The sequence below is a fragment of the Halictus rubicundus genome, chromosome 12 (genome assembly GCF_050948215.1).
Source record: "Halictus rubicundus isolate RS-2024b chromosome 12, iyHalRubi1_principal, whole genome shotgun sequence".
In the NCBI taxonomy this organism is placed as follows: domain Eukaryota; kingdom Metazoa; phylum Arthropoda; class Insecta; order Hymenoptera; family Halictidae; genus Halictus; species Halictus rubicundus.
This window is the reverse complement of record NC_135160.1, coordinates 13,326,986-13,893,934: the sequence shown is the minus strand read 5'-3', so window position 1 is coordinate 13,893,934 and position 566,949 is coordinate 13,326,986. Positions and strand designations below refer to the sequence as shown.

Genomic DNA, 566,949 nt, shown 5'->3' with positions numbered 1-566,949 from the left:
AATGGCGGCTATAAGGGGCCACTAAAAATTGCTGTATCATTATTCAAAATATTTTTTACATTATTAAATTTGTTTGTATTTAATAAATTACTAAACACTTTATTATTGTACGCGTAAATTGCACCATTTTCGTATGTATAACATGAAAAAAAAAATATATTGAAGAGAAACATTCTAGGTCTGAAGAAATGTTTCGTTTTGAAGTTAAAATAGCTTCGAGTGCAAAGGGTTAATGCGTAATAGAACAATCGATCGAGTTAGCGCCGATCGGAGCCCACGTGATTATCGATCGATTCCGAAGCGCCGAGGTTTCCATAGTAATGGACCGTGGAACCACTGTTATTATATTTACCGTAAGAGGTGGGTGCCGGTCGCACCGAATAACAGAAAGTTATTAATACATGCAATTTGACGATACGAAGAAAAGAAGAAAAAAATAAAAATAAACCGCACGAGAGAGAAAAACGTCGTGCCGGTCGATCAGGCTGAAAACGTCCGCGTTAGCGCTGTCTCTCGCCGCCGGCAAAAACACGAGAGCGTAAAACAACATTACAAACGGGTCCCGTAAAAAGCCTCAAAACAAGTCCGCGTGGTGCCCTGTAATTATCCATTTAATATCGGCGAGCAACGGATGCGGAGCAACCTCTGCCGAGAGGTTGAAAAAGGCTCGGGCAAAAAAATCCCGGATAGTTATCCACGCGGATACCGTTGCTCGAACGAAACCGTATCGGCTCGAACAGTTTCATTCATCGTTCGATTGTGCGTGTAGGTTTGCACCGACAATAATCGGCCGTCCTCTCGGAAGCGATTAGCGGACCGCGAGTTTTATGCGTTTACGGCGCAAATCGGTGCAATTTCAAACAGTAGCAAGATCAACACGTTGACTGCCATGTCATGTGTGGGTGACGGAATTACTTGTCCAGCTTTTAAAATGAATTTTTACGTTGATGTATTCATTGTACCAAATTCGATCAGGATCTGTAACATGCAAGAAAGTTGGAGGACTGCTCATTATCATACATTTATTTTTTTTCAATTTTTATTTCGTTAACACGTTCGCGGACGTGAATGCTATAGCATTCATTTTCATAGTGATGCAAAATGACATGAATGCTATAGCATTCGTGAAGCCAATTTTTATTCATTTAATTTTATGCAACCTTAAGTTTTTGTAACTAGTATACATTTCAAAGTAATGTCCAACTGTCTTACTAATGACTAATTATTAATGACATTACCAATGACAGTCACCTTATTATTATCGTTTATGTCTAATCAGATTTCGGATAGTACAACTAGTTTCAAGAAAAATGGCCTGTCTATTTTTGCAGCTCACAAATAACTTACTTTGATTTTATGGAATTCTTGGGGTTTCTAGTTCGGCGATCAAAGTGTTAAAGGAACTTATGCGCATCGATCTATTCTTTCAACTGATTGCAATGACTGAAGAAAAAAGGAACTTTCTGTGCGGCCCCAGTTCTTTATAATTAATGTAGACAATATTTATTTCGCATACAAACACGCAGTTTTTGGCTATAGTTTCCCATTTGGAGGGCCGACGTTCCCTGGCGTGACGGCGCGGCGGCCATATTGGATTTCCACAACTCGACGATTGTCGGACGATGGTACCGTTCGATCTTTATTAATAGCCGCCTTCCCCTTCTCCTACTTCCAGTTTCTATTCTCCATTTCTTTTTTTTTTCGTTCGTTCGTTCCTGATCGGTTCTTTTTTCTTTTCTATTTACAAGGTACGATCTTGGAAATGTTGCTGGCTCATAAAATAAATCAAGCGAAACGAGCGGTGATGAGAGTTTAACGCGAGGTCCCGTTTGTCATCCCGTCGTTCGGGGACAATGGGTCTCCAGTTCGTTGGTGAATATCGATCGGCGGCTACGGTGCCTTGAACTTGAAGCCGACAGCCGGTGGGTGCTTAGGCTCGAAGCTTTTAACGCTGTCTTCGAGCTCTGCTTGTGTTACATTGTCTTACAAATTTGTTGTTACAAATGACAGTTATTACTGTCGAAAAAATTGGATCCGATAATTGCTATCGACAAAGAAAAACTGTTTCGATCCCTCATGATAGTTATCAACGAGAGAAGTTCATTTCGATCCTTCGTAACAGTTATCAACGAGAGAAGTTCACAGTTATCGATGATCGAATTTCTTTTCACTTGTTCACAATAATTATCGATGAGAAAATTCAGTTCAGTTGTTTATTTAATTACCGAGTTGTCTACTCTTTTCCGGATGGAACAAGCCTATGAAATTCATTGAGAAGGTTTCGCACAACAAGACGAATCAACACACCATAAGAACAACACAAAATCTGAAAAAGAAATTTTTCAAAATTTTTTCAACTGGGGAAATCAGAAACATAGACTCCCGTGTTTATCAAAACTAGCGTGCATAATTCACGCTGTGCCCGCTACTCATTTTAGCGTTGAACGAACCTTTTCTGCTCTAAAATTAACGTTCGATGATTTGCGGTGCAATTTGCCAGGAGAAAATTTGGAAAAAATCATGTTTGTCACATTAAATTTTGATTGCTCATCGATTTTTCTCAAATTTCTCTCAAATTTCTCTCATTGATAACTGTTATGAACAATAGAAATAAATTTCTCTTATCGATAACTGTTATCAGCGGCCGAAATAAACTTCTCCCATCGATAACTGTTATTAGCGATCGAAATAAATTTCTCTCATTGATAACTGTTGTGAGTGATCGAAGTGAATTTCTCTCAACGATAACATTCACCAACAAGAGAAAAAATTTTCGGTTACTTCTAATCCTCATTTGTAACCAATACAATTTCAGTCGACGAAATACTTGTCATTCCATGACTTTTTTCTTTTTGGTTATAACAGTTATGGTCCTCGATTAAGTGTCGTGGAGAAATTTCTCATGCTTGAGTCGCGGAGTCCTTCTAGGGTCGGGTACACCGGAAGTAATTTGCAGCTCCGCCGAATATTATTATTTCTTTCATACGCGTCGCGGCAGCAGTGACTCGAAGGGGGGAACAATTTTCACTGAATGAAATTCATTGTCTCAGATTATGGAAGCAATTCAATTGTCAACGATAAGGTCGTCCGCGGAGGCACGCCGCGCGCCACAGCGCGGCGGAATACCCCCGAGGAGTTTACAGGTGCAAATTGCAACTCGACGATAAATACAATTTGCAAGGTTAACGACCGTTAAACTGCCGGGCCTCACCTGACAATTATACCGAACAACATAATTCAGCGTCATTATGCACGCCTGGCTGAATAAGAATCCGTGCAAAGAAACAAAGCCGTAATTGCCCTCGCGGCCGGCGCGGCGTCCGACAGATTTTTGTCTCGGAAGAATTGAAAAGGATCGATAAGGCGGATTTCTCGTGCATCGGCCGATTGCGAATTCTATTGAAAATAGTAGGAAATTAGATTTCCCAGCAAGCACCGAGCAACTGGTACCATTAAAACGGGGATTGAAATTAATTCTCCACGAATACCGTAATGAGTTCTGCGCTTTTATGAAGCCTATCACGCAGAAAAATGATCGATATTTAAACAGTTAGAATTTCGTAGTAGAGAAATGCACAATAATAAACCTGGGCTCGTCTGTTATATTTTATTCTACAATTAGTCCAACTATAAAGATCCTCCCATAGGAAATGAATGAATAAACCTTATCATCGGATCACGTATAATAACACGCATCGAATAAATACAATTTTGTAATTTTTATATGTCAACAGGGACCAATCAGTTTTATAGCTCGGTAGGTTTAGAATTAACGCCTCTATTATTCGTCTTCGTCTAAAATATTTTTAAGATTGGAAGCTTAACGTTTAAATACTTTTTCGAGCCTCCAAAATAATGTATGACATTAACGTCAACATTTTGAATAGTTTATCCGAGAATGTGGATCGTCGTTGACAATCATTTGTTTGCACCCTACAAATTATTGACAGAGAGCAGGTATCTGATGTTACGTATTTATTTAATTGGAAAATATCCTATTAACAGACAGAACGATGTAATGAACGGAGAGTTTACAGTGCATATAGAGAAACGAGGAGAAAAAGACAAGAGTTTATTACATTTCCTTCTCTGAAAATCAGACTATTAATATAGAGAAACGTAATCGATTGATCACTTTGGCTAATAGCTGTTCTAACAGGTTCAGTTCTGTTTCTATCTGTTACGTCTGTTGGCTTCCCGTGATACACATTTTGTATCTTCATTTGCAATTTAAATGCTATCTATTATACCGATAACGGAACACTTTAAGATTTCAATGCAATACGACTTCCGCGATCGCTCGCGGAGGCATTTGATCTTGTTGCATTCATAAACGCGAAGCAGTGTGAACTATAGCATGTACACAGGCCTCGAGAGTAAAATGAATGGCGGACTCGCGTTTTGTCGCTTGTTTTCACGCGAGCTTGCCAAAATTCTCATCGAAACAATTAATAGCGCCGTGGCAGCGATGTGCAAAACTCCGAGCGAACTTCAAGATGCACATTTGTTTCCCGCGTTGATTTGACACGGATGATAACATCCTGCTTGATGTAATCGAAAAAACGCAAGCATTCGCCACGCTGATATTCCCAGCAGCTTCTATTGTTCTCCTCTGTGAAATGCATGAGTAACGTTTAATGATTCTCGAAACACGACGATAATTCTATTGTGACTCTTTTATCCTATTTATGAATGAATCGGCTGGCAATTCGATCGATCGCGGAACGATCGATTGTACTCTAATCTTCCAGTCACGCGCCATTAACCGAGTAATTGTCGTTGCTGATCTTTGATTAAAAGAATCGTTTAATTACTACAAAATATATTTACCTGTAAAGAAGCTCTTGCTCGTAAACGAACCACAGACACGGATTCCAATTAATGCCTCCTGTTACGGATTATGTTAAATAATTAGTTGGGAACTGATTATTATAATCGATCCGAGGGTATTTATGCTAATTCCTGTCTTTATAGTCTATTTTTTTTTATGGATTCATGTGCGCGAAAGATGTCGATTCTCATGTTCGAGTTTTATTAATTAATACACCTGTTTGGATATCTTTGAAATGCTCGTGAATATAAATGTACAGAGGATGTTCATAATCGAAGGAAGTTCTCCATGTTTCAATTCACAAAACTCGTTATTAGATTAATCAGGGAAATTTAGAATTTATAGGCTTATTCGGCTGATTAAACATTATTCCATTTCGAGTAGAAAAAATATGTATTACTCATTATATTTATTGTGTCCATTTATTAAATGTATCACGGATCATCCAACAAATGAATAAGAGTAATTTAAAATACATAAAATGATTGAGGACTTTGTTAGTTATTAACCAGTCAACTGTGGAATTTAATTTGAAAAATCCCTCACGGCGCCGAATTAAAATCAAGCAATGACGAGTATATACGTCGAATGCAGGCCAAATGCCGGTATTATAAATTTTACGAAAAAAGGAAAGCAAAGTGAGAAAGAATTACATTTTTATTCGATAAGAAATTAACAATTCATTAACGTTAATCGCACCGCAATAGAATTTTGGATGACGTGTATACACGTCAAACGCGATTATGCAACTGGTTAACGAGAAAGAAATCGGTTCCAGTTAAAATTTTTCACTTTTACACAAGTTCTATTCAAACTGAAAGCTTTCTTCACCTGTTCTCATTCGAATCCTATTGCACTGCGAAAACAATTTTCGAAAAAGCTTTGCGCTCCACGTCTCTAACGGAACCCATTAAAAACCACCATGACTTTTTCAATCTCTGTTAACACGTTCACAGACAGTAAAAATTTCAATGAGCTGCAAAAATAGACAGGTAATTTTTTTGAAACTAGTTGTACTATCCGAAATCTGATTAGACATAAACAATAATAATAACTTAACCCTTAGCGCTCGAACGGCGACTGTAAGACGTCACTAAAAATTACTGTATCATTATACAAAATACTTTTTATATTATTAAATTTGTCTGTATTTAACAGTAGGTTTACGGAGCACTAATATTTTACATTACTTTATAAAAATAACAAGAACATGTGCTGCCCAAATTTTTCGCCATTTTTTCAAATAACATACCCGAAGAAATAAATTTGTTGAATAATTCCTCATGGATGTATCTTTAGGATATTAATAATTGTAAATTAAAAATATTAGAACCCGTCATTTTCACGGGTCCCGTAAACCGAGTGTTAATAAATTACTAAACACTTCAGTACTGTACGAGTAAATTGCACCATTTTCGTATGTACAACATGAAAAAGAATATATAGAAGGGAAATATTCTAGATCGGAAGAAATGTTTCGTTTTCGAGTTAAAATAGCTTCGAGTGCAAAGGGTTAACTGTCATTAGTAATGATAGTTGGTCATTACTTTTTTTTATTACAAAACCTTAAGGTTGTACAAAATCAAATGAATAAAAATTGGCTTTAAAATTTGAATGCTTCATGTCATTTTGCATCACTATGAAAGTGAACGCTACAGCATTCACGTCCGCGAAAGTGTTAAACCGCTTCGCCAAGCGAAGTTATAAAAATTCGAACGCGAGCAAGGCGCGTTCTCTTTGTTTCCGAAACCCGAAGGATCTTCTCGCTTCGGATCCCGGGGAATATCCTACGATCGTCGATGATTCAGGCCCGCAAGGAGGATCCGAACGACCTTGGCAGACGTGTCCTTCCAGAGAACCATCACTCCAGCATGCACGCATTCCAAGAAACAGGCCGACCGTCTTAAAGCCCGCTGATAATTAGCGAAGACTCGAATTTACGATCATTAATAAGTGCCGGCGCGGCGCGGCTCGGCTCGGCTCGGCTCGGCGCGGCGCGGCGTCTCGCGGAAACCGCTCGAGGTAAGAATGAAGCCGCGAGGAGAAGAAGAGGATACCGCGTGAGACAGGAAAAGATAATAGAAGCGAAGGATGTTGTTGCGAATCGAGAGGGCCGAACGTTCCGATCGCTTCCTGTTGTGGTTTGAATCGACGCCGCGCAGAGACGATGCTCTGATAAATGAGAAATTCCCGGGGGCCGATTTTCCTGGCTGGTATCGATCCCGGGGGAACGAGTTCACGGACCCGTACGCGTTCTCGCTACGTCCGTAACGTCATTACGAGAAACACGATCCCCCGGCCGAACGCGAAATTGCCAGCAGTTTTTCCAGCCATCGAGCGAACGCTCCAGGCGAAACTACCCTGGAAACGGACGATCCTTCCGGGCGATCCGCGGGATGCCAGCCTGCAGGATATCTCCATGCACGCGCGAGCATAAGCGCGGGCATCACCGCGATCCTCGCGCACCGTATTTATGGACGTCTGCGGTTACGTTTCAGATGCCTCGCCTCGCGCAGAACAGATCGCCGATCTCGCCGACCTCCAGGGACACCGCAGGAAGGTCGAGGAGAACCCAGCTGGAACAGAAAATTGAAAAGTTGCGTTTATCCGGACCACTTTAAGGTGACCGAAATTCGTTTAACACGTTGAAGGGGCCGGCACGCATTTGACCTTGACTGTCACGCTGTGTTACGCTGTGCCTTTTTTTTTTCTAGACATTTTACGTCTTAAATAAGTAAGTAATCAATTAAAAATGCACACCACCGTGTTTGTACATGTCTTTGCTACTGAATCTCTCGAAATTAAGAGAATCTCTCTGCGGCAGCCATCTTGTGACGTCATACTTGCTTCAGAAAGCGTGTTTTCTGCCGAATATTACAAATTACTCCACGATCAGGTAGAAATTCGCACTTTGGGCTCTATACAGACGTAGATTGGACTTTTAGGAAACACAAGTGACCACTTTTAACACTTTGAACTCCAAACTAGAAACCCCAAAAATCCCATAAAATCAAAGTAAGTTATTTAATGAAATAAAAATTGCAAAAAATTAAATGTACCCACATGTTCACACCACAACTAGAAATTTAAAATGTATTTATACGGGATGCTGTCTTAACCCTTTCGAATTCGAAAGACTCGAATAAAATTCGGTTTGTCTGGATATTTTATAATAAAAATGAATTTCTGAACCGAGTCAAAAATCTCTGTCAGTCATAAATGACTGACGTGGCGGTTAAACGCGCCTAACAAAACAAGGATTTTCGGGCAGAAAAATGAAGTTGCTCTTTTTCTGAACTCTTCAGGGTTTAAGCTTCCCTTTTCTGCCACCGTTGATTTCAGCGTGATCTTTTAGAAGAGCGTTACAATGTTCTCTCAAAAGTTGATCAGCAAGTTTTCATCGTGCTCCACGTGAATAGTGTCAAATCGGTTTAATTGGGCATTCACTCGGAACGACATTAATTATGGAAATCATATTTTTCGCCGCAGCTTGCTTTATCAAGTGTGGACATATTCTAAAATTATCACGCCGTAAATACCATCCACGACTGCTATCCCACAAACTGATACGCAATGGAGTTGAAAATTGAATTAAATTAGACCGGAATAAAAAATCAAGCAGATTTATAGCGGCATGTTACGTAGCGCTTTAAACTGTTCTACTGTCAGCTCATAAAGAGTTAACGAAGTGTTCTCTACCAGCACTGGAATCGTCGAGAGTGAATTAGGCGAAACGTTAATAATTTTCTGGACAAACGACGAACCTCCTTGACACTAGAACTACCGAGCAATAAATGCGACTGACGTATTTCCCTTTGTAACAGTGACAAGACTTCATACAACTTTTATTGTAATATGTGAAGAGGTTCGTTAAAAAATTTCCGATGAAAACATTTTTACAATTTCAGTAATTGTAAAGGAAAAAATTAGGAACTAGTGTTCTAGTGTTAAGACTTACTCTGACTTTCAACAGAGCGCGAGAGCACGAATGAATGATACACGATTTCAGCAATAATAGAACGAACAATGTTAAAAAAAAAATGATCCATTTTATCCCGGGTAGATCTAGCCGTCAACGATCGTCGCGTAATTGAACAACGCGCTGTCACGCGAACCAGCTGGCCCGTGGAAGATAAAGATCGCGGGCGTGGAAGATTCTGAATCATTTAAACGACGGGGCAATTAAAAAGTTAGGGTAAACTAAGTCCGCGGGGTTAATAGAGAAAAGAAAACGACAGTTCGCAACGAGCTGGCACAATGGCTCCCCGCGCAATGGTACGAAGACCGCGCGCGTAGCCGTGAGACATAAATTTCTTCAGCGGCTTAGAAGCTACGATTCAGGATCTTGATATCCTGCGACTTAGGATCTTGATGTTCCTCGTTTCTCAGTTTTATCGCGTTGGTACGATCCCGCGGCGTATATGCGGGAAAATGAGTCATCGACGCCCGAGCGAAGGAAATGAGATTCGAACGTGTGGTAGCGCGAGTGGAAACGCCGCGTAAAACAGCACGTGGAATTTCTACGAGGATCGGGAATTGATGTAGCGACGTTCACTGTCTGTATATTATTCAAATGGCTGCGTTTAGAACACGGATTAGAAGAAACGGCCGATTATTTGTGCGTCGTTCCCGGTATTCTAAATTTAAACCTGTCGCCGATCGTGCGCGGCTCCCACGCGGCTACGAACTCGCCTCGACGGTGAAATTATACTCGAATTTCTCTCGAACGGACCGAGATCTAACCTAATTCGATCACGGATCTTTGCTTTGCCTATAGAAAAAACCGACTCACCAGTTTCTCGCAAAATATATATGCTCGAAACGGTTCCGTAACGTGCTGCACCAAGATGGCGGTGTAGGCTGTCGAAATACACCAAAGCAGTTAAACAGCACGATCTTTCATTTACAGATATAATATACATGCTGAATTTTAGACTAAAAAATTATTCGTTGTATTACCATTTTCTTACGAAGTTGGACCAGAATGGCGGCGTACGCTCTAGTGGAACATCAGCTAATTGCAAGCTAAGTAGCATGATTTTCTTTAGTTTATTTTAGTTTCATTCTTTAGTTGAGAGAGAGAGAGAGAGATTCAATACATTTTTGTCTCTCCTTTTATTTTCTCAGAAAGTGTCAGCTCGAAGCAGTGTCCTAACTTCTGCTGAATCAAGATGGCCGCTCGGATTGTTAAGAAGAGGTTAAGAAGAAGTTGGTAGCGTGATTTTTCACATTTATTAACAGATTATTTCTGAATTTATTTAACGTATATTTCCATCTTATTAGAATCGAATTAATGCAAAATAAAACTTGGAGATTACACCGTATCGAAGATGTGTAAGCGCTAGTGGAAAAGAGGCACGGTTAATAATCAGTTGTTTACAAGACTAAGTTCAGAGGATACAAATCTGTCGGGAAAAATGTAAATTCTTGAAAGATTACCATATTGGACAAATGTCAAAGCACTATCCTTGTAATGGCCACGTTCGAATCCCATGCAAGGTGTATAAATTCTAATGGGTGCTGCGGGATTCTAAGAAACCCATAAAAGAAATATAATTGAAAAGCATCATTAGCAGAATCACGTCGTATCGACATTGATACTTGAAAACAATTTTAACCTGAACGCTCTAAGTGGTTATCTTAATAAAAATAATTTTATGCGAGTGCTATGGATTGAATTTCTAGGATCCGTGGATTTTTACAGAGGAAAGGTCATGTTTCTGTTTCTTCATTACTATTCCAACTGTTTCTATTTTTCCGAGCGTTATTGCAAACCTTAAATCACACTTGGATCAACACTTTAATACCGTACTTGGATCGTTACGAATTCTATTAAAACTCTCGCGTTTCATTAATTTGTAGAGTCATTATCGTCATAAATACTCAAGTTTTATACAACAAACTGTTCCTGCAACCGGCACACAACGTTTTCTAGAATAATTATTAAATATCAGTGAAAACTGAAGTTTTATAACAATTATAGCTTCGTACAACAAAAAGTCCTATAACTGACATACAATCATTTATAGAACAGTTATTGTAATAAAAGTTAGTGACTATTCCAGTTTTATACGTCATAAGGTTCCCACAACAGACATAAATAAAAAAAGGATTCCCACCGATCATCGGGAGTGTAAGAAACGGATCAAGATGTTTCGAAGACTATCTGATAACGATTAACAAAATGGTTCCCATCCCGAGTAGACAATCTACTGCCTACGAAGATCCAAAGATAAACTGTTCGATTCAGAACGAACACTAACGGTACCATTTTGGCAAGATTCGCTTATGTTATCGATAGTTCCTTCGTATACGGCCGCATCGGACCGTCCGTTGCATGAATTAAGCCATTATATTTTGTGCCCCATGTGGTCTCCCTAGATTATCAATCCAATCACACGGTTCGTTCGGTTTAAGAAGTCGGTGGAACGGTTTCTCAATGTCCTTGGAGGTATATTGCTCGTAAAGCTGCTCGAGGCTCGATTATCGAGGTACGTTACCTTCGGGGGTTGTATTTTCACGATCTGCCATTTTCCACGCCACTGCGTTCGATAACGCGACCGCGGGCGCCACGATTGATAAATACTTCAATTTTTCGCGGAGATTGTGTCCCGAGCCCAGATTATAAGTTCACAATCGAGTATTTGCCAAAACATCATTATGCGATAATTATTATTATCACAATTTCAAATTCTCAGGCTGATAAAAGTCGACATCTTTCCATATGACGTATTACTAGAATAGAGTAATAAATTCAATAAACTTCCGTTAAATTTTTCCTATAATTATTTAATCCTAGGCAATTATAGTGAATTCTCGATATATGTCAACAAGCCGTGTTATGTTTACACGGGGTATACCCCGCGGTAGTGGGGATAATTCCGCGACGTTTATCATCCAGGGCTTGACGACATATATAGAGGAATCACGACAATCGGTCTTAAAATTTCGTGAAGTTTTATAATTGGAAAACTAATTGTTTTTATTTGTCCTAAGGATCCGCAGTCCAGTGATAACAATTGTCAATATAATTGCTGTTTATAGTGTAGTCAATATTTATAAAGAGCGATTACATGCTACGTCACGGTTCGATGGAAGAAGCATTTGTGTACCGAGAATTATGCAGAGTCTTGAACTGCATATTAAAGACCTTTAATGACGCCGATGGTAATAATAACTCCGGACTGTAGGCATTTTTTTGGACCGGTTGGGAAAATTGGATTTTTCTTATTAGCAACGGAGAAGATTGAAAATCTTTCTGCGAGCGGAAAGTAACCCCTCAATCCCATGACCCTAAACCAGCTTCGGTGTAAATTACGGGGTTCCTTTTGCATCTCGCCGTATAATTTCCATGGCGAGGTGAAGCAACTAGCTCTTAATCGTTGCGTTCATTCATGCTAGAAAGGATGTTTACCGGGAAAAATGTTAACGCGAAGCGGAGACGGATGTTTTTCCACGATGAATAGCGCCGATCGGTTATTATGCTTTGATGCACGAATTTACGAAGGCGTACCGCGGCCGTGCATTGCTGAATTATGGTTATGGCGAGCCATAACCGGGCAAAACGCGACTTAACAAGGCTGTTATTGTTGCGATTACGTTAATTTACCGCTATCGAGGGCAACCGGTCGTGACGGCTAATGAATAATCGAAGACGTGATTGCACTCCGATGTCCCTCGGCGATATCGAATACCGCTGTTTATTCCTTACAATGCATTTCGTCTTAATTACGCCAATAAACACATTGTTGCTTTCAAACAAAGCTAATTTCGCCTCTCGACAAGCACAGAAAATCGAAATCCATACTCTTATGATAATCGATGGAAGTGACTCACTAATTGCCTCAAGACTAATTGTAAGCTATTTTTCTAGTGGTCCATAGGCAGAGAAAATCTATATGCACACAGATAGTAGAATAATACCATTTTTTAATAACTTATGTATCGCTGTGAATCACTACTGATTCAATTACGAAACTTGTTTATTTTTCTTTTTTTGTTTGTTTGTGGGACTTTCATCAATTTGTTAGCGGCATTTTCCTGGTTCAAATCACACTAAACACGATATAATTTGTACTGTATTTTGTGGTTTAATTGACGGTCGACGCGTCGGTCACAAGAATAGTGTAGCCCTACACGATCTATGTCACAGCACGGACCCGAGGATTGGGCTTAGATCAAAACTTTACTGTACTGACGAAATACTGTAGAAACTATACTCTATCCAGTGATTTAATTAGATTAAAACCAGAATAAGCCTGTTTAGATCAGACTTGAATCAAAGTATCGTTAAAATTAAATTTTCTTTCACTGTATACATTATACCTGCACGAAATCCACAGTTTGTCAATGCTGTTTTAAACAAACTTAATTAAAACTCTTATCACGTCTGATATATTGAAGCGTGTCCCTCTTCGTGCAATTATCGATTGAATGAAATCAACACTTGAAAGAATACATTCGGGAGTACAAACGTCAAACTGAAGTGTGTTCCATTGTTCTCGCGTCTTCGAAGCACGTTTCATCCCCTATCGCGAAACAACTTGGAACAAGTTTCAAGGACAACCGTAGACGAAGCATCCAATTGGCAATCGAAGGAAGAAATTCTCGCAAAGAACGGGTTTCATGCAACGCCATAGTAAATCGAACGAGTCCCTATCGTTGATCAGCCTGGTTGAAGAAAAGCGGCACGTGGATAATTGATAAATACACCGAACGCCGTCAGCGGGCCGTGTCCACGGATTATTATTCATTGTGCACCTTGTAGTACATTCATGGGACATAGATATGCGATAACGCCGCAAATAATTAGTCTTGAATTATTCGTTCCGCGTGGAATATTCATCCGCACGACGGCGCAACACGCACCCGCGCCAGCTAATTTCAAAGTGCATTGAATCCTTTGCGAGTTCCGCGCGTTTTCTCCGATCACCTCGGCGCAGCGCGCACGGAAAAGAAGATTGCGCTCACGCACGATGCGACTCCGTCCCTCCGTTGTGTACACTCGACCGGAAACGGGAACATGCACGAGCTCTGTCTTGTCAACGAACCATCTTTTAGAACCTGCGAGAAAAGTAAAACGTCTTTGAACTATTTAAATGCATACAGAATTCGCTACTGAAAAGTTGTGGGAATTTTTATGACCTATTAACCCTTTGCACTCGGCGCTATTTTAATTCTAAAATAAAATTTTTCTTCCGTCTTAGAATATTTTCATTTTTAGATAGATTGTCATATTTAGATGTTTAGTAATCTATTAAATACAAATCTTGTAGTGTAACAAATATTTTGTAATATTTTCTTTTTAATTTCTTTGTGCCACAACAATTTTTAGTGGCGCTTCAGAGCCACCACTCGAGTGCAAAGGGTTAAAATATTCTGGACTCACAAAAGGGTCACGGGGCTAATGAACAATATTTAAATCAAACTAGAGGTTGCAGCGTTTAACACGACAATTTTACAATTTTAGAATCTACGAGAAAAGTTTAGGGTTCACGAGAAAAATGGTAGGGACAGTGAAAAAACTTCTCGAACAAATTTTTAGAACTTATGGACAATAAGGCTCATGAAAAAATCGTAGAATCAATGGATAAATAGGACCTGCAAACAAATTCTAGAAAATTCGAAGAATTTTTTGATCCTACGAATAATGGAAAAATAATAGGACCTAGAAACAAAATTGTAGGATTAATGAAAACCTTCTGGAACATTTGGAAAATTTTTAGAACTTATGGACAATAAGGCTCATGAAAAAATCGTAGGATCAATGGATAAATAGGACCTGCAAACAAATTCTAGAAAATTCGAAGAATTTTTTTATCTTACGAATAATGGAAAAATGATAGGACCTAGAAACAAAATTGTAGGATTAATGGAAAAACTTCTGGAACATATGGAAAATTTTTAGAACTGACGCGAAGACAATAAGGCCCACGAAAAAATTGTAGGATCAGTCCTGCGAACAAATTCTAGAATCTACGAAGAATTTAGCATAATAGGAAAATAATAGAACCTAGAAAAAAAAATTGTAGGGCTAATGAAAAAGTAAAAGGGGTCGCGAAGAGAATGTAGAAATAAATTTTAAAGCTCTCAAAAAAGTTTGGAGCCTCTCAGATCGTAGAAGCTATGAAAAATAGTGAAGCTAATCTTTGCTCGGATTCAATGGAACTCTCAAAATCATGGAATCTATAAACAAGTTTTACAACAAAATTCTGAAGCTCGCAAAAATGTTATTGCACTTACAGAAATGAAGTAAGGTGCAATCTGTTCGTCGAAAGAATGATTCGATTAAAGTTACGGGTACGAGAGAGGATGGTCTGCAAACATCACGATACGGCACTGCAAACATGGCCGGCAATCCGTGAAAATATGGACGGCGAGCGTGTTTCGTTCTTCCAAAGACGGCATAATTAAACATCGAGATGTGTAAATATTGCATTCGCCGTAATAAGTTCGCCGACACGAACCGATAAACGTCTGGAAAGGGAAACAAAGATAAGCGGGTCGCGTCCAATCGAATGTCTTTCCACAGTTTCACATATTTTTTCTTCGGACGGTGGATCGGAAAAATAATTTCAGATTCCTTTTGACGCAACAGTTATGCGTCACGGTTAATAAAGGAGCTGCCATACGTTTGAGCACGAGGAACGCGAGACTCATCCGCTGCATTATTCAGCTAAAGTGGCACATAAAAGTGTAGCCGCATGTGTCCAGCCTGATGAACTTTCAGCATTGTTCTTGATTCCATTACTTCTCTTGAATAATGGACGCGATGTGTGCCCTAAACAAGCTCATAGACTGTTTTCCGCAGTTCGAGCCTACGCGAGCACCATAAATCTTCAATGAACATTCCGAGGCGAACGTAATTTCCACGTCTGGAAAACTCTCCGATTAATATTTAATTAGGTGTCCCGGTAATTCGAAAATATGGAGTAAAACGTGCTCTACTATCTCGTCCAATTTAGCCGTTCTGAATGAAACCGGTCATAATTGACGGAGGAAACGAATTTCCATAAATGTTTATGCAAATCGTCCGGATAAAACGAGAAACCGAAGGAGAGAGATCGAATCGTTTAGGTGGTTTCGCGTTAATTGTACCAGGGATGTTCCTTTTAGGGATCGATACAAATACTAAACGAAAAACGCGAAGGCGGCCATTATCGGGGTAAAAGAGATTTAATTAATGTCCGCGGAACGAATGCATCCGCGAGGTAACTGTACCCGCGGAACTATAAGAAAACTATCGACAGAACGAAATTGCTTTCTGCGGAATTGAATGGAACCTGGAAAACATTTAACGACCGTTAATTTGTCGCCTAATAAATGTCCGGCTTTCGCTTAATCCCTCCGGCCAAGGGTCTTTCCGGTCCGTTATTTTCCCGGGGCCACGTTAAATACCAAAATAAACGATAATCCCGGTCTGGACCTATGACAACGGCGGTCGCGGCTGAACGAGTATTGATTTTGGGGGTGGGGGGCACCCGGGACCAAATCCTCCACCCCTGTCCCGACAGGGACGATATTACCCGAAAAGACATTGATCACCATGGCGTGTAACCGTGGCCGGTTTCAAGGCGAGAAAACAGTCGGCGCAAATGGAGTCGGCGAATCGAATGGTAATCGAATTCGAGCACCGCGGATGTTTGTATTTATGGCCGCGGAAGGCAACACCTTCCCGGCGAAGAAGCGGTTTTGTACGTCCCCGATGCAGGATTTATGCGACTCCATGTTTTTAGGGGACTGCAGGGACGCGCCATCGAATTTCCGGTAAATCTTCGCACCGTTCGCGTTTCTTGTCCTCTTGGAGAATTATTCCAGAAGAGATAAACCCAAAAGCGGAACAAAATTTTTAACCAAATTGTGACAAGGTTAAACTTTAAAAATTTACTCATTTTCTATCCTCAGACAACGGTTAATGCTTTCATTTCTCCGTATTTCTTGCCAAATGTTATGCTCTATTTCTGTTACGGTTTCCACGTTTTCAGGTCCATGGCGAAGCAGCAAATTTCTATTCAGCTCTCGTGTTTGCAAAAGTGGTTTAAAAGGAAACTTGGTATGTGCATAAACCGCTGCTCGAACTTTGGGAGCAGCCTCGCAAAATGGTCGGCCCGAGCGTCTTCTCTCCCCCATAGAGCCCGTCGGTGTCTGCCAAATGTCAGTGTCAACGGAATCCTGGACAATAATACGAAATTCCGATGAGCTTCCTAACGAAATACGGCGCGCGGTTTGCCAATTTTTCTACGTTTAATACGTGCCAAGTCGCGCGGAAGCGACACGGCTGAATTGTTTAATAGATAGTGGCACCGGGGCGAGACCGATAAAAATAGAAGCCAAGAAGAATGCGACGATTCTGCCATCTCTGGCACTGTTCCGCGTGAACGTCGATCACAAGATCGTTCCGCGCTCTTGATCGTCGTCGATCGAGTCTGGCAATGGTCTCGTGTTGTCCGACACGAGCTTTCGAGCTTAAACGGCTTCCCGAAATCCCGACACCATCCTCCTGCCGCCGTTACTTTCCCTGTTCTCTACTCACATTACTAGAATTCTTATTCAGTGTTCCAGTATTAAATTTTGGGGAATTTTGGTCGTGGGTCAAGATCGACCCAGGCATCGCTAACATAGAACCAGAACATACAAAATAGAAATTTGGAGTTTTTGTAACAAATAAGGAATTTGCACAGGCAATATAGCAGTCCGTCACACCTGTAGTGAGTTAAAGGTTGGAGGGAATTTTGTTTGGCGCGGGTCAAGATCAACCCAGGCATCGCTAACATAGGATCAAGCTATACAAAATAGAAACTTGCAATTTCTGTAACAAATAAAGAATTTGCACAGGCAATATCGCAGACAGTCATACCTATAGTGAAATAAAGATTGGTGGGAATTTTGTTTGGCGTGGGTCAGTATCGACCCAGGCATCGCTAACATAGGACGAAGACATATAAAATAGATACTCGCAGTTTCTCTAACAAATAAAGAATTTGCACAGTCAATATAGCGGACCGTCATACCTGCAGTGAGTTAGAGGTTGGAGGGAATTCTGTTTGGCGTGGGTCAATAACGACCCAGGCATCGCTAACATAGGATCAAGGTATACAAAATATAAATTTGGGGTTTCTCTCACAAATAAAGAATTTTCACAGACAATATCGCAGACAGTCATACCTGTAGTGAGATAAAGATTGGGGGAATTTTGTTTGGCGTGGGTCAAGATCGACCCAGGCACCGCCAGCAGAGGTTCCACGCGTGAATGACGAGGTAAGTTAGTATGGTGGAGCGACCTTGAACGGTCGGCGGATTTTAATCAGCCGACAATAGTCCGTGCGCGCAGTAGTGCAGTCGTAAAGTTGGCCCGAAACAGCGTACCGCTTTTGCATGGCCTCACACGTTCCACGGCAATCGCGATCGGATTAGACGCACCGTTGGCGAGCGCAATGTGTCTCGCATATTTCCGTCACGCTCAGCCGATCCTGTGCCTCCTTGGCGCCAGCCGGTGCACCATCCCCTTCTCCGTTCCGCGAACATAACCGTTCTCCCTTGCCCTGGTCTCTTTGTCCTGCAAAATCGTCGGAATCTAGTTCGATCGGGTCACGCTACGGAAAAATCGGTGTCCCCGTTGACACTGGACACGGTGAGCTCCGAAACAGATCAATTTCTGATTTCCTACAAAAATCGAACAATTACAAAATGGGCACACTTCTACCTTCTAGGTATAAACAATTCCGTTTCGAAAGAAAAATAAAACAAAAGAGGATGAGAAGGTTCTATGGATTGATTACTCCTTCAGTGGACTTTCAGAAAATGCAATATCTAACATATTTTTTGGTGATCGTGTGTTATACATTTTCCTTAGTTACAAATGCATAGCTTGCACATGGACTGTCGACAACAGCCGATGGGAATTTAAACGACCTCCGCCGCCAATTCCTGGATAACGAACTCCACCGAAATCGGCGAGTCGTAAAAATCGCGGCGCGTAATTGCGACATTCCGCCGACGAACGAACGATTTTGTTGCAATAAAAAATTGTCGCGTTCACGCCTCGCACTGTCTCGTTACGGAATCTCTGCATCCCAGGATAGCTCAACTTCTAAAATTCAATTCTTGTATTCAAATGTCGACATTTTTCAGATTAATTCCAGGTTATTCAAAATTGAAAATTCTACAAATATGGATTTTATCGATTTTAGGCAAGACAGTGGAAAAACTAGGAGAATTTGGAATTCTATAAAATTATCAAAGAAAGAATTGTCTGATTTCTGTGATTTAATTTTTACGAGATTTCTGTGATTTAAGCAGATTATTACAAAATTATCTGCGAAGCAGGTATTTCCATAAGCCGGTTTAATAAATCGTTCGTTTGAGTTTAAACGTAACTTCCTGCAGTTCTCTCGCATTTTTGCTTCGAGGCTGCGACTCGCAATAACACAGTTTGCAGAAACTTCCTTCATCCCTCAAAAATGCGAGAAAAGTTTCGAGCAAGCGAAGGTAACTACTTCGAATATTTTTGTTAGCTTGAAAAGATGCATCCCCAAGAAGTTGTCTGGCATCCGGGGAGAAGCACAACGTGGGAGTTTCTTTATGGTTAGACATTTCGCAGTATTAGCCTCGGTGTAACGTCGATAGTCGGGCCCATAATAAACATAAACAAAAACTTTCGTCGTTGAATATTCCCTTCACGAAAGTTGGACTTCGTCCTGGGTCTTCATAAATTATACATTCTTTACACCGGTAAAAGTGACTCTTATTACACAGCGCCCGGGTAATTGCAAGACGTTTTTCATTCTCATGGTTCGCCCGGCAAAAATATATGCTCGACGTTACACTACGGTTTTCCTGCACAATGACTATATTAGAAACTTTGTGCAATTTCTTGAATAAATACAGAGACGCTGGAATGAAAACAATTTTTCTTCGGTCCCCCTGATTGCGGGGCAATTATTTTTCGCGAGCTTCTGTGGACGTTCTTCTTAATCAAGACATATTGCACGTAAAATAATTTTTAGGTTATTGCATATCTCACGTTCAACGCAAAAATGTATCTTCCCACTAATCCTCATTATTATACAGAACTCTTATAACGAATCTACCCAACAAAGCTCAAATAAACTAATTATTTAGATTGTCGAAATGTTGTATTGTAATTTTTGATAAAATTATCTAGTGTTTTTTATATCTGACAAAGTCTGCTTTAAAAATGAGGAACGGACAATTTTCAGATTTGTAATAGCATATTTCAGTCCAAATGATTATCACTTTTCACAAAATTTGGTTTGCTACTGCGAAGTGTAATCTAGTTTTTTTCTGTTGCGTTTTGAGTTTCTGGAACATTTCAAGTTTTGAGGAATCGTTGAGCGTGACCAAAATAGCAATTGCTCCAGAAAAGGTAATCGTGTGTGTGTGTGTATGTGATCGTAGGAAAAAGTTCGTTTATTGTTGTTGGGCGTGCGCAAGCCCTTGAGCTTCAGCGGAAACAGAGATTGTCTTCGGAATCATGTTTCGCTCGAAGGTAGCCGAGTACATTGTATTGAAACATTCCATACCGCTAGCAGACGGCAAAAAAGCCGAAGATACTCGGCGTCATGGTACCATACGTCTACGTGAGGCAATTTGATCCTGCGTTTTTGTGGAAGCACGAGCGTTCCACGTAATGAGCGATGCTTCGCTTTTTCAGACAACCTTTTTTCATCTCCCCCACCCTTTCTCGTTTTAAGAAACACCGTTATAATTCTGCCAGGGGACCTGGAATACCGGTATTCAATCGACATAATTCATTTTCGACATTTCGACCTATCCTCGGCAACTGCTGTCTCAACGATTTCTAATAGGACATCTTTTTATTATTATCATAATAGGAAATTTTAAACAAGACATATATTAACACGTTCCGTGCCACGTGTACCACCGATGGTACACGCAGACATATTTATTTAATGCCCAAACATTAAATGGCCTGAACGACAAGTCAAGCAAAAACGGCTTGGCACGGAACGTGTTAACTGATTTTAATGAAAACAATTTAATATCTCTTTTTTCTAATATACATTACGCTTTAAAAATAAGTATAATTAATATAGGCACAGTAATCGGTACGGTAATTGGGTCCCTTGCCCCATACGTACGCGTAAAAGTTACGTTGAAAATTCGTACAGTATACTAAACAAACATTATCCGAATGGAAGTGGACGTCCACCAGAAGTTATTAATGAAGCAAGGTAACACGGACCGTTAAACCCATTAATTCCCCAGCGTGCCGAAATAATTAACGTCGCTAAAAGCCGCGCAGAGTTGTATGAACTTCACGCGACACGCTTGCGACGAAAGAAAAAACACGTTCCTCCGAATAATCAATCTCTTGTTGCCAAGTTAGGGATTAATGAAAGGTTCAATGGATTCCCGCGCGAGCAAGTATCCAACTTTGGCAAAAAAAAAAAAAAAGAACGTGTTACACAGTCCGAGGATTAGGGGAGCGCTCGTAGCCATTTCAATTGCCTCGAACATTTGCTACGGGCCCACCGGAATCGCATTAACTGCTGATTAATCGGCGCAGATTAGATTCTAATTGGAAGCCGTTACGGTGAAACGGAAAAAAAGGACTCCCGAGAGCCGAACGTACGTGGGATCACGCGTGATCGAGACGATCGATCCCGAATGTCCTAGTGAAGGCCGCTGATCTTCGATCGTCACGGTCGAAGGCTCTTTCCCCAATTCCGTTTTTGCCGACCGGTGCCGTTCGTTCACGGCCGAACAGGTGCTAGATGAATGATATCGGCGCGGCGCGTTACATGCACCGAATAACGTCACGGAAAATTCAGTTACAGTCACTGGCTCGACGGCCACAAAGCTACGCGCTCCTCTCGATCCTCCTACGGTCATTGTGTCAATTGCGCAGGAAAATACGTGCCTCGAAAAGTCATACTCCGATTGGTTGCTTGGAAACGGGATGAATCCCGGTGAATTTCCTATGAATTTGCCACCAAAATCTGTCTACAAATTCCGATTCGTCCGTTTCCGCATCAGGAAAGTCTTCAGGCAGAATTCCATGCCAAATCAAGGCCAAATCGAGGCCAAACCCTGACTATGTTGTAGAGGGCAGGTCGGTCGCACTAAGAGCGAACCTAACCTAAGAGTAAACCTAGCTGTAGGAGGGAAAACGGAATTAAATCATTGAAAATGTATGAGACTGAAAATTATGTAATTTAGAAGTTCAAATAGAAGTTAAAATAAAAGGAATTTCCTATGAATTTGTCACCAAAATCTGTCTACAAATTCCGATTCGTCCGTTTCCGAATTAGGAAAGTCTTCAGGCAGAATTCCATGCCAAATCAAGGCCAAATCGAGGCCAAACCCTGACTATGTTGTAGAGGGCAGGTCGGTCGCACTAAGAGCGAACCTAACCTAAGAGTAAACCTTGCTGCAGGAGGGAAAACGGAATTAAATCATTGAAAATGTCTCAACTTAAAATTACATAATTTAGAAGTTCAAATAAAATTCTATTGTTATAACAGACAATGTCCCCGCGGGCATTAAAAAATTTTTTCAAGAATTTATTATGAATTTGAAGATCGAAGCCAAATGATTTCTGGAAAGTTGCAGTATGATTTTTTTCTTGCCATTTTATTTAAGTTCGAAGTTCGCAGGTATTAAAACAACCCAAGGTACACCACTAATGCCAGGGGTACTTAAACGAATCGTTTAATGTCTGACATGTATGTACGAGGAAGGATGCCGGAAGGTTAACGTCGAAAATATTTTCCGTTTTAATATGAAAGTTTAGTGTTGAACGGCATGTAACGTGCGGAATACTTCTCGCATGCAAGAATATAAAATGAAACTTAAGGGAAGCCCGACTGCATTCTGCCAATATCATCCGAAGACGTCAACAGGAAAGATCGCCATCGGAAAGTTCCCCGCCATGTTGATTCATCTAGATGTTATTCACCGTTTCTGACAACAGAACTCGATGGGCGTTTGCATACGAATGCCCGGTTAAGATGCCGTATAAATTCCTCTTAAGGAAGAGAGGAGAAGTTGTTTAACTTCATGCGAGTTTTTACATATGTTTTTTCTATCGACGAGTTAATAATTTGAATCGAGTTAAATCACCCATTATATAACCCATTATACGTGGTCTTTCCGGAAATCATCCGACCTGTGGATGCATCTTTTTCCGTGGGTATGCCTTGCAGGGCGTCAGTCGTAAACAATACGTCTTTTACATTAATACTATCCAAATAAAAAGTGCTTTTTACATCGTCATAATTACAGGAGATATTTATGTGACTATCATCGAATGGACCCTGCGGCGACTAAAACTTTAAAAAATATATTATCTTGTACAGAGTCTTACAGTTACTCTGTATGAAGGAATTTAATTTGAAATTATGGTTGAAATCCTCACCGGGGAACAATGATAGTTCAGTCCGAAGTGGATATTGTTTCTCGTGGGACGGGAGGCTTGACAGCGCAGACACCCTTAAATTTGTCGGTAATGGATACCGGGTATCGTGGTATCGATCCCGTCCGAAGACGGCTCTAAATTAGATTCAATCGTCTGACGGTTCTGGTGCATCCGATTAGATCTATGGCGGGCAGAAGATTGCATCAGCGGGCATCTCGGCCGCGGAAATTCCATTTCCAGGCGAGTCACTCCAGCAGCGCGTCATCCGTGTAACTGTAGTCCACGGAGGAAACGTGTTAATGAACGATCGGCTAGGATTTTGACACGTACGGTACGGCCGTACGGTTGGTCGTCCGAGCAATCTGTCGTAATGAACAATTTATCGGCCGGCGATCGTCCCGGGCTGCTTAATTACTTATCGAGAGAAAACATCTCTCCTAGCCGGCCGGGATTAAAGTAACGTTACACAGAACTGTAAACTTTATCTCTCCCCCACTCTCCCTACCCTTCCAATTTCTCCCCCTCCCCCCTCCCCCCACCAGAGCCAGCGATACTTCGGATCAGAACGATACTGTATCGCGTATTCGCTCGGTTGGTATTATTCATACGACACGCTACCGTTAATTAATTTTTCACCCGCGTACCGTCGTTCCTTTCGACCGTGAAAACCAACGGTGGATTCTTTCAATGGCCGCCCGAGAGACACCTCTTCCACCTTCCGGACGGATTCGTTTAATTAGATAGAAAATACGGCGACGCATCCTGTCGGAACGATAATAAGCTCTATAAATTAAGATGTAACGATACCTGTACACTTAAACGGTGATAAATTTCATGGGCCGGTTCGAGAGAGTGATTAGCGCTCGCTACGATCCCCACTTAAATAATCCGTGAAAATTAGAAGTCAGACGAACACGTTGTATACATTGATGGGAACGATCGTTTTATGGGGATGTCGGTTATTAAATTTCTATACGGTTTTGTTACACTCTGTCGCATTGGGTTACCCACTCGATAATACAAAATGGCTATTTCAATGGCACGCGGAGAACACTGCTCTCGGGGCAGGAAGCCGAGGAACGTCCAACACCAATTCGATCACTATTAATAAGTGATGTATATTGGCTGTGTATATGGACAAGCTTCAGTATCATTTTTGAGAGTCTTTTAAGAATCATTTATAAACGTAACCTTTATGCAAAGAAAAATTGCGGCGAGCGGGGTTCGAGTAAAAATGTATTTCTTCTTTAAATAATTTTGATAAGTCGAAGATAACGTTTAGCTCAAGAAAGAAATGTTCACCTATTCCGAGCCTTTTAAGAATCATTTATAAAAGTAACCTTTATGCAAAGAAAATGTGCTGAAGAAAATGTTATGTAAAGGGTTCAAGTAAAAATGTATTTCTTCTTTAAATAATTTTAATAAGTCGAAGATAACCTAACAGTACTCGTTATTTATTTATTCTTTCATTGAAAATGGGAATTTTAACGAAGATCTGCAGTTTAACTCTGCGACGGTGGAGTCCGGGTCTATTTTGACCCAGACTGTCAAAATCGTCGTTCAATCAGCTTCCGGAGAATTAATTAAATGAACTGCTGAATTAGCCGAGGGTTAATTATTGACGCTAAATGCATTAGCCCAACTGGCTTATCTGTAACATTTCATAAAAATTACAAATCTATTAAAATTGTCGAAATTTTTGTAAAGTGTCTTCATGTTGATACTTCGATGAGAAAATATCGGTGTTTTACTTGAAAGCCGTGCAACGTCATCCGGGGGGGGGGGGGTTAGTAGTAGCTTGATCTGTAAAGGTGTTATTAATATTGTGAAAATGAACAACGTCATTGAAAATATTTTTATTCCATTAGGAGGGTTTTCTGGGTTTCGTCGAATCGATAGCCGGAGACAATCAATCGCCATTGCGGCTAAAAGAAAACACGGGAAGATGGAACGGTGAATCGAGGATGGTACGTGCCCGACGCATTCTAGGACCGTTAACGTTCTCCGGAGGATCTATTGTCAGTGAAAGCCGGCACGACCGGAATGTCATTATGTCCGTTTTGAAATTATTATCCTAACGGCCATGTCGAGCTGACCGGGGAATGCTTAAAAATGGACGAAAGCACGCTGACGCGTTTCCCATATTAATCGGCTCGGTCGACGGTGGCGCACGCTCGCGTTCCATTTATCTACAAAAACGAGGTCCCCGTAAATGTACTCTAATCTACCGTCTTTTCCAAGTATGTCTCCAGTATCTTCATTTACAGGGTGCACAAAAAGTAATGGTCATCCGTGTTAGAGGTGAATCTACACCTCCGGACCGGTGGACATTTGTCAAAGAACACCTTCTACACTAAAGAAAAAGTTTGAAAGGAACCATATATCGCAAACAAATAGTTATCGAGATACTAGTCGTCATAGTTTCTGCAAAATTTGATTCTGTGGAGTTATACGTACAGCCTACTACTACAGTCCACCTGGCCGTGTCGATGAGACGGAACGTAATCGTGTGCGTGTCTCGAGACAAACGAAATTTAAAGGGACATTCGTCGCTAGGCCTGTACCAAGTCATTGTCTCCCTGCCCATTAGGATCATACATTTGAAGTTGCAAAATATGAGAGAAAATCCTGTATCCAATGTTCCACGTACGAATACTAATCCTAGATTATAAAATACTAATGTAAAGCACACTTACAAATTTTTCGGAATTTTCTGTTCCTCCGTCGGATCCACAGCAGACTATTATTGACTCACGCGAGTACGTCCGAATAATTGGACCAAAATTAATAAACCCTACACAACCATTTAACGAAATCGTGACAGCGAACGAGAAGAAGTTACTCCGACCACGACTAAAATAATACTGTGATTTGAAACACGTCCGTGGCAGCGAAGCGGTTAAAATCGCAGTATTATTTTGTTCGTGATCAGAGCAACTTCTCACAATTTCGGAAAGTGTGTTGTGCAGTGTTTAGTGATCGTGTAGTGGTTCGAAAATAGGCTCCGAAAGACAGGCAGAATTACTCGGACGTATTCGCATTTTACGCGATATAATATTCGGATTTTTTTCTCGGTTTTTGTGCTCGCGTTTAACGGTCACTTCTTTGGGCGATAAATCTCGCTGGAATTCATTATAACTGTCGGGCGATAAAATTTGATGGAGAAACTAATAGAAGCGTTCTCATATCCGTTGCAGTATAACACTTCAGTTTTTTCGAGATCAGGAAGAATATTCTCCTACGATAAACTAGTCCCGCCCAGATCTGCTTCAGCGTTGCGCAAGATGGCAGAAAATCTAAATCGGCGCCGTCAATTAAGATATAAGAACATAAAATTTTTCTGGCAAACATGATTTCATAAGTGCAGGCTGTTAAACTCTGTTCTTTTTTTTTTTTAATCCGCAATTTCCGAGGTGGATTCTATATTATAATTTCTTCCATATTTTCAATCTGTTTTCCACACAGGAAAATTTTCACATTCTCTTCGGAACAATACACTTCGGAGAATTTGGCATTTATGCTTCTTGGAATTGTATTTGCAATAAATATACACCCAGTCAAATCATCGGTGAATCAGGAATTTCAATTAATGGTAAAAATATCTGCTGTTACATTTGTGAGTTACCGTCACCTCACCGACAATTATTTCATCGACAATCGTTTCACCGACACGATTTCATCGACACTTAACTTCGACAATAATTTCCCCGACAGTTATTTCACCAATAGTCATTTCACCCACTGAGGGTTTGTATGTAAACATTGTCGGCAAAACTCGGTATCAAGAAAGCCATTTGTAACTGAGGTGACGGTAACTCGTTAAATTTATATTTACTGGAATCAAAATGTAATTGATTTCTCAATATATGTCGCCAAGGTCTGGATGATAAACGTCGCGGAATTATCCCCACTATCGCGGGGTGTACCCCGTGAGGGGCCCCGAAGCTCGAGAGTACGAGTCTCCTGTACGATTCTTGACGCTGGCAAGACCCGCGTTGTTGACATATATCGAGAACTTACACGAATTTAACCCTTAGCACTCGAGCGACGACTCTGAGGCGCCATTAAATATATTGTTTACAGTATTAAATTTCTTTGTATATTACAAAATGAAAAAAAGATCATAATTTCAAAGTCCCACTGAAAAAGAAAAATTTTAGTTCCACTGGGTGTATGGTCCGACGGCTCTTGTTGTACATAGAATGGAAATATTCCAGGTCAGAAAAAATGTTTGGTTTTCGAGTTAAAATAGCTTCGAGTGCAAACGGTTGAGCGAACGAAAAATCATACGAAATATATATACTTTTATTTTGCCTCCCCTAAGGGTTACAATTTCTTTTTCCTTACGTCACCTTCTCCTTCTACCTATCTTAACCTAACTTGACCTAACTTATACTAGACTTATATACTATATAGCGAGAAAGAGAGAGTTTATATACAATAGACCTTATATTTATGACTTAACCTAGCTTATACATAACTTAACTATGCTTGTGAACTATATAGAGAGACAGAGAGAGAATTCTATGTACAAAAGACCTTATATTAATAGCCTTACATTTACCCCCCTGCCCTTTGGACTACGAATCATGCGAAATAACGATTACAATAATATTATCTTTTCAATCACTTCTCGTTACCAGTTTCAAAAGTAGCCACGAAACAATCAATCTCCGCCTAACATTGATACGTTTGCGAGACATTCTGTGGAAACAAGAGATCGAGGTCTCGCTGTTCTCGGTAGCGAGGTGTGCGCATTGCTGTTCTACTCCCTTCTGCCATTATTTTCTGGCGAAAATAAATTGTCAGGGGCGCATTCACCCGGGGCCACTCGTTTCGCGTATGCGACAACGAGAGGAAACGCGCGGCGTGTCGCTTATTGTTCGCGGTTACAGTTAACCCATTGTTGGCGCCCCTTGGCTACGTGTTAACACTTCACCACGCACCGGGTTGCTCGACTGCCAGTGCCAATGTCACGTTCACGCGATTAGAAAACGCTAATGATTAGCCGGCCGGAAGCAGCCTGTCACGGCATGCTCTCGCGGATTCGACATGCCGCGACGTTCCTTTCGTTAGCCATGGGAATGGTAACTCAACCGGTCTGTTGTCGTTCGTGGTTCTACACAGAAACACTATTTTTATCATCGATTTACAACATTCGTCGTCCACGGTGACCGTGCAACTTCGAAGTCGCTTCCGACAATGTGAAAACTTCGTGACTGAAATGTTTATCGTAGCGTGTGCAGACATTGTTATTAAAATTGACACTTGTGCCAACATATTTGCGACATTTTGCTGATTAAAACGACACCAAACACGGTACAATTTGGCTCACGTTTACTCGCTTAATCCACGATGTAGTGGAACCTCGATTATCCGAACTACTGGAACACGTGTTTGGATAATGAAATAATGTGCCCCCAATGTGAAAAATCGGTAAAAATTATACGGTTGACAACCGTAACGAAATGCTAAAACTGTAAAAATATAAACTTAGCGTCTCTATAATTGCAAGATGAAATTAGCATTTCAACATTTTTTATTTTTTAAAATTCGGCATCGGAGCTAAAAATTCTGAAAAAATTCATAGATGTGCATTCTAATGGCTCAAATGTGCTTGGTTTTTTCCGGAATTCTCAATTGAAGAGGACAAGAGAAATTACGGAAAAACCTGATTTTCGTTGTCACCCCATCACTAGCCCCCATGTCGACATACAGGGTTGAAAATTGGCAGAAAGTATTTTCTTTGGATAAGCTATCGAATGGCCCGTTGCAAATGGCACAAATACTATTATATCACATAATAAAACAAAGTCGATTAAAAATTCAAGGAATATGTCGTGTAACTATTTTTCATGGACGTCCGAGTATTAAATGACTAGGGTATCGTTCTAATGAGGAATGTTTGCAGTTGCAAAGGAGTTTTTATCATTTTTACCAATATTTTCCTCCATTATAGAGACGAGGATAGCAAAAGCAGGATTCAACGGGGGACGATAAATCCAGGAAAGTGAAGACTCAGAGGATCGATCAGTGATCGATCAGAGGAGGATTCCACGTTCCCCTCCGGATTCCTGTTAATAGAAGCACGAAATCGGAAGGAACTGTTAACGAGAGAGGCACGAGATTGGCTGCGCGAGCCAATGGAACTGGCGCGGCGCGGCACGATCCAAAGAAACAAGTGGTTTGTCGTTATTTGCACACAATGACCGCGTGCAACCGTGCCCTCTCCCCGTGAGTGAAAGACGAATGGCGGCGGTGCGGACCGTGCAGCTGCAGTGATTTTCCGAGACTTATTGCCGTGCAGTTTTGACGTGCGCGCGATGAACCTTACAGCAGGACGTCCGCGGATTGAGACACCGGACCGGGGATGAATGGATCGCGATCGATGCCTCTTGATCTCGGTTCGCCCTTTGGCAAACGGTCCGGCCAACTGCAGCTCCGGATCGGCTCTCGAGATCCCGAGGATTCGGAGATTCGTGGAATTTAAATATCCTATCCGGTTTCGGACCGGATGAAACACAATACACCGAAGAGATCAGATTAATCGAGATGCTATACGTTATACAGCTGCGTTTGAATTAACGTGTTCTCCGGTGTCCTCTTCGGGATCCTCTTCGCATCATCTCCCCTGACAAACGCCACGGCGCGGCAATTCGTACTACTTTGATATTTCGCGAGACGACCTTTGTTTATACAAAATTGCATGGCTTCCATATTGTGTTGTAAAAAACTGAAACGTCTCTGTTGTATACTTTTAACGTTCCGAGTTTTTCCAACGAGCCGTGACTCTGTTTATTTTCGAAGAAATGATCTTTGTCCTTTCAGCCTTTTGTATAAACAACAGTCAGGGTTATTGAAGTTCTCCGAATAGTGATCACTGTGTAATATTTCATGTGAATGTAGCCAACGAATGTTTTTTTCTAGAAAATTCATACGAAAGATCACCAAAGCTTGTTTCCGATAAGTACATCTCCAAAACCACAAATTTGCATAAACGTCTGCGCAGTTGTGACAGCCCGGCTCTTAAAATTCTGTCCGAAGCCTCGCAAATTAATTGAAACACAAAATATCTTCACATATTAGCCATTTGATGTATTCCTTTAAAATGTAAAACGAGGAACAAAATGAAAGACCGTCAATGTTAAAAGCTGAAAGAATATTTCATGGAGGACACCGAAGGTGACGTATGCTGATCAAAATTGTTCATAGTCCAAAAGCTGTTTCTGTTATTTCGTCCCTTTGAGGAGCATGTTTACATAGATCCTAATCCACGGAGGATCGCTAGAGCCTGTTTCCGATGAGTATATCTTCGAAAACGCGCATGATCACCTGCACAGTGGCAATAGTCCAGATCGTCATCGTCGAATCAGTGGCAGAGAGAGTCGTCGAACAGAGTCATTCCCGGTGCAAACGATTTTCGCGTACGGACGGTAGCCAGATTACATTCCCGGGGATCATCGGATAGCATGAAAAAAGGAAAACCAGTGGAAACATCTGAAGAAGAGGACGAAAAAGGGTAGGAGGCTTCCTGACGCAGGCCTAGCGTAGTTGCCAGGACCTTTGATGCACGGTGACGCGATATAAATAGAAACCCGGTCCCTCTACAAGCTGGACCACTCGCCCTCTCGCTCCTCCGCCCTTTGGCTCTGCTCGTCCTTCTCTCGTCTCGCTTCTTCTTCGTCGTCGTCTTCTTCTTCTTCCTCTTCTACCTTTTTCATCTTTCCCTCGCGTCGTCTTCCACATTCTTCGGCTTTCTCTTGGTCTTCTTCTGCGTCGCCGGCACTTCGGGGCCCCGCTTCTCTCCTACCCATTTTCCACTTGTGTCCCGGCCTCGTTCGTCCTCTTCATGGGGTTCTTGCGTATCCTACACGATACTGGCTCCGCAAGCCGGGGCCCGCTCCAGCTAACCTGTTATTTCAGGACCGCGCGGATCCGCCGCAGTTTTTGCTGGTTCCCCCGGACCCGGACCCGGACCCGGCAACTATAAATATATCGAAGCTCCTTTTGCCCGTGGCGCGACCATCCTCCTCCTCCTCGTGGTCGTCGGACGCATCGGACAAGGGAGGACCACGGAATCGAGATGGGCCTCCTCCTTCCCAGAAAACAGAGCCAGGCGCCTCTTCATGGCATCTGTCGCGCGCGACCACCGAGACCAGACCCCCTCACAATTAGACAGGATCGCCAGCGCCTCGTACGTCTTCTTTCTCGGCTGCGAGCACGCGGCACCGGCATCCTGCCCTCAGAAAAACCCCGGGACAAGCGCCCCCATTTCTACTGCCCCCATCCCCTCCCCCTTTTCATTCGTAGCGGACCCGTATTCTCGGAAGATTAGTTCAATTCGCGATGGGTCTCCGAAGAGAACGTAGGGGCTGTTCTTTCTGGGTGGCATTTCAACCCTTGTCAACCTTGCGCGTCCAGTTTCTTTTACATATTTCCGGACTTACCAGCTGCGCCCAGACCGTAATCAAACTACCCTGAATTCTCGATATATGTCAACAACGGGTCTTCTGTCGAGTATCGTGCAGGAGACATATCCGTGTTATAGTTACTCGTGGCCTCTCGAGTTTCGTGGCCCTTCACGGGGTATACCCCGCGATAGTGGGGATAATTCCGCGACGTTTATCGTCCAGGCCTTGGCGACATACAGGGTGGGGCATTTAAATGGGAACACCTAAATATCTCGGTTATTATTAGTCGTACAAAAAATCTCCACAGAATAAAGTTGTACTGTTTCAAGGGGCGCATTTGATTTGGATTGGTCTTGACCTCGGCTATAGCGATAATAAAAATATCGATGACCTTGAAATCTTGTAAAAAAAATGACCTTGAGAACAAATTTTTACCCTCATCAAATTCGCCCCTTGAAACAGTACACAACTTTACTCTGTGGAGATTTTTTGTACAACTGATAACCTTTAGCACTCGAGTGGTGACTCTGAAGCACCACTAGAAATTGTTGTGGGATTATTTCAAAGAAATTTCAAAAAATATTACAAAATATTTGTTGCATTACAAAATTTGTATTTAATAGATTACTAAACATTTAAACGTTATATGTGGAAATCCGATCAGCTTCGTACGAATAAAATGAAAATATTCTAATACGGAAGAAAAATTTAGTTTTAGAATAAAAATAGCGCCGAGTGCAAAGGGATAATAACCGAGATATTTAGGTGTTCCCATTTAAATGCCCCGCCCTGTATATAAAGAAGTCACTGCGTCTCGGTAACCAACTATTGTTCCAGTATTTCCCAGCCATTTAAAGCTACTTTAGAGCACGAGAAACAAATGTAGCTTTGCGAATATTTACAGGTCACACAGTCTATGAAGTGCGAGAAAAATTTCTCTGCATTGAATAGTAATAAATTTAAACACGGCTGTTTAGTTAATTTCTATTATCAACAACAAGCGATTTCTAATTCGGCCCAGTTACTGGACACACGTGATTTAATTCTAGTTTCGTTTCTCCCGACATCTTGAAAACTGGGAAAAATGATTCCGAAGGTGTATAGTATCTGAAGTAGACTATTTTGAAGGGGATCCTAAACATGTATAGATAATAGGGAGAAGAGAATACTTATCGGCAGATTTGCCAAATTTGTCAAATTTTCCGAGCCCATCCCGCAACTCCGAAAAAATAATTTTGCATATCTCGTCACAGGCAATCAGCGCGTTTCTACATTTCCCTGAACACATAATTTCCCCGGCAGATCGTTGATAGCAGCACCGTCCGCTATCTCTTTCACTATCCGTTTACACGGGTCACACGAAATCCTTGGAAAGGACGAAGGACCTGGTCGGCCCGTGGTCGGGCTCGGGCCATCGAAGTCACGAGGCATCGTTTTCCGGCATCACGCGAGGCCCGTCGTTCGTGACTTCCAGCCGCGTTGGTCCGCGGGGGAACACGATTGCCGATAATGAGCGGGGCAATTATTTTAATGTCGCGCGATGGCTCGCGTAAATATCGTGGAAAAACGACAATTATTCGCGGTGGGTTTCGCGGGTCCCGACGACCGTGGCGCGGCGCGCGGCGCGTACTATAGCGCGAGGATTGCCGGCTAACGGTCACGGCGGTGTATGTGCGTGGCTGATTAATAAATCCAGTTAACGGGAATTTATTTACTCGGATAAACATCGTGCGCGAGCGCTCTCTCATTCTCTCTCTCTCTCTCTCTTTCTTCGCGGGGTTTATCGTAATTAAGTTTATGCAGCCGGCTACTGTTTCGATCGCGCGAGTCCTTTGAATCTTAATTAACGGTAGACCGGGTCGTTAACAATGCCGGACGCGCCGGGTAGCAGCGCCGGTTATCCATCATGGACGTCGTCGGACGGATTAGCACCTCTTAAAAAAGTAAATCTCGACGAGGAAGGGTCTCGACGACGAAGGGAAAGCTCCCTTTTATCGGTGTACGACAAACGTGGCCCGCTCGCGGGCACGAGGAACCCGTGGCGGCCCGGTCATTGGTATTCCCCGGGCATCCTTCTGAGTAGCTCTGATTCTAGACGTAATTCACGGAATTCACGTTTCGGACAGACCAGGAATCCCTATATTCCCGCACGCCTGGCGCATGCGGGATGAGCCTCCGCCGTGTCCACGAAAATTTCCTGGAACGCGGCCGCGAATTTTCCGAATTCGAATACACCTGGCTCGTTCGGCCTGGACGGGACACCCGCGCTCAATCGAGCGGATGCACGAGGATTTTTTAAGCTTTCCAAAACCCCTCTGGCTCTTTCAACAATTTTCTACGTTCAGGAAATATCTCCCGAACTATCAAACTTGTCACTAGATTGCGAAGTTTACGCATCCGTAACAGAAATGGTTAAATCGAAACAGTGAAAACATTTGAAGAATTTTAAAGTACTATCGATTCCATCCCAATAATATTTATTTTATGATTGCAATTATTAGAACTTCTTTGATGCCTATAATCTATTAGGAAAAATAGGAAACTTAGATTTATTGTACAACCACGTGTCCTGTAATGGCTAAACATTGGCTACGATAAAGTAGAATTTAATTTAAATTTAAAGGGAATTAATAATATTTAGAAAATTCTGTTCGAAGTTTTCATCACGAGTCTGGCAGTAGAATTTAATTTCAATTTAAGGGGAATTAATAATATACGTATTTATGATAGAAAATTCTGTTCGAAGTCTTCATCACGAGTCTGGCAGTAGAATTTAATTTCAATTTAAGGGGAATTAATAATATTTAGAAAATTCTGCTCTAACTCTTCATCACGAGTCTAACTCGATATTATAGTGCAACAGGTTAAGAAAAGAAATGAATGTCTATGCAGGTCCTGTGTCTTGCAATTGTAAAAGACAATCCGCAGTCCAGCTACCACAAAACTCGGTAGTACCTCGTTAGTTGCACGGAACGGGACCGGCAATGCGTGCAGTAATCGAGGTTGAACACTCACGGGGTATAGCGGGCGGTGGTGGGGATAACTCCGCGACGTTTATCATCCAGGTCTTGGCGACATATACAGAGAAATCACTGTAGACGGAAAGGGGCCATGGGAAGGTTTGTCTACCATTTTCCAGCGTCAAAAATAAATTTTGCTCCCATTTGTTAGGACACGGGAAGACGATTGTTGGCATGAAGTTCCGCAGTTTAATCATGATGGCCGCTAGAGGTCACGTGACCGTACGACTTTAACCAGTTGTGTAGAAAATTACTTTTCGCGGTGTATTTCGGAGCATTCTCGATGGATCATTTCGCATCAGATATTTCGTGGTCGGAGGCCCGTGGGGGGGCACAGGTCGAAATTGGATCTGATCGTCGAGCAGCATGTACCTAAGAGCGTCGATATTTTAACGACCGTGTGACTTGATCCGTGAAAAACGGGAACGCAAGACTGTAACCCGGTGGAAACTTGCCGGGCACGCGATGTATACTTCATAGTTCATAGCTCGCGAGCTGCCCCAGCCTTGCCACGTCCTCGATCGCAGGATTTACAAGCTGGCTGACCGTCTTCATCGCGGCGAGCGCGAGCGCGAGCGTAGGCCCCGTGTCTCGTTAAGCCGCGTCTACACACGGCCGCTTGTTCCGCTGTGTATCGTGGTAAATGGATCGGCTACAAGACTTTCTTCTGGGCCCACTACCGTGTCACGAGGCCCCCGGGGATAAAATCGACCGATACCGAAGCGGACCGAGACCGGGACGACGCTTTTCCCATCGGGCCTATCGCCGATGTTATCTCCGCCTGGCTCTGGCTGTTCACCAAGACAAAGAGACCTGATTAATCTTCGGTTTGACCCACGTGCCGACCGGATGCAGCGTAACCGGGATGCAACGTAACGGTTATCGCCGATCCGCGATGCAGAAACCCGAAGAGAGCCTCGAAGAGAGCCTGGCGCCGCGACGCACAGTAATCCATTTTCCCCGAAAACTTGACGAAAATGCAATTCTGTAAGTATACAGCAACGAAAAGCTGCTCTGGTACATTTGTTATCAAATACCGCTGAAAATTGTTAAATATCGGTTACCAAGCTATGGACCGTCAAACAAATGTTTGACGTGTCAAGAAAAAGTTGATCCCAAATGATTTGTATTACATTACGATAAGTTTTATAATTTTTCATCTCTAGTCTAATTGCACTGTTTTCCAAGATATCGTCTTTGCTAATCCATTCTAAGGATATCAATCTTAATAGTAAAGTAATTATGTCGCTTGTAGTATTATAGAGTACACATTCCATGGATCAGTTAGTCAATATTATGGTAACAACTTAATTAATTCATGACGAAGCACACTGTAATGTGCAAGAACTACTGAATTCGCAATTCATCAGAGCGTCCATCGTAAGTAGATTAGGGAGGCAATGGTCAGACATCATCTGAACAGCATCAACGAAAACGTAGACGGCTTTTAAAGACAGTAACTACACCTTCCGCTTAACATACTACTTACCAAAAGCCTATCACTATGATTCTCAATGATTTTTCCATATCAAAGAACTTAAAAATCTTTTTTTAAAAAATAATTGGATTACATTCCCATGAGTGTATAGCTAGTTCACGTCTGAAATTGTCACGGTGTTGAAGAATTCTTTAAGGATTCTGTGGATCATAAACGTTCAAAATTTAGTAAATAGTTATCAGTAAGTAATGTATATAGCCTGCAGATCTCTATGCCAAATAAAAATTGTCATTATCAATTCTAAAAAATAAGAGGTGGATACAAATTTTCTGTGATAATCGTGAAAAGCAGGGGGCAAACAGAAATTGTCTTAATTGTAAAGAACGCGAGGCAAATAAAAGTTGTTTGCAATAATGGTAAAGAACAGGAGGCAAATAGAAATTGTCTGTATTAATTGTAAGGAACACGAGGTAAATAAAAATTGTCTGTAACATGGCAAAGAAAACGAGGCAAATAAAAATTGACTGTAATAATGGTAAAGACCAGGAGGCAAACAAAAAAATATAAAAGGCAAAGAGCGGGGGGCAAATAGAAATTTCTATAATCATTTAACAATTAGAGAGAATTAGTAGAAACTTGAAAATAATATATCGACGTTCTGAAATTCTCAAAATTTTTCAAATTTTTCAGCTTCGTAGCTGCGCACCTTTGCCATAAACGCACAAAATTCGCAGTCCAGGTGTTAACGCACACTCTGACACAAATTTTCAACTCAGTGCCGGCAGCAGTGTAACCAAACGAAAGGAAAAGTGAGCCGCTTACGGTTCTTCTTCGTCACAGTGCGCCACAAACCGATTCAAATAGCAGACATGGAAACAACCCGCGGAATTGATCGGACAACCATGATTTTCGCGGTCTCCTAAGCAAGGCCCGTGCGTGCGTAATTATCGCGAGTTTGCCGATAACTGTTTCTAATAACACGGTCGACCGTCAAGCGAAAAGAAAAATACTCGGCGCGCACGTCTTCGTAATCACCCTCTTAATTAGTATCTGTTGCCGGTATTAATTGTGCGTCATTATCGATCGGACGTGGAATCGCGAAAAAATGACGCGTCCTTAGGCCGCGGCTTTTAATTCGTATGATTTGCGTCAATTAAACGGAAGTGTTCACTCTTCAAAGATAATGGCCGACTACCTATTCCGTGGACATTAAGGAGCACATTAAACGAAACCTGACGGAAAATTGCAGTGTCCGCGGCGTTTCAACGCGAGGCTAAGGCCTGTCAGCTGTAGACGCGTCACGGCGAGCCTAACTCGCTATCTTCCATCCTCGTGGAAAGCAACAGTTACCATCTTCGCTGATATCTACATTAAATTGCACGGCAATTAACAATAAAGACACGCTAGATAATGGTAACGCTAATACGCGGTTGCATAATTTGTCGGAACTGTTCACGCGTTGTCGATCCTTCTCGCAATAAGACAATCTACAAAAAGGTTTCCTACTAAACTACCCGGGGCTGGTGATCAATTTTTAAATTAATATTTAGCTACGAGCTATTTTTTTATGAAGAATTGATGCTTGAAAATTCCTTCTCGATTATTCTCGCAATAAGAGAATTTTGACAGGAACGTTTCACGGTATATGTCACTTGCATAAATTATTGAGTTTGCATTAATTTAATCAATTTTCAAATTAAAATTTAGCTACACGCCATTTTTTATGAAAAAAATTGATGTTGAAAAATTAATTCTCGATTGTTCTCGGAATAAGAGAATTTTTACAGGAACGTTTCACGGTATATGTCACTTGCATAAATTGACGAGTTTGAATTAATTTTATCAATTTTTAAATTAAAATCTGGCTGCAAGGAAGTTTTATTTTTTTTTTTTTTAAGGAGAATTGATATTGGAAAATTGCAAAAATTCACTTGGCAGCATTTTAGACAACATTATTCATCATATGAATAAAAAATATGTTTCTCTGACAGTGACTTTAACGATTTGCACAGTGAGTCACACATAAAAATATATGGTGGGCGGAAACAAGTATATATTTAAAGTATATTTATCAGATAGGAATAGCAAAGTACCTAGACGAATCTTTACATTTGCAATGAATTTTTTACCGTGTATGCTATGGTGTACGATTTTAGCTATGCATTATAAAATTTGCATTTTGATAGTCGAGTCTCAGGAAACTGAGGTGACAAGAAATTTTGTTTTCTATGTTAATAGCTCCAACAGGTTAAAAATAGTGTAAAAAGATATTATAGAATAAATTATTGTAGGTGTGCACTACCGCGAAGTTAATCATTTAATTATAAATCTTACTATGAATCTGATCTGATCTGATTTCGCTTATACATTTTTGTTACGGGTACATAAAATTCACGGTCTAATTATGAAGGGAGATAAAAGATACCTATTTCAAAATAAAAGAAAATTACGGTAGCATGATGCCGTTTTAATAACTTATTATTCAATATGGAAACGATTTTTAAGCTTGATGCGCGTAATGAGATTTTGATAGCTTCGGATTTAATATGTTTTAAATATATTTTTCAGTAAAATCTTGAATTGCAAATTATCATCACGGTTATAATGCCTCCGGGAAAAACCCACCGTGAATTATTCGATGACGTTCTCATTACGTGGTCATTTGTTCTCGGCCCGGAGTGTGGAGTGACAGAAATTGTATGATTGATTAAAAAATATTTTTAAAAAGCACAGAGACTCGGTTTACAACCTAACATTACGATGAAATAAACAGATCATTATCAACGGTAATCATCCAGTCATTTCCAAGGAAACACGTCGAATCAATTAAATTGTTTTAATGGAAAATGCAGGATATGCTAAAGTAAATACAATGTACACAATTTCAATGTCCATGGGTACTTGCTATCGAACACAGTCTTGTTAACTCGTCTCTCCATTAATGACTGTTCCTGCTAATTACATGCATCGATCGAATTTACAATGAAATGTCATATAAAAATAAAGTGTCCTCTTATTTCTTACTTACATTTTTGTATCCATCAATCATTTCTATTTCGTCAAATAAACGCTACAATCACGTAATATATTATGCTAGATTCTCTAGTGAATCCAGACAACAGTAGTCAGACGCATCGTCGATAATATTGAAGTTTCCAATTTCAAATTTTTTGACAGTAGATTCTGTTCAAATTAATCAATTTATCAATCACAAAATATTCTCAGCATTCCCCAAAAGTTAATAATAAATATTGGAAGATATATTTCCCAACTTTCAACAAAACCATTATCGAAGTTCTTCAGTCGTATCTCGCGACGGTGAACGAACAGAAAATAAATGAAACCCACAAAACGATCGGCGACAACGTTCCAGCATATACATATCTAGGACGTATGTAGATCTTGCTGGTGGCACGAGGCGCTCCCCTAAGTTCGCTTGCTCCGATTATCCAGATCCATTTACCTAGTTTCCTGGAAACGTTCCGGACGATTTCATAAATCCAGGTGGACAGGCTACTAGATTTTTCTCAAAAGCCAACCGCTCCAAACTTATGATACAAACAAGGGACCGGAGAAAAATCGTAAAAGAGAAATCATTTTGTCACTGTTCAAGTCGATAGTTAAAACCATACCATAAAAAGGTAATAAATACTGTCCACTTACAAAAATATTTAACCAGAAGTTTGGAGCACTCAGAAGTTTATATATTAGGTCGTCCCATAAGTTTTTGCCGTGGATATGTTTATATTATTCACCAGTGAAAAGTATTTTAACACTAGGTTTAAAATAGAGGATAGGATAGGATAGAGGATAGGATAAAATAGAGGATAGGATAAAATAGAGGAAAGGATAAAATAGTGGATAGGATAGAATATTGGATAGAGGATAGGATAAAATAGAGGATAGGATAGGATAGAGGATAGGATAAAATAGAGGATAGGATAAAATAGAGGATAGGATAGGATAAAATAGAGGATAGGATAAAATAGTGGATAGGATAGGATATTGGATAGAGGATAGGATAAAATAGAGGATAGGATAGGATAAAGGATAGGATAAAATAGAGGATAGGATAGGATACAGGATAGGATAAAATAGAGGATAGGATAAACTAGTGGATAGGACAGGATATTGGATAGAGGATATGATAAAATAGAGGATATTATAAGATAGAGGATAGAATAGGATACGATAGAGGATAGAGGATAGGATAGGCTATTATAGGATAGAGGACAGATTTTATCTTGGATAGTATCTTCCAAGGTATTATCTTGGAAGTTGATGAGTAAAAAATCGAACTTTTCGAACGGGCCCCGTAGAGTTGCACGAGCGTGTCGCGAGGTAGGCCGGCACGCGCAAGGCCCCCATAGCGCTTCGGAAAAGAAACCGCTAGACCACCGGGCCCCCCTATCTAACTGGTACATCGTTTTCGAACGGACCGTTCGCCAGATTCCACGCAAGATTGCCGGGGCAAGGCTAGCATACGTTTCAGCCCACTCCATTCCAGTGCAGCGTGTCACCCGCACTTCCGGTAAACTCCCGAGCCCCTGCGCGAGAGTACACTACTGTAGCCTCGAGCGGGCCGGTCTCACGGTCAAGGTCAGCTCTCGAAAGGCCTCCGCGCACCGAGGGGACGATAATTGGACGACGACGGTGAACGACGCGTGGGTGTGGTCATCGGGGTTATCGCCGGACGGCGACGCTGAACCGTGGAAACGAGCGTATCGGGTCGGCCTGCACGCCGAACTATGCTGTCGCTCGTGACAGCGTAAGTGAACCTACTCGTGCTTTCACTGGTCGCACACGATTGGTCCTTGAAAATCCCTGCTCACGCTTCTTTAGCTCCACTACGAATTTGTTACTTAACACGCTCACTGCCATGTCACCCATATGTGCGTGACGGAATTATCTGTTCAGGTTTTAAAATGAATTTTTACGTTAATATATCCGTTCTACCAAATTTAATTGAGATCTGTGAAATGCAAGAAAGTTGGATATATTTCATTCTTTTCAATTTTTATTTCATTCAATAACTTACTTTGACTTTGTCGAATTTTTCAAGTTTCTAGTTTGGCAGTCAAAGTGTTAATTATCAATCTTTAATGTGCCCCTTATGAGAAAAAATATCACAATCGATTAAGTAGTCACCATCGTTTTCTGTGACTGTTTGCCGACATTCTATGAGGTCATAAGTGACCCATGTTCCCGCATATTTTTCTAAACAGCGCCGCAGATTAGTGCTAAAATCTAAAATTTATCAATCTTTAATGTGCTCCTTATGATAAAAATTTTCACAGTCGATTAAGTAGTCACCGTCGTTTTCTATGACTGTTTGCCAACATTCTATGAGGTCATAAGTGACCCGTATTCCCGCATATTGTTCTAAACAGCAGATTAGTGCTAAAATCCAGACGAACCAACCTCGGGGTCAATGTGAAACAGTAACCGTAATTTGTACGTTTCCAGCAAAAAATCCATTAGGCAGCCGATGTTCGCGGCAGTGGCAACAATAATGTATACTTCTTGGGTCGTTAAAATATGAATAATCACATTAAAGCGAGGTACAGCTATAAGAGCTGTTACGATGGTAACCTAGTTCGGTCGGAACATGTTCGAATCTACAGTACTCGACGGCAGCGTTACGTTCGAAATGGCTGAAGGGAAAAGTTTGTTAAGTAACGGCTTTCGATACAGATTCAAGGTGATCGTTCGGCAAGGCTGCCGGTTAGGCGTGGCCGGGAGTAATAGTTATCGGGGCACTGTTATCGAAATATAGCTGTTATGTAGGGCGGAGTGTTTAATTACGGGGCCACAGACTCGCGTTCAAATGGAACGTGAAACCCTTCGCAGTGTACACACACACACACACACACACACACGCGAAACGACAGTCCCGTAAAACTGGACGATAACAGAATATTCGCGTAGAACCGAGTTTCACCGTTATCATTATTTTTGTTCAACTATGTCCGGTTGAACGTTACAGCGAAACAGCCGCGTGAGAAAAGTTGGCGCGCCATCGGTGTCCCATTATGCCGGATAAGATTCGAATGGTGCCATTTTATGGGCAGATTAGCTGAGTTTATATTCTGTTACGCTTTTGCTTCAACCCTTTCAGTATCGAAAGAATTTATGAAATCAATGGTCGGACAATGTACTGATTTAACCTTCTAATAATATTTTATAATATTCGATTTGAAAGCCTCTTGTTTATTTCCTATAATCACAAATATTGAATCCTAACATTTTTGTGGGTAAGGAAAATGTGTCCCTAATCTTCAATCACAAATCACAAATTACCTGCTACCAAGCAGATGCATCTCAATCAATCATTTTATTATATTGTCAGAACATGAATGGAAATAAAAATTCTAAAGTCAAAATATACAGGGTGCCCAATTTTAACTTGTATGATATATTACATTTGTAATTTAAATCGTAGTAATGATCTATTAATTTTTCGATATGATTGCCTTAGTACAATGTTGTAGAAAATAAATAGCTGCGTCTGCTGGTGAATTAAAAAATGTATGATACTATTTGAGAAATGTGTCATACCTCCATACGACCACCATCTACGTGAAAATTAGTACATTTATTGACCATATCAAAACCATTAATTTCCAATATACAGTCGGGGACAACAAGTGGACACTCTTAAAAATAACTTTTGCAAAATTGGTCCAAATGACTTGATTATTTTTTTTTTAGACGTTGGACCGACTAGTTTGCTGGACAATGAGTAAACAAAAATTTCTTTAGATTGCAATTGGTTGGAATGATAAAAAAAAAGAAAAAATGATAATTTTTCAACTGTTTCATCCGAGCCTATAACATAATTAACTTGACTGTAAATCAGTTTTTATAGAAATATTGAATAGGTATAGTAATTAGACAGGTGCACGAAGGGTAGTTTCCCAGTGTAATTTGCATTAGCAGATAAAGATTGAATCCCCTGTACGTATTTGAAGGATACAGGATTCCTGTTAGTATTTTCGCAGACCTTCTGACGCGTATTGCAAAATTATCGAGACGATCCGAAGAATCCAGACATAATGCCCGTCGTATCGTATTTCCAGCAATCCCGCCGTCCCTTGGAGCATCCCTAAGCGAATTAATTTATCCATTTTCCCAGCGATAACTTTTCTCCCTTCGTGTATCGGAGGGTCCGCGGGGCCTTGATACTTTCATCTCGGTCGTGTCCCTCGGCCGACACGGTCTGGATTAATCTTGTTACGAGACATAATCGGATTCTTCTTCCCGCGCGTCCCGATAACAACCCGAACGAGGCCGCCCGGCGAAATCGTTATCATTATCGTGGAAATTTCATTGCCGGCTCAGATAATTGATTTTCCACCCTTCCTGGAGGGCCGAAGGGTACACCTATGGAGAACGATCGGCGAAACATGCGCGGGAACGCGTCAGATTGAAATCACCGACACTGGTTTCGCAGACGAGACAAGTTTCTCGCTCCCACAATTCATCGAATCTCGATTTCGAAATCGAAACCGACGTTCTCTAATTCAAATGAAACGGTTCAAAGTAAAACTGCTCAAAATTGGGGAAACGTGTTCGTCCGGTCACGGAAATTCAAAAGTTTTCACGAACGGAATAATATAAAAATGCTCCGAGGTTATTTGGAAAACTGACAGACATGAAAATACAATTTAACTCTTCGAAAACAAATGTGTCATCGCATCATGTACCTAGTCCTCGAAATTGGAGGCAAATAATGTAACTATTCAAGCAATAAAAGTACATATTTTTCTGTTCAGTATTTTTCAGTATTAAACTTTTACGGTGTCATAAAATATAAATCTTCAATATCTAAAAAGAATCGTTGTTCGTAAAGGATGAAGTTATAAAAATTTAAGATAGTAAACACTTTTCTCTCTATCTCGCAATGCATTAATAGGCAAATCGATTAAAAAAGGAATTGATCAAAAAATATGTTTGTGTTCCGACGCCGATGCAAATCAATATTTTGGTAGATTAATAATACTGACACCAGTCAAATTTGTTTCCGATAAATCGTCTATCACCATTTTCAATTCTCTTTGCAGAATTTGTTACCCTTTGAAAACCGTTCACTATTGCAAAAACTGATTTTTAGTTGTTCGCGGGCTACGAGAAAAAATTCGCTCGTCATGGGGAAGGACCACCCTAAACTAAATATCCCATCAGGCAGTCTCTGTATGCACCATTAAAAAGCACATGGTTTTAATAGCTGTCCTATAGTACTCCAGTTTCAAAGATTCGCCGAAATCTTTGACCAACATCTGCAGCCTCTTCAGATCCATCGACAGTGGACGATTGTTCCCGGTTTTCTATGAAAACGTCGGGATCCTGCTGTTCTAATCGTTCCCGAAATTCGGTTATGTCTCCCACTTCTTCGTAGAGTTTACAAAGGCCGACAGACCGATTCCTAAAAAGTCTCTGTAATAGTACCGTTAACGGGGCAACCATAAATCCTCTTTTGAAAAACTTCGGTGCACGTTATCAACCAGATGCTCCACTACGCTTCTAAACTAAATCCAGAAATTATACTTGCTTCATAATTTATGGTACAGTGCATATTACCTTCTCCTAAAAAACGCCACATGCCTCCGGATCAATAAACTTATTTCTTTGTTCCAATGAATTATTAACAGCATCAATCACTGGTATGGATTATTGGGCGACCCACTGTCCTGATTCACCGTTTTTAGTACATCTTTTTAATATTCTCTAGATAACATTTTTGGATCGTAGGTCAAATAAAAAAATGAAAAGACATTGGAAGAGTTGAAAGATATTGTTACATGATTTCCGACTTCCTAAGATAATTAAAAGAGAAAATACAGTTTCACTTGAGTTCAGTTTCAGGGGCAATTTTCATTTTGCATGAAGATTCACGTGAAATTTCCTCTTTTCCAGTAAGATTAAAATTTTTTTTTATTTATTATAAATATTCAAAGTTGACAGCACTATCAGAGTGCAAATATTTTGGTATGGTGTCACCGCAACATTCGGCACATCGGCATTGTTGAATCGTTCTCCTGGGGGGGAGGGGTCTCGAAACAATTAAACGCGAATTAATTTCACGGACCAAGTGACCGCGACTGGAACGATTTCATCAGATTTAATTCGTATTCCATCGCCGACGGTCCCTAATATTGCCTCGGATATTCGGCCCGCCCCGGCCCGCCCGGCCCGCGCCCTAGGCTCGCCGCCACATGTACAAAAGCGGCTCATTGTTTTTTTTCCCCGGCTCGTGAGAATCCGGGAGACAGAGGCGGCAACTTCGTTCCGGGAATGTACGGGCGTAATTAGGTAATTATCAGACTCTGAGAATTTGATACCCCTTTCGTGGCCCGTTCAACGGTGCTCTGACGTTTACCGTTTTTTCTCCTCTCTGAAATTTCTGTTCGCTCGGCTGTGTCGCTGCGATGAGTCGATCATTTCTTCTTCGTTGCTGATCGATAGACTACGGATCTCTAAAATCAAAATTGCATCGGTGACAAGAAATAGGAACCAAGCGGAACGTTATTTCTTCGATTGCTAATTTGGATGAGAAATAGTATGTTTGGAATTTTTTAAATTTTCCCAGAATTTCAAATCTCATTCAATTTTGAATAGGCCACCTTCGTCGAAAATCGATTCTTTGGCAAGTAAAAACAAATCATTCCTACACACAAATTGTACACGATTTTACAGAATATTATACATGTATAATTAATATACAGTTGTATACTTGCTGATATTTTGTGAATTTGTGGCACTCCTTTATGATTTCGAGTAGGTTTGGCTCTTGGAGATGCCCTAGGACCTTTCTCGAAATCGAACGAATTCTAAATGAAACAAGCACATACAATAACAATCATTACGTCGTCATTTAATTAAAAGAATCCAGGAGTTTTTAATAATTCTTTCACTTAAGAATTCACATGACCCATAAATCCTGTTGCTCGAGAAAAAAGAATTGTTCATAAATAGACTGTGGATTTTATGAATTCATGGCAGAAAAGAGTGGCTGCAACTTAAAACAGAGGAAAAGGATTGCACAGCTAAAATAATTGAAGGAAGACAACTATTTTTAAGTGCATCGTACATCTCACAACCAATCTAAAAATAATGTAATCTCCGGACCTAATAATTAAAAAATAGCTGGAAATCTGCGTATATTTTTTGTACTCTCCGTGCAGGTATTCAAGGACCTTTTCTCATTCACAAGAATGATCGGAGGCCGGGATGTTTCCTCGGAAGAGCACACGGCCACGAATAATTTAATAAAGAACCTCATTCTTGCCCGACCGATGAGTCGGGATCAAGACGGATTTCGTTCGACTGTCTCTCTCCTTCCTCCGAAGTAATCTGTTCCTTTCTGGATAGAGGGACTCTCTTTCTCCGGGTCATACCCGTCCCACCATTTTTTCAGTGCCCGGCCACCCTGCATATTGATGAGAGAGAGAGAGATTTTAGCCGGCGCGCGAGAGATCCTGGAGATGAAAGGCGGCATAAAAAATGCAATAAACTATAAGCTAATTTTCAGGATCAAAGGGGCCCCGAGGTGGCCCCCGTGTCTTCCCCAACCCTCTATTCCAGGATTTCTTTTTTGCTGAATTCGTGTGGAGCGCCTAGCGCAGACTAAGTGCTGCAAAAACGGCCGGCCGCGCGCTGTTCCTGTTAAATTCGCCATAGTGACTGACCTAATCTCTGCGCTGATCCTAATGCGCCGGCGACAAGACGATTTTCCGAGAATCGTCAAAAACACTGGATATCCCCCACTCGAAGAAAATCCTCGAACATTTTGTTCAGTTAAAAAATTCCTTTCCTCTTGGATTCGCTTCTGTTCGGTTATCGAATTTTTTCAATATCTCATAGCATTGGAGAATAACGCAATTTTCTATATCAATTTTTGTCGAATTGGCGACGGTAAAATATATTTTATAATTTAACCCTTAACGCTCCGACTTTTAATTGTGAATATCGACCGGCAACTCCAACTTATTCTCAGCATACTTGGACTCGCAAGTTTTTAAGTGTCGGATCTCAAATGCTACAATGACATGTTAACACTAGATTTACGGGACCCGTCAGAATGACGGATTCTAATATTTTTAAATTGCGAATATTGAGATTGCAAAAATGCATCCATGAAATGCATCCAACAAATTGATTTCTTTGGGTACATATTATTAAAAAAATGGTTACAAACTTTGACAGATACATTCATGTTATTTTTATAAAGCAATGTAGAATAGTCATTTTTAGCGCTCCGTAAACCTAGTGTTAAAGTCATTCAAAACAATTTTTATTCATCTCAGAAGTACTATAATTTCGATTACAATATTTATATTAATCGGTCGCACATCGGTGGAGGCACACTTGGAGCGTCAAGGGTTAAACGTTGCTCAAAAAATTACTGAATAATGAAAATATTCTAAACCAATCTTTCTATCAACGTTCTCAGAAGGTTATTGAAACTAACTCGACAGAAAATCCCGAACAATTCTGAGAACCGCTTTACAAGTCGCTGAATGAATCGAAACACATTAGAGCGGCCAACAAGGTCGTTCAATGTCACCCAGCGTCTTGCCAACCGCAATCACTGGATGCAATCAATATTGCATTCTCACCTGGGACTATTAAGCATCGGTTAGCCAGCCTCGACAGTTCCATTCACAACGAAGAAATCGACAACACGGATCGTTAATCCGATAACGTTCTCGCTTCCGCGGCGCCGATCGTAAATTACATTTTCCCTGGAAACGCCTATCCGAGGAACTGGCTAATCGGCCGTTAATAGCGAGTAATTACGCCGCTCGTATTTTGTTAATATTTTTCATACGTGTAACAGCGCCCGACGGTTCACGGAATCGGCGTGCGCGTGTGCGCACGATTGAAATGAAATCTGGTAAGGTTTTTCTCTTCTGGCAGGATGCGTCGCGTCGATCGATCGCTAATTGCTCGCCGGTGGTCACCTGTCGGCTGCGAAAATCGCGGATGTAATTCCGATCCGATTGGTCACGGCCGATCATCCATCATCCCCGCGAAACGGAAAACCCGGGAGAAGGAGAACCGTTCGACCCGGGGCACGAGACAACTCACTTATAGTTGTCAAGCAATTTGCTGGCGGGCGCGCTCCCATTGCTCGAATCGCTTGGAGTGTCGCCGATGAAACGGATACGTCGCTCGATTTGTCGTCGATCGGCTGACGAATGGATCTCGCGTGCATCTCTCGTCGACTGCTTTTTTTAATTCTACCTCTGTACCCGTTGATAGTCTTCGTATCAAGTGAAAAATACAGGTACGAAAAATACGAAACCTCCCCCCAAGCTTCTGGTACCTGTTACACGTCATTCTACTCGTTTCGACGCGCTGAATACGAATATGATTCTCGTTTTTGGCGGGAATTACAAGTATTTATTTTACGAATTCGCTTCGATAATTGGAACTTTTTACTTACTCAAATTTTACCCCCCTTCTATTTCAGATAGTATTTTTAATCTTCATCTGTATTTATTGAAAATAAATGTCTGCAAGGTTGCGGAAATTACATTTATTTGACGAAGTGATTCCGCTTCGATAATTGAAACTTTTTACCTACTCAAATTTTACCCCTTTTCTCTTTCAGATAGTATTTTTAATCTTTATCTGTATTTATTGAAAATAAATGTCTGCAAGGTTGTTGCGTATGAAATGTCCGATTTTGCCAATTTTACCGATTACTGAAACAATTACCCTAGTGATTTCCAGAATTTTTTCACTTGCAACCAGACCGTCTTAAAATAATATCACAATGCTCTCGTATTCATCGGTTAACCCATTTACATCTGTAAGCGGAACGCAAACAATGACTATCACTTGTCACCGAGCCCGGAGTAATCCTCAGATACGACTGTCAATTGGGTGTCTCAGATTCATAAAGTCGGTCGCCTATTTAAAACCATGATGCAAATGAATTCAGCTACAACTTAAAGGATCATTCTGATTTCTGAGCCTGTTATTCCACGAATTTTTAGAAATTTTTTCCAGGAAAACTATTGAACCACTTGCATTGGGATTTTGCATACATGTTTACTGATATTTGGGATACACGTGTGATTTTTTCAATGCAGAAATAACAAAAATTACATGAGCTATATATTTTTTTACAGAGTACGTTCTGTAAAACATGGTTCGACGGTTGCCATCATTCTGATCGGAATCAAAAAAGAGTAGTTTGTACTCAAATGGAGGCATTTTAGAGTCAAATTACCGATTTTTAAAAATATTTCACTCGGTGCGATCAAAAAAGAAAAATTGACGCATTTTACTCTACAAAATTTTTTCTTTATATTTTGTGTAGATTCACTTAAATCTAAAAAATAATCAACTTTTCGAATAGTTTGCCCGATCCCCTCAGGGTTACAAATTCAATTACCTTTCCCCATACAATCTCTTGCTCCGCTCTTAACCTATTTTAACCCTTTGCACTCGAAGCTATTTCAACTACAAAACGAAACATTTCTTCTGACCTAGAATATTGCCTTTCTATATATATTCGTTCATGTTATACATACGAAAATGGTGCAATTTACTCGTACAATACCAAAATGTTTAGTAATTCATTAGATACAAACAAATTTAATAATGTGAAAAACATTTCGAATAATAATACAGCAAGTACAGTCGAGTCCTAAGGGTTAACCTAACTTATCACTAACATAAGCACGTACACGCCAAATAATCAACTGTCCATTAATGATTTTTAGAAAATCCTGGAATAACTGTTATTTTTGGTCCCTGGCTAAGGGATCCATCGTCCGACGGCTAATTAACCGACTAATTCGACAACGTTCGAGCAGAAAACACTTCTGGCTACCAGCCCACCTAAAACAACATGCAGCATTGCTTTCGTATGTTCACTTTCGATATCGATTCACCGGTAGATGCAAGGCTCATGGTCCCTGACCGTTAGCATCGGACCAGAAAGATCCTCCTGGCTGTTTAATCATCGAGCCCCGGGGGCGAAGAGAAGCTTGAAGAAGAAAAGAAATGTCGGAGATCGCAATCGGCCCCGGTACGCCACAACATCTCGCGGAGAACATCCTCGGTGTCCGACCCGTGCAGCCTCTGACCGGTTGGTGATGTCACTGGACGTATCGCCGTTTTCGACGAACCCGATGACGTCAACGGAATCCAAATCCCCTCCGGCGACGTCATCCGCCGCGTGTTTTCCCCGTGGCGCGGACCGTTTCGGATGCTGAGGAGTTCAATTAACCGCGGACATTTCAGATCATGGAAGATAAGGGGGTGCCGTTTCTGGTGGCGATCTGCGAGCCGGAGGGGTAAACCGGTAATTGCCCGGTGCCTATTAAAATTGAATGCTCCGGGGAGGGTGACGTGGCGCAGGATGCCTTTAATATTGTGTTCCAGGTGATTATCCTTCGCGGTTTAATCCCTGTCGGGACTACCAGGCTTTTAAAGAACCGTCGAGAAATGACATGATCGCGAACCGGTCCCTACGCGATTCCACTCTGTTTCGAAATGTTATTTACACCGATTTTACTATGCTTATCCTGGGGGATCGTGGGATCTCCCGACAGTTGGGAAGTTTCTGAAAATATCGATTTTCTTGCTGAAATCTTGAAATCTCTGTTCCAATAATCGCGATTAGGATCTTCACGGCGCACAACGCTAAATGTACCGAGCGACTGGTATGTGCTGCCTTCTAAAAAATTGAAAGATTTTGCCTGGATTTTTTTCGGATTTTTGCGATAATATGCGATAGAGCGAAGAAATTTATTCGATAGTTCTCGATGGAAGAATCTTTGTAATTTCAATAGTTGTGGAATAAAAGAATACGGATCCGGTGATTCGGTGTTAAACGTTTTGGAAACCGGTAAACTATACAGTTTAACTAAATGTAATGGAATTTGATGTTGGTTGTTATTGCTGGGACCGATAAAACGTGAAACGCACGGGTGTAGTCGGATATTGAAAAAGGTCAGTTATGATAGTCCCGCGGGTCGCCTATTTGCAACTGTTACTTTATTATTTCTTTTTGAACCGCGTGGATTAACTCCGCGCGCAGATAAGGCTGCATTTTATTCACTGAGCGAGCCAACCGCGCCATTCGACTGGCGTAATCAAGTATTTTTCTGCGGTAGTCTACATTGTGCATATTCGTGGATTCTTTACGAGTATCTGAACCGCAGGGCAGCGCACTTATGAGAACTTGTAATTAGTGAAAGGGACCGGGAACGTTTCCCACTCTTGGAATTCAAGAGAGGCTTCGGATGTTCTGATATTATCGTTATTATTACCGGGCAGAATTAATTATTATATCTCTGGATATTAGGTTGAATCACGAGTAAACCGCGGAACCTCGTAGCGTTTACAGCGTATGAAAATGGGAAATGTTATACAATTAGCTACTGTTTTGTTTTAACTTTAAGTCTCTGGCTCGACTCGCTGGGAAAACGATACTTCATTCGGTTTGATTATATACATATATTCCAATCTCAACGTAAATGCAAACACTGGAAAAACAGCGTTGTGGAATAATGCATGAACAAAAAATGCATTTTAAATATATTGTAATCCATTTAATTTTAAACCTCGTCCATTGAATTTCCTATTAAAGATTGAATAGCTTGAGAGAAAAAATTAAAAAGTGATTTTTGATTTATGGCCTGAGCAAATGGATTTTTGGAGAATCTAGCTAAAAAACTGGACTTCTTTTTACACTATTATTACACAATAATGTGGACTATTTTATTGTACGATTTTATAAAGTTGTAACATTACGATTTTCACCTGCAAAAGTGGGTGGTTATGAATGAATAAACCCAGGCGCGAAATATTTCTGTTCAATCATGGCGTGTACATTTTTAGGGTTGTTTAGAACTCGCATACCTCCGGACATCTGACACTTGTGGCGTGCCGAGTGCCCAAAAGTCTCTCACGACATAAGAATGTGGGGATTCCCAAGATGCAACGGACTCGAGTCATATTTCGGGCAAGCTTTGGTGCACATGACTGTGGAATGCAGTTTTATAAGCAGTGCATCGTACCTCTTAAGGACTAGCAGTGTAATATTTCATTCACCCAATTTAGTCAACAGAAATTGTGTGATTAAACGACGATTTTAATACCCTAAGTCTATAACTCTTTCGCTGGCAGAGCTGAGAAAAATTTGGAAGGAAAAATATTTCGAATAAAGTGCCATTTTAAGTGAACGGTAAAATGTCTGTAAATAAAATATTTCTTCTTTGATAATACGAAACATATTTATTTTGGCGATCTAAAATATTTATTTTTGGTCCCTGTTTGGAACAGTATTTTGCCCAGCCCCGTTCGCTCGCAGGGCTGAGAAAAATTTGGAAGAAATAATATTTCACAAATAAAGTGCCATTTTAAGTGAACGGTAAAATGTCTGTAAATAAAATATTTCTTCTTTGATAATACAAAACATATTTATTTTAGCGATCTAAAATATTTATTTTTGGTCCCTGTTTAGAATAGTGTTTTGCCCAGCCCCGTTCGCTCGCAGAGCTGAGAAAAATTTGGAGGGAAAAATATTTCAAATAAAGTGCCATTTTAAGTGAACGGTAAAATGTCTGCGAATAAAATATTTCTTCTTTGATAATATAAAACATAATTATTTTGGCGATCTAAAATATGAGATAAAATATTTCTCGTTATTTTTGGTCCCTGTTTGGAATAGTATCTTGTTTGAATGTTGTCCGTGTTTTTGGGTAAATGGATCGCCGTGCGTAAATCGTCCGATCGAGCAGCTGGAACGGCGATCTGCGGATAGGCGGTGTGATGTCGGCGAGATCCCGAAGGTTTTCCCCGGTTCGTAAAACAAAGTTGTCAATTAGCCGCGAGAGCGTCGGTTACGAAGCAAAGCAACGGCTGGCCGGTTGCCTTCCTGTGAGATAACCCGCGAGAGTTGAACGACACAGGAGAGACCGGGCCCGGGACCGGGACCGGGACCGGATGTCGTCTCACTCGCGTTGTTTCCTCTTCTTGCCGTGGGATCGAGGGAAAAGACAGCGGAGGACATTGTCTGCCGCGCGGAGAGCAATGTCAAGGCCCGCCGCCGACATTATTGGAGCGTTTCCACGCGAGAGGAAACGCCGCAGCGCCGCGACGCGTCGCGAGAAACGACGCCGTGCGTCATTTTGGTTTAGCGTCGTACATTTGTCAAAACGATCCTGGAAAAAACCTGAAAATTTAACCTTTTCGATACAGAGATCGAACGATATTTCAATTTATGATTAATGACATCGTAAAGATGCAGCCATGAGGAACTTCTCAACACATTTATTCCTTTGCGTATTATTAAAAATGGCTAGAAACATTCTCATTGTTTTTAGAAAGTAATGTAAAATAGTTGATTTTAGTGTTAACCAGTTCAGCGCGTTCAACGTGTATACACGTCAATCCGAAACTCTATTGCGATGCGGTTAACGTTAACGAATTGTTAATTTCTTCTCGAATAAAAACGTAATTCTTTCTCATTTTGTTTTACTGTTTTCGTAAAATATATAATAGCGGCATTTCGCCTGCGTTCGACGTATATATTCGTCATTGCTTGATTTTAATTACGCGCCGTGAGGGATTTTTCAAATTAAACTGCACAGTTAACTGGTTAATTTGAATTTGTTATCCTTAGAAACGGCTTCCATCTGAAACACTTCCTCTATTGTCTCCGTAAAATCATGATGGTCTGCCGTATTAACGTGATTTTAATTTTGACGATCCACCTAATTTTGATGATCATCCTAATCCCCCTTTTCTATACTCCATTTTCATCAAGATGTGTGTCCACTCGTAGTACTTCATTTGGTTCCGTAGAGGAAATGAAAATAGCTTCGTCCAGCTGGCAGGCTCATTTTGATCACTGTGCATCGTCGCCGATCGATCGATCGATCCCCGCGGAAAAAGCGGGATCGTTGCCGATCGGTTTCGTTCCGCTGCAGGCATCGCGTGACGCGCTCGTTCTCCTTCTTTTTAATTTGCGTGTTTCGTTGTCGGATACGTTCGATTACATCCCCCTTGATTGATTCTATCGCGACGTTTATTACGTCGGCGACGACGGTATCGATCTGGCCGAGTTAAAACGACCAGATTGATATTTTTGTTACCTTCTCGTTGGCTAGCCCTGTCGTCCATCTTGCAGATCATTTTACTCGACCGTTTCAACAGTAAGCAAGTGAAATGAATAATGCGATCGAAACGATGATGTTCTCGTTCCGATTAACCAGTCAACTGTGGAGTTTAATTTGAAAAATCCCTCACGGCGCGGGATTAAAATCAAACAATGACGAATATACACGTCGAACGCAGGCCAAATGCCGCTATTATAAATTTTACGGAAAAAAAGGAAAGCAAAATGAGAAAGAATTACATTTTTATTCGATAAGAAATTAACAATTCATTAACCGCACCGCAACAGAATTTTGGATGACGTGTATACACGTCAAACGCTCGTAACTGGTTAAACTTCGATTCAACTTTCGTTCAGAAACGGATTGCGCGATGGAGGAAAAAAGAACGGGCAAAAAAGTTTCCCCGTTGGTATTCTCCGAGCTCGAGCATTTCTATCGTTTCTGAACGTCATGATTCCTCCGACGATATATTTCAGCAATGACATCATCGATTGCTACTGCTGAGAAGTAATTTATCGAATACCGATACACGAAGTTATGGATGTTTTGTAATCCGATTAGGATATAAAAGGTTTTTAATTTTATCGCGAGCTTCGAAATACATTCGTTCGAAGAATGGATCGCGATGCATGGGAAACGCGCGATCAAGGACTCCGAAGAATTCTATCTTGCACATTGATCTTGAAAATACTGATAATCTACTATGAATTGTTTAGCCTATTAATTTCACTTTTCCAATATCCAGGCGTAGCAAACTTGCCTGCTCCTTCTACTTTCGTTATTACATTACTGCTAGAAACTAATTTGCAACTAAGTAGGTCCTAGACATATATGTAACTAGGTTGTATAGATTGTGTAGGGACTTGCTAGAATCTTACTATATTAACAGTAATTTTGTTTCATTGTACGACGTTCCGGTGTGATAATATACAGATAATATACGGATTCGATTACAAAACTTTTTTTGCATTTATTATTTTTTTTTTGTCACACTAACGTATGTGTGACACTTTGCTGATTAAAATGAGCCCAAACACGATACCATTTCGATCATATTTTCCCGTTCACTACACGTTACAATAGAACCCCGATTATCCGAACCGATCAAATTGTGTCGCGTTCGGTCCAATCAGAATAATACCACAAATATATTGGTAAAAGATCCACAGCTACTATTATCCGAACACTCCAGTACCCCTGATTAGTTCGGATAATCGCGATTCTACCGGATTAAACCAGTAAATACCGTCTTTTCTCGATATATGTCGCAAACACCCGGCAGATAAAAGTCGCTGAACTATCCCCACTGCAGCGCTTCCGAAACCTCCGCTCTCGAGCTTCACGACCTCTCACGGGGTCTACCCCGCGGTGGGGCTAATTCCGCGACGTTTATCACGCAGGACTTGGCGACATATACAAAGAAATCACTGTACAGGGTGTCAAAAAATTATATGTCACGGCCACCATAGCGTGACTCTACACCTACGATTTGGTGGAAATTGACATAAAAAACTCCCCGCAAAATTGACCTTGACCTTGAAAATCAGGGTCAAGAAAACAAAAATTTTTGTTTAATCGTGTTCTACTGGTCATAAGGATCAACTTTGTGAAAGAAACCATGGGTCGCATCTCAACCGTTCTCTTAGCAAATGATGTTGCATTTCTTATAATTTTCGCAGCTTCTTCATTTGTAAATTTTTTACATCCAGCGCCAATATATACAAAATAACGCCATATATATATAATTTGATCATTACATAATTTGTTAATTTCATTTAATTTTATTTAAAAAGTGTAACATCTTTAACTTGATTCTGTATTATACGAACTAGGAAAACTATGTATGTATTGTAATGAAATATTGTGTTACATATCTTATTAACATGTGTTCAATTAAATAAAAATTGAAACAAAATCAAACATTTGATCAATTGTTTGAGTCACTGTAAGTAAATAGCGTACTATCATACAGCGGGCACCATCAGTAAGCTATCTCGTTGGGTATGAAATTGTCACAATCATGATACTCCTATTTCCCTAACTACAGAATGAAAGAAAGAAGCTGCAAAAATTATAAGAAATGCAACATCATTTTTTAAGAGAACGGTTGAGATGCGACCCATGGTTTCTTTCACAAAAATTGATCGTTATGACCACTAGAACACGATTAAACAAAAAAATGATTTTTGACCTTGATTTTTAAGGTTAATTTTGCGGGGAGTTTTTCATGTCAATTTCCACCAAATCGTAGGTGTATAATCACGCTATGGTGGCCGTGACATATAATTTTTTGACACGCTGTACAGAAAAATCTCGTGACAGTGTTTCGATCTGCCGTTTGAACCAGCGCGAGACATCCTGCGCCAGTAAATAATCCTCCTAATCGCAGCGTCCTTCAGACATCCGCGTTCGAGAGAGAGGGGAGAAAAAAGAAGAAGGCGGTGTGTTCGGGTGTTGGTAATCAATTAACGATCGAAGCGTCGTAATCTCGATCTTGCCCGGTCTGCGAGCGGCACCGGTGCGTGAATGAAACGAGAAGGAGCTGTCGCGTGACGCGTCTCGGCGCACGCAGGACGACGAACGTCGTCCGGCCGATGATTCACAGGACGATAGCAGGTGGAAAAAGAGAGGAGGGAAGAGGATGAAGACGAGGATGAGCACGAAGAAGGAAGGGGTCGGATAGAGCGTCGATGACGACGCCGATCAGCACGACGACCGAGGAGGAAAGAGCCGCGGATACGCGGCGTCGAGAAGAGTCTAGGATATCATCGCCTATAAATACACGCGCAGCCTCGGGCAAGGACGTCGTTGGTTACGGGGAATGATCCTAGACGATCCTCTTACGACGGTGCTGACCTCCTCGAGCGGATCGACGTGCGCCGATCGAACGATCCAGCTAATTGCCGTCTTCGCCGGAATAGAAAAACGATCCCGGGAATAATACCGCAGCCTACCACCCCAGCCAGTTTCAGGATCGGCCCCCGTGATCCTTGCTCGCAGGACATCTGGCTTCCTCCTGGGAAGATCGGCTGTAAACTCCAATAATTTCAAAATTGGAGGACCTTCTTCCAGGATCTACAATTTTAAATGCTTTAGGGAAGGTTCGGTACATTTTATGGACCTTGATTATGTGAAAAAGATCATATTAACTTTGTGCATGTGGCTTCGGAATTCCCATGTTGTAATCATTGGAATTACAAGGACGCTTGTATTGGAAATTATTGAACGAAATTCTTCGATCATGATGCATTATAAAGATCGCAAAACAGCTGAGTTGTAGTTTTTATAAGCCAGGGCATTTCTCTGTATATGTCGCCAAGGCCTGGGTGATAAACGTCGCGGAATTATCCCCACCGAAGAGTGTAAACATAACACGGGTATGTCTCCTGGACGCTGGCCGTGTCGTTGACATATATTGTAGTAATCATTTCTAGTGCCAGGTGCATTCCGTGTTAAAAGGATAATGCGCAGCGTGATATTCGATGAATAGATCATTTTCCCGTGACAGTATACTTCGTCTCGATTTACGAGAGGATAGGTTGCATTTCGTAAACGCTGGTAGTCAATATGTTAATTTGCCAGATGAAAATCGACAATTCCGAAGAAACTTTTCTTCACTTACCTGAAGACGCACATAAAACTGGAAACACTGAATCATATATGTTTCCTAGAAATTCTCGGTAATTACCCCTTGTCTCTTCGAGATCGGCATTCAAGATCGATTTTTTGTTTTCATTTTTCGCAAAGAGCAGAGTAGATTTTGTATTCGGACGGTTGAGTCGCGTCGCTTCTTTGATGATGCTATCCATTGATAATGGATCCAGGAATATCACGTGTACATGGAAGGGGCGGAAGGATCCATGGTTCGTCGTCGATTCGCCCGTAGACCGGCGGAGTAACGGATCAATTCCGCCGACACTATTCTTGCTCGTTTTTTCCGTCGATCGCGGAGACGATTAGAGACATTGTTGCGTGAGATCTTGCGCTGGACGCGCGAGCTGAATTAATGATATTGCGCTAGCAGGTTGTTCATGGTTTACGGTTTACGGTGAAATGATCCGTAGATGGCGGAGCTTCGCGCCTCGTGCTGCGATAGTGCCGTAATTAACGTTTGTTTGTGTAGGTTCCTGATTTCAGGAAGCGATAACAAGACCGCGGATTTTTACGTACTTCATCGCCGCAAATTAAGGTTAAACAAATTATGGTTGATACCGATGTTCTTTACAATTTTTGTGCTGTTTTGAGCGATAGATGTCCGGACATTTTTTACAGAAAAAATTAATTTCGTGGTTGTCTCTGGTTATTTATAAGCATTTTTTGGCTACACTTTATCGTCTTGGGTCATCCTTAATCTGTTTAGACAGTGATTTTTACTATTGGTTAGCCTTATTTGCTGTTTACCATTTTTCGTTAAGTTTTACCGAATTTCCGTCCGTTTTCCTTACCACAGCTAATTATTTTTAGGCTCCCTGACAATTTTCCGGATTTCTGAACACCTCCCGCCACCTTTGACCGCCTCCGATCACCTTTGACGACCACTAATCACTTTTGACTGGCTGCGACTGCCTCTGACCACCTTTGACCACCCGTGACCGCCTTTGATTACCTTTCACCACCACTGACTGCAGATGGCCACCTGTAATCACGGATTTCTCTACCCGTAATGCCTCGCCGAGTCATTGTAAAAATATCATTCCAAGTATTTTAGCAAATATATACTCGCCGTTGCAAAATATTTCATTAAATTGTAATATTAAATTGCGCCCCGAAGGACTTCATTTGCTTGGGACAAACGCACGCGCACACACACAGATGCGAAGCATGTAATGTCCGATGCTTTGTTCGTGTAACGACTGAAGAAACTATTGATTAGGTGGCTTCTGATCCTCTAATGATTATCCTGCTCGATCATCCCGTGATTGCGAAACAATCCGACTGGGAATTTTAATCACATAATTTACTGAACGACGATTCTACTATTTATGGAACGACACTTTTTACAATAAGAGAGCCGTCGGGGCGGTGAAATATAAAAACAAAGAAGAGGCGCCGTTACCGAGAATCATCCGCGTGGATCCGTGAATTACTTATAACGATTACTAACGTCGCTTATTATCGCTGACGCAACACACGGGGTATATTTCAACTCTTGACATCAACAACGCGGAGTTACGATCCACACTTTTTGCCCGGTGACGCATTCCCAGCGGGACGCCATTTTTATTGACCTTTTATTGCCTCCGAATGCACGCTCTCGCCACGGCGCTGCACTCTTTTACCTTATTGCATTTTTGTCACTGCACTGTCACGCCGTTCCTCCGATCAAACTTTATTCGCGATATTTTAATCTTTTTTTTTCTGACTCGGTCCATCAGCGTCGGATCAATCTCACATTGTTTAAAAACCCGACCTGTCGTCATCATTCACTTCCGTTCGGAATGACACTTCTGTCAATTTTACTCGATGCAGCTTTTTTGCACGAGGGTTCGTTATTACTAGATTGCGGAATTATGACGAACATGAGCAGGTGCGATTTAAAAGAATAGACGGACAATTTAGAACAAAAGAAGAATGAAACTTCTACTTGGCTTCTGCTTGATGCAATGAATGCAAATAATTTTTAGTTCGCGTAAAGACTTTTGCATAAATCGTCCTACGGTCATGCTTATATTATTACCATATCGTCAATCGTCAACTCCATCAATATTAACATTAATACAAACTTTTTTATCGTTTTTAGATTATGAAGATCACAAACGATAACCACGATATTCTAATTTTCAGCAATCCCTCATCATTTAAACTTTCATTTCCCGGCAAAATGGAGCCTCAGTCTCCCAGCCGCGCGAAACTAAAATGATTTTCCTGTTCCATCATTCATACAGTATTTTATTAATCCCCCCACCCACGCGATTCAATATTCGTTCAATTTATCTATCCATTTGAACGTTCAATCTCGCGCAGAAATAACACCGTGGGAGCGGAAAGCAGATTGAAATAACTTTTACGGTTCCGTCAATTTCGCTATTTATTAATTCTTTGATTAAATATATTGTGAAATCGTTTTGCCTTCGGCTCGAAGGTCGGTTAGTTCCTGTTTGATAATAACCGTTTCCTGGAACACTGGACGAGCGAGGAACGGATACGAATGGCGTCCGATCCGTTCGATCCATTCATCAAGCCACAATTCTGAAAAACGAACATGGTGGACGCGCGCGGTCAGAGAGATTATATCGATTAATCGGCATTTCTGTTGCAGGAAGACAGTCGTTTCTCGGCTTAATCGATACCTTAATGATAGCTGCACCGAGCCTGGAAATATTTTCTTCTCGCCTGCACCCTTTCGTTGGGAAATTCGCGCGACTCAATGTCATGTTCAAGTTTCAGCGCTGTACAGTGATGTCGCTGTATATGTCGCCGAGACTTCGATGATAAACGTCGCGGAACTATCCCCACTACCGCGCGGAACACCACGTGAGGGACCAAGAATTACTGTTAAATAAAACAAAAATTGTCGATATTCTCCCAAGATATATATTAAACGCTTGCTTCGTAAAATTCGATGATTATTTCATTTGCAATAAACATCGCTGAAATTCTGGATAAATTCGCTTTAGTTATTTTCACAAGCTAACGTAAAATTCGACACCGTTATTGCTCCGTATATTAACCAGTTACCTAAGTTGCGTCGCAAAAATTAACCGCTGTTTGAATTATAGCTGTTTTGACGAGTATACTCGTCATGACACAATATATTGCCGTTTCTTCATGACGAGTATACTCGTCAAGCACAGTTAACAGGTTAACACTAAACCTACCGAGCCTTAACTAGTACATGTTGTCTTATAAAAATGACGAGATTGAATTTATTTGGATCTTGTGCGGTTCGTATTATAATGCATGCTCTCCTAAATATATTGATTTAATCATTTCCCACGAAAGCATTTTTACAATTTCAGTAATTGTAAAATAAAAAATCTGGAACGATCATTTTGGATGGTTGTGGTAGGTATAGTGTTAATCTAATGGTTGTTCGAATACGATTATGCCTGATCGAGTAAAAAGCCGCGTTTCAGTGTCTCCTCATTCTGAATGAAATTAGCCGATGATTTATTGATGCAGCGCGTTAGGAGGGTTAACGTGGCAGTCACCTTCGTGCGCAGTTTTTCTGACATAATCGTTCGTCGAACTGGCCGCGGCGCGGCGCAGCGCGACGCGCATAAATATTAATACCGCGTAAACGAGTCTTTTTGCCGGTGCGCCATTATGAGATCGTTTTATTTACTGTCTCTCGGCGGAATCTGCACGCACCGTTTAAATATTCGGTCGTCGACCGGTATCGGTCTACGAAACTATCATCGCCGGGATACGGGAAACGGCGAAAATGATCGTTCTCGCAGGTTCAATGACACTTCGAATTTCTGCTTCTGCGGGCTCGCATCGATCCGGATTCGATTACCGGTTCGATGGAAATCCTTTTAGAGCTGAATCGCGAATTAACGATAAGAAAGTGTTTCCAGGAGATGAATACGTCCATGGGGCCGATAGCGGACGATTAATGGCTTCTAAGTGCCACTTCGAACAAGGTGTGTAACTATCTTCAGCTTGCTTTACATGTTAATATTTGATAGAGGCCTTTTTCTTTTCTCCCTCGGAGTTATCTAGCCCGCTGACGGTTCTCTAATGATTCGCCTCAATTAAGATCCGGAAAAAAACCGTAATCTGCGTTGAATGCGCGCACGAAATTAGTCGAAGCGTTTAAACCGGCTTATCGTCCAATATGGCACCGGATTCTCGGGATTCTTTTTTTTTAATAACGTGTGGCTTATGCAACTTGCTATCTAAATTATAGCGAGGCAAAGCGAACAACTGGAAATCCAAATCGCACCGTGATAATCTTGCGTTATGTCACTTTCTGTTCGCGAGAGTTACGCGTGGGAACAGAATGGATGAATTTAATTTTTTGTATATTTTACTGTGCTAAAACTCTGCTCAAAAGGCGTCAAATATTATTACATTTATAATATCCCTAAAGATGCTTCCTGAAAATGTCTTTCGAGCAGAGCGTTTTAGCATAATATTTAGCGTAATGAAATGTTAGGTTGGGAAGAAAGTAATTTCGGTTTTCACTAATAGATTGCTTTATGTTTTGTTTGATCGACTTCTGTTAACGTTGCATTTGTTTTCTTTCTGACATCTCATAACTGCATCTTTTAGGTTACTTTTGAAGCAAATTACACGTAATTTTGATTAAAATTGTTAGTTCCGTGTCAATTTGAACATGGAGTGCAAAAACGAACATTATAGGCACATATTGCTTTTTTATTTCCGTAGAGGTAAAAAAAGCTGCCGAGGCTCACAAAGATATATGTGAAGTTTATGGTGTGGATTGCTTAACAGACCGTACGTGCCAGAATTGGTTTAAGAAATTCCGTTCTAGAAATTTCTCACTTAAAGGCGACCAACGTTCTGGTCGACCATCTGAAGTTGATGATGACCAAATGAAAGCCATTATTCAATCGGATCGTCATATAACTGTCCGAGAGATTGCAGACAGGTTAAATGTCTCGCATACAACTATAGAATATCGTTTAAAAAGTCTCGGAATCGTTAAGAAGCTCGATATTTGGGTTCCACACGAATTGAAAGAACTTCACTTAACGCAACGCATCAACATATGCGATATGCATCTCAAACGAAATGAAATCGACCCTTTTCTGAAGCGAATCATCACTGGTGATGAGAAATGGGTTGTTTGCAATAACGCAACTCGAAAACGATCATGGTCCAAGCGTGATGAATCAGCCAAACCACGCCGAAAGCTGAATTGCACCAAAAGAAGATCATGTTGTCAATTTGGTGGGATTACAAAGGTATTGTGTATTTTGAGCTGCTCCCAAGGAACCAAACCATCAATTCAGATGTTTGCAAATCGCAAAGGAATCGTGTTCCACCATGATAACGCTAGGCCACACACATCTTTGGTAACACGTGAAAAGTTATTGGAGCTTGGTTGGGAAGTGATGTCGCATCCACCATATAGCCCTGACATTGCACCATCAGATTATCATTTATTCCGAAGTTTACAAAACTCTTTGAATGGTAAAACTTTCACTAATGATGATGGTCCGAAATCGCACTTGGATCAGTTTTTCACCGAAAAGGATCAGAAGTTTTATGAGCGCGGAATTACGAAGCTACCAGAAAGATGGCAAAAGATCATAGAACAAGATGGAAAATATTTTATTGATTAAAGTTCATTGCTTTGATAAAAAAATTGGATTTTATTTCACCTAAAAATACCGAAATTACTTTCTTGCCAACCTAATAAATAAAAAATGATTGTGTAGCGTTCAAGCGATAGCATCATGCTAGGCATCTCGAAGACAGAGTATCCATCATTCGGCGCGCACATTGTGGAAACGACCTGAAAGACGACAATTTCTGAAATATAGCCGGTTGTCGTACACACCGGCGTACCAGGTTGCACACGAGCCTTCACGACCGTGCGTGGTTAATGTTGCATAGGCGTGATAAATGCTGCACACCTCGCGAATCCTATTCATCCGACGTATATCGCGCCCACAATGTTGAGGTAGCAAACCAGATAAGATATGAGGTAGCAACGTGGTTACAGTGTACAGCATGTTATCTGGGACTTAGTCCGGCTTATTTGTTAATTTATCACTTCTACACTCAATTAATAACGAGTATCCGTAAAGTCCAGGATATCATCATTCTCTGTGCCCGTCTGATTATGTAAAGATTTGAGATACTGGCATCTTCATGACGATGATAAGCCATTCGCAATTTATACGTTCCTAGGCACCGGTGTCTATTTATTAATGATTCACGATCATTTTGTAATATCGTGGCATGCACGTGTGCGCATCCAGCCAGACAAGCCACTGAAATATTTTACAATTTTTCTCTAAACGCACAGATTTTCAACAGTTCTGCAGCGAAAATTATGGGTGTACTATTTCATAGAGTGAGTAACGATAAATCAAACTTTAGCAGTAAATAACTATAAATGTAATCCAAGCGGTAAATGCTGCAGTCATTTTTTAATTTCAATGTGGGATACACATTCGTGTCTGATATTAATGGAACATGATTTACAAGTACTTGTTATTAGGAGATTACAGATTTTGTGCATTTGTAACAGAGTTAAATAGGTGCAATTAAAAGAAGTATGAAGATTAAAATAATTGAAGAATATCGATGATTATTGAAGTTATTAAAGAGAGAATGAAATTTCTACTTGGTCCCTATTTGTTACAGTGAAAGTAGAACATTTTTATTAGAGGTCCACAGTCGTATCAGCGAAACGAATTTTTCTTTGAAACTGAAGTGATTAGTAACAATGAATACGAAGTGGTAATAATGGATGGTCCTCTGGGAGTGACTTTAGCCTGTCATGATCACGTGCTCTCCGGTTAGGTATCAAGTTATCTTCTGCTTCGACAGCGCCAACACTTTGTCGCTCTTCGAACACGCCTCGCTCGACATTACCGTAAAAATGAGGCCCGACCGGTACGGTTTCAAGCCAAATATTAGCTCGTTAACGTAAAGTTTAGTCACCTCTCAACACCCATGACAAAACCATCGATTATCGTATCCCACCAGGTAAGTGAAAAGGTACGGCGATGCTCGCTTTCGCATGCGAGCGCGCCGAGCATCCGCCAGAAGAAGTTTCGGTTGAGAAACTCGTAAATAAACGTTCGCGGCGGTATCCTCGTAATCAGCTCATAAATAAAGTATTAATACGCTCACGGCGGTTTAGTGATTTCAACGCGCGGTTAGCACTATTACCGTGCTTGGACCGTGAACCGTTCCACGGAAGAATAAAACCTCCGAGTATGCTTACAAAAATCGTGTATTTCTAAACTGCAAAAACACGTTTCTGCCCTCCCCCCCCCCTCCTTATTACCAATAATTACAATCTTCAGAAATACACAGATTTCACGTCAACTGAAAACATTATTTCCGGTATCCTTCGCTCGAACCCAAGACGTTATTTCTGAAGAATAAAACTTTATGAACCTAAAGTTTACAGCTAGTTTACAGTAAAAAGATTAACACCGCCGAGCCAGTCAAAATGTCTGGTGGATGATTTCTTCTTTCACGATTAGTGAAGCTATGAAATTGTTTACTATATCTCTTCTTTGGAGTACATGTTACTATAAAAATCGTATGAAACCTGAGCAAATTCAATCTTGCTGTTATCATAAAGGGAGAAGTCTAAGTCGCGTTTAGGGCTCGGTAGTTCTAGTGTTAATAAACGAAAGAAATTTTTTAATTGACACAGAAAACTGTGCACAAAGCTCCGCAGTTATTAATATTGATATTTGAGAATGAGCATGGGTTTTACAAGGAACTTTTTCTCGGTACTTGTTGCAGGTTACAGAGGATGAAACGGAGACCTCATCCTCCCGACAAACGGAGAAGATGGCGTCCGCGGGCGACACATCCTAAAAGCAGGTCAATGACGCCACAGGAGGAACCGTTGCACCAATACGCATCCTCGGATCGATTCCAGGAACGACAGTTCTTTTCCGTTCCCGGATTTCGTTGGGGAAATGTCGTCGACCCCGCAGGACCGATTGAGTAATCCACGGGAAACGGTCCCTTCGCTTTCTGGCCCGAGACCACGGCCGTGTCTTCTAGGTACGCACAGGTGGAAAGAAATCGAAAGGAGGTGTGTGTGCTCGGTGTGCGTCGTTCTCGCCACATCTAGAGGAGGGAAAAGGGTCATCCACCTTGCCGGTTGCAAGTTCTCGGCCAGGAAGAAAGGTAATTACCGGAATGATGGCTCATTTTTTCTTTTTTTTTTAAACGATTGCATGATCTTCCTTAATCCCTGGTGTCCCCGGGTCAATGACTGGGGAAGACTAGATGAAAGTCTCTTCTGAACTGGTTCCTTCGCAGAGTGAATCTCGTGAACCGATTTTGTTAATTTTTCATTAGTACAACAGTCCGAAGTGACTTACGCGGTTTATATATATATATAATTTAATTGTTTAATGTTGCTTCAACATCAAAGGTCATTAGCAACACGGTACATTTTCTAACAATATATTATACATATTTGTATCTTTGATATACTTGGCAAGACCTGCGATATACTCCTTAGAACTTAACAGAATGGGTAAGGATCTAGGCAACTTAGCATTTTTCCTTTCATTCTCATATTTTTTGCATTCTATTATCAGGTGATTTATGTTAATTGGTACTTTACATATATCGCAGATCGTATGGCTTATTATATTAAAAAGTTGCGAATATTTACGGTGTACACGATAACTTGAAATTCGTCGCCAGCGTGACAATATGTCTGCCAAATGTTAATGAGATTTGCGTTTATCTTTTAGGCTGGAGGGAACGTTGATACGTGTAATATATATATATATATATATATATATATATATATATATATATATATATATATACCATGAATTTCTGTTTTGATTATTGTTTATCGTTTAACTAATTGTTCGTTATTATTCAATCACTGGAATGGAGTGAAATGTATCATTTAAATGCTATGGAAGCCACGAGTATTCTGAGAAAATAATATAAATTGAGAAACATTATTTCCTCCTTTTTTAGAGAATTCTCTATACCCACGACAAAATTAATTTACACGAAAAGCAATAGCATCTATAGATACAGAAAATATTATGAAACATATGAGCTAATAATCTACAAGAACTGATTTACAAATCTGGACAAATTATTTCGTCCCTTTCTATTTGTTACACGTGGCACTAGTGAATCTAGTGATCAACCAAATTAGATTTTCTCGATCCCAACCAAATCTGCCACAATGACGTGAAAATTCATTTATAAATTCTGACCGAACTATTCTGCGTTTCTTTTCTAAATGGTACTCGAAGATGTGTTAGCGCGGCGAATCTCGCGATTTGGTCGCATGATCGTGTTCGATCGTCGGCCAGGAGGTTGAATTAGGAATTCAGGCGGGATCGATCGGATGTTCTCGTGTTCCCTCGGCCAGGTAAAAATCGATTTCGCCGACGGATCGTAATCGCTGTCTCGAGGCATGATGTCATCGCTGCTTCGAGCGTCCGTGATTCCTGTTACCGGTGTCCTTTAGATCGGACCGCGATTGTCTCCTAAGAGAAATTAACCGTTAGCTCGGGAATCGATGGCTCGTCGTGTTTGATTTACGTCCGGCTGGTAGACGGGCGACGGTGCTCGCGGTTAGGTTCCGTGAAATCACCGATGAAAAAGACGCTCGCCGGGCCCTCGTGAAATAAGTTAATCGTAATGTAATTGAAATATTTCTTGTCGCCCCGTTACCCCCGCACGCCGCCGAGCTGTTTATTTATTGCCCGATGAATTATGGAGAAGTCACGGGAAACCGTGGACACCACAGATCCCGAAGAGAGAGAGAGAGAGAGAGAGAGAGAGAGAGAGAGAGAGAGAGAGTCCCCTTTTATTTATTAACCCTCGAGGTGGTGGACATCATAGCTCAGAAACGTTGTTCGGCGACGCGACGCAGCGAGCCAACGCGCGTCGCGATTGCCATACTTTATCGCCCCGGTTGAGCCGCGGATAGCATGGCAACCGTCTCTGCACTATGAGCTGTTTACTAGGCGTTTTTACAACGCCGATTTATTTACGCGGCGGACCTGGCCGAACATTAGTTTCGTCAAGTTGTTGCGAAAATTATGCGACCGTGTTCACGTTCCCACCATATCCTGACCAGCGATGCCAGATCCAGGGAATTAGGGGTGTGCGAGATCCCGATGGTCGGGTCGGGGCGGGTTCCCGATAATTTCCAGATTCCAGAAAAACTCGGGCCTCCCGAAAATTTCGAGAACCCGGCCACCGTTTTTCGGACTACTCTGCAGTGCTGTAAAAGAGCGTGTACAAAATATGTGAATACACAGTCACACGTTGATTTATGCGACACTCGGAGACCATGAACGTAATCATTAGAACAAATAGAAATGGCTAGGGGTTTCTCGGAATTTTTGGAAATCCCGACTCCTTCCAGAATCTCGAAATTTTCCCATCCAGAAACAATTTCGTGTTCTCGACCCGACCCGACATTTCGGGTTCCCGAATGGTAGGAAAGAGTGGGGGAAATGCTATAGTCAGAAACTGAGTGACGTCACGAAGCTATAGTGTAGTATAGCACAGCTAGTGACGTCGCGATTGAGGCTGAGGATCCTATCATGATCTTACAGTACGGATCGTGACGTCACTAGTTACACCTTTACACTTACAATTGTCTTACAATTGTCTCCCAACGCAAGCTGCTTGATTTCTTTTTTTCTTAAAGTCTGTAATAATTCGAAATGGACTTTTGCAATCAACCAATACAATTATCCAAAGAAGTAGAAATCTACAGTAATTTTAATGTGTGTCACCAAGCAAAAGTTTGACGTAGTTTGACGTACGGGTTAAAACCACCGGAATGATTACAAAACGAGTAAAATAGTGTTGCAGTTGGCACCGGTGCACAGTGTGACGAATGGCCTTTTTAGCTGGACAAAATTAACTTTCAAATAAACAAAAGCTATCTGTGCTAATATAATCTAAAATAACCATGTATTAAAACCCTTGAATATTAAAACTTAAAATTCTTTTGTTGTATGTTTACAGAGCGTGTAAACTTCACCTAAAAGACGAACACCTAACCTATAAATGAATGGGCACATTTCCATACGCGCTAGAAATATGTTAAAATGTACTCAGGAGTGTTTAAATTTCCTATATATGATGGATATAACATCTCAAAACATGTATTTTCACTTTAGTAATTCCAAATTATCGATAACATTCCTCTATTTTTGTAAATTAAGTGTCACACTGTGGTGGGTTAACACGTTCAATACCATGTCACCCATAAGTGGGTGACGGAATTATTTGTCCAGGTTTTGAAATAAATTTTCACGTTAATATATCAATTCTACCAAATTTGATTAAGATCTGGTAAAATGCAAGAAAGTTGGAGGACTACTCGATATCATACGTTTAATTTTTTTCAATTTTTATTTCATCAAACTTACTTTGATTTTACGGAATTTTTTAGGTTTCTAGTTTGCCAGTCAAAGTGTTAAAGGCAACGATCGTAGACTGTTTGCCTTCGGCGGAACGTTGAATTGTTTATAGAGGGCTGTTTGTCTTAGAGGATGTTCCTGCCTAGAAATCTATTTGGATCGTAAAAATAGCACCGGCTTTAAAAAGAAACCGTTTTCGAGCCTAATCAACAGTAGGATAAACACAGAGGGGGAAGATTGGAGTCTCGGTTTCTCGTGGTGGGTGGCTCGAGGGAACTTCGTCAGACCAGACTACGGACCCTAACTTCGCGTGTCACACTGGCGAAAGAAAGTTTACGAGCCTTCGCCAATCCGTCAAAGGCGGTAACCCGACACTGATTACCATTTCATGAGGCCCGAACTACGTGACTCGGCCGAACCCACATGGCATGGGGCCAATTACCTTCTTTGAAGTCAAGAAATACCCCTCGCCGCTCCGCTCCGCTCCGGTTTGTCGCAAATGATCTACATCGCTGGCTCCTAGCAAACTAGTTCAAAGATGGTGGACTCGGGCAAAGTGTTACTCGGAGTTCTGCGTTTTCGGTTTGCCTTGCTACTTCGTAACTGTCGCTTCGAGTCAAATGCAGCGGAAATGCAGCGGAACCTCCACCATCCGGAGCTAAACAAGGAAATACAATATTTATCGATGCGTACGCTAAATAGTGCTGCGCATGGACCACCTCAGAGCAATCTATTTAGAACTATATTTAGAACTAGTATATTTATTTAGAACTAGATCTATTTTGCTGGAGACTTTAGACACCAAACGTTCGGATAATCGAGGTCCTACTGTGTCCAGAGACTGAAAGCAATTATCTCACACAATGACTACTTGCGATAGAAAATTAATTCTTTACATTCACAGTATAAAATTTTATTGGATATCGACCCCCACGGTGTCACTTACACTACCGTAAAATTGGCGGCACAATTCTCAATCAAAGCTCGACAGTCGTCAAGAAGAAGCTCCAATCTTCAAATCTATGGTGGTTTCAGTCACGAAGAAAGTTTTGAAAAATATTCACAGCCCGCTAAAAAAGATCTTACGATAAAATGAACGAGGGATTATGAAAGCAGAGGCTTCTAGAACGGGTCGAATTTGATTGCCGTGCGTACATTTCCTACGAAATTATTACAGTTTAAATATACTTGAATCGCGGATCCATTGTGTTTCAAGGATAATAGAATTTGGCACCGGGAGTGCAGATTTTGAAAGAGGAATAAAAATCGCAGGAACACGTATGCGAGTGGCATTCAGCAGGGAAAAGCGTCGTAAAGCACGTCGGCGAAGAATCGTTATCAGGCCGGGTACCAAATTTCAGTTCGGATCCATAAAAATCGTTGTTTCGTTCGCGGAACGACGTTTTTACGTTACAGTGGACTCGGTGGTAGTACGCCGGGTACCATTAAATACCGTTGATCGCGACGATATATCTTTCACGGTTACGCATTTCGTGGCCGCGTATTTGGTTACAGTCCGCGTAGCAATCTCGCTGATTCACGAGACAAGTCGCGCTAAACGACGTCGTTCAATTATATTTATATTTTTGCTAACGGCCCATTCCGCCGTGGTTCGTGCGCAGCCTGGTCAAGCCCGGGTTCCACCATTTCTCCCAGAGAAATATCGATGCGCGAAGCGAGCGCGGACGCATTCAAAAAGCCCGCGCGATCTCGTCGGGGGCCCGAAGACTGCCCCCCGAAATTCTGCATGGAAATTGCATCAAGATACGCATAATACAGCTCGCGAAACTTGTTTCGTTCCGTGTTTCACCCGCGGCTGCATGGAAACGACATGCTTCGGGAAGGGAATCGGCGATTTCCGGGCTCTCCTTTCTCGTTGCAAGCCGCGCCGCCACCAATTCCTTTTTACAAGCGGCGCAGCATCGCTTGAATTCAAACGGCTCTCTGTCTCTCAGAATGTTTCGGGAAAAAAATCGTAAAAACCCCGGCCGCGTATCGCGCCGCTACTGTAAAAACGCTAACGACCCGCGACAAAAATTCCGAAAGCACTCGCCGCCGACGACGACATGCGGTGGGAATAATCGCTGCGGACGAAATCCACGGCGCCCGCAGAATATCGGTTATGCGAACCGATTAATGCTGAATCTTGTAATACACAGGCTCGCGAAAGTATTCGAACGCCTTTTAGAACGGTAGAACTTCTTTAATAAATATCGTGCAGTATCGTCACATTTTGCTCTGTTATTTAAAAAAAGAGATCTTTTGGCAAGAGGTCATCGATAAAGGTGGCCAATATATAATTGATTAAAATTTATCTTGTGTATAAAAAAATTGTGTTTTATTCGACTCTAAAAAACCGAACGAATTTATTTGCCAACCCAATATTTTATACGTAGGGTGACTTGTCCGGTGAACGAACACTTGACCTACCGACGATTATTTTATAATTTTAAATAGTCTACGGTTTTAATTGGATGCACTTTTAATGGATCCTTCAACAGCAACAGCAATTTCGATTGTAGACCAACAAATTACCCTCAGAAAAGTGATCTAACAAATTCGTTTGAGATCACAATGTAGCAGAAGATTCCTAAGCTTCCTTTTGGTGCAATTATTGAAAATCCTATTAACACATTCAATGCCACGTCTACCATATGTGGGTGACGGAATTATTTGTCCATGTTTTAAAATAAATTTTTACGTCAATATATTCATTGTACCAAATTTGATTAGGATTTGTAAAATGTAAGAAAGTTGGAGGACTGCTCAATATCATACATTTAATTTTTTCAATTTTTATTTCATCAAATAACTTACTTTGACAGAATCAGAATTATTTTACAGAATTTTTGACGTTTCTAGTTTGGCAGTCAAAGTGTTGATTATTCCCCAAAAAAAAAAATCCAAGTCGCACGGTCCAACCTTAAAAAAAGTTGTCCTTTTAGAAGCGTTCGAAAATTGCTATGATGCGCTGTACAGCTTCAGAAAACTTGCAACCTACTTACTCTGACGACCAAATCAGCAGCACATCGTTTTTTTTTTATTAATATAATGTTAAACTGTTGTGTCCAAGAGGATTCCATTTCCACGCAAACAGAGAGCCCGGCGGAATACAGTTGGGCGCAAAACTGATTACACACTATTTGAAACAACATAACTTTTTTAAAATTATATCAAATGACTTAAAAGTGGGAAATATGCCATTTTCCACGATTTTCGACTTAAAATCGCACTTTTAATCATTTATAACTCGTAAACGAATTAACCAATATCGATGAAATTTTCAGCATGGATATAATTTCTTGAAGCGAATCAAACGCATTCTTGAAATTTTCAATACAGGCTCAGATAAAAAAGCTGAAAAAACTCAAAAACCAACTTTTACTATTTCTTTTGCGATTCCGACCAATTCTTTTTACAAAAATTTGTTACGCCTCATCTAATAAACTAATCCTTCTAACTTCTCAATAACATTCTCAATAACATTATGTTTCGATTATTGAGAATAATTAAAAAAGGTATGTTGTTTCATACAGTGTGTAATCAGTTTTGCTGCTTGCTGTATATCGGAGGTTAAAAGCTGAAGCCCCTCTGTGCCTGGGGGTTGGGGAGAGGGGAGGGGGAAGGGGGAAGGGGGAGGAGATGATTCTGAGAGCTTAATGACAACTGGACGTGTGACGGAGTGCACGCGGCGCTGTTATTGAAAACGCCGATGATCTTACTCGTCGATAACGGTTCCACAGTGATTGCTATGAGATAGTGGTGCCGGGGTGGGGGGGATAATCGCGACTGTCACGATGAAGTTGTACGACCGGCTGGAAAAATCGACAGGAATCGGGATATCCTGCCGGCGCGGAGCAGGATGAGGACGCTTCTTGCCGGCTCGGTACACGTGTATTAATCATACGTCCGCGGACGATCGAGAGTGTCCCCGGCGATTGGACATTAACGTGGCCGGTTAATTGCGCCCGCAAAAAGTGTTGTTGGCCGATGAATTATTGCGAGCGCGGTTATTGTGCGAACGGATGCCACGCGACAGTGGCTCTCAACGTAAATAAACGTTCCACCGACCTCGTTCGCACGCATAACGACTTCCTGCCAATCAGATTCTCGACGAATGTTTCTTCAAGTAAAAATTATTCGAGTTCCACAGATGATCTCCCGATTTCAGCAATTTTAACCCTTAACGCTCCAAATGTGTCTCTCAGGCACCACCGATGTGCGACCGATTAATATAAATATTGTAATGAAAATTATATTACTTCTGAGATGAATGAAGATTGTTTCGAATGACTCTAATATTATTATTTACACGTCACTGTAGCATTTAAAATTCGACACTTAAAAACTTGCACGTCGAAGTATGATGAGAATAAGTTGGAGTTGCCGGTCGATATTCGCAATTAAAAGTCGGAGCGTTAAGGGTTAATTTGCGCGAACGAATTTTATATGGTTCCTTTTTGCCTCATTACCGATATTTTTAGGACATATCGGGGTTTTGTTAATATTCTTTTTTATGCTTGCGGTCCCTTTTTATGTGGTTTGCGTCTGCTTAAATCGAGAATTAAGGAATTAAAGAACACCGAATTGTAATCGAAAGATTGTCGACCCTTGAACTCCTGTAACTTTGTGTGAACGTTTCTTTCTTTCAATATTTCGTCACAGTTTAAACATCGACGATTTTTCTCAAATAATTATGAAATACAGGGTGAGTCCGAAGAAACAGAACACCTAAATATCTCCGTCACTCTTCGTTGTACAAAAAATCTTCTTAGGACAAAGTTACACTGTTTGGAGGGCCACATGTAAAGGTGCAAGGGAAAAAATTGTCAAGGTCATTTTTCAATGAGATTTCAAGGTCATCGATGTTTTTTTAAATGGAATGATATATCTTCGTGAACGTAATGTTGTAGCTGACAAAATAACGAATTCATCCGTGTAACACAATATGACCTACAAATGACCTTGAACCCAGAAAAACGGAATAAATAAAATTCAACGTGCAACGTGTATTTTGGACTTTTTTGGCGTTAGGCTAAAATCGCGTGAGAAAGTGTTAGGCGTAACCTCGATGAAAATTGATAAGCAGAGATGCGCGATTGTTTGGCCGGCCGCGTGAGATGGCCGAACCCCCTCGGCGTAAGAGGAACTCCGTCGCTTGTCGTTCTATTTTACCGTCGAACTGGCCGTGGCCGATTCCTCGCATAACTAGCTCAACTGTTGCGTGTAGCCGCCCACGCGAAACCCGTTTCCACTTCCTGATCGAGATTGCCGGGCGTCGTCGTCGTCGCGTGCGGGCCAACGCAACAGGGAAAATCCGCGACGCCCGGCCCGACCCCGTCGAGTAATTTGTACGCTCGGCCGGCGTTACTTACGAACGCGTTCCCGTATAATGAAGGCAACGGAGAGCGTATCAATTATCGAATTACAACGAGTGGGCGCTCGCTCTCGCACGGCCACGAAACGGAGGCGCCCGCCACGGCCTCCAATTACCAACCGGAGATCCATCACCGTTGCACGACACGGGCGCTGCGTTTCCAGGAAAACGCCGAAACTGCCCAGAATCCGCCACCATAACTGTTATAACCAAACAGAAAAGTTGAATAAAAAGTATTTCATCGACTGAAATCGTATTGGTTGCAAAGAAGGATTACAAGTAACCGAAAATTGTTTCTCCTGTCGGTACGTGTTATCCGTGAGAAAAATTCACCTCGATCGTTTATAACAGTTATCAATGAGAGAAACTTAAATTACATAAACGTGAAGTGGCGCCACCCTTTCCCTTTAAAGGGGGCCGAGGTATAATTTTAAATAGAACCCCCCTATAAAACGTTACATATTTAGATTCTACAGGAAAAAAGAAGTACATTTTGTCTGAAACATTTATTTGTCAGATGTTTTCATATTGGGATATAACAGTTTGAAGTTTCGACTTGTGCAGTTGGGGACGATATTAAGTGGACGCTCTTAAAAATTGCATAACTTTTTAAAAATTTATCACTATAATGTGGTTCCAGAAACCACAAGTTGTCCATACGAAAGGAAAATATGCAAAGTCTCGGTAGTCGATCCCAGATTCAGCAGCGCCGTCGCGCCGCTAACGGGATACGTATTTAAGTCTCCATTCACAGGACGGTTGTCCTTTCAGCGGAACAAGCGTCAAGTCCTCGCGGCTTTAACCTCCGGAGCTATACTCATTAGATTCTATTAAATTTTACCGAACCTTCCTGGAATCCCCGTACGCTTCGGCCGCGCTCGTGCAATTAAAAACCCTGTCTGTTAATGGCTCGTTAAGCTATAGCGAAATAAGATAAATCCTCCTGGCAGGTGACATGTCGGCCTCGCTGAGAACGGCTTTGTGCAGGCGAACTACTAGAGCGAGCAGTCTATAAATTTTCGCGCACTCCCGGCGCACACGATTGTCTAAAATCAGGATCGAAACGAACAGTTAACCTTCGATTTCAAAAATATCCTGCTTGAACCTCTCGCGCAGGAAAATATACGATCCTGCGAGATTCTGTGGGAAGAAACCTTTCGAACTTCCTTGACAAGCGTTGAAGTCCAAGCGCAGAATCGACGCTGTGGAATTTGTATGATAACTACCGGATATTTATGCAAAATTTAAATTATTTACATTAATTGCAACAACCAGAAGCCAAATCGAAGTTTTATCCAACCTAATTTTAATAAGCTGAATCTAATTTCATTGACGTCCTCAAATTCTTTCAATCTGTCTACTGTTGAAATTCCATATTTTCATTTTTATTTTATCGATAATAACATCTTTGTAGGAAGAAATTATTTCAGAATTTTAAAAAACATAAGTAACCGTTGAACTGTGACTTAGATACGTAAGTGTCACGACGATAAATGATAGTTTAATTCAATAAGTAACGTATGAATTCTAATTTTTCAGCAGCCAATTCGTAAACGTATTCGAAAGTGCATGAAACAAATTTGGTGACTAAACGTTCGAATGGATCTCGTCACGGCTGCCATGAAATTGTCAACTGTCTTGCGAGGATCAAAGGAGTCGTTCGCCGATGCGCATCGAGAACTTAATTGGAACAGCTGATCCCCGTGGAATACGGTTTTCCCGCGCGATTTCATAAATCCCAGTGGTACACGAGCGGGAGAAGAGCTCGGAGAACACGAAGAGAAAGATCGACCGAACGACGAGTGCTCGATGTACGCCTGTGTTCGACGAGGAATGCCGAAGCCGGTCCTCAGTTAACCTTCCGATTACCGGTAGTCTTCGGTGTAGCAGAGGATCGGAGGAATTTAATGGAACCCGGTGGTTATAGCTCCGAGGTTAAACACTCGGAAGAGTCATGCGAGGTCTTTTTCCCCTTCTGAATTATGTAACTTATTAGCCGGCATTGAGCCATCGGACTTATTAGGAAGTCCTTGTACTTGGGATTGTCCCATATCGACGCTTGGCGAGACGTCGTCGTAAAACACCGATCTAAGGAATGTCCACAATAAGATAATGCGTATTAGACTCGATTATTCGGAATAAACAGCTTCGGGAATGTTTAACAATATTTTTATATTATTTCTATCGTGATGAGACCGTCTGTAGATTCAGCCATCTTGAATTTGTCTATGAAAATGTGAATCAGTGTAAGAAGAGTTTCAAAATTAAGAAGTATGAAATTTCAACCTTGATGGACTAAAATCTCACTGGAAAATTAATATATTTACAAAAATTCGAATTGCACTCGACGCACTGACATTTATTCTAAAATTTTCTACGATTAAAATCATTTGTGAAATATTGATATTATGGGAATATAAGATAATCTACACAAAATATAAAGAAAAAAAGATTCGAGGAACAAAATGATTAAAAAATATCGATTTTTCTACTTTTTCATTTTTTGGTCACAGATAACAGTTATTAGTGTCCAAAAAAATTGGATCCTCCTCGATAACTGTTGTTAGCGGTCGAAATATAATAGAAAGACCCTTCAGATCCATTCAATTTAAGACCTTTAAAATCGATGGCATAGTTTTCGAGATATTGAGCTGTTAAGAGTCATGTGGGCCGCCCAGTATAAGTGACGATGTTTGGGACCGTTCACTGTTTTATTTATTTCTTGTAAAACTGCTTCGCAGACCTTTCGTTTTATTTTCGAGCCATAAATGAGAAGCTCGGCGACATACATTTTCTCTGCTCGGATAGATCCAGTAAAGATCTGAGAGAGCCGAGGACCGGACGCTGGAATAAAGTGTCGAGTGTCACCTGTAACTCTTGCTCGGCTCTTTTGTCTCGGAACGACAGGACAAGTGGCGAGGTTAGGTTTAATACAGTTGGAGAAATTCCGGTGGATATTGCCGGCGATCTATAGCGGCAATAGAGTCCCGCCGCGTGAAATGGACTGTTCAGAATTGTGATTCGTAGAACGACTCGGAAAAATCACGGGCTGGAAGAAAGTAGGCGCCGTTTGATTCCTGGCGAATCGCCAGGAACACCGCGATCCCACACTCCGGACTTCCAGGAGCCAAGCCGGTGGAAAAGAACTCCGGTATCGATCTCTCGAAATAGTCTGCACCGTAGAAAAGTGTCCTGGGCGTGTTTAGAGTGGATTCACGCTGATGAATAGGACAGTCACGTCGCCGGAGAGCATGCCAGTTCTTGTTCGATCGGACGATCGGCCAATAGGCCGTACGGTCACGTCCGGATATCGATTATGGCATTCATACTGCACAAATGAACGAAACTTCACGTGGAACGTACGCGTCGCGGCTCATAAATATTTACTCCTTCGACGAAGAAATTTCTCATCTGCTCTCTCATACCGTATAAATAACATTCCAATTAAATCTGCTTTCTCATTGCACGAATTTTATTTGTTCACACAACACCCAAAATTGTGCTCCTAAATTTAAAAATCACAGTTCAGTGTTTACGAGAGGGACTGCAGAATATCATTATTATGAAAGGGGAATATTAATTCAAAGCTCTTAATATATAAATAAAATCTGCTTCCGGCTTGTACAAATTTTTATTTGTTCACATAGTACCCAATTTTGTGCTTCTAAATTAAAAAATCTCAGTTCAGTGTTTACGAGAGGGACTGTAGAATATTTTTATGAATGATGGATGTTAGTTCTCATATTCTATAAACAAAGTTCTTAACATGTAAATAAAATCAGCTTCCTTCTTGTAGAAATTTTATTTGTTCACATAATATCCATTTTCATGCTGCTAATTAAAAAATCTGCTACTGAATTCAATGTTTATTGTAGGGGCGATGTAATTTTTATGAATGAGGAATATTAGTTAATTTAACGTAATTTTTATAGGCTTTTTCATGCAAAGCCATAATCAATGAAGCACTTGTATTTAATGGTACCATAATGCATTCCTTTGCAGTCGTATTTTCCCCTCAGGAAGAGGTCGTAACAGGGTTTGCAATTAAAAATACATTATACGTTGTAGTTCGATTAGCCACAAAGTTTTTTTCGGACGTATTAATGTTTGCAGGTAAGGTTCTGTTTCATTAAATTTAAATTAATGAAATATAAGCGTTGTCAGTTCTGTTCGAAAACATTCTGCTTTTTTGCAGTGTCTTTATTTTGTTTTAGTACGCTATTCTTGCAAATAATACCACTAATTGACTGAAAAGAAACATGTAAAATCTTTATAACTTTTATAATATAATGCCAGACTGTGCGCACGATTTTATGCATTTTCGACCAGAGTGTTGTTATATTGCTTTTCAGTTCATGAAAGTTATTAAAAATGGGAATGAATTTTCCCAGAAATATGTGACAACTGAAAATATTTTTCAGATTTATAAATTTTGGTGTACTTTTTACAATTCATTTTACATTTCTAAATGGATTATATATAATAACAAGAAAATTGGCAATTTTAGGTAATTTTCAAATGGCTCTCCTGGAAAATTTCCAAAATTTCCGAATGTACGAAATATGCACAGTGTAGTAATTACAACGCAATCTAATAAAATTCATCAATTTATTCTAATCAGGCGAAAAGTCGAAACAAATATCGAAAAAAGTCACTTTTCCCGTGATTAAGCAGAGTATTAATTTCGCATATTATATTCTAGTGAAAATAAAGTATAATACTACGTTTCTTCTCGCTGCGCTCACACCGAGATTTATGCATCGTTGCAGTAAAATCAACTGTTCGCGTCAGGCAGTAAAACGTACTCGTAAGTACGTGCGACACGGTTTCTGAATGCTTCGCGTCCGGCGGCAAACGGATTAATTAATTTATAGAGACCGTGGCGAATGATTCTAATATCGTGATATATGCGTACATAAAATAATCGAGCGGACGCTGACTAGGCAAATCATACCTGTCCAGGTTCGCATGAGGCCTGCCGGCTCCGTCAAGGCTTGACCGTCAAGTCCGGGGGAATGTCGTTCAGAATTTATGAACAGCGTACTGCACGGATCGCTGTTGCATCGTTCACAATCACGACTATTCATAGTTGGCTGTAATTACACGTGCTACGCATGGATCTCCTGTCGGATCGTGTATCAGCAGCAGAATTCCCATCGTAAAACGATGCTGTTCGCAGCTGGCGAACGCAACGGAAAGATAATTTTATTACCGAGCTACTTCCACTTATGATAACTGCCACCGTTACTCGACATGCCGCGTCCCTATAAAGAAGTCATAATTAGTCGATTTTCCATCCTGCTCGCGCCGAGCTCCGGGAATGCCACGATGCTCGTGTGAATCATCCGATGCCAGTTCTCTTTTCAAATGTCATCACCAGGCTGCGGATCCACATGCAACAATTTTTATTATCGACGGAACAATAGCACAAATATTTCCCTTTTCAAAATTGTATACAGTTGAAGACAGCAATTGAATAGAAAATAAAATTTAAATTTAAATTTCTTCTCTGTTTTAAATGTCATCTACTCATTTCTTTCATACGTGAATAAAATCGATACTGTAATTATTATGTATTATTCTTGGGAATGGCAGATGAGATTAAAATAAAATAAAATAGGGGACCTAAACAGGTTTAGAGGAAAATGTGTCAAATTGACAGAAAGGGTGGATGAGGGTTAACATAATGACTAAACTGCACATTGTATGTACATTTACTAGTGAATATATATAATTTATAACACGATAGGGATTAAAAGTCTTTCGAAATGTAATTACTAAAATCATTTACAGAGAGTAAGAGCCATTTATTCGGCAATGCGTTGAAATTGATGGAGACGTATTTTTATTTTGCGTGAAAGATCTGTTAATATTATTGTGGGAGTGTATATTATTGCGCGAGAGATAGCAGGTAGCATAATGGAGGTTTCATCAGGCTAATATCGTCCGAGTAGATCCAAGGGGGATTTGCTGCAGCTCTTGACCGTGTCGATCACGAACAGGTTGGTTCGCTGGCGACTGTTTCCATGCCCGATGATGAATCCAGTCATTAGCTTGATCCCCGTCGTCCGGCGTCAGAATGATTAGCGTCGAAGCGTTGCCCCGTCGTTACCGTTCGCGGAACGTGGGGGTTAACGAGTCTACGTATCCCTGGTCACCGGGGTTATTTCGGTATCGCAGCGGGAACCGAAAGCTCTCCTCTCTGTCACTCGTTTTTCACTGTCTCGTTTTTCCATCCTCGGGCCCAATCAACTTTCCGCGGTCGCCATATTCTTCTCCCTCCCTTGTCTCGATTTTCTCCAGCCGCTGTCCAACCCCTAACTACGCGAGAAAAGGAAAACAGCATATTTTAAATCATTTTTCCTCCATTACTCTATGAATTGTAATTACTAGACTGCGGATCTTTATGCAAATTGAAAATTGTCTGCGTCGATTACAGGAAATAGAAACTAAGTAGAATGCTGTTTCCTCACTTGCTAATTTTAACAAGCGAGAAATAGTATGTTGACATTTAAAATTTTTAAAATTTTTCTACAATTTTAAATTTTATCTACTCAAGTTTGTTATAAATGCATAAAGATCCGCAGTCTAGTAATTACAGTTTCACTAGATTCGGACATTAGTGAATTGCATATTCTCAATTTTTTGTACTCAAGGTCACCTGAAGGTCAAAGTATTCTGAAAGACTATTAGATTACAACCTTAGCTATCATATCGCGATTACAGAAACATATAGCCCCATTTCAAAAGTCTGTAATGACTTTGAAATTGAGAAGAAGAATGACCTTGAGAAAATCCTTTTGCCCAGCAGTAGGTTAATATCCTCATCGTGTGCTCTCAGATAGGACACACCCTGTATGTGCAAGAACTATAGCGGGAAAATAGCATATTTTCAAGGAGTTCGGAAAATTCTTGCATTTTAATGTGCAGATTTCAATATTGTTGCAGATTTCTTCTCAAGATTTAATTTGTATTTGAATTAACGTATTCCTCCGAATAATTTGCAATGAAAGCACGCAACGCGGCCGCGAATATAATACTGCTATAAAATGATTGTGAACAAAACCGTCGCACTTATCTGATGGTGGTTGATGGGAAAATAGATAATTTGACGTGCTTCAACGGCTTCTTTTTCTTTTGTGTAAAACAAAAAGGGAATCCATACGGTAAATACCTGCGAAAGAAAGTAAAGAGTGGACGTCGCGATTAACGAATTCCTCTATTCGACGGGGGAAACTTAATTGGTCGCGGTGTATGAAAAGAATATCAACCACCGCTGTATTATTTCATACGAATTATGCACGGCATTACATTTTATGGGGAAATGTTAATCGCGCTGAAATCAACGACTTCTGCTTCCTACTCGTGCTTTTTCTCGGCCCCGTTGTAATTATACTAATATTCGATATATCGCATTCGGCCGTCGTTCTTTTCAGATAGAAGGGTTAATGAAATTGACGGATGTAGGATGCAGAGGAATGTCCGTTTCTTTGTAGTGTAGCAGTCCAATTTCCTCTAGCATCTCCAACTTCGTAAATATTAGCGTCTGCAATCAATTTTATTGCGTTCATTAATGTCAGTCCTACGTTTAACACATTTCCATTTCTCTAACGTACAAAAAACAATATTTGATTTTTCGGAACGTATTTTCCCCAGTAAAGAATGATTGTTTCTTCGCAAAAATTTTACAACAATTTATACTTATTGCATACATTCACTCCAATGACTAGACCGTGGATTTTATGCATGTGTGAAAACAATGAGTATGTGACATTTAACACATTATTTACCGACCACTGTTTAATAGATTTTAATCGTTTATTGATATTGTACACACAGCTGAGTATTTCTTAAAAATATATGCCACAGCAATTTTAATTTAAGTTCCTTGTAGTAACCGATTTCCGGTAAGAGCAAACTTTCAAGAATATTCATACATTATGCGCGACTTATTAAAATTCTGATTAGACCGCCATAATTGGCGTTTTGTTTTCTTTTTGCAGCAGCAGGCGGTTCCGTTTTGCAATCGCAAATTGACCAGCTCGAGAAAAGGGCAAACCGGATCCGGAATCCGCGGCGCGTGTTCTTCTCCGTGAGTCACGCAGCCATCGGTTATTGTTCATCGCTCGGTAGGTAGAGATACGTTAACGCGTTCATCGTTAACTGGCCATTATCTTATTGCAGAAGCTTTTACTTCGGATTATTCGTCGGGGCTACGCAACGGTTATAAATAATCGGCGCGACTCATTGCGCCGGCTAAACACCTGCAGCCACTTTTAATTTTCACGTCGGAGGCATACGTGCCGGCCCCAGGGCCGCATCATGGCAACCACAGGACTCGGCCATCATTATAGTCACCCTGCTACCCCTTGTCTCATCCCTTTCTACAATTCTACTGTCTTCGATTTAATTTTTTCGGATTAATTCTGTTTTCGGAGGAAGTTACTTGCAGTTTACATAGCCAATTAATACTACTAATAACACTGCTTTCCCTTATCGGAGGTATGTGTGTGTAGTCGAATCAGATCCATAGCATTATTCATAGATGACCATTTTCTATTCATTTTTCTATTAGCTTGTCGTTAATTTCTTTCAGGCCGAAATAAAATTTTGTTTTTCTGTCATCGGCGGATCTTTATGCAGATGTCTATTTTTGTGGACCATTTCATAAAAATCGGAACGTAGAGAAAATTTCTAACATGAAAAATTCAGTTTTCAATTTCCAGAAATAAATTATATAAAACTAGTTTCTCCATTAGTTTACACGTTTCTTTGTATTTCAGAAATCTGTGTGGTTTCTGTGATTGGTAAAATTGCGTCCAGTGCACGCCAGCGTCAAATATCGAGAATTTCAGCAGTGTACTTGAATGCAGCGTGTTGTTGCTCCGGGATTATTTCGTTTGTTGACTTTCGTCACCGACAGTAAATCCACGGCTAGCGTTTCGCGTTGAATCTCGGAGAAAAGAATTATTCAGCCGACCTAAAGGCACACACGCGTCGGAATGGTCTGTACACGGGGCATAATGCCATGATTCACCCGGTGGAACGCATTATCGAGTTTCATCCCCCCAAAGCACGCTCTCTCCGTCTTCGTATACTTTTCGCTCCCCCCATACGCTGATGTTCTTTCAGCCAAACGAAAAACCTCTGGGACATAATCGTAACGAAACGATGAAACGCCGCGGGCAAATGGCGGATATCAGAGAGTGGAAACGGGGAGAGTGGAAACGAGATTGAGGGGGGTGGGGTGGGGGTGGAGGGGTGGCTGTTGTCTCTGCGCTCCGGGTGAATTTTTGCGGTATGTTTTCCCTCGCGCGTGTCTCTGTTTGTACGCTGCAGAACCATTTCTGCCCCTGGAACATTGTTTTTCCAGCTCCTCGTCTATTGATTGTAGTCGGCCGGTATGTAAATACTGCGAAAATATCACGGGCCACTGTGATACACACACTATTCGCACGTTTTTAGGAATAATATACGAGGACGTATGTCATCGACTTTGCATTTTATGTAAGGTTATGTAATGTCTCTTTGAAAACAAATAATTCTATTAGAATTGGATCAAATTATTTTTTGGAGATGTTGGAAGGATTAATTTACCAATTCATAAATAGTTTCTTCAAAAATTGCTATTGGTCGTGATTGCGAAGAAAAATTTAGAGGTCACTTTAAATTAACCCTTCTAACATGCCCAAAAAATTCAAGCCGTACGAACACTTTGTACGCCGACTGTGGTTTGTTAAAAATGACAAACAGCTAATGTGTTGCAAGGTTTAACACTAAACCTACCACGGTCAAAATATTGAAATTATAAAAACGTTTTCGTAGGAAATGACTGAATTGATCTCTTTATTTAAGTACGTATTATAATGTAAATCGTACAAAGTTTAAGGAAATTCAATCTTTCCCCTCCTATAAGACGTTTCACTTTTATATGGTTTATGCTTTGTAGGTTTAGTGTTAATAAATACGATGAGGGGGTGAAGGGAATTTCCAGGGTTGAAAGATTCAGGACTTTATGGCGAGTATACAGTAAATTCATTTTAACCCTTATGATAATACCCGAAATTTTCTACAACGTCCAATAACATTGTACTTCAAAGTTTTAAATTTTCACGTCTCAAGTATAAATCAATTTACAATTGTTCGAATACGCACAAATCTACAGTAATTTTCGTATCTGTCATACGAAAGTCAAAGAATTTTAAAAACAGATTGGAAGCAGTTGCTCTAGTACTGGAATATCGACTTAACTTCACCTTGGCAATCCAGAAATTTTTAACTTTTCATTATACAGTCGTGTATATCTTCGCGAGAGAATGCTAAAAATCGAAGTATTATGGCGGGGAATACACTGGTTCAAAAGTTATGCGTGTTTGCTAAGTATTTTCGGACATCACGATAAAGTGGGACAGATCTATAGTATTAGAATACACTAAAGTATACCAGAGTATATTCTAATATGCGAGAATATAGTATAATATAATAGAATACTTATACCACATTATAGTACAACATCTTAGAACACTAACTACGACCATAGTATATTTACTATTTACTACAAGTCTCAACCGTGATAAACGGTATTCTGCTTTCATATTCTAAATCTTATACGTTTTCTCTGTCCTTGAATGACCTCGGAATAATATATGTAGTCACTGAATTCCTAATGAAAGGGACTATCATTGTAGGTGTTTAACACTAGGTTTACGAAGCACTAAAAGTGAGACTATTTTGTATTACTTCATAAAAATAACAAGAACGTGCTACCCACATTTTCAGCAATACTTTACAAATAATATATACTCAAAGAAATAAATTTGCTAGATAATTTCTCATGTATGCATCCTTAGAATCATAATAATTTTAAATTAAAAATACTAGAACCCGTCATTTTGACGGGTCCCGTAAACCTAGTATTAAAGAAGGGTGGTTCCATTAAAGAAAGTCAAGGTGACCTTCATATCTCTAAAAAAAAAGTGACATAAAACCAAACTTTTTTGTCATCGTGTCAGCCCCATTGTACCATTCAACTTTGTCCTTACAATATTTTACGTATCCTTAGAAACAACAAAGATATTTGAGGTGCAAACGTTAGGTGTCTCACCCTGTATACATACTGGAATATAATATACTATACTAAAATATGACGTGATACGCCGCAATACAGTACAACGTAACAGAATATAGTATTGCATACTGAAATATAGTGTAACATCCTAGAATATAATACAATACGGTAAACCGTAGCGCAATATACTAGAACGCGTCAACAAGGAAACAAACGGTTCCCAAAGCAGTCATCGTAGCGCCTCCCTCGCATAAACACAACGGCTAAACTACAATCCTCGGTAATAAAATACCGACTCGCTATCAAAGTAATCGAACGTTCCCCGAGATCGTGGTGCCCGGGCGCGTCATGGAAATCTAAACTCGCCGAGCGAGTCTCCGGCTTCATTTCTATCGCTTCGTTTTCGTCCCGCGGAGCGAGCGTAAATCTCCGCCGCGTGCGTGTGCACGTTACCCGCGAGATACTCTCGATGACGTGCTCCTCCGCCTGAACATCGTGATTCACGCACGTTGATGGCTGCGGCGGATAATTATTGCCGGTGCAATTAGGTGCACCAGGGAGTGCGTCGCCGATTGACTCGCAGCCGCCGCCGCGCCGCTCGCCGCGCGCCGCGTACGATCGTCGACGACGACGAAGGCGACGAGCAAAGACGACGACGATTAATTATCCGGTGGTTGACGCGTCAGAATAAGTAATTGTCGTCCGGCGACGTTCCACGGTGTCCGTGGAAGCAGCCGGCCGCTGAAAGAAAATCGCCGGCCGGTTAATAGAGGCGTCCGAGCCGGGTGATTTACCTATTCGAGCGTAATCGTTGATGAATGGCAACCGGCCGGTGTGCGCGCCGCGTTTCGTTATCGGTGAAAAACGCTGCCGGGAATATCGGCAGCGGCGGCTGCCATCGCTGCGAATACGGCGGTATCATAATTAAAGAGGCGAGGCAACCACGCCGTCGCGAAAATCTATTTATCGTTACCGTTACCGCGGCGCCGATAACGCGACAGCCGGATATCTGAGGACGTTGTGCGGCCCGTGAAATCATTGCTCCGGTCCCCGCGCAACGAGGAATCATCGCCACCTTCTCTTGAATCATTCTACTTTACTCTAATCTACTCTCTTGGCTACCGTATGTTAATTGCATCCGAACGTGTCCACGACGACAACGATTACCCGCCTGTTACTCCTGATGGGTCGCTTTCATAACAGCTGTTGTTGTTTCAGTGGTAATTGGATCTACCAATCGGATCCGTTGGATTTGCCCAGCCCGGTTGATTTATGAGTCAGGGGAGCGTGTTGATTTTGAATTAGCGTGGCACGCCGCGGCGGTGTCTTCGGCGGTGGAGGGTGCAGAAGAGAGTTTCAACTTTGTTTTCGTTTTCTGTTGGGACAGTTTAATTGGAAATTTTTTGGTGGATCTTGGTTGGGGAAGTGATCGTCGAATTAAATGGTTTGGCTGAGTCTTGTTTTAAAATTAATCCGTATGATAATAATTAACTGTTTTCACTTGGAGCTATTTTAAGTCCGAAACGAAACATTTCTTCCGACCTAAAATATGTCCTTCCTATGTATCATTTTTTCATGTTATATATACGAAAATGGTGCAATTTACTAGTGCAATACTGAAATGTTTAGTAATTTATTGAATACAAAGAAATTCAACACTAAACCTGCCGAGCCTTAAAAGCAACTAATACATGTTGTCTTATAAAAATGACGAGATTGAATTTATTTGGATTATATGCGGTTCGTATTATAATACATTCTCTCCTAAATATATTTATTTAATCATTTCCAACGAAAGCACTTCTACAATTTCAGTAATTGTAAAATAAAAAATCTGGAACGGTCATTTTGACCGGCGGTGGTTTAGTGTTAATAATGTAAAAAATATTTTGAATAATGATACAGCAATTTTTTGTGGCGCTTCACATTCGAGTGCTAAGGGTTAAAATTGTTTGAGACAATTATAATAAATGTTCGAAACAATGTATAATAACATCAATACGTAATTTGCTTACCAACGTTGGCACATGCGGTTCTAAAACGTTTCTTCTTGTTTTGCAACGTTGCGGAAATTATGTCGCCGTGAATTGCTGATTTAATCGTGCTCCAACGACAAATGAAGCAAATTGACAAATAAAAAATGTTTCGATGTAAATGGACACCACTTTGTACATTTACTACAATAAAATAATTTTTCCTTTATCAACCTGTCAATTATGGTTAACAGTTCCACTAGATTTCGGCATTACTGAATTGTGTATTCCCAATTTTGTGTACTCAAGGTCACCTCAAGGTCATAGTATTCGAAAAGGCTGTTAGATTCGCTTATTACAATCTCGGCTATCATATTGCAATGACAAAAACATGTAGTCCCACCTAAAAAGTCTGCAATGACTTTGAAATTGAGAAGAAGAATGACCTTGAGAAAATCCTTTTGCCTAGCAGTATCAATTAAATAGTGCTTAATTCAGATAGGACACACCCTGTATGTACAAGAGCAATTGTTTCACTATTTTCGTCCACTACTCAACTATCACATTTTGTTCTCAAGGTCATCTGAAGGTCACAGCGTATTATAGGTCATCGAGTTCACCTTGAGGTACATTCACCTTCGGGGTACACAAGAACCTGTAGTCCCATCATAAAATATAGTCTATTTAAGTATTTCAAATGACCTTGAAATTTCGAGACAAGAATGGCCAGAAGAAAATGTCTTTAGCCTGTCGATGAACGTGTTCCTTGGAATCAAATATTATTGGAAGTATGGGTATTAAAGAAAACCACACTATTATAAAATATGAAATAAGATTTATATCAGAATAGAGTAACTCTAGAAGCACGTTGTGAGACACGTCTTTATCCAGCGAAAGGAACGTTACCAATGAAACACAAGAGATCGAAACAGAGGAGCAACAACAGTCCAATATTAACAACTGAAGATCGAGGGTCCCATGCCGGTGACAACATACAATGTATATTAACTGTAGATACAATGTATGCATATACAGGTCGATAGCCGGTTCAATCGATCCTACCTTTTAAAGGTAAATAATAGATTGATTTTGTTCTAGATTTATGAAATAAATTCCAACAAATATTTTCGTGATCCGTTTCGCCTATGTGCCGAGGGACAAGCGAGAGATCGAGGATGTTGAAGCGAGTTGGCACACCCTGTATAAGAAGACAGCCCATTGCAGAAGGGATTCGACACGGCGGCGCGGCAAGTGCGTTCGAAAATGAGCGTCGCGGCGCGGCGTGGCGCTGCGCATTGCCCAGAACTTGAGGGGCCTTTCCCGTAACAGGAGGTGGCCTCTCAGCGTGCACGAACCCGAGGTATGACGGGACGACAGGTAACTAGGATAACGTAATAATTTTAGAAGCGAGCCGAGCTATATTTAGATCGGATCGCCTCGCGCAAAGTGTCTTCTGCGTGCGTGGATTCCCGCTTATCGGACCATGACCGCCTCGGCTCCTCCGCTTCTTGTTCTTCCTCTTCTTCCTCCTCTTCTTCTTCGTTTCTTCTCCTCCTATCCTACGCTTCTTACTATTCCCCCCCCCCCCTCTCATCGTGCCCCGTATCGTCGAGCAGCGTCCAGTTCTTCCTTCTTCGAGGGCGACGTCGAGGCGTTCGGAAACGAGTTCTCTCTCCGTACGATGTGCGTGTTATGGTTCGCGGAGGGTAATCAGCTACCGGATACTTGTCTTAGGAGGGATTTCGCAGATGGAATTAGACGCGGAATCGGTGGAAAAATCGGGCGGCGATCGCGTCGGTGCCGCTCGCCGGGACGGATCATTACCGCCGGGCAAAAATTCGATGACGGAATGACCGGGTGAGCTGGCCAAAGAGAACACCGGGAGGATCGGGAACAGCCACGACGTATAATTAAGAAACAGAAAAGCGAATAACAGGATGCGAGCGAAACAAAGTCCGCAGAAATTAGACCCGAGGGGATGCACGAGGGGGAGGCACGGGCGGAGAACGAAACTGCAACGGGCGATTGCACGGTTCACGGTGCAATCATTCCCGTTGCAGCGGACCAACTTGACAATGCACTGCAGGAAAATGCAATCCACTACTATTTACGTACTTTCGTAGGCGATTCCAAAACGATTTCAGCGAGCCACTACACTATCTTCAGATGACCTTGGGATCTGAATTGGCATTTAATAGCCTCTCTTCTTGTGCAACAAGGCTTTATCATTTTTCATTTCTTCGAAGACGTTTCAATCTTCCTTGGGAAAAGAAATTGATACAGAACGAATATTGTTAATCTGAACGTTTGAGTATAAGTTGTCAAAGCGAAGATGTCAGAGACGTTAATAAAACCGTAACGTTATGGGAGTATGTTTAACCCTTTGCACTCCTATGTCGAGGCTGAGGCGACATTTAACAGGTGTTTACAAAATTCCGGAGTGCAAAGGGTTAAAGATATTTAACTGTAGGAAAACAGAAAAGAACTAGTTTTAGAAACCGTCAAACTAGGAATACCTTCTAAGAATACCAGAATAAAATCCCAGACCAGTTCAAAGTTCATAGACTCCAGGGGAGGCTCCAGAATAGGGAGGAATTAGATCAATTTGTAGCCTATTTTCGTCCAGGCCGATGAACCTACAAATCAGATCAATTCCAGAGCCTTTAGTTCAATCAAATCTAGATTGAAGACCTCGGAGGATATCAATTCGGTGTTCGTGCAATTTGGAGCACATAAATAGGACGACGATGAACGAAAACTGTCGTGTTTTATCGAACTGAAACCGTCTAGACTTGGAAACTGTTCGAGGATCCTCAGACATAGAGGAAGGACGTCAGAAGGTTATTGACCAGTACAGGCTAAACGCTCTGCAAGGTGCCTTTGATTTTGATTTCACTGTAGCCTCAGAGATAATCTTCTGGGTTGCTGGACGTGGACGTCTTCAGCTTTGTACGTTCGCTCGGAGGCTTATGCTTGCATACGCTTCTGAATTAGATCATTTTCTCTCCGTCTGTCCGTCCCTCGCAGCATCTAATTCGACCAGTCTGGACTCGAATTGATTCGATTATAATTTAACGAGTTTTTAATTCGTCATATAAAATTAAACGAATTGGAGGCCGCGGCCGGTCGATCAATAAATTTTCATTTACTTTAATTAGTGTCCCTGAGTGCCACTAATAGAGCTAACTCTTTCGGTAGCAGCCCGGTCTCACCTAGCATTTCAATTTTATTCCCGCGCGAAACGTTCGAAAAATCGGCCGCGCAACGTCTTTTATGAGCGAAAATTGTACACCACTGTTGTTAATTGGTTACCGAGATGTATCATTAGTCTATCATCAAGTTCCCCGGCGAAAGTCAATGATTAATGACATGATAATGACGGTTTTTAAAGTGTCATTACCCGGCGAGGCAGTCTATGAAACGTCATAATGTTGACAGTTTATTGCCGCACGCTAACGCTAATGCCTAATGTTTGACGAGTCTGCGTACACAAACGCCGACGGACGGTAGGTGTTCGTGTTTAGGTTGTTGCGCATAGTGTCGCGCAACACGATTCGACTCGATTCGACTCGAGAATCCGCTTCTATGCTATTTGCGGAGCTGTTCAGCTAAATATAAACATCCTCGGATATTAACCTTCGAAACGCCGTGTCTTCAAACTCGAGAAACCGTTCGTAACTGTTTAGTTCCCACGCCTCATTCAGAAATAACATCTTCACTCAATGGAATTTGTACAGTATCCACACTGTACGTAATCTGTTCAAGTTTTCAATCTTGACAAGAGTAGGGTCATACTTGAAGTACTTCTTAAGGTCCCACTCCTTGGGACACCGTCTTTTCAGGGCCCACCCTTTCAGGAAGACATACGTATATCTAATTTCTAAGATCGTAAACAAATCAGTTGAATATATACACAAGGAAACATCGGTAGAAATTTTTTACAGTATTGAATATTAAAAATTCCAAGGATAATATTCCTGGTGCCAGAAAATCCTTGTTTCTACAGGATTTATTTTTCTATGCTTAAATGCTGGCCTGCCGAAAGATAACTTTAGTGCTGTATAATAAATCAATTTTTTTATGTAACCAATTGTATTATTTCCCCGATTTTTATGATTTTATTTTATTCGAATCGATTATAGCATACGACACAGCAGAAAATTCATTTCGACCATTCATTTATGCGTTTACAGCAAGCGCTGTTGAACGAAGAGGAGGAAGGTGAATATGTTAACAAAATTAAGCTTTAATATTTAATATTTTGCTTTTTCTGATTTTAACACTTTTACTTAGAACTCTTTATTCAGAATAAAATTTAGAACTCCTTTTGATTCAACTTGAAACAGCATGTACCGAGTCGAATGAAAATTGATGAAATGACAACTGACTAAATTGGCAACAATTCAACTATTTCGGAAAAATAGTTCCCAGCAACGTGCAGCACCGCGCTCTGTCAACAAGAAAAATGTGTCAAATCGACGCCAGGTAAAGCCAGGTAAAGTCAGTAAAATCAATTTTTTTATTGTAACCAATTGTATTATCTCCACGATTTTTATGATTTTATTTTATTCGAATCGATTATAGCATACGACACAGCAGAAAATTCATTTCAACCATTCCAGAAGAGGAGGAAGGTGAATATTTTAACAAAATTGAGCTTTAATATTTAATATATTGCTTTTTCTGATCTTAACACTCTTACTTAGAACTCTTTATTCAGAATAAAATTCAGAACTCCTTTCGATTCAACTTAAAACAGCATGTACCGAGTCGAATGAAAATTGATGGAATGACAACTGACTAAATTGGCAACAATTCAACTATTTCGGAAAAATAGTTTCCGCTCTGTCAACAAGAAAAATGTGTCAAATCGACGCCAGGCAGAGTCAAGGGTTAATTCGGTATTCCGCCGGTCGGCAATTGCCTGGCGATTTCCTGTTTCTCACAAGAGCGAGTCATAGTTGTGCATCGCGTACGCGTAGACGGAAAAAGCAGAAGACGAGAACGGCCTCGTCGAGGCATCGGAAGAAGGGGACGAAGAGGAACGGTAAGAAGAGACGTAGACGAGAAAAAGGGGGCACGTTCGCGTTGTCTTCGCGATTCTACCGAGGAATTTCGATGAGGCCTGAATGGGATACGGCGCCTGGCAAAAACTCCGATCGATCACGGATCCTATCGGCACCGTGATCCCCGTCGGACTTCCGACGATCGACGATCTAAACATCCGGGACCCCCGTTACGCGAGAAGGCGTTCGATCAACCGGGAAATTAATCTCGCCGACAAGATACTTAATATTCGACGAAATCTGTTCGACGGGAGTCTCCTCTCGAGGATGAAGAACGTTCCTCAGGGCCACCCCGGGCGTCTATGGCCGATTCCCGGTCGATTATCCGGTAAATTGATGCTGCACGGTGCGAGGGACGTAACGAGTGCAATTATCAGAAATAACGCGGTACTCTCTCTCCCTCTCTCTCCCTTTTCTGTCCTTCGTATCCTCTTTCCTGTCCCCGTCTTTTTCCCGGCACTCGGTTCTCGTTCCGTCCTCTCCCGCCATCTTCCTCGGACCGGGGCCTGGGCACCAACAACGAATTAAACGCACTTTAATGAGACGATTTTCCAGTCACCTCTCGGCGGCGTATGGGCCGAGAGAACGGACGCTTAACGAGCGTGCGTGCGTGAAGTCGAAAAATAAAGAGACCCGCGCGAGAGAGGCGTGGAGAGACTCTGACTGACATGCGGAGCTTGAAAAACGGAGAGAGAGTGAGAGAGAGGGAGAGAGCGAAGAAGAGGGTACGAGCCTCTCGCGAGGAACCGGAGACCTCGGAGAGCCCCTCGAGGGACGATTGCCAAGGCGAGATTGAAATTAAAATCAATTAGCCTCGGGTGTGTAATCACTAATCCGCCAGGTCGGCCGCGTCACGTGACGGGGAGCCTGACACGGCCACGGGGCTGAACCTTCTGTTAAGAAGAGGATCGTAACGAATTCAGGAGATCGATACTGACTGGCGAGACGCCGACCGGCAAAAATCGACACTGATAATGAATTCGGGAGCCTGAAAAAACTCGATCGATCGGCCGTGTCGAGAGAAACCGTGTCTTGCGGGAAAACGATGCTTGCGGAGCCGCTTTCATACTACTCTACGGAATTCAACACTTTGGTTGGAATTTCATCGAGAGCACACGACATTATGCGACATCATGAAAAATAGAGGACGATGTGGTAACGTGGCCCCCTTTTAATTTTTGATTTTACTACGAAGAACACTAACGGAGAACGGTATAGTCTGTTGTCTCCACTAGGGAGACAAATTCTGCTAATGGAAAGCACAAGTAGCAACCCGAAGAACAAAATTTTTCGTCATAAAACGATTACTTCTTGCGAATTACGATGGTTTCTCTATATATGTCGCCGAGGCCTGGGTGATAAACGTCGCGGAATTATCCCCACTTCGGGGGCCACGAAGCTCGAGAGGCCTCGGCCGCCGAAGAGTGTAAACATAACTCCGGTATGTCTCCTGGACGATATATGTCGCTGGCAAGACCCGTGTTGGTGACATACAGGGTGTTCTTTTACTTCTGCCCTTGTATGACCCCGAAGACCATAGTCTCAATGTACGTTTTCATTTGACGCAAACAAATATGTATGTATGTATGTAGCATTCCATTAAAAAAAAAAAAAATACAATGAAGGTCACCCTGGTTTCTAGAGAAATATTGAAAATACAAAAAATTGAGATAAGCTATCATATAGCTAGCAAAATATACTACAACTACCTCCTCCTCGGTTTCGTTTTCTAATGTTTACCTTTTACGAAAAAACAAACCGCTGGTACAAATGATCGCGAACACCCTGTACATTGAGAATTCACTGTGAATAAGTTACCACGCGAACTCGGACCACGTTACCATCCCTCCCATCGATTGAAGAACTGAAAATATTTTGGCAGTCATTGCCACACAACCTAGTCACGTGCGAAATTTGAAAAATCATGGCACACGCCCAAGAGGTGAAGCACCACCCTCCGGATTCTATTGTGAACTCGTGAAATCCGCAGTCCCGTTACGGCGAACCTGGTTCCCGGTTCTGTCGGGACAAATATCGCGACGCGGGAAATTCAAACAACGAAGGCAGCCGCGCGAGAATGATACTGAGAGGGTCGGAACGGTCGTCAGAAAAATCCGTTCAGTAATCCATGCAGCGAACCTTGGAGACCGGACGACACGGATTCCACGGGACGCGTAACGAGTCCAACAAGAACGGCAAAATTAATTACAGGCGTTGTTGCGGCTCGCAAGGGCCAGAAGCCCGGTTTTCGCGACCGGCCGTGCCGCACGATTTAACGCCTCGAATCAGCGATACGGATTTAGCCGGCGCTGCGGTATATTTAGCATGGGAAAGATTTTATCGGGACTGGTTAAACCGGCGCGTCTGATATAATGATTATGCGCCGTCGTTGCCGGAAAAATTCGATTCGGACGCCTCATAAACCGGCTTCGATAAGTTCGCCAGTGGAGCCGTTTTAACGGGGACGCGGAGGATCTCGGGGCGTCGTTAGTCCTCGTGGGATTCCGCCGAGAATACTTCCCTTTTCTCTATTTTTTCTCTCCAACCCACCACTCCTCCACACCCCCAGGTACCATGCCTTCACAATATTTAGCCGCCACAGATGATAATAATTAGCACAGTGCGCCGCCATTTTGACGAAAATGGCGCCAAAGTTCTCCCACTCTGCTTTTCCTTCCCTCCGAACATCTCTTGAGGCCACCGTTATCACCATAACTAGACTGCGGATCTTTATGCAAAATCAAAATTTTCTACCTGAATTGCAACAGACCAAAGTGAAATAGAAATTTCGTTAGAAATTTCATTGGAAATAATGTAACAGAATTTTAAAATTTTTCTAATGATTCTACTGTTTTAAAATACGCCTACCCATTTGTGTCATAAATGCATAAAATCCGCGGTCTAACCATAACAAATTACAACTTTCGTAAAAGATTCGAGTGCCCTGAAAAATCTTGTGCGTGTGTTCACTTAACAGGAGATGGAGAGGTTAGAAATGATTGATGATTACTGTACATTTATATAGATTTTCATGGAGTCATTTTCCGTTTTCCTGTCTCCGCAGGTTTGAGGTTCGTGCAATCTTCATCAATCATGAAAATTTAATGAAACGTGAAAATTGTAAAACGAATTAACCGAGGAAGCTGCCTCCAGGGCTGCCTGTCCAATTTAATTTAATCCGGCATTTGTATCTTTTAGTAATACCGGTTAGCATCCGTGTATAAAATATTCATTAACCACTACACTATTCATTTCACTAATATCCGTAACAGCTACAGTATTTATTAAACTGCAACGAACTTCTTTATGGAATATCGAAAGCCTCAACGCGGAAAACTAAAGAATGTGTACGGAATTAATTAGACATTCTTGCGAGTAGACTGCGGATGCGTTTATGATGAAAATGACTGGACAAAATATTAAACTGTGAAGATATCAGATTTATTAAATTATTAAACGAGGAAACGCGTTTCAATTCAACTTCCGTTTCTCGCAATTCAGAATATTCATATTTTGCATAAAGCTTCGCAGTCTATTTATAGCTAATAAGTTATTCTCTGCAAGCACTCGTGCCGAATACACAATCTTTATGAATAAACCGCGGGTGTTTGTACGAGCTTTCGTTTTAGAGTGACGTTAAGCAAAACTCGATTTCCTGTTGCAGCTTCGGCAAATAATAAATAACCTAAAACTGAATTAAAGTCTGGCGAAGCTTTCGCCAGCTTCCTGTGATCGTTTCTAATTTAAATGCACGCGAAAATCCGGTGGTATTAAATATTTGCGAGAGACGGCAAGCATCGGAAAAGATAATAATCGACCGGTTGCGGATCAACCGCAGGCATCGATAAAAATAATTATCAATCGTGGGCGGGTGCGGCGTGTTAGGGTAGGATAGGACGAGACCAGTTACAAATTTCTATAACACCGTAACAAGCGCTGATTTGTTATTCAATCGGCTAATTATCCATGATAAGAGGCTGGCTCCTCGGCGATACTGTCGCCGGATTGCGAGGCGATCGCTAATGTCAAGGGAGCAAGGGCCTGGATAGGAACGACAATTATTTTTTCGCCGATAACGCGGCCACAGATTGCTCTCGCGCCGATAAGGCGCATCCCGGACGGTTCCTGTTTCTCACGTTTCCACTTAAGGGACCCCTCGGGGACTTGAGCGAGTATCGTGCAGGGACGTCGTACTTTACGCGTTTCCGTGCAACTTGCACACGGCAATGCGCAATTACGTTTATTATGCACCGGGGTTTCTCTGCGAGGACGCTGTTTCTATGCGACGCGGACGACAGACCGTCGAATCTATTCGAACCTTCTTCCTCGGCCCCAACATTTCCCGGGATCGGGTACCAGGATCGGGTACTCGGGATCTATCGTACCCTTATTGGATCTACAATATTTTCGCGAGCTGTATTGTCTTCTCATTGGATCTACAAATTTTTCGAAAGCCCTATTTTCGACCCTACAATTTTTTTCTGGGCCCTATTATCTTCTTCTCGTTGGATCTACAATTTTTTTCACAAGCCCCATTTTCTTCTCATTGGATCCACAATTTAATTCGCAGGCTGTATCGTCCCCTTATTGGATCTACAATTTTTTCCTGAGCCGCACTGTCTTCTCATTGAATCAACAAATTTTTCAAAAGCCCTATTTTCGACCCTACAATTTTTTCAATAGCCCCGTGATAGTTTCTTTGGCCCTACAATTTTTTTCTGGGCTCTATTATCTTCTCATTGAATCGACAAATTTTTCAAATGCCCTATTTTCGACCCTACAATTTTGTCAATAGCCCCGTGATAATTTCTTTGGCCCTACAATTTTCTTTCTGAGCCCTATTGCCTTCTTGTTGGATCTACAATTTTTCTTGGCCCTATTGGTGTCTCGTTGGATCTACAATTTTTTCTTGACCCTATTGCTTTCTTGTTGGATCTACAATTTTTTCTTGGCCCTAATGTCTTCTCGTTGGATGTACTATTTTTGCACAGGCCCTATTGTCAAGCCAGCTATTGTTGGCCAGTTTGTCAAGCCTATTCTCGTGGCCGGTGTGTATGATTTCACCGTGCCGGTCTGACCGGTAACAGTAACGTCGACGCTTTTCGCGGAAAGCGAAAATTGCGAGGAAAGCCAGCGATAATTGAATCCCGAAAATCTCGCCGGTGAAATCTCCTATTCGATCGATGGAGACACGTTGACGCTAAACGATAGTCCCGCTGATTAATTCATCAGACGGTGCCTGGGGTGGCGGCGGAACAACAAGTTCGACCCTTCAGGAAGAGAAGCCGAGAGCGTGTCTCGGATACTTTATGGTGGTTCTGGTACGGTGACAAACCGGTGGGAAACTCGGGACACTGGTCGCTGCAGGAACAGTTTCGAACGACGTTAAATAATTGCGAGATACGTAATTAACAGTGCTACACGCGGTTCTCTGGGAATATTAAGTATGTACCCGCTATGGAAAAATCTTTGGCGAAGCGATCAGAACCTGAAATGAATTTTTACGCTTCCGAGGGCCATCGCTTAAATGTAACAACGTTATCTTAAACATTTAGCATACGGTTTGTTGGGAAATATTTTATGCGTACTTTTTAAATCTATAAATTATTCGAACGTGGAAATAATTTCTAGTCCACGTTCACGCATGGAAATATTTGCGGTCTGTCACGATACGTTAGTGTGTAGCTTTCTTATTAAATAATTTTCTGCTTTTATTCACAACGGACATTCAATGTACCGTGTATAAATTTAGTATATTTATTTACCCTCGTTTATCCTCTCAAGAATGCACAACAGGCTAAGACCCCATCATAAATCCTTCGAAGGCGGAATTGCTCTTCTCCATCCACCTACGACTTCATCTAAAAAGCATTAACGCTGACATGTTCATTTGCAGCTACACTACTCTGTATACGATGTAAGAAGTTAATGAACAGGCGTGCTAAATCGTGGTGGGCCTAATTTTCGTTAGAATTGTGACTAGTGTATTCTCAAACTATAAAATTCGACAGTCCGCAATTCGAATTTTCGCCATTTGACCATAATAAATCGAAGTTTCGAGTTTTCTTGTGAATTGTTTATGCGTACAAATATGTAAAATCAAAGAAAACTTGTATACACGTGAGAAAAAACTGTTCTTTTATTCTTCCCTGTACAAATTAAATAACAAGAATAAAAGTGTCCATAAAAATCAGCATGATCACAACCGATCGACACGGTCATTACCATCCTGAATCACCGCCGATAAAAATGCCATAATGAAGAAGCAGGGACACTCGAATCGCGCAGGACGCACAAGACGCAATCAAACGCAATTATTTTCAATCCAACTATGTATTTAGAAATCCCACGGGCATAACAAATGGCATTCCCATGTCGGCGGAGTCTTCAGTTTTATCGTGTTCAACGGAAAGCGATTACAAGGTGACAAATGTTCCTCGTAGTCTTCGTCGAGTCCCTGAAGTCTCACTTCATTTTCGCGGGAGAGTGGATTCCGTAGTCTTCGTGTAAACGCTGCAAAATTTAACAATTTTCACGAATGTTTGTCACGGCGATGGTACGTTTTAGAATTTTTGTTTTGTGCGTGTAATCGATAGACTGCGGATTTTTATGCATTTGCGGGAAAAATGCTTGGGCAAAATATAAAACAGTAAAAGATTAGAGAAATAATGGTTGGTTTTAATGTATAAAAATGATTAAAATATAAGATGAATTTTTACTTAAGATCTGCTCCCCACAATCGATGCAGAACAGTTTTACTTTGTACAAAGATCCGCAGTCTAGTGATTGAACATTCTTTGATACAGTTTTAATTATTTCTTAGACATCAATTTCTTTAATAATTTTAATGGACTCGAAATAGCGCGCAGTATCTTTCGAGCCTTTAACTATTTTCCCAGTTTTGTATTTCGTCTGTCTATTTCAATGATGTCTAAATATTTGAATAATCTAAATTAACAATAAATTTCAGCATCAAATTGTCGAACAGTATTTTTCCGGACGCATACTTGCGAAGAAATCTAATTAAAATCGACCCTTCGGTCCGTCTAGAGGAGACAGTCGCCTTAACGGTAGTTCGCCGACGATGTTAATCCCCGGGGGCTAATTAATGTTGCAGACGATCGCACGGTTATTGTAGTGATCTGGTTCTGGACGTTAATGGCCGGCAGCTCCTCCTACGTTTGCGGAATTGCCGTTCCGTTTGCTCGTAACGTTTGAAGATTAATGCGCGCGCTGGGAACGCGATGAATTAGCCGTGCGCGCGAGATTAATCGCGGCCGCGCTTAGACGATGAATTATCCGCGATCCGAAAAATCAATAAAGTAAACGGCCGGTAATTAATTTCGCGAAACACACGGCTAATCGCGATGGTAGGCCGCGCGCAGCTTATCGCGCGCGGAGAGAAAGAGAGAAAGAGTGAGTGAGAGAAAGAGAGAGAGAGAGTGAGAGAGCCGGCCGCCAGGGAACGCTGCCACGGTGACATTAAAATCAACGAGGACGATTACGAGTTAATTGATACTAACGTTTTCATCTTTCAACCGCCGGCTAGTTCCCATCCCCCCGCGGTGTCCGGTGCCGGACACCGCAAACGTGTCAATGTGTTTTCTAATCCGCGATTTATCGCTACTCCCGTCGCACCGTGTGTCTTGATCAACGGATTCTGATCCGAGCCGTATTTCGTGTACAGGATCATCAAGATTCGGTGATCCGTGCCAAAAAAGTCCCAACATTGTTGCTATTACCTTTTTGTGCAGTGGTAAAGATCACCTTCTCGGTCACGATGGAATAAACGATATAAATATCAATTCTGATTCGAGCCGTATTTCGTGTACACGGTGATCAAGATTAGGTGGTCCGCGCCGAAAAAGTAGTAACATTGTTGCTATTACTTTTTTGTGCAGTGGTAAAGATCACTTTCTCGGTCGCGATGGAATAAACGATGTAAATATCAATTTCTCGGTTCGTTCAGTGTACAGTGCGCTTCAATATAAATGGACAGGTATTGTCTCCAAACTTTGTTGTGCAGGGTGTCCCATGTGAAGTTTCGCACGCAATTATTTCTCGAATTACAGCTCGTTCTAAAAAATATTTCCGATAAAACTTACTCTGTTTCGCGGGATGCATCTTACGGTGATCCAGGACCGGTCCGAAATTTCAAGGTGGCCTCTGTTTCTTTTTTTTTATACGGAACTGTATGTTTTTGTTTAGGTGAGCGAAATTTCAAGGTGACCCCTGTTTTTTTTATACGGAACTGTATGATTTTGTTTAGGTGAGCGAAATTTGAAGGTGACCCCTGTTTTTTTTTTATACGGAACTGTATGATTTTGTTTAGGTGAGCGAAATTTCAAGGTGACCTCTGTTTCTTTTTTTATACGGAACTGTATGTTTTTGTTTAGGTGAGCGAAATTTCAGGGTGACCTCTGTTTCTTTTTTTATTCGGAACTGTATGTTTTTGTTTAGGTGAGCGTGTAGCCTATCCCGAGACGGATTCACTGACCTATAACGCTTTCGTCTTCCAAGGTCATTCAAGGTCATTCAGTGCCGTTCGAAATGTAGCTTAGCAAGACGGAAGCACGTCCGTCCAGAGAAGATTTATGACCACCATAAAATGTCTCTCCTGAAACAGAGTAAGTTTTATTCGAACTTTTTGCCAGAACGAACTATAGAAAATAATACTACACACGATATAATTAAGCTAGACTGTTGAAAATATTTAATGCAAACACTGGGTCAAGCTTTCCTTATTTCGTGCTACCTCAATTATTCTGTCGATGAGTCTTCTGTCTAGGTATTAGTCATTCAGTGATTCGTCTGAAATGTTCGTCCAACAAGTAGCTGCTAAAATCTAGGCCGCGATCCAATAAATAACAATAACATGTCGCACTCGTTACAGCAAAGGCAGATATGCAGGGTGTCTCAAGAAGAAAAAATTTCAGAGGAAGTTGGTTCAGAGGGGTAAATATTGTGATGGGCAAAGAAATTTGTTCAAGGTTATAAGTTTTGAGATGTCAAGGTCATCGAAGTTTTCTGAAACGGAATGATATATTTTTATTATCGCTGTATGATAGCCAAACGGCAAAGACGAATCCAGCGACCTGTAATATTATGACCTTCGTGTGACCTTGAGCTTGTTATCACCAACGATTCCACACCACACATTTACACTCCATGGACGCTGGTGCACAACTTGTCGAAGCCATTTCGGGTTTCCAGTGCACGAATAATGCATACTACGTGTACTCGGTTGTTTCTTGAGATCTCAAAAAATATAACCTTGAACAGATTCTTTTGCCTATCATAATATTTGCCCCACTGAACCAACTAATGTTTTCCTCTGAGATTGTTTTCTATCATAAAAGACTTCGATGCTCGAGTCAGGCGAGACACCCTGTATAAATTCTTCGTTCGAGGTGGTTGGTTCTCGAGGGTGTTCAAATATTCATAGTCGATAAAGTCGTGGAGGATAGTAGTGTCGACGCATCTCTCGGATAATCGAGCGTCCCGGCAGTCAGCGTGCGAAGATTGAAAGCCGTAGGTGTAGAAAATTCTATTCCGTTCGTGTGCAATCAACACGCTCAGCCCGTTAGATATTACGAGCTCGAGTAGTATGACGGAGAGTCGAAGAAAGGAAGAGAGAGAGAAACAGAAGACGGTTGGTCGCCCCGTTACATCAAATCTAGGCCGTTCCGCGCATTTCTAAAAGGCTTCGACATTAGGGACGCTGCCTGAGATGCACTCGACCTTCATACTAATATCGGCCTGGAACAGCGACATTTTTTCCACTAAAAGTCGCCAAGGTAAATGTCCTTGTCCGCTGCCGTGCTCCTCTTACCGACTACACACTGTTTCTGCTCGTGAACTCGAAACAAGCAAAAGACTGTGTTTCTTCACTTTCTCTTTCCACGTTATTATTGAACCGCAGATATTTCTGCAAAATTTATGATGTTAACTGCTACAAAAGTTAAATGACACAGTGCATTCTCGATATATGTCACTAACACGGGTCTTGCCAGCGACGTGAATCGTCCAGGAGACATACCCCGACCTGTGTTATGTTTACACTCCTTGGTTTGTACCCCGCGGTAGTGGGGATAATTCCGCGACGTTTATCATCTAGGCCTTCGCGACATATATAGAGAAATCACTGTATTGTGTATTACAATAAATTCTGTAAGTCGAACATAGTGTAATAATAGTTTCAAGTTCTTCTAATGTTTGTACAGTTTCGTGTTTTATCTATTCGCTTCTGTCATAAATTATTATAGTGATTTCTTATGCATTTTTACTGGTTGGTTAACTCAGTAACGTGTTGAACGAATAAACTGCGACTTTCATCCGTTTATGATCAAAATAGATACAAGGAATATAGTACAATGTGAAAGATTGTTGATAAAGCTACGTTCAGGTCTAATTGATAATCCAACGAAGTGTCATCAATAAGATGATGTTCTCTCAGCTTTGTAACTTCGTTTGAAAGTTTCGCGTCGTCGGAGGAAGTTAGCCGATTTCGTTAAGAGCCGGCAACCTGGGTCATTGGTAATTCTGCCCGAAATTTCAATCACGGGGGCAGGATTTGATTAGAAGACGTTGATTAAAGGTACCGTTTTCGGAAAGAGAGGAGAAGGAGGATGACGGGGGGCTTGTCACGGGCAACGAAGCTCAGTTCGTTAACCAGACGACGTCGGCGCGGAGACGAGCACAGAGATCGAGCGGTGATAAGCGCAGTCGACGTTTCAGGACAGGACGCCTCGCTTTCGTGTAAACAAAGGAGAGTTCTCACACAATGCGACAATGAACTTGAAAGCCCTTAGGTAACATTAACAGACTGTGCAGGAGACGCGACGAAGACGCCTCGCCTAGACGTGATCTTGTAATTATGCGCGGCCCGTACACAAACGAGTCCTCCCCTTCGCCCTTTTCCGTCTGTTTTTCTCTTGTTTACTTCCGTCGCAGTTGACAGCGATCATTAGAGAGATTATGTGTCCTCCGCGTTGTTCTCGGGAAACGTTTCCTGTCGCGATCACGCGGATAATCGAATCCTCAAGTTCTTGATTGACAAGTGTATCAAGATCAGTAGACAAGGATGAGTACAACTTACGTGATACAGCGACTGGAAAAAGTAATCGAAAAAGTAATTGAATGAAGAAAATTTTATTTTCTATAATTATTGTTTTACCTTTATAATTTTGGCACCAATGGACCGCTCAGATTCTCCCGCTTAAAACGAGCCCAAACACGAGGTAAATCGGACTAATTTTACTAATTCAGTATTCGGTACTCCCCTCTCGCGCTCGTGCGGTCGGAGCGCGGTAGTGGGGGTATCGACAAGCAGTAGTCGAGGCCTGAATCAAATCTACAAAAATAGTCCGATTTGTCCCGTGTTTGGACTCGTTTTAATCGGAAGAATCTCGGCTATCCGTTGGTACTGTGATCGTAAAGGTAAGCGGACATTTGCTGAAAATGAATTTTCCTTTATTGGATGTTTATACTTTTCACTCAGGGTCTCCCTTTGAAACGGCGAATCCAACTTTATCTGAACATGCTGGAGTCCTGGAGTCGATGTAAATTTAGCCGTGCACTATCGAGCAGAGTACAGTGTCGGGTAAAGGTGGGTGCGGGTAGAGGGGACGGGAAAAGAACGGGGGGTACGCAGTGAAGAAGACCCCGAAGTCTCCTCTCGGTATCGTTCGTAATTCTCGGTAGCCGGTGTCGGTAGGCAATCTGATCCCGGGACAACGGTTCGGAAGCATTGGTTGACAGTAAAATATCAGCAGGTACTAGTCAGTATAGTCGCGATAGGATCGAGAAGGAGGCAGGTATATAAGCGCAGGCCTGGCACAGGCACTCCTATCCTGGCAACAGTCCTCGGGGTACTGTTAGCCACCGATGAATGATAACCGTATCGCGATATGCGCCGCCGATACAATGGAGAGTAAACGGAGAATGTATTGGTCAGGAAAGAGCGGGCGCGAGCGCGAGCGCAAGAGAGAGAGAGAGAGAGAGAGAGAGAGAGAGAGAGAGAGAGAGAGAAAGAGCGCGCGTGTGCACGACGCCTAAGCCTTTCGAAAATAGAAGAGCCCATCGGGAATCGATAATTCATCGAGTCCGGGAATAGTGATCGCTTGACGCCACGATCGGCCAGGCCCTCTCGCGTGTCCATGAGAGAAGTGCGTGTCCAGGATATCGCGGCTGGCATTTGATAACGTATCCTCAACCGGGGGGATCTATCGATCGAAGTGTCTTCAAGGAATGGGAAACCGCTCGGCAGGCTTCAGCTGACTGTTCAGTCTAATCTATAAGGGTATGCATTACTTGTGACTCGGATAGTTTTCTGAAAGCTAGTGTACCGTTCCGATAACCACGGCTTTCCTAATTTTTATCGATCACCTATCGAATTAATTTTTCATCCTCTTTCCCGAAGGAACGGGACACGCTACGAAGCCTTATCCGGGTCTAGTGGAAAATTTATTTTCTCTTGTGTGGCACCTGGAATGCCGTCTAATCGGTGAGACATGGCTTCTGCTCGATCTTGGTTGAAATCGCAGCGATTTCTCTGTATATGTCGCGAAGGCCTCGATGATAAACGTCGCGGAGTTATCCCCACTACCGCGGGGTATAACCCGTGAGGGGCCGAGAGGCCTCGGACGCCGAGGAGTGTAAACAATACACGACGCTGGCAAGACCATTGTTGTTGACATATATCGAGAATTCACTGTACATTGTGTGCCAAATAAAAAGCATCAAATTCTTCTCTTTGGAGGGAAACATGCTGCCAACGCATAAACCACATAGAATAACAGAAATAGATTAATCGAATGTTTTTAATTTAAATGTATTTCATACAGTTTCGTTAAAATGAGTCTGTGAATGTTCATCTGTAGCGATCCAATTATTATAATCACTAGACTGCGGATCTTTAGGCAAAGTAAAAAATGTTTGCATTCATTGCAACACACAGGAGGCGAGTAAAAAATTTTTTCTCTCTTTAATTATCTTATTAAACTGGAACTGATACGCTGATGTCCTTAAATCTTTTCAGTATGGCCGCTGCATTAATAATTATTATCTAATAATCACATGTCTTTTAACCACGTGATAAATAGTGTTGTCTGCAGTGCTGCTGAAATGAAAAAAAAATGTAAAGGACCAGGATTTTTAAAAACTCGTTCTATCTGAAAGAAGACTTGATTTTTTGGTCATTTACGAGCAACAAATTCAAACAAAGAATTCAGTGTTTCGGAAATGGTCGGAAATGCCTAAGCGTGAACGTTCCCGTTTCTGTGGAGCGTGTTGCTGCGCGAGGAGTTTGAACAAGAGGAAGCTGATCAACGGAGTTCCATCGAACATTTCCGCGATTTACCGGAAACATTAGTTTCCCCCCGGGCCGGGCAGGGCCGGGCCGGGCCCGAGTTCGTTACTCTCCGAAACGACGCGAGATAGTAACGAAACTTAATTAACCGAGAGCCGGCGCTGATAATTGAACTGCGCGCGGCCCATGAGAACCGTTTCCAGTTCCAGGTTTCGTCCCAACCTTTCGCTCGGGACACTTTCTTCCCGTTGGCCCGCTCTCGCGACCCCGTCTTCACCAAATTTCGTCCGTGGACCTAACGGCCCGCCGCTTTTCAGCTTCGTCGAACGTCAAACGGCTCGCCGCTTCCATTTCCTCCGTCTTCCGAGGCGGGAGGAGAGGTCCCGGGGCTTCGTCGTCCAGTCCAATGTCAATGCCCCCCGGTTTCATCAGGTTTGGGAATCCGGCGAACCCTGCTCATCTTTTTGTTTGCTTTCGGTACACTCTCCGGCAAACGGAGACAACGATGCTCGCGTCACCGAAACCTTCGAAATAACTTATTAACACTTCCGGCTTGCTGGAAACCGGCTGCTCCGAAAGTTGAACGAACAAATTCGGCTATTTCGAAATTCTAGCTATCGCTGTATTTTTTCAGTCAATCGGCGTGATTGAAATCAATATCCTGTGCTGCCTGGATGATCTTAAAAATCGAGATTTTCGGAACTTCGAGGATGGAGAAAGAGGGCCAGTATAAATCATTAGTTCAATGTTAATATTTATACATTTACACATTTATTTTTAAGAGAAGGTTACAGATTTAAAAATTGTCTTCTTCTATATTGAGTGATGCTCTCTCTGAACGATGATTTGGCAGCAAATGGTGGTACACTTTAAAATGGTGGCCCTAGTAGAGAAATAAATCTAAATCTGAATGGAAATGTGCATTTTCAGTCAGAAAATATACGAACATAATCATCTCCACAAAACGTGAAGACATAATTCTATATTATAAAGAATATTTATTTGTATTTAAATTGTATTTTGTACGCAACAGACGATGAAGTACACAAGCATGAATATTGATTTACATTCAAATTGCATTTTGTACATGTGTAATAGACGATGAAACACACAAGCATGCATATTGATTTACATTCAAATTGCATTTTGAACATGTGTAACAGACGATGAAATACTGAATATAATAATGAATATTGATTTATACTGAAATTGCATTTAAATGTTTTCGGATGTAAAATACACAAGCATGTCCATTGGTATAAAATGCGCAAACATGAGCACCCACGCAGACATAAAATGCACAAACATGAAAATCTACACAGACATAAAATACAGTCATAAAATCCACGAACAAAAATACTAAATATATATGAATTGTCTTCTAAGACAAAATTATTTCTGTGAGAAAATTACTAATTCTACGAGAAAATTATTTCTGTCCTGGGCATGATGAATCAAATCAATCGCTTTCTAGAAACGCGAGTTTACCAGGAACGCTTGTAGCGGAGTCTCGAAGAGTCCCTGGTCCTTGAAGACTCCGAGAAGCCAATCATGGTCGGAAGAAAGGGATGGCGACTCGAATGGGAAGTTCGCACCCCACAAAGTGACTGTTTTGTGAAATCATGGTGGCAAGGCCTCGCAGTACCTTTTCAATCCATTCTTCTTTTTTTTCCAGGTTCGTTTTATTTATCGTTTTGGTTTCCCGAGGCCGAGACATTGTTGGCCCGAGTTGTAACGCCCCGGGCGCGAAGACGAAAAGAACGTGGCTTTACGGCTGGTCCGATTGCTTCTGGGGAAAACCTGAGGTCGGCCCGTGGTCCAACCTCCAGGCACTTAGCTCAATTGCTTAATCCTGTTGCGAGAATTCTGTGGGAGAGCGCGGGACACCGATCGAAAACCTTTCTGTTACTCGGAAAAATTATTTCGGGACGAATACTTGCCTAATGAAGTCGTCTTCGTGACCGACGGGAATATTGCAATTGCCCGTTGATTATCTCTTATATTTTTCAAATGAAATTTGCAAGCGATTGTTTGTGCAACGAGAGGAAATCATATGAGCGCTGCTGTTATTATGAGTGATCCTATTTGCAGCTGAATCTACTTTCTGTGCTAATTTTTTAAATATCCAGAGTTCACGGTTTATTAATATTTCCTCGGGAAATTGAGTTTATTAAATCAGATCCCACGGGAAATCCGATTTCCAGAGAATTTTCACGGCCGGAAATTGGGAATTCGAGTTTCCGGAAACACGACTTCCGAGTGTTTGGTTTTGACGTCTATTTAGAAAGTCGCGAGAGTCTATATGATCAGTAATTCAGGATTCTATGTATTTCGCAAATATATAGAAATTCAGACACGCGCCCGTACAGTTAACGGCAGAAGCAATTACACTTTCGGCCGGCATTGAATACCAATTATTCTTGGCTAATGGAGTATTTGTCGTCGCTTAGGATTCCGCACAATAATCCTGTATTCGGTAAAAGAGGAGCCAATATTATTATTCAAGAACGAATGATTTCGCAAACGAGTGCTTGTATCGTTCGCACGTGGCCCGGGGAAGTTAGGATATTTGCTATAGCATACGGGCCATGGCCCATCTGTCCTCGAAGTTTTCGGGAACGTTCGCAGCCGATCACGATCACAATGGAGTCCCATTTGTGGCCCTGGTGATCGAACATTAGAGCTTACGTCGTTGCGTAACACTTTGGTCATGTGAGTCATCGGAAACGTTAGACGTTTGTATTGAAAGCTATCCTCTAATTGCAAACGATGTGTTCATTGCAAATTGATCTCGTCGATGAAACGATAACCCTTTGAGCTCGAGGTTATTCTAACCTCAAAACGAAACATTTCTTCCGACCTAGAATATTTCCCTTCTGTGTATATATTTTTCGTGTTGTACATACGAAAATGGTGCAATTTACTCCTATTTCAGTATCGTATAAAATGTTAGTAATTGGAATGTTTAGTAATTTATTAAATACAAACAAATTTAATAACCTTAAGAATATTTTGAATAATGTTACAGCAATTTTTGCAGTCACCATTCGAGTGCTAAGGCTTAATACAAGAAACTTTGAATATAAGCAAAAGTAACAAAGTTTCGCTTGGACGAAATTGTAAAAGGCTATCGTCGAAAATATAGGATATAAGTTTAGTTTATTTTTGATTACCTGAATTATTCGATATCGTGGCTTTCTATGTAGATTTTTTATGTTTTCACTTGCTGTCTTTGTAAATTGTACTGACAAGTGGGCGGCGAGGGTGTCCTACATATTTTTTAAAAATGAACCGTAGTGGTATCCGAGAAGTCTGTGTACAGGTTGTATAAAAATTATACGTCACGACCACCATAGCGTGATTCTACACCTCTGGAAATCTGGAAATCTATCGGTGGAAATCTGTTAAAAAAATGCACCGCAAAATTCACCTTGACCTTGGAAAGTCGAGGTCAAAGTGTCGAAAAATTTTCTTTAATTGCATCGTATAGTACTCATGGCTAAATTTTCCTTACTTTGACCTTAATTTTCGAGGTCAAGGTGAATTTTGCGGTGCATTTTTTCACCGATCTCCACCGATCCGGAGGCGTAGAATAAAAGAGGAATAAAAGAATATAATTTTTATACACCCTGTACGTCAGTGGATCGAAGAGTGTGCGAATGTGAATGTGAGTCACCTATAGCTGAAGAGTTGAGGACAGCGGAGGCTCGTCAACGCAATAATCGAGCCGCGATACGGCAGATGTTACGGGCGGCGCATCGTCGATAGAGATTTCACCGCGATAATGACTTATTGTCGTCCATTGGCATAACGGTCCCTGTGTATCGTTGGCGAGTCGCAGCGCTGACTTTTCACCCCGAAAGGGGACGACGGCTCGGGAGCGCGATTACCAAAGGTCAGCCGGATCGTTAGCCGCGACTCCCGTAAATCGGCGTAGGTCAGTGAATCGCGAATCAGCAGCCTCTCGGCTCGTGCGAATGCCGTTGACCCGATTTAAGGGAGTTTAGACGCGGTACTTGAACAGAGAGAGACAGATAGAGATAGAGAGAGAGAGAGAGAGAGAGAGAGAGAGAGAGAGAGACTGGCTGCGAGAGTCCTCGGCCAGGACATCAGCTTTGTCCTCCGGGCGGTTCTCACGGCGCTGCGATTATCGATTAAACTCCCCTCCCCTCACCGTCCACTCCTCCTCTCTTGTCCTTCCGCCGATGCAATTTGCATTTAATATTTGTCTCGTGACCTTTATTCGAACCCAATCGATCGATCGGCAATCAATTTGACTATTAAACCCTGTCGCGCGGCATCCCTATTCTCCGTGAAAACACACGCGACAATTTGATTGCGGTTTAAACGGCGCGTTGCGTCCGCGGTTAATTGCAAAACCGCCGGATACGCGATTTTCCAGGCAATAAAGAATTGAAAAGGCGCGATATCGATTTCTGCGGTGAGGTTCGTTTCGGGAGAAGTCGAGTTCAAACGTTTGCTTTGGTCGAGCGCGCTTCGGGGTTAAACTTTGCCTTAAGAAACCGGAAATTTTTAACTGGTTTTTGTACAGTTCTGTAGCTTTTGGCGAGGAAATGCCGAAAATCGAAGTTTTAATCTTAGGAGATCAGTAGTTTAAAAGTTATGGGAGTTTAAAGTGGAGCGACTTTCGAGTCGATATTCATTTTTGTATCTACGTTTAGTTTGATGCTTAAATATTAGCTACAAAAGATCGGTTTATAATCGGGTTTCTGACTCGTCATACAGGAAAGAGTTAATGTTGTGGTTCTTGACTTACAGTTCATCTTCAGCGTTGGCCCCGAAGAGGACTTGTTTGATCACCATTCATGGCGGTAGAGCCCTCGAGCTAGCAAAGAAGTTCAACTTAAAACTCCAAGCAGAAATCTTAAATCGATCATTCAAGGGTTTGGAATTGCAGAGACGCGCAAAAAGAATTCCCGAAGAAGATTCAGTCCCTCATCAAGAGACCAGCCTAACGATCTAACGAAAACCGTAACGCCAACAACATTACATTTAACGATCCCTGGATCAGATCGACGTGCCTCGATAGGAGCATCGAACGAGAACAAATAGAGGAGTCATCACAGTCGTCCTCGTAACATCATCAACGATCAGTACATTTACGAGATCTCTCGAGTTAAAAGCTGTTTTTTGTTCATACTCTCTTTGAACTAGGAGTGCTATAGACTGCTCCGAGGGCCATGCTCCGGAGCAAATGACATCAGAACTATGAAAGCAGGTGGGTACTCTTGATCATGCGATCTCAGAATCCACGGTTGCAAAAAATCATTCTGATCTGTTATTGTAGATTAGCATGGTGGTTCTAAGTTGACGTGGCTCTAGTCAAACTAGATTGACGAAGCCACCAGAGATGGTGGTTGCAAGTGGTTGCTAGAAGATTATAGATCTTTCTGCAAAATATAAATTTTCTGCTTCAATTATTAATAAGTTTCCTTTTTTCTATACTAATTTGAATAAATCCTCTCACTTATGCTCGAACGTGACCATGGCTAGAACCAATCAAACTAAAAATCTTGATTATTTACAAAATGGCTGCATTCTGGATTCAGAGTACCGATCTCGTAAATATTTCTCTGCCATCGTTTAAAGCTCGTTAGTACACGGTAAGGGATGAATTAAATTATTTTGACTTTGTCGGAAGTTTTAGGGGATGCGATTCGTTGGTTGATGAGAGTCGATGAGAGTCGATGAGAGTCGCCGTGTGTGACGATGCGATCGCAGGGCAGAATGGGTCACTCTACGTAGAATGTCCGCGGCGCGAAAATCGAATGGTCGACCGGCATAATGAAACAGCGTGTCAGTTATTGGCTACGGGTCGCGTGAACACTCGCGACGCGACGCTTCGATAAAAATCCGCGGTGTAATTGGTTCCGCACGACCGGCGATCGTAATTACCGGTAACCGGATGATTGAGGCGAGGCGAGGTCTTGGCAGGTCGTAAAGAGGCGGTTTAACGTGGCGAGAGCAGAACGTTCTGCACGCACTTGGGCCCGTCGCGATCTATCCGCGTCGATAACGTCCGATCGCCGACAGAAATCGGCCGAGACCACGCGTCGATCCCATACCTCAGCCCAGACGCGGGCACAGGTTGCCCTGTGTGGCACCTGTGTCGTTTCACTTCGTTCGAATCGGGAGCAACCAAGCCACGCCCATCTGCGACAGAGATGGTCTACCGTGACCCTGGGACCCCGATGACTTCCGGTTCACTCCCAAACGTCGTGTCGTCCAATGACGCGAGAGTTACCGGTCACCGACGTTACGGAATTATAGGGGTACTATAGTTTTGAACTTTCAGAAAATCAATTTTTAAAATTTTACAATTCTTTGATTTCTTTCTCATCTTTTGAATGTGTCGAAGGCGGAATAATATTCAAATAATCTGAATTCGAAATGCCGCGTGAGTAATCAAGATTTTTAAGTGATTTTGGGTCTGGCCGTAGCCACAGTCATACCGATTAAAAGATACTTCTATGTTTGTTCTGTTCTCGATCGGTAGAATGACTGCAATCACGGCAACAGTCAACGCAATTCTTTTAGATAATAGGTTTATAAAAAAATGTAAAACTCAAGCGATTTTGATTGAAACAAACATTTGACTTCCAATACCCATAAATATGTATGCCAAAAGAAATAATAATACAGGAACTTTGATAATTCCTCAGAAAAAAATTCTTAAAAATTGACACTTGACTTTAAGCAAATAATGACTTTAAACAAATAATGTATAGACTTCCGTTACCCATAAATATGTATGCACAAGAAAATAATAATATAGAAACTTGAATAGTTCTTCAGAAAAAAAATTTTTAAAATTGACATTTGACTTTAAACAAAACAATAACTTTGAAACATTTTGACTTTGAACAAATAATGTATGTACTTCCAATACTGACTAATAATGTATGTACTTTCAATAAGTATGTATGCAAAAAAAAATAATAATATAGAAACTTTAATAGTTCTTCAGAAAAGAAAACTTAAAAATTGATATTTGACGTCAAACAAAATAATGACTGAAACATTTTGACTTCGAACAAATAATGTATGTACTTCCAATACCCATAAATATGTATGCAAAAAAGAAAATAATAATCTATCATAGAAACTTGAATAGTTCTTCAGAAAAAATTCTAAAAAATTGTTCAAGGAATGGCAATCAAAAGCAGAGTATCTGAGGCATGTTGGTCAGGGAAGGTTTTCCACCGATCGAGAAAAGTAGAAATCGCTTCGACCACGAGCTCCTCCCACTTCCGGTCTCGCGGCTGTTCAGCGCATGAGTTTGTCAAGGGGGAATGTGAATGTTGAACCTTGTCTTCCGGGATAGCCGGTGGTGGTGCGGAGAACACCGCCTCGATAAATAAAGTCGAGCTCGCCTTTGGATCCGGGGCCCCGTTATCTCTTATCGCCACGGCCACCCTCTACTTCTCGTGGTTTCTGCGCGAAAGATCGAGTCGTAAAGATAACGGGCGTCTCTCCGTTGTCCTCCCATAACGATTACGAGTCATTGGAATCGTTATCGTATATTCGCCGGCGGAATCCGCGGCCGTCTCGCGGATACTTCGTGAAATGTCACCCGCCGCGGCGATGCGGCGATCCCACGGCGGAAATCGTCCCGCTGCCGCTGCCCCGTCGCTTCCGGCTAAACGCCGCCAATAAGATCACCGGGAAAACTTTCGAGCGAACCGCCATCAGCCTGATAAAGGAAGGACGCGTCGCCCTGGGGCCGTTCTGCGAACCGGAACCTCGCAATCCTGCCGCATCCTCAAGAATACAAAGAGGGTCCCCGGATTTCTTTGTTTCCCACCGCTTCGCTCCCGGAGTTTTAATAAACCGGCGGCTAACAGCGTTACCTCCGCCCGTCAACAATGAAAACCTGAAGCGTTGTCTAACGCTTTGATCGTCCGCTCGGTGACCAAAAAGATTTGGCAAAATCAAAGCAGTTTATCCAGTAAAATGTAAACCGAGAAGCTACAATTTATCCTGATAACTATCCTTTCTCAATTCTTTTATATTTCACAGAAATCAATTTTTCACCATTCAACGTATACCAACCAAAAAGTTCACCACCACTCTCCAAAGATTAATGAAAATATAGGAATTTTTATGAAAAAGCTTGCAGAGAAGTCTTGGTAGTGAAACAAAGTTCGACAAAAAATGTCTAAATGTGCTAAACGCACAGAAACTTGAAACTAGAAGTTAATTGTCTTAAAATGTGAACGTGTAATTCCGATTGTGAATTACAATTACGGATTTTTCTGGAAATTTGCATGGCCCAATTAGTAGAGGCTGGAATCAGTGAAGTATTTTTGTAACATCGAAAGTTCGATCGAGATTGAAATAAAAATACATTATGAAATTGAACAAAATTTTTTAAACACTAGAATCGTTCGAATCAATCGCGCGTGTTATTGTCGCATAAAATGTACAATCTAATAATGATATTACTCTTGGCTGAGCAGAAAATTCGTTTCACTTCTTGCCACGAGATAGTTCTGGGTGTAATCAATTGCAATTAACCTCACCTTAATTGCCTTAACCTACATAGTATCCTTGCACAGCTCACATACCATTGTACAGAGGACAAAGATCTTGCGAGAATTACCTTCCCCTAACACAATTCACTTCTTACGTACATTTCAACTTGTTACACAATTAGTTAAATTGTTATATTGTTTATAATTCCTTCTTTAAGTCCACAATCTCTCAATGTTTTCAAAGGATTCACTTCTAACAAATTCATTTTTCTAAATACAATGTTGGAAGTTTAGCTAGTGTTGAATCAGCAATTTTCAAGGAAAATGGCGACCACGAGCAGGTTAAACGCATTGAATTAAGACTTTCCACCGCCTAATAAAATCGTCATGGCTTCGGATTTGATTAATCTCTAACTCGACGTTGCACAGACGAGAGAGAGATAATCGGAATAGCCTGAGCGCGGGAATATAGGCGACAACAAAATATCCGAACGGTAAACATATGACCGGCGCGCAATTTATTTGGGCTAACCGAGAGGGCCGTTAATTTTACAAATGGTTTTTGGGCGGGGGTAACGGTTCCTTCGATTTATATTACGAGCCGGCGCATCTCGTAATCCGTCCGCGTGACAATAAATCTTGTCGGCGTTATGCACGCGAATTCCTCCGCGCTCTTCTTGCTCCTCTTTCTTCCGTAGCACTTAAAGTCGCGGAGTAATTGCCAGCAAATATTTCTGAAAGCGTCAGCTGAGGGACAACAGAAGGGAGAAGGGATTGTCAGAGATGGACACGGTGTACCACAGAATGCAAGCGAAATCAACTTTTTTCTCTCAAGCAGGCCCTTTTCGTGCGATCGGATTCAATTCGACCGCTTCTTACACCGTACCGAATTCCTGCCTGGCGGGCAATGTCATCGAACCCAATATTTTGTTGTTCGGAAATTTTCCACTAAACGTTAACATAAACAGAAACATCGAACCCAATATTATGTTATTCGGAATTTTCCCGTAAACGTTAGCATACCGTATATCTTTGAAAAGCTGAATTTTTATTTCTCAGCCACGATTTTTCCATAATTTGGCTTGAAGGTTATTTTTCTTTTTCAGTATTTTCAAACGTAGGACAAAAAGATTAATAAAATATGTGTACAAATGCCGTCGTTGAGGCAGTAAAAACAATGGCGGCCATCAAGCAGTGTCGTACGAGTTCGATCGAAACATAACCTCACTTCCATCGCTTGAATCTCATATTTAACTCCGCCGTACAAAACCTTGTTTCGGCGAGTGCACTAATTCGTTCGACTCATGAAATCGTAGAAGTCTCCGGACGGAACATAACCTCACTTCCATCGTTTGATTCTCACGTGTAACTCCGCCGTACATAACCTTGTTTCGGAGAGTGCACTAATTCGTTCGACTCATGAAATCGTAGAAGTCTCCGGATGGAACATAACCTCACTTCCATCGTTTGATTCTCACGTGTAACTCCGCCGTACATAACCTTGTTTCGGAGAGTGCACTAATTTGACTTATAAAATCGTAGAAGTCTCCGAGGATGATCAGGGTGTTCTGCATTGCGAAAATCGGGAAAAATAAAGTCGTCAGCCGCTTGTTGTCGCGGCCGATCGCGCTCGATCTTTTCCCGGCTCGTTTCTCCGTTCTTCTTTCATCGGTATGCGGGCCCTTCGATACCGATCGAGAAGAAACCGGATAAATCGGCGCAAAGAAGAAGGCCCCGCGCAAGATGCCGAAGCCCAGGAACCGGGCCCGGGAGTGTTTACTGTTCCATTGGGTTGTATATCGCCTCTATCTTCAATCTGGCCGGTCTTCGGCCGCTCAAGTTGAATGGCGAAGAGGGGCCCCGGCCCAGCCACACGCTGAAATCTCTCGTGTCAGAGGAATAGACGCCATTGCTCCTCTAGGAGTTTACGGGCTGACGCCGGGTTCATCCATTATTGCTGCCGTGCGTCCTGCATACGCTACCATCCACCATCCCGTGGCAGAAAGTGTTCGATCAAAGTTGTTAGCATGGATCGCCGAAGGCGTTATTTGTACACGCTGGCCTGGAAGGGCGTGCGGAATGAATGCGCGCACCTACTTAGGTTAATATATGCGTTTATGGATGTTTTTAGCGATTCAATTGAGCGGCAGACCGTCTGCTAGTTATGGTACACGGACGCGTTTATTTAACGTTCGTTTGCTACCGTTAGACGGAGCAACTTTACGCAGATGCTTGTGTGTTAATTTAGAGAAGGTCTATTAGGATTATTGGAAATACAGTTAATTCTCGTTAGGAGTCAGTTGCGCCGTTCTGGTGACTGACTCTTAGACGAAATCCGAGTCATATCCGTCTACAGGTCACAAAAGCCTATGACTACTAAGCGACAGTGACAAGAAGACTGAGGCGCGGTGGTGTGGGTAGTTCCACTGACTCCAAATTGTGAGGTGGGCACTGACTCCTAATGAGAATTCACTGTAAAGGTAAAATAAAAGTGGAGTATATGTTTATTGCGACTGTAAAAAATATATACAGTGTAGATAGTTTATTCGAACCTCCATTGACAGTACTGCTTCCTCGGCTACCGAAGTTTCAGGTTGCTTATCCGAGTAATCTGCGTATGAAGTAACGAGCGCACACAAAATTATTCAACACTTCGAACACCCACGGTCGCGTGGGCGATCTGCGCACTGCAACGCACGGACCTTCGATCGCGTATGCATTTATTCGAACTTCGACATCGGTATGCGCCAGGAATAACCCAGTCCCTTCCTGTTTGAACTGTATCCTACCCGATAAATGCGCAGCGCCTTTTAATCCTTACACGACCTCGATATCAATGGTTTAACGGTACCGCGCGTTTTTATCCGCCGCCGCGTCTGGAAGTTTAACGCGTTTGAGATATTGGCTGCGCGCGTTGCCGGGTCTCTCGACAATTACTCCCGTGAAATAATTTATTCCGCGGAACGACTTTCAGCCAACTCGGCAAACGTGAGAAGAATTTATTGAGTGTACCGCGGACCAGTTCACCGTATCGTTCGATATTCAGTTTGCGCTAACTTCGATCGAATCCTATTTAATCCTATTAGCGTCAGCTGTCGGTCATAAACGATAGAAGTTACGTCCGTTTACGTCCGTTCGTAAACCAGTTCGTAAATAAGGATCAGCGTCCTTTTATAATTACTTTATAAACTTAACTCGCAGTCGAATTATTAGCTGATCTTAGAAAGAAATAATCTATACGTTTAGCAACTCCAAGGCTAACTACCAACAGTAAATAATGACGTATCTTTTGCTATACCTGTGAGCACTAAACTTCATTTCTGCGAGAATATAATTTACGAAAACAGCAAATTCAACTCACAGGAATATATTGTGCACCTTAAACTGTAGCTATAAGCTATCTGAAAAATATTTACACGGTTCAAAAATTCGAGGTGACGATATTCCCAGAACAATATGGCGAACGTTCCCGGCGGCCATATTGCCTCCCCAGCGCCTCCGTCTCGAGAATCGTGAGTGAAGACGGCAAATTCATCTCAGAGGAATATATTACGCGTTTTAAACAATAGATACAAGTTATTTAATGGATATTTGCACGTTTCGAAAACTCGAAGTGATGATATCTCCAGAGCAATATGGCGAACCTTGCCGGCGGCCATATTGCCTCCCCAGCGCCTCTATCTCGAGAACCGTGAGTTTACATGATTCTGAATGTTTTATGTTTGTACTTATTACATGGATTACGGTGAAATTGAGATAGTGAGAAATGTTGGTCTTGAACACCTGATTCTGTCAACAGACAGCGGATCCGCCACTCCCTTTGCCCTACGGCCCTCGAAACGGATGCAAATGCGGCGTAGCTCGCGGCAGCAACAAAAATGACCGCGTTTATCTCGCTGACGTTTATCGGATCGTTAAACATACATATGTTTGTCTTTCGTGGAAGCGAAAGAAGAGAAGGGCGCGCATCGTGAACGACACGTTATGGCGCATCGCTGCGAGGGATCGCGTGCAGGATCCGTCGCGCCTGGAGGTCCTGTCGGCAGGATCAGCGGATCAACGCCGCTACACGAGCCCTTGCATCAACTATTTACTCGTCGCTGCCATTCGACGCGCGACAAACCGTTTTTTATGGTCGTTCGAGCTTTTCGAGACTGTCTCCGCTTCCCCTTCAACCTCACGGTCGCTACCAGTTTTAAACATTCTACTCTCCACGCAACTAACGCTAGGTTCACTGAACACCGTATGCGATTATTTTACGTTACTTTGTAAAAATACCAAAAACGCACCTATCAAAATTTTCAGCCATTATTTTTGTATGTATACCCAACGAAATAAATTTTTTCCGTGGATCTTTACTATGTCAGTAATTGTAAATTAAAAAGATTAGAATCCGTCATTTTGAAGGGCCCCGTGAACCTAGCGTTAAAGAAACTCTGAATTGCAAATAAATAATCGTCGATTATCCAAACTCTTGTAGTTTTTGCTGTAACAAAAAAGAGACGTGACAGTAGGAAATTCGTCCTTAGGAGTTTGATTACGATTTGTTTATTAACAATGTCTGTATAAAATTTCCATTCCCACCAACGCGATTCCAAAGTTTCGATCTGTATAAAAATAGTCGAGTTACGGCTGATGTAAGATCGGCCAAAAAATCTGAAGCACCTCGGACATCTGACGAATTGCAATGATTTATAATGTCAAGGATATACATCATCTTCAGAGGCAATTAGGGATCGGAAGACCTTGAAGATGTTCGGCTAGAGAAGAAGCAAGAGCACAAGGGGGGATTTTAATTTCACCGTCAGAAAAATAGGATTTCGTCTGCCGGTGACGTAATGATTCCTCCAAGAATATTTCTACGATTACGGTGTGACATTCCGTCGTGTCGGCTCGACCTCAACCCTTTCTCTGATCGACGAACAATCGCGAATAAATCATTGCCGCGCGCGCGCGTCTGCTTTAGCGATGACGCGTGCTCGCGGCGCAAGCTCGCACAGGTGCACAAATTTGTTTCACTTTGTTCGCCGCCGTTAATCCCACCGGAGAAGATTACTATCTCCGGAACAGTAATAAAAATCAATTGTTTTGCATAATCGATCATTCAAGACGCACGTTATGAGATTAATCGAATAAAACGATGCAGAGGATTCCTTTCGCCGCTATTGTTTAGATGCGGCGTCACTGTCGACAGGTGTGCACAGCTATCCAATTACATCGAATTCAGTCGGAAATCGTCTTTCGAAATAATGTTGCCAATTTCCTTCGGTTCGAACCAGTTCATTTTCTTTGTTTTCGATCAGTAGAAAAACCGAAATCACGGCACCCACCGACCCATGTTTTACAGAACATACAAATGAATATACAGGCCGTGTAATTTTGATTATTTTCACTCTGAAAAAATCACACGCATACTTCAAATACCACTGAATATGTGTGCAAAATCCCAATGCAAAAGGTTCAATAATTTTCATTAAAAAAAAATCGAAATACCCGCTTAATAGGAATTCAATAATTGTGCTGTACCAAAAGGAAGCTTAGAAATCTTCTCTTCCATTGCGATCTCAAACGAATTTATTAGATCACTTTGCTGGGGGTAACTTGTTGGTCCAAAATTGAAATTGTTGTTGCTGCTGAAGGATCCGTTAAAAGGTTTTTAGCCATGGACTGTAGGGTTTTTAAAATTATAGAATAATCGCCGGTCGGTCAAGTGTTCGTTCACCGGACAAGTCACCCTACGTATAAAATATTGGGTTGGCAAATAAGTTCGTTCGGTTTTTTAGAGTGGAATAAAACGCAATTTTTTCATACACAAGATAAATTTCAATCAATTGTATATCGTCCATCTTTATCGATGACCTCTTGCCAAAAGACCTCTTTCTTAAAATAATAGAGCAAAATGTGACGATACTGCACGATATTTATTTCCATGTTCACAGCTAGGCAGCACACGCAATATTCAAGTTAACCTGACCGAACACAGCACAACATAAACAGCGATACATAACCTTTCAAATGTGTATTCGATTTGCACGATAGCGCTGACAAAAGGAAAGCAAATCCGAATAAAACTTACACTGGAACAAAAACCGAACGAACTTATTCTATTGAGAACTACCTTCTCGCAAGATTTTTGTGAAAATGGCCGTGCATCGGTTTTTCAGACGCGGTTAACGATCGCAGGCGATTTTTCGCGGCTTGTTTCCTTCGCCCCCGAGAAAACCGTCCGGTATTTCCTTGATAGGGAATCGGGCGAGCGTCGGCGGCGATGCCGGCGGCGGCAATAACGAGAACATTGTTAAATTATCGGAAATCTCGCGTCATTATGGCCGCGGCCAGAGGCTCCCGCCGCGGTACGCCGGGAATCTCGCCGGTTGAATCGGCTCGCCGCGAGGCAAGAAAAGGGGGATTAGCCGGACAAAACGAAAGAACAGGCCGCCACGCCGCGCCGGTGGATGCGGGTGTCGCGGCGCGATAATATAAACACGCCTCGAGCCCGGCTCCTGCCACGATCCTCCCTCTTCGCCGCCGTCCGCGAAAATAAACGAAAACGCTGCTGGGAGAGAGAGAGAGAGTTAATTCTGATACATCACGGCGCTCGATAAAAGAACGCCTCTGCCCGCCGCTACCGAACGCGCCCCCCGTGTCCTGGATTCCTGAATCCGTAATCGGCCGGCTCGCAGATCGAATTTCTCCAACATCCACTGCCGATCTTCGAAAATCCTCTGCCACCCTCTGCGGCCTGAAAGTACGCTTTGCAACTACTGCATCATCGTCACAGATCGAATTTCTCCAACATCCACTGCCGATCTTCGAAAATCCTCTGCCACCCTCTGCGGCCTGAAAGTACGCTTTGCAACTACTGCATCATCGTCGCAGATCGAATTTCTCCAACGTCCACTGCCGATCTTCGAAAATCTTCTGCTACCCTCTGCGTCCTCAAAGTACGCTTTGCAACTACTGCATCATCGTCGCAGATCGAATTTCTCCAACATCCACTGCCGATCTTCGAAAATCTTCTGCTACCCTCTGCGGCCTCAAAGTACGCTTTGCAACTGCTGCATCATCTAACTTTTCCTTTTTCTTTTTATTGTGTTAGAAAAATCGAAGTAAGCAAACGGTCGAGGCAGGCCATGAGGTTTTTGTCAGCGCGTTGTCCCTCCCTAAGGGAAAGTCCTTTAGCTTGGGGGTGTCATAAACAAAGAGGCATACTGTCGAAGGCGTTCTCACGGCTGAGGATTTTTGGGACAGCAGGACATTCTTATTCTGACTGTCGTCGTGTACGGTTGTCGCGATAAAGATTCATAGTATTTTGTAATACGCCCACATTTATTTAATTTAACGATATCGCGTTATCTATCTTCTTAGTCCTTTCTTACAATTGTTTTGACGGGGGTTGAAATGCTGTTGGCACTACTTCCCGGGATCATCGTGACTCCGGGAAAATGAAGGGCTCCCCGTTGCTCGCCCCTGTCGGGGGTAACTACCCTCTAAACATTCCCCCTCTCCTCTGACCTCCTCCTAATCAACAGCATCCGGACGGCATTACCCTGGGGGCTGTGCTTCGTCGAAGAAGATGCTGCATCATCTACAGCCTACAGTGCACCATCAAATTATCTGTGCCAGCTGTATGCAGAAATTAACGATTTTGCATTAAGCCCTCGCGTTCTTCGCAATTTCTGCCGTTTCGTTCCAGCTTGTTATTCGACGATTTTCGACAGCGTCGTAGTTTCACTGTATTTGAATGAAACTAGCGAATAAAATAATTATCTTGGGGAATACACGATGGGGAAGCTAAGCTAATACGCAAGAAATTGATAGTTATACATTTTATGTGAGTTTTATGATTCAATATGTAATTATAAATATTTCAGTCTTTGGTACATAGAGTGAGCAATAGTTACATAAAAATTTGAAGTTAGCACGTTTTTAGAAAAAGTAGCGAAAAATCATCTTGCCCCGGGGTACCGGAAATTGGGCAAGGTTCCTCTAAATCAAAGCGGGCCAGCGTCTGCCCGTACGGGCAGCGATGTTCTTCCCCTGGGCACGAAGCCACGCCCCTGCGGGCTTTGCCCGACGCTGTGCAGCTCTGCTCTAAATATTTCCACAATAATAATAATTATCTTCTAATTTTCCTTTTAAATACTTAACATGACTGGATTGAAACAAACTGGAGACAAGCATTATATAATCATAATTTAATATTAAGAAAGAGTATAATTGACCCACCATTTATCATGAAAAGACAGCGGATTTTATGTATTTATGCCAAAAATGAGCAGGTGAAGCAAACCAGAACGACTCGAAGACTATAAGACCATAAATTATTGTCAGTTATTAAAATTACTGAAGGAAAAAGCAAATATCAGCAGTGCCTTGCAATCAATGTAGAACATTTATATTTTGCAGAGAAATCAGCAGTGAAGTCACGAGAAAAGGAAAAATTCTTTTAACACTGTCAATAGTTTTAATTGGTTATAAATTTGTAAAATATTTAGCAGTTGTAAATTGTCCAAGTTCTAGTCGAAATTTCATGGCTGTTCCCTAATCGACTGAAGGGTACAGTTTATTTATTCGACAATCCCAGCAGGCTGTCATGCTTCAGTTTTCCCGGCGTTGGAATCCTGACGGAACATTTTCGATTAACACTTTTTTCCCCGGTGGAATCATTTCTCCGCGGGGATAGTCCCGCTATTTTCGATACACTCGCCATTAACCTAATGCATCTTCGAGCCGTTGGTTGGAGAGAAACGGCGGAATGTGTCCCGCACCGATGGCAAAGAAATTCCGCCACCTGGAAAAGGTCACCGTCAAAGCTCCATTCGAATAACTCGTTTCCGTTCCGCGTGTCGGAGCGTCTCTCGCGCATGCATGTGCATTCACGGCAACGTTTGAGGGTGAAAAAGTCACGCGAGTACCGTAACAATGAGTCGTCATGGGAAAAGGCGGCCTTAAGACGGCGGCGTCGAATGGACGCTAATCGTAAGTACCCTACGGCGTAATCCTGATGAGGCTGTTGTTTGATTCATCGCCGAGCCGGGACGTAACTCACTTTGCCGAACGATCGCACCTCTTCCCCTCTGTCCTGGTCAAACTCGCGTAATTTATAATAGAAATTATCGCCCGCCACGCTGATACACAGCGCACGTAAATATTTGCCGAGTCTAGGAGACATTTTTGCGACCGACCAGGGAGAAGGCTCGCGGAACATCAGTGAATTCCGTTTCGCGAACAGGGCACCACGACTTTTTGCAATATTTTATTACTCGTGCGACAAACAAAATTATATTAACCCTTATTTCAATATTTAATTACAATTGCTGCTACAGATTTCTGATATTTTCTTTCCCGTTTTAACGTTGCTTCCACATCCAAGGTCATCAACAACAGTCCCCAGATTTTCAGTTCAATCTAGAATTTGGTATTTTACGATTTTTCTTGCATAATCATAAATTCAATAAAGAAAATTTTGGATACCGAGATAACAGTGGAAAGAAAGCAGTCACATTTCTGATGGATTTATAAATTTTATAATTGTTATTTGATGGCTTATAAAAAGGTTATGATGCATTAATCGGTGGCATTGTTTAATATTTTTATATCGACATTGTGTCTCACAATGTACATTATACTGTTTGGTTAATCATTGGGGGCATGATATTAGGTATTGCAATCTAAGTATTCATTAATGCTGGTGGTGTGATTAGTTGCGGAGAAATTAAATAAATTGTGCTACGCTGTAACAGTAATGGGGATTTTTAATAAAACGTTTTAATCGACGCCAAATTGCTTGCATTAATCATGCCGAAGTGAGGAACTTGAAAATAACGAACGAAGTTGCAACGGCCATGGTTCATATTTGCGAGGAAGTTGAAGTAAGCCGATGATATATGAATATTTGCTGGACGATCAAACGGACAGGTCTGAAATTTATAGGTTTTCATGCCAAACACAACAACTAATTCACCGCTGCACGCTGCTACACCGTTGCACGATTCATTTACTATACTGGGTGAGCTACGTAAACTGTTGCAAGCCGTTCCCTCTGAAACAATAGATTGAATTTATTTTACAAAGCATTTGTTGAGCAGAACACTTTTATAAAGTGTCTGAAACGGATTAGTATATTATTATTTTTTCATCTGGACAGCTTTTATTGCACTGGATAATGAACACTTGAAGCTTTGTTTAATATACTGCATTGTTAAAAATGTGTAACGGAAGTTCTCTCATTTAATTTAAAAAATAATTAAACCGATAACCGGTACAGTTTCGGCACAAACAGTCCGTAACTCGTTACGCGACTCACCCTGTATAGTGAGTAGCGGTGCGCAATATGGGACATGCTGCATCCCGGAAACTGCATCATCATTGTCTCCGTGCAGTGTAAAAAACAGCCTTGTAATTACTTGTGCTGTCAGATAATTGCAAATAGACAGCCCATCAATCCTTTCGGTCTCAGAATATTTGAATTCTTCGACGAATTTTCAGAATACAGATTTATATTAACTGCAAAATGTACTTTATATGGAAAAGTGCAACTGTACAGCTATTCCAAGTACCGTCGATAAAGAAAATCGTGTGTTTCATGTGGAGGTAAATCTGTACAGTAAATATACAAAAATTTGTTTTTACACTAAAAAACGCAAAAACAGTTTTGTACATTCGCCTTTTGTGTCCCAGCAAAAGTTAGCCAGCAATGCGAGGCAAGACTTGAAATAAGTGTTAACCCGAATTACAATAAAATACACGTGAGCACAGATTTTACGTCCATAGTAAATCACTGTCCGGTAAGTTAGGGAGGCGGGGGTGTACAGGAGGCGCAATAAGAAACGACACGAGCTATGAAACGATTTAATATTTCCAGGAGGAGTTACAGCAGGCGATCTCCGATCTCGGGAGGATCTTCCACAGAGGAAGGTTCCAATCCCGATTCCAATATCTCCGGCAATATTTCGCAATGATCCCTGGGTACCGGCAGCTCGGGATGGTTCTCGCTTTTGCAGGAATTCGTAGCCGCCACGCCGCCAGCAGTCGCGACGAACGGGCACGACACTTGGGAAGACAAGACCGGGACGATGGTCTTCGTCGATATTCCCCGGATTGACCACGAAGCGGGGCCCTTTTCCGTTGGAAGGTCGAGAGGGACGGTTAGACTGGGTTCCGGGTGGATGGCGAGACGAGCCTGACATTTCGGCGGCGAGCGGTCGGCTGCTAATGAGACTCCTTTATGCTAATCGCTCGCGTGTTCGCTACTTCGGGGCCCCCGCTCTCGGCTCATGAATTTTATCGCGGGCCTTCATCATTTTCTTCGGCCGCTTCGAACCGCGATTGAGCCGTCAGCGCGCGAGCCAACGGCTCCACTTCCGTTACCACGAGAGGCGAAACGCCGTCGAAGTGTCCGACACGGGAAAAATCGAGCCCATTCGATACGGCGAGCACGAGCGATACCCGCTCCGCTCGACACAATGCTCCTGGATCGTGAGAATTGCTGTCGCGGGGGTGTCGAACCAGACAAACCCTCCCTATCTTCATCCTGAAGCTGTGGTTCCCGCCCTCCGGCTGCTGCACGTGCAATTTGTCCTGATCGTTCGTCCTTGCTCTGTGACCACTTTTTCGGGGATGCACTGGGGTTTGGGAGTGTTCAGTCGGTGGAGATTTTCTGATTGATCCTCAACGCGGTCATCCATTGCGGTACCAATCACCAATGACTGAATTCTTTCCACAAAGAAGTAATTGAATAGAAAATAATCTACATGTATAGTTGATTCAGGTACATTGAGTAAAAATTACGGTCAGTTGCATAGAGTTAAAATTGCATTCAGTTCCATTTAGTAAATAGGACATTGAGGTACATTAAGTGACAGTTACATTGGATTACATTAAGTAAATAGTAAGTTGAGTTACATTGAGTAAAAATTACATTCAGTTGCATCGAGTTCCATTAAGCAAGAAGAACATTCAGGTACATTAAGTGAAACTTACGTTGAATTGCATTTGGTAATTGGTGCATTGAGTTACATTGAGTAAAAATTATATTCAGTTGCGTTGAGTTCCATTCAGTAAAAAGTACATTGGGGTACATTGAGTAAAAATTACATCGAGTTTCGTCGGGTCAAAAGGACATTGAGATGCGCTGAGTAAAAATTACATTGAATTGTATTGAGTAAAACCTGCTTTCAGGTACATTGAGTGGAAATTACATTCAATTATATTGAGTAAAAACTACTTTCAGGTACATTGAGTGAAAACTACATTGAATTATATCGAGTAAAAACTACTTTCAGGTACATTCAGTAGAAATTATATTGAATTATATTGAATAAAACCTGCTTTCAGGTACATTGAGTAAAACCTGCTTTCAGGTACATTGAGTAAAAATGACACTGAATTATATTGAGTAAAAACTGCTTTCAGGTACATTGAGTAAAACCTGCTTTCAGGTACATTGAGTAAAAATGACACTGAATTATATCGAGTGAAAACTGATTTCAGGTACATTGAGTAAAAATTACGTTGAGGTACACTGAGTAAAAATTACATTGAATTGTATAGAGTAAAAACTGTTTTCAGGTACATTGAGTAAAACCAGCTTTCAGGTACATTGAGTAAAAATTACGTTGAGGTACACTGAGTAAAAATTACATTGAATTGTATAGAGTAAAAACTGTTTTCAGGTACATTGAGTAAAACCTGCTTTCAGGTACATTGAGTAAAATGACATTGAGGTGCATTGAGTAAAAATGACATTGAATTGTATTGAGTAAAAACAGCTTTCAGGTACATTGACTAAAACCTGCTTCCAGGTACATTGAGTAAAAATGACATTGAGGTACATTGACTAAAAATCACATTGATGAAGGAAAGAGGAAACATGAAGTTTCAGTCGTGAACGTTAGCAACCCACGAAAGCAGCAGACTAGCAACAACTATACAGCTCCGACTGGAGGACACATTTGAGTTTGAACATTCTATAGCTCGCTTCAAAGGAGTCTTAAGATAATGCTATTTCCATGTTTCCACTCACCATAGGGAGCGACTCAACGTCCCAACCTTCCACTGAAGCATCGAAACGAATTCTCTGAGAGTGTAGGGTTGGCATTCAACCCGAGACGTAGTCGGTGGCATAAAAAATCACGGTTCCACGACACCCCATAGCGACAGGCGAGACGCCAGGTAACCCACAGGTGGCGCGTTCAGACGTCCCGCGAAGAATGAGTCCTCGTGAGCTAAGCCGCCCGCAAGGATGGACGTTCCTGATGGGCTACGGGTAGCACACAAGTTTTTCTAAGAGGACCCCCGCGCGAGCATTTCTAAGTGTTCGTGTACAGGGTGTAAAGAAATCCTGTGCCCTGACTTTCACAACCCTACACCCCACGCTCTTCGATCATCGAAAATGCGAGAAAACTGCAATTCGCAAAATTGACTTCCACCTTCAAGTTTCGAAATGACATTCTCATTAATGGCATTGCATTCTATACACAAATATGTTTAAACACTGTCAACAGTGTTGATGTATATTACTCTATGGACACTACTCATATTTAATTGCTTAGCTACATTTGATTCAGTTATATTTGTACAGTGAATGAAATGCTCGTCTTGTACACTTTTCTCAAATAGATTCTTGCATTTTAACGACAGAACTGAAGAGCTAAATGAATAAACAAAATTCAGTAGGACCTCGAGAGTATCCGAATCTCCGATGTCTCAAAAGTCTTTGTGTGTTCCAGTTTAGATCGAATGATCGAGTTTCAATTGTAAACGGGTCGCAAGAGACCCAGTGTTCGCTAGCAAAGAATTTAAACGTACGAAGAAGAAGACGGAGAGCTGCCTGGTTCCAGCAGCAGGCCCTTTAGTTTCTTCCCACCCTGTAGGTGAAGGATCGGAGGGTTGGACGAGGAGAAAAGAAGGATTGCTGGCTAAGGTGTACAATGTCGTGGCGGGGAATTAAGCCAGACGATGGGCCCGAAGGCCCCGTCCTTGGTGTAACGAGTCACGCGGCCCGAGAAGAAGTCGAGAGTCACGCCCCGCCGTGAGAAAATTAATTGATATACATTTTTGCGGTGTTTCGCCCGTCTCGGTTGCACCCGAGCGTCAAACCCGCGGCTGTCCGGTTCCACGCACGACGACGACGACAAGATATCGGGCCCCGGCTTCGGTCCCCGGGCCCGAGACACAATCAGCCCCGTAACAAATGGACGGGAACCTTATCCCCGCTCTGTCGTAATAATAAAGCGTCGGATGCCGCAATCGCGTTCGCGGTCGATTAGTAACGATTATGCGCGATTAAACGCCGGCAATTACGACCGGCCAACCTGGATCGTTGCAAGAGCGGCTGATAGAGAGAGAGAGAGAGAGAGAGAGAGAGAGAGAGAGAGAGAGAGAGAGAGAGAGGAGGAGGAGAAGCACGCTGAACGTCCTTGCAAGGATGAGGCTGAAACACCGCGTGTTCGCCCGTGTACGTACACAAAGACCGGAGGGAATGCCACACGGAGTCGTTCGTTTCCACCTAGACGTTTGTCATCGACGCTGAATGCGATCTGATAAGGATTTTCTTTTCTCGCGCTGCGGCCGCTTCGCGGAACCGTGGACCTCCGGCAGAATCTCCGGAGAAGATTCTTTGTCCTCCTCCAGGCGGTTTTTAAGGGATACGGGCAGCTGAATTTATGCCCCAACGGAGATACTTGATGGGTCGCTGTGGCGCCCACCGGCGATCCGCGATTAGGCGATCGGGATAAGCCTCTGCAAATGAACCGTTCGATCGCCCTCGCTCTCTCGTGCTAACTCGCGACGGAAACGGAGATGCTGCTGGACCATCCGTCTTCGAGCGAATCTCTTTCGGAAATGATTTGTCAAATGGTCAACCCTCTTATAACACGCGCAAGAATCATTATTACGAAGTTTGTGTCACTAACAAGTTTGTTGCATTTTTACAGTTTCCAGCGTTTACTCGATACATGTCCAAAACACGGGTCTAGCCACGGACATGTATCGGATAGGAGACACTGTCCATCCTCCTTGGCCAGCAAGGTCTCTCGAGCTTCTTGGCCCCTCACCGGGATTTCTCTGTATATGACGCCAAGGCCTGGATGATAAACGTCGCGGAATTATCCCCTCTACCGCGGGGTGAAGGGTTACAAAGCTCGAGAGGCCTCGGTAAACATAGGCTCGAGTATGTCTCCTGGACGATACAAGACGCTGGCAAGACCCGTGGTGGTGACATATATCGAGAAGTACCCCGCGGCAGTGACAATAGTTCTGGGACATTTATCGCCTGGCATTTGGGACATATATAAAGTAAACGCTATTGTAGGTTTATTTAATATTGTAGGAGGATTGAGTGCTTAAATGAAGTTAGTGCACAAAATCCTTGGCAATTAGTACATTTTTAATTCTCTTGGCAATCTTTAACAGATTCGCTGTCGTACTGCTCAGACGAAATGTCAAATAGACGGGAGTAAAAGTTCTGTTTCTGTTGTCATAGGAACCATTTAAAAATAATGTTTTGCCACGAAGACATTTTCACTCTTCGTCTTAATGTCAGCTGATTTATTCCGTAGAGTGAAGCACTATTACAACTTTACAACTTTATTTTACCCTGCAATTCGACCCTCACACAGCGTGGCATTTCTTCGGGATCCAACTGTTTAATTATGTGAAGATTATCTAGCTAACATTCTTATTCCCACAGTTCTTCGACTTTTAAATGAAATAGGTTTGAAGATACAAGGCAAGGCGCTCAGGATAGAGCCGAAGGATGGGTTAAAGTTACATTCTTATCGCGTGGGCGGAACAGGAAGATCGCGCATTGAAATGTAAACCGAGAAGTACATTTGAAGTACATGCGAAGCACATTTTCTTATGTATACGACAAACATTATCTGTAATACTTCCATCAGTCTTGAATAAATTTCAATATAAATCTCCTGAACAAACAGAAGATCGAAACCGAAACAATATCCGCGAATAGCCCGCGGATTTTATGCACTTATCACAGAAATGGGTAGGCACAATATAAGATAGTGAAAAGATTAAAAGAAGTTGGGGATTTTATGTATTATTTTCAACTTGCCAAAATTAACACTAGATTTACGGGACCCGTCAAAATGACGGATTCATTTCATCAGACACCCATGAGCAATTATTTAACAAATTGATTTCTTTGGGTACATATTATTTAAAAAATGGTTACAAACTTTGATCGATAAATTCATGTTATTTTTATTAAGTAATGCAAAATAGTAATTTTTAGTGCTCCGTAAACCTAGTGTTAAGGAAGAAACAATTTTACACAGTTATTTTTCTATTTTATTCTCAATCTGTTCCTGAATAAATTGCAGATATTCGAGCAAAAGCCCCATTTTCGTAAATAATTTTCTAAAGATCAGAACCCAGGAAAAACATTCAATTTCATTAGCTAAGTAATTACTAAACTGTGGACTTCCATCGAAAAAATTGAACAGAACAAGTAGAAGATAGTATAGATATCGAAAACACTTAAAAATGTATGTACCATTTTCCAAGCTTACTAAGAAAGAAAATATGTTTCATTCCAGTTTGCTGCAATTAAGATCCACTGTCTAGTGATTTATACAAAATTGGATTTCATGCGCTTATAAAAAATACAAGCGTGACACAGTTAATTTATTTTTAACTCACCAGACTACTTTCAAAAAAAAAAAAAAAAAAAAAGAAAGAAACAAAGTGCCATCAAACGTTTCTTACGTTTTCTCATGTGCTACCAAACAGACGCCATAAACGATCCGCTCGCGAAGAATGCAGCGCGATCGAGCGTAGCCTAATGAAGTCATTGGATCGTCCAAATAAGCTCAGCCTGAATTGAGCCATCGCGGACAGGCTTACCGGACGGTTGGTCGGATCAAATTAAGCCATTCTTCTCGATCGACGAGCTTCTAGTATTCCGGAAACCTCGATCCAATCGTGCAGAACTTTACCATTCCGGGGGCGACAGCTCGTTACAGATCGGAGATTAACGATCGCAAGTGCACCGGGTGCGTTGGCGTCATTGGATCCGAGGTGGTAGGCGGGCGGAGGACAGGCCTGGTGTTCCCACGTGCCTGTTACAGGTGTCCCAGGTGCGAATTTCGTGGCCGGGACGACGGGAGGCTGCGTAGGCGCCTTCGGCTCTTCCCGGAAAGATCAAGGATCCGATCTACGAATAAATCACCGCGTAGAACGATTAGAATCCCGTCGAAATTAACGTTGCGCGCGATTGCGAAATCAAACAGAGCTGAACGTCGATCGGAGGCCTGTTTGCTTTCCGTCGGGATGCTTGGACTCCGTTTTCGAGCGACCTCCGTAATGTTTGCGGAACTTTCGGTCGGCTCTTCCGGCTTTGTCCGAACGTCGCTGCCGACTGCCCGAAGAAGTAAAATTTCTTTCACGGCCGATATCGTCATCCACGCATGCGTCGATCGTTATCGATGACGCGAAGATCAAACATCAATTTGTCTTCCGAACGCGTGTTCGATGATTGTCTTCGAAATTGAGGCTGCGCGGTTGTCCTTCGAACGCTTATCCTTCGGCCGCGTGAATCTTTCATTAATTTTTCTTACTTTTTAGTTCTCGATGGAGAATATTCTCGCGTAGTATACAATCTTGTAGTACTACGTATTGTTCGTTCAATTTTATTCCGTAGTCAATTTTCTTCGAAGATTTTCTACAGAGGAAATCTATGTTTTCACAATTTGTAGCTCCTGGTCCTTTCAAGGTAGTTTGAAATATTTGCTTTTATGCAGTTCAACATTCCCCGTTTCGTTCACTTGTTAAACTCGTAAAACGAACTCGATTTTGTAACTTTGTAAACTTCCGTATTAATCCTTAGCACTCGAATGGCGATTGTCAGGCATCACTGAAAATATCGTTATCCAAAATATTTTTTACATTATTAAATTTGTATTTAATGAATTACTAAACATTCCAGTATTGCACCAGTAAATTCCACCATTTTTGTATGTATAACATGAAAAATAAATATATAGAAGGGAAATATTCTAGGTCGGAAGAAACGTTTCGTTCAGGAGTTAAAATGGCTTCGAGTGCAAGGAGTTAATAGAGTCAAAATATTTTTCACATTATTAAATTTGTTTGTATTTAACAAATCACTAAACATTTCAATATTGTACGATTAAATCGCGCCATCTTCGTGTGTATAAAACATGAAGAGAAATATATAGGAGGGAAATGTTCTAGGTCGACAGAAATGTATCGTTTTGGAGTTAAAATAGCTTCGAGTGCATAGGGTTAAAGTGCATAAATTGCAATCTATTGTTAATTGAATTTTTGCGATGCTTGCCACTTAATCTGCCCACTACATTAATTTCTAACTAACTACAGACATTTTTCTAAACGGGGCATAGAAAATCGACCACCAGAATTCGCTCGCAAACAAAGTGCAACGGTTCCGATCTTTGATAAAAATTGTCGTTCAATATTCTCGGCAAACACCTCAATCGGCTTATCTCCGATCGAATTCGAGTCGTCCGAAACCAGTATCCGCGTTTACGATATCTGTAACGACGTGTTTTACCTTGCCGGTCGAGCACGATCTCCCCCCCACCCACGTCGACGAAACACGACAACCGATAAAACGCTAATGCTCGTGTCGCGGTGTTCTATTGGAATCGGAATTACGAGGCTTCGGAATCCTCGTCGAGGTCGTCAAAACTGACGTCACCCACGCGAACGATGATTATCCACCGGCGAGATCCACACACAGATCCTTGAGGTGTCCGCTCGTCCTCGTGCCTCTGCCGAACACGACGCGATCTAACGATCCGTCGACTCCATTTCTTCCTGTGCCTCGAAACTTCGAAATGCCCAGCACGACTCGCAGTCGAACTGTCCGTCGAAGGCTAAGTCGAATTTCGACCTTCCATTTTGGATGATTCGTCCACAATCAGATCGTTATAGAAATTCTTTTCGTCCTCATTTCGTCCAGAATGATCGTCCAAAGTGATTGGCGAACAGAGTAGAATCAGTCTCTATTCTTGATAAGTGAGAAATCCAAGAAATAATAATCCAGAAATTTTTAATTTTTTTTTAATGTAATCCTGTAGATTTTTGCGAGAAAATTCCGAAAATCCAAGTTTCAATCCTGGGAGATTGAAACTGTCTACCAACATGGCGACGCCCTTGCCGGTCAAAATCGCTGAGAATTGCGCATCTTTACGCACGCATAAGTTTTGAGCTAGCGATCTCCTAGGATTGAAACTTGGATTTTCGGCAGTTTCTCGTAAAAATCTGTAGGATTACATTTAAAGAAATTAATAATTTCTGGTTTCCCGAGGCAAAGTTTAACCACAGTGGCAAATCTAAACCCGTTCCAGCAAATGAACGGTGTTCATCCTGAATTGCGCATCTTCACACACGCCTAGCTTTTGATCTAGCGATCTCCTAATATTGAAACTGGGATTTTCAGCATTTTCTCGCCAAAATCTATGGGATTACATTTAAAGAAGTTGAAAATTTCTGGTTTCCTGAGGCAAAGTTGAACCACAGCGGCAATACTAAACCCGTTCAAGCAAACGAACGGTGTTCATCGTGTATATTTGTGCCAGAGAAATTCGAAAATTTCCCGTTCGTTTTGAGAACCAGCGAATCGAGAATATTGACGCGAATTACAAATACTTCTTCCGGGATGTGCATTCAGAGCGTGTAAATTCGCCTTCAGCCTTCGACGGATTGCAGGACACGAAGTTTCTCTCGGATGAAGAATGAAGACAATCTGCTCGAGCGGACTTGACATTTTCAATATCCCATTATCGAAATGTTTGACCTGCGCTTCGTTCCTCGTGACTGGCAAGCTGACTTCGGTAGAATGCCCGTATCTCGCAGTGGATCGATAGGTATAATAATGGACCCGTGATTACCGTCGAAATCGCAAGAAAAACGTTTACTACTCCACTCAGGGATCGTTAACTGGAAGCGTTCGGCGATGCTAATTTTATTAAATTGTTCGTCTTTCGAACAATGGATCTCCGGTTCTCCGGTTTATCATAGTTGGAAATATATGGTCACGTTGTTAAGACCGACCCCGGCAATTTCAGTTTTATTGTTCCGCGCATCTGCGTGCATTAACTTTTTTCTGATTAATTGGTTGTTTCTGTTCGAAACACTGTTACTTTGTTTTTCTTTCTCTTGTGGCGGACAGAGACAGGAAAGGGGATAAATATTTTAGGAAAAAAACTGAAAGAAATTAACTTCGAGGAAGATTCCCATAGAAATCCGGTTTTTGTAGAAATTTATAGGCAATAGGTATATTTATAGGTTTTATGCTTATTTATTTTCACCAAAACATTACTTTTGAAATTTGACTTTTCTAAAAATTTGAAACGATTCTTTCCTTCTTTCGATTTAACCCTTTGCACTCGAATGGTGACTGTAAGGCACCACTACAAATTGCTGTATCATTATTCAAAATATTTTTTACATTATTAAATTTGTTTGTATTTAATAAATTACTAAATTCCGGTATTTTACGAGTAAGTTGCACCATCTTCGTATGTATAACATACGAATCATCATAAATGATTCGTCTTGGAATTAAAATAGCTTGGACTGCAAAGGGTTAAAATTGCAGTTCTCTGTATTAAATGAAAAAATCGCATTTTCTTCTAAATTAATTTCTCGAAAATTACGTCCAATTAAAACGATTCCATACTTCACCGAAATTGCTATGCAAATAGCTCCGTCATTCCCAGAGTCCCGGCGCGGTTGTTGTTTGCTTAGATGTTTGTTTGGCAAACGAGCGCCGGCAGGCTGTGTTTTAAACACGTTTGTCTTTCGCCATCGGATCATGCTGCAAATAAGTTTCCTTTCTCTCTCTCTCTTTCTCTCTCTCTCTGGCGAGCAAGTATAGTTGTCGCCACGCTCGCCCATTTATATATAATGCGTTAATTTCTATGCCGATTAATATGACTTAACGGACGAAAAATGCGAAACGCGACGCGCGACCGCGCACAAAAATTAATATTTAATTACAACTCGCGCCAGCCCGTTTAATTATCTGGCGTCCCGATCGTAGTCGACTCCCCTTATTATCGCGGCGCAACGACGTCGATGACAGATGCCCGCGGATTAATTTCAGCCGGTTTCTATCGCCGATCGAACGGTCAGATGGGATTATCGATCGTTTGCCAGGTGAACGAAAAAAAAGAGAGAGAGAGCCAAAAAAAAAGGGAAAATCGAACGAACCCGGTTGACAAACGAAGAAATCGACTGAATCGAAGATGCCGCTGATTGCACATCGCGCCAACTCGCTATTTATAGACGGTTCTGTTCGCGGACATTTATCCGTGGTGATTCGCGAAAACTGTGACTTACAGGGTTCCTCGATCTCTTGTTATTAACATTAGAATGCTAAAAACTGGTGTATACATTTTGTTACTATTGGAGCTATTGACTTAATTGATTCATTGGCTGAGAGTTTTGATATATCATTTCTAGAAAAAATTGAATTTACAATTTTTGGCTTCTGATTCATCCATACACACATATGTCTTTGTAATAATTACTAGATCGTAAGTTTCTGTGCAAAATAAAAATTTGTATGCACCAATTGCAGGACATATGTAATCGAGGTGAAGTTAAGAGAATAATTTGTGGCAGAAAAAGTGTTTCTAAATTTAATTTCATGTACTATTGAACTAAAAATGAGCTATAAGAATAATCTATTTATTAATCAATTGTATATGTGTACATATAGGTAATATGGAAAGTGAATTTTGCAAGTGATCAAATTGAGCGAAGTTTTGAAGTTTGGACTTGCAGAAATGTAGGAAATGCGAAAAATCGGAAAAGTAATCGGCACTGACATTTAGATGGTATTTTAAACGGATCTGTATTTATACCCATGATCAATTTCTGAGCATAGCTTCGAATTTATTGACGCATACCTAACTTGCTGAAGTATTACAGCTTGTCGCCATAATTTCGTGTCAGACTAATAATCGTACAGTTTGTAAAATTCTTCAGGTTAATCTTCTTGTTAACCTATTCGGAATATATGGTTATAAGAGACGGTATTTTCTGTCTTCGTCGAGTGTGTCGATGTTATCTGAAATCTTGATTACGCTCGCCGCATGTCGGAAGTTGCAACTCGTCCGAGAAAGAGGGAACCGAGCGGCTCGAGACGCGGGAATTTTGAATAATCTTTACGATCAGGGAAGCCGGCTATATTTAATCGATAATGGCGATACAAAGTTGCATGCTGAAGAACGCGTTGTTGTGTTAGTCGCTGGCGTTTAGTGTTGTTTTGTGCTTAACTCTGCGATGGACGGTGCTGATCGATCTCTTAATGCGTTCAACGTTCGAAGCAAGACAAAATCTTCTTCGCTGATCCCTTAAAATCTTAATCACTACATATCTAAAATACATCGTTATTACGTTATTTCAATCCATGCTATTAAAAGCTAAATTAATTATTAAAACAGTCTCCCCGCGCCTTCTTGTTCGAAAATAGCGCTGAGAAATTACTACTAACTTCATCTAACATAAATATTAACATAATAAAACAGTATAGATTATTTACAAGCACATCTAACATCTTTTCACCAATATATTCTCTTCTACGTATAATGCATTCCAGATTTATAAACAGGACTTGTTACAATACATTCAAAAAACGAAAAAGATAGACATGTTTACACAATTTTCAATTGTAAAATTTAGAGTACATAATTTCGTCAAATTGGTCGTTAATCGAGTAAATCATTTTCATGGTCGTCCCCCGAGTTCCCGCGAGTCAAACGGTCAATGAGTTGTCGCTTATCGCAGATTCTTCGTTGTTATTAAACATCAGAATGTTTATTACAGCGAATCCTTCACGTATTCAACGAACTCGCGTCCTCTGTTATGACTAGACCGCCAATGCTTACGCAAATCCTCTTCGAAGAACCTTGTCACACTCCGAGTACAATCAAAGCTTTCTCAGACATTGTTGAACTTTCTAATCCTTGGCAATAAACGCATAAAATTCGCAGTTTAGTTATGACACCAATTATGTCATCTTGCTGGGTTATTACCGAAGGAAATCTGTCACTGACCTCGCACAAGCTTCACCATGAATTACCGACCGTAAACTACTGAAAATATGACCTTCAAATGACCTTCACCCCCAATAACTTCTGCCCCCTTCCAGATACAACTTCCTCCAGAAAAATTTTTAGTAACCATACAAGTAAAATAATTAGGGGTGGTGGAGCTATATCAGACACCCTTATCAAAAATATAAACCTGTATAAAATAAGTCTAGGATGAGGGACCCAATTACTATGGAGGTTCCAATTGGAGGTACTGTGCCTATGTTCAGTATACTTATTTTTAAGGCATAATCTTTTTCATTAAAATCTGTTAGTATATATATGTTATATGTTTCTTTTTAAATATTCAATATGCTTTAAAACTGAGTACAATTGATACAGCCACAGTAATTGGTACCCGCACAGTGAATGGGTCCCTCGCCCTACTTCTAAGCAAACTCTTCGCAAGTCATGCCACCTCTTCAGTATAGTTTAGTCTTTCCTCGAAGGACACCAGATTCGAGGCCCATCGCGGCATCAGCGAGCTAATCATCAATCAAAACGATCATTGTCGGCCGTCACACCGGTCTCTCCAATTCCTCCGTCGCGAAAGTAGGATTATCGCGGGCCGAAGCCGGTGACGCGGACTTTAATTATGCTCGCGAGGCATAAAATTAACACGGCGCGCTAACTACGCTCGCCTCGACGGTAGTACTCCACGTCCCGTTATTACCACGCTGGCAAACGAGTAAACATTCGCATTGGGGGCAACACGGCGCGTCCTCCCCGAAGATTTATCGATCGTCGTCGACGTAATCCTATTTACTCCGGGGCTCCGTCGAGATTCCTCTCGTTTTCTCGTCGCATAGTCATCGTCCGCGCGCTTGACCGATTTGCGCCATCTCGTCGCGAATTTTCCGGCAATTTCGCCGGCCATTCCACGCTAAATCGCGCTCGCCGGTTTGCTATGTTGTCACAGGTTCACAACCCGCAGGATTCGCTGGCTGTCCTTGAGAAATGAGGCGTGGAAAGCCTAAATCAACCCTCTGACGCTTCTGTTGCTCAAAATATTCTTCACTCGTTTTTGCTTCGCACTTTAGGCTGGCCAATGGGGAACGATTATTAGAACTTTCTCAGAAATTCATTCGACTGAAATGTTACAAAATTTATTGTCAGTTCGTCGTGACAAACCTAACTCTCCGTGGGCAACCCGAATCGTTTATGTCCGGAGGGAAATTTTATTCTTGAATTTCTTTCTTCTCAATATTTATTTTTTCCCATTAATGCTTTAAACAGTTGACGTTCTGACTATTATATATTAAAATAGGAACTTAAATGCGTATCCTAGAATTATTTTAGATTGTTTGAAAGGCTAGAACTGTAAAAAAAAATTAGACACTTGCTGGCACATCTGCTTCGATTAAAACTTCAGCATTTTACTGGTTTCTTCCCAATTTTTATTTTTTCCCATTAACGCTTTAAACATTTGACGTTCCGGCTATTGTATATTAAAATAGGAACTTAAATGCGTATCCCAGAATTATTTTAGATTTTTTGAAAGCGCAGAATTGTAAAAAAATAGACACTTGCTGGTACATCTGCTTCGATTAAAATTTCAGCATTTTCCTGTTTTCGAATTGACAGTAGAACTAAACTGACAACTGTACACGAGAAAGGGAATTGCAAGGTAAGTCTAAGAATCGTTATCGATTTAATTACACCAAAAGGGACCAAGTTATAAATAATCGTAGCACAAGATTACAATTCAACCGGTCACTTACATTCACCCTGTCGAACATCTGAAGCATCGAGCAGAAAGGATGAACAACGGAAAAATCGTTAGCAGTTGGACAAGGACTCGAAGTGGCGCCTCGCAGTCGCGAATCGAGCGCAGGGGGTTAGATCATGCCGTTACGTGATGAGCACTTTCGCCGGCACGGGTAACATGCAAATACTATCGGATCGGATAACGATGAAAAATGAAAGTCGACCGGGTCCGCGGCTCGTGTTCGCCGAAATAAAAGTGTCCGGGTAAAAGGGGTCGAAACCGGGCAGAGCCGAGAGTTATTCGTGCGTGCAGAACACAATCCCGAACCGGATGGATTCTTTCTGGGCCGGGGTGGCAGAGGTCGAGCTAAATCGTGTGTCCGTCGGATGAGTTATCCATCGGACCCGTCATCGGCGACAGGTTATTGTTCCGCGGCGTGGGCAGAGCCGCGTAAGTCACTCCTCTCTCTCTCTCCCTCTCTCTTTCTCTCTCTTTCGCTCTCTCGCGGGCTAGACGGACTGTCCAGCGTCTGCAGGATCGTGTCCTGCGATTCGTCATCGTCCTGGATCCTTACTGCACTCTCCTCGCGTTCCGGAACCGAGACAGGGAACGAGGATGGCGCGCGATCGATCACCGATCGATCCTCCATCTTGGAAAAAGGAAAGTGAGGATGCCCGAGTCGAAAATGCTCCTCGAACAATGACGCGCCTCTGCTGAAATGTGTGTTCGGCTAAAGTTTGCCAAACTAAATGTTTACCGAGTCAACCCTTAAATGCAAATGACCCCAGTGTTGGATTTTCTGTTAACATTTTTAGCCGCGCCATTTTTAGTTTACAGAAATTTTACAGTTTTACAGAAAGTTTACAGAAATAAATTGTTGCTGTAATCCTAAAGTTAGCAAGGAATTAGGTAAGTGGGGTCCTCGATGGACCCCATGTATGCATTCATGTTCCTGATATTTTGTTTGCCTATGCACTTGAGGGTTAAAGCGACCTTTAAAATTTACTAATAGTGTCTAGAATTTTCATTGTAAAATCGGACATTTCATGTACAGCAACCGAATATACAGGGGGTATACAGGGGTTATATACAGGGTGGTCCTTTTAGGTAATTCCACCTAAATATCTCTTCAGGTCATTGCGATGCAGAAGATAATTGTTACGTAACGTGCATGGTGTCAAATATCTGGCAAGAACCCACACTGGCCGAGATCGGTTAGTTAAACAAAGACCGTGGAGTGTAAACGTCAGGTGTGGCATTTTGAATGATTAATGTATTCTTCTTGAGAAATACATTAATTTTCGTTAACGGTAATTGTTCTCCGTTGTATTTGATAGAAGTATAGCGTGCAGTAGTCGAGGCTGTGCAGCGGAAGAGTCAACTGTTTTCCCATTTTCGCAGTCCGTATTTCCCCAGTGCCTAAGCTGCTCGGCATACTATGTAGCCAGCACAATCCTCGCCACGAGTTCCAGAACAACTCTCCTAACAACTCGTGATGGGAATTAGTATGCGACGAACGAGGAGTGCAGTAAACAAGGTTGTAACGAACGAGGTTCCACTGTATTTCCGAAGTTGTATCATGTCTTCAGGTATCGCGGACGATTCACATTAACTTCGTGTCTCCAACGGAAGTTAGGATCATTCGCGTTTTGCGTATGTACCACTGTGTCCAGAACGTAAGGTGAGTTTTTAATTAAAACTTTCGAGGCTTTATCCAAATTGATAAATACTTCTCCTGTAGGTTGGTAGCTCTGCGACTGTCATCCGTGTCAAATTTCATTTCATTGTCCTCAGTCTTAGTCATTGTCTTAGTTTTTGATAAATAAATGCGACTGACGTATATTGCTTTGTAACAATGACAAGACTGTGCCCATTCAGACTTCATACAACTTTTATTGTAATATGTGCTTCAATGAAGAGGTTCATTAAAAAATTCCCGATGAAAACATTTTTACAATTTCAGTAATTGTAAAAGAAAAAATTAGGAACCAGTCATTTTCACTGGTCCGGTAGTTCTAGTGTTAATAAAAGTACATTCGGCGATTTTTATAATGAGTATTTTTGTCGAGCAAAGAGTTTGTAATTTTGTTCGAAGGCCGTTCCGGAAAAGGACTTTTCCGGCTGCTCCGAGGAACGGAAAAAACGTTGGCATAAGCGCGTTATGTCGAATGGGGATTCCTTCGAAGGTGGTGAAATTGATTTGACAGAACAACTAAAGATTTTTCATTTTATAACAAAATTCACCTTATTTTCTGGACACATCCTGTAACCAACGACTTGCTAGAACGATTTAGGTCGTTACAGACACCTCGATGTAACAAAGAGCTTCGTTAACGCTAAACCTACCGCGGCCGGTCAAAATGACCGTTCCAGATTTTTTATTTTACAATGACTGAAATTGTAAAGATGCTTCCGTGGGAAATGATTAAATAATTATATTCAGGAGAGCATGCAAAATCCAAATAAATTCAATCTCGTCGTTTTCATAAGACAACGTGTATTAGTCGCTTTTAAGGCTCGGTAGGTTCAGTGTTAACCTTCAGAGGGCCAATCTTGGGAATCTTGCGTAACAGGTTGATTGTATAAAATGTCTCGCAAAGAAACTTCAACTGTGGAAACATGTCTCTAAAAAGACTATCCTCTAAAGGTCAAATTGTGGATTCTTTAGAATGTATAGAGAAGTACTGATACATAAGATTTGTTGTGAAAGAGCTCAAATGACGAAACCCGGTTCACGGACGATTATGCGTCCGATTGTTCGCGGTCAGCGCCGTCGTAGGCAACAATGTCGGCGCGTCGGCTTCAATGCCACCGGTTTCTTCCTCGACAACAACAACGACGAAGACGACGACGACGACGACGACGCGCGACGGTGGCGGATTCCGCGGGCGAACGGGAGCCGTCGTCCTTAGCGACAAAGAATGCAGAAATCCAGTTTCTAGAAACACAATGTTTTTTCCTGGTACCCCGTCCGGCTGCCTTTGCCGCGCGGTCGCCTAGGGACGGCAGCAGTTCGTTCCAGATCGATTCGACGAGGTTCGATCGGCTTTTATCTCCTCCTCGCACGAGCTACATCGATCACGGGACAGGGGAGAGAGAGCTCGGCCACCAGCGTCGAGGCAGAACGCCTATTCTTACCCGGAATAGTTGCCTCCTTCTTTCTTTTTCCTTCCGTCTTCTTGTCCTCCGGCCACGGTCGTTCCCCTACCCCTTTTCCCCTCCCCTTTTTTCTATCGTATTCCACGCAAAGGGGTTTTTCGTTGTTGCTGTTCTTTTCCCGGCACCCGAGACACAACGGAGCACCTCTGTCGCCCAGTCAGAATCCGGCCGACAGCCGTGAAATCCATTAATTGTGAATTCCCTCGGCGAACCCACACGGAGATTGTTGAACCCTAGACGCGAGACTACGTCGTTGCGGGAACCCGCAACAGTCCAAACCCTGCTCCCTATCCGTCTATGATTTCACGAATCCCGTCGGAATCTCCGAAAGCTGACTAACTCGACCCACGCCGGCTCTAAACCGCACCATAATCGCTTTGCTGATAAACAGTGGCTGACAACGGATTTCTGCTCTAATCTCACCCTTTTGCTAACTGAATCCCTCCGCTTTTAAACAAACTTTCGAAAAATGCTATACAGAATCCCACGGAATTTAATACGATTTTTATCCACTGCAGTTCTCCAAAGGTTGCTACTACTGAAAATTAATTTGCTTCCAGTTTCCGAAAATTTGACGAGGAAAATTGAAAATTGAATAAACATCCGCTAGTAGACTGGTAACGATACAATTCGATTGGGAATGTTTCGCTTCTCGAAATTTCTCTTCAAATATTTAATACGATTTTTACTGCAAATCTATAAGGGTCGCTACTACTCAAAATTAGGTTACATTTATTTACAGTTTCCTGAAATTTGCCGATACAAATTGAAAATTGCATAAACATCCGCTAATAGTCTAGTTATAACGATATAATTCGATTAGGAATGTTTCGCTTCTCGAAATTTCTCTTCGAATATTTAATACGATTTTTATCTACTGCAGATCTATAAGGGTCGCTACTACTGAAAATTAATTTGTTTCCAGTTTCCTAAAATTTGCCGAGAAAAATTGAAAATTGCATAAACATCCGCTAATAATCTAGTCCTAACGATACAATTCGATCGAGGAATGTTTCGCTTCTCGAAATTCCTCTTCAAATATTTAATACGATTTTCACTGCAGATATATAGGGGTCGCTACTACTCAAAATTAGGTTACATTTATTTCCAGTTTCCTGCAATTTGCCGATAAAAATTGAAAATTGCATGAGCATCCGCGGTCCAGTCGTAACGATGCAATTCGATTGAGGAATGTTTCGCTTTTCGAGATGTGTGTCTTGAAGCTGGAATAGAAAATGTCGTCGACGATAATAACACAGCTTGAATAGAAAATGTCGTCAACGATAATAATATAATTTGATCAGGGATGTTTCACGGCTAGACGATAGACAAATTACTGTTCATGGAAGAGAAATCACAGTCATTGAACGGAAGTCGCGAGCGAGACAACCGTGGAACAGCCGTAAACGAGTTTCCGCGTGTTTACGAAACCGTCTTAACGCGGAACGATGTTACTGACGCGTACGATGTTTGTCGCGCGGATGGGAATAGCGTCAAATTAGACATCAAAAGTTCAATTTTACGTAGCTGTTTATGCCGACGGTAATTAACAGCCGAAGCACTGGGAAGTTTTGCGACCGTGAGCCCGCGCGCACTATGAGCTTGTTAATCTCAACGTCGCGGCGAGTATCGATTTTGTATGACACTGTCGAGGAAAGTTAACGAAACTGTCGAGAAGTTGATAATCGAGTTCGCCGAGGTTTCCGTGAATGAATCGGATCTCGGTGGTAAATAAACCAGAATAATTGTAAACCTTGAAAAATCATATCAAAACGTATCGTTTCCTATACCGTTCATCATTTTATCACGGATAATTAAGTTTTTGAAAAGTGTTCGAATTAATGGAAATGTGTCTGGAAAAATTCATGGTGGTTTACAATATCTTTCTGTGGAATTCATTTTGTGAACAGAAAAATGTCCGACCTATTAATTACTCAAGAAAAATTAAATGTCACAATGTCTAATAATTACATTATTTACGTCTCAGTAATAAAATCTCGGCTTAAAATTTGTTTACGATCGTATTAGTTAGGACTAATTGAGAGGGATGTTTTTTATACTAATTTCATGAATGTTATACACATATACGCAAAATATATCGTATAAAAACGAAATGATATGATCCAACTTTTCCATTATATAATTTTTTATTCATGGTTTTAATATTAAATTAGATGTTTTATACGTCGTTCAGGCAGATAAATGTGCTTGCTTTTACTATACAAAGTTAGGAATCACTATATAACATTTTAGTAGACAGAAAAGAGATTCATGTTGCAAGAGGTTATACTCTAAGTAGAATAGTACCGTATGTAGTCAGCCGCGCCAGAGACCAAAGAATCACCGAATCTATTCCGTGCAATTTTCCAAGATAAATTTCATATTATTCTTTTACCGTAACAATAACATACCTAATAACTATTTAAAAAATTCTTTGAATCATAATATTTGCCTAACAACATAAAAAGAGCAGTACTACTGCGATTACATATTGAACTAAAGCGAAAGTATCATACCCAGTCAATGAAACAAATTTTCAACAATCGAGAGCATAAAATAACAATAACAAACGTGTTCTAGGAACCAATCAAACGATTGAAGCTGAAAAATAAAATATTTATGGTAACTGGTTCCTACTTTCTCAGACAAATTACAGCCCTGCGTTTATTGAAATATCGCTTACTTTTTATTGTAATGAGCCTGCAAATAAATCACTTTATACAATAATCTTCCTGTAGACTAAAGCCTTTCGACCAAAAGTCTTGCATACACACGGGGTTCATTTTAACTATAGCCGCAATTGAGGGTAAACAAACTTTCTAATTACAGTTTTTAACATTTCAGAAACAGAAACACTCTGCAATATGTTCACCGATAAGTGCACCGATAACCCGAAGCTTGCGTCACTGTTGTGTCAACGGACCGAATACGTAACACAGAAAGTGTTCGAGAGCGAGGACAAAGGTCTCTGAAAGTTCCCGTTACGACTTCCGTGTCTGTGTTCTTTCTGTCCACCCACAGAACGTCTCGGGACTTCGATCATCAGTCCTCTTTATCGCTGTAGCCGTTCGATTATTATTAGGCATTAAAGCGTCCGACAGAGCAGGGTCCCTGGTATCTCTGCTCCAGATCCTCTACAGTGTAGAGGACACACAACAGTGTTGTGTAGAGTCTACACAATATCTCCCGAAGTCGGTATCCCGCGGCAGAACGGGTTCGAAAACCCCGTGATCGTCCCTCCTACGAACGGTATCACGATGTCCGCTCCTCTTCCGCGTCGATCGGCGTCAGTCGCGTCGCGTGGTTCTCCGCTCGATTTGCTCGGCTCCGCGGGCACTAGGGATGGGAGCAACTTCTACGTGCGCAAGTCAATCACTATGCGCAACTTTTGCTCCGGATGAACAAAGCTCCGTTTTGCTCCGGAAGAACAAAGCTCCGTTTTGCTCCTGAAGAGCAAAGCTCGTTTTATTCCTGAAGAGCAAATCTCCGTTTTGCTCCGGAAGAACAAAGCTCCGTTTCGCTCCGCAACGAGAAAGCACCGTTTTGCTCTGAAAGAAGAAAGCTCCGTTTTGCTCCACAAGGAGAAAGCTCCGTTTTGCACCGAAAGAAGAATGCTCCGTTTTACTCCTGAAGAGCAAAGCTCCGTTTTGCTCCGGAAGAACAAAGCTCCCTTTCGCTCCGCAAGGAGAAAGCTCCGTTTTACTCCTGAAGAGCAAAGCTCCGTTTTGCTCCGGAAGAACAAAGCTCCGTTTTGCTCCGGAAGAACAAAGCTCCCTTTCGCTCCGCAAGGAGAAAGCTCCGTTTTACTCCTGAAGAGCAAAGCTCCGTTTTACTCCTGAAGAGCAAAGCTCCGTTTTGCTCCGGAAGAACAAAGCTCCGTTTTGCTCCTAAAGAGCAAAGCTCCGTTTGGCTCCGGAAAGACAAAGCTCCGTTTTGTTCCGGAAGAACAAAGCTCCGTTTTACTCCTGAAGAGCAAAGCTCCGTTTTACTCCTGAAGAGCAAAGCTCCGTTTTGCTCCGGAAGAACAAAGCTCCGTTTTGCTCCTAAAGAGCAAAGCTCCGTTTGGCTCCGGAAAGACAAAGCTCCGTTTTGTTCCGGAAGAACAAAGCTCCGTTTTGCCCCTGAAGAGCAAAGCTCCATTTTGCTCCTGAAGAACAAAGCTCCGTTTTGCTCCGGAACAACAATGCTCCGGAAGAATAAAGCTCCGTTTTGTTCCGGAAGAACAATGCTCCTGAAGAGCAAAGCTCCGTTTTGCTCCTGAAGAGCAAAGTTCCGTTTTGCTCCGGAACAACAATGCTCCGGAAGAATAAAGCTCCGTTTTGTTCCGGAAGAACAATGCTCCGGAAGAATAAAGCTCCGTTTTGTTCCGGAAGAGCAAAGCTCCGTTTTGCTCCGGTGTTCCCAAATAATAGTACCTCGTCAATGAAAGTTCGTTGTACACTACCGCCTCAGGAACTGTCTAAAGAAAGTACAGTGAATTCGCAATATATGTCGCCGAGGTCTCGATGATATATGTCGCGGAATGATCCCCACTACAGGGAGCTTAGACCAAGCAGCTCTAGGACCTCGGTCGCCGAGGAGAGAGTAACATAACACAAATAATAGTTACGATCTCGTCGACAGCATTCGCTGCTGTGACTTTGACTAATAAAATATAGGACGAATGCATTTACACTCCTCGGTGGCTGGTATCGTTGTCCTTTTCCACGTTCGACGCGGGTCAAGTGACTCCTGGAGAATAAACGATACTTCAGAAAATCAAAAAATGGTGGAACTAATATTCAATTTCACTATTCAGAAATATTTGAACGCAACACTTTCGAGATGAGTGCTTCAACTTCTCACGACAGAACGAAGCGCATTTAAAATCACGGTCGCGTGACAGCGGCCTGTTTAGCAGCGCAGCTCGATGTATCGGCGATAGGCTCCGAAATGATTCAGCATGATTCTCGTTGCAATATACTTGCTCCCATCTCTAGCATGCACCACCTACTTAAACGAACGCAAACACGGACCGACCGAGGGGGTGGCGCGTCGATCTCACGCGATCCGGGCGGCTCGCGGTCGCGTCTCGCTGATAAACAATTTCCACTGTATCTTAATCGGGCCGGGAGGGATGCAACATTGTGCGCTCCTCGAGTTAAACGAGCCACGGAAGCCCGGCTCGCGGGAACACTGTAATTTCCGATCCCGCGACCCGATCATTTCGATCGTCGCGTTTTGCAGGGGATGTGGTTATCGGCAGAAGTTCGCCGAGCCGCACACACACACACACACACACATAGAGACGCACACACGCACACGGGGAAAATAAAAGGGTTCACCACAACCGGTATCGATAGGATGCTTGTCAAGGGAAGAGAGATTCGCGGGACACGACGCAGAGAATCGCGCGAAAGACGAGCCACCGAGTCTCCTCAGGTTCTCGAGATAGCTGCTCGTTCGATGAAGATCGACTTCTTCAACGTTTTCTCTACAGGATGCGGCAAAAACTTTGTCCGGCTTAAATGTCCTCGTCACCTTTGATCGGAGGAAAAAGATATTCTAAATGAAAGTTGCGCGCGGCGCGAGGGTACACGATGTAAATAGTTTTTGCGTAGGCGAAGGCATTGAGGAGATTTCAAGGTCGTTGTTATTATTCAAATGAGATGATGTACTGCTGTTTTTATCGCTGTTTTCATTGCTCGCTGGTATATCCGGTGCTCGGGTGATTTCAGTGAGTTATTGTTGAAGGTCGTTCAAGGTCAATGTTGGTAGTAAAATAAATATTGCAGCGTGGCCCTGAAAAAGTCCATTGCAATGGAATTTTATAGGCCGTTTTCTCGGGACCAATTTAAAATCGAATAATCCTTTTACTTTTCAAACATTCACGTTTAATCGTTTATAAACAAACACGAATCTTAAACGGTCCAGCGGCTTTTCGGCTACCCTGTACATTGGGCAGAGAACCGCCAAAACATTTTTAATGTTTTGTAATTTTAGTGAGGTTTAGTGACAAGCTTTTTATGAGAGCGTTCTTACAATGTTCAGTATTATTTTGAAATTGTTATGACTAATTGCCAACACGAAATGTACGAGAAAGTACAATTTGTATTGATATAAATATTAAAACAAGAGGATTATTTTGTGTTTTACACATTTTATTATGCCGATCTATCCTATATTATTACAAAATGTTGCTTGATTTGCAACTACCGTATTTATCATTCGGGATCACTGAAAAAAAAGAAGAATATTTCTTACTGATGGAATTTCCAGGCTACAGCTTCAGAATGTTAGGAATAATCATTATTAATTGATTTCATTACCGTCGTAAGTGTTTGAATTATAATTTCAACATCACCATTTGAAATACTAATTACATGTTCAAGATTTTATGTACTTGTGTGCCTATTAAATGTAGTAACACGGAAACTTTATCGACAGTTTAATTGCCTCGCTAGTGCCCATAAAAGTCGCAAAAAGTCAGAACAACTTATTTAATGGTACAAGAATCGAAAAGACAAGATTTATTGTAGCAATTAGTTTCGTAACGTTTCAAATACCTTTTCCCACCTGTTACAACATGCAAAATTATCTTTAAAGAAGATGAACACCGCTTTGCGGAAGTAGAAATCTCAAGCTTTAAAACGAGTCCAGGCTTATGGTTGCGCTATTTGTTTTTACGAAATGATCGTAATTGAAGTATCGCCAATTTTGTCGAGAATCGGAAATGTACCGTTTAAATGCTTTTTGGATGCACCGTGTGCATTAAAAAGTCTATAATTTACAAATAATTATATCGTAAATATTTTTATTACAAGGATATTGCTTCGCGTTTGAGAATCTTTTGCGAACAATTAGAGTGCCGGAGGGGGAAGACCATCGCCGCAATGTTGAAACGGATTAGGGCACAGCCCGAATGTAAAATGGCGCGGACGAGGTAACGAGGAGGCCCTGATAGGGGTAATAAACTGTTAAACGAAGCGAGATGATTAAACGCGGGGAATAATAAAGCGCACAAAGAAGGAGAGCGTCGAGTGGAGAAAATGAAAATGAGAAAGTACTTGACGGCGGGAATTACGAAAAAGATTGGCGTTGCGCGAGCGGAACGCCGTGAAATATTTGAATAATAAAGTGACAGAGGAGCCCTGGAAAATATTGGGCAAAGTAACGGACGAAATTTCTGCTCACGAGAACCGGTGTAAAGTAAATGAAGAGGGGGGGGGGGGGGGGTGAGGCGCCTTGATTAAATATTCGAATAGCGAAACGCCTCAAGTCGCAGGAAGTATTACAAGATAGTTAAAGCACATTGAGGAGTTGCCGGCTTTTATGAGTTATTAAAGGTTTTTAATGAATCGAGTGCAGCTAACAAGAAGAAAATGGTATTAGCTAACGGGAGTTCCAAAGTACTGTAAAGAATGCTCGAGGGTAAAATATCGCGTTGTTAGCATAACGGCTAAAGACTGAGCACCCGTACCTTCGCGATTTATATGAAATTATAAAACAATATTTATCGTAATTAGACTGATAATTCACTCACACTTTTATAGCACTGGTTAGACGTGCAAAGGGCAAGAAACAGTTTCATTTTCTAATTATCGTATTTAATGAACCGAAAATTACGTAAAGTTCCAGCATCTTTGAATTTTTTACGACTTTTCTATGCCGTTAACGGATACAGAAATTTTATCATTTCCAAATTGCATCGATTAAACGTTTTTCAGTTAACGTGTTTTCAAGGAAACACTCAGTTTTTGCTGAGATACAGACATTACGGTGTGCACGCGTAATTACCAAAGTAATGAAAATATTACCAATGTTTAGAACATTATTATATACGAGTGCTAAACGAAAAGGATATTTCAAAGAAGTAATATAGAATATAAAATGGTACAAACCAGATGTAATTAAGGCGGAGTGGATAACGTTTACAGACATTAATAAATATTATAGATGCCAGAAATGGCACCGGCGTCTGCCATTTTTAGTACGGTCGCCATTTTCCCGGAGAAGTCCGGTTTGTCGGAAGACGCGCGTCTCTTATGATGCAAATTCATTCTGAAACACGCCGAAGACACTTTACGAGAACCAAGACGGCAATCTAACAACGTTTGTCGTACTAAATATGTAATTTTGTCAAAATGCCGCGGCATATTCGCCGCCATTTTACCTCGTTTATCTTCTTTTCGAAGCGCATCCTGCGCCACGATCGTGAAAACTTCGTCCGATTATAAAACAGCATACCTTACTGGAATATAGATGATACTAAAATAAAGTGCCGGGGAAAATGTTATAATATTAAAGGAAATCAAAAAATATTTTATACATCGATCGACGGTTACTGGCTACCACCGTCGCCATCATGTTCGATTCGATCTTCTTTGTCGGTAACAAGACGTTCCCGGCCAGTTTGACATGTTCAATCAACGGCATCCGATCATGATCGATTCAATTAAAACGGTACTCCAAAAAAAGGTCGATCAAAAACCGTCGTGGCTGATCCGATATAAGCAGATAGCTCCCGTCTCCTTTGTGATCTATTTTCAACGACGTCTGTTCTCCATCTTTCCCCTTTTTGTTTACTCGATCATGCTTCTATTAACCTATTACACCGTATTTAAGAAATTCTTAAACGGGGCCTTTTTTCTACCTTGCAGACCATTTCGTGACATTGAAAAACGGTTTTCGTCAAGGTTCAACAGCTTCGGCAGCCGGTTGCGTCTGGCCAATAGGAATTTTCCTGAAAACTGTTTTTTTCCCGGACATATTAAATTCTTCTTACTGGTTGTAAAGAACAAATTATTCCCTACTATGAATCTAGTAAATCAATGCTTCTAATCGCTCAAAAAAGGTCGAATCGTTGGGTCCAATTTTAAGAAAGTTATTCCGATTTAACACTTTGACTGGCAAACTGGAAACCTCAAAAATGCCATAAAATCAAAGCAAGTTATTTAATGAAATAAAAATTGAAAACAATTGAATCTATGATATTGAGTAGTCCTCCAGCTTCCTTGCATTTTACAGATCCCAATTAAGTTTAAAACCAGGACAAATAATTCCGTCACCCACATATGGGTGACATGGCAGTCAACGTGTTAAAGGGCGTTCGAATAATTTCTTTAGCAATGTTTGCCCTACTTCTATGTTACCAAATACCTGCATAATCTCGTCAGCACATGACTATCACGCATTGAACCTTGTTCCTTGGAATCAGCCGTTTCCCAGCGAAAAATATTCGTGAAATCATTTTTCGTTTATTTTTGTCGGTAACCTTGTTACCCTACCTTACCTACGGAGCCTTGGCCCTTAATGCGGGAGTTTCCGAAAACATTTGTGATTCATCTCGACGGCCCTGCAGCATTGTGACAGAGTGCATGGTCCCCGAGGAGCAGCGGTGACGCTCGTTCCGATTGATCGGAGTAAATTGCCCGATTGTAACCGCGATTAATTACGCGCGGCGATGGAGAGGCCTCGCGAGCCACCTGCGAACGTGACGATCGATCGATCGATCGATCGGCCGCGTATGGCACCGGGCCCCGCCGTATACCCTACATACACATCGTTGCCCTGCCTTGTACCAATTTCCATTTACAGGATATCAGCCTGAACACAATTTCATCCGGCGCAATGCTCACGCAATGAGTTCATTATCAGCGTCGGAGGCGCTCCTTCGGGCTAGACCCGTTAACCCCCGCAGAAGGGTTAATTGCTTGCCCCGGAGACCGAGTTCGGTACACATTACCGGGGGCCAGAGTTGCCCGATCGTTTGAACGAAATTGAATTACGGGCCGTCGTTCGAATGACAAAGTATCGGTGTTTCCCCGTTGACCTATTGACCGGGACCGTTTCGCGGTCGTCATCGTATTCCGAATCATTCTGCACCGGTACCGCTGATTAGTCGCAACGACTGTTTCCAGTGGGACATTTCGTTTCAACTCTCAGGAAATGTCTCGACCTCTTCTTGATTACTAGTACTTTAACACTAGGTTTACGGAGCGCTAAAAATGACTATTCTGCATTACTTTATAAAAATAACACGAATGTACCGATCAAAGTTTGTGGCCATTTTTTTAATAATATATACCCAAAGAAATAATTGCTCATGGATGCATTTTTACAATCTCAATATTCTCAATTTAAAAATACTAGAATTCGTCGTTTTGACGGGTCCCGTAAATCTAGTGTTAAACATTCTTTGACAAAGGCAGTAGGTAACTACTGCAGTAAAGCCTCGATGTAAGCCGAGCGGAGCTACACGATCTTAGTCAGTTCCTCTATCCCCTCCACTAATGTGTATAATAACCTACAAGAAGCTCGAGTTGCCTCGGTCGCCGAGCAGTGTAAACATGGCGCTGTCCTTTTCTACTGTAGCCCTACACGATCTATGTCACAACACGGAACCGAGGATTGAGCTTAGATCAAGACTTTATTATAGTTATCTCAGATGATAGTTTTTACAATCTCGCGCTGTATTCTCGTCACATAAATTTTAATTCTTAGTCCTTCTACTGAGCTCTAAATGGAAGGTGTATCGCCAACTTTACAATAATGTAAGATACACCGTGATAAAACTGCCAAAAAAAAATCGTGTATCAAGTTCTAACATGAATTTTCAAGCATGGTGTAGCAGGAGCGTATTGGAAGCACATTTGATCGCTCGAAGTAATTGTTTCTGAGTACTCGGTGCCGAGCAAGTAGCCATAGCCATTTATCGGAGTCTAATTGAGTGTACCAGATCTGAGCTCCCGTTCAGGCCAATCGACAGCGGAGATTTTAATCCCGGGGGCGATCGATAATCGATCGCGATTCGATTCGAACCGGTAAACAGCTGACAAAGTGCCGCCTTCCGAGCAGAGCACGGTAATTACAGGCCCGAGTGGCGGACATTAATTAAACGCGACGAAATAATTAATCTTCGGCATTTAGAGCATCCTGAAGAATCTTCCGCGGCGAGGCTGCCGCGATCACTTTCTTCGGTCGAGCGTTGGCGAAAGGAATTTCTGAATCAATGCCGAGCGTACAATTTGTATGTTTAATTTCCCCCGGTGGTGTAATTAATGCCGGCGGGGAAAACAAAAAACAGTTCAATTTACGACAATCTGTCCTTGTGGCAGCGTTGCCCGGAGGCACGAGCGAACGAGCGGATTACATATATTTGTGTAAATATACATTAGCCGAGATTAATTCGCAAAAATAGACGTTAAGCACGAATTTATGTTCGTCGCTAATGGTGCTTCGGGGCAGTGATGAAATATACAGAATCTATACTTACCACATTTTATGTGCTTGCAGTATGTACGATTCTCCGAAAAATTTGTTAACAACCGAGTCAACTTTTCATTTTCCCAGGAACTTGACGGTGCAAAATTTTTGTTCATGAACGTGTGTTACTCGGATATTTGTTGACATTTTGCAACCAAAAAATTGCTACAAGTTGTTCAATATATGTACTTTTATATGAGGTATTCGTTAAAAAAAGGCATCCATTCATTTGTACAGAAAAGATTATAAAAGATCAAATTTTAACCAAAGATGGTTAACACGGTTTCCGCAACGATGCTGTCGGGAGTTTTTTTTTTTTTTTATTAAGCTATAAAACCCCACATGGGATTATTAGCAGCATGGACATGGCTGTGCATGCTAACATTACATTACATTACATAGGTGGCTTATAAACTATGATTGAGACAATATAATGAACATTTTCGAATACAGTATTAACACTAAAGATATAAACAGTGAGACTTAAGAAATGAATGTATGAAAAATATAGGACAAAGAGAGGGTCCGCACAAAAAGGAATCTATTGTATAGGGTGGAAAGAAACCCTTGTTGCAAAGTTTGCGAATCAGAGCATCTCTATTATTATCACAGATCGGACATCGCCATAACAGATGATTAGGATCCTGTACCAGACAACCACATGGAAACCTGCGCCAGCAGCAAGTTTAATCTTAAAAAGGGAAGCCCTTAGTTGAAAGTGTCCAGATCGAAGTCTGTTAACCCAGCAAGTGAATTCTCTAGGGAGCCTGAGGTGAGCAAACCAAGGTTTAGGCCCAGAATGATCAAATGAGCTGAAAAATGCTGTCGGGAGTTATTGTACTGTTTATTTGCGATCCTAGTAGATGAAATGAAAATAGAATATGAATTTTGAAAAACGATCGGCATCCTTGAATCTGTTCGTGCGAGTCCGACTGGTCGCGAGCCGCGGCCTCGTCGTCGCGGTCGCTCGAACAGATCGATTTATCGAATTTATTGCCGGCTCTATCTGGCCGGCGCGATCGCGCGCGGTGTAATCTCTATATATAGAAATCGCGAAGACACCTGCTGGCTTCTCCGTAATTTCTTCGCGATTCCCCGTGTTCGTTTTAATCGCGGCGCGCAGCGTGGCGGCTCCCGTAACGATCTCGGGGGCGGAGGGATACGGCTGTCAGCTCGATTATCGAAAATCACCCGGGACGACCCTTCACCTTGCCGGTAGTCGTCTCTCGGCACGGTGATAATGCCACCGCGGTATGCCATTTTTACCGTATTTATCTCAGCCGCGAAAATTTCGTCGACGATCGCGAAAAATTACGCCGCAAGGCCGTCGAGAGAAATCCGCAATCTTTTCCCGGACAGTCCCACAAACAAGCGAGACAACTGTGTTAGGTGCAGTGGGGTCAATCCTAGGCCCTTATTTATTCGAATATACGTTGCATTGTACCGACGGTAAGGTAGAAATCTTCCTTCGGTTAGTATTCAATGATCAAGATAGCTGCCATGTATTCTGCGATTCCCGCGTTTAACTCGTTCGACAAACTGCATGGTGTTTCCAGGCGCAGAGCGAAGATTGAGTTAAGCATTATAAAACGATAATTTAAGCAATAGTTTAGAAATCTATGTGTTCATCTTCGATAGGCACAACGTATAGTAAGGTAAACTTCCTTTGTAGTAATAAAATATATCAGTTCTTTTATATTTTTTGATAAAATAATAGTCTAACCTCACTCGGGAAATGTTTGAGCACGGGGCAAATTCGGACTATCCATCGGCGCAAAACCGCACTATAGTACGAATTTATCCAATGTTACATTTTAATTCTTACTTACTCAACTGTTTCATTAAATTCGCTTCTTGGTAAGCATTTAATTTTGAATTTTTTAGACTGATAATACTTTTGCAACCCCACGATGCTCCGAAATTATGTAAGGAGAACAACACCGCACTGTACAAAGGAAATGTTGGCTGAAGCATTGGCAGAAATTAAAGCTGGCCGAATGACTGTTTATAGAGCTAGTAAGCACTATAAAATACCAAAAAATACAATTAGTGACCGAATTCGAGGAAAAGGTGGACAAAAAAGTGAATCCCGAGGAAGAAACACCGTACTTTCACGTGAAAATGAAAAACGTCTTTCCGATGGACTGTTAACCTTGGATAATACAATAATAAAAATTTTTATTTTTATTTTCATGTTATTTTATTACTAATAATAATTCCGCTTTTGGGGTTGAAAAAATTGGCTCGAGGCTCAAGAGCCTTCGACTCTTATGCTAATTTATTGCTTCTGGTCGGGTGGTCGAAGTGCGTTGCGTGGCGTCTCAACAAACTGTAAACAAAGCAATTGTTGACAGTTGAACCCTGAGGGTACAGCATTGCACCCGCTCCTATAATCGTTGAAATAAATACGCCTAACATGATTTAGGGGTTTGACTGCCCTAAATTTCAGTGATTACATTGTATTAGCTTCCAAATTAAACAAAACTTAATCCAGGATCTACAAAACGGGCTCAAATAAAACAATTTTGGAAAGTGCCTTTATAATTCCTAGGAATTGCAATTTTTTAAAAATCTTTTTTGCACGTCGTTCGGTAAACCAATTCTTCTAGCTGCTCAAAAAAAGACAGGTCCTTTGGTCCGATTTTAAAAAAGTTTATACTGTTTTAAAGGGTGTTTAAATAATTTCGTGGGCCTGTGTATAGTCCCTTCAGATAATTTCAAGGTGACCTTTGTGTTTTTGTATGAAACTGTATGTTTTCATTCAGAATGCATGATATGTTGATCTCTGAAGGTTATTCAAGGTCATCGAAGGTTCGTCACTTTGTTCTGTTCATAATAATTTTGTTAACAGAACCATACGTTATAAGTAAACCGCGGATGTTTATGTAAATATAAATTTTCACAGACCGATTTATCAAAATTGGAATGGAAATAAAACTTGTTGACCGCAGTACGGGTTGTAACATATTCCAAAGAAGGCAAAAGCTTCACGAAACATTTTTAAACATATTACAGTGCCGAATGTTTAAATGCCAAGGATCTCGTAAATGCATGAAACCGGCAATTTATTACCGAGAGCCAGCTGTTGATCTGAAATCATTGATCATCGGTGTATCCTCGAAATACTATGTCACAGTGCAAGTATCTCCGGTTAGAAACGCGTATGTAACTGTCTCGGACAAATTAACGACAACCTGTTAGCGACGCCTTTGTCAGAGAATTTTTTTTTTTCATTATCTGCGAATCTCCAGACCCGAAAACGAGGTAATTTCTCTCCTTATCTTGTTGCATTATATTTCGAATATGTCGCTGTTAACAGGTTGACAACGTCCATAAAGATTCCAGAAAATTAATGAAATCTATTCAACGAAACGAAAACCCGGCCGTTCAGAGTTATCGCGGCGATTACTGGATGAGCATCTGCAAATCTTTATGCAAATGTAGATCTTTTTGTGTTTCTTTTAGACAAAAGGATAATCGATCGGACTGTCGTTTCTTGCGCAAAAAGGTTTCCACGGAATCGAAATGTAAAAGTTATGTTTTCATTGTGGTATCATTTCTTACTTTTTTTTGCTAATGCATTAATCAATGTACCCAGTGTGGCAGCATTAATCTTCCAATTTTTACGAATAATTATAATAGAAATGAGTAGATCAAACACTAAATTTGCTTTGGTATTACTTTTGTCTGATTAAAATGATTAGGAAGAGAAATAAATCTCTATATAACTTCTGCGTCTTGCAATTAGTGCAGACAGTTTTCACTTTGCATGAAAATCCGCAGATCTATATAAATCTAATCTAATCTAGTCTTTCAGTAAACAAAATTAATCTACAACTACTCAAATTGGAAAAATTGTTCATAAACACACTGTCGGTCCGAGGTTTTCTTCTATACTAATTCCAGCATTAAATAGTTAGAATCAAAGTTGAGTTTCTCGAGCAAAGTCCAGCATCGTCATGATCTTCGGTAAATTTCAAAGAAACGCGAGTTTTTCTAATAGTCATTGCACGCCTGTTGTCATGGTCCACCATGGAGCAATTTGGGTCGAAATTCTGGACGGTTAGGCACTCGACGGATTTGAAGTATTAGGCATTTACACGGACATTTGCCTGGCGGAAGTGAACGGAGCGAAATAAATTGCCGCTTCGCAGACTGTTTATTACTCGGACAAATTAGAATTCTGTTAAGGCAGCGGTCATACTTGACCTGGCATCGCAATTACTTAGGCTGGCATAAATCACGCCGCTCGACAGCATTCTGTTCGTATTTTTCCTCGATACGGTAAGAAATGCTCGCAAGCACGGTGAACATTCATTCTATTTTACAAATTCCTGTCGCAGCTGCATACTATGGGAATAGTTTACATTATTGAGCTGTGTTCGATGATAGGTATCAGTTAATTGGACACAGAATGACCGAGGAATTCCAATTTCGCCTCGAGCGAAGTCTCCCATCCACAAAAAAAGTTAAATCTTCATTTAACAAAGTTGCTTCACGAGGTGAGTCTTTGCAATATTTTCATATTCATATTATATTCATATTATACAGAAGATGGAAGCTTTTAGTCGGACGACAAGCAGCATCGAATTAAAACTATGTATTCATTAACCCTTTGCACTAGAGTGGTGACTCTGAAGCACCACTAGAAATTGTTGTGGCATTATTTCAAAGAAATTACACAAAATATTTGTTACATTACAAAATTTGTATTTAATAGATCACTAAACATTTCAATATTATATGTAGAAATCGGATCAGTTTCGTATGAATGAAATGAAAATATTCTAAGACGGAAGAAAAATTTAGTTTTAGATTGAAAACAGCGCCGAGTGCGAAGGGTTAAATATAAATCCCAAATTGCTGTATTTTTAGTACGAAAGAGCTACCTTTTAATATTAAATTTTATACAATCATCCATCTTGAAATATCTTCCGAGTATCGTAAAAAGAAGAAATGTGAAAAATGCACCAAAATGAAAGAAAAATTAGTACGAAGCTCAGTATAGAACTCGAATCATTTAACACGTTTAAAAACGACCAGAGAATTTTCCGATAGTCTCCCAGATGACATGCGACCAATTAAGGGTTAAAAATAAAATGGAATCGATATTCGCTCTGGCTTCGCAGAAATGAAAACTTGCGACGATTTATGTGACTCACCCTCTGCTCGCGTGGTTATTTCCATCAGCGTTTGAACGTCAAAACGGTAAGAGAGGTTCCGGACGAACACAGTTAATAACCCACCCCCTGATTTACCCGCTGGTTATCGAACGCATCGGGACCGTGGTCCGAATTGGCCATTTTTATTATTCCCGGAGGATGCCTCCCCGTTCTGAGAGAGCAGGGACAATCGGTTACGGTGAAACGTCCCGTGAGCAGCAAACAAAAATGGAGTCCGCACCCTTCTCCGCCCCGGAAGCTGGCTCCCCGACGGTCTTTGATCGCACGGCGCGTAATAACGCGTGAGAGGGCGCGCGAGCGTTCATTAAGCGCCGCTCGGAAGCTTACCGTGTTTGCAGAAACCGAGCGGAATTCGCACATAGGGGTGCGTGCGCCTCGTGGCCCTCCTTAGGCTGCGTGTCGACTCGAAAGTGTCGCTTTCAATCAACCTTCCAACGGGATCCATCGAGACTGACAAAAGAAACCGTTTGTTCGACTTGTTATACGAGTAGAATTTACATTCTTCCGGGAAAGTTAAAAGAAACATAATATCAATTCTTATTAACCCTTAACGCTCCGACTTTTAACACGTTGAACGCCACGTCAGCCATATGTGGCTGACGGAATTATTTGTCCTGGTTTTAAAATTAATTTTTACGTTAATATATTCACTGTACCAAATTTAACTGGGATCCGTAAAATGCAAGAAAGCTGGAGGACTACTCAATATCATACATTCAATTTTTATTTCATTAAATAACTTACTTTGATTTTATATCATATATTTTTGTCACAATTGTGATCAAATTATTAAGGGTAGAAAAAAATTATTTAATTTTTTAGCGGTGGGGTTTGCAAGCAACCCTTCGAGTGACCACTTCCAAAAAATTGAAGAACAATGTTCTGTTACCTATTTAATATATACAAAAGTTTCGAGATCCTTAGATTGGTGGAGCATAGTTAAATATTGAAAAACAAATGAAATTACGCCATTATAATAGTATAATGTATAGTGCAGTGTTTCTTACGACTCTAATTAATCATTCTTATCAGGAGATTATGTCCCTCCTTGATCAATTATTACTTTTTAAACGCGACGCATCGTATTATATTCTATTTTTATCTTCCTGAATTTATAAATAGACATTATGTAGGTGTAAAAGAGAATTTTAGGAATCAAAATATAGATTTATTCAATCTTCGTCATTATTTTCCTCAATTACTGGTACAGTATGTGTTACATCAAACATTTTGGTTAATATCTCCGCTGGTTTTACAATTTTCGATTTAAATCGCTTATGAGATAAATAGTAAATAATTGTAGCGACATAAGAACAGCAACCTAATAGCAGTATAACTAATCGAATGTGGTACATATTCAATGTAGCATTGATAACTTTTGCGATTAATATGCCTCGAATGAACTTTCACCCTTATAATATTGTTAGTTTCCTTTAAATATTCAATATTTAAAATATTGTCATCCCTCATTAATTCCGCTAGATAGCATACTGCCTGGCTTAATTGATAGGTACCTGTACATAATATTACATAAGTGGTATATAGTTTTATATGTGGTAATGTTATACATATACAAGACGGATAAAGATTAGTGTTAAAGCATGTCCTTACCTGTAAAAAAGATTTTCAAATCTTTCTCAGTCATTTCCGGAAAATCCATTACAGCGTTGTCAGTCATTGGTGTAAATGGTTTTCTACGACGACTTAATTTTTTTGCTTCCACTAATTCCTGAAGCGTGTTTGTGTTTATCCGTTGTTTCTTCATATAATCAATAATTAAATCTATTCCTGGATCGGTATCTAATCTTTTACCAAATTCATTGTGGAAAGGATGCTATTCGACACAATGATTGAAGATGAGGTAGGAGTTTATTAGTTTTTTTCTGTACGAGCCTTGTTCCGTGTCACGGGGTATACGCCGCGGTAGTGGGGATCATTCCGCGACATTTATCACGTAGTTCTCAGCGACACATATAGAGAAATCACTGTACTTCCCATATTTTGTAAATTCACAGATCCTGTGAATAAACAGAAATTCACTATGATAAGTAATTTGTTAATTCTGCAGCTGATAGTTCCTCGGTCGCGCAACTAAAATATTTTCATCTGGCACTCGGTTCGAACTTCTGACTCATTGTCAGCATTAGGGTTCCACGAGGGTGTCTACCCGGGGAAATTCAATTGTTCCAGATTTGAATTTCAAATTCACCCCCGCGGAGGAAAACACACGCTTAAGATCGCAAACGAATTCGCGAAAGAAAGGGAAACAGCCGCGGGGGAAAGAAAGCGTCTGGGAAAAACGGTGTGCGTTGCTTTGCCGGATAACCGGCGGCTACCAAAGCAGACGCTCGCCGAAGGATAAAATGATCATCGGACTGCGGTGTCATTGGTTTTAATTGCAATTCAAATATTGAATCACTATAGCCAGTGCTTACGAGCCGCGCGAAGCAGTCTCTCTTTCTCTCGTTTTAATACGCGCTTACAAATTGTTGACTGATCCGAGAGTGGGGTTATTAATTACACGTTGCTCCGTGACTGGTTCTTCGTCGCTAGTGTCACGGGCTACGGGTAGCTGTATTAATGAAGCGAATTCCGATTAATAATGTTATTTGTTTTTCGATGAGGTCAATTGGTTTCTGGAGATTGACCGCCGCTTTTTCGTGTCGAAACTCAAATTCCGTTTGTTTGCTAGGAAATCGGAGACAGGTGAAGCTTCAATGGCATTTACGCATGAGTCTCGATTTAAACATCATGAACATTAGCTATAGTATGTGACTTACTTCTTACTCGCATCGAACGTTTTAAAACAGTATCAAATATAAAATTATACAGTCAAACCTGTTTTTGTACGGTCTTTTTCTTTGCGATTTCTTTTTTGTGCGATTTTTTGTATTGATGTTGTAAAAAATTATTTGTTATAGCTTATGATGTTTCTGAATATTTTTTTTTGTGCGGTTTCTTTTATGCGGTCCCTGTTTACCGCACAAAATCAGGTTTGAATGTATTTTTGCTTATGATAAGACGATCGTGTGAACAGTGAAACTCGTTGTGTGTAAAATTAATTCTAAATATGTTTAATAATGTATCATAACGATGCTATCAATAGTGTAGTTTTATGTACGAAAGCTTCGAAGCATGTTTGATTTCTGATTGGAACAACATCGTGGGGCATTTTTGTGAATTTCAGATGTAATTCCTGTAGGATTGCTTTCGTTTTACAATTACACGATATTTATCGCGCCTATTACATTCATTCATTGCCAATATTCAAAACAGGTTCCCTCGTACAACTCAATATACACTCGCCGCTATGAATATTTCATAAACCAATGACAGAGAATCGGTGGAGGGTTTGTAATCCTATTCATGCTATCTTTAGAATTATTATTTATGAAGTTTGAGCATTGAGACACTATGAGTACTCGACTATGGAGTCTCTACAATCTTCCTCTTATGCGTTTTGGAAAGTTCTAAGTAGAATGAAATTTGGTTAGAAAGTTTCTTTAGATTTTCTTCGTCCAAATTCGAATTTATGAAATTATGATTAATAGGTCGAGTTACCGTATGCAAAGAGAACTTGAGGCTTAAAATTAATTTACTTAATAAATTAGAAAACATCGATAGAACAAAGTATTGCAATAAACAGAAATAATTTCAGCACACCGGTATAAGTAAGCAAAGTCTGTACATAGAATTTTTATAAGAATAAAAAATGAAGCATTAGTTGTCCCAGTAACTAAACGTGGGGACATTCATTTTGTGGGGGAACTAATTCCCCTTCGTAATTGAGAATATACATCGATTATGCAATCACACGAATTATTTAAGTTATTGCTCAGACCTCCAAGCAATCATTCAAACGTCGAGATGAAATTCCTAAGCACTATCTAGTTCCAATTCATATTATTCAAAGAAACGATACTCGGCAATCCTATCTGAAGATTAATCGGCACCATTCGTATCGATCTCATTCGTCGATTTCTTTGTACAAGTCCTCCAAAATTACGTCACAACACGGTTTCTCGAGTACAAACGAAAACTCGTTGTCTTCGAGCAACTTCAATTTCTGTTGATTCACCGTCCCACGATGACTCGACCGATTAATTATTCGATTAAGATAACGAGGTGAGAATCGAGGACCGGTCGGCTACACGTAATCGCTAAACGTTCCCTGGAAAAAGAATCTAAAACGAAGAAGAAGAAAAAAAAAGGAAATAAATAATCAGTCGTTACGTCAGCGTTTGCCAATGGTGAACAAAGAGGTCCACCCGAGGAAAAACGCTGTTAGATCAACGATATATTTACGATCGCGTATCGATAAGCTCGTCGATTCTGCGCACTTGCACCAGTCGGGGACGTGGTCCCGACGATCATCGAAGAACATAAATAATCGGACATAAATCATGCCCCTCTTTCTTCTAGGATTGCGGGTTCTCTTCGCCATTGTGCACACTCTTTTCTTCAACTGGCATTATTTAATATTACACATATTCGACTAATATGCACTGAATTTTCTTTAAATGTCCACGAACTGTCGCAAAAATTTGTGAAACACTTCATCGATCACACTGTGTGCATTTTTATAAAAAAAACAATCGACTTTCAATATTTTGTTTCTCGTCTGAAAATATTCCAAAATGTCTGAATTCCATGAAAGTATTTTATTTAATTACTACTATTTTGATTTATTATTTCATTCATATTTTACAAGAATCTTTCAGTTTTGTTCTTTCAGACACATTTTCCATTTCATCAACTTGTACAAGTAATCGTGTATATCTATAATATAGAATAAACTATTTTGCTTATAAAAAAGGTATAAACTTATGAAGGTAATTATGTGCATAGGTTACATAAGATACATCTATTTTGGAGAACATAATATATTAGTTCAAAATTACAAAATTGCAGAAAGAAACGGAATAAAATCATTTTCATCGTTCAAAATTGTACCATAAAAACAAAATAGCATTGATAATTGTAAATTTCAGAAATTCTTCTTTCGAATAGTATCATTTCGTAGAAAATGTGCTAAATAAATCCTGTGAGAGCTGTACAGTAAAGCCTCGATCCAAGCACAGTCCTCGGGTCCGTGCTGTGACATAGATCGTGTAGGGCTACTATTTTCTTGCGACAAATAGAATTCATTAGAAAATCAATAGAAGAGACTTCTTTTTTCCAAAAATCGTGCTGGTCCGCGCGTTAATTCTCTCGAACGCGAGACTAATTTTGCGAAATTATGACACTAACGTCTCACGTAACGACTTGACCGCAATCACAGTCGGCATTAGACTCCTTAATTACGCTCGGCGCGGGAAGGCTGTCTGAATCACGAAGGTTAACGATTCCGTCTTTCCTCCTTCCTTCTTCTGTTCTTTTCTTCCAACGCCGCGTCCTTTCTTTCTATTTTTTTTTCTCCTCTCCTCGACGCGTCCGTGAACGCGCGGGATTTGAGAGCCTTAAAAACACTCGTGTGATCGTCCGTTTTAATGATGCAATAAAATAAAACAAAGAGCGCGCAACGGTGAATGCGATCGTTTAATTGCGATTTTGTGCGCGTCGAACCTGGGCGCGTCCTGGTCGCGCTTAGCGTGCATTCTATTGCGCTATCCTTCGATGATCCTGCGCAGGCACGTCAAGTTTTTACCGATTCATACGGAGGACTTAAAAGGGGATTAATAATTTACCTGGAAGTATCATAAACGGGAAAGATCCACTTCCAAAGTCCCTGTACCAAAAAATCACATTGGCCTTTGTAACTCGCCGCGCACAAAAATTGGTGCGCAAAGTATAAAAACGTAGAATTCAATAACGATTTATTGAATCGTTTCTGCACTAGTACATTCGTAATCGTTAATTTTGCAATCAATTAAATAGCAAAATATAGAATCTCCAGTTTCAATCTATTTTTCCAAATAAAACTGCGAACTCCCGCGCATAACTTTTGAGTCAGTGAATTCCTCGCCTTGAAACTTCAATTTTTCGCATTTTCTCGTCAAGATGTTCAGGATTATATAATAAAAAATATAAAATTTCTGGTTTGCCAAGGTGAAGTTCAACCGACCACCGAATAAAATTATTGAGTCAGTGTTAATCGGTAAATTCTCTACTCAATTATGCAACCAAATAAAGCCTAGAATGCAGAAATGCGAACTCGCGCGAACATCCGTTGAATAAAATCGTTGAGTCATGTGTAAATTTCCTGCTGAATTTTTCAACGTAACAAAGCCTATGTTATAGTAAGGATTTTATGTTCTCCATCTAATTTTCCGGATAAATTTTCAACACGGCGAACTTACGTAAACGTCCGCTGGTTGAAAACATTGAGTCATAATTAAACCGGAAATGGCAACGAAGTGATAATCATTTCCTCGACGGATAGCTTGTAATTGCAAACGGCGCGGGGAGAACTAGATAAAATGCAAATCGCCGATCATTAAACACATTGTTCGTGAGTTTTGCTAATATCTCTCAGCTTAATCACTGTTTCTGATTAGATCCATTCCACAGAGACCGAGATCCTATTCATTCCGCCTACAATGTTCAGCAAGGTCTTAGACCGACATTGGGAACCTTCTTCGAGCTACAATGTGGGAATAACAATGGCCGCTCGGGAGCAACTTCGTGCGGAAAGCAGCCTAATTGTGTGGATGGGGTCAATGGTCCCATTCGCGAACAGGCTTCCATGTACTAGCGAATGCTACCGCTCTGTTCATGTTGAAAACTGCGCATACACGCTCGAGGATAGAGTATCTTAATTATTCATTTATTTATTAATGGCTGGGTTAATGTCCAGTATCCTGTTCGGATAATATATGCATGAGATTTAGAGTGCACTCCTTGATACAAAATCTAGACTAATAAGTAGACTGCAGATTTCAGATCGGTATCTTAAAATATTATTAAAATGTATAAAATGTGGGTATTAGGACACGGTGAAGCGAGAGAATGGTTTAATTAACAAGCTGATGAAAAATTGTTGAAAGGCAATTACGAATAACGACGTAACAGTTCACTTTTGATCACTTTCACGATTTTTTCGAATCCGTGTACATTTTTTGCCAACATTACCATTAAATATTGTCTTGTCGAGTCATGTTTGCTAATGCATTCTTTAGCTTGACAGTCAATTAACTATTTTTCGTGGGGGCTTTCGAAGTAGCAGTCAAGATTGACATATCTGTGAATTTAATATTCATCTTATGTATCCAACAATTTGACGCGTCGCCTTCTGGTCGCCATTCTGGTGCGAATAATTAACTCCTTGAAAGCGAACATCGCCATATTGGCACCATCAGCCTCGCGTGTCCAGTTCCTGAAGATGCAAACATTGAATCATTGAAATAAAAAAAGAAACATTGCATAGTTCTCTTCTTCTCCCAGTATTCACTCTAAGAAAAATAATTTATTTCTTTAAAACGAACCTGAGCAAAGTGTTGTAAGATTTTGTTACACGAAGTTACAGGAGACCAAAAATTTACAATTTCCGGTCACAATTGTGTTTCGAGTATTTTAAAAATTCCTCGCCCGCGAACAATTAGTGGATCTTTTCCTTCACACATTTCCCGTTTTCCTTTACACATTGCACTGAAAAATTTGTTACGGAATTTCTCGTTAAAATCGTCGGGCTCTAAGAAAAGCACGAAGCTATACTCTTCTTCGGACGTCACGCTCGCGATGATTGACGGTTAGAACCTAACGGCCAGACAATAATTAACATCTCGAATGAAAATCGGGACCGTTGCAAAACGGTTCCCGGAGAAGGAGCGCGCAAGCGTACGGAAAAATGGCGAACGGTGGAAATCGCTCGATCAGAAGTCGCGTAGACGCGAGATCGATCGCGACGCGGATCCATAACTTTCCGCTCGCGCATTCTTTTGTATTCAAATCCCGCCGAGAAAAACGGTCCCGGAAACAACAGTTCTCCCGCGGGTTTGTCCGCGTCGACAACAACGTTTTCAGTATTCGCCTAACGGAGTCGGAATGCGTCGTTAACCACACCGGCAGGATGTTTGACCTATCCTAACATTTCCGAAGCCTGTCGCCGCGAAATAGGATATGTTAATTAAGCGGTTGATGAGCATCGCTGCTCCCTCTAATTCGAGGCGAATCATGCTCTTTTTTCTGGCTCGCGACCGGCCGGAAGTGCGTGTACGAACGTCGTATCCAATAAGATTACACGATGCTGTAATTTATATTACGTGTTCGGCCTTTAAGTGCCGCTGTCTTATTCATGAAATGTCGAGGAATCTTCTGCTCTCTTAATTAAGGTGTTCCCTAGGATTTTTCCGAGATTGTCTTACTTCGAAATACAGCAATTCTTGTGAAAATGTATCAAAATTAGGGACCATAGCCTAAAATTTTCTATTGTCTTATTCATGAAATGTCGAGTTCTGCTCTCTTAATTAGGATGTTCCCTAGGAATTTTCCCAGATTGTCTTACTTCGAAATAGGGCGATTCTTGTGAAAATCTATAAAAATTAGGGACCATAACCTAAAATTTTCTACGATAAAGGCCATTAACACTAGATTTACGGGACCCGTCAAAACGACGGATTCTAATATTTTTAATTCACGAATATTGAGACTGTAAAGATGCATCCATGAGGAGTAATTTAAAATTTGAAATAAAATAAAATAAAATTTGAAATTAAAAATTGTAGTTATTTTAAATTTTTTATTTAACAAATTGATTTCTTTAGGTATATATTATTTAAAAAATGGCTACAAATTTTGATAGATACATTCATGTTATTTTTACAAGGAAATGTAAAATAGTCATTTTTAGTGCTCCGTAAACCTAGTGTTAATGAAACCTTTAATATAACCTATAAAATGATTAAAAAATATCGATTTTTGTACCTTTTGGTTGCAAATAGCAGTTACTAGTGTCCGAAAAATTGGATCCTCCTCGATAACTGTTGGAAAAACTGTTTCGGGAGGAGGAGTGAACTCCAGCAGAGAAAACGTTACAAAATGGCGGTCCGTCCGCTTTAAGGTGAACGAAAGTTTGTAGAAATCACGTCAACCGTCGGACTTTCGCAGAAATTCTGCGGAGTAAGCACCCCCCTCGATAAATATCTTCCGGCAATGAAACTCCCGGATTTTCTGACTCGTTTTCAACCTAATCTCAGTTTTTCTCGTGGCCGGCAGTCTTCCCTTTCTTCCAATTCGGTTGGTAACAGGAACAGTATATTATTCCTTTCTCAGCAGAACAACCCCGGCCATTATCGTTTAATGGTTCGACTGTTAACGAAATCTATTAACGAAGGGCTTGGGGGGGGGGGCCGTTCTGAAGTATTTCGGACCGGTCTGAACTTTCTTCTTCGTGGGCCCCGTCCGCTGATCCCTTTCAACGAGCGTAATTTAATAGCTCGGTACCCTTGTCGAGTATAATTGCGAACTGAAGTTTCATAGTCCATAGATATTTATGCAAATACGAATTTTTATGAAACGATTTGCCAAGACCGCGAAGCAAAGAAAATTCATTAGTTTCGTTATATCTTTCAACGTAGAAGATTGTTATGATTAACTCGTCTTTCAAATAAATGTAAACGTACTTGCCAAGTAAATGTAACATGCAAATCTAAACAGTTTTGCATCTTGTAAAACAGGATCTCTAGCATTAAGAAGCAATCTGTTTTTCCTGTTCATTCGCTCTCTCGTTAAATAAACTTTACACTCGCCACTTAACAGAGCGATATCTTACACATTGCAGCAATACCTGAAACCTAAAAAATCCATTAAACTGTATTAAAACGTTCGTTAATTGGTCCGACAGTGCCGGGCTGATCATGAACACGCAAACTCCGTCCAATCAGCATATCTCGGTGCAGATCAATTCGCAGTTCGCCGGACGTAACAAAATGACGCTGTGAAATTGAATATAAACATATCGACAGGTTCCATTTGTTTTCCCCGTTAATAAAATAAATTTTATCCGTTCAGCTGGTCCGTATAAGGGTCGGCGCGACGCGAATAAAGTAATTGAAACGAATTATTCGGCGAACGTTCAATTTGTAGCATTTGTGAATCTTGTTCTGCGAAAATATTGTCTCGAATAAACTTCACCCTGGATCTCCACTCGCGATATGGGATGTCCCCCCCCCCCCGGTTATGCGAATCCCCTCCTCCCATGTCCTGGTTCGCTGGTCGAACAACTATTTACCTGGTCACAGCGGGATGGCAGGGATCATTACATTTAACGATAGTCATTAAGTTTCTTTCGTGCACGGTGGCGCATACGTTTCGGGATGTTATCGTTGCTCTACTGAATCCTCCTCGCTGTTGGAATGTTGTCCTCGGTGCTGCGCCGATTTTGTTCTCGCGCAAATTACTAGAACTCACCAAATCAGGATTTGGCCAGAAACATTAATAATCTTTCAACTCTGTGCTCGTCGCAAGGAATTTCCTAGTTGCCAAATCGAATCATGTTCCGGTTTATATCAAATCATTTTAACGCTAGATTTACGAGACCCGTCAAAATGACGGACTTGAGATTTGTAAATTTACAATTATTAACCCTTAAGTGCATAGGTAAACTAAATATTAGGAACATGAATGCATACATCGGGTCCATTGAGGAGCCCACTTACCTAATTCCTTGCTAACTTTGATCACAGCAACAATTTATTTCTGTAAACAGATTAAACATAACCTAAATATTGACAGAAGCAAATAGCTGAACTCTCAGTTCACAAATGGCGCGGCTAAAAATGTTAACACAAAATCCACTCATGCATTTAAGGGTTAAGAGTGCAAGGACGCACTTGTGAAGAATTGTTCAATAGATTCACTTCTTTGAGCACATAGCACAATAAAAATGGCTGAAAATCTAAGTAACCACAATTTTGTTATTTTTACAACGCAATGTGCAATAGTCGGTTTTAGCGGCCCGTAAACCTAGTGTTAAGGGAAGAGGTTAATATAGTTCACTAGATAAACCCAACGATACGACCTAGCATTTTCAGGCCATGACACCCGTTTCACCTAGGCGTATAGTGTTCTATAAATGTCGAAATTAGTGCCTCACAGTTGCAAAAAAACGGTAGAATATTTCAATTTAGAGTATAAGTATAGCAAAACGTCCGGGGGAACGTGAGATAAATCTATGGGAAAACTATAGGAGCGCGTCCGTTTTAGGATCGGAGGTCTTCCATGGTGTATCGGTCAGCGAGCTATGGGGCTCTCGCCATAAATTCCGCGACGCATGCTCGGCTCTTTTCTCTACATCGTCGACCTCCCGTCGAACTTCGGGATGACCCACGGCCTGCGAAACCTGGGTGGTTGAAGCACGTGTATCGAGAACGATCTCCAGCTCTCTCTCTCTCTCTCTCCCTCTCTCTCTTTCTCTCTTAGCTTGTGTTCGACTCCCTCCCGCTGCTCCGTCAATCTGAAAGATCGCGGGGGTGCAGGGCGAAGGGCCGGGGTCCACCTAAACGCGTAGGCATCGCGTGGGCCGCCCTCTCCGAGGGTTCGATAACCGAAGATTCGCCCGCGAAATTACCGAAATTGCAGCTCCACCGAGCCCGGTGTATTTGACCTCCCGTGGCCCCGGGGCCCCCCCTCGTACCCTACACCCAGGGTGCCTTAACCTGGGGAGTTTACGGCCCCACCGTGGGAGAAGTTCCGCCCGCCGAAATCCTCGGGAACCCTACCCTGGGATCGAGCTATGAGAGGACAGGTCCCACCAATTGTTTGCCCGAACGATCGCGCGGTTCTCCAGCGAGACACTTATGCGATACACCTTCGATTTTGATAAGATTTACGTAGACTGTTTTGAGGATAAATGTCGACACGTTGAGATCAGAACTATACAGTAGGCTCCCGCATAACGCGACCAAAAAATTGTTTCAAGAAGACATCTTTTGTAAGTATACAGTCTTCTCTAAAAATTATTTATACGTTTGCTGCCAGATAAGACACACGAAGACAGTGTTTCTAAACAGTTTTTTAATCGTGTCACAAGGGAATCTACTGCACATGCACTTACTGACAGTTTTCACGAACTGCTTGTCCGAACGATCGCGCGGTTCTCCAGCGAGACACTTATACGATACACCTTCGATTTTGATAAGATTTACGTAGACTGTTTTGAGGATAAATGTCGACACGTTGAGATCAGAACTATACAGTAGGCTCCCGCATAACGCGACCAAAAAATTGTTTCAAGAAGACATCTTTTGTAAGTATACAGTCTTCTCAAAAAATTATTTATACGTTTGCTGCTAGATAAGATACATGAAGACAGTGTTTCTAAACAGTTTTTTAATCGTGTCACATGGGATTCTACTGCACTTGCACTTACTGACAGTTTTCACGAACTGTTTGTCCGGACAACTGGGCTGTCCTCCAGCGAGACACTTATACGATACACTTTCGATTTTGCTAAGATTTACATAGACTATTTTGAAGATAAATGTCGACACATTGGTATCAAAACTACACAGTAGGCTCCCGCATAATGCACCCAAAATATTGTTTAAAGGATACTGTACATTTATATATCTTTGTAAGTGTACATTGTTTTCAAACAATTATTTATACGTTTGCTGCTAGATAAGATACATGAAGACAGTGTTTCTAAACAGTTTTTTAATCGTGTCACACGGGACTCTACTGCACATCTACTTCCTGACAGTTTTCACAAACTGTTTGTCCGAACACAACTGGGTTGTTCTCGATCGTGACACTTATACGATACACCTTCGATTTTGCTAAGATTTACATAGACTATTTTCGAGATAAATGTCGACACGTTGGCATTAGGACAACATCGTAGGCCCCCGTATAACGCGACCAAAAAATTGTTTAAAAAAGACTGTGCATATATGTCTTTTGTGCTAGCATGTATACAGTTTTTTCAAACAATTCTTTATACATTTACTGTACGTTTACTGCCACATAAAATATATATTGACGTCTTTTTAAACAGTTTTTCGATCGCGTTGTACAATGAAAGATACATTAGAAAAATGTGAGAAATTTGAAGCATCCGAGTAACAATTACGCACCGAAAGCGAAAGAGAACGATTGAATTAATTAAACTTCAGTTGTGTACGCACCTTAAATGATTCATGCCGTTCCTGACAGGATGGTTTATGGCCGGAACGACACGAATCACTGCACCCTCTGTTCGGAGGGAGAATAATAGGGGTTCTATTTGATCGCAGCGCTTCGCATTCTCTATTGCGAGCACGTAAGACAGTCTGAATTCTTTGCTTTTATTTTTCACCAGTTCTCCTAAGTTCTTCGAAGTTTCTGCCATGCACGAAGATTGTTATAATTGTGTCGACGTGGATATTCTGCGTCAACCATAATTCACGTACGATGAGGTAGACGATTTAGATTTATCATCCTCAAAACAATTAATAATTGTCGAAGACGTAGCCGAATTTAATTCTATTCATTCTATTAACATTTTTAATTCTATTCACTCGTGACTCTTGGATCGTTTCAATTTTTTTGCAATTTCGATGCGGTCATCGAAACCTCAATTTTCGATCGATCTTAGTTTGTAAACGAATGTCATACAAACATTGGTTTTATCGACGAAGATAATAAAAACCTGCCTTTAATGTTATCGAATTATTTATTCATGGCCCCCGTAAGTAATAATGTTTACATGGAATGCTCTTATGCATAGCTTTACGATACTATGCGTTAATGAACACAAAACGATCGTGGAGAAGATTAAAAGGATCTTCTTCAGATATCATTTACGATAATTGCCGCTGCCATTACGTGGGAACTCTATTGTTTCATTTTTTTTTGCACAATGTCTTCGCCGTTTAACGATGTTTCTACTTGCTTGCAGCACGAGGTAAAATCCACGAATTTGTTTACAGTTGTGCCGTGCAATGGAGAGAAAAGAGTTTTATGTCATGAGTCCTTTTTTATTATTCTTACGTCTTTTGCTACTTTTCACATAATAAAAACACGCAATACATTCGTTCTCATAAATTCTGAACTATTTTTCGATTGTACCCTTTAATTTTTCATTTCCGAAAGCATCAGTTGAAATATGGTAATATTTCTAAATTATATATAAATATGGTATATTTATAAAATACAACATAATTCGATAACTGAAATTCAGACTGTAAAAAAATTTTTGTTCACTGACCTTGTCAGTCCCAGTTCAAAAACACTTATACGTCACGATAAGACTGTGAATCAATTGCCGTCTACACAGATTGTTTCCTGAAAATTGAAGTGTTGATCAAATACAGAATTAGAATTACACTAAAATAGAAGAAAGAAGGTGAAAGAAAGTAAAAAAGTGATACACAGTACATTGTAGACTGGTAATAGCATTTCCCGAGTGAAGCGCTTCCGGAACATTTTCATTCTAAGCTCGAGCATTTCGTATGCAGACAGCCTAATATGTCTGCAACATCTTGCAGAAAACTTCCGTCCTCGGTATAACAAGAAGCAAGATGATTTCTCGTACGAAGCAGGGGTCTCGAACGCCCGATCGGGATTCGCGTCGCGCCGCCATAGTCTAAATAAATGAAAAGTTTCTGAACCCGAGAGCTCCATGTTTGTGAACCGGAGGAATATTCCGGGCGAGTAAACGCGAGTACCGTTTCCGGTAGGAGATTCGGTTACTTTTCGCGCGTGTGTACCGCCGCCGCGCCGGAAGGTGCAATATCTCGGCGTGGCCGGCGGCAATTTCGAAGCGGAGCGATCCAATTTCAAGCACGTGCTCGAGACGACGATAATTCAAAGCACGTGTGTACGGGAACGACATAAAGGTCCCAGGGCCGGTTTAGCCCACGTACACCGAATACGAGAGACGTGTAATTTGAAATTTTACGCGGACATTACCGATCATTTACATTTAGATTAATCTGTCGCGAGAAAGACCGAGAGAGAGAGAGAGAGAGTGGAGCGGAGCAGAGCGGAGCTGAGCAAAGCTGAGAGGAGACGCGTCTCCGCGTATTATTGATTATTCAAATACGTGAATATTCAAACGCAGCCCCCGTTATCCAGCAGAAGAGAGCGAGAGCTACTTACTCGGTGGCTTTAAGTATCCCTCGCGCCTCCAGAACTTGATCCCGGCCTCCCCCTCCCGATCATTTGCATTTATATTAGTCATTAAACGAACGATATTGTAGCGGCGTTAAGGGATGCTCGAAATCACGGTATTACTCAACCCGGTCCTCGGCACCGTGTCCGACGGCCGGCTCATCAATATTGCATGAACGACAAAACGATGAAACCCGAGGAATCGTCGACCGGTTCCGATGATAAATCCACGCGAAAACACATTCGACCCATACCCCCGGTCCTGTTTAGCACGCCCTTAACGCCAAAACTCACCCCCGTCTTGGTCCCCGTCGAAACTCGCACAGGTTCGAGGAACCATTCGTACAGCTGTCTCTTCAACTTCTCAGCTGGGTAATTTAATTTTGGAAGTTGTGGTTCAGTTTTTGTGGAAAATTACTGGGTAGTTAATTTTTGGCGTACCAAAACATTTTAATTAACAGTCTATATTTTTGGGAATTTGGAAGTGTCGATTGCGAAAAAATGTTTGACTGTTTCAGTCAATTCTTGTGGACTTTTATCCAAACGGAAAATTGTCTGCAAAGATGCAGGAGGTACTCGTTATATTTCTTTCCTTAATAATTTTTCTTAACTTTTCTTACTTCTTTTTAACTTAATTCTTTGAATGCCTCTGCTGTTTTGTAGTCGATCTACTCGAGAAGTTGGAGAACTTTTATACTTCATTTTTGCACTCCGGCAGTTTCGTCCAGTATGTGGAAAATGCAGTATTCTTTGCTGGTATTTGTAGTAAAATGATCGGATAGAAATCGTCGACTGGATACCAGAATAGAATGAACGGTTGAACTTCACCTGGGGAAACCAGAAATTTTCAACTTTTTTTTATGTAGTCCTGTAGATTTTGGCCCGTTTCGCTGGAAATCGCAAATTTTTACACACGGATAATTATGAAACTAGTGAATATGGACAAATTAGCAGTAGGATTTAGCACCACAGAAATTAGGCTATGGGGTACGAATATTTGCAGTGAATAATGCCATCGAAAACGCGAGTAGCGGTATAATTCCACCAATTATGAAACTAGTGATCACCTGGGATTGGAACTTGGATTTTCGGCATTTTGCCAAGTTTGAAATTTCTGGTTTCCTGAGGTAGAGTTAATGAAGTAGTCCCTTAATTTACGTAAACCAAAAATTCTTGAAGACATGGTACGATGTACCATATTTTTATATAAGTAACTGCTTTTACGCACACTTTTTGAACTCGTACGTTTCGATGGTCTCAATGAACAGTTAAGTGAAAAGTGATTCTGTTACCTTCGATGACATTAAGTCCTCGAGAAGAGTCGGCTGGAAACGAAACGACGACGCGAGCATTTTACCAGCAGCATCCGGTGGCCGACGTTCTATCTTCGAACGAATCTGCCGTAATTGGGAGACTTAATTAATGGTACCACCAATCTAACGGTACCGGTAACTTCCGGAAGCCGCGTTTCGGCCTCTGCCGGAAGGTGACGCGTGCACCTTCGATCCCACGGGCATTTGCATCCTTTTTTACTGTGGAACCGCGTGTCAAGTTCACGGGGATTATGCTAATTGGATGTAGTTCTTTCTTCCTCCAAGCCCTGAAGATCGCACGACACAAACCGACCAAAAAAGACTGAACATTATAATTACAAATTTTTTCGTTACTTCATCCTTCCATACAGACCTTCATTAAACAACCACGCTGTAATACAATAGGTTCGAAATCATTTTAGACTCTATAATAGGTTCGAATAACTTTAGACTCTTCTGATGTTTTTACTGTTTGATATCTCACTTTTGTCATATTCTCGTGGTTGCCATGAATGCACTAAATCCGCAGTCTATTGATGACTGTGTCCTTGGAATGTAGGTAACAAAGCTTTCAGTTTGGAAAATAGAAATTTAATGTTTAAATAATTCAGAAAACATTCATTCAATATTTAGTTAAATATTAGTTTAGTTTTAGTTTAGTTTAGTTAATTTAATGTTTAATTTAATATTTATTTGCTTGTGACAGCAAAAACTCGACTTAATTTTTATGCAACGATATAATTTTTATGCTCCGGGATATTTAGAATAGAGAAGAACCTTGAATCTCTCCTTCGTTTCCATGGATTAATCCTTGATGCCAAATTGGCACAATGGTAAAAAGTCAAAAATGGTAAAGAACGATGTGCAAACGTATTTGTTGGGCAAAAATGCGATGTTGCCTGAAAATTCTGTGCAACCGAATGCGAGTAACGGGCGAGGACTCGGCACTTACTCGAAATTTTGTAACAAAGCGACCAGTCGACAATGGCAACATGCTTGCAAACAGAGTTCTTCGTGGTCATGTTCACTAAGTGAACGGACGCACCCGAACAAGACGATCCATTCACGATCGAACAATCGTTCCGGGGAATTCCTTTCCTCTCGGGAACGGTAACTCTCCGAAAATGTTTCTAACGGCACCGTAGCGACGCCTTCGCGTAAAACCCCTGCCGAGAATATAATTCCGCAGGAACTTCACCGTCGCGTAAATTTCGTCGTCCCGTTATCGTCGGCTCCCATGTCGCCGGGGAATCGAAACTCCGTGAATCCTGTTTGCTTGTGCGTATCAAAGATACCAGAAAGGACCGTTCGACTCCAATTAGTCCATTCTGCGAAGAGAAATGAGAAACGACTTCTCGCATTATCTATTTACTGTTTCCGATAATACTTGGCCAAAAAATACCGTAAAAAGAAATTATAAACCGGGAGCTATGGCACTGACAAATACAAATATTTAACAGAAAATAGTCCTGTCAATTGATATAAACTACAGTGATTTCTCTATATATGTCGCAAAGGGCTGGATGATAAACGTCGCGAAATTACCCCCACTACGGGCCACGAAGCTCGAGAGACCTTGGACGCCGAGGAGTGCAAACATAACACGGCTCGAGTATGTCACCTGGACGATACATGACGCAAGACCCGTGTTGTTGACATATATCGAGAACTCGCTTCACCCTGCAACTAGACGCAACAAATTTGAAAGATATAAAAATATTAAATTTCGTTATAGAAACTCCGTGCTGCAGAAATTGTTCAATTATGACAAAAACGAGGTGTAATTTGAAACAGTAAAAGCATTAGAAGAATTTAAAAACGCTATTACATTATCTTCGATTGAACACATTATGAAGGAAAATAATTTTCTATTTCACTCCAGTTTGTCGCAATTCGGGCAATTGTTGTTTCGTCCGATAATTGACAGAGGTGTCGATAATTCAGTTGACAGAAAACTGCTCGTCGATCCCCGCTCGGGACCAAGCTATCTTTACAAGCGCGTTTATATTTCCGCGGAGCGACTGTCCAAAAATAAGCATCTATTTATAATTTCAACTGTAACAATTTCATGAAAATATATGGCAGCCGCGGTCCGATTCCGTACCGAGCAAAACGTATGCCAGGAATACATAAAATCTGTGGCCCATTTGCAACGAGGAACGAGGTCGCGGCAAGCTTCTCATGATACAGCGATTCCGCCTAGGATTTTGTGTACTCCTTTTTCTAATAGAAATCGCTCTGATTATTTGCGATCGGTGTACGCAAAATTCAGCTCGGTAATTTTTCTTTTGCTCTGTTCGACCAGATTTCACCAGGATAGCAGGGACTGTTATAATGTTGTCGTTCCTATGGGGGAAAAAACCTAGAAGGAAAATTTGCATGTTGCCACCGATACAGTAATTACATTGTCACCGGCCGCGTCTTAGACGCGAAACGACTGATTACATTCATGCGCTCGCACCTTCCGTTCAGGCTTCCGATTGATCGACTGCAATTACACGTCCCTCAGCCGTCAATTCGCTAGACAAGGCGATCCATTCGAAAAATTTCGAGCAGATTTATCGGATCCACTGTCCGGCAGGCATCGACCTCGAAATAGGTTGACCGTAATCGAGCTCTCGAAGGAGCTCTCAAACTCGTCCAAGGATCCGCGAGGACGATAACCTCTCCCCGACAGGGTTTCGTGAACCTCCATTATTCGTTCGTCTTCGTTCCGTCGCGTTTCTTTTTTCATCGGCTCTTTTATCACGCAATCACTACCGGAATCCCAGAGTTTAATTGCTTCGCTCTGCCGTATGATTCCCTGTCCAAATTATATTGATGATGCCCCGTGAATGTCTGCCCGGTAAATGATCGATTTCGTGCAGGCGTGGTCGATCCTCGACATAGAAAACATTTCACGAAACTTTGATCTTTCATATATATTATTTAATAATCCCTATTACAATTTTTCTTAACTCCCGAAGGACCCTATAAAAATTTTTAGAAGACCGTGTACGTATTTAGATTCGTGGTATAGTAATTAGCATCCTTTACGGGGTCTCCTGAGCTTTGAAACTTTACCTCGGGAAACCAGAAATTTTTCACTTTTTTAAATGCAGTCCTGTAGATTTCGGCGAGAAAATTCCGAAAATCCAAATTTCAATCCTATGAGATCACTAGTTCCAAAGTAATATGTGTGTAAAGATGGAACCACGCCGCAATAGTTATTAACAAAACTGATTTTCCACTGTAAAATCCATAAACTACATCTAGCGGCACCGCTGCGACGGTGCATACCAACATGGCGGCGCCCTTGTCCGTCAAAAACGCTAAAAATCGCACATCTTCACACACGTATAACTCATGAACTATTGATCTCCTAGTATTGAAATTTGAATTTTCGGAATTTTCTCGCCAAGATCTAGAGGATTACACAAAAAAGAGTTGAAAATGTCTGGTTTCCTGAGCTAAAGTTAAGCGAAAGATTTTGTTTTCTGTTTCGTTCAAACTGGTAAAAGAAAATGTACATTTTTTGAAACGTGGCAGCCATTTGATCAGTACGATTTCGACTGGAATTCTAGTGTTTCCTCGGTTGATGAAGAGATTGATGAAGTCGAAATCGATATTGCTGTAGGCTAGCCGTCGACGTGTTACTTGTTTCTCAATCGAGCATTCAGTCGCCGTATCGTAATTATAAATCGTCGACACTGTGATTGACATTTTATTGTCTAACGGTACAGTCGGGTACACTGGGCTCTAATAGAAATGCGAAACGTTCATTTTAGCACTCGGGATTGTTCAAAATGAATTAACCATCGAGTTGGAATGACGCCTGCCAGGCATTTTGACATTCTCGAACCTTATAGAACAATAACTAACCCACCTTTTTATATGAACAATTAAGACTAAAAATGTCAAAAAACACATTTCAGAAATTCAATCTCTCCCTTCCAAAAAAAGTACTGAACTTCTGAACTGCGGATTAAATGAAATATTCAAAAAGATGAAAACTTCTAAAAAGGTCCGAGAAGGAAATTAAAATTATCGATAAAACGTATTAACAGTGAACAATAAAATTACTCGCAGGAATGTCATAATACGTATAGTCACTGAAAGCCAAGAATTTGATGAGAGTTCAAAAAACGTAATAAAAAAGGGAATAACTAATAGTAGGAATTTATCTGTGCTTAGGTAGTAAAAATGAATCGCTACGCTTTAATTAATATAGTTTATTTTACCTCGAAGAATTTCATACGGATTACAACAGAAAAACGTTCGCACGTTGAACTCGCAATTACTCCGACAATGAGAAATTACCAAGCAGGTTTGTGATTTTTTTTATTCTCGCTCGAGCAATTAAATTAGTAAAAAATTCATTCAACATCTTCGCGCGCATGATTAAGTATTCGCAAACGGTGAAATACTATGTAACCCCCGTGAAATTAAACGAATTCCTTTTGGTCGCACGTGCGGCCGTCCCGGCATTCCATGCGAGGTCGATATCGCGATCGTCGTCGGGTGAAACGCGCGTTGTTATACAACACGCCGGCCTTGAAACGCATAATCGTTGTCCGCCGCTTATGTAGCCTTCTCTCTCTCTCGTATCGGTCCACTTTCGTTCCTTTCTTTTTGCTGGGCAATGTTTACCGACGCCAATGACTTCGACTCTCATCCGCCGAGCTCCGAACCACCTTTTCAATTTTAAACAATCAATAAACAATCACAACATTGTATCACACGTCTGGCTACATTCAATAATCATCATATGTCATATTTATCGCTAGACTGCGTATTTACGCGGAAAATTCAAATTTTCCCGGTCAATTGCTAGAACAGGATGCAGAAAAATTTATTCCTTTCTTTCATAATATTAACGTGTTCAAAAGAACGTAGTCATGGTCTTCTGAAATTCCTCAAACAATTGTCTAGGTTTCATTATAGTGAATTTGAGTTAATATACGTGGTCAATACTCTTGGATACCTAGAATTTTCATTAGTTAATAATTGTTTAACAAATGTTCACTGGTGCATCTTCCATTTTGCTGAAGAATTTCGGTATGTTTGAGTAGCTGTTTAAATGTAGCTACAAGCTAATTTAACATTATGCTATTATAATGTCATTTAATATTTAATAATACACTTAATTGCATAATGTATAAAAGAATCGCTGCGTTTATTCAGAAAGCTTTTGATTTCGCACTAAAATTGATTATATTTTCGACAATAGTGAACATTAAATGGTAACATATAGAAATAGGTATTACAGTAGATTGTTATGAGTTATTATTCATTGTGAAAAAAGAATGCCGTAAAGTAGTACGAAGCAGTTATTAAATATGATTAGTCGGCATTGAATTTTTCCGGCAAGTTCAAGAATGCTCGACCGTTTACCGTTGCCACGGTTTTCCGTTCATTTTTCATCGGAGGACCCCCGTTATGCGTACCCACGATCGCATAAACGCGGCTGATTGAAATGCATCAGCACAAACAAACGATCGTTCGCTATTTATTTCATATTGCACGTTTCCTCGTCGAGCGCATCCTAGGCCCGAACCGCGCGCTCGCATCGCCACCGTTTGCATAATAATCCGCTTTAGTTTCACCTATATATCCGTTATGGTTTCGGTGACCTTGAAATTTATTCAACCGGCCGCGTGCATTTACTTAACGGACGTCCATTTAGTGCCAGCGGGATTTTAAACAGTCCCGCGTCGCGTCATCGTCTCTGCAATTCGCGAGGCGTTGAAATCACCGAGCGCGCTGACACTCGATGATCGCTCGCCGTTGGAGATCCGCGATAATCCTGCGAAAAATATTTAACATTTTGTTAATGTTGGTTAAGGTCAGTTGAAACTTCTTCTGGTATTTCCTGAAACGATATTTTCTCACCTGGCCCACGCAAAATCTCTGGAACCGTACGACCGATTTCCTTCAAATTTTGAACGAATAGTTTGCATACAGCACTCTAAAATGTAGCGCAGGAATTTTTGGATATCTCAAGTATTTGTTGAGTTGTAAACAATTAAAGTTGATCCAAACCAGATTTTTCATTTCGGACGTTTCAATTTTTGTCAGCAAACTGGTCGTTGAACGATACATCAATAAACGCGAATTACTTTGTCATTCTTTAATATTTTCCTCTGGAAAAAACTGGAGATTACAGTTAAGAGTTATGGTTGTGTCACTGTAAAAACTGGAATTTTTCACTTATTAATTGTCCTCGAAAAAAATCCCCGAAGACGCAGCACATTTATAGACAGTCAAGGTGGTGTACCATCTCAACCGACTGGTGACTTTATGGATCTATGAAAGTTTACCGTTTCACTTAAATAAACCATAAATGATTAAACATCTGCAATACGCGCGCAGATTATCTTCCGATATTGCTGATGGCTATTAGTTTTATGGTTCTACAGCGTGAACGAATCGATCCGATGTATTGCAATGAAACGTCAAATTTTTATGCAAATCCGTAATTTTGTGAAAGTCGTTATAGGAAAAAATTTTGTTCGACGTCTGAAAGAATTCTTACGGCGATGGTAAACTAAAAAACGCCGTTAACGTTTGATAATGTAAATATTTTCTCCTGTTTTATGGATTTGCGAGAGCTGTAAATACATAAAGCTCCGCAGTCGAACTATCAATCACTACAATGTACGGTATAGTTATCGCGATGATGGGGATTCAATAAGAATTTTTATACGATACGTTCAGTACAGTAAGAACATGCGAAAGTGTGCACAAGCTGAAGGTGTTAAATAGTTTATGATTCGAAGAAAAACTGATTGGGTCGGGTCGTAAATAACTTCCGCGCGAATACGCAAAACCTATTAAGCTACGGGCAATAACGATAAAACTTCTTAATGAAACAACAGTTACACATTTTGTCGGGACAAAGCAAAACCCAGATCATTATTGACTACTGAACTATCATTCTATGCTTCTAGTTTCTCGAGATCTTGAAAATTCAAAAGAACATATATCCGACTTTTGGATATTTTAAAAAACAGTTCAGTAATAAATTTCGACTCATTTTAAAGCACAATAGTTTTGCAGACTAATTTTTTCCAGGATACGTATGCACAATACAGCAGGCGAGAAACTGAGGACACAATTTTGAAAATTCTACAACTCGTCTGTGAAAGCATCCAAAAATTTTTTCTGAATGTAGAACAAGTTTGCTCCTATAAGGTTTCAGACAATTTTTGAAAGACGGGAAATTTGGAGTCAATGAATATACAAAAATTAAAGATACACCTTCGATCCACTGAAGTCATCAGCAAAGAATTCTAAACTTGATTCCATCCCTCTGTGTAAAAATGCAAGCTTGCACAAGCAGATGCGGTTCAATAATTACGTCCACCTAACGATTCGACCGGTGAAATGAAAAGGCTATGCATAAAATTCCCGCAGTGCATAACCATCGGGGACCGTACTTTATTTACAAACAGCTTTCCGTCTCGATGCTCAACCTCGATTCCGCGTCTGGTATTCTAATGTTCGCGTGTATACTGTAATATATTTTACAACGAGGCGAGATCCGCGAACTATCGTCGACGACGGTTCCAGTGGAACCCCGCAAGGTGAAAACTTCCGCGACAGCCGTTCCCGGTGCAACGTTCGAAGTAATGGAAATATTTCGTGTAAACAGAGTCTGTATTATGCAGAGGAGGGAAACACTAGTGTCATTCATGCCAGCGTGACGTCACCGCGTGACACACGACGCGCTAAAGCTTCTCTCGTTTGCTTTCGCATTAACCCGACGCATTCTTGCGCGAGAGTGAAGCACCCTTGGGTTCATTGAATTTCACGGGGAAGCTTGTCGTCGAGCCGTGAAAATGAGATCTTTCTGCCACGGACCTGCCTGGGATCCTTGGAATTCCACGACGGATTTTTTCCAGCCTCCGCTCACTTTTAGACACCGTTCTCCCGAGGGAATACCTCTGGACGTCACAAAAACTCCAGGAATTAACCCTTTGTAATTGGAAACTGGCACGTTACACCTTCCACGTCGTAATTAAATTATATTCCCACGTGTAACTCTACAAGCCCATTTAAAACAGCTCGGAAATGCTACAATCGTTCTTAGGTGCATACCACGCAATTGTAACATTGTTGATAAGCGCAGTGTAAATCAGTAAAATTTGTAACTATTAATATAGAAGTCTTGATTCACACAGGCTGTTGTGAATTGAGTAACAAATTCGCGAACGCATTAAACAATTTTAAGAATAGGACCACAGCATTCTATGTATAGATATATTTAAACGAAATGCTAGTTTTCGGCGGGACATGTTTCAAAATATTTACCCTTGCGGGAGAACATTAACCAGAGATTCTGGGCCGATTCGAAGAAGCCAAAAAGTGAAGTGGATTTTTCCCTTTAATGAGAGCTATTTTCTTGTTGACCTAATAGTTTTGTAGATAGAAATTTTTGCTCAAATTTTAAAAATTTGCAAACGGCGTGAATATACCCTTTAAAAGCAAATAAATGTAAGGGGTCTGACGAGTGGTTTTTCGAGAGATCATTGTCGCCCCTGTAAAAAGTAATTACTCGGGTCCCAGTGGCCCTCGGCGTTTGAAATTATGTTACAGCCTCGTTGATTCACACAGGCTGTTGTGAATTGAGTAATAAATTCGCGAACGCATTAAACAATTTTAAGAATAGGACCACTGCATTCTATACATGTACAGATATATTTAAACGAAATGCTAGTTTTCGGCGGGACATGTTTAAAAATATTTACCCTTGCGGGAGAACATTAACCAGAGATTCTGGGCCGATTCGAGGAAGCCAAAAAGTGGAGTGGATTTTTCCCTTTAATGAGAGCTATTTTCTTGTTGACCTAATAGTTTTGTGAATAGAAATTTTCGCTCAAATGTTAAAAATTTGGAAACGGCGTAAATATACTCTTTAAAAGCAAATAAATGTAAGGAGTCTGACGAGTTGTTTTTCGAGAGATCATTGTCGCCCCTGTAAAAAGTAATTACTCGGGTCCCAGTGGCCCTCGGCGTTTGAAATTATGTTACAGCCTCGTCGCAATATTCCGTTGCCCGGTTCTCGTGGAAGATTAAGATCGCCCCGGCCATAAAAGTGACCACGATAATACAGTTCCGGTGGAATTGCGAGCCGAACGGAAGGTAAAAGTCCCGAGTTGTACGCCCGCGATTCGCGGCCGAGACAACCCGCAAGTGAATTCCAGAGACGACACCAGGTGTCTAATGAAACTGAGGAAATACTGCGACCCCGAGGCACGCTCAAATTTCATTCGGGAACAACGCTACGTACGCTACTCGTTAAATTTACTCCCGGGAGCAGCGTTACTCGGCTCCGAAACGGATCCCTATGCGACCCTCTGCATAGTGAATCACTTATGACGTTGCTCGTTTCGAACCGCTCGTATTTTTCTCCACCGGAACGAATTTCTCGCCTCTGATCTCCTCGTTCTGCCACTATTTATCGTCCTCGGACCGCCATATACATTCTCCGCGCACATGTTTTGATGGGGGAAGGTCACTGAGGAACGAAGAGGAAAAGAATTTGAGACTTACACGATTTTTACCACGTTTCATTCACTTTAAAATGCAATTTTAGAGAAAAGATATATTTATTCTCCTCCTTAGCACAACGTTCGGTACATACACTCGCGGCGAAAAGCATGTTGACACCTTTTCATTTTTCAACTTTTTATCTGAGCCTATAACGATAATTTAAAACATGCGTTTTGTAGATTTCGATAACTTGTATGCATACTGAAAATTTCATAAAAATCGGTCAATGTTGCAATGAGCTACAGATGTTTCAAGATGACCACATAAGGGCGAAATTCCCTGTCAAGGTCGAAAATCACCCTTAAACTTTCATCTTGAAACGTTTGTAGCTCATTGCAACGTTGACCGATTTCGATGAAATTTTCAGTGTGCATGTAAGTGACCGAAATCAACAAAACCCATTTTTTGAACTATCGTTATAGGCTCAGATAAAAGAGTAAAAAAATCATCATTGTTTCATTTTTCTATCATTTCAACCAATCGCAATCAGAAGAAATTTTTGTTTACTCATTCTCCAGCAAACAAGACGGTCTAGCATCCAAAAAGAATTCAAGTCAGAAAGTAAGGAAGTTTTCTTTTCAAGTAAGAAAAGGTGTCAACATACTTTCCGCCGCCACTGTAGGACTTGCATCATGTGATGAACTGAACGAAAACGTCGCATAATTAATTATAAGTTAAATTAATTTCGGTACGATGCCAGGGCCTACAAGATTGCAGAACGCGAAGAAAGAGCCGGCGACACGCGCGTCGTCCCTGAAGGGTTAACGAACGATCACGTGCATCTCGTTTGCGCAACGTTTTCCATCGCGCTCGGCCGAAATGCATCTCGGGGGTAGTCGATTTCTTCTTGCCGTGATAATATAGAGGCACCTAAACGCCGACATCCGAGACACAATCGCCGGGTGTTTCGCGGCCCGTTCATTTTTCAGGACGATCCAATTTAACACGGTGCTGGAAGCGCGCGTGATGCAAAGGGCCACTCTGGTGCATCCGAGTGGCAACGGGGGGAGGGGAGAGGGGGGCCGAAAACCCCCATCATTACCCGTCGAATCCCGCGGAGGCACGAACATGCATCAATTATTTGGCGAATTCGGGGAGGGTCGTGGAGATTCGACCGGTCCACCATATTTACGTCTTGCTCCTTTTCTCCCGGGGCTCTGCTCGATGGCTACCTTCCCCCGACATCCCCCGAACATCCCCCCGCGTACATCCGAAACTCGCAATTGCGCCATACATCACGCCCGCCGCGCGATATTCTCGGCCATTATAGCGGCGGTTTGGCGTGCCCGTCAGGCCCGATTTTTATTCGTCGTTCTGCTCCTGTTGTCTCCCTGAAGATCCGCGGTTAGAGAGAGGACGCTTCTTTTGATCGCTCCCAGAAGGCCCCTGGCCAGGCCAGGCCAGGCCAGGCCACCGCCATCTTGTCTCGGACGGTTAAGCAGGAATGTTTTAATTGCCGGCAGGCAGTTTGTCGGGGCCGAAGCACCGAAGAGCATCGAAACAGGGCATCCAATGGGAATACCATGGGACGATGTACCGCGGCCATTTGCGGCGGCGGGGAAGTCGGTATTGTTGCCGGCGAAGTTTATCTGCCGGGAGGTCTGCGGGTCTCGTTCTTCTTTCAGCCGGGGTTTTGAACGCGAGGACTAACATGTCCCCACTAAACCCCCTAACCCCCCACCACCCCCTCGCGTCCTGCACCGGCTGCGATGGTGCTGCAATGTGAACGAGAAATAATAGTCGCTCGGTTGCACAATGGGGAAACGACGGGACGCTTCTTACAGGCCCCGCTGGAAAAATAGAAGCAGAAAATTAAGAATTTACTCCGGCTTACTCTCAAGGGTTCAGCACCCCGTCTCCGTTCGGCTCTTCTCGACGTTTTTGGGGCCGGATCATTTTTTAACGAACCGTGCAACAATTTGTTTCCCTGTGCTCGTTGCAACGGTAAGAAAATATTAAGGTGGAGTGGGGTAAAACCGACTCAGAAACTGTAAAGTTTACTTTAAACTGATGTATTTTATATCTATTCTATTATTCTATTTTATTATTCTTCTATTTGCTATTTTCTATTTTATTATTATTATTATTCTATTTCATTTCTATTCTATTACTTTATATCCATTGTAGCCATTTTTTTAGTAATACATACCCAAAGAAATCAATTTGTTAAATAATTGCTCATGGATGCATTTTTACAATCTCAATATTCGCAATTTAAAAATATTAGAAGCCGTCATTTTGACGGGTCCCGTAAATCTAGTGTTAATGAAATAAAAATTGCAAAAAATTAAATGTATCATACTGAGTAATCCTCCAACTTTCTTGCATGTTACGGACCCTAATCAAGTTTAGTACAATGAATATATCAACGTAAAAATTCATTTTAAAACATGCACAAATAATTCCGTCACCCACATATGGGTGACGCGGCGACGAATGTGTTAATCTGCAACGCCGCGAAGAAAGACCTAAAATCGACGGGTCCGATCGCGATCCGATCCTGCGAGGATCGAGATAATTTATCGAGGCAACACGTAACGATGACGTATGGGGTGGTAGAGCGCGCGTGGAAAAATGGCCGGCGGGCTATTAAACGCTCGCCGGCGATTTATTAATCGTAATAAAACGCATCGAGGAGGACAGTTTCGTGGAGATCGCGGTGGCCGATAGGGAAGATTGCGTGGACGAAACTCCGAGGATCCGGCTGAAATCTTACGTTTAATTATACGGGACCACTTGTCCGCGCGGGGACAGACCGCTTTTAATATCGCGCGTCTCGCCTGCAACGTGCGAGACGAAAATTTGCGTCCCCGCGGATGAAGCAATTTGCCGAGCACTACGAGCGCGATACTCTCTGCGAAATGGTCGACCGAACCCGTTAAAACGACGTATTCCATGAAATTACAAAAATTATTCTAAGGTTCGAGTCTCCGTAGACCGGCGGTAAGGTAGAGCGACAAGGTTACCGACAATATTGGACGAAAAATATACGAGAATATTTTTCGCTGGGTGAGGGCTCATTCGAAGCTAAAGAATTGTTGTGAAAAGTTGTACTGTGTCCAGATGTTAATTAATCAGAGTGCCATTTTCAAGCTTTGTACCGAGTGTATTTGAATGATTTGAAATAGAAGCGGACTGTGTACTATTTAAAATGATGTTGAAGGTAGCACAGTGGTTAGGGAATGTTCGAAACCGTTCGGCCAGATTGTAGGCTACTTACATTCATGCTTTCAAGTCGCCGGCGTTCCAAAGTCGGCGTCGCGTTGGAAAATCGTGGCACGTCGGTGCACGGATACTTTTTTGGTTAGAACATTCAAATTTCACAGAGCTGACCAGAAATAGCGGGATTACTCTGTCCGAACGATAGCACGGATTAACATTCACCCGGCAATCGCGCGAGGTATTTCGATAATTCGACGGAGACGTGTCGTCGATCGTGATCGGCGAGCGAATTCGCGAAACGAGGTGAGCAGTGTGTCGAACCGATGTCCCACGGAACCATCGATGTCACAGGAGAACGACTCCATCTTCTCTTCCTCTGTCTCTCTCTGTCTCTCTTTCTCTCTCGCCTCTGATCACATAACGTCGTCCCTCGCACATACTTAATGAAACGGAATTGCTGAGAATGAACGGCCGTACCCCGTTCACCCGACCGGCCGAATATTCCCAGTGAATACGAGGACCGAAGTTCTGTCACGATCCGCCGATTTCTTCCCATTTCGTCTGCTTTACGCTCCACCTGCCTCCATTATTGTCCCGATCGGACATCCACTTCTGACGTAATCCGTGGAAATTACGAGATCCTCCGATTCTGATCGAGTTCCCCGTAAGAGGACTTTCGAAACCCTAACACGCCGGGGATCTTTATGAGATATACAAATTTTCTAATTTCATTGTAAAGACTGAATTTTCTATTTAGATTTTTTCGCAATTTTTACAGTAAACCAACGGAGAAATTTACTCAGAGATTTCCAATGGAAGCATATGAACTCAATAAGTGTAAAATAAAAAATGTGATATTGGTCGTTCGAAGTGGTATGCGTAGTATTAATAATCATTTTTCTTTTTTTTTTTTTTTTACTTACTAATTGTTCTTCAGGATGGGAATAATACTACGTTCGCACAATTCTTTATGCAGACAAAGAGTGGGATAAGTGCAGACAAAGAATTCTTGAGTGGGGATAATTTCGCGACGTTTATCATCCAAGCCTTGGCGACGTATATAGAAAAATCGCTGTATGTAGTGAATGAAATTGCCTTCAAATCTGTCAAATTTAAACATCACAAAATATTTGTGAGAGGAAAATGAAAGGGGAACTGAACATTTCTGTTCCGTTGCATATTAAACCAACGTTTTGGCCGAACCTATGTAAATGTTTACTTGATAAACGTAAGATTCACCATACATTGCTGTACTGAGTAGAACGTTTCCTCTTGTTTACGGGAAAAGGAACTTTCTGTAGAACTCTTGATTAGCTCGCGTCGCCAGTGCACTTTCGATGTTCACTCTTTGAAAGCTAATGAACAACTAGTAGTGAAAATGACTGACACTTTCGTTGGAAGTCGAACACGCTTTGGTATGCAAATAAAAGAGAATTTGCTACTTAGTTTCCCTTTCCCAAAGCTCTAGCGAACAACGGATGTCGGTCAGAAACAAACGATCCACGTGTAACCCTCAAAACACTAATAATGGCAAAAATGTTACAAAATAGGGAACATGCAAGATAGAATGGTTATTTATGTATAATTAATTTTAAAATTCGTCAGGTATGTCAATTTCCGACCATTCAATGGCCATTCTGATTGAAACAGTTTCAGACCTAAATGAGTTTCACAGCGCCATTTACTTAGCCATGAAATGACAGAGCTTGGGTCGATTGTGACCCAGAGTTACAATTCGTGTCATTGCCTACTTCTACTAGGTGCCATTGCTTGTTTCATCAAAATTCTGATTGGAATAGTTTCAGACTTAAAGGAGTTTCACAGCGCCATTTACTTAGCCATGAAATGACAGAGCTTGGGTCGATTGTGACCCAGAGTTACAATTCGTGCCATTACCTATTTATACTAGGTGCCACTGCTTATTTCAACAACATTTTGACTGAAACAGTTTCAGACCTAAATGACTTTCACAACGCCATTTACTTAGCCATGAAATGACAGAGCTTGGGTCGATTGTGACCCAGAGTTACAATTCGTGCCATTACCTATTTCTACTAGGTGCCATTGCTTGTTTCAACAACATTCTGATTGAAATAGTTTCAGACCTAAATAAGTTTCACAACGCCATTTACTTAGCCATGAAATGACAGAGCTTGGGTCGATTGTGACCCAGAGTTACAATTCGTGTCATTACCTATTTCTACTAGGTGCCATTGCTTATTTCAACAAAATTCGGATTGAAATAGTTTCAGACCTAAATGACTTTCACAGCGCCATTTACTTAGCCATGAAATGACAGAGCTTGGGTCGATTGTGACCCAGAGTTAGAATTCGTACCATTACCTATTTCTACTAGGTTCCACTGCTTCTTTCAACAAAATTCGTTAGAAATCCCCAAGAAATTCATAACAATTTTCCAGTCGTGTCGCCACACACTCGACCATCGGCATAACCGTCCAGATACTCTGAGCCGATAGGGTATCCAGCAGATCAGCTGGCCGCAGGGTAGATCCCGTGAAAAAGGTAGCTAGCAGGCATCGAACAGCAACCGCGGAGAGTCTTCTCCCTTGTCTCCCATTGAATCTGTTCGCGGAAAGGTCGCAGGATCGAGCGTCCACGCACTTCAGCGTCGACGAGTCCTCTCCCCAGTGCCGTGGCCGGCAATTAATCGAATAATGGCACGAAAATGGCCGAACGTCCGGATTTTTCCCGCGTGGACGAGGTCGTTGACCCTTTAAGTCGAAGGTGCGCGGTTTGTATCACCGCGCGAGAATGTCGAATGGAATTACGTCAAGGGAAATATCCTACTCTTGGCGCGTTTACCGTTTCGCGTTCGACCGGGCCGCCTCTCTTCTCTCTATCTCCCTAAGAGAGGGACTTAAAGGTTACAAACGCACTGACCCATGCGTGTCACCGTTATTCCCATTGATTTTTTCCCCGTTGCTCCGGGTACCGGCTGGGCCCGATCTTCCTCCCTCCCTCTCTCTCTCTCTCTCTCTCTTCCTTTCTCGCTCTGTCTCTCTCTTCGCGACTATCATTGCTCCTCTCTCTCTCTCTTCGTCTCCGTCGCGCGCGTCTTCCCGCTCGAAAATCCTCGTTCGAGGAGGAATCGGCTTGCTCCTCCCGGCGCGGCGGCACGTATACGCTATACGCCGACGACCGTGGCCTCGGAACCGAACAAGGTGCACGGGACCAGGCGTACCTACCACGGTTATTGGTTTACAATGCCACGAATCATGCGTCATTATCTTATGTGGTACATGGGAAGCTGCGGTCAGAGGTTTTCCAGAGAGCCAGCCGGCCTGCCGTTCTCCGAGCTAACAGAGACTCCTCTCTTCTACTCCCCCTTGCTTCGCAGACTCCTACGATTCTGGTACGCTCACTCCCATTTGCATGATTGACGGGCACCGACCGGCCTGATAACCGTCTATCGGACGCATCGATGACCGAGCCAGACGATGTCTATATCCTTAGCTAGTTTACCGCGGGACCTAATTTGTTTGCCCAGCCGTTTTTCCTCGGCGGGACCAAGCGATGGTATGCTCGGTGTCCATGCGGCCTAGAAAGCTTGCTTGCCGAACGCCACGACGCTCGTGTGTCGGTGACATAGTTCTAGGTCAGCCTTTAGCTCCGGTGGGCTGCTCGAGTCTTCTAATCGCTCAATTCGAATCGGAATCGTGCGAGTCGGAGTGTTAACCCTTTGCACTCGGCCCTATTTTCAATCTAAAACTAAATTTTTCTTCCGACTTACAATATTTTCATTTTATTCGTACGAAACTGATCCGATTTCTACATATAATATTTAAATGTTTAGTAATCTATTAGATACAAATTCTGTAATGTAACAAATATTTTGTAATATTTTTTGTAATTTCTTTGAAATAATGCCACAACAATTTCTAGTGGTGCTTCAGAGTCACCACTCGAGTGGAAAGGGTTAATCAATTGCCAAGACCTGTATTAGTACAATTTAACCGTGCAGAACCGTGATTGCTCCCCTAAGGATCTCGAGTCACAGTGAACCACCCAGAGCCTATTCAGAGATAACCGATGAAAATAATCCAATGACGCAGTAATTCCCAAGAAAGAAAACCGTAGGCCCTCGATGATTGCCTCGACGGTCTCCTCAGTCGGTCGTATAACCCGTTAAAACCTCCGCAAATACGTCGGTCCGCCCCTACGATAAATCAGAGACTGTTTGCGCCCCCGTAACCGGGGTGTTTACGCGCCGTTAAATCGCTGGCTCAATATTTTCTGCCGAGAAAGATTCGAGACGCAGCAAGATTCGGTTCGCGACGGGGTAAATCGTCGAAAAGGAGGCTCGCAGGCTTTCCCGGGATAGGCCGAAGGCGATGCTCGCCCTCTTCGGGGTTGTCTCCACCCCGTTATCGCAGGAGAACCCCGGGGGCCAAGACGTTCGAGCAACCCTCTCGGAGGGATCGCTGCCCTCGGATCGATCCGTCGGCCGACCTGGCGGCAACGATCTCGTCGGGGGAATAAATATCCATTTCGTCTGGTGGCCATTTATGAATGATACAGATCGCGTCTATCCCCCCGGCTCCTGATACGAAACCTTGAGAAGGGTCTCGCGCGCCAGTCAAATTGAATCTTAATACGCTTTCCCCCCTCGTCTGCGAACCACCCCGAAAGGATCTTCCGCGAGATGGATATGGAGCATCACACCTCTAACCCCGAACCTGACTACGTTAGGTCACTTTTAACCCCTCGCATGAATAGTGAAGTTTCAGGTCAGGAACCGCTTCTACGGCTGCGGCCGCTCAATCGCGATTCTGAAAGTTTTATTAACGTTAGACTGCTGGTTCTACGTATTTACGACAAAAATAGCAACACAAATTCCAATTTTCTTCATCTTCGTCCCATAAGTATACGTACGCTCTTAAAAATCGCATAACTTTGTCAATATTGGACTATACTACTTGAATTTTTGTGAGAAGTTAGAACAATTGGATCACTACATAACGCGAGAGAAACGTTTGATTAAAATTGCAATTGGTCGAAATTACAGAGAAAGTACTAAAAGTTGTGTTTTGCAACTTTTTTATGCGAGCTTATATTAAAAATTTAATAAGTACGTTTTGTACATCTGTATCGATTATACATATTCTGAATATTTCATCTAGATCGGTCAACATTGCACTGAGCTACAAACATTTAACGATGAAAACTTAAGGGCGAAAGTCGCAGAATTTTGGCCTTCTCAGGGAATTTCGCCCTTATGTGATCATTTTGGAACATCTACAGCTCGTTGCAACGTATACCGATTTTCATGAAATTCTCAGACCATGTATAATTAATCTACAAATCGTACTTTCTAAATTTTCAATGGAAGTCCACATAAAATAGTTGCAAAATACAACTTTTAGTATTTTCCCTGCACTCTCGACCAATTGCAATTTTTGTAAAAAATTTTTTTCACTTTACATAGTGATCGAATTGTTCTAACTTCTCAAAAAAATTCAAGCAGTATAGTCCAATATTAATAAAGTTATGCGATTTTTAAGAGCGTACGAATACTTATGGAACTGACGGTAGGTATTAAGTCTGTGTCAAGTGTAATGGCGGACAAACAATATCGTTTTTTCTTTAATTCGATTCTCGAGGAATACATTAACTTTTTAACTTTTTCGTTGAGAAAATAGATTGAGAGACCGAGTCGATTTAACGATTAAATTAAATTCGACGACTGCATTGAAGAAAAATGGCACCTCACACCGAAATGTGACTTCTCAACAAAATTCAAGCAGTATGGTCCAATATTAATAAAGTTATGCGATTTTTAAGAGCGTACGAATACTTATGGAACTGACTGTAGGTATTAAGTCTGTGTCAAGTGTAATGGCGGACAAATAATGTCGTCTTCCTTTTAATTCGATTCTCGAAGAATGCATTGACATTTTCGTTGAGAAAATAGATTGAAAGACCGAGTCGATTTAACGATTAAATTAAATTCGACGACTGCATTGAAGAAAAATGGCACCTCACACCGAAATGTGACTTCTCAACAAAATTCAAGTAGTATGGTCCAATATTAATAAAGTTATGCGATTTTTAAGAGCGTACGAATACTTATGGAACTGACTGTAGGTATTAAGTCTGTGTCAAGTGTAATGGCGGACAAATAATGTCGTCTTCCTTTTAATTCGATTCTCGAAGAATGCATTGACATTTTCGTTGAGAAAATAGATTGAAAGACCGAGTCGATTTAACGATTAAATTAAATTCGACGACTGCATTGAAGAAAAATGGCACCTCACACCGAAATGTGACTTCTCAACAAAATTCAAGTAGTATGGTCCAATATTAATAAAGTTATGCGATTTTTAAGAGCGTACGAATACTTATGGAACTGACTGTAGGTATTAAGTCTGTGTCAAGTGTAATGGCGGACAAATAATGTCGTCTTCCTTTTAATTCGATTCTCGAAGAATGCATTGACATTTTCGTTGAGAAAATAGATTGAAAGACCGAGTCGATTTAACGATTAAATTAAATTCGACGACTGCTTTGAAGAAAAATGGCACCTCACACCGAAATGTGACTTCCGGCGGGAAGATTCGCGTCATTGCGCAGATGTGCAATTGAACAGCGACTCGGCTCTTCAGGTAAGGCCATCGTCAGGATCAAGGGTTCACCGACACGACCGCAACACGTTCCAGGGGATGATCGTTGTCGAAGAGGGCGTCGTTGTCAGGCGCAGACGGGATGCGCACCGGGCTCGGGTCGAACGACGCTCGAAGACGCCAGGAAGCTCTGCTCAGGATCAGACGGAACCTTGCGCAGCTTCCTCTCCTGGACCACCTACGGTCGCCTCTTCTTATTAATGTTAATAGATGTTTCGTCCTCGACCAACGAAACTCGCCGGGGTTAACGGTACCGCAATCGCTGTGGGAGAATGCCGGCCTTGTAGATGGCCCGGAAGATCTTCCTCCGCGAACAGAAACTGCATGTCCAGAGATACCTACGCCGCTGTAATTTATACGAATCCTGCGTCCCAGGACTCTCGACGCAAGTTGCATCAACGGGGAGCAACCCTGGCCTGTTGCTAATGAAAAGACACAATGGCACCAGAAAATTGACAGGGACGCGTGGGGCTGAGTATCGAGAAAAAGTGGTGTGTTATTCGTCAAATCGATGATCATTGTTAGTAAGATGTTGCATACAGTACGTTTAGCGCACGCATCTTATCATTTAACGAGAGATAAACCGCAGACATCGTGTCGGACGCTCACTTGCATCGATCATGCTCCAGCATAAACATTTATTTTACAGATTCATTTACGAGACGCTCGGCTGCTGAGCAATCTCTGTTGCGTCTCGCTTATCTCCAATGCGCAATTAATTATTGTTAGGCTTGTTTACAAAGCACTGGTTGAATGCTTCCTTCGAATGTCTTTATAAGATTGTGCTCGGTTGGAGTGGACTAAATTCCATCAAATCAAAGTAAAAATTGCAAAAAAATTAAATGTATGATACCGAGTAGTACTTTCTTGCGTATTACAGAACCTAATCAAGTTTGGTACAACGAATATATGAAGGTAAAAGTTCATTTTAAAACCTGCACAAATCACTCCGTCACCCACATTATGGGTGACGTGGCATTCAACGTGTTAAGGTTGAACGTAAATGGGAGAGAAATTCAAATAAACAATGATTAAAAGCAGACAAAATGATTCTACGAAGCAGAAAATGAGTCACGCGGTTATTTCGAATCCGGCGAAACCGATAGCGAAGAGAAATAAAAGTTGAATTTGACGTTTCTTGAAGTTCTTTTTGCAAAGAAGTGTAACTCATTGTCAGCATGAAATCTCGCATTCCGAGGATTTATTTGTATTGTTTTCCGTTCCCCGTTGAACCGTGGCAATGTGCTTCGCCGAGAAATATCGCGGACAAGCAACATTTCGTAACATCGACGGCGAAATCGTCGAGGGCCAAGGTTTTACCACGGTGTTGGACACCGGCGGGTGGAGTACCCCCGATGCATATCAATAACCGAAGAAGAAGCGACGCTGAAGTAAACCAACCAGCCTCGCTTCGTCGTGACTTCGCAATCGTATCGCGTCACGAACTTCGACTTCTTCGGCGAATGAATAATCCGACGGGATAAGGATCTCCGCGGAAGCGTAAATTATGTATCCCAGCATCGAGACACGCAGGCCTTCCATGATACTGTGCCTGTACAGGTCGATCGATCGATCGATACCCATCCCTTTGTTAATACTCGAGAACACAATGTTGCACGGAATACAAAACATTCGAGAAAAGCCACCAAGATGCGTGGACGTTCCATGACTTCCAGAAAAGGCACAGAGTTTCGCGAAAAATGATACTGCTGGAATTGAACAATTATACTCACTGTGTCAGAGGAAATTAAACAAATGCGAATGTTCGACCGGAAAGATACAGGTGTCTTCAGCTGGAATTGAAAAATTATACTCACTGTGTCACAGGAAATTAAATAAACACAAATTCTAATGTTCAATCGGAAAGATACAGGTTTCTTCAGCTGGGATTGAAAAATTATACTCACTGTGTCAGAAGAAATTAAATAAACACAAATCCTAATGTTCAACCGGAAAGATACAGGTTTCTTCAGCTGGAATTGAAAAATTATACTCACTGTGTCAGAAGAAATTAAATAAATCCAAATTTCAAGATAGAAAGTAAGCTTCATTACTGAAGACAATAATGGCCATTTTTAGTTTTAAGGACATTTTACTTTAAACGAAAGTCACAGTGTGAATTGTGGATTGCAAGTAAGTGTAATTATTAACCTGCATAATCTAATGCATTCGTGAAATGTTAAAATATAAAATTGTATTGTATTGTTGATTTTTACTTCACTGGAACCATCTACAGGAAAATAGTTATTTCTCATATATAAATAATTAGATAGCACAGATAGTAGAGTTTAACTTTCCTTCAGCGTTTCTGAGGACGCAAGAACGTAAATTTGCACAACCTTCTACAATTTAATATGTAAATACTCGTACAATAATTTAATAGCAACGATTTCAAACAATTTAAAGTTATATTTAGCTGAAAGTTAAGCACGTTCGCGGCAACATACTGAACTATTTTCGGCACCCACTGCGGGGAAATGGAAAAACTGTTGGCGCGCTTTTGCAATGCAAATTTGATGCCGGCGAAAAGCCATAGTGCGAATGCACTTCGCTGTGGCGCTATGTGGTGCTGATCGGCGAAAGACTTGGGCTCAGATGGATGCCGATAAACAGAGAAATCCTGCTCATAACTAAAACATAGTGCGTTCGCGCGCCGGCGAAATAATAAATTTTTGACTCGGGATTTTATGGTTACGAGCTCTGGTACCTCCTGCGAGGGTACCGGGGCACATACGTTACCAATCATTCTGCGTATGGGAACCGGAGCGATTTTAAAAATTCTGATGGTAACGAGTTTTCATATTTATGGATTTATGGTAACGAGCTCGCGTATATCAAAGCGGGTCCGCGAGGCCGCAGGTCGAATCAAGTGACCGTTCTGAAAAGAAAGTCGGAGAACACAAACGTTAGAACGCAGACGTTAGAACATTGTTCTAACAATAATGTTACAAAACGATAATGACAACAAGCAATAATATTTTCCGTTGGACAAATGTAGAGTAGAATGTCGAGAGATTTTTATGAATATTTCACATGACCAAGTCCTTTATGTCCGAGGAATCAAAAATGTGTTACAATTGTTAAATGTGTCGTATGTTTAAAAATGACGCAAACTTGCAAAGAAATAAATATTTTTACGGAACGTCAATATTGATTAAATTGAGTGCATTCGCATTTAGAGAAGTACAAAGTCAAATACATAAAACGAATACAATTTTTAAAAAAACGAAAGCGGAAAATATTAAATAAGGGCACTAAGTACAAAAAGGGAGGTAATAAAAATATGGATACAATGAACAAGATTAGACCAAGCGCATTAATTGTTACTAAACGTAGCTCTTGTCCTGTCTTAGAAAATTTCCGAGATAAAAGTATCTCGGTTTCAATTCATGTTCAGATAAATGATTGAGCAGTTTTTTTTTTTTTGGAAGCTGAGAATGAAGTACGTGTCCCGTTTTGTCCCGTTCGGCGGCCAATTAGTGTGGGAATGATCGCATTAGCTGTGAAGGCCATCAGCTGACCGGGTCGTTGCCCTCGCGTCATAAACAAGCGTCGCGCACCCGATCGTCGAATGCCGGACGTCTTTTGGAAAAACGCGACGATACGGTCGGAACCAGGGAAACGCGATAAACGACAGTACCACGAAAACGCGATCAACGGTAGTATCACGAGAACGCGATTAACGATTAGAACGATTACAACTCACGGCTTACGATAAAGGATTAACGATTACGATTACGATTTACGGCTTATGTTTAAAGGACCACGAATACGGATACGTTTTATTGTTCTTCTCTCGCGATATTATTGTAATTTTCGACACTTCTACAAATAAAGGGCAGATACTTTTTATCTATAAAAATCCTGTTCCTACATTAGATTAAAAGAGGAGTATTTCAGGAGAATGACGGGCTCCCAGCTTCTCAGAATCGATCCAAAGGATTCCGTTTACTATTCCTGGCGAGACAGTAGCGAGCACGCGATACCGTACACCGAAGTAGACAGGGTTGAACCCCGAAGACCAATCCCGTCGCACCTTCTAATCCGCAGCGGCAGTCTTCCTCGTCGTCATCTCCTTCCTAATTCCAGCCGGGTAAATTCCGAGCGAGGAACGCTGACGGAATCGGCATCGCCGGTCGATTAAAACCAGTGCAGTCTCCGTGCGCGTTGTCGCGCGGACCCCGGTGAGTCCCTGACAACACACGTGACCGCCCCGTAGGCAGCGATAGCTACGAAACGCTTCGAAAACTTCGCAATTCGCTCAATCTCAAATTATACACATCAGCAACGAGAAAATGTGGAAGAGAAGACTTGAAGAAGACCGGGGGACGAAAGATTGAGCGTCTCTGGTGTAAACGAAAAATGTAAATGGGCCCAATGTGAATCGGAACAAAATTCGAAGGGCCCGAAACGTTACAACGTTTATTTGTTCGAAAACTCATAGTGGAGCGGGACTAAGAATGAACACGAATCGATGTAAATGAGAAGCTTGATTAAAATGGGCCCACAGGGTTCCGAGCGAAGGCGGATCCCTTTGAACGACAATATTCGAGGGGATTCAAGACGCTGCACTGTTCAACTGTTCGACAACTCATAATAAAAGTGCAAATGTAAAATGGAAATGGGCCCAAAGTGAATCGGGGCACGAGTAAGCGACAAAACTCGAAGGGCCCCGAAACGTTACAACGTTTATTTGTTCGGAAACTCACAGTGAAGCGGGACAAATGAATGAACACGAATCGATGTAAATGAAAAGCTTGATTAAAATGGGCCTAAAGGGTTCCGAGCGAAGACGGATCCTATAAACGACAATATTCGAAGGGATTCAGAACGCTGCACTGTTCAACTGTTCGACAACTCATAATAAAAGTGTAAATGTAAAATGGAAATGGGCCCAAAGTGAACCGGGGCAGGGGTAAATAACAACATTCGTAGGGCCCCAAGACGTCGTAAGATTCAATTGTTCAAAGACTCCCAAAAAAAGGAGACTCAAAACTGAATACGAACAAGCGTAAGCGGGATTAAAATGGGCCCAAAAGTGAACCGGGGCATAGGTAGATAGTAAAGTTCGAGGGGTCCGAAAACGTAGGAAGGTTTAATTGTTCAAAGACTCGAAATAAAGGGGAACAAATACCCATCGCTGACAGAGGGCCCCTGGCCCCTACTTCCATTCACGAGCGGGCCTTACGCAGGCACGCACGCACGCCTCGTGAGAACAGCGCTCGTGCGTTCTCTCGATTCTATTGGCGCCACGCCGCAAACTTGCCCAGTGTGCGAGAAGAGACGCTGGGCCCGGTCGGGGACATCGGGGCCCAACGGCGAAAGGAGAAGGGGAGGGAGAAGGAACGCGACAAATTTCCGTACTGCTCGTCGCGTATGCCATTGTCCAAGGATACTGACTGAGCCGGGGAACTGAATGCATGGGAATAAGGGAAAATCGACGAGTCGATCGATCCGGCTGAAACTGTAAATCCCGTCCAACTATTAATTTGCTTCTCGGGTGCCCGATTCGGTCGCATGTTAAACGAAACGTGTGTTTATTAACATTCTTATACGTGCTGAACACATTTTGTAAATTATATTTTACATTCTATTGTTCCTCGCATATTTGTGAATTCTATTTCATATTGTCCACTGCTTCGTTGTCGACTTTTGACTTTGTTAACATTCTTGTACCCACTTGACGAGGAAGAAATTTTTTAAAAATGAACTTTGCATATTCTCAACATTGTGGGTTTCGTTTTATTAACACTAGGTTCACGGGACCCGTCAAAATGACGGGTTTTAATATTTTTATTTTAAAAATATTAAGATTGCAAGGATTTCTTTATTTCTTTGGGTATATATTACTTCAAAAATATTGCTAAAAATGTGGGGGGTAGCACGTTCTTGTTATTTTCCTAAAGTAATGCAGAATAGTCACTTTTAGTGCTCCGTAAACCTAGTGTTAAGAGAACACTTCCGGAACAAGTTCCTAAGGGTGACATTTCTTCCCACAAAAATTCGATTAAACCTCTCCCCATTTCCGTTTTATACTTCAATCAATTCTTGCCCTTGCATTAGGTTGTCCCAGAAGCCCTAAAACGTAAAATAGTGCAAAAATATCCTAGCGCAAAAACGGGAGAGGTTGATTTCGGCGTTTGGGCCACCGTAGGATGATCGCGTGGGCCGTTGCGCGGAGTATGGTGTAGAAATGGCGTCTGGAATCAGCATGGTCGTCCGAACGGTTGGATTACGCGTTCGGTAAAGGATGAGTGTCGGCGGATCGTCGATCGGCGGCCGATAAAGCCGATTCGATGCCGCGATAAGGGAGCGCGCGCAGGTATAGCGGGGCTTTTCTGCTCCGGCGATCGGTTTCCCGGATCGCGCGACCGCGGCTGACACGTCTAACGAATGCGGCATTAGCTCTGGGGGATTATTGATAAGTTCAACGGCAGCTGATATACTGTAATCCCGGCACAAATTTATGCCCCGGTAACTGGATAGCTGGTAGAGCAACGTGCGCGCGCACTCCCCAAGAAACGTTTGTAAAACACGCACCGAACGAGTTCTTCCGTCGCGTCGCGTCGCGCGTCCGCGTCTCGCGACGGTATCAGCCGGTGACGTTCTCTACGCGCGGCTGGGAATCGAGATACGCGTTTCGGCTCGCTGATCACCCGATCTATCGATTTATCGTGGCGCTTCGAGATGCCCGCCTATGAATATGGATGCGAACCTGCGAGCCGAGCTCACGGTTTTTCAACCTAACGACGATCATGGTGTCGCGACGTCTCAACGACGCGATTCGAAAAATTCTTTTCTACGCCCTCCTTAACACTAGAACTACCGAAACAGTCAAAATGACTGGTTCCTGATTTTTTCTTTCACAATTACTGAAATTGTAAAAATGTTTTCATCAGAATTTTTTGAATGAACTTTTTCATTAAAGCACATGGTAGAATGAAAATGGTATTAGGTTTAAATAGATGTAGTCTTGTCATTATTACGAAGCAATATTCGTCTGTTGTATTTGTTACTCGGTAGTTCTAGTGTTAATCCTTTCATCGCGATTGGAGGCAATTATACCCTTGCAATTGTAATTGTAACTCACTGCGAAACATCACTGGGTCATATGAGCTAGTTACTTGCTGAATAAATTAAGACTAGAACTACCCTAAACGTGACTTAGACTCATCCCTTTATAGTAACAGCAAGATTAAATTTGCTCAGATTTCATACGATTTTTATGGTAACATGTACTCTAAAGGATATATTAAAAAATTTCTCGTGAAATTCATAGTTTCTCTGATCGTGAAAGAAAAAATCATCCACCAGTCATTTTTACTGGTTCGGTAGTTCTAGTGTTAACTCCGAAATATTAAATTAGAGGAAATCGATGAAATAGTGTATACTCATTTTTCAAAGTTCTCCCGATGTTTATTATTCAATTATTACGTTCAACACTGTGTCTAACAAGTATGTATGCTATTAATTTCCTTTAAATCGAAATAAAATTCTATTTGGGAGTTGTTAATGTACAGCTATCGAAGAACATATAGGCATACAATAGATCGAAACTTTCTCCCTTTTTTAGGAAATTTAGGAAGTTTAGGAAGTTTTAGGAATTACAAAAAAGTTCTAGTCACTGAGACCGTAAAAGAAGTGGTAGTGCAGGGGGTCAAGAAAATTTATTCTCTCTAAGTCTCTGTTTAATTTTTTTTCTAAATCTCTATCGCGGTGCGATTGATGTTAATGAATTGTTAATTTCTTAACGGATAAAACTGTAATTCCTTCTCATCTTGCTTTACTTTTTTCGTTAAATTCATAATAGCGGCATTTGGTCTGCGTTCGACGTGTATACTCGTCATCATTTGATTCTAATTCCGCGCCTGTGAGGGATTTTTCAAATTAAATTCCACAGTTAACCGGTTAAATGGAAATATTTAATCACCAATCTAACGTGTCATGTCGTCTGTCCGTTTACGGCGGAACGTTAAAAATACCGAAGCTTTGAGATCCATGACGTCTCCCCGACGTCGCGTTTAACACTAGGTTTACGGAGCACAAAAAGTGACTATTTAGCATTACTTTATGAAAATAGCAAAAAAGTGCTACCCACATTTTTAGCAATATTTTGTAAATAATCTATACCCAAAGAAATCAATTTGCTAAATTATTTCTCGTGTATGCAACCTTAGAATCTTAATAATTTTAAATTAACCCCTTGCCCTACAATACCGCGTCAGACTCGTGACGATGATTCGGAACTGAGTTTAATAAATATGTGTGCTATTAATTTCCTTTAAACCGAATTAAAATACCATTTTGGTTTTATTAATGTTCAGCTATTGGAGAACATATGGGCATACAATAGATATAAATTTTCTCCTTTTTTAGGAAGTTACAAACTATAAAAAAAGTTCGAATCACTAAAATCGTCATATAAATCGTAGTGCAAAGGGATAAAAATATTAGAAACCTAGCGTTAAGGCAGAGGGTTGAAGCTGCGTTTAAAAGAAAATTGTTAACCTAACAGGATGGACTCGAGCATTGCTGTCTGCCCTTGGGATCTTCCTCCAGTCTCCCGGTAGCCCTTATCCGTTCCCGTGAACCGTGTCAGCGATTCGAAACAGTTGCTAGCACACGTGTCGATGGGTGTACCGGCTATTAAACACATCGTGGTCCGCCGACGTCGCGGCTAAACGGTGTTCGACAGAGCTCGTACACCGGAATCCATTTGGTGCGCGCGTTTCGATGGATGTAAAGTAAGCTGCATCCGTCTATACGCGGCTGAATGGTCGGGCCGAGACGGGCCGAGTCGGGCCGGGCCAGGTAGAGACAGGCGAGAGCGACGTTAAATAGTAAATAGTCAGACATGCGAGAAACGGACTGCGAAGGAAAGAAGAAGCCGGTGTTCTCGCTCGTGGTCAAGCATTCAATCCACGCGCGAGCAATTCCATCACGTGTGAACGAATTGACCAGCTGGTCAATATAAATAAATAATGCCGGTTGGTATGCGGGACGCGAGCCAGCCGCTTACGTGATCGATCGACGGACGCGGGCGTCGTCGTTCTACGTGTAGGCGGTAATCGGCTGTAATCGTCTGCCGGGGCCATGGGAATCGCGAGCACCTGCTTGAATTGTTCCTCGCCTCTTTCCTTCTCCTTTCCCCTCTTTTCTTTCTCCTTTCTTTCTCTCTTTGTCCCTCTCTCTCTCTCTCTCTCTCTCTCTCTCTCTCTCTCTCTCTCTCTCTCTCTCTCTCTCTTTCTATCTTTCTCTCTCTCCCACTTTTTCAACGATGTCTCGTCGCGGTCACTCGCTGTCGCACGAACCACACGGGGGACCGTGGTGACCTGTATCGAGGGCACCGATGCTCTTCAATTTTTCCTCGAAAACGTGCATAACATTTTTAATAAAAAAAGTCCTCGATTCATGTTATCAGTACGTGAGTTATCTGTGAATAAATATCTCGTTCATTTCGTTGCTCCGACGGTCATTTTCCGAACACGTTCGCGTTCAAACTCGATCGTTAGAATTGAACACTAGGTCTACGGAGCACTGAAACGGACTATTTTGCGTTACTTTATGAAAATACCAAAAATGTGCTACCCACATTTTTAGCAATATTCTTTAAATAATCTATACCCAAAGAAATCAATTTGCTAAATTATTTCTCGCGTATGCAACCTTAGAATCTTAATAATTTTAAATTAACCCCTTGCCCTACAATACCGCGTCAGACTCGTGACGATGATTCGGGACTGAGTTTAATAAATATGTGTGCTATTAATTTCCTTTAAACCGAATTAAAATACTATTTTGGTTTTATTAATGTTCAGCTATTGGAGAACATATGGGCATACAATAGATATAAATTTTCTCCTTTTTTGGGAAGTTACAAACTATAAAAAAAAGTTCGAATCACTAAAATCGTAATATAAATCGTAGTGCAAAGGGTTAAAAATATTAGAACCGTGGGTTAAGGGCGAAAGTTAAGAAGCAATTTTGAAATGGACATATTCGCGAATTAGATTTTTAAGTAACTCTACAATTATAAATTGTAATCCAGTATCGTGTGGAGCTGTGTTATACTTTCGCTAACACGTTCCTGTTTTTTCTTTTCAAATAATATCCAAGAAAATTTACCGAAAATTTACCTTTACAAGAGAAAACCAAAAAAAAAAAAAATGAAATCGAAATCTATACAAATTGAGTTGTGTTCTATAGGACACGAGAAGCACAATAATTTTGAAGAAAAAATTATTCCCACCATGATACGTGTCCACACGAACCAATTACAGTGATTTCTTTATATATGTCGCCAAGGCCTGGATGGTAAACGTCGCGGAATTATCCCCACTACCGCGGGGTATACAGGGGCCACCAAAGCTCGAGAGGCCTCGGCCGCCGAGGAGTGTAAACATAACATGGGGTATATCTCCTGGACTATATATGTCGCTGGCGAGACCCGTGTTGTTGACATATATCGAGAATTCACTGTAATTTATTCTTTCTACATTTCAAAATTATAATTTTTTAACACAGTTAGTGGGACATCCTGTACAGAGACTTTTTAAACAGATTTTGATCACGTTTCACGCAAAATATTCGATAGTGCTCAAACCGGTAATTGGTAGATGGACTGTCTTCCAGTTTATTTGACTATGCATTACTATCTTCGATTCGTACCTATGGCAAAATAAAATAGTAACGTTCAAGACAATTTAGACAGTAGGTTTATTCAGACAGTAGGTCGTGTTTGGAGTGATTTTCATCGGAAAAATGTCACTGAGATCCGTCGACTTGGGTCCATTCTGACCCAAACAAACGTACCAGAGTTACAAGCGTACTTTTTGGACAGTTGTCGATCGCGTTTTACGCAAGACAGTTTGACAGTGTCGAAATCGATCGGTGGACGAGCCGTCCCCCGGAGGACAGTCAGGTTGCCCGTGTGCGAGGAAGCTGGAACCGATGAAATCGAAGATGCGACGCGGTCGAATTAGCATAAGCACCATCGTTAACTCTATCGGGGAAGCTGAGAGGAATCGGTAATGAAGTTCCCGGTGGCGACCGCGGCGCGGCGCACGCACGACCGGAAGAACGATGTCCGGCGGACCTCGTGCTGGAATCCCTTCGGACGAAAGGAAGCGCACGGGGGCCCCTGATCGAAAGGGGAAGAAAAGGAAAAAGGCGCGCGCCGCGGCACATTGTTCATTCAGGAGGCGAGCGCCGCGGCCATAAGTCATAGATTAGATTCAGATCGCTTTGAGCCATTGTATGCGTATCGTCCGGAGACAATGCTCCAGTGAATCAACGCGACGATCGCGAAAGCCCGGGGAATCCCTGTCGCCGTGCTCCTCGTACCCGAGGGCCCAAGGGCCCAAGGGGCCCCGCAAGTAATTGTCCGTGGGACCGTTCGGTGGAGGGGGGCTGGTATTGGGGGTGCGGGTGTGCGAGGGGATGCTTTGAAAGAGACGGCAAGAATTCCAGCGCCACCGTCCATCCTCGAGATGCGAAACCTCGCGAAGGCGATTCTATTATATTACCATCTAGTGATAGCCTTGGTTCTAGTTAGGCAAGTATGGCTTAAAGTATGGCAGCCGAAAAGTCGTCACTTTTGTGACCTTTGTTCGTAAACGATCCATCGAACACAGATCAGAAAATCTGTCATAATATGAAGATGAAACTGAATGAAGATGAAGATGAAAAACTGACTTTGAAGGTTTACAGTCTTTACTCGATATATGTCGCAAATATCTAGCCGATAAGAGTCACAAAACTATCCCCCCTGCCGCAGGGTATACCCCGTGAACGATTGTACGTTCGGCACTGTGTCAAAGAATAGTATCTCCTGGCCGATATATGTCACAGGTAGACCCCTGTTGTGGACATATATCAAGTAAATACTGTATTCCGATTGACTCTCGAACGGCGGACCATTCTTGTCACTATACAATTGATTACAGGATTTTTTAAAATATATTTCTCAGAGGGTTAATTGTTGTCGAAAACGGAAAGTAATATTTGCTGCAAATTTTCAGAAACGAGTGCAGAATATAAAAATTGTGACAGTATTTTTATCCATTTTGAACCGTTTATTACTTTCGACAAGGTTACTGCATTTCAATAAAAATGTCAGTAGACATGAAATTGACATAAATTTACGAAAGGCGTATCCGTAAAGTTTTTTGCAGGCTCTGGTGCCGACCGGAGGAAACTTTTTGTTGCACCATTTTCGGTCGGTGCATTCGAATACAAATTTAAAGACCGATAAACAGTATGCTTGCGTATGCGTATTCACGATGAAAACGACAGAAGCCCGACGCAATATAAATTCGCACTGAGTTTTCGGTTTGATAATTTTGTAATATATAAGACGCGGGAACACTTCAGAAGTCGAAGATTCCAGTATTCACTCATATTAAGCGAAGCTTGTAACGGGACGTGCTTCGGATACTTGAAATTTCGGGAATCCCGATATTCCCATGTTGCAAGATACTTTCGAGATACGGCCCAACTCCACATTCTTTGGTATCTGCGTGTATTTATACCTTCAGTTTCGACGGTTATTTCCTTCAGGGTTCTGCGCTCAGGTCTGTGGCCATTTGACCATTCCTGAATGTGCTAGAACGTCTGTGCATTTGTTCCACCATGCATTCGATGATTTGATGGCTGGATCCAGTTAAATATGCATATACATGTATGAATTTTATTTCACAGATTTTTAAACCTTCTCCTTTGAGACCAACGTTGTTCTTATTGGACCAAATGATTAGACAAATGATTATATTGCTTTTATACATTTATGGCGAAAATGGACAAATACAAAACTGTGAAGACAGACAGTAGAAAAACTGATTTAGTTTCGGCTTATTCAAATTACGACTATTAACACTTTAACTGGCAAACAAAAATTCCATAAAATCGAAGTGTTATTTAATGAAATAAAAATTGAAAAAAATTAAATGTACGATCCTAATCAAATTTGGTACAGTGAATATATGAACGTAAAAATTCATTTTAAAACCCGGACAAATAATTCCGTCACCCACATATGACATGGCAGTCAACGTGTTAATTTAGACAATTTCTAGTTTGCACAAAGATCTAACAAACAGCTAACGATTTGAACTGCCCCTGGGAAAATTAGGATTCAGATCGATCGCTTCTAACTCTGGGTCAAAGTGGACCCAAGCTATCGATCCGTATCTTAGTGACATTTTTCTGATTAAAATGAGTCCAAACACGACATGATTCGGAGTATATTTGCTCGTTCCACTAACGATTTAATAAAACCTCGATTATCCGAACCGACAATACCTAGTCTCCATATAGAACACGATTCATCGTCCAAATCAGTAGAGATTTAATCTGTAGCAGCAGATAAATGTTCAATCAGTATATCATGATCTACGGAACCCGTGAAAATGACGGAAATCTAATATTTCTAATTTACGAATATTGAAATTATAAAGATGCATCCATGAGGAATTATTGAAAATTGCTTTCAAATTGATTTCAAATTGACAAATTCATTTCTTTAGGTACAAATTATTAAAAAAATGGCTACAAATTTTGACAGATACATTCACGTTAAAAAGTAATGTAAAATAATTTTCAGTGCTCCGTAAACCCAGTGTTAAGAGAGCAAATACGATCCGAATCGTATCGTGTTTGGAATCGTTTCAATCCCAGAAGTGTCGCGGATACGTCGCTAAAGGATGCACCCAAAAAAATCACTCGAATCAAAAAATATCGCTAAGAAATTATAAAGATGCATCCATGAGGAATGATTGAAAATTGCTTTCAAATTGATTTCAAATTGACAAACTGATTCCTTTAGGTACAAATTATTAAAAAAATGGCTACAAATTTTGACAGATACATTCACGTTAAAAAGTAATGTAAAATAATTTTCAGTGCTCCGTAAACCCAGTGTTAAACGAGCAAATACGATCCGAATTGTATCGTGTTTGGAATCGTTTCAATCCCAGAAGTGTCGCGGATACGTCGCTAAAGGATGCACCCAAAAAAATCACTCGAATCAAAAAATATCGCTAAGAAATTATAAAGATGCATCCATGAGGAATGATTGAAAATTGCTTTCAAATTGATTTCAAATTGACAAACTGATTCCTTTAGGTACAAATTATTTTTAAAAAATGCCTACTTTTGACAGATACATTCACGTTAGAAAGTAATGTAAAATAATTTTCAGTGCTCCGTAAACCCAGTGTTACACGAGCAAATACGATCGAAATCGTGTTGGAATCGTTTCAATCCCGCGAATACTAAAGGATTCATACGAAAGATCACTCGAATCAAAAAATATCGCTGAATTAGTATTCTCTCGCCGACAGGTTGACGTCGATGATTCGTTTACCCGCTATCCTGGCCTACACGTTCTGACAAGAAGAGATCGATGGAATCGTGTCCGCGCACGATATAACTGACATTTCGGTCGAGAAGTTTGAACATACGTCCGGAGAGACATCGTCTGCGGTCGAATTGCCAATCGAAGATCATTCTCCGCCGGAACCTCCGTTACCAACTAACCCATTCACGCTGCGCAGGTCGACGCAGTCGAACCGCTATCCTGGTCGGCTGTCCGCGGAGGATTGACGATCAGGATCACGGGCACGGTTACAAGACAGCAGGTACACCGTCCGCGCAAGCGAAAGACGAGCAGGACATCGATATACGTCCGGGTGGATTCACGGAATTGCATAATGGCGGTTATAGAGAACCGGCGACCTCGTCGCTTAAAGAAGATACTCGTCCGCGGCGATTCTTATCTATGTAGGAAGTCATCCAGAGCCGTTCTCTCTCTCTCTCTCTCTTTCTCTCTCTTTTCCCAGTCTCTCTTCCCGGGTGAGCGGCTGCGTGTGTTAGGTAATACTCCGCAGCAGGGCTGAGGTAAACGCATATTGTCGTGCCGTTGACTTCTTCCAGCGTTAGCGGTCGTCTACCACTAACTTCGTCCAGCTCGCGACGGAAGCCGAGCTGCAGCCACCATGAAGAACTGGTACGCTGCTCTTCCGCTCGTCGACAACACCGGATCAACCGTGCCAACGCGTCGGACGACCCTCGAGCTGATACCTGATGCGAGGAATGACGTCCGTTTATGCGGGGTGTTGCGCCGCGACACGGCTAATTAGTCGCGCTTCTCGAAACCGCCTCCTCCGGGAACAGGATCCTCTTCCTACGTCAACCGGTCCTCGGATATCCAGTCCATTAGGAATTCGTTTCCGTGAGCGTTCGACACCTTTTTCCGAATTCCTGCCAGCCCTTTTTAGCTCCTCGATTATCTCCGGTAGTGGCGTTTTCAACGGAGAGCCGGATCTGGTCGCCATTAGCCTCGGCTTGAAATGCTTTTTCCCGAACCTTGCACTCTGGTGGGGTGATAAGAAGGTTTTTAACGGGAATGCGGTGACGTAGATACGAACGCGGGCCCGATTCGAGCAGACGTGAATTATTTAGAAAATTCTGTTCGAGGTGTTCGCCACGAGTCTGACTCGATGTTGTGGTACAAGGGTTAATTCGAAGCGGGAGCTCATTTGTCAATTTGTTCAGGCGAGGGGCCATTACCGGACTGCGGACCTTTATGGAAAATGGAAACTTTTTATCCGAGTTGGGACAAAGTAGGGTGAAATAAAAATTTAATTTCTTTTTATTATGTTTAGTAGATTGAAGATAATATAACAGTATCTTTGAATTCTTCGAGTGTTGTTGCCGTCCTGAATTACACCTACTCATTTTTCGCATAAAATCCGCAGTTCAGCCATCACAAATATATACACTACGAAATATATATATAAAAGAATGTATACAATACTAAAAGTATCCGGACGGTGTAGTATTGCTAAGCTCCGCATACGAAACTTTTAATGTAAAACGTTGATTTCATACGAAACTAATGAGAATCGATTTCAGTCACTGTTTTAGGCACTGAAACAACTTTTATGCAATGTTAATACACATTTCGCAGGTGTCCGGATACTTTCGAGCGTATGCTCGGAAGGATTGATGAAGTTGCGAACAAAGTGCAAACACGTTGGTGGACCACGCATTTCGAACTATCGGGAAACACCATTACCAATCCGCCAGAGAGTCGCTATCTAATTAAACACGTCAACGAACTTTTCCTGTAGCAGCTTTTCCGGAAGCTGCAGCCGCGGCCGGAACTTACGACCGCGACGGCGCGGAAGTATGCGCGAGCATCGTTCATCGGCCAGGGAAACTCGTATCGGGCCTCCGCATACTTTTTCCTCGCATAAACGCATCGGTTATCGGGAAATAACGTTCCGCGGCATAAATTTCAGCAGGAGATTGGTCTAGGCAGAAACATAGGCGACCCATGCAGTTTGCCGGGGTTGCGGAGACTGGGGATGCGAGACAAAGGGGGTGGGGGAGACACAGAAGCGGGGAAAAATAATAGGTCTGAGTTATGATCGTGACTGTGTGGTCCTGGTTTGACCCCCGGTCGCGCAGACAAGTCAGCCCTGAAGGTCAACGCAACCCAGGATGACATACGCAACGGGAACGAAGGGAAATGGCAACTTGCTTCTGGAGGTCCACGAGTTATGGCACTTAGGTTTCGTTAACTCTTGCTACTTTGAGATTTCAGAGCGATTTTTACTGGTGAGGTTTTCAGGGTGCAACCTGTGTCCCTTAGAATACTCTTTTCTTAATGCTCCACACGTTAGCTAGCTTCTGTTATCTTCTATTAGCTTCTACTAGCTGGATACCTTTGTCAGAACTCAGGAGACATACTGATATCGAGTATCACTGACAAGGAGCGTCACTTGTGTGCAACACTCCGATTTTGGTGAAATTTATGTAGAGTACAGTTCTTTTCAATGATTTGTGTCTGGAGGGTGAAAACAGCCCTCAATGGTGGGGATAGAAAATATATTTTTGAGACATCTTGGAGATTAGGGGACGTAAAATAACAAAATTTTGTCAAATGAGCTCAATCTAATAATAGAACAGAGAGAATTATTAGAGAATAATCGTAGAGAATTTATTTAAACTTCGTGCAGTTGTAATAATCTTCTGTATGTTACAATTATTGAGATTGTAAAGACCCTGGAAAAAATTGTACAATGTTCCGAAGCAATATCTCGATAAATGTTACTCTTAAAAGGCAATATTAATTAGTCATGTTTAGGGCCCTAGTTCTAGTCCATTAATTGCAAACAATTCATAGCTATTTTTGAGGACAACAAGTAGATTGATATTTCGATTGATACGAAGCGTCAGCGATGACTGCTAGTGACAGCATCTACTGATCTAGGTTACTTGCACGCACACTTGCGTTTACTACATAGTAATAGCGGCTAATGGTATGTGTTTTATGCTTCTTTTGAAGCAGCTGGTTGATTTAGCTGTTTCTTCTTGTGCTGTACAGGTGTCTAGGCCCTTCCTCATTTCTTCATTCCTGATGTACCACGGTGCTTTTGCAATAGTGCGTAGGATAATAGATTGTGGGGGTCTTAAGATTGGTCGTATGTCTCTTTGCTGTTTCCTCATGGTAGTTTGAATTCTTCGCCATTTAACCATGACGTTAGTTTCGCTTTTAGCTGAATTTGTTCCATTCCTGCAGCGATGTTTTCGTTACTTAGTTTCGAGATGCGGCAGGCCTCTTCGGCCTGAACACTGAGAAACTTTGTACATTAAATTATTACACATTAAATCTTTATTAATTTGTACAATGCATCGTGTTGTACATACGAGATTCCACTAAATATTTAAATCAACGTGCAATCAGGCACCGAATTCTGTCATGTTTGGACTCATTTCAATCAGGAAAACGTCACAAATATTATGGTAACAGTTCCATAATTCTTCAAGAATTTAGAAAAATTAGTCTACTAAATGATGTGTACAGAAAATTTCAAGAAAAATGTCAAAAGTAGTAAATATTGATTTTACAACTTTTTGTCTGAGCCTGTAAAGAAAATTTAAAAAATTCGGTTAGCAGATCTGTGACAATTATACAAAATTTCATAAAAATTTCATAAAAATTGCTCGAGGTTGTAAAGAGGTACAAACGTTTGGAGGCGAAGCTCTCATTTTGAAATATTTGTCACCGATTTTAATCGGTTTCGACGAAATAGAGGATAAGAAATTTTAAAAATTGACTTTCAATTTCTTTTTTCTCAGTTCGGACCAACAGCAAGTTTTTCAAAGTTTTGGTTGGAAATTACTTGGTCAACTAAGGCTTCCAAGGTGAAAAGAAATCTCAACGAATTTGGTTCAATTCTATGAAAATTATTCCGTTCTAAAGTATGTAAGAAGACTTTTTTGACTGATTCTATGTACAGGGTGTCAAAAAATAATATGAAAGAAAGAAGCTGCAAAAATTATAAGAAATGCAACATCATTTTTTAAGAGAACTGTTCAGATGCGACCCATGGTTTCTTCCACAAAGTTGATCCTTATGACCAGTAGAACACGATTAAAAAAAAATTTTTCGACCTTGGTTTTCAAGGTCAAGGTCAATTTTGCGGGGTGTTTTCGTGTCAATTTCCACCAAATCGTAGGTGTAGAATCACGCTGTGGTGGCCGTGACATATAATTTTTTGACACCCTGTACTTTCCGCATTGGAAGAGTTCGCAACGAAGTGGTTGCGATTTCGCGTGGTAGGCGCAAAAGGCAAACAATTGGTGTTGATTTCGAGAGTCGAGCGCGCAACTTTCGGAGCACCCCGTAGATCGAACGTCGCTGGCCGACTCCGCGAAGAGACATGTTCCCCGAAAGAGCGGAGCTTTCAGCACGAATCGGCGAGGGGAATGCGATTACCGCATTCGCGCAGTACGTCTTCTGCATTTCGTAACCCAGACGAGGCTGGAGCGCTCCGACGAATACAGAAAACGCATCCGAGTGACCGGAGGGTTAGGAACCTCGTCCGGGAGTCGCGACGCGTCCCGATGTACCTGTCCGCGTCGCCGGCTCTTACGCAACACTTCGGAAATGGAACGCATGGGATCCGATCGCGGTAACGAACCAGAAGGAAACTGCCGACCTCGAATTATTCCCCTATCATTCGCTAACCCATATCCTTAAAACACCATTCTTTTGTTCGTACAACAAGCTGCAAAAATCGGGACACTGCTCCTCTAACCCAATTCTCACAAGTGGGACTATCAACCAAAAAATCGGACAAAATTCTCAAATCTGTAGCTCGATGACCGCAATACATCGGATTTTTTCCAAAATTTTAGCACGCTGTTCGACAGGAAAAACGGACCGAAAATCCTAGGTTACTCTATAAGAACCCCAGGTGAGATACAGGATAAACATTTTACCGGTAAATATAATAACTCCTTTTATGATTCTATTGAACTGCTCGTCGATTGTTTAAGCCGACTCCAGGGTTATTTTGACCCCCTCAATTTCTTAAAAGAATTTTTAGCTGAAGTTAGAGAGCAGAACTCTTGTTATAACTTCAGCTAAAAATTCTTTTAAAAAATTGAGGGGATCAAAATAGCCCATGAGTCGGTCTAAACAATTTCTCTAACATTATTAAATAAACCAAATAGACCATTCTTCTTGGAAACATTCGTAGTGGAAGTCATCAAGTGTCCCATCAGGTATTAAGGTGTAATTGAAACAGGGACAGTTGTGATTGAATAGGGTCCACCTAATGCATCGTTTAGTTCCGTTAAAGACTACCTGATTACTACTATTAGCCAATCACGGATTCCATGCATTTATAATGGCCACAGGTGTGGACGCTACGGCAGATACAAATTAATAAATTCCTACTTCATTTCTCCTTTGAATTTAATTCTGCAATCTGTGCATTTTTATGGGTGTCGTAGTCAATCGCAATCTACATTCATTTTCCACAGTTGAATTAGTTAAGGCATTTGTGATTTTGGAAATACTGTCCCCGGTGCACGACGATATTTTTAATAACGTTAACAGCAGTTAAAATCTATTAAACATTAATAACTCCACCCACTTAAGACCTGACAATTTTGGTTTCGCACAAGAGGTCACTATTGAACAATTCTGCAAGAGATTCTCAGCTGTGAATCACAACAATTGAAAATGTATAAATAGTCGCCAGTAAGTAATCTGTTAAGCACCCTGTCCTACGGTTCGCATAACACCTGCGCAATGACATTTTCAGCTACAATCCGCGAACAAATTACAATCGTAATCAATCAGCGAGAAAGACGTCTTCAGCTACTGGATGGCAATGCTAAATGACGCAACAATCGCGTTTCAAAAGGTCCAAGAATATGACTTTCCCAAGGACCAATTAAAAAGGCAATTGCTTTGAGACTTGCCGGGAAATTCCAACCCTTTAAGCGCAATGCTGTTACAGCAGCGAGAGACCACCAAGAGACCGGGCACAACGGCGCTGTGTTGAAAGAAGAAGAAAAAAAGAAAAAGAAAATAAGGGAGAATCTCGACCCTTTCAAAGCCGCCGAAAATAAAGCTACAGGAAACGACCCTCGGCCCCGACAATCCTCTCCTAATTTCTCTGCATCCCCTGCGCCGTAACGATTACTGTTCCCCGGCCGTCGACGAGGATCGAAAGTCGTTCAGCGTAGCGAACGCCGGGCACATCTGGCTCGTGGCCAGCTGACTCCGCGATAGAACTCACGACTACACCTCCGCAGACACGTGCAACGACCCCGTGATCTTGAACTTGTCGTAATTCTTCGGCCGGCGGGCTCCTTCCACCAAATACTGCCGTTTTCGTAACCAAACCCGACCGTTTCGTCACATTTTTTCAGCGCCCAGCGGGAAATTAAACTCCACCGAGAAACGCCCGAACGAATTTACGATCAGACCGTGGACCCCTCTGCGAAATAAAAATCGCTAGCATCGATTGCAGGACATAGAAACCCAATAGGAATTTTGGAACAAAATTAAGTGGACGTTTCACAATATGAAAACCTTTTAAAATTGAACCAAACGGCTTCAGGAATTTTAAAGTGTTGGAGGGACCAGTTTACTAGGTAATATATTTGAAATGCAAAATTACTATTGCCCCAGATTACAAAGAGAACGATTTTGAACTTTCTTACCTGTTCCTAAAATGGAAAATTAACACTAGGTTTAGGAAAATTAACTCCACCGAAAAACGCCCGGACCAATTTACGATCAGACCGTGGACCTCTCTGCGAAATAAAAATCGCTAGCATCGATTGCAGGACATAGAAACCCAATAGGAATTTTGTAATGAAATTAAGTGGACGTTTTTCAATATGAAAACCTTTTAAAATTGGACCAAACGGCTTCAGGAATTTTAAAGTGTTGGAGGGACCAGTTTACTAGGTAATATATTTAAAAAGCAAAATTACTATCGGTCGAGATTACAATGAGAACGATTTTGAACTTTCTTATCTGTTCCTAAAATGGAAAATTAAAATATGCCTTTTGCAAGTCTAAGTAATGTACAAAGCTTCGTCGAAATCGTGGCACAGAATAACCTTAATCGATTTTGATGAAGCTTTGTGCATAATGTCAAAAATAAGGAGAAAAAGATGTTTTAGTGAAATGGAGAAATTAAACTCCACCGAAAAACGCCCTGAGGAATTTATGATCAGACCGTGGACCCCTCTGGAAAATAAAAATTGCTAATATCGATTGCAATATATAGAAACTCAATAGGAATTTTGGAACAAAATTAAGTGAACGTTTCACAATATGAAAACCTTTTAAAATTGAACCAAACGCCTTCAGGTATTGTAAGGTGTTGGAAGGATCAGTTTACTATAGGTAATATATTTGAAATGCAAAATTACTATCGGTCGAGATTCCAAAAAGAATGATTTTGAACTTTCTTATCTGTTCCATGGAAGTTTAATTTAAAACATGCCTTTTGCAATTCGAAGTAACGTTACAAAGTTTCGTCGAAATCGTGGCGCATGATAACCTTAATCGATTTTGATGGAACTTTGTGCTATTTGGATAAAAATGGGAGAAATGTCAAAAATAAGGAGGATGATTTTAGTGTTCGCTGACACTTGAATCGAGCAGGGGAATATGATCGAAGTGAAAGAACAGAGATGTCGGGTCAGAAAGAAAGGAGGATTGACGAGAATAGAAAGGCGAGAAGATTTCCGTGTTCCCCGTCTATTATTAAAATCCCATGCATAATGAAACGTGCTCCGCAGCTCCGAGAAAACCAAAAAAGGAGGATATTTTCGATGAAGGCGGAAGACGACGGACGAAGGGCAAAAGTGGAAGGAAATTTTAGTGTTCGTCTATTATTCAAATCGCATGCATTATAAAACGTTCTGTGGTACCGACAAACTGAACAAACGGAAAACGTCGTTCTTTCGACGAAAGGGAAAAGACAGACTCGAGGAAACGGAGAAAAATAAAAGAAAAATGAAGATTTCGGTGTCCCCTGTCGGTCACGAAACTGCTACATTATGAAACGCTCTGTACATCCGGGAAGACCGGAAGAGGAAAACGCTGTACCGGCCGAATAAAATGAAAACAGTGAAGGAGAAGGATGAGCTAGAAAAATAGAAAGCAAAGAAAGGTCCTCGTTGTGTCCTAGATCCGAGGTCCTGTGAATTATGAAACATCCTCCGTGTCCGAGAAAGCCCAGGCAGAAAAATCTCACGAAAGGACATGGACAGCGGAGGAGAGAAAAACGATGGAAAACAGAAATACTAAATCGAAAAAAAAAAAAAAATTTCAGAATTTCCGGCGTTTCTTCGTCGGAACGTTTCGCGTGTTATGGAACAGCCTGTACGTAGGAAGCCATAAAATGGGAAAATGGACTCCTTCGGCGGGACAGGTGGCGAAGCGGAAAGAAATGGCAGCCGGCCAGACGTAAATGGGAAAACTAGATTTCAGAACTCTCTGCTCATCGCGTATCGAACAAAATAAGCAACGAATTAGGGAAAGAGTTGACCTCGGTAAAAGAAAGAACAAGTGAAGGGGCTACTACTTTAACAACAATTTTGCGGCAAGTTCAAACCGCTCCAGAGGTGTGGATTCACCCCTAGGTCGGGCGACCCTTACTTTTTAAGCGGCCTGTAGATCGGAGAAAACGACGCGGGAGGAAAAAAGGAGAGTGACCCCCGGGGGAAAGAAGAAAGGCGTCCGAGTGTGGAGAAATGGCGAACGAGCAGAGATAAAAGGGGCAAAAAAGCGGGGATGACGAAGAGCGGAGCGTCGGAAATGAAAAAGGGGGAGGGAAAATGGTGGACACGCGCGATTTTAATTGCTACCAGGAAACGGCGGCGCTCTGTTGGCCTCGTGAACACATACGGTCCTTCATGCGTGTCAGGATCTGCCCGGATCTGCGCACCAGTGCTTTGCCTTGGTGTTCCTGGGCTCCTCGAAACTAGCCGCGCAAGCTAGATTTTAGATTCACGGGAGGACGCGTGCGCGATTCCTTTATGCCGGCGCACGCCGGCTCCTCTCTCTCTCTCTCTCTCTCTCTCACTCTCTCTCTCTTTCCCTCGATGCTCACGCGGCTTTATACTCCCGTCGGACGAGTGCAGGACCGCTCCGCGAATGCGATTACGTGCTCCTATAAACGTAATGTCCGGGCAACCAGAGGCCGCGGCGCGGTGCACGCTCCGCGGGAAATCGCCGCTGCACTATGTAGTCCGTTTCGCTTAATTGAAATGAATTATACCTGGCTTATTAGCAGTTCCTGAATACGAATCTCCCACTTGCGCTGTTACTGCACGCTGCGACACACGGTTCATTCAGTCCCCACAGGATTTTTATACCAGGCTCCGTTGATTGGACTCGGGAATGTTCGGTAAATTACAATTTGACAGTTCGGAGAGGGAATTACCATGTATCTAACGCTATACCTACCACCGCCGCACAGTGGGCAATTTGGACAAAATCGGATTCAAAATCAAGGAACTTTCGATAGCTGCAAATTTGTTGAATATGGGAAAAATAGAGAGATTGTGGTACGAACGTGTTCTAACCTCGAGAAAATTCGTTAAACGCGCACGAATTCAAGAAAATTTTAGTTTTTCCAATACCACGCGCGGGAAAATTTTTTTTTTAACATGCTATAATATCATTTCCCATAGATTTTTTCACGCCGATTTCAAATCTGGTCTCGAAATTTGTCTGCGACCTCAGGATTTTGCAAAAAATAGATTTTTGTGACGGAAACTAATGAAATCGTTTTTCCGTTGAAATGATTGGATGGTAATAATCTCCCTATTTTTCCCATATCCTACAAAGTTGCAGCTTCCATTTAAAAAAAATTTCATCGCTCTACCTCATTCCTATCGAAAGTTCCTTCATTTTGAATCCGATTTTGTCCAAATTGCCCACTGTGCGCCGGTCGAAACGACCGGTTCCGGATTTTTTATTTTGCAATTACTGAAATTACAAAGAGGAAAAATGTCAAAGGATGATTTTCTTCAACAAGGATGTTACTAAATATATATTAGTAGTGATTGTGAGAATTTCGACCGACGAAGTGGGAATCCATCAATGAAAACGTATTATCGTATGCAGCCGATAATGTCGTGATGTAAACATAACTGAATACGGTGACATCTCTATATATGTCGCAAGGGCTCCGGCTGATAAACGTCGCGGAACTAACCCCACTACCGCGGGATATACCTCGTGAGGGGCCGCAAAGCTCGAGTAAACATAACACGGCTCGGGAATATCTCCTGGACGATGTATGTCACTGGCAAGACCCGTGCTGATGACATACATCGAGAATCCACTGTAGTCATTCCTTCGTGAAGAAATTAAACTTTCTGAGACTAGCCCTGTGTCTGCTAGCAACATGATAGGTCCAAGCTGATCGGTATAACACACTTTATGTTGAATTTTACTTTGAACGACTACTACAGAATCGGAAGAGATTGAAACAATGCATTACAAACGATTAAAACTTGAATCCCTTCGAACCCAATTACGAACACTTTCATTACTAGCAGCATAGTCCTTGCTCCCGCTCGTCGAAGATCTCGGGGGTTTGCTCGGTGGATGCAGTGCAGCAAAGAGAGAGGGAGAGGGGGGGGGGGAGGGAGAGCAGCAAATGGTACTATAGCAGGTTCGTGGTCAGGGAATGTACCGTTTCCGGCAGAGCGCACGCATATCAGGTTTTCCATGCCCGAGACCGGTCAGATCTAAGGCTTCCTAATCGCGGTTATCTGTCCGGCGATCAGCCACGTAGCTGCACGTGTCCCGTGCACGCCATTTTTCACGATGGAAGCGCAACGAAACTGCGTTCGCGCGTGTTTCGTTGCGCAGAGAGGCCCGGCGGAGCCCTCGGAGCGTCAGAAACGCCGGCAGCATGTCCGTCTATGGGGCTCCCCCCTCCGGTGGATACGCTCGTGATAACTCCCGCGAGAGTTATGCGGTAGCCGCCGCGAGATAACATAAACTCGCGCGTTATCTGATCAGACAATGCATCTGGTGATTTGTGGACTCACGAATGAGGTGACCTGCATACCGAGATACCTCGTCCTGCTGCGCTCTCGCCTAGCCCCTCTCTCTCTTTCTCTCTCTCTCTCTTTCTCTCCCTCTTCTCGCCCCGTTGCGTCCAAGGGGACCACGAACCAGTCCAGAACTCATTTCGCGTGTTAATGCCCCTCCCTGATCTGCATAGTCGCGCGACTCGTTTCCTCTTTCCGGGTGAAACCGGGACGGGTTCAACGGTTACCCGCTCCGAGTTACGAAATCCTTCGGCCTCCGCTCGAGGACAAAGCAGAAGTCCTGTGATCGTGACGGTGACACGTTCGCTATCAGTTTTTCGCTTTATTTCGCGGAGAGTCGAGAGAAAGTATTTCTCAATTTGTAGCTGGAGATATTTTCTAGCGCGCGCCGCTCTCGATTTCATCGAGAAAACTCATCCAGTATCATAAAAATGCTTGGATTCTACGGCATCGTGAAAATTTTTGGCCTACTTCTAACGCTTATGTTACCAAATATCTGCGTAATCCTCGGCAGCTCCTGACCAGCGCGCACCGGATTGAACCTTCCTCTTTCGAATGAGCCCTTTACCAGCCGCAAAATATTCTTATACAGGGTGTTCAAAAAAAGCATTCAATATTTATATGCTGTATGTAATATTTATATTTATTTACTGTACTGAGTGAAAAAGCTTTAGTAAACATAGGTCGATAGGTCAACCGTTTCCGAGATATAGACATTTTTGTTTGCTGACATCATGATTTATTTACTACTGGCTTTTTGATATTTATAGAAAACTTTCCACGTGTTATAATTTTCAATACAGTGCATCCTATAAAAGGAAGGCTAAAAGGCCAGTAGTAAATGAACCATAAACTTAGCAAGCAAAAGTGTTTATATCTCAGAAACGGGTGACCTTTCGACCTATGTTTACTAAAGCTTCTCTACTCAGTACAGTGTATCCTATATACCATATAAATATTGAATGCTTTTCTTTGAACACCCTGTATCAAAGTGGCTAGTAGTAAATGAACCATGAAGTTAGCAAGCAAAAGTGTTTATATCTCAGAAACGGTTGACCTTTCGACCTATGTTTACTAAAGCTTCTCTACTCAGTACAGTGTATCCTATATACCATATAAATATTGAATGCTTTTCTTTGAACACCCTGTATCAAAGTGGCCAGTAGTAAATGAATCATGAAGTTAGCAAACAAAAATGTTAATATCTCAGAAACGGTTGACCTTTCGACCTACAATGTTTACTAAAGCTTTTCTACTCAGTACAGTGTATCCTATATAGCATATAAATATTGAATGCTTTTCTTTGAACACCCTGTATCAAAGTGGCCAGTAGTAAATGAACCATGAAGTTAGCAAGCAAAAGTGTTTATATCTCAGAAACGGTTGACCTTTCGACCTATGTTTACTAAAGCTTCTCTACTCAGTACAGTGTATCCTATATACCATATAAATATTGAATGATTTGTTTTTTAACACCCCGTATAAGGACGAAAACTTGAGGCACGTAAAATCATTTTTCGACGGTAATGTAGTCACTCTACCTTATCGCGAGTCCACGAAGACCGGGCCCTTTTCCACGTCCGTGTGCACGCCCTACGTGCCCTTCGGGCCCGAGATGTGGTATAGCGTAGGTACGTAGATGCACGCCGTGGGTACTTACCTTTAGCCGAGGCAGCCGATCGCCTTTCTCAGAATTAGATAAGTCCCTTTATTGGTGATCGGATCACAAGCAGCAACCAGCAGCACCGGTAGCGGCAGCAAGTTCAAGGTTGCCCGGTTAAAAATAACCAGCATGCCGTACTCTCACTTGCAGCTCCCTGTTGCAGCTCCCTGATAAAGTCGACCGGAAATCTACTGTCCCTGACCAATACACCGTATCCCCCGTCTCCGGGACCATGTTCGATTATGATCCCCCCGGGGGAATAGGTCCTCTAGGATTCCCTCGATCCTTATCGAAGATCGCCCCCATAGCGCGATTTGTCCGTCCGTCACGCTGTACGAAGAGGATTCGAATGATCGATGGTGTCCATCCTCGACGGATAGGGGTTCAACAGTTTCCCAAGTTGTCCCTGGGAAAATGGCACCTCGGTTGCCACGTTCGACGTTCACATCGAATGGTAAATAATGCTTCGCGGCGGATCAGTATGGTCTTGAATCGATGGGTTAACGGAGCGCAGGCTAGGGAGCAGCTATAGCTGATTCAGACAAAGCTCAGCCGCGAGATAAATCATGTGTGAATGGGGTAAATTGAGTGATTGGAGAGCCACGGCCTCTGTGGGTTGCCATAACGGTACCGCCAGCGGAAGCGGGAGCGAGACCGGGATTCAAAATCGATTTGGATTAGTATCCCGCGAGAACTGTTACGTTTACATTCTTAACCGCTGTCTTGTTTAATTGTCCGACATTATTCGGTTTCTCGTTGTGACAAGCAAACCAACAAATCGGTGGTGAAACATGGAGACGGGAGAAAGTGTTACAATCACGCTCGCTGCCGACGTCACGCACATGTGACGTTCGTAATCCAGCAATTTATTTAAAGACGGTCGAATGGAGTTTAGACACTTTGATGTTTAATAGAATTGCCAAGCGATAAACGAAATTGATATATATTGCTATCTAGTAATGGTCCTCTTGGTGGTTAATGGCTCTCTTTAGACTTCGTTCGATTTTTGGTACGATATTTGTTCGAATAAACTTTAAATATGTCTTGTGGGAACATTTATATAATTTCAATTATTGTAAGAGACAAAAACAGGTCATTCCGACCCATTTCGTAGTTGCAGTGCTCAGCATAATATACGGAGACTTAATGACTTTCTTCTGTGAAATAATATTTCTCGAGAAAGAGGTGCTTTTAATAAACAGTTTTAACAGTCGAGTTGATAACAAAGTTCAGTAAAAAAAAAGCACAAGATATATATATATATATATATATATATATATCAATTTCTTTAAAAAATGTATGTTCTGGATCAAGACGGTCACTTTGGCCATTTTTCATATTTAACCTTGCTTCGCCTCCCCGATTCCACTGAAATAAAATTTGACGCTGAAGTAGAAGAACCGTTAATAAATGCAAGTTACGTTTACGGGTAGCGAGACTGTAAAACGGTAAAGAAAGTACACTTTGAAGATAAAACAGCGCTTAAAGCATGAGCTCGTGTAGCAACCGGACACTTCCCCCTCGCCGCACCCTCCCATGCGTTTGACACCGGTCTGTGCAACCTTGTGCGCCGATCGAGGAAATAGCGATCGGGTCTCCGAGTAGCCTGGAATGCAGTTTGATGCGTTATGACGCAACCGTTCGATCGTTTATCGACAATATTGCGCGATCCTCGTTAGAAAAGAACGCCGCGGACGCGGGAGCGCGTCGCGTGTGGCCATTTGCATCTAAAAACGCTCGAATAGGATGCGCCATTTTCGCCGCGTGGAATGCCGTTCGATCGATATGTTAAATATCCGCGTAACTTTTAATGTTCCGTCGGGCAATTACGGTAATGACTCGAACACTGTAATAAACCACCGTTTCTCTTTGCTTTGAAAACAAAAAAAAAATGGGAGAGCGCCGCGGATTCGTTCCGGGGATCGAGTAACGCTCGCGTTCCTAAGCGTTCTAATAATAGGCGTGCGGAGGTTTGATCAATGATCTCGTGCGATGGTGTGCCGGGGCACGCTGTTCATCGGTGAAAGAAATTCGCATTTATTTGCTTCCATTTTCTTTGAAATTCGGAGTGCTTAATTTTATAATCCGTCTCTCTCTACGTATACAATTATACAATGCTTCTCTAATGAAAATGCAACGAAACTCTAATGACATTCCACAATATTGTCTTATATACCTTTCATCCGATTAATGATGTCGAAAACTCTCTCTCTCTCTCTTTCTCTCTTTCTCTCTTTCTCTCTCTCCACGGTTCTCGTTCAAAAGATCTGTGAGTCGAGGCGCGATCGGTGACATGCAGGGGATGAACAACTCTTCAGGGTGAGCTATCGCATTTTTCAACGCGATCTAAATTATCCGTCGAGCGACGGGTAAATAAACTGCAAAAGATCACTGTTATTATTTTAAAAAAGTAACCAGAAAAATATTTTGACAATGTCCGAGCAGCTAATTCAATTTTTAACTCTTCTCTATCCATATTTAGTGTTTCGTTTTCAGGTTAGGGTATTCTCGAATTGGATAGCTCACCTCGAACGCAAGCAGACAAAATACACAACGGGTTCAACAGCGATGCCGTCAACGTCACGTTTTATTGAATAATCAAAATGGTAACACTATAGTTAGCGACATTCCTCGTAATAAATGATTAGCCTAGAAACTCTACCGCCTCGTTGTCGTCATCGTCGTCATCGTCGTAATCGTCGTCATCGTCGTGGTCGTCGCCGCCATATTGGATTCGGCGTAAACTCGGGATGTCATACAAACCGTTGTCTTCTGCTGGACACGATCAGCTGTTATCGCTCGTTATCAGCGTCGCAGAGAGAACCGTGAATAAAATTGTTGACGAGCGTGTACGTGTTTCATCGTATTTTTTTTTTTTTATATAATGTATGTATATTTATATGCACTTATAGGTACACTTACGGTGTAAAGTGGACCCGGGTACGGCAGCCGTTAGGGCGCGCTGTCGTCCCGGGCCGTATAAATCGCGACGTCGACGCTGATTGCCGACGTTAATTACATTCTACGTCATTTGTCTATCTATCGTCAGGCGGTTCGATCGATCGTTTGTCTTTTACGTGGCCAGCTTAGAATCAGTCGTGCGAACCTCCCGGAAATCGGCGCAGAAAGAATCTCCTCGGCGAAGAACGGGCCTATGCTAACGAACGGTTCGACACTTCGAGAAATCAAGGATATCATAGTCGTGTTCGTAGAATGTTTATACAATGTGTTCCGTTAAACGGGAGTTCCTCGGAGCGGAAAATCGTAAATCTAGTCGTTTCTCGGAGAGGTGACGATTAATAAGAGATTTTGTTGCGAGAACAGGAATATATTCGATAAAATGATCGCGAAGTATTGTTATTCGTGTGTATATTGTTTCGATCAAAAAGATTCCCGTGGAGCGTTAGGAATTAAGCGATTATTGCTTTCGGGAACGCGGCTAACGATATCGCGATCGATCTGCGACTAGGGATCGAACACGTCCCAGGGATCGACGTTTCGGAAAAGTGTTGAGCGTCGGAATTACAAATGGATTACAGAAATGTTGACGCGTCGTTCTCTAAAAATATTCTACTTAATCCTAGGGTAGCATTCTCGAAATCACTTGCTCCTCCGGTGTGATTCACGCGCCCTCGAGATTGCGAGCGGGGGTTGATTCTCCGTTTCGATGATCATCCGTTTGGAGAAATCATCGACGAACTTCTCCTCGAGTCGGTCGACGGGAACGAGACGATATCTCGCCGCGTTATTGCACTATTGCGACTATGTGTTGCGAACAGGGGGAAATGTGACACAGTGATTTCTGTAAGATAAAAAGGGGCAGCGGAATCATTGCATCGCGACTGTCATCGTGCTCGTTCCCACCGGACGCGCGACTGATTCTAGCTGACTGTCGCTTTCTTTTACTCTCCCTCGTTTTCACACGCAAAATCGATTTTCTTTTGTTCTGTTTCTTTTTTTTTTTTTTTTTTTGGAATTCACGCACCCGTTGCCCTCGTTCGCCGCCATTTCCAACCGATTCGCGCGCCGAAACAATTAGGTTCGCAGTGGATGCAATCGGCGGTGAGATCGACTGCGACATGAATTCAATGATCACACGAAATTCGACTTTCTCCTGAAAACAATATTTCTTCGAAAACTACCGCGAATTTTCGAATTGACAACTCACTCGCGAAAAAGACTGTATGACCGACGCTAGATATTGGTTTTCCACTTAACGGTTGTTAACTACATGCAGTACGGAACACTATACGGTGCAACTAGATAAAATATTTACCGCTAACATACTGACTATAGATATGATAAGTGTAGACAGAGAAGAAGATATGAATTTTCGAGAAGGAATAATTAAACATACTCTAGGTTTTGTACATCCCTGGAGGAGAAACATAAATCTTTCGTAAAAGACGTTTTTAAAATTAAAAATAGTACTTACTGGAAATATACACTGTGTTTAAACGCTAAATTACAACGGAGAGAAATGAATTTCTATATTGTTGAAATGAATATATATATATATATATATATATATATATATATATATATATATATTATCAGAAAATATGGAAAGTATTAGCAAAATTAGCACGTTAATTGTTTTTTGGTATTTTGGGGGAATTTTTCTGAGCAGAGCTTACGTATCATTGAATCCATTCGCAACACCGTTTTGCGAAGAAATGCCTAACCAAAGGAGAATAAGAGCGAACACGTATAGCGGCCGGCCAATCGTATGTGATAATGGATTAACGTATACGTCCTATATGATAAAAAATAATATTAATAATAGCAGTGGTGTACAACTAAATTACGAAATTAAAAGGGAAAAAAAAGAAGAAGAAAAGTAAAGAAGAAGCACGATCAAGAAGAGTTAAGTTAAGACACCTATACATACGTTTCTCCCGTGGTATACCTGTTTTTGTTTTTCACTCCAACGTGTTTCGCCGCTTTCTCACGCTCGCACCAAAAACGCGGATTAATCGCTAGTGATCGTTAAGTAACTACATCTTTGTCGAAAAAGAGAGAAAAAAAAAAATAGAACACGTCGCAGCTTTGTCTCTCGGTCCCTCGTTTCGCGGATTTTCACTCTCGCTCGCGTACAAAACTGTTCAAAATCCACGGTACAACCGAAAAGTCCTACTGCGTTTCCAAAAAGGTCTGATGAAAAATTGTAATTCCAGAGTCTTCGATTATTCTTCTAATATAAAAACAAAATGAATCGTTCGGAATTTTGTGTGTACCGTAAACCGAGGAAACAGTAGCGCAAAGTTAAGATAGCAAGTACTTAATCGAACAATTACTTCGCGTGTCCTCGACCACGATTGCGTTCGAATTTTACAAATTGAAGATCACGAGGAATAGGGACAGCTAACAATTAATAACCGTGAAAGAATTATTGTGATACAGTTCGGCCAATCGAGTTCGGGACCGATAGGACGCGTCATTAAGAGCGAGTCGGAAAAACAGAGGGTATATTGTTGAACTGCTCTCGCGTATTAATAGATTTTAATTTACTAGAAAACGTGTGTTGTTAAATTGTTAATATTATATCAAACATGCTTCCCATTGAACGCTGTGCCTCGCTCGTCTCTACGACCAATCAGACAGCGTCGCGCAGCAGGCAGAGAGCCTATTGGGGCCCTCGCTCGGTTGATCAAACCATAATCGACACAAGAATGATCGCGCATACAATTCGCCGGGGAAATTTCTCCGACAACCACGGCCAGGAATTCGAAATCGAATCCGCTTGGAAATCGCTGAAAAATCAAAAGCTCGCTTGCGAACAGAGCCATGTTCTCGTTACAGGCCCGATCTATCGATCGTTCTACTCGGAATGTTCTTGATCGTACCAAATCTACTGGCGTGTCAGATCTTTTGCTATACTCGAATGATCGGAGTTGTTGTTAACTAATAGCCGATCAGAGCAGCGAAACATTTCACCGCGCTGAAACTTTGTTCCGATTTACAAAATGGATCCTCCGAATTAGATCGAGCAACGTCACGACCACGCCGAACATTCTAGATCCTACGAAATCAACGGGCGCCAAGCATCGATAGATCTCTGTTACCTCCTAGTTTAACAGCTACAGGGAAATTCATGAGAATCGCGGGCAACAATGAGAAAGCGCAGGCCCGGTACGACGCGCGCATGATAGCGATTATGCGAGCTCTCTCGTTCCTCTGGTTCCGTCGGTGTTCGTTCGTCGATCGATCCGATCGCCGCCTCGATCCGTCGTGAAGCGAACGCTTCAGAATTGCCGGTCTTTATGCGAATCCATTTGATCTCTGGACGAGTTTAAACGATCGTTTCGTCCGTCGAGAGATCGATCGCTACGGAAGTTTCATTGAAATCTTGATCTTCGTCGCATAAACATCAGCAGTCGGTCGATGACTATAGGACTGTTGCACGGGAAACTTTCATCGATCGAAATATTCAAGGAGGTATCGACGAACGAAAGTGATCGTTATGATAAATTCGGTACAACAATTAACACGAAGATCGAATTCATTATTTTATTGATGCACTCGCTTAAAAATCGAGAACCTACATCGTGCGTCAAAGCACTTTAACTGCCGTAGCATAATAGAAGTATAATACAACTCTAAAAATTAAAATTGACAAAAATCTTAAATTTGTTTCTTTAAAAAGGACTCCTTATTATATTGTTATAATCACGTAATGTGCAACAGCCTATTAACACTCAATCATCTCGATGGCCACGATTCGAATTTGTTTTCCACGGGCAGAGCCAACAATGGTGCACCTCTGCAATCCACAATGACCTTGAAAACGGTATCTCTCTCTCTATATATAAGGTGCACGTACATTTCGGACAAATTTATGGTCATTAAGTTATGCAGTGCTGTATCGTCTACGCTGGGTTCTCTGAGTTCGAAGAATATAGCAATCGCTAAAAGTGGCATACTCTGCAAGGTTACGGGGAGCATGTGGATCGCAGAGGACGAAGAAACGAAGGGGAAAACGGCACCGCGGTGTTCGTCGCCGGAAATATCCGAAAAGGCATTTGGAAATTCGACCTTGAGGATCGATTATGATCTCTGTGATGAAACTCGAAGCCTGACAACTCTACCAAGAGTATGTATTTACGTTTCTATTCCACGAAAGGACAGCCGTGCAACGATTAGAATCATTTGATCTCGATTATTACACGTTAATTGGATTTTACTATACCTCGTACGTGCGCTGGAGATCTGGCCAACTATGCCCGCGAAGTGGCGTTTATGGCTCGGCAGTGGGCGGCTGTGTTCGTAGTGCGGACGCCATTTTGGTTCTACCGGCAGTAGCTGCATTCATTTAATCAAAACAATGATATCTCGTTAAGAAATTTGATTTAAATTCATTTAAAACACTGTAGACCTGTTATCGGTTTAATCGTTAAATCAAGTTATGCTGTCCACGGAGACACCAAAATGGCCGTCGGAAAAACGTCGTTCTTAACGGAGTAGCGCTAAAATAGCGACTTTAGAGGTAAAATTTAAATAAGTTGTTACTAATTTTATCAGGGAGATGATACTTGTGTGGAGATTTAAAGAAAGGGATCGGAGTTATGATACTCGGCCAATATGGCGGACCAAACAATGCTATTGGTTTAATCGTTAAATCAAGTTATGCGGTGCTGTCCACGGAGACACCAAAATGGCCGTCGGAAAAACGTCGTTCTTAACGGAGTGGCACAAAAATGGCGACTTTAGAGGTAAAATTTAAATAAGTTGTTACTAATTTTATCAAGGAGATGATACTCGTGTAGAGATTTAAAGAAAGGGATCGGAGTTATGATACTGCGACTACGCCAATATGGCGGACCAAACAACGTCGAATCTAACAAAGCTACTGAACAAGCTAATTTATAGTAAAGGATAGAACTTAGTAAATGAATATAACTGAGTTTAACTTGGAAAAATGACGATTTCTTTGGTTTGACTGTGAGAAAATGTTAAATTGAAAATGTCGATGTTGTTCCCTACGGCCCCAACACGGCGGACCAAGGAGCAACAAATCAGACAAAGTTGCGTTAATTTAATCAAATTTATGGCGAGGGTTAGAACTTGATGACCTTGATTTAGGGAAATTTTCTTAGTTTGACTGCGAAGAGGGGAGTTGTTAAATGTAAAACATTGTTTCCGACAACATGGCCGCCCAAGCATCGCCAAGTGCGACAAGTTGGCAACGTCACCAACGAAAAGGAACCGTCGTTCGCGGCAGGTACGAGGTAATTAGCGACACTTCGGTTTCGCAGTGGTCACGTTCCCGTGACTTTGACGCGTGTGGGGTGTCATGATTAAAAATTCACGCGGTCGCAGGCGCGCTCGACAAGGACGCGCGCGTAATCGCTGGAAAACGTCGAGGATTTGATTTCCGGACCTCGTACGGCATGGCTCTGCAACAATTTTGCAACAAGTAGCCCGGGGTCCCGTTTAGGGGATCTAAGATTTGCATGATTCGTGCTCGCGTAAAATGGCGCCACTCTTTTTTTTTTTGTGCAGTAAAAAGGTGTCCTCCTGAACGTTCACACTAAGAGAATGTAAATCACTATAAAAGGGGATTAAAACTTTTCTCGTGACCGCTTACGGATCGAAGGTGCGCGACAGCTTTCCGTGTTCAATGTTCGGCAATCAAACAAAAGTTTGCTTCGGTAAAACAAACGGAATAAAATGGCAGTATAACTTCTAGACTGCGGGTGATGCGAAGTCTCGATGAATTGGTTCTTTAAAAATATTAATTATAATATTCATTTATTTTAAAAAGTGGTATTAGACGCACTATTATAATTGTATTGCAATTTCGGAAAGTTCGATTCCTGTTAGTGTGTAAAAACAATCGGGGACACTTAATTATCTTAAAAATAGTAGCGTTAATACTACTGACAGGGGGAGGCCGAGACTCATGGCAGACAGATTTTAATGCGTCTCATATATGTTGAAGATGTGACGCAGCAACTATCAAGCGTTCCTAAAATATTGATTAAAAAATTTGCTCATGGGTTAAGGAAGTCCTCGCTCAACATTTCCTTAGAAACATTAGTCTTTCAACTCGTCAGCATCTTCTTTCATTAATATTCTAAAAACACCTGAGTATTGAACCCAGCTTTAGGTTCTTGTGTTACACGAACACTACAATCCGTATGAGACACATTAAAATCCGTGTCCCATAAGTCTTTGCTTCCCCTTGTCTAGCACAATGCATATTACTAGACTGCGGATCATTATGCGTTTACAATAAAATTGAGTAGATAAAATTTGAAATTGTAGGACAATTTTACAAATCTTAAATGTCAATATACCATTTCTCATCTATTACAATTAGCAAGTAACTAATTACTTTGCATAAAGATCCGCATCGGTGCTAATATTGCTAGTCCGACTAACAGCTTGCATACCGCTTCGGAAATCCGAGAGGTAAACGGTTCGACTTCTAAATAAATAGTGCTAAGTGCATCAACGAGTAATCTACTATTTCGAACAACAACGACAATCAAACTCAACACAGCTCTCTTGTGCAAAATTGGTAAAAACGGTACTGGAGAACAACCGCGTGTACTATTAAGAAAAAAGCAAACTGTGCAAGCAATTTCTATTTTTCCCCTAGCGAACACTAAGTTTACGAAAACAGTGGATTACTCGATCTAGCAGCGGTTAACTCGAAATACGCTAATCTCGTCTAGCTTTGAACACAGCGTCAAATGGCACGGCGAAGGTTGCTCGATCGTTCAAAGCATGATCGTTCGGTGAAACGCCTACGTATCAAAAGCGGCGGATTCGCGGGGCCGTCGATCCGTGAGCTGTCACGAGTGGTTAAAAAAATTCTGTAGGAACATCCACAAAACAGAAACTGATCACCAAACAAGGTGGACAATGGTTCGAGTAGAATCGCCGATAACAAGGAAAACGCTTCGGAGAGCTCGAAAACGGTGACCATCTCTTGTAAAAAAAGGAAAAAAGCAAAAAAGATGAAGGGAAGCGAAAAAAAACACGCTGATATCTCCGAGAACCATTCGGTACGAGGTTCGCTAAGGACGGCATTAAAAAAGAAGAAGAAGAAGAAAAATAAACAAACAAGAAAACAAGAAAGGAAAGGGGCAAACGACACGCGGACGTACACCGGATTCCGTGCGCATCCTCAAACGACCGCATACGGCCTATACAATATTCAAAAGTGCGTACAAATATATACATGTAGATATATATGTGTATACGTGTATAGATCGTTACAAACATGATAAAAGGAAGGTACACAAAAAAAGGACGGGACCCGCGAGTTTGCGGGGGACCCGTCGTCGATAAAAATCAACCAAAAAATATTCGTTACGTGTAAAAATACCGACGCCTCTGACTGTCTGTCTGTCTGTCTCTCTCTCTTTCTCTCTAATTACTTTTCCCCGATGGCCATTCGATCTCCCATCATCGGTTAGTCGCCGGTCTTTCCGAGGAAACATCATTCACCAACGTCGTTCCTCCGTTCGTCACCGAAATTTCGATCTCGATCGAAAAATCGAACTTCAGCGATTTCAAAAGGGCTCGAGGGATGAGAACCGGGTCTGAGTGTGGTTCCCTCGAGCCGATTCTCGGTATTTTTTTTTTTTTTTTTTTTTTTTGTTTCCGTCCTTGGAGAAGAGACTAACATTCGACCGGCCTGTCTCACGCGCAATTTCGAAGATCCGTGTCTCTGTGGCTCGTTCGAACGGTAAGTAACATTGTCGTGGATAAACGCGACGCCGCCGTCATCGTCCTCGGTGATCATCGTCCCCGGCCGGGAGGAGTACGCGCGCACGATCGTGAACTGACGATCATGACGAACTTACGTTTCGACGGCTGATCGGCCACGATTCAGGGTGTTGGGAGCACGATGAACATATTATCTACTCGCGAGACATCCTCCATCTTCTTTCTTCATTTCCTTCTCTATCTCTCGCTTACTTTCTCTGTCTCCCTCTCTCTCTCTCTCTCTTTCTCTGTCTCTCTCTTCCGCGCTTTCCTTTTGGTCTTGCTGGTTCTTGTTTGCTGCTGCTACTGCTGCTGCTGCTGTTGCTGCGGGCTGTTTGCTGGTCGAAATTTTCTCGGCGGGGGTAACGGGAGATTTTTCGTTAACGGGTGGGTCTGGTTGATGAAACGTCTCAGCCGAGGCCGGCCCATTGCATGAAATCTGGGACCTCTCTCACCGGAACGTCTCTCGCCAGAGCCTTCACCCTCAGGTTCCTGTCCTCGGTCAGCAGAACCACCTCCCTTCGCAGACGCCTCGGCTGGCCCTCTTCTGTTGGCAAAGCAATCGGGGATCACGCTACATCGAACGCTCTTTAGGCGAACGAGCTGTCTTTAACGCTTCGTCTACCGGAAGCCTATCAACCCTAGGAATACGAAGGGGGAGCCACAACTTGGAGAATGTTAAATTTCAGTTATTGAACCTGGTCGGATCTACTTCTGAACCGAGAATACTGTTAATTTAAGAATTCTTATATTAATTCAAGAACTCCTGTAAGAATTTGTGGGCAATTGCTAATCAAGAGTCCAGTAGTCGAACGCGAATGAGTCCCCACAACTTGGAGAATGTTAATTTTTACTTGTTGAACCGGGTCTGATCTACTTCTGAACCGAGAATACTTTTTCTTTAACAAAAACGCGCGTTCCTAGTAGATTTGGTGGGCAATTGTTAAATAACAGTCCAGTAGTCGAATACGAATAAATCCCCACAACTTAGAGAATATTAACTTTGAGTTATTGAACCGGGTCTGATCTACTTCTGAACCGAGAATACTTTTTCTTTAACAAAAACGCGCGTTCCTAGTAGATTTGGTGGGCAATTGTTCAATTACAGTCCAGTAGTCGAATACGAATAAATCCCCACAACTTAGAGAATATTAACTTTGAGTTATTGAACCGGGTCTGATCTACTTTTCAACCGAGACTACTATTTCCCTTGACTCATTTGTATCATTAGCGTGTATAGAGTTAGTCCCATAAGTATTCGTACGCTCTTAAAAATCGCATAACTTTGTCAATATTGGACTATACTACTTGAATTGTTTTGAAAAGTTAGAACAATTGGATCACTACATAACGTGAGAAAAATGTTTGACTGAAATTACAGAGAAAGTACTAAAAGTTGTATTTTGCAACTTTATTGTGCGGGCTTACATTAAAAATTGAAAAAGTACGTTTTGTACATCTGTATCAATTATACATATTCTAAATATTTCATCTAAATCGGTCAACATTGCACTGAGCTACAAACGTTTAACGATGAAGACTTAAGGGCGAAAGTCGCAGAATTTTGGCCTTAGGGAATTTCGCCCTTATGTGATCATTTTGGAACATTTGCAGCTCATTGCAACGTTCACCGATTTTCATGAAATTCTCATACTCATGAAATATAATTCATACAGATCTACAAATTGTACTTTCTAAATGTTCAATGTAAGTCCACATAAAAAAGTTGCAAAATACAACTTTTAGTACTTTCTCTGCACTTTCGACCAATTGCAATTTTAATCAGACATTTCTCTCGCGTTATGTAGTGATCCAATTGTTTTTAACTTCTCACAAAAATTCAAGTAGTATAGTCCAACTTATGCGATTTTGAAGAGCGTACGAATACTTATGGGACTGACTGTATACGCTCAATTTTCCTGTGCACTATCACAGGAGCGTATATATACGCTTAATTTATGTTTTCTTGTAATGCTGAAATATGCTTTTACTTGTAGTCATTTTTCTACTTAAATATTCGGTTGTTCGGAAAGTAATTTCGTTTCTTCCCAACAGACAACGTAATTGTATTTTTTCGCAGGCAATTTCACACTTAAGCCGCATTGTCATTATATATTTTGACAGCCGATATGGCAAGGCTTGTTTGTGAAAAAGTTTGTTCGATTCTGCGCAATAGTTTTTGTTTGGTGCCCCATCAAATATGGAAACTCGAAAGTCGGAAAGTTGAAGGCCAGTTGAAGTTGATAAAGACACAATTGGGTAATTGGGTACTTTGGTATTGCACCAAGATGGAGAACACATCATCAAATTAAATATGTATACACTACAAGAAAATCGTCCTTCATTTTCACCAAAAAAGTAAAAACGAAATTACTTTCCGAACAACCTAATAAAACAAGAAGAAAGTTTGGTGACAAAGGCCTTCTTTTCCCACTTCCTTATGATGCAAATGGGTCAACAAAATCGCGCGTTCCCATAAGAATTGTTGGGCAACGTTAATCAACAGTAGTCGAACGCGAATAAATGGTCGGTTTATCAATTAGCGCGGCGGGTCCGAGGAACGGTGATTCCGTGAGGTGTCGTTCCCGCGGTCAGGAAGAAGCGGATAATTAGTAGCGTGTTAGCTGATAAACGCTACCGCGATTGGCGGTTGATAAAAGGTGAACGCGTCGACTCTGGAACACGGTAACACAGCGGCTACCCCCGCGACGGATAACGGTTAATCTCCGTGTAAACGAGAATCACAATCGGCCCGGTATTAATCACTATCAAAGCTGCTAGGAAACGTTGAACGTTTGAACGTGTTGCTCGCGGTTCTCCCCTTCCGTACCTACCTGCGTTTGCTTGATCTTTGTTACCCGTTTTGCAGAGGCTCAAGCACGTAGCCAGTATTCTGTCATCGTTCCTTGTCAACCCGTCCTGCAACAGAATCGCAGAATCGCAAGCTTTATTATTTGCGAAACGGCACGCGTCGGCTTCGCGCGAATCCTAATGGCTGACTTCTCATCGTCCGCGACCATTTTTAGTTCGGGGACAATGCGAGAAAACGTTGCCGCTTTTCGGGGGTGGCAAGAACCTTGAAATTCTGACCGAGCGACGCCATTTGCGCGCTGCAATTGCCGGCAAATTGCGGATTCTCTCAGTATTTATAGCACGATGCATTTTTCGCGGCATCAGCGACCTGTCTTTTCGTAGACGTTCTGCCTCGGAAGGTGTCAGGTGTGCGACATTTATTACACTGCCCTTTTTTTATTTATTTTCTGGATGCACGACTTTTTAATTCAAGTACATGCTACGACGTAGTCGTGTCGTATTCTGCTATAGTATTGTATTATCAACACTGGAGCTAACTTATTTTACAATTATTGCAATTGTGAAGATTTTTTTGTGGACACTTACTGAACACATTTATTCAAACCTTCTTTGGCAAAAATAGTCTTGAAATGGGTATCTTTATGGAAAATGGAAAAGCTGCCCTAGGGAATTCTGAAGAACAGAATATCAGTGAAAATGTATTTCTTCTTTCGATGATGTTAATAAACCAGAGATAATGTAATAATTGTTCCCCATAAAAATAATGCAATCTCTGTGGAAAATGGAAAAGCTGCCCAATGGAATTCTAAAGAACAGAACATCAGTGAAAACGTATTTCTTCTTTCGATGATGTTAATAAACCAGAGATAATGTAATAATTATTCCCGATAAAAATAATGCAATGAGTATCTTTATGGAAAATAAAAACTGTCCAAGGCAATCGTAAAGAACAGAGTGTCAGTGAAAATGTACTTCTTCTTTCGATAATGTTAATAAACCAGGAATAATATAATAATTATTCCCGATAAAAATAATGCCATGAGTATCTCTGTGGAAAATGGGAAAGCTGTCCAAAGAAATTCTAAAGAACAGAATATCAGTGAAAATGTACTTCTTCTTTCGCTGATGTTAATAAACCAGAGATAATGTAATAATTATTCCCGATAAAAAAATGCAATGAGTATCTCTGTGGAAAATAAAAGCTGTCCAAGGCAATCGTAAAGAACAGAGTGTCAGTGAAAATGTATTTCCTCTTCTGATAATGTTAACCGATCGGTAATAATGTAACAGCTTAAATGTTAGTTAGCCGAGTGAAAACACAAAAGTTGGTTCCTTTGTACTCTCCCGAATCCCTTACACTGGCTGAGAGGCGCCAGTTCAAAAGTCAACCGTCGAAAAACTTGCAATCCACTCTGCATAACAATCCGCGAATTAGTATTCCCCCTGGGAAACTGACAATTACCAAACTCAGAGGTCGCCGGCTATCTTGGCAGACTGCTCAAGGTCAGTCGTCTCGCCGCGCCGCTCGCAAGGAAACCTGGGCAAATGACTATTTATGGCAATCAAGGGTCTGAAGAATGGAGGGTCTGATTGTCCCTGGAGTCGGCTCGCGAACGTTAATGCGTCGTCTGCGTCCAACTGGGGAAACTTTTAACTTCCCGAAGGAGGAAGAGGAGCGCGGATGGATGACGGGCACGGGAACGAAGATGGAAGAGGAACAGAGACAAGGAAGAGGAAAAGATGAGACACCGTGAGGCGAAGCGAGGCGAGGCGAGGCGAGGCGAGGCGCGGAGAATCAAATCTAACGAGCTCCGGTCCGAGGCCGTTATCTATCGTTTGACAGATCAAGGTTCCTGTTCCGATCCTATCCGACCCGTGTATCCTGCATGTTGCCGACCAGATAAGAGATGCGTGCTGCGCCAGAAGTTACTATGCCGGCGCGAACGCTTTATCTAAGGGCCACGTGGGGGTTCTCGGATACTCGAACTCTTATCATAACATTCATGCTTCGATGATCAATAGTCGATCCTTGCTCGTGTCTCTCACTGCGCGAGAGAGCTTCGGGCCTACCCACAGCATTCCCGCGGCACAAGGATCCGAAAAAATCCGAAAAACCATTTTACAAACACTTTTACTGTCAGGTTTCAGTAATAAAATAATAAAAAGTATAACATAACTGTTATTTCAATCGTGACAAATTTTTTGCCAAACGAAGACGAAATATACAGTGATTTCTCTATATATGTCGCCGAGACCTGGATGATAAATGTCGCGGAATTGTCCCCACTACCACGGGGTATACAGCGAATTCTCGATATATGTCAACAACACGGGTCTCGCCTCTCGAGCTTCGGGGAATACTCCGCGGTAGTGGGGATAATTCCGCGACGTTTATCGTCCAGGCCCTGGCGACATATATCGAGAAATCATTGTGAGGGGCCGCGAAGCTCGGGAGGCCTAGGGCGACGAGGACTGTAAACATAATACGAACTCGGATATGTCTTCTGGACATATATCGAGAATTCACTGTACTTGTGAAATTATGTCAGTGTTTCTCAGAGCATAGTCCCATGGAATTCTAAATTGACTTGGATTAGAATAATGAAATATCAAACAAACGGTCAGTGCGTGAAATCTTTTGATTTTCTTCAAGCAGAATTTTGCGTACATTGAGTTTATACAAGTCAGAGCCATGCGACGACGAGCCTCGTTTATACGAGTCATTGAGTTTGTAAGTCAGTGAAAGTGTTGTAAAGAGATTTAGATGGTACAGTGTACTTTTCGATTGAAGAAACAGTAAGTTGCTTGGTCCAGAGCTTTGGAAAGCGAACATACCCTTGTGCGAAGTTACGGTAAGTCTACTTTGAGAACTGTCGACGACTTACCTTGTCAACATCCTCCTCGACGGTGAAGGTGCTAGAAGTGAGGACAGTTCCTCTTGTGGTTAAGCACCGGATAGCCGGATTTCTGCTTCTGGCGAAGGACAGAGCCGCTTTCGCACTCTCAGCCACCCTGGCCACGTGCTCAGGGTCCAAAGCTGCCCTCGAAGCTGGAGGACAGTCTCTAGCATCTGCGCCCCTGGCTAAACCCTCGAGCTCGTTCAGAACTGAAACAAGAATAATATCGAACATTTAAGACCAAAGTTTGCCACTCGCAAAACTCTCGCTACGGTCGCCGAAATGTTAGGACATTCGACAATTATAAAATTTTTACCTACAAGGACACTGTTCACTCTATATACGTCCCAAATACCTAGGCGATAAAAGTCCCAGAACTATCCCCACTGCCTCGGGGTACATGTACATGTATGGGGTACGTGAGGGGTCGTAAGTGTGTGTGAGACCAGGAGACCACTACCAATCCAATAATAAATCTTCCTTATTTGTTATTATTTCCTATTTTCAGTATTGTCCCTTGTACTACACGTTTCCCTTTCTACGTTCCTGGCCGATATATGTCCCTGGTTGGACCAGTGTTGTGGACATATATCGAGTAAATACTGTATCTTTATAGTAATTAGAGCGAGCTTTATGAAATACAGAAAGACGTTAATACTAAAATCGCCACATTTCAGATTTCCAACATTTTCAGATTATTTCCGTTCAGAAAGTGATTTTTCCCTTACCGCGATTTTTGGAAAATTGGAAACTTGCGCAAAGTTTCGCACCGATAATTTTGCACCGGGCGATACAGTCATCGACTTTTTCTTTGAAAAAATCAGCAACTTTAAACGAACCCGTTCACGGTCTAACAGAGAGGGATTTCTCTCCCAGCCGGGTGGAAAAGTTTTTTCATCGGCACCGTGGTCTCCAGAGGAAAAGCGCCAACACAGAATTTCAACGAAGCAGGCTTAACCGTGTTTATTCAAACTTCGTCGGTCAACCCTCGTGAAGTAAAAACACCCTTAATGAACTTTCCCATTCGAACACCTGGGCGAGGCGAGCGATTTTCTTGCTCGCGTCCTGATGAAAATTTGATCATTCCCTCTCGATGAAAAATCCGAAACGATCCTGAAGAGCACGCTGTACCTTTCTGCTGATCAACAAACTTTCGTCTCGAATAAAACATGCATTGTATCGTAAAAATCAAAATTTACGGAACATTTTAGTCTAATTTTACCCTGCGTGTTTGAAACCCGAAAATCTCGACTAAATAACACTTTATTTAAAGTCATAATCGTGTAGCTAGATTTTTAAATTATGCACTCACACGGTGTGCAGACTTTCTCATATGAATTTTTTACTTTACTCTACTTTACTTCACTAAATATATTTCAATATGTCTGAAACTTACGTTCAAATGAAAACTAAATAGATTTCATGCATTCACAAAAAAAACGACTGAATTATTCCATTATTTCCGATCAACTAAATTTTCTTTGGATAAAGAGAAAACCTTTAACCTTTCAACTTCTGTTCCTCACGATTGACTGAAAAAGTTTTGATCCATTCGGAAATTATCACAAGTCCGCAATAGAGGAACGGGGTGTAACGCAATTAAACAATTCGACGTCTGGTATTATTATCGAATTAAGCGAACGAACGCAGTGCTCGTCGGGATCTATTTCCGTCGGGATTTCTCGGGAAAGAAATGTTCATCTTTTACGAGAGCGCATCTTCCGAGTTTATCGGAGCTCCACTTTAGCGTGGCTCGACTGGATCTACAAATCCTCCGAGAATTTGCGAGGCTCCGGCTTCGGTTCGCGAATTATATATGAACCCGTAACCGGTGCGATTTCGGTCATTCTAAATGGAGAAAAGAACGAGTACACGAAGGAATCCAGTAGGAAGCGAGGGAGTCAATAAGTAATGAACGAGGAATTTCTGGCTCGGTAGTATCGCGATGCCATTGGTGGATATTCCTGCGATAGTAATGCAACTTGCACGTAAAGGTTGGGTCAGGACCACGAGTACAACCGACTCGGAGAATACTTCATTTACGTAAAAAGCTGCCAAAAATAACCAGAAACTGCACTGTACATCTCTTCAAGCTTCCAGTCTCACACGCACAAATTTCTAAAGAACTCAGAAACCATATTTTACAACGAATTTCCATTATGCATTCTCGTAAAATCAATCGATCGCTCCACGCACTGCAAGCTCACTTATAACTCATTCGTATTAACAACTGGACTGCAGGATTTTGTACGGAATCAAAATTCTCTGCACCGATTCCAAGTGGCAGAAATTGAACAAGAATTTTTGTCCACTTTTCAGTGGAACAGTTGACACAGTGAATTCCCGATATAAGTACCTACAGGCCTCGCGTTTATGGGTCCCTGGACCTATCCGTCTGTATGTCCCTGGTTTAGGACATATAGACGAGAGGGTCGTTTACATTTCCAGCGTGCACTGTGCATTTCAACTGCAACGTTCGGCGAGAATCACAGAATTCGCCTAAATGTCCCTCGCCAGAACCGCGCGAGGGACTTATATCGTGAATTCGCTGTACACAGTTGTAAAATAAAAATTGTCCAATTGAATCGTGAGATACCGAAGGTTAACAAAAGTCGAAAATAATATAACCGTTTCCTCAAATTCTAAAAATGTTTTTTCAGTGTGATATCTGACCTATTTTCGTTGTGAATCCATTAAATTCCCAGTGTAGTTGTAACACACACCAACAAGGGAGTTGAAATTCGTCGGACAATGGAGTTTGAAGTAAATTACATTACCGGGAATGCTTGCCGTTCAACTCCATTATCCGATTTGCTTGCTGCCCGCGGTTTTTCCCAACGCGGTACCGATTTTCCGTCACGACGTCGCGCGACGTTTAGTAATAATCAGGAAGCGGAGTCGCGATGCACGGAGAAACAATTTCAGAGTGTCTCTGACAAGCGGTAATTGGACTGTCGACAGAAGTACGTGACAGAATTCCGAGCGTTCCGCCGTGCAGCTCGCAGCACGATTTTAAATAATCCAAACATTCTTATTCGACGCCGGAAATTTTATCACAGGGGCCCCCATTTTCTGTTTCGACATACTTCCATGTTAACAAACACGACGAGAAACATATCTAAGATTCAAATCGGAAGAACTCGCGATCAATTTATAGAATTTACGGTAAACCTACCGACCGCTGGAAGTGACATGCAGAGATGCAAAGATTGAATTTATTTATATTTTGTACAGTTAGCATGCGAGCTGGAAGTTAGTAAACTTTGTTCAACCGTTACAATTTCAATAAATGTACAATTATTGTGGAAATTTTCGGCATCTAATTGTAACAAATCTAAGAATTATTACGTCCTCCAATGCCTGTCGCTTTCTACCAACCAATTTTGTGAAATTTTCAGATCATGTATACAAAAAGCATTTTTAAAATTTTTAATACACGTCTATATAAAGAAGTTGTAAAATACGAGTTTTAGTATATTCCCTGCAACTCCTACCAATTGCAATTTTTCCAAATTTTGTCACGTCATGTAGTAATATAATTGTTTGTAGACGTATTTCTCTCGTTTTTTTTTGCAATTTTTTCAAAATTTTTCCACGTCAAGTAGTAATAATTGTCTGTAGATGTATTCGTCTCGTTTTCCTGATTAGAACGACACCAAACACGACATAGTTACGATCACAATGACTCGTGTCATAAAGAAAGTTAAGAATTCGTGTACCTCTACCGTAAATGTCAAGTCCGGAACTATCGCGCGTTGCTTAGGCAATTACGATCGCAATTGTATCGTGTTTGGTGTCATTTTACTCAGAAAACCAAGACGAACAGGACGATGAATGTTTCATTACCGTAAAACCGAAAGTAAGAAATCTTGATTTCTGGAAATTAAAGCTCACGAGTCCTTTCTTTTTCATTCGCTATCGCTCGGCGGATACGGACAGATACGGAGAGAATGTGCATCGGGATTTTCAATTAAACCATAAAGAACCGGAGGTAGGGGGTGTCCGGAGGGGCATGATCAATTTGGTCGGATCAGTTTCGGCTACCGGGGGGGCTCAATTATGGTCGGAGTCAGCATCGTGATGGAACAGCGATGTCGAGCAAGCGGTTTCGAATGTTGACCAGAGAGCGGCCGGGTATATCGAGGGAAATAGGGTGTCGAGGTTGTTGGCAGACGGGCTCAAAGGAGCCCAGAACGGTCTCGGCCGGCCGTTTCCCCCTTTGGCTGTCGACCACCATGGGCATCGCCCACGTACCGATCGTGCCCGGACAACGGCGGCGTACCGGCCCCGGCCAATCGCCGTCCGTTTCAGACCGTATGCATGCATTCATGTATGAGCCGTGAGAACCTAACTGTGAACGTAGCCCGTTGTCGGAGCCAGACGGTCCGTGGCTCTCGCCGGCGCAGGGGTCAAAGGGCAGCGCCAGTCGATTTTGCATGAACGCGCACTTTCGTTTTTCGGTGTCCCGCGGACGACAAAACGAACAACCGACGCGACGCCCGAGACAAAAGAATATCGACGGTATTCTCTCGCCGAGGAATCCGTGGACCACGCCGGCCGATCACTTTAAATATGTCTTGGCCGTTCGTACTTTCACGCTTTTTGCTTATGTCGCGATGGTGGGTCACTGTTGCGACACGGTCTCTCGGTGCGAGGTGTCAGACGCGCGCTGGGAAAGAGTGTACCGCGAAACAAGGAGCCAGTAGCCTAACAAAAGACCTCTCCTGCTATGAAAACCCTGCTGATCTCCGATACAGAACTCTTTAAATTATTGCACCGATGCATTTTTATTTTAAGAGATTTTTCAAGTTCGAAACAACTAACAAAATAATGATACAGTGAATTCTCGATATATGTCAACAACGCGGGTCTTGCCGGCGACGTGTATCGTACAGGAGACATACCCTAGCCGTGTTATGTTTACAGTCCTCGATGTCCGTATACCCCGCGGTAGTGGGGATAATTTTGCGACATGTATCATCCAGACCTTGACGACATATATAGAGAAATCAATTATTTTCCCAATATGGTAAGAGTGCTAACAAGTTCACGCACTGATGGAGTTATATGGAATTTTTTCTGTTCATTATTTTCGGTAACATCTGCCAGCATACGTAAAACTTTCTTCATAGCCAATACATTTCGTTTAGCGAACAACGCTATAATGGAGCTAGGCCACCCCGTCTACCGGAACACCCCCGAAAAACTTGAGAACTCCCGGCTTTACGATCCCACTAAAACCTTCTATTCAAACTTCGAGTTGCACCATATCTTCGTGCCTCGAAACTTACCCCCGGACCAAAGAAAGCTCGACTGGAACAACCGACCACCTCCACCCCCTAGTTGCGGAACGTGTTTCGCAAGCCCGCAGCATTTCGCGACACTGTAAACGAGAATCGACGAAAGAAACTTTTTCCCTCGCTCAGATAAATTAACCCACTGTCAGACTCGGCCGACAGAGAGTAAGAAAGCGAAGTTCGAAGATACATACTCGTGTGTGATGGGGTGGGGGGTGAGGGGTGGAACCAACCCCTCGGTACTTGCTCGAATAAATTGTATCGAGTGACGGTCGACCGCCAAAAGTTCCTAGAGGAATCCACCGGCAGACGTGTTTTTCTGGCTCGGTCCTCCACATGTACGTGCCCTTTTCATCCCCCTGGTCTATCCACCCCCCGATTCCGCAACCCCCACTACCTGAAAATCCGATAATCGACTCGCGTATATACGAAAAAGCTTCGCCTCCAGGAATACCCCGAGACACGGCTCGAACGGCAAACACGCCGGACCCATCCGAAGCACTTTCAATTGGAGATTCAACGACATTTGGTATGCATTAGTCTAGCCGAGAGAACCCAACCCCCTCGTAAACACAGCACCGGAATCCGATACGGATTTGCGACGTTTTACTCGATCTCCGACGGAATTCGGATTACGACCGGGACGAAGAACGGAATTACTTTCCTGCAAATACTGGGCTGATTGGGTCCCGCGCAAACATTCACCAACCGGATGCCACCTCCGATTTCGATGGCTTTTTAGCGGGCACCATAACTGTTATAACCGGAAAGAGAAAAGCCAGTAACAAATGTTATCGTTGAGAGAAATTCATTTCGATCGCTTGCTGCAGTTATCAGTGAGAGAAATTTATTTCGATCGCTAATAACAGTTATCGATGGGAGAAGTTCATTTCCATCGCTCATAACTGTTATTGATGGGAGAAATTTGTTTCGATCGTTCATAACAGTTATCGATGAGAGAAATTTGAGAAAAATCGACGAGAGAAATTTATTTCGATCACTCATAACAGTTATCAATGAGAAAAGTTCATTTCGATCACTTATAACAGTTATCAATGAGAGAAATTCGATCGTTCATAACAGTTATCAATGAGAAAAGTTCATTTCGATCACTTATAACAGTTATCAATGACAGAAATTCGATCGTTCATAACAGTTATCAATGAGAAAAGTTCATTTCGATCACTTATAACAGTTATCAATCAGAGAAACTCGATCGTTCCTAACAGTTATCAATGAGAGAAGTTCATTTCGATCACTTATAACAGTTATCGATGAGAGAAATTTTATAAGTGTACTGCGTATAATAGTATGCGTATAATAAGTGTGCTTTCATAATTGTACTTCCACTGTTGTAAGTGAACTGCGGATTGTATGCATTTATGACAAAAATGGGTAAGCACAATTTAAAGCAGTGGACATGTTAGAAAGATTTAAGGGCACCGGCGTATTGGTTTTAGCTTAATAAAATAATAAAAGGAAGAAAGAAATGTTCATTTCGCTCCTGTGTCTTGCAATCAATGCAAATATTTTTGTATTTCGCATAACGATCCGCAGTCTAGTTATAAACGATCGAAATGAACTTCTGGATAACTGCTTTGAGTAATCGAAACAGTTTTTCTTCCTCGATAACAGTTACCGAGGAGGATCCAATTTTTTGGACACTAATTACTGTTAGCAATATAACGAGAGCTTTCCATGCGTAATCCTCAGAAATCTTCTGAACGACCTAATATTTTTGACGAGCGGGCAAGAGTTAACACTAGAACTACCGAACCAGTCAAAATGACTGGTGGATGATTTCTCCTTTCACGATTACCGAAACTACGAAAACGTTTTCCCGAGAAATGTTTTAATATATCTTTGGAGTACACGTTACCATAAAAATCGTACGAAACCAGAGCAAATTCAATCTTGCTGTTGTCATAAAGCGATAAGTCTAAGTCACGTTTAGGGCTCGGTAGTTCTAGTGTTAAAGGATCGACTGCGCTTCGGATTCAAAGTGGAACAGTTCAGGAACTAAACCGTCCATTCAGAATATTTCCCTCTCGTCATCGTAACTTCCATCTAGCGTCCCCTCACGTTCTCCTATTTACATTTTTCCCCTATTCCGGGCTTCGTGGTTCTGCCGATCGACGGAAGATAAATGGCGGCCGTAAGCTCGAGTACCTGGCGTAAAGTGGAAGTTTCCACGGCTCCATGGCCGGAATCGCCAATCGCGGGCCAATTCTTCCGGATTAAAGTAAAAGCCGACCGCGAGAACGCGAGAGAGAGAGAGAGAGAGAGAGAGAGAGAGAGAGAAAGAGAGAGAAAGAGAGAGCGAATGCAGTCTAAACGAATCGAAGATGCATTTCCCAGCGGGGACCAGCACCGCGGGTAATTCGCTTGCAAATCGATTCGTCGGTTATTCGTTACGCACACCGTCGCTGAATACCATTTAACGCGGAATAGGAAATTTCATCGAATTCAGGCACGCGTTCCGAAATTCGCGCACACCGTGTCTATGGTAAACGGGGAGAGGATTTATAGAGCGCGTGAAGGAATGCCGGTTCGCCGAAGCAGGTTTCCTCGATAGGGAAGACCGATTGTGCCATTTTCGAGTGGATCTTTTCGGTCGTTGAACCCGCTGCGAGAAGGACGTTCCTGAAAATTCGCGAATTTCTGCTCGGATGCGGAATGCCAAATCCTTTCGTAGCGCCATTCTTCGCGTCCCATAAAGAATTCCGTGTCGTTAATACGAACGTGGTTGTAACAGTTGAATACTTTTTAATCTTATCTAACGAAATCTTACAACGATTATTTGCAAAGCTCTATATCTAAAATCGTAGTATTTTGATTTTTGTTTAGGACAATAATGAATATATAAAGAATTCCGTGTCGTTAATACGAACGTGGTTGTAACAGTTGAATACTTTTTAACCTTATCTTCCTCTAACGAAATCTTGCAAAAATTATTTGGTATAGGACAATAGTGAATTGAACGAACGGAATATTAAGAAAGATTACTGTAAGGGAAACAGTCTCCTTTCTTAATCAAATTTTAAACAGTAAAATATTCACGAGTCTCAATTTTATTAGATATATTAACCAATCTAATGATCTTTTATTAAAAAAAAATTGACCTGATTTATTGAAAGCTTCTTTTAAGCAGAACCTAAGAAACCGTGGAATCGTAAAGTTAATTGTCCCTGTCCATCGAGTCCAAGCAATCAACACCTGATTTCGTTATTGCAGTAAATGAAGACTCAATAAGCCCGTGTGATTACCGCGCGATTGATCGTTTCGATCGCAAAAACAATAGCAGGCCATTAATCCGGTTGTCACATTAAAATGATTAACGCGGTGATTGTAACGACACAATAATCGCCGTGGCGTTTTCAAATCGTCCTCGAATTAAGACTCTAAAGACGTGTAAAGATTAAATCAGTCACGGCTATTAGTTAAAGGCTAATTGAGCGGAACATCTGTGTCCACGTTCGATGGTGAAATGATGCAAAGGGTGAATATTCGTCCTTGTTTATCGTGATGCCAGTGACCCAGGTCACGGTTAACGAACAGCTCTCGGGGAGATCTCTGTTAGCTTCCGAGTCTGTTGAAACACCGCTGCTCTCTGCAATGGTCGGATGCCTCGAAACTGATTTGCCTGAATTATCGAGCCAATCGCTGCTAATTCGCAATCACGTAACAGTGATTGATGGACCTTTCCATTTCAAACGGCCTTGAACCCCTGGTCCCCTCAACGGGGTCGCCCCTTCTCGCCAGAACGGTTTCCTTCATTATTATTCGATTATTCTCGAACACGATCCCTTTGACATTTCAAATAGTCTTCTTTTTTTTTGTGACATTGAAGTCTAGACAATACAATGACAAAACCACGAAAGAACTGTGCTAAAATAGCAAAATAGTAAAATGATTCAATGGAAAACTAGCAGTGCGGTGGGTTGAAAGAATTTATTCTTCATTTTTCAAATCTCCGCATGCATTTTTGAATGTTGTACAAGCATTTTCAAGTTTTATTTCACTTCAAACTTCTTTTTTTACCTGATATACTAGACTGATATGCTATATTGTTTTCTAATAATGATAAGGTTGAATTCATTCAAATTTTGATGGTTGAAGCTCATTGAAGAGTTTCTCACGAAAACATGTTTATACTTTTAATCGTTTTAAGGGAAAAAGTCAATTTGAGAACAATTTAAAATATTTTATAAAAGTTCAGTGTACTGAACAAACAGTGTACACAGTGTCTCAGTGTACTGTGCATATAAACATCGATTATTTAAATGTAAACAATTTGCCCAAGTGGCTCTAATAATTTGGCCAGCCACTGTGCTCGCGAGAAGTAGAAGTGGTCGACCATGCACAGACGCATCGTCCAATTGAATAGCGTGCATTTTTGGCGGACATGCAAACACGATACTCCCACAACAGTGGCAAAGCAATTCTGAAACGAAACAATATTTCTTGTCCAATTTATTTTTAAGTGTAAAATCACCAACCAACAACCTTCGGAGATACTTTTTAGCAGATTTTGAGAATTTCGAGAGTGAACATCTGACAATTTTCGCCTGAAGAGCCTTTCAGCGACTCATCGACTTCGATTGACGACACCTGGTCGATCCTGTCCTCCGAAACCGCATTTACGATCGCCTCTGGCCACACCAATTCGACGGGAACATGCAGCTCGGTAATTGGGTAATTGCTATGCTAAGGTATACTCGCGTGTACGGGTAATTACCGTGGCCAGTCGATGCTCGAGCTAACGGACTGTCGCTTTTGCCGGTAAAAAGCGAAACTCTTGGCTCGAACCTACAAGTGAATTGTTTCTCGCTCGATGTTTTAATTTGTTGCTCGTGCTTTAACGAGCTTCTCCCGCAACGATGACGAAACCGTCCATAACGACACACTTTATCTCAAAAATTGCTTGCAATCTGATAAACCGACTATTTTAATCCATTTACTATATTTCTCACCAATTTCGTTGACAATCTCAGCATTCCCCTTATATTTATAAACATTTTCTGTCGACTGAAACCAGCTAAAACAGGTCCAGAGGTTTTAACACAAAATAAATAAAAGGGAGAAGATTGAATTTACGTAAACTTTGTACGATTTTTATTACAATATGTGCTGAAATAAATAAATCAATTCAGTAATTTCCAATGAAAAAGTTTGTATAATTTCAATAATTGTCAAATAGAAAACCGGTCCCCTCTAATTTTGACCGTTTCGTGTTAAAACGATTCTTTGTGTATAGAACGAAAGTTATGCAAATATCTACCGAAAACAACTAACAATAAAAGGCTGAAGACGATTCTTTGTGTACAGAACGAAAGCTCGGAGTGCTAATGCGAACGAAAACGAAAAATACACGAGTGAAATAACCAAAACAAATTTTCGCAATCGTCATTACGTACCGCGCGGACACCGATTGCAAACTATTGTGATTTTGACAGATCGAAAGAAGCGAAAGGAAGATCGAGGATCGTGTAACGAACGACGACGAACGCGTCGATGACGACGACGATGATCGTCATCGCAAGGTGAGTCGGATATTTGCGCATCGTTCTGACCCGCGCCGTGACCCGCTAATGATATTCTCCTGATGACACGATCACCCTGCGGCGATACTTTTAATGTCGATGCAAGGATCAAGACTCCGTGAAACCTGGCGAGGATTTTTCGTTAGGATCGACAGCAGCAGTCAAGATCGACAATGCTTGACGAACGAAATTCCTCAAACGGGAGAACTCGATTTGCTTGCCAGATATTTTATAACCTGCGATTAATCTAGAAACTTCTAAATGAACTTATTAAAAATTGAAGAGTCGACAGAAACATTTAAAGACCAACGGAAAAATTATGGACCCTAGGGAAAAAATAGGATTCAGAGAAAAGTTACGAAGCATATGCAAAAGTTGGACCTACGAAAAGACTGTAGGATCTACGAAAAAATGTTTACAATTTAAAGAAAAAATGCAGGGGCTATTAAAAATATTAGGGTCGGCATGAAAACATTTTTGGGACCTACAAGAGAATTATGGAGTCTACAAAAAGGTAGAATTTACGGAAAAATAGTAGGGTCAACGTGGAAAAATTATGAGACCTATCACAGGATTGTAGGATCCATAAAACTGAGAAAAACTGTAGGGCCTATAAAAAGAAATAATAGGACGTGAAAAAAAAAACGTGAAACCTGTGGAAAAAATTGTGGTACCCATAAAAAAGATTACAGAATCTATAAAAAAAAAAGGTTTTCAGTATTAGCGGCAAAAATCTAGAGCCTATGAAAAACCAATAGGGTCGGCGAAAAAAGTTTTCGGTCGTGAGAAACCATTGTCGGGCCCATAAAAAGATTGTAGGGCCTATAAAAAACTGTTTAGGGTCTACAAAACAATTGTAGGGCCAATAAAGATATTACGAGACCTGCGAAAGGAGTTGCGGAGCCTGTGAAAAAAAAAAATTGTGGGATCTAAGAAAAGTTTTTAGGGCCCATAAACAGGTGAAGGAAAGGGTCTGCGAACATGATTATGCTGCCCTGATCGATACAGTGTAAGAACGGCGTTCCTCGCCGTTTCCATGAAACGACAAGCAGTTTTCAACAGATAATTACCACGAGATAGCCCCGTAGCGCGGGAGTTTTTTTTTTTTTCTCTTCTTGCCACTTTCCTAGAGGATAAAAGATCGAACGCGGTGTAAAAACTTGCTTGAGCCCGGCTTGCAATAAACTGATGGAAAATATGGCGGAGGATGACAGTGGTTTTATTACCACTTTACGGTGGAAGTTCGAAACGAGGCTGGAGGTGAATGGATAATTCTACTCGTTCGCTAATTACGGACTAATACGCGAATGGTGTTAACGAGATATGAGCAACGGATCAACGAGAAGGAATTCAATTAGGTCTGGCGACAGTGCGGTATGCTAATTAATGCCGAGGACATGGGATAAGTGTACATGAAACTGTTTCGCTAATTCTTGCGCCATGGTGAACAATCCTACCGCTTGCACGCGCTCCAACATTAATTAAACAAATACGATTTTATAGATATTCTGCAATATTCTGCGATATTCTTGGGAAGTGATCTGAACAATCTTCTGCTTAAGAAATAACTACAGACCTTTCGGTTTTGGCATACATTGTTTGTGTGTAATGATTACATAAATACGAGACTGTATTATACAGGATGTCCCAAAAATCTTGCATTTTCTTGAAATAGTAACTTTTCCTATGCGAAAATATTATCCGCGGTATAAATGTAATCCGAATTTTTCCCACAGCTTTTGCTTGCGACCAAAAACAGTTTTCGCACATCCTGTAATTTTTTCAAAAATCCTAAAATTTTTCCATGAATCCCAAACACGTTTTTATAGATCCTACAATCCTCGTATAAGTCCCACGATCTTTTCACGGGTCCGTTCTACTTGACTCAGTGACTTCCTCGGCAATGTTCACATCGGCACTATTTCCCCAATACAGTGTTCTCTCGATATATGTCGCAAATACCTGGCTGATAAAAGTCGCAGAACTGTCCCCACTACCGCGGGGTATACCTCGTGAGGGGCCTAGAAGCTCGGGAGGGTACGACGTTCAGCGTGGATCAAGGAATAGTATCTCCTCGACGATATATGTCACTGAGAAGACCCATGTTGTTGACAAATATCGAGAAAACACTGAGTATGCTCTCATTGACACTCGTAATTATTTTATGGCTCGAAATTCCTCGCAGTCTCGACAAGTACGATAATTACTCCTTTCACCAATTTAATTTTCCTCCGAGACAAAAGAACTGTTTAACCGGTGTTTTGAGCCGGGAATTTTTGTCAAAGACTGTAGTTCTCGTGAATGATGCACAAATCGTTTGATAAATCGGAAATGTCTCTTCTCCGATCGGTTCCGAGAATTCGGTGGGTATTTCCGATGGGAAGGAACGGAGAAGAAGAGGAACACGAAGAAGAAGAAGAAGAGGAGGAGGAGGAGGAAGAGTAGAAGCACGCGGAGGCGGGTTTACGATATTCAGCTCGATCGATTCGCATCGCCCCTCCTTCATTTTTGTTCGGCCTTTGGTACAGAGGTCTTGGGATACTACGCGAGAAGAGCCACGGCCTCCTCCGTCGTTATTTATCGCCGATTATTTCATACGTTTTACTTTTTTTTCCACCGGAACGAGGCATTATTTCGGACGGCCGTTGCCCACCTCTCTCGCTCGGGATAATCGACGACCTTCGCTCGAAAGAAATGCCCGCCGGGACCGGGGGTCAACCGGTTGTTCGAACATCTTTTCTGGCGACCGTACACAATTATTTCATCTCTTCCTCGTATTCCTCTGCCGAGCGCGCGCGTTATGATATAACCTAATCATTCCACGCTTATCGGCGACAATAATAGTCCTCGATGACACCATAACAAGATCTTACAAAGACAATTGTGATAGCGAGAGCGTTAACAATTATTGAACGGAGATTTGAAGAGTACAGTGAATTCTCGATACGTGTCAACAACATGTATTGCCAGCGACATATATCGTCCAGGAGACATACCCGTGTTATGTTTACACTCTTCAGCGTTCGAGGCCTCTCGAGCCTCGCTATATGTCCCTGGGTAGACCCGCGTTGTGGACATATATCGAGTGAATACTGCATCTGTATAGTATAGTGAATTCTCGATTATCGTCAACAACACGGGTCTTGCCAGCGACATATATCGTCCAGGAGACATACCCCGTGTTATGTTTACACTCTTCAGCGTCTGAAGCCTCTCGAGCCTCGCTATATGTCCCTCGGTAGACCCGTGTTGTGGACATATATCGAGTGAATACTGCATCTTTATAGTACAGTGAATTCTCGATACATGTCAACAACATGGGTCTTGCCAGCGACATATATCGTCCAGGAGACATTATGTTATGGAGACATTGTGTTATGTTTACACTCCTCGGCGTCTGAGGCCTCTCGAGCGTCGTGGCCCCCGAAGTGGGGATAATTCCGCGACGTTTATCACCCAGGCCACGGCGACATATAGAGAGAAATCACTGCAGTTTGAAAAATGTCTACTCACCCACAAGCGGCACCATAAGCGTGTACACCGGTTGCGCGCCGGAAATCGCCTTTGCGATATTCTGCAACTGTGGTAGGTAGTCGATGAAGCAATTAGTGTCCGGTACCAGCTGCCTCGGTCTTACTTCGATCTCCACGGACACTGATGAATTTTGCAGAATTTGCTGAAACACGGGAGCATCGAACGAAAATTAATCATTTGATAATAGTTCAAATATAAAATTAAATGTAAATAAGATAGTAGTAAATAAGGTAATAAGACAAAAGTTTGTGTTTAACACTAGGTTTACGGAGCACTAAAAGTGAGTATTTTACAAAATAGTAAAAATAAGAATTGGAAGAATTGGAAGAAGATTGTAGCCATTTTTTAAATAATATAATAAAGGAATAAATGTGTTGAATAATTCCACGTAGACGGATCTTCACAATCTCAATGATTGTAAATTAAAGATATTAGAACCCGTCATTTTGACGGGTCCCGTAAACCTGGTGTTAAAATAAATGAGATTGGAAGTGAACTTGTTTCGCGTTACAAGGACCACAAAATAAAGTCAAGGTTTTCGGATTTTCTCGTCAGAAAAATGTGTAGTCCACTTGTTCGTGGATCGAGGAGGACGCATGATCGTGCGGAAGACGCGTTACCCACCAATTGAATCCCACGTGTATGCAGACGGTCCGTTCCGTGAAACGATTGCGCACACCGCGGAGAACAATGTCGACTCGACGGTAGAACGCGAATGCCAAGTAGCTATTGTTACCGCTAAAGGATACGAACGTAATGAACCCCCTAATGTTACCCTTCGCTCGTGGGACGATGATCGATACGCGAAGACGAACACCCTACCAGTTCCAGGCTGCTCTAGACTAAACTAAACTAAATCATGCTACAACTTTAAACTGAAATGAACTAGCAGAGATCAACATCTTTGTATCCAATATTTCTTTGAAAATATTACTTGAATTAAAACTTAAAACTTCTACTGGATTTAATCAATTTTTAGTTCTTTTCATTTTATGTTTCTTTATATTTCTTGTTCATTTATTTCGGTTTTGAAAGTTCATGAAACATGACTAGATTGTGAAATTTTATGAAAGTACAGTGATTTCTCGATATATGTCGCCAAGGCCTGGATGATAAACGTCGCGGAATTATCCCCCACCGCGGGGACACGAAGGTCGGTAAACATAGCACGGCTCGGGTACGTCTCCTGGACGATATATGTCGCTGGCATGACCCGCGTTCTTGACATATATCGAGAATTCACTGTATGACATATATCTCGTATATATCGTACTTGTTATATAAGCCACGTGTTTCACAGCATGAAACAAAGAAGTAAGAGTAAAAGTAACTACTCTGCCAAAAGGAAAGTCTAATTAACATTCAGGTACCGAAGATATCTCGATTACAGTCCGCCGATGGTTTTTCCGTAGGCAAACGAAGCGTCCCGTTCGCAATTAGCCTGATTAAGCGTGCGCGGTATAAATCACGATCCGGCGAACAATTACCTGGTGGATCGCGTTCGTTTCTGCGTAAACGAGGCCCGCCGGTCCGATAATTAAAATCGCGACTTCGCACCTGTGCGGGACAACGCGTGCAAGGTGTGCACAGGTGTAGGAGACGCCGGGAAAACGGGCGAGGAAGAAGAAGAAATGGGATGACTCAATTTACGTATCCGTGCGCAACGGTATCTTGGCAACGATTATTCGAGAGCCACGGGAATATCGTTCATTGTTCCCGCTGCTCGCACATCGGCCAGTGGCAGACGGGAAGCGCGCGAGGAATCCGACGACAAGCCTAATTGTTCGTGGGAGTACTTCGACGGAATGCGAAAATAAGTCCGGCGAACCCGTCCGCCGTTCCGTCACGTCACCGGGCTCAAATGTCGTACACATGTCGACACCTACTGGCCACATAATCGACGCCAATGGGAAATCATTGGCACTGACATTATTAAGGGGGAACACCTTGTGCAAAATGAAAATTTTTAGGATTTTTTATTTTTTTTTTTTTAAATCGATAGGAAATTTCCTTAGGAAAACTCGTGAAAAACAGGCCGTTTACAAGGTTCCCCTCTTAATTAGGGTTCTGACTAATTTCTTATTACGGTTCTGACTAATTTCGCGACTAATCAAGCCAGCTAATTTGACAGTTCACAAATTTGTTCTAAGAAAGGTGACTTTCTTCAATTTGGGTAATTTGTGCTGAGGTGTAGGAAGAAATAAAAAGATACTTGTACTTTTTTCATGACTTATGTGAACGAAAGAAACAAAAGCAAGGTTTTAATTTTAAAAATTTGTTTTAAGAAAGCATAAACTTTTTAAAAATAATTAAATTGGGGAGTTTATACTCGGGAGGAAGAAATCACAATAAAAATTATTGTTAGAAGCTTCTAGGGTTACGACCCCTTTCATAAGCAATAAAATTAAGAAAAAGTTTCTAAAAAGTTTCTACACACTTTTCATAATTTATCTTGGTTAGAGATACAATAACAACCATTATTATTACAAGCTACTGAGATTCCAATTGCTGTTGTGATTAACGAAAATGACAAAACTGTTCTACAAATGCCTATATTGTTTATCATAACTTATTTGGACTGAAAGAACCACTAACAAAAATTATTACTAATAGCCACTATTTGATTTAAATGTAGATCTACGGAGCCACGTTTATTTAGATAATATAATTGTTTGAAACATTCTAGGTGGAAGAGTATTCGAATTAAAACAATTTGCGAGACATTTGAAAATGTTAATAAATCGAATGTTTCAACAAAAAAAGATTACGAATGCCCTCGCAAGGTTTTAAAAAATGTGTTATTTATCACTCGCGTCTCTACATTCTCGAATTAATCCAACCAACTTAATTTATCACAATTATACGGTATTATCTATATGAATATAACTGCAATTAAACTATCAATGATCTGTTAACCATCAATTACTGATATACTATCAATTCAGCTTTCCCCGTGCAATTATCGGCCATCAACTGACAGCATTCAATTATCGATCACCAACTGTCAATGTTTAATTATCAGCTATCAGTTATCAATCTTCATCCGTCGACCCTCAACCACGGATTTTCAACTAAATAAATCTTCGACTATGGGTCTTCGGGTATCGATCATTAACTATTGCCGCCTATCGATCTTCAATTATACGTATTCTATCGATCGTTTTATCAATTTTCAGCTGGGCAGCGAAGATGTCACTGTTAGATGACAGTCGATCACATCTTGAAAGGCACTGAAATTCCTCACGATGCGAGGCTACGTCAGGCTGGACAGCGACTTCGCTGAATGAATGAGGACACCTGAATTAATATTCAGGTGCGCGCGCCAGGTATATTCGTAATCACGTGCGCGGGAACTTCTCGTTAGGAAAGATATCATACTTGAAACAATGGCCACTTAAGAAACCATCAAAGAGGAGCAGGCTAACAATATTAACATCGTTTCATCGATATGTTTTCGATACCCCAAAAATTGACGATCATTCTCCATCATTCACAGCGTCTTACATATTTGTTTTAAATTATCAAAATAATCAGTTTTATATTTCTTTTATATTGTCAGATTTAATCTTTATATTTCACTGTGCGATAATCGAACGTGTAAAGACTATTCATTAGAATACTAAAACCTTCATATGTATTATAAATTTCAGGCACAGGAAAATGTTCAATATTTTTAGCAGGTGATATGTTAATTTTAGAGTTGGAGAAGAATGAACAGGTGAAACACAGAACGGTGAAAACGTCGAAAAAAGTTAACGAACTGTGCTGTGTTGTTTTCCATTGTCTCGAATTAGTAAAAGGAGAAGTTTGCTTAACTCGTGCTGCTTCTAATTAATACGGGCAACTTTCATCGTGCATAATAAATCCACAGCCTACAGCCAATTATTAAATTAAAATTTTATATGTTCTTTTACAACTGTCATCGCAGAATGGTTTTGTACATGTTTGTGCTGCAATTGTGGGCCTGTTAACACTAAACGGTCAAAATGACCGGTTTCATATTTTACGATTTCTGAAACTATAAAAATTCATTCATAGTGGAATAAATTTCCTTGTCCGAGCATTTATTATATTGAAAATTACGGCAATCTTAATCACTTCAGGGGTGCCATTTCTATAAGGGAGTATTTACCAGATACCGTTAATGCTTGGTAGGTTTAGCGTTAATGAATGGGAATGAATGGGACCGCCAGTTGCAGACCGTGGAAAGTAAAATTATTCATCGTGACGGAGAGCGGTGTCTGCGCGACGGTGCATAATGAACGTGATTAAAAATCGTCGCGCGCCAGTCTATTACGGATTCGTAGGTATTTCGAGCGGCAGTGAATTGTGGAATGTTACCTTTCTTTGAGCCTGGCAACGCACCCGCGATACATGATAATTAGCCGCGGACGAGCCTTTATCGAAACTGAACGCGTAGGGACCAATAAAATAGAAACGGTCACTTGGGACGTTGGCGATCTCATCTTAACAGAATCGCTAATAGTTTCCGAGGAATACGCTAGCTCGGTGGGAAATGGACGACCGTGTTTCATTCATACTCACACCTACAAACAGGGACTGTGCGAATAATAGAACAATCACTTAGTTGCTGGATCCAATTTCTATTCATTTGCACAATACGCGTTGCATTTTTGTTACTTTCGCAGCTTCAGATTGAGCCACGGTACTCTCTCCGTAACTGTCGAAAAGGTCTCCACCGTAACTGTCGACCTTTTATCCCCACCGCTGGAGGGGATCCAGTCAAGGTTCATTTTTATAAAACTGTTACCATCGTATTCGTCTCTTCTTTCTGATTAAAATAATATCCAACACGATATATAATGATTTATCCATATATGTCGCCAAGGCGTGGATGATTAACGTCGCGGAATTATCCCCACTACCACGAAGCTGAAGCGAGGAGTGTAAACATGCTCTGGCATATCTCCTGGACGATACATGGCGCTGACAAGACCCGTGTCGCTGACATATATCGAGATCTCACTGTAATTACGATTATAATTGCTCGTGTAATAAGCGAGTAAAATTGTTGGGCGTGCGAACGGGAAAGAAAGAGAAGCGAGGAGTGAAAACGTCAAATCTCAGTCCGTCAAACCTTCTCTAGGTTCAACACACTGCAATGTGGTACCTCTTCTGTAATTGTCGCTCGGCAGATCCGAAGATACGACAGTTACGGAGAGAACACTGTATTTGCATCTGAAGAATGTTAAGATACTAAAGACTTCGGGCCTCGAAAGTTGAAATAATCGAGGATCTACTGCAACAGTAAATGCTCCAGGACTCGTTAAACTTGAAGTCGCAAGCTTCGCTCGCAAATTCCTCGATCAGGACCAAGTAGCAGCGTGAAGTTTTACGCGCGTCTAGGGCTTCGTGCAGAGTCGCGTGCTATCACGAAGCCGAAGAGAGGAGGCTGAGAAGAAGAGGTGGATGCAAGGGTATGCAAGCAGGCAGGCAGGCAGTTAGGCGACCGCTCCGGTGTGCTTTACTCCCGTTTAAAGTATTCGCGAATTCCTAAACGACCGAAGGCGTACCGTTGCGCGCGTTCTGGCTGCCTCGCCCCTTTGCCTCGGCTCCCTTCGTCTCTCGCACCTCACAAAACCACCTGGTCCCCCCCTATTCTCTCTCTCTCTCTCTCTCTCTCTCTCTTTCTCTCTCCCTCCCCCTCTTGTCACCCCCGTAGACCAGAGAGCCACACGAGTGGCTCGTGAGAACCCGCCTTGAATCACGCACCGCGGCTCCAACGCCCACGCATATTAAGCGGCCACGCAGACACGTGCAAACAGCGCGCGCCTCCAGCAACATTGTAAATGTTCGACGGTGACGCGGAAACCTACTCGCGTCACGTTAAGGACAGGTTCACAGCTCACGGCTCATGGCGGATACCGCGCGTGTGGACGGAACACCTTCGCACCGGACGATAACGCGATAACTTTACAGCGCAGGTCCTAAAGAACAGTTTTAAACGGGGACCGAAAATAATGTAAATATTAACCGCAACCTTCTCTACTATGTTCAATTGTAAACCATGTGATCACTGATGACCTAGCTGCTAATGCGACCACCTTGAAATAAACGATGTATATAAAAAAAAAATAACGGTTATTCTTCAATCTCCTACCATGAAAGTCGTCGATAAGAAGTTCACAAAATATCTGTAGAATCTACACGAAATACCGAGAAAAAAAATCGGGGAACAAAATGATTGACATATGTCGATTTTTAGACTTCCTGGTTACAAATAACATTCCTGTAAAATTCAACAGAACAACGTCCGAAGTCCTAATTAACCAAAACTCGAATCACGTGGAGCAGTCTTGAAAATGTTTCATCGAACTGCGCTCTCGAAACAACCAAATTTTTACAACGATTCCTACAGTATAAACCACATCCTGAATGAATATTGATTTCCCGTATCGAGTTTCGTCACCGAGTCATATCAGACGCGAGTTAATTAACAGAATCTGGTGATCACAGCGTGGCGGCACCATTGGTAATCATCGTAACCGCCGGCTTACAGGCTGCCACTTTGAATTTTTTTTTTTTTCATTTTTGTTTTCAAGGAAAACGTTATACGTACGACGCCCGGGCAGCACTCTCGGATCTCGCCTCGAATTAGCATCGCGCGATGGGAACGCGTGCGCGGCGTATTCCCGCGACCGTAAGAAATTTCATTCAACTGCCACGGGATGAGAATCAATTAACGGTATCGCATTCCGTCAGTACGACACCCTGCGCCCCGCGATGATAAGATATCACGCGATTGGAATTCCCTGCGCGCCGCTCGACGAGCCACCGGGTCGCGAAAACACCACGGATAAATCAATAAACGGAATTTGGAGCAGAAAATGCGCCGGCGATGGGACGTAAATAATATTTTTTAAGATCACATGCCATCAATATTATGTCTTCTTCGGGATTTCGATACGCTCCCGTAAAGATACGCCGGTCTACTTACCGCTAACGATTTGCCAATGGTGTGTAACCACCTCGATAAATTGTACAGAAAAATGCGAAGCCTATAAAGCGATGCGATTTCTTAAAAATACTCGAAATAATTGATACGATACGAGTAAAAAGGGTTTTACAGTTAGAAGAATAACAATTCGCCGAAACAAGTCTGATGGAAGTTATAGTTGGAAATATAATATATAGTTGGAATATAACTTTTATTAAAGATATATTAGGTTGGCAAGAAAGTAATTTCGGTTTTCACTAATAGATGGCTTTATGTTTTGTTTGATCGACTTCTGTTAACGTTACATTTGTTTTCTTTCTGACATCTCATAACTGCATCTTTTAGGTTACTTTTGAAGCAAATTACACGTAATTTTGATTAAAATTGTTAGTTCTGTGTCAATTTGAACATGGAGTGCAAAAACGAACATTATAGGCACATATTGCTTTTTTATTTCCGTAGAGGTAAAAAAGCTGCCGAGGCTCACAAAGATATATGTGATGTTTATGGTGTGGATTGCTTAACAGAACGCACGTGCCAGAATTGGTTTAAAAAATTCCGTTCTGGAAATTTCTCACTTGAAGACGACCAACGTTCTGGTCGACCATCTGAAGTTGACGATGACCAAACGAAAGCCATTATCGAATCGGATCGTCATATAACTGTCCGAGAGATTGCAGACAGGTTAAATGTCTCGCATACAACTATAGAATATCGTTTAAAAAGTCTCGGAATCGTTAAGAAGCTCGATATTTGGGTTCCACACGAATTGAAAGAAATTCACTTAACGCAACGCATCGACATATGCGATATGCATCTCAAACGAAATGAAATCGACCCTTTTCTGAAGCGTATCATCACTGGTGATGAGAAATGGGTTGTTTGCAATAACACAACTCGAAAACGATCATGGTCCAAGCGTGATGAATCAGCCCAAACCACGCCGAAAGCTGAATTGCACCAAAAGAAGATCATGTTGTCAATTTGGTGGGATTACGAAGGTATTGTGTATTTTGAGCATCTCCCAAGGAACCAAACCATTAATTCAGATGTTTATTGTCGACAACTAACAAAACTGGACATAGCAATCAAAGAAAAACGGCCAGAATTGGCAAATCGCAAAGGAATCGTGTTCCACCATGATAACGCTAGGCCACACACATCTTTGGTAACACGTGAAAAGTTATTGGAGCTTGGTTGGGAAGCGATGTCACATCCACCATATAGCCCTGACATTGCACCATCAGATTATCATTTATTCCGAAGTTTACAAAACTCTTTGAATGGTAAAACTTTCACTAATGATGATGGCCTGAAATCGCACTTGGATCAGTTTTTCACCGAAAAGGATCAGAAGTTTTATGACCGCGGAATTATGAAGCCACCAGAAAGGTGGCAAAAGATCATAGAACAAGATGGAAAATATTTTATTGATTAAAGTTCATTGCTTTGATAAAAAAAATTGGATTTTATTTCACCTAAAAATACCGAAATTACTTTCTTGCCAACCTAATAGAATTGCGCAGGTTAAGCACGTGTGTGAAAAATGAAAAATCGGTGGTACGTCGCCGCGCGATCTCGAGCGTGTAAATTCGAGAACGTTCTTCTTTCTATTCGGCCTTAGGTGTATTTCCGGTCGGTGATTTATCATCTCGAGACAGCTGGAAATGTGCCGTGACTCCGGGCATATTTATCCTATCCACATGTCCTATTCGATAATCTCGGCACCGTAAGCTTCGCATTCCCGATTCGACCGGAAATATCGACTATGCTCGCGTGTACACATACGTGTATACACCAGTCGGCTCGTGTCTCGACCTAGTTACTGAATTGGAATGATTTCTTTGAACGAGGATTGTCGGGAAATATGCTTTTACCGGTGACGCTGATCTCTGTGCTGGACTGCGGATTTTAAGAATTTATAAACTAAAGTGAAACAGTCGAATATAAGCCTGCAAAAACGTTAAAAGGATCCAAATTATTCGAAGGCAGAATGCATTTTCATTTTACTTCTGTTTCTTACAATTGACACGGACAATTTTTATTTTGGATAAACATCCGCGGTGTACTCTTTACTTTTAATCAACGTTGCAAACTGTATAGACATTTTTCGAACAATTTTTTGGTGTGGTGGCTTGAAACGTAATTTCTAGTAACAATTTTTATTATTATTCTTTCCGCTACAGTTGAATTGAAATAATTTTGGTATTTAAATGGAAATTAATCTATTTACTTTTGGCTTCACATTTTAGAAGGTATAGGCATTCTTAGAATAATTTCTTGTACTAATCATGCAGTGGGTTGAACCTCTAACAATTTCAAGTAACAATTCTTGTTATAATTCTATTCCACTACAGTTGAATTGAAATAATTTTGATATTCAAATGAGAATTAATCTGCTTGCTTCTGGTCTCCCATTCTAAAATGTCTAGGCATTTTTACAATAATTTTTTGTACTAATCATGTAGTGGGTTGAACTCCTAACAATTTCAAGTAACAATTTTTACTATTACTTCTTCCACTACAGTTGCTGAATTGGAATGATTTCTTAATTTCACAGGAAATCTGCATTGACTGGTGACATTGTCGAAAAATGAGTAGGAAAAATATGCAACAGTAGTAGTAGAAACGTAGAGGATCCATAATTCTCAATTTGTAAAATTTTACAAAAATTTGTAAAATTGTTAAAGAAATTCCCAAGTGGCTCCAGCGTCTTGCAGACAATTTTTCTTCTCCGTGTAAAGAGCCGCAGTCCGCCGATAACTAATTGCAATACCACAAACTGTGCCTGGGCAACAACGTTTATTTTTCCGAAAGAACCACGAAGAGTCCGGCGATTAGCGTACGTTCGCGTGCACCGAGAGGACCGCAGCAACTTGACGCGTTCGCATAAAAGTCTCGCTCTTAAATATTCCTTTAACCGGCTGCGTACATCGAGTCGGTTAAATCAGCCCGACACGAGCAATATTAATCGATTACAAGGCTCGAAGACGCTCACGCGCCACGAAAGCTGCGAAGAAGAAAAACAAAGATCGGTCCCGGGGCCTCGATGCACGAGCACAGAAACGATGAAGACAGAGAGAGAGAGAGAGAGAGAGAGAGAGAGAGAGAGAGAGAGAGAGAGAAAAGAAAGCAGAGAGAGAGAAAAAGTCAAAGAAGAGAGGATGGAGGGGGTAGAAATTACCACTCGTAAGTCCGTCTTGATTTTATTGCCTCCTCCACCCCGGCGGAATTAGCGAGCAAAGTTACACGGACGATATATTAAGGGTAATCGCATTCATAAATGCAACAGTTGCGGCTACAACGATCCGACCGCTTGTAATGGCGCTCGCAAATCAGATCGTGCCCCCCCCCCCCCCCTCTCGTGCCCCCACGACCCCCTTTCCGACCATAAACTACACCCACATGAAGATCGGCCCGACGACAAATACCGGAACACCTGGAGGGGCTCGGCTGATGGCCGACGCCACCTCCGCCGAGGAACCTGTTACACCACGAACAAGTATCCCGTCGTGTCAAAGTGTAATCCTCCGGGTCGTACATTCGCCGGCGGTATCGCGGAAAGCTCGAACCCTCCACGGAACAAGATCCTAATTTATGTAGTCGAATAGACAACGCGCGTCTGCCCGCCGCGCGAGGAAAAACTCCAACCTCCGAAAAGTCTCGCTTTCCTCTCGGTGTTTTAGAACGCGAAACCGAATCTGCGAAACGATTTCACTAGAAACTTTCTTCCAAACGTTCCTTTTTACTTCGTTTTCAGTTTCACTTCATTTTCAATTTAAAATCGATAACACTCAGATTTTCAGAGTCCTGGAAAGTTTTCAACTACTTCAACACTGTTCCTGAAATTTGTTAAATGTCACATTCGTCATACTCGGCCGACACGATTGCTACCAAACCTGAAAATCAATTTTTACTACGATTTATTCGGTATAAGCCTAATTTTATTGCGATTTACGGGGAGTGAAAATGTTACGAGAATCATTGTTAACCCTTTCCACTCGAAGCCATTTTAGCTCTGAAACGAAACATTTCTTCCGACCTAGAATATTTCCCTTCTATATTTTTTCATACTGTACATACGAAAATGGTGCAATTTACTCGTAGAGTACTGAAATGTTTAGTCACTTATTAAATACAAACCAATTTAATAATGTACAGGGTGTCGAAAAATGATATGTCACGGCCACCATAGCGTGATTCTACACCTACGATTTGGTGGAAATTGACATAAAAAATTCCCCGCAAACTTGACCTTGACAATCAAGGTCAAAAAACAACAATTTTTTGTTTAATCGTGTTCTACTGGTCATAACGATCAACTTTGTGAAAGAAACCATGGGTCGCATCTCAATCGTTCTCTTAAAAATGTTGCATTTCTTATAATTTTTTCCTTATGACCAGTAGAACACGATTAAAATAAAAAGAAATTTTTGTTTTTCGACCTTGATTTTCAAGGTCAAGGTCAATTTTGCGGGGAGTTTTTTATGTCAATTTCCACCAAATCGTAGGTGTAGAATCACGCTATGGTGGCCGTGACATATAATTTGTTGACACCCTGTACAAAATATTTTGAATAATCGTATAGAAATTTTTAGTGGCGCCTTACAGTCGCCATCCGAGTGCTAAGGGTTAAGCTTTGTCTTTCCTACTTTTGTTATTGAATAAAGTTGTGACGTGGTATGGTACGTGCTATGGTAGCTTTGTCTTTTCTACTTTCGTTATTGAATAAACTTGTGACTTGTTATGGTACGTGCTATGGTAGCTTTGTCTTTTCTACTTTCGTTATTGAATAAAGTTGTGACGTGGTATGGTACTGAACGTGTTAACCAAGAAACTGAAGCAGCGGTTACAGTATAGAGTCTTGATCTAAGCGCAAGCCTCGGGTCCGTGCTGCGACATAGATCGTGCAGGGCATGTTCTTGCGACCGCGCCGAACGTAGAAAAGGACAGCGCGTGAAAACCACTAAACACAGTTCAAATTATACCATAATTATGAGTTGGTAAAAGTCCCATAAAAAAATAATTACGCGCAATGTTTAAACTTTACACAGCTCTGCGACCGAATCAGCTCGAGCATGAATCTCGACCATGAAGGTCCGTCGCGTGGTATGCCCTTCCAGAGGAGGGGACTAAGATCGTGTAGCTCCGTTCGGCTTAGATCGAGACATTACTGTACTTCTTTGGCCCCCTTCACAATCCTTCGTTCGTGATAAAAATCGAATTTTCTCCGATGCGTTGCAGTAAAAATTAATTCCTAAACCTGGTCAAGGCAAGAGAGGTACGGAGGATGCCGGAACACGAAGAATCCGAACAGTTATTCAGGTTCCACGGCGGCAGGAAGCGAGGGCAAACGGGATTCGATCGATGAAACGAAAAGCCCGACGCAAGGAGGGACAGAGCGCGCGCGCGCGCGAGAGAGAGAGAGAGAGAGAGAGAGAGAAGAGAGAGAAGGATCAGAGGCTGGAGCGCAGCAGACGTCGGGTTGACGTGTCCGCGGCAGGAAGAAGAGGGCCGGAGAGTTCCCGGGGAAAGCTTGGAAATTAATGGAGGTTCATTGAGGTAGTCCCCGGCAAAGAGCGACTAGTTCTACGAACCCTCGACACGAATTCATTCTTCCTGTACAACCTGAAGACACTCAGTCTCCGGCTGTTCTGAGAGTGCTTCGGCGCAACGACGCAAACATTGACATTGTCACGAGTCGTACCACTCTTCCAGCATCCTCTGTCTCGCTTTATTCCGCCTAACAGCCGCTCCCCCCACCCCTGCCCTCTCTCTAACCGACACGTCGAAATATCGCGGGGAAAAGAGGACGGCGCATCGCGCAGTCTCGAGTGCATCCCGAGAAGAAGGCCACAAAAGAGTGTTTGCACTGTCAATGACTGAACTAATAGAAACGACGCGGAACGATCCCTCACCGTCGGCCAAGAGGAATTCCAGGTGTCGGCGAGCCGCTGCCTCCGCCATTTTCACAGTCGAGACCCGCATACCGGCCGCCGACGTTTTTTCGTTTTTGACCACGCACCACACCGGGGCACGCACCGACCGGAAATCGACCGGCAGTCGTCGAAGAAACTGAGAAAATCGGGGCCACGGGGGAGGGGGACACTGGAAAGCCGATGCAGAGGCGATGCAACGCGGATTGCAACGTTATGCAACCCTTCGGTGTAACCGATTGTTCACCTTTGCTTTAATTAGAGGCGCGAATCGACGGGACACACTCGAGTTGGCCAAAAACGGGGATGGAATTAATGAAAGAAAAATTGTCCGAGTCGATTGCAAGAATCTAAAATTTCAATGAAAATGTATCTCCCCTTTCAGCTCTCCCTTTTCATTGGAAAAAGTCGAAAATAGTGGAACAATGTCCTGAAAGTCTTTTTAAGCCAAGTTGGCCAAAAACGGGGATAGAATTAGTAAAAGAATAATTGTCCAAATCGATTGCAAGAATCCAAAATTTAAATGAAAATGTATCACCCCTTTCAGCCATTTTCGAAAAAGTCGAAAATAGTGGAACAATGTCCTGAAAGTCTTTTTAATTTTGTAATCGACTTCCTCAATTTTGTCATGCATACATAAAGCCCGCGGTCCGATTTGCATGTGACAACCTCAGGACCGAAACTGTCACTTGTGTCATGTCACTGACACTAATTCAGTGCCGAAACTGTGTGGTTTTTATTTTTTTATTTTTTTTTTTTTTTTGACGTTTATGGATACCTCCGTGACATTTTTCTGATTGAAATGACACCAAACACGGTACCATTTCGATCGTGTTTACTCGAGTAATTCACGGTACAGTGGAACCTCGATTATCCGAACTAATCAGTGGAATGTTCGGATGAAAGTAGAGTCATCTAGCTGCTTAATTTTTTTACTGATTTATGGAATGAATTGTGTTGTACCTGGATCGTTCTGGATTAAACTATTCAGATATGTAACAAGGTTCGGATAATGGAGGTTGTACTGAATCGCCAATTGAAGAAAAGAATGTGGTGGGAATTATGCTGTGTTTGCTATTATTTTAATCAGAAAATGTCACGAATATATTCGTATATGATACTGATCAGATTTTGTGAACTGAATACTTGGTATTTTCAATTTTGTCCACGGGAAAATTTTTGGTTTTCGGGAAAATTGACCGTCTACGCGGTTTTTCCGCTTCGAGGGCGCGACACAATGGGAAAAAGTAAATCGTCACCTATGTACACAAGCGAGATGCCAGCTGGCGAGACGGGTGAAGGGTTCTTCAATGGGTCGGAGGAAAAACCTGAAGAGAAAAAGAGCCTTCGAACGCGTCCTAGACGGGCCCTGCCTTTTTCCATTGAAAGCCGCCGAGCGGCAACGGGAAACGAACGTTTTTGTTCACGGTGACGAGGAAATTTGATTGAATTTCCGTCAGTCGGTGGATCACGGTTCGAGCGCACAGTTTGCATTGCAGTTGCGTTGATTGTGCAAACATGTGTGGACTGCCGGGGGGGACTGCTGTTTTAGAAAAAATCAGAACTGCTTCGAGTTCCGATGGAAAATCGAATTTTTGACTTGAGATATTTAAATTGTCAAATTGTTTGAAATGCTCAAAAATTAAACAAAATTTTGTCCAGTTGTTTTGATGAATTTCTTTTAACAGCAACTATAATCGTACACTTGGGGAAAACTGAATATTTACGATCGTTGCAATATTGTATAGTACGCGTGGATCGATAGAATTGTAAGCTATTTCCAGTTTACTAATCCATTAAGTGCTAAGTCGGACATTAAGTGCTATTGGTTTTTCAATAAACCACTAATTCGAAATAGAATTGAGTGAATCTTATTAGTATAAGGTGATACATTATTCAGTTAAAATTTCGAAATAGACCGTTCATCGCACATACAACAGTCACACAAAAATTATATTACCCTCTTTTCCATCTTTTTATAACTTTCAGGTTACTAGAGACATTTAGTGGTGGTTGAACAGCAACATTAATGCAATGTTACTGTTCATGTAAAATAAGTTTCACGTCATTTGCCACACTCGTGCCATTCATCGCAAAATATTGACGGATTTTTGTCACAAAAAAATCACTTTTGGGGGTAATAAATTCAATGAAAATTTATTGTACTCACGCAAACTCAAATCAAGTATAAAAGAACAGTAAAAGAAGAACCTCCCTGTCTGTGGTAATTAATTACAGTGGTATTCACCAATTACTGTCAAAATTGTTTGGAAAAAAAGTCGAAAAGTCACTTCGTACGACCGTGTGCAAAAACAAAGGGAGACGAGGTTCGAATAACACCGCTGATTGACTTTGTGTTATTCGACGCTGTTGTTCCGTGTCATTCTAGACACGGGATTCGCACAATGTTCGAGATCGCGTTTCACGATTCGTCCATTTTGTTTTTCAACGTGAATTTACCGTGACATTCGATGATAAACAATTCTTAACACATTGTTGACCGGCAATTTTACGCAGAAGCTGTCTCATCTTCTCACCAGCTATTATTTCGTAATTGAATGTGGAAGTAAAACAATCGAAATAAACTTCAATAAACTTTACTTATACATAATGCATTGGAATGAAACTTTCGACATATCTTTTTTATCACGAGTTAACTGGTGACCGGTCAGCAATGTGTTAATTACTTAAGGGTTGGCTGGAACACGGAACAAAAATTAGAAAGGGTACATTAACACTAGATTTACGGGACCCGTCAAAATGACGGGTTTTATGTTCTTTAATTTACAATTATTGTGATTGTAAAAACGCATTTATAGGAAATTTATTTAACACATTTATTCCTTGGTACGTATATTATAGTAAAAGCCTGCTAAAAATCTGGCTGAATATATTCTTGGTATTTTTATAAAATAATCCAAACTGGCCACTTTTAGTGCTCCGTAAATCTAGTGTTAAATAGGAACCTTTTTCCATTATTTTTCGTTCTCTCGTGCAGTGTAAAGTGAGCTATACATAAAGCGAATTATAGAGCGTAGTGTTATTTAAAATCGGTATTGCATGATTATTTTATGTAATGATACAGTTTTGCTGTGGCACTGGACAAGTATCGAAGATTCAGACTGTACAAACTGCACAATAATAAATATCATGAGAAGCTTTGTCTTACAAATTATAGTGACTTCTCTATATATGTCGCCAAGGCCTGGATGATAAACGTCGTGGAACTACCCCCACTACCGTGGTGCTACCAAGGTCGAGAGATCTCAGACACGTGTGAACAGAAGATGGCTCCGGGTATGTCTCCTGGACGATATATGTCACTGACAAGACCGGTGTTACTGACATATATCGAGAATTCGCCAAGTATCCGGACACTAAACGATAAGGTATTCACGCGCCCCAAACGATCAAGAGAAACACCATAGCCAGTTGCAATCGGGGAGACGCTGAAAATGTTGGGCAGTCAGGGGAAGATAAGGTCGGAACGCGACCTTTCGCTCGTGTTAGGTGACGCGTCGCCGTGAATCAACCCCCACGGCAGAAATTACCCCTAGGAGGGGCGCGGCGGTGTCCCGAACGGAAGAAGGAGCATGCGCGGCCGTCTCCCTGCGTGTACGAGGCCCGTGGGACAACGAGTGTCTCTTAATGTCGTGGAAATTAAAGATTTCTGGTGGCTGGGCAACATCCCGGCCATTACCCGTGCCACCTTTAGGGTTCCGAGCAGGACAATGTCGTGCTCGTCGTCGACAGACCCCCGTTACTTCGGGGCCGACACGCCGGAAACGTTATCTCGGCCCTGCAGATGATGCGAGGGTGAAGCCCGGCTGGTTCGCCTCTCCCACGGGACCTGGGGCCTGCTAATATTTCAACTATAAATGTTTGAATACGACACGGCCTACGCTCTATGGGGTTTTCTGCGGCGGCACGGCTGCCACCAGCCGACAAGGGCGCGTTTCAAACGAGCCCGTGGTGAATACGTCGGATTCAGAGCAAGCATGGGGCTCTATGGGGTGTGTGCTCCGTGATGAGATTTTTCGAGAGAGAGAGAGAGAAGACCACCGTGGAATCGATGCATTCAGAAATTAATGGGGGGGAGTCGACCGAATTAATTGACGGATTAGCTGCCAGCTTTGCCGAAATGTTGCAACACAGGCTTTAGGTGGTTTCGGTTGCAGTGATGCGCGGGAGATTAGGAATAACGATAGCTCGCGCGACTAGTTGATCTGGTTTCACGTGTAATTTATATGTCAGATTGTTCTTAAACAAATATTTGATACGCACTTCTTTTTTTTTAACCCTTAACCGTCCGGAAGTATTTCAAGTTTACTTCCCACCAGGTCTAAACTAAAAGAAACTGCGGACTCTACATTTTTATATAGAAAGTATAGAAAGTAAAATATTTATATTTTTTATTTTTATTTTTGCCGCCATATACGCGGCATTGGACCCAGTAAGTAAAAGTGCCCTGCCGCTTATATGGCGGCATTGGTCAGTTAAGGGTCAATGTAGACCAGTTAATAAGAATGGCATCAATAATTGACTAATTGTTACAACTTGATCAAATGGATGCTGCAAATACATGCAACAGTTTATTTGGTCGCAAGCATAGTCAATTAACCCTTGGCACTCGAATGGCGACAGTAAGGCGCCACTAAAAATTGCTGTATCATTATTCAAAATATCTTTCACACTATTAAACTTGTCTAAAGTTGTATAAACTAAATAAATATTAAATTTGTAGAAACTGCCAAACACTTCGGTATTGTATGATTAAACTGTATGTATATACAGCATGAAAAAATATACATAGAAGGGAAATATTCTAGGAAAAAATGTTTTGGATTTAAAATGGCTTCGAGTGCAAAGGGTTAAAGTAAAAATTCAGAGATTATACGATAAATAATGTAATAACAGCTTCATTGAGATTCTCATTGTACTGTTCTCGCCTGGTCGGATAGCGTGCTTGTAGAGTTTCCGGTTGAATGGCGAAATTTCTTCGGGAAAAGGGAAGGGGCCGCGTAAGAAGCCAATTAATCCGACTAATCAAAGCCACGGTGGATTTTTCATTGGGACGTGGGCGACGTGAGAAATTTTTTGAATAAATTGCAGAGGGTCGAGAGCACGCGGAGGAGCTGAAAGACGGACACCTGTCGCGAGGCTCCGGAGGATACCTCTTTTTAGAGCGGAGAATGTGCCACCCTCTCCTTTCGCCCGGCTTTTCGAGCTGATCTTTGAACGTTGCCGACAGGCGTGACGCGTGACGGGTTCCTTGGTGTGCTCATTTATTTTTTCTTTCTTTCTTTCCTGCCTTCGCCGTGTTCGGCCTCGGGCTTCTTGAATGAGAAGTTTAAGCGGGGAACACGCCGCGGGGAGTCCCGCGGCCCCAGTACTGAATGACGCGGTGAAAAATTGACATAATACGGATAATGGAGTTTGCACTCGTGAAAAGACACCGGTGGTTTCGGCCGAATCCAAAATACTCCCGGCGATAACTCAACACCGAGGTTCGCGATTTTTGAGATGTTAAAGATGCGCTCCCCGGAGAATTTATTCCATCGATTAATTTCTTTGGGCGTTACACTCTTCGAAAAATTGATCAAAATCTGAATAAATACTGGTAATGGCACTAGTGAAAAAATACCTGTGGTTGGAGCAAATCCAAAATACTCGGGGCGATAAGATGCACTCCCAGGGAATTTAGTTCTCCGTGCGTTGCGCTCTTATAAAAATTCATAACAATTTGAATAAATACAGATAATGGCACCAGTGAAAAGACAGCGGTGGTTGAGGCAAATTAAAAATTACCGGGGGCGATAACTCATCCCTGAGGTTTACGATTCTCGTCAGATATTAAAGATGCACTGCCGGAGAATTTATTCCATCGATTAATTTCTTTGGGCGTTATACTCTTCGAAAAATTGATCAAAATCTGAATAAATGCGGGTCATGGCACCAGTAAAAAAATACCTGTGGTCGGGGCAAATCAAAAATTACCGAGGGCGATAACTCAATTCCGAGGTTCACGACTTTTGAGACACTAACACTAGATTTACGGGACCGTCAAAATGACGGATTCTAATAGTTTTAAATTGGGAATATTGAGATTGCAAAAATGCATCCATGAGCAATTATTTAACGAATTGATTTCAAGAAAATGGTTACAAACTTTGATAGATACATTCATGTTATTTTCATAAAGTAATGTAAAATAGTCATTTTTAGTGCTCCGTAAACCTAGTGTTAAAGGTGCACTCCTGGAGAATTTATTCCATCGATTAATTTCTTTGGGCGTTACACTCTTCGAAAAATTGATCAAAATCTGAATAAATACTGGTAATGGCACTAGTGAAAAAATACCTGTGGTTGGAGCAAATCCAAAATACTCGGGGCGATAAGATGCACTCCCAGGGAATTTATTTCTCCGTGCGTTGCGCTCTTATAAAAATTCATAACAATTTGAATAAATACAGATAATGGCACCAGTGAAAAGACAGCGGTGGTTGGGGCAATTAAAAATTATCGGGGGGCGATAACTCAACCCTGAGGTTTACGATTCTCGTCAGATATTAAAGATGCACTGCCAGAGAATTTATTCCATCGATTAATTTCTTTGGGCGTTATACTGTTGCAAAAATTGATCAAAATCTGAATAAATACTGGTAATGGCACTAGTTAAAAAATACCTGTGGCTGGGGCAAATCAAAAATTACCGGGGGCGATAACTCAACACTGAGGTTTACGATTCTTGAGATGTTAAAGATGCACTCCCAGGGAATTTATTTCTTCGTGCGTTTTGCTCTTATAAAAATTGATAAAAATTTGAATAAATACAGATAATGGCACCAGTGAAAAGACAGCGGTGGTTGGGGCAAATTAAAAATTACCGGGCACTCCCAGAAGATTTATTTCTTTGGGCGTTGCGCTCTTATAAAACTTGATCAAAATTTGAATAAACACGGCAGTAGTGAAAAGGCGCCGTTTGTTGGGGTAAATCGGAAATCCTCGATCGAGGTGGATCGTTCCCGATCCGGCATCGAATCGCGATCGTGACGAAAGGTGATAACTGAAGGCCCGTAGGACGACCCTAATTGCATATATTTGTCGCGTATTTATACGGCCATTCTATTCAAATGCAGCGGGCTCGGTTCGCTCGGTGTGCCGGGCGTTACGATCTTGTTTAAAATGGCACGGTCCGGCATTCAACGGTTGCAACAATTGTGGAACCGCGGTTGAATTCTCCAGAAACGCGGTGAAATAATGGGAAAATCGTATACAATGGCTGCTATACCCCCCCCCCCTCTCCCCCGTCCCCTCTCACTGTGCCCGATGGTTTACTTATTGTTCGGGAAACCGGTGAATAGAATTTGGTCTAGAATACATTTCGTTTTTAACGAACGCGCGGCGCATTCGCGCGAATGAGTGCACGGTCGAGCTGACGCTCTGTTGTTTGTTTAAAATGTTCCTGTGCACGTGGAAATATTAACTTTTGTTTGCAACGCGAACCGTTGTGCGCCGGAGGTTCTCTTTCGAGCGCGCGAATCATACACGTTTAGACTTTTTGATAGTTAATTGAATTCTCAAGAACTCGACCTTTGTTCACAGATCTTTATGCGAAACAGAAATGTTCTATCTGAACGACAACAAACTGGAGTGAAATGGACATTTATTTTATTTCTTAACACGTTCACGGACAGTAATAATTTCACTGAGCTGCAAAAATAGACAGGCAATGTTTTTCTTGAAACTAGATGACGTAAACTGACATAAACAATAATAATAAATGAACTGTCATTGGTAATGATAGTTGGTCATTACTTTGAAATGTATATTAATTGGAAAAACTTAAGGTCGTATAAAATTAAATGAATAAAAATTGGCCTTAAAATTTGAATGCTACAGCATTCGTGTCAGTTTGCGTCACTGTGAAAATTAATGCTACAGCATTCGCGTCCGCGAACGTGTTAATATATTTGATGGGACGAAAATAATATAACCGTGTCTCTAAATTCTTTTAATATTTGTACTGTGTTAAATCGTATCGTGTTCACAAGTTAAATTGTAGCGAATGTAATTACAGCGAAAAACCTATCGATATTACTGTTATAAAAAAATTATGTAACGCCTCCTCCTTATGGAAGCCTCAACTTTGATAACGATTCATTGTTCACATTATTCTAAGATAGTTTTGCACGATTCGTGCTTCAATATCTACTCGTTGGCAGATGCAGCGGAACGGCAAGAGTATCGCCAAGAAAGCTGAATAAATAAGTGCTTCCTGAATGGACTCGACCGCGGCCATTTACGCGATAACAGAACGGTCCTCGTTTTGCAACATAAGCGAGCGTAGAACCCTTTGCCACTCGGACCAACCACCGCAGGAAATTAGATACTCCCCGGTCTCCGGCTCCGATGCGACATGCTCGGGAATTTGCATAAACGCGCGCAATCGGCTAATAGTATGCAACACGCGGATATTAATTCGTATCGTTCACCATTTCCCGAGCGATCCTCGAATTCATTAAAAGCATCTTCGCGCGCGCGTATAACGCGCTCGAAAACCGTGCGCAACGACTCTCCCAGACTCCATTCGGCCGGGCGCAAAAAGCTGTCGGCTAACTAACCGGGCAGCCATCGAGCGGCTTACAAATCGATCCGCTCGCGTAATTATCATCCAAGAATCCAGTCGCATTTGCGTTATCTACTCTCTCGGGCGAAGATTCGAATCGAGAAAATAGAAAAAAGATAAAAAGACACGGGTATAAAACGATCGTCGGCCGAGCGTTGGTTAATTCGACGCGACTTGGAACTCTGTTCGCGACGGTTTCTCGGTTAATTGTATCGTCGGTGGCTGTCCCGTGGGTAGTGGAGAATTGAGACGTAACACCGGGACACTCTGGATCCGCTTTTCCAGAACCCGCGAGCATGATGTTGCGCAGCGGCGTGTCGCGTATCTCGTTTACCTAACGAAGGTTCGCGCGAACACGCCGTTAATAATATCGCCGTCGCGAATGGATACGTTAGCGGCTCCGCGATCGCGTCTCCTTTACGATAACGCCTTTAACATTCGTTATCTTGGATGGGAGAGACGAGAGAGAGAGAGAGAGAGGGAGAGAAAGAGAGGAGAGGAGGGACGAGGCCCGAGCCGCAGAACCGGCGTTGCAACGATGTTCGGCGCCGATAAAATTAGCTCGTGCAACAGAATCGCCGACAACAGGTTGCACGAGTGCGCGCATGCGCTCGCCCCTCCACTCCCCACACCCTCTCCCTCTTTCAAGCCTCCCTTGATTAAGTTCGATTATTTCGATCGCTCCGGGAATCCACGTTTCCCGAGAATTTGATGTCTCTCTCTCTCTCTCTCTCTCTCTCTCTTGCTCTCGCTATCACTATCGCGCACGCCTCTACAGTGAGGAGCAAAACTGATTACACACGATTTGAAACGGCATAACTTTTTTCAAATTAGTCCGAATAACTGAAAAATTTGAATTGGTCGGAATCGTGAAAGAAATTGTAAAAGTTGGTTCTTTCAGCTTTTTTATCTGAGCCTGTATTGAAAGTTTCAAGAATGTGTTTGATTCGAATAAATTATATACGTGCTGACAATTTCACCGATATTGGTTACTTCGTTTTGCGAGTTATAAACGATTAGAAGCGGGATTTTAAGTCGAAAATAGTGAACAATGGCAATTTTCCCACTTTCAAATTTTCAGTACAGGCTTAGATAAAAAAGTTGAAAAACCAACTTTTACTATTTCTTGCACGATTCCGAACAATTCATATTTTTGTCAACAATTTTTTACACCTCGTCTAATGAACTAATCCTTCTAGCTTCTCAAAAACAGTAAAGTTATTTGGACTAATTTGAAAAAAGTTATGCTGTTTCAAATAGTGTGTGATCAGTTTTGCTCCTTACTGTATACGTTTCGCAGCCGAAACAGTCGAGTTTGCAACGACGTTATCGATCCCATTCGATAAGACACGATAAGTAGCGCCGTTCGTAACGATGTAGTTAATGAGATCTCTCCGCGTGGCAATCCTTCGACAATTACACGATCGAAAAACTGGTACCCGGGACTCCTAATTACACCTCCAATTCTAGCTTCCTTTAATTGCGCGCTTCGGTTTGTTGTAGACGGTCCTTAAGGATTTTCGTGTGCGGTGAATAGAAAAAGTTTTCGTGCTTTTCGAGAATTTGACAAAAGGATTGCGAATGAGTCACTGGTATTACTTTACTTTGCACTAAGCACAGTGTTTACCCGATATATGTCCAAAACACGGATCTTACCAGCGACATATATCGTGTAGGAGATACTATTACTGTTCTTACTGTTACTATTATTTCTTCTTCTTGTCTCCTTCTTGACAATTTTTATTTCGCATAAAGCTCCGCAGTCTAATCACCGATTTGTGTCACTGAATAGATTTTAGCAAATATTGATTTTCAAGTTTAATACAAAAAAATTGTGTCGGCCATATTACGACCAAAACTATTTAAGTTTTCCTATATGTATACAGCAATAAAATCGTAGATGAGTCAAATTCACTCGCTCCGCCAATCTAAATTTTAAACTTAAATTTAAATTAAATTTTCACTACAGCCTCAAATAAAAAAGTTGCGAAAAGTGCCATGCTCTCACGTAACTCTCACCAATTGCAATATTTTTCAAAATCTTTCATGCACATCACTTGGAAAACGAATTCTTCTAATTGCTCGAAAAGTCATGGTTCGTTTGATCCAATTTAGAAAAAGCTACAGTCTTTTCTCGATATTTTTCGCCAACACGGGCCTTCCCAGCGACATATATCGTCTAGGATACACTATCATTCTTGATTCCACGTAAATGTCGTACCCGACCTGTATTATGTTTACGCTCGCGCTTCGAGGTCTCCACGGGGTATATTCCACAGTAGTGGGGATAGGTTCTGCGACGTTTATCAGCCAGGTGTTTGCGACATATATCGCGAAAAGGCACTGTATACTGTTTCAAAGGGCATTCGAACACTTTCGTGACCCTGTGTATCCACCGATAAACAAAATTGTATCCCCCACGCTTCAGTGACGAGCGAAACTGCTATTACACTGGAATTACTATTAAAAAATCCATCTACACCGCAAAGCTATCGGATTCTATCACAAAGGATCGTCGCAAAGGGATTCCTAACGCGAATGGAGCTCGCGAATAATTCGCGACCGCGAACAGTCATGGTCCCCAGTGTCACCGCGAGCCGGCTCGCGTAATCATCGATTACTATTACTGTTTCGGGATGGTTGTCGACGCGTATTGCGGCGGAATCGCAGAGCGGGCACACGAGTCAATATCGATGCGCGTTCGTCGTCCGCTTTGGATAATTTATCGGCCGCTCGGCGTTTCCGCGCGATTGTTTAGGCAGGCCCGGGCGCACCGCTCGGAATATAAATTGGCGGCTCGCGATTCCCATGTAGGCAGAATGCACGGGGCACCATATCTCCCTCCCCCCGTGAGGTTATTTCACCGCAGCCAAACGAGATCGTTAATAAACGATACGGTTTATTGTGATTTATGTCGTATTGTGCGCCGTTCCGTCGTTGATGAAGCACTTTCCTGCGCACCCGGTGAAAGTTCATCCTTTCCCAGTCATCCCCTCTGACGCGTTCCAACCACCACCAACACCCGACCCTCGTTTGTTTATTACACACGGGGACCAACCCCAACGTTTTCGCCGTTACGAAAATGGAAAGCGTGCCGACGATGTTATGACTTCGCCGATCGACACGGTCCCCCTAATGGAAAAACTGTGACATGAATATTTTTATTGCTGTTTAACTGACGAGACGGCCGCCGATGTACCTCGCGACCCTCTTCTTCCCCTTTGCATAGTTTAATTTTCCCATTTTTTCTTCGCAAACGAGTTTGCTGGAACCTCGGTCCGCTGAATGGATCAGACGGATATTCGGATAATAGAATAGTTACTCAGTTAACGAGGTCAATCAGGTCTCGTTGAATTGTATAATAAATCGCGTTGGACAGACTTTGTACTCCACCCTTACGCCCTTCATCGTTGTTTCAGCTTCTCAAATCGTTCAATGTTTTATACTTTTCTCGAAATTTTGTAACTTGGAAGCACTGTTCGAGCACAGTTCGATTCTCGTTCCTCTGCCCGGAAAAATAGATATATTTTCCTCAAAATTTTATATGTTAAAATCTACCGAAGCAGAGATTAATGAAAATAGAAATGTAACGAAATTGAATAGAATTTTATTTTCCTTTCAATTCATCGAATCCTATTGCGAAGAAAATAAGACTTTATTCGATTCTCATTCCTCTGCCCAGAAAATTAAACATCTTATATTTTTCTCAAAATTTTGTATTTTAAAATCACAATTTACAGCAGCAAACATGAATGAAAATAGAAATGTAACGAAATGGAATATAGAATTTTAATATCCTTTGAAATTATCGAATCCAATTGGGAAGAAAATATAACTTTATTCGATTCTCATTCCTCTGCCCAGAAAATTAAACATCTTATGTTTTTCTCAAAATTTCAAAATTACAATGTACACAAGCAAAGATTGATGAAAATAGAAGTGTAAAGAAATGAAATAAAATTTTATTTTTCTTTGAATTTATCGAATCCTATTGTGAAGAAAATAAGACTTTATTCGATTCTCATCCCTCTGCCCAGAAAATTAAACATCTTATGTTTTTCTCAAAATTTCAAAATTACAATGTACACAAGCAAAGATTGATGAAAGTGGAAGTGTAAGGATATCGAAATACAATTTAGTAAGGAAATGGAATACAATTTTGTTACCCTTTGAATTTATCGAATCCTATTGTACAGAAAATAAAACTTTATTCGACTCTCATCCCTCTGCCAGAAAATTAAATATCTTAAATTTTTCTCAACCTTTCATATCTTAAAATCGCAATCTACAGAAGCAAAGATTGACGAAAATGGAAGTGCAATAAAGCAATTTAATTTCCTTCGAAATTCACCTGAACAGTTTTCAAAGAAAATGAGATGTTCCCCGATTCCGATTCCCCCGGGAATGTAAGCAGAAAGTTCGCAATTTGCACGAAATTAAGAGCGTCTCGCTCGGTCGATTAACAGGTGGAATTTCGCTTTCGGTGGCAATTACTTTCATTTCGACGAGGACTGAAGGCTCTCGCATCGCCGGGGCGTCTTACTCTCGGCGAGGAAGTGCGAATTCATTAAAACGACCGCACGCACCGCCATATTTTTTTCCGGTCGCGTACCAGAGGAACGTTCTTCTTTTCTTTCCCCTGCAAGGTTTAACCGTCGTTTAAAAATCCCGCAGATATAATTACTCGGAAATGAACGGGCTCCTTCGTGCGGAATCGCCGGTTTATCGCGTTCATTACTCCTTTCTTCCGACGTTTCTCAAGGTTCGCGGGTTAAGGAGAGACGCTCGCCGGCACGCCGCGGCGCTAACAAAATGTAATTAGTTTAGAGTAATTAGCTGCTCCGCTCACGCTCGTCTTCGTCAGCCTCCGCGCTCGACCTTCCTCGCGTCGTCAAAAGCGAGCGCACGGCCGCCCGTGAAACACAATTGTTCCACGCTTCTTGTCTTTTAATGAGACGATAGCGTATCTCGTGACACGGAAAGCCGATTTACTTTCTGCGGAGACCGCGGCGCTTCGACGAACTATCAAACACGGACGTCCTCGGACCGCTCCGTTCTTCTTCTCTTATTGTTATACAACCAAGGATGGGTTATTTTATTGCTACGGTAATGCGTCGATATACGGCGACAACTTCGGCACCGAAATCTCCGTTCTATCCTGCACGGACATTAGTGTTTTATCTCTTGCTGCTGGACGAAACATCGACACCGGCGCACAAGTATACTGATCCAGTAATACAACTTTTTTATTTCTTCTTATTTTTTCTACGAACCTTTTAACGATGCATTCGTTACAGTTTCCTGACTGAAATGAGTCCAAACACGACACAGTTTGGATCACGTTTACTCGTTTAATCCACGATGCGATAGAACCTCGATTATCCGAACTAGACAGTGGAGGATAATAGAACAGTTATGGTTACGGCGTCAGACTAAATTTTTACCGATTTGTATAAAGAATTGTGTTGTACATATTATATACGAAACATGTATTTGGATGACGGAGAGATCTTCGGTTCGGATAATCGAGGTTCCACTAAATCGTCGATTTAAGAAGCAAATGTGCTCGGAATTATGCGATGTTTGGGCTCATTTTGAACAGGAAAATGTCAGGAAAGTTTTAAAAAGATAGTTAAAAGTAAACAATTTTTTCTCATTTAATAGAATTATCGTAAACAGGATGTTTTAATTGTGCGCTGTACAAGTGTCTATATGCAAAGGACTTTACGTCCCGAAAAAGAATTCCGTACAGCTTATTTGCGCGGGATTCTAGGTAAAAACAACGAATACATTCAACTGTGGAAATTCTTTCCGCATAAATATTCAATGTCCAGGCGAGGCCGGCGAATTCAGCAGCGCGGTAATTATTATTTCAGCCGTTTCGTTGTGCGCGGTTCCCGGTGTTAATTTAAAAAGTTCCGAAAACACGTCTGGCCTCGATACGATACGCGCACGCGCTCGCCTAAAAGGGAACGTTGTAAATTATTGCGATTAGTTGCCGAGCGTGCCGGATACGTTCTAGATTCGCCGCGTAGACGAGGGACACGTCCCTTTTCAGGGAATAATGGACCCCGGGCTTTAATTAACGCCTTTATTCCGGCCCGTTTAATTAAATAGAATGTCTCGGGACTAAGTTACAGCCAACACCGAAGGCTTCTTTCAAGGGGGCGCGTAGCCGGCGTTGTTCTGTGTAAATAGATCTCGCCATTGTTGTTTCGCGACTCACGAAATTAACACTAAACCTACGAAATGACCGGTTTAATATTTTACAATTATTGAAACTGTGAAAATTCATTTATGGAAAATACTAGAATAAATTTCCTCGTCCAAGCATTTATTATATTGAAAATTACGGACAATCTCAATAGATTTATGGAAAATACTAGAATAAATTTCCTCGTCCAAGCATTTATTATATTGGAAATTACGGACAATCTCAATAGATTCAGGGTTGCCATTTTTGTAAGACAATGTTTACCAGGTACTGTGAATGCTTGGTAGGTTTAGTGTTAAATTTTGCCGTCGAAGTGCCGCACGCTTGGTTCTCAACAACTTCCGATGGAATTTCCATTTTGTCATCGATTATAAAAAAAACAATCGTCGATGTCACTCGAGAAAATTGTTCTGCTAACACGCTAACCGCCATTCCAATGTCCACAAAAATCGCACAAAATCAAAACAATTTATTTCAGTGATACAAAAGTGGAAAACACACGGTTTATCGTAACTAGACTGCAGATTTTGTGTTCGTGGCAAAAATGAGAAAACATTACGAGAATTTAATTGTTTTCAACTTCTTAAGATAACAAAAAGCGAAAATACATTTTCATTTAACTTCGGTTTCTTACAATTGACTTGCACAATTTTTATTTCACATAAAGCTAGTCTAATATCACCGTTATTTGTTACTGAATAGTTTCTAGGCAAATATTGATTTTCAAGTGTAATAAAAAAAGAATTGTATCGGATCTTTAGAATTCAAACGGGACAGCATGCCCTATAATACATCTCAAATTTCTACTTGCACAATTTTGATTTCACATAAAGCTGCGTAGTCCAATATCACCGTTATTTTTTACCGAAGAGTTTCTTGGCAAATATTGATCTTCAATTTTAATAAAAAAAGAATTGTATCGGATCTTTAGAATTCAAAGAGGGCAGCCTCCCCTATAATACATCTCAAATTTCTAGTTCCGCTTTCATTAATTAAATTACACTGATTTTGGAAGAATCTCTGCGATTGATTTCTGGCATTTAACGTGTTAAATGGTAAAACGTAGAAACAGCATTTTGAAATGTTTTCGATTCTCCTCAGAAAAGGCAAAGGTCCTGAAGAAAGCATACAATGGAAAAATTCCAGAGGAGTTTGCAGAGTCCTTGTCCTGAAAGTGTCCCGTTGTCCTGTCACCTTTTACGGTCCCCAGGGCCATTTTTCCCGAGCTTTCGCTGCAGGATCACAAAGTTGCTGCCCGCGGAGCGTTACGCACGAGCAACCACGCCGCGTATCGGTTAATGTTATCCAATGAAACGACGAGCCATCCTCATTGTGTAAATATTCCGGGTGAAACCGAGAAAGAGCGGAGAACGGTTTCCGGCTCGTCGTTAATTTTCAGCCTCGTGCTAACTTGTTCCTCGCTCGCCCGGTCTCGAAATTATTAAACCGCTCGTGTTCTCTCTCTCTCTCTCTCTCTCTCTCTCTCTCTCTCTCTCTCTCTCTCTCTCCTCTCTCTCTCTCTCCACTCTCGCTGCTCCGCGCCCGGTGAACGACCCCTTTCCGCGCTAATTCGAAATAATAGTTCAAATACAGAGCGTCGCCTAGCCGACCGGCTGGGATCATCTATGGTTGCTTGCCATATCGATTAGACCCGTTCTTCCAGTGACACGACCTTCGAGGAAGATCGGCTCTCCGATGATCGTCTGCTTTGGACTGGTTCTCGCACTCCCCGTGGAACTATCCCAACACTATTTTACGTTGCTATCACACCACCGGCCAAAATTATGAGACCACATTCGAAAATAATTTCCTTAACACTAGATTTACGGGACCCGTCAAAATGACGGATTCTAATATTTTTAAATTGCGAATATTGAAATTGTAAAAATGCATCCATGAGCAATTATTTGACAAATTGATTTCTTGGGGTATATATTATTTAAAAAGTGGCTACAAACTTTGATCGATACATTCATGTTATTTTTATAAAGTGATGTAAAATAGTCATTTTTAGTGCTCCGTGAACCTAGTGTTAAAATCGAACCAGACGAGTCGAGATTTCTTGACATGCTCCATGACTTAATTCACTAAGTAACGAAATGTTGGAAAATTTTTTTATTTTTTTGAAGAAGTGTAAAAGATATGTTCAGTTTGGCTTTCTCGCGCTCTCGGTGTAAAACCGAGAAAATCATGGATAAATAAGAATGGATCGTCATTAGAGCGTTAAACACATTCGATTGCAAGCACGAATTCTCGCAGCATGCGATTCTCCTATACTACGCGGATTTTATGGCACGCCATGAAACTCGAGCTGCGGGGCCCTTATCAGGCCCCGAGGCGCATTAAACAGGGGTTCGGAGTTGCCCTAATTCCCGGAATTTTACGATCGCGAGCTGAAACCGCGAATCAGCATGTACGGGAACCCGGGATCGGTAATTAGGTTTCCCAGCCGGTCCCCGATGATAATATGCGCGCGCGCGTACCCGTCAAATCGCATTAACAGCGAACGCACGCGCCACATTATCGTCGCATTACGCTAATTGAACATGTGTTTCTCGTTACAGAATTCTACTAGGGACATGGGCAACGATAGCAGTGATATTTTCGCAATGCTGATACCGCAATTCCGATAATATTATAATATTTTAGAAAATGGTAATTAAGTCGAGTATAATTGTCGTTTAGCTGTGCGTATCGGAACGGTGAATTTAAGTGGAGTCGATCTTTGAACTTTTACCTGAGGATGACGAGTTAATTCGTCCACAGTTTACTTATCATATTTCAGAAATTATCAGTCCCCTGATTAATACTAAATGAAGCACTAAAAGTAACTAATTTGCATTGATGAGATTTTCTTTGTAATGTCGACTAAAATATTTCAAGGAATGTCATTTATTATTTGTGTCTCGATAGATCATTGAAATAATGGATTCCAGATTTTTCATTTGAAGTTAAAACAATTATTATAAGCGCTTACTCGTGTGTCACGTCGATTTTTGTCCAGTTACAAGAAGAATAACACGTCAAATAAATCCTGATAAATTTTCGTTTGATGTGAAAATATGAATTTGTGCAAACATTCCGTTCTGTTGCCCGTTGATTTTACAATTTCGTAATTAGTAACGCAGTCGGAAGGACCAATCTACGCACAAAAGCGGATCCAAATGGTAGAACAAAATTCCATTGCCCGGAGATGCGTTGTCGGGGGAATTCATTTTAATAATGGTCTGGTAGACTTCGCCTTTGTGTCTGATCATTACCGGACAATACTACTGCCACGGATATTTATAAAGGACCCAGGTTGGATTTCATAATGAAGCGATACGAATTGCTACGGACGAAAACATTAACATCTCTGCAAAGGATCTCGACCTGCCAGTTATTTCCTCGGCAAGTAGAAACGGTCAGCCATGAGCAGACACATTATTCGGTCTTATTAAAGAGCACGCGCTAATGCTCTACGAATTTTCACATCCATGTTATTCCGGAAAAAAGCTTCACATATCAAAATTTTAAGTCCACATTTTCTGTTTATTTTTTTATACACGAACATTTGTCCTGGGATTTTTCATTGCAAAGCACTCAATAGAAATATATATACGGTATTCCACAGCGAATTATATTTTTCTGCTTCCACTTGGGAATTAATTAATACTCGGAACAGTGTTTCCAGATATTTATTTTGTAGCCTCCATTTTTCGAATTTTTACGATAAAAAATATACCGATATAAAAACATGTGAAGAAAGAGTGAATGTGAATTTTTTATGTAGGAAGAGAAGCAAAACTTTTCCGGTTAAAAAATAGATATGATATTGTTGCTTAATTTCTCTGTAAATTTTTGTACAATATTTATGATATTTTCGAAATATTCATGGCATTTCTACTTTGTTTTCGCCACGAGAAATCTTTTAGCAAGTAAAATCAAAGTTTCCCTTAGAAATCTCGGTATGACGATTCACAGTTTCATTACAGAAAAGGAAAGAATTAAGAAAAATTTAAAAAGAAATTAATGTTTAGGGGGGTGTAATTTGTACTAAAAATATTTCAATAAATCTTTAGGGGGATGGGATTTGTTAAATAAAATTTCCATTAAAATTATGGGTGTAAATTTTGAGAAATTATTTGAATATAGATTTTATTAATAAATTCGATGTGTGAGAAAATTTTCATTAAAATTATGGGTGTAAATTTTGAGAAACTATTTGAATATAGATTTTATTAATAAATTCGATTTGTGAGAAAATATTCACTAAAATTATGGGTGTAAATTTTGAGAAATTATTTGAATATAGATTTTATTAGTAAATTCGATTTGTAAGAAAATATTCATTAAAATTATGGGTGTAAATTTTGAGAAATTATTTGAATATAGATTAAATTCGATTTGTAAGAAAATATTCATTCAAATTATGGGGATGAATTGAAAAGAATTATTTAAATATGAATTTCATTAATTTTCTATTCTCCCAAAATCAAGCACAAATTGAAGACGAGACTTTCTGAAACACGTCTTGGATTCGCACGTTCGAATCACTTTCGCACAGGCTCGGAATCGCGGCAACCGAATCGAGCGAGGGTATAATTGCAATAACAATTTCGTTGGCGCAGTCTCGCGGCAACAATCGATTCGGTATTCGCGGCACATGGGACAGGGGAGAAAAATGTAAATCGGGCAAAGAGGAACGTGACCGAAGAACGCGCGGTAAATAATCTCGACTCTAAGCGGTCGCGGCGAGTAGAACGGCAAAACGACGAACGGGTAGGGACGGAGAAAAAGAAGAACGAGGAGGAAAGACACAGGGGATGAGAGAATAAATTGCTTCTCGTGGCTACGTCCTTCGTATCATCGCGTATTACCGTTAACTCGGCCCTTGCGATTGCGATTGCCACGGGAATTCATTTTGGTTCTTTTTCCACCCGCCTGCGGATTGCCGCCCGATCACCTTCGTCGTTCAACCGCGACGAGCGAAACCCGTCCAATATTTCAACGGGCCCGAACAGAACGACCTCTAAACATCGTTAGATACAAACAGTGATCATAACCCTCCATTCCTTATCGCCGTTTTCAAATTATACGTTCCCCAAGCCTTGCTCAATGCTCGCCGAAGATAACACGCAGCTCGATGCGATTTTTAACTCGAAATCAACGCGGTTTATCTCCTGAAACGGAAACTGGCAAAACGAGATTCAGCAGATTCCTGCAATCCTTTCGCATCTTGCAGGTCATTAGCAAATTCGGTACAGTTAATTTATTCAGCAATGACATTTTATGAAAAGGTGTAATTTTAACTAGACTTACTGGGCTTGTTTTATTGTTTTTATTTTCTCTAAACGCACCGATTTCTCTATATATGTCGCCAAGGCCTGGACGATAAACCTCTTAAATTTGAAGGTCCACGAAGGTCGAGGGGCCAAGGACGACGAGGAGTATAAACATAACACGACTCCTGGACGATACATGTCACTGGCAAGTCCCGTGTTGCTGACATATATCGAGAATGTGTTACTCTATGTCCGGAGAAATATCATACACTGCCCGTACGGGCAATAGCAAGTAGTCTCGAGACAAGTTTTGTTGCCGGTTTTTTTTTTGCCAGCGATGTATATTAGGCTCGCACGAAGCTCGTCCTGGGACGTTCGCACGGCCACGAGCCAGGTCTCATAAGGAACGATATGCTCATCCGAATTAACGGTTCCGAGAGCGCGTTTTTATCTCGCCACCTAAATGATGCTCGGAGCGTATTTAATCCCCGCGGCCGCATTACACGGAACTGCTTTTTGCCGGGCACATCTCCTTTCCAGCGAGTCGAATTTGCATTTCGAGCGACCGGTCTCACGCGGTCGCCTGCGACCCGACTTGTACCGAACGACTTCGGGGCCTTATGCGGCCCCTCTTTCAGGAAGAACTTCACGAAAAATCCCTGGACATACAGCTTCTTGGGAGACCGTTCCCAACGAAACTGTTACACGGACGTGGATTCCGCTTTTGTACAAGTCGTGCTCGAAAAATTCGGTTGCTCGCAACCAGGGACCAAAAATAACAGCTAGTCTAAAATTTTCTACGATGAGAATCATTGATAAAAAGTTGAATATTCTTGACATTAGAGATCTACACAAAATATAAAGACAAAAATTCGAAGAAGAAAATGATAAGTAATCAAATAAAAATTATAGATATCGATTTGTATACTTTTTGGTTACAAATAACTATTAGTGCCCAAAAAATTGGATCCCCCTCGAGAACTGTTATCGATGAAGAAAAAATAACGGCTATTCCAGAATTTTCTACGATAAAAATCATTGATAAAGAGTTGATTATTATTGAAGCCATGCTCGAAAAATTCGGGAACGTTGTTCGCAACCAGGGACCAAAAGTAACAGCTATTCTAAAAATTTCTACGATACAAATCATTGATAAAAAGTTGAGTGTTCTTGAAATTTACACAAAATATAAAGACAAAAATTGGAAGAACAAAATTAAAAATAATCAAACAAAAATTATAGATATCGATTTGTATACTTTTTGGTTACAAATAACTATTAGTGTCCAAAAAATTGGATCCTCGTCGATAACTGTTATCGATGAAGAAAAAATAACAGCTATTCCAGAATTTTCTACGATAAAAATCATTGATAAAGAGTTGATTATTATTGAAGCCGTGCTCGAAAAATTCGGGAACGTTGTTCGCAACCAGGGACCAAAAATAACAGTTACTCTAAAATCTTCTACAATACAAATTATTGATAAAAAGTTGAGCATTACTGAAATTTACACAAAATACAAAGACAAAAATTCGAAGAAGAAAATGATAAGTAATCAAATAAAAATGATAGATATCGATTTGTATACTTTTTGGTTACAAATAACTATTAGTGTCCAAAAAATTGGATCCTCCTCGATAACTGTTATCGACGAAGAAAAATATAACAGTTATCAACGAGAGCCGTTCATTTCGGTCGCTCATAACATTTACATTTAAGAGAAAAAATTTTCGGTTTCTTATAATCCTTATTCGTTTTCGCGGTTTCTCGAGTGCAATTAGTCAATGTAATCGTATATTTTAACACTAGATTTACGGGACCCGTCAAAATGACGGATTCTAATATTTTTAAATTGGGGAATATTGAGATTGTAAAAATACATCCATGAGCAATTATTTAACAAATTGATTTGTTTAGGTATATATTATTTTTAAAAAATGGCTACAAACTTTGATAGATACATTCATGTTATTTTTATAAAATAATGTAAAATAGTAATTTTAAGTGCTCCGTAAACCTAATGTTAATATTTTCCACATCAACGTCTGAATTTCATAAAAACGTGATGTGCGACACGTCGCTCGCAGTATGGGGGATTGGACAAGCTAGATCATGAGATTGCCAAGGCGACGTAACAGTAAAACGGCGACTGTCTCCAATTAAACCTGATCTCCAATTAAATGAAATTTTAATTCGCCATTTTCGTGGCGATATGGCAGTCGTCTACGGCGAGAATGGCAATCGGGAACAGAGAGTCCATCCTCCCATGACCCGTCCTCGTAATCTCTCGTCCCAGCCCCGGGATAACACGTGGATAGAACGCAAGCCTCGCGTGTCAATTATCGCGGGCCGAAACCAACGAACCTGTTCGCACGCATCCGGAACAATTTCCTCGTCACGCGGAACCAGTTCCACCTGTGTCGACGTTTCAATTATGTCACTCGTCAACGGGAGGCCCTAAAATTCCACTTGATTCGCGACGCGCGCTGCCCCCTTCAGAAATCATCGGTCATTCGCGCTCGCGAACCAGAGTCATTCGCTTCCGAGTTCTCCTGGCGACGACAAGAAACGTGCAAAGTATTTTTTTTTTTGTTTTCTTTTTTTGGCGAAAATTGAAAAACTATTTTCTCATAGTGTATAAATATTTTATTCGATCATATATTCTCCATTTTGGTGCAATACCGAAGTACCCAATTTCTTCTCCCAATTACTCCCAATTACCACCTTCTCCATACACATCAAATCATTTTTTTCTTGCTTGAACAGCATTTTTACCTTTTCAATAGTAAAAAGGTAAAGTTGCCGAAAATGCTGCTTTCGACTTTCCATATTCGATAGGGCACCGAGCAGAAACTATTGCGCAGAATCGAACAAAATTTTTCAGAAACAAGCCTTGCTGTATCAGCTGTCAGAATGTATAATGACAATGCGGCTTTAGTGTGAAGCTGGCTGCGAGAAAATACAATTACGTCCTCCGTTGGGAAAAACGAAATTACTTTCCGAACGACCCAGTAACTATGCCTGTCCGCATACTAGCATATCACAATTCAACAACAACAATTGACAATTAACAATTTGTCGATATTGACCAAAGCATAAGACTGGATTGCTCACCCAATATAATAATACATGTAAAATAATATCCATTATTACCCATTATTTCAGTAGACGAAATAAAGAAATGAAAGAGCACGTATAACGTTCATTTTTTATGTATTCAACTATTGGTTGTTTTAATAGCAGCAGTAAAGAATATGACTTGAAAAATTACGTGTAAAATTATTTCATTCTTGTATGCACGTTTTTCGGTAAACTCTACAACACAAAATTTGCCCTGTCGCTTTAAAAAATTCCGCTTGCGTCGTGGAAATCGCGAAATCCAATCCCGACCAGTTGAACAATTAAAAAGATCCGATTGGCATGTCACTCAGTCGAGAAGCGAGGATCATTACTCACCGAATAATTCGTCAACTATTTTTTTAACGGTACCTCGTTGGAGCCGGTGCGCTGTCAGAGCAAGGCGTGACTTGTTAAAGCCGAATCACGCGGACGGTTTGTGAGTTCCCAGATCCGAAACCGGTCGCGAAATCGCATAATCGTCGCCAGGCCACCACGGGACTCCTAATTTCGTTTTAATTCGCCGAGTCCCGGTGACCCGTCGACCGCGTGAATTCGCCGCTCCGAAACGCGTTACAATGCGGTTTCCGCGTGCGAATCCAACCTCGCGATCTAGCAAGTACCGTTTCCGTGTCTGGCGGCGAAATTAAATCGGGACGAAAACGGGACGGGTTAATTGTTCCGCGCGAGCGTCGTTAATTTTTCGGTACAGTTACGACTCGCGTTTTCGCGCCGGTTTTCAACGGGATAACGGACGCACTGCCGCGAACTTGAACTAGAATCGCGGGTGATTTATCGATCGTTTCGACGCGGCTGAGATTGAAGGGGAAATCTAGGTGACGGTCAGACCGAGAACCTGCAATATCAGCGTGGACAACTGCCATACTCTGGGTCACGGCGGTTTATGTCTCGCGAAACGTATTTTCGAGAATGTCACGTATGCCAAAAATTACTCGATCGAAACGATCAAATCATTGCGATTACTCGTATTTTCCATGGGGAAAATATTTTTATTCGCGAGAAATGCAATGATAAGGCCAGTCATGTATCAAGAATTGGACAACACGGGTCAAGATTTGTTTTTGGAATGATCTAATTGGACACTGATGTTCGGAACAATATTATACATAATTTTTGTAACAAAGAACTGCTTTGTATGTCTTCCTTTAAATTTCATATCTAGATACCCATTCAATTGAACACCAGGGACCAGAAGTAACAGTTATTCTAAACTTTTCTACGATAAAAATCATTGATGAAAAGTTGATTATTATTGAAGCTGAGCTCGAAAAATTGGGGAACGTTATTCGCAACCGGGGACCAAAAATAACAGTTACTCTAAAATTTTCTACAATAAAAATCATTGATAAAAAGTTGATTATTATTGCAATTTAAGATAATCTACACGAAATATAAAGAACAAAATTCGAAGAACAAAATGATTAAAGAATATCGATTTTTACACTGTTTGGTTACAAGTAACAGTTATTAGTGTCCAAAAAATCGGATCCTCCTCGATAACGGTTATCGATGAAGAATAAATATAACAGTTATCAACGAGAGCAGTTCATTTCGGTCGCTCATAACGTTTACCAACAAGAGAAAAAATGTTCTGTTACTTATAACCCTTATTTGTAATACGATTTTAATCGACGATATACTTGTTATTCCATGACTTTTTTTTCTTTTTTGGTTATGACAGTTATGGTCCCTGCTGTTAACACGTTAACTGCCACGTATCATTCCCAGAGATTCTTATAAAATCAGAGTAGTCTAATGAATGAAAGCGAAACTAGAAATTTCAAATGTATCATAGGGGATGCTGTGTTAACCCTTTTGAATTCCAAAGATCTCAATGAAATTCGGTTTATCTGCATATGTCACAATAAATAAAATGAATGTCTAAACCTAGTAAAAAATCACTGTCAGTCAAACGTGACTGACGTGGCAGTTAACGTGTTCACTGAACATCCTACAAGTAGTATCACCTCGTTGCGAGTGAACAACTAGCTTCGAGCAACACTAAAATGTAAAAGATAAAGATAAAAAATAAAAATCTCTGCAAAAGAACAAAGAATCGCTCGAGCTCGAAACCGTGCGCGACATCCAAGCGTGACGTAGGAGGACACTAACATCCGGAACATCCTCATCAAGTGTTAACCCTTAAGTGCATAGGTAATCAAAATATTAGGAACATGAATGCATGCATGGGGTCCATTGAGGACCTAATTCCTTGCTAACTTTGATTACAGCAACAATTTATTTCAGTGAACACATTAAACATAACCTAAATATTGACAGAAGCAAATAGCTGAATAGCTCTCAGTTGACAAACGGCGCGGCTAAAAATGTTAACACAAAATCCGACACAGGGGTCCTTTGGGGACCCCGCTCGTGCGTTTAACGGTTAAGTTACTGTATGAAGAGCGAATTGCTATAGCCGGTATCGCGGTACAAGATGTACGTCTGCTTATCGAGCCTCGTAAAAACGCAGGGAACATCCCCCGGAACGTGAAAAGAAGAGGACAGGGGGTGGGGGCCGAGGGTGCAGAAAAGAAGAACGGGGCAGCGATACAATGGCGTCCGAGCCCGATCGAACACGGACTACCGGGACCGTGTAGCGACAGGATATCAAAAGTATCCTTTATTTCGGCGAGGGAACACGGCACACTTGTCAGCCGACCCTCTATCGTGCCACGTCCGCTGGGGTAACTTTATACTCGGGATGATATTCCGTGTCTGCCCTCTCCCCCTTTCCCCTTTCCCCTTTCCCCTCCCTCTCTCGTTGAAACCTTCTCTCGCCCTCTGATAAAGCCGTCTCGCCCGAAAAAAATTCAACAGATACAGCCGAATTTATTCGGTCTCCCCTTTCACGGGAACGAAAACTAAGTGGAACGAGAGGATAATCCGAATGATACCGATGAAGAAGGGAACGTTAGGCCCGACTCTTAAGGCGATCTCGAGAAGAATGAGACACGGGATTTCGGTGGACCCTGGGAATCTGGGATTGGACGCCCAGAAAACTACTGTATCATATTCTTGTAAGGAACACAGATGTTTTAAATATTTTCTTTGTGAAACGCTTTTCAACGTATTCGTGACGTTTTTCCGATTAAAACGAGTCCAAACATGACATAGTTCGGAACGTGCATGCTTGTTTAATTCACGATTTTCAACGGGACCTCCATTATCCGAACCGGAGATATGTCCACTAATCGATACCAGGAGAAATTGTACAAATTTTGTCGAAGATTTAATCTAGGACTGCAACTAAGTAGCCGAACGCATATAGCTACGCCTATTCTACTATCCGAACGCCTACATCTACCCGATTCGTTCGGATAATCGAGGTTTTACTAAATCGTGGATTAAACAAATAAATACGATCCGAATTGTGTCGTGTTTGGGTTCGTTTCAATCAGAAAAGTGTCACGAATATGTTGATAAACGTTTGATACGAGAATAATGAAAAAAATAGAATGGTTTTTGCAGTGATCTAAAGTTTGCACGAGCATCTATAAACTGTATTAACCCTTTGCACTCGAAGCCATTTGAACTCCAAAACGAAACATTTTTTCCGACCTAGAATATTACCCTTCTATATTTATTTTCTCATGCTATAGACACGAAAGTGGTGCACTTTACTCGTACAGTACTGAAATGTTTAGTAATTTATTAACCCTTTGCACTCGGCGCTGTTTTCAATCTAAAACTAAATTTTTCTTCCGTCTTAGAATATTTTCATTTTATTCATACGAAGCTGATCGGATTTCCACATATAACGTTTAAATGTTTAGTAATCTATTAAATACAAATTTTGTAACGTAACAAATATTTTGTAATATTTTTTCTAATTTCTTTGAAATACTGCCACAACAATTTCTAGTGGTGCTTCAGAGTCACCACTCGAGTGCAAAGGGTTGAACACAAACAAATTTAATAATGTAAAAAATATTTCGAATAATGATACAGGAATTTTTAGTGGCGCCTTACACTCGCCGTTCGAGTGCTAAGGGTTAACACTACAACTACCGAGCCCTAAACGTGACTTAGACTTATCCCTTTATGATAACAGCAAGATTGAATTTACTCAGCTTTCATACGATTTTTATTGTAACATGTACTCCAAAGAAGAGATGTGTTAAAAAATTTCTCGCGAAAACGTTTTCATAGTTTCACTAATCGTGAAAGAAGAAATCATCCCCCAGTCATTTTGACTGGTTCGGTAGTTCTAGTGTTGATGTATTATTGTGAATGATGATATAAATTATGTTATTATAAATAATCCAGCAGACGGTGCGCCCTAGTGGAAATCGGGTAGAGCTAGTTTCTCCGTATACCGGCGGCAGGACATCAAAGAGGAGTGTACGCGACAGAACCGAAATTTCGGTCCCCTCGGTCTTACAGTATTCATCAAAAACAGAGTACTCTAAAACCTTCTGGACAAAGAAGAAGAAGCAGAAGAAGAAGAAGGGGTCCGGCGATTTTTTTCTTCCTGGCGCGGCTCATTTGAGAGAAAAATTTCCTCGGGCGAGTCGGAGGCGTGAAGATGGAGGGCCCATAGGGCCACACGTAGTACGCGAAATCCGGCCCCTGACGGGGGTTCGATAATAAATATGCAAAAAGGAGGATCGTCGATGCCGTAAATAAAAACGGCGGGTTTGCGTGCCGCGTCGCCGAAGGACCGTTGAAATAAAAAGGGAAAAAGGACGGGCGGAAGAAGAACAGCGTCGCGAAAAGGGTCTTAAAAGGGGAGGGGGGTGGATGCAACAGTACGCGCCGACGTCGGTGCAACGTGTCCCGGTAATCTCTTGATTTAGTTCGACTTAGCGCTACGAACGTGTCTCCTTCTCGCCGTTTTTTTTTTAATCGCTTCTTCTTTTTTTTTTTGTCGGTCCGGTGACCATCCTCGGCCGGGACCCTTTCGGCGCAGCCCTAAGGGACGATGAAGATAAAGGGAGCTCTCCGCCCGAGGAAACGGTTGTCCGGATATCTCGGCCGGAGAATCATTGAGCCGCGATATCGGACTGACGTCTCTATTTATAGAAAACTCGAGCCACGTTGAATTCGGTAGTGTCGATTCTGTTTTACGGTCGACCAGGTGCGAGACAGCGAAGGGGAACTTAGGCGAACGGAGAACCGACGTAATCCTCTCGTTCGATGGGGATTCTCGAGCGATTCCTGAGGGAGGAAAGCGGCCGCTGCGCTCGGGAACGGAGAATGTAATTTATGGGGACGTTTTAATTGGAATCCAATTCCTATTCTCGTGAAATATTTTATACAATTTGTTTCGCATCAGATAAAATGCTTGTTTGCAAACCTTGCATAAAGAATTCGAAAATCCAAACCGAAACACTTCGTGTAAAGGTTGACCAAGTTCCCCGCGGCCCATCCACTTCAGTGATATGAAGGATGGACCAAGTTCCTCTCGCCTATCAAAATTGTGATATGATGCATGGATCAAGTTCCTCTTGCCTATAAGGGCTGTGATATCGGGAAGGACCAATTCCCAGAGGACAATGATCGTTGCACTTACCTAATTCAAGCTTTACAACCTAGGGAACTTGGCGTCGTCGCTGGCTCTAGTATTTTGACTTGCATGAGTTGATTTAAAAATATATATATATATATATTTTTCGGGTTTTTCGATTTTTCCTGTTGGTTTCGATATAAAACACAGCTGATTCCAAATTTTCAAGTTTCTAGCTTGTCTGGAAGTGGGTTAGAATTAATATGATCCTCCTCCTGCTATATACAGGGTGAGTCACCTAACGTTTGCACCTCAAATATCTTTGTTGTTTCTAAAGATACGTAAAATATGGTAAGGACAAAGTTGAATGGTACAATGGGGCTGACACGATGCCAAAAGAAAATTTTGTTTTTATGCCATTTTTTTTTAGAGATATCAAGGTGACCTTGACTTTTTAAAATGGAACCACCCTTTGTTGAACACCTACAATGATAGTCCCTTTCATTAGGAATGCAGTGACTATTCTGGTCAAAACATTTTCCAGGTCCAATAATCGTGGAAGAAAAATTACGGAAACGCGCAATGACGGTGCTCCGAAGGTGAGACAAAATGATTGCAGGCTAGGTACTCACCTGTACCCGTTGCCGATGACGATCCTGCTTCCGCTGTCGTCGTTCGAGTTCCTCTTTTTTCTCGATCAGCGACCTTATCTCGACAGCGGCACCCGACGCGGTGGTGTCATCGGGCACATCCGAGCACGAGGGTAATCTCCTCAGGGTGGGTACTGGCTCGTCCTCGCCCTCGCTGTAACTTTCGACCAGTAGCTCCGAGTCGCTCTGCAAACCGAGTTAGAGCCTCGTTTGAACCAATTACCCCGACGCTGCGAAAAGTCATCGAGACTTCCTAACAGTATTTAGTAACAACTCCTTTCGCGTTGGGCTTGTTGCTTCGATTTTTTTTTATTTAATCAAGCCGTTCCCGTGTCCCGCCGGGGCAGCCGAGCCCGAGGCTAATTTCAATTTAACTTCCATCGCAAACACGATTATCGGGGCGCAAAAACTGTTCAAAGGAACAATTCGAGCACCGAAGGGTTCAAACTGAAAATATAGTTTTCGGAGCCAGTGGGAAATTTAGCAGCTCGCTTGATACTAATTAACTGCGGAAGTACACGCGGAGAAACAGTTTTCCGGTCCGATTGCAATAAATAGGAGCTACGTTGAAATGTCTTAGTTTACACTAGGTTTACGGAGCACTAAAAGTGAATATTTTGCATCGCTTCATAAAAATGACAAGAACGTGCTACCCAAAATTTTAGCAATATTTTTAAAGTAATATATACCCAAAGAAATAAATGTGCCAAATAATTTCTCATCTATGCATCCTTACAATCTTAATATTTTTAAATTAAAAATATCGAAACCCGTCATTTTGACGGGTCCCGTAAACCTAGTGTTAATGATGTTAAAGAGTTAAATAACAATTCCATCTATATGTTTTCACCGGACAGTAATAACTAGACTGCGGACCTTTATTCAAAATAAAGAATACAATTGCAATCTATAGGAGCTAAGTAAAAATTTATTTTGCTCATTCATCATTTTTATATCTTCTCTCTTAATCGTCTCACTGTTTTGAATTACACCCACTCACTTTTGTCATAAATGCATAACATTCGCAGTCCATTAATAACGTATTAAAGCCTGCCTGAGTAAATGAAATTTATTATTTAAAAAATAATATGTAAATATATTTATACGTCTACTAGGATTTGTAGAACGCAAAAATGTTGAAGAGGCATCCCCTATCAGCAAACGTAACGTTCCAGTTTCGGATTTATTAATTAAATTACTTTAGCTCGGTGTCAAATTACTCCGGTCGGTATTCGACACTTGACGTGTTTATTTATACAAATCTCAATTAACCGATAAGCTTACCTGCTCGGGAGGTGAGCTCGGGGTGCTAATGCTCGAAGTTTCGACCACAGAGACATATTCAATCTCGCCATTTCCGCTCTTCTGCAACTTCAACACTGGCGTCTCCAAGCCGCAGAGGTATACTTGCCCGAAGAACAAAATCTTGTTTATCCTCAGGCACACCTGGGCTATTTCCTGAAACACGAAAATATTTCATAGGTACACGACCTTCTTTCATACTACTAAAATTAATTCTGCACTGTAAAAAGTATTCTTACCATGTCCTCGGTCTTCTCGGCGTAAATAGGATCCTGAGGATTCGACATTAGCGGCGTGAATCCTGCCAAGGTCGTGTCCTCCTGTAATTTCACCAGGTCCAGCTCTGGAACAAATATTAAACGTGCTTCTTCATATTGTACTTCATATTGTAATCATAATTATATGCATAAAATGTAGAATTGTCAACGCTTATGTTTACTCAACAGCTAAATTCTTGAATAAAAGTAATTAGAAAGTTTAGCAACCTGCGATTACACTGTACAGCGATTTCTCGATATATGTCGCCAAGGCCTGGATGATAAACGTCGCGGAATTATCCCCACTACCGAAGAGTGTACCCATTGAGGGGCCGCCAAGCTCGAGAGGACATAGCACGACTCGGGTATGTCTCCTGGACGCTATTTGTCACTGGCAAGACCCTAGTTGACATATATCGAGAACTCGCTATATTCAAATTACCGATCTTTAGGTATGAAAATTCTCATTTTCATGGATCAAGGGGCTCCTAGTTTGTATTTCTTATTTTTACAATTTTACAAACTTGCACGTGCCAATAAAGATCCGCAGTCTAATAATTGCACAGAGCGTCAATTCTCTTTCAAAGTATTGATAAAAATATGGATCTCGGTGTTGGCAGTTTCTACTCGGCAAATTCTCACGGTGGAAAAACAGTGGTACAGTGAAAAAAAAAAAATAACAACAACATTTTATATATTTGTACCGCGAGCCGTTCAAGTTTCACATGTTCGATGTAAACGGACGGTTAGGGGATCCCCTCCCGAAAATTATGCACCGGTGACGAATCGAAGCAACAGATAATGACAGACGCAGCCTGTTATCATGCAAATGCGATACCCAATGCACCGGCGATGAACATTCAGCAACAACTACCGGGGGAGTGGCAGGGCGTTCCGGTTAGTCCCGGTCCCGGGAACGGATAAACGAGAATCGACCACATTCAACTTGTCCGATGACATAGTTGCACGATCGATGAGCTTCACTGACAAGGAAGATCGATCGACTGTGACCGAGGATGCTGATCGCCACGAATGTATTCAATAAACGAGCAACAGATAAGTGAGAGCTGTTCGGGATCAAAACGAACACCAAGAAAATGATTGCGTGCTCTCCGCCGCGTTTCACTTGTTAACAAAACGTCGCGAAACTATCGCTTCATGTTCCCCCTCTATTCGGAAACGTCTCTGTTCTATATGTCGCGTTGCGAATTTTTTGACACTTGCGATTTATCCCCGGTTCCCAAATAGTTTTCTCACGTTGCTCAACCTTATCCATTTCTTTTCCATTCTTCTACTTCCTTTCAACCGTTTTAATTTACAGTTGCGCAACTGCATTGCTGTCTATAGTCATGACGGAAATAAATTAATAAATATATTACTATTACTTTATTTAGTAGTTCACGGAAATTCCGAGAACGCTTCCATGATGGATGACCGAACAAATTTCATTATTTGAGCACACATTGCGATGAAACACAGAGAATGGAAAATAAATAAATAAATTCAATCTTCTCACTCTTACAAGACAAGTTGAGAATATTTCTAGCAATCGATAATGTTTATATTATATCTACGACACAGACGAACACAAAGTCCAGAGATGTGTTAATTACAGCTTTTTCGTTCAAAATGGAGGGCAGTTCGCAGCATTCGGTTGTTTTCTTGTACTATAATATCAATTTAGACTCGTAATGGAGATTTTTAATTAAATGTAAAAAGAAATGTATTTCCTGTTAATTTCCTTTGGACCGAAATAAAATTCTATCTTGTCATTCTACAGCCATAGTACACACTCCCACTGTAAAATACACAAGAATACAACAAATATAAATGTTCCCTGTTGTTGTTCAACGCGCTCACGAACGCGAAAGAAGCTCGCATAAATGAAATCGCAGTGCGAGGTGTTAATGTGGTTGTTGCTCGTGTTAAAATTATAAAAATGACAGGTTCCCGACACAAACAGCGAATTTTTCGTTGAAAGTCTTCGGACGACTTGGTTCGAGCATGAACAGGCTCGGAAATGATCGAAAACGAATGCTAAAAAGCCGCTCGTAACTTCTCGTTGTGTATCGAGGTGGGAGCAGGTTTCGCGCGATTCTTTTTGTTGGTGCGCGTCGAGCTAATATTTACTCGGTAATGTTTAATCGATAGTTAATGCGGGCAGCGTTAAAAAAAAGTAAAAGCAGGATCACGTGACCGCGGGCAAGGATCTCGGGTATCGCGTCACGAGCAGAACGATCGTTAACCGACGCCGGTTCAGCGTGATCGCCACGACACCGATTCGGAATTCGCATTAACAACCGCGTGCATGCGAAATAGAGAGCGCGATTAGGTTTCTATATTTCTTTACCCACGCCGGGGACGAACCGGGACTTAATCTACCTCGCGCGGAGTCCTCCCCGGATGATCAATCGCGGACCTCGCACGCCGATCCTGCTAACGCTGCGTCTCCACGTGAACGAAGTCCCGTGGGATCTACTGTCGATCGCGACGATCCACCGCTGCCCCCCCAGAAATTAAATTCAGAAAACTAAGTGAAAATCAAGTGGTCGCTCCATATAGCGAAAGTAGGGTATACGAAGTACTAATATTTCATTTTTTCAAACTCAAAAATTTGACCATTATATAATTTGTTAATTTCACTTAATTTTGTTTAAAAATTGTAACATATTTGAGTTGATCTCTGTATTATACGAACTACGAAAACTATATATATATTATAATAAAATATTTTCACTTACAAATATCACTAACAAATATTATCACCTAATTTTGTTTAAAAAGTGTAACATATTTAAGTTGATTCTGTATTATACGAACTACGAAAACTATGTATGTATTATAATAAAATATTTTGTTACACATCTTATCAACATGTGTTCAATTAAATAGAAATTGAAACAAAATTAAACGTTTGATCAATTGCTTGAGTCACTGTATGTCGGCAAGGCCTGGACGATAAATGTCGCGGAATTATCCCTACTACTAAGCTCAAGAGGGCTTGGGTGCGTCTCTTGGACGATACATGTCAGTGGCAAGATCCGGGTTGATGACATGTATCGAGAAGTCACTGTAATTCAATTACTCAACGCTAATTCAATAGTCAAAATTGGGAGTTAAATTACGAGTTTAAGAAACAGGAAATTAAGGCACGTATACACATTAGATTTTAGGTAGTCTATGGTGTTGAGTATTTCGCATTTGGTGTTTCGCATTTGCAGAGGGGAATTTATTTGCAATCCTCCGAAGAGTATCAGAGGATCATTGTCGTTTTCCGTGTGAAGAGTAACACCTTCGAAACTCTCAAGTCGATACGAAGCCTAACGCGACCCTCCTCACGTTCCACGCGAGTTCCCGGCCGTAGTGACCCTGAACTTCGTGTAATATTCGCGATAAATGTATCCTGGCGTTGTAAAGCGATTCGCGCAACGCTCGCGAATATTAATGGCGGTCGGTCGCCGACACAGATTTGAAATCGGTAGACGGGGCAACAGGATCGTTCCCTCTTCAATTCTAATCCCAGCTAAGAAGGATACCGTGGCCACGGTCCCTTCGGGCCTCTCGTTACAATTGGATGCATAAATCAAGATATCGCATTATAATTCTGACTCCGCGCTGATTTTTCACACACGACCGAGCAATACACTATCCCGACACACGGGACTCGTTAAACAATCAGGTTTGCCATTTTTATAGTCTGTGAAATTTGTACAATTTGTACAAAAGACCAATTTGTCCAATTCGATCATTACTCATTGAAATCGCGTAATAAAATCCTCGATCGGAAAAATTCACAATGATCATCGTTACAATGATCTCTCGAAAGTGTGAAAAGATAGTAGAACTGGAAAAAAGTAAAAGACGTATGTGCAGTTTTAATTGGATTCACTCTGCCGCCTTTTAGTCTGGTAATTAATGTGTGTTATTGCTAATTGTAAATCGATCGATGTTGGTTAAAGTGAAACATGATGCAGTTCGCGAGAAATTAGAAGGAGTTTAAGTCATCATTTTGCCAGTTTCGAATTTGTTTGGGAACCACAGATTTTTTAATTGTACGACTTTTGCATACTGTTGTGAACGCACGCTAAACTTGTGAATCTTGATCTCAGAAACGATTCGTAGGATCGAATCGATCTATTTTTTATTTTAATCTAGAAATCCTATTTCCAGCTTGCGAAACAATGGAACTGAAGCATCCGGTAAAAATGGCCTACCGAAAAGCATGATCAAGACAGAAAAATGGGAACAAAAAGGATCAAAACCAGAATAGAATGGTCAGTTTATCTTTGCAATAAAATAATATTCATCCGGCATTCTCTTCACTGCCTTTCATTTTAAAATAGCCATTTTCAGCTTTCGAATCAATTGAACTGAAGCGTCCCGTAAAAATGGCCTACCGGAAAGCACGATCAAGACAGAAAAATGGGAACAAAAAGGATCAAAGCCAGAATAGAATGGTCAGTTTATCTTTGCAATAAAATAATATTCGTCTGGCATTCTCTTCACTGTTCGCACAGGTTAATCGATCAATTTTATTTTAATTTAGCCATTTTCAGCTTTCGAATGAATTGAGCCGAAGCGTCCAGTAAAAATGGCGCACGGAGAGGGAAAAGCAAGCAAAACAAAATGGAAACGAGGGGAAGAAGGAGAGTAGGATCCTCTGTTGATCTTTGCAATAAAACATTGTTCCTCGGACACGTTCGGGAGCCGCTTCGGGCGTTCCCCCGGTGCCCTTTTGTTCAATTTACCATTGTGAGGAGAGTGCGTGCCGTTCTCGCTGGTGCGTAAGGATAAATCTGGGAGAAGGAGGAGAATCGGCCGAGGACAACGAACAGGGAACAGAGTAGCAAACGCCAGAACCGTCGGAGCCAACAAATTGGCATTACGGCACACGTTACCCGGAGGTACCGTTACTGTCTCGGTTCCTTTTTCGAATGGTATCGCTCGCTGCGTTCTCGCGTGCGCACGATCGCTCCGAGCCGGACATTCCCGCTGCTTAGCATTTCGATACTCTTTCTTCTTTTTTTAAATTTATCTTTACCTCTCCTCGTCTCGTTTAGCCTCCATTGAGACGAAACAGATTGCTTTCCGGTCGCATGCACGGGAAGGTGAATTTTAAAAATGGTAACTATTCGTCAAATATCTTCGCGTCTGTCCGATAATTAATTTCCCCGCGTTAATCATTCCGTTTTACGAACACCACCTGGCTTGTGGACGAGACTTGAACCTCTTACTTTAAAATAATACTAAATAACGGAATAGTTCTTCGGGCACTCGTTATTAGACAGCGGCAATTTTGTCTATAAAAATTTTCCTAGTTGCAGTCAATTTTCTGAATTTTCTGAATTGCGACAAACTGAAATGGAAATTTATTTTCCATCCTAGTATTTATAAACTCTTTAAATGTTTTTCACTGTGTTGGAATTATGATTGTCGGTGATATCGTGATTTTTGTGTCCTATTAGAGCAGTACTGTTCGTGTCGCCGAGTCCTTTGGCTAGAACTAGATCTATCCTAACGGATCCGCGCAGCTGGTAATGCCTGTTCTAGTTTCGAGCCGCGTCCTTGATCTTGTTATACTTACTTTTCAGACAGGTTTGTACACGATAACAGTACATAATTCATCATTTAATATGTCGGCGAAACAAGGCCGATCGTTGTTGATCCATTAAATCGCGAGTCTTAAATGCTCTTGACAGTTTGCAGTTCAGATAAAGATTTACTGTAGAAAGCGATCGACATTCTTATACGGAATTTTTAAAACAGCCTTCATTGAAGAGATAATTATGCTTAAAAATTCACAAAAAAATCAGATAAATACCAGCGTCAGAAGAATTCGTTATCCATTTGAAATAAAAATAAATCTTTCGAATAGGATTCGGACGAGCATTGATTTCTCGGGGTGGACCAAATATTAACCCTTTGCGCTCGAGTGGTGACTCTGAATCACCACTAGAAATTGTTGTAGTAGCATTATTTCAAAGAAACGACAAAAAATATTACAAAATATTTGTTACATTACAAAATTTGAATTCAATAGATTACTAAACATTTCAATATTATACGTAGAAATCAGATCAGTTTCGTATGAATAAAATGAAAATATTCTAAGACGGAAGAAAAATTTAGTTTTAGATTGAAACTGGCGCCGAGTGCAAAGGGTTGAATGATTCCACGCGATCCAAGTTTTCGAATAAGCTGGTTTTTGAAGCGCTGCGCGTCGTGCGACGATACTGTTCGCGTCGAATCGCAGAAGAGGATGCGATTCACGGTGAAATGAGCCAGGCCTGGGATGGCCGGGGCGGCAATTTCAGTATTCATAGGATGCATGCAGAAAGGGACAAAGAGATCGAGTGCAGAGGGCACAGTAGCACACACCGTCGGTGTGGCTGATGGCGCAGGCTGCAAGACAATTGGCTGGCGACTTGTAAACGGCCCCGGCCCGAGCGTATGGCACTCTGCAGTGGTCACATCGAAGAACGGATTCACCGTTACGTAACCGGCGGCTATCCACGGGTCAACAGACGGCCAGAGGCTTCACCGTTCGAGGAACTTAAGTTTTTCGATTGAGGACTGGTCCAGGATCGGGTGGGGAGGAGGATATATCCCGGAGAAGGCTGTTTATCGCGGGGGATCGTCGCCGCGCGTCTCGGCTGCCTGGGATATTTGCACAGGAATTACGGCAGCCGGCTGCCGGACAGCTTGTAATTAACGTCCGCTCGGGTATTGTTTGATCGAGAGTTATTACGGTGACACTGTTGCCCCGTCAGAGCTACGTTGCTCGAAATGTCATCAGGTTGGGGAAAAAGAAATCCATTACTTTGACGCGAACTTCGAAAACTTTATTTAACATGTTTTGGATTGTCCGATTCGGGTCAAATATGCACCGTTTTGTTCTATAATTTGTTGCGATTTTAAAGGTAGTCTCATAATGCCTCTCTCAGAGAAGTCTTGGTCCTGTAAAATGTACCGAATTTTCTCTTTGTTCACTTCCATTTTTAACACCCTGTAACTCACAAATGAATGGACCAAACAAAAAACAGCAATCAGAATTCTTTCAGTGCGTAATGTCACCTTTCCAACGAGCATAAATCTGAAATTGTTTGATCGATAATTTACGAGATATCGATCGTTACAGCCACCTACCGGAAAAATGATGGATTTCTTTTTCTTCCGATCGAGAAATACTTTTATAGTCTGCGGGTTTAGTAACCCTTTGCACTCTCGAGTGGTGACTCTGAAGCACCACTAGAAATTGTTGTGGCATTGTTTCAAAGGAATTACAAAAAATATTAGAAAATATTTTTTACATTACAAAATTTCAATTCAATAGATTACTAAACATTTAAATATTATACGTAGAAATCAGATCAGTTTCGTATGAATAAAATGAAAATATTGTAAGACGGAAATTTAGGTTTAGATTGAAACTAGCGCCGAGTGCAAAGGGTTAACACGTTCACGGACAGTAAGAATTTCAGTGAGCTGCAGAAATAGACATACGGATAAGACATAAACAATAATAATAAGTTAACTGTCATTAGTAATGACAAATGAAATGTATATTAATTACGAAAAGAAATTTCAATTTGAAATGTATATTCATTACGAAAACTTAAGGCTGTATAAAATTAAATGAATAAAAATTGGCTTTAAAATTTGAATGCCATAGCATTCATGTCATTTTGCAACACTATGAAAATGAATGCAATAGCATTCGCGTCCGCGAACGTGTTAATGGGTTACAACATGAATTTGGTTGTATTCAATATTACCCTTTATTTATTAACTCTAGGTTCACAGGACCCGTCACAATGACTGGTTAAAATATTTATAATTTGCGATTGTTGAGATTGTAAAGGTGCATCCATCACAGGAATTATTAAAAAAATTTCTTTCTTTGGGTATATGTTGTAAAAAGTACTAAAAAATTTGGATAGGCACAGTCTTGGTATTTTTATAAGGTAATATGAAGTAGACACTTTTAGTGTTCCGTAAACCTAATATTAACAAAATGAACATCACGATGAAAGGATTCTACGCAGGGGTGTCAAGGGGTAACAGGGTTTTCCAGGACAGGTGGTGCAGGAGGGTGTGAATCTATGTGCAAAAATAAGTAAAAAAGACGAACAATATTTTTTCGAGAACGTTCAGTTTGAAAATTCGTCGCGCACGCATGCTATTGGAAAGGAGTCGGCTGACACGTCTGATTATGGCCAACCAATTCTACTTCTTGTGAATGATAGGACACCGTCGATTAACAAAGGTAAATTTGCAGTAAATGTGAAGGACCTTGAACAAGCTTGGAAAATTAATACATTAAAGATCAGCGAATTCAATTCAAAACACAAATAATACCGTAGAAAAGAAAAATAGAGGTCACCTTGAAATCTTCGAAACATAAAATGCCCCTCCAAAATAGTGCAAGTTTTATTTGAGTTATTTTTTGAACGACCGATGGTGTAGGAAATAATAGTTACGTACGAAACTTCAAATGGGACACCCCGTGTATGAATATACAGGGTGCTCAATTTGAAGACAGCCATGTAAGTCGAGATGATGTTGCTTACAGTATTCTCGAACTAAACTGCTTGCAATTTGCGGAGATCAATCTAAAAATTGATTGTTTTAACGTAAATTTAAACTGTGCAAGTGTCTCTAATAATTTGTTCACGCTGATGAAAATCCACTTGGAGTAAAAATGTCTACGTCATCTCTAAATCTACGTTTGCACTTCGAATTTCTCTATAAAAACAATGTTAACATCATCCATTAATGACTTCACTGCGGATTTTTATGTAAGATAAAAATTGCCTGCATTAATTGCAAGATAGAGGAGCCACGTAGACAATTATTTCTATTTTCAATAACTTTAATCAGTTGAAAATAATGCACCAATACAGTGAATTCTCGATATATGTCAACAACGCGGGTCTTGCCAGCGACATAAATCGTGTAGGAATCATACCCTGACGGGGTATACCCCGCGGTAGTGGGGATAGTTCCGCGACGTTTATCATCCAGGCCTTGGCGACATATATCGAGAAATCACTGTACACATATTTTTTGACATAAATCCATTAAATCCGCCGTTTAATGATTTCTGTTCACGTTAATGCATGAAAGCGTCGCACAATGTACACAGTGATTTAGAAAATGTGTCTACAATCAATCTCAATATTTTTTTACTTTTCGGAATATCATTGTCTATGTGTACTAGTGTCGATGGGGACGAGATAAATTAAACCGCAATTGCAAAACCATTTCCGTCGAACCGATTCCGGACTTTCGGGCCACTCTGTATTTAGAATGCGCCCGGAGCCGCGTCATTACGCAGTTACAGTAAACTCCGTCCGAACGTCTCATTAAAATCGCGGAATCTGAAATAAGAGTACGACCGTCGCGTTCACTTTAGGCACGTTCCGGCGCATCCCGATTATGCATTAATGAGCCAGCCGGTCGCAGCATCCCGCAGGAGAAACGCTCCTCGGACTTTGCATCCCCGAGGACCGACCACCGCCTAACGGCAAATCGATCATCTCTCTGGGGCTCGATTACAGTGATTAGTCCAGTCCTCTCGATCATGCACAGTGCCGCGCGGGGCCTGTTTTCTGCACGAAAATCCACGGATATTTTCGTCCTCGTAAAACATGCTAAGATCCTTTAATGTATCGAGAAACTTCAAGAACAGTTTGAACGATTAGACATTAACGTGGACAGCACTTTTACAAATATCCAACGATCTATGATTACTGAGGTCAAGAAATTTGTGAAAAAATTGACAGGACTTCCGCGGTTCAAATAAATTCTTTATGAAACTTTTACCAACATGTTAGTGGCATTTTTCTCGTTAAAATGACACCAAATATGGCACAATTCAGTGCATCGTTGTGTGTGCGACCGACAAATGACAAATATTTGTGTCATTCTAATCACGAGGATGTCACGAATATTTTGGTAAAAATTTCATAAAAGAATTTTTAAAAACTATATGCTGAATACACCGATATGCTGGATATAAAGTTTCGGTTCCAAATTTTTGACACACAGTGATTTCTCTATACATGTCGTCAAGGTCTCGACGATAAACGTCGCAAAATTATCCTCACTGCCGCGGGCTATACCCCATGAGTGGCCACGAGGCTCGAGAGGCCTCGGTAAACATCACACGGCTCGAGTATGTCTCCTGTTCGATACAAGTCGCTGGCAAGACCCGTTCCATTGACATATATCGAGAATTCACTGTAATCAGTCACGTTCACTGGTCAGACTAGCGTTGATCGACAGCAATTCTTCAAAAATGACAGCATTCGAATACTTTGTGGACGCACTGTGTGTACGTGCGCTGTCTTCTGTGGTGGGGGTGTAGATCTCACGATCGGTATTCACCGTCTGGGATCGGCCGGCGGATTACTATGATTACTAATCGACTTACATTCGATTACTCGTACCGTGCTCCCGCAACAAACGTTCCTACGATGCTCGTTCACGATGATCGACGGCCCGTCGCGATCCGCTACGGATGAATCGTGCGATCGTGAGGACCGTCTGTGCTGGTAATCGCGATCGAAACGATTTACAGGGACTCGTGTGACCGTTTGCTACCGCCTTTGCGAACACGCTCGCAACCGGAGAATGTACCTGGCGGATGATTCTTCTTTTATTCCGAGGAGGAACGTAACAGAATTGCCAGTAATGGTGGTTAACGTCGAAATGACAAGTTGCCTCGGAAGGCTCCGGCCATGCTCTGCGCGGAGAGAACCAGTGACGGATTCAAGCGGCGATGAAGTGGTCTCAGCCGGGACCGTGAAAATCAGGGCAATCTACGGGCTGTTAGGCTCGCGCCGGACCGGCGTGTGATTTTCTTGCGAGCGGGTGATAACGCGCGCGTACACGTATATGATTTTATATTCTGGACCTGCTGCGTGAGTCTCGAGAACGAACAAACGTATCTGTTCGGAGCGAGGAGAAACACGTCTGAAACAAACGTTATATTGTTCGGTCGTCGTCGAGAGCAAACGGCAAAATGATCGCTCGAAGAGACTGCTGCTTGTTTGATTTTCAACGCCATTGAATTTGTCTAATGTCAGTATGCGGTTTTAAGCCTGTTGTAATTCATATCGGGACCAGTTTGTCAACTTAACCTATATGTATACAGGGCGTTCCATTCGAAGTTTCGCACGCTATTGTTTTCCAGAACCTCATTGAAAAAAACAATATTTCAAATAAAACTTACTCTGTTTTAGGGAAGGTTTGTTATGGTGGTCACAGATTTTCTCTAGGCGGACGTGCTTCCGAGATTTCAAGGTGACCTCTGTTTGTTTTCTTTATACAGAAGGGCCCGCTCTAGCGGTTACGACGCCCCGGGCAAAAAAACAAATTGCCGCCCCTTTTTAAGCACTAAGCACCCCGCTGAATAAAATGACCTTTTTTGTTTTTTAGCAAAATCGTCTGGCAAGGGTAGTCTGAAATTTTCTATTAATTGAATATTTAAAACATCATTATTTTTCTCACACTTACAGCTAAAATTGCGCCCCTAAATTTTGGCGCCCCGGGCAAATGCCCGGGTTGCCCCCCCCCCCCCCCCGAGCGGTCACTGTACCCAGAACTGTTTGTTTCCATTTGGGTGAGCGCATAACCTATCCCGGGAATTCACTATATCTATGATGCTCTCCAAGGTCATTCAAGGTCATTTAGAGCCTTTCAATGTGTAGCTTAGCTAGAGGGAGGCACGTTCATCTACAGTAGGTTGGTGACTAGCATAATATGTCTCTCCCGAGACAGAGTAAGTTTTATTTGGAATATTGTTTACAATGATTTGTGGTTTGGGAGATAATTGAGAGCGTTTAAGTGGAAGACATGTGTACCTTTTAAAGCACACGTCTTGATTATTTGGAAAATAATGTAATAATAAGAAGCTGCGCGAAATTGCACTAAAAACTCACCGTCCTCGCGGCCCTCCGCGTCCTTGGCCTGGATCAAAATCGTTTTGGAGTAAGACAGCTTATCCAACAGGTTCACCATAGTGGCCAGCCTGCTCCAGGCGTCTCCGGCAGGGCTGCAACGAAAACTGACGTTATCTCGACGGAACGAATCGAACTCCCATCGCCCGAGCCGTTCAACTATCAGCCGGGATCGCGAAATCAGAAACCGGAAGGATCCAACCGCGACTGGTTCTTCCCTCGCGCGATAAATATTGCTCTTTGCTTCGGTGAGCTGCCCGAACGAATCAGACCCGAGCCGAGGTATAATCGATGGAGCGAGCGCTCGCCATTTGCGACTGGACATTTCCAAAATGTGACTGGTAGATGTCGCATCATAAAAGACTTCAAGACTTGTATTTAGACTTCTCGCAATTTTGATAACGCGAACGAAGAAATTTTGTTGAATAATTTCTGATGCACGCGTCTTTGTGATTTCGAATAATTATTTTTAAAAATGTGACATCGATCGGATTCTGGCACGGTTGGCGTTAAATTACTTCGATTTTGCGGGAAGTTTTGGGATTGATAATCGTCACTGGATTTTATGCATTCATGAGAAAAATTAGTAGAAAATTTGAGAACGTCCTTGCATTGTTTGCGGCGCATTAAAATTATTAAGAGCGAAAATATTTTTGCATATAACTTCTGTCCCTCGATTTTTATTTCGCACAAAGATACGCAGTCGATGTATTTTCTCAGGTTTAAAAATTCATTTCTAATAGACTGGTTAGACCAAAAATTTGTTTGTCCAGAGAACGCAAGAAAATTCAATTTTTGTTGCATTAAATGAATCACTTTGATTTTATGAAATTTTCAGGTTGTCCAAGTGGTTCGGTTAGCATAAGCCCGAGGGTGTCAGTTTTCAATAAGGCGTCAGAACGGCCGGCAATAATTTACACGTAAGGAGTCCCCTCGCCGATTAAACGAATGGAACCGTGGTGCAATTAACGAATGACCTTTCATGACGCGGATCGATTAATCGCCCGGCCGAACGGCGTCGTGCGATTTTCTTAGCAGTTCTTCTTTATCGCCGCCTCGGGGGCTGCGAGCGCGAGCCAACGATACCATCGAATGATCGATAGCTTGGAAAATGATCCCCCGCGCGCGCTGCCATTCATCGCGGTGAAAATAATTAAACGGACGACTTTGGATTTACAGTAACACGGAAGTGGCCGGCGGATAAACAGCGTCGACGCTCGTCTCGCATGCGAGGTGTCATCGAAAAGAAACCGGACCCTGTCGGTGCCCTTGCGCAGGTGCAAAATGAAATTTGATGACTTCGCTGAACCCCTCTGTGTATCAAACTTCATTGAGCTGCGAATGAGTTGCAATTATTAGCGGAACCCCGTTCATCCGGCTCAAACGGGACCGGGAATTCGGAGATTTTGTTACCAACATAAACTTATACAAACACATTCTATATATTTTATTTACTGCACATTTCATGTGCATACTTTTACTAACGATGTTGGTAGTATGAAACAAAAACCATTAATCGAATTAGAATTAGATTTTATGCATTTATGACAAGAACGAGTAAGCGAAACTTGAAGCAGTGGAAGAGTTCGAAGAGTTTAAGAACGCTACTATTTTATAGTCAATCTAATAAAATTATTAAAAGAGTAACGACATTTCTATCCGACTCCTGTCCTTCGCAATTGATGCAGAAAATTTTAATTCGAGTCAGTGGCTTTTTTGAGGGAACGAAGGAAAAACACATAAAAATAATTAACAGAAAATACTGAAAAGGAACCCATAGGCATCCTCCGTATTCGTGGATCTTCTTCGTTTGTTTCAACAGTTTGTTTCATCAAGAAAAGAAAACCACGCAAACAAGCAAATCCGCCGAGGTTAAAACATCACTCAATTAAGAAAATCGATAATGAAGAATAGTATCGCGTAAACCAACGCGGCCGTGGCCGGAGGCGGAACAGCAGCCGCGGGGAGAAAAGAAATCAAGAGAAAAAAAACGATTCCGCGAAGGTGATTGATTGATTGATCGCAATTACACGGTCCCGGGCACGAGCGGCGCCTGATAGAGTCAACCTGCTATCCTCCACACGATAAAAATATCGTGAAAACAAGGAGGGGGGAGGGGGGGAAGAGGGCGGACAGTGATCGAAGAATTCTCGATCAACGTCAGATTAATCGGCGATCGTGTCTTCTATAAATAAAGACTGTTTCTATTCGCGTAGTTCGAGCATGATCCGGTGTGCTATCGTGCAGACCGGCGGCGTTATGTTGCCCCGCGTCCTTGCCAAGGCGACGCTCGCGCTCGCATAATTGTTAATCGCTAACGAGCAACAATAATTAACTCATCCAGCCGGATAGCCGGGGCCCCTGTGCGAGCTGGTTGCGCAAAGAGGTGTTCGATCGCAGTTACGGGACCAAAGGGGCCTTGAAACTCGTTTAATGGACGATAGATTGCATCAGTCGGGCAACCACGACCATTTTCTCTCTTTTCGCGATCCTCTTTTTCTTCTGTCTCGTTAGAAAGATCCAGCGGATCGATATTCGGTGCCGAGAGCTCGCCGCTGGCGGTGGTGGTGGGGAGGGGGGCAGTGGGGGGAGAGAGATGCCGGACAAAAATCCGTTGTCTTCGATCTTCCGCTCGAATATTCGACGAAAATACGCGCTTCTAAGGACCGCCATTGTCTACCCTGTGTTCCGATGGGCCTCGGCAATCCATTCGACCCTTCGGGGTTCCGTGGGAGCCGACGAGGAAATTCTTTTGTACCTGTTTCACCTTCTCGGAATCCCTTAACAGCGTGAATCAACTCCGCACTCGCTCGCATTAGTCCCGCGCGTTAAAACAACAAGCTTACGGCGCGCGGCAGGATTTATTAAGAAACAACGGCCAGCTCGTTTTAGCTGCAGCACCCGATCGATCTTCCCGTTGCCACGATCGCTTGAAGGATCCTGAACACTAGGTTTACGGAGCGTTAAAACTGAGTATTTTACAATTACTTTATAAAAATAAGAAGAATCTGTCTATCCAAGTTTTCGGCCATTTTTTAAATAATATGTACCTAAGGAAACAAGTTCGTTGAGTAATTCCACAGTAGATGGATCTTCGCAATCTCAATAATCGTAAATTAAAAATATGAGAACTCGTCATTTTGACGGGTCCCGTAAAGCTAGTGTTAATGATGTTAAAGAGTTAAATAAGAATTCCATCTATATGTTTTCACCGGACAGTAATAACTAGACTGCGGACCTTTATGCAAAATAAAATTTTTATACAATTGCAATCTATTGGAGCTAAGTAAAAATTTATTTTGCTCAGTAATCATTTTTATATCTTCTCTCTTAATCGTCTCACTGTTTTGAATTGCACGTACTCGTTTTTTAAATTTTTAAAGTATTAAAGCCTGCCTGAGTAAATGAAATTTATTATTTAAAAAATAATATATAAATATATTTATACGCCTACTAGGATTTGTAGAACGCAAAAAGGTTGAAGAAGCATCCCCTATCAGCAAACGTGACGTTCCAGTTTCGGATTTATTAATTAAATTACTTTGGGTCCCGTAAACCTGGTGTTAAACTATGCTTGAAACTTTTCTACATAGAATTTCATCGAACAGTGCGGTAGACCTAAAAATGTCCTCTTATATGTCCTCTGATGAGAACTTGTATGTATAAAAATATGAAAGAGTTGCAAACTTGTCGTAGGATCTCATAATCATGGCATCGTCGCCTGTTCTCTAAAGATTGAAACATATCAATGACACGCCGTATGTATAAATCAAGGATAAACAGGAGTAAATAAATAAAACCATAGTGGGAAGGCCAAAAGAATAAAATAAATCGAGATTAGCGTATAAATAAAATACGTCAATTCAAAAGAGCTGAACAGGACGACGAGGATGAAAATAAATGGAAATCATAAGAATTTTTAAAAGGAGTCGCCAATACAAAAATATAAATAAATACATGAATAAAACGATTACACGGTCTAAGTCGAAGAAGAAGGCGTGTAGATGTCGTTATGTAGTTATTGTTTAAAATCAGACCTAGGACGTAAAAATCGGCATCTATTACAAAAACTGTATTATTCCGTTTTGAAAAATGTTCCTGCCTGTTCTTCGTAAATCTGGCTCACTGTAAAGATTAAATTCGATTCGATAATGATTCTGCCCCATTAATTTGTTCGATTGGATCGCAAGAAATCGGTTGGGAGAGCTCGAGGGAGATGGGTTCCAGCTGCGTTCAATGACTGCCAAGGCTGTGCTTAAATTTAGTCGGTGAAATTGGCCTTCCATAATTTTTCAGGATCCCATACAGGGTCCAGTACGGCGGCGAGTGACTCGGATATCTTTTATTCCGCGTTGACGTTCCTAAAGGAGGCTCGTTCCTCCGTTTTCGAGCGTCGTTAGCGAGACCAGTCGATCTTTTCCAGCGATTCCCCGCAGCCACGGCTCCTTTGTCAATCATCGGGAAGACCGTAAGAAGATAATTACACGTTGATCGACCGTTCCTCGAACATCCCAGCGGTTTTGCATCGGCGTCGCACACCACGGCCGGATGCTTTTATTTCGATGAGTCACTCCCACACTCTCCGACGTTTCGAGAACGGAACAGGTTCGTGAGCCGGTGACTTCGACGCGCGGTTCGACCGATGCGCCGCGAGACCGCGCACATTCCTGCCCCGTTCGACTCTTCCGTTTCGAGATATTCATTGGCATCTTTGCCATACGCTCGACGGAATCAACATTATTTTAACAATCTCTCGCAAAATAATCCTCCGACCCTGTGCTGACTTTAAACGGCGAGCTCTCTTACCTTCGCATTTCTCAACTGAGTTTCTTTCACACTAGATTTACGGAGCACAAAAAGGTGACTATTTTGCATCACTTTATAAAAATGCCAAGGACGTGCTACCCACATTTTTAGCAATATTTTTTAAATAATCTGTACCCAAAGAAAGAAATTTTTCTGAATTATTTCTCATGTACGCAACCTTAGAATCTTAATAATTTTAGATTAAAAATACTAGAACCCGTCATTTTGACGGGTAAACCTAGCGTTAAGGTCTATTTATTGTTGTAAAGCGGAGTGGGAAACTGATATTGCAATTTTATTCGGAATTTTTACAAGTTTACACGAGCCCACCTTCAAAGTAGAAAATTGGTGTTTTAAAACGAGCACAGGCAGAATATTTTGAGATTTTCTTGCAGCAAGTTACAGGTACTTGAAGATCAAGAATTAATGTACCCGTTAATGTACATCTTAATATGTTTCCTTAATAGCGCCACTTTGTGGAGCAACCAACGACAAATTAACCTAAATTTTTTAGCTCGAGAAGATAATGTGAGAAGTTGAAGAAGTAACAGCTTACGTAATATTAGTTCTTATAGTCATCTATTGAGATTATCGCCTTTTCACTGCAACCGACAAACTTCGTTTCTTAATGGACACGTTCTACAGAGTATCTGAACAAATTATTAAATATATCTTCGTCGGAGAAGTTCATTCTTAGAAAACAGTGGTTTTATAAGTGTCTTGAAAACTGAATGGCACTTTTACCGCTGCAAATGTACAAAATGTGCAAGATGAACTAGCTGCAACATTGCGTTCTGAAGGGTCGAGTACGTCTACGGTCCTATCCCTTTTATAACAGCCGATATTTTGTTCTGGAGTGCTTGAAAAATATCGTGAAAATGTGTCGTCGTTCGGAGAAGTTCATTCTTAGGAAACAGTGGTTTCATAAATGCCTTGAAAACTGAATGGCACTTTTATCACTGTGCAAGATGTACAAAATGTGCGAAGATGTACTGCAACATTGCGTTCTGAAGGGTCGAGTACGTCCACGGTCCTATCGCTTTTATCACAGCCGACAGTTTGTTCTCGAAGTTTGTATATGAAAATTATTGGGAAAATTTGTTGTCGTTCAGAGAAGTTCATTCTTAGGTTTTATAAATGCCTTGAAAACTGAAGGGCACTTTTATCACTGCAAATATACAAAATGTGCCAGATGAACTCGGTGCAACATTGCGTTCCGAAGAAACGTGATACGTTTGGCTGGTATCGCAGCCGATAGTTTGTTCTCGAAGTTTGTATACGAAAAATATCGGGAAATTGTCGTTCGGAGAAGTTAGCCTGAATTTCGCTGGAGGTGGTATGACCAAAGCGCGGCTTGGAAGAAGCGCGGCGGTGGAAGTGTGACGCGGGTCACGGTCAACCGCTGTATCGTATCAAAACTCGATCTACAGTCACGCAGAGGTTCGCGCGCGGCGAGAGAGATTCCTGCGGGCCGACTCCTCCGTCGATCCTTACCTAGCCCATCCCGCGCAATTATCGGCCGGGGAACGAACGGCTTCTAATTTGACGAAGAACGTGCGTGCAAACGTCGTCGGACGGTTCCCCGCGGCCCGATCCTCGCCAGCCTCGTTCCTCCTACCGTCCAGTTTTTCCACGATCCACGCCCGCTTTTGTCGAACCGATTAATCTCCGAGGAGAGCCCCGGACGGACCACGAGAGAGAGAGAGAGAGAGAGAGAGAGAGAGAGAGAGAGAGAGATTTGTAGAGTCGGTGGGTTTACTCGCGCGGCAGCCGCGAGAGAGAGAGAGCCCGAGCAACAAGGAACGTTCAGTTCTGTCGCAGCTGCGCGCCACTATTAATTCAGGTTGACACTTCAGGTGTTTTGAATTATGACTGTTGTGTTGGACTATTAATTCTCGCCCGGACATCAATTTCTCAGGCTGGGAAAGTTCGGAGTCCCTGCTAGAGACATCACCCCCGCCGATCCTCGACGGTCTTCTTCTATTCCGCGCGCGAGACCCTCGCCTGCGAGGACCTCTTATAGGATGCGACGCGACGCGACGCGACGCGACGCCGGCGTCCCCGTGATTTATCGAGCCGATAACACGCGAAATTCCAGTGTAAACCGCCTAATTGTTCCTGGGATTGAGACGAGCATACTCTACTCTCGCTGCCGTGCAAGGGTCGAACCGTGATCATGCACCGGTGTCGGCGACACGCTTTTGTATCAGGTGGAGCGATGAATAATTTGTTCCATCTTTTTAAACTTTCGATGCTTGGCGGTACGAGCGACTATGTATAATTCGTGGTGTTTAGAAGAGATTTCGTGTTTGGACCGCGGGGTTTATGCATTTGTGACAAAAATGGGTGAGCACGATTTAAAGCCGTGGACATATTAATTTATTAAAAAGATTTAGGGACGCCAGCGTATTGATTTCAGCTTAACAAAATACTTGAAAGAAGAAAGAAATTTTTATCTCGCTCCTGTGTCCTGTAATCAATGCAAATATTTTTTATTTTGCATAAAGATCCGCAGTCTAATCTTGATTTTGTGTCTAGCGAATCAATGGCTTGCTAACCCTTCCGATGCACGGTGGCACACAGTGTTTCATAATAATCATACTGATCGTTAAAAGTGACTGGTATCGTGTTGCTTTAAAACAAGATGATACGGTTGAATTCTGTACATTTTGTATGATTTTTATTATAATACTCGAACCAAAGAAAATTTTTATAATCGCATCTGGTAGAATCGTCTTTGTAATTTCAATATTTGTAAAATAAGAAATGTGAAACTAGTATGAACAAAAATTAAAAATGTGGTGTTGACTACTTTAAAATTGTAGAATTTTCAGACGATTCAATTTCGAATAATTTAGAATTTTCAATTTTAAGATTTGCATAAAAATAAATCAGTAATACGAAACCTAGTTGAGTGCACATTTTCTTAACACTAGATTTACGGGACCCGTCAAAATGGCGGATTCTAATATTTTTAATTCGCGAATATTCAGATTGCAAACATGGCTCCATGAGGAATTATTGAACAAATTGATTTCTCTAGGTATATATTATTAAAAAAAAATGCCTACAGATTTTGATAGATATATTCATGTTATTTTTATAAGGAAATGTAAAATAGTCAGTTTTAGTGCTCCGTAAACCTAGTGTGTTAAATCAACTGTACCGCATATCGTACGGTAGGTCTAAACGAATAAATTAATCTTTCGAGTAGAAGAATAAGTTGATTGTTCGATAGGATGCGCCGCGGCCCGAATCGCTCGGATGAATGAAGTCGAAGGATGCAGAATTATCGGCCGCAGGAGGGGTGGGGGAAAAAAAGCAACTTCTTTCAATGAATAATTTGTGGCCGTAGCGTAATCTGCTGGCGAGTGTATGCATCGCGCACAGTTACCGACCGGACGTCGGAGTTAAGAGCCAGATTCCGACCGCAGACCGCAAAACCGCAGGATCACAGGAGTTCGAGATATCGAGCATTCTTTCTCCCTGCCCCGTTGCTCCTTGATCCTAATATACGCGACCGCGTGCGCAAGATCTTCGCCCGGGAACATTCGTTTCTGCTACCAGAATATGGGGGTTTACCCAACCGCCAAGGATTACCGAAAAATCCCCTGTTGCCGCAACAAACCGAATGCGACACCCAACCAGAAACGCTCGACAACATTGCACCATCACGCTTCCTTCGAACAATTCAATAAAATACCCTTAATCCGGCGTATGGTTGCTTGGAAGAATTATCCTTTCGAAACGAAAAAGTGTGATGTCGAATACTAATCCTGTTTTGTGGTAGAATTTTTATTCAAAAGTTGAATGTTTTTTATTATTTTGTGTAGACTTTTCGAGATACCATTGTGGACACTGTTAGAATATTAATTCCATTTTAAATTCACAATAGTTCAGAGTTCAGAGGAATGGACGGCCAAAGTATGATTGATATTGGACAAATTTTGCAAAGTCTGTAAAAAGGGTGGTAAAATAATGTTATGTGTTCAATTAATCCACTTTCGGAGCAACAAAAATATTTTATTCCTCGAAAAAATTCAATCCTAACTTTGTGCACTTCTGAATTCGAGCTCACAGGTTTTATAGTTGTCCACAATTTAAAAAATTGAAATTTCTTAGACATGCAAAGAAATCCACAAAACAGGCGCAAAAATATAATCCTGATGAAATGTACAAACTACTGGACGACAAAGATGTAATTTGAGTAACCACTACTTTTTTTCAAAAAATATAAAAGAAATGACAGTGGTAAATAGAAAGGCAAAAAAATGTCCTGTAGAAATCTACTGAATATTTCACAATAAAAGTGGAGATACCCTATACAAAATATTAGGTATTAGAGTACACCCTGAGTGACATTATTCTTGCCTTTTTTTTAAGGATGCGAGGAAACATAATCTTGACAATTCACTGAAAAAACTATTAAAGTACCGAGCCAAATCACCAAATCAAATCACAAGATCCTACTGCATAAAAGTACCCACGAACGTCCCAATATTACAGTTTTATAACATCTTGTAAAACGATGTATTTTCAAAAGATAAATATTGTTAATATGCATATTGACATATGCTCGTTGCATATTGTTGTACGCTAATACGGTCGGATCCTTGGTCGAGTGTAAATCGCAGCGAATCGAAAATAGCAACTACGTTCCAGAACTTACCCTACTCTGTAGTCCGTGCAAGATGGCGGCGGGTTCCAAACGGTGCTGTGGCAGAGCATCCAATCGCACCAGATCTAGAACAAAAAGTTCCAAGGATGAACGATAGCCCTGGCTGGAATGAGAGGAAGCGTTCCTATTTATAGAACGGCTAGGAGACATTTTATTCCCCGCAGACAACGTTCATCTATCTTTGGAAAGTGAATCGTACCTCTGACGTCTTGTATCGCGTCTACATTATCGGCAATATTAATGGTCACACGCGTAGGACAAGAGCAAAACTCGCTATTATTCCCATGGCCAGGTTGCGGTTTCGATACCTATCGCGCTATTCGAGGAATGTTCACTTGGCTCTGGCGATTCTGTTGCTGAATACACGCCGCATACCATACGATTCACGAAATTTTAAACGTCATCATCAGTCTCCGGAAACTCGAACCTACTGTTCCACAAAAACCGGGATGCGGGAGAAATTTATTTTACCGACTGAATAAACGTTTCGTTGAAATCAATATACAGCAAGAACACCATTAACGCAAACGTTCACTCCGGACTCTATATACATATTTATTTAACCATTAATGTTTATGAATCCAAACCGTGTACATTGTATTTTTATTTAGACCAGATTTTACATATTTATGAGAAAAATTGGTAGACGGAGAACAGCGAAAACAGTAGAAGAGTGTAAGAATGTTATTTTTAAATTATTAAAACTACTTAGAGAAGATATTTATTTTGCATGAAAATCCGCGGTCTAGATATATGGCTTTCCAAAATAAAGTGTGATGTACTTCCGTAGCCATTTTACGGCACTTCAAGCGAAAAGCGTGCGAGTAGGACAAAAGAATGACGTGTCGAGATGTTATAAATGTTCTCGACCAGAAAGAAACGCATTGTGTAAAGATCATTGCGAGAAGAATCCGCACCGGCCGAAACCAGGAAGAGCCGATGACGCCGCCGCGCTTCCAATAGCTTGTCATAGGCTGACCTTTATCGATAGCGCGTGCGTGCATAGCTTACGTGCGATAGGTGCATTAATCGCGAACGCTGGGTTGCATAATAAGTCGAGACACGAACGGACCAGGGCCCGGGACTTGACAACGGCCACCGGCGGACCTTGCGTGGGTGCGAACCGACCGCGATGCTTCATAAATTCTCGGCCGGTTAGGCGAGCGAGCGCGATGGGATTATGGCGATGACGAGGCCCCTGACGATCCGATCGAGTTTCATGAAATATCGCGAATCCAAACGGAAGCTCGAACGCGATTCGTTTCCGTCGGGGTGAATCGGTTTTTCGACCGTGAATTCTCGATATATGTCAGCAACACGGGTCTTTCCAGTGACATGTATCGTCCAGGAGACATACCCGAGCCCTGTTATGTTTACCGAGATCTCTCGAGCTTCCCCTCACCGGGTATACCCCGCGGTAGTGGGGATAATTCCGCGACGTTTATCATCCTGGCCTTGGCGACATATATCGAGAAATCACTCGATTTGCAGAGTGCAGAGTTAATTTCAGGCTTCATCTACATGAGACCAAGTGGGAAGTCAAAAAGACTTTATGGACCGGTTCCTTAATTGTTTCTCTCACAATTATCGAAATTACGAAAATGTTTTCGTCAGAAATTTTCAAACACCAGTCGCATTTATTACTGAGTAGTTCTAGGGTTGATAGCTGGAACGATGAGTGAAGAGTTCCATTGTGTTATCGAATTTTTGAAGACAGAGAGAAACGGGGATTTTGCCGAGCGAAGCTTTCTTGCAGACGTTGGAATAATTTTGATCGATGGTTGGGAAAGATCGCGGAAGCGTCTGGCAGTTTGATATTTTTAGATCTCGCAAGCCGATTAGCCAGCGCACAATTAAAACGACGGGGTTTTTCCCGGTACGGTGAAAGTTTCGCGGAAAAAGGAGATCTTGATAGGGGGAGGGGGGTCCCATTAGATATGCCATAGATAACGGAAATACCTTGATAGCTGGTAAAAGGACTTGCATGTCCTCGCTAACAACCATCCTCGACTCTTCGTCGCTGTCCAACTGAGACTTGAGCAAGGACACGCCACGTTCTAAAATCAGATTGAACATCTGCAAGGATACGACCAGTGCCCTTTCTTGGACCTCGGACCGGTACCCCTGCTCCATTTGGGCATCTGAAACAAACAGAGGGAAAAATCGAACCGTTAGCGACACGAATGCGACATTTCAACGCTTCCTACTAAACAGTTAGGCTGGCTCACCGCCGCCGCCGCGGAATTCTCTACTTTCTGCTGGGAATTCGCAATTTGATACGACGCAAACCCTAATGCCGCTTGAACATAACCGAACGCTGCGATTCGCTCGTTTCGGTAGAGATCCGAGAGAACGCGCGACGAGAACTTGTTAGAAAGTAGTCTTTCTAGGTTCGAAGTCACTCTTTCAGAAACCTGTTACACGACAACAGGAATTTTCATTACTTCGGCAAGTATTCTGTTGGACAGCAAAAATATTTTCTTCTGCTTGGTTGATATCTTCATTTGATCTTAATTGGGTTTCGTGTGCGATGGGCACAATATTTTAATAACCGAACTGAAATTGCATGTAGCACAGCAATCAGTTCATTGTCACTTGATGTTCTAGAATCTCGATTCGCTTTTGCACATAATCTCTACAATTGCTCAAACTTCTACCTTACATTGTTTTTTAAATCGTTCGAGTGAGGAGACAGTCGGTGGAACATAATTTTCTCAAAAATTTTTAATTTGTACAAGCCGAGGCCTCCTAAAATGAGAAAACAATGTGGAAAAGTATATTAAACTAGAAAGAATACGAGAGTTAGAAATACACTGATCACGTTCTTTCAATAAAATATACAGAACCATATATACAAAATACAGTGTTTACTCGATCTATGTCCACAACACGGGTCCCGCCACTGACATATATCGGCGAGGAGACACTATTCTCGGATCCACACGACCTTACACTTGGCCTCTCGTGGGCTACACCTCGCGTCAGTGGGGACAGTTCTGGGACTCTTATCGGCTAGATATTTGGGACATATATCGAGTACAGACTTGAAGACTTTAAATAAATTCAGTCTTAATATCATTGCGTAGGAATTGTGGAGCAACTAAATTAAAAAAGAAATGGTCAGACAGTTCCAAAATGGACTCAGTCTTGGAATGGAATTCAGTCTTGATATCATTGCGAGGCAATTGTGGAGCAACTAAATTAAAAAAGAAATGGTCAGACAGTTGCAAAAATGGACCCAATCACTGCCACCAAGCGTTTCTCGAGGCTTAGTGGCGAATCATGGCAAAGCGAAGCTACTGTTAACAGTGTCACAGGCACGATTCCGTGTAATCGTGGCAGAGGGGAACTTCCGGTTCCGAGAACGAAAGGGGAAGAGGCGTGATAAGAAATCGATCAACGCCGAACTCTGGAAATGTTTGGCCTCCGAGAGGAGAACCAGGTGGATAAACAGAAAAAGGGGGGTGGTGGGGGAAAGAGGGGACGAGACGCGGAAGAAGACGAGGCTTTTCATTATCTCGTATATCCATCGCGGGTAATCGGCATAGCCAACATTTCAACGTCGTCTCTATCGTAAGGAGTTGGGAACGAGACTAACAGCGGGGAGAAGCCTAACTACTTTACGAAGGCGACATTGTGCGGCACCTTTCATCTAGGATACCGGCGACCGCCTTGGCCCCTGAGCTCTCCTCTGGCCACGGTGAACATCCGTTGACGACGTTCATTATTGATCGGACCGTAAGCTATCACGGAATTTCAGCCAACGATTGAGAGAGAGCCGCCGGACATTCTAAGTAGGTTCTACTTGGAACCGCGTAGAGCTTTTCTCAAAACAGAACGTTTTTAAGGGCCCGGCACGTGACTTTTTAATTAATAATTTCCATTCACAGCGTTCAGACGTAGACTTAAGATCCGTGTTGGTCTCGATCCGACGGGTCCTAAGTCTGTGACTAAACTTGTCACATTTTTTCCTCTGTATTATCGATATTATGAATTCTGACCTGCCAGAAACGTGCTTCAAGTTTTTGGCTTTATTTCGCAATCAAGACAAATTATAGCTCAATTTGTGGCTGGAGATATTTTCTAGTGCGCGCTGCTCTCGACAACATCCAGAAAACTCATCCAATGGCAGAAAAATGCTTGGATTCCACGGCACGCGCATCGTCACAATTTTTGCCTACTTTTAACACTTATATTTCCAAATATCCGCATAATCTCGTCAGCTCCTGTCCTGCGCGCGCTAGATTGAACCTTCCTCTTTCGAACGAGCTCTTTACCAGCGAGAAAATATTCTTATTTAAGGACGAAAACTTCAAGCACGTGAAACCATTTTTTGACGGTAATGTAGTCACTCTACCTTATCGACAAATCTGCGGAGTCTTGGCTCTTAAACGGGAATTTTACCGAAATGTTACCGTCACGTGCGTCACATTTTTCTGATGGAAACGACACCAAACACGACGCAATTTGGACCATATTTGCCCGTTTAATTCGCGATACAGTAGAACCTCCGTTATCCGAACTCACAGTGAAACAACTCACATTGTCAGTGATCGATTAAGGAACAGTCGACTACCTACTAGATTAAATCTTTACTGATTTGTACGATAGATCGTCTGGATAAGGATTCAACTGTTTACATCGTCGGTTCGGATAATCGAGGTTCCACTGAATCGTCAACCGAACAAGTATGCGTGCTCCGAATGGTACCGTGTTTGGTCTCGTTTCGATCAGGAGAGTGCCGGGAATATGTCGGTAAAAGTTCAGTGAGAAAATAATTAAAAACCGGAAGCTTTCAGAGGTATCTTAACTTTTGCAATTAAAATTCGAGAGGTACGGTTTTGTTTATTTGCGGTAAATATCTGGTTCGGAAGGTGGACAGAAAAGAGTCTCTCGCGCAGTTCAGCGATGGGGTCCCATGGAACCGAGGACGCCAGGACGGAGATGCGGAGGAACAAAGATGGCGGAGCAATGGGGAGCATAGTCGCTTACCGGTCAGCAAATTGAATAAGGCAAGGGCAAACAAGCGAATATTCCATATATCCCTGTGGCGTAGGGCAACGTGCGCCACACGCGAGACCCACTCGACGATACCATGGCGTCTGGCAGTTTAATTTATCGCGGACGAGGATAATAATTAGCGTTTAACTGCGAGAGGTTCGCTCGAATGCCCGTGTGGTCTCCTTGCGAGGGTTGGGATTCTAAAGGGTAATTAGTTAGGGAAGATTTATAGAAAGGCCCCCTTAACAAATTGCCAATGCGATCATTAGCGAAAATTACGCGTATCGTATCGTTGCGTCCACTTCCTTCTTTCGCTCCCTCTGTCCCCACCACCTTTTACCCCCTATTCCCGTGGTTTCATTCACCGTCAAAGTGGCGAGTTTCTACGTTTCTAACTGTCAGCGTGCCGACCAATGAACCTTTCCTTATCGCCTTCAATCGCGTACACGATAAAGAATACTCTTCGCTATACCACCATTGGGGCCCCGGCATTTTGACGGGCCGGCAATTAATTGCGGATACCGTCGATCAGAGAATGGCCAGGGTTTAATTGCCGACTGACCTTTTGTCGGGGATGCGATAATTGGCTTCTTCAGGGAGGAACTCGGTTAACCCCTCGCGTTTAACCCCCGACTAAAATAGAGACTTTGTTGCCGCGCCTGATAGTCAACTGTGCACCCATGTATCTTCGTCGTATCTGCCTCGTTCATTTACTAAACTATTTCGTTTAAAACCAAATTACCGATTTGGTTGTACATATTGTGGCGGCTCTTTTATTAGCATCCGAACTTTCAGACTGTACAGGGTGTATAAAAAGTATATGGTCATCCGTCCTAGGGGTGAATCGACATTTTTTTTATTCAGCCACTGAAACCTATTATAGTTTTATTTCAGCTTTAACAATTATACAGTAGGCTTCATATTTGTGTTCTTCTTTTCTTCTCTACCACATATTATATAGGAGAATACATGGTATATGTTTCATCGAGCCATTTGAGGCGTTTCAAACAAGAAATCTAATCTAGTTTAGGTGTGGTTGAGTAATAATCTTCTAAACATTCAATACAATAATTATTAGAATCTAGCCAGTCGTTTTTGTCAAAAATGAAACCATACCATAAGAAGGTAATAACATTTGCACTGACCACTTGCAAAAATATTTCATCAGAAGTTTGGAGCACTAACAAGCTTTTATACTTCTGTTACACGTAAATAATATAATACACGTGCTCTTTGAGATTATTTACAAATGTTAAAATGTCTCTCCCTATAAATAGAATTACCGTATATTAACCCATTGAGCTTTTCCAATCACTGAATTGTATGAAAAAGAAGCTCAATAATAATTTCAGAAGACGTTGTTACACTATATTAATTTTAAAAAATCTATTGATTTATGAATAAAATTGCTTTTGAGCAATCTATCGAGAAATTCTCAGCAGTCGATATTTGGTTTGAAAAGTTCTACTAGAAAATTGCCAGTAAGTGTACAAAAAAAAAATACAATTAAAATGTTATAAATGATAGCAGAAAACCGTTGAGAATCGTCCAGTATTGCCACAATAAAAACTGGTGCATCTCACCCTATAGTGCATTTCTCCCGGAATTACCCTATATTAACCCATTGAACTTTTTCAATGACTGAGCTGTATGTAAAAGAAGCTCAATAATTCTCTCTTGGATAATAATTTCAGAAGACCTTGTTACACTATATTAATTTTAAAAAATCTATTGATTTATGAATAAAATTGCTTTTGAGCAATCTATCGAGAAATTCTCAGCAGTCGATATTTGGTTTGAAAAGTTCTACTAGAAAATTGCCAATAAGTAAAATGTCAAAAAAAGAAAAAATAACATCCTGTCAATCCGAATCCTGAACATAAAACCTAAACAGTTGCGTACAGCATCGACAACAAACGAAAGCAGTGAGAAACGAGGCAGGATTCGAAAGCCTGCAACAGTTTGGGGGGTAATTCGATTGATGGTCGAATAGGGGGTGGAAACGGGGTTGTCGATGAGGCTTGAAGAGGCAGTGCCCCCTCGGCAAGGTGTACCGTTCTTTCCTAACGAACTGTAGTGTACGGCGAGGACAGAATCTGCCGCCGTGAAAACTCCGGGGCCGTCGCGCCGCGCCGCGTCGCGTCGCGTCGCGTCGCGTCGTGTGCCGTTTAATGAAATTCGGGTGGGGCTAGGTCAGCCTTCCTGTTACCAGAACCGATACTAACGCGATTACCCTCGCGAAAACGGACGGGAATCGAGTTAACCGGCCTGCCTCGGATAATTCGATTAGCATCGATTCAGGCGGCTGAGTTTCTGACTCGTTCTGCCCGCCGATAATGAATTTCCGCGAGAGACGGTTAATTCGCTGTGTCGCCGCGGACGAAAGTCTTTCATTGTCGAATTAATGGCCCCCTCCGCGAACGGGACAGACACAGACCGATGGGGAATCTGCCGGGCGTCGCTCCGGAATTCGTTGGGAATCGTATTTGGCCGGCGTTGCGATCGGAACTGCCCGCGGAAACTAATTGAAAGCCGGCGGCTCTTTGCTGGCAATTTGCATTTTTCGCGTGGCCGATCGATCGACCCCGTCGACCGTCCCGTCAACTGTATATCCTCTTCGCTCGAATACCGTTTACAGCGAATTCTCGTTACTAGTCGGTGCCGACCTTGCGTTTTGGAGTCAGTGGAACTACCCACACGTCCCGTTTCTACGTGCAACATTTTCTCAGCCTTCTTGTCACTATCGGTTAGTAGTCACAGGCTTATGACTAGACTGCGGATCTTTATGCAAAATGAGAAATATTCGCATTGGTTGCAAGGCACAGGGGCGAAATAAAAATTTCTACCTTAGTTTAATTATTTTATTAAGCTGAAACCAATACGCCTAATAAAATGTGCATACCCACGTTTGTCATAAATGCATAAAATCCGCAGTCTACTTATGACTTGTAGACGGATGTGACTCTTAGGTTTCCAGCGTGGCCTATTTCAAATGCGACGCTCGGCGAGAACCTCGGATTTCGTTAAGAGTCAGTCGCCGGAACCGCGCAAGTGACTCTTAACGAGAATTCACTGTATTGTGGGAATGTTATTTGTCGGAATATTAGGTGTACGAATTAATTTGCGTAGCTTTGAAGAGGAAGATGTGGGCCGGCGCGAAGTAAAGTGTTGTTCACACCTGACGTCCACGAGGGACGTGTAACGCGGGAACGCCGGGAATTTCGTCACGACCTTCGCTGGATCTTCACGCACGAACGATCGTTCGCCGTTCAGATCGCTGAAGCTGGCTTACGACGCGCCTGTCATATTCGCCGGCTACTTCTGAGGGCTTCCTGTCCCGCCAGCCACCGGGACAGCTCGATTTCGATCGGCGAGCATCGCGCCGGTTTTCTCTTTTCCCTGCAAGATGCTTTCCGAAAGGAGACACCTGTCGTGCATCCTCGTTTATACCGGCTCTGCCTATCGCAACGCTATCATTAGACTGGTGTCACTCGGGTTCTCCGATTCGATGAGACCTATTCAGTCGTAATAGATGCTGCAAAACGGTAAGCAGAACCTCCGACCACCTCCATTATAATAACGCGTCACTCTCCGCTAGATACGAATGCTATTTTTAGTCCCGACTAAATGAAAGTCTATTCTTTCGTAGTCAATAGAATGTGTACGCAAACCAGGATCAGGGATAAGCTGGGAAATTCCTTATGGCAAAAATAGCCTGTCATCGATCTTTGTCAATGTACATGTTTTCTTAAATTTTTAAAAATCCTGAAATGCATAAAGATAGTGATCAATGGCCCTTTTCCATATAACGGGTCAGACTCGCAGTGGAGATTTTAAATGTGGGTGTCATTCTTTTGTTAAAAGTCGTACTCAAATTGCTGTTTCTCTGAGATTGGTATTTCAGTTCAATTTTCTTTTCCTTCTAGGGTATTATCAAAGACGAAGATGTCCCATAATAAGAATTTCATCATTAAATGTATGCAGAACTTTTAGTCCATCTTTCAGTTTACCTTTTATTTTAGTTACTTAGACACATCGGTCGCGAGTAATCAATTGCACAAAAATGTGGAAGATCAGAAACCGTTATAAATGTAAGTCATTATAATGCATTTATCGTCTGTTAAAAACGATGGAAAGAGAAAATACAATTCCGTTTAACCTCGGTTCCTCGCAATTGCCTCGGACAATTTTGTAAGAAAATGTAAGAGAATCCGTACAATACATGGAGCCCTACATTATCGACATGCGCATATGTGTAGTAGACGGGTGCGTGCGTGTCGCGTAAAATTCAAACAGTTCTTTTGTTCGTCTTTGTTCAGGTGATGGCAGTCACATTTACGCTGTCGCGCAATACACGTGTAATACTTAACCATTAATATATATTTATTCAAAGTGTGATAATAATATATTTCATTTATTATCCCGAATCTCCTGTCAAATTTTTATTGCAATATGCATGAACGATTGTAAAAAAAAAAAACTGGACCATCTGCGTATTAGATGTGAAAGCCATATTTTCGTGAAAAAAATTGATGCAATTTAAGCGAATCCGGCCATCATGCTGGAGACGCATTTCTCTCGAAACGTCGACGGGTTTCGTGTCACGAACGCGATCCGAGTGAATAATCTACGAGCTCTCCGAGCCGGCCGTTGAATATGATAATTATCAATTCTAAACGACTGTTCTTCATGCGTCTAATTCGTGCGGTCATTATTTCTTGCTTGTTCGAGGTTCGCGAGCGTGGAACGCGAGCCGAGGAATAAGCAAAAGGAGGCGAGGAAGCCGAAAAAGAATGCGGGAGAGAATTCCGAGCGAGGGATGCCGACAGTGGTCGGTCCAGATACCTATCGTGTCCCGAGCTAGAACCGTGACGTTGAATACAAAATGTTACGAGCGCAGATTGATCGACTGGAACCTCGAAACGAAACGATGGGCCTCGGTCATGCGATTATCCGAGGAAGATTTCCTGCGGAGCGTGCGTCTCCTCCGATCTATCCTGACGACGCTGAATTTCAGCATAAACGCCAGGCCATCGCTCACGCGAGGACGCATGAATCTGGATACGGTGCGGTTGCGCCTAATTCGCGGACCTAATTCGTCCATTCTCTGACTAAAAAAAAAACTCCAACCGGCAAGCGAATTCCATCGTTCTCCCAATACAACATTTTCCAATAAATTTACAACGTGAGCGGTGGACCAAAAATTTATATGATTATACTCAAAAACCAGTCGATGCGACATAACACTACAAATTAAAACAAAAAGAGAGATAAATGAAATAATTCTTGACATTGCTAAACTACAGATTTGTACGCGGAATGAAGCACCAATTACAAGAAACTGGAGTCGAAGAAAAATCTGTTTCCTTCTTCGAGAATTTTGTTAAATTGAAAGCAACTGAAATTGATTTACCGTGTATAAACTAAATCGCTCTTGTTATGCCTGGATTTAAAAGTTTGTCTAGTCATTAAACGAGTTGTTGATAAAGGTTACAGAGTTGTCCAAGCAGAGCATCAAATACTTGATACGTCTCTAAAAGAGAAAGAAAGTGGAAATTGTAAAATAAATTAGATTTCGATTCCGATTTTAGAACAGTGTATAAAGAGAGAAATTTGCATGGAAACGCGGCCCAGACGTGCCTGAATTAGATAACAAGAGTTACGCGTCGTTAAAGTGGCTCATTAAGCAAAAATTATCCGGCACTCTTCTTCACTATTGCCCGTAGAATCGAATAAGTATGAGCACAGTAACATAGAGAGCGAGCCGTTTCGATAAAAACATCATAGAGATATCAGCTCGACAAGACGGCGGTTGCGGCGCTAACCAAGCCCGACGATCAACGACACTAATTCCCCGACGAAATAAGAAAACAAGCTCTGTCGCACAGAAGCCAGTGTCTCGAGAGATATTATGGGAGCATCACCATCATCATTATCGCTATCGCGCGAATTACCAGGCTAATACGGTATTCACGACATTCGCGCGCAGATATTATCTCCACGCTATCCGCTCGTCGCTTAAGTACTGCCGAAATTTATGATTTCCATACTTCAGCCGACCGATAAAGTAACGAGCAGCATCAATCCATGAAGAGTGGGGCTCTCGCACCAAGCTGAATGCGACTACTGGCCAGCGATGGGACCAACTGCGCCGTCGCCGATTCGGTTGTTCAAAATGTTCGAATTTCGACCTAATCAAAAATTTAATACGGGCATCATATCAACATTCTTTGACACGTTCACGGACAGTAAAAATTTCAGTGAGCTGCAGAAATAGACAGGCAATTTTTCTTGAAACTAGTTGAACCGTTCGAAATCTGATTAGAAATAAAGAATTATAATAAGTTAAATGGCATTAGTAAGGACAGTTGGTCATTACTTTGAAATGTATATTAATTGCAAAAACTTAAGGTTGTATACAATTAAATGAATAAAAAGGGGTTTTAAAATTTGAATGCTATAGCATTCATTTCATTTTGCGTCACTATGAAAATGTGTTAAATAATAGTTTAACTACCTCCGCGGGATTAAGCTCGACGGTGTTGCAAAATGAACATTCTTGACGTTCGAATGTTCTTACAGTGTTTTTGACGAGTGTAGGTTTTTTGGAAATATATTTGAAACCCAGACTGCAGTTCTTGTGAACTTGAAGAGTTATGTGATGAAGATTCTGAACAGAGAATCTAATAAATTTGTATCTTATTAATTTCTTTTGAACCGAAATAAAATGCAACTTTGTTGTATATATTCTTTGAAGAAAAACAGAGGCACACGATAAATATAAACTTTTTTTTTTTTTTTTATGAAATTCTGAACGATGAAGAATTTTTAATGATTATAATCGCAAAATAAATAGTAGTGCAAGGGGTTTAATAATGAATTCAATATTAGAACTGTCAGACAAGTCAAATTCACTCGTTTTTGATTTTCCGTTTTAGAATTACTGATACTGTAGATATGTCAGGAGCAATTTGGTAATGAGGAAATCTTTTTTTTTTTATTAAGTACGCAATACGATAAAAATCGTAGGATCAATTTTACTTCATTATGTTTTGTATCACAAATCACTATGTATCGGTTAAGTTTCCTGTCAGGTGGTTCCAGTGTTAATCCATCTCAGAAGTCCTAATATTTTCGAATTCAATTAAATCTCATCGAGAGAATATTTTCGAAGGACTATCAATTTATTCGAAGCAGGATTTTTTCGGCGCCCTACATAAAGCCCTCCGTAAATACAAATGAAGTCAGAATTATAGCAACAACGTAAATCGATTTCGTCACCCCCTGTATCAAACTGCACCAGAAATATTTAGATTTCAAAACTGTAAAATATAATTCTCGAAACCTGAACGTCGTCTTTTATGAAACTGATGATTTCCAGCAGATCAAGGACAACTCGGAGCAACGTGTCGACGTCACCAACCCCAAAATTGAGGGCGCAGGATCACGCAATGGCGCACAGTGGGCAATTTGGACGAAATCGGATTCAAAATCAAAGAACTTCCGATGAAAATGAGGTAGAGCGATGAAATTTTTTTTTAAATTAAAGCTGAACCTTTTTAGAATATCGGAAAAATAGGGAGATTATTACCATCCAATCATTTCAACGAAAAAATGACTTCATTAGTTTTTGTCACAAAAATCTATTTTTCGCCAAATCCTGAGGTCGTAGACAAATTTTGATACCAGATTTGAAATCAGCGTGAAAAAATCTATGGGAAATGATGTATAGCATGTTAAAAAAAAAGAAATTTTTCCGCGTGTGGTATTGGAAAGACTAAAATTTTCTTGAATTTGTGCGCGATAACGAATTTTCTCGAGGTTGACAAACGTTCGTACCACAATCTCTCTATTTTTCCCATATTCTACAAAGTTGCAGCTTTCATTTCGAAAAAATGTCATCGCTCTACCTCATTCCTATCGAAAGTTCCTTGATTTTGAATCGGATTTCGTCGAAATTGCCCACTGTGTGGCGCCTCGCGACGGTATTTACAATGCCCACGGTACATATTCGATCGAATAGGGGATCGGACGATCTAGGGGTGGATCGAGCGGATGATTCACGAGCACGCATAGTAGTTGGAGCCATCGCTAGTCCCGGCACGCAAAGAACCTCGCCGGTTGTAAGGCGCCTGGCGCCACCAGCGTCCACCGAGACGTTCGACGAACCATAAAGCCCCGTGCACATCGTGCACGCGCGTAGATAATACCGCGGCGTCCTTGACAACGGCGGCTTTTTTTCCGGCCCGCGTGCCAAGATAAGCCCGGAGGAACGCGAATCGCAGAGGCCGCGGGGGGGAAAAAGCGCGAGGGGCGGGAAAGAAAGGAAGAGAACCGAGCGCGGGACAAGAGCGCGAGTGAAGTTATCGTAAACTGGTTTGCCGGTCGGAATGGCGCGGATCGCGAGGACGATTTAATAAAATGGCGCCTGCCGGCTAGTTGGATATCCGATTACGATATCCCTCTCCCCCCGTGGCGCTGATAAATTCCGCATGAAACGGTGGCTCGTGTCGATAACCCGGGCAGGACGCAACAACGGTCAACCGAGTCTAGGAGCTGCGCGAATTTCATTTCACCGACGATTACGGGGGCCCATCGATTAGCAAACTGCCCCCTACGCGCGCAAACATTTTTTATTGCTGACAGAAACTTGTACAGGGTGCGTCAGGACGGTGCGACCTGGCACGAGGTAATTCTATTTGCTATAATAAGTTTAATGAAGCGTTTAAAGAAGCGTATAGGATGTTCATAGAAAAGCATTCAGTGTTTATATGGTAGATAGGATACACTGTACTGAGTAAAAAAGGTTTAGTAAACATAGGTCGGAAGGTCAACCGTTTCTGAGATATAAACACTTTTGCTTGCCAACTTCATGATTCATTTGGTACTGGCCTTTTGATACAGGGTGTAAGAAAAACCATTCAATATTTCTATGGTATATAGAACGCACTGTTCTGAGTAAAAAAGCCTCAGTAAACATACGTGAAAAGGTCAACCGTTTCTGAGATATAAACACTTTTGCTTGCCAACTTCATGATTCATTTGCTACCGGCCTTTTGATACAGGGTGTAAGAAAATCCATGGAATATTTCTATGGTATATAGGACACACTGTGCTGAGTAAAAAAAGCCTGAGTAAACATAGGTCGAGAGGTCAACCGTTTCTGAGATATGAACATTATTGTTTGCTAGTACTATGATCAACCTATTTCCATCGCATGCTTAACCAGTGAAGCGTGTTTGACGTGTATAGACATCATTCAAAATTCTATTGCGGCGCGGTTAACGTTAACGAATCGTTAATTTCTTATCGAATAAAAATGTGATTCTTTCTCATTTAGCTTTACAAGGGCTTTGGCTTTTATAATAGCCGCATTTGGCCTGCGTTCGACGTGTATATTCGTCATTGCTTGATTTTAATTCCGCGCCGTGACGGATTTTTCAAATTAAATTCCACGCTTAACTGGTTAATTCAGTGTTTAGAAACCGCGTTCTGAATTCGGTCAGTTCTGTAGCGGAAAATCATAACACGTGGAGAATTTTCTATAAATATCAAAAAGCCAGTAGTGAATGAATCATGATTCTATGTTTACTAAAGCATTTTTACTCAGTACAGTGTATCATACACCATATAAACCACGTAAATAGCATTGTGCCGTTGTACCATTGTACCATGCCATTGTGTACCATATAAATATTGAATGCTTTTATTGAACACCCTGTAGAATATTTTCCGTTGACGCTCCGTTTCCGAGAAAATCAGGTTCGAACGTTGGGCGGTTGCGCGTGCTATAGAAGTCGTCTGACGCGTCTGATCGTGGCTGACCAATTCTACTTCTCCCTGCACATCTACTTCTCTACCTGCGAGCGTACGCAATACAACGTAACGAGAGATCAATTTGCAAATTGCATCTGCAATGAATTCAACGCGAGAATCAAGCGGTGATAAATCCCGATTATTATTAAAAATAAGACCTGTCTATCGATCAACGCTTGTACATTTCAATGAGCACAATACTCAGTCGATACAGGATCAATCAGAACCGGTTAAAAATTGTATCCACGATTATTAACCCTTAGCGCTCGAACGGCGACCGTAAGGCGTCACTAAAAATTGCTGTATCGTAAAATATTTCTTACATTATTAAACTTGTTTGTATTCAATAAATTACTAAACATTTCGAGCACAAAGAGTTAAGATCCTAGGGATACATTCATAGAGAATTATTTATACTTATACACACGAGGCCAGAAATTGTTAAAAATCTGAATGAACCCAAGGACATCGTTACTTCATAATAAAAAGCATAAAACGGTCAAATCTTGGGCAGATCCGGTGTTAACTAGTTAAACGCGTTCGACGTGTATACACGTCAATCCGAAACTCTGTTGCGGTGCGGTTAACGTTAACGAATTGTTAATTTCTTATCGAATAAGAATATAATTCCGCGCCGTGAGGGATTTTCCAAATTAAATTCCACAGTTAACTGGTTAATCGCGATCGAAGGCAGCCACGGCTAATTCTGAAACGCTTAATTGGAAACAACGCGGTCTCATTGAACCGTATCGGCTACCACTTCATCAGCGCATGATTATGAAAATCCCGCGGCCTGGAGGACCGGGGGGGGGGGTAAATAAAAATGGCGCGCGGCATACAGCGAGCATTAAAGCCGTAAAAATCAGAAGATCACCCGGCGTCGCAAAAATGTCCCGTGTCTGACTCAGGCCACCGGTGGAAGTTGTTCGGTCACAGTGGGACTTTTATTCGCGTTGGACACGAAGAGGCGACCAGAAGAAACCAACGACAGAAAAAGAGGGTAGAAGCAGCGGCAGCAGCCGCATCAGAAGCAGAAGCAGAAGCAGCAGCAGGAAGACGTAAAAGAAGAAGCAGAGAGGGGGGAAGAGAGAAGAGAGAAGAGAGAGAGAGAGAGAGAGAGAGAGAGAGAGAGAGAGAGAGAGGGATAGAGAAAGAGAGAGAGGTACGTTTATTCGTCTGCAAATTAGTCACGAAGTCGGCAGATCGGAGTGTGGCAATGGAAGACAGAGGATATAGTGGTGGCGCTGCCACGAACGGTGGCGGTGGTGGTGGTGGTGGTGGTGGTGGTGGCGGCGGCTGAATAGCTTCTGCTCTCGCAAGCCGAGAGCTCAACGTACGACCTTGGCGAGGCCTTGCGAGGTCGCTGACATGATTCCGTCCTGTCCACGGACTCGGTAGATCGCTGGGATTAGAAGAGAAGCAGGGAGAAAGGCAGCCAGGCAGGAAGACCGAAGAGAGGAACGAGCTGACGGTGCCACCACCTCTCTTATCATCCGCACCGTCCTCTGTCAGGGAACACAGATTTTTATCGGGACACCGGCCGGGGCTAGCTGAAACCCTTCGCTTCTTATCCGGCAACCCGTCACGCATCCTGCAAATACGTTATTTACGCGGATCTAAGGTTGACCACGAGTCCGCGCTCTAACGAGCTCCGTGAAACCAAGTCGATCGGGTTCACGCTTCGTCCGGACACTTGATCCTTGCGAGAGGACGGTCGTCCTGTCGAGTCCAGTTATGATTCTGATCGTTCCATTAGGAAAACGCACCGAACAGTGGGCCAAAAGCGCCAAAACGTGGCGAAAATGCAAAAAATGAATTTCACGTTAGGGGTATGGCCCTTGCCGTATTGGATTCTCAGGTAATGACCGTATAAGAAGCCGAAGGTAAAAAAGTCTTACTACCTATACGTGCTAAATGGTGGGAGTACAAATATCCCATACAGTCGTCTCGCAGTTTTCGTGCAGTGAACTACGTTGTGAAAAAAAAGGTGTCGAGCTTACAATTTTACGGAAATTGAATTTCTTTTTGTGCGTGTACGATGGATGCTGTTCCTGGAAGTAAATACTATACATAATAATAACGTTGGATTTATATTAATTAATGTTTGGAATGTATGAAGTGAACGATAATACTCAGTGCACAGATTTTACAAATGAATACTGAAAGTTGTATATTCCACAATATTCCACGGAGATTCTTGTCGAGTCTTGTAGTAGACACTATTATTTAACATTATTTTGAAAAAGTAGCTGCCCAAAACTGCCCCTTTCGTAATGCGATCCATTTTTGTGACGCAGAGGTAGTCATGGTACTAGTTACAAGCATGTTTTCTCGAGAAATTTAGAAGTTATAATAAAATTTGTTAAATAAGCATTGTATGGTTCCGCTTATAGAGTTTTCGGATACAACAATTTCTTTTTTAACAATAATTTTTTTATTGTTTAAAAAAATTTTATTTTTGTTTTTTGTAATTTTGACATCAGATTCATATTCGTCGGCCAGAAAAATATGGGAATACTAATTTTCAAGAAAGTCCAATAATATTTTTGGTTACGCATCCGCCATATTGAATCTGCCATTTTGTTTTTTACAATTTTGACATCAGATTCATATTCGCCGGCCCGAAAAATATGGGAATACTAATTTTCAAGGAAGTCCAATCATTTTTTTTGGTTACGCATCCGCCATACTGAATCCGCCATTTTGTTTTTTGTAATTTTAACATCAGATTCATATTCGTCGGTCCGAAAAATATGGGAATACTAATTTTCAAGAAAGTCCAATCATTTTTTTGGTTACGCATCCGCCATATTGAATCCGCCATTTTGTTTTTGGTAATTTTGACATCAGATTTGTAATTTTGACATCCTATTTTGGCCACGTTTTGGCACTTTTGGCCCACTGTGCGCCGTTTCAAAAGCACTTTTTCGTTTTCCACGTCCGAGGATCTGTGGGATTGACCTTGTGACCTTGAAACGCCTCTCCTCCTATGTAAGTCTAATGAATCTCTTGATGATAATTAAATGTGCTAATCTATTCGAGCTAGATCACCCAACTTTTTCTGTCAAAGTGACTTCAGCACGTTAAGAATTTCCTTACACGGTCGTATAATTAGACTGACGGTATTAACCCTTGGCACTCGAATGGCGTCACTAAAAATTGCTATATCATTCTTAGAAAAATTTTTACATTATTAAATTTGTTTGTATTTAACACTAGAACTACCGAGCAACAAATGCGACTGAGGTATATTGCTTTGTAACAGTGACAAGACTGTGCCCATTCCGACTTCATACAACTTTCATAGTAATATGTGCTTCGATGAAGAGGTTCGTTAAAAAATTTAAAAGAAAAAATTAGGAACCAGTCATTTTGACTGGTCCGGTAGTTTTAGTGTTAATAAATTACTGAACATTTCACTATTGTACGAGCAAATTCCACCACTTTCGTATGTATAACATAAGAAAAGATATATAGAAGAGAAATATTCTGGTCGAAAGGAATGTTTTGGAGTCAAAATAGCTTGTGCAAAGGGTTAAGCTTAATTATTTAGGGAGTTTATTTTACATTTCAACGCCGATCGCGTGTTTTGGCAGAAAAATGTAAGCGAACCTTTGCAAAGCAGTTAATCGACTGAGTGAACGGTTTAAATAATGATTTGGAATTTGTCGCCTTGATCGATCTACTGATCCAGAAAACATGAAATGATTCGTGTAAGCGTGTCTATCGATCACCGGAACTTGAAACGGTCCGGGAACGCGAGTTCCGGGCGGTCCGAGCGGCTGGAACGCGAACAATCGAAAAAGCTAATTGAACCGGTGAAGACGCAACCGTCTTCGGGATGGGGGGAGCGAAAGAAGATGAAGAAGAAGAAATAGAAGAGGAGGAAGCGTCGTCCCATGACCGAGCGTCGACAAAATGAAAGCCTGGAAGGCTCACGTTCCGCGAACAATCTCATTTTGACTTTAATTATACACCCGGGACACGCTTAAGGTTGCCAGGGAACGGAAAAAGAAACTGAAAAAGATGGCGGTCGACAGTTTTGCATCAGACGACACGGCATCGGGGCACGCAAGCTCAGTCTTCTTGCCGATCCCTTCAACCCCCTTTTCCGTTCCCTTTTCCCCTTCTTCACCCCCTCTCCACCCCATCCCTTCAAGGGGCCACGTCCTGATCCTCGACTTTTAATTCGCGCTGATACGACGGGCGGGAGCAGGAAGCGCTGAGCTTCAGCTTCCTATAATCATCGCTGGAAATGATACTCCGATACATAATAATGATCGTGGATATTACGTGGAACTAACGAGCCGGCTCTCCGTCGATCCTCTTCGACGAGATCGACAATTCCTCTGCGCCCGTCCCTCTCGACTTCGTACACTTCGTACACTTCGTTCGACGAACGATCAAATCATTCGCGGACATTGAAGTTTACTAAACCCGGCGAAAGTAATCATTACTTTCGATGCCGGAAATTTTTCCGATCGGACGATACTGCTACTCTTAGATGATCTTTTGTTTCATTTTTATGGTAACTGTATAAGGTGGACCAACTGTTTTCTTAAAAATCACTTTCCTTCTGTAATACCTGTTGTTTTGTACAAGGTGGACCAAAACAAAATCTCACAAACTAGATCCTCCAAAATCACGACAGAAATCGACTGCATTTCACAGTTATCGTATTTTAAGAAAAATAAAATAATATTCTAATATATTAATCTATAGATATATATAGCTATATATTCTTCCATAATATTCTTCTAATATAATATTCTTCTATAGGTGTATGTATTAATAAAACTCGTGAGTAAATAAAAATTGTATATTATTGCAATTTAAAATCAAAATAAAATTCCACTCCTCAGGAGCGGTTTATATTTTATTTAACTCACCCGGTATGTTTCTATCATTGCACTGCAGCCGGTTTGTAACATGGTACTAATCCAGACATATTTAAGTAAAAGTCGAGTACGCAGTATGTTAACTAATGATACATTGAACGGATAATTCAATACTTTTTGTAAAATAAACTAATCGTTGGCAACCATCATTCTCATCCCATTAGCTGAGCCTGATGCATTAGGACTGAGAAGTTAGAAAAATTATGCAAGGTATAATTTCATTGAATTACAGTGTTTACTCGATCTATGTCCAAAACACGGGTCTAGCCAGTGACATATATCGGGCAGGAGATTCTTTGATCCACGAGAGGTCTCGGTTCATGGCCCCTCGCGAGCTATATCCCGCGGCAGTGGGGATGGTTATGGGACTTTTATCGGTTAGGCGTTTGCGGCATAGTAAACTCTGTACTCTGAACTCTAAACTCTTGTTTAGTCTATAGTAAACACTGTACAGAAGAAGTAGTTGCCGAGTAACTCTAGAGGTTACTGTATTCGTGTCAAATTTCGAAGAAAGTTTAACTCTTCCATAAACAAACTAGATCATTCATTAGGTTCCCCTAAACTAGAGGCAACTGCGCGACTGCGCCGAGACCAGCAGCGAGAAAAAATGTTTCGACACACGAGTCCTGTTTAATTCCATTGGTCAAACACTTTTTGCCATTAGCGGATCAGATAGTGCCTCTATGATAGTTTGCTTTCCCGCGGACGACACTTGTAATCTCTCGAGAGCCTAACTCGTCGTGGGCCGAGCCTCAAGTAGACACGTAACATGACTTTGAGGAATTATTCTCGTGCAGGCGCAGGTTCAATCTCGCAGGTGTCTACTACTGTCACGCAGGCACGCGGTATAAATCTCGCAGGTGTAAACTCTCGAGTGGACACGCAGCATAACTCTCCTTCTCTCTCTCCCTCTCTCTCTCTCGCACGTTCTCTCGCAGCACGCCGGCACGTAACTCATGCGAATTACGCCTCGCGAGCTCGCGCGGACACTTTATAAACACGGTTTGTAAAAATGATTAATAATAAACCTCTCGCCGGGAAATCCGTGGGGACCTGTTGTGTGTCGAGGTGTCGCGGGTACAGGGTCCTCGTTAAAAAATCAACGGTAATTGACTTGTTGTTTTACGACGGGGGGTGGGGGGGGGTGGGGGGGCGAGGTAACGCGCAAGAAGATGAAACCATTGAACTCTAAGGGTACGATGATCTGTCGAGCGCAAGAAGTCAATGATACCACCCTTCTTCCTGGCGGTTGTATCCACCAGCGGCTGACTGATCGAAGGACATTTACATCCAGACACATAGATCCTTCAAAGGAGGCCTGCGTATTCTTCAAAGCGGACTCGGCCGTATTATTCATCATAGACGGTGGCAAATGTCACGGTAGAAAACAAACAAAATCCCACGGGTCTAACGAGATAGATAAATCATCGACGATACACCGGACAGAAACGCGACGTCATATACGCCAGGCTCTTTTTGCTAGATTGAGCCATCATTTCGCTCAAAGCCTTTGTCCTGCGAAAAAATCCCGTTTACAACAGGCACAATGTACTATCGATGTAACGTCCGTGGCTTTGTCATTTTTCTTATGCTCGCTACCGAGGAACTTAATTCCTCGTGCACGAGCATGTTCTTCGAGGTATCAAATATTCTCCGTGAAAAACGGTATTCATGTATTAAATACTGGAATCTACTAATGTACTGATTTCTTACTGTGTACATACTGCTACGAATACTCGATACATGTCCAAAACGCGGGTCTAGCCAGGGACATAGATCGGGCAGGAGATACTATTCTTCGATCCAGAAGAATAGAAGAATAGTTCTGAGATAGTGGGGATAGTTCTGGGACTTTTATCTGCTAGGCATTTGCGACACATATAGAGTAAACACTGCATTGAAAACTACACTGAAAATTACCGCTATATATAAGTGCGATAATTAGGAGAATACTATATAACAAAGAGAATATATTGATAAAGAGAATCAATGTTTTACAACACAGTCTCCTTCTGTAGTAATGCTTAAAATACAAGTTCGCCCCAGTAACAGTATTTAAATCGTTTAAGCACTCTAATGAGGACACGATCGTTAACGTTCATTATAAATAGACTGCGGATTGCAAATGGTTGTGAGGAAAATGGGTGGATGATATTTCTAGCAATTTAACGATTAAAAGAATTTATAAACATCAATAAACCGGTTTTTATTAAAATTATTGACGAAGGAAATATTATAAATTTCCACGTGGTTCCTGCATCATTAATGCAAATTTGTTTCTGTTTGCATAAAAATCTGCAGTGTAAATATATCATTAGGGTGCATCACAACTAATTTCTTTAAAGGGCGCTGTAAAGCTTTCTTTAAAATACATTCGTGAATTATAACAAACATTATCTGCGCATGCAATTTGTGGAAAAAATTGTATGGTTCATATGCGCAAGAAAAACTATATTATTTAAAAGGGGGAATGTCGGTTCAAAGATTGTTTCACCAAAATGTTCTGTCAGAACAAAAACGGATGGAAGACATTAAATATTCTTGTAAAATACACAGCGTAACTATACATTCACTATGAAGCACAATGGACCCTACATCACGGATGTGACTGATTTCAGGATCAATGTCACTTCTTCGCTTATCCTCCGAAGCGTTACAGACCCCTAAAAATCTCAGATCCTATTTACAACCGCGCAACGTCTCATTCTTATTTCCGACCATAAATCTCCCAGGGCTTGGTGAAAAAGAAAGCCGGCAACACCTTGTACAATAAATACTGCTAAAATTTCTGTGTCGAAACGGGTCCGACAATAGGTCTGCCGCCTCCGAACCGTAGCCACCTAATCTCTTATTCCCCTTTCACTGCGAAATCCTCTTTTCCGCCGACGGCTGTCCGTTTCCATGTTTGAGAGGCGTGAAATATCACCTCGTGATTATGGAGAGCCGCTTTGAAGGAGCCGTAAAATGTCCACCGCCAACGAACACCCTGGATAGTTCCCTTTTCCGAGCTCAACACCCCTAACCTCCAACCCCTTCCCCCTAATTTTCGTTTCCTTGGAAAACAAAAGCAGACCAGGAATGCGGCAAAGAACTCGGCCGGCGTGTCTGCGCGACCTTGAAAATAGGAGTAATCATCCGAAACGTCCAAATGACGTACTCTTCACGCACCTAAGCGCTCGAAGGGTGCGCTCTGTATACTCAGCATCGTTAGATCATATTCTATTAGGGGGGCCCATAAGTAATCAATTATGTTGAAATCTGAAACAAACTTTGTAGTAAATTCAAGTTTTTATCTCTTAATTTATTATGTAATCTCCCCATCATTATCAAGGACTACAGAAACAACTACTTGGACTACATTAACAACAATTAAATGTATCATATCGAGTAATCCGCCAACTTTGTTGCATTTTACAGATCCTAATCTAATTTGGTACAATGAATATATTAACGTAAAACTTCATTCTAAAACCTGGATAAATAATTTCGTCACCCACATACGGGTGACATGGCAGTCAACGTGTTAAGGAAACTTTTATTTTCATTTTGTATGCTCTTCGGAAAATACAGAAGAACCAAATGTTAACAACGTGAAAGGTACGTTTCCTACTGAAATTCGCGTTGTTAAAATGTAACGTAAGATCTCGTATGATCCAGACAGTTCTGCGAAACGTTCAAACTTGTCTCGATCTTCTCGGTCCAAGGTCGGGGTCGTCTCCCCTTATCGTACCTTATCAAGGTACTTCAGTTTGTCTTCGAGCCCTCGGCCCGACCGCGATTGAATCCCGGCGGCCCCGAGTTGATCGAATCAGTATACTTTACACGTGCGTTTGGACGGTTGTTCCGGTAGGTGATATTCCTTTTTAGATCTAGGTCAAGAACCTAGCGGCGCCAGAGCGTTCATTGGTCGTCGTCCGATTCGGAATCCGCAAGAGGGGGGCTTCAGCGTCAGCTCGGAGCCCATCGATCCTTGGAGAACCTCGTTAGGCTTAATAACAGCACTTGACGTAAAATCCGGAGTCATCGATCTCAGTCTCGATTATAATTAATCTTTCCGATCAAAATGCGCGTCGCACCCTGACATTAATAGCAACGGACGCGGACTATGTTCAGCGGCGACCGTCGGCCATTGGTTGCCGGTCCGGGCCTTTTTCTCGATCAGCCCCGGCGTCCAATCAGAAGCCGCGGCGACACAAACATTTATTATTCCCGTAATCTTCATTCGAACCCGCGATATAGAACCTTGACCTCCAACCCCCTCGAGTAATATTTTAACGACAGCCTCTGTTCAAAGTCTAGCCGTTCCTGAAGATCCCTTATAAGGATTTAGGGTACACCGATGGGAATATGGTTGCGTGGATGTGATTGAGATTTCTCGAACCGTTCGCGATTTCACAGGGTCCGTTAACCCTAGAACGACCGGAGCGATCAAAATGACTGCTTCCTCATCTTTTCTTTTACAATTAGTGAAAACCTTGAAGCACATATTACAATGAAAGTTGTATGAAGTCTGAATGGGCACGGTCTTGTCACTGTTACAAAGCGATATACGTCAGTCGCATTTATTGCTCGGTCGTTCTAGCGTTAAAAGGATGCACTTCTGCAGGAATATGTCTGGCGTGGAATTGATTTCTTTAAACGCAGACGTTATTGGTGGTTCTTCGGGAGCTTCGGTCACGTTGTCGCAAGAAGAAGAAGAAGAAGAAGAAGAAGAAGAAGAAGCCGAGTTGAAAACAAAGTATCGATCCCGCAGTTGTTATTTCAACCGCGGCGCAGTCGGGACGCGACCGCGGTTCCTAGAAAGAAGAAGCCCTTCGGACACTCGGTTTCTTTCATCGGGAGATCCTGCGAGCGACGAGTCCTGCGCGTGAGATAGTTTCGGCTGGTCACGTCCCATCATGGTTTCCGCTGGCGCAGAAACGGCCAAATGAGCTCCGCCATTGGCGAAAGGACGAGAGAGAGAGAGCCCGTGCACGGACGGGCTGTTTCTTTTCTCGCGATACTCCCGCCGCTTCTTTCTTCCTTCTTCTTTTTTTCTTCTTCTGCGATGCTTCATTGTGCAGTTTCTTTGTAGCGAGCAGGCATAATAGGATTCCCACGAGTCGCAACAATGTTCGAATCGACTCCGGAGCTGTGCCCGGCCGAGATTGGTAAAAGTCACGAAGCCGGGACAGAGGGACGCCCAACACGCTCGCATCTTCCTGGAAGATGAACAGCCAGAGACACAAAGGAACGAGACGAACGTCCCCCGGGACAGTGTCGTGCGAGTAATAAGCCCCTCGGTTTACCTCGGTTGCGCGTGCTAGCAATAATCGGCACCGCTGAATAGATGGAGCTATTAACGTTATCTATCTGCGACACGACACGTTCGGTCGCCCAGGTGGACGATCCCTTACCTGTCCGCGTCTCCGACCGTTCCCATTGCCGACGCGACCCCCTCCGTGGAAAACCGGGGTCACTAGGCTGACCTGTCCACCGAATGCTTTAGGTCGATTTATACTATTCGCGCAGACACGTGGAACGGTTCCGTTCACCACCGATCGCACGAACACTCTTTAACACTGTTCCTACCGACACTTCATGTATACCTATTCCTATCGCGACCGGTCTTTAGCACAACTTATATTTTTTAATATAGAATGAAGATAATAGCCAATTTGACAGTATAAGAATATAGTTTCTTTTATTTAGGAGTATACAATGTATATTTTATTCGTTTCCACCGCGTAATATTTCGTTTACTATACCCTGTTGGGCCTGACGTTCCCCTAAAAATATTATGAATAGGTGCTCTTCCAGGATTACACCCTTCTTTTACTTCTTGCCAAACAGTTCCGTCTATAGCAGTTTCGATTACCTCTTCCTCATTCTCATTATCGGAAGTAATTAAAAATCTCCTTCTCTTTCGTCCTCTACGTACGTTCGAAACATTCTCTTCGTCCTCGTCGGTGTTCGAGTCGTTCTCAAATAGATCATAATTTTCCGTATTGTCACTTTCAATATCAAACATTTCGAACGTCTTGACATTTTGGGAATGAATATTCACGGGATAAAATAAAAATTAAAATATAAAAATGTAAATCAAGATGGATAAAAGAATGAACAAAAGATAAAATGTGAAACTTACTACGAAGTATTGTTGGTTTGTGTATTATTAATTTCCTTTAAACCGAAATAAAATTCTATTTGGACGCTGTTGATGCACAGCTATCGAAGAACATATAGGCACAGAATTAGGTGTCAATTTTCTCCTGTTTCGAGGAAATTGCGAATTCACAAAAATGTTCTAGTCACTAAAACCGTAAAATAAATCCTAGTCTAAGGGGTTAAGGAAAAGAGTGCTGTAAAGCTTTCTTTAAAAAACAAACATCGATAGCTGTACATACAATTTGCAGACAAAACGCTATGGTTCGTATACCTACTTCTCTTTAACGCTAGAATTACCGAACCAGTCAAAATGACTGGTGGATGACTTTTTCTTTCGCGATTAGTGAAACTATGAAAACGTTTTCACGAGAAATGTTTTAATATGTCTCTTCTTTGGAGTACACGTTACCGTAAAAATCGTATGAAACCTGAGCAAATTCAATCTTGCTGTTATTATAAAGTTTAGGGCTCGGTAGTTCCAGTGTTAATTAGGTGAAACTGTAACAAAGTTAAAAAGTTCTACGGGACCAGCGGGATTGCAACAAACGCTTGCGACCGAGACATCAGCTCGGAAAGCTCGCTTCGGCGTCCTAGGAGATCCTCCCACGCAATCCTCGCGTCGAAAGCATAAAACCGTCGTGATCCTCGAGCGGTACAATGTTGGAACACCTGCGGAGCAGTTCATCGACGCCGGAAATGGGGGCAAAAATCATAAGTCGTCGCGCTCGATGGGGCAATAAAGCGGTTCTCCGCCCATCGCCCCTATGAATCGTTAGCCGGTTCGATCTGCTGCGAGTCAAAGAGAGAGAGAGAGAGAGAGAGAGATTCCGAGGTACTCTTCGGCCACGACCATAATTCTTTTGCCCGGCGTCCGTGCCCGACCCGCAAAAAGTGTCTTCGTAAAGTATATCGCGCGCGAAAGTGGGCGACGCCGTCGAAGATATATCCACGTAGCTCAAATGAACGTTATGTAAATACGCGTTTAAGCTCCGAGGCGAGACAGAAGACGCGCGCGCGAGAGAGAGAGAGGGGGGGGGGAGAGAGAGAGAGAATGAAAGAGAATGAAAGAGCTGCGACTGGTCGATACGTGCGTCGCGCATGCCGTCGTGGTACCTGGCTAAAGTAAATTGGTGGTCTGCCGTTGATGTATGGCAGAGTAATATTACGTACAGCCTGTCTTCTTCATGCATATTCATCCGAAACGATCTCCCCGCCGAGTCAATTCGCTATACTATTCGGTACTTAAGCCGATTCGCGGGATCACGCTTCCGATACCTCCTCTTACCGCTCTCCCCCGTCTCGAGGAACAACGGTGACGTCGTTGTAACATTTACTGGCCGAATTCGATTCTCTTGCGCCTAGATTTGACTGGGATTGCGTAACCAACGAGTTTAACCCTTCGTGGACCAATGTCCTAGTAGCGGTATCCCGAAAATCCAACAAATTTTCGTAAGGTCAACACGCTTTCCTCGAACTCTCGTACCTCTTCGATTCTCGACTGCACTATTGTTTTATGATTGCAGCGAGTAGAACTTTTCGTTCGTAATTTTCTAGCAGAAAAAGGATACTTGCGTTCATTGAGCCCGGGTAGTCTCGTTGGTGCATGACCAAGATTAAATGGTTCCCGTTAAATAAAGCATTCCGTTGACCAAGCAACTAGATCCATTATGAAGGCACAGTACAGTACAGCAAGTTCGCCTACCAAATTACATATGCCGATTGATGATCGATCAACGGGCTCCGTTCCCAAGGATCATCGAAGCATTTCCAGCTAATGGAATATTGAATTTCTAACACGTTCGCTGCCACCAACGAGTTATCTCGTAGGTCGAAGTTTAGGCGCCAGTATTTTCTATTTAGGCGCTAGTATTTTCATGTTCTTTGAAGGCATCTGGCTTTGCGGATTACAAAAAAAACACAACAATTTTTTCCCCGTAAATACATGTTTCGTATTTCTATTGTACAATTAACACTAGAACTACCGAACCAGTCAAAATGACTGGTGGATGATTTCTTCTTTCACGATTACTGAAGCTATGAAAACGTTTTCACGAGAAATGTTTTAATATATCTTTGGAGTACATGTTACCATAAAAATCGTATGAAACCTGAGCAAATTCAATCTTGCTGTTATTATAAAGTGATAAGTCTAAGTCGCGTTTAGGGCTCGGTAGTTCTAGTGTTAACCCTTTGTACTCGTGTGGCGACTCTGAAGCACCACTGGAAATTGTTGTGGCATTATTTCAAAAAAATTACACAAAAATATTACAAAATATTTGTTACATTAGAAAATTTTGTATTTAATGGATTACGAAACATTTAAATATTATATGTGGAAATCGGATCAGTTTCGTACGAGTAAAATGAAAATATTCCAAGACGGAAGAAAAATTTAGTTTTAGAATGAAAATAGCGTCGAGTGCAAAGGGTTGATTAATTAAAATTTGTTGGCGTGGTGGAACCGTGTTTGGAAATGTCGCTCGCCAGCGAACGTGCTGATGATGGTCTGACAGAGAAACGACTACTGTGCTATGGATCTCCCGGTCTCGATACCGAAAGTGCTCGGTATAGCAACAGTTCTCTCGCGCGAACGAAGATTGTCCTACTCGTGGCAACCCTCGGGCTCGAACAAATCCAATTTCTCCCTGTCAATCTCGAGCCGGTGTGAAAAACCGGCGTCCTAATGCTCCTGGCCAGCGTCAGTAGCAGTGCTCGCGAACCCGTCCGCGAATAATCCAGGGTATCAACGGGGTAGAAGAGCAAAAAGAGAGCGGGTCCCGGGTGGATAAGGACAGTCTGCGGCCGATGAACGGACAGGTAATCTGCATGCCTAATAATCCGTCGCGTCCGCCATGCGAGTACTGCCCTGCGCGTCCGTTTTGACATTCATTCCCAAGGTCCGAGAAACCCACCGGACACCCCCCGGCTTATCAGAAGACCCTCCTCCGATGACGTCCCATCTTCGTATCACCGGAATCAGCTTTATTGCGAGCTCGCGTTAACCTTTCCGATTAAAACAAGATGGCGAACCCTTTCGATGCTCAATGAAACCATTAAACGTTAGCTTGACATACTCTCTGCTCTTTATGCAATCTATACTCCTTGTATTTGTATCACCGGTCGACTCCAAGTAACTCTCAAGTTATTTGTTGTAACAAGAAAATTTGCAAACGAACGTTGTTTGGTTTCCAGGGAGGACGCACAGTGCTGATAACCCGTTTATTATTATTTTACTCTTTTATCGAGATACGAGCCTTCAGTTTTTCAAATGAAACGATCAATATTTTTCCCGAAATCGGACAAATTCTGCGTTACAAACCAAAGCGTCCGCGTTTGATGCAACGATTTTGCAAAGTAAATCATCAGTTTTGAAATTAATGAGTATAAGATAAAGTGTAATGATTTTCGTTTGCGTTCTGAAAGCGTTTTCTTTCTATTCAATCTGAGTGGTAAAAAGTGGCCATGAGTACCGTTAACATTGTTTCAAGTGGCGATCGTATAGAAAATTGAAACCGTGACTAGATCAGTAAGTATCAGAAAATCCTACTACAGTTAACACTAGGTTTACGGAGCACTAGAATTGACTATTCTACATTACCATATAAAAATAACATGAACGTATCGATCAAAGTTTGTAGCCATTTTTTAAATAATATATACCCAAAGAGATCAATGTGTTAAATCATTGCTCGTGGATGGATGCATTTTTACAATCTCAACATTCGCAATTTCAAAATATTAGAATCCGTCATTTTGACGGGTCCCGTACATGTTAAGTCTAGTGTTAAGTCTAGTGTTAAAGGAAAGGGAAGATGATTGTTTTCTTGGGGGCCAAGGAAAAAGCGACTGGAGAAACCGCGAACGCGAACGGAGTCGGCCGCGTATCGGGACAGTTATCCATCATCGATGGACACAATGTCGATGGACAAACCGGGATGGATGAAAACCCGTAGGAAGAGTACCGTGGCCCGCGGGTGCAGCCCGGGAGTAGGAGGGTCAGAATCGCGGAGGTTATAAACCCGCGTTGGCCGGTACGTAGATGGAATGCGTCATTAATGCCTCGGCCATGGCACCGCGGCAGATCAAGTCCTTATGGCAGGCATTCATAGTTATTATCCGCGTCTTCGCAGGAAGTTATATTTTAACGGTCGTAAAGGCTCCGGCGCGAGGCCTCGCAAACGCTGTTTGCCCGCCGGGTATAAGTGCTCATGCAAATACAAAGGTAAACGCGTCTTTCTGCGACGGGGCTCGCGGATCTACCTGGCCGAGCCCTCGACAACGGCGGCTATTCACCAGGAATTGTCACCAGGTGGTGCCTTCCAGAGACGGGCACCAGAAGTTCGGGAATTGGTCATCAACCAATTTTGTACTCATCAAGAAAATTTTGCAAACGCTTGAAAAGGTGATAATCGCTTGGTGATAAGCTCTCGGAGCTTCTGGCCCGTCGTCGAAATTTTCTTGATGGTAAAAACTGGCCTCAAGAGAGGCTTGTGAAAATCAGCTGGTCAAGTTTTTCACCAATAGGGACGAGGACTTCTTCAATCGCGGAATTATGAAGTTGGCTTCGAAATGGACAAAAGTTATCGAACAAAACGGCGCATGTTTGATCTAAATCCGAAAATTCTAACTTTGTTAATTTCATCCTCGAAATAAAGAGAGAAAATGCTCAGAACTTTTTACTTCACCCAATATTATGACAAGCAGATAAATTTGTTCAAGGTTATATTTTCTGAGATTTTATCGAAGTTTCTTCTAAACGGAAAGATACTATTTTTAATGTCGCTATTTGATAGCCGAGGTCGAGACGAATCCAACGATCTGTGATATTATGACCTTCACGTGACCCTCATTTTTTGCCCCTCTGAACCAACTAATGTTTTCCTTTCAAATTTTCCTCTGTCATAAGTAACAAGCGAGATATTTTAGATGGCCGAGTTAGGAGACACCCTGTATAATAAATATAGGATCTTATGATATATGTTTGAGTCTCGACACCCCTATAAATCCTCAATAACTTTCTGAATAATCGGAGGCATACTGAATAGGGAGTAATCGGAGTTTTATTTCAGATAAGCAAGGTCGAGATCAAATTATACATAATTTCTGACGGTATGTGTAGTTGTGATCAAAGTGACGACACTTTAAACCACGTCACATGGCAGTGCGAAAAATATGACGTCCGAAGGCTCAAACTTTTGGAATCTTTAGGTAAAAAATAGGCTTACCCCTAAATATTGACATGTACATAGCGGAACCTAATATTAAGGCTTGCAGTCATATTCAGTCGTATTTCAAAGATTGTAAATTATCTATTTAAATCATAATTACATCTTGGAACATTGTAATACCAACCTGTAAATTTGTGATTCCACATTGTAAAGTGAAATGGACCCATTTAAGGGTCTAAAGTGCTTCAATAAAAAAACAATTATAGCAACCATTAACGTAGATATTGCGGCCAAATTGAATCGCTTTTGAATGAAGAAATTTATAATCATCGTTGGAAAATATGAAACTATGTGGGAATAAAAGTGATGGTAATTTTACGGAATTTTTTTCGGAAAAATTGCAAAAGAGCCTGAAAAGAACGACTGTCGCGCTAGAATAGTGTGACTTGATTTACGGGGCAGTTTCGAGTCCCGCGAGAAACCAAGACTGACAACCGCTTTCTGACACTGGCTTGGAAAACAGTGAACATTGTGGGAGGAAGGAGACTGTTACCTGTTGCTGTTAGCTACTACGGTACTGTCTATAAACAGGGGAAAATAACGAGTGAGTTTAATATGGTCTCGTAAATATCAATCAATCGGGCTCGTTTTATTGGCCTGGTACTTGTCAGAGATCCAGGAGAGATCCTTGTCAGGTACTTGTCCACATTTCATCCGATTCAACATGATTATTCTTGCTCAAGGTCATCTCAAGGTCAAGAAGGTGGTATCCACTAAATTCAGTTTTTTATTGTCTGTCATGCTATCGTAAAAAAGATATACTATTCCATTTGAAAAAACATCGTTCACCTTGAAATTTCATTAAAAAACACGACATGAAAAATTGTTTTCTTCACCATTATATTGCCTCCCTGCAATAGTGTCACTTTGTCCTCTGAAGTTTTCTGATAGGACTGTAAATACGAAAGATATTTACGTGTTCCCATTTATGTGGGACACCCTGTATACAAAGTATATGTCCCCATAATCTTCCCCATGATCCGTGGACACCTAGTAGTTCGGTGAAAAGTGTGATCAAGGACGTAGCCACTGCAAATGTATAGAAAACTGTTGTTCGAGTATTTAACACGTGAAGTGTCAAATATCAACCCCAGAAATTCTTACAAAATCAGAGTAACTTAATTAACGAAACCAAAACTAGAAATGTAAACTGTATTATAGGGGATGCTGTCTTAACCCTTTCGAATTCGAAAGATATTTTATAATACAAATGTATTTCTAAACCCAGCCAAAAATCACTGTCAGTCGTATGCGACTGACGTGGCAATTAACATGCACATATCTACACAAGATTCATAGCTTTGAAAAATAAATGCACCAAGCCCCAGAAATTCGTTTAAGAATAAAAATCAATAATATTAACGTTAGTACTACCGTAAAAGATCGTAAGAACATTTCAAGGACAAGTCATCGACTCAGGTTATGCCCCCAGTGGAGGAAACATGCGAACTGACTAAATCTGTGTAGCTCCGTTCGGCTTAGATCGAGGCTTTACTGTAGTTACTTTCGATGCTCCACACGTCTAATCTTAAGTGTAACAACCGTCATTAAATTCAACGGATATTACCATTTACTCGGTTATATTACCAACAGTAAATAGTAGTAAATTACTCGATTATCTCTGGATTTCAAATAAAAATGATTTCTGATCCAACACTGATTCTTCTTTCCATTTCTTCGTGGATTCCTTCGTCGGTTCAAAAATTAAGAAGTTCGTCCAAAGTTTGCTGTCACCGAGAACAGACATCTTGGCAAGCGCATAGAAAAAGAAGCGGTCCGGTCGGTAAAAATGAAAGACGACTTCTGGCTAAAAAAAGGATTTATGTCCTAGGTTCCGGGTACTCCCTAGGGGATTATTTTTACCCGGGTGAATTACGACTGATGCCATAGCGGCGGTTCGTTTATTTTTTTTTTTTTTTTTTTTTTTTTGGTCCTCGAGCGAATGGAAGAAAGCGCGAGATGAAACGAGACGAAAGTAGATGTTACAAGTCGCAGACAGACTTCCGTTCTTCCTAGGAACGCGGAGACGGGTGTAACTCTTCTTTTTATTCCCGTCCGGTGATTTCAAACAGGAATATATGAGACGTTTGTTACGGAGCCCCTGACTTCTGTTCGACGAGTCTTTTGTACGGATTCTAGATTCCGAGAAACGTTCCGCTGTTCGCCATATTGGGCATCCTTCAGTATCTCCGCGAAGAAGAAGCAGCATGCAAAATGTTCAGGAACTGACCTGTGCACTTGAGAAATTCACGGCTCGGCTCGGTTCGTTGAAACGAACATCGAAACTAAAACGAACTGAAAATTTCGAAGTTCCCTGTTCAGGTAAATCTCAGGTAAAAAGGTCCCTTACGTCAAGATCACAGCTTCGAAAGTATTTTCAACGGGGCTTACACTAAACCTAAGTTTAATTAAAACTCCCGGGGAGAACTTGCGGGGAACTAGGTGAGCTCGCAGGGCAAGAAAGTTTCATCTTGGCTTTATAAGTTTCGATTAATCCCGCGGTCGGTCGGTGTAGCCGTTAATTCTAATTAAAAAGTTACTCATTCGCAAGTGAATTTCCCGCTTGGAACTTCTCGAGAAATTGAAATTTTTCGAAAGCTGAAGTTCCAGTTTAAGGTTACTCCTAGGAAGGAGAGGACCTCATCAAGAGGTAAAGGGCGACGTGCATTTTTCGCGGAGCGAGAACACCGCGGCATAATTCGTAAAACACGCGCACGCGCACACGTGCTGCACGCGTTTATGGAACCGCGGTCGAACAACTTCACGATCTACCCTTAACGATGACCCAAATGACCCCGGCCGGCCAGAGGGGGGAGGGGCAATCTTGGAAAGCTCACGGTTGCTAAACGTAACACGTTCCACGCAACATCCTCCTCCGAAAGGAATTTTCTTACGAGCCAGGAAACGCACTATTATTATTCCGCACGCGAGCGTCGAGGGTGAACATGTGCGTTGATTGTCCGGCATGTGACTTACGCCGCGATTTTTTCATAATGATACCGCCGATTTGCGAAATTTCCGAATTTACCGAATCGCTCGTTTCCGGTCCGTGGACTCGTATCGTTTACCTTCGAACATTTTTCAAAATCGATTCGTCGTCACAAATTCTCCACCACAGTATGATAAGCAGCACTTTTTAATATGGGAAACTTTTTAATATGTTGATTTTTATACGTAAAAGTTATTCATCGAACTTCTAAAGTGTTTCTTTCCTGTCTTAATTTTGTACGTACACGGTTGAGTGCTGTTGTAATGTTCCTGCTTTAACAATTATTGCTTTAAGAAAATCAAAGTAATGCACGTCGTTCAGTGTACTTACTACTTCAAATTTCACCTACTCGATTTTGTCACAAATGCATAAAATCCGCAGGCTACTCAGTATCAATTGCACCAATGTAAGAAGTCGACTGCGAATTTTATGCATTTATGAATAAATGAGCAGGTGCAATTTGAAGCAATGTTTGAAATTAAATAAATTTAAGAACATTGATGCACTGATTCCAGCTTATTAAAATTATTGAAGGAAGCATGAAATATGCTTCAAAACAATTGCAGATCAATTTTTAAGGTATCGTTGTAAGAAAATCTCCAATCTTGAAATCCGTAACAGTTTCACTCGCAAAGAAAATGTTTTCATATTTTTTCACACGATTCAATTTGTAGCATTAACGTCCAAAAAACGTGATTTCAGATTTTCCCATAAAATTGTCCCCAGATACCCTAGAAAAAAAAGGGACAACGGTCTGCAAAAGTGGTGGCTTCAAGCTTGAAAATAAATTCAGTGTTATCATGTTCTCAAAATAAATTTTTTCACAAAAATTAGACTGGTTCGACGGTGGACAATTTCTGGAGAATGCGAAATTTAGTGTCGAAACGCTTCTTGGGTCCACTGTACCTGTGTCAGCCGGTGATCGGCTGAGAACGACTCATTAGCGGAGCCGATAATGAATCGATACGCGATCCTCAGGCACGCTTTGCGGAAGAACACGAGCGGCCATTAGAGAAAATACCGGGTAAATAGTAATCTCCGATCCCGGCGGAGCCCAAGGACGAGTAAATCATTAGTCTTGGCGTGTTTAGGGGGCTAATAACCAATGCCGGATGCCGACATCGATTCTAGAATCTACGCTTCACACGTGGATCGTTCGTCGTCTCTCAATTGAAATTCCAGATAACACCGGCGAGGAGCACCGCGCCGAGAGGACGCTGTCGGAATCCGCGCGATTTCTGCTCCGCGTCGCCCGCCTCGTGTCCACCGGATGAAACGGCGATTCGGCCCGCCCTCTCATTTCCGGCTTTTAATCACTCGCGTTCACATCTCTAACCCGGACCTCGGGCTCCGAACGACTGAACTGCCGAATGCCAGAATTTCATGCTCGATAAAATCCTGCACCCGCGAATTCATCGTTTGTTCACCGAGAACCTTAATTGATTGAACGCGCTGCTCTACCGTGACAGACCCGGAAAAAAATCAATTTGTTCTTTGCTGATAAAATTCATACACCACTGTGTCCAGAAAGTGAGGTGAATTTTTAATTTAACACTAGGTTTACGGGACCCGTCAGAATGACGGGTTCTAATAGTTTTAATTTACGATTATTGAGATTTTGAAGATCCATCTACGTGGAATTACTCAACAAACTTATTTCCTTAGGTATATATTATTTAAAAAATGGCTGAAAACTGGGATACACACATTCCTCTTATTTTGATAAAGTAATGTAAAATACTCAATTTGAATGCTCCGTAAACCTAGTGTTAAACTTCGCGGCTTCACCGAAATTGATAAATATTTTTTCTGTAGAATGGTAGCTCTGTGAAATCCCATCTCTGTCAAATTTCATGTCATAAGTGGACAACATATCTCTTTCAACTATGCAGTATTTGTTATAAAGAAGACAGTTTTGGGGGGTTTTCAATTCATACAATCCGAATCGTCATATTATTTGTTTGCTAATCTAAAAAGCTACCCTTGTGGGGGCTGTTTTACCCGATAGAATCGAAAATTCTATAATTGATATAAAACATAATTTTAGACAAATAATGTTGCGTAAACATACCCACGAAACTGTATAATTAAAGAGTTATTTTTAATGAAATCGATGGAAGTTTATATTTCAGAATTCTAGGTGAAAGTAATTATAAAGAATGGACATCTAAAAATTCATCACGTCAAACCTTGTTCGATCAGATATTTTTCTACACATTTATATAGTTTATCAACAATTATTCAATCATTGAATGAAACAGCTTCTGATTACGGGGTTTATAATATATAAAAATGTATGTTTTTGAAAAATCTCTCACGGTCACAGACGCAGACGGACGCAGCTAAATTTTAGTTTAACCCCATAACGCAGTTTTTTTTAAAAAAACCGGCCAAAAATTTTTGATATACCGCGCTTTTGTTCCATGGAAAAAGGCTATATTTTATTCTTGAATAAATAATTGTTACAGCTTACAATCCCATGTAAATGATAAATATCAATAAAACGATTTTTTTCTTTGCTTTCACATTGTTATTTTCAATTCTCGATTACATTCGAGTGTGAAAAATTATAGCAGCATAAAATACAACGCCGCTCGAATTATCTCGAGTGTGCACAGTTTGGCCTGTTTAGCGCGCTCGAATTAACTCGAGCGTACAAATTAAGGGGTTAATCATAACAATAGTGTTTGCGGAAGTCGACATCGAGAGAAATTTGATGCACCTGTTTGCGCTAAAAAAAAAAGTTACAGCATTTTTAAAACAACCTTGATCGAAGAGACATCTAATGATTCTACGTGAAACTGTAGTAGCAAATTACTGCTTCAGCAAGAGTTAAAAATTAACAAAGAAGCAGGTCAACTATTACATGATCAAGGACCGCCACCTTTTTCGTATTTAGTAGATTCCTAAACATTTCAGTATTGTGCGAGTATAAATTGCACCATTTTCGTACGCATAAAATGAGAAACAACAATATACATAGAAGTGAAATATTCCAAGATCGGAAGAAATGTTTCGTTTTGGAGTTAAAATAGGTTCTAGCGTAAAGGGTTAATTTATCATTCCAAGTGATCGAATTTCTCGAATTTTCGTTTTGGAGTTAAAATAGGTTCTAGCGTAAAGGGTTAATTTATCATTCCATGCGATCCAATTTTTCGAATTTTCGTTTTGGAGTTAAAATAGGTTCTAGCGTAAAGGGTTAATTTATCATTCCATGCGATCAAATTTTTCGAATTTTCTCCACTTTCCCGAACCGCTGCGCGTAGGATCGTTTCGTGAAATTCGAGGGTGCCGGCCACGGTCCTTTCGAAACCGATTTCGCGTGGAAACGGGCGTCCGCGTCCGATCCGAAAGATAACCAAATGACTCGTCGGGGGGACCGGTCTGCGGCGCGGCTCCCTAAGAATAATGATAGTTCGTCCGGGCCAGTGCACCACCTTATTATTACACGTATCGCGTAATGCCGTCGGCGCGGAGTTCCTTTTCCACGTACCGACATCGAGACACCGGCGCGCCATCAACGACCGTAGCCGCTGCCTTCGTAACTGTTCGTTCACCCGACCTTCGCAAGGTCACGGAGCTAGAGTGGCAACAATAAAAAAAAGGGGAGCAAGGAACGAAGCTGCTGCGGAGGTGGGGGGAGCAGAGAGAGACGAGAGAGAGAGAGAGAGAGAGAGAGAGAGAGAGAGAGAGAGGGGTTTAGCAGAGTCGAGGAAGAGGGCAGGGTCTAATCAACGCCCGGAGTCATGCTCCAGAGAGCACCGCGCGCGGAGGAAAGGCGGAAAAAGGAGGAAAGAGAAGGCGAGAGAGAGAGAGAGAGAGAGAGAGAGAGAGAGAGAGAGCCCGGGAGAAAAAGCGACGGGAAAAGAAGAGAGCAGGATCGACGAAGCGTCGGGACGACCGAGAAGAAACGGTGGATGAGGTGCCAAGCTGCTGAAGCTGATGAAGAAACTGGATCTATACTCGGTGGAACGAATGCGGTGACCTGCTCGAATATCTCTCGCTGTCAAACGGTAGCCATCGAGCCCTGAATGAACGGGGGCCTCGACAGCGGTCCACCTTGACTGATCGTTCTTGCTGGCCCAATCGTTCGATTCGAGTATACCTGGCTATGGACGCTTTCGGGAGCCAAGTACGCCTCTGGTGAAATTGTCCCGGTGTCCTGCTACCGGTTTCATCAAAACGCAGGATCTGTGCACGATGATCAGACTTTTGCGGATCTTTGTGCAAAATAAATGCGTAGAGCCAAGCAGAAATTTGTCCCTTCTTTCGACCCATTTGCATCGCAAGGAAATATGAAGCGAAGGCCTTTGTCACGAAACTTTTCTTTTTTTAGTATATTTACGAGGAAAAGAGGGTCCGATACACCTGGGGAAACGTGTGAGTAACGCTCGATGTGATTTTGAAAAACGATTCCCTCGCAAGAAGTGTTTCATTGCTTCAGCGTTTACCCTTACAAGTAAAAGAACTACATATTTCATCTTTATAAGAAAAGATAAATTGAGCTTATATACGCTCCGGTGATAGTGAACAATGTGTTAAAGAGTTGAAAATCGTACATGGATGTCCTTAAATTCTTTTCGTCTTTCTACTGTTGCAAATCGCAGCCACACAGTTTCATTGTAAATGCATAAAATCGGCAGTTTAATGATCATGTTGGAACCTTCACCCACAGGTTTCTTTCAGAGGCGGTACAGGGTGGCACACAAGTCGTAAAAGGGTCTACGACTTTTATAAATATTTTGTTTACAGCGTATTCGCTTTTTCAGAAATTCGGGATAATAGCTAAGAACTTCAGCAGGGAGAAAATCGTGCAGTATTACAATATTTACTATATTTTATCAATGGAAGCATCAGGCTAGTATTTTGTAAAGTCTTCGGATACGTCCGCCGACTATTGCTTTCACAGCAAAGTTTTCTTACTTCGGATAATGGCTGAAGTGTGAAGGCTTGCCTGAGTTAGGGAATGATTTGAAAAACATATGAATAACCACAACCTTGAGAAAAACTTCGGTTACGTCATCGTTGTTTGTGAAACAACACCTACCAGTTGGACGTGTTTTTCCATCATTCGCAACGTTGGTTTTTAGTGGTAGCAGAAAAATTGCGCTTTCGGCTCTCTATTATGTTCCTAACGACGACTATCCGTGGCTAATCTTTTTATGGCCGAAGCATTTTATCAACCGTCCGGGGCAGCATGTCCCCGCCGGAAGGCCGAGAAGAGGAACAAGTCGATTAGTCAGGGCTGAGAGTGCACGCCTACCCGCGACTTCTCGTTCGCGAGATGCGCCTAGATTGCACGTTGCGGTGCGGTTGCACGATGAACTCGGAAAGAGCATCCTCCGTTGGCCTTTGGGCGTGTCCTTAATGTCGGTTTCTTTCGATAATATCGAGCGCTCTTCGACAGTTAACGAAAGCGAATCAAAATAACATTTGCTTTTTAGCCGATGCACAGCTCGGCGCGGCGCGGCGCAATCATGAAGCTGCGCGAAGAAAATATATGGTAAACGCCTCTGTAAAACGGAGGAGCCTGATGCGAACCGGATATTGTGGGAGGAAAAGTATACAGGCGTAATGTTGTATAGGGAATTGTGTGTGCTCGGGTGTGTGCGGCCGGGAGTCCGTCAGCCATAAAATAGGAAAACATCAACGCCATTATCCGGACGCTTCGAATCCGCAGTTAGCACGGAATAATCTCACAGTTAAAATAGTAAAAACTTCCTGGAACGCTATCGCGCGCTCAAAGTGTTGCAACCATTAACCCCTCCGACCGCGAGCTACGTGAAAATCGTTTCCCATTTATTTCGTAAAACTCTCCGAGTTATTATAGCAGTGAAGGTGCATCAAACCCGGACCAAACTATTGCTTCAATTTTTCCATTCCCGTTTTTTCTCTGGCTTGATGATCATGTTTCATGCGCGAGCCATTTATACCGGAACGTCGAGAAAATCTCCGGTCTCGAATATCTGCTTTTCTTTATACTATACTATACTTCACTATACTATACTATACTTTACTATACTTTACTATTCTTTACTATACTTTACTATATACTTTAATATTACTTTATATTCTTTACTATGCTCTACTATACTCTACTGTACTTTACTATACTTTACCATATACTTTAGTATCACTTTATATACTTTACTATACTTTACAATACTATACTAAACTATACTATCCTAAACGATACTATACTATGCTAAACTATACTTCACTATACTATACTTTACTATAACATACTATACCATACTATACTATACTATACTATACTATACTATATTTTATACTATACTTCACTTTACTATACTATACTTTACTATACTGTACTATATACTTTAGTATTACTTTATATTCTTTACTATACTCTACTATACTCTACTATACTTTACTATACTTTACCATATACTTTATTATCACTTTATATACTTTACTATACTTTACTATAATTATACTATACTATACTATACTATACTATACTATACTATATTTTATACTATATTCTTGCGGTTAAATAGCAGATTTACAGAAATCTGAGCGAGATAGGAGTCACTTCACTAATTAACATATTCACTGTCTTGTCACGTGTTAGTGAAGTAGAATATTATGCCAAAAATGGGTGGATGTAATTTTAAACAGTAAAAATATTGGAAAAATTGAAAGTCAAACAATAGTGTCATCCATATATGACCAAAGTGGCATTCAACATATTAACCAGTTAGCTTTTGCGGCCTCTTTGAGAAATGTGTACCTGAATTTTGTCGCAAAGATTAACCAGTTAGCATCAGTTTTTGACGAGTATACTCGTCATAGCACAATTTTTCTTTTCTTAATTAAATAAAAGCTTTAGACCAGATCTGGCCTATCAGCAGGAAAACACAAAATATTGCCATTTCTTTATGACGAGTATACTCGTCGAATACAGCCAACTGGTTCTAGAAAGAACGACATTTCTATTATTTGGTTCCTGTGTCGTACAATTCATACAGATTTTTATTTTGCATGAAAATAAAGAACGACATTTCTATGTGGCTCCTGTGTCGTACAATTTACACAGATTTTTATTTTGCATAAAAATAAAGAACAACATTTCTATTTTTCTCCCGTGTCGTACAATTTACACAGATCTTCATTTTGCACAAAGATCCGCAGTCTGACCGTAACAGCGCAAAGATCAGCTGTTACATCATCTGAAAAGTATGGAAGCGATCCATCGATCGCGTGGAATCGTGAAAAACTCGAAGTCTAGGCTCATAGGGATCAAGCGAAGCCGCAAACAGCGCGCGTGGATGCTCGATCCAGTAGTCATTATCATTGTCATAGGTTCTGGAAGCGGCGCGAAAGGCAGCAACGATCGGTATTACGCGCGGTATCCGGTGGAACCCGTTTACGTCGATCCTCGAAGAAGTATCGAACCCTTCGACCTCATGGGCGGCTCCCTCCTCTCTGCCGGTCATGTTCTCCTACTGTGCTGGTGCGTGTCGCGCGATACCGAGTTAAAAATAACACCTCGCCAGATATTTATAGCGTTGCAGGAGTCGCGGGGCAGGGTGCAGTTGGAAAAGAAGAGGAAGAAGCAGAAGAAGAAGAAGAAGAAGAAGAAGAAGAAGAAGAAGAGGGGGGCCGTAGTAGAAACGCGAAGCAAAGTAGAAGGGAGAAAGAGGAGAAGGAGGAGACCGATCGGGAGGCGATATCTGTCGCGCGAAAAGTCCCCTGAAGAAGCAGCAGAGGAAGAAGAAGTGGAAGAAGAAGAGGATACAGAGAACAGGGAAGAGGGGAAGAAACTCGAAGAAGATTAAGAAAGGCAGCGAAGGGGTTGGCGGGGGGTTAGGAGTAAAAAGGGACGCCTGTAACTGTGCAACCTGCGCTACGACGATCATCCTCGGCAGGGCAGGGTGCGCGCGGAGGGGAACACGAAGAAAGCAGTCTGCGAGAGAGCCCATAGCCTGGCGCAGGGTGGTTCAAGTCGAGCGATGCAGTATATTAAATGAACGAGAGGAAGACGAAGAGGGACGAAACAGCCAGGCGGAGGAGAAGACAGGCCACCGAGGCGAACGAAGAGAGAGGAGAGCGGAGAGAGGCAGAGAGAGAGAGAGAGAAACGGGTGCAATGCGCCTGCAGCGAGGTGGCCTTGACGTGGGCCGACCGGCGAGGGCAAGGACGACCGCCCAAGGGAAATCCTCTCTTTTTATTCCCTCCACCTTGACTGCCCGGCAGCATCATCCGCGGCGACGATACCCGGGACCAGCAACCGCGCCCATCCAGAAGTTCGCGTATTATAATGTCGAACCTCTGCCTCTTACCGGCACTCCAAACCCATCCGAAACCTGTCCGAAACCGGACCATTACGCACCGCACACCTCGCCCGACCGAATCGCTAACCTAACCCGGTGAAACGACCGCGATTGTGTAACCTGCCACCGGATGATTCAAGCTGTTTCGCAGGCGCTGTTGAATCATCGGCAACCCGGATTTTTATGTAGGATCAGGATTCGTGTTGCAGCGGGGATTCAAGAAGCTTTTGAAGAAATGACAGTAGTATGTGATGATTAGATAGAGGATGTTTTGAATTTGTGACAGAAATGACTAGGTGCGAGTTAAAACAGTAAAAATATTAGCAAAATTTGAGAATATGATGATTCAAGCTGTTTCGCAGGCGCTGTTGAATCATCGGCAACCCGGATTTTTATGTAGGATCAGGATTCGTGTTGCAGCGGGGAATCAAGAAGCTTTTGAAGAAATGAGACTAGTATTTGATGATTAGATAGAGGATGTTCTGAATTTGTGACAGAAATGAATAGGTGTGATTTAAAACAGTAAAAATATTAGAAAAATCTCTGAATATGATGATTCAAGCTGTTTCGCAGGCGCTGTTGAATCATCGGCAACCCGGATTTTTATGTAGGATCAGGATTCGTGTTGCAGCGGGGAATCAAGAAGCTTTTGAAGAAATGAGACTAGTATTTGATGATTAGATAGAGGATGTTCTGAATTTGTGACAGAAATGAATAGGTGTGATTTAAAACAGTAAAAATATTAGAAAAATCTCTGAATATGATGATTCAAGCTGTTTCGCAGGCGCTGTTGAATCATCGGCAACCCGGATATTTATGTAGGATCAGGATTCGTGTTGCAGCGGGGATTCAAGAAGCTTTTGAAGAAATGAGAGTAGTATTTGATGATTAGACAGAGGATGTTCTGAATTTGTGACAGAAATGACTAGGTGCGAGTTAAAACAGTAAAAATATTAGAAAAATCTGAGAATACTTTTATATTGGGTTGCTCGGAAAGTAATTTCGTTTTGTTCCCAACAGAGGTAATTGTACTTTTTTCGCAGGCAACTTCGCACTTCAGCCGCATTGTCATTAGACTGCAGATTTTATGCGTTCGTGACAGAAATGAATAGGTGTATAAAACAGTAAAAATATTAGAAAAATCTGAGAATACTGTTATATTGGGTTGCTCGGAAAGTGTAATTCCGTTTTGTTCCCAACAGAGGTAATTTTACTTTATTCATAGGCAACTTCGCACTTAAGCCACATTGTCATTATTAGACTGCGGATTTTATGCGTTTATGACAAAAACTGGTAGGTGTAATTCAAAACAGTGAAAAGATTAAAGGAGTTCAACAATGTCGATGTACCATTTTTGACATATAAAAATTATTAATGAGCAAAATAAATTTTTAGTTAGCTCCTGTAGATTGCAATTGATGTATAAGAATTTTATTTTGCATAGAGATCCGCAGTCTGGTCATTATATATTTTGACAGCTGATATAACGAGGCTTGTTTGTGAAAAAGATTGTTTGATTCTGCGCAATAGTTTTTACTTGGTGCCCTGTCAAATACGGAAAATCGAAAGCAGCATTTTCGGCATATTTTACTTTTTTTTTTTTAAATTATTCGATGTGCAATTTTGATGTTGAAGATGCAGCACGTTCTGTTGAAGCTGATAAAGACAAAATTGGATAATTGGGTTATTGGGTACTTTGGTGTTGCACCAAAATGGAGAATATATAATTAAATAAAATATTTCGTCTTTTGTCTAATCGTCTTTCACCAAAACAATAAAACGTGATTACTTTCGGGACAACCCAATATTATTTCCAACCAGCAACTAGGGTTTCAAGCTCTTCGTCTGCTGGATTGCTTGTAACAACACAGTTTATATCGTCATCTGCCACATTGTTTACAATAATACCCCAATGTAATTTGCAGGTGTTAGACAACTTAGGATGTTCGCACGGTAGTAACACTTTTGTCGTCGAAAGGTTGAAGCATTCGTGTGCAATGGTGCCCGCTTAGTGTTCACTTTTCCCGCTGAGTTGCCAGTTGCACGCTATCCAATTCTTGGAACACACTTCACAGGTTCTGCGGAGGTTACTCGAAGTCAAGTGAAGTCGAAAGTCAGGGAAATGTCAATTTTGCTGTCGCGGAGATTCGAATTTAGAGAGTTAGGTTATCATCCGAAAATTGTCGTCCTCAATATAATCTTGGAAACCAGTTGGAGATCAAAATGAATTTTAAATTGCACGGTGGACGGTGTTTTATTTATTTCTGCATGCACGTTGTGCTCGCGACTTCTTAAAAGATGAAGAGAAACCACATACGTTTTGTAATGTTACTAGACTGCCGATATTAAAATAAAAATTATCCAAATCAATCCATGGAAAGGGAAGTTGAATGAAAATATATTTCCTCTTTTAATCATTTGAATAGATTGAAAATAATATACAATTCTTTTCATGTCCTTACAGTATTGTATTTGACCATTTTTGTCACGAATGCATAAAATCCGCAGTCTACTCACGACTGTGAAATGATAAAAATGGAGTACGGCGAACTCTCGATACATGTCAACAATACGGGTCTTGCCAGTGACATATATCGTCCAGGAGACATACCCGAGCCGTGATATGTTCACCGAGGCCTCTCGAGCTTCGTGGCGCCTCACGAGGTATACGTCGCGGTAGTGGGGATAATTCCGCGACGTTTATCACCCAGGCCTTGGCGACATATACAGAGAAATCACTGTAAATAGTCGTTCTTTGAAAAAAAAAAACTTGCCGAAGCAATTAACTATCGACTGCCAGAGGGAAAATTGCGAGGCTGGGAGCGAAACGGCGTATAATATTGACAGACGAGACAAGTCGAGACGATCGGAAGGAAATCGTGCGGGCAATCGGCAGAAACCCGGTCGCCGCTCGAACGTGTCGCGGCGTCCAATCACCGGGTTCGGCCCATTGAAATGCACATTTCTTACGGCGACGGGACGACGACGCGAGTTATCTGGAAAATACGCCGAGCGAAGACAATCGATATCCTCGCGGATCAGTATCTTCTTTGTAGCGGAGGCCTTTTGTCTAGCGGAATGGCGGGAGAGAGAGAGAGAGAGAGAGAGAGAGAGAGAGAGAGAGAGAGAGAGAGACCCCTTTATTCCGCGGCCCCCTCGCCCCTGTTCTTCTCCCAGCGAGACAACGAGATCGTCCCTGAGAGTCGCCTGGCTCCAGAAGTCGTTGGAATAATTCATGACGTCGCGATCTTGCACAGTAGAATAGTTTATGGTCGGGGGGCAGTTTCCACAGAAGGGGGTGGGCTCCGGGGGGGAAACCGATTGGAAATTGATTCACGTGCCGATAACACCGGCCCCGTCGAGTTTTCTCGCGGGGGTGCCGGAAAAATCGTCATGACAGACGACACGGGGCACGGGGGGGGGGGGGGGGGACAACTCGCGTCTCCGTGGATCTCCGTGGATCTTCGTGCGTGTCTGCTCGCATGATCTTAGCGATCTGCGGCCGGTACGAATCCAACGGAGGGATCTTTCGTCTTATTATCACCGTCAATGTTAAATGTTTTTCTCGGTGAACTATTATGTATGCTCGATTTAGAAGTGACGGAACTGTGAATTTTATATTTGATCGCTGCTTTAACAATAGAACTTTGTACAATATTTCAAGGAAAGTGACCGTATTCTTGTCAAAATTTGAATAACTTTGGTCCCTCGTCGAAGAAAATGCGAGAAAAGAATTTGTTTACCGTTTTCGACGTTGCAAAGTCAATGATCGAGGTCGAAACGATTATTTCACGATAGCCCAATCCTTTCCGAATAAAACAAAAAAACATTCAGCTGAATCGGACCAACAGTTCCCGAGACAAAAATCCGTGAAGCCAATTTTCGCTGAAATGAGAAAACATTGCAGACTCCGAAGGCCTGTAATTTTTAAACAAATTCTAAACCGGCAAAACGATGACTTAAACCCGCCCTAATTTCACATGGACTACGACGTATTTCATTTAGAACAAAATCGCCGAAGGTGACGTGAAAGACTGATCGACTTGACATGTGGAACGACCCGAATTTGGAATTCTCGATATATGTCAACAACACGGGTCTTGCCAACGACATATATCGTCCAGGAGACACACCTGAGCCGTTACATACGACATACTCCTCGGCGTCTGAGACCTCTCGAGCTTTGGGGCCCCTCATGGAGTATATCTCGACGTTTATGACCCAGGCCTTGGTGACATACATATATCGAGAATTCACTGCACTGTATCAGCTCTATAAAATCCACATAAATTAATTAAGGATTCTCAAGCCGCTGCGCGCGGGGCAATTTGATATGCAATATAATTTTATATGAAATTTATGTAGGAAATAAATTCTCGAAATTTCTGGTAGCCGCCGCGGCCCTAAATGGAATTTGACGAGTGAACGGCAAGAAGGAGCGAGCGGTTCACACGACTGGTTGCATCGGCGAGGGTCGTTTACAAGGTCCCGACATAAATTAGCGTCGAAATGATCCATATTAATCGGCAGCGAGGCACGCGAGCATGCTGACAGTCGCCGGGTACACGATACCCGGGCAAAATGATTTGTCGATCCTTCGGTACCCGATGCGGGCCCGTGTCGTAACATTCGGTCCGAACGAGGAAATCGTAAAGCGAGGATGTAGCGGTGCAACGCCGACAGAGAACCGGGTTCGATGTCGGGTAACGATGCGATAACCGCGACAGCTGATAAATAACTAAAGATCGTCGATTGCTTGTCGGTTTTCATGCGAATACACGCGATAAATATCGCATCGGTGCCCGGGTACATTTCTACGTCTGCGGCTAAGGCCGGCGATAAATTTCACCGGTGCAAACCCGTACCCACGCGCGGTGCCCACCTAATCACCGGTGTACGGTACTGTTTCGGTACTGGTCCGACGTTAGGGGAATTTCTAGACCAGCTGTGTCCCCGGTAATTCTGGTGTCGTTGCTCGACTCAGTGGTTCGGGAACGGTGAACGAGATTTATGGCAGTTATCAGTAGAAGCGTTCTTCGATAATACAGTATCGTTTCGTTAATAGTTCATCGAAACTAAAACTACTTTCTCACTTTTGAAGGTTTTACGCTGGCGTTTTATAGTCGGAATTGCAATTGATGATTAGACTGAGGATCGCTATGCAAAATTGTCTGCATCGTTTGCGAGAAATTGGTACTAAGTAGAAATTCTTTTCCTTCTGTAACTTCAAAAAGCTGGAAACATTTAGATTCTCAAATTCTCTTTATCAGCGTACGCTTCAAAGTTGTATCTGTTTTTGCCATTATTGCATGTAATTTGCATTGATGATAGATCAGGGCATGTTTTGATAGGAAAGTACAGCATCTCGATATATGTCGAATTCCCGATTTATGTCAACAACACGGGTCTTGCCAGTGTCAAGTATCGACCAGGAGACATACCCGAGCTGTGTTATGTTTACACTCGGCGTCCAAGGCCTCTCGACCTTCGAGGGCCTTCACGGGGTATACCGCGCGGTAGTGGGGATAATCCCGCGACATTTATCATCTAGATCTTGGCGACATATGTAGAAAAATCCCTGTATTCTGTTGACATCCGGTTATGGAGCATTCGAAATCTCATATAAAACCACTTTTAGAGTATCAATTAATGTTACTTTTAGAATATCAATTAATGTTACTTTTAGAATATCAATATTTACTGAACAGAGTCTAGTATTTCCCACAATATTTCCGATCTTTTTCAACAAAGATCCGACAGAAGCTCCAGATACAATTCCTAATCAAAGTAAAATTCTCCCTTCTCGTTCGCGTATGCGTTTTGCATAAAACGCGACTGGCGCGTTACGGTGTGTGTTCCCTGTCAAGCATAAGTCTCCGAGAATATTGATCGCGCGTGTCGCGTGGCGCGGGGCAGTTAGCGGCGCACAATGTATCAAATTGACACCGGAAGCTGCGAGGAGACGGGAAGCTGCCGAAGAACACCGGTGCAACAGAACAGGAAGAAGGGAATAACAATGTCGCTCTCGCGTGACTCGACTCGTGGCGGCCGGGCGATCGAAAAATCCCGTGGACCGAAGACTAAAGTTCGAGACCGAACTTTCCGCTGTGTCCGAGAAGCGTCGCAGGAAAAGGCGACGGTCGAGCGATCGTAACCGTTCGCTCGAAAAGTAAATTTCGCTGTTTGCCGTGTCCGAGGAGGAGAGGGGAGGGGACGGGCAACGATGGCGAGTGAAGTACGAGGGAAAACTCGAAGTACATCGGTATTCCGCGAGCCGGTGGGCGCTGCCACGTTGGCAAATAAAGTTTATGCGAGGCGACCGGCCGGCTCCGATAAAAGTAGCGGCGTAACGTGCGAGGAAAGTGGCGGGCACAGGCCTGAAGCCGAACCCGAAGAAGAAGGAGACGAAGCAGAGCTGGCGGGGGGGACGGAGAAAGAAAAAGGGAGGGAGAGAAGAGAGAGAGAGAGAGAGATGTATACATATATATAGGTCCGAGACTGGCCGGCCGGCGAGCACGAAATGTCTGCGCTGACATATTGACACAGGGGAGTCGTAATTCGCGCCTCGCGGACAAATAGAGGGCCGTGCACGGCTGTGAAAAGATCCCACTTCAAGGGCGATCCGTTTCGCCTGGAAGAGAGTGCAAAGAGCCGGCGCAAATATCGCGGGACGAGCCTCGGTCCGTCAACGCCGGTCCCCTTTTCCACGCCAATCGTTCCTCCGAGGTCTCATCGGTCAATTTTCGATCCTGCCATCGTCCTGGAGGATGTGCCTCGACGTTATCCTGCTCTCCTCCTGTCCACGCATTCGTTTCGTTCGATTGACGTACCGTGGCAATTTTTAACACGTCCACGACACGATCCGACAATCATCAAAAATCGACTTTCTGTAATACAGTCATTTCTCTGTATATGTCGCCACGGTCTCGATGATAAACGTCGCGGAATCATCCCCACTGCCGCGGGGTACAACCTGTGAGGGGCCGCGGTAAACATATCACGGATCGGGTATGTCTCCTGGACGATACATGTCGCTGGCAAGACCCGTGTTGTTGACATATATCGAGAATCCACTGTATTGTGAATTAGCAAAGCGTTGATGTTAATGAGAGAATTAATTGTGTTGTAATATGGTATATTTTCTAATATCTGCTTTCGTTTTATTGTGCCTGACGCTTAGGGTCAGCAGAAAATCACTATTGTCACCGAGAGGTGTTATGATTCCTGGTTCTAACTTACTTTGGAGGGTGCTGTTCAAATTAGTGGCATAGTTTATCATATCCATATCTCTTCTAAAGTATCAAACAGAAAATATTGTCACAGGAATTCTCCGAGTACAATGCTTTGAGTAACAACTTTAAATAACGACACGCACAATATTAATGTGATTTAAGTGACATGCACAATATTATGCGATGTAAGTTATTAGTGTGATGGAGAAAGTCTTAAGGATCCGTAGCAACAAATTCGAATTTTTAGTGCAGAGATGACAACGACAACAAGCCAAAAATTTATTCTCATTATTCGTCACTAGACCGTGGCTTTTATGGCACAAATGAGTAGGTCAAATGTAAAACAGTAGAATGAATACGAAAATACTGTTACACCATTCTGAACCCATAAAAATTATTAATAAATACACGACTCCCGTATCACGCAGGTAGCTCCAACAACTTTTGTTTTGCAGAAAACCCCTATTCGTCACAATAATTAATGTCTCCCGAAAGCGCAGGGAGCATCGTGATATTTTTCCATTTAAGCGCATGCAACGAGTGAACGTCCGTCGTGCAAATTCCTCTAAATCCTCGTGCGTATCGAAGCGTGAAATGCAGTCGGTAAACTTTCGTGACGGACCGTGTTCATAAACCGCAATCCGTTGCATCCGAATAATTCGGACACCAGAGGTGCAGGTGCGCGTGCACCGCTCGGGAAGAAGTAAAGCACGATTAAAGGTCACGCACAGCCTCCAGATAATTATCCTACGGCAATTAAAAACCGCTGTCTCGGCGGTGAGGGGACGGTGAGACGGGGGGGGGGAGGCACAGTGGATCGTGTGCACGCGGTACAAGCGAGCGTCTTGTTAAAACGTAGTATACGTTACTAATTAGAAGTAATTACTACACGCGACATACATTGGGGGCCCGGAGATTGCTCGAACCCCGAGAAAACGCTCTCGAGAGCCACCGAGGGGGCGGGAGGGGGTTCGGGGGGGGTGGAGGGGGTTCGAACGTGTTCATCGGTGACTACGTGGCGCAAAGGGTTACATGCTGCGACTAAATGTTTAACGATAATGAGCCCCGTAAGAGAGCGGCATTACGATAAAAGCCGTCCGCGGAAAGAAAGAACCAACCGTCGTCGGTTCGAACGTGAAGCGACAAGATGGCGGCGGCGGCGGCGGCGGGCCCGATCGGAAAAATCGGTCGACGGGCTAATTAACTTCTCCCTCCGGTTTTAATAGAGACCTCGGAAAGTTTTGCGAATAATTAGGGGACGACGATAGCATCGACGCCAGGCCTCGCGGCCTCGCATCGCGGCCGATGATAGCTACAATTAAGATTAACTAACGCGCGTTGCCGCCGCATTCGGAAATCGCTATCGGCGAGCGCATCGCGCCGCAACAGGACCCCGGGTTTATTGATATTGGCCATTAACCGCTGCTTTTCACGTGGGAAAAAGATAAATATACATTCGACCACAGCCCGAAATAGCACAATCTCTCTCTCTCTCTCTCTCCCTCTCTCTCTCGCTCTTTCCTCTGTTGCGGTTGCTACCAGGGAAGTGACTTTACTCGGCCCTAGTTATAGGGATATTTAATGTTTCATTAACTTGTTGATACGTTCGCTCGTAGGATCCATTAATTTCTCGTTTATTGCCCGGTCGGCTTAATGCGTGCTCTTCGAGCGCCTCTTTGTTGGCGATTTCACGGAAAATCGCTGATCCCGAAGGTGTTGGGAGCTCTTTGTCCTTTTCGAGGTTTCATACTGGAGCAGCGAAACGGATTTTTCGGTCAGGCGAACGATCATCGATCTGCGATCGACAGTACTAACGTGCCCATGAATTAATAAGGTGAATTTTCTTATAATATGAAAAATCTTTATTCATTCTTTCGAATCGTTTTCATCCCCTTCAAAGTAATACCCGTTCGACATAATGCACTTGAAACAGCCGGGAAAGTCCTTTTCCGAAATGGCTACCAAAGCGCGCAGCGATTCACGTTTCCAGAAACGACCGACATTCAATCATTAAATAATCGTTAACGAACTATATAAGTGTGTAAAAAGATATCTAAACAAAATTTGATGCGATCAATTTCTAGAGCTCCGTTCTTTGTAATTACTTTCGCCTAGAATTCTGAAATATAAACTTTCATTGATTTCGTTAACAATAACTCTTCAATTATACAGTTTCGCGGGCATGTTTATATAACGTTATTTGTCTAACATTATGGTTTAAATGAATTAGAGAATTTTCGATTTTATCGGATAAATCACCGCCCAAAAGTGTAGCTTTTTACATTAACAAAAACATAATATCAGATTCCGATCCTACGAATTGAAAACCCCCCAAAACAATAAATATTGCATAGTTGGAAGAGATACGAATTTTCTCCACCTATTTTACTTGTCCAAAATTATGTTTTAGATCAATTATAGAATTTTCGATTTTATCGGATAAAACACCCCCCATAAGGGTAGCTTTCTATATTAGCAAAAACATAATATCAGATTCGGATCCTACGAATTGAGAACCGCCCAAAACTGCGTTCTTCATAATAAATATTGCATAGTTGAAACAGATACGAATTTTGTCCACCTACTTTACCATTCTGACCCACTGTGCGATGCATTGCTTCGAACTTGACTATGATTTACTTAGAAAATGATCTCTGTCCCTTATCCGTCTATCTGAATCAAATAATAGCTGACGAAAAGACCTAAGTTTTGCCAATTTGGTGACATGAAAATTCTCGAAAGAAATTCCACGTATTTTATAAAAACGGCCCACTGTGCGCCGGCCAGCGCTTTTGATCGGCGTTGTACCGTGCCGGCGGCGGCGGCGGCGGCGGCGGCGCGAAAATAATCGGCGCGATGCTGGGTCGCGAAGGTCATTCCGTATCAAAACTGTGCGCAAAATTGTTGCACTTTCATCCGCGTCTGGCACGCTCAATCTTGGTATCCGCGGTGGATATTACAAGCCGCGCCTCCGACGGCATCGAGCATCCCCCGCACCGCCCCCGTCCCCGTCCGCCCCCTCCACCGTCCACCCCCCTCGGCCGTCCCGGATCGCAGCATTAAAATAATTTAATTTAATACCCGGCAATTCCGCTTATTACCATTGCAACATCAATTTTAATAATAGCCCTCTCTCGGTGAGATTCTCCCGACACCCTCTCCCGTGGCCCGTCCGCCGGCACCGCGCGGCGTTTCCTGTGTGCCTCCGCAGGAACTCATCGCGCCGCGTCCACCATATTCGATATTACCGTCGTCCGGCTAATAACATTCGTAACTCGGCTCTCCGCCCGATTTTTTGTCACCTTAATTAACGCCCGCCCCCTGACCTCGCCGCGTAATCGCGCTCGCGCCCACTCCATTCTTCCGGACCACCGGAATCGAGGGCCGATTCCTGCTACTCTTTTTCGAACGCCTCCTCTTTTGTTTCCAGCCTCTCAATCCGTCTCTCCCTCACGCCTCTCACGATTCGTTCGCGATCCACCACGGATCGACAATGAATTTCCGAAATTCTCAGAAATTGAAAATTCAGTTTTCGTGTTGGTATTTAACACTGGGTTCACGGACCATTTTACATTACTCTATAAAAATAAGAAGAATGTGTCTAACCAAATTTTCAGCCATTTTTTAAATAATACCTCGAACGACCTTGGAATAATATAGTCATTGAATTGCTAATGAAAGGGACTATCCTCGTAGGTGGTCCCATTTAAAAAAAAGTCAAGGTGACCTTGATATCTCTAAAAAAAAGTGACATAAAAACAAAATTTTTGTATGGAATCGTGTCAGCCCCATTGTACCATTTAACTTTGTCCTTACCATATTTTACGTATCTATGGAAACAACAAAGATATTTGAGGTGCGAAAGTTAGGTGACTCACCCTGTATATACCTAAGGAAATAAGTTTGTTGAGTAATTCCACGTAGATGGATCTTCACAATCTCAACAATCGTAAATGAAAAATATTAGAACCCGCCATTTTGACGGGTCCCATAAACCTAGTGTTAAAATCTTCTTCTGCGCCCCCACATATCTATTACAAAGTATAGCAATGAATCACAGTGGTGTAAGTCACATGGCCTCTCGTTGCTAAAACTCCACATACGCATTGCGGTTACGAAAACACATCTATAGATTCAGGAAACTATAAAATATGTCTGTGTGTGTGTGAAAATTAAAGCACGAAACTGATTTTCATACAATCTACGAGCGAATTATCTGATTGAGTTTGACTTACACCGATATATTTCGAAACATTTAGTATGGGTGATGAGTAAGGGTGTTAAGAAATGAAATTTTTATATTATTGTCTTGCTCACAAATGTACACTGTATTCAACGAAACCAGAATGATTCGTTACATCCTTCCGTTTCACTCTCGACTACCTAATAATAATTATTAACACTAGATTTACTAATATTTTTAAATTGCGAATATTGAGATTGTAAAAATGCATCCACGAGCAATTATTTAACAAATTCATTTCTTTGAGAATATATTATTAAAAAGATGGCTACAAACTTCGATCGATACATTCACGTTATTTTTATAAAGTAATGTAAGATAGTCATTTTTAGTGCTCCGTAAACCTAGGGTTAACAAAACCGATCGCTCAAACGAACGAAACGCGTAAGAATAAGTGAAGCACGCATCAAATGCTGAGAAAATAAAACGTTAAAAGGCTCGAAAAGTTAATCAATCTGTCCTGCGAACAGTTCATATAGGCATTGGAGGATATGGTCACACAATAGAGATAAACTGTGTCCTTCCAGGAAATTATGGTCTAATCACCGTGACCGTGAGGATAAATGGTAATTCGACGAGTTCAAAAATCCTCTAGGAGGGTTGAGTGAGAGTCGCACTCGACTTGGGAGTTCCGGCGAATAAACTTCACGCAGGAGTGGCGAATGGTAAAAAAAAAAGAAAGCTGACGAAATTTTTGTCGGAGCGCCATTGTCTATGATTGGCAACGGCGAGGCAGCGCGAGGCGGTCCGTTATTAAGAGTCGGCGCCACCGTCGTCAGCATTGTTCGATCAATCCGGCGACTTTATCGTCCGGCGCGATGTATCGCGTGCGTCGATGTCGATTCCCGGCTGGCACCGGGGGTAAAAGCGAAGTTATTTTCTGCCGTGGCGTGGTAGGGCCCACCCGTGTCAGGGGCCCGTCCGATATATTTTTTCCTCTGCGCGCGCCGGTTGGAACAGCGGACCGCCTTAGCCGGAAATGGAGCAGAAGCCGTTCATTAAGGCCGCTCACCGCGGCGCAGAGTTTCCTGGGATTGCGATATCGACGGGGACGGGTAGGAACGTTAAATTACGCGATGCTCCGAGAGACGGAGAGCAAGAGCGGAGAACCAGATACCGGACGCGCATTTATATCGGTGCATTAAGGCCTGTGCATCGCGATGCGCCGACTACGGGCCCGACTCTCGGTCGGCGTGTCCTCCCTATGGTACGCCAATTGCACGACGATTACGCGAGTACCAACAGCCGTACATAAATCGATGTGGATTCGGAAAAATCCCGGGGCTGGCCTTAGATGGCAGGAAAGAATGGTGACCGTTCGTTCCAACGTTCCTTCGTTCACAGAGAAAGAGAGGGGTGAACCGGGGGGTGCGGTGGGGGGATTCCCGATCGCTTATTTATCGGGGGGGAACGGCCCCGTGCTCGTTCTGGAAATTGTTTAAACTGTCTATCCTTGTTCTACCATCGATTTATTCCGGATTATAGAATTGTTTTTAACCCCTGGTCGTTTTGATCCCTTCAGGCTTGCGTTTGTTCGACATTGAATGCACCGACCGCCTAAAGGGACTGGCACGCGTTGCAAGGACGATTACAGGATCCTGTCAAAGGAAGACAGAGTTTATAGAACGGTATTAGTTGGTGTTAGTCTTGGAAGACGGTGTTCGATCTTAAACCTTTGCACTCGAAGCTATTTTAAACAGTTAACTGTGGAATTTGATTGGAAAAATCCCTCACAGGCGCGGAATTAAAATCAAATAATGACGAGTATGCACGTCGAACGCAGACCAAATGCCGCTATTATGAATTTTACGAAAAAAGTACAGCAATGTGGGAAAGAATTACATTTGAATTCGTTAAGAAATTAACAATTCATCAATTTCATCGAGGTCAGTCCCATAAGTATTCGTACGCTCTTAAAAATCGCATAACTTTGTCAATGTTGGACTATACTACTTGAATTTCTTTGAGAAGCTAGAACAATTGGATCACTACATAAAGTCAACAAATTTTTTTACAAAAATTTCAATTGGTCGAAAGTGCAGAGAAAATACTAAAAGTTGTATTTTGCAACTTTTTTATGTGGACTTGCATTGAAAATTTAGAAAGTACGATTTGTAGATGAATTATACATGTTCTGAGAATTTCATCAAAATCGGTCAACGTTGCAATGAGCTGCAGATGTTCCAAGATGATCGCATAAGGGCGAAATTCCCTGAGAAGGGCAAAATTCTGCGACTTTCGCCCTTAAGTTTTCATCGTTAAACGTTCGTAGCTCACTGCAATGTTGACCGATTTAGATGAAATATTCGGAATATGTATAATCGATACAGATGTACAAAACGTACTTTTTAAATTTTTAATATAAGCCCGCATAAAAGAGTTGCAAAATACAATTTCTAGTACTCTCTCTGTAATTTCAACCAATTGCAATTTTAATCAAACCTTTTTCTCACGTTATGTAACGACCCAATTGTTCTAGCTTCTCAAAGAAATTCAAGCAGTATAGTCCAACATTGACAAAGTCGTGCGATTTTTCAGAGCGTACGAATACTCATGGGACAGACTGTATATTAAAACATTTCTCGCGAAAACGCTTTCATAGTTTCAGTAATCGTGAAAGAAGAAATCATCCACCAGTCATTTTCACCGAGTTCTAGTGTTAATACGACAGTGGACATTTTTCTCGCGTTATGTAGTGATCCAATTGTTCTAGCTTCTCAAAGAAATTCAAGCAGTATAGTCCAACATTGACAAAGTCGTGCGATTTTTCAGAGCGTACGAATACTCATGGGACAGACTGTATATTAAAACATTTCTCGCGAAAACGCTTTCATAGTTTCAGTAATCGCGAAAGAAGAAATCATCCTCCAGTCATTTTGACTGGGTTCTAGTGTTAATACGATAGTGGACCATCGGAGACAGATAGAGAGGGGGGTGGAGGGGGAAGGACAGGCAGGTAGAAATTGCATGTTATAGGTAATTGGCAATTTCTGTAACGCGATTCCGCTACCATCTGTCCGCGAGAGATCACCGGCGGGCATTCGGCTCGTCGCCATCGGGTTGTAGTTGTTGCTGGTGGATAGATGTGGTCGGGTCGGGCCGGGTCGGGCCGGGTAGGGCCGGGTAGGGCCACCTTCCTACATCGACGAGCTCGGGCAGGCGCAAGGACGGGGAAAAAGTGTCGGCCGGATCGGTATTCCCTCGACACACGTAATAATGCTAACACGTCCTGACGTGCCAGTAAATTTATGTAGGCATGCAGAGTGGCTGGCTGTAAGCTCGTGTACCTACAAGCCCACGGATATAACTGAGAGTGTTCTTGCTCGCCGGTGAAAGGCACGTAAGAATGTTTTCAGCCGCGGGTAGAGGCGTGTCTGCGAAATCAATGTTTCAGCCAAAACGTTCCAGCTGCGGACGGACGCGACCTGCTCCGCCGGGCAACGAGCATTCTCTCTTTTTTCTTTTTCCGAGGGGATTCTGTTTGCTTTTTGCCTCTCGAATACTCCACGAGGCGTGCACCTTTTGCCAGTCTGCTGCTCCGAGTTTCACTATACGAGTCCGCTTGTCCGGAACGTATCGTTTCTGCCGGTTTTCGAATTTCGAACTTGCCGCGTTTTCCAGCTGGCAGTTTGCGTTGCGGTCTTTCGGCTTATTGTTCACTCCTCGACGATCCCTCGTTGCGATCGTAATAGCTGTACACCTTTTACTTCTGCTGCCCACGTCGGCTTAGAGTGACTCGAGGCGTTCGGTCTCCGCATACAAGCGTCAAGTCTACTCGCATAAGCGTCGAGTCTCTACAGTTTGGTATACACCGATTGCATTGTGCCTCCGCAATGCTAAAGCTCCAGATTAGACGACTTTCAGAAAACTCGTGCTCCTTGTAGCTGAACGGAAATGCTGAATTGCATTTTTGAGCACGATGTTGAACGAAACGAATTATTCTGATCAAGTCTGTGCATTTACACATAAACAGATTTTTCTGTCTCATTGTACCAGGACCTACTGTACCTGGATTTCTTGGCCGAGATTAACGAACTAGGTTCTAAGGATTTCAGAATTCTAATCGAAAGAGAAGCAATATCCGTCGAGCAACGAGTAAAAGTCGCAAGAGGGCATTTTCTTATGACTAGACTGCGGAAGTTTATGCACGATAAATATGCAAAATGCATATGACATTTATGCGCGAAAAACATGCAAATATGCACGAAAAATAGGCAAATATGCTCGAAACGTATGCAAATTTTTCCGATATTAATTATATATTACATTAACCAACAGCTACATGTGTTCTTAGAGCTGATTCAGTGAGCAATATAAGGTCGGAACATCATAACTTGTTGAGGCTTCTTCAGTATTATATCGGCGTATCACTATTATCGACGCTATTCGGTTATGATACGGGTGCTTATTAATAGATTGCATAAATTTAACCAGATAAATGATTCATACGAGCATGAGATACGCATATACACGGAAAATAATATGCTTTAGATACTTCTCTTTGAAAACCATATGCAACAATATATTGCATATGTTTTTCAAGAGAAATATGCAAAACTTATGCATTATGCAAGAAGTGCAAAATAAAAAACATACTTTTAGAATCCTCTAATCGCAAAACATATTTCTGTTTAAGTCCCATTGCTTTATCAGTTTTCTATATAAATATGCATTTGCGTAAACATCCGCAGTCTACTTATGACAATATACGCATAAACAAATTGAAACGACTTCATAACTTCGATGCTGTAAAATAAAAGATCTGTAATAGCCCGAGGCGGAACATAATTCCAGCAACAAGAACAAATTAATTAACCCGTTGCCCCGCGATTCAGTTCACGATTACGATTGATCGAACGGAGGGGACACCGCGGGATACATAATTCTCGTGTTTGGCCCATAAACGAGTCCCACACGACGTTATAGGTCAAGAGGTTAACGATCCTGGCTGCTTTGAAACAGTCAAAGTAAATCATGATCCAGTTCCCAGGCATCGGCTGTCTGGGACTGCTGGTCGAAATAACAGAAGAAGAAAACGAGGAGGGGAGCGGAGGAGGGTAGCAAAGGTAGCAGAAGATAACAGGTCGTTTAATATTGATGAGATCGGGAGCAGCGGCGGTCCGAGTTATGCGGAATAATTAGCAACGGCGATAAGTGGCCAATAATCAGGGTACAAAGGAGGAAGTGTACAGTCCGAGGATCATAGACCGTGGAATCAATTTATGTGCGGGTAATGGTCCGCGCGAGCTTGTCCCTTAGCGTTTAGTAGCCCGGAAGGTGTTCACTGTGGTGCAAAGAGAGAGAGAGAGAGAGAGAGAGAGAGAGAGAGAGAGAGAGAGAGAGAGAAGCCCCGTGGTACCTACCTCTATATAAGCGTTCGTTTGTGTGACAACATTAAATTAGCACGGCGCGATAAACTGGTGTATAAACTGCGCTTAATTCAAGACTACCACGAAAGCTGGCCGAGCCGGAGGCCCCGAGGGATAACTATCTCCAGGTATTTAGTGGTGCTTCGAGATAAGATCGAGTATCGATTCGCGACTATTAACGCTCCTCTCGCGTGCAACCAGAAGTTAATACCGCTACCGAGAGAGTGGGTACACGTACACTTGCGGGAAAAAGATGCGCGAGAGCAGGGCAAGAGAGAGAGAGGGGGGGGGGGGAAGAGAGGAAAAATGTAGAAGAAACCGTGCAGGCTGGTATTGACTTTTGCACCATCGGTAAAGTGCATCGATCATCGACTCATTCGTAGACTCGTTTCGTACACCGAAGCCTCGAGGCGCAGCGGGAACCGAGCGTTTATCATTTAATGACCCCGACTCCGAGCAGGGGGAAGAGGATCCTCGATAACCACGGTTAACCTATCATTCAACCGCGGATGAAATTACCCGGTAAAAACGGGAAAACTCGTAATTGGTCTTAAAGATATTAGGCTAAAGTGTACTATCTGAAGGATGGTACCCCGGTCGTCTCCCTTGAAGAGCGGAACCAACACACGCTGATACTGTAATCGTTTTCTCCGCGAGAGAGAACACCGATTCGTTTTCTGCTACGGGAGCCCGACGATGTCGCCATTTTCAGATCGTTCGGATAGCAGAGCTTCTTCTCGGACGACCCTGTCTCCCATCGTTTTCGTGTTCCGTTCCAGCGCAAATCAATTTGCGAATCTTTATGGGAACTACCGCCTACTATTGCACATTTCGTTGCACGTGGTAACGACAAAGTATAGTTTATATCGTGTTGCGCGTGCGTCGCTTGTTCGTACGTAATTTATCGGTAGATTGCGGATTTTGTGCAATCCTGACAAAAATGCAAAGATATCTCCGCTTTGCTCCTGTTTCTTGCAGTTGATGCAAACTATTTTCATTGTGTGTAAACATCCGCAGAACGGTAGTAATAATGACGATAAAATATTTGTAAAATGTGTACACACAGCGAATCACAGTAATATTCGGACACTTTTAAAAGGAAGATAACTGTTTTTAGGGGAGAACCTTGTGTAAAATGAAATTTTTTAGCATTTTTGTTTGTTTAAATCGACAGGAAATTTCCTCGGGAATACGATTAAGAAAGTTAGGAAGTGATCAGAGATGTTGTTGTACGTTATTCTCAAAATAAAGCGAACGGTTGCACAGTGATTTCTCTGTATAAGTCGCCAAGACCTGCATGATAAATGTCGCGGAATTATCCCCACTACCGCAGGGTAAACGCAGTTTTCTCCGAAAAAACTGATTACTCGATCTTTATGAAACTTGGTGTATATATTCCATAAACAATTGTTCCCAACCGGACGAGCTCCGATTTTTTAATTTTTTACTTAAAACATTGTTTAGAAAATCATACCAGAAAATCCGTTATTTTTGCAAGACCGCTATTTTTGCAATGTGGCGAATTTTAATAAAAGAGGAATTTCATGTTGTGCGTATTTGCATAAACCAACGATTCCATTTTGATTTTTCTGTTTCGGATCATTTTTGTGCACTGCACGGTGCATTTTCAAGCCGCCATTGCGCCATCGATATTAACGATTAAAATTTACAAAAAATATTTTTGTTCGCATTACAACGTTAATAAATGACACCTCAAATTTTAAATCAACCTGCGCACTACAATTTTCAAAAAAAATTCTTGAAAGACAGGGTCACAAGGTTACACAAGGTTCCCCCCTTAATTTTGAACCATACGACTTGGATTCTTTTTTAGAAAAGGTAGAACGTGGGAAAAATTTTGAAAAAATTGCAGTCCTCGCGCGACAGTGGTCACACATAATCTTCGTCACGCGATCTACAAAGTGCGCGAACGGTTTTAATACGCATCCGACATACTCGAAGTGAGGATTTACGGGCCTTGTTTGTGGCACTGACTGATTATGCGTTCGCGGCGTAACGGTACTTTTTCGCACATTGTGGAAGCCTCGCGAAATCTGTAACTAGGCTTCTACTTGCAGTTACCATCACCTTACTAACAATTATTTCATCGACAATCGTCAACACCAATGAATATATAGTTACTGAATTGAAGGGCAGAAACTACTTTGAACATTTTCACGACGAAAGAAGAAAACCCTGTTACACGGGGAAAAATTTATCTCGAGAAATCATTGTGACCATTGAACAGAATTAGATCTGGTCATTATAGTCTTAACTTCTCTCTAGCTAAAATCAATGTGGTAAAGAACCCTGGGCTGTTCGTGTGGTCATGAGACACAGGATATTGATGCGACGTCTTATGGCAATGTCCTCTATATGACACGCACAGATTGAAATTTATACATAACCTGATATTACAGGGTTGTTTTCTTCCCGTGTCGTGCAATGTACTACTCCACAGACCTACAACACACTCTATGCAAGATTTTGTGCTCCTTCCTGAAAGATTGTGGATTGTGCATATAATGTCACCATCACGTCCATTACCAATTAAGCGACTTCAACTGATATGTATCTATTGCGTTACCTTCACATTAGTATAAGGTTATTATCGTAATATTATGTATGTAATACAGACTGCAGAATAATCTCTCATCGGAGGTTACAACTGTACAGGGTGTAACAAAATTTAGTGTCATGGTTTTGGCAGATGGTGGCACACCTTCGGATCGGTGGAGGTTTGTTAAAAGAAATTGCCGCAAAATTGACTTTGACCTTGAAATTCAAGGACGCTTCTCGAAGACGCTTTTCACCGTGTGCGGGTTATACCGAACATTTACGAAAAAGTTCGCGAAAATTTGGAAGAAAGACTAAGGATCTGTTTGCGTAATAATGGCGGCCATATCGAAGCCGGTAATAATGGTGGCCATATCGAAGCACGACTATTAAGAGCGATGAACCATGATGGTTCTATTCGTAGAAGACGAAAATATGTAACATTTAATATTAAATATTCAATATTTGAGTTGAAATATTTAACATTGTTTTATAAGAGAACGGTTGAGTTGCGACCTACGGTTCCGTTAACAAGTTTGGTCCCCATGGCGAGTAGAATGCGACGCAAGCATAAAAAATGTTGACCTTGAATTTCAAGGTCAAAGTCAATTTTGCGGCAATTTCTTTTAACAAATCTCCACCGATCCGAAGGAGTACAACCATCTGCCAAAACCATGACACTAAATTTTGTTACACCCTGTGCAATAAAAAAAAAGAAAATTGTCGATGAGGTGAGGGTAACTCTCTATGGTTGAAGAGTCTCGAGACGGTACCAGGTTCCAGGGAGCAGAAACAGTTCGCAAACCGTAACGTTCGCTTTCGACGAGCGTCCGTGGCGATTCCGTGGAGCGTCGGTCCCCCGAAAAAAGGCAACGGGGCCGTTTATCCGAGATGAGTACCCTCGAGTACCGAACGTTCGACGGAAAGTGCTCAATTTAAATACTGCGCTCTCCTATCGACGAATCTCCGTGGCCCGCGCGCGATTATTTGCTCTCGTGCGTGCACTCGAGAGTCAATAATCTCGATGGGAATTATTCTTCAAACACGCGGGGCGCCTCGAGGGACTTTGTACGCTCGCCAGCAATATTTGCCGGGGCCGAAACTTCGGTTGATTTGCAACCGGGGCCGAAGAAGGGCGGTCGCTTTTTTTCCCCCCGGAACAATTAAATGTCGAGCGCGGGAAAGGGGGGAGAACACGGAACGGTGCATAATTTTCTACGGGGGGGGGGAGAGGAGGTAGGCCCGACACCATGGTCCCCCCCGTAGGCCCTCCTTCGAACGGAATTCCTTCGTGGATAGAGAGAAAAAAGACGCGAGGACCGTGAAACGCGGGGTTCGCAGCTCATACTAATAACAGCTGATCATACCCCTTTATTCGGGGCGTCGCTTCGGATTCTTCGCTCGGCATTCCCGACGAGCCACTGTCATTAGGCCAACCCCCTCCCCCTCACCCTCTCGGCCACCATGTTCCTGCGTTACGTCTCGTTTACGCAGGTATGCGTTAATTCACGGCGGACAACGCGCAAAAAGGAGGCGGCGGCACCCCGCAGCCATACTCGCTCACGACTGTTCGCCAACTGCCATCCGTAAAAAAGGGTACGTCTTTTCCGGGTGTAGGGATCCATCGATCCTCGAGCGATCACCTGGACACACCGTTCTCTCGTCCTGGCCCACGAAAACGCGGGCTCCGGGTGGGTCGAGAAAAAAGGGTTCTGCAATGCCGGCTAATTTTGCCAATTAGCCCTTTCTGGAGGTCGTACAACTTACACATAAACGTCTCAGTTTAACTAAAGTTCGATTTTACGTGAACAAATTCATTTACCGTTCGAGCACAATCACGTTATTTTGAAATATAGCGTATTTTAGTGTGTACAGGTCCGACGACCTGTAATATTATGACCTTGGTGTGACCTTGAGTGCGAAAAGTGGATGAAAGAAGGGCACGTGAAATAAACTTTCCTTCATTATTTATTCCGTTATCGTTGTATCACTATTTACGTCAAGTGTCCTTCTTTTGTAAATTTTTCGCACGCAAGGTCACGCGAAGGTCACAATATTACAGGTCGTTGGATTCGTCCTGACCACGGCTACTATATAGCGATAATAAAAATATATTATACCATTTTTAAAAAAACTTCGATGAGCTTGAAATCTGAAAAAATATAACCTTGAACCAATTTTTTTGCCTATCATAATATTTGACCTTCTGAACCAATTAATCGTTTCCTCTGCAATTTTTTTCTATCATAAAAAACAAGAGAGATATTTTAGACGCTCGAGTTAGGTGAGACACCCTGTATTATGATGTGTGTGTGTGTGTCGAGAATATGCACCTTTGGAAAATATAAATAAATAACTTTCTGTTTGAGCAATCTGGCCGACAATAATAGAAAACAGCTGTGGCCGACTAGCACCGGTAGACTCTACTTAAAAACTAACCTACGGCGTAGAGCGGGCTCCAAGCAGGCTCGTACATTACTATGTTAAGCTTAATTAGGGTTGATTTACGCCAGCGGGCCGGTCACGGTACGGTCGCTCCTTAGACGGGCTAATGCGGTCCAATTTTCACGCAACCGCAGCGTGACTAGACGTTCACATGCACGCAAATCGATCTTCCGGTTGGCTAGTAGGGAAATATGGACATGCAGTCCCTAACACAGTTTCAGAATGAAGTGACTGGGATTACTACAATTTGTCCGGACGTTCACGCAACAATTATCCAAAAAGAATTGTTAATTATACCCTTCCGATATAATTGTCTCTATCCATTTCATTTATAACCGTACATTCATCGGATACTGTTTGAATCTTCACGGCCAAACTCTTGTTTGCAGCCGTGCAATTATGTTACAAATTTGACAATTCTGTAGCCTTTGGTCTGATATTAATTAACGCAAATTAAAATTAAAAAATTATTTCTTTACGGAATTATTGTCAGCATATTCGCCGCATTTCTCTGATTAAAATGAGACCAAACACCATACCGATCATATTCACTCGTTCAATTCGCGATATAGTGGATCACCTCGATTATCCGAACCGGTATCGCAATTCTTTATTATCCGAGTACGCTTTCACTTATATGCTTCAAACTATGCCGTGTTTGGAGTCATTTTAACCAGGAAAGTGCCACAAATATGTTGCCAAAAATTTCACAACCGTTCCATTATCCGAGTGCTCATATTTCCCTAATCAGTTCGGATAACGGAGGTCCAATCACATCACGGATTAAACACGTAAACAAGCTGCAAACTGCATCGTGTTTGGTATCATTTTAATCAGGAAAGTGCCACAAATATGTTGCCAAAACTTTCACAACCGTTCCATTATCCGGATACTCATATTTCCCTAATCAGTTCGGATAACAGAGGTCCAATCACATCATTAATTAAACACGCCGTGTTTGGTATCGTTTGACTCGGCAAACTGTCGCGAATACATCGATAAACGTTCCAAACAACACAAAATAGCCTGAACAAAAAATAAATCGAGCTGGAAACTGATCAGAACGGATCTCGTTGACCAAGAAGAGGATCAATTTATCTGAACCGATTCTCATAGGATTTTCGTGGACAGCTTTGATCCACCGTGGGCGGAAAGGACAAGTCTTGGTCGTGGAAGGGCGTCGCTCGGTTTTCCAGGATATAATTTTAGGCGCGTGCTACGAAGCGCGTCCGAGCGAGGAAATAAGCAAGGTCCGAGGCGCGGCGCGGCTCTGGCTCGAGGCATTTCCCTCTTGCGAGGTCCGGAGCGCGCGTTGTAGCGTCGTTCGCGGTTTATTATTAATAGGACGATAAGATCGTGAAGCATTACGCGAAACACACAGCTCGTCAAGCCGTAACTGGTTCCGTGCCGAAGATAGAGTCCCTCATCTATCTCCGGCGACATGCGGTACGAGAACACGGTCGGGCAGAGGTGCGCAACCATCTCGCTTCGTTTCCCCGTGTGTCCTATGGGGCCCCGTTGTCCGGCTGTGTGGGTACCGCGCGTAGAACCGCCATAGGACCTGGCGTACACCGCACGGTTGTGGGAAGAAGCCCCGTGGAACGCCAGGTGGGAAAATGACGAATGTCACTACATTAGGCACGGCGCCGCGTACACCGGCCCCGGAGATTATGTGATCTCGAGCGGAGGCTCCCCCCCCCCCCTGGCTACTATACCGTGACGCGGGACCCGAACGAGCGTTTTTCATCGTTCGCCCCGTCGACTTTGAAAAACCACTGTTTAGAATGCCGGGCCGATTTCGAAAAAAGATACGGCCGCCAGCCGTTACGGCCCGCTGAGATCCCGTCGAACCCGAAAGGAGCGTTCGATTATTCATCGGTTCGGGGCATCGGCTACAGGATAGTACGCTAACTCGCCATATGGGAGCCCGATAAGCCTACCTCCTAGCGCGTTCAGAGATTATGGCCGCCAAACACCGCATTTTCAACGTTCCTCCAATAATTTTGTTCTCTCGCGTCGACGACACGGTGCGACTATTTCTCCGATTGATTCAAATTAATGATACGAATAACGCAAAACAAATAGACGGTAAAGGAAGAGTTTATCTAGACTATCCGGTGAATTAATTGATCCTAATCGGTGACCCTTCTCAGGCGTTTTCCACGTGGGAATGGACGATAAAAGGAGCTTCGTCTCTGGAAACAAGAAATTAATCGCATGATAACACCCCATCCGAAGGATTAGCTTAAAAATTACGCTTCTTTGGTCAAACCGAACTCGCAAGGATAATCGTAGGAAGAGCGATTAATTTAATGAGCGGTCAACCGGGAACCGGGAATTATTTCGATTCGCCAGGATCCAGTCTTCCCGTTAGGCTAGTCCACGTGTGCGTGCTCGGGGTTGCGTTCAATTTCCGAGGGAAAATGTCTCGAATGTAAATCGAATTTCGCGAATATTCTTCTACATTCTGGGAGAGTATAATTAAAATATTCTAACGATGAACTGTAACACTTTGACTGCCAAACTGGAAACCTGAAAAATTCAATAAAATCGAAGTAAGTTGTTTAATAAAATAAAAATTGAAAAAATTAAATGTATGATATTGAGTAGTCCTCCAACTTTCTTGCATTTTACAGATCCTGATCAAATTTGGTACAATGAATATATTAACGTAAAAATTCACTTTAAAATCTAGATAAATTCCATCACACTTTTATGTTAAACACTTCTGTAATGAATTCTTGAGATTGGCATTAAATAATGTTCTTAACACCAAACCTTAACACCAATACCACGGTCGAAACGACCAGTTTTATATTTGAGAATTATGGAAACTACAGAAATTCATTTATGGAAAATAGTGGAATCAATTTCAGACAATTACAGACGACCTCGATAAATTTAGGGTTGCCATTTTTATAAGTCAATATTTACCAGAAATGCTTGGTACTTCCAGGAAAACGTCGATTAAGGAATATTGAAATGGGGTTGATGGTGTTGACGAAAATTTTCTAAAAATATTTAAAAATGCGTTTGAGCAGGCTAGGACACACTGGCGCGCAGAGAATGATCGCGGCAGCATGATCGGTTGGCAGCCCCAGGCGTGGCAAGAATTTACGAAAGAAACTGGAGTCAGTTTTTAGCGGCCTTGCCAAGGCTGTCGCCTTCTCGGAAACGGTGGCAGCGACCAGCAAAAATCGCATGAACGACGTGACAGCACGATCGGCCTTAGGACTTATTGCACGGACCCTTTGATCGCCCTCTCTACATTGTCGGTGATAAATCGAGTTGACCGAGTCGCTTGAAAAAACGAGCCAGAACGAGTTCAGTTTCAGTATTTGCGTAACTTGCGAACCAACTCAAAATTCCGCGGTAAAGAAGCCCTCGAAACCAAAAGTTCAAACGGAGCGACTCGAACATAAGCTATACCAACCCATTTTGTAAGAAATTAATAGTTTAATACCATACTAACATTATGTGAAGCTCACCAAAAATATTCGATAAAATTTTGGAAGCATTCCAAGTTACTATGGTCGTCAATGGGCTGCGCAGTTTATGCATTTGCGACAGAAATTGATAAGCGATGCAGAAAATTGCAAGTGTAAAGACACTGTTTCATTATTGTCAACTTGTCGACTTACACTTTTTATTCTGCATGAAAATCCATGTATCGGTACTTTTAAATTTAGTGAAAAAATTTCATAAAATTTTGGAACCCTTCCAAGTTACTATGATCGTCAATAGGCTGCGCAGTTTATGCACTTGTGACAGAAATTGACAAGCAAAGCAGAAAATTGCAAGTGCAAAAACATTGTTTCATTATTTTCAACTTATCGACTTACACTTTTTATTCTGCATGAAAATCCATGTATCGGTATTGAGTTGAATTGAGTGAAAAAATTTGATAAAATTTTGGAACCCTTCCAAGTTACTATGGCCGTCAATAGGCTGCGCAGTTTATGCATTTGCGACAGAAATTGATAAGCGAAGCAGAAAATTGCAAGCGTAAAAATATTGTTTCATTATTTTCAACTTATCGACTTTTTACTCTGCACGAAAATCCACGGTCCACGTATCGGTATTGAGTTAAATTAAACGTTAATATAAATTCAGTGTTTTTTTTTTATATTTATGAAAGGTATAAACACGCGAGTTAGCAACACGCTAATAACAAAGTCGAAACCGCCACAGGTTCTTTTGTTGTATGCGTGCTTGCTAACGGATTAGAGCTTTCTCAATATATTCACCATTGAACATCTCTATACGTTCAATTTTCATATCAACTGACAGATTAATATTCTCCAATTTACCATAATAATAAACCGTGCATTATCGAGCGCCACGTTAAAGGAGGAATATTGAGATAAACTTCTGAAAATTACCTTTCTCGAATCGCTATAATTCACTACCCCGTTTTAATGACCGTCTGTATTCACTTCGCGTTAATATGAATTGATAGCTCAATATTCTTTTCCGTGAACCCTAACACCGAGGCCATCATCGAGTACAGCATTAGAGTGATCATTGACGCGTCTGCGTTCCGTGCAATTACGATCAACTGAGATTACGTGACTACATAAATAAAGTGACCGTTCCAATTTTTATCACAGCCAGAGCTACGGAGAAAATTAGACAGGCTACAAGCAAGTGGGATAAGGGACTCAATTACTGCGGGGGTGCCAATTATCTATATCAATTAAACCTATTTTTAAAGCATAACGAATATTGAAAAAGAGATATTACAGTTTTTCATTTGAATCAGTTAATATGTATGTTACTATCTCTGTTTTAATATTCATTACGCTTTAAAAACAAGTACAATTAATATAGGCACGGTAAATGGCACCCCACAGTAATTGAGTCCCTAACACTATGTGTTCTTAACTACTGAATTGTTTTCTTTGAACATATTTCCTGTTGTGAGAATATATGAAACAACGTGTTTATAACAATTATTCATTTGGTTAACCATCTTCGCAGTTACATTAATAAATACGAATGCCTCTTGTAAAGTGTAAAAGAAAAGAAAAGAAATAAAAAGAAGAAAAAAAGAAAAGAAAAGAAATTGTTTTTCTATGGGAAATTGGAAAAATACTGAACAGAACTTTCTCATATTCCACTCTGTATGTAATGAGACTTGTATGCCATATTTTTCTCTTACTTTGTTGCTTCAAAATGCATATTTAAGTGAATGAATCTAAAAAAAAATCGACCGATGCCGCTTTAATGGCACCACAATTACGAAAGTAATTAAATACTGTATATTACGCACCGAGGCACGTAAAAGGTTGTAAAGATTGGACATTGATTGAACACGTGAATTTCTTTGGCCAGAAAACAGTAAATGATAAATTAGGAAATAATAAATTACGGAATGGAAGGCATGTAAATTAAGGGAACATCAACGTAAATATGAAATCTCGTTTTAATTGAAGAAGTTGCATAAAAAGTCAGCGGTATTCTTAATTGACGAAGTGAAATTCCATATGAACCGGAGTTTCGCGAATGGAACGTAGAATGGCATGAAGTTAAAGGGACGTCTGCCGTCTGGTTATAGAAATAATGGTTGCGACGGTGTTAATAATTTCGCATGGCGACGGGAACAGGATCGCCGGGTATCGTTTCCGCCACATGGGAACACGTCAGGTCGAAAGGCGAATAATGGCTACCGAGAGAGAGGGAGAGAGAGAGAGAGAGAGAGAGAGAGAGAGAGAGAGAGAGAGAGAGAGACTGGATTAATTTAATCTGCCGGCGATCCAGCAGGATTCGCATCCGTCCTAATGACACGATAATATTCGGATGTGGCCGCGTCTGGGCGGATGCAAAGTTCAAAGGTCACTGTACCGCAATCATGCGAACGGGTCACGCGTATAGATGGACAGCGAGCGGCCCGGACGAAGAGGAAGAGGAGAGAAGCTGGAAAGTACCGTCGCGAACCGCTGACAGAAGCCTAAAACGTACGACTCTTACTCTCTCAACTTGTGTTTCTTTCCGCAATCACTCAAAAAAAACGCTGACGAAAATTATTGCTGTGACGACATATTTTTTGCAGCGCAAATATCACGAACAGACTGTGGATCTTTATGCGAAACAAACATTGTCTGCATTAATTGCTGGGAACAGTAAAACACACTTCTCTTCTTTAACGATCTTAATAGGATGAAAAAATATATTCGCAAATTCTTTTAATGTTTCTGCTGTTTTACGCTAACTCGTTCTTGTCATAAACGCATAAAATCCGCGATCCGAAACAACAGATGACGAGAACGATTTTTTATTGAAGATGAAGAAAATAATGATAACTGATGATTTTATGTATTTATGGCAAAAATGAGTAGCTGTAATTTAGAACAGTGACAAAATTAGAAGAATTTAGAGATACTATTATTTTCAATCTATTAAACATAATCGAAAAGAAATCTTTATTTCACCCCAGTTTGTTGCATCTCAGATAGACAATTTTTATTTTGCATAAATGTCCGCAGTCTAATGGTGACAATGAAGAGACATTACCTACACTTAGGCATTTAGATTGGTTCGTATTAGACGCGGGCGAAACCTAGGTAGGTGTCACAAATTTTTTAAAAGTCTTTATTTAAAAAAATGTATTAACATGGTTTTCCTTTTCTTCTGCATACTGTGCTGTTTTAAATCATGCTCTCGAGTATCTAAGTGATACAGTTTTGTGAAAATAGTGGAAAAATATCGATGTAAAGATATTTTTAATTGCGGTCACGAAATACCACCCTCGAGATCAACTTATCAAAACCTGTGAATTTCTAATTGTTAACACTTTGAACGCCCAACTAGAAACCCGAAAAATTCCATAAAATCAAAGTAAGTTATTTAATGAAATAAAAATTGCAAAAAATTAAATGTATGAATATGATACTGATCGTAATCCTCCAACTTTCTAGCATGTTACAGATCCTAATCAAGTTTACTACAATCAATATATCAACGTAAAAAATCATTTTAAAACCTGCACAAATAATTCCGTCGCCCAAATATTTGTGACGCGGGTCCGAACGTGTTAAAACGCCTAATTACCAGCTTCTAGAAAGTCATGATAAAATTTTGAGTTTCGGCTGCAAAAGCGGGTTTCCAGACCGCTTGTGCACCAGCGACTGCAGACGATTGTTGTCTGCCGCGAAAAAGAAGTCAGCCGGAGGGAGGGGGAGGGGGGCTAAATCTTTTCTTTCTTTTCGTTTGTTTAGCGTTCCATCGTGAAATGAAATTACTCTCGGCGTTCGGTATAAGCCGGGACTTAGCCGGATCCCGTGTGGGAGAGCACGCCGGACCACGAAGAGCGTGGAGAAGAGGAAGCGGCGTCGGACAGAGATGGAGCGGCAGCAACCAGCGGCAATAATTCTCATGTTTTAGAGAGGCAATTTCGAGTCGAGTACGCGCACACGAACAGTGGATTTTCGAGGGCTGTACTTTTCGATAATTTACGCCAACGAGGCTCCGCGGGTTTCTGGGAACTGCTCCGGCTCCGCTCTGGCTCCGCTCCACTCCGCTCCGCTCCGCGCGCGTCTTCGCGAGCCCCTTCTTCGGCTTCGAATTTTGTGTACGAGAACAACGAGAGAGACACTCCCTTACTTTTTGTCTGATTCGTGAGAACGAATCCGCGAAAATCGCACGTTCGTATGCGGTCCCATTATTTTTTAATCCGTTATAACTTCAACCTGTAGGAAGCCGCCATTTTTCCATGGACACTTGAATTTCCTTTACGGAATATTTATTCTCTAACAAGATTATTAGATTTTTAGATTTTCTTTGCGAGATACTTAATCCACATATTTCTCCTATTTCTGACCTTGTATGACCTTGGAAGTGATTTTACTATATATGAGTGAATTCGTCTTGACCCACGATTTTATATGGCATTGAAGGACATACTGCATTCCGGTTTAAAAAATACTGAAGGCCACGTTCGTCTCTCGGAAAATATTGTAAATATAAAAGATTTACAAGTTCTTTCTCTTCCATTTTTTTTCAAACATTGGTCCCTGTATATTTTTTCCCCCACAAATATATGTTCTTTTTAACACTAGAACGACCGGAGCAGTCAAAATGGCTGCCTCCTAATTTTTTCTTTTACAATTACTGAAATTGTAAAAATGTTTTCATCGGAAAGTTTTTAATGAACCTCTTCATCGAAGCACATATTACAATAAAAGTTGTATGAGGTCTGAATGGGCACAGTCTTGTCACTGTTACAAAGCGATATACGTCGGTCGCATTTATTGCTCGGTCGTTCTGGTGTTAATGTGTTTTATAAGTACAGGAAGTTCGGTCAAGTTTCAATCTCCTAACCGAAGGTGATATAAAATGAAATTGTTCGTTCCACCGAAGAAGTAACCGGTCGATTTATACAGCATCGAATTCTGCATACGCGAACACGATAGATCTGGATAGTATTAACGAGAACAATTCCGGGGAACACGTTCGCAAGTTATTGTAAGAGATAGGACCTTTGTCAGCGGAAACGCGGTGGAACGCTGCTCAGAAGTATCAGAACACCTGCTGGGTCCGAATAAAATGTGATAGTAGAAAGGGGTTACATTTGCTGTTTTATCTGCGTCCGTGGTCGTAGCGCGAAACGACGTTCATATTTTCGAAAGAATTCAGTTCGATTCCGTGCTTGAATCCGTTGTGACGTATGCTTTCGAGGACCGTACGTTTCGAGTCATAGTGATCAGTTTGGAAAGTATACTGCAGTCAACAAATCTTGGAACATATATATGTAATTCACATCTCGCGTCTCGGAACTGTGCGTTAAATAAAATATCTGTTCGCGTTTCGCTTGTAGCAAATAGAAAACATTTTGAAATGTGAAGTGCTACAAATGAATCGTGATAAAATAGGGGAGAACCTAAAAGGTTAAAAGTAAATAAAATACCGCGATTAATTCAAGTTTCATTCCGATAAGACAAGCTGTCCTATAACAAATTTTGGTCAACGTGCGCAATTTACGAACAGAAATAATTTTGAATTAAAAAGCAACAGTGACGAAACAGATTTGAATTAGTACTGGTGAGACATCTGCAGAAGACCTAAGAATTCTTTATAGAAAATTAACGCTAAACGCGAGTGGTGTACCTTGCTTTAAAACAATGTCAAAATTAGATTTATTCATATATATAATCAAGAAGTTTATTTGAGTTCTCACGAAAAATTTTTATAGTCTCTATAATTGTGAAAAAGAAATCAGGAACCATCATCAAGAGATATTTTGTTAGTTTCTAATATTAACACTAGAACTACCAAGCAGTAAATGCAACTGGCATACATTGCCTTATGATAACAACAAAATTGCATTTGTTTAGATTTCGTACCAGTTGTGTTTAAATATCCATTTCGATAGAGAAATTTATTAAAAAATTTTCCCACGAAAACATTTATAATTTCATTATTTCTAAAAGAAAAAATTAGGAGCGAGTCATTTTGACTGATCCGGTAGTTCTAGTGTTAACACGTTGACTGCCATGTCACCCATACATGGGTGATAATTTTTATGTAATTTTTACGCTAATATATTCATTGTACCAAATTTGATTAGGATCTGTAAAACACAACAAACTTGGAGGACCACTGAATATCACACATTTAATTTTTTCAATTTTTATTACATTAAATAACTTGCTTTGATTTTATGGAATTTTTCTAGTTTGGCAGTGAAAGTGTTAAAGAATATCGAGGGACATTACATCACGGATTCAATCGTGCGTCCGGCAATTTGTTTCAACGACAAAAGATTCGCCGTTCGACCGGCAAGATTTTTCGGGGTTCGAGTCGAGCGAAAAAAGCCGATGGGTGCCGGCGAGGTTTTCGAAAACGATACGTGAGAGGGATAAATTCCTGGGAATTTGCAACTTTGGTTCGTACGGACGATTTTGCGCGATTTCGCCCGGCATATAAAGCACGGTTCGGCGGCCCGAGTGGATCCCAAAGAAAATGAAGAAACACGAAGCGAACGTTCGCTCCGTGCACGAAATTCTGTCCTGCGTTCGGATGACACGGGGAGAGTGAATGTTCGCGTCTGCTGCTCCCTTGGAAACCTTTGTCAGCCGGATGATGATAAATCTGAAGAAAACCTTGCGAATATGTAAAAAGGACCTACGGAAGAATGTGTAATAAGACTGGGAACACGGAGAAATTTCAGATACCGGGAAAAAATCTTTCTAATAAAACTGAGGAAATACAGCGGTCCAAAACGAACCAAAAGAAGAAATGAAACTTTCAAATACAAGTTTCTAAGGATTTCAGGCTCCAAGTTTTTCAGGTTCATCAGTATGGACTAGAAGTAGAATCGGCAAGCCATGACCGGACGAAATTGAAAACTGTCCCTATAAAACGATATACCACACAATTTTAACGACTCGCTCTCATTGTCAATCCTATGTCAACAGACACACCTGTGTCTTCCACAAAAAAAATGAAGAACGAATTACTGTGACTGCTCGACGCATTCACTGTACATTTTGTCGCGTCAATCATCTGCGAACCCGTTAAATACAGCAAAGTCTCGATCTAAGTCCAATCCTCGGGTCCGCGCTGTGACATAGATCGTGTAGGGCTGCTATTTTCTTGTGACCGTGTCGACCCAGGGTCGCCGGATCAAGACTTGTTCCCCCACTCTAATTTCCCCTTCTACCGTGTTATTTCCAGAGAGGGGGTAACTTTTTCCCCTCGATTCGTGCTCCCTCCCCTCACCTGGCGACACAGACCCGGCGACCGAAGGCGTACTACAAACTATATCGTGTTTGGTGTCATTTTAATCAGAAAAATGTCACAAATGAGTTGGTGACGGTCCCATAAAAAAATAGTGAAAAACGAAGAAGTCTTGTAATCGGATTACGCAGCATGTTTACACTTTCGCTCGGCGACCAAGGCAGCTCGAATTATGCTTCCTAGTGGAGGGGATAGGCGAGCCGACTAAGATCGTGTAGGTTCGTCCGGCTTAGATCAAAACTTTACTGTAGTTGGTCTCGGTGGTGCAGCGTGCAGATTGCAACGAGCTGCACCCGGGGGTACGGGCCGCGGTGAACAATAATTGAATAACTGAATTCCTGCGTTCTTGTCGATTTCGTCGTATCTTTCCCCTCATCTTCCCTTGTTTCTATCAGTGAATCGGACGATACCATCAATCCCGTGGCTCCATGGGAAATATAGTTGCACCGGTGGCGTGGACCGCTCGAGAATCGTACGCGGCTGGACGAGGATAAGAATATGATGAAGATAACAAGGAGGGTTCAGGGAATTACCTACAAAATGATGAGGGAATTAGCCGGCTGTGTCTATCGTATTATCGCAAATAATACTTGTTTGATATCCGGTACAGTTAGGTGCAATTAACCGAGAGGCCTGAACATGGTTGCCCCCTCCCTGGACTTTTTAAATTTCCCTCGGTCCAAGAGAGAGAGAGAGAGAGAGAGAGAGAGAGAGAGAGAGAGAGAGAGACGTCCTCTAATTCGCTCCGGTTCATCGTTTTTTACGGCTGCTTCACGCTTCGCTTCCGTTATTAGGTGAACGGAATAGTTATTTCTGTTCGGCCGATCGGTGCTAATTACCGGACTACAAATGACCGATAACATCGTGTAAATATTAACTGTCAATTACGGAACTGTATTAGGAGGAATTCTAACTGTAATGGCCGACGTAATTGGATAGGCTAGGATACACGGCCGGTTTTTTTCTTTCACTTCCTCCGCGGCCGACGTTCATTAAGGAGGCCATCCTCTCCTCGGGGACAGTACGCGCGTTACGCAGATTACGCGACCATAGTCGTCACACTCGCGTTTTCACTTCGAATTAACTGGTCCGCTCTGTCAGTCCATCTCGCGGACAACCCGGTTTAATGGCTGACATCTTCTAGACGCGTTCTGAGTCATCCGCGGAGACGGAAAGCTAATTATCGCTGTCTCTGCACGGTTTCCGGTAGAACACTGCTGTTTACCGAGCCACCGGGAACCGGTGATTGTCTGCCCAAGTGTGTGAATTGATGAATCCTTCTTTCGTCGGTGATTCTGTACCACGATTCTAATTTACCTACATGTAAAGTACCGCGTTTTATTTGCTCATCGGCCGTTTATTGTGTGTTCCGAAGCTATTCACCTGTATATCACAAAAAGTCAAACGAATCCACAAAGCATCGTTCTCAGTGCGACATTTACCGTGCAGTTGTCTACAGTCAACTCGCGATATGTGTCAGCAACACGGATATCGTTGATTCTCCAGGAGTCATTTTTTCGTCTGTGCCGAACGTAGAATGGGGCATCGATGCTCGCCGCCGAGGAGTGTAAATACATTCGTCTTATACTTTATTAGTCAAGGACACAGCGGCAAACGTTGTCGACGAGATCCTACTATTCTTTGATGCTCGAAGTCTCTCGAGCTACTTGGCCCCTCACGGCGTAAAGCCCGCGATAGAGGGGGTAATTCCGCGACATTTATCATCCAGGCCTCGGCGACATATATCGCGAATTCGCTGTAGTTCGAATTTCTGCTTCGCAAACTTTGAACAGGTTTTAGGCCCATTCATGAATGTTATCTAGTGTCTTTATGTAAAACTCTAAAAGTTTAACACTAGGTTTACGGAGCACTAAAAATGAGTATTTTACATTACTTTGCAAAAATAACATGATCGTATCTATCAAAATTTGTGGCCATCTTTTCAATAATATGTATCCAAGCAAATCAATTTGTTGAATAATTCCTCGTGGATGCATCTTTACGATCTCAATATTCGTAAATTAAAAATATTAGAATCCGTCATTTTGACGGGTCCCGTAAATCCAGTGTTAACTATGACAATTCGATCGGATATTTCCATTATAAAGGAACAGAATGAACACTATGTATTCGCTCTCGTTGTAGTTTCGGATGGTTTACCGCAGCTGCAACATAAACGCGCCCCTATTCGCATCACCGTGCTCGATGATCGGCATCTCGAGGAAACCGATTTCCTCGGGGTAACCTCTGGTGATGGGCCCCGCGCAGCGATTGCAAGGGCGCCGCAGCCCATTAATAACCGCGACAGCAGCCCTCGCGACTTACACGCGCACTGAAATTCGCAAATTACTCGCTTCGAATCACTTACTCGCCGCGAAGGGTGCATATTAAGCGGCGACGATCCTCCCGGCCGCTCGAGCGGAGAAACGAAGCAACGAAACGGACGCGCGTGCATGTGCGAGAGAAGTCGGGGCCGAGAGGAGCCGAGAGTGTGCACCGCGGGGCAGCCCGAGAATCGTATAGCGCCGAGGCTAATGTCCCTAATGTCTATAATCTCGGATCATCTGCATCCAGGCAACCGGCGCAGCCAGCCTTTGCTTTTTCTCTTTCTCTCTCTCTCTCTCTCTCTCTCTCTCTCTCTCTCTCTCTCTCTCTCTCTCTCTCTCTCTCTCTCTCTCTCTCTCTCTCTCTCTCTGCTCTCCGCGCGACTGCTTTTCCACGTACTCGTATTTGACGCCGGTGTTATTCGACGCAAACGTTCTCGACGCTAAGTACAGGTACTCTCTCCCCCCCCCCCGGTACCTCCCCGCTCCCTTTTACCATCCCCGAGCACCACGCCCGGGGTTGAACAGCTTTGAACGTTTTCGCAGTTTCGTGGCTAACCGCACGCACCGCCATTATTAAATTGCCTCATTGTTTCTACCTTTGTTCGCTCCCGTTTCGATCGGGCCCTATCGACCACTCTCAGCCTTGGCCCGAACCGACTATCAATGTTAATCTCAATCAAGTGGGCACAAAAAATAATTGATTCTGAGATGTTTCGAATCGTGTGCGAAACATACGTGCGCAAAATCTGTTCAGAACCAAGTCCCAGTTACGTTAAAGAAATTGCCTGAATTCCGGGAAATGGAACTCTAAGCCAGAAAATATAGTTAGACATTCTTCAGGGTGTAGCTCATGCAATTTTACAAATTCTGGCGTGAGATAAATGCACCATACACTCTAAATGGCTATGAACATATGTGCCCAAAATGATTCCAAAATAGTGTCCCGATTCGGTTAGGAAAAAATTGCCAAAAATGGCACAGTAGACTAAGAAATACTCCTTGGTAAGACATTGTTCAAAGAAGTATAGCTCACGCAATTTCAGACACTCTGGTATGAAAAATGCACCCTATACTCCAAATAAACATACGTGCTCAAAATCTGTCCAGAACCAAGTCCCAGTTACGTTCAAAAAATTGCCAGAAATCCGGAAAATGGTACTCTGAGCCAGAAAATACAGTTAGACATTCTTCAGGGTGTAACTCATGCAATTTTACAAACTCTGACGTGAGATAAATGTACCACACACTCTAAATGGCAATGAACATACGTGCCCAAAATGAGTCCAAAATAGTGTCCCGATTCGTTCAGAAAAATTGCCGAAAAATGGCACAATTTTTCACATATCGAGGAAGGCAATTCCATGTATTCTCGCACGAGAAAATATACCATATACTCCAAATAACCATGCGTGCACAAAACGAGTCCAAAATAGTGTCCCGATTCGTTTAGAGAACTGTAGAAAAATCGTCAAAAATGGCGCTCTAAATCCTAAAGCACCTGTAACAGCCGTTCGTGTCGGCGCGTAACTGGACGATTCAATATCGCGTAACAGCATCTCGGCAGGATCGGCAGTTTCGTCCAATAAAATGATCGGAAAAGCGTATCCGCGAATTACAAATCGGCGCGGTGCGCGGAATGCGCGTCGGTGTGGCGCGCGAGAGGCCGTAACGCTGAAGAAAGTAGAGGGCAAGGCTCCAAATGGAATCAAAAGACGAATCAAGCATCGAAAAGTACAGATGCCGGGGATCGGCTATCCTGTAATCTGCCGCTGGTTAGACGGATCCTAGGCATGATTGGTAACGACCGAACCCCGTGGTTCCGAGCCGTGTACCCGCGGCGAGGAAGGTCGTTTACCCTCTTCTCTCTCTCCTCTCTTCATCGGGGAGGAATCTCTTCATCGTCAAGTAGCCGGCAGGACGTGGATTATCTCTTGCCGGCCGGCCGTGTGCAATATCTTCGGCAACTGCTCCCGCCGCCAGTCTCGGTCACTTTCTCGAGTGCTTTCAATTCGATCGTCGACAAAGTGGATCTGATGGATGTCTCGAGGATGACTCGCCTGATCCGAGGCCCGGAGATCGCATTTTTACCCGCGGAGAGGACGCGCGCGAAATAAATTGCAGAACCAGAGCGCCGAACAGGATCCGCCGAGAACCCACAGAACCCTACGGAGAAGGATTAAAGTCGCCCCGAAAGTACCGGCTCTGAATCATCCCCCTCCCCACCCCCTCTGTCCTGTTCTCGTTCTCTTTTTATGCTCGCAACACACTGCGCCTCGTTATTTCGTTATTGTGTTGCACCTGTTTCGAGTTCGTGTACCGTCAGCACTGGCAGTTTGCTTGCACTGTTCAGAGTGTGCTGGCCGAACTTAACACATCACCCACCAGCGATTATTTCATTGTTATCGAAAGTTTTCGGTCCGTAATTAAGATTTTTCTAATAAATACCTCGATATATTTACCTAACGCTAGGTTTGCGGAGCACCAACACAGACTATTTTGCGTTACTTTGTGAAAATAACAAGAACCTGCTACCCACATTTTTAGCAATATTTTTACGATAATGTGTACCCAAAGAAATAGATTTGAAAAATAATTTCTCGTGTATGCATCGTTGGAATCTTAACAGTTTTAAATTTTAAATATTAGAATATCTAGTGCTAATATTACTTGTCTGTAAACATTAGCACTGTTAGTATGGTTAAATGCTGCGATTTCTCTATACATGTCGCCAAGGCCTGGACGATAAACGTCGAATTATCCCCACTACCGCGCGGTATACGAATTATGCTCTATTTCTCCCGTTCTGCTCAACAAAAAGTTACGAAAAAATTCATGAACATCCCGCCCAGAGGCACACACAGCCATGAATTTTTTCCGAATTGTTTACTGTAAAATCGATTGTTAAAAAATTCCAGAATCTGAAAATTTCTTCCTCTATATCGAAGTTATCGGATGACCATGCTTGAGTTATTACGGCAGTCTCGTTACGATTATTAACACTAGGTTGACGGCGCACTAAACATGACTATTTTACATTACTTTATAAAAATAACACGAATGTATCGATCAAAATTTGTAGCCATTTTTAAAATAATATATACCCAAAGAAATCAATTTGTTAAATAATTGCTCATGGATGCATTTTTACAATCTCAATATTCGCAATTTAAAAATATTAGAATCCGTCATTTTGACGGGTAAATCTAGTGTTAATATGTATTTTTTCAGATTTTCCGAATCGGGCAAGCATATTTAAATTTCAAAAAATTGAAAATCTCCAAAAATCCAGTAGTGAGATATCGTCGAAATGAATGTCCTTAATTTTTACCAGATGTTTGCATGCAGTGCGTCGTAGTTGATGACCACCTTTTAGGGTTATACCGTTCGCTGAAAAAATTGATGTGTGACCTGGTGGGAGGGGAGGATCGCATAAAAGTGCAGGTATCGCGATGCAGTTGATTCGCCCCGAAGAAAGGTCTCCATTATTATCCAGTTTGCGAGGGGAAAACCACAGGATCGGTTTTAAGGATGATGAAGCCAGGACCTTCGGGTCCTGTACGTCAACCGCAGACGGTGTCGACGCGAACGCATAAACTCAATGGGTCATTACCGGCGGTGTTTACGATTTCAATTACTGGGCCGCTCGATAGCCGGTGATCATCGTGTCACGGATAACGTTCCGCGTCGCGAGCGGCAAGTGTTCGCGACCGTTTGCGAAGGCGTTGTCGCGCTGACAATCCACGATCCGTATCGGTCGTGCGATCAGGAAGTATTCCGAATGCTCGATCATCCGATGCCGGGATAATTAAAGTCGCCGAGGACGGGGGCTGAACTGGTTCGTTAGCTGGAGAGAGATTGCTCTGTAGATTAGAACTAACCATCGAGAAATACACTGGGTGTCTCGTAATTAATTGTGTAATTGGAAAGTGGGTGATGCTTTCTGCGAAAAGAAAAAAAAACAAACCGGAAATGTTTATGCGAATTGGTTCGCCGTTGGTCCCGCGTTCGTTGTCGTTTTATAAATGGTCGCCGCGCACGCCTCGGACGCGTGTCTGTCCATTGCTAGGTTTTTCTACTTATGTCAATGCAGGCGCCTGATCAATCTTTCGAACGACTACGTCTTTTACCGTTTCTTTTCGAATTTTGTGTAGGGGAGATGGTGCTCGCGGTAAATAGTCTTCCATTCGTAGTGATTTAATAGAATTAAAAGAGAATTGTTAAGGAAGATGGAACTGCACTTCAGTTTCTTGTTTCGTGAGTGAAATTAATGAATATGGTATTTCAATATGGATTTTGTTATTGGACAGAAAATTTGACCTGGAACGACGGTAACCTAAAAATGGTCGCTTGCAAAATTGATAAGGATTAAAAATCCGATTTAAAAATTCACACAGAGACTTCCATCGAATTAATAGATTTCCTATACCGAGATTGGAAATTCGACATTTCAAAATCCACTTGAAAAATTCAAACGACCTCGTATCAGAGGATTCTAAAATTGGGAATCTCAGGGAATTGCGAATTCTTCTAGCACAAATTTTACTGGATTACCAACTGTATCACTAGACTGCAGATCTTTATGTAAAATCAGACTTCTAGGAATAATTCTGTAAAAACAGCTTGCTATTTTATAATTGGTTGGTCAAAATTGGGATATTAAATGCGCGTTTAAAATTGTTGAAATTTCATCGGTAAAATTAGAAATAAGTGGATAGAAATCCAACAGTATAATCATCAGAAATAAAGGGCTGACCTTCGAGCATCAGCCATATGAGGAATCCGACCGCAAAAACCTATACCGGAGAGTAGGGTACACTACCGGGCGTTAGGATGCGCGTGTGGTGCATCCTTGCGTCAGGTGCAGCACGCGTTGCAACCATCGCTCGGGGCCTAAGGTAGGTACTAAAACATTGTAATCGTTCGAGATTATCTTCGTCCTGAAAGGGGTGACCACTATGCGAATTTCGTCGATTTACGCTGCAAGTACAAATGCAACATGTGACTTTATCAAATGAACAAAAATCAGTCGCATCTTTCAATGAAAAATTCAATATTTGTACTTACGGTAAAATCTCGAAAGACTTCGCGCTTTCAGCATATTTCAAGTTGAACAAGAAATTGCGTTATTTATTTATTTATTTATTTATTGCTTCAACCCAAGCGGTTTATATAGCAAGTACAGTATTATTACATTTGGCTTACATTAAATAGGTTTACATTGTTTCTAAATTCTAACGGAACATTGTTTAAGGAAATTATAAATTATTTTCAGTCCTTTTATATCAGGTTTACATAAGAAGGAACTAATAGAAAGAGGGAAACAGTGCTTGCTTTTGAGGAGCTTTGTTTCCAATGTATTACGTTCACTTTCATAGTCTGGGCATTGCCATATAACATGATTTAAGTGAAATTGCGTTATTAAACATTCGATGAAAATTAATGTCGATCAGCATCGATGTCTGAGCTAAATAATGCTCTATAAAAAAATTACAATGACGTTATTCAGTGTCGTATCAAATGAATAAACCTCCCCATGCAATCTTTATGGATCTTTATGCAAATTACGAATGTCGTGGCTTATCTTACAAAAACAAGGAACAAATTCAATTTACCAACCAGAAAATTCTTTATACCTTTACGTCTGTTACCGTAGACGTTTTTCTTTTTGGTGTATTAAAAATGTGCAGCTAATCGCACACGGATCTGTACCCTAATAATGAACAATATCGGTCCGAGGCAAAAAATCGTCTGAAACGCTCGAAGAAAACGATGGATACATTACCTTGTTCAATTAAATGCTTGTTCTTAATCGATTCTTTTGATTACACCAACATTAACACCGAGGAATTTATCCTCGGAGAGGTTGTTAGATCAACCGGCGTGGTAAAAGTATCGAGAACAGCACGACGAACCTTTCATCCCGGCCGGCGATCTAATGAACCTCTGGGAACGTAAACAACCGATTAATGCCGACCTTCAGAAACGTATTTCGAAAAACGCGAACACCTGCAGGCCCCACAGATCACCAGGAGAAAACTAGTCCAGGCGCGGAGAAAAATCCTCGGTGGAAAAGAAAAAGTAGCGCGGAGAGGAAGCATAAGTTTACACGGAAACGATTTCAATGGAACAACCCTAGAGGCTTTCCACGGGGGGGGGGGGGGATAGTGGATCGACGAGGATGACTTTTAAACCGTCCCAACCCCTCCCCCCCCCCTTTCCCATTTGTGCCCTGAAAACTGTGCAGTTAAATGGCGAACAGAGGGGGGTAAAAAAGCAGCGGAGCAGGTGCAAAATATCCGCGCAGACAGTTTTACATCGGAAATAGAAGAGCAAGAGTTCCGTTCGGCTCGCCGATGACTCACGGAGGCTGGCTTTCATCCTGAGAAGAGAGAGTCCTTGACCAGGGTTTCGCTCTCGTATAGGAATTAGTGATAATTATATGGGGCTAGCACCTGCACGCACCTGCAAAAACCCGGGACGCCCTGCTCGCCTGTTGCTTCTTCGCTGCGAACGCGCGCCGGTCACTCGGCCCGAGAAACAGACCGGCTTAGAAACCTGTAACATCCTCCTAATGTTCTCTATTGGCTCATCGCGAGGCACGCTAATTACCTGACGCGCGAGTCAAAAATTTTCTGCGTCGATTGCAAAGCAACGGGAGCTGAGTAAAAATTTCTTTCGGTGACTCGGGGAGAAAAATAGAGAAACAAAGAGGCTTAGAAACTTGTAACGTCGTCCTGACGTATTCTATTGGATCGTGACGGACCCCAGTGGACGCTAATTACAGTAAATACCTGACTGCGGCTGATAGTGCGAGTCAAAAATTTTCTGCGTCGATTATAAAGAAACGGGAGCTGAGCAAAAATTTCTTTCGGTGACTCGGGGAGAAAAATAGAGAAAATGCTTAGAAACTTCTGACATCGTTCTCACGAATTCTATTGGTTCGCGATGAACCCCAGCGGACGCTAATTACAGTAAAATACCTAACTGCGGGTGATAGTGTGAGACAAAAATTTTTGGGGAGCTAAGCAAAAATTTCATCCGCTTCCTCGGGGAGGAAAATAGAGAAACAAAGAGGCTTAGAAACTTGTGACGTCGTCCTGATGAATTCTATTATCTCGTGACGGACCCCAGTGGACGCTAATTACAGTAAATACCTGACTGCGGGTGATAGTGCGAGTCAAAAATTTTCGGGATCTAAGCAAAAATTTCTTTCGGTGACTCGGGGAGAAAAATAGAGAAAATGCTTAGAAACTTCTGACATCGTTCTGACGGATTCTATTGGTTCGCGATGAACCCCAGCGGACGCTAATTACAGTAAAATACCTAATTGCGGCTGATAGTGCGAGTCAAAAATTTTCGAGAGCTAAGCAAAAATTTCTTCCGCTTCCTCGGGGAGAAAAATAGAGAAACAAAGAGGCTTAGAAACTTGTGACGTCGTCCTGACGTATTCTATTATCTCGTGACGGACCCCAGTGGACGCTAATTACAGTAAAATAGCCGACTGCGGGTCCTCGTGCAAATGAAAAATTGTCCGTCAATTTCAATTACCTCGAAGCAACTTTCGACCGTTTAATTTTTCAGTGAAATGCTTGAACTTCCGTATTTCGAGGCATGCGGTTAAAACTGTATATGCGCGGCCGAGAAAAGTTTCCGCGAAGGAGGGACACAGGATCGGCGCGAAGCAAATAGAATCGCGCACGATAATCCGATTAAAATCGCGGCGAAATAACAGGAAGCAGAAAGAAACGCTGAACCGCGGGGAAATATCGGGGATTTGATGCAAGGGCGGGGCACCGATGCCCGGCGCGCATCTCTTGCCCGTTTCAGCTACTAATTTCCGTTTTCCTATCCAATTCGGCCGCGCTCGTTAACCACGTTTTCGTTCGAATGAAGTCATCTCGTTAAACAGCGAGCCGCATAAACTAGATGAGATGAGCAGTTGCGAGGGAACAGGCACTGCAATCTTCGACTCGCCGTTGTAACGGGTTAAGCTGGAACCGGAAGTTCCGCGAGCAACGCTTCGATCGGCAAGAATTCGCCGAAATCGGAGTGACAATCTTGTTTCTTTTGATGGGCTTGCATTATTAATATCATTTATTGCATGGGTGACCACAGTTTAAAGCAATGGACATATTCAGAAGATTTAAGGATATCAGCGTGTTGGTTTCAACTTATTAAAACAATTCAAAGAAGAAAGAAATTTTTATTTCGCTCCTGCGTCTTGCAAACATTTCTTATTTTGCATAAAGATCCGCAGTCTAATTGTATGCAACCGCTTTGGCATTTATTTATCGAGACATTCACTACAATAATGGAAGTTTCGATTCAGAAATTATATATTCTATATATGTATTAAAATTTTTGTAACTGCTCATTATTAAGAATGTAGTGGGAATGGGGAATAATTCTGCTTGCAAAGATAAATTTGAAAACACCTCAGAATTTTTTTATTTGAGGCCTTCGTCTAGAGAAAGTGTAGGTCGCAGCTTTATCGACATGAATATATGCAAGAAGTAGAAAAGGTTAATCATGATCAGACACACCAGTTCAATCGTACAATCAACCAGGCTGTAATTCCGCATGTAAAAATAAATTTTGGAAAACCATATATTGTTTGCAGAGTTTCTTTCGAGAAAGTTGAGTTCAAAGGTTCATCGACATGCAGACATGAGTGTACACAAGTAGTAGAAAAGGTTGATCATAAACAGACGCGTTAGACAATGCCTATTGACGGCGTACGAACTTTACAATTTTACATACTATTTTTCACTTATTTGTCACGAACACACGATCGCATACAAATTTAATGCAATATACATTTTGGCTTGATTTATTTCGCACATTAACTTCATCATTATTAGACCATAAAGTACCGTGGACAGTGAGACTTCCTGACCATAATTCCGGAAATGCATAAACATCCGCATTCCAATTACCGTAGAATGTTACAGCGTCGAAACGACGGATGTTCATTCAAGGTTTAAAATTTGTACATTCGTTTGTTCGTGTTGAGGGCTTCGCCGAACAGTTTCGTGCCTATTCATACATGATTCCCGGCCGGTTATTTACGGGCGGAAAGATTTCCGAATCTGCGATCGTTAAAAAAATTCGGGGGAGGGCCCGTGGGCGTGAAAACGGCCCGGTGTTTCGGCTGGATGTATTATTTACACACGTCGAAAGGCGGCACGTTCGTAAATTTCGACGGTAATGCCACGTTTACGACTCAATACCGGGAACGAATCCCGAGGCCCGTGAAATCGTATCGACGATGCTCGACAGGGAAGAGATTCGCGCTGGTCAGCCCGCCGCTCTTCCTTTTACGCGCCACCCACCTGCTTCTGAATTCCATTTTACGCTTAAATTCGCTCGCCTCGAAGTGCCCGGCCACGGTTCCTGGATATTCGCGAAATTAAACGACGGGTTTACGAGCCCCGCCGAACCTCCGAATCGGAAAAGTTTCACGATGCTACTTTCGTTGCGCCGTGAGCCGGCGAATATTTATAAAAATATGCAAAGCAAGTTCGTAAAAAGGTACAAAACTGACCAGAAACGGTACGCCTCTCTGAAGCACCGACGAGTTACGTGGATTTTCGTTTCTTCTTCCTTCGATTTTACCACTGAACCACCACCGGTCAAATCACCGGTTCTAGATATTTTATTCGACAATTTTTGAAATTATAAAGACGCTTTCACGGGCAATGATTCGATAAATGTCTTTAGTAGAGCACGCATTGCAATAAGAACCAAGCAAAGTCTAAATAAATTATTAGGTTGTTGGGAAAGTTTGGGTGGAAATGGAAGACGATTTTCTTATATTATATACATATTTAATTTGATTATATATTCTCCGTATTGGTTCAATACCAAAGTACCCAATTACCCACTTTTGTCTTTATCAACTTCAACTGGCCTTCAACATCAAAATTGCCGGAACGAAATTTTGCAAACCTATTATTATTATGTGTTGGATTGAATAATTTTTGTCTTGCTTGAACAGTATTTTTACCTTTTCGATAGTAAAAAAGTATGTCGAAAATGCTGCTTTCGACTTTCCATATTTGATGGGGCATCGAACAAAAATATTTGCACCGAATCGAACTAATGAAAATTGGTGTCACCAATTCGAACTAAAATTTCCTGCCAGCATCCTCAGTAATAGGAATCAAAATCAACAAATAGCTATATGTATATAGTCACTGCAGTCTCCCGAATACGAGAAAATAAGCAAATAATTATAAAAACCTCTGATTTGTTGAACAGTCGATATTTCAGAGCATCAGATATGAAGCCCCATAAGATGATAGGTCTATCCTTATACCTCGTCTGTGGTTACACTGCAAGATCCCATAAAAATTCCCGTAAAAATTCCCCCTTAATGTAGCACAAACGTAAAATCGTCGATTTGTGCAAATGTCTCTGATCGATTGATTACGTTTCCACGCTAAATAAAAATTGTTTCTTTATCGTTGACCGATTGTGGGTTAGTAAAACTCACCGGTTCCGAGGTTATGGGTATCTGTGTTTGTTTAAACGGTAAGAGCAGGCAAGTTTCCGTTGCGGTGGATGGGATGCGGCGCGCGCGATCGCGAGCGCGGCGATAGATCGATAAAAGGTTCTCGCGTGCGTTTCGAGCGGGCGTGATACGCCGCGCGCGGTGGAAGGAGAAGAAGAAAGTTGTTACGACAACGTTGTAACCGGCACTTTAGATCGAATCTCTTTCACGGCCACGGCCGTCTCGTTATTTAATGTTGCTACGCGAAGAGGCCCGCTTGCTGCGAGTCCGGGGCTTTATTGTTTCGCGTCGTTCTGTCGGCGCTGGCAGCGCGAACGGCCGCGATAAATCAGAATAACGACTACGCCTGCTGCCAAAACCCATTCGAATTCAATCCGACGTATCGTCCCCGGAGATCTTCGCGTTTTCTGACGCCGGAGACGCTCCGCTACAAACTACTTCGGGGTCCGTCTCGCGATCGTGCCTCAAAGCTTCCGCCTTCGATTCCGACGGACAAGCTGTTACCCCTTTCTAATTTTTCATCTCAATCCCGAAGATACTTCCGCGGAAAAACTATTAATTGTTCGTTCGCTTGTACACCGTGCTGCAACCGTCACTTGGACGTTCTTAACGTTGAAACTGGTTTGAAATTGCTCGCGAATGGTTCTTCCTAAAGCATGGCAACGGAACAGCATCTTTCACATGAGAAGAACAGACCGCATTGCATGGTCGAACAAAGTTTAGTAAACGGAAATTAAAATTTGATGATTTCTCTGTATATGGCGCCAAGGCCTAGACGATAAACGTCGCGGAACTGCCCCCACTACCGCGAGGCATACTCCGTGAGGGGCCTCGGTCGCCGAGGAGTGTAAACATAACACTGTTATGTTGTTGACCTTGTGTCTCCTGTTGTTGACATATATCGAGAATTCGCTGTAGATGGCAGCAAAGTCGGAAGAGCTAATGTTAATCGCGAAACGAGAACTTATTTATAAAGTCCAAGTCGTAGAAATAATTTTCTGTCCCTACAAATAAAATTAAGGAACAAAATTACTCCACTCTTTCCGTGGGAAACGCTGTGAAAAACAGCAAACTTCGCTGTTCAGCATCTCGCCAACAAATTCGGGGCGAGCGAAACGATGACTTAAACTTGGCCTAATATCGCCTGAACTACATTATACTTGAATTTCATGAATTTTCCACTTACCCTTCAGCTGGGTCGACTCGATAGCGAACATGTTCAGAGCCAGAAGCTGAAGAAGTCGCGTCCCCTGAAGCGGCAACGGCGAATGCTGCAGCAACGCTCTGAACTCTTTTAGCATTTGAACCCCTGCCTCCTGGAACGTCTCCATTCTGAAACAAATCGATTTCTCGATAACGTTTGCCACCCTGATCCCGGCGCTGAACGACCCCTGGCGCAAAATGATCGTCCAGGTGGCCGACGCGGGATTCGTTCGATCACTAAAATAGTATCGCGGACTCTGTCGTGTTGGCTGACAGACGATCCAGCGGAGCGGGACGGGAGAATGAATAAGTGACAAGACAGCCGTGGCTCGTATCAGTCACTCGACGAGATCCTGCATATTTCAAGGATTTCGGTCTGGATAAGGACGTCGACCTCCAAGTTTGCGAAACAACGAATTTTGCAAGAAATCCGCGATATTAATTGGTAACCGACTTATTCCTCAATTACCTGCACTTTAGGAATCTACATTTCGGTTTGTGGCACGACTGTGCGATATTTATTACATCTACTAGTTGTTTAATTCATTTATCACGTATTTACTAATCATGTATTTATTCATGTATGAAAAATCAAAGTGTTTTGTTGGGCATCAGAAGTTCGTTTTCGAGACAGTAACATTTCCAGCAAAAGAGAACACGATAATTTGTAATGTCCGACAAGGCAAGTACTGCTACTGACATTTTATTCGCAATAAATACGTATAATATTTTATTATTCCGCGTGAAAAGAGGTTGCAAACCAGTCGTTGCACCAGTTTCACGCCATCTTAAAGCAATTAAAAGTCACCGAGCACCGCAGCAATATTATTGCTTGTAAGGGGCCGGTCTCCGTAGATTCGCGATAAGGTAGCGTGACTACATTACCGACAAAAAAATGGTTTCACGTGATTCAAGTTTTCATCCTTGAATAAGAATATTTTGTCGCTGGTAAGGGGCTCATTCGAAAGAGGAAGGTTCAATCTAGTGTGCGCTGGTCAGGAGCTGCCGAGATTATGCAGATATTTGGTAACATAAGCGTTCGAAGTAGGCCAAAAATTGACGATGCGCGTGCCGTGGAATCCAAGCATTTTTATGCCATCGGATGAGTTTTCTGGATGATGTCGAGACCAGCGCGCACTAGAAAATATCTCCAGCTACGAATTGAGCTGTAATTTGTCTTGATTGCGAAACAAAGGCGAAAACTTGAAAAAAATGTGACAAGTTTAGTCACAGACTTAAGACCCGTCCGCACAGTGGGCCAAAAGCGCCAAAACGTGGCCAAAATAGGAAGGAGCACTTCAATTTAGTTCAAAATTGATACTCATAGGTTTCTCGGGTCGCTGATTATAAATCTGATGTCAAAATTACAAAAAAACAAAATGGCGGATGCGTAACCAAAAAAATTATTGGACTTCCTCGAAAATTAGTATTCCCATATTTTTCGGGTGAATGGAAATTATTAATTAAAAAGTCACGTGACTACCCCGGGCCCTTAACGCCGCGAATTATCCGGACATTTTTGTGACGCCAGCGGGGAACCGCACGTTCAAAGAATATTATCGCTTCGGTGGCAAATATCTCATCACTGGCGCACGAAAACCTGTCTTCGCCGGGCAAACCTTCGCGAAAAGGAAAACACTCGTCGGCGCTTTTGAACTTCCCCCCCGGTATACGTAGCGAACATTTTTGACGCTTGTTCTCGCCGCTTCGGAACGGTTCGAGCTGCATTCTGCCAAGTCCGAATCGAGCTCAGATGTATCAGATGTTATAAATCGGAACGAACAAACCCGTATCTTCTGCGTACGGAGACTCCGACGAGACGGTACCGTTTGAAACTTGCATTTTTTTCCCCGCCGTGATCTCGAGCCGCCTGCGCGCTCACGCTGACGAGCTGACATTAAGATGCAGAAAATGCATAAAGAAATGCGTGCAAAATATCGGATCACGAGAACGATCCGGAAAATTAATTCTACCGAGAGTGGCGCGAAACGTTGGGAAATATCACTTTCATCTCGTTAATTGTCACAACATTATGGGATTGCAGACGTCTACGCATTTATAGCATTTCCGTCTTATCTTTGTGGTAAAGAGCTCTGTGATGAAGATTAATCATATAAATTGACGATGAAGAGTAGAATGCTTCACTGTAATTGTCACAAAAATCGTTAATTGACGTGTTCAAATTTTCTTCACCGAACCCTTAACCCTCCAGCGAGTTCTAGGCCTGCGCCGGAGTCATTTCTGACCCCGCGATATTTCACTGCAGTCTTCTTTCGATATAAGGCGATAGCTCGGGACCGGCTTTCGTCGTATCTCGAATGAAGGTGAAGACGAGGGGATAGCAATTTTCTTATTTCGGAATAAAATTGGACTGAGGCATAGCATACGGAGGGTTAAAGATACTACGATTTTTCCTATGCATTTCGATAAAAATCTGTTCTGTTCGATACTGTCGAAGAAATCTCGAAAACTTATTACAAATGTATGCCAACTATGGGAGTCGTCGGAAAAGGGGTAGTCCCGATCGAAAGGTAGTTCCGCCGGTATGTCACGGGCCTGTGTTCGCGTAATTAACCATAGCTCTCGTTATCAATGGGCCTGGATTATCAGGACCCGCCCAATAACGCCATCATTTTCTTTAGATCGACGCTGGCCAATAAATCGCGGCCGCTTGTCCGAGAACGGCCGGTAACGAGGCGGGCCGGGAGTCGCGGCCCACTTTAATTAGAGTATCCAATTATTTATTTGCGAATACCTCGATAAGACGGGTGCGTGGCGCTCGGTGAAAACATCCTGGCCGGCCGACGGGGAATGCGCCCGGCGTATGGGGTTTTAATTAACCAACGACGCCGTTTTTCCGGCAGGGAGAAAATTTATTTCGCGTGTAACGGTTCCTCCGCGGGATCTGCTTGCTCCTTGCGCGGGAACCTCGCAATTACGATCATTTTAATTGGAAGACAGACTTAATATCGCGACGCGCCGCTCGCCCGGCAAATCAGCTCGATAGCCTGTTCGCCTAATTGGATGAATTGTTCGTGCCAAACCGAATCCGACCGATTCCGTGTACAATCTACGACACCGGTATCCGACGATCGATTTTTTCTTAATCCCTCCTCGCCTCGGCAATTAGGCCTCTTCTAGGGAAATTAATCGATCGCGGCAAATGAGCCTGGCGTTAATGGGACAACGATTTGCCTTCGACTATATACGCCTGGTATTATATCGAGCCGGTATACGGATTTTATGCGTTTGTAACGAGAATGGGTGAGCACAGTTTAGAATAATAGAAACATTAGCAGAACTTTGTATATTTTTCATGCTTACGAGGCCAATTAACGCGACTCTTAACGCTAAACCTACCACGGTCGAAATGACCGGTAGTACATTTTACAATTACTGAAACTATAAAAATTCATTTATGGAGAATAGTGGAACAAATTTCCTTGTCCAAGTATTATATTGAAAATTATCGGCAGTTTCGATACATTTATGGTTGCCATTTTTATAAGGCAATATTTTAATATGTTAAGTATTACGACATATCTGAAGAGAGGTTGGACCATTTGTAATGTTCCATCCAGTTATTTTAAAACGGAAGTTTTAAGAAGGTGAATCTACTATGTCAATAAAATCTTTGATAACACGAACAAATTTTGATGTAATCTCAATATTGTAATTGACGCATATGAATTTCAAATTTTGCAGTCCCTGAATCTCCAAATTTGACCCTCTGTACTACGACCCCTTAGAGAACGTGATGGATCTAGAATTCTAGAAATTTTGAATAGATCCTATCCAAAAAGTGAACCGTGGAATTTTTTGAAAAATCTTCTAACATTGGAAGTGTTGACGAGAAATGCAAATTCTTGAAAATTTCCAACCACGAGCAGAAGTTCGCTAGAAGCCACGGATAACTGTCTGCTTCGGTCCCCGGGGGAACAGGCGAATCCGGGAAGATTTGAATTTGAGTGAGCGTTCGTGGCGCAGCCATTGCCCCCGCGTCCGATCAGGATGATCTAATGGAAGATGGTGGATAGAGTCTAGGGTTGGAAGACGGATCGCGTTACAAATTCCCTAGATCGCGAGCCCTGGGGAGGCGGTAGCACCGGTTTAGTGGAGCACGGCGCCACGGACAGGAGAGATCGAGGTTGTGGGAAAGATAGCGCCTAGGTACGTGAGATCTCGGGACCATGTTTACGAGAGGATGCCTGTTTGGTGGGTCTCACGAGAGCACCCGGCGTTCCCCTTTATCATTCGGCCTGAACGAACCGTGATTAACGCCGACTTAGGGACGATTAATTCCTTCGAGCTCGATCCCCAGCTCGCAAGATTCATCAAAACCGAGCGATCTATACAGTGACTCCCATTAATATTCGGACGCCTTTAAAAATCGTATAACTTTCTTCACATTCGACCATACAACTTGGATTTTCTTAAGAAGTTAGCACAATTAGTTTGACACATAAAGTGAAAAAAAAATTTACAAAAATTGCAATTGGTCGAAATTGCAGAGAAAATAGTAAAAGTTGTATTTTGGAACTTTTTTACGTGGACTTACATTGAAAATTTAATACATATGTTCCAAAATGATCGCATAAGGGCGAAATTACCTGACAAGGCTAAAATTCTACACCTTTGGCCCTTAAGTTTTCATCGTTAAATGTTTGTCGCTCAGTGCAATGTTGTCCGATTTAGATGAAATATTCAGAATATGTATAATTGATACAAATGTACAAAACGTACTTTTTAAATTTGTAATATAAGCCGGCATAAAAAAGTTGGAGAATAAAACTTTTAGTACTTTCTCTGTAATTTCGACCAATTGCAATTTTAATCAAACATTTTTCTCGCGTTATGTAGCGATCCAATTGTTCTAACTTCTCAAAAAAATTCAAGTAGCGTAGTCCAATATCGACAAAGTTATGCGATTTTTCAGAACGTCCGAATATTAGTGGGAGTCACTGTATACAGGGTGTTCGCGATAATTTGTGCCAGCGTTTTTTCCCTAAAAAAAGAAAAGGTGGTTGTAGTATATTTTACTAGCAATTTTCTATTTCTAATATTTTTCTAGAAACAAAGTACGTATTTGTTTACGTCAAGTGGAAACGAACACTGAGACGAGTTCAACCATGCAGTATACTATGCTCTTCAGGGCCGTACAAGTACTTTGTGATATTTGAAAGGTTTGTAATCGCACAATTGCAGAACTTTAATTTGTATGTAAAAATGGCTTGAAATGAACTGATTCAAACAGCGTACGAAAATTCCAAATGTACTTAATACAATTTAATATGAAATGAACGTTAATTTCTGCATGAAAATAAAAAGCATACGATCTTGACATGCTAAAGTATTTGCAGAAAACACTTAATGCGATTTCGAACGTTTTTACAGTTTTGGGTGGTTTTTAATCGACGAACGAATGTATTGTTTGCAAAAAGAGATAGCCTGTGTATAAAATTAATTCTCTTCTAATTGACTGTTTTCAATTGACTCCTCGCCGGTTAATTAGCTAACGAAATCACCTTCGGGATCTCAATTTTACTCGGCACGCTGAAATATCTGCACGCGAAATACATAAAAGCAGATTAATACACGGAAGAAGGAGATTATTTAAATTTTACGGCCGAAGGACGAGTAAAATTTTAATTTACCGACTATCTGAATGTTATGTACTCGAATATAAAGTAACAGCGAGCGATAAATGCGTATTTGATTAGCGTGCGCCGGTTAAAATAATAAAAGTTGACATACCGGAGCGGTAATTATGTCAATTAAATTTAAGGAACGCGTTCTCAGACATCGGATAATCAGGTAGCATCCAGGCCGCTTTGCTATTCAACGTTCGTTATCCTAACGATAATAATTGCCCGGCGATTTCGTTAATATTCGTTAGCGAGCCGATGATAATCCCATTATTATTTCAAGAATAATAAAACCGTCCCGGCTCCCGTAATCGTAGTAATACTCCTCTCGAGCGGCGCATTAATGCGGCTAATTTATGGTCTTATCAACGGCTCCGGAGCAGCTCGACCGGAAACGTGTGATTCATAATTCTAACGAGGGATCATTGAAATTATCAACAAGAACAACACTGTAAATGCGGAAACGTGGTCGGCTGATTACGTCAGTGTTCCAACAGTGAAAGAAATTCGTAACAAAACAAACGAATCCGCGCCGTTCGGTTTTCGTTCATTAACATTTAATTTCTATCTCTCGAACATATTAAAACGTTGATAATAAAATTTTTATTTCAAAAAATACAGTGACAGTAGCCGAAGAATAGGGCCCAAAGCGATGTTGCAATATTTTCACAAACGTGACAACAGTATACAGTGTTTACTCTATATATGTCGCAAATGCCTAGCCGATAAAAGTCCGAATGAACCGAGGACTCCAGAGCTTCGCTGTCCTTTTCTCCTTGCCGATACTTGTCCGTGTTTTGGACATATATCGAGTAGACGCCGTATGAAAACAAGCGATTACCCGCGTAAGGGATAAAGAACCCTAATTTCCACTGAAAAGAACCGCAAACAAGGATCGCAGAATGGCACGGATTATGTGAAGAAGCGAGCAAATTGTCAAAAAAAAAACCACGCATTTGCATAGTACGCTCTGCCTGTCGGTCATTATAATCGCTTGAACAGTCCCGAGCAATTAGAGGAATATTGTACCGCGAGAAATCTCACTTAGACAATGTTAATTTTCTCAAATAAAGGGCTTTAACCCTTCGCTGATGTTACAGCCGACGCGCAAGAGCGGGGCCCGTCTCGATGACTTCCATCGTTTTTCTCGTCAACCGAGACCACTTTACCTTCGTCATTACTCTTCGATTTTCAACATAGTCGACGAACTGCAACCTGTACACAACGCTGTGCGTCAGGTTGTTATTACACCGGGGCCGACCATAATGCCATGCGATGCGCCCAGCTACTAGTTCTCGGCCGCTTAGCGACGCTTCTAGCACGTTTGCGTGCTACATTCTCGCCTCATACTTCTTAGCCACGTCGTAAACACGCTGTAATTATTATTGCCGGATAACATTCTTCATCGTGCTCGCTCCCGGTGTCCCTTACAAACGCTTCGTTCAGCTTATTTTTAGCCTGCCACCTGTTTCTTTTGAGAGAACCCGGTCCGGGAGGCGCGAATCTTGCTACCGGGCACATTGTTCGAATGATATAGCGAGCCTCTTTCCGTCACAAACTATGAATCAGCGAAGATTGTTTAGGCCATCGGTCGGAAAATATTACGGTTCAATGAAAAGTCACCTTCTTGGAAGACCTTGGAGACCTGCGGGGCCGTTCTTTCACGGCAAAAGGGAGATCAATTCACAGATAACGTTCTTATCAATTCTAGTTTTCTAGCTGCTAAATTGTTAGATACTTGTATCGGGTCCAATGAGAGGATCATTATTTATCTCGAAGAAGAAGTGGATTTGAAAGTATTTTTAGAAATTAGAGCGGCTCTATCGGTGGGACTCGTTCGTAATTTTTCAATGACGTCAATTCCACATAATGCATTAATAATATAATTAAAGTTAATTCGATATAATAGTCGCATATTAACCCTTTGCGCTCGAGTGGTGACTCTGAAGCACTAAAAATTGTTGTGGCATTATTTCAAGGAAATTGCAAAAAATATTACCAAATATTTGTCACATTACAAAATTTGTATTTAATAGATTACTAAACATTTAAATATTGTACGTGGAAATCGCGCCGAGTGCAAAGGGTTAACTCCTTGATACACAAATTGAATAAAATTTGACGTGACCGTTGACTTTTCAATGTTTCAATGTATTTGCACGAGCTTGAGAATAATTTGAGCGCACATTGAAAACTGTTAATGTTAAACGATATTTGACTTCGGAGTGTCCGATAACAAAAGAAACACATGGCCCACACGAGACGTCTTTGTACGTCAAGTCTTTGTACACGTTCGAACCACGTGGAAAGAGAGAGAAAAAATTTCATAGAAGTCGGTAAAGAAGCCGACTTAATGATCCTCTAAGAAGAGGAGCTCTGAGAGATGGCCTATTTCTGTAAACGCCTAAGCTGCTTGAGGTTCTTAGAAAGGTTGGACGAGCAACACGGCTACCGTTGAATAGCGCCAGCTGCGATAAATGCGTACTGGTTTCACGTCCAAGGCGCCGTCCGATAGTCAACAACTGTCAACGACCGCTACCAGACGCCCTCGCCGAGAATGGAAAGAGCATTCTCATGACAGTGAAACTGTCGCTCACGGTCGACCAGCGCGAACATCCTGTCCTCGCGAACTTGGCTCGCGATTCTATTAGTTTGGCAAACGCGAGCCGGACGATTCTAAAAGCCAAGGCCGATAAGGCAGAGTGACCAGGTTACCGACAAAATTCGGCGAAAAATGATTTCACCTGCCTCAACTTTTCGTCCTTATACGAGAATATTTTTCGCTGGGAAAGGGCTCGTTCGAAAGGGGAAGGTTCGATCTAGCGCGCGCTGGTCATGAGCTGACGAGATTATGCGGATATTTGGTAACATAAGCGAGGCTGAGCCGCCTAGGTACACTGTAAATTCGTCGTTTCTAGAACCGTAGATTCGCGATAAGGTAGAGTGACCACGTTACCGACAAAATTCGGCGAAAAATGGTTTCACCAGCCTCAACTTTTCGTCCTTACATGAGAATATTTTTCGCCGGGAAAGGACTCGTTCGAAAGAGGAGGGTTCATGATATCGAATAGAATTGACGATATCGATAGTGCAGAGCAAAAAATGTGACAAGTTTAGTCACAGATTTAACCCATTTGCATCATAAGGAAATGTGAAAAGGAGGCGTTTATCACCAACCTTTTTGCAGCACTCCACAGAACTTCAGAACAGAGTTTCAGCATTACAAGAAAAAATCAAAACTACTACTTTCATCTCCAACAACACCCTCCATTTCTATTTTTTAGCTAGCGAATAATAATAGAGAGCAACAGAGTTGAGCGTATGCATACGGCTCCGATGATAGTGACCAGGAGAATTGATCGTATATATACGCTAATGATGCAAATGGGTTGAGTCTGTGTCTGAGGGCTGTGAGCGGAAATGATGCAGCAATTACCGACCTGCTGACTCTGAAAAAGTCACGTGACTACCCGAGCGTCGGTTCTAAGCTGACAGAACTCGAGTCTCCGGTAATCGAAATTGCTGTTACACCCTTATCTCCACATGTCATAATTCGAGCGTTCCTCGCGAAGCTCCGGAGTTAATTCAATTAAGATAAATCAATATCGTGATTGCGGACAATGCGCGCAATGAAATCCAGCCGGATAGATCTTGTAATGAAACAGCGTAATGAAGAAGTAAGAGCCACCGGTGGTCGATTACGGGCAGCCACTCGAAAAGAATACTAATGACCGGTGGTTTTCAGGTCGGTGTGCCAAGTTCTGTGTTGGTGTGCGCTCGGACGGTTCGTTGCGGCACACCAAGGTCTGGGTTAGGTGGTGGTAACACACAAGGTCTCTCTGTGTGGGGTAAGAGACCGCGCGGTAGCGTTGGCATCCTGACCTAAGGCTCTTACTTACACGACGACCTCGCCGTGCTAAGGTGATTTCCTGATGTACGCTTTCCTCTGACATTACCAGTTACTTATTGAGAGAACTGGGCACCGCCGCGCCGCTATGGAAAAGAGAGGCAGCCACCAGGATTTATAGCATTCTTCGATCCGACCTTTTGCCGGGGATAAATTTTAGGCGAACTCTCTCTCTCTTTCTCTTTCTCTTTCTGTGCGTACGCGACGGCCGACGCGCCGCAAGAAGATAACCCCGACGACGAAAAGGACGCGCGGGGTTTCGTCAATGACGAATACGTGATACACCTTGAAGAGTCGAGAACCTTGGCGAACGTCGCAGCGATAACGCTGTACCGCTATCTGCGCAGGAGAATTATCACTGCGACACACGCCGCCTGCCAAATTGATGGCGTCAACGACCTTGGACACCTTAAGAGTCAACCGTGCCAGAAGTTCGCATTTCATACTTCGCACCCCATGATTCAGCGGATCTATATACAGAGGCTGGTTGCCTGCTGGGAACTCTTCGAGGTCGGCGGACTTTTCTTATTTCCTTATGTCCTTCGAATTTCTGGTTGCGATCTTTTCCGAAGAATTTCTGATAAACGATCCTGATCCTGATAAACTTTTCTTCTTTTTCCAGGGAGATTCTTAAACCAGTAACTAAACTTTTCTTTCCGCTCTGATTCAGTGGTAAACGGTGATATCCGTGTTCGTAGGATCGAATCGAAAACGACTGTCCAGCGACCCATGAAACAGAGATCCAGAAATCCGCTCCCACCTGACCGTTCCCCTGGAAACCCTTGACCCCGGAGTTCGAACGAAAGTAAACCCAGCCTGCTTCCCATGACCGAGTATCTTCATGATCCGCTTAGATCGGGTTCAAGAAAAATCGTCTGCAGAAGAAAGTTCGAGTAGGCACCGTTACGGCGATTATCTGGCGATCAAAAGCGGCGAAGTCGGCCCGGGTTCGCGAGCACAGAGAACCCGAAGAGTAGAGTCGAAGAGAGTACGGCTGTGGTACGCGTGACGGGCCGAAGAGGATAGACAACGGTGGGTCGTGTCGGGGGACAGGCTAGCTGAAGCAAGAACCAGAAGAAGAAGAAGAAGAAGAAGAAGAAGAGTAGAGAAGGAAGAAGCAGAAGAAGACGAAGAAGAAGAAGACGAAGAAGCTGGAAACTTAACGCTCGTGGTACCGCGGCCACGCCGTCGCTATATTGGCGGAGGAATGGTTATGGTTGTGCCCGGCCCACGCAATCCGTGGGTCATGGACCATGATCTATGGAACTCGCCGGGTATGCCCCGTTATGCGCTAAAGTGCAAACTTGTTAGTCATAGAGAGTTGCTCGATGTCGATGAGACAACGCGGGCTGCCGAGGGGGCTGCGGGCTCTCTTCGTGCCCTCGACAGCCGGCGCAATCGACGCGACGCGACGCGACGCGACGCGCCGAGACGCGGCGCGCAAACACGAAGAAAACTCTCGCGAGAGAGGTGAATCCCGACCTTTCGTCCTCTCTTTCTTCCTCCTCTTCTGGATCCGTTTCTATCGCCAGGCGGCCGCATGCACACAGACTTTGCGGCACAGAAACACAGACCGCATCTCCGTGACACGGCGACCGTGGGTCGCGGGGATGCCGTTATGCCCTAAAGTGTAGTTCTCCTTCCTCCTTTGCTTTCCTCTCTACACCCTTCTTCACGCTCTTCATCCTTCTCTTTCTTGCAACGGGCTCGAACCAGCCCCGATCCTCTCTTCGTCTTCCTGCCGATGCCTCGGCTCCGAGGAGGTTCGTCAAGTTACAACGCGATTCCTACCGGTGCGTGAGCAACGTGACAATTGCGTCGGCATAGACCCAGAACTGTTTAACAGGAGACCGAGCGACCTGTTAGGCACGGTCTCGATGCATCTGTTAGGCGCACCGGGTGCACAGATGAATCACGTTCGCATACAACTGTCGCGGCTCTCCCAGATTTCGCCTATTTCTTCGGGAGTTTTGGGGATCTTGGGATTGCCTTCCTTGCCGGTAACCACGTCGGAACCATAAGTATTATTTGCAAAGAGTTTGTTTTGCCTCTAGTTCTGTACCGATCCTTGAAGAGGAACCACGTAGTCTTTTACAGTTTTCGGTAGAGCAGCCTGTGTTCAAACTATTCTATTAGGTTGGCAAGAAAGTAATTTCGGTACTTTTAGGTGGAATAAAATCCAATTTTTTGATCAAAGCAATGAACTTTAATAAATAAAGCATTCTGCAGAAGATGTAAGGAGGCACCTAGAGTCCTATTTTGCTTCAAGAATCCTGGATTTCTATAAGGGATTGAAAATTTGAAGGAAATATAGCAAACTGTCCTTGATAATGATAATGAAATAAAGACTTGAATTTACTGCAAATTCGATTGTTTCGACTGCTCGTTACTGCCAGAGTGAAAGATGCGAATTTTCATGATGTAACGCGTGTAACAGAAATGCACGCGGGGATAAAGGAGCCGTGGACGGGGAATCACCGGGGAGGGACTTATGGCACGGCACAGGCCATAAGGGCCTTTGTTCAGGATTTCAATATCGGGCAGCGATCTTTTCATCTTCCGCCGGCTATTATCCCATTATCGAGATCAAGGATCTCCCACGGACTCGCAACGACACGCCTCGATTCCGCGTAAAGTTCTTAATTGGAACGAGTCGCGCGTTGCCGATGTCAATTTGCACGGTCTGTCATCGCCTGCAATTAATCGACCTGCCGTGAGACCATTCGGGACATTAACATCCCACCAACAGCCCGGAGGATCATCTGACAGGTTCAAGTGCCGCGAGTTAAGCCCATGGGACGCCATAAGGAATGTCCATTATACCCTTCTCCTCGTTTAACTTTCTCGAAATTACTTAGCTTGAACGTACTCGTACGCTTTTAACATAATTTCAGTGTCCAACATTAAAACTAAAGAAATAAGACCGTATTCGTTGACATTTTATGCGATTTTTATCAAAATTCTCGAGAGATATACTTCACGAATTACGTCATTTTAGTTTACGTGTCTTTAACACACTGAGTTTACTAAGCATTAAGGGAAAATAGGAATTTATTTGCATAAAAAAATAATACGTGGAAATAAAATTCTATTTTGGCGTCGTTAATGTGCAGCTATTGAAGAACGTATAGGCATACAATAGATATAAATTTTCTCCTTGTTTTTTTAAGAGAAATTACGAATTAGAAAAAATTTCTAGCCACTGAAACCATAAAATAAATCGTAGTGCAAGGGGTTAATAATGATTGGCATGTGTATGAAAACGGCAAGATCGAATTTATTGGGGGTTTTCATTCGATTAAGTTTGCTTAGCGATAATTTCCCATGAAACCGTCTTTCCTAATTGCGATAATTGCGGAATAAGAAACCGGTCTGTTGATCAACGCTGATATTAACGAATATCCCAGAGAATAGGAAATAACTGAAATGTCTGTTCTAAATGTTATCTATTTGTTCGCAATTAGGAAGTTAACCTTGACCGTTCTAGAAATCAATTTGCTCGTTAGAATTCAAGATTTATCACAAGAGATATACGGTACACCGTGGGGAAACTGAATTTTTCTATGGGAATACTGCCGAGTCTGCATTCAGCGGCAATTAGAAGGAACGGAACTAATAATTTAGCTTTTTATAGCCTGCGAAGCAACTAAAGCGTAGATTAAGATACAGCATTCTTCTCCCGATACAGATACGGGAAATAAATTTCCATTCATTCGTATAATTAATTGCACGTGAAAGAATTCCCATTGTTAAGGAACACGCACCGTCTAATTCGAGCGTTCTAGCCTGGCTCGCTTCCTCCCGAACAATTTCCACGAAAAAAAGGCAATAAACTTTTATCGCGTGCGGCGCGTCTCGAAATTTTCATACAGTGTCTTTAATAAACTTATCTCGAGTGAAACGAGAAAGAAATAAAAGCGATCGAGGTAAACACAAGATCACGGTCGTTGCATCTCGGAGCATTAACTAGATCCGCCGGTTAACCAGATCCCATTCCCAAGATCAATATCTGGAGCTCTGATTAATTATTTGCGTATCATCAGGGGCGTGGACTGCAATTAACAGTTTCAACGTCGATCACGGTACAATCGAGAAACTCTGCGATAAAGTACTACAAGTGGGAAGCACGACCGGTCAATCGTGTTAAAGAAATACAAAATCATTTGTCAGTTTCATATATCACTCCTCGGGGTATAAACAAGCTGTATTACGAACGTTATTCTTGCGAAAGAAAATCATGCGGAACCTGATGTTTTCTTCACGGTCGAACGTTCGTTGAGAGTCGCTGATGAACCTCAGTGTCTTACGGAAATCATTGTATTTTCTTAATTGGAAACAAAATCTGCGGGGCAATTTTCTTTAATGATTTCCGCATGGAGAAGGTCTGCATCATCGCACGGAGTAGCTGGGTTTTGCCATAAGCTCGTGGTTTCCCAACCAATTCAGAAATGGCCGAAAACTTTGAAATATTATATTGCTACATACATTCATATCATTTTTTATTTTAAAATTGTTCTCTTTAAGAAATATGCCTCTCGCCAGCAATAAAAAATTTGGCTTCTTTCACAATCAGATTCCTTAATTCTACTCAACGCTTACATTTAATAAACGAGGAAACATACACCCTATTTATTCATGAGTGGACAGCGGATTTTATTCATTTAGGACAAAAATGAAGAATTTAGATATAGAAGAATGTAAAAATACTGTTGCGTTATTCTGAACCTACTGAACATATTAAAAAAGAAAATAAATTTCAAAAGAAGATTGTTACTTTGCATAAAGTCCCGCTCTTCGTGACACACTTCAATTTAACGAATAAAAAATAAATTCAGTATCTGAATAGTATATTAACTAATAAAAAGCCGAGAAGATGTTGCTAACAGCAGTGTCCCGACAGAAGTGTTCGCTGGCATTAATGAGCCATCAAAAATATTAACATATTCATGCAAAAGGGTGATCAATAGCTGGATCGTTTTCTCGACCACCCCCCCCCCCCCCAGGCCGCCATCTTCGCGAAATAAAAGCAAGAAAACTGTGTCACGATGGGAAACAAATTGTCTACACGTTCTCCAGTTTCCCGCCGCCCCCTGTCATCCAGTCAATCGACGCAGGGTGATTACGGCCGATGATTAATTGGCTATCAATAACAACCACGCGAGATAGAAATATAATGCGGCCGGATTTTATCTCGATCACGGGATCTAAATAGCTTGACCGGCAACCATTCACGGACGCCGCGAAGCGATCTCCCTTGCCGATGCACGTTTTTATCATATCGGGCCCCGTTATCATCGATATTGTTCACGTTATTGAATTGACAGGGCCTCAATTTCGCGTGGGTGCCACCCGATAACCATCTTCCACCGGCAAACTCGATGCATCTTTCAATCTCCGACTATCGTGTCGATAACAACAATTTTCTCTCGCGTTCGATCGGTCCGTACCCGTCTGGAAAACTGTGGAACAGCAATAACTTCAAAAATAACATTCAGCAACAACGTTCGAAAAATAGAACAGTACAAGTAGTATTAGTAGTAAGTAGTATTAGAATGAATCCCCCATTTTCTCAACCCATCGTTCATTCTTTCCTAGAAAAATTTTGCATGATACGCAGCAGGTGGAAAACTGAGGACTTGCAAACAATTTTTTTAAAAATTTCGTGAGTGGATCTACCACGGATTTGAAGATCTAAGCAATAAATATTGCAAAGGAGAAGCCCAAGTATAAATGAATATTGCATAAATATTGCAAAGGCCCAGATATTCAAATTCTGTATGCTGTAGACACGAAAAATGTTAAAAATAAATATTTCTGTCCAATAGTTTCTGCTAAAAAGGTCTTTGCAATCTCGATGATTGTGAAATTAAAATCCCAAAGCATAATTTCCGTGAATCCGGTAGTTCGGTACTATTAAAATATAGAGTAGCTTTACCGTTCGTGTTGGTGCATGATGCGGGTACCAAAATGGTAGAACCGGTAGGTAATTGATCCCGAATGACAAGTATTTCATGCAAATCAGGCTCGCCATTAGTAGGAGGAAGCCCGCGAAGCCTATAATAAGGTGTCAAACCCTGAAGGCTGATTGATATCGTCAGAGAGGCCGATACCGATATTCTATGATTGATACATCGATCTCACGAATACCCCCCGAAGACATTCTCGATGGATCGACATCTAATTTGAATCAATTGAATCGTTCTCGGAACCGTAACTGCGTGCTGAACAAATCGTGAACTTCATTTTTCTGGACGCTCCGATGCTAGGTACTTGGAAATGACGAGCTAACGTGATATTCTACAAACCGGGGTTGCGTGTCTGACCGTCACTAGCAGGTGCTACTTATTCGAAGAAACGCTTACAGGCGTGCCGGGAGTACTGTTTTCATCAATTGTTTCTAATTGTTATACTTGCAACGATCGGCCCCGAATTCCGATGTTCCAATAAACAGACAGTCGGTTCTTAGATGGGAAATATGGGATTTTGAAAATGAAGTTGGTGGAATCGACAAATCTATATTTCACTTTATACGAAAACCATTTAAATATGACTCGAAATGTACTATACAGTGTATTCTGCGTAAAAATATGCAAATAAATATTATAGGATTTGTACCAATTAATAATATGCTAATAACAGCTTTTTGACAAGTTGACGCGTATGAAAGTCGCTTCTGTTTTTTCTTTTTTGTTAATTTATTTTTTATGCTCAATTTCGATAGAAATTCTGAATGTACTAAGGTACATTTGTCGTAACGCTCATCGTTTCTGAGATAATTTGACTTTATTCGTCCTATTGCTATCCTCGTGAATGTTTATACAAAATAAAAATTTTCTACCTCAATTACAAGAAAGGAGACGCAAAAATGGAATCTCTTAATAATTTTGATAGGTTGTAAATAACGGAGCAATAACACTAAATTCATATAATGTTACTTCGATTTTGTGTTTAACCGAATTTTTGATTATTATTCGTAACATTTATGACGAACGTAATCGAATGCATAAAGTCCAATGATCTCGACCTTCATTAATCGGTACAACGTACAGGTTATTCGCGGTAACCGTTTTTCGCGGGATAATAAATATTCGGAAAAAACGAAAGAGTCAAAAGTAATACAGTTTTTTGCAAGCAACGTAACGGCGTATGTGATTTTTTTGTGTCAGTGGACGTCATTAATCATTCTGTTGCAACTGTCACTCCTACAGATTGCCATGATTATCACATGAATATGTACATGTAAAATTACACTCCGTGCAGAAGCAGGAGGACCATTATAGACGAACTTATGTGTACATATGTATAAATATTATGTTAAATAAGCATGTTATCTTATATTATTACGACGCAATCAAATTGTTTTCCTCGGAACAATAACTTTACATCGGATAATTTTTCGTTAAAGTAGCTCAAGGAAACCAAGTGGAAAAGAGTTGCAAAAGGATGAATTTCATTTACAAAGAAAGGTGAGTTCGATTTGCAAAAGATGAACAGGACCTGCAAGAGAGCCAACTTTTAGTGCGAAACGGTCAGAATATAATTTACAGAAGGATTAATTTCGAGTGCAAAACCTGTAGCATGACTGCGGATTTTATGCATTTATGCATTTAAAGCAGCGGACATATTAAAAATATTTAAGGGCACCGGCGTATTGGTTTTGGCTTAATCGAATAATTAAAGGAAGAAAGAAATTTTTATTTCGCTCCTGGGTCTTGTAATCATTGCAAATATTTTTTATTTGAAAGATCCGCAGTGTAAGCATGACTTCGGTACTTTATATACTATATATTAGTAAATATATAGTATACTATATTTAGGTATACTATACTATACTTAGGTGTACTTTATTTATACTACTATATTGTATACTATATTTAGGTACTTTATATACTATATACTTTTAGGTACTTTATATACTATATATTAGTAAATATATAGTATACTATATTTAGGTATACTATACTATACTTAGGTATACCTTATTTATACTACTATACTGTATACTATATTTAGCTACTTTAGATACTTTGGTACTTTAGATACTTTAGATTCTTTGGTACTTTAAGTACTTTAGATACTTTGGTACTTTAGGTACTTTAGATACTTTAGTACTTTAGGTATTTAGGTACTTTAGATGCTTTGGTACTTTAGGTACTTTAGATACTTTGATACTTCAGGTACTTTAGATACTTTGATACTTTAGGTTCTTTAGATACTTTGATACTTTAGGTACTTTAGATACTTTGATACTTTAGGTACTTTAGATACTTTGGTACTTTAGGTACTTTAGATACTTTGGTACTTTAGATACTTTAGATTCTTTGGTACTTTAAGTACTTTACATACTTTGCTACTTTAGGTACTTTAGATACTTTAGATACTTTGATACTTTAATCTGAATCTCGTTGGGATAATGCATGGCCCTACTGTGCTCGTGCTGCGGGACACTATCGTTTCCTTGTGACGAGTACACGCGTCCCCGACAGACAATAGATTGAAAATCGTCTGTACGCGTTTGAAAGAAACGGTGAGCCGCCCCCGGGGGCCGATTCCGCAGCCGGCAACAGGAAATCGTTTTCTACGGGTGCAATTTCGAGCCCGAGTCAAACTAGCCTCGAATTCGCGAATTGAAAAATGAGCAATCGCGTATCTCCGAACAACCGTTGAACGATCGGTAGTGCAGCGGCCGAGCAGTGACCGTGTGACTATGCAATTTTAGCGGTGGAATTGAGATTACGGGGTTAAAACGGATGCACTCGAAAGAGCGGGGCCGGCTGGTTTAATCAACGGCTAGGGGATCCGAGGGCTGGGTCCCGGGTTTGCCGGTGCGTGCATCCAGAAAAACCGATAGGTTCGGGAATCGAAAGAGGGAAAAGCGCGGCCGATCCCGTACCGAACGAGCCTAACCGAACCGAACGCACGGGAGCCTGAACGAGCAAACAGAGTTCGTAAACACATCAACGGCCACGGCAGCGAACTTAATAAGCAGCCCACGGTATTATAGATGATCTCTTTATTGACCGCCATAAATCAGAGTTAAGAGCAGGCATTATTACTACCGAGTACATTATCCAGTACGTCAAGAACCGGTGATAGAGTGGGGCTCGACCCGCCTCGGCAAAGACACCTCACCCTGGAAGAATGATGCGCGCGGAACAGGTAACTCCGACCTACCGGGACGCGCTATACTCATTTCTGAAAAACAAATACGTCCGAACTTCGGACAGTCGGAGGAAACTCGCCTGACACATCGGCGAGACAGGGGCTGCCAGTGGAATTTATCTCAGCAGAGGATCGAAGGAGTACTTGCGCGCCTAACTTTTCGGGACGGCAGTCTCTGCGAAGCGTTCATTCTTCCAGGATTTTGTTAGAACATTTTTTCCCAGGATTACGCGCGGAGAGTCTCGATTCTTCTTCTCGTTGAAATTATTCTCAATCGAATCATCGGCAAAGTGAACTATTCATCGTTTGTGACGTTTCACCATTCTGTCGGTTTGATAAGGGACGAACGAGGGTTGGAACACCGGACGGTTGTTATCTTTGCTCTCGTAAATTCTGTAAAATTGACGGCTCGAAATGGGAATTCCCGGCCAAGAGCGAACAACGACAGCCCCGTCGGACGCGCGCAACTATCGTTTCGATGATCGTAGATAAAGTTTCGGTTTCGCAGGCGCTTCCCTCTCTCGCGGAGAGATTACTTCTGGTAATCTCGAAGGAGCGTCGACGTGCGCAACGACGTGGTAATTAAACCTATAAATTGGTGCCGACCGGCGAGGTGGAGGGGAAACAGGGGGGAGGGAGGGGGGACGGAGGAGGGATTGCCATTTCATAACACTTGTAAAGTAAGAGAAGCCAGTAGCCTCTTTTATCCGCGACGCGAGGCAGAAAGAGAGGCGGAAAGAGGCGAGGAACGACGGGGAATAGCGGCGTGGCGAGAAGGGTTAGGGGAGGGGTAGGGGGAGGGTGGGAGATCGGAAGGAGGAGAGAGGGTGAAAGAAGGAAGGAGGCAGAACAACGTCACATATACAGATGCAGAATGTTAAGTAGTACGAGTGTAAGATACGGTATAAGGCCTCGACCGGTGAACACACATGGATTCTGATGGTCGTTTACCTGCGGGCCCTCGAGTGACGACCCCGCCCGCTTCAAGGACACCCTTGGACACCGCAGCCTCGGACCAGAACCCAACCATCTTCAACGACCGACTGCACGTATGCACCGTGCCATGACTATCTGGATTCCTGTTGCCTGTCGATGGACCCTGATAGCCGTTTCAACCGGTGAGACCACGGCTGGCCAACCTATGACGAATCTTCATCCCCCTGCGCTAACCACCCTGCCGCTAATTCGCGCCCCTTTTTACACACAGGGTGTTTCCGAAAGAATAAATAGGAATAACATTTTTTTTTTTTTGATCGACGCATCGTTTGCCACAAGAATTTCCATATCTTCTGACCGGCGGAAGCAACCGCGAAGAGGTCTAAACAATCGCGAAATTCAGCAAAGTGCGTGGCCATAAATTACCGAACAGCTTGGGGACCGTCGACGGCTGTCCGGCGAAGTATCATCAGCGTTCCGGAGCGCGCCAGATAAAGACGCATCCGCGGGCCTAATGATAAATGCGGCCGGCGATATGACGAAGAGAGTGTACGTCTCGGTACGCGTATGGAAACAGTTCGAGAAAGGGCATGTTGCGATGGAAGCCGTCCTTGAGGGCATATAACTCAAAGGAGCAGGACGATGCTCGGTCGGTAATGAGCCAAATCCATTACGGCACTCGCAGCAACAACGCAACATAGCAACACCGTCGGACAGGCCCGAAGAGGCCTACAGGGTCTAACTGCCTAGGGACTACCTTCGACTACCTTTTCTACCCTCCCTTCTACCGATCCCCTCTCCCCGTCTCCCCCCCTGAACCCTTTGGTCACCTCCTTTTCTCTACCCCGGGGTGGAGGACGCGCGGGCTCTACACGCGTGTCTATGCCACGCACGTATCGCGCGGTAACAACCACCTAACCAATGGCACCAGTTCACTACCAATTCCAATTATAGATCCGTAAGTATATTCCAGGGAACCCGGCGAACTGACATCCCTTCCTACATGCCCCCTCTCGCACCCCCTCGTCCTAGCCGTACCGCTCCACCCAATGGCCTCTTTCTCTCTCTCTCTCCCTCTCTCTTTCCTTTTCTCTCTTTTCGCTTCCTGCATTGCGAAACCAATTATGCGCGCCGGAACCTCCGAGGGTAAATTGAAAAGAGTTTTCGCCGAACTGTGCTGGCACGCTAACGAGAAACGGCTGCTGATGCGACAGTTTTCGGTTTTCGAAACGCTACGAATCGATCTGACCCCTTTTTCTTATTTTTTTGTAGTTTGGAAATGTGTTCTAATCGACTTCGAGAGTTGTTTTCTAATGTGAGTATAACCATGCGATTGGAATGAATTTTATGAAGTTGTCCAAATATGCTCTCTCCCTCTATCTCTCTATTTATCTATCTATCTATCTATCTATCTATCTATCTATCTATCTATCTCCCTCTCTCTCTCTCTCTCTCTCTCTCTCTCTCTCTCTCTCTCTCGCTAGGTCTCCATAAACGCGGTTTTGACAGATCTGTGAAGCGTCCGCAGCGAGCTGACGGTTCCATAAATTAGAAAACTCGGAGGATTCAAAAAGACACGTCAGAAGGATGAAAGGACGTGTTGCAAAAGGAGCAAACGGCGGAACGGACGGATCCGCGACTCTTTTCAGACAGCCAACAGTCCGATCGAAGCAAAACGAGCCGGGGCCGATAAATTCCGTGAAGAACCGGCTGCGCGGCGCGAATAAATCACCGGCCGAACAGCGAGAACTATAAGGGAACACCTTTTTGCGTGGCCGCGACCATAAATCCCGGCGACGATCCGGTGCCGAGTATATCGATACCGATTTTACGAGTATCGGGTATGACGCGTCGCGGGGTCACCGTCGCTACAATTAAACGTACCGGCAAGGTCGTTACCAACCAAGACACCGGGTACACGGAGAAGGATGACGCGCGGATAGTGATGGGATTGAGTTCGACATCTTCGCGAAGCGTGGATTTCGCAGAGCATAATCCGTGAACGATAATCTGTGCAATCTTTCTGTAAGACCGTGGTGGCATCCTCGTACACCTAGTCGTGAGATTGAACTTTTGCAATTTGAAAATTCAGTAGAAAAAGTCGCAACACCTGAAGATTGGGCCTACTAGCTCTGGCGCCCCATTAATCATGGGGGAACCTGGGAACCAGCCATCCTATATCAAAGACTTATATTCAAAAGTAGATCGAGTCTTTGTTTTTTAATCCTTAACGGCACGGAAGTGTTTCAACCTTACTTCCCACCAGGTCCAAGCTATTTTTCATACGAAGACTGCACTCGACATTTTTATATCAAGTATCGAAAGGAAAATATTTTAGTGAAAATCTATTAATATATATATATTCAGAGTAATAGGACAACAAGATGATTTAAATTCGATTTTCGCCGCCATATGCGCGGCATTCGACCCAGTAAGTAAAAGTGCCATGCCGCTTGATCGTCAAGCTAGAAACCCGAAAAATTCCATAAAATCAAAGTAAGTTATTCAACGAAATAAAAATTGCAAAAAATTAAATGTATGATACTGAGTAATCCTCCAACTTTCTTGCATGTTACAGATCCCAATCAAGTTTAGTACAATGAATATATCAAGGTAAAAATTCATATTGAAACCTGCACAAATAATTCCGTCACCCACGTATGGGTGACGTGGCATTCAACGTGTTAAGGGTTGATTAACCGTGCCGTACACGTTGGCAGTAAATGTTAACAAATTCGCGTGAAATAGAGAAGTCTCCGGTAGCGCCCGGTTAAATCGAACCGAAATCTGCTCGGTTAAATTGACAAGAGCCGATGTAAATTTAACCGAGCACCGCTGCGAAAGGCTACCGATGTAAAGGTGAGCGATGCTTGTTCGAGGGACAAGGATTTGGTGCCATCGCTACGGACTGCCGAGACGCAGGTCCTGGGCCGAGGATGAGGCGAGACGGTGGCCGGTGGCGCCACGCAATTGTCAATTAACATTTTTACCGCCGTGCAAGAAAACACGAAGTTACGTGCCGGCGTACGTGGCCACACGGCGAGCTCGACAGGGTTCTAGGGATCACGGGGCTGGACTGGGCCGGGAGCCGGGCCCGGCCGGGCCCAGGCCGGAGAGCAACGAAGAAAACGGAGGAACGGATCGATGGATCGCTCGAGAGAGGAAGAGAGGCCCGAGGCGCGGAGGGGAAACGCCGGAGAAAAAAGAGCGAGACGGCTAAAAAGGAATCGGAGAGGATACATTTCATTATGATTATGTGCGCAATGGATTGCTAATCGTAAAGCGCCTCCTGGCCGCGCCGAGTCCAGCCTCTGGCCTCCTCGCACTCTCTTTCTCTTTCTCTTTCTCTTTCTTTCTTTCTTTCTTTCTTTCTTTCTTTGCTACCAGCGAACCTGTAACGCTCGTTTTTCACACGTGGGAACGTCTGAACTTTTCTGCAACGAGCATACACCGAGGACGAGACTCTATTAGTACTATTAGCATACATCACCTATCGTTTTGCTCCCTCCCCATCCCCCATTTCCTTTCCTCTCTTCAGTTTTTCGTCCCTGTTGCTTCGCCCTTTCTCGAAGAAAAAGATCCTGTTGCCTTCCACGGAAACGCGTCGTCGATACGTACGAGAATGTACTCGATCTTCATTACATGACGCTCTTATGGTGCTCGTAACATCACCTCGGCTGCCGCGGCTTCGAATATTACATTTAATAAGCCGGTGTCGGCCGCGATCCCCTTTGCAAAGAAATATCATTCTTTTTTCTGCGAGAGCACCAGCGATTTTTCTCTAGGTTTGACTTTTAGATCTCAAGACCTTTGGATGATTCATCAAGACCTTGAAAGTCGAGGGACGGTTCAAGTAACGCTCTCAAACTTCACGTGAACAATTCTTCGAAATTCTTTGAACGTCGAATGACAATCAATGCTACCAAGGTGGTCACAATCTTCGATTCGGGATCGAAAGATTCCGCGGCCGCAGGACGTTCGGTGTTAATTGAGGGCCGAGGCATGATTGATCGAGGTCGTTTCGCGAAACCGTTTCGAACAAGGTAGAATCAATGCAGGCCGATCCGAGTGCACCGGTATGCAGCGGAAGTAATTTCAAGGGGGCAAGGCTGCGAACGGTTTCTGATCCGAGTGAGAAGAATAATCCATCATTATGCAACGCGAGGCGATACGGTGGATCATCGGCAACCGTGTTACGTATCGACGATCGGCGTTACGCGAAAGATGCTGGATCCGATTCACGGCGCAACCTTCGATCGGGCTGGATCTGCTTTTTCTTTTATCGTTTGTTTGTTTGTTTTATTTCCTCCGCAATAATGATTCAGTAAACAAGCAAACCGACGAAACTCGTCGAGGCGACTACTAAGCAATCAAATTTAATGGAAAAGGATGAGCACTTCGACCTCGCCGCGGCGCTTGTAATTCTGCGACTGTTAATTGCTCGACGATAATTACCGAGGAACATTTTCCGGAGCAGTTCACCTTGTCTATGAGCGACCTTTCGCCTTATAAGAAGGCCGTGGTAAGTACGGCCGAAGCCGCTGGACAAGAAAGAAAATTGATGAAGACGCTACGAACGAGCTTTCTGCGGTGCTCCGGGTGATTAATTGCGGGACTAATTTTAGAAAATCCTCTCGGGCTTCCATGTTTAATAGTGACCGAATTAGTAAATAAAGCAAGCGAACGGTCAGCAAGATTCTGTCCGGAGAGAAAGATCGTCTGGCGGCAGGAGTCGTTGACTCGAAAATGTTCCATAACTTCGACAGTTTTAGCACGGTAATTGTCCAATTAAAAGTAAACATATGGTGATACACTGTTTTGAAGTATACACAGATTAAAATAAATTTCGATTTTGTCAGCTCAAACGTAAAGAATTAGTTGAACGCAATTATAGGATCAGAAAGTCAAAGTTTCTGAACAGAATGTAGGTTTACACAAAAATAATTAGACAAAAATAATAGCATAGACTGTGCCTCGAAGTATCTATAGATTCTAAATGTACTTTTCATCGTGCGATATTAAACATTAGTAAAGGAGGAACAAAACAGAAAGTTATTCTTCCAACTACAACCGACTCTGAGGATTAACGAGTTTCGTGGAACCGCAGTAATATGTGCATATTTAATCGTTCGAACAAGATCCCATGAACTATAAAAAATTATGTAAGCGACTGTACAGTCATTATTGCGGGATCGATAATTTCCAAAGTAGGCAGTAACGTATCGGCAGCAGCGAAATCTCGACGGTGCAATTAATAATAGAACCGAGACCTATATAGCGAGCATAGTTACACGCGCAGTGAGCCCTTTGAGTTACGAATTCCCCGTTATAGCCCAGCTGGGAAACATTAGAACTTTGCTTCGCATAATAAACGAACACCAGTAATATCATGACGTAATGCGAACATATAGAGAACAAGTTTTCTTGAGCGAACTTATGAAACGTACTGTCAGGTTTTTTCATGAATGAAACTGATCAACAGATTCCCTCATTTGCATGTTAAAGTGACGCATGAATCTCACTTTCGGAAATGCAGGACCTGTTTCATGAAATTCAATGAGCGTATACAAATTAATAAAAAGAAAATTGAATAAGACTCACTGTTTTACTTTGAAGATCTAAATTGAATAAGACTCACTGTTTTACTTCGAAGATCTAAATTAAATCTAAGTCAACTGTTACTATACAAAGGAAAAGAGTATAAGTATAATACATTTTATGGATTTGTCTACGTATTTCAATGTCTTTCCAGAATTTTGATAACAAAAGAGTAAGCGTTTTCTAATTTCGACATGTGTTTAAAAGACTGCGCAAATACCAAATTAATATAAGAGACTTTTCATGGAATTTGATGAAGAAAGGAGAATTTTTCACCCGCACAACAACAAATTATTGCATGCGCAGTTTCAGAATATTCGAAAATTCTCAACTTCGAAGCAGCACAATTCGCCAGGTAACAAAAACGCTGATGCTTCACGGAAACGCGTTAAACCAACAGCGCGCGCGGCCTCCGCGGGTATTTACACAAGAAAACATAACAGTTACCAGCGATTCATTGGTCCCCGTGTAAATGTGCTGTTCAGTGGAAACACGGCTGAGAATTGCACATCGTTTCCTCCGAGTATATTGGCCCGTTGAATGTACGCACGAACACCGATATACATACCAAGAATACTTTGTTTCCGAAACGTTTTAACCCTTGCATAAGCAACTGTATATTCAGATACCCATTTTTCTGTTTCTTTTAACAATTTCGTTATATATTGTAGCTATTATATTTAAAATAATAAATAAAGTCTAAATGTATAGTATTTTTAAACGCGTCCACGACAGCGGACAATTTTTTCAAAATCTTTTTTGCACATTATTCGGTAACCCAATTCTTCTAATTGCTCAAAAAAGCTCAGGTCGTTTGGTGCAATTTAAAGAAAGTTATACTGTTTTAAAGGGCGTTCGAATACTTTCGTTAGCACCTGTATTCTAAATTTGTAATTATAAGTGGTATGAAATTGTGATAAATGACTTACCCTATCTTGGTGATCAGCTTTCCATGAACATGCAGGTAAGACGTGACGAACCTCTTGTTCACCTGGAGGTAAAATAATGTACGTTAACAATGTCACTCTCGAATCATCCTTATATTTTACGAGCATAGTCAAACAGCCTGTACATTTATACTATTCCCTCACCTCTACGCTACTTAGTTGTGCCAATTCTTCTAAATCGCTATGGGACAATCTCGCTTCATTGGCAGTGGCTGCAGTAGTTGTACGACGAACTCGTCTACCACCAGGGTGAATCCAAATCTCCCTTCTCAATCCACCCCCAACATTGTTCGCACCTTCTTTCTCTTTCATCCTAGCCCTTTCCTTCCATTCCCTTTCTTCTTTTCGTTTCCGTTCGGTGGACTCATACTGTTAAAACACGTATCACAGTCAATCTCAATCAAGCTACTGTATGCGTGATTCTATTAAGAATAGCATTGTGCATAATGTAAATGAGAGTTCGTTCTATTATTTCTTTCCCAATGGATCTATCTAAATATTCAAATCGAAAAATTCTAAAATCTCTCAAATACCAAGATACAGACATTGTACATTGGAATCTTATAAAATGTTTGTACCTTTTGTTGGCAACTATAATGTATGCATGCTAACATTTTGTGCAATGTAGTGCTGATAACTAATAGAGTCGGTGCATTAATTTACAGCTAACAGTCTATAGCAGTATGCAGCGTACTATATTCTCAACTATGTTTCTATTTTTCTCTTCCCGAAAGAACTAATTTTCACCACAAGTGTTACCATTTAAGATCGCTATGAATGACACAATCAATTTCATTCAAGCATAGCAAGATCTTCCTTGAAATGATCATCACTATCTGAGAAATATCAATATAATATGTTCAACTATAAGCGTGCGGAGATGTCTATGATGCGCAAGGAAATTGATGAAAAGTTTCTATTATGCGCGAGACAAATAGTTTATATTAAGCAGCGCATAAACGGAGGAACTGATTTTTAAGCTTCGGGTTAAGATGTCTAAGTAAATCACACCAAGTATCGAAATTTACTTACATAATGTAGATACTGGCGGCAAAACAGAATCAAAATATTATTAAAGTTAGTATTAATACAACCATATTCAAAAATTGTCTGAACGTTTATCATACCTTTTTCCTGTTTTCATCGAAAAGCCCTATTAAACTCTCCCTCGCAGATTGAAATGGATTAGAGGCCATGAGAGATCTCATATAGTAATATACTGCATCCAATTTTCGTCGCTAAAAAAGAAAGTTGATATTTGAATCCCTGTAATCTTGTTTTTATTTTCTAATAATTGTTTAGCTATGAGTTTGTGATACTTACGGCATAATGAGCCAATAAAGCAAGCTGATTGTAGGGCCTTCCATTCTTTGGATTAAGTTGTTGTGCTTTCAAATACCACCTAAGATAATATTAAAATGTTAAATTCAGTTTCTCGGACCGGAAAACATTATCATTCGTATATCAACACTTACTGCCTAGATTTTCCATAATTATTCGTTTCGTTTGCCTGTTCTCTGTATCTGGCCAAGTCGCCCAAAAATAAGTATATCTTCTGCGCGCTTACTAATGCCAAACCCAAGATCCCAAGGCCTTTAGGCAAAGTTGATGTTGCAAGAAACATGTCCAATTTAAATTCGTATTTGCTTTCGAGGACAGTTAACAAACTTTCCAAGTATACAGTGCCTTCGTCAATGATCTTCAACATTATTTTCTTGTAATGTTCTCGTCCCTCAGAACTTTCTTTAGGCATGCCCTTCCGAAGCATTTCGATCATATTATAAAAAAGTATCTTCCAAAAGTGTTGCTCGACGTTCTCGGCTTGACAAAATTTGATGTCAGTTTCAAGCAGAGTTTTCAAACTTTCTTGCAAGAAGTGCCGTATGTATAAAACTCTCTCCCAATTTGTTGTGAACCCACCAGAGCTCAATATCCACTGTAGCTCTAAATCGGCACGTTCTATGTCCAGTAGTAAGTAAGGATTCTTAGCTGATCGAAAACTGTCGAACAAGAAATTCCGTTGATGAAATAATTTATTTTTAGTTTCAATCGGTAGCATATCTATCATTGTTACATACCTATCTGAGTATGGATCGTACCACGAAGGTCTTGTACTTCCAAATTGGTCATTCGGCATATACGGGGGTGGTACACCGTCCAAATGTGCTCCTTGGAAACTATGATGTGGTGAAGTAATGCCTCCGTGAGACTGGAACACTGGGACTGTGGAACTTTGTGTCGAGCTATCGCCCTCTCTGAAAAGAAACATTTTTATTAGAAAAATGAGAAGAAGATATACAGTAGAGGTGTGCAAGAACTCAAAAATGCCGGGTCGGGACGGATCGAGAATTTCATTCTCGAAAATTCCGGAATTCTCGAGTATGTAGGGATTCCCGAGCATACTCGAGAATCCCAAAATTTTCGTGAGCCTATCTCGACTATACCATCGGGTTTAGTATGAAGTTATTTTTACCTTTGTACTGCTACCCTGCTACTGGGCGAAGGAACCACAATAGGTTTATTGGGATTGTTGTGATTGAATAATGTTCTTTGTTGCTGCATCCCTTGCTGTCTTGAAACTGGATTAAGCGGAGATTGGTTAGTATCTGGTAATACCAATACACCCGGTGGCTGAGGGTTGGTGTATCCACCAGAAGATGTTTGGTGCGATGGCAAATTCAAAGTGGTATTTGATAAAGGGGCTGAGTGAGAAGCAACACTCGGTGTGTGTCGTCCGTCGTCGGATTCGCAAGCTGACATTTTTCTTCCTGTTCTCCAATTTTCATCCAAGTATCGATCCGATGTTCTAAAAATATATGTACTGTATAAATCAAACATAGATTTCTAATTCTAGCACATATCTGATACGAAATGTAATATTGAGACTGCGGATTTTATGCACTTATGACGAAAATGAATGCGTGTAGTGCAAAACTATGAAGATATTACAGGAATTTAAGAATGCCATCATATTATTTTCGACGTATTAGAATTATATGTACTAGTGTTCCTTACAGTTGACTTGAAAAATGTTTATGTTGCATAGAGATCCGCATTCTAGTGATATTTAACCAAATAGTTTTTACCTATGTCTGTGAAGATCATCAAAATTTCTACTACTACTACGATAATTTCTATCTTTACTAGATTCCCGGCTATGTTGTATAATATTGCGAGGTCTTCTGAGATCGTATCTTCTACTGCTATTATTGTTCTTTTGATTGTTGTTGTAGTTATCATTTTCTCTGTTCTGTTGATTGTTTTGCCGATCACGACTATTAACTCGAACTTTGTCCCTGCTGCTGCTCCTGAAAGAAAGCATTACATTCAACACACTATTTTCAAGTAATAATCAGGAACTATTTGTGTCGAAGAATCTGCTAAAATACTCTTACCGATCCGCCGTCTGTCGCTTTTCACGCTTTTTTTTTTTACGTCGAGCATAACTGCTGGTTGTAGTTTCATTTCCAGACATGTTAACATTTTCACGCAAACTTAATACAGAAGAACTACGACTTGCGCGCTCAGCTTCCAATTTTTCATGCAACTCAACTTCCTCATTCCAATCCTAAATATTATTATTCAAATGCGACGTATACATTAGTATCAAGTGTATTCACATTTTTCAGTAAGGATACTTACAAATACATGATCAACTGTGTTGGAGCCAGTGTTAAGAGATTCACTTTTCGATGGACTAACGCTAAAATTTTGTGGACTATTTTTCTTTTCCGGTGCTGTATTACGGTCGAGCGCACTACTATTTTGTCGTTGCCTTCAAAACAAAAATATAAGATAAAATGATTGTAGGTAGAAATTTTGACAACTCGTGGCAATCGTTTTAAAGAGAGTCATTACGTTTGAGTACGATGGAAAGCTGGCGGCGGTGATGTTCCCCGGCGATGACTGTCGGGCGAACTCTGACGTTTATTCACACTGGATGTTGAAGTTACAGGTGACACTGACGGTGGTGGCAGCATCATTGAACTGTCGGCACGGCTTAAACTTTCCATACTGGTATACATAGTGCTGTTGCTACCACGACGATCGTAAGACCTACTTTTCAAAGTAGACGATACATCAAACATGTTCATTAAGAACGCTTACATGTCAGTCAACAAATTTATATATATATATATATATATATATATATATATATATATATATATATATATATTCGTATATTTATATACCTTTGCATGTACTCTTGACTTGGTGTATGAGACCGAGAACTTGGAGCTGAATATTGATCAGGTGTAACACATCTAAACATGTTTGTTGAACTCTCTATTTCTTCGGGTCGAAGTCTCCCTCTACCTCTACTTCTTGCTGGAACCGTGTTGGACCAGCTAGGTTGTGGAGGTAATGGGCCAGATGGTGGTAAATTTTGCATAGTTTGAGAATGTTGCATTGCAGGTGGATAATTATAGCTTGTTGATCCCTTTAAAGAGAATACATGTATTCTAAAACTTCGATAAAAGTTTGATAGAATCTATGCGAATGTGAAAATACTTTACAAAATACCTGAAATGTAATACTACTGCCATTCCATGTATCTTCTGCGGGTGATGGATTGCTTGGTGGTAATGGTAAACCATTATCAATCATATACTTTTTCTGGAACCGAGGTGGTAGGTGCTCTATTTTTATATTTTTCGGTAAACTATCTTTTGGACCACCCCACTTTCCTGAAGGTGGTTTCCCTTGGAACTTCTCTGATTCTACACTACGTGTATCCCTAGTACGATTGAAATCATTTACATGGTTCATTGTTGCAAAGAGTGGTTCCGAACCCTGGAAAACCGAGCATCGCAAATTGAAAAGAAATGTTAATTATAAAGCATTAAATGTTGTATCACAGTTATCCCTGACCTGTCTAACTTCGCGGGAATTATCTTTTCGAGTTCCGAAGCTTCTATTAGATAGAGGAGAATCAGATCGCCAACGCTCCTCATTTTCATTGCCATGTCGATTTCGACGATTTCCTGAATATTTTTTTCCGTGATCATCTCTGCCCCTATTTCCATTATCATTGTCTCGACCACCACGACCACCCGAACGGTTATGATGACTATCGCTTTTATGGCTGCGATTGGAATGAGAATCACGGTCTTCGCTGTGTTCTCTATCTTGATCTCTGTCCCAAACCCCTTGATTGGATGACCTAAAGGGTACAAAATATATTGAATAATATCTACCCAATTATTTGATAACGAGGAAACAAATACACTTTCACAATGTTCACCTATTTGAGATGTCCTGTTCAGCCAACGCTTCTTTTACTTTCTTGGGAACGTACAGCTGTTGTTCCGGTTTCTTGGTTTTCCTCCTTGAATCTGCTATGTTACTATTTTGCGAAGGACCTTGTGCCTGTTCAATGTCTGCATTAGATCTGTAGTTTATGTTTAAATCATTCAATTTTTCTGTTGCATGTTCGACTTGAGACGATTGTGGATTATTAAAACTTTGATTGGATCTGTTCAGTTGTGACTGCTTCAAACGATGTTGGACGGAGCTTGGTTTGGTTGCTTCCAGCGAGATGTTCTCATTCTCTAAATCATCTGTGGATCTACCCGACTTCCGAAGAGGTCCACTTCCTGGCCTATACAAAGCTTGGGGAGCTCTGTTTCCTCCACCACGCATTCCTATTGATCTATCCTTTTCTGATTTTATATTATCTGAAATTTAATCAAACATATAATAAAAACTAAGCATGTAACAATATCAATATTTACTTTAGTAGTACACTGAAAAAAATACAAGAAATAATAAGCTTTATATCTAAAACTAGTCACACTAATTTTAAAAATGATAAAATATTATATAAAAGCCTTATTTAATCAATAATCTTATTTACGGTTAACGTTCGAATATTGTGAACATACTAATGTTGAAACAGTGAATGGATTCTAAAAAGAAGATATAGAAAAAAATAACAGATTCTTTGTCACAATAGCTTACACTAAATAACAAAAACATAAATTATAATAAACACTATTAACTCACAAAAAATTCATAATTTATTCAAATAAACACGTTAAAATCCTGTCAGTAAATAAAAAATATAGGTCACTATACAGCTTTTATTACAAATACCATTAAAAAATAGTTCAATCTTATCATGTTGAGTATATGTACTTTTACCATTTTTTTTTAATACGATATTGAAAGTATCTTCCATGTAAATTAACAAAACATTATTTATACCTACTTCACGAATATTACCATAAATTAGATATAATACTTTGTTAAGTATAATAGTTCAATGGTGGTTGTTGACACTCTTGACAGTAACTACAGTTCCTATCAATTCTTAAAAATTCAATGTAATTGTTATATAATCTATATCTGTTTAAAGTAAATTCACATCTTTTAGAGGAGCTCAATCGAAAATGTTGATCACACTGAATTTATTTCTTACTATGGTAAAATTTCACAATATATCACAGCATAATAATTCCTGCAATATTTTAGGTTAGCTTGTTTGGTGAGGTTAGTTCTGTGAATACACTCAACAAAATTACGATAAAGCATACATGTTTATTAATTATACACACACATGGTGAAATCCTGAAATTATAAATTAACATGTTTATATAATTCAGTAATATTGTTTTTTCTAAAATACCTTGTAAAAATTCTCCCCACTTTCTGCGTCCTTTGTCGCGGTTCGCCATATTGAAGTACAATCATATCAAAATTTTTATGAAATCAAGGAATACGATTGTACTTCTAATCATATATTCAGTCGATAAATGAAACTCAGAACCAACAAAGGTACAAAGGAAGAATTAGAACACACGCAATTATCTTTATCCTTTGTAAACGTATAATACTGTACGTTCAGTCGTCAGATTTTCAAAATAAAATTGTTAAAATGTTGTCACTCGAGTATTTTATCGTCAACGAAAATTTCGAGAATAGTTATAAAATATTCTTTAGTAACTACAATTCTTTTAATTTATGTGAGAAATACATTATAATGGTATTGTAATGCATATACTAAAACATCAGAAATTCTTAAAATTGGACAAAATACTATTTTATAACTATTAATTAAATCTTACGAAATCGAATAGTAAATTGATGCAATTCTTTATGTGCCAATACGACAACCACAAGAATATGTAATATAATTTCTAATAATAATCTTTTGAAAACAGAAAATAATGACAATGAACATTACGTTCAAAAGTAAATAATTTGTAATTTATCGTAGCATACTAAAATTTATTTATGAGTAACATTAGATCATTTTCATTTTGTTACAGAATACATATAAATAGGTACGAAATTAATGTTATGAAAAGTCATAGTGAAAAGTAAGTGCATACTGAGAAACTGAAAGTTGCAGCGCCATATTATTTGATCGGGTCCTGAGTGAACTACTTATGCGAATAGAACTGTTTTTATAACAGACTTTTTAATAAAGTTTGAGAATCACTTCGTTCTTTTTATTTATTATTTTCATGATGAAGTCGAAGGACATTTATATTCTAAGAAAGAGGTCAAATACTTGTTTACAACAAATGATAATGTAACAATTTCTAACCTCAAAGTATAATATTTTTAACAAACATTCTCACCATACCGGTAAAATGTTAAGTCCACTTGTTGGTGTAAATCGTACATTAACAACCGCTGCAAGATGCAAGCGGCGGGTTGTGGTGACAGGAATGGGGATAGTGTGTCCACTAGGAGTAGGTGTGGAAAACTCCTGGAATAATCTTCTTAACTGTAAGTCTGGTGTTATCAAATTGACTGATCCAGATTATAATAAACTACCTTGTAAAATTGGTAAGATTCCAATGAAATGTTCATATCCTTTCACTTATTAACGTAATTCTACTTTTTCATGTACATTAAAGATATTTCATTATTCTGGAATAGGAGCATTAATACCTAAAGGAAATGGGCCGAATGAATTAAACATACAGTCACAATTCTCAAGCCGCGAGTTACGTACAATGTGTTCTGCGACTGCTTATGCTTTGATAGCTACAGAAATGGCATTAGAAGATGCAAAATGGAAACCAACAGATGAAATGGACAAGCAAGATACAGGCGTAGCAGTAGGAGTTGGAATGATAGATTTAGTCGATGTGTGTACAACATACGAAGCGCTAATGAAAGGATACAACAAAGTCAACCCCTATTTTATACCCAGAATTTTGCCTAATATGGCTGCAGGACAAATTAGTATTAAATACGGTTTTCGTGGGCCAAACCATTCTGTATCAACAGCGTGTGCAACTGGAGCGCATGCAATTGGTAAACATTTTTATGAATATGAATAATTTAATTTTCTATCAAGTAACTAGTATGCTTAATATTTAGGTGATGCATTTCGTTTCATCCGTGGTGGACAAACATCTGTAATGGTCTGCGGTGGAGCAGAAGCATGCATAAGTCCTCTTGCTATAGCTGCTTTCTGTAGACTTAGAGCGTTAAGCACTTCAAGAAATGATTTTCCAACAGAAGCATCGCGTCCATTTGACAAAGAAAGAGATGGATTTGTTATGGGAGAAGGGACTGCTATATTAGTATTGGAAGAATTAAATCATGCACTTTCAAGAAATGCTAAAATTTATGCAGAAGTATTAGGATACGGTTTGTCTGGTGATGCAACGCATTTAACTGCACCCAGCGAAGATGGTACCGGTGCTATATTAGCTATGGATAGAGCTGTAAAAGATGCTGGTATAGGGGCCAGAGAAATTACCTTCATCAGTGCGCATGCAACTTCCACTCCTTTAGGTGACGCTATCGAATTGAAAGCTATAGAATCATTTATGGGGCAACATAGTAAACATGTGACTGTTTCTAGTACAAAAGGGGCTCACGGTCACTTATTAGGCGCAGCGGGAAATTTAGAAGCAGCTTTCACTATTTTAGCCATCAAACATGGTGTAATACCGCCAACATTAAATTTACAGAATCTGGATACAGAAACACCCTTGAAGTTTGCCCCAAATTGTAAAAAAGATTGGAAACCAGTATCAAGACGTGTAGCTCTAAAAAATGCTTTTGGTTTTGGAGGAACGAATGCATGTTTATGCGTTGCAGGCTATAATGAATGAGAAAATATTGAACTAATATACATATATCGTGAGAAGAAGCATAATTACACGCAACATAATATGAACTAGTCATTCCTTCGTGTACATTAATTAATACATACGTTGTATCTACAAAAAAAAAAGAGTCGAACGTATATGCATAATCCTGTTCATTTACATAAGAATAGCGTTTGTTGACTTATGCTAAGATTACAATGCCTTAAATATTCATATTTTTATATAATATAAAAAAAACTGATGTAATATATATTTTGTAAAAAAATCAGATTTTTTATATAGAATTGAAGAGAGAATATAATTTGAAATAATGTGGAATGCAATGTCTATTTTATAATAATTTTTATATAATATATTATAATTATTACAACATTTACGTTCAGTTTGTTAGAAAGTAAGCCGTAACAGTTACTTCCACAAAAATAAAACTCTCATAAAGTATGTAGTAATTAATGAAAATCATCTTCTATACAATTGTTTATTACGTGCAATGGATTTAAAAATTTTCTAGCTACTAAATACATGCTCACACGAATTATGTATTATGTTTAATTATAAGCATGAACAAAAATAAGGTTCCTTTAACCCTGAACACTGATGTGATACATTCTTATTTATGCCTTAATTTGATAATTTGATTTCTGAAAACCAGTTCTCAGAGTTAATCGACATTATATTTTCAATCTAATTCCTTTATAATTACATATTTTCATCTACAAAGTTGTCTTTTATTTCTTTTGAATTGAGCTGCATAGGAAACAACAAAATTCAAGGCATAATCATTCTCATGATATTTCTAGTTTATTAGACGTAGTTTACTGCTTGCAAATAAACCATATCATATGACGTTCTTACGATGTACATCTCCAACGATATTTTATTCACACAGGAAGGTTGTCCTCCAATAATAACAATTATCCAAAATACATCTATTGCATTCGTGTGTCTCTATTGGCAGTAAATCAATGTAAAAAAAGAAAGATTGTATTCTATTAAGTAACTGTACCTAGTAGAAACTTTTAATTAGGAATGGTAAAGGGTTTATGATGGCTGCATAAGATAGCGAAACGTTTTCTAAGCGTTTGACGAAGTTCTTGTCGTTTTTCAAGAACTTGGCACATTCGCGATTTAAACTCCAACACTTCCTCCGCTGGAATATAACTTTCTTTTTCTTCATCATCTGACAAATGGGATTCCTGATAATAAATAAATTGCGTTACAAACGGAAAAAGAATATATATATATATAGAACATTAAACACTTACTTCTAACATCTGTGTAAGTGTTAGACCGCCGCCCTTCTCCTTCAATAATGAGATGCTAGAATTGGAATGAATAAGTTTATCAGATGGTCGTATGTCGTGACAATCTCTTTCATGGTTACAACATCCATCGCTGCAGGCTACTTCTGATCCTTCTGGTGTACTAGGAAGAGAAGAACTACTAATATTGTGTTCCGAAGAATAACCACAATCCTGCGACGATTGTTCACTTGAAGAACGACTTTTCCTCTCTGAAATCGATAATTCAAAACGTTTTTTCATTTCTATCCACATATATCTTTTGCTTGGTTTTCCTATCCAAGCATGTACTATGTCTTTAGTCATTGGGTGTTTACAGTCGTCTAGACTGTGCCAATCATCGTCTTCCATTTTCTCCGAACAATCCTGCGTATTGAACGACATATAAATCTTACAAGTAAAATTAAAACATGAGTAGAACATGTATTGATACATTGTATCATTACCTTACACGACTCGCATGCTTCGAATAATTCTTCTTCGGAAAGATTCTTAACAGGAGTGCTATGCTTTTTCGTTTGATTTGTGGTAAATTTCGACTTTGATTCAGACGAATCTTTCTTAACACCATTCTTTTGTAGGTTCGACGTTTTTTTGGGAAATGCTAGCTGCGTCTGACTTTGCGATTGTGATATACTAGATGATGACTTTTTTGTGCAGTCTGGACATTTACACGTAGGTGGTCCCTCATTTTTAGGATCTAATACTTGTAACTGAAAAAGAAGTATATGTTCGTTCGTTGTATACGTTCATATATGCATACATGTATATATGCGATATTTTCGGGTTCTCGCACACCTCAAAACAAGTCAATACCTTATGTCGATCTACATTCTGTGTTGTGGGTTTTGAATCTGCACAAACGCACTGTGTTTCACAGCTATCGCTTTGCCTTTTGCTTAAACACTATATGCATACAATTAAGTGAATAACCAAACACGTTTATTAGTTTTAAAAATTTCAATGCTGAGGGGCAGCTTACCTCGCACGTATTTTCCTTTTCTTCTGTTTCGTAACGACGTTCTTTCTTCTTCTTGCGTTTTAAACGTAACTTTTCTCGCCGTTGTTTCTTTGCTATTTCTTCTCTCGTTAATTCTTCATAAAGAAGTTCTAATTGCGAGATACCCTGCTTAACTTCTACGGCCATCTGTAAAGAATCATTTAACCATGAACAAAATTCATTTGCTAGTGCGCACCAGGTATTAAATTCACTATTCATACTCCTGGACAATGCATCCACTGCAACGGCGGCCAGCACTTTACACACAGTTTCTTCTTCCCTTAAACGTCGATGAACTCTATGCAATCGTTCAGCAACGCATATACCTAAACATGTAAGTACTTCTTCCTGAGCAATTTCTAATGTTTTTGCATGCCGTTCCCTGTAATTTCATGTGTCCTAAACTGATTAAATCCCGATAGAAACTTTTTGATAATAAACTTTCATAACTACGTACCTTCCCATGAGTTCTGGTTGAGCTCGACCAATTAAAGTATTAATATAATCTGTACTAGTAGGTAAATGTACATGTCTATCTTGTATGCAACGTTTAATTCCAGAGTACAGGGCGGCGACATAACCTGTTTCTTTTGCTGGCTCCGGTTCTGTTGTTAACAAGGAAGATGCTAATATCACCTTCGTTCGACATTCTCCACAGAATCTACAAAAGCATACACAATAGAAAATTTCAATTACAAGTAACTTAAACATGATATTTATGATCTTACCGATGTTTACGTAAATACGTGTCCAAGGTGGCATCGAGAGTATCAGTTTCTATCAGAGCAAGTTCCTGTCGACAGGGAAGTTCCATACAATCCCATACTTCTCTCCACGCGCTTGGCAGTGGCCTCATACGTTGAATTTCCAATGAATGCAATACACATCTTCGCGACTTCTTACTTCTAGGTTGTCTTTCAACTAAACTATTTAACCTTGTGCTACATAAAAATCAAATTGTTTTAGACTTTATATACTCGTAATAAATACATTACAATATCAATAGCATTACCTATGTCCTTGCAACATTGTACATAATAATTGCGGTGATCCTAAAACATCATCTTTTATCGATAGTAAACCTTCAGGTGTGATTATCAAAGGATCTAATGCTGGATGCCCTGATTTCATAAGGTCGTAGAACAATCTTTCAACGCTAAATACATAAAATATAAACATTCAATACGTGGAATAATTAGGAGCTGAAAAGAAGTCTCTTCACACATAGGGGGGAGTTGTGCAGTATCGATTGGAGTACAGTATCGATTGGAGTACAGTATCGATTGGAGTACAGTACCGACCAAAATTAGTTATTGGCTTTCTCTGTCAGATGGCTGCATTTTACTTGACAAAACAAATGAATATAGCCCATATTGCTGGTTCTATTGATTTTGCTGTTCTGACACAAGTTCTTCATTTTCCCGCAGAAAAATGTCTGAAATTCCAAAGCAGAAGAAAGGAAAATGGACATAGGAGAACATGAATGCTGCTGAGACTTTCAACGTCCCAAAAACTACATTGGGAGATTGATTCCGAGCAATTCGAGCCAGTGAATGTGTAAATTTAACTCCTCAAATGGGATAATTTACAAGAACATTTAATACAGAGTTAGAAAAACAATTGATTTTGTACGTGAAAGACCAAGATAGTAAATTCTTGTACTTTGACTGAAGAAAAAAAAATAAATGTGGAGAAAAGAAAAGCAAAAGGAAATTATAGAGCAAGAGAAGCAGAAAAAAGGCTGCAAAAAACGAAAAAGCAATTAAGAAAAGGAAATAGGGAAAAACTCAACAAGAAAACAAAATAATATTCGATTATTTTATTATTTGCATACGTGAAATTTGAATAAAAATACGTATTTTAACATCTAAATGTCTTTTCTAACATCATTAATCATTTAGAGTAAAAGATCTACTAAGTATGTAATTGGTCGGTATAGGACGACAATTTTTTGTTTCCTTCAAATTCTAACTTCTTTACTCTTACAAATAATCAATCCTTAGTATTGAATTCCACAAAATTAAGTTCTGTCCTTTTATTCAGCTTCATTCGTGCTACAGATTCCTTTTTTAAATTTTAATTTTTACTGACTCTAGCCCAAGATATAAGAAGAAAACTTAGAGCAGTTGATACTGCATGACTCTCCCCTACTACGTAGTGTGTCAAAGCCTAAATTTTATTATCGGGACTATGAAAGCATCGATGATAGGGTCAGGCGTGCCCAGCAAGCAATTCCCCTTGTCCCTGTGTTATCTCGGGAGACTTCTTTTCAGCTCCCAATAATACAGAGAGCGATGTTTATTTCATAAGTATTATGCATATATATCACACAGTTTTTTTTACCTTCTCCTGCAACCAATACATGGCACAGCTTGACCTAAAATTGCAAGCATATCCTTGCATGTTACTTTAAACGATGCTTTAATTTCTTCCTTTGTAAGCATATCCAATTTCTTAGTAAATTCATCAAGCTGTTTACCACGTACTAATGGATTATCACAGATTGCTCCCAAACCATTCATATCCATAATCATCTATAGAAGAAGTCAAAATTTTTTCTATAATATTGAATTATAAATTCTGATGTTATTTCGGTCAGACGATATATCAGATGATAGATTAGGATGTTATTTTAAAAAAGAATAACAAAAAGTTATATATATATAAAGTATAAAAAAAATATTAAAATGACTTTTATCAAAATTATACAGTTTTACTTATTTTATACTAATATAAAAACCCTTTATATCCCTAATCAGCTACACAAGAAGTCAAAATTATTTCTATAATGTTAAATTATAAATTCTGATGTTGTTTCGGTCAGAAGATATATCAGATGATATATAAAAAATATTATAATGGGTTTTATAAAAATTATACAGTTCTACGTATTTCATGCTAACGTACTACATCGCAATCTTTGATAATTTTATTGTTCAAGTTGTCGTTTCATTCGCTGCATAGTATCTAATCGATGCTTTAAAAAAAAAAAAGAACGACGTTTGACATTTTTTATTTTTGCAAGAAAAACAAGCGAGTTTAAAATCACAATAATAGAACGAACGATAGTTGAAAAGCTGCTATTGATTCGTAGAAACATGAATCACGTTCGACTGCCAGCCATCAACGATTGTTAAGCGTAGAACCGATATTAAACACAGTGTACTCTTAATTAGTTATGCCATAGGCATGCATTCATAGCCACGTTTAGGTTAAGTCAGAAATATCATAGAATGCCATTACGTAAGTCCTATTAAGCCGTTGGTTTTCGACAGACGAATAATTCTATTTGGGAATGTTATCCGATGGAAATTCTGCTCACCGTGAGATTCTCATCAACAATCAACGGCATTTGTCTTCGCGTCAAATCGACCGGGTCATCGTCCCGCCAAACGTTCACCAGTTTCGCCATCGCTGTTGAATATCTTAATTACCAACGATTCAACACGCAATAACGTTCGATCCTGCCGAACGACACAATGCACACACGCTCCGAATCGTTAATCCACTGCCACGGATACACCAGAAAAATAAGTAGACGGTATCATACGTCTGCCATTTGCAACGAGTGGTTTCTCACTTCCGCCCTGCGTGCATTGTCCCGCTTCCCTCTCCGAGCGCTATCCTTATTCTAATTGCACATACCTGTTCCTAATCTCTTTCCTTTGAAGCCGCTTTTCGTACAAAGTCCCATAGAACGACTTGTCTGTCGCGCATCTGATAAAAAAAAGAAATTCGATACACGATAGCGACGACAGTGTCTGATTAAGTGTATTGTTTCCCTTGGGAAAGGCTCGAGTTATTCGCTAACGAAAAGCTGTATCAGTAGGACCGCAGAATTTCAGCAATTTTTGTTTTTTTTTTCTCAGCGAACCTAGAACAAAAATAAGGAGATACGCGCCTGAGCGCATCCCAGTGCGCATTATATTAGAATGATATTTATCGTAAAGGATTGATGAAGGCACGTACCGACTACTCGAAGCAAAAGAGAAGATAAAATATATGCCAACTTGGCAGAGGAGGTGTAGCGTAATAGGCTCAGAACGCGGTGAAATTCATACGTTCGAATGTTTAACATGAAATCATTTTGTCCACTATTTTCTTTCCCTTCGGTATAATATTTTAGAAAAACTAATGCTTTTCACATTTTCTAAACGGAACACGTGAACACATGGAACGCATGTTTTCGGTACTTATTTGTTGTTTACGTTGCGAGATGTAATTTCAAAATTTATACTTCAGGATTATATCATAGGCCTAGTTATTAAATATATACATATAAGTACACGCGGTTACATGTATACACTTAGTTATAAGAATTTGATGTAATATTACATTATGAGTAAAATAATAATCGATGTGTTAAAAAGTATTTATATGACCCGCCTTTCGCGTTCGGAACGCTGCGTTCTGTGTCGGATACGCACTGACGTATACAGAGCATTCTTAAAGGAATTATGTATGTTTTTCGTTCGAAATATTTAAACAATTATATAAATTTTATTGTTGTTGATTTCTTCAGTTATTAATTTCAATATTTACGACACATAAAAGTGTCTGTGTTGTGAATGTAGAAAGTTGATTACGAATAAAGCATTTAACCAAACTATGTTTTCCAAGTATCTTTGGTTGTTTCCAGTATTTATATCTGTATATCTTCTATACTCGCATGATTATCTGAACAAAATAAAATTAGATGATTTTATGCAAAAGGGAATAAATATTATTGGTAATATTTATTTCACTTCGGATAGAAACCCGAATTCAATTTCAGAAACTAATGTGGATCAGAAAATATTCACACAGAATGAACTCAGAAAATATACAAACTTAAAAGATGGTTTATATATTTCGATATTAGGGCAAGTTTTCGACGTTACAAAAGGTGCAAAACATTATGGTCCTGGAGCTACTTATCATGTCTTCACTGGTATAAATTATGATGTGATTATATTTATCACATACTTTTTGTCATGAATATTTAATAAATACGTTTGCAGGTCGAGACGCATCATTAGCTTTTATCACAGGTGAATTTAATGATAAAGGCTTAACAGATGATGTTTCTTCATTATCTTTACAGAAAATCAAAGCACTAAATGACTGGGTCAAATTTTATAATGACAACTATATTTACAAAGGTTGGCTTGCTATAATTCATAATATATTCATAAATATTTCTGACATCAGAAGTATGTTCCCTTTGATATAGGCAAACTAAGCGGCAGACACTACCACGAGGATGGTAGTCCAACTGAAGAAACGTATAATATACAAAGAATGTTAAAGCAAACTAAAGAAATCGAATTGAACGAGGAACATAGGAAAAGGATGTTTCCTCCATGCAATATAGAATGGAATCCAGCCTCTGGAAGTCTAGTATGGTGTACTAAAAAAAGGTAAATACATTTTGCAAAAATATTTTCTTTCATCAAAATTTTTTTAATTGATTCTTTTTAGTGGGGGAATAGCAAGAGATTGGATTGGTGTACCAAGAATGTTATTTGAATCTCCTGGATCACAACAATCTAGGTGTGCATGTGTTAAACTTGATAGCAAAGAGTATGAAGAAGTTAAAGGTATGCTTAGAGAATATGTTGGGTGCGACAAACATTCAATAAAATGCTCTGTAAAGATAGATAATACATAACAAAAAGTGGCGTTATCGATGATATAGTAATATTTCAATATTCACTCCATCCATGTAAATACTTACTAGATTTTATTATTTTTTATATTATGCACTTATGAAACTATAATATTTTAACACTATAAATACAATTGTACATCATTTATGATAAAAAATATAGTACATATATAAGAAAGAATACATCATAATTATTACTATTATTTTCATTTCCAATAGATGTAAAATACTAAATGAATACATACTTAGAACATTTGTTTATTTCATCAGTCTTTTTCAGCTTATGTAATTTTATATGTGTGTTGAACATTTTCTTTATTGTTATTCAAGATGTATTTCAATGCACTTAGAAGATGCACATTTGTATGTTATTAGAAAAGTGTAATACAAAACAAATTTACAAAATACGAAATAATATAAATGCATTAAAGGAAGTACAGTTAAGTAAATTTGTAGATAAGTGTATAGAGCAAATTCAAATACATAAAACATACTTGAATCAAGATAATAGTATATGTAAAAAAGAAATTTAATATCATATTTGCATGAACATCATGAATGAAGAAAATTATGTTTTTAATAATACCTGTCTTACAGAGTAAGTATATGTAATACAAGTGATATTACATCTTTACTTAAAAAGAAAATACGTTGTAAAAGTTGATCCTTTCATTAATACAGCGACGTCACTATATATATATTACTGTAAGTGTTGTCTGCAGCTGTAAAGAACGCAGCTGGAAAGATTGTGCGCCTGATTCGTTATTAGGTACACTTAATTTCACTAGTGGTAGAAGTTGCAATGTCAACTAATCAAATTAGGAACAGGTAGGGTTTCCTCTTGCCCCTGTGCCATTCTGCATGTCTCCTTCTCATCCGTGTACAGTACTCTTATATGCACTTTTCACGCATATACATTAATGTAATTATACAAAAAATTAAAAAATTAAGTCAAAAGTGAACTTTCATTACGAAAAGAAAGATTATTTCAATAAATAGTTTTCATTACAACTCATCCTGCATTGTACATTTCAATACCTCTGTATATTATCATTTTGTCTCGCTATTAATCTTTGCAGGAGATTCTGCTGTAATACTATTAAGTTTATCAAGCAACATTTGCATAGATGCGCATCTCCGTTTGAAACTAATTAGATTCTTCATTTTTGCTCTTCTCTTCTTTAGTTTATAATCTGAAGGTTTATCTTGAAATTGTATCATACGTTTATATCTTTTTACACTCATGAACTTACTATTTTCATTTCCATCGTCTTTTTCTTCATAAATCGTTTCCAGAGTATTTAATTTGCGTTTTAGACTTTTATTTAAATAATAATTTTTAACATCTACTTCTCCTTCTTGTGTTTTGTTCTGTTTTTCCATTTCGGCACTAGTTCTTTTCCTTGGTCTTAAACTGCATCTAAGAACATACATAAATATTTTGTGTAACAGAGTAGTTCGAGTGCTTTAATGCTCGAGATATGTTACAACAAATAATAGTTATACCTTCTGTTAAGACTTTCACTAAGAGTTTGAGTAGGATTGATGCAGAATGCTTTCCTTCTGAGCGCCTTCTTTCTTCCTGTATGTGGCAAATTTGTATCTACTGTGAGCATTTCTAAACTAGCTGTTACAGCAGGTAAATTTACATCGGCTGTATCATGCTTTTCTTGTCTGGAAAAAAGTAATTTGCATCGAGAATAAACTAATTCCTCAATAGCCACACGATTCACAGAAACAACAATACACATTATTGAATTAATGATCCTTGAAACTTTAATTTTATATTCTAACACTTCTGGGAGGATAATAATATATTTTAAGAATAATATTTGATGAAAATATTGTTTAATTTTAAATTGATTAAAATATTATTTCGAAATAACTCACATTAGGTCCAATTGCGTTTCATCCATTTGTAAAATTGAAATATTTACACAATAGTGAATTACTTGAAGATATTGTTCATTGGATGATAGTATAACAACTATTAAAACAACTTCAAGCAGCTAATGATTTTTATAGTTTACATCCACGATCCTACCGAAAACTCGGATCAACTCGGATCATTCATTTACGTATCATATCGCACTCTTCCTACAAGTCCTGAACTACCACTACATAACCAAAGAGTAGGAATACAACAAGAGGCGACACTTACAAGGAGGCTCCTTGGGTCACCGATTTTGTTGAAACTTTGCACACTTATAAATCTCGTTTTCCTGTTTACGAATATACCGCATTATAGGCGCAGATACCCAATAGCTTCCGAGATATTAAAGTTTCATTACTTCCGTAAAATACAATATTCTTTTATTATTAGCTTGAATGGCACAAGAAGAGCCGGCGTGGCGTGTGGTAACGTACCATACCTCCACACGGATCACCTGTGTCCTGCCGACTGATTGTATTTTTTTTTAATTTTATTGTATTTTATATTTACGAGTCATTTATCTCGATGTATGTGTATATTATTACTCTCAATTAATTAGATATCTATTAAAATGAAATAGAAGTAGGTCATTCCATTAAAAGAAATTAAGGTAACTTTGAATAGCAATATTAATAAATATTACATTATGAATGAACACGCACAGGTTTGTAATTATTAGATATTGACACGAAATAAGAATATTAAATCCAGTTAATTTAAATTTCCCGCGTGCCTATAAAACCGTAGCCTGTCTTAGACCATTAGATATATAGTCTAAGGATCGGATATTGCATGGTTGTTCCGCGCATGCGCGACAATTCCAACGTCAGTAAAGTAAAAAGTTTGGCTAAAATGGGATACCATGATCACTCCACATATTTTCGCAAAATTTCCTATGATTTGATTTTGAAAAATGAATGTATAGTATGTATATACCAATCAAATGTTAATAATAATTTATTAAAAATTCGTAGCATGTTTGTCTCGTCGTGTCGTCCTTAACCTTTCCGATACTTTCCCGCTAATAATAGTGCCCCACTACTTTCTCCACAATATGTATACTTAAATACGTTACTGCTTTTGGACGCGCATGCGCGAAAAAACCATGCAATATTCCATAAATGACAATAACTGACTCGAGTGTTGTATTGTTGTACAATGTCATATGCCTCTTGTTGTTGTACACCTTGGTCGCGTCTCAGGGTCGATGTGATTGAAAACAAGGCGATCAAGACGATCAAGACGATCAAGACTATCAAAACTTAGAAGACTTCCATGAGTTCCAAGACGATCAAGACTTTTATGATTTTCAAGACTTTCAAGACTTTCAAGACTTCAAGACTTTCAAGACGTTCAAGATTAGCAAGAATTCCAAGAGTTTTCAGTTTCGAATCATATTCGAATATGAGATTTGAAGCGTGCCAAGTCCCACCACTAGTACTAAATAGTGTGTATAGTAAATTTTGTTTTAACTTGTTACTTGTTTATTAAGCAGTGAGCAATATGTCTCGAGAGCAGATGTATTGTCAAAATTTTAATCCGGAATGGGAAACAAACTTTTTCTTCTCCCAAATTGGTAATCGTACAATATGCCTTATTTGCGGATTGGAGCCTAAGCTAGTAAAAGAATCTCAAATCAAACTGCATTTCTTGTGTCATCATTCACAACAATATGCTTCGTATGAAGATTCTGAAAAATTAAGCTTGATAGAAGGGCTCAAGTTAGTATATAAGGAATGTCGGACGTATATTCCTGAGGTTACATCTTTATCGGAGAAAGCTCATAATGCTTCTTATGCTATTTCGCTTTTAATAGCAAAGGAAGGTAAACCATTCACTGAGGGTGATTTCATAAAGAAATGCCTCATTGAAGCGGTTAAATTGTTTGGGAATTCATTAACACTTGAAGAAGCTGCGAGCATCCCACTTAGTGGTAAAACTGTGAGGTCCCGAATTTTGGACATAGGTGCTTCTATTGAAGATAGATTAACTGCACTTTTAGACACATGTCGTTATTTCTCATTGTGTCTGACCGAAAACACTGATAACCAGCATACAAATCAATTGAGCATTTTCGCTCGAATTGTACAGAATGATTTTTCATATGTCGAAGAACTTCTGGACTTTGCAGTTTTGCATGACGTAGGGACAGAAGTAGACATTTTCGATGCAGTTGAGAACACTCTTATAAAATTTCAAACTAATTTTTCCAAATGCACTGCAGTAGTAACGGATGGTGCAAAAGCCATGAAAGGACTATGTGTGCAGTTTAAAAGTCGTGATTTAAAATTCCCAATCATACATTATATCATCCATCAGGAGGCATTATGTGGGACAGATAAAAAATTATCTTTCGCTATGCGAAAGGTAAATAAAATAATCAATGCCATCAGAGGTGAAAATAAATTTTTGTCTCATAAGAAATTTATAGAATTACTTGAAACGCGCAACGCTGCTTACACTGATGTCCCTGTACATGATGAAGTACACTGGTTCAGTGCAGCGAATTGTTTAAATAAATTTTTTGCTATAAGGAAAGAAATCATCTTTTTCTTGCAAGAATATCCAATTTTAAATTTGGAAGAATATTCCTGCTTCATAACAGATGTGAGTTTCCTTTGCGAACTCTCAGTTATAGTTGATCTAACTACCCATTTGAATACCTTAAGTTTAAAATTGCAAAAACCCGGTCAAAGTATTTCTGAGTTATGTAGCCTTGTCGATTCTTTTCGTAGAAGGCTGGTACTTTTTCAAAACCATTTAAGTCCAGAACAAGGAAGTTTTTTCTGTTTTCCCACTTGTAAGTTAATTTTCGAAGAATTCGGCACTGAGTGCGATTTTGATAATCATCTTCATATTCTTCGTTCATTTATAGATCACTTCGATAAGCGTTTCATCGACTTCGACTCGCTTAGAAATGATCTAATTCTCTTTGACAATCCCCTCACCGCCAGAATCGAAGAACACAATCTCGAGTGCCGAGAAGAATTGTGCGACCTTCAGAACGACATTTCTTTGAAAACGAGGGAAGAGAGAGGAGCTGAATTCTTCAAAACATTGGAAGAATCGACATATCCCGTTCTTAGAAATTTTGCGATCCGAATTTTCTCGATGTTCGGATCGACTTATTTGTGCGAAAGTCTGTCCACAGAAATGCGTAACATTAAGACGGATCAGCGCACATTACTGAAAGATTCTTCGTTACTGTCAGCGATACGAACATCGACGTCCAGCTTACCCATCGACATTTCCGATTTACCTAGCACGACTAAACGTGCGAGAAAATCTTCTTTGCTAATCTGATAAAAATTTTGACAGTAAAATTAAAAATTATTTTCCATATTTATTTTTATTTTCTATGTGACATAGTAGTAGTATGTAGTAGGCCTACATACAGGGGATACCATTTACAAAAAAAAAAACGCATTGACAATAGTACCTCATGGGTGATGGGGAAACCTATTGATATGAGTGTTGCCCTAATGCCCCTTGCGCAGTTCCTTAGAGGATAATCCAACTGTCAATCTTCGACTTTGATGAAACTTTGCAATTCTCAGCAAATTCCATTCTATGTTTTAAGAGGCTAAAATTATGAATATATAGTACATATTTATATTGTTTGTAAGTTAATGTAAATACGAAGAAAACCAATATTAATAAATGTTACATTATCAATCAACTTGAACGGGTTTTTAGTTATTAGATATTGACACGAAATAAGAATATTAAATCCAGTTAATTTAAATTTCCCGCGTTCCTACAGTCGAACGACCGACATCAAAGGTACCAATTCGCGTTGCGTCTGCGCCATGTAGTGATGGGCATTATCGACTAAATTCAACTATCGACTGATTACTATTTAGTTACTACATACTATCGACAGAGAGGAATCTGCTATCGAATATTTAGTCGATAGTTTTTAGTCGATGGTGCCCATCACTAGCGCCATGACTAACCCGGTAATGGCAGAAAGGGGATAACTGTATTCCCCTCAATTTGCCTTCCTGCGACCATAACCAATGATTGAATAGATGTGTTTGAATGCTTACTTTCGTAGTGTTCGCCTAAAAAGTTTGATTCGTAAATATGTGTTTGAACATTAAAAATAATATTTATATATGGAACGAATTTTGACAAAGTACTCAAATAAGTTATTCAAATTGATGAAATCACATAAATGGAAACATGAAGAAGGAAAGAACGGCCGATAATAGCCGACCATATAAATTATAAGTATCTTCAAGAAACTCATATTGTAACCAATAATTGCTAATTAGTGTTGATGTTTATACGAATATAATTTGATATGACTACACTCGTATCGTATATTAATAAATGTTTTAATAACTCATAAATATATCATTTAAATGTAGTTTTGTTTATACGTTTAGGTTATGTTTACAAAATATAATATCTGTTATTCTTAGTATTCTATCTGGTTTAACAAAATATTAGTGGTTATTGATTTTTTTTCTATTTTACGGCTCACCAAATACTGAGCCTTACAGGAATAAGTTTTCAAAGGAAGAGTATCATTGTAAGTATCATGATTGTTTCTGAAAAAGATTTTTCGAGCTGCTGTATCATAAACACATCTTTTATGTACAGGGTTTTGTTGAACTAACAATTGTTCCACTTCGTGATACATTAAGACTCGTGAAACTGAATGCAAAACAATGCAGAATTTATAGAGTATGTTTAAACGACACATATGAAGCACCATTTCAATATTTTGATCCGTTTCTGGATATTTGTCAAGGAGATGGCAAACAGTAAGTATTTTTGTAACAAATATAAATAATACTTTTCTATTATAAATATTTATTATAATATATTTATATTATCTTTTTAGACGGTCCTTGGAATTTTTCTCAAATATGCATTTAGCAGCAGCACAAAGGGTAGATCCAGATAATAATGCAGGAGAGTTAGTTGTTCAAATTCCGCCTGATGCAGCACATTTAGTTGCCGAAGGTAGAAGCTTGAGAATTAGTATTGAATTTTCTTTAGAGCAACCTCAGGGAGGGGTACATTTTGTTGTACCAAACTGTGAAGGAACTTTGGCAGAGGTAAAACAAATATATTACACTTATTCAATAGCCAGTTTCATGTATTTTATTGGACATATTTCTTTCAGAGGGGTGCACATATGTATACATACAGTTATGAGAATTCTTCAAGATTGTGGTTTCCTTGTGTCGATAGTTTTGCTGAACCATGTACATGGAAATTAGAATTTACTGTTGACGATTCCATGACAGCTATATCTTGTGGTGATCTTTTAGAAGTTGTATATACTCCAGATATGAGAAGGAAAACATTTCATTACGTTCTTAATACACCAGCATGTTCACCAAACATTGCACTTGCAGTTGGGTAAGTTTGTGAGTTAATAAGATATAATTCAAATGAATGTAAAATGTTTTATCTATATAGAATGTAATAATTATTATATATATTATATTTTAGACCATTTGAAATATTTGTGGATCCATACATGCACGAAGTGACACATTTTTGTTTACCACAATTATTACCATCGTTAAAAGTGTCTGCAAAATATATGCACGAAGCATTTGAATTTTATGAAGAAACTTTATCAAATAGATATCCATATTCTTGTTACAAGCAAGTGTTTGTAGATGAATTAGACGAAGATATTAATGCATATGCCACTATGAGTATACTAAAGTTAGTAAAGTTAATAAATGATACCAAGATTAAATATTCGATCAAATAACGTAAACTATGATTCATTTGTAGCACAAATCTGTTACATTCTACCGCGATCATTGACCAAGTTTATATTACAAAAAAGGCTATGGCTCAAGCTGTGGCTGAACAATTTTTTGGTTGTTTTATATCCATGCAAAATTGGTCGGACACGTGGTTACCTAAAGGTATTTCGACATATCTAACTGGTTTATATGCAAAAAAATGTTTTGGAAATAATGAATATCGAGAATGGGTTCAATCGGTAAATAGATTTCCCTATTTTCATCTATTAAAATCAAATGTTTTGGTCTAATGTTACCGAGGATTTTAGGAATTACAAGAAGTTGTAAAATATGAAGAACAGTTCGGAGGCATAATATTAGATCCGTCCCAACCACCAGCTCCATTACCCATTGCAGCCAATACCCCAGCACCTACACCAAGAGCTCCAGATCCTGGTTTTTATTTTCCAATAAGAAATTTGCATACAATGTCCCCAAAGTACATAGAAGTGCTTCGTAAAAAAGCGCATTTAGTAATTAGAATGTTGGAACATCGAATTGGCCAAGAATTGTTGCTACAGGTACGTCTTATTTTTTTATTATAATCGTTCATCTACATTTTTTTAAATTGATTGGAAATTCATTTGACTGTTTTACAGGTTTTTAATAAACAGTTATCTCTTGCCGCTAATGCTGCCCAACAAAAGATTGATTCTGGACTTTGGTCTCATATGTTGATTAGTACAAATGTTTTTACTAAAGCAATCTTTACCGTAACAGGTAAAGATATGGCAGTGTTTATAGATCAATGGGTCAGAACTGGTGGACATGCGAAATTTAGTTTAAGTTTTGTATTTAATAGGAAAAGGTAATATCAAAAATTCTCAGTATTAAACATACCTAGCTCTTTTGTATACTTGCTTATTAATATAAAGTTTATAGGAATACGGTAGAATTAGAAATTCGGCAAGACACCACAAATCAAAGAGGAATAAGAAAATATGTGGGTCCACTCCTAGTGAACATTCAAGAATTAGATGGTACTTTTAAACATACTTTACAAATTGAAGGGACAGTTGCAAAAGCAGACATAACATGTCATAGTAAAAGCCGCAGAAATAAAAAGAAAAAAATTCCACTATGTACTGGGGAAGAAGTGGACATGGATCTTTCTGCTATGGAGTAAATATTATTCTATGGCGCTGCAAATTATTTGATTAAGGCTACCACGATAATATTGGTTTTTTATTTATAGTGATTCTCCGGTGTTATGGATAAGATTAGACCCTGAGATGACGCTTATGCGTTCTGCTCAAATTGAACAACCTGATTACCAATGGCAATATCAATTAAGGCATGAAAGAGATGTCACTGCACAATTGGAAGCTATAGAAGCACTGCAAAATCATGCAACACCTCCTACACGATTAGCCTTGAACGATACTATAGAAAATGAGCATTGTTATTATAAAGTTAGACTACGAGCTGCGCATTGTTTAACTAAGGTGATTTCAATTTAAAATCACTCGTATTACATAGTTGCTAGCACAGTATACTTACAACAAATAATTTATACTTGTATAGGTAGCAAATGCAATGGTTGCAACATGGGCAGGCCCACCGGCAATGTTAACCATATTTAGAAAATTATTTGGATCCGCATCGTGTAGGCGCATAATTAAACAAAATAATTTTCAAAATTTTCAACATTATTTCCTTCAAAAGGTTTGAATAATATTTTCTAATATTAATGAAGTACCTACTTGTGATATTTTATCGAATTCCCTTATTATAATTTTAGACTATACCTGTAGCAATGGCAGGGCTCCGTAATGCTCATGGTATATGCCCGCCAGAAGTTTTAGCCTTCTTAATGGATTTATTTAAATACAACGACAACAGTAAAAATAGATACTCAGATAATTATTACAGAGCTGCTTTAATCGAGGCTCTTGGAGCTACTGTTACTCCAGTAATTAGTATACAACAAGGGTATGATGAATTAACAGTAAACAGAAATATCATTATTACCCTAATCGCATACATAATGTGTTTTCTTTTCAGGACAGCCATTACTGCCGAGTCTTTGTCGGTTGATACCAAAGCTATATTAGAAGAAGTTACTAGAAATTTGAATTTAGAAAAATTATTACCATGTTATAAGTACACTGTCAGTGTTTCTTGCCTGAAGGTTATACGAATATTGCAAAAGTTCGGTCATCTTCCGAGCAATCCCAACCTTTTCAGAGCATACGCTGCATATGGACAATTCATAGGTACATAAACTATTACACATTACATCTATCAGTAAACACTTACGAATATTCCCCACATACTACTTTTCTTATATTGATTCAGATGTTAGGATCGCAGCATTAGAAGCATTAGTTGATTTTACAAAAGTGGATGGCAAGTGGGAAGACCTAGAATTTTTATTAGACATGATAGAAATGGACCCTCACCCTGGCATACGACATAGATTGGTTAGACTTATGGTTGAGAATGCGCCATTCGAGAGAGCTCATAAACACCGTTTGGATCGTCCCGAATTGGTTGATCGTATTTGGAACTTAATTAAGTACGTATAAATTTATTCTGCATGTAACTTGTTTTTTTTTTTTTTTTTTTTTTACGGTAACATCTTATACACTTTTTCAGTGGTATGCTTTCTCACGATCCCAAAATACGTTGCGATTTGGTTGACTTGTACTATACCTTATATGGCTCCAAGCGTCCATTGTGTCTGCCTATTCCTGAAATTGCTGCTATTATGAAACCTAAGAAGGCAGGACCACAAAGTCCAGAACAAGATGTATGGAGCATTTTAGATGTATGTAGATTGTAACATAATGTACAGTTACAATATGGATAATATGAATTTCAGATCAAACCGAGTATACCGCATATAAAACATGAACCACCAATAGTGGAGATGGATAATACGAGCGGATCAGGTAAAAGGAAGCTTTCTCCTTGTAGAGAGACTCCAGGACCTTCAAATTCAGTGGACTATGGCCACGAAGTAAAACGACAAAAGCAGAATCCTAATGTAAGACATACTATCGAAAATTATAAAATTTACACAAACACCATTTTTTAATTATTATGATGAATATGGATTTTCCTGTGTTAAATAGGATGAAAGAGCGAGTTCCGTAACTAGCGACGGAAAAGTCAAATCAGAATATTATAGTGATAATTCTGCATCATTACCTGGAATTACAGGAACACCAGGACCTGTAGGGTTTGAACCAGGAATGTTTAAAAAAGAAATAGATGATCACAAGCAGAAAAATGACTCTGCTAACAAAGTAAATAATATTATTGATAATCTTTTATCGGCAGTGTATTTACATAATTTGTGTATAATGTATGTATTAAAATTTGAAATTATATTTCACAGAACAAGAAAAAGAAGAAAGATAAAAAGAAACACAAGCATAAACATAAGCATAAACATGATCATAAACATGGTAAGGATAAAGAGAAGAAAGAAAAAGATAAAGACAAGGTCAAAGAAAAGGAAAAAGAGAAAGACAAAAGTAAAGATTCATCCAGCTTAAAAATCAAAGAAGAGACTTTAAGTTCGGCTAGTTCCAGTCCCAGTCCTGATGCTGCGACTGTTACTAATGAATTCATTTTTCCATAGTATCAAAACGAGTCACAAGATCATTAGTCTTTTAAGGCTAATTCTGTTTATATCTTATATAATTTTTATATAATTTAGACCCACATTCTAAGATATCATGAATCCGAATGTTGATATCATCTACTGTAAATACTACATTTTTTAAATATATTGATACAAGATGTTTTTTCTCTAATTTTGTTAAATAAAATTTATAAAAAGAACTATGTGCTGGTATACATAAAAGAATTCTTATAATGTATCGCCTGTGATTATGCATGGAATTTCAACTATTATACTTTGTAGAAGCAATAATGGCTGTTGTAGCCATTCTTTTCATTGAAGAACAAAATATTTTATACATTTGAAATTTTAAAGACAAACGTTTCAGCTGTTCTATAGACACCTTCACACGCATTGTAACTGTATTTTCTTTTAATTTATTTTGACAAATTGGTAAACACAATTATTAAGAAAGTTATCAGATATAATAACGACTTTATTTAAAACAGTATATGAATACTAAAAATATCTGAAGTAAAACTTATTCTTTTACTCGTATTATTTAAATATAGAGAAATAATTAAATAATTAGAAGGATAATAATTAACTATTATGTATATGTTTACGTTACATTGAGTACGCTATATCGACACTAGAGACGCGCTCATATTTAAATACTTCCTGCGTATTAGCTAGGATGGCGTCCGTGGTGTTGCGGCAATTTCGAAGGGAATAGTGAGTTTTGAAAATTTTGACAACGACCTCGAGAATGGCAGATAATCAACAAAGTCGATTTGAAAAGTCCCTCGGTCTCTTAACAACTCGTTTTGTTACTTTATTGCAGAAAGCAAAGGATGGTGTCCTCGATTTGAAAGTAGTAAGTAAATTCGTGAAAGTTCCGATATAAAAAGTTAACCTACCTGCTAGGTTAAGTTGTCGCGGGTATACACGCCATTTCTAGCTTGCGGGAACTTTGAAACAAGTAACACTAAAATCAGTATTTCCGATGCCAATCAAATAGTTCTTTTATTAAGATAACGCTCGCTCTGCAGGATATTCTAATGTGTTGTTTTAGGTCGAATATGTTATAAGTTTTGATATCTCAACGTGCTATCCTACATAACCTAAAAGGAAATAGAACGTTCGATGTTGATTATAGTTTACCAGCTAAAAATGTGATAATGAACTTGTATTTTAGGCTGCTGATATTTTAGAAGTGCGACAAAAAAGACGTATTTATGACATTACAAATGTCTTGGAAGGCATTGGACTTATAGAAAAGAAAAGCAAAAATAGTATTCAATGGAAGTAGGTTCTTTTATTGTTTATCATTAACAGAATATTTGATTTGCGTTTTCTTTTTTTCAATCATAGGATAGATTGCTACGTTTCGTAAATAACAATATTTTAAATATATTAATAGAGGTGCAGGTCCAGGTTGTAACACTCAAGAAGTAGGTGAAAAATTAACTGATTTAAAAGATGAAATTAGGAAACTAGAAGATCATGAGCAATTGCTAGATATGCATACTCAATGGATTCAACAAAGTATAAAGAATATAGGAAATGATTTAATTAATAGAAAATATGCATACATCACTTATGAAGATGTAAAGGAAAACTTTCCCGATGATTTTGTATTAGGAATTCAAGCACCTGATGATACAGAATTAACTGTACCAAATATATCAGAGGTATTTTGTCTTCTAAATGGATTATATGTTTATACAGGTTTATCTACATTACATAATATTTTATTGTACACTTATTATTTTTTAGATATCTGAGGAGGAGGAAAAAGAAATAAATTATGAAATGTTTTTAAAAAGTAGTTCAGGAGAAATTAAAGTGTATATGATTCAACCAGAATTAGCTAAGTCCTACGATAGTAAAATATTAGAAATGAGATTACAAGAAGAAGCAAAAGGTACTAAAAGGGTAAAAGTAGAAGAAGAAAAGAAAGAAGAGACTAATGTTAAACCAAAGAGAAGGGTGGGAAGGTAAATAAAATTATGTAAAGTAAGGAATAATTGCTCTATTCGCATTGAAAATAGAAAAATAATATTTTTGATCTGCAAAGAGCATATATTAATTGATCTTTCTTGGGGAAAAATAGATATCGAGGGAGATCTATTTTTTTGGTATAGATCATACAAAATAATATTTTCAATACATCTCTTAATACATGAAATGTATAGACATTTATAAAGCAATTTTCAAATTTAGACCACCGAAAGGAGCTAGTAAACCAGATCCTGTCATATCCGACGAGGATGAAGAAGAGGATGCAGAATTAATAGAAGCAAAAATTGTTCTTCGTGACGTTAGCACATCGGGTAAGATAATACAAGTTATTGTTGGATAAACATAATAAGTAAAACATCATCACGCCATGCATTATAATTTCAGATATTGCTCAAAAGGACTTTGAACTGTTTGATCAATTTTATTCAGACAGTAAGTAAAGAAATTTCTAAAAATATATAAACTTGTAAGCAATTGTAAATGCCCTTCTAATTTTATAATTCTTAATTACAGTTTATGGACCATTAGTAAGATTAAGTCCACCGCCTAGTGAAAAGGATTACCACTTTAACCTTAGTGAAAATGAAGGAATTTGTGATTTGTTTGATATCGCGGCGAAATGAGTTATAAGTTGTACAGTTTAAATGGCTGAATGGTTCATAAATCAAACAGTGCCAATAATGTGCAAAATCACGCTAAAAATTTGTTGACAATTTCTGAAGGCTGTTCTATGTATATAATTTTAAAGAATGGATGTGGATAATGATCATTGGATACATGCAGTATTTTTTTATTATTAGAAATAGACAAAATAGAACAGAATTTAAAAAAAAAGAAGAAAGAGATATTTACATGGTCGATTTTTGTTGAATCTTTATTGGATAATGTAATAAAAAATCATAACAGATTCTCTGTAATCTACAAACTGCGTACAAACTAACTTTATGTGCATGCAAAATGGAGATGTTGTTTACTAGTGATTGTTGCATATAAGAGAAATAATTTTATAAATAATGCATTACAATTAGCAATGTATTTAGTAACATTTCAGTACATATATATTTCATTGAACCACGTAACTTTTCTTACGTACACAGTTTTGGCTTGAAGTCATTCAAACCGATATAAATGTATATTGTGTATAATTATATAAATTTGAAATTGTAGAACACGTTATAATGCGCTCATAAGTTAATAAGGTTTATTACATAGTATAAGTACTAGTACACTTATATTCTTTTTATAATATACTTTCCATATAGTATGTTCGTATATGTTCATTATTGCATTCAATGACATTTACTTAAGTTTGTGAATATGTAGTTGTCTAAGGATAATACAAAGAAGTGAAAATATGGTACAAGCAAAAAAGACCAAGAATCTATAATTTACACTGTATAAAAAAAAAAGATCAGTTTTTTGATGCTGTTGTATGTGCTGTATAAATATGAAAAAAGAGAAAAAGAATTTTTAATTGGCATCCGTGTTCCATTCCTTATACCTTATCGTGCCCTACTTTAAAATGTACATTGACTAAAGACACGTCTATACCTTATTTATTTCACTGACGTCACATGTGTGTCGATATCGCTTCGTCTTATTACATATTGGGTACATTATCCATATCATCGCATTATACGCAATCAAGAACGATGTGTAGTCGTTCATGTGATATATCAAACTAACGGGGGAAAACTGCACGCGAAAGACACGAAATTATCAAGGACAGATAAGAATGGATCGACCAGTTTCGTCATCGTCTGTAGCTCAGTCGCTTATAAGTCTCACCTCGGTCAGTATGCGTGTGTTTCCGTGGTAGCGAATCATTTCCAAATGTGTCAACCTCGCATGATTGCTACCTCATACAAATCCGCGGTACAGCGAGTTTTCTCGCGTCACGTTCGAACAAACCGCGGCAACGCAGACGACATTTCGTCCTTTGATCAGAAGAAGGTACGATGCACGAAGAGAATGTGCCAGTGAACCAAAAGAAAGAAAAAGAAAAACATTTCACACATTCCACGAAAGTATTACATCATGAATTTTAGTGGTTTTACGTTCTCGGTGGGTTATCGGTTTCTTTTCAAATTGAAAAATTTCAGACAATCAGGCCTGTGACAAGTCAACCAACAAAGCTTTGGGTAAATGTTTTTCAACAACGTACGATATATACATAGAAAGTGCAACTTCTCTATTTCTGAACAATCGATTGCACGCGCTCTCTTGTTTGGCGCGCCGCATCGTTTACTCTGAAATTATTTGTCACGTGCTGCAAAAAAGCACGATGTGCAATTCGAAAGTTGTCTGAAAATTCAACAGAAATAATGATGTAATACACAAATTAACACCGACCAAATTCTCAGGAATACATATTTAACTAAAATTTACAAGTAACTTCGATTTATTTATGTAACAGTTAGGAATTTTGCATATTTACACTTTACCGTTTCTATTAGCATAATGTTAAACTTTACATTTCAGTGACGATAAAAAATGCGTGTTATCTATGGAAAACTCCGCGAAGTGTCGCAAAAATACCCGATCGTACGGGGGATGGCATCTTATACGGTGATATGGCCTACCGGAAGTTTGCTACAACAAAAAATTTCAGGAAATGAAGAATTAAATTACATTCAAGCGTTGAGGTTCAGTTTGTATGGTGGTTTTTTTGTGGCCCCGACCCTCTACTGTTGGTTAAGATGTTCCTCATATTTTTGGCCAAAGTCAGATATTAAATCTGCTATTACCAAAGTATGTATTAAATAAATTACCTAAAATAATCGATATTATATCTGAGCTACAATATTTACAATTGCGAATATTTATTTCACAGGCTTTAGTAGAACAAGTTTCGTATGGCCCTGCTGCAATGTGTTGTTTCTTCTTTGGTATAAATCTTTTAGAACTGAAACCAGTGGCAGAATGTGTTGAAGAAGTGAAGCAGAAGTTTTGGCCCACATATAAAGTAAAATTTCTATGTTATAAATTTTGAATATGCATAGTTTTATAATAGGATAAGAACACAAAAAGTAATAATAATATATTTTCAGGTTGGTGTTTGTGTGTGGCCCATTCTACAAACTGTCAACTTCTTCTTTGTACCAGAACACAACCGGGTAGTTTATGTAAGTTTTTGCAGTTTAATTTGGACATCTTTTCTTGCGTATATGAAAGCACTAGAGGCTCAGAAATTACAGCAAGGTATAGTAATTAGTCCTAGTAGCACTGCAAAAGTTATAAATCATATTCCTGGAAGTAAGAACACGGAAAGTGTTGTTCAAACACAAGATAAAAGTAAAAGGGAATCTGTTATACGACAATGATTTTAGGAAATATTTTTAGTTTAATTAAATAATTCGTATGAATATGTCTGTGTTATAAATTTCTTATATTGACATGTAATATGGTAACCGGTGAAATTCTTGTCATTCAAAGTACAAAATATTATGAGAAAATCAAGCAGATATCTGTACACGGTATCAATAACCACTGTGTAGGTATGTATTATAATAGGCGGGTTTAAAATTGTTGCGACTATAAAATCATGAAAGTAAATACATATAGTATTGACAAATTTAGTATATATATATATATATATATTTATATATATTTGATGTGATTTTATTGTTGACAATAACTAATATTTATTATTAATAAAAACGAATAAATTGTTAATAAACGCTTGTCTCTTTATTTGATCAAATTTTCATCCCTTTGCATGCCTATTTATTATTTTCAAACTTCGCGCGAATGTCGAAAATTTCAACACACTATCGATTCATCGTTGTATCGATTGTACGTAAGTACTTCTGTATGTATGTATTTACCAAAATTCAATATGGCTGTGTTCAAAGTCATTGAAAGTTCAAAACATTGTAAGTTGTCAAACACAGGTCATTATATGCAGTATAAATTGTTTACATGAGAGATATGTTGATTTCCGTATATATTCCAGATAATATAGAGTATTAAATGTGAGAAGATATCTTGCAACATGACAATAAACAACATACATAGAAATATGAGGTTATGATGCCGATGTCTTTTGTGTCTGAAAATTTTGAAAAATTATTTTTCTGTTGTATTTATCCTTTGATTCTGAAATATGGCACGTTCGTCGGTGTCGGCACAATGTGATTTAGTTGCATCTTACATGGATGGAGTTCATGTTAAAATTGCAGAAGCCTATAAACCTCCGAGAAAAGTGTGTTTACCAGCTATGTATAACAATAAGCTGCTTGACGTGTCAAAGTTAACATATAATTTTACTTTGGAGCGATCGGTGCTTGAAAAGGTTGAGTATCGTTTCTTATCACTTTACAAAATTTAAATCGTATTTGACAAATGTAAATGTAATTCTATTGGTATTATACAATGATATATGTAAATGAAACTCATAAATGTTTTATTGAAACATAGTTGTGCAAAAAACATTACAATAAATTAATTTTGCGTTGGAAAATCATATTCACAGATGACAGAATGGCGCAAAGTTAGGCAAGCAAGTAACAAAGCACGCCACACGCGTTTAGATGAGAAGAGAAAGAAAGAAAAGAAAGCATGTTCACCTCCTCCACCTCCGCCGCTTCCTGATAACATAAAACAATTGCCAGTGAACGCACCTGTGCCTGAGACAACCATTCTTACCCCGCAGCCTTTGTCTCTACCAGCCAATGATCTTCAAGATCATGTGAAAACAAACGGATTGGATTATGCGGATTTTGATAACGACACAAGTAGTCCGTTCGATAACATGGAATTAAAAACAATAAATGATATGGAAGAACTTGCTCAGGTAAACAGAATCAGTCATAATTGTCGCATCTCTGTTGTAATATGTTTGAATAAATTATCATTTCTTCATATTTCTCTTAGGTATTACAGCCCACATTTCAATGGGCACCACCAGCAAAATTAGAAAGTATATTAAAAGATTTAACTGTTAACGATCAGTCCGATGTTCACTCAGATGAGAAAAATGATAATATTAAGAATGAAACAAGCGATCAGGAAGAAGAACCTGTAACAGAAACAGTTAAACACCGCAGTGTATCCGCGATAGTCCAGGATTTACAAAGAGACTTGGAGAGGCGTCTTATGGAGGTATTTGTTATAAAAGTAATTTGGTATTTGTTATGTCAAAAACTATATATATATATATATATATATATATATATATATATATATTTTTCTAACAGGATTGGAAACCTTGGCCAAACTTGGACAATCCTAACGCCAGTTCTCATGAAGCATTAAAACAAGATGAACCTGCTGTAACAAATGAAGAAACTGTTATGAATTTACTATTGGACTTGTCGGAGGAAGACAAAAAGTTAGCTCGTCACTTAAGTGATATGGGATTTCCTTTATCGAGAGCTGCTCGCGCTATACGCAATTTAGGTGGTCAAGATAATAAGAAGATAGTGGAATACTTGTTGGCTGTGCAGTCCTTGGAGGAGGTAGGAATGTCAGGGGAGGATGCAGAGAAGGCCCTTGCTCTTACAGAATACAATCAAGACAAAGCCAAAGCTTATTATGAGAATCTATGTACTTTACAAGATTTAGGCTTTCCCGAAGAAGAAGCGTCTGCTGCACTTTTAAAATACAACATCGACCGCGATAGAGCTTTAGATTTTCTTATCGCTTGAATGCAAAATTATATACGACATCATTGAAACGAATGGTCTAAAGCCAATTTTTTTACTGCACAAAGGAATAGAAATTGCTTTAAAATGTAAATAAACTAATGGTCATGCTATTTTAGAACGAATATTTGCCGATTATTTTATTGTACAATAGAAACTGAAATTTCCAATTATCGTAAGATATGATCAATATATGTGTCTTTATATGATATACGTAATTGCTGCTAAGAAATGTTTCAAGTGTTACAAAGGTAATAACAGATTTTAAATCTTATTTAAAAATATGGAATTCTTTTATTCTCTTTTTGTGCATTATATTTACAGAATTACCTATTAAACAAAATAAGTATCATTAATTAACGTGGTACCAGTCATGGCTGACTGTCATGTTGGAATATTTAACAAATTCAGAAGCGCATCTGCAAAATTGAGGTGAAATCTTTGATATTATATACAAACATGTAGATAATGTTTATCTTACCTTTTGCAGCAACACAGTGCAACTGTTGTTACAAACTCTGCATAATGGCTGATACCAATAATAATCCAAGCTTCTGTGAAGATTGGCTGTTGACACTGAGAATGTACACAGATACTAACAGGCCCATTCATCAACAAGTTACATGAACCATAGTTGATAGGATACATTTTAAAGTCAGGTTTTTGATGATTATTCGTCGCAACTGGTTCATAACGAACATTTATATTTATAGGCGATGTTGAAATATTAAGCGTGTGCTTATACCTGAAATTAATCATGCCTAAATTATATATCAATGGTTCTGTTTATGAAAGTATTGAAGAACATTAGGTACATTCCGCGAGAAAAATGTGATGCATAAAACTGTGGTAGTTACCTTTCAGTATAAGCTTTTTTTAAAGCTAATTCCCATAATGAAACAACTGTATTTTCATGGACATTATGAACTTTTAAAAGTTGACGTGGTAGTTCAATCACAAATTCAGTATCCTCTCCATGCAATGCATTTATTTTTATGTTCAATTTTATGTTTGTACGCAACGCTGTGTTATCACAATGTGATTTGAAACATCTGTGATTGTATATATTTATGTACTTGTAATTACAAGCGTGAATTTCTTATTGGAAATTTGAATAGAATAAAAAAACTGTATTATGCACTAAATTATTATAAAATATTTAAACACCTTTAAAAACCTGATGAAAACTGAAGTGTTACTTTACGCTTACTTATACGATATGTATTCTGTGCTAGTTAAAAATTCACTTACCCATAACTTAAAATATTTCTGTGATCGCGTGCATTAAAGTCTTGGTTTTGAGAAGTTAACTGATAAAGGAGCGGATAAGATAAGTAATTCAAAGATTCATTTGCGTCAAATCTAATGCAAGGAGATGATACAAATCCATTTAGTGGTAAATACCTTAGCCTATATAAAAGTTATTCTGCGTAAAATGGAAGTATTTAAGAACATTAACAAAAGTACTCATAATAAATTAAATTATCCAAATATAATAATCATATCTATTCATTTGATGTAACAACCTGTTAGAACACACTGAAATTAGTGATATTTGTGGTGACAAAGTAAGCTTATTGGGTAACTCCTTCAAGAAATTCTTATCTGCATTTAATTCCTTTAGTTTAGGCAAAGAACCAATCCATTCTGGCAATGCAGTGAATTTATTGTCAGAAATAGATAGAACTTCCAAGTTATGCATTCGATTCATTTCTGTAAAGGTTGTATATGGAATGAAATTGAATGAAACTTTAAAATAGCTATATTTTATACAAAAACTTACCAGTTGGTAATTTATCTATAAAATTTTGATTTAGTAACAGAGTTTTCAAATTGATTAAATTTTTTATGCATGGAGGTATCTGCTCTAGCTTGTTAGCGCTTACATCAAGAACCGATAGTTGACTCATGTGACAGAGTTGTAGAGGTAGTTCCTTGATTAAATTTCCGTAGATGTATAAATTTGTAACATTGAATAGTTCTATGATCCATGGAGGCAATGTCGAAAGTTTATTCCATTTCAAATATATTTCTTGAATGTGGCTTCCGTAAAACCTTATTGCTTCAGGAAATTCCTCAAGACCCCGACAATTCCAATGCAATATTACCTTGCTTTTGATTTCGTTCACCATTTCTGTAGAATCTGAGTCCATGTTTAAATGAATTTAATCAAAATAGCTTTCAGATATTAAATCGAAGAAGTTGATTCTGAATTTCTGAGGTTGGCAATCAACCGTCAGGGTATGCTCAAAATAACTTGCCTGGTTAAAAGATTTATATTAATAACCTATTATACGGCAATAATCATCTGAGATTATATTTTGTAATAACATAATGTACTACTAACATTTCAAATGAAACCATTTGAAAAACATCATAAATATTTATAATTATACTATCAACATAAAGTCATTAAGAAATCATAAAGTGTGTATTTATACTTAGTGTGCTTTGTAAAATATATGTCACTTTTTGCTACAATTGAAAGTTTTTGTCGCATATTGATGTTGTACTTACTGTTTCTTTTAACAGTGATGAAAGAAAGTAGATAATAGAGATTTTATTATGTAGTTATTCACTTATATACTATGACATTACCTACGAATTTATCTACAACACATTGTACAAATAGTATATACAACTATTGCGTACAACAGGACGTAAAATTGATTTCTTTTATTATTTCATGTGTTATTTCCTGAGTTTACTTATTGATTTTTATTTTCGATTCTTACCAAAGATTTCAAATTCATCACAACCGGTGCATACAAAAAACTAAGCATGCTAATACCACAAACACATCGCATCAATCGCATCAGCTGATTTCAAGTCACCAGATCAGGGGAATTGCCTCGAATTGAGGGGAATACAGTTACCCTCCCTTTGGATTAGTCACGTGCATTGTGACACATGCACAACAGAGACGAAATGCGTCACGTGACTAGACCATAGCGGAAGCGTGGGGGAATAGCGTCGTAAAAGGGGAAGAGTAGAGTGGGAGGCAAGTGTTCATATCACATGTATGTGTACATATGTAAATGCATACTTTTATCACAGACGAGGTATAGGAGTAGACCAATAATAGAGGGGAAATGAGAGTGCCCACGCCCGGGATTTTAGTGTCCCCGGTATAGTGCTGCTCCCTAGTCTAATTTTTAGCCTGGACCAGAACCTGCATCATCTTTTTTAGCCTGGATCAGAACCCCGGCCGATACGGTGACACAAAAGTGGTAAGGACGTGAGACAAAAAAATACATTGGGTGATTGGTCTACTCCTCTACCTCGTCTGTGGTATCACTTACTAGAACATAACCTCGTTTTGCTTGATTGAACTGTGAGAATATCTTTGGCGCGAATCAAGTCGTCATCAAGTAAACATTACTTAAATGTTGTTTCTAAAAATTCGCACAATAACGAGTGAACATAGTCATGGCTGCATCTTCAGACGTTGCTACGGTATTAATTATGTATTATTTTTTGTATTAAAAGTCTTGATTTTGGTATTGTTACAAAAGTATAACCTATGCTTAACCTAATGTGTCAACCGGCGTATTTAAAATGTGATTAAAAATGAACTTTTTACATCAAAGCTATACGATTAATCGTTTAAAGTTGTTATATGTATTATTACAATCTATAACTATTTGTAAATAAACCATTTTGCAAAAAAATTCTACTGTATTATGTATGTAAAATTATACGATCATTGTAAATCGGAGTACGATAATAAATAGTACATTGTTATTCAAAAGTTTAAAGCAGACTTGCTCGTAGAAGGACTTATAGAAAGTATTATAATAGTTATCACGGCAGTATTCCGATTCTGTCTTTTTGTACAGTAGGTTCTCGCTCATTGCACTCCCAACCAAATGCGCGATATTTTTATGTAACGATCGAGTACCTACTGTATAACTGTATGATTATATAGAGTATACTTTTCCGTTATGGTTTTATATAATGTGAATTAATATTTAAGTCATTTAATATAAATTTTTTTAAATTGTTTTTATATGTATATATGTATTGTGCGTATAGATCAAAGTTCAGAGATATCTGAACTTGCCGTTGGTTCAACGGTGCAAAGAAATAGCATCATTAATAGATGAGTCCAGTACAACAGAGTTACAGCATGTTCTTCCAATATTGGTAGACTCACTCTTTGGAACAATAGATAATATTGGTTGGGGATTACACAGTATCACTTTTAAGAAGAATCCACAAGAGTATAAAACACTATGTGACTTCCTTAATCCACAGGGACCAGTTTTCTCTTTATGCTATAAATTACTACCAGATTGTTATTTGAAATATAATTTCCTAGTATCATATTTACCGGTAAGTAAATATTGTATATGCACAAAAAATAATGGATAGAAGAAGTTTTAATTGTTTCTCTTTTCAACCATAGGTAAAAATACGTTCAATGTTGGAAGAAGGTGTGATACCACCATTTTATCTCGATAAAATTCGGGATGATCAGGGTACACGTGTTGTATCTGCCTTAAATATGAGTATCCTTTAACTGATTTTAAATCTATACATTTATCGGTATTTAGATGAGTTCCTTGACACAAGTATAGATCCTTTCGAATATTACATTTTCCATTTTGCTTATCACTTAACGAACCCGTGGTTACAAGTACAACAACAGGAGAACGTTTGGATCAACTGGGAAACTGTTTATGTCCAATTAGCTCATTGTTATTTATATCATTTTTTACCAACAGACAACTCACCAGTTTTGCCAATAATTGGTCCGTACATTAGAAAAACACCCCAAAGAAAATTAGTACAGTCACCTGAAACTAAAAGGTACATTAGTATGAATATAATTGCGCTATTTGATAAGTTGAATAATGTAAAAGCTACAAAGAGATATTATTGCAGGCTGCAAACTCCGCGACTATTGAGAACATCTATATTACAACCTGGATCTCCTAATACCACTTCTACAGTACCCCAACAGCAATGTCTGCCACAAGTTTGGAGAAGCGAAACTGTAGTTCAAGTCTTTCTCGACTTTTGGCTAGAGTATACAGAAGATGATCAATTAAATACAAGATTCGGCACGTCGTACTCTACATCTGTCCCGTGCAGAGTAAGTTCATTTTGTAAAAGATTCTTACGACAAGCATACATTTATATTTCACTTTATGATACAGCACAGTATTCATTCCGGAGAACACATACGTCTTGTACGAGCATTCATAAAAACATTACACGAGTTTGCAAACAGTGCTACAGGTGCAAAGAGTGCAATGGATGAGCTTAAACGGTACTTATTAATATTAACTAGTGCTTATTTCCGTAGTTATTTCGATTGATTAAATATGAGTATTTCCAGAATAATTTTACCTTCTGTCCAAGGCAAAATCTACACATTCCTCCGAAAAGCTATACATCATTGGCCTTTAGATAGTTCATTTCGATTAATTCTTGAAACATGGTTAAGCTTTATTCAACCATGGCGATATTTTCCTGGTATATCGTATACTAAGGAAGGGTAAGTATAAAATTGAATAGAAGTAATCAATGTAGTTCAGTGTCAACCAATCGTTTCATTATAATTTCAGTAAATTGGAAGAAGAAGAAAGGGGAAAGATACATGATGCTTATAGGTGGTTACCTTTTGTTGCAAACAATCTATTAGCTTACACAGCAATATTTCAACAGTTAGTTCCACGTTTTATGAGAACGGATTTAGTAGCCCCCAAAAATGCCTTGATGCTATTCAGAGTTACAAAAGTATGTAAACGGCATATTTAGTATATAGACTTTAGATGTAGATTAATCATTTTATCAAACTCAATTGTGTAGGTGTTTTCACAACCACACTTAGCAAAAATGATATGCGAAATAGAGGGTCTAATAGATGACGTTGGACTCAGTCGAAGTCGAGTATCTACAAATCAATGGTCTTCTATAGTAAGACAACAGATCTTAGAATTGGAAGGACCGACATACCAATATATTCCAATGTTTTCCATGGCTACCGTTTCACAGGTATGGAAATTGTGTGATCCCTGCAATTCTATTGAATTCATTTGAAATTACGATTTTTTAGGTGGTCTGTTTATTAAACACTATCAAGCAAGCACATCTGACAGCAACTAGTTTAATCGATGCGTTAGAAAAGAAGAGAAAAAACAGAAAGCTTTTGATAACAATATGGGAATTCTTTAATGGTGAAGATTGTTCTTCAGACGATATTAGTATGGATGAACGTCGACGAGTTCCTGTGTATTTGGCGAATGCACAGCAACAATTAATTGAAATCTTCGAGGTAACCATTCACGTAACAAACACTCGATATTTCTTTATATCAAATGCTGCAATTTTTTCAAACATGATTCCAGATCAATGTCGAAGATATTCCTCAAGTAGCTATTGAAGCTGATCAAGAATATCACGACAGTATTCTATCTACGTCCTTCTGCCACCAATCGCAGGTACCAAGTTGATCCTGTGTTCAAAAGTTCTTATGAATCAATCAAATTTGATCAATTATTAACTTTTCAGATGGATTCAAGCTTTGACACTAGTAAGCCAGGTATGTTCGTACCGATACAGTGCAACAGACAAAATTGTAAATACATTGAATATTTGGGAGATCCTGAGTTACAGCCAGTGAGATCCGACGAGTGTACTATCCTAGTTAGATTTTTGTATAATCAATGCAATTACATAAACATGAAGGTACACGTTGATCGTGAATATTTTTCCTAACAAAAAGCAAAGCGAATGTTATCTAACATTACATACTTTCAACAGTACCGACACAAGTTGGCTACTATGTATCACCAGCGAGGTTTCTTGGGCAGTATTTGTCGAAAGATCTTGGCACCACCTACTAAAATTATTAAATTACAAAAACGGACCGAAGCTGGGCTTTCCAGTCAGTACGAAGAACGTATTCCACCTCGATTAAGTTTACGACCGCTTGCTAATTATAAGCTTCTCTCAGCACTAGGTTTAGGAATGTTTATCTCATGGCTACTAAAGTAAGAGATGTCACCAACACCATTATGTTTCTTATGACCGACATTACATTGATGTGAATTTAATTTTACAGTTACGGTGCCTTTACTTTCCTCGGATTTGTCTTTTGTATATGGTTTGTATATATATTAATACGCGCAACATTGGAGCCCTGGACTGCCTGGAGTCCGTCCAGGTATAATGCATCAACATTCTGAATAAACTAAGAAGAATTTAATTATTTTTATTACTTAAGAAATGACATGTACCAATGTATGATACGCCATGTAATACAGCAAGTCAATTTTGTATGCGAATTGTAAGTTTTACAATGTTTAAATAAACCCGGTTGTGGTATAATAATTTAATGTCTCTTATTGTACAACCATCTTTCCACTTTAGGCCTTTTTTTAGACATTGTAGTGTTTTTTGAGTTAATAATTGATACAAATGTTTATTTTCAAAATTGGCTACGACTATTCTTTTTATACGGCCTACTTGTCTGTGTCCTCCGGATGTGACCCCTTAGTATGCAACCTGTTATCTCTGTTGTACGACAGACGGTAAGGTTGCGTGTTCTAGACTGTCAATGTTAGCGTGTAAACGTAACTTTTCGCTACAATGAATTTTATAACATCTTCGCATGAGGTGAAATGTACTTTTCGAAGCTTGTCACGTAGATGGCCGGGCTGGTTATTATTTAATCGATATCGCGTACGAATAACCGATCATCTTTGTCAATCCTGCAGCATGTATGTAGGTATAACTATTATGTACGACGGTTCGTTAACGCCGATATTGTGAGGAAATTGATATCGAACCGAAGCGGGATCGCTTCGCGAATGAGGAATCGGCGAAAGGGGGAAACAGATGGTAATTACAATCTTTTGTCCCAGTTCGTATCGACTTCTAACGCGTTTCCGAAATAAAATTATGGAAGGTTTACATATATCGTTGAACAAAAGTAAATCGTCCCAACGAACTATAAACCATGCGCACGCCCTATGGAAAGAAGGACCTTTTTAATTAGATCTTGCCACCGGACTCCACAGTGTTTTTTATGTTTCCGTGGGAGACTGTAAGGATACATGTATACCATGCTGAGCTAACTATTACCTTAATAAAGTGTGCTACAACAAGCTGATCATGGCACGGTTAACCGCTAACACATAGTTTTATAATAATTACACATGACGCTTTTTTTAATTATTCGACCCTCAATCTCTTGATACACAATAATACACGAACCGTTAAGTATTACATAATCATTTTCTTCGTTGTACGTCGTGTACGAAAATTGAGAAAAAGACTAAAACTTTTGCATAAACCTAACAATAACAGCCGTACATGGTGACCAAGTATATTTTTGATTAACAATGGCTGTTCTACCTCAGAAGGAATCTTAGAAATCTTTCGACAAATAATCCTGAAAGAAACAGTTAGATTAGGTTCGTGAGGGTTTATTGTTAGTTTGTGATTTATTAGAAAAAAAGAATTCCGTAGTGTTTTGTGACTACGTGCCATTGTCTCTAAGACTGTTCATATTTCCAATCACATTAGTCGCGTTAAGTCATTAGGTGTTTACCGCGATGAACGATGGGTGTTGCGTGATCCATGTAACATGAACATGACCCGTTTTCGACTCCTCGGGTCCGTGCAACTTCCATCTTGCATTCTCGACGAGTGGCCCACCTCTATCATGCATTCAGCTCCGCACCGCGGTTAGGCGTCCTTTTATGCGCCCACAAATGACCAGTTGTACGCCGGTTATGAACAATAATCATGTCCGAATTACCTCGAATAGGACCCGTTCACTATTCGTTAAGAGCTCCTTTGCCGAGGAAGTGTCTTCAAGCCAGCGGACACGCGTCGCTTATAATCAATGACTATACCAGGCGCGCTGTTATTATCCGCGAAGACTTAACACGATTGCCACCAACATTTTTCTCGGACAATTCATTGTTGAAAAGTCTTCTCATCAAATCATCAAATTGGCCCGATTAATTTTCCTGCTATAAATCGATTGCGAATGCAAAATCATTTTTATTCTGTTCCGCATCAATTACAGGGGACAGGACTTAGATAATAAAGTATTTCTCGTTTTAATAGAAAAAATTAATTTCAAAATTTTTCTTTTATCTCGATAAGTCATACATTTCTCAGTTTTTTGCGGTGTCTTTACTACTCTGCAGCTTATTTATTCATTTTTTTGTTATAAAAGTACAACGTCCGCAGTCTGTGGTTGTAACAATCTGTTTGCGGTGATAATGAGAAAGAGTTAAGTGGGTTGTCGACACTATTTTACTTAATATTATTAATTTACAAATATTTAGATCGTAAAGATGCATCCGGGAATTATTTAACAAACCGATTTCTTTGGGTGTATATTACTAAAAGAACGTTATTTTTATAAGGTAATGTAGAATAGTCATTTTTAGTGCTCCGTAAATCTAGTGTTAACGTTCTGCCGGTTGAAATGAATTTTTTAATAGAATTTAGGTCGCCCCGAACGCTCCACAACAACCTAACACATTTCAGGGTTGTTCTCATCTTGTGCCTTGTTTACGAGCTGTTTTTTGGTGTCTGATAGCTATGCCCTAAAATACATTGATGCCTTCCCGTGCTTCTGTTAGGCAAATCGAGTGAGCCGCATAGATATTTCGAAACGCAAATAACGAACAAGGTCATGGAAACTGTGCTTCGTGTTTAATCGAATGAAGTGTAATGAGAAATGAAACAAATAGGATTGACCTTGGAACATCCTTGAAACCCTTTCGACTATCCTTTTTCTTTTTCAATTTTAATCTCATCTAGATTACTTTTCTCCACTTGCTACATTGTTCGGATACACCTGCGCGAATGCGCACGTTCGTTAGAGCGAAATAGACTATATTACGTCCTGAAGAAATGTGTATTAAAATCCGAATTATGTATATCAATTAGAAATTCACGGAACCCGGTGGCTCTCGCCGCGTATCAGGCTAATTACGTAATTGCCAGCAATTAGAACGATATAATAACATAGGCGAGGGTCGAAGACACGCTTGAGACTGGCCGGACAATTAAACTACGTCGATAATTTTATCGCGTCGTGTAATTTTCGCGCCGCTCTTGTTCGTCTCTGTATCGAGGCTCCTGCGATATCGCGACGGAAATCGATGAGGTAAAAAGGAGAAGAATATAAATTCGAGAAGAAGCATATCAGATACGATTTTTCACACGAACAATCACGAAACATGCGAGCACAGGATATCTCCAATTTCCGCGAAAGAGAGAACGAAAAATGTGCGAAGTCGTTTGTATCCGGTTGGCCTTGGTAGTAATTCGATCGAGGCTAGACATCGAAGAGGATAACAAACACCTGCTTGTTTGCCAGCCGATCTGGTAAATAAACGATGATGGTGTTCCAAATGATTCCTGTGATCAACAGCCTACTAATAGCGCTGCGCTTCCGATCAGAAATAATAATGACCGGCGAGTCCGACGAAACAATTGATACCGGTGAAATATACAGAACAAATATCTTCCGGCATATTTGGAACGGGTATAAATAACCCAAGGAAGGAATAATGTTCTCTATTTTTGTAGGTGGGCCACGTGGCAGCCACGTGTACGCAGGACGATTAGGTATTTTCTATGTTTTGTACCTAATAGGAAGATGCCTTTCAAAATTAGCTTCCTATCGATCGAATTAATTTGATACTCGCTAAAATGTGGATCTTTAAATCTGCACGTCCGTATAGAGGAATTTAAAGAAATGGATTCTTCGTAAATTGGTATAGGTATGACATTTCAGTAAACATTTCAGTAAACTCGACAAGCTTTTGAACATTTTTTTAGAATGCTGGCTAAAGCCACAGTTCCTATCTAATCACATATGTTACTTACTAGAACATAAACTCGTTTTGGACATTTGCTTGATTGGACTGTGTAAATATCTTAGGCGCGAATCAAATCATCATCGAGTACACAATAATGAGCGAACATAGTCATGGCTGCATCTTCAGACGTTGCTACGGTATTAATTATGTATTATTTCTTGTACTAAAAGTCTTGATTTTGGTATTGTTACAAAAGTATAATGTTTAACCTAATGTGTCCGGTCTTGGTAGATTCGCGATAAGGTAGAGTGACTACATTACCGTCAAAAAATGGTTTTACGCGCCTCAAGTTTTCGTCCTTATATAAGAATATTGAATCTGTGCTGCACAAGCTTTTGAACATTTTTTTAGAATGCGAAGTTCCGTCGTCCAGCGATAAGAGGGAATTCGAAAAGCTCGAAATTGCTTCTGCCAGCAAACAACGTTTCTTCTATCGATCAGATTGAAACTTCCATTGCCGAGAAATGCCACGGGAAGTTACCAAAGGAAAGGAACTCTTAATTTCGTCGGAGAAGGAGGACTCTAAACTAATTTCTACTACTTACTCCCGCGAGGGGTGAACTTCGTGTATTTCACGCGCGCGAACGTGCCGCGTCGTGAGAGGCTTATTAAATTCTGTACGTTCCTCAAATTACAGATCCTGCCATTACCAATTCAAAAGAACACGGATCTAAGCGAGAAACAGTCGTCCATATTTTCTAACTATTTTCGCAAGCTCAAATAAGCAAGAACTAAGATGTCAAGTCATTAGAGAAGGCATCAAACTTATAATAATTATTAATAATTATTGTCTCATTTTTTGTTTCTGTTACATAATTCGAAAATCTTGTGAAACATTAAGTTCAATGTTTCATACAGTTTCATTTCCCTGCGGACCAAGCGCGAGAAAAATAACGTGTTCGTCATAACTGCGGATTTTATGCATTTATGACAAAAATGGGTAAGCCCAATTTAAAGCAGTGGACATATTAAAAAGATTCAAGGGCACCAGCGTATTGGTTTTAACTTAATAAAATAATTAAAATGAAAGAAATTTTTACTTCGCTCCTGCGTCAATGCAAATACTGTTTACTTTGCACAAAGATCCGCAGTCTACTCATCAATTAAAACCAGTAGACCATCAATTAAAACCACTCTGTTGATAAAATAGAGTTGGTTTTCTACTAGTTCGAATTGATTAAAAGCACGAGAAAGATTGAGATTCCGTTCGAAACAACAATGTTATTCTTTTTTACAGATCTTTAGGTCGCTATGAAGAAGATATCGTTTGAAAACGAGTGGCAAGATAACAGATAGCGGCAAAAACCGATCGTCCTATCGCATGAACGACAATTACATCGGTGACTGTCATTCGCGAGAGTGTCAATTAGCGTACCGGCAGTTCGTTACGTATTTATGCCTCCCACGGTCGTTTTTGCGCGGCGTAATTATTCGAATTAGCCGGCCGAGCGAATATCAGCGGGTCTAGACGAATTTTTCTTCCGTGTCCTCTTCCACTGCGACCGTAATCTATAATCCGCTTCCATTCCACCTCCACACCGTCGCCGTGTCCCCGTGTTGTCACGAAGAGGAACTCAGTTACGCGCCACGGGGTTGAGAAGTCGGACGCGTTCTGTCCCACAGTGCAACGTTCGATTCGCGACGTTTAATTCGCCGAAGCTTTTCTTCCCCGAAAAAAGCAACGACGAAAGGGATCAACGTCGATCGTCGACCGATCCGTGACCGGCCCCGGAAACGTAGCGCGTCGCGAGCTTGATTGGCGTTGATTAGCGAGGGAGGAACACCAGCGTGTGCACCGTTGATTGCTCATCGGTAAAAGCTAGAACAGAAAACCCCTTTTTTAAACAAATAAACGCTTTCTAACAAACAGAAACACTTTTCTCACGGACCGGTCAGTTTGGACATTAATCTTTCCTTTTTGCGGTAAAGATATTCGGACGGTTATAATTATGTTGAGGGCGTGATACCGCGAAGCCTCTATAAATAAAGATGGACGCAGTAGCTTAGAATAGAGTACCCCGAGTATGCGTGATATTAAAACGTTATTATTTATGACGACTTTTATATCTTCTCCCTCTCTCGACCTTCAACGCCGGAGCTAGCTTTTATGATTTTTAATGGCTCCATCGAAAATGTGTTTATTTACGAAACGGCGCGATTCGTGTTTCTAATGCATCGCGCAAAGGAATGTCTAAATTTCGATCCAGCTCTAACCGTCTTATACTCGAATGAAAAGACACTAAGCGGCAACGGCTACGTCCAGTCTATTAATTCAGACGCTTTCGCGGAAGGAGTAGATCGCTTCGATCGCTTTTTAAGTACTTTCTCGATACTTCGACCGCATATTGTTACAAAGAGCCGGTCGGCATTGTTTCGTTCGAAGAACATCTCGCGCGGGACGGCTCGGTAAAAGTTCCTGATCAAAATCTGCACTGTTCTGCTAATCTTCCTCCCTTCGTCAGCTGGCGTCGTGTTCGGTCAGTCGCGGGACGGTTTCAACTCTGAAATTGCGTCGCGACGGCTCAACAGCGATCGAAATGCTCCTCGCCGATCCTCCTTCTCTCGATCCGTGGAATTAAAGTCTTAATCGGTTCACGCGAGGCCGGCGAAAATCGTCGATTGCGAAGGAAAAAAGTCGATAGAGACCCCCCTCCCCCGTAGCAGCCATGAGTTTTAAATTCACGCCGAAGGAAATCTCGAAGACGGTGGATCGACAGAAGACTCGAAGCAACGCGGTGATCGAACTTTTGTCTGGAATTCCGCGGAGCTCCGCGAATCCTTGAAGAGGGAGGCCATCTACAAGCTTGGAATTTTTAGGAGACGAACGATGATCGACTGCAATGCGGAGAGATCTTCTTTTCCAAGGGATTAGGTAGAACTTCCATCGCGGAAGGAGTTCAGGACAGCAGCCTGGGAAGGCCACGTAAGAAGCGGAGGGCATTCTTTTCCATATCTGCCTGATCTACCCTTCAAGATTATGTAGAAGTTTGCGAGAGGACTCGGAGAGCATTCTTTTCCATATCTGCCTGATCTACCCTCCAAGATTATGTAGAAGTTTGCGAGAGGACTAATCGAATTGGGGGGGTGGCGGGAGCCGAGGGATCGGGACAGGATTCGAGTGGCGCGAATTGAAAGAATGAGGATAATTGAAAGCCGGATAAGAGCGGCGACCGAGCCTCGTCGATCTCGCGAGGATCAGCTGCGCGACTTATGATAGAGGAGCGGGTCGTGACCCTAATACCCTTGAAACGGCGACACGCGTCACGCTTACACCACAGCTCACCCTCCGATGAACATGCGCCGCAAGCTCGAGGAAGCTAGTAATAAGCTCGGCAACTACGCGGCCGAAACGTGGCCGTACTCGAAACGCCGACACAATGAGCGCGGCGTCGTTTTCACTGGCATCCGTCCGCGGCCAGCTGGCCCATTGTGCAACGAAATCCGCGGCAGATTGGTTCAGCCAGTGTCCTGCGGCTGTTGAAACGCACGAGATCTTTCAACGAGGCTTATTACATTTATGGAATGCATAACGGGCACGACTCGCTCGCTGACTAGCCCACAAAAGCTGACCTTCGGCCAGATTTCCTGGTACATACGAGTCGCGCGCCGAGTTCCAGAGGATTCATGATTGCCGACGATACCATAAGCCCCATTGACTTTAATCGTTCCCGCGGAGCGGAGGTGTCGGCGAAAGTCGCGAGGCAGATCTGCGTCCGCAGTGAGGATCGACGTCGATCGCTCGCGGAGGCACCCGTGACTCTTGGTGATCTAGTGTCGGTGGTGATCGAACCTCGTTCCCTCTTCTAGAGATTTATGGCCTGTGTGTAGTTTTGATTGTTCAGCTGGATATAGAGTCTTGTATCATTCTCGGGAAGTGTGGCTCTTGGCGGGCAACCAAATCCTTGGCTTCGCGCCGCGCAATAAATATAGTTTACGGTTTAATGATTATACTATAATATTCTTGGAGCGGCGTGGTCCTGCGAAACTCGTCTCCGAGCGGTGACGTTTCGGATTAATGTGCGTCGTTGAATGGACCCGGGACACGATCGAAAGTAGAGCGAACACCGGTGCCCGTACGAATGCTCGTTGTCTCTTGGAGGAAGATCGATCACCTTTAAACGCGTCCCGTCTACCCGGAAACTGTTAGCCGGGTCGTCGGCTACCCGGAAAGGGTAAACAGAAGTCGGCATTCCTGTGGACACGCGACTCGACTGTTCGACGTTTCACCACGGAGGATCTATTTAAAATCGTGGCATCAGTCTCGCGTGACACGCGGCCCGTTCGACGTCACGGAGCCTCCGCAATGATTAACGGTATCCATTAAAAAAAAAAAAAGAAGAAAACACCGCGAGGAGAGTGTTTGTCACGCGACCACCCCGGCCGACGGTTGTTCCAATTAGCCCGGGGAACAGGAATGAGCATCGATTATCAATGAGGACGATGGCAATTACACCGATATCGCGTGCGAACGCTCGTTTGTCAAGGTACATACGGAGACGTCGGATCAAGCTGGCCGGACGCGATCAAAGCCGACTTTCGGTGAATTAATTAAGAACGGGGACAGTACGTAGATGAGAGAGAGAGAATCGTCGGTGATCAGCTTGCGTCGTGATGGAATTTCCATCAAACGCCACCGAGCTGGCCGATGATTTCACTACCCTAACCACTGTCACCGCGCCCACCAGCTCCGAGCTGAATCTGCCGTACACCGTGTGCGAAATTCTGGTGGCGGTGTGCGCGATCTTCGGCAACGGTTTGGTGATCATCGTCTTCAGCAAGGAGAGGAAACTACGCCGACGGACCAATTACTATATCATATCGTTGGCCACCGCGGACTTGTTGGTCGGTCTCTTTGCTATACCGTTCGCGATCCTGGCCAGCGTAGGGTTGCCCACCAATCTCCATGCTTGCCTCTTCACCGTCTCTGTCCTGATCGTTCTCTGCACCATCAGCATCTTCTGTCTTGTGGCGGTGTCCGTGGATCGTTACTGGGCCATACTACATCCCATGGGATACTCGCGCACCGTGCGCACTAAAACTGCCATAGGTAAGGGACGTTCCGATGTGATTCAGTGAACCGAGTGACAAATCGTACCAGTAATCGGACACCGCTTATGGCTGCGTTACAGCCGTGCCAGGCAATTTTAATTTGTCAATTCAATTTTTATTTATCGGAACTCTTTCCGACACGTTGACTGCCATGTCACCCATAATTCATTATTTCCCCAGGGTTTGAAATGAATCTTCACGTTGATGTATTCGTTGCACCTTTTAGGATCTGCAAAATGCGAGACAGTTGGAGGACTACTTGATATCGTACATTTAATTTCTTTCCAATTTTTGTTTCATTACTTACTTTGGTTTTATGGTATTTTTGAGGTTTCTAGTTTGCCAGCCAACGCTGTCCATTCTATCGTTGACAACAATTCGGTTGAAAACAATCTTCTAACAATTCGGTTCTCTTCTTATATTATGCCGTTGGTAGCTGGATCGCATAAAACTTCTTCTAGTGAAACAGAAATTCAGTTCCAAGATCATTCGAGGGAAATTGAAACAGTACAAATTGAATTCGTGGATTGCATTGAAAGGTTAACACTTTAACTGTCATGTCAATTTTTGCAGAGAAATTTTCAGAAAATTTCTTTTCTACTTTTCAGGGGAATAGAGTCTGTAGATCCGAAACTAATAAAAACCGTACTAAATTCTATCGAATTTTATATTACAGCATTTTTTGGAAATTTTTTGGAGATTTTGCTATCTGACTTGAAAATGAATTTTTATTACAATCTATTCGGTAATTTAAAGTTTGCCAGGATCTACGAGATGTAGTTGCTATAAGAGATCTTGTGCTTTCTATTGTTATGCTTAGACTGCGGACTTCATGCATTCACGAGAGAAATGAGTTCGAATACAAACGATGAAAGTAGCGTTTCGACAAATTTTAGTTTTCGCTTGAAATATTATTTGATACTACACGACGCGCTTGTCTTCCGGAACAATGCTTTACGGGGGTCCTGTAAGCTTTCCTCGAAGCAGCCATAAGGCTCTTATTAAGGTGTCGTTGCGATGGATCATAGTATGTTGCTCAGCTTTGTGGAAAATAGGTATCTGCTCGAAACACAGCTAGGTTCACGTTTCCCTGGTTTAAATTAATAATTCCTCTCCGATGATTTCGCGTCGCGATAGACGCCCTAATATTATGAATATGGTAGCTAACTAATGTTTGATCGGTCACAATGTTAAGAAGTTCAAATAAGATTAAGGAAAGACATCTTAACTAGACGGAAACGAAATTGCAAAGTCGTATTTCCAATTAATTTCGCGAGACGTGCCTGGAAACGTTATTTACCGAGAACGGCTACCACCTGTTGCCACCGCAATTGCTTACCGTGATTCTGCGACGATCCAGTCGCATTTAAAATCACCATATTATTGTGTCTACTATACCTACATCGTTATGCTATTATTATTTACAATATTGCACTATGTAAGAGACTAGAACCTGCAACTATGCCATGTGGGAGGTCGCATCGGCACAATGTTGTCTAATCAGACGCGGCGTACCACGAATTTCCGTCTGCTGCTGAGACGTGACAGTCATTCATCATTATCGCGTGCGTTTATTGTCAAAGCAGTCCGAACACGCGATGCCACGTTGCTGTCTTGTTAATTCTTGAAATTTAACAGAAAATTGTCGGGGAGATTCCGCGTATGAAATTGTTAAACAATGGTTAAGCCCTGTACTCCTTCGATTATTGGAACAGGATGATAAACAGATCAGACGATTTCGATGGAAAACGTGTAACGGGACGCCTCTGGGTAAACAATTCTGCAAATTATAATTGCCCGTGAATGTTGTTCCATCTCTGTTTAATTAAACGGATACGCGCACGGTTCTTCTGGGAAACGCTGTTACAATTGGTTCGTTGGATTGTGCAACGATCATGGTGACATCTACTCGCCGGGCGATTCCGCGAATTTGCCAGCTGGTCCTCGATAAGATTGACTCGTACTACTTGCGTTGACTTCGTTCTTCGCTCCTGGCGGACTGTCGCCAAGCTTTCTCTCGGGATTACGAAACAATAGTCGTCTCAATTGGATCGCGTTGATACATTTCTTTTTTTTTTTTTTTGAAAATTATTGATACCAGCAAGAGAAAAGCAAACTCTTCCGATTTCCATTTCGTCGGATCGTGCGTTGGAAATGTGAACACGACCTTTCTGCTGCAAAATGATTCACAGTCTAGCTATAGCGCTGTTGCAAAATAGATTAATCACCAAGGGAACATCAAAAATGTCAGGATACCTGAAACGCGTCCACCATTCGTTCGATTTCCCATAGGATTTCCCCTCCCTTCGCTCTGTCCACCATTGATGGAAATCGTGTCGTTACATCTCCATATATCTCTGGATAGAGAACATTGAAATAACAAAATCACGGAAGATTTAGAACTATTTTTATCTCCACTTGAATGTTCAATTTTTGGAAGACTGACGTCTGACCAACGAAAGATTATCCACTCTCGCAAACATTTCCCACCGATACCGTTCTTAACAAATAATTACCTTGTTAAATTGCTCAATACAAATTTTATAGAGCAACAGTAAATGATTTTTTTGAAATATTATCTATACGAAAAGAATGCATAATTTATTTTTGAAACTTTGAAATCTGTCGAGAAAACTCTCTCCCGGTTGAGTGCTTAAAAATCAACGACAGACATCGTGCGAATTTTGACTCGATGTAGATGGAATGAAAAGATGGCCGGCATACTATCCCGCCGCTATTACAAATTGAAGACAGTTCGTAGAAAGATTAATCGGCCGATTAGACGTTCCTCGCGTTCCTCATTTCGCTAACCGGACAGTCGTGATTAATTCAAGCATTTCGCCTGTTTATGGCTCGAGTGATTTTAATTACGACCAGGCTGACTGATACCATCTCCCTGGCGAACGAAAAAGGTGCGTTTATTACCCCTGCCCTGGTGATCGATAATGTTCACGTGCGCTGCTATCATCGATACCGTTGACCGACTTTCTGCTCTACTACTTTCTGTTGTGTAGGATCTTCTGTACACAATCGTTTGCTTATCAAACGTTCGCACTAGAATCTTCTTTTCGTGTCAGAAAATGGCAACCAAAGGTTTGCGCTACTTTCACGAATCTTATTTCAATTGATTTTTTGCTTTACCATTCTCCTTGCTACAAAGGACCACCTCCTGTGCACAACGGAGGACCATAACAGATTTTTACGTTCGTGTTAAAGAAAAGCAGATCGTGACCTTTGAACGTGTTCGATGGCTCGAGTAATCGTGAAGTAACGATACGTTTATCCGCAATAATTACAGGTATAATTTGCGTGTGCTGGATCGCCGGGACATTGGTCGGTTTTCTGCCGCTGTTAGGCTGGAACACCGGCAAGAAATTGAACGAGAAATGCATCTTCACCGAGGTGATGGATTACGATTACCTGGTGTTCCTCTACTTCGCCACGATCATCTTCCCAGCGCTATTAATTGCAGCCTTCTACGCCCATATATACAGAGTGGTCGTAAAACAGGTCAGACAATTTTCCGTAAATATACGCGTTGACGGTTCGTAAACACGGCAACGAATTAATGAAGATGCGATACACGTTCGCGAGCCCGTCTTCCTTCCATTTCCACCGATAGTTCTCATAAATGGATTTCCTCGTTATTCGTAGAACACGAGCACCAACGCATCCCGAGCCTCATTTTTCTTTGCTCTAACTTCTTTCGCTCCGACGACCTTCCGATCGAAATTAATGGCCCTAATGACGGCTGCATAACTTACTGGAAACTTAGCGTTCGCGTTATCGATGACGTGTATTAATCAGACTTTCACGCTGCAAAAGACGCGTGGGCGACGGTCCGTGAAAGCTTGCTAAATCACTTTTGCATACAATGATATATACGTGTGTTCTTGGGGCCGCCATGTTTGGGAAAGATGGCCGAGAACGGCTCGCAAAGAACCAGTTACAAACAATTCCCAGATTTTTCTAGTAACCATAAATGTTCCGAATAAAAAACTGAATATAAAATGTAAAATTACGACACAATATTCCGATTCGACCGATGAAAATAAAGTTACTCTTATGTTTTCGATTCCCACCTACATTTTGTGACAATTTGAAACAGACACGACGGACGAGGATCGAGCGAATTAAATTTTGATTTCATTCATTTCGTCTTTTCGTTAAGAATTACAGCTCGTGTGTGTTGGTCGAGTAATAATACGTAAACAGTTACAGCAAATAGTAACAATGAATCCTGGTCGTCGAATCGGAAATCAAACAACGGCGGCGGGCCCAATGCTGCGACTTCTCGGCGCGGCTCGTAAACGCGAGGTAAAGGCCACGCAGAATCTCTCGCGCATCGTGATCTTCTTCATCATCTGTTGGTTCCCCCTCTACACCATCAACTGCGTGATGGCTTTCTGTCCTCGCTGTAAAGTGAACGACATCCTGATGAACTTCTGCATCATCCTGTCGCATTTGAACTCGGCCGGGAATCCGTTGCTCTACGCTTATCACTTGAAGGACTTCCGGGCGGCGCTGAAGAACTTCATGTGGAGGCTTCTTTTTCCTCACAGCGATGTGAAGTCCAGCGTGGTCAGCGTGATCCACGATCGAGGATCTTTGGTCGGTTCGCAGAGGCAGTTGCAGAGGCAGGCTGCGTTGGCTTCTGCGAGGAATCATCGATCGAGCTTGTTGCACCAGGTTGGGTGCCATTTAAAGTTCGCAATGAATGGTAGTTGCAAGGGACGTTAATCGATTGACGCGTTCAATTGTTAAGTTATAAGCTGCAAAAAGATTGTCCGGTTATTTCTTAATCTTACGAATTGGTAAGATATAATCCTTTGAGAACGACTGCCGCCATATTGACGGTGCCAGGTTCATATATCTAGCTCCTAAAGTTGCGAACATACAGTTTAACTATTTTTAAATAACAAGAGATCAGTATTATATTTTTCTGGTATTTAAGATTTCTCTGTAATAATCGAGTTTTCCAAATCGAGCGGTTGGCATTGGCTATTGACCCCTTGTGTACGTAACCAAAATCTATAAACATATTCAAAACTTTATTTCATTTAAATCGATGTAATAATACCAAGTGCAATTAGATCAAGTGCTGCAGTAACTGCTACCCTTTAAACTTTGAATCCAGATAGCAGTGTCATTAAACTCGAGTCTATCGTTAATGATCCCACCGCTATCGGCACTCGACACCTGCTTTTGTCTAGCTCCGACAGACAGTGTGGCTATTTAATATCAGTTCCCACTGTTTATTGGAAATGGAATCTTATCTTATCAATGCGTAATAACGCTCGTTTCATGTTCAGGTGACCGACGTCAGATCGAAACTACCAACCCTGTCCAGGAATGCGTCGATTCGCGAAAATGAAGCGAACGAGGCATCGAGTTCGTCGCAGAGCGACAAACAGGAGGAAGATGGCTGCAGCAACGACAACGCGAGTCAAAACAGCAACGAGGAACATCGGAGCGAGAGCGAGAATTGTGCGAACAATCGGATCGACTCGAGCCTGTTGCGAGCACCCTCTTGTGTATCCTCGATGGAACTCCAGATCTACAAGCCGATGGTGCCGCTACTTCCGGCGGAAATCGATCGCGTCGAGGAAACACCACCCGCGTCGATTTTCGTGATCGAGGTGGACGTGAATCACGTGGATTCGGTTCGCGAAGCAACGGACGAGGGATCGATAGAACGTAAGGACGAGGGCTGACTACCTTCCTGTCGTTCATAGTTGATGATCATTGATAAGAATTCGTGCATGCTCGAAATAGACATTGGTACGCGATTCACACGAACGGAAGACGTGTTTTCGATGTTAGCGTTAGTTCGACGTATGATATTCCGAGACCTGATGTTAATACTCATTGCAAGTCGCGTACAAATTATTCTACGGATTTTATTACGCTACAGTTTGCATTAAGACTGCGAACATCCGACTGAACACTTTTTTGAGATTATGTTTCTCCGCCCCCTCGTCGCTATAATGTTCAGTGCTATGAGTGTACTGTGTCGAGTCGTAATCTTATAGAGTAGCGGAACTAATTAATTCACTTTTTTACTGAGATCGAGTAATGTTATTTCGTGACTGTGTTTTAGTAAGGTAACTTGTTCTCTGTCGATCGTACATGATTCTTTAATAACATATCTGTAACATCATATCTGTAATATAACGAAGGACAACGATCTCTACACAAATTATATTTAATCCTGAAACAAAAGTCGAAGGTGTTTCGAACTAGAGATCATTCGATGTTATACAAAAAGATCGGCGAGTGAAAGGATATTCGAATTTTTAACAATTCCAGAGAAATTGCCGTGTATGGTTATTTATATATTTAATGTTCATTCCGTATGCTGTATATTACAAGTCAAGCAAAATAAATGTCACAAAATTGTCATCCATTTTTGGTTTAAACATTTTTTAATATTACTTCCTACAGAGAGTCCCCACTTCTCTGCATCATCTTTTTAGCCTGGAACAGAACCTGCATCAACTTTTTAGCCTGGACCAGAACCTGAAAAACCTCGAGCGTGAGCACTCTCATTTCCTCTTCGTTACTTCCTAATTCAAAGAATCGGTTACTTTGCGCATGCGTTCTGAATACATTTGAAGTTAGCGTAGTCAGCAACAGGTAGCGTTTCAAACATGGCACACCGTGCGTTTCCCGCCGATACTTATTGTCGCAGCTGCGACAGGTGTGAGTGCAGGATGTTGGGGATTTTGGAGCAAGAATAGCCCAATTTCAGAATTAACAAGTAAATAGTACTCAGTAATTATGGATCCAAGTGAAGTGGAGTTTCTCGGTGAGAAGGAGTTGGTTTCGATAGTGCCGAATTTTAGCTTTGACACGATTCATTTGATATCGGGATCGATAGGCCCGTTTCGTGCTGGTCTACCTGTCAAAGTTCCAATTTGGTTGGCAGTGAACTTGAAACAACAACAGAAGTGCCGAATTATTAATCAGGAATGGATGAATGCAGAGTCTTTGAACGAGGTGAAAGAGGACGAAAAATTGTCGAAGTAAGTCATAACGTTCCCGTTTCATTCTGCTATTATAAAAAAAATACTTTGTCGTATTTATATTGTATATTAATTTGTTTAGATTGTTTACCAAAATGCCTAGCAATCATTATATAGACGAGGCGCAACTTTTATTGAGCCATGGTAGCGATGACATACCTGATTCAGATGTGATAAGGACAGCGATAAAGGTGAGAAAGATTTAATGTTCTTTACCTGTCTGAATTTATTTCATGTTAACGTAGTAATAACTTTCAGGATATATGGGATATAAGGATGTCCAAGCTACGTACATCGATAGATGCTTTTTTAAAAAGTGAAGGTTTACACGCAAAATTGGATCATTTGACCGCTATGGAAATTAACAGCGTAAGGCCATTGCTACCACACTCTTTGGACCAGATGTATAGGATTCAAAGTGTGAGTGTGCTAACAAATTGATTCAATCGGTAAAGTAATAACTCTTCTGTAATAATTTGATTTTTCTAGACGGCAAGAGTTTCCCAGTCACAAAGCGCAGAGAACTCTCAAAGACCATGAAATCAAGACTACCACGATCAATTTTAAAACTGTAAATATACATGTATATACCATTCAATGAAATTTGTTTATTATTAATTTACGTAATCATATCTTATTAGAGGAAGTAATTATTGGGATGGACAGAAATGATTACTTGTATAATATATGTATAATATACGAACATGATATAATAGTTTTATTATTTCTTAATCTTAAATCATTACATACAGTCACTAGCATCTCAATCACAATTTCTCATTATCACTAACGTGTAGTAAATGCGTATTTACATTAGTAGATCTGTCGCGTGGACAAATTGCTCGCTCCGATCTTATCTCTTTTTCACAATATTTACATTTCCTAAGCTTATAGTAAACAGTCCTTTAATCATCTTTGATTTGAATTCTTAAAAGTAGATCCTTTCGATGAACAAAACGTTGTTCGACTGGTGAACTCTTAGAACTTTGAAGATTGCGGTTTCATCAACGTGAAGGTTAAACATGTTAACGGAAACATCAATCGCAGCGCGACACGGAATGGAAACTCGCGTTGCCTAACGCGTGATTAAAACCGTAGGGAACCGTGACGCAATAGAAATATCAACTTTTTTTTTTAGTACAAATACGAGTTAGAAGTAGGTCAGAACCATTAACAATTTATACAAATTGTGAAACGCGATATGAACAATTTTGTGTAGTTCCCAATGAAAGATCTTGTCGATGAACGTTACGGCGATACCTCCAAAACTGTAGACTCGGGATTGTATCAGCTCAGAACTGAAGGTTTTGCTTGTTATCGTTATGTCTTCAACTATTATCATACCGATGTTTTCTCACCGATAACGAGCCCAAACAGGACATAATTGGACGAACTGTTCAAATCCAGAGATACCGCCGCACTATTGTTTCTAAAACTTTCAGAGATACCCTGAATAAATATTACTATGGTATACAACGTAAGTACCATGTGGCCTGTATGTAGAGTACTCCGCACCATCACACCAAGTACACGGCCGATGCAAATAAATACAATAATCGTGAGTCATTTACTGGACTGTCATTACGTGTAACATAAGAAATGCGCGACAACCGCCATCGAACTATTTACGAGAAACGATACCAGTGTGTGCCTACGTGGAACGATAGTAGTCGAGTTAGTGGTACGATACGCGCTAACGAATTACACTTAGACGGCTACGATTTTGCTAGGGTCGACTTTCACTCGAATGAACATGGTGTTGTCTTTGACGAAGTGCCGTCTTTTAACCATTTCGTGGGAAACAAATCGGGGAAAGCCGAAACCGAGAGAGTCAGGCTCGCGACTCGGCCTTTGGAAGTTCTTCCATGTTGGATCGGGTATAAAGCTTTCGACAATATTGCACGCCTTCTCCGCAACCTCCATCTGATCGAATATGGTGAAAGAGACACTGTGGGAGAATGGCCACCGCAACAGAGCATCGTACTCTCCAGGAAGGATCTTTATGTATATGGAAATGTGACTGCCTTCGCCGGTTCCGTTTCCGTTTAAGAAAACCGATGCCTGAAAAAGAAAAAGTCACAGTTACTAAAAGTCTAGTTATAATAGCTATCCAACTCCAATCCTATTACGTCGGACTGCAACATAGGAGCGGAGTGGACCTATTTTGATAATGAGTGTATGTCAGGTTTCTTATTTCGACAAATAGTAAATGTCAATTATTAATGTGAACGTACTTGTAGCTTGTAACCATATTGACTAGTGTAGAAAGGAGGGCTGACCAACTCCATGCCTTCCTTAGCTCTCGCCTCGGACATTTTGGCACTGTAATCTGTGATCTTCCATATTAGCGTGCCTGTATAATTTAATGACAATTTGCTGATAGCCGATTTGAGGCTGGTTATTTGATGTTGCTGCTTCGTCACCACGCTGCACATGAGACTCAGATGCATCTTCGCTGATTCCTCTAAGTGTTTGTCCAACGAGAACCTGTTGCCCTGCAACAAAAAACAGAATTTATTATTGTCTCTGTACTGAATCATGTTTTGTGACAGCTGCATTCAGCTGAGGGATCTTTCTATAAGCAAAGAGGTCGGTTAGGGTGTTCTTTGCTCTCAGGAAGGATTTCAGAAAATTTTTCATACGTAACGGTATGCACAGATCAAATTGATTTATCAACGTACCTTGAAACGACAACCGGCATCCTTAAACGTACAAGACAGAAGGTGTGTGGTGCAATGGTCTTTCAAGTGAACCTCCAAATCCTCCCTTGGTAACACTGCGGTTTCACAGCGATGAGGACAGGCGACTGGGAAACGTCCACATTTAGCATGGTGGGCGCCGAGCGTGTCGAAAACGAACTCTTTACTGCAATAGCGACAGGCCACCAGTCTTTTCGCACATTCGCCCAACTTGTGCTGGCTGAGATGCCTTCTCTGCACCTTCATGCCGCATTTGTTCTCGCAGTAGAGGGGCTCGTAGCCACATGTGCCCGTGTGTTTCTGGAAGGAAACAAACAGCAACGTTAAAACAACAGTGGAGAGTTACAAAGATGAAGTCTGTCAGTGTAATTAACTTCTTTGCATGTTCCAACATTCAGTAGAATTTTTGGAGTTACCGAGACTCTCTTCAGGTACCACTTTTATTGTTTATTTTTGTATTTATTTTGGGAACTACTTTGAAATTACTGTTATAGGCTATCTTTAATGCTTTATCAGGTGCAAACAATTTACTGCTATTTCTTGCAATTAAAAAAGCAGGTGATACAACATACACCTTCCTCTATTTTTGAAAGGTACGTTCTTCTTCTAGACATGCATTGGCTTAGCGATAAGAAATTTTGCTTTATCAAACGTATGTTTATTTTAGTTTATATCATAAAACTAGGAGATTGATAGAACAATTTTTTTGATAAACATACGACTCAAAAAGAGGTGTGTAGCAGCTGCCCAGCAGTTCAAGTAGACTGACGTCATCGAGCGCCACCGGCAATATTAAGATAGCCTTAGGGCGTTCATCTTCAAAAGTGACATTTCAAGGAAACTTTCAAATTCAAACTTTTAACATTCGTCCCGCTAACGTTTGAAGTCGCGACGACATTTTGAGATATTCCGGAAAGAAGAGGTCAAGGACTCTGTAAGCCTTCAGTTGAGTCGTCAAAAGGTTGAAAACGTACAGGGGAATATCGCAGCAACAACCGGGTATGCAAAGACTATTCGAGAAATTTCCTTTCGTCGTTGCTGCTCTTTTGTTTCTGTTCCCAGTTGTACAGTTAACGGCTGGCACTCAATCGTGGTTCTCTAATTAATGCGGGAGCAGTTACCTCGAGCGTGTGACCGGTGAATTCTTTGGCACAGAAGTCGCAGCGTGCTCGCCGCTGAGCGCAAGTATACTTCAAATGGTCCTCCATGAGTACACGCGGGATCATTGCGCCGCACTTGTTGCTGCAAGGCACTGCATCGTGCTTGCAGGTATTCAGGTGAGCCTAAACAGAGTAATGCAATTTTTAATATACGTTCGACACTTCGCACACACGTCTGGGACATTTCACGCCATTTTATATTACTCCGCTGAGGATTCTATTTACTCAGATTATTAGCGATTTTTACCGTGTGTCCAAAGAAATAAAATTATTAATCAATTCCACATGAATCTTTGCCATTTTAATAATCGTAGTTAAGTAAATTAAAACCCGCCTAAATGAAATTACAGTTTTAGACTTAATCAACTATGGTCCTCGGTGCCTCCACCCACAAACTTCAAGATTTCGAAATATGCAAGTTTCTCAGCAGATTGTGTACAAAGTGGTGAGTTAAATTAAGATTAGATTAAAATATTTTATAAATTTGCACATGACATAAATGCACGAGGATCCACAGTCTAGTTATCAGAAGCCTATTGTCAAGATTTTTAATGTAAGTTTCAGACAAAATATTAATTGAACGTTACAGAAATAGAATCGAACAGGTCAAGCTTGATTCCATACCGAAACATCGATATTTAAAAGGCTTATGGCGTGCGAGTCGAACGTTAAATGGCAGCTTCATGTTCCGTTGATTGTCGCAAAAGCGAGGCTCTCGTTTAATTGCTACCAGCATTCTTTCGTTGTGGGAAGGAGGATATAAGGAAAATCGGAATCGCGAGAGGCTCACCTTCAACTTTCTAAGTTCGTCCGACCACTTGCACCCGTCCTTGTGATGGATGCAGTACACAATGGAGCCCATTATTGCCTTTTCAGCTTCCAAGTCCTGGAAATTCTGTAACACACAAAGGAGACGAGATCGTTATCGTGCGCAAGTTTTCCCAGACGAAAAACGGTGAGGAACGCGGCGGCGTTCATCGCGATTCACACACACATACAGAGAGAGAGAGAGAGAACTATCGATAATTTATGCTGCGTGTACCGGTAACTAGCAATGGGACTGTGAGCTGTTGCATACCATCGACACATTTATGTTTCCAATTAATAGCCTGTGTGCGCGTGTACGTGCACGTGTATACTCCAAACAATTCAAGATTTATTAACTGTATCATTGATACGTGCTTAATTATAATTATATTCACATTCAGCATGCGAAGGATGTATCGAGGAAAAGATAGCCAGAAGTATATAAAATTGTTTATATCTATTTCTATGGAATAGTTTGAACGTGCTCTATCAGGAGAGATCCAAATGTGGATATATTTAAAAACCTTTTACAATTAAATTTTTCGTACAGTGAGGCTTTAATCCTGGATTTCTACTTCCTTGGATAATCATAAATTGATTTACACTTGAAACGATGTAGTCTATCGACCACAATTTTATTGAACGTTGTAGAAAATTGTTCGTTTTCACAGAATAATTACCGGACAAATATTCTGCACGTTTCAGACTTACTTTTTCAATCATCCTCCTCTTAATTGTCCAGTCTCGGACACACCTTCTACACGCACACTTTAGTACAATGAATAAAATGACTAATACAGTCGCAGACTGTTTCCTGTCTCGTTTTGCATCGACACTGCGCGAATATCAAGCGGATTTTGTTAATACCAACGTGGTTGGATACTGTTCGACACCGTATTACACGATGCTCGGAAATCGGTTATTAACAACTGTATCGTCGAATTAATCTGCTGCGAATGGAAAACGTGACCGGGTTTGCGATCGAGAGACTGAGAAAACGTTTCGAGGCAGCCGAGGAATTGTTGTCCTCGAACGCGACGATTCCTTAGGTGTCCCCGAGTGGAACTAGACCTCCTCGAACGTGGGTAGCGATTAATTGGGTAACAGGTAGTCGTTGCCGGTCTGCTATGTCCGCGACAGAGCCCCACGGCGGACTCATGTCCAATAAACAACTCGTTTGGCATTCCAAGGCACCGGTAAAATATGGTAATTCATTTTCTCCGATGCGCGGCGTCCGGTACCGGTTGCTATGCCCCGATGATTCTTGCCGGTTGACCCATTCGCCACCCTTGTCTAGCGGCAAGATACATTTGCGCCTCGTGGATAGAGCAACGTATTCGAACCGGTCGAGGCGTGTGCCACCCAGACAGAAACGGTAAGAATTATGCGAACGTCACACTCCACGAACCCGCATGGGGTGGTTTACGGAAATACCGTTCCCTCGCGAGGGTGATCGAATTTCATAAGCTTTTTTTCAAATTTCTTCCGTTTCAACTCTAAGTTTAGGTTTCTCTATTTCTGTGAGAGCCATATAACCTTCGTACGTTGCTCGAAAAATTTCCGAGATTTTTCCTCCTCGCGTTTTGCATCTTAATTCGACCAATTGTGGCTCGTTTACGAGCTCACATTTCAACTAAGCCCACCGTTACCACAACCGGTTTCAGGTTTTCAGTTTTATGATCATCGAGAGGGTGCATTCGTGGGAAATTATTTAACGGGTTCCTTTATTCGAGCATATATTATAACAAAAGTCGCATAAATTCAGTCTTATCGTTCTCGTAAGACAATACGTGTCAGTTACTTTTACTGTTCGATCGGTTTAGACAAGATGATCTCTCTCGAGAATATGCGCGAAGGAAATGTGCATATTTATGAATAATTTATTCTAACTACCCGATCATCCTTGAGAGGCTCGGAAGCTACGAGAAATGTTACACGATACGGTGTTAGACGTACGATACTAATTTAATGGTAAAACTTTTTCGTTTCTAGTCATTTCTTTATCACAGTTTTACCAAATATTTGCGACATTTTCCGGATTAAAACGAGTCCGAATTTGGATCCTGCGCGTTCGGATAATCGAGGTTCCATTCTAACGTGGATCAAAACGAGCGTAAGTATGATCCAAACTGTGTCGCGTTTCGTGTCGTTTCAATCGGAAAAGTTTCGTGAAAAAAAGAATCATTAAAAAGAAAAAAGTTTGCTAACACGCTTATTAAACTTTCAGAGGCAAAGAGATTAAGGAATATGTGTACATAGTGTTTCTGATTTCTCAACATTTTTCACTTCTCGAGAAATGAGAAATAAGACTATATTTCCCGAGAATTCTCGAGAATTTGTAATAAAATAAAAAAATATTGGGAAACTCTTACCAAACTTGTATAAAGTGAAACATTACGCTTTTGTTTGGAAATGACTTCTTAAGAAGCATAATGCGTCTAATGTGGAATCAGACAATCTACTTCTTTTTTTTTTGTAACAAAATCTGTAGCCGTAGAAAAATTTCTTTCATTTTGTGTGGACGTTGGCTTTATCGTATACAAAACATCCAAAAGTTGCTGAAGATTGGGTGTCCTTTTTTCAGTGGACTGAAAAATTTGGAATTCCTTCGTTAGAGTCCGGAATTTATTTCCTTCTGCCACTAAATTCTTGAAGGCTATCTGCAATATCTAATTCTAACTGTTTTTCCAGTGATAGTTCCTCATTCTGAGAATCTGAAAGCTTTTCACTATTTTCATAAGAATCATTCTCGTATTTTCCAAAAAGTCTGCTTAGAATTTGTTTTGCCATTTTATACATATCCAAGGCATTGGATGTTAAATAAAAAAATGTATCTTCTGAATCTTTTTGCAGAGATCCTGGATTATGCAGATATTTCATAAGGGATACAACAATCTTGTCTCTTCTTTTAGATATTTCTTCTTTGATAACAACAAGAAACTCATTACTCAATTCGGTATTCAGTTTTTCTAAAGTTCTAAATAAGAATTTAAGAGAATTCAAGAATTTATATGTTATAAAATAAATGAGATTCATAAGAATTTTCCTAGATTTAAATTTCTCGAGAAATACTGGAATTTCTCGAGAAATGATCAATTATAAAATTTCTCGAGAAATTCTCGAGAAGGAACACTATCTGTACACGATTATTGTCGGTCAAATTGTAATTCGATTGTAGGGAAATCGGAGGTTTTGCATTATTAATGGCTGAATGTTCACCCGACGAAAGTACAAGAGTGTAATAACACCGTGAGCCTTCCATTCAATTGAAATATCGCGCTCGTGACCGCGGGAGTTGCCGGAAAAGCCCGATGCTAATGAACGATTACGCAACCGATTACAATGTCCCGAATTACATATTCCGTTTCCACGTTACAAGCTTCCGGAGAAAGTTCGGCTCGCGTGAACTAGACCCAGTGAACTTTATCAGTGATCGACACCGATTATCGGTGGCCCCTATACATCGTGGCCCACGGCTAGGCCCAATTAACGAGTCATTCGATATTTATATTAACCGGATGGGAAGGAATTAGAAAAGACACTCGGATGGGGGCGTGGCGGTCTCCAATAAATCTAAACGCGTTCCCCGGATGACTTTCCCTGGGAGAAGGAGGAGCTTGAGAACCGACCGTCCCGGAGGTTGCATTCCGATCCTTTTAGAATTTTCATGCTGCCGCTATGTTGCTTGTTCCAGGAAGAACACAGGCGATCGACGGCCGTGGTGGTGTTGCCAGTCGTGACGGTTTTCGGAAATAGCGAGTTCAATAATAACCCTGATGCAGGAGGCGCCCCGTACCGAGAAACCGACCACGCGGGAGGCAAAACGGGAATATATTTAACGCGTTGCTGTCGTGCTCCGAAATCATTATCGGCCTCCAATAATACTCCCGATGGATTGTTCACGCGTCGCGCTTCGAACGAGCAACGACGCGCTGCGCTGGACAAATTTTTAACCCTCGTTTTCATAATTCTTGTCGCGACAATTCGGAACTTGGGTGTCCCTCGTTCCCCTAAAAATTGGGAACATTGTCAGGATAATTCCCTGAACCTGCGTTCTGTTTTTAAATATCGCAAAATCCCTCTGAACGTCTACTCGTTTGGACAGTATTAAATTAATTCCGGTATATTGGACAGTATTAACCCTTAGCACACGAATGGCGACTGTAAGGCGCCACTAAAAATTGCTATATCATTATTCGAAATATTTTTTACATTATTAAATTTGTTTGTATTTAATAAATTACTAAACATTTCAGTACTCTACGAGTAAATTGCACCATTTTCGTATGTATAGCATAAAAAAATATATATAGAAGGGAAATATTCTAGGTTGGAAGAAATGTTTCGTTTTAGAGTTAAAATGGCTTCGAGGGCAAAGGGTTAAATTTACAGTTTCAATTCGGAACTTGGGTGTCCCTCGTTCCCCTAAAAATTGGGAATATTGTCAGGATAATTCCTTCAACCTATCTTTTGTCTTTAAATATCGCAAAATCCCTCTGAACTCGTTTGGACAGTATTAAATTAATTCCAGTATATTGGACAGTATTTTTACAGTTTCAATTCGGAATTTGGGTGTCCTTCGTTCCCCTAAAAATTGGGAATATTATCAGGATAATTCCCTCAACCTGTGTTTTGTTTTTAAATATCGCAAAATCCCTCTGAACGTCTACTCGTTTGGACAGTATTAAATTAATTCCAGTATATTGGACAGTATTACATTTACAGTTTCAATTGGGAACTTGGGTGTCCTTCGTTCCCCTAAAAATTGGGAATATTATCAGGATAATTCCCTCAACCTGTGTTTTGTTTTTAAATATCGCAAAATCCCTCTGAACGTCTACTCGTTTGGACAGTATTAAATTAATTCCAGTATATTGGACAGTATTAAATTAATTCCAGTATATTGGACAGTATCACATTTACAGTTTCAATTGGGAACTTGGGTGCCCCTCGCTCTCATAAAAATTGGGAATATTATCAGGATAATTCCTTCAACCTATCTTTTGCCTTTAAATATCGCAAAATCCCTCTGAACTCGTTTGGACAGTATTAAATTAATTCCAGTACATTGGACAGTATTAAATTTACAGTTTCAGGATTCATGCAACGAATCTTAAATACTGATGCTCGAAAATTAGGGTAAATGCGCCTTACTTCGACCCCTATGCAATAGGGCCTTCCAGAGAATGAACTGCTTAAAATATTTTTCAACGAGTATAGCAGTCACAGGCTATCTCAAAAAACGAAAATCGACATACATATTTAAAACGTTCAAAAGGATTTCAATAACATTTAAACACCCTTTTAAGTTTCAGCAAAGCTCCAGCTTCAGCGTTGAAAGGTTCGACATCTACTTTTCTGATCCAGCACCAATCACGCGGAACCTACAATGAATGGAGATGGAAGTTGTTTCGCAGAGATTATTATACCGCTTCATAGAAGCTATAGATCGGTACTGTCCAAGCTTGTAGAACAGGAAGCACTCGTGATCCACGAGACACGTTCACGGACCAGTGTCCACTTTCATGTCAGATATCTCCGCACAGGTACACCCGGTATACACGGGGACGTCTGGAGGCGCGTTGCGACTTGAAACCTGCACGACCGGCAAGGTCGAGGAACCTAACGCAACCCAGCCGGTGCCGGCGAGATATAAACACCGCCGGGAATGGGAAGAGACAGACCTACCTCTTCAGTTTCGAGATTGCGAGGATGGAATCGAGAGAAAAAAGACAAAAGAAAAAGGGACACCGTGAATAAAACGATCCCGTCGCCGAATAAAAAATACACCTGCATCGGCCGCGATCGGCTCTTGATCCCGGTACCCTAAGTCGCCTTTTGCCAAATGGCCGCCGACTGCATGACTCTTCGGCTCAGAAAATGTTGACCACAACGTGTTAGACTGCGAATCTTCGTACCCACAAATTCGTGAAGGATAAGACACAAGCGATTCTATTAATCGATTGCCGATTTTTGCCATTTAGGAGGAAACGAGTAGGAACAGCAGAGAGATTAGAAGAATTGGGGGACATCAGTGTGCGATTTTCAACTCTCCAAAATCATTAAAAAAAGATGAAAATTCATATTCGACTCCCACGTCTCGCAATCGATGGAGATAATTTTGCCTAAGAATCCGCAATCCAGTCACCGCCATTTTCTGCAATTGCTTGCCAACGTTTCACAAACCCGATGACGGTTCCTTTTTCCTTCAGAAAATGACTTAATGTCCCTGAAGATCGGGCACGAACTTTTGCAATCATCCGCCACGCAAATGGTTTCTTGCGAACAAAACAGGAAACGATTGTTATTCCTCAGGGTCCGCATTACTTCCGGTCGCGTTCACGAACCACCTGTTCGAGATTCAACGTTTCAATTTCGTTTCGAGGATGCAAATTACATGTTCAGAGAGCGTTGCGCTTCGCGCGACTGTTATTGTTCCGCAAATTAGCATTGTTCGCTCGGTAAATCCAGCGGCTCGCGAGCCGAGTTTTTCTAATTCAACAATGAACTTCACGGATTACGTTTAATGAGGGTAAATAACGAATTCCGTTACGCGTGTCCATAAATTCGCGCGGCAAGTCTAGAGCAGAGGGTTCGAACGGGCGCCCGGAACAATTGTACACGGACGACGGGCCCACGAATTAATTAGAACAAAGACCGTCCAATTAACCAGTCGCCGGGGCAACGATCCCGCTTTGCGCAAGTTCCGTAATACCCGTCGAAACGAGAACCGTGTGCTCCGTTTCTCTCTAGCCTCGTGGAAGTGCTGTACGAACAACGGAAAATCGTATTACCGAAAGCGACGTTACGCAACGTTCGAAAGTCGAGCGAAACGAGAATGATCGGGCCAATTGTTCCCGATACGTGTACATTTCGTGGGTCACGCGAAAACGCTGTCTTCCGTAGCCGAAAATATTCTAATTTCATTCATAAGTTCCCAAGGTCTAAATCCAAACGATCTATGAAATACACTCGTGATGAACGATTGTAACAAAATCTATTAAATAGCTATGGATTTATTTTAACACTAGATTTACGGAGCACTAAAAGTGGCTAGTTTGGATTATTTTTTAAAAATACCAAGAATATATTCAGGCAGATTTGTAGCAGGCCTTTACTATAATATACGTACCAAGGAATAAATGTGTTTGTTACGTATGGAGACGTTTCTCCACGTTCATTTCGATTAGAAGTTCTAATCTCTTTTCTGAGAACGAAAAGCGTCCCAACAGGCCCCTTGTTTAATGATTGTACTCCGGCTGGACGCAACTGGCACGAAGCATGGTTCAGTAACAGCACCGTACGATTTCCTAAATTGGAAATCTTCAAAACATCCCCTTCTGGAATGTTTTGTCAAGATAGTCTTTGATAGGAAACATCCTGGCTAACCCTTCGTTTTACCCCTATAAACAAAAGATCCAGCTGCAAACCTTAAATTCACTTGAAACGACAAATACGAGTACGCGACCGTAAAATAAAACAGATACATTCCCCTCTCATTTTTAGGGTATATAAACCCATGCATTTTCATCCTCTTTGGTTAGTCGAGAAGCGGTTCAGTCAAGATTCAGACGCGGTTCAGTACTCGTGCAGTCACGTCGCGTCAAGTCTAGTGAGATCGGGTTAAAGTCCCTTTCGAATCAATTCGTAACCTTATAGATTCCGTCAGTTCGGTATATATTCTATTTGGCATTCAACAATCGCAATCTAACCCCGCATTGCCAGTGCGTCAACACCGTGCATCATTAGGTAACAATTTCTCTAATTGTACACTTACTACATCCACTCGCGACACAAACAATCACACTTGTAACTATTCCAAATCAGAATATATTTGTCTTGTTTGTTAACTCGCGTAATCTACAACCCTTAATTATTGCCTAATATCCTAATCTAATAATTGAACGTTCCCACATGGTACAATCTTACCGCTCGGATTGTATCAATTAAATTATATATAAGTTACGAGGCTTACTAATCCTAATTCAAATCAACAAAGATTTCAATATTAACTAATAATAGAAACCATATTCAAGGAGTAATAACCCCCTCGTCGGCCTCTCGCGTTGCTCGCAGCCCTGGCTCGTAACAAAAGCCAGACAATTGCAGTGCTTTGTTCAAAAATTTTCTAGAAATCAGTGACTAACTTTCAAAGCTACCAATTAGCAACACAAAGAGTATCTCACAAGAGCCCGAGATACCGATATTCAAAAAGATACGCCAGCGTAATAATAGTTCTAAGCCCAGCGCACTCGGATTTAGATAACGGAGCTGTTCTCCGAAGCCAGGTACACAAAGCACAGAGTGCAAGTAAAATCATTGTGGACCGAAACGATAGTCTCATGCTCTATGTTTGGCATTCGGTAACTGGGCTAGTCTAAAGCCTGGTCCACACTTGGAAACAGAAGCGTTTGCCGTGTTTTCTCCGCGGAGTAACGGTGTTCCGATCGCGTACCGGGAGCATTAGGTTCAATGAATGGCTGCAAGTGTCATGGCTGCACGGTGTCTTCTGTTTTCGGAGGAAGCTGCCCCGAGAGGACCATCGAATTAGAATGCCAGCACGAAGCCGCGAAGCACCGTGAAGCTGACATCACACGTTGGCTCTCCCGGAGCTGTTACAGCGGTTACAAGTCGCCGTGACGTCACGGCGAAATAACGGACACGATCTTCGCGTACGTTCCACTTATTCCCCGAGGACGAATATGATGGCGCTGTATAGTGTCACTTGGAATTTCTCTAATCTAGGCGAACGCCAGAGACCTCCATACAGGACCCGGCAACAGGTACTCGAAATCCAACATGTCCGAACGTTTGCTATCTTCACTGACGACTCTTTCTAATCCATAGACTAGGGTCTTTATGCATTTATTGCTTCTGAAGATTTTCAAAAATGTTTACAATATAAAATTCCACAGAATTCAGCACTTTTCTACTTATTCCAGACCTACAAAGGGTACTACTAAAAATTAGACTTTATTTCTTTCCATTTTCCTAAAATTTGCCTACAAAAATTGAAAATCGCATAAACATCCGCAGTCTTACACGTTATTTGTTAACACGTTACATGGTTTTTTAAATTCTCAAATGGTATCCTCAGGTCTTTCACGATCCCAGTAAAATTTTGTGTAGACTGATTTTCATGTCAGTATTAAAAGATGGCGATTGTGTATTTTTTCCTGATCACCTGGTTTGTTTAGCCTTGAACCGTACAGTTTATATTTCAATCCAACAACAACAATTGACATCGTACATCTTAAAACGTCTTGGGAAGACTGAAAATTAAACTTTTCTGAAATATCGAATGATACTTTGAACATTGCGATTCGATTTTGACTCCACGGTGTAACTCAGGCACGAAAATGGAAATCTGTTGTTCCAGGAGTTAGGAATGAGATAATTAGAAGGTCACCGATGACCGTGCGCCGTTGCTAACTCGAGTACCGGTCACCGGTGACCTTCGCAGCAGTCAAGGTGTCCAAATGTACCCAGAGTATTTTAATGAAACGGAAAGCAGTCTGACGACAGAATCCGGTATTCGAAAAATTCCTCGGCGACATTAGCGATGCACGAACGAGACGGTTAAACGCTCGAATCTCCAACGGACGAATTTTTTCGTCGGCGTTCGAATCGCGCGCGCGACCTTGACAAGTCGATGACCAAAGAATTACCATATAGTATCTCGAAGCGTTGCGCTCGATGAACCGTTTCTCGATCGACATTCGAAATATTTTAAACAACCTGTGCGTCCTTCGATTCAAACTCAATTTTATCCTTCTATTCGACCTTGGAGTCAACCTTTCGAATCAAAGTGTCAATAGGTCATTCGTTGGAGCCCCACGAGCTCCGAAATGAAAATGTTAAAAAGAATCTGAATTGCAAAAATTACGATGGACCACTGCAGGGTCGAGTATCTTCTTGTTTTTTATTCGGGAATATTACAAGTAATGAAAATTACGGTCGGTCTCGATTTTTCAAGCTCTTTCCATGACAACCATGACTCTGTTCGAGAAAGACGGGACTCGGGATCGCGTGCGAATGGAAAACTTCCTGTCTGCGCGCGCACATTGCACGGAGAACGGGAAGACTTCGAACCCCATAAATTGCCGGTCGTGGGACGCCATTGAGCGATTTCCGAGTAATCTCTCCGTGACCCGTGAATTTCACATGAGGTTGCAATTTCTTTCGAATTTCAACAGAAACGCGCGCTCCATTACTCGGAAATCTCCGGTTAACTGGAACGCAATGTTCCACATCACTGGAACTACCTAAAAGCAGCAGCTGCCTCGCAACCTTACACAAAAATTACTATAACAACTGTAATATGCGCAGGAAGACGTCAGTCTACCATTTTCTGGACGATTTCAACGAGAGAATTTTGAAAAATCGCCTGTAATTATTCGTGCACTTGATCCTTCTAAATTATTCATATTGTTATCAATAGTTTAATTCAATTTAAAACAAAATGGATTCCCTACTTATCCTTTTAAGCCCATTTTTACTGCTTATTTCAATACAAAAGCACGGTATAGGGACAGGTTTACTAGTAGAGAGAGAGGTACCCTAAGTTGCAAAATAACAATTGCGAAACTCTGGTTTCTAAATTAAAATTCTCCATATAACATATTCCCCATTCTGTTCTACTACTTTCTGCCATTAACCTATCATATGTCATTGAATAAATAGATACGAATAAATATCTCAATCTTTGAATTTTAATTTAAAAACACTACGTACTCTCGCTCCGACCCAATCAGATCTCAGCGATGTGTTTACATGAATTCTCGACATATGTCAACAACACGGATCCTGTCAGCGTCATGCATCGTGCAGGAGGCCTCTCGAGGCATACCCCGTGGTAGTGGGGATAATTCCGCGCCGTTTATCACCCAGGTCTCGGCGACATATATAGAGTAACCACTGTAAATATATCTGCGAACGTGCTGTGAAGGGCAAAGTCTGCTCCGAATGGAAACAGGACGAAGAAAGTATAACTGCAGTGTTCTATCACGTAGAGATTGCAGGAAAAAAAAGGGAAACAGCTGAACGGCGATCGAGAAGTGATTTATTCGTCCGAGTTCGATCGCAGTGACCATTCTTCAGCAGCCACTGCGTCATGTTCCACCGAGGGAGAGAAAAAAAAAACTCTTCAACGGAAACTTCGTCAACGACTGCAGCAACGGCTGACGAGGAAACCTAAACAGCGATACAAATTTCCCAGTAAAAACCGAGCACCGAGATAGCCTTTTATCTGCGGTGCACGCCTTGGTCCTATCTTATCAACGAACGATCTACAAACTTCAAAGATCCCCCGAAAGGATCGTCCGTGATGGACGTGTCTTCTATAATTACACCGAAAAAAAAAACACACGCTCCACTAATTATTGCCGCACGCGTAATCTCCGGGCACGGGGAAACAAACACACGGTTTCTCTCGTTAACGTGCCCCGAAACAACAATATGTGTATCGAGGGATTGCTCGGCAATCGCGTTGCGTAAATAAAGCGATGCGATAACAGTCCCTACTAATAGCGTTTATTATCACTGATCTAAAACTGGACCTGCCATTAGCAACATTTACAGTCGGGGCCGAACGTTGCAACTTCCAAACCGTGACTTCGCCCTAATCTACAAGAGTAAATAAACCGCCTAATCTCGAACCCTCGGGACGCAAATTCGGTAGCAGGACGGTCTCGAACTGCACCGTAAACAACTGACCTTTGCCACTGGGCAAACAGTACTTTCGCTTAAAAAAATATCATATATCACTCGGTGACTCTCCTCGAATTCGCGTCTCCAGAATTGGCATTTATCTTCGAATGTACGTATTGTTAATCAATTGTTGGATTCATTCGGGAACTGCGAACTCGTCGATTCCTTGATGTACAAAGACATCTTGGATACAATTTTACACGTTTACCGTAAAATATTGTTTAACACTTTGACCAGCAAATTAGAAACCTGAAAAATCCCATAAAATCAAAGCGAGTGATTTAACACTAGAACTACCGAACCAGTTAAAATGACTGGTTCCTAATTCTTTCTTTCACAATTACTGAAATTATAAAAATCTTTTCATCAGAATTTTTTTAATGAACTTTGAAGTACATGTTCAAATAAAAAAATGGTATTAGGTTTGAATAGACGTAGTCTTGTCATTATTACAAAGCAATATTCATCAGTTATATTTTTACTTGGCAGTTCTAATGAAATAAAAATTGAAAGAACAAATTAAATGTATGACATTGAGTAGTCCTCCAACTTTCTTGCATTTTCCGGATCCTAATCTTTGGTACAAAGAATTAAAACTTAATTTTAAAACCTGGACAAATAATTCCGTCACCCATGTATGGGTGTGACATGGCAGTCACCAAGTTAATCAGAAAATGGTACTTTTGGTCACACCGTGTTTCATTCAAAATGTCAAGGGACCGAGCAGCGATGGGTTTCGCTGTTTTTAATTTGTCAGAAATCTGGTCCAGTTTGGAAGAAGCTCTCCGCGTTATCCGAGGGCAGGAAACGCCGAACAGTTATGGCAGAAATGGCCGATACCGATTCGACGACGTTCAGGGTGTACCCAGGAAGCAGCGAGTCGGTGGTGAAGCTCGACGCAATTGCTATCGCGATTACCACTGTTGTGCACCACCTATTTCTGAAGGCAAGCAGAACGAGAAGTTCATTACGGTGGAATGCAGGGGGAACAATGCTCGGAGGAACAACAAACACCGCAGGACTTCCGGCCGGGACTAAGGCGGTGGCCTCCATGGGAAGGGGAACGGGCCCGGGCCCACTTTGAAATTAACACGCGGTAATTACCGACGAGCTCGTAAGAATCCGCGTTATCTCGCATTCCTGAGCCGGGGTCAGAAGTGCCTAACACCCGTGGGCTCAATAACGACTCGAAAAGTAGCGGCGATAGTTCCAATCGACCGATCGACTCTTCAAGCTACAGTTTCGTTGTTCTTTTTGGCACACTAACTATACCACCCTTCGAATAACGGTGCTCGGGTCGGAGGAATAATCGCCACAATAGACTGCGGGTCTTCAAAATCAAAATTGTTTGCAACGATCGTGAGAAGCAGTAGCCGAATCCACTCAAATTCTCATTTTCTAGTAACAAATTGATATCGTTCACTGTTTGTCCTGGGTCCAATAAGAGGATCAAATCTCGAAGAAGTAAGTTTAAAAATATGGAAAATAAAATTGATAAGTAACGATTTGAAAGGATCTAGGAAAAGGCTCGAGGTCGTCGATTCCTCGTTAAATTGTGAAACGTAACTTCGCGTCGTGTGCATCTAGTCACGTGTGTCGCGAGGTGGACGCGTGTGAGTTGTGTTATCGTTCGACGATGTTGCAATCCAAGTGTAATTATCGATTTGATTTCGTTCGAGCGTGTCGAGAGAGATATGTCGATCAAGCTCGCGATCGGGATGCTTCGTCGATCTCTCGTTTGCGTTACGCCAACGACCGGTGGTAAATTAATACCCCGATGCTAGTTAGGAGTAGGTGCGAGTTAGATGTGTACAGGTAATACAGGTGGTCGTAACTGGGTCGCGAATTTAATTTGATTCCAGGTATTAAAATCGTGATTTCACTGCCCATAGTTTGTTTTTTCAAAGAAGGTAGCTGGAGCTTTAATTAGTTCTTCATTCCAGTCCTATAAAAATTGAGACAGAGTTTCAAGCGTGTAATTTAACACTAGGTTTACGGAGCATTAAAAGCGCGTATTTTACATTACTTTATAAAAATAAGAATGTGTCTATCCCAGTTTTCATCCATTTTTTAAATAATATGTACCTAAGCAAATAAGTTTGCTGAGTAATTCCACGTACATAGATCTTCACAATATCTCAATAATCGTAAATTAACCCTTTGCACTCGGCGCTAGTTTCAATCTAAAACTAAATTTTTCTTCCGTCTTACAATATTTTCATTTTATTTATACGAAACTGATCTGATTTCTACGTATAATATTTAAATGTTTAGTAATCTATTAACACTCTGAACGCCCAACTAGAAACCCCAAAAATTCCATAAAATCAAAGTAAGTTATTTAATGAAATAAAAATTGCAGAAAATTAAATGTACGATACTGGGAGTAATCCTCCAACTTTCTTGCATGTTACAGATCCTAATTAAGTTTAGTACAATGAATATATCAACGTAAAAATTCACTTAAAAACCTGCACAAATAATTCCGTCACCCACATATGTATAATTTCTTTGAAATAATGCCACAACAATTTCTAGTGGTGCTTCAGAGTCACCGCTCGAGTGCAAAGGGTTAATAATATTAGAACGTCATTTCGACGGGTCCCGTAAACCTAGTGTTAAATGAACAAGTTTCGGTACGAAAGCGTCAGTTTGTGAAAATGGCACAAAAGATCATTTTGATCACCGGTGTATACAACCGATTACAGTTACGTCGAGTCCACCGATTCGACTGTTGCGCGTCGAAGAACAAAAGTAATACAGGTTTTCCCGTTAAACATAGCAATCGGACCGTTGACTAAACAGGGGAACGCGGTGGTTCGCGATTCGCTTTTCATTTTGTGCGCGGCCCACTTTCTCACCGTGAACCAGCGATGCAACGCACGCCCGGGATGCATTTCAAAGATGATGGAAATACCGACGATGAAAGTTTCCCAAGTCGTATATTTTTCCGTGCACGGTTCAATTAAACATTGAACGAGTCGTCCGCCAACAAGTTGAGAACCATCAAGCGGAGAAGTAGATAACTGAAACCAATGTGACACAACGGTCCTCGAGAGTATGCGTGCCATTTCCTCGAGATTATGCATCGGCGACACTTCCTGCGACGGTTTCCTTCGGGCAAACGTCATCCCGCGATTTCGCGGAACTTTGCTCGATTAAGCTCGATGGAATGTCAACGGTCTCGGTCGAATTGAAAAAATCTTTCCTTTGGAATGCCGAGACTCGCAATTAACGTGACGACTCTATCAGTAAGTGGCAATTGAACGTTGTGTTTCCTCAAACGCACTCGATGGATTGAACAAGCTGATTTATTATTGCGAAATGTTGTAGAAATTGTTACCAATGCAGTTTTCAAATGACACTGCACCGAATTCTCGATATATGTCAACAACGTCTTGGTAGCGTCATGTATCGTCCAGGAGACATAACCGAGGCCTCTCGTGCTTCGTGGCCCCTGACGAGGTATTCCCCGCGGTAGTGGGGATTATTCCGTGTCATCTATCACCCAGGTCTTCGCGACATATACAGAGAAATCACTGTATTCATCAAATTTAAGGACAACAATGTTTGTTTCGAAACACCGAACCTCCTTTTAGGAAAAAAGGAAATTAGGATGCATATTGCTTCGGAGTTACTGTGGCCAACACGTGTGCGCATCTCCTATTACACTTTTTGTTTAGCGTCGTTACCCTCTTAACCTATTCTCCGGTCTCAATCGAACGGTACCGTTCTGTAAGTCAATTATGCAACCCTATTTCCCGTGTGTCATTTAACGCTTCTGTTTCCCGCGCGCGCAACGGTAAAAGCGTTCGACCATTCTGGCAACGAATTCCATAAAAGCAGATCAAATTCTCTGCCCCGCCTCCTAATGGCAACTCGTTAATGCATTGCGCTTTTACGACTTCTCATCTCAATTTTCAAAAATGCCGCAGATAAGAGAACTCTAACAGTACCATTAAAATGGACGTTGGTAGGCTCGGACAGATTTATACGTCCACCGAGTCAGCAACCCTTGGACTGCGATGGGGTCCTGCCTGACCCAGTGGCCCGAAGACTTCGTCCAATCATTCAAGTTGGAACGATAAAAATAAATCGGGACAAATGATTTTAAAAGTACGTTTACAGAATAATGGTCTAAATGGTCCCAGGCATCGCCATCTGGGCAGCAGTCAAAAACCATTTGCTGTAAATTCATACAGGATTAGAAAACATGGTATTAGTACAGATATTTTCTATAAAAATGGCGAGGCAACAGTTCCAGAGGGTTTGAAGTGCGAGAAAATTCGTGAACAGAGAGATCCTATCGCATTGAAGATTAAATAAGGATCTAAATGGTCCCAGCCATCGCCATCTGGACAGTAGTTAAAAACCATTTTCTGTGGACTCGGGATACAAAGAAACACGGTATTAGTATGCATATTTTCTATAAAAATGGCGAGGCAACAGTTCCAGAGGGTTTGAAGTGCGAGAAAATTCGTGAAAAGAGAGATCCTATTGAAGATTAGAAAAGATTGATCGCACACATTCCAAGTTTAACACTAGGTTTACGGAGCACTAAAAGTGAATATTTTGCATCGCTTCATAAAAATAACAGGAACGTGCTACCCAAAATTTTAGCAATATTTTTAAAGGAATATATACCCAAAGAAATAAATTTTCTAAATAATTTCTCATCTACAGTAACGAGCAAAACTGAGTCTACACTATTTGAAGCAACATAACTTTTTACAAATTAGATCAAATGACTTGAATGTTATGGAGAAGTTAGAAGCATTAGTTTATTAGACGAGGTGTAAAAAATTTTTGAAAAAAGTTCGAATTGGTCGCAATCCCAAAAGAAATAGTAAAAGTGGAACAATTGCCATTTTTCACGATTTTCGTCTTAAAATCGCACTTTTAATCGTTTATAACTCGTAAACGAGTTAACCGATATCGGTGAAATTTTCATCATGGATATAATTTATTCGAGCGAATCAAATACATTCTTTGAATTTTCAATACAGGCTCAGATAAAAAAGCTGAAAAAGCCAACTTTCACTATTTCTTTCACGATTCCGACCAATTCAAATTTTTCTAAAAAATTTTGTACACCTCGTCTAATAAACTAATCCTAACTTCTCAATAACATTCAAGTCATTTGATCTAATTTTTAAAAAGTTACGTTCAAACAGTGTGGACTCAGTTTTGCTCGTTACTGTATGTATCCTTACAATCTTAATATTTTTCAATTAAAAATATTAAAACCGGTCATTTCGACGGGTCCCGTAAACCTAGTGTTAAGCAAAATTTGAAGGCAGGGAGTAAAATGAGGGTGTTTCAGCAGGTCCCTGTCGCCTCAGAGAATTGTAGTGACCGGGACTCGCAGCTGGAAGCTGTTGCTGGCTGGGAAAAGGGTTAAGGGACAGTGTTCGCCTCGGCTGGACCCACCGAGGGATCAACAAATCTATTTTTCGCGAGAGCTGTATTGGTTCGACACATGGTCCGCAAGGAACGGAAAGCCGAGTCGACGCGACGGAGGTGCACGAAGGAGGCCGAGCGTGTTCGGAAGCAGCCGAGGCCATCTGTTACGCTCGGTTCCCACGCTTCCGCCGTCGCCTTTCCCCGCCTTTGGACCAGTCTTCGTCGCGTCCTTTTCTTGCTCCCACCTTGCCCCCACCCCCGGACCGCCGACGGTTTATTTTATATACCCGGCGAACGCCTTTAAAACCGCGAGAGAGAATCCGCCGTTTCTGTTACGAGAGAGGGTTAAACTTTTGCTCCATTATCGCGGGAGATTCTTGCCCCCCGGGGGCAATTTCGCCCCTCCCCACCCCCCACCACTTCTGTTCGGAGTCCTCGACGCGTTAAGTAAAAGTTACGAGCGGTCGCGTTCGTTGGAAATCGGGTCCGGCCAAAGTGGTCGTCTCTTTCGGACCCGCTTCCTTTGCCCGCCGCGACAACGCTAACGAGAACAAGTGTCTCGCGGTTATGCGTGTACCCGCGTCTCGCCGCAACGTACCACTTTAACCCGCTACCTGCCCGCCAAGAATTTCAATAAATCCCGCACTTTATATCGATCTTCAGACTCCTCGGACGTGCGTATCTCTATAGAACGCGATCGACTCGCCGAGAGCCGGTCTCTAGCTTTCTCCCGTTTGTTCATCAACCGTTCCTAATATTTCAAACTGGTACTCGTACGAGGTGCTCGATCATGCGCGTACAGCGTTCCCCAGAAAAAAGATATCAATGACGTCCGAGAAATATGTCCTCGAGGAAGAGGAACGTTTTCATCGAAACATTTGTTCCGGCAAATCGGACATTAACGCACGCGAAACTTAGAAGTAGTGTAAGTCAGGGGGTGGGATGCACAGGGTGGCCAAAAGTCAGACTATTTAAAATTTGTTTCTGAAAGAGTAAATGCGAATTTGAAAAAAAAAATTCATTCCACTTTTAACAGTTTGATCGCCAAACTAGAAACCTCAAAAATTCCATAAAATCAAAGCACGTTATTTAACACTAGGTTTACGGAGCACTAAAAGTGACTATTTTGCAGTACTGTGTAAAAATGACAAGAACCTGCTACCCACATTTTTAGCAATTTTTTTACAATACTGTATACCCAAAGAAATAGATTTGCTAAATAATTTCTCACGTATGCATCGTTGGAATCTTAATAATTTTAAATTAAAAACATTAGAACCCGTCATTTTGACGGTTTCCGTGAATCTAGTGTTAACCAGTTAGCTGTTGCGACCTCTTTGAAAAATGTGTACCTAAGTTGCGTCGCAAAAATTAACCGCTGTTTGAATTATAGCTGTTTCGACGAGTATACTCGTCATGACACAAAATATTGCCATTTCTTCATGACGAGTATACTCGTCAAACACAGTTAACTGGTTAATGAGATCAAAATTGGAAAAAATTAAATGTATGATATTGAGTAGTCCTCCAGCAGTCTTGCATTTTACAGATCATAATTGAATTTGGTGCAATGAATATATTAACGTAAAAATTCATTTTAAAAACAGGACAAATAATTCCGTCTCCCACATATGGGTGACATGGCAGTCAACGTGTTAAAATGATCCAGTGACTTTTGGGCCACCCTGTATGAGGCTTGTCCAAGTCTCTTATACAGTCGTGTTATATGGGAACCGTGTTGCGATTGTTGCAATTTTTTTCACCGTGTTATAAGAGGGATCCTTTGCTCTTGGAGACAGGAGAAAATTTCTAATCGACGCAGCTTGTCATTCCGAATAATAATCGATTGACGGCACAATTTCTAATCGACGTAACCTGTCGCTCCGAAAAGGCTCATTTCGAGATCTTCCGTCCCACCCTGTACAGGGTGTATAAAAATTACATGTCACGACCACCATACCGTGATTCTACACCTCTAGATCGGTCGAAATCTGTGAAAAAAATGCACCGCAAAATTCACCTTGACCTTGGAAATCAAGGTCAAAGTGTCGAAAAATTTTCTTTCATTGCGTCGTACAGTACTCATCACTCAAATTTTTCGATACTTCGACCTCCAGTTCCGAGGCCAAAATGAATTTTACGTGTGTAGAATTCGGAGGTGTAGAATCACGCTATGATGGTCGTGACGTATAATTTTTATACACCCTGTACATGCGCTTTCGACGAAAGGAGATCGTTTTTCCATCGGAAGAAAACTATCCGCGGGAACACGCCATCTTCCTTTCTAATGTGCGACCGGTATTTCACTGTGACTCGCTACTGTCTACACGCACACAATCATTAACTCTGTGTACGGGGGCTGTATCCCCTTTAATTGTTGTTTTGAAAACCGGCCGGTCACTGTCGGAAACTCGAACTTTCGTGTTGGGGCACGTGCCCCGCCAACGGTCCGGCAGTCCCGCCATTGTCATCTTCCCGGAGGCTGGTGTTTACACAAACGCCTCCCCTCCCCTCCCCTCCCGACAAACTTCCCGCAGGAGTTGACATTGCCTACCACCGGCCTTCTGTCTCTACCCCCTCGGTTTTTCAGCGGGTTCGCATAAAGGGAGTCGTTAACGCGGCGCACGTGTGTTGACAACGCCGAGAGGGGAAGGGTGGGGAAGGGAATGGAGGGGAGGGGAGGGGAGACGATTAAGCCGACCGCAAAAATAGATGAACTCGATTCCCGAAACATTAGGGGGACCGAAAAGTAACCAAAATTCTTGTTTGCTGGCGAAAAACATGTATTTATTAAAGAAATCGTAAATGCTAATCAACGAAATAATTTCCATCATTTTCCAACGCTTTTTGCCAGCGTAAAGGCAATTGTTCGATTCCCTTTTTTAGAAAAGTCCTTCGATTTTTCATTGAAAAATTTTTCCAAGTGCGTTTTCACTTCTCCAACATTGGTAAATTTTTTACCTCTTAATTAAGTTCCAACCTAAGCTCCCTTATTTTTTCCTGTGTTATTGGCAAATTTTCGTGCGCAAATGGTACGCCGCAATTTGGACGAAATCGGATTCAAAATCGAAGAACTTTCGATAGAAATGAGGTAGAGCGATGAAATTTTCTTAAAATTAAAGCTGAAACTATGTAGAATATGGGAAAAATAGGGAGATTATGGTGCGAACGCTTTTGAACCTTGAGAAAATTCGTTAAACTTGCACAATTTCAAGAAAATTGTGGTTTTTCCAATACAGCAAATAAAATTAAATTCCAATACGACAAATGAAATTGACAACCAAGCTTGAACGTAATAACAAAACTTCCGCGTTTGCGGGACCGTGTCTCGACACAAACTAACTGTGAATCAGCTGATCGAAGAAATTTTGATTACTTTTCGGTCCCCCTAATACTTGGTCGATAAGGCAGGGTGTTCCCCGTGACAATGTCGAGTGGTGGCCCCCCTTATATTAGCCCCCATGAATAAATTCGATTCACCTCGGCACGCTGAAGCACGCGACCGGGGGGTGTGCCATCGTTGACAGCAAAAAACGCTGGAACCCCTGCAATTTTGAATTTCCGGCCTTGGAACTATAATACGTCATCACTTGAGAGTGCGACGGAGTTGAAGTTGCATTTCTCGGTAATGCAAAGGACGCGTGCTGATGTTTTGTTTACCCACACCGGCACGTCTCGGATACCTGAACTTTGCACCGGGAATAATTCAAGATGGCGGTCGTAAATTATTTCTCCAGAGAAACAGGGTGGCGCACGAGGATATCTCAAAAAATTGAAAAAAATTAAATGTATGATATTGAGTTGTCCTCCAAATTTCTTGCATTTTACAGATCCTAATCAAATTTGGAACAACGAATATATTAACGTAAAAATTCATTTTGAAACCCGGACAAATAATTCCGTCAGCCACATATGGGTGACATGGCAGTCAACGTGTTAAGGAGCGATTTTTCAAAAATTTAGACGAATATTTACCAAGCCGAATGTGTTTTTAAAAGTTGTTAAATTTGGAAATATACTTAAAAAATAGTAAGAAAAGCTATTAAATAAGCAAAAAGTATGGTACATTATGCACCGTTAGAAAAGATTACTTGTTAATATTCTGCACCCCAAATATCGCTTCGATATCTTTAATAGTTTAGAAATTTCGCGTTTCAGACCAGTGTGGGCCGCCGTGACCTCGCTTGAACTTGTCCGCGGGCCCTTCGGAACATCCGGGGCCCGTCTGCAAACCATGGCGGAGTGACTTTTTGCCGCGGCAGCTTTTTTCCGAGCAAGAGATGCATGAAAAGGAGCCGGCCGTGTTACGCAACACGGAGCGGATTAATTTGTGCAAGCTGCGGGCCAGACGTCCGACTGCAAAACAACAGTGTCGAGCAAAGAATTCCTCGAAAGTGCACGGTGATGCAATGGGTACAAAGGATGCGCGTTGCGCTAGGTGGACAAAGAAACCGTTTAGTCGCGGAACACATTGTTTGCGTACGGTTGCCGAAGAGAAGCGTAACGGACCCCCGCCCCACGGTTCGACATTCAAGATTTATAGAATGTTTTGTGCTGCCAGTCACGAGAGCGCTCATGGTTCGATAGCCCCGCGTATTTACCTCGATAAGAGGCAATATGGGGAATGGTACTCTCGACAAGGGAGATCGGTGCCAACAACGCAGCCGGGTCGCGATAGACTCTCGTGAATGGTCTTGTTGTAAACGATATCGAAACGTAACCCCTCCCCTCCCCACCCCTCTCCGCGACCGTTTCCGTTTTGTCCAATAATAGATTTCCCCCATTCTGCGGTTTCCCCTTATTCGCATGAAGATTATGTTACACGGCTCCGCGAAGGGACGTTGCCGAGCCGATCCAACAACCAACGGAATTGCGGCGACAACCGAACACGATTCTTTTTCCAACTCGATTTCCAACCGGGAGGGAATTTCCAATTCGATTTCCAACCGGGAGGGAATTTCTAATTCGATTTCCAACCGGGGGCAATTTTCAATTCGATTTCCAATTGGGAGGGAATTTTCAATTGGGACGGAATTTCCAATTCGATTTCCAATTGGGAGGGAATTTCCAATTCGATTCCCAACCGGGAGGGAATTTCCAATTGGGGGGGAATTTTCAATTGGGAGGGAATTTCCAATTCGATTTCCAACCGGGAGGGAATTTCTAATTCGATTTCCAACCGGGGGCAATTTTCAATTCGATTTCCAATTGGGAGGGAATTTTCAATTGGGAGGGAATTTCCAATTCGATTTCCAATTGGGAGGGAATTTCCAATTCGATTCCCAACCGGGAGGGAATTTCCAATTGGGGGGGAATTTTCAATTGGGAGGGAATTTCCAATTCGATTTCCAATTGGGAGGGAATTTCCAATTCGATTCCCAACCGGGAGGGAATTTCCAATTGGAGGGGAATTTCCAATTGGGAGGGAATTTCCAATTGGGGGGGAATTTCCAATTGGGAGGGAATTTCCAATTGGGGGGGAATTTCCAATTCGTGTTCCAAATGGGGAGGGAATTTTCAATTCGATTTCCAATTGGGAGGGAATTTCCAATTCGATTTTCAAATGGGGAGGGAATTTTCAATTCGATTTCCAACCGGGGGAATTTTCAATTCGATTTCCAATTGGGAGGGAATTTCCAATTCGATTTCCAACCGGGGGGAATTTCCAATTCGATTTCCAACCGGGGGGAATTTCCAATTCGATTTCCAATCGGGAGGGAATTTCCATTTCGATTCCCAACCGGGAGGCAATTTCCAATTGGGAGGGAATTTCTAATTCGATTTCCAATCGGGGGGAATTTTCAATTCGATTTCCAACCGGGAGGAATTTTCAATTCGATTTCCAATTGGGAGGGAATTTTCAATTCGATTTCCAATTAGGAATTTTCAATTCGATTTCCAATTGGGAGGGAATTTTCTATTCGATTTCCAATTGGGAGGGAATTTCCAATTCGATTTCCAACCGGGGGAAATTTTCAACCCGATTTCCAACCGGGAGGGAATTTCCAATTCGATTTCCAACCAGGGGAGAATTTCGAACTTTATTTCCACCGGGGGTGGGGGGGGGGGGGGGGGAATTTCCAATTCGATTTCCAACCGGGAGGGAATTTTCAATTCGATCGTAGAATTTTACAATTTTCATTCCGTAAGGTTACCACCGAGGTATTTCTTTTTCAACGGAAAAATCGGCAATGTGAAAGTAAACAACCGCGTGGGAAGACCAGGGGTGGGGAGGAGGCATGTTCAGCAACGTAAATACACACGGAGAGAGAGAGACGCGCGCGGAACCGAAACGACGATTAACCGTAGCCGGTTCAAGCGTATAGCAACAGACCGTTATCTGAAACACGCACCACGATAAACTCGAAACTCCGATCCAGTATATTCGTGGAATGCTCGGCGTGCACATTGAGATGCCGAACGCCGGATCGTTTGCATACTGACCGAGGCCAGGACGCACAAATAATTCTTGAAAAACGTTGTCAAACCTCAGCGTTCTCCAGTCGTACGACACGTTATATTCGAATTTTACGGTCGAACGAGAATACAGGGAACCGTGTCTAACACGTCTAAAAACTTTTAACCTGTGACTTCTGGAGCACGAGTTTACCCATTCAGACTATAACCGAACGGGGTCATACACGACCTTGCTAAAATCTCTGTAGTTTGCAAGAAGAGACTAGGAACAGTTACGACAACTGTCCACCCCACTCCGAGCACTCAAATGTCAACAATTTTCATTTTGGAGTGGGGGGCAGTTAGTATGACAGATCGTGAAGGTCAGGTATCGTCTTCCGAAAAATACATTGAGGCATTTTTCTATTGCAAACTTGAATTTTCTTTACGGGCAAAAAGTATACATTAACACGTTAAGTGCCACAAATCAATCCCAGAGATTCTCACAAAATCAGTGTAATTTAATTAACGAAACCGAAACTAGAAATTTAAAATGTATTATAGGGGATGTTGTCTCTTAATCCTTCTGAATTCTAAAGATCCTAATAAAATTCCATTCATCTGGATATGTCACAACAACAATGAATTTCTAAACCTAGTCAAAAATCACTGTCAGTCATATGTGACTGACGTGGCAGTCAACGTGTTAATGTTTATTTTTCTGATCAATTTAGCGTATATTTACAATTCTCTTTATCAGGCCGGACCAAAAATTGTTGTAGACTACAGTGTAGTCTACACGGATGGTATACAATTACATGTACAGGGTGTCCCAGGGTCCCAGGATCGGTGGTAGAACCGAGAAGGGGGTAGTTTTGATAAATAATAAAATATTTTCAATTTCGGGCTTCGTTCTCGAGAAAGTCGACTTTCAATATTCAGCGAATCCTATAACGCGTCTGATCATGACCAACCGATTCTACTTCCTGCATATACCAAAGCCCGAGGGGTCTTTAAACTCGATTTTCTCGAAAACGGAGCCTCAAACGAAAAAATGTTATTCCACATTTTCGATTCGTTTTTCCCGTGTAGAGTCACCCCCTTCTTGGTTGTATCACCGATGCGGGGACCCCCAAAATATAGATATAAATGTGTATTATCCCTAACCCCTCCTCCCAAAAATTCCGAAATTTGTCCTCGGCCACCCCGGTCCTTTAAAAGGCAATTTCGAGCAAAGCACTAAGTTGCAAAACCTAATCAAAAAACCGTAGTTCTCTCCGCCCAGACCAAAGGACACCCGGAATCCGCGGTTGAAGGCGAATAGCTCGTTACGTGTGGTTAATATGTTAAAAAAAAAAACCAAAAAAAAAGAAAGTTGTCTAACCTCGTCGGTAATAATCGGCGTCTTGTCCATGGTGTCGTTGATCGGGCTGGGTGGCGACGTGGGGCTAGCACTGGGGCTCACATGGAACCCCTTGGACTCCTTGGTAGGCCTCTGTGGGGACACCCTCGCGGGGAAGCTCAAGGTTTTCGTCCACTGCGACAGACCACGCACCATCTTGTCTTCGTTAAATTTTCACCGGACAAACAACAAATTGTACGCGGTTGTAAAAAAAAAAAGAAAAAAGCGGAATGAACGGGGGACAGTTTCAACGAGGAGGGGAGGTGTGGGGTGACACACTCGCGACAGTTCAAAGAGACCGATGTACCGCCGACGATATCAGCATTTGTTTTTACTGTCGAATTCACTTGTCCGTTGATAACGAACGGTTTAATTCGCACGAAATGTTAACCGGGACCCGGCGCGTATATATCCGTGTCGTGACACACGCGTGAAAACCGTCGGGAGGAACGCGCGCTGACGAAACGCACGCCACCGAGTTTGCTGACAGACTGCCTCGTAGTCCGGTCGGTCGCAGTCCTCTCCGCGGAGCGGTCGCGTCATGCCCGCTGGACCAAGCGCGCTGATTGGCCGAGCCCGATGGAAGGCGACAGGAGGCGACAAGGACAGACGCACGAGGGAAATGGCCAACAGGGTGGGAACCAGAGGAAGAGAGACCGAGGGAACGGCGAATCAACGAGACAGACGGAGACGGCGATACTAGTTCCAGAGAAGATACGATGCGGTAGGGTCCATCTTCTTGTTGCTCTTTCGACTCTCTTCCTGCGAGCGAACCAAGGGAAGAGAGATCATTGGGAACGTCGGAGGGAAGAGGACAGAGGGCAGATGGTGAATGAAGGAACGTGTGAAAGAGATTATCGGAGTACAAGTACACACACTCACTCGGCTGACTTTGCCTGCCGAAGTTTAGGAAACGTTTCCACAAACGGATTAAAACGGCCGAATATGTGTTTACCTCGAGATACGGAATTGGGGAATATACACTAACGAGCAAACTATTTGAAGCAACATAACTTTTTCAAAATTAGATCAAATGACTTGAATTTTATTGAGAAGTTAGAAGGATTAGTTTATCAGACGAGGTGTAAACAATTTGAATTGGTCGGAATCGCAAAAGAAATAGTAAAAGTTGGTTTTCTCAGCTGTTTTATGTGAGCCTGTATTGAAAATTTAAAGAATGTATTTGATTCGCTCGAATAAATTATATCCATGTTGAAAATTTTATAATTCTAACTTCTAACTTCTCGAGAACATTCAAGTCATTTGATCTAATTTTTAAAAACTTGTGCTGTTTCAAATAGTGTGTGATCAGTTTTGCTCCTTACTGTATACGCTATTGATGCAAATGGGTTAAGCTAAAACCAATACGCAGGTGCCCTTATTGTACGAGTCAATTGCACCGTTCTCATATGTATAACACGGAAAAAAAATATATAGAAGGGAAATATTCGTAAGAAACGTTTCGTTTCGGAGTTCAAATGGCTTCGAGTGCAAAGGGTTAACATCGCCAACACCGTAATTGAACTGTTTAACACTTTGATCGGCAAACTAGAAACCCCAAAAATTCCATAAAATCAAATACAAGTTATTTAACCCCTTAACTTGTACGCTCGAGTTAATTCGAGCGCGCCAAACAGGCCAAACTGTGCACACTCGAGATAATTCGAGCGGCGTTGTATTTCATGCTGCTATAATTTTTCACACTCCAATATAATCGAGAATTCAAAAAATAACAATGTGAAAGCAAAGAAAAGAAAAATCGTTTTATTGATATATATCATTTCCATGGGATTGTAAGCTATAACACTTATTTATTCAAGAATAAAATACAGCCTTTTTCCGTGGAACAAAAGCGCAGTATATCAAAAATTGATTTTTTTTGGCCGGTTTTAAAAAAAAAAAACTGTGCGTTAAGGGGTTAACTTGGAAAACGTGCTGCTCAGATCATAATAAACATGTCGCTGCTAATGCTGTTCACTGCCATGTCACCATTCAGCATATATAATCGAGAATTGAAAATAACAATGTGAAAGAAAAGAAAAAGAAAATCGTTTTATTGATATTTATCATTTACATGGGATTGTAAGCTATAACACTTATTTATTCAAGAATAAAATATACCCTTTTTCCATGGAACAAAAGCGCAGTATATCTATATCAAAACCCTTTAGTTCGAGTACACTTTTATCGTGTTCAATTACATAATTTGTTAAAGCAACGTCAGCCAGAAAGCTATACTTAATAGTGAACAAGTTGAACAGTGCTTCGCAATCAGAAAAAATATTCAACATCTTTTTGTTTCAACAAAAATCTATATCAAAAAGCGCAGTATATCAAAAATTGATTTTTTTGGCCGGTTTTTTTTCAAAAAAACTGTGCGTTAAGGGGTTAATGAAATAAAAATTGAAAAAAATTACATATATCATACCGAGTAGTCCTCCAACTTTCTTGCATGTTAATGAATACAACGTAAAAAATCATTTTAAAATCTGCACGAATAATTCCGTCACCCACATATGGGAATGCATATGGCGTTCGACGTGTTAAAAGACTCCTGCGCCAGAGTACAGACGAAAGAGGGGGGTAATCTTCGAGGACACGGGTCCCGTTATTAATTGGCTCTCCTAATTTCTCTCCAGGTTCTCCTAATTTTTGTTAATGCCTGGGGTCGGTCTCTCGGCGGGGGATCTAGGCTGTTAATCAAGACGATCGTCGGGCGAGTCTGCGCAGGTAGCGGAAGCGGTCGCGTATCAAAGCCGGCCGTGTACTTTTACTGGCACCCTTTCGGGGACAAAGAATTTGACCGGTCGACGGGGACGCGTGATCGGCAAAGAGACACGCTCGTGTTGCCAACTGCACGGATCGGCGGAGGAGAGGGGAACGACATTGTACAGGCTCGGGCTGGCTCGGCATGTTCCTTACATTCAGCCGTGTTCAGCTGTACGTACCAGGACAGGATCTAGCCAGCTGCGGCCTTCTTCGACCTTCCCCCCACCAGCCACCGATCGAGCCTTCTGGCCAGCTACGGCGAACCGGTATCGGCGTTCTAACGAGGAACATCCGCGGAGTCTCCGCCTTCGATCTTCGTGAGACAGTATCGCAGAAGATGCTCGGAAACGAGAAGCCTTACGAAGAAACAAAAACACGGCGGTGTCCCTTGACGACTTTCAAATGATAGTATTATACACCTTTCTTCCGCTGGAACCGGGCGCAGCAAACAAGTAAAACGGAGGAGGAGGGATAGGTGCGGGACAATCGCAGGTGCGCCTTTATAATGCGCGCGCGTTATGTTCGGTAACTTCTGGGCCACCGCGAAAATTGGATTCCCGAATTACGTCTGCGAGTAGAAGCTGTGGGTGTCGCGTCGATCCCGGAATTGGAAAAATCGGATCGCGACTAGGTACAGTGACTCCGAAAAATATTCGGTCACTAGGTATAACTAACTTTATGATTGAATAATTCGTTTGTCGATAAAGCAATCGCCCTGGAAATTGTTTCTAGCAATGAAACATTTATTAAGGATGATAAACATATATAATTTATTTGCAAAATTACAAGCTGTCGCGCATCGAAACTCGTATTCTCTCCTATGCGACCCATTTTGAACGAATTCGCGTTTACCACTGACAGTAGTGACGTGGCATGGACATCTAATGGTCCACGAGATCCTGTTTGTAAACAAACGTTTTCCAGAGACTGCCAGAGAAATGTAATTCGTGTCCGAATATTTTTGTGAGCCAGAAACGGTACATTATTTCTTTTACTAATTTTTATTATGGAATTTATGTATATTCTTCAAATAAATTATTTACGTTTATCAACATTAATAGATCTTTTATTGCCAGAAACAATTCCCGGGACGATTGCTTTATTAACAAAGAAATGATCAAGTCGTAAAGTTAGTTATAGCTGGTGTCCGAATATTTTTGGGAGTCACTGTAGGTCGTCGGCGAATGAATGTGGAGTCAAACTCCGGAGAACATGTATCTTTATTTTGCTAGATGCAACACTTGGCTTGATGTTGGGAGTTCGGTGTTTGAAACAGTTCTGGTCTTGTTATAATCGCATAGAAATAAAGTTCGAAGGTAGGTGTTGTCTTAGGAAATTGTCTATGATTGGTTGAAGGGTGTGTTTTGGAAGGTGTTAGAAGTCGTGGAAAATTAGGAAGAGTAAGAGTAGAGAGGTACGTTTGGTTACAGGCGGCTACGGTTATAAAACTATAAATCTAGGTACTCCAACGGTTTACAATTCTGCATATGTTCGGTCGTTTACGGTCATTATGCCGCGGATAGTTAGTCGAGTTGTCCTTGACGGTCGTGCAGTTGTCCCTTCGCAGAGGGTTTTTACAAAGGAACAGAATCTATTGCAGTCGTCCCAGAAGATCTCGAAGATCAGGTTCGACGTAAGGTCAGCAATCGATATAGGTTTGGTATTGCTCAACCATAGTATTTACCACACGAGTCTCTGTCCGGTAATGTGCTCTTTATCACTGATACCGTCGATCTTCTCGAATTCCTGACGGATTAGTCACTGGTTGAACCTGGGGAGGGACAACCGCAGCTCGAACGGTCACGGTTTCGGATTCACGGGTGACTTTACCCTTTGGAAGCCGTGCGGATGGTTATTCAGAAGGCGAAGCCCTTCCGCGGGGCCATTTGAATGTTTAATTCGTCAAAGCCCGCATGGCCTGGAATTCGTGCCATCTGTCCTCGTTTCGATTCTTCCGATGTTGAAACTACCCCCATCCCCCGGCATTGTCTGTCGCCCTCCTGCCGTGTCTGCTCTAAATTTCATCGGCACGTTCGGGGGCAGGTTTCGCCGAATTAGGAACCGCCCCTTCGAATTTGCCGACGCGTTAATTAGCTTGACATATGTTCCTGCGAATATTCCGGGTCGCGTCGCGCCAACCCTCTTGCAAATGCAGCGCGCTCGAGGAACAATGAAATCCGCCGAAGGACCGTAACGGTTATCGGGACGATTGGTGTTATTACATGCTACGTCAAGGATACCTAGAGACCGGCGCTGCAATGGCCGTCGATTTAAAAGCGTCGACCATTTAGGAATCGTGAATCGCATTGTTCGCCATCCCCAGGTAACAATGTGCGGTATACCTGTGCTTATTGTTCTACGGGACTCGGAATGAAATAAAGCGACCAGCCAACCAACCGGCCGACGGCTGCGACAATTTCATATTTGCGAACACGCGCCGGCACGTTTCTTTTTTTTTCTTGTTTCGTTTGAACATCACCGTAACAGGTGCGACCGTCAGGTTGTCGTATTAATTTTCTCGCGTACGTACCACGGACTGCAATTTCACAGGCTTGATATTCAGGATCGCGCACCTTTTCGACCCTTTTTATTCGACCGGCAGGTGCGTGTCTCCCCCCCCCCCCCACCCCGAGCCCTATAGATCCAAATCTTTTCCCCTCCGGCTAAACTCCTCGCCATCTTTTCCTTTGAAGTCGCCCCATCATTTTGCCGGCGGATTCGTTGTTGGTGCATATCGATACACAATATTTATCAATGTTCCCCGCAAGAAAAAAATCTAGGGATGTTAACCCTTTGCACTCGGCGCTATTTTCATTGTAAAACTAGATTTTTCTTCCGTCTTGGAATATTTTCATTTTATTCGTACGAAACTGATCCGATGTCCACATATAATATTTAAATGTTTAGTAATCTATTGAATACAAATCTTGTAGTGTAACAAATATTTTGCAATATTTTTTCTAATTTCTTTGAAATAATGCCACAAGAATTTCTAGTGGTGCTTCAGAGTCACCACTCGAGTGCAAAGGGTTAAATCTGGACTTCCTGCTGGCCAGCAAATGGTGTCACCGCGTGTTATCCATCGATTTCGGAATATTTCATTAAGTGTACTTCTCACCCTTCGAGCATAGTGTGTTGGACGTCCATCGTGCTGATACCACATTGTCTGACGGACGCTTAATGGCACGTTTTCTAATCAATTCGGCAACGTATTTCTTAAGAACGTATCATATTTTTGACCGGTAAAAGTGCCGTCAACGAAATAAGGCCCAATTATCTGTTGCCCTATGATTACACACCACGCGTTAATGGACCAGCGTCTTTGACGATCAATTTCTCGTAGCCAGTGAGGATTTTGTGCCGATCAATAGCCTCATATTCGTCTACATTGTTTAATAAATTGTAAATAACCTTGCGACTACGATTCAACAGTTTCGCAATTTTACTGGTAGAACGATTTTCTTTACGTAAATTGTGTATTGTTAACCCTTTGCACTCGGCACTATTTTCAATGTAAAATTAAATTTTTTTTCCGCCTTACAATATTTTCAATTTATCCAAACGAAACTGATCCGATTTCTACATATAGTATTTGAATGTTTAGTAATCTATTGAATACAAATCTTGTAATGTAACAAATATTTTGCAATATTTTTTCTAATTTCTTTGAAATAATCCCACAAGAATTTCTAGTGGTGCTTCAGAGTCACCACTCGAGTGCAAAGGGTTAATATTTCAGGACCAGTCAATCTTTTACCGCGAGCCATTGTTGACAATTTCACAATATTTTAACACCGGAACAATCTTAACTACTCGCCGATGTGAACAGATTGGCGCCTCGACGCTGACGGAAAATACACAATTTTGACTTTGTGCTATCATATTGACGCAGCAGTCAGCACTACTGTTCACGTTTTCGGCTTAAAGTTCAAAATATAAACAGAAAACGAGTGTTTACCCTGAACAGATACAACATATTGCTAACCGAACAGTGACGTATAATACGGGAACTGTTGTTATCCGATTGTATTCGCGAGAATGAACAGAATTCGATAATGTGCTATCTTTTTGTCGCGGAGTGTAGATGCTAGATGCTTGGCACATTCAAAGGACTCCTTTTAACTCGCTTCGGAGATAGTTGGTTCACGGTAGCCTGCGCCGCTTTCGAAGTAAAACACGCCGAGAGCGCATCGCTTCGAGAAAATGTAGAATGGTAGCCGCCGACGTGCTCCGGCCGTAGCTAAGGACGCCAATTTATCCGCGAAAGAGGACAGGTAATTGCAGAGTCGTGCTCAATCCTTGCTCTGGCATAATTCAGCCCGCTTCTGCGATAGAGTATCGCACACGCTAATGTAATTGGTGCGTAACGTTTCTCGTGTTAAGGGATACGGATCTCCTTAATAACCGGTCTCTCCGATTTCCAAACACGTCCCTTACAGCCACGACTTATCGGTGCCGTATGTCCCAGCACGTCGCACCCCTAATTGGAAACAGAGCTTCGGGTGCGGGCCGCCCTCTCATCGAAGCTCCCCTAAGCGCTCGAATTGCTCGGCAACCATGACCTCGACGGTGGAGACACGGAAAATGATCGAACGTCCGATAACTCACGCCTCCGGATTGGCGACAGGGAGCCGCCCTACCAGCGAAATAACATTTGCTCGGCGTGGCTCTTCAAGGTGGACGTTCCCGAGGCTTCTCCCAGGATGTCCGGCCATCTCGACGAATATCCTCCGATCCGTCGGACATGTTTTCTCCGCGCGGCACACAGTGGGCAATTTGGACAAAATCGGATTCAAAATCAAGGAACTTTCGATAGGAATGAGGTAGAGCGATGAAATTTTTTTTTAAATGAAAGCTGCAACTTTGTAGAATATGGGAAACATAGGGAGATTGTGGTACGAACGCTTTTTAACCTCGAGAAAATTCGTTAAACTTGCACAATTTCAAGAAAATTATGGTTTTTCCAATACCACGCGCGGAAAAATTTTTTTTTTAATATGCTATACACCATTTCCCACAGATTTTTTCACGCTGATTTCAAATCTGGTCTCAAAATTTGTCTACGACCTCAGGATTTTGCAAAAAATAGATTTTTGTGACAAAAACTAATGAAGTCATTTTTTCGTTCAAATGATTGGATGGTAATAATCTTTCTATTTTTCCCATATTCTACAAAGTTGCAGTCCTATTCCTATCGAAAGTTCCTTGATTTTGAATCCGATTTTGTCCAAATTGCCCTCTGTGCGGCGCACAGTGGGCCAAAAGCGCCAAAACGTGGCCAAAATAGGAAGGAGTACTTCAATTTTGTTCAAAATTGATACTCATAGGTTTCTCGGGTCGCTGATTATAAATCTGATGTCAAAATTACAAAACAAAAAGAAAATGGTGGATTCAAAATGGCGGATGCGTAACCAAAAAAATTATTGGACTTTCTTAAAAATTGGTATTCCCATATTTTTCGGGCCGACGAATATGAATCTGATGTCAAAATTATTAAAAAAACAAAATGTCGGATTCAATATCGCGGATGCGTAACCAAAAAAATTATTGGACTTTCTCGAAAATTAGTATTCCCATATTTTTCGGGCCGACGAATATGAATCTGATGTCAAAATTATTAAAAAAACAAAATGGCGGATTCAATATCGCGGATGCGTAAAAAAAATTATTGGACTTTCCTGAAAATTAGTATTCCCATATTTTTCGGGTCGGCGAATATGAATCTGACGTCAAAATTACAAAAAACAGAAATAAATTTTTTTTTAAACAATAAAAAAATTATTGTTAAAAAAGAAATTGTTGTATCAGAAAACTCTATAAGTGGAACCATACAATGCTTATTTAACAAATTTTATTATAACTTCTTCTCGAGAAAACATGCTTGTAACTGGTACCATGACTACCTCTGCGTCACAAAAATGGATCGCATTACGAAAGGGGCAGGTTTTGGCAGCTACTTTTTCAAAATAATGTTAAATAATAGTATCTACTACAAGACTCGACAAGAATCTCCGTGGAATATTGTGGAATATACAACTTTTAGTATACATTTGTAAAATCTGTGCACCAAGTTTTATCGTTCACTTCATACATTCCAAACATTAATTAATATAAATCCAATGTTATTATTACGTATAGTATTTGCTTCCAGGAACAGCATCCATCTTACACGCACAAAAAAAATTCAATTTCCGTAAAATTGTAAGCTGGACAGCTTTTTTTTCACAACGTAGTTCACTGCACGAAAACTGCGAGACGTCTGTATGGGATATTTGTACTCCCACCATTTAGCAGGTATAGGTAGTAAGACCTTTTTACCTTCGGCTTCTTATACGGTCATTACCTGAGAATCCAATACGGCAAGGGCCATACCCCTAACGTGAAATTCATTTTTTGCATTTTCGCCACGTTTTGGCGCTTTTGGTCCACTGTGCGGCGCGCGCGATACGGGCACGCGTTCACCGTTTTAGTCCAGTTTTGCATCCGGCACAGGTAGCACACCGGGGAAAGGTCGGCCGACCGACCTGAATAAGTTGATGGTTACGCAATAATTCTGCGGCACCGGCACCGCTTTTTTACGTTGCAAGGCTGCGGCAGCCGACGAGAATAGGCTCGAACGCAATTGGAACGGAGTTAAGCGAAAGAATGAACGCTTTTATTCCAGGTCCCGGATACCGGTTTGCGTAGACACTACCGATATTCCGGTTTGTCTTCGCTGTTTGTTTAGTGTAATCACTATATGGACGCGTAAACCGATAACCCTGAGTTTCAATAATTACAGGTCCCGATCATCGGCCTCGAAATTATACGGCGCACACGTGGCCAGCAAATGGCCACTTCGAAAAGCAGGAACGCTCTGGGATGGGTCACGTTTCGATCGTTCGGGAACAGTTCCCCAAATTGTCTCCCGGTGGTGCCGCCCTTTTTCGATCGAAATCAAGCATTTGCTCGGAGGCTACAGTGGCGGCGGAATGTATGTTGACACCTTTTTTTAAGCGGAATAACATTTTTAAGATTGGTCCAAATGACTTGAATCTTTTCTGGATGTTAGACCGTCTAGTTTGCTAGAGAACGAGTAGACAAAAATATTTCTTCTGATTACAATTGGTTCGAATGATAAAACAAATGGAAAAATGATGATTTTTCGACCCTTTTATCTGAGCCTATAACGACAATTTAAAAAATACGTTTTGTGGATTTCAATGAGCTACAAACGTTTCAAGATGAGAGTTTAAGGGTGAAAGTCGAATTTCGGCCTTATGTGATCATCTTGAAACGTTTGTAGCTCATTGGAACATTGACCGATTTTTATGAAATTTTCAGTATGCATATATGTTATCGAAATCTACAATACGCATTTTTTTAAATTATCGTTATAGGCTCAGATAAACAAGTTGAAAATTTTTCATCATTCCAACCAATTGCAATTGAAAAAAATGTTTGCTTAGTCATTCTGTAGCAAACTAGTTGGTCTAACATCTAGAAAAGATTTAAATCATTTGGACCAATTTTAAAAAAGTTATTCCGCTTGAAAAGGTGACAACATATTTTCCGCCGCGGGTGTACCACGGGGAAATGCAGTGTACGAAGGGGAATCGATGAATTCCGAGCTGGATCGATAGTTGACGCGCCGGAGAGAGATGCGATGCGCTCTGCAGGGAACAAAGAAGGATTTTTGGAGGCGCCGTCGGTGCGAGGAGCACCTGGAAAGGCGACGGGAGGGACCAGCATTCGGAGGATAGGCCGACCCGTAATATTGGGAAGCCTGCAGCTGTCACAGCAGCTGCAACCCTCTTCCCTTGCTCACAATCTGACCGTCAGCTTTTCTACCTCCTCCTCTTCCTCCTCCTCCGCCTCTGCCACCTTCTTCACCCAACAACAACGGCACCTCGTTCTCATGCTCCAACTTCTGTTTCGCGTTCCTCAGCATCCACCGCCTCGAAACGATTTGGGGAAAAACCACCCTCGAACACGATGATCTTTTGCCATGTTTCTGGTAGCTTCATAATTCCGCGCTGATCCAAAAACTGATCCAAGTGCGACTTCAGACCATCATCATTAGTGAAAGTTTTACCATTCAAAGAGTTTTGTAAACTTCGGAATAAATGATAATCTGATGGTGCAATGTCAGGGCTATAGGGTGGATGTGACATCGCTTCCCAACCAAGGTCCAATAACTTTTCACGTGTTGCCAAAGATGTGTGCGGCCTAGCGTTATCATGGTGGAACACGATTCCTTTGCGATTTGCCAATTCTGCACGTTTTTCTTTGATCGCTATGTCCAGTTTTGATAGTTGTCGACAATAAACATCTGAATCGATGGTTTGGTTCCTTGGGAGCAGCTCGACATACACAATACCTTTGTAATCCCACCAAATTGACAACATGATCTTCTTTTGGTGCAATTCAGCTTTCGGTGTGGTTTGGGCTGATTCATCACGCTTGGACCATGATCGTTTTCGGGTTGTGTTATTGCAAACAACCCATTTCTCATCACCAGTGATGATTCGCTTCAGAAGAGGGTCGATTTCGTTTCGTTTGAGATGCATATCGCATACGTTGATGCGTTGCGTTAAGTGAATTTCTTTCGATTCGTGTGGAACCCAAATATCGAGCTTCTTAGCGATTCCGAGACTTTTTAAACGATATTCTATAGTTGTTTGCGAGACATTTACCCTGTCTGCAATCTCTCGGACAGTTATATGACGATCCGATTCAATAATGGCTTTCGTTTGGTCATCGTCAACTTCGGATGGTCGACCAGAGCGTTGGTCGTCTTCAAGTGAGAAATTTCCAGAACGGAATTTTTTAAACCAATTCTGGCACGTGCGTTCTGTTGAGCAATCCACACCATAAACTTCACATATATCTTTGTGAGCCTCGGCAGCTTTTTTACCACTACGGAAATAACAAAGCAATATGTGTCCTATAATGTTCGTTTTTGCACTCCATGTTCAAATTGACACAGAACTAACAATTTTAATCAAAATTACGTGTAACTTGCTTCAAAAGTAACCTAAAAGATGCAGTTATGAAATGTCGGAAGAAAAACAAACGCAACGTTAACAGAAATCAATGAAACAAAACGTAAAGCCATCTATTAGGGAAAACCGAAATTGCTTTCTTGCCAACCTAATAGATATTGGAGCATCGTTGCTGGCCAGTTCTAGAATTCGTGAAAAAGTTTCCACACCTATGGCCTTTGTACGCCCAAGCGCCGAAATGCCTACGTAACCATATACATCGAGGACCATCAGATTGCCCCCACCTATGGGCGTAAGGGGAGCAGATGTGCGCGTGGCTGCAGGAAGTTTAGGTTCATACGAGGAGCAGCTGACCGACGGGAGCATTCCACCTCGAGGAGAGCCGAGGATGGTCTCGGTGGTTGGCTTCGAAAAGGGGGATGATGATTGCTCAGCCCTGAGCCAGCTCATGGTTCAGCTTAGATACACCCACATGTTCGCCGAGGGTACGGAAACGAAGGGGCGAGGGGTGGGGGGGGGGGCGAGGGGAGAGGCCCCTTTTGAAGAACCACCTATTAAAGTGCTGAGGGCACATTCATTTCCTCCCTTTACGCTTTCATTTCACGTTTTAAAGGATATTTATCGAGCACGAAACGTATAATGTTTTATTTCCTGACGAGGACGGAGCTTTATGCTCCTGATATTACAGGTTCTTGCCACCGGGTTTCTCTCACCGTTTGTCGTGTGTTCCATGTCTTATTACTCTGCTCCTTCTGCCACCTTCTTTTCATGCCGCATACTCCTCGCTGCGACCACTTGTTGCACACTCAGCTGCTGCCACATTCTCGAGAAATTAATACGCGTGTTACATTTTCTGTACCTCGACGTTGTAATTGGTCTCGTCGGATCGTTTCGAAAGCGATGAATTTACGCAGCAACCAACACCCGTACAATCTTTTAATTGAAACGCTGATTGATCCTCAAATCCAGTTCTGCCCCTTGCATATTTTAATAAAAAAAAAAACTGACCTTAGAGGTTTTTCAATAATTAATTTACCAAAATATATTAAGGTATATAATATCACACAAAATACAATTTATTCTCTCTCTTGAACCACATTTCTTAGGTCAAACAATTACGTGCGTCAATGTAATAACGTTAAAAATTACTTATACCTGAGGTAAAACCAACTGGTGTAACTTTCCTCCCAATAGCAGAAACGTCGAAAAAATTCGGTTTTTATTGTTTTTGACAATGATTGCCCACAACAATAAATCTAAAAAAAAATTGACGACACTGCCTGTTATGGTACTTTATCAGGGAACTAAACAGAAGAATAGCATGTTTTCATATTGTTGAGAAATGTACATTTTTCCGATTTTTGGGGGGTTTTTCATTTTTTACGACCACAGTTTGCAACAAAAAAGATCTGAAAAAATTCTCAAAAATCTGTCTTAGGATCCAAGATACTTCACATTTTTTTTCTGAATTTTAGGAAGCATCGGAGTGCGGAAACCCTGCAACTACCCTCACGGGCAAGATAGGGGGTTGAAATTTTGCTCAGAGGGGTTTTTCTTGGTCAGCTTTCATCAATCATTGAAAAACCTCTAAGGGCAGTTTTGACCATCTTAATCGGCCAGGCCCTTTAATTCACAAATGATTATACTCCGTTTAAGAATTAAAAAATTGGAAATCAATCTTTCATTCACAAACTCAATTATTATACTCCGTTTAGGAATGACAAACTTGAAAATCAATTTTTATTCATTTCGTTTCAAGATTGCTTACAGGTAGTCAGATTATTGGGTACTAGAATGTCAAGAGAACCATGAAAAATATCTAAGTTACCTGCACACTTTCGAAAAATCTGTGACACCGTAAAACATCGATCATTCCAAAAGAAAAATCGACAATCGGTTTAAACCGTTCCCGAAGATGGGCAAAATTTGTTCCGACCTTGTCTGATTTTTACAGGCACCGAATTGGCGCTCACCGTGTATAAAAATTCCAATTAATTTCGAGGAGTCGCCGCTTTCGATTCGTTTCCATTCATCCGCAATTAGCCCGATTGAATTTTCCCGACAAGTGGCCTTAAACGACTCTTAAGTACTTTCTTCTGTGGAGGTTAAACGGTCGGTCGCGTCGGAGGGCAAGCAACAATCGTTCGATTGTCTTTATCGAGCCCGAACCGCGAGGAAGCATCACAATTTCGTGATTAACGTGTTTGCTCGAGTATCAACATTTATTATTAGCTGGTCTGCGTATTCGCTCGCGCAGCGCCGCGCGATTTCTTCGTTACCTTCGAGACAAACAAGCTTCTGTTCAACAATACGTGCAATTATTATCTTAATCGCCGTTCATTCTTTTATCGAGCCGGACTGGTGGCTATTATTAGGAGCGGGCATCGGCGCACGGATTTAATTAATCCATCGTTCCAATTCACGACGACAATGGACCAGGCAGGCGGTCGATCGGTCCCGGACCGGAAGTCGGAACCATTACGACCGGTTTCGAGAGGCCGACGATCCGGCGCAATTACATTGTGGCCTGCATGAGAGAGTCGTTACGAAACTCAACCTTTTCCGCTTATATTTTGCGATCGATCGTGAAATTCTTCGCCGTCTCTCTCTCTCTCTCTCTCTCTCTCTCTCTCTCACACACGTTCGCCCGATAAATCTGCCGGTCCACGGGGAAGATACAAGTTTGTCGCTGCTTCGTCTATGCATTCCAGTCGGGCCTGTAATTAACGCGAACCCAGGCGGCACGACGTCGGGTTAAATTCCCAACAAATTGTTTAAACGATTCCCTATCTCGCAGTTAACTCGCTGGCCGATTGTTACTCCGATTTCTTCTTCTTGTTCACACTGCTTTCGTGTGAAAATCACTTTTCCATACCGGACAATTGCAACTCTAAAGTGTCTGTGTGCTTCAGACAAAAAGTATCATAATGGGATCTCCCTAAAAATTCAGTTACAATTTACTGGAATGCAACTACAAATGTACAATTTAACCACTTGCACTACGATTTATTTTACGGTTAACAGTGATTGAAACTCCTTTGTTGTTCATCGTTTCTTAGGAGAAGAAAATTTGTATTTACCACTACTGTGTATTCTATTAACCCTTTGCACTTGAGTGGTGACTCTGAATTGTTGTGGCATTATTTCAAAAAAATTACAAAAAATATTACAAAATATTTCTTACATTACAAAATTTGTATTTAATGGATTACTAAACATTTAAATATTATATGTGGAAATCGGATCAGTTTCGCACGAATAAAATGAAAATATTCCAAGACGGAAGAAAAATTTAGTTTTAGAATGAAAATAGCGCCGAGTGCAAAGGGTTAACACTAGAATTACCGGACCAGTCGAAATGACTGGTTCCGAATTTTTTCTTTTACAATTACTGAAATTGTAACAATGTTTTCATCGGAAATTTTTTCATGAACCTCTTCATTGAAGTACATATTACAATAAAAGTTGTCTTGTCACTGTTACAAAGCAACATACGTCAGTCGCATTTATTGCTCGGTAGTTCTAGTGTTAATCTTCAGTGGCCATGTATCGCCAAAAACAAAATAGAATTTTGTTTTATCGGTTATGGGACTCTGTCAAAGTGCACGCGTGCCTAACGAATTTTCAAACTCGATTTTCTCGAAATCGACCCCCCCGAAAAAAACTATATTCCTTCTTTTCGACTAGATTTCATGTGAGGAATCATCCCCTTGTACCGCGATTTCCCAAACACCTTGTGTAACAAAGTAATGTAGAACCGTGACTTTTAGTGCTCCGCAATGCTCCGTTAATGTCGCTTTTTGTTTACAGGACGATCTCGCACTTTCTTGTAACGCGGATTAACGAGTGTCAGAGCTTTGTATACTTTGCGCGACAAGTACGAAAGCCACGGAATGAGGTAAACGATCTTTGTTTGACGCGGCGCTCATTAGAATCCTCGAATCCCTGACACGCAATGACGAAGATCGCGTTGGAAACAAGATAAACTGGTTCTCGACGGATCACAATGTAATACTTCTGTGACTATAATCTGCAGTTAACGATCGTGTGAGCGTGCAGGTGCAAAAACTCGTAAGACGACGCGTTATTGGGTGACGAAACGATTGCGTTTTAATGGCGGACAGACTGCAATACCTCATGCATTTGCAGCGTGTAAAGATTGATAAACTACCGACTTCAATGAAATTTCAGTTTCACTTCGTCGCTCGCGGAGGAAAATCAAATTGAGCGTCACTATTCGAGAATGCTCACAAGTACCTTCTCGGATTAACACTAAACCAAGCATTAACGGTATCTGGTAAATATTGCCTTATAAAAACGGCGACCCTAAATTTATTGCGATTGACCGTAATTTTCTGTGTAATAAATGCTTGGACAAGGACGTTTATTCCACTATTTTCCATGAATGAATTTCTATAGTTTCAATCATCGTAAAATATAGGTGATCTTGACCGTGGTAGGTTTAGTGTATGCATTTTTACTTTGAAATGGAAAATCGAAATCGTGGTTGAGAGGTTGAAACGGTCGTTGACTGCCGATGTTTCGGAAGAGAGCTCGCTGGAATTCCGCGCAAATGGGACACCCTGTACTCAGCGCGCATTGTGTAATCGGCCTTAAGGATAAACGGACAGCCACGTATGTATTCGCGTGCATGAATACACAGCCGACTAGGCGCATTCGCAGGCAGGGAGGTTCGTATCAGAAAACGGCCAAGTGAAAGGATAGGCACGAGTTCATCTTGTGTCTCAACCTCCGAGCAGCCTTCTCGAGTACGTATCCTTTCGTGCTGCAAGTGCGTCAGCTATTCGACGAAGACAACGGTTAATCCGTGCCGCGTTTCGTTTTAACGGAAAACCGCCGCCTTCACCATTTTACAATGAAACCGACAATCAATCATTCAATCCTCATTCGCGGAAACATCAGCCTGACAAGACGAATCGTACGAAACGAATGACCATGGACGAAATATTGAGTAGATTGCGGATTTTATCCATTCATGATAAAAAAAAAAATAGGCCAAATGTAAAACGGTGAAAAGAAAATTTAAAACTACTGTCGTATTCATTTCAGCGTATTACAATTATTAAGAAAGGCAATACATTTATATTTGGATATTTGTATTTGTTTGCTGCAATAGAAAATTTTACATAATCTGCGTGCTCTTTGTTTATGGCAATCTTCAGAATGGAAACATATCTTGGAATTTTATTGTATGTAATGAAAAAGTTGTAGAAAGTATTGTAGAAATGAACTAATATCGGTTGTTATCTCAATAGGAGTCACTTCTGATTCTTTAAGAAAACCAGGAGAAAGAAAAACAGTAGAGATTGTGAATTTTTATGAACACAACTAGACTGTCAACTATTAATTTCTGACAACGATTAAGAGTTTCCTTAATAGTAGATAATGTGAATTTTTATGAAAACAACTGGACTGTCAACTATTAATTTCTGACAACGAGTAAGAGTTTCCTTAACATTAGATATTGTGAATTTTTATGAAAACTACTAGGCTGTCAACTATTAATTTCTGACAACGACTGAGAGTTTCCTTGTGATGACAGTAAAATAAAAATAACATTCGCGTTCCTTCTTATTTTGTAAATTTCTGAATAGCTGTAAATGTTCACAGTTCCACGGTGTGATTTTTAGTGGAGGAATGCGAACAGATTATTCGAAGCGAGTGACTATAGCGCTCTAATATGGAAGATTGTCGAGTGATTTTGCAAATTGGTCTCTTAAACAGTGAAAAAATCACTTTCAGATTTAGAGAGTATCTCGTGCGACAGTCCCCGTGTTGTTTAGAAAGCGACCATCGCAAAATTGCACTACATTTTCAGCTTTCTATCCAGCATCGTGTATTATTTAAGAGAAGATAGCAAACGCGCAAGGATTACGCTTGGCAAAGTGAAAGAATTTGAAAGAATCCATACAGGAAATAGCTGACGTAATATAGCGCAATTATAATACTATGTAGTATTTATTGATAGCGAACAGAAATTCACACAGTGACGCATGCCTTTACGGAAACAGTAAATTGATTATAGTGAGTCATTTCCTTTCTTGATATCCTCGATACGAAAACGTTAATTCAACGATTGTGCTACATTCTCTTGGCGATTTTTATAGTTGCCATTTTTATTATCTTTATGATCTTTACGCGATCGCGTCTACTAGAAATTCGCGAAGTTTGCAATCTATTTGTTAAAATACTCCGACCAGAATAGTTATTAGCATGTGTCAATGCAGTTTTTATTTTAGGTATTCTCCAAATGATCCATATATTACATACACAGGCTCACGAAAGTATTTGAACGTCCTTCAAAACAGTATAACTTTTTTTAAATTGACCTGACTTTTTTTGAGCAATTAGGAGAATTGGTTTACCGAATGAGCTGGAAAAAAGATTTTGAAAAAATTGCAACTGCTAGGAATTATAAGAGCAAATAGAAAAGGCACTTTCCAAAACTTTTTTATTTGAGCCTGCAATGAAAATTTAAAATATGCGTTTATTATGTTAGTTATGTTAGTGAGTGACAAAAATGAATTTGACGGGACTTAAAACAGTAGAAAAGAAAAGAAAAATAATTTAAGAACGTCAACATACTTTTTCTAAATTCTTTCAATTCGACAAATAATTCTTTCACTTTATTGTACCCTAATATTTGGGTCGATTTTCGAAAATTTTTCATGTCGATTTTCTTTGTGTCGTATATCACGTCTCTCTGAATATTCCCTGAATATAAAAACCTTAATTTTTATTACGCTCATCAGCAGTCTGGTCTTAACCGCTTCATACTTGATAAACTCCTAATTGAACCGAGCACGAAGGAGATGCATCATATCGACGAATAACACTGCCGTATCTCGCGTTCCCGCTAATTTCCTCGGCTAACGCGAATTCGCGTGGAAAAAGAAAAGAGTGTTATGCGGAGTCACGCGGAATAGTGATTTCCGAGCATACTGGCCACCGCTGGAACGCGAAGGGAACATCTTGGACAAGTGCGGAACAGATGTTCGCCACGGCGCTAAATCGCCGCGGGCTTCGTGAGCAGGAAAAAAGAAAACTGTTCGAACTGTGACTGGCGCTGGGCACGGTTCGAAATAGCAACGTGCCGAAATCACGGTCCGACTGAGAGGTGCACCTGCACCGAGCTGCATCCATGCCGATCACCGGCCAGATGCTTCTCGCACCAGCTGCAAGCAGCTCGAGTTCGTGCTTCTGCTCGCGACCAGGTTTCAGCATTGTGTAAATCAATCATTTGGAAAATAATCGTTTAGACAATACCACCACTGGCGGGAAACATTCGAACAGGATCGCGTTAAATTAAATTAATTAATCTCTTAAGTATAACGCGCTTGTCCGCGACTCTCTCTTCCAGTACGGCGCGATCGTCCGCAACTGTGTCTCCCAGGTACGGCGCCCCTGGCCGCGGAACGCAGAAAAGCCACTATAGTGGTCCGCACAGTTCAAACAAATGCTTTCCACGGAAAGCCACTATAGTGGCGTACAGTACTTAAGAGGTGAAATCTGAATAACAGTAGAATATGTAAATATATTAGTCGAATAAAGGTATGGTATATGGTAATAATGGTAATAATATGGTGATAATAATGGTAATAAATACTTTAGAAAAATACTAATAAAGTGGTGACTTGTTTTGCTCCTTGCAAATAATAAACTGTCTACCTGTATAAAAAAATTGTTATATTAATATTTCTTTTATACAAGACGAGTTTTACAATTGCTTTTACGTTTGTCGTTTGGAAGTGTTTTCCACATTGCAATTGTGAATAATTACTAAACCGCGGATCTTTGTGTAAAATAAAAATGTTCTACCTGAACTGCAACAGACTGGAGTGAAATAATTTTCTTTCTTAATATGTTTAATGGGTTGAAAATAATGTAACAGTGTTTTAACATTTCTCTAATGTTTTTACTGTCTTAAAATACGCCTACCCATTTTTGTCATAAATGCATAAAATCCGCCGTCTAATAATTACGATTAAACATTTTCTCTGTTATTTGTGAAACGAAGTATCTAAAATGATTGTTTAGTACATTATTTCAAATAAAGCCGGTGTTTTGCCGCGATGTTCATGCAAATCTCGCATTTTTCAGAGGCCGTTACGGGAACGCCGGGAAAGTTTATGGCTTTTTTATGGTGGATTATTATATCGAACGGAGAAAGTCCGTTTCCGCTTCGCCACCGCGAATCGGACGGCTGAATTTGCATAAATATTCCCCGTGCGATTATCTAACGGCAGCTTTGTCGGCGATCGGCGATCCGGCGCGTATCGTTAGCGTATAATTACGTCGAGCGAGAGCCGATTATTGATGCGCCGTGGTAATTAACGTGCAACCGTTGACGATATTGATATATCACACGCCGCCGTTGCAACGATTCAATATTTCGTCCTTGATCCGAAAATAACGATGCCCTATCGCCGCTGTTCCGCGCGCCCCTAATATATCAGTGAAACGCGAGGCCTCGATCAAACGAAGCTCTCGCTTAATCGAGAAGCCATAAACTGGAACCTTGGTCTCGTTGTGTCATCCTGAGTCAGATCATCCCCCAGCGAATCTACTATTCAATGAAAAACATCGGGACCGACTCGTCACTAAAGTAATCCAAAGCGGACGGATAATAACCCTTAGCACTCGAGTGGTGACTCTGAAGCACCACTAGAAATTGTTGTGGCATTATTTCAAAGAAATTTCAAAAAATATTACAAAATATTTGTTGCATTACAAAATTTGTATTTAATAGATTACTAAACATTTAAACGTTATATGTGGAAATCGGATCAGCTTCGTATGAATAAAATGAAAATATTTTAAGTAAGACGGAAGAAAAATTTAGTTTTAGAATAAAAATAGGGCCGAGTGCAAAGGGATAAATATCGATTTGATCAATAATTCGCTTCCAAGGATTACAAGGAGCTTGAAATTAATTGCGCCACTTTCCAGAAGCTGCGCGCAGAAGGTGACCGGGTGTATCGCGAAGATTCGCGAAAAATATTCGATCGGATCAACGAACGATTATGGACGGACGGGGAACGTAATGTATGCGAATACATTAGGAGGTTCGCGAACAAACTGACCGGTTACGCTTGCGCCCAACGGCACCGCGAAACTACTCATTAATTGCCGTGTTATTTATCGCGTAATAGGGTATTTCGCGTGGTTCGCGATCGCTTCCCCTTTCTTTTTCTTGGCTGGCTTTTTATCGGAGGACGGCGTGCGACCGGCACTATCTCCGGCCAGTGTCTTCCGCGCATGGAAACCAGAGTAACCAGTGCAGCGGGTAAAAAGCTGCAGCTGTCACTGGGCACGGCAGCTGCAACGCCAGTGCATCGGACCTAGCGGCGGGACTAACGCGATTCCTATGTCGTCCTGCACCCATCGACCATCTCACAACCATTTTCTACCGTTTCATGCACATTTCGTGAACGCGTTCTCCACGATTTGTTCCTCTCCGTCGCAGCTCTCTGTTCAATCAGTCGAGAGAGCAGTTGAGTGATTGAGATTCCTCGAAAATTATGTTTGCGACGTCCAGTAAATGTTTATGTAACGTTGGCTCGACGAAGCTGAACCGAGCAATGTCGAATCGAGGTTCTTCAGCGTCTGCCAACAGCTTCAGTTTGAGACTGTAATGCAATACTGTTAGATCGAATATCTGCTACTCTAATGGACGACTGCTGTCTTGCTAGACTGCACATTTCAAATACTCGTGACAAAAATCAATAGACGTTCACAACAGCACGTTGACAATATTATTTTGCTTCCGTTCCCGGCGATCGGTGTAGACAGTTTTCGTTCTGGAGATCCTAGAATTTTTGCTATTTGCAGAATATTGCAGAAGAATTAGTACTCCGTCGACAACTCAATATTTACTAAAAACGTCGGTGTAGCCAATTTTCATGCAATTCCTAATTCGAGGCATTGTTTGCTCGAGCCATGCGCCCGCACAGGGTTTAATTTTCATACGATGCTGGAAATAACGCTAACGCGGTACGAGTTTCATTCTTATTTATTTTCACGGAGACTCGAAGCCCGTTGCTATGTATTCGCTGTGTAGGAAAAATCAGAAATTGACAATTGTCGAAGAACGAAAGAATTTATAATTGAGAAGTAAATTGAAAATAATTAGAAAGTTGAAAATTCGGTGAACAACAAACGTTCGCTGAGAAACCGATTGAGAGAGCCTTGGTGTTTGTCACCTTTGGTCGAGCGAGAATAAAGAAACGATCGAGACGATACGGGGGAGCGAGTGGTGGGCATCATTCGATGACATTTCCCTCGCGGCACGTTCACGCCTATCGCGATCGAGCGTGTGCGGTGTGCACACGAGCGGAGGAACACTCGGCTATTTTCTCGGAGCGAACCTCGAGGCCAGGATCCTCGACTTTCTCTCATCACCGCGCATCCATCTTGGGTGTACGGTTACATATGCACGGAATGCTGCCGCTGACCGATAAACACCCGTAAACGTTCGAACGATAGAGCCCGGCCGATTAGCGATGTCCCTTTTTAGCGAGTTTCTCGCCGCGGTGCGCTTTTACGCGCGAGTCCTGGCCGCGTTTTTCGAATCCCGATCGATTTGGAAACTCGGACGCTCGTGGGAGCTCTCTTTCCATTCATTCGGAAGAAACTCGGCGACCGAGAACAGAATTGCTATTTACTCTTGGTCTCTTCTGTCGCAACTTGATTATTTAGCTATTGGAAGTCGCTAATAATGTTCGTGGAAACAGCCACTTGCGGATGAGGATTCCATAATCAATTTTTCAGTAGCAATTGAATTTTTTAATTCTCTTCATGTAAAGGAAAATTCAGAACTGTTTGACACTAACCCTACCACGGTCAAAACGACCGGTTCCCTGTTTCACAATTATTGAAATTACAAAACGTTCTCATGAGAAAATTACTGAATCGACGAATTGAAGTTCAGGTGAATTCAATCTTCCCCCTCTAAATAAGTTTTGTGTTTGGTAGGTTTAGTATTAAAAATGTTTGTAACTGCCTGTGGCACGTTCAATGTATCAATGCAAAAATTCATAATCCCGTCACAGGTCATAGAAAGCGAACGTGTTAAGAATATTAAGAGAGTATCATTTTGTAAGTATTTTTATACGAGATACTTAATATTGCATAGATATTATAAGAGTCACAATCGTGGCCAACTAGATTGTGTCTTGCGAGAATGAGTCATGCACTGTTTTTACACAACATTCGGAAGCCATACCTCCCTGATTAGTCACACTGATCGAATGCATTTAAATTAACAAACCTGGGTACCTGACCCGATTGCTAAACCTGATCATAAATCAGCTCCAATAATACAAATCCGTGATCCGTATCTACCCAGCCAATATTAACGACTTCGGAAAAGTATTAAACTACTTTTCGTATGATAAAGATAAAAGAAATAAGAGTTGCTGCATTTAAATTTACAGATTGAACTGCCAAAGAACATGTTCAAGTAATTGCAACACCTTGTACTCATATTAATCTCCAAGCAATTTTAAAAAAGAACAAAGCTTGTTCTCTCAATTCATTCTCGATGCAGACAAAACCGAGATTTTAATAGATTTTCCGATTTTCTTTCTGATAGATTTTTCTGAAATCTTTGGATTTCCCCGCAACTAAAACGATGTTAACTGTACACACACCGTCCTAATGAACTCTTTGATCGATGTGCCATCGAACAGCAACGACACGGAACAAGTCGTGAAAAAAGATGGCAGCCGCAAGTCCCCGGCAACACGTGGTCGCAGCTGCGAGAAACGATAGGCAAATAGTCCGGAGAACGGTTGATGCATTCGACCTCATTATTCCTCGGCGTCAATCGGATTGTTTCGAATTAATAATTCATCGTACCGGTTTACAGAGAGTCGGCCGTCCTTCGCGTGCGCAGCCGCTATCGGTGGCCGGTGCAATTCAATATTCGTTGCCGTGTAATTAATGTAATTGTACGCGGGGATGAACGGGATTCGACCCGGTTTAATTGGTAACGCGAAGCCCGCGGATCGTGTTCCCGCTGTAAATCTTTTTCGCTGCTTCGAGAGAGACACCTGCGAACGGCAGGAGAGAGATAGAGAGAGAGAGAGAAAGAGAGAGAGAGAGAGAGAGAGAGAGAGAGAGAGAGAGAGAGAGAGAGAGAGAGAGAGAGAGAGAGAGAGAGAGAGAGAGAGAGAGAGAGAGAGAGAGAGAGAGAGAGAGAGAGAGAGAGAGAGAGAGAGAGAGGAACTTATAAATGAGGCATTTCGAGCGCGATGAGATCGCGAGTGCGCAACATGGCGGGTTCATCTTGATCTAACCTCGTGGGCTCGACGTTGCCTGGTGGATTGTTCAAAAAGATCATTGTCGAGCTGCAGGTGCTTGCTAGATGTTTTCAAAAATATCATTGCAAAAAGTCTGTCCCTAAATTATTTCGTTGGAAGACGAACCCAAGAAATAAGTACTACTAAATTACGAGCAAAATCAGAGATATACAGGAGCTTCAATTTTGCAATAATCAGTTTGTCGAATAATTTTGGAGAATTTTTAACGCGTCGATAATAGTCATCATAGTTATAACTAGACTGCGGATTTTTATTTAAAGTCAGAATTGTTTGCACACTAGACAAAGCACACTACAAATATACACGTTATATATATACGGTATACATACGTTACACGGTATATATACGTTTGCATACTACAAATATTTTGTTTGCATACTAGTTTCTATAAAAATTACATTTATAGTAGTTAATGCATTCCAGAATATCACGCTGTGTGTCGTAACGTTAAATAACCAAGACCTGTAAAATTAATTCGATTTTCAGAATTGATAGATATATGGAATAATATTGTAGATAGAAAATAGACAGAAAAACGGACGTTCCTTACGATTCGATTTAAATAACATCAACGACGAAAACCAATGACAATTAAGATCATAAGCTAATGGCGAGCAATTTTAGACAAATGTGCCTGGCAAAATTCGATTTTTACTTTCGTGAAAATCGTGCGAAGGCACGTGCGTGTCCAGGCCGAGGAGCCGCCATTACGGTCACCTACGAGTCCAGGTAAGCCCCATTGTCTCTATGGGTTCCCGTACCTGCCGTGACTGACAATACGCTCGGGATTTGTTTTTCAAATCGCGGCCCTGAGATTTCCGTGGGCAACCGCTTCCATCGATTCCGAATATTTTATGGGGTTTTTCTAATGACGCCTCGGGAAGCCGTAAAACCGTCCCCGCTTCCACAATATTTCAATAGACAGAGAAGTCTCTCGGATCAAGATCACACCGTAGGGACTAGGGTGATCCATCGTACAAAGGCGAAAAGGAATACCGTTGATTTTCGTTCACTTACCGGCTCCAATATCCCGATGTCATTCTAAACCATGGCCACCTGCATGCCAGGGACCGCGGACCCGACCTTTGTCACGCGAAAAACGGCCCCGGAAACAGAACGGTCACTCAAGCAATATTCACCATCGAGCTTCACCGAGAAAAAGCTACGACACACTTTTTAACAATCTCGGAACCACTGTTTGCAGAACGCACGGGAGTCCTCTTCTCCGTTCAGCACACACTCATCAGTATCCTGTATGTCCACGACTGCTTGTCGATCATGAAAAACAAAAAGATCACCGAGTTAAACATCGATGGGAGACCAACACAGAAAAAAATTGGGTTCTCATAATCCCTCAAGGATCCTCCGGCAATATTCTGCGAAGGTGGACAATGGATCTCAGCAATAGCCACGACATTATTAATACCAAACACCCCCTGCATCGCCATTGAAAATCTTTTCTGCCCCATCACCCGAAAAAGAAAAAGGTAAACCGGATGGCAGAAAAAGGAGGAGTACAATAAATCCGTATCCTAATTAACAGAGAGACGAAGACGCTTAGGTAGAGGATTGTTCGGATAACAGAACAGCAATCGATTCTAAATATAGTCAATGCCAAGGATTTTCAAGTATTAGTAATTTTCAAGTATTAGTATTACTAATTTAGCAATCAAGTATTAGTAATCATTAGTAATCAATTCAAGTATACGAATCAAGGATTAGTCAAGCACTAAATATAGTTAATGTTAGGATTGTGTGTACTCACTGCCTTTTGAATGCGAGTAGACTTTGCTAAGCAGATTTGACGCATTGAGTGAGTTAAAATATCATTAATATTGCCAGAAATGGAAGTAGCATAGAATTTTGCATAGAGATGCACAGTTAAAGTGCGCGGAGTTGTTGAGGGCAGTTCGTTGGGGCAGAAGAGGGCCGAAAGGATGGGATATTAGGGTCGGATGTTCGGGGACAAGGGTTTCTATGGTGGTTGAATGGAATTCGAACCTGCGGTTCCGGCGACGTCGGAGGAGCGTTGAACCGGTCACGAGGCGGCCGCAGAGGACACTAATCGCTGGTACCAAGGATCGTCGGCTAAGCCGGTCGTTATCAGCGAGAGGGAAACCTGGATAGTCCGGCCGTGGCGTGCGACAGCGTAACAACGACTGCGTGTACGGCACTCGACGTGTTTCCAGGTGGAAGAACAGCCAACAGCCACGCACACCGTGGCCGGCGAAACGAGCGGGGAAACTAAAGTCCCATAGGATACGTCGTTGCGGCTTGCCTCTATACACTGTGTACACCTAGATAGTTATGAAGGCAGGTGCTGGCGGACAGGTGAACGTGGCGGAACACAGGAAGTGCCAGAGACAGAGAGGCATTACAAAACCCGGGGAACAACAGCGGAGGGGGCCCACGGGAAGGCAATGGGAAAGAAGGGAAAGAACTGCTGAAGAATGCCCGTGCGACTCTTGCAGTCGCGTGCCTCCTGCTGGCTAAATTAATTTTAATTGATCGTTCGATTGGGGGGAGATGCCAGAGGCTGCGATTTTTTCGCGGAGCGAGTGAAAGTTGAAAAAGCGAGCGGATACTCTGCGAATCCAAGCGAATCATAGTCGGTTGGACGAGATACATGCTTCAGTATTTTTTTACAACCAGGTTCGATTCGTCGGAACAATCTCTAACTCGTGTCGTTGCTAGTTTTATGGGTTCATTGTACCCTGCCGAAAGATCCCGCGTTACGACGAGGTACCCCCATAAAACAAGTATATATCCCAGCGGTCGAACAATCGACTATAGGCGCGTTACCTCTTCAGAATTGGAAACGGAAAGTCTATTCCCTGACCTTCCATTCACGCCATAAACGGCGAGCCAAACGGCGGCCGTAATTCGCGGAATTGCCAAGCCAGGTACGCAAGACACTTGATTAGCGACGAAACGAGCGGCTGCAGGTAACTGAGCGAACCGCACGACACACTCGGACTCGGCTAATCCTTCTCCCTCCATCGTGCTCGAGCGCGTAAACGAGGACTTGAGGACAATGAATAAATCTGGAATTTTCTTCACGGTGATCCGACGAGCTCGTTCGCTGTTCCATTCTGCTTAGAAGAGTTCCAAGTTAGCTGATTTCTTTTCAAGTAGAGAGGTCCTTGGTTCCTGAAGGAACTTTTCAGAACTTTAGACAAATGGAACTTCGATTCTTGATGTCTGTTGAAAATTCTCTATGTGTATTTGGAATTCCAGATTACTTTGACCCTTCAGGGACGACACCACGAGTGCACCCTACCGACTCTTTGGGGTCTATGATGCTGTTTAGAGTACTTCAAAATTTACTATACAATATTGGAATGTGCCTTAATCAGTCTTCTTGGAAAACGAATTATAATAAGTATCTACTAACACATTATTATACAATTTGAATATGCACAATGATCGGCCTGTCCATTATATTCCTTATCCTATACACTGACCCATTTTTGCTATAAAGATCCGCAGTCTAATCATAATTGTTTGCTTTATAGAATTTGTAGGCAGCTGTGCAAAATATCAGAGTCTAAGTCTTCAGCAAATTGTGATAACAAGACTGCGGATTTAATGCATTTATAACATATTATTGATGAGTAGGTGTACTTCAAAACAGTGAAAAGATTGAAAGAGTTCAACAGTGTCGACGTACCATTTTTAACGTACAAAAATGATTAATGAGCAAACTAAATGTTCACTTAGCTCCTATAGATTGCAACGGACGTATAAAAATGTCTAGTCTACTCTAGCCTAGTGACAACACATTTAACATTGTACTGAGAAACCAGAGATACATTTACTGAACGCAGAAATGGAAACCTATATAGTGGAGCCTACGAGGAGCATAACGAGTCGCATAACGAGTCCCAGCTGCTGGGTCAACTGGGTAAGAACAGTTTTAACCGTGGATAGTGTGGGTTCTGCGAGGCAGGCAGGCCTGGCAGGCGAAAGATCGTGAGCACGGGCATGGAATTCAAAGATGTCGCCTTGGCGTTATCAAGCACAGCCACCACCCTATCTGGTCGAGTTCGCCAGAGACGCGCTCGTCGAATAGGGCCGCGTTGTTATGCTACTTGCGAGCGGGCTCGTGTACAGGAATAGCAAGCCCCACCTTTGCGTCCCACGTGCGTGTATGCGGCACGTTGTGTTTCCCGTGTGCAAGAGAGTGCAACACCATCCGACGAAGTCGTTGACTGGAAAACGACCGGGGTTATAGAGGAAGAAGGGGGGAGGGCACGGTTGAGGCTCCGAGGAGCTGAAGAGGGTGGCCAGGGCGATCGGTACGCTCGTTTATTCGCACTTTTACCCGGTGCCAGTTTGTTTATCGGGGGCCTCTGCGTCTCGAGAAGAGGAGCACGATCCTCTGGAACCGCCGGCGCCACCGGAAGTCCAGGATCCGACCGGCATTTTCCTGCGGATGTTTACGCGGAATCGGAGTTTTGCGCGAACCGATTCGAACACGTGACCGCTCCTCTGGGAACTGTTGGCAGAAGAAATAGGGTCAACGATTTCGGAGACATTTGCAACATTGGACGATCAAAAATTATTTCGTAAAACTAGGTTCTCGTCCATCTCTTTGAACGTCTCGCCAGACATAATTGGCTTTCAATGAAACCCTCTGTTGCTCGCTTGTTTTCGCGAACCGATTCGAACGCGTAGGATCAAACGCCGGGACCGCTCCTCTGGGAACTGTTGGCAGAAGAAATAGGGTCAACGATTTCGGAGACATTTGCAAAATTGGACGATCAAAAATTATTTCGCGAAACTAGGTTCCCGTCTATCTCTTTGAACGTCTCGCCAGACATAATTGGGTTTCGATGATATCCTCTGTTGCTCACTTGTTTTCGCATCGAGAGTCATGTGTATCGCATTTATTTGTTAGACATTAAAGGTGTAGAAAAATACGGCAATATCGTTGCAACAGCACAGTGAAGTACCGCTACACATAATCAGACCAGCCGCTGAAAGACTAGCGCAGCTAAAAGGCTGAGAAGACTCTGGAACTAGACCTAGTTTGACAAGCTGGCGACGAATCTGTTTTTATTTCGGGGCACACTACCAATTTCACGTTTCCACTTTCATTGTAAAATACTGTTAAATAATCCTGTAGGTTATGAAATAAGCTGAAGCCAAAGGCCAGTAGTACGTGAAAATAAAAAAACAGAATATAGAGTTTATTCAAGCGCTTCAGTTCAACTAACTGTGTTCAAAGTCTGTCCTCGGAAAAATTGCCGTCTTTACTGATGGTCATAAACCAGTTGGAGAACCCAGGTATAAGGGATAGCGGCAGAGGAGACTTTTCTTTCGTACTTACATAGATTCTAAATGTATACTTTAACAAATACTAATAGGTTATTCGTAATAAAATCTGAATGATGATCTGGTCCGACGCGTGCATCCTAGCCTGGAGCAAACGGTTCCAGCGAAAAGGTGTTGGGCATTTGGTAGAACCGTTAAACCGTCGGCAAGGAGCCCATCGGCCCGGATAAACGTGCGATACATGCAAGTCAGAGTTCCACTTTTTAGTAGAAAATCTCGTTAAAGGTTCCGCCGTTCTCCGTCCGTAATGGCCGCGCGTAAAGTGGTGCGGGGTACGCTGGCAGGATTATCGAAATGGATTGGTCACGGGAGCTTTTTGTCCTAAGGGAAAAGAGAGCGATCGGAGAAGTAGCATCGTGTTCGACTCCGTTTCATCTCGCGGAGAATGATTACATTCGAGGATAACCAGCGGCGAAAACGCGTCTCAGGGAAACGTTGAACGGAGAAGGAAGTTCTAATATGCGCGCGAAAATAAGAGCATGAACGCCGAGGCGTGTTTATACACGCTGCCGTAGCTGTAAAGCAGGCACATTCGTCAGGAAACGAGAAATTAAGCGATGCACGATCGAAGGGTTCACTCGTGATCGTAATGTTACGTTTGAGTCTGCGTGACTTCCGGTGGAACCCGCCTTTCCTGTGCCCCCATCGATCGACCCACGCGCTTTAAGGTTTCTTTCGAACGTTTCCTTCCCGTTCCCGGAGCACCTCGTTCGAGTACGCTTCGCAACACTATCTTTCGGTTCAGATGGCAGCGTAGCGCAGGCAGGCAACAAAGGCAAAAGCTGATCAAACAGGAAAACTCGAAACGGGAACACGCGCGGCGCAGAAACGATCTCCAGCGGTGATTAAAGAACCGCCAGGGATTCTTTCAATTTTAAACGAAAAACAAGACGCAGAGACGAAGCAAGTCTCTTGCTCTGCCCGTTCGGCATCGTCGCTTTAATCTTCTTTGATTTCTAGTTATTTATAATTACCACTCGCCATCTTCGGAAACTGGTCTTCGCAAGGTCACCGAGAACCTGAATGAAAATCAAGTTCGCCGAGGGCTACTTAAAAGGTTCATTCATGGAAGACTAACGAAATGACCTGTGGCGTTCTGGAAAGAGTTCGTACACCTTTCCGCTTCAGCGAAACGATCTAAGACTTCGATCAAACGCCCATCGAAGGCGACAATCTTCAAAGCCTGTTTAACCCATTTGCATCGTTAGCGTATATGTACGCTCAATTTCCCTGGCCACTATCACCGGAGCGTATATATACGCTCAACTTTGTCGGTCATTATTCATAATAAAACAGAGGTTTCGGGATAAAGGCTTTCTTTTCATATTTCCTTATGATGCAAAAGGGTTAACGCGTGCACAGTCCGAGTATCCGATCGAATGCAGAGAGGTAATAGCTTCAAAAATAATGGGAACAAGTCTCCACCGACATTGTATTATTCTAAAATTTTTAAAGAAGTTTTCAAATTAATTTCAATTTCAGAATCAATTTTCTTTCTAAATCTTCGTGCCCCATATATGGACCACGAGATTGTGTTAATTCTCAAAACGAGTCTGATAGTATAATGATAAGATATCACCACAGAATTGCATCAGAAAGTTTATTATGAAACCGGCGACTGCGAGCGACCGTTGCTATACTTTTTCGCGAACTTACGCACTTGGCTGCTCAAAGCAGAATCGTTTTCGCTGTCATCGACAGAAACTATTCTAGCGTTCGACAGAACCCTGTAAGTCTCTTCTTCAGGAAGTAGAGACGATTCCCTCCGCACTCTGCGCGGCTCGCGATTACTAATAGGTTGATCGTGAACCGACACTCTGCCCTCCATCTGGGAGTCCGAGTCACGGGAATGATTAAAATGCTCTAGTAATTGTTGTAACACTTCCTGCGTCGACGAACGATTTTTCGAACGGCGCGTCTCCTTCCGCGGAAACTCGGCGTTCTTGTTTCCTATTTGCTGTGCATCCGGCATCGCCACTGGTATCACGATGTCTGAAGTTTGCGAGGCTCTGGACACTGGAAATCACGAGATTTTCCAACAATTTTTATCTCTTATCTCCTGCTGACCATTCTTACCGAAAATTACGTCGTGTTCGATCAAGCCGCTCAGAAAATTCTTGATCTTCTCTTTCTTGTCGCGCCACTGCTCCGCGACGAAGTTCGACGAGTTGTTCCTGAACTTCTTCAGGTATTTCGAGGCTCGAGGGTTTTGCAATTTTTCCGCATCGATACCGATGTCCGACAGCTTCTGCCTCCAAAAATCCCTCCCCTCTTCTTTGCTTGCAACAGACCCCTTTTTCTTTTTGGGTTTCGAGGATCTACGATCGACGCCCGCGCTACTTCCGGTCTCGTGGTTTTTTATTCGAGTCACCATACCTCGCAGTTTCGCCTGCAGTTTCTCGATTTCGTCCAGTTTCGCCAGTATTTCCTTCGTGCTCTTCTCGGCCATGTTTCTGCTTCGCTTTACGAGAAGCGTAACATGTTTCGTTGATCAAAAATTGTGTGGTCGGTAACCTTACGACCTCGTTTCCGTTATCGAAGAAACAGATGAGTCGCGTGCGACCGTGACATTACTTCGTGATTATGGTGCACGGTGTGACCCGATCGTTTCGAAAGAAAAATGTGAGCTTTCCAGGGAGCCTGGGAGCAAAATTGTGGAACATCAGAAAATTCGAACTCGAACCCTCGAGACAGAATTTACGTTTCAGGCGAGAGAAAATAGAAACATTTTTCTCCGGAGCATACAGGTAAGGATACCGACATTTTGTGTCCGTGTTTGACACTTTAAAATGGGGGACTGAAATGTACAGATATCTCTCGTTTTTAGAAGAATTATCATTTGTTTAAGAAAATATCTGGTCTTCCGAAAGCACCGCGCAGAAAATGGTGGAATAGACATTTTAGAGTCTGTGTAAGAAAGGATCTGGAGAAACAAGTTATTTTAGACCGTTCGCAGCAAATAATGCAATAACAAATATTTAATCAGAGAGGAAATGAGAATGAAATGATGCAGGTTCTGGTCCAGGCTAAAAAGCTGATGCAGGTTCTGTTCCAGGCTAAGAAGTCGATGCGGGTTCTGTTCCAGGCTAAAAATATAATGCAGGAAAAGCAACTCTCATTTCCTCTCTGATTTATTATTGTCGCAGTACTACCCACTGAATGGTACCTAGCACTTGTTGCAATGATTGAGAACTTGTTTAAACATCGACGAACAAAATATCCGTCCTTACCATAGAAACGTTTAATTTTTATATTTTACAAGTTTCATCCAAATTAAAGCTTTTACTTGGAAGAACTTTCTTTATCTTTATGATAAACGTTTCTTAGAAAAGTTCCAAGGTAAATGTCATAGATTAATTAAATTGTTCTATAGTTTTTTCCTGCTTGGAATCGCAGTTTCAATTATCAGTAGGCAAACGATGCTGTCGAACAGAAGGAGCAGCAAAAATGTCAGCGCACGGAAAGGAGGCAAGGCCCGATCGGTGTCACTGTGGTGTCCATGACGAAGGAGCGAGCCTGAATGACATCGCGAAAATCATCGCCGCGTTAAACCATAAAATCCTGTGCTTACGAAACGAGGTTAACGCGTTTAAAAATGTCGGCGCTAGCGGGGAGAAGAGATCGTTGGAAGAGACCTCGCATGGCCACCTGTCTCCTCCGTATTACGAAACAGACATCTCCCGAAGTGACACACAACTCGAAGGACCATTGAATCCGGAAGCAGCTGTGGCGTACATGATTCCTCTCCGAACGCGATCCATTATCAATTATCAGCTGCGCGAGAAAGTCGACAACGAGGTTCTAGCCGGCATCTTGAAGAATGGCGTGAACGGTAACCGGTACTCTAATCTCGTCCGCAGAGAACTCCCGAGGGACAGGAGAAAGAAAATCTCGAGAGGAGTACAATGCGATCCGACGAGACACAAGGGGGTCCGGTATTTTTTCAATCGGTTTCGAACAGAGTTGCTGTTCGCGAAGGACACATTTTTGAAGCGGAACAAAGACACCGGAAGTTGTCCGAAGGAAAATAAACGCATGTCGTTCGATCTCGCAATAGAACCACGGGACAAGGCAAGAAACAAAGAACGTACGTTCACGAGCGTGTACACGGAAAACTCGGAGGATGATGAAGATCTCCAGGAGGATTTTGAAGAGGACGCATTCAATGGAACAATCGATTGGACGCTCGAAGCTGTGAAGATTGAACAAAATGGGGACTCCGGAGATCAGTTGGATAGGGTAGAAGAAAATAAATTGTTCAAAATTGGTCTACGCCATGATAAGGGCACTTTGCAGAAAGATGAAGAACACGGGCATCCAGGACTAGAGTGTTCGATAATGCAACGTATAAGCGGCGACACCGAATTCCACGGAAATCACCCAATTTCGAACTTTAACGCGAAAATGCGAAACGATTGCTTGTATAAAAGCGTAAAGTTCGATGTGAAGAATGTGAAACGAAGGCTTGACGCCTGCATCGCTGAATTGAATGAAATAATCGAGGACGTTACCCTAATTTTTCCGAATTTGAATCCCTCCGATGGACTGAAATATTAAAAATAAACGAATCGAGTCTTCGAATAGTCGTAGAAACATTTTTATTGATTTTTACACCATTTTTCTAGTTTTGTTAATTATTCCCATCTTTTTCTTTCTCTCTCTCTCTCTTTTTAATTTAACCGTAGATAAAAAGTCGTTTTGGACAAAAAAGATAAAATGAACCGCCATCTCTGGGATGTAATCTAAATGTAGCTCGAAGAGAGAAGTAGTGAACCTAACCTAACAGTTACTGTATGCGACGTCGACTGCTGTTTACAGTCAAACTGATAACGACAAAATTCCCTAAACTCGGAGGAACTTCTTGAATGAAAACAAAATCGAGAAAGTGGGGTACATCGTTACGTCTTCTTGTTTAATTGCAACATTCCTCGTAGACTTTAAGCAGATTTGTTGCACGTATTGGTGTCAGTGTAAAAATTAATGTTTGTACACAACAAATCATTGCGTCACCCACATATGGCAGACGACTTGTTAATAAAAGTGCATATGTTGTCATACACTGCAATCTAATGAAACCGAAATAAACTCGGTGCATATCAAAATGCATGAGCGTTTGCTGTTCACCGAGGCCTACGGTAGCGAGAAAGAAAAGTTTTACGTCAAGTCGAAAGGTAACCGTGTTTTGATGTGTGAAATGTCACGTTGAATGGTGCACCTAACCTATCTTTGTGTTTGACTTGCAGACGAGCAATCGATAACCGAACTGCTATCAGATACAACCAGAACGAAATCTTTATATTCTAGTATTATAACAATTATCAAAGAAGTATTTTTACCCGAAGGGTACCCTGAAAGCGTTCATCCGGATTACACACAGTATCAAATATGGGACACTGTACAGGTTAGTTTACAGTATAACAAATAGAAAACTATTCTGCTTCACAATGAATATACGCTAATATGATCACATAAATGCTTTCTAAATTTACGAACATGGACAATATCGCTACTCCCAGATTTTATATTTCAGTTTGTATTTATCATTTTCAGAAATTAGTTAATTTCCATAAAACTATAATTTATATATCCATCATTCTGTTGTAATATGTATTTTCCAGGCATTCGCAAGTACCATAATGGGTACTGTAACAACGCATTCCATTATGCAAGGTGTAGGTATAGGTGAAGCGACAGCGACACCACTGGCTGCAGCAATCACATGGATATTGAAAGATGGGGCTGGAATGGTTGGTCGTATTGCGTTTGCATGGTGGAATGGGTAATTGAAATTATTTGAAAGGGATTAACTAATCTCTGCATTGGTTGTATAAGAACACAATTTGCTTTTTATTCATCAGGACAGACTTAGATGGACAGTGTAAAAAATGGAGACTTTTTGCAGATATTCTTAATGATCTAGCAATGGGAATAGAATTATTCTTACCTTATTACTCTTCCTATTCTCTTGTAATATTGTGTGTTTCAATGATATTAAAATCAATTGTTGGCGTTGCTGGCGGGGCAACAAGGGCAGCTATCACGCAGCATCAGGTATAACACTTCTGAAATCAGATTTATTCATTACTTACGCATAAGTTTTATTCATTCTGAATGTTTATTTTTATTGCAGGCGTTACAGAATAATTTTGCAGATGTTTCGGCCAAAGACGGTAGCCAAGAGACGTTCGTGAATTTAATAGCATCGTTTGTTGGAATTTTAGTACTCTCTATTTTTCACAGTGGCAGGTAAATATGCAGTCAAATTACATTCGTTGTTAATTAAATAAGTATTGCGAATGATTTTATGATAAATAAGTTAATAATATTGTTGATGTACCTATAGTATATATACTCTGCATGTAGATACATAATGGAACTCTATCTCTTTCTGGTGGCAGTACATCTATACGCAAATTACTCGGCTGTGAAATCTTTACGTTTAAATTCTTTAAATGAAGATCGGTATGCGTTAATAATTAAAAGTTACGTGACAAACGAAGTCATCCCCGAACCTGGAGAAGTTAATAGAAATGAATCAGTGATATTGTTCTCAAAACCCAGTAAGATTAAACTTGACTTCAGCGTTACATCGCAAATGGATGGATCTAAATTGATGTCTGTATCCATTATTTTTTTGCAGTGAAGAGCATATGTGGGTTTGAGATAAAAATGGGCGTCTCTCTTGCCACTCTTGTAAAGAAAAATATTATTTCGACAAGTGATATTGATCTATCATTAAAACTCTTTTTAGATAGGAAATATTTGATTTCCATTGACGTAGAGAATAGAACTATTTTTATATGTTTCAAGAAGGATGCGTTAGCTTCGGATGTTTTGGAAGCGTACCTGCACGCGTGCTTCTGTGGCTTCTTCATTTGTATGTCTCTCAAAGTGCCACTTGTAAGTAACGTACAACTATTTTTTATTCCATGTTTGTATACTTATATATTTAAAAGTATTCTACATTTCAAGGATCTTTTCTTAAAACCGGAAGTAAGCGATATATCATATCCTCTATTGCGCCTCTACGTGCTTAGCAAGAAATACTCAATTGCAAATAATAGCACGCAGTCATCAAAAGCGATAGAAAGCATTTACGTTACTAACTTATTGATTTCGGGCGAATATAAAGCATTTATTAGCGGCCTTGAAAGTAAAGGTAAGTTGAATCTTATGAAGTGAACATTTTAAGTTTTTCTCTTTTTATTAATAGATGTACTACTTCTAGGATGGATTACGGAAAACAATTTGTTACCCGTAGCGTCATGGAGATTTTTATAAAGAAATTGTGAAAGAAAGGCGAAGTATGATCATTAAGCATATTAAATATTGTTGCTCCTTCCTCGACATTATTTGCATATCTTGTAACTATCTGTTGGCGATGAGATAAAATTATCTATAAATATTTTATTACAAATTTTTATCACAGGTGATTATAGTATACTAAAACTGATACGGAAACCAGTTTATTTCCAATAATTTATAAAAATATAATACGTCTTTAACCTGTACAAAATTTCTTGGTTGAAGAAGTTGAACTAAGACTCTTGCTCTTGTTTAGGACCAGTTTGCGATAAATGTTTCACTATGTCCACCCAGTCCCATCCTCGAGGTCTTTCTCCTTTCCCATCAGCTTTATTCCACTGTCTACGTTTCTGAGCTTTACTCAGGTGTTCTTTCTTCTGTTTCTTTGTTGTCTCTTCGACCTACACAGAATAAATTGGTTCTCCCTCAGTTCATTTCAATTACATATAGATTTCAAGAGAGAGAGAGACTACTCACCTGCTGTTTCTCTTCTGTTATTTTAAGTTGGCTAGCCTGTGTATTAAGATCTACAGATTCTGGTTGTGCGGAAATCAGTTCAACATAATGTTCTTGAATACATTGAAATAATGTGTAAGTCATGGCACTTCCGAGCCACTGTTCAGCCTCCGCTTCCACGTACTTCATCACATTGTCTTTTACCTCTTGTACACTGTATTCCAATCATTCACCTTTAATAAAAGTAACAGAATGCAAGAATAGTCAAAAGACAGCATAGCTGGACTTACATGTGCTTGTTGTAAAAAGTGTTCATATTAATGGAAGGTTTCTCCGAAGGATATGTTGGGCCCCATGAGATCTCCAATAGAAACGATTTCATATCGTTATCCTCTCCAAACTGTGCACATAATGAATGTTACTTTTCCGGGCGCATAGCAATCGAAGTGTCGCAAAATACCGATAAATCGGAGCTACAACTTAGCACCGTAATATATGGTCTCGAAAATTCTGGATTTATCCAAAAAGTATGTGAAAGAAATATTATTTTGGGACACAGACCTTGTATTGAAAGGTGGTAGGTGTCAGCTGTTTAAACGCCGTGTCTCCATCGTATATCGACGAAAGTACTTCTCTTTCCTCTTCTTGAAGTTCGGCATCGCTCATTTCCCTTCTTCAATGTAAAATTTTGATAGCCCGATTTTTTTTAGTAACGCACCGTTCATGCGTTCCTTCGAGGTTAAGAAAACAGGTAGACGCAGCTGTTGGGTCGATAGTGCTGCTCCTGTTACGTCATTCGCGCCACACTTGAACATTCAAATATCGACGTGTTAAATATGATCTAAAATAGTACAATTAAACGTTAACAGTTTTAATCTGTTTTCTCAGAAAAAATCGAACACTTCTCTGACTATATTAAAATATACACAGACGAGGTATAGGACCAATCCTCGAATGTATTATCACAGACGAGGTATAGGAGCAGATAGGAAATGAGAGTGTTGCCCCCTAGTCTAATTTTTAGCCTGGACCAGAACCTGCATCATCTTTTTAGCCTGGACCAGAACCTGCATCATCTTACCTGCATTATTAGCAGCGGATTCCAAATAATGCCCGAGTGGATGCTACTTCTATGTTAAAAGAGGCTCTCCTATGTAGGCTCTGATCGAACCTAAAAGATGATGCAGGTTCTAATACAGGCTGAAAAGATGATGCAGGTTCTGCTCCAGGCTAAAAAGATGATGCAGGTTCTCTTCCAGACTAAAAAGATGATGCAGGAAAAGTGGGGACACTAAAATAACGAGCGTAAGCACTATCATTTCCTCTGTGATTTTAGCGTCCTCTACGTTTTCAGGACGGTGAATTCGAGATCTAGATCCGGTGCGACTCTGCTCAGAAATCGTGTTTTATCGGTAACGTTTAGTGTTGCCACTGAACGGTAATGGGGCTCTCATATCTTCTCTGCTGTCGATAACGTTTGGTTAGTAGTTTGCGCATTCTGCCACCAGGGTGCTAGTGTTTTTTCTAAAAATCGATTTAAAATCTTTATTTTGTAATTCTTTAAAATTGATTTGAAATCCTTGACTAAACTTCAACATTCCTTCCGTGTTTGGACTAAACTATATTTAACCCACGATGTCCTGTTAAATTGGAATGTTAAAAGTAAGAGTCTTAAAAGCATATTCTTAAAGAGTTAGGCCATACATCAAAGCTTTATGTACTGAGTAAAAAAGAAAAAATATATATCGATCTGTTTTTATCAAATTATAATGAAATGATTTTTTTTTTAGATAACAGATGTAAGAGTGTGATGTCGCCAATATTATAATACAGTGAGCTTGTAAGTGTTAGAGATTAATAATTGAAGGTTTCATAATAAATTGTTCAGTAACAATAGCGATTTCACTCGTAAACCAATCCGTTTAACGATTTCTATCTTTTCATTATTTATAAGCAAAATTATTCGACTTCTGTTAGTGAAGAACTAAAAAGCCGATGTTAACGATGCCATACGTATAAAACATTAACGTAGAATTTAGAACTATCGTGGGCAACAGACAAAAGCCATAGAATCTTCCCACGTTTTCACATATAAAGTAGAAGCGACACGTGACCGTTAAAAATACAAAACGTTTCGGAATAAAAACATTAGAACCGTGTACACCGCGAGCGCGGCGCTCGAATTTCGTTTATCTTCAAGTCCGTCGACATCGCGTATTCAAATATTCCTTCCGTTCCTGACCTAGCTGGGAGCGTGCAATTCAGCAACCCCTTCGCGTTTGCAGATTGCCTCGAAATACAGTGCATTCCCGCGAGCTGCACGTTCCCAGGCATCTCGTCTCGCCGAACAATTTTCAAATACCGCATTGTCGTGTTTGCGAAAACACCGAGACGGATCGGCGACGCGTTTCCCCGTGAACATACCCGCGACTTTCCCGAAACATTTCGAAAACCATCTCGACACCATTTTACCTGGCAACCGAGCCACCTTAAAAGCTCAACATAATGAAAGAGAACCAATGAACCGGTCAAAATGACTTCCAGGATTTTCCTAAAATATCTCAAGAACCATCTAGCCCCGCTTTGACTGGCAACATAGTTATCTCGAAAGCTCAACAAGATCAAAATAATTTATTGAACAGTAATTGGGCAAGACAAAATGGCGTGTCTGTACACACAAAATCAGAGAAAGTCTGAATGAATACGATTTCGTCGCAATTACAAAATGGCATACAGTTTGCATATCAGTCGCATTTTGTGTTTGGGAGTTCCAGCAAAGAGAGATTGACGCTTCAAGGTCCATTTCGCCAATCCTCCGGGTTGTCGCACTTTGTACCTCGTAGGAAAGTTGAAGTTTTCTATCCGGACAAATCATTCCGCGATTTCTGGGCAATGGTGATGTTAAACGATATCGAAGGGACATTGGGAGAGCTGGTAGAATGCAGCGGAGGTATCGAAGCCGGGATTGAAAATACGTTTGCGAGGGCCGCAAGGATCCCGTTCGTGGTTTGTTGCATTGAACGGTGCGGCGCGCCGCGTTTTCCTTCACGGGATTTTCAATGGAGGTTTATTCTCGCGGAAATGATATCCGCGTTGTGGTCGGGGTAACGGAAAGGGAGCGAAGGGCGAGAGGAAGATATAATCGACCGCGGGGCGAAAAAGAAAAATTTCGTTCCGCTCACGAAACTTTCGGAACGGGTATCGCGCGTCGAAATTTTCTCCGAGCGCCTTTAGTAGTTTTCTCCGTCGGTTGCATATTTCGACGCGTCTCCCAGCGAAATAACGGATCGGCCGTTCTATCGGCGGGGACGTCGAACCGCCGCGACGCTCGAGCACCCTGAAAAATTGCTCTCCCCGTCCGCGAGAGCCCGAACTGTCTGCCATTTTTCCTGGCCGTGGCCCGCGCTTTTCTTCCGCCTCGTCTGCTCGTCACTTTATCCCTCAGTTTCGCTTTAATGGAAACGCGCGTCGCGAATATTTTCCCGATCGATCTCATTAAAGTCGTCGACGCGTGACGGCTGGCGCACACCGATCAAAAAGATGCGATCTCGTTGGAAATCTAATTGCTCGAGCAAAGGGTGGGCTTTGTTCGACGGAATGGAATTTCTTTCCGAAACGATTTATATTTGCATTTTTAACGTCGCGTCCGACTGCTCTGGACAATGCGGCACGGTTGCTCATACTGTAAGTGCACACAAACTGGAATAATGGAAGAGGAGTCCGGTAGAATTTCCGTGGAATCGCTGCAGTATTTATTCTGTCCGGTCGGCCATTCTATTTGTTGCTGCCGCGACGATACGAAATGTTGCGATTTTAAATCGTTCGAATGGATTTTCGAAAGTTTATAGAATTTCCAAAAATCCCACATTTCATGTTACACAACCTAGTATAGATTTAGTCTAGCTCTGGCAAGTTCGGATAATCGAGGTTCTGCTTTATCGTGGATTAAACGAGCAAATGTGAACCGAATTGTGCCGTGTTTGGTGTCATTTTATTCGGAACGGTGTCGCGAATGTGTTGGTCGAAGTTTGATAAAACAATCATTACAGACAAAGAAGTAATTCGATCAGTATTGTCCCAGACGAGATGTGCTCGATTTCATTGTTACAGTTTGACAAAGCGTTTTACGCTTTTAAGGTACTTTGGGGAGAATAGTGGAACAGCATATGATTTTGCTGGGTTTGCTAAAATTTCTGGAAGACTTAAACTGTCATTCTGTTTCGCGTGACGATCAGGGTATATTTTCCGGCGGCGAGGCGCAACGAGGCGATACGATTCGGGGTGGGGGGAAGCGGAGCCCGCGAAGTTAATTGCGACTCGATACCCGAGCAATTAGTTTTCTAAGCCATCGCGGGTAGTGCGAGCGGAGTACCCGCGTTGCTTGCGGGCCAGTTGTGTGCGCGACGCGTCGCTTCGGCACAATGTAGTCCACAATAGACACCGAAACGAGATTACCGATGGTGCTTCGCTCACGGTCCATTAGCTTCGATTGAATTACACTCGTCCCTTGTGCGATGGAAATTCCACTTCGATCCCGGAACAGACGTTACACGTTAGACCGGGAGGGGAAAAAACGTCCCGACCTCCACGACTGAGATTTCGAGTCCCCTTTTGTAGCCGGGGGCGAGGAATATTCGATGGGACGACGGGAAACGGGTTGCCGGATTCCACCAGTCGCCAGGGGATCCAAAAAGCCTGGTGAGACCCACTCCTAATTTCACAAATTCCATTTTAACCGAGTTTTTCGGAATTCTGGGACATTTCGTGCATTCTTAACCAGTTCGCTATAACTTAACTAGTTAACCCATTCGCATCATAAGGAAATATGAAAAGAAGGCCTTTATCACGAAACTTGTTTTTTTTTTTTTTATTATATTTAAGTACAAAAGTGACTACAAGTAAAAGAACTTCATATTTCAGCATTATAGGAAAAAATCGGAATTACTACTTTCGTCTCCGACAACACCCTCCATTTCTATTTTTTAGCTAACGAATAATGATAGTGACCAACAAAGTTGAGCGTATATATACGCTCTGGTGATAGTGACCAGGAAAATTGAGCGTATATATACGCTAATGATGCAAATGGGTTAAATTGCGTCGCAAAAGTTAACCAGTAAGCTGTTTTGACGAGTATACTCGTCATAGAACGAAATATTGCCACTTCTTCGTGACGACTGTACTCGTCAAAAACAGTTATAACTGGTTACAACTGTATTGGCAAATGTACTTCATCAATAATGGAATTAAATGTGTTATTACTCGACTGTGGATCTTCATGCAAAATAAAAATGGTCAGGATCGATTGCAAGATACAGGGACCAAGCACAAATTTCTCCTTCTTTAACGAATTCAATGACCTAGAAATATATATCCGTATTTTTAAACTCCTTTAATGTTCCAAACTGCATAAAATGCATGAAATCTGCAGTCTGCTTATTATTGTATTCATATTTCTCTTTGCTTTTTCCTCTCCAGCTTGTAAATCAAATCCATTTCATAGCCACGAGACTAAAATAAATATTATTATCACCAACAATAATATATTATGTAATCCTCTTGCTCTGAGTGCTCCTTTTAAATCGGACATCAGCATTATCCATTTACGTTACCACTGAAGGTAGGAAAAAATGACGAAGATGGTTTCGAATGGTTTCAAGTTCTCCCAGGGTCATATCGAAGGTCGTTTCAAGGTGATCGAAGAATAACCGTAATTGCTAACGAATAACAGCGACGATAACTACCAATTACCGCTGAAATTATAAAAATAAATGAACGAAATCTTCATAATTGGACAAGGAGCGTCTCTGCAGTATTTTCAACTCGAATATTGCATTGTTTCGATAGTGCCACCTTTTGCACCGGGAGTGTTATACTTCATGATTATTGAGACCGGCGGGAACAGTACCTGTTCGCAAACAATTAGGAAAACTCTCGCTTCGGAATCGAATCGAACCGAGTCCGCCGTCAAGAAGCGCCTAATTTAGCGTGTGCGGTTGCGCGAGTAGCTATGCCGCCTTCCCGGAGTTCGTTCGGTGGATATTCAAATTTCTTTGACGAGAGTTTTAACGAACTGTCGGAGCCGCGGGGCTGGGCGTACGTTTTCGACGGAATAAATGGCCGGCTTAACCGAGAAGCGGCTTAAACTTTCCGCTCGCGGCCCCCGAGCGGCGTCGGTGACGCGTCGCGACGTCGCCGACGCCGGGGAGGAACACCGCGAATTTTAATCGCGGGAATCGCGACAACTTTGATCAGCCAAAGAGTTTCGAGAGCACCTCTTTTGCCTCTCGAGCGGAGAGCCAATTTCCCTTCGAATACATTATTTTCTTGCGCGGCGTATCGCGGGCCTAATTAACTGGATCCCGACCGAGGAGGCTCGACACATTTCGATGCGAGTTAACCTCTGCTTCAAGTATCTCGAGAAGGGGAGAAAAAGAAAGAGAAAGAGTTTCCGTACGCCCGGAATCGGAGAAATGAAATTCAGCTCTCCTCGGCGAATGAAGTTTCCCTCGACAAATCTAATAATGCTTTTCCACCGGTTAGAAGTGTGTTCGAAGCTCCGACATCTTCCAGCTTCTTTGACCAGCGCCGGCCCCAGCTAACTCGAGATCGCCGCGAATACTACTCGAAGCTAAACGAATCGAATTATCGGCGGAAACACGAACGAAACAACAATTCGACCCGAGCGTCCCGAGACGCTTGCCAGCCGCGTTCCTATGGCGCGCCTCCGGTACAGATCAATATCTCGGACCTCGTGCGATTTTTAGCGGGCGCGGATTTCAATCGTGCCTACGGGAAAGCACCCTCGCACCATGCAAAACATGTTCCACGTACAGACAAGTGAAAAAAAATGAGTTTTTCCACGCGCAGTTTTAGTGTGCGCGATCCGTTTTTCGAACGGCGCACAGTGGGCAATTTGGACAAAATCGGATTCAAAGTCAAAGAACTTTCGATAGAAATGAGATAGAGCGATGAAATTTTTTTTAAATGAAAGCTGCAACTTTGTAGAATATGGGAAAAATAGAGAGATTGTGGTACGAACGTTTTTTAACCTCGAGAAAGTTCGTTAAACGCGCACAAGTTCAAGAAAATTTTAGTTTTTCCAATACCACACGCGGAAAAAAATTTTTTTTTAACATGCTATACATCATTTCCCATAGATTTTTTCACGCTGATTTCAAATCTGGTCTCAAAATACGACCTCAGGATTTTGCAAAAAATAGATTTTTGTGACAAAAACTAATGAAGTAATTTTTTCGTTGAAATGATTCGATGGTAATAATCTCCCTATTTTTCCCATATTCTACAAAGTTTCAGCTGTAATTTAAAAAAAATTTCATCGCTCTACCTCATTTCTATCGAAAGTTCCTTGATTTTGAATCCGATTTTGTCCAAATTGCCCACTGTGCGGCGTTTCGCGTCAAATGGTCAGCACTCGAATGGCGACTGTAAGGTGCCAGTAAAAATTGCTGTATCGTTATTCAAACTATTTTTTACGTTATTAAATTTGTTTGTATCTAATAAATTACTAAGCACTTCAGTATTGTAACATTGCACCATTTCCGTATGTATAAAATGAAAAACAAAATGTACATAGAAGGGAAATGTTCTAGGTCGGAAGAATTGTTTCGTTTTGGAGTTAAAATAGCTTCGAGTGCAAAGGGTTAAAAGGTAGGAACGAGGCGAAAGGTTTCTGATTGAAAACGTCAAATTGAAATCCTTGGCTGATATTAACCCTTAGCACTCGAAAGGCGACTGTGAGGCGCCACTAAAAATTGCTGGGTAATTACTAAATTAAATGTTTTGAAATTATTAACTTTGTTTGTATTCAATAAATGACTAAAAACTTCAGTATTGTAACATGGAATTCAGTATTGTAGAAAGGAAATGTTTTAGGTCCGAAGAATTGTTTCGTTTTGGAGTTGAAGTTGCTTCGGGTGCAAAGGTTTACTGCAAACTACTGTTCCACATCTTTGTAAAAGTAACAGGAAGGTACAATAATCATACAATTCCAATGATCGTACAATCTCAATAACTGTACAATCTCAATAACCGTGGATTAAAAAATACTACTGAAAGAATAAGTAGAACTAGCTTCCATATATCAATCATTCAAGGTCGCACGAGGATCTCTAAGAACTCGGGTGAGAATACACTGAAAGACTTGTAGGTGTAGGTATGGTTTGAACAAAATCCAAATATTCGTGAGAAGTTGAAGAAATTTTACAATTATTTTGCGACGCTGACACCGAAGGTGGTGTACAGACAATTTTTTACTGGGATCATGGGAAATCTCGGAATGCTACCAGAGAGATCAAACCTATAGTA

The 566,949-nt window shown here is 41.3% G+C and overlaps 17 protein-coding genes across 29 annotated transcripts; 11 read left to right on the top strand and 6 right to left on the bottom strand.

Moving 5' to 3' along the window:
* Positions 1-231,124: 231,124 nt before the first annotated feature.
* Positions 231,125-439,718, bottom strand: LOC143359488 (uncharacterized). 4 transcript variants are annotated; one of them, XM_076797426.1, is made up of 28 exons: positions 439,570-439,718; positions 438,187-438,619; positions 437,814-438,105; positions 437,466-437,735; positions 437,135-437,382; positions 436,800-437,000; positions 436,584-436,716; positions 436,337-436,509; positions 436,028-436,249; positions 435,415-435,747; positions 435,020-435,196; positions 434,417-434,941; positions 434,265-434,343; positions 434,069-434,179; positions 433,974-433,985; positions 433,086-433,310; positions 432,924-432,985; positions 406,730-406,875; positions 319,705-319,886; positions 317,737-317,810; positions 308,244-308,356; positions 296,281-296,384; positions 296,024-296,197; positions 294,722-294,925; positions 252,481-252,643; positions 238,116-238,336; positions 235,251-235,335; positions 231,125-232,963 (listed from the first exon to the last, which is right to left on the bottom strand). In XM_076797426.1, exons 1-28 carry the CDS (start codon positions 439,616-439,618, stop codon positions 232,827-232,829), a joined length of 5,148 nt encoding a protein of 1,715 aa, XP_076653541.1. In that variant the 5' UTR covers positions 439,619-439,718; the 3' UTR covers positions 231,125-232,826. The 4 variants fall into 4 exon arrangements, with proteins under 4 accessions (XP_076653541.1, XP_076653543.1, XP_076653542.1 ...); XM_076797427.1 differs by having other exon boundaries at positions 231,126-232,963; positions 436,800-436,997; positions 439,570-439,717; XM_076797428.1 differs by lacking the exon at positions 433,974-433,985 and having other exon boundaries at positions 439,570-439,717.
* A 576-nt stretch (positions 439,719-440,294) lies between these two features.
* Positions 440,295-442,390, top strand: LOC143359903 (3-oxoacyl-[acyl-carrier-protein] synthase, mitochondrial). Its single transcript, XM_076798258.1, has 3 exons — positions 440,295-440,738; positions 440,832-441,212; positions 441,279-442,390. Exons 1-3 carry the CDS (start codon positions 440,540-440,542, stop codon positions 442,019-442,021), a joined length of 1,323 nt encoding a protein of 440 aa, XP_076654373.1. The 5' UTR covers positions 440,295-440,539; the 3' UTR covers positions 442,022-442,390.
* A 410-nt stretch (positions 442,391-442,800) lies between these two features.
* On the bottom strand, positions 442,801-448,061 carry LOC143359902 (gametogenetin-binding protein 2-like). The gene is made up of 11 exons (XM_076798257.1): positions 447,965-448,061; positions 447,642-447,733; positions 446,663-446,853; positions 445,332-445,475; positions 445,048-445,260; positions 444,777-444,980; positions 444,302-444,701; positions 444,136-444,225; positions 443,766-444,032; positions 443,284-443,685; positions 442,801-443,214 (listed from the first exon to the last, which is right to left on the bottom strand). Exons 1-11 carry the CDS (start codon positions 448,011-448,013, stop codon positions 443,038-443,040), a joined length of 2,229 nt encoding a protein of 742 aa, XP_076654372.1. The 5' UTR covers positions 448,014-448,061; the 3' UTR covers positions 442,801-443,037.
* A 302-nt stretch (positions 448,062-448,363) lies between these two features.
* On the top strand, positions 448,364-450,147 carry LOC143359904 (neuferricin). Its single transcript, XM_076798260.1, has 4 exons — positions 448,364-449,249; positions 449,320-449,460; positions 449,532-449,718; positions 449,780-450,147. Exons 1-4 carry the CDS (start codon positions 448,928-448,930, stop codon positions 449,967-449,969), a joined length of 840 nt encoding a protein of 279 aa, XP_076654375.1. The 5' UTR covers positions 448,364-448,927; the 3' UTR covers positions 449,970-450,147.
* LOC143359905 (uncharacterized) lies at positions 450,025-452,087 on the bottom strand. The gene is made up of 3 exons (XM_076798261.1): positions 451,857-452,087; positions 451,473-451,640; positions 450,025-451,386 (listed from the first exon to the last, which is right to left on the bottom strand). The coding sequence occupies exons 1-3, from the start codon at positions 451,880-451,882 to the stop codon at positions 451,017-451,019; spliced, it is 564 nt and encodes a 187-aa protein (XP_076654376.1). The 5' UTR covers positions 451,883-452,087; the 3' UTR covers positions 450,025-451,016.
* A 1,019-nt stretch (positions 452,088-453,106) lies between these two features.
* Positions 453,107-455,263, top strand: LOC143359961 (general transcription factor II-I repeat domain-containing protein 2B-like). The gene is made up of 2 exons (XM_076798401.1): positions 453,107-453,178; positions 453,232-455,263. The coding sequence occupies exon 2, from the start codon at positions 453,403-453,405 to the stop codon at positions 455,200-455,202; it is 1,800 nt and encodes a 599-aa protein (XP_076654516.1). The 5' UTR covers positions 453,107-453,178; positions 453,232-453,402; the 3' UTR covers positions 455,203-455,263.
* Positions 455,264-455,917: 654 nt separating this feature from the next.
* On the top strand, positions 455,918-461,460 carry Taf2 (TATA-box binding protein associated factor 2). Its single transcript, XM_076797510.1, has 19 exons — positions 455,918-456,128; positions 456,382-456,436; positions 456,508-456,671; positions 456,752-456,968; positions 457,037-457,275; positions 457,369-457,590; positions 457,663-457,876; positions 457,946-458,197; positions 458,276-458,484; positions 458,559-458,798; positions 458,872-459,121; positions 459,201-459,341; positions 459,418-459,608; positions 459,681-459,892; positions 459,975-460,194; positions 460,275-460,428; positions 460,501-460,665; positions 460,754-460,927; positions 461,020-461,460. The coding sequence occupies exons 1-19, from the start codon at positions 456,085-456,087 to the stop codon at positions 461,263-461,265; spliced, it is 3,609 nt and encodes a 1,202-aa protein (XP_076653625.1). The 5' UTR covers positions 455,918-456,084; the 3' UTR covers positions 461,266-461,460.
* Positions 461,461-461,921: 461 nt separating this feature from the next.
* On the top strand, positions 461,922-465,232 carry LOC143359920 (transcription factor E2F5). Its single transcript, XM_076798300.1, has 7 exons — positions 461,922-462,124; positions 462,446-462,555; positions 462,671-462,941; positions 463,027-463,247; positions 463,474-463,583; positions 463,657-463,704; positions 463,786-465,232. Exons 1-7 carry the CDS (start codon positions 462,017-462,019, stop codon positions 463,893-463,895), a joined length of 978 nt encoding a protein of 325 aa, XP_076654415.1. The 5' UTR covers positions 461,922-462,016; the 3' UTR covers positions 463,896-465,232.
* LOC143359922 (mpv17-like protein) lies at positions 465,062-466,639 on the top strand. Of its 2 annotated transcripts, none has more exons than XM_076798301.1 (4): positions 465,062-465,225; positions 465,754-466,023; positions 466,106-466,237; positions 466,323-466,639. In XM_076798301.1, exons 2-4 carry the CDS (start codon positions 465,766-465,768, stop codon positions 466,593-466,595), a joined length of 663 nt encoding a protein of 220 aa, XP_076654416.1. In that variant the 5' UTR covers positions 465,062-465,225; positions 465,754-465,765; the 3' UTR covers positions 466,596-466,639. The 2 variants fall into 2 exon arrangements, with proteins under 2 accessions (XP_076654416.1, XP_076654417.1); XM_076798302.1 differs by lacking the exon at positions 465,062-465,225 and adding an exon at positions 465,273-465,413.
* A 436-nt stretch (positions 466,640-467,075) lies between these two features.
* Positions 467,076-468,923, top strand: LOC143359919 (uncharacterized). Its single transcript, XM_076798299.1, has 4 exons — positions 467,076-467,566; positions 467,747-468,067; positions 468,148-468,375; positions 468,471-468,923. Exons 1-4 carry the CDS (start codon positions 467,378-467,380, stop codon positions 468,918-468,920), a joined length of 1,188 nt encoding a protein of 395 aa, XP_076654414.1. The 5' UTR covers positions 467,076-467,377; the 3' UTR covers positions 468,921-468,923.
* A 265-nt stretch (positions 468,924-469,188) lies between these two features.
* On the bottom strand, positions 469,189-471,767 carry LOC143359918 (uncharacterized). Of its 3 annotated transcripts, none has more exons than XM_076798297.1 (7): positions 471,653-471,767; positions 470,701-471,060; positions 470,444-470,630; positions 470,169-470,327; positions 469,775-469,969; positions 469,399-469,662; positions 469,189-469,336 (listed from the first exon to the last, which is right to left on the bottom strand). In XM_076798297.1, the coding sequence occupies exons 2-7, from the start codon at positions 471,047-471,049 to the stop codon at positions 469,270-469,272; spliced, it is 1,221 nt and encodes a 406-aa protein (XP_076654412.1). In that variant the 5' UTR covers positions 471,050-471,060; positions 471,653-471,767; the 3' UTR covers positions 469,189-469,269. The 3 variants fall into 3 exon arrangements, with proteins under 3 accessions (XP_076654412.1, XP_076654413.1, XP_076654411.1); XM_076798298.1 differs by lacking the exon at positions 471,653-471,767 and adding an exon at positions 471,435-471,610; XM_076798296.1 differs by lacking the exon at positions 471,653-471,767 and adding an exon at positions 471,435-471,609 and having other exon boundaries at positions 470,701-471,178.
* A 468-nt stretch (positions 471,768-472,235) lies between these two features.
* On the top strand, positions 472,236-476,258 carry LOC143359604 (sphingomyelin phosphodiesterase 4). The gene is made up of 14 exons (XM_076797643.1): positions 472,236-472,373; positions 472,953-473,252; positions 473,326-473,428; positions 473,498-473,729; positions 473,805-474,015; positions 474,080-474,192; positions 474,262-474,420; positions 474,491-474,662; positions 474,735-474,920; positions 474,982-475,200; positions 475,274-475,366; positions 475,437-475,613; positions 475,689-475,918; positions 475,990-476,258. The coding sequence occupies exons 1-14, from the start codon at positions 472,347-472,349 to the stop codon at positions 476,111-476,113; spliced, it is 2,346 nt and encodes a 781-aa protein (XP_076653758.1). The 5' UTR covers positions 472,236-472,346; the 3' UTR covers positions 476,114-476,258.
* Positions 476,259-483,609: 7,351 nt separating this feature from the next.
* On the top strand, positions 483,610-491,248 carry LOC143359600 (adenosine receptor A2b). 2 transcript variants are annotated; one of them, XM_076797638.1, is made up of 4 exons: positions 483,610-484,823; positions 488,124-488,335; positions 489,041-489,514; positions 490,138-491,248. In XM_076797638.1, the coding sequence occupies exons 1-4, from the start codon at positions 484,388-484,390 to the stop codon at positions 490,537-490,539; spliced, it is 1,524 nt and encodes a 507-aa protein (XP_076653753.1). In that variant the 5' UTR covers positions 483,610-484,387; the 3' UTR covers positions 490,540-491,248. The 2 variants fall into 2 exon arrangements, with proteins under 2 accessions (XP_076653753.1, XP_076653754.1); XM_076797639.1 differs by having other exon boundaries at positions 483,611-484,823; positions 489,047-489,514.
* Positions 491,249-491,491: 243 nt separating this feature from the next.
* Positions 491,492-492,536, top strand: Psf2 (DNA replication complex GINS protein PSF2-like protein). Its single transcript, XM_076797553.1, has 4 exons — positions 491,492-491,850; positions 491,933-492,041; positions 492,109-492,270; positions 492,340-492,536. The coding sequence occupies exons 1-4, from the start codon at positions 491,606-491,608 to the stop codon at positions 492,388-492,390; spliced, it is 567 nt and encodes a 188-aa protein (XP_076653668.1). The 5' UTR covers positions 491,492-491,605; the 3' UTR covers positions 492,391-492,536.
* On the bottom strand, positions 492,537-547,928 carry Traf4 (TNF receptor associated factor 4). 3 transcript variants are annotated; one of them, XM_076797551.1, is made up of 8 exons: positions 547,525-547,928; positions 546,541-546,788; positions 521,409-521,561; positions 496,500-496,604; positions 495,671-495,832; positions 494,532-494,849; positions 494,085-494,345; positions 492,537-493,911 (listed from the first exon to the last, which is right to left on the bottom strand). In XM_076797551.1, exons 3-8 carry the CDS (start codon positions 521,436-521,438, stop codon positions 493,558-493,560), a joined length of 1,230 nt encoding a protein of 409 aa, XP_076653666.1. In that variant the 5' UTR covers positions 521,439-521,561; positions 546,541-546,788; positions 547,525-547,928; the 3' UTR covers positions 492,537-493,557. The 3 variants fall into 3 exon arrangements, with proteins under 3 accessions (XP_076653666.1, XP_076653667.1, XP_076653665.1); XM_076797552.1 differs by lacking the exon at positions 521,409-521,561; XM_076797550.1 differs by lacking the exons at positions 546,541-546,788; positions 547,525-547,928 and having other exon boundaries at positions 521,409-521,639.
* Positions 547,929-555,650: 7,722 nt separating this feature from the next.
* On the top strand, positions 555,651-558,376 carry LOC143359532 (RUS family member 1). 3 transcript variants are annotated; one of them, XR_013083129.1, is made up of 9 exons: positions 555,651-556,031; positions 556,104-556,261; positions 556,479-556,639; positions 556,719-556,911; positions 556,991-557,106; positions 557,224-557,420; positions 557,501-557,760; positions 557,817-558,019; positions 558,089-558,376. XR_013083129.1 is itself a non-coding variant. In XM_076797511.1 (9 exons), exons 1-9 carry the CDS (start codon positions 555,962-555,964, stop codon positions 558,139-558,141), a joined length of 1,410 nt encoding a protein of 469 aa, XP_076653626.1. In that variant the 5' UTR covers positions 555,652-555,961; the 3' UTR covers positions 558,142-558,376. The 3 variants fall into 3 exon arrangements, 2 of the variants coding, with proteins under 2 accessions (XP_076653626.1, XP_076653627.1); XM_076797511.1 differs by having other exon boundaries at positions 555,652-556,031; positions 557,833-558,019; positions 558,074-558,376; XM_076797512.1 differs by having other exon boundaries at positions 555,655-556,031; positions 557,833-558,019.
* LOC143359533 (RWD domain-containing protein 4) lies at positions 556,766-559,407 on the bottom strand. Of its 2 annotated transcripts, none has more exons than XM_076797515.1 (5): positions 559,183-559,407; positions 558,912-559,021; positions 558,643-558,835; positions 558,367-558,566; positions 556,766-556,922 (listed from the first exon to the last, which is right to left on the bottom strand). In XM_076797515.1, the coding sequence occupies exons 1-4, from the start codon at positions 559,285-559,287 to the stop codon at positions 558,399-558,401; spliced, it is 576 nt and encodes a 191-aa protein (XP_076653630.1). In that variant the 5' UTR covers positions 559,288-559,407; the 3' UTR covers positions 556,766-556,922; positions 558,367-558,398. The 2 variants fall into 2 exon arrangements, with proteins under 2 accessions (XP_076653630.1, XP_076653628.1); XM_076797513.1 differs by lacking the exon at positions 556,766-556,922 and adding an exon at positions 558,121-558,256.
* Between the last annotated feature and the right edge of the window lie 7,542 nt (positions 559,408-566,949).

Coding starts and splice junctions, on each gene's coding strand:
- LOC143359488 (XM_076797426.1), bottom strand. CDS start 439,618: ATGGCGAACCGCGACAAAGGACGCAGAAAGTGGGGAGAATTTTTACAA. Junction 436,717..436,799: donor GCTTTCCATCGTACTCAAAC/GTAATGACTCTC, acceptor TTTGTTTTGAAG/GCAACGACAAAATAGTAGTG. Junction 235,336..238,115: donor TCGAGGAGGATGTTGACAAG/GTAAGTCGTCGA, acceptor ATTCTGTTGCAG/GACGGGTTGACAAGGAACGA.
- LOC143359903 (XM_076798258.1), top strand. CDS start 440,540: ATGTTAAGTCCACTTGTTGGTGTAAATCGTACATTAACAACCGCTGCA. Junction 440,739..440,831: donor TAAACTACCTTGTAAAATTG/GTAAGATTCCAA, acceptor ATTCTGGAATAG/GAGCATTAATACCTAAAGGA. Junction 441,213..441,278: donor AACTGGAGCGCATGCAATTG/GTAAACATTTTT, acceptor CTTAATATTTAG/GTGATGCATTTCGTTTCATC.
- LOC143359902 (XM_076798257.1), bottom strand. CDS start 448,013: ATGGGACTTTGTACGAAAAGCGGCTTCAAAGGAAAGAGATTAGGAACA. Junction 444,702..444,776: donor CAACCAGAACTCATGGGAAG/GTACGTAGTTAT, acceptor ATGAAATTACAG/GGAACGGCATGCAAAAACAT. Junction 444,033..444,135: donor AGAATGTAGATCGACATAAG/GTATTGACTTGT, acceptor CTTCTTTTTCAG/TTACAAGTATTAGATCCTAA.
- LOC143359904 (XM_076798260.1), top strand. CDS start 448,928: ATGTTTTCCAAGTATCTTTGGTTGTTTCCAGTATTTATATCTGTATAT. Junction 449,250..449,319: donor TACTTATCATGTCTTCACTG/GTATAAATTATG, acceptor ATACGTTTGCAG/GTCGAGACGCATCATTAGCT. Junction 449,719..449,779: donor GTATGGTGTACTAAAAAAAG/GTAAATACATTT, acceptor GATTCTTTTTAG/TGGGGGAATAGCAAGAGATT.
- LOC143359905 (XM_076798261.1), bottom strand. CDS start 451,882: ATGGATGAAACGCAATTGGACCTAAT. Junction 451,641..451,856: donor GAAACGCAATTGGACCTAAT/GTGAGTTATTTC, acceptor ACTTTTTTCCAG/ACAAGAAAAGCATGATACAG. Junction 451,387..451,472: donor AGTGAAAGTCTTAACAGAAG/GTATAACTATTA, acceptor GTATGTTCTTAG/ATGCAGTTTAAGACCAAGGA.
- LOC143359961 (XM_076798401.1), top strand. CDS start 453,403: ATGTCTCGAGAGCAGATGTATTGTCAAAATTTTAATCCGGAATGGGAA.
- Taf2 (XM_076797510.1), top strand. CDS start 456,085: ATGAAGAAGGAAAGAACGGCCGATAATAGCCGACCATATAAATT. Junction 458,485..458,558: donor TTTGTATTTAATAGGAAAAG/GTAATATCAAAA, acceptor TAAAGTTTATAG/GAATACGGTAGAATTAGAAA. Junction 460,928..461,019: donor AAAATGACTCTGCTAACAAA/GTAAATAATATT, acceptor TATATTTCACAG/AACAAGAAAAAGAAGAAAGA.
- LOC143359920 (XM_076798300.1), top strand. CDS start 462,017: ATGGCAGATAATCAACAAAGTCGATTTGAAAAGTCCCTCGGTCTCTTA. Junction 462,556..462,670: donor AAAAATAGTATTCAATGGAA/GTAGGTTCTTTT, acceptor ATATATTAATAG/AGGTGCAGGTCCAGGTTGTA. Junction 463,705..463,785: donor TGATCAATTTTATTCAGACA/GTAAGTAAAGAA, acceptor TCTTAATTACAG/TTTATGGACCATTAGTAAGA.
- LOC143359922 (XM_076798301.1), top strand. CDS start 465,766: ATGCGTGTTATCTATGGAAAACTCCGCGAAGTGTCGCAAAAATACCCG. Junction 466,024..466,105: donor TTAAATCTGCTATTACCAAA/GTATGTATTAAA, acceptor TTTATTTCACAG/GCTTTAGTAGAACAAGTTTC. Junction 466,238..466,322: donor AGTTTTGGCCCACATATAAA/GTAAAATTTCTA, acceptor ATATATTTTCAG/GTTGGTGTTTGTGTGTGGCC.
- LOC143359919 (XM_076798299.1), top strand. CDS start 467,378: ATGGCACGTTCGTCGGTGTCGGCACAATGTGATTTAGTTGCATCTTAC. Junction 468,068..468,147: donor ATATGGAAGAACTTGCTCAG/GTAAACAGAATC, acceptor TATTTCTCTTAG/GTATTACAGCCCACATTTCA. Junction 468,376..468,470: donor TGGAGAGGCGTCTTATGGAG/GTATTTGTTATA, acceptor TTTTTCTAACAG/GATTGGAAACCTTGGCCAAA.
- LOC143359918 (XM_076798296.1), bottom strand. CDS start 471,070: ATGGACTCAGATTCTACAGAAATGGTGAACGAAATCAAAAGCAAGGTA. Junction 470,631..470,700: donor TATAGATAAATTACCAACTG/GTAAGTTTTTGT, acceptor CAACCTTTACAG/AAATGAATCGAATGCATAAC. Junction 469,970..470,168: donor AGAAATATTTTAAGTTATGG/GTAAGTGAATTT, acceptor ATACAATCACAG/ATGTTTCAAATCACATTGTG.
- LOC143359604 (XM_076797643.1), top strand. CDS start 472,347: ATGGCTGCATCTTCAGACGTTGCTACG. Junction 474,663..474,734: donor TGCTATTCAGAGTTACAAAA/GTATGTAAACGG, acceptor TCAATTGTGTAG/GTGTTTTCACAACCACACTT. Junction 475,367..475,436: donor CCTTCTGCCACCAATCGCAG/GTACCAAGTTGA, acceptor TTAACTTTTCAG/ATGGATTCAAGCTTTGACAC.
- LOC143359600 (XM_076797638.1), top strand. CDS start 484,388: ATGGAATTTCCATCAAACGCCACCGAGCTGGCCGATGATTTCACTACC. Junction 488,336..489,040: donor ACAGAGTGGTCGTAAAACAG/GTCAGACAATTT, acceptor ATACGTAAACAG/TTACAGCAAATAGTAACAAT. Junction 489,515..490,137: donor GATCGAGCTTGTTGCACCAG/GTTGGGTGCCAT, acceptor TTTCATGTTCAG/GTGACCGACGTCAGATCGAA.
- Psf2 (XM_076797553.1), top strand. CDS start 491,606: ATGGATCCAAGTGAAGTGGAGTTTCTCGGTGAGAAGGAGTTGGTTTCG. Junction 491,851..491,932: donor GAGGACGAAAAATTGTCGAA/GTAAGTCATAAC, acceptor TAATTTGTTTAG/ATTGTTTACCAAAATGCCTA. Junction 492,271..492,339: donor AGATGTATAGGATTCAAAGT/GTGAGTGTGCTA, acceptor TGATTTTTCTAG/ACGGCAAGAGTTTCCCAGTC.
- Traf4 (XM_076797550.1), bottom strand. CDS start 521,582: ATGGTGCGTGGTCTGTCGCAGTGGACGAAAACCTTGAGCTTCCCCGCG. Junction 495,833..496,499: donor ACGAACTTAGAAAGTTGAAG/GTGAGCCTCTCG, acceptor TACTCTGTTTAG/GCTCACCTGAATACCTGCAA. Junction 494,850..495,670: donor TCACCGGTCACACGCTCGAG/GTAACTGCTCCC, acceptor GTTTCCTTCCAG/AAACACACGGGCACATGTGG.
- LOC143359532 (XM_076797511.1), top strand. CDS start 555,962: ATGCATGAGCGTTTGCTGTTCACCGAGGCCTACGGTAGCGAGAAAGAA. Junction 556,032..556,103: donor GTTTTACGTCAAGTCGAAAG/GTAACCGTGTTT, acceptor TTTGACTTGCAG/ACGAGCAATCGATAACCGAA. Junction 557,761..557,832: donor TGTCTCTCAAAGTGCCACTT/GTAAGTAACGTA, acceptor CTACATTTCAAG/GATCTTTTCTTAAAACCGGA.
- LOC143359533 (XM_076797515.1), bottom strand. CDS start 559,287: ATGAGCGATGCCGAACTTCAAGAAGAGGAAAGAGAAGTACTTTCGTCG. Junction 559,022..559,182: donor CTACCACCTTTCAATACAAG/GTCTGTGTCCCA, acceptor TTATGTGCACAG/TTTGGAGAGGATAACGATAT. Junction 558,836..558,911: donor ACTTTTTACAACAAGCACAT/GTAAGTCCAGCT, acceptor ATTGGAATACAG/TGTACAAGAGGTAAAAGACA.